The sequence below is a fragment of the Stegodyphus dumicola genome, chromosome 9 (genome assembly GCF_044657685.1).
Source record: "Stegodyphus dumicola isolate Sdum_Otavi_A_Nest chromosome 9, ASM4465768v1".
NCBI lineage: Eukaryota > Metazoa > Arthropoda > Arachnida > Araneae > Eresidae > Stegodyphus > Stegodyphus dumicola.
In genome coordinates, this window is record NC_140776.1 from 158,844,272 (window position 1) to 159,420,987 (window position 576,716).

The window sequence follows — 576,716 nt, forward strand, 5'->3', positions numbered from 1 at the left end:
TAACTTGTAACGTATTTAGCTTATAACTCTTATTAAGCCTATAACTTAGTTTAGCCTATAGCTTAGTTATAACTTAGTATATTTTTATATAAAGATATTTAATTTTCCGTTATTTACAATGATTTAAACTCTTGCTAATACAAATAAATTTTTAGTAGAATTTTATTTGTAATGTTATGTGTTAATAAGCATTCCTGTGTTTTTTAATTGTTCTGAAATTAATTATGAATTTTAGTTAATTGTAGATGCCGTCCCAGACGCTAACTCTGTTAACTAAAAATAACCTGTGCATGCCTTTATGAAAATTAGTTTCTGTATTTGTTGCTATCTCCTCATTAGCTACAAAGAGTTTCTCATAATTCCATGTATAAACAACGTTTCAAATCCTCAAGGAAAGATTTTGGTATGTTGCTACAGCTTTTCACTAATAAGCATAATTTTTTTTAATGTTCATTAAGCGAATGAATGAGTCGTAAAAATATGCATAAACGTAACTTAAGTAAAGCTCAATCTTATAACTTAAAACTTATACGTTTTTTTTTTTAATCTTTCATTTCTCTTTGTTTCATTGCGAGTCGCCTGAAGTGTTACACTTTCATCTGTGATTCGATACATCTGAAGTCACGTTCCTATAGCAAACGAAAATAGTTTTCTCAAATTATTAGTGAATCTTATCGTATAAGAAATCGGTTCAACTTAAGTTTAATTTAAATATTTAAAACAGGTAAAAATGGTATAAAAAATAAGCTTAAGGGTACATTGATGTACGTAAAGCATATGTAAACATGTGTATGTTATATTTTAAATTAGCAATAGTCCTGCAATTCCGCTTTTAAATTTGAGTATTTCCCTTGTCTACTCGAAAATTGGTGATAATTTTTCAAAATTAATTCATTTATGTTTCTGCAATGTAATGAAATTTTTACTACAAATATCACAGCTACTAACTGGGCAGTAATCATTTTGCCTTTTTTTCCCACTCTTCGCGTTTTGCTAGTAAACGTGCTTCCTATCGCTCCTCAATGTTTATTTTTAAGAAAAAACTAAAATTATACAAAAATTGTGCTAGGAATTGGGCTAGGAAGACGGGAGAAATACTTTATATACTCCCCCTTTTAAAGGGCGACTGGGTTTTTATAGGGGACCCAATCGCCAAATCCTGGGTGAGGAGAACCATCACCCAACACCCTTTTAGTTCGGACGCCATTGTAGATACATTAGGTAACCACCTTCGCCACGAACCACGGACCTCTAGAATACCGGCCCAGTGTGCAGAGCCAGTACACCACAAAGGCACGTTAGGAAGGCGGAAGAAATGCCTTATAAGTACATGATGTTTTGACGGCTATTTTCTAAATATGTACTGCGATCTCCTAATTTTATGCAATCTCACAATTATTTCATGCATGTGTTTCATTGCTATCCAAAAGCAATGAACTTATATGCATTTCTTAAGCCACAAAGGAAATCTTTCTTAAGACACACACACACACACACACAAAAAAAAAAAAAAAAAAAAAAAAAAAAAAAACACTGTTTTGAAAGACTAAATCTTGTTTAAGCTAAACATAGCCCGGATGTCACAGAATTAAACTTGGAAAACTTGCGTATTTTCAACCATACATAATCTTCCAAACTGTACAAATAACACATTGAACTTAAATTAACATACAAGACAACTTATTACTAATTGAGAAGTATTATACTGTTTAACAAATAATGTAGAAACGTATAATGCACGCGGACTCTAAGCACAATAAGTCATAAATTTATAATAAAAATGATGATGAAAGTGTGATATGCTGAATCCTCAGAGTTTATATTAGAGGAGGTAATGTAGGTGTTCCAGTTGCAAATAAGGAGAATAGAAAGAGAGAAAAGGAATATTTCACTGTTGTCGGAATTTGGTAGGCAGACCTGAGGGCTGCAATTTTCCTGTTTGCTATTTGCTAGTAATTTTACTATTCAGAAGTCAATAATTGGCTTTGTAATAGCTGTTATAGGAAACGTGAACTACTTCTAGTTAATTTAGAAGTCAACAAAAATCAGCGTTATAGATTTAAATTTTCACAGGACTAGTTTCGATGGTTTTACTGAATCATAATCCTCAGCTGCAAAAGCGCAAATGAACCAGATAAGATATAATGATTAGATTAGATAAGATAATATAAGAAAGCCTGGACAGTAGATAAGCTACAGACATCATCTGTTGATGAAACGAAATCTAAAACATAATTTCTTTAAAGGCAAAGATGAATTGGAATTAGGGTCGTTAAGCAGAACAGAAAGATTTTTTTGAATGTGAAATACGTCTAGAAAATTCAATTCACCAATGGAAGATGATTGTTGAATAATTTTGGCAGCAGAAAATTGAAAGTGGGATTTTCGGACCAACAATGTTGGACAACAGAAGACTACTGTGTTTCCTTTGTTCTAAAATATCCGGGACCCACCAGCGGCCGAGCGTTAAAGTCGCTGAACACTGGTAGTTCGGTCCGAGGTTCGAATCCTGCGAACGGGCTGGCTGCATGGGCGTTTTCGTGGTTTTCCCCATGTGTAACGTGTATACGAGCCAGTTTTCCTTAGAAAGTCCTCCACGAAAGGCATCCCTCCTCTTAGGCAGATAGCCCTAGTGTGCTTTGCCATAATTAAATACACCACACACCACACCACACCATCTAACATATCCCTCATGTTCCTTAACGCGAAATTTTAAGGCTTTCTTAGTTTGATCAATGTAAATTAAACCACACTGGCAAGGAACCCTGGAAATACCCCAGGAATTCATATCCGGAATGGGTCCTTGAGTATGAAACTAGGAATTTTATTGATGGGAGAATAAACGACCCGAAAGTTAAATTTCTGCAAAATACGTGCAACGTTATATCTAATTGATGGAAATAAGGGAATGACAACATAATTTTTATAATCTCCTAAAACAAGAGTGTGTCTTTTGGAGTGTTGAGCGGAGAATTTTTTAACTGCTTGATTAATACTGTTGGGTGAAAAGCCCCTGTCAATAGCTATTGCTTTTGAATAATTTAAATCTTCATCAAGGGATAGTTTGGAGAAGCAAAATTGAAGAGCACGGTAAACATAGGAATAAAATGAAGCTAGTTTTTGTTTAGTCCGGTGACATGATTTGAAGACTACTGGAAGCCGAACCGATGAGGTTTACGGTAAAACGTAGTACTGAAGTTGGATATGTTACGTGTGACCAGAATGTCAAGAAACGGAAGAGAATTGCAAGTCTCAAGTTCAAAAGTGAACTGAATAGCAGGATCAATGGAATTCATTGTTGAGGGAACTTTATTTAAATCATTCTTATTACTTCCAAACAGGGTAGAAGTATCGTCTACGTAGCGGAACCATACCCGGAAGTTTAAAGTTTCAAACCGTTTTGATTCATAATAATGCATGTAGATATCAGCCAGGAAGAGACTGAGGGGGCTTCCCATGCCTAATCCCTAAGTTTGCTTGTAATATTTATTTTGGAAAACAAAATGCGGTTGTCTCAAGCATAGTTGAGTGAGAGAAATTAGCTCATCAATTTCGATGCGAGAGAAATGAAATTCGCGAAGTCTGGTTTCTAGACATCTTAATGTACCCTCCACTGGAATAATGATTTTACATCAAATGAAACTATAAGTAAATTTCTAGGAGAAATTTTTTTTAACCTTTTTTACAAACTCTATTGAATTTTTATGGTGTAAATGCTACTGTCTAATAGAGTTGAAAATCTAGAAATTAAATATTTAGCTACGAGGAAGTACCTAAATTTGATACAATAGGGCAGAAAGGAATACCCCTTTTATGAATTCGGACCTGAAAAAAATAAAAACTGCTATCAAATATTCACAAATCCTTTCAATCAACTTAAAATAATCGCTTATCCCATCTGTTGCGAATTGTGGCAGATTATATGCTCTTCCCAAAATTCATAAAAGTGATATTCCTTACCGCCCTATTGTATCAAATTTACTGCCTCGTATCCGTTAGCTAAATGCACTGCTGGCCACCGTAAATGCAACATCCTGAAGGAAACATGCAAATAACATGAAATTTAAAACATGCATTAGCGGAGGTGAGATATGCAAATGATTAGAATTTCAGCGCAGACGCACATCACGCACATCACGCGCGCCTGTGGCGCCACTTCAAAGCGTTATTTAAAGCTTGGAGTTTTCGACGATTTTCAGTTCGGCAATTGTGTTTTTCTTGTGTTTTTTTCAAAAAAACGGTCAATTATGCCTCGTTGTAAACAGCCATCATCGTTTGATCAAGTAACTGAGTTCGACAGAGGAAGGATAGTGGGCTACCGAGACTGTGAATTATCTTTCATGGAAATCGGTAATCGTGTTGGACGAAATTAAACAACTGTAATGTGGATATTTGACAGTTGGATGCAGGAGGGTACGACAGACCGACGTGTTCGATCGCATTCACCTCAGTGCACCACTTCACGTGATGACAGGAACATTGTGCGCATGGCAGTGACGGATCTCTCAGTCACATCACGAACCATAGTACAGCACATGCAGTCTCTAACGCATCATCCAGTGTTTGCACGTACCATTTTACGCCGTTTACAGCAGAGTGGTCTGTCCGCAAGACGTCCATTGCTTCGTCTACCCTCGACGCAGAACCATGGTGCGATGATGGTCTCCGCCGCCAATGGTGCGATGGAAAGAAGGATGTAGACGGCAGAATGAAATAAAGCTGTCTTTACTGACGAGTCACGCTTCTGTCTGCAACACCACGATGGTCGGATTCGAGTGTGGAGACACCGTGGAGAGAGGATGCCGAACAGCTGCGTTATGCACCACCACACTGGTCCTGCACCGGGTATTATGGTATGGGGCGGTATTGGATATCACTCTCCCACTCCTCTAATACGCATTGCCGGTACTTTAAACAGCTAGTGCTGCATCTCCGAGCTGTTAGAGCCAATTGTACTTCCTTACAATTAGGGCTTGCCCATAACCATATTTCAACAGGATAATGCGCGACCACACGTTACACGCATTGTCCAAGGGTTCTTCGTCAATCACCAGGTTGAACTGCTTCCCTGGCCAGATCGCTCTCCGGATCTTTTGCCGATAGAAAACATGTGGTTCATGGTTGCCAAACCCTTGACCCAGATTACATCCCAAGCTGCCACACCAGATCAACTTTGGCAACGTGTGGAAGCTGCTTGGTCTGCTGCACCCCAAGAACACATTCAAAGTCTCTTTGAATCAATGCTGAGGCGTGTGGCAGCGGTGATCTCCAACAATGGCGGCTGCTTTGGCTACTGATTCTGGACGGAACCAGACTTTACAGAAGTCCATAAAATGAACCATTTGATACTTGAGACACAATAACACGCCGAATAAATACTAATTCAGAAGTCAAACAACAAAAATCAGCGTTATACCTACAAAATTTTCACAGGACTAGTTTCGATGGTTTTACCGAACCATCATCTTCAGCTGCAAAACCGCAAATGAACAAGTAGGAAATAGTGATTAGATAAGATAAGAAAGCCTGGACAAGAATAAGCAAGTTGCGCCATCTGTTGGCAAAACCAGAACTAAAACATAATTTCTCTAAAAGCCGAAGGCAAATTTGGATTGGAATTAGGATCGTTAACTAGAACAGAAAGATTTTTATGAATGTGAAATGCCTCTAGAAAATCCAGTTCTCCAATGGAAGATGTTTTTTGAATAATTTTGGCAGCAGAAAAATTGAAAGAGTGATTTTCGGACCAACAATGTTGAGCAACAGAAGACTTCTGTGTTTCCTTTTTTCTAACATATGCCTCATGTTCTTTGACGCGAAATTTTAAGGCTCTCTTAGTTTGGCCAATGTAAATTAAACCACACTGGCAAGGAATCCTATAAATACCCCAGGAATTCATATCCGGAATGGGGTCCTTGAGTATAGAAGTTGGAATTTTATTGATGGGAGAATAAACAACCCGAAAGTTAAATTTCTGCAAAATATGTGCAACTTTATAGCTAATTGATGGAAAGAAGGGAATGACAACAGAATTTTTATAATCTCCTAAAATAAGAGTGTGGCTTTTAGTGTGTTGGGATGAGAATTTTTTAACTGCTTGATTAATAATGTTGGGTGAAAAGCCCCTGTCAATAGCTATTGCTTTTAAATAATTTAGTTCTTCATCAAGGGCTAGTTTCGAGGAGCAAACTTGAAGAGCACGGAAAACATAGGAATAAAATGAAGCTAACTTTTGCTTAGTCGGATGACATGATTTAAAGTGTGGTGGAAGGCAAACCGATGAAGGTTTACGGTAAACTGTAGTACTGAAGTTGGATGTGTTACGTGTGACCAGAATGTCGAGAAACGGAAGAGAATTGCAAGTCTCAAGTTCAAAAGTGAACTGAATAGCAGGATCAATAGAATTCATTGTTGAAAGAACTTTATTTAAATCATCTTTATTACCTTCAAACAGGGTAAAAGTATCGTCTACGTAGCGGAACCATGCCGGGAAGTTTAAAGTTTTAAACAATTTTGATTCATAATAATGCATGTAGATATCAGCCAGGATGGGACTGAGGGGGCTTCCCATGGCTAATCCCTCAGTTTGCTTGTAATATTTATTTTGGAAAACAAAATGTGTTTGTTTCAAACAGAGTTGAGTGAGAGCAATTAGCTCATCAATTTCGATGCAAGAGAAATGAAATTCGCGAAGTCTGGTTTCTAGACATCTTAATGCACCCTCCACTGGGACATTGGTGAATAATGATTTTACATCAAAAGAAACCATGAGTAAATTACTAGGAGAAATGTTTTTAACCTTTTTTACAAACTCTATTGAATTTTTTATGGTGTAAATGTTATTGTCTAATAGAGTGGAAAATCTAGAAACTAAATATTTAGCTAAAGGATACGAGGCAGTACCTAAATTTGATACAATAGGGCGGAAAGGAATACCAGTTTTATGAATTTTGGGAAGAGCATATAATCTGGCACAATTCGCAACAGATGGGATAAGCGAATGTTTTAACTTGCTTGAAATGATTTGCGAAGATTTGATCGCAGTTTTTATTTTGGATAAGTCCGAAGGTGAAGGATCTTTAGGGATCGGATTATATGGTCCTTCGTTTAAGAGTTTAGTGACACCATCGATGTAAGTGTTCTTATCCATGACGACTATCTGGCCACCTTTGTCGGCCTTTGAAATGATAATATCCGGGTTAGAATGAATTTCGCGCATTGTAGCTCTTTCTCTCGCAGTTAGATTTGGTTTCAAAGGTTTATTATTGAATTTCACATTATGAGCGATAAGATGCCTAATCATTTCTTTCTGTGAATCTGAAACTTTACTGAACTTGAAAGCTTTTTCGATAGGAGCCAAAATCTTTGGAATCGAGGGTTTACAGGTTTGTGAGAAGTTAAAATTATATTTTAGAATTCTCTCTTGTTCTTCTGAGAGACTAACATTAGAAATATTAACTATTGGCTTGATGTTTACAATGGGAAGATTTTTTGAACTACTTGAACTGGAAGACTGTAAAAGAAGTTTTTTGAATTTAACTGCAAGGGTGTTTTTATGACGGTTAACTGCATTCTCCGTTCTAGACCAAGACTTTTGTTCAAGGGCAGTGAATGTTGGATATGATTTAGCGAGTTCCAGATGAAGCTCATAGAGTTCATGTTCAATTTTGGACAATTGTTGACGTGTATCCCTTATCACCGACCGAACTAAGGAAAGCTTGCAATTTAACAGAATTCTTGAAACGCGACTCGAAGGCTTTTGATTAGATTTGATTTGAATAAAATTGGGGATCAATTTTTTACATTTACATTTCAGTAAAAAGTCAAGATGATTCAGGAATTTTTGTCGTTTTAGGCGTAATTTAGTGAAACGATTAACGGATGAAGGCATGATAAACAATGCAGAAACTCAAACTAAATTAACTGAGGTATAATAAAGTACACACAAAACAGCAGAAAAATTCCTGACTGAAATGAATAGAAAACAAAACGTTTGTAAGCAAAATGCATGAAATCAGACAAGCAAAGCACAATATCCAAATGTACAAAACATAAACATAACTTGAAAATTGCAAAAATGTACTCACCGAAACTCGTACAATCACAAAATGGCGGCCACGCCACTTGCAAAAAAGAAAGCAAAATGTAAGCCTGTTTGGGGCTTCTATAATTAAGACATTAATTTGACTTCTGAATTAGTATTTATTCGGGGTGTTATTGTGTCTTAATTATAGAAGCCCCAAACAGGCTTACATTTTGCTTTCGTTTTTGCAAGTGGTGTGGCCGCCATTTTGTGATTGTAGGAGTTTCGGTGAGTACATTTTTGCAATTTTCAAGTTATGTTTATGTTTTGTACATTTGGATATTGTGCTTTGCTTGTCTGATTTCATGCATTTTGCTTACAAACGTTTTGTTTTCTATTCATTTCAGTGAGGGATTTTTCTGCTGTTTTGTGTGTACTTTATTATTCCTCAGTTAATTTAGTTTGATTTTCTGCATTGTTTATCATGCCTTCATCCGTTAATCGTTTCACTAAATTACGCCTGAAACGACAAAAATTCCTGAATCATCTTGACTTTTTACTTAAATGTAAATGTAAAAAATTGATCCCCAATTTTATTCAAATCAAATCTAAACAAAAACCTTCGAGTCGCGTTTCAAGAATTCTGTTAAATTGCAAGCTTGCCTTACTTCGGTCCGTGATAAGGGATACACGTCAACAATTGTCCAAAATTGAACATGAACTCTATAAGCTTCATCTGGAACTCGCTAAATCATATCCAAAATTCACTGCCCTTGAACAAAAGTCTTGGTCTAGAACGGAGAATGCAGTTAACCGTCATAAAAACACCCTTGCAGTTAAATTCGAAAAACTTCTTTTACAGTCTTCCAGTTCAAGTAGTTCAAAAAATCTTCCCATTGTAAACATCAAGCCAATAGTTAATATTTCTAATGTTAGTCTTTCAGAAGAGCAAGAGAGAATTCTAAAATATAATTTTAACTTCTCACAAACCTGTAAACCCTCGATTCCAAAGATTTTAGCTCCTATCGAAAAAGCTTTCAAGTTCAGTAAAGTTTCAGATTCACAGAAAGAAATGATTAGGCATCTTATCGTTCATAATGTGAAATTCAATAATAAACCTTTGAAACCAAATCTAACTGCGAGAGAAAGAGCTACAATGCGCGAAATTCATTCTAACCCGGATATTATCATTTCAAAGGCCGACAAAGGTGGCCAGATAGTCGTCATGGATAAGAACACTTACATCGATGGTGTCACTAAACTCTTAAACGAAGGACCATATAATCCGATCCCTAAAGATCCTTCACCTTCGGACTTATCCAAAATAAAACCTGCGATCAAGTCTTCGCAAATCATTTCAAGCAACTTAAAACATTCGCTTATCCCATCTGTTGCGAATTGTGCCAGATTATATGCTCTTCCCAAAATTCATAAAACTGGTATTCCTTTCCGCCCTATTGTATCAAATTTAGGTACTGCCTCGTATCCTTTAGCTAAATATTTAGTTTCTAGATTTTCCACTCTATTAGACAATAACATTTACACCATAAAAAATTCAATAGAGTTTGTAAAAAAGGTTAAAAACATTTCTCCTAGTAATTTACTCATGGTTTCTTTTGATGTAAAATCATTATTCACCAATGTCCCAGTGGAGGGTGCATTAAGATGTCTAGAAACCAGACTTCGCGAATTTCATTTCTCTTGCATCGAAATTGATGAGCTAATTTCTCTCACTCAACTCTGTTTGAAACAAACACATTTTGTTTTCCAAAATAAATATTACAAGCAAACTGAGGGATTAGCCATGGGAAGCCCCCTCAGTCCCATCCTGGCTGATATCTACATGCATTATTATGAATCAAAATTGTTTAAAACTTTAAACTTCCCTGCATGGTTCCGCTACGTAGACGATACTTTTACCCTGTTTGAAGGTAATAAAGATGATTTAAATAAAGTTCTTTCAACAATGAATTCTATTGATCCTGCTATTCAGTTCACTTTTGAACTTGAGACTTGCAATTCTCTTCCGTTTCTCGACATTCTGGTCACACGTAACACATCCAACTTCAGTACTACAGTTTACCGTAAACCTTCATCGGTTAGCCTTCCACCACACTTTAAATCATGTCATCCGACTAAGCGAAAGTTAGCTTCATTTTATTCCTATGTTTTCCGTGCTCTTCAAGTTTGCTCCTCCAAACTAGCCCTTGATGAAGAACTAAATTATTTAAAAGCAATAGCTATTGACAGGGGCTTTTCACCCAACATTATTAATCAAGCAGTTAAAAAATTCTCATCCCAACACACTAAAAGCCACACTCTTATTTTAGGAGATTATAAAAATTCTGTTGTCATTCCCTTCTTTCCATCAATTAGCTATAAAGTTGCACATATTTTGCAGAAATTTAACTTTCGGGTTGTTTATTCTCCCATCAATAAAATTCCAACTTCTATACTCAAGGACCCCATTCCGGATATGAATTCCTGGGGTATTTATAGGATTCCTTGCCAGTGTGGTTTAATTTACATTGGCCAAACTAAGAGAGCCTTAAAATTTCGCGTCAAAGAACATGAGGCATATGTTAGAAAAAAGGAAACACAGAAGTCTTCTGTTGCGCAACATTGTTGGTCCGAAAATCACTCTTTCAATTTTTCTGCTGCCAAAATTATTCAAAAAACATCTTCCATTGGAGAACTGGATTTTCTAGAGGCATTTCACATTCATAAAAATCTTTCTGTTCTAGTTAACGATCCTAATTCCAATCCAAATTTGCCTTCGGCTTTTAGAGAAATTATGTTTTAGTTCTGGTTTTGCCAACAGATGGCGCCACTTGCTTATTCTTGTCCAGGATTTCTTACCTTATCTAATCACTATTTCTAACTTGTTCATTTGCGGTTTTGCAGCTGAAGATGATGGTTCGGTAAAACCATCGAAACTAGTCCTGTGAAAATTTTGTAGGTATAACGCTGATTTTTGTTGTTTGACTTCTGAATTAGTATTTGATACTTGGTCAACATGTCGTCTACTAAATAAATTTTCTTGTGATATCTCTTGTCTTTTAATTTGGGTAGTCAGCAGTGTATTTAGTTTCTGAATTTTCAGCTGTATTAGACAATTTTAAAAGATTATAAAATTTCTGTTGTCATTCACTTCTTTCCATCAATTAGCTATAAATTTGCATGTATTTTGCAGAAATTTAACTGTCGGTCGTTTATTCTCCCATCAATAAAATTCCAAGTTTCATACTCAAGAACCCCATTCAGGAAATGAATTCCTGGGGAAATTTCAGGATTCCTTGCCAGTGTGGTTTAATTTACATTGGTCAAACTAAGAGAGCCTTAAAATTTCGCGTTAAGGAACATGAGGCATATGTTAGAAAAAACAGAAACACAGAAGTCTTCTGTTGCCCAACATTGTTGGTGCGAAAATCACTCTTTCAATTTTTCTGCTGCCAAAATTATTCAAAAAACACCTTCCATTGGTGAACTGGATTTTCTAGAGGCATTTCACATTCAAAGAAATCTTTCTGTTCTACACTCATGTCCATAAATTAAGGATAATTCGGAGTCACGAGGAAATCGAACTCTAAAATAAATATATCACCTGTAAAATCACTACACACATCTTCAAGAATCCTATGCAAATTTCAGAAAGTAACCAGATGACACCGATGGTACGTCACAATGACGAGAGTGTAAGAGAGTGATATATAAGGAATACAGACAAAGAAGTAAAATTGTTCGCAGGCGCTTTATAACAATTTCAGCGCAATAACCGAATAGTTATGACACAAAGGACGCATTTGGATGATTTTTTACGTGGTAGAATTATCGGCCGTCTGGAATGTGGGCGTACCTAACTGGAAGTATCAGACGAACTTGGAATTGCCCAGAGTGTCATCTCCAGGCTTTGGCAACGATTCCAAGATGATGGTAATGTGAGTAGACGTTACAGCACAGATCGCCCCAGAGTTACAACGCCGAATGAGGACCGGTATTTGGCAGTTACTGCCAAACGAAAGAGGCGGAGCACAGCCTCAGACCTGTCTCGTCAGCTCTCTTTAGCCACTGGTACTACAATTTCAAGGCAGACCGTGTACAGACGCTTAGTGCAGATTGGTCTATATGCTCGTAGACCTGTCAGATGCGTTCCACTTACTGCAACTCACTGTCGCCTGCTGTTAGCCTGGAGTAGAGAGCATGCATTGTGAACACCGCAAGAGTGGGCTTGTGTTATGTTTTCCGACGAGTCCAGGTTAAGCTTGCAGTCTGATTCTCGCCGGACTTTCATATGGAGAGTTCCAGGTACCCGTTACTAACAAGAAAACATCATTGAACGACGACGTTACGGTGGTGCAGGAGTGCTCGTTTGGGGTGGAATTATTCTGCGTTCCAGAACTGACCTGCATGTTCAAATTGGAACCATGACAAGCCAAATCTATCGGAACGTCATTCTGGAACAACATGTATGTTTGTTTCGGGATGCCATGGGCGCACAAAGTGTGTTTCTGGATGCCAACGCCCGTCCTAACCGTTCAAACATCGTAAACGAATGCCTTCAATCGGAGGATATCACCCATATGGACTGGCCAGCATTCTCACCGGACTTGTGTGGAACATGCTTGGCCGACGAGTTGCAGCCCGTCAACCTCCTCCTACATGTCTACCGGAACTTCGGAGAGCATTGCTTTTTGAGTGGTGTAATATCCCCCATGATACTCAGCATGCCTAGGCGTTGTACGGACTGTATTGCATCGTCTGGGAGACATACAATGCATTAGCAATCGTACCAACCATGTAATATTGTTTTTTTGTAAATAGGTTTTTTTTTGTAATTTGCTCCAGGGTGAAAAAATCGCTAATTTTTTTAATAATATCAAACATATAACATCTTTTTTTGCTCTTTACCTCTTTTTTAACAAATAAGCTTTACAAACAAGTCAAATTTCTTTTGCTTCTAACTCTTCCTTTGCCGTATTTTGCATTATCATTAATTTATGGACATGAGTGTACTTAAAGACCCTTCTTCCAATCCATCTTTGCCTTCAGCCTTTTAAGAAATTATGTTTTAGTTCTCGTTTCATGAACAGATGGCGCCTCTAGCTTATCTTCTGTCAAGTCTTTCTTATCTGATCTTATCTAATCATTATATCGTATCTCGTTCATTTGGGCTTTTGCAGCTGAGGATGTTGGTTCGGTAAACCATGGAAACTAGTCCTGTGAAAATTTAAAGATATAACGCTGATTTTTTTTTTTTTACTTCTAAATTAATATTTGTTCGGTGTGTTATTATTGTATTTAATACTTCTATTTGCTTAAATCTACGGACATTTGCTTTAAACATTTTCTATAAATCAACTAAAAAACTAGGAATCTTAAAACTCAAATGCTGAATATTATACTTGAAGAAATTACCTGAACGCTGAAGGGGATGGAGAAATCTAATGTAATAATTAGCATGCAAATAAAAAAAAATATCACGCACTGCAGTAACAACATTCCAACTTTACAGAGATTATTACATATGTTAACGCAGTAGAACGTTTAGTATTTGAAGTGAATTTGAAGTAGTCATCACAAAAAACTGCATTATTTATTAGTCTGCTCTTAATGGAAATAACGGAGGTTTTTGCATATTGAGGAATTAATTAATAAGAGCAATAACTTTGACCTCCTAAAACTGAAATTTCTGGTTTTTCTTCCAAGAATGGGAAGTTCTTGAAGGTTTCAGAGTCATTAGGCTATTTTGAACAGGAGACATGACAAATGAGCAATACCCTTGTCGTAATTCGAACCTGGACCTTCCGAATACGCTCTGAGTGTGCTACCATTACACCACGAAGGCGTGTTGAAAGAAAGGAGAAATACCTTATATATTCACTTCGTTGTGCTTAACGTAATGTATGGGCTGCGTTGTGCCGAATTTCGAGGATCTGCATAATAATCTTACAAACACAAAACTGCATTCACAATTTTGTAAATATCCACGAATAAAGGACTGGTATTCATTTTAACTCTGAGATCATGATTTGATTGACAGCTTTAAAGGCAGCTAAAATTCAAACTTTCTGAAGTCGTTGTTAAGGATGAATTGAGGGTTCAATGGCTGACAAATAAAGAAAACTGAAGTGTCAAAATATCTTCTGTCACTATGTCCTTTTTTCTCATTCCCTGTCATCTTTCGTAAATCTGAAAATCGTATTTGGATTTAAAAGCAAAAACAGGTACAAATCTAGGCTTCTGACAGCAAAATGACGTTCAGCGACCTTTGGAAAGAGAAGGATTTCTGAATATCTTTAAATTGATGCTTATTTGCAAGTTTGCTCATTTTGTGATAATTCTGTCAGCGTAAATACGTATCGTCATCGCAATTACTTACCACCACTGTACTATCATCATTAATTATACAGAGGCTGTTCACATATTTTTAGACGATGTATATTATATTCACAAAACTAAATTACATAAAATTCTTGTGTTTTAAATGCTCTATTTGACATCCCTTATTCTGAACTATCTTTCGACACCACAATTTCCAGGATAATAATGCCTTTTGAAGTGGCAAAAGAGGTATTCTATCCCATTCCTTCCGAACAGCTTTCAAGAGTCCTGTTAGGGTTTTAGGACAACGTTTGGATAATGCAGTTTTTAAAAGTCCGAAAGCACAAAAATCCATAGGTGACACATTCGGAGATTTAGAAGGAATATCAGTGAAGGGTATGGCATTGATACCATTTTTTTTTTCCATTTCTTTTAGGAAATTAACAGTGGATTTTGATGAGTGACTGCTAGCTTTGTCCTGATAGAGTCTCACAGATGGATGGCACTGTGGGTAAGGCGTTGTATTTCATTCAGAAAAATTGGCGATAAAATATGTTCCTGATAGTATTTAGAGTTGATCTTGACATTTTTTTTTGCACTCTCTTTATTTTTAACTTGCCATTACAGGAAAAACCAGCAACAATCGTGAATCCCTTAGAAAAACTTTCTTTCGATTCTTTGAACCATGTACTTATTTTTTTTTCTCCCTTTTTATGATAATAAATGACTCTTTTTTTTTTGTTACAATCATTTAAATACACCCATTCTTTATCTGTTGTGACAATTGTTTTCCATTTTTCTTTGGATAAGTGTTTCTCATATAGGATTCCGCAGCGTGTCCTGCGTTGAGCGATATGCTTTGGAAGAAGACAATGCACATTGCGTTTTTTCGCTTTCTTACTGGACAGCGGACATTTTAATGATTTTACAACTGTCCTTTGACTAGGGGGATTTTCTTTTAACATTAACAACGTACCTCTGCAATAGTCTAAGATGTCCGTTTTTTCCTTGGATACTTGTTTGGAATTTTTGCCCCACTTGAGGCTCCAATTTGACGTTTTTCCTTTCTTGTTGATGATATTACCTATCAACGCTTTAGATATCACAAAACCATGACCCTCACATCGTGTTTGGATAACGGAGTATGTATATTTCTCTTCGGAAAGAGCGTAAATGTAGCCTTCGAACCACTGCTTTATTAAATTCGCCATTTTGAATAAAAACAAAACTTTCAAGCCACAGACGATAATTTTGACTTTTAAAAACATAGTACAATTGCAATTACTTCTTTTGCAGCAAACGATTTTTTATTACGGTTTATGTGCGAACAGCCTCTGTATATTTAATGCAACTATATTATTTTGTCAGAATTTGTTTTTTTTATGAAGAACCTTGATTTGTTCAGTGGTGATTTAATTACCATTTATTATTTACCTCTTATTTAACAGAAATATTAAGGTAACGTCTTATGGGAAATTATCTGCAGCTCTCGTCTAACGTATTTACCCGTCTGAGTGCATTTGCTTTTGAATTCAATTACATGTTAATGAATTTATGCGAATATATATAATTCATTATCACATTGGCTAATGGGAACTGATTAAATTGTGGCATACTCTAATAACTAACTCACGGAAAATGCAAATAAAATGACAGATAACATGTACCGAAAGAAATTTTAGCGTTAATAAACAAAAGAAATTATGAGAATAACAATTAGGATTTTCTTTCTCGTTAAAGATATCGTGAGAATACTAAAGGCATGAAACACCTACATCTCATTTATTATTCTCCAGTGTGATATATTTTAACGCAAGCTAAACGAAAGCACTGTGAATGCGTTTAAAAGAATAATGACGTATTTGTGTTATGTTTATATTTTTATAAAAAATACTTTCAGTATTCGAAAACTGTTGTTTGACAAGTGAAAATTAAGGTGATGAGGACAGAAAAATTAACATGGAAAATTCTTTTCATGATAAATGAAGCTTTTAAGCACAAAAAATATCTTTTCGTGATATTTCAATAAAAAATGTGCTGTCAAAATAACGAAAAAAGCCACTGGAATTAAAATAAGGAAGATATACTGGGAATAAGAAGATAACCAGTGCGTACTGGGTTGCTTAACTATTTAGTTAAAAGGCAATTAGAAATTAAGCATTTTATAAAATTTTTCACAATATGTTAAATTTTTTCAAAAATTTCTTAATAACATTTAGTAAATAATGTGTTTGTATGACAAGGATTATTTAGTATTATACTCTATAAATAGCATGTATATATATTTGGGTACATTTATTTTTACTTCTGTGCGAAGTAAAGGAAGAATTGTAGCCGCAAAAAGTTACGGATATCACAATTGAAAGAAAATGTCTATTTTAACGGCTCTCGAATCAGTTTAACGATGGTTTTTCTTGATATCTATACGTATAAACGAACAGAGTGAACTCTTTTCCACAAAATTTATATACATATACACTGTTACTCGGCTCAGTGCGTTCAGGTTTTCATTCTTATATCTTGGTAAATTCGGCATTTTTTGCTTTAAAAGTGATCGAATTATGCTGTTCTTATGTTCCGATTAAGACTTTTATGTCTTTAGTTAATCTGCATGCAATAGTTGTAGAATTATCAACACTATAAAAGATGTTAAAGTCCTACTAAGCCTAACGAAGGCGCCAGTGAATTAAGTCAGTTTCGCACAAGGACGTTACTTAGCACTCTTACCATTTTCTCACTATTTGCGTTAAATATACTTAAAAGAAAATAAATTATACAAAAGTATGAAAGTCTTGATTTTCTAATACAAACGTAAAATAATATCTCAAATCTAAAATTAATTATGAGAAATTATATGGTTCTCAATAAACAGATATTTAGAAAAAGAAATCTATCCTTTAAGTTCTTTAGTTATTCGAATATTAAATTTGCATTTGAGGAATACTGTACGTGCGTATTGGTTTGTATTAGATTGAATGCACACAGAACCGATAATAGCTTGAAGAAAATGTATTTTCAAAAAGGACCACTTTACATTTCTGGAACTTTTCACAAAAGCATTCGTACAGCTGGTCGCAATATGACGACGAGCTGTACTCGTAAGATAAATGAAGCACAATTAGAAGTTACCACTTAAAAGTACTAACAATGTTAAACCCAACGCTATGCAAAGTGCATCTAAAGAGCGAAGCTCCCACGGAGATATCCCAATACTCCCAACTCTGAACTAAAATCTTAAAACTGATGCTCTATCCACTCCTATATAGATTCCCTCGGCTAACAAGTAACTTTCAGTAATTTCGATTTCTCGAAATTCCAGGAAGACACATACAGTTACATATGGAGCTGGATACAGTTATAGTTACATATAGGAATCAGACCAGTTACAGTTAGATATAGAGATAAGACCACTTACAGTAATACAGGGATGGAATCAAAATGTCTACCTAAATATTCACCACGTTTGAGGGGAAAAAATTAGTTGCCGAAATAATAGTCCAAAATGTGGCCAAAACGATCGCCAATGGCTATCTCGCCAAAATGGCGATACCCCGCCAATTTCGCGAGATAGCCATTAATTTAAGCGTTAAATCGATTTCCTCTGTAAATTTAGTTTACGGTAGAGCTTCAGTCCCTTAAGGCCTTTCATGTTGCATTATACAAAATATACTACAATTGTACATATAATTTTGTTGTGTAGCAAATTCACTTAATTATTAAATTATGACTTATTAAAAATTAATTTATTAATATTCTAAATTAATAAATACAATACTACACAACAGGTATTTTATTAAATATATATGCTAAGTTTGTTTATTTTGTAATTGGAGTTTTGTACGAAAGAATTGATATGTCCTTTTCACTCGTTACTTATAAACGCGCTGAAACACACAACGGAATCAGGTACTTTTCTATGCAATAATCGTGATTTTATATTACTTAATTTAAATCTAACCATTATTAATTTATACCACTAGAAGCAGAAAAATTACCTCCTAAATTTAAGATCACTTTCAAGAATCTAGCCTTAACAGAGTTTAAGATACAGTGAATTATTTAACTGAAATTTCCATTTTGCATTGTGTGAAAAGTAATGGGGGAGAAAGTAGTAAAAACACAGTTTCTAACAAGATTTCTAGTTCTCTTGCATACGCAGTTAGGGGATTCCCGGTGGGGTAAGTTTACGTTTGCCAGCTCGGCGTTTTGCAGATGTTCCAGCTCGGCGAGATTTTTTGGCGATGTTTAAATTTGTGTTTAGTTCAATGCCTCGGTAAAAGGAGGAATTTTACATAGTGTGAGGCGGTGGTTGTAGAAACTGTGTTTTTCACAATTTATGGCGTTTGTTAACCAATGTGGCAGTCTCGTCATGTCTAAAAGGAGCTCCAAGTCGGGATTGCGGCTCTCTCTTGCTTCTTCTCGTCGTTTCATCTGGCTGCTTCTAGCCTTCAGCATGTTCTCTGTTTTTCTTGGTTGCGGATAATTTTAGTCTTCAGCTCCTCGATGGGAGGCGACTGCCTGCATTCTTGTCGCTTTGGCCCAGACGTACAAACAAAAAATACGTGTTACAAAAGTATGAAAATTTCTCATATCTAAAGACCAATGCAGATTAAAGGATCAAACATGAAACTTTCGCGAAAAAGATATGTTTATTTTTCATCGTAGTGATTACAGAAACAGAAGAGCTGATGGTGAGGTAAGAGTTTTAGCCTATAAGTGAATTTTTTTTAATTTTCCTTATCACTGTTCCCCTACAGGACAACGAGTTTCGAAGATATGATTAATTATCTATCAAAGTAGGCACAATAGTGCATAAATGCACAAAACAACTATACATGCATCAGATGTATATTCGAATCTGCGAGAACATAAAAATTGAATTTACATAAAAGTATTATTAGCCCCAATCACGCAAATCAGGCTCCAACGTTAGGATCAATAGTTTAATTATTGTAATTTATTTACCTATGTCTCAAATCGCAGTACAACGACAGTTGAATTACCGGAGTAACATAATGATAATTAGGTAGCAGTAATTCAGGACAATTCCATCAAACATGTTTGCGCGGAGATTTCACTGCTGTGTTCAAACTTAAACCACTCCTACACTAACTTTATATCAGGAAGTATCTAAAGAGTTTTTTTTCTTTAGTTGTCTCTATGAAATGCCTATCATCTAAATTTCATTCCAAATATTGCTTTACAATCTTTTGACAATATTCCTCACACACACACACACAGACATATGCCGATGATTTCCTTTTAATAGTTAACGCGAGCAATCGGAAACAAATAGAAGAAAACTCCATTGAATCTCTCAATATCTTCAGTAACTGGACTATTAAATTCCATCTCAAGATTTCCTTTTCTAAATGTAAAACACTTTATATACCTAAATCAAGGTCATCACTTAAAATCTTGAGAAATCCGATTATCAAAATATCTCAAAATAAAATAAAATTAGACAAAAATCTCATCTATCTAGGCATTGTATAGATCCAAAAATGTCATGGCATCCTGATATTCAATTTATAAAAAATAAAACCTTTACTCTCACCACCACTCTTCGTCACATTTGTTCAAGCTCTTGGGGCGTCAACTCAAATACACAGAAAATTTGGTACTCTTCAGTTATCGAAAAAGTAATATTACATGAAGTCTCAGCCTGAGCCAATCACTTAAATAGTCACGCAAAAAGTCATCTCTCAACTATTCAAAGACCATTTCTCCTTTTAATCTCAAAAGCATACAGAATAATAACAGGAATTCTACTTATTTATCTTTCAATTATAAAAGAAGCTGCAAAGGTACAACTAACAAGATTACGTCTCCATAGCGGTCTGAACAATAATCATTATTTCCCGGATAAATATGAACAGCGGCTTCACAATATTGATTTAAATCGATCTTATTTTCATACAAAATGACTTATTACTATATCACCATCCTACTGCTTCGCTCTACCAATATTTACTGATGGATCTAAAACAAAACTAGAAGTAGGTTGTGCATATTGTGTCTTTTATAATAAAAAACTAATCAATAAATGGTAATAATCAACAACGTTTTCATACAAACTCAGTCTTTCAAGCAAAGTTAGTTGCGATAAAAGAAGCCATCACCTTTGCCAAAAACTTCCCTTCCTAGCTTAAGAATTACATATGGTACATCCAGAATCTATGCAGGAATTGGCCACAGTCGATATCCAATAGCTTCCTATATTCATTTAACTTTTCTCTCAGTTTCCTCGCAACCTACTAACCAAGTTCAAATGGACAAAAGCCCATGGTGGAACAATAGGAAATGAAATAGCTGATAATAATCCATCTTTACTTCAACATTTCCTTCCAAATCCTTTATCTTACTTAAACAATAAACTAGAAGAAGATCTATTTGACTTCTGGAAAGAGCAATGGACATAGGAAAATGCAGGTAGAACTTTCTTATTCCTACATGTACCCCCAAAACTTTATTATCCTCCAATAGAGCATTCACCATATTTCTCACATCACATGATCCTTTTCCAGAATATCTTAAGCGATTCGGTCTCCGTCACTCAAGCCTACCTATCTGCGGAAGTATTAGCACTCTTGATTACTACCAGTTTAACTGCGAAATCACAAAGGATCTCCACCTCAAGCCATTTACCGCAACATCAGCACACAACTCTGGTTCAGACAAACACTGCAAACCAACTGCCTTCGCAATAGGCCTCAAAATATCATAAACTATTTATCTATCAACTGTGAAAATGTAAAAACTCCATAAAAATGATTGAACAAGGGAATTCTGATCTAATTAACAATAGTGTTAAACTATGGACTTCTACATATGGACATTCGTTCACACTCTTCAAGACATGGACTTCTACATATAATTATATCGACTTCTACACAGACTTTATATTTTTATTTTATTACTTTATTAATTTTACTACATATAGACATTTTACATATGGATATTCTACCATATGAACATTCTTCTACATTCTACAAGATATGGACTTTTACATAGACTTTATATTTATATTTTATTTTTATTTTTAAAGTTATCTAAGTTGAAAGTTATATTATGTATTCAACATTTCTAATTACATTTGTAATTTGTACATTTAACCAATGTTAACGTAACATGTACACTGAATTGTTTTAATAAATGCCGCTGAGCTGCAGATAATGCAGAGAGGCTTGTATGCTCTGTTGATGGATAGTATCCATCAACAGAGCATACAAGCCGAAAGTCTAAATGACGGTGCGATTGCTCTATTGATGGTCTTGTGTCTTCTGCGAAATGCTTAGTTTCACCATTAGATAATACCAACAGATTGCAAACCAAGGCAAAATTGCAGATATGCAACATTTCTTATCATAAAAAAACAAGTTGGAATTTTTTAAATAGTTGTTATTAAATTATTTTTATTATTACCTAAAAATTATGCTTCGGTCAGTTTTTCTGTTTCATTCAATAAATGTCGCAGTAACTACTTATTGCTTCTTACTTATTACTTTTGTTTTACTATTTTACAAAATATTCAGAATGGTCTTCTAAGATGTTTAATTTCTACACTGTTACAGTAAGATTTTTATCGCTAATTAGCCCGGATTTATCTAATGAACACAAAAAAAGGTTGAAAAAATCGTTTGTTGAACTTCTTGAAATGCCGTTAATAATGAATAAAGAATGAGCCTCTAACGCTTTTAATTCAGTATGTACTTTTATGTTGCCACACAGATGGTATAATGGTTGACAGAGCTCACTGTGGTACCGTTGGTCCCGGGTTCGAATATCGGAGAAAACATGGATGTGTATAAATATATAGTACCTGCGGCATTGGGGTACAATAAATGCATGGCAAGCCGATAGTCCTCTCGTGTGGTTTTGTGGAAGGGAAGAGAAGTGAGATACCCTCTTACCTCTCAACCCTTTCTGGCGTGGTCCCTCTAAATTGGGGTGGAAGACGAAGTCCGATCTTCTTGAGGCTGTGACAACCATTTATCCATGAAATACATGGACAAGACAACAGCAACAACAAAAACTTTTATGTTTCCCTGGGAACTCAATCCCCAAAACTGCATGAAATAAAATAAAGAGAATTAGATTTATTATACACAAAAATCTGCATATACATAACAGGTATTTTTCAAGCCTACAATGGGATGCTAGTACACTCTCATCGAGAAACGCTGTTGTGAGGGAATTAAATCATTTCCAAATACAAGTCCTCTTCATTGTGGCGTAAATTTGTCTTCACTCGTGGTGCCCTCAAGTCATTATGACCACGTCACGTTTTCGTCTTTGCGATTAAATTATAGTTATTAAATGCGAGTTTCATTCTGTAGGAGATGGGCCCTCTCTGAAAAGGAACAATGCTTAGTGTGGACTTGCTTTGTTATGGATAGAGCAAAGTCTGAGAATAGCATGTTTTGCTTTGTTATTTTTTGAATTTCCATTAAAGTTTAGAAATAGTTTTAGAATATTTCTTCACAGAAGTGGTCACACAAGGCTCCATATAACCAGTGAATAGAACTTTAAGGTCCCGAAAGGGTACACATTCTTCCTTTTTATTTAGCGGTCTTGGCTTCAGGTGGTCTGAAGGTTATTTAGTGGTCTTGGCTTCTTTTGAAATTAGGTTTCTTCATATACTATTTCTATTTGTTTCTCTCTTCATTTTAAAATAAACTTTCATTTCATTATATGGTTGAAGAAACGTGTAAATGTCTTTATGGCGGCATTAAAAAAATGAAATATTGGGCACCTTCAATGCATTTTATAATCCTCTGTAATGATTTTGACCATGCCCTTTGCATAAAATTTGCAATAATCCAGACTCACATTTTACTAACCCTAATAGCCATATTGTTGTTGACCACCACTGACCGTCTCAGTTCGTCCATCTCGAAACTTTGGCAACATTCAATCATGAACTTTTCTCTTTATTGGGCACTTGTTTTACAATTATTATCATGTATAAAGCTTGTTATCAACATGTATAAAGCGAATTAGATCGTGATTTTGGTGGCTTTGATGCTCATCAAGTTGCTCAAGGATGAGTCATCTTTTCCATTCATCCATTTTACGACCTAGTCTGTATAGCATCTGATCCACGGTGATTCATGTGAAATCTTATTTTTGTCAGTTTATTGAATTGCTAATCGTAATTCTTTTTGAGAGCTTTATATTGTAACTTGAGGCTAGATATTAAATGGAGTTAAAACCACGTTATGGGTGCTTAAGGGAAGAGACATTTATTGCTCTGATGCAAAATGCATGACATTTGTAACTAAGCAACGGTTGTCACACAGCAACGTTTGTCACACAGTGTTTGTACGCGTTGACAGATAAATTTAAATATGATTGTTTGAAACACTCTATTTAAATTTTATTGTCAGATATAAGGTAAGGCATTTCACTACTCCACAGGACATTTTAGAGATCCAACGGAAACTTTGAGTGAAATGTGTATCAACACTAGATTTAGATAAATTGTCAATTCGTAATTAAATGCTTGTTTGGTGATATATCACGTGTTTTAAATTTAGCAACCTTTAACCCTCCTTTTTTATTGCATTTAAAGTGTTGTGCATTTAAATGTATCGATGAAGGAGTTGCAAGTTTTTACAAGCATAACTGGGTACTTCGTAACATTGTTGGAGATTTTTATGTACGCTATGCAAGGTTATTGAATTTAGATACCTTAATGAAATGATTATCAAAGGCTTTCATTATCACAAACAGCAGAATCCAAAGTTGAGCACAAATATTGGTTGGCTACATGTGCGTTTCCGCGGTTTTTCTTAATGTGTAATATGGATATTTACTAAGGATGGACACATTAAGGATGGTTTTCTTTAATGTGTAAAGTTTCCCTTAAAAGTTTTTTCATGGGCATTCCTTTCTTTTGGCTGATACTGTGTGCGTCGCAGTAATATAAAAAGAAATTAGATCGATACGTGGTTTTAATACGTTTATTAGTAGTAATGGACTATCCAATAATGGGATTCACCATTTTTGTAATTGTAATTTCTGTTATATAATCTTAAGATTACTGCATGCATTGGCATATATTTGTTTAAAAATTTATACAAAGGGTTTAAACAATAATACGCTTTCTGCTCAAGTGATCATAAATTATATAAAAAAACAGCATGCAGCATTTATTGCTAAATTAACCAGTTATTTACAATTTCAGCCTTTACTATAACTTCTCCTTTCCGATGCCTCAGTAGAAATGTAAATGAGTTAGAGAGTATTTAAGCTGATGTTTTCCGATTGTAAAACAAAACGTGTTTCTGCCTCTCGAGGCTAAGTTACTTTGGTTCTGCCATCTATAATAAGTTTGTAATTATTCGGCTTTGCTTTATTTGCTGCCTAAATTAAAATTGTTACGCCAGTTAGAGCTTACAGCCAACTTCGATTTAAGTTTAATTGAGAAGTCTTTGACTGTTAGCCTATATTTTAATTTAAATTTGACTGTTATTTTAGTTACATCGGCAGAACTGATGGTTAATTTCTATTAAGTAATTTCTATAAAGCACAAGAAGTGCATTCATGTTCTAAGTTCTGTTAAGTAGAAAAGTGTGTTTTAAAGCTTTTTCCAAGACTTTGTAGTTAATTTCAGACACAGCGATAATTCCCTTTATATTCGCTATAATTTTGAATGCAATTTATATTACCAAAGCAAGTCAATCTAAAACATTAAGTATTTTTATTCTATAAGCTTAAATTGTAGTTTTATTGTTTTTCTTATAGTATTTGTGATTCCAAACACTGCGTAATTTGACCGTTTCTACAATTTGCCTTTATAACATCTTTGTTTGTTAAATCTTCATCTTATGATAAATATGAAAGCTTCAATTTAGGTATTTTAAAATTTCATATAGTTATAGTTCAATTTTCATTGTTTCATTCTATATATGTTTGCTGTGACAACGAAATTCATGATATCCAAAAAACAAGAGGATTTTTAAATGCATGATGTTTTAAGAAGAGAAGGGTTTAATATACGTACTGTGTAATTTACTGATAGCGTTTCTGTGCAGCATGCATAGGAAATGTATAGATTAAATGAAGTGATCACGGTAATTTATCATTATATTATATGGTAAATTACCATTATGCTATATGGTAAAAATTTATATATGAATTAAAAAAAAGATGCATATATTTAGGTTAGATAAAAACATGTGATTTCGGATTTATTGTTAAGTGCTGTTATTTATGAACTACCTTTTAAAAATAAATACTTTTTCTTAATTAAAATCTGAATTTTATTTCTATTTTATCGGTATTAACAATTCCAAACAATGCATCATTCGTGTTTTTGAATATTGCAGTCATTTATGTTTTCTATTATGTTACTATCATGTTTGATATGTTATGTCACGTTTAAAAATAATAGAAAAGTTCAGCAAAATTTCGAAGAGAAAAAATAATTTTGCCATTTATTATTCTAGTTTATATGGAATATTTGTGTTACATTTATTTAGTAATTCATGTGCATTATATTAGTGACATAATAAATAACAGCTATAATATTTTTCCTCTATAAAATGCCAAAAGCTACAGTGTTTCTCAGAAGAATTTCATTTGTTTTCTAATATATCATAAAGTTCGAATCCCACGAACGGGCTGGCTGCATGGGCGTTTTCGTGGTTTTCTCCGTGTGTAACGTGTATACGAGCCAGTTTTCCTTAGAAAGTCCTCCACGAAAGCATCCCTCCCCTTAGGCAGATAGCCCACGAGGCTTTGCCATAATCACACACACACACAATATATATCATAAAGAAATATTTGATCAAGAATTTAAATTTAGTTTAAATGAGTAGTGTATGAATGAAGGTAATACCTAAATAAAATACTAGTTTTAGCTATTCTTACTTTTAAAACCATTCCCCAAATTTTATGAAAGGAGAAATTTACATTCTGGGATTAAATAACTATAAGTTGGATGGACTTCAAAATGGATTCTCTGATGACAACATCGGATAGAATCGTGTTTTGGATAGACACTGTATTTCTGAGTGCCAAGATAATATTGGACAGATATCGCCTTTCTAAGTGTCACAGTAATATCGGATAAACTTCGTGTTTCTAGGTGTCACCGTGTAAGGATCCTAAGTTTTACAAACTTTTAATTTATTTTAAAACTGTACTATCACTTCTTATTTTCTACTTCCGGCCAGAATTAAATGCTTTAACTTGTTTATGCAAATTGTCTTGCTAATGCCCAAGTACTTAAGTTGTGGCTTTTTGTCAAGTGGAAGAGAGAGAAGAAGTTTTAGGAAGCAAGCCGCTTGCCACTGTAGTTTTACAAGTTTTCACTCGGTTGCTGGTTGCCTTTAAGGCCAGAGGTTTAGCCCTCTTGATATTTGCAAACTTATTGTAGTTTCAGCAGCTCGGCGTACTACATACGTACCTTTTTTAAATAAAGGCCAATCTTAGTGCTAGGCATTTGTATACTAATGCAAAGTTAGCTTTTAGTTAGAGTTTTAGTTAGTAGTTTTATATTCTTACGTTCAGACCACAAGTGGTTAGTCTCTGTATCCCGAAGTTCGGGAATACTTGTAAAGTATTGAAATTAAAGGGTTTCGTATACCCTTCCTGCTTGTGTTGTCTACTTCACACCTTCTTGAACATAGCTTGAGTAAGCTCCCTGTTCCTATTCAGGACCATTCATGTTTTCAAAGCAAATCAAGAGAAACACAAGTCCTGACAACAGTAATATCGGACAGAATCGTGTTTCGAATAGACATCGTGTTTTTAAGTGTCACGATAACATCGGATAGACATCGTGTTTCTAAGTGTAACGGTAATATCGGATAAACACTGTTGTTCTAAGCGCCTCGGTAATATCAGACAGAATTTATCCGTCTAAGTGTCACGGTAATATATTACAGATATCGTGTTTTTAAGTGTCACGAGAATATCGGATAGACATCGTGTTCCTAATCATGACGGTATAATCGGACATGCATCTTGTTTCTAAGCGTCACGATAATATCGGATATACATCGTGTTTCTAAGCGTCACGATAATATCCGATATACATCGTGTTTCAAAGTGTGACCGTAATATCGGATAGAAATTTTGTTTCTAAGTGTGACAGTAATATCGGACAGATGTTGTGCGTCTAAGTGTCACGGTAATATCAGACAGACATCGTGTTTTCAAGTGTCTCGATAATATCGATTAGCCATATCGTGCTTCTAAGCGTGACGGTAATATCGGATAGACATCTTGTTTCGAAGCGTTACGGTAATATCGGAAATAATGTAGTTTCGGACTGACATCTTGTTTTTAAGTGTCATGGTAATATCGGACGGAGTTTGTGCTTCTACGTGTCAGGGTAATATCGGACAGATATCGTGTTTTTAAGTGTCATGGTCTTTTCTCTCACGAATGTCATGATTAAATCACATACTTCACCTTTAGTGGGAGTGATCACCACGCATCGCTTTTGCGCAGTATACGCTCAGTACCGAACAGAACAACCTACAACTTGACATAGTGTGACTGAACACATGACAGTTTATTTCAGCATATATGTCGCGACATTACCTTAATCTTTAATTCAGACTAGTCAGTTGGATAATGATGTTTGAATGACTTACATATTTTGCTGACAGACATTTTGATAAATGTATTTCTATGCTGATTTCCATATGCGACATCAAGACTTCAGTTATATAGTCTGGTCAATAAACTAAAAATAAATCCTGTCTTCATTTCAGTTTTAAGATTTACAGTTATAAAAATGCAATATTTTGATTTTTCTTTCTTGTCTTAAGTAAATCCCTAGTCTAATAAATAAGCCTAGTAAATAAGTCCTTAGTCTTAAATAAATTTATATATACTTGCATTTCTATCGAGATCCAAAGAAACACTAGTTTTCAAATAAATTTACATATATCTGCATTTCTACCTAGATCCAAATGTTTGCTATGGTTAAAAGGGGTCTGGTAATTGATTAAATATATTTCTTTGGCTTAATATTTTTACTTCTTCTAGAAAAGATACCCAAATTAGACTTCTGAGCAATGTTTAGAGATTTTCATAAAACCAACATTAATCTCAAATTGATTTTGTCTGATTTTTAAATTGACATCTGAATTCGAGTCTCAAGTGTAATAATAATATTACTAGCGTTTGCTGTAAAATGACTTTTAAATTTGAAACTTTATAGAGTTTGACTTTCTTTGGTAGCAAAAACTAGCATCAGATTATTAACAGAGTAGTAGGGAACTAACACTTGGTCTGAAGTAACAACAGAGTCTTGAAAAGGTTTAAACTGACCTTTTAATTAAATCATAAATTAATTTAAAGTGCAAGTCTCGTGCTTACAAATCAACCATCAGTTGAGTAACAGAAAATTAAAGTATCAATCAAATTCAGATTTAAAACTAAGCCTCGTCTTCAAAGATTACGTAATTGATTTTAAATTTTAAGTTGGCTCAGAACTTCTCACTGGCATAACAACTGAACATAACATCGGCAGCAACGAGTAAAGCCGAAGAATTAAAGAAACACGTTCTTTATTACAATCCAAAATCATCAGCTTTACTACTCTCTAACTCATTTACGTTCGTGGTAAACAAAAGGAAAACAGAAGTTGTAATAAAAGTCTAAATAAAATAATAAATGGTTAATTAAAATAATAATAACCCTAAAAATTTGGAAACTTCATTTTCGAAATTCCCTCCAAGCTTTCTTTGAAAATAGTCCGTGAGTTTATATCTTTCTATATGAACGCTCTATAAAATCTTATTCCTTTGACTTAACCGAAAAAATCTCTTACATTTTTCCCTAAACGAACAAAATATAAAAGCTGCGTCTGACATTCGAAATGTCAAGTTTAGTGATACTAGTGTGATAAGTTTGACACTCCCATGTTCTACAGGTTCAATTTGAGCTTCAGTAAAAAGGAGTTTCATGACAGCTTCTAACGCGATTGCAATCTGTGTGTCAGGCGTATGAAGTTTGGCTTCAACCTCCTTTAAATCACTTCATATTTAACTCAAATTTGAAATCAACTCCAATTCTTTTCTTAGTGGTAGTCAAATATTTTTCTCTAAAGAAGTACACTTTATCAAACTCTGATCTTTTTTTCACTGAAACTGAAATTTCCATATATGATAATGCAGCTAAAATTTTAGAGAATAAGTAATGAATGCAAGTACAAAATTTATATGTGAGTAGTATGGCTTAAAGTATATTTTGATGTTTTGCACAAATCTGTAAAGATTTAAATATCTCTTTTTTTCTCAGATATGTAAAATAGTGTATTTATTTATTAGTCCAAAGAGGCTTTGTCCCTGAAGGACTATTGTTTTCGTTTTGCGATTTTGCGTTGAATCACTATAAATGTCCGTTTCACTTTGCAAACTGTTGCCACAAAATGTTAGAGTCTTGCGTTATATTTGAAGAAATTAAATAATGAAAAATCTGAATAAATCTATGTCTATTTCTCGCATTGTGATAAAACAACGGTACATAGAGCCATCGGATTTTGAATGACGTAATCCTCTTAAGAATATGGGCATGTGGAAGACCAAAATTGAAATTTGGAATTTGTTTTATGATCGATTTCATATTTTGTAAAACTTTAACGAATTTTTGAGTAACAAACTCAACGATTTAAAAGCGAGCAATGGCAACACTCTACGGCGGGGGGGGGGAGGACCTTTTTTATCTCCAGCGGGCGCGGAACAATGTATCGGAAATTCTAAAGATAGGCTCATTTTAAAATTATTTTACGACATTGCTATTGAACTGAATTTTATGGTTTAAGTGCAAATGATATTTAATAAATAAAGGTACTACACAAAACGTTAAAAAAACGCCCCTTTGGACGTAATTTAAAATCTGAAAACTTTCAGATTTTCTTCCCATTATAATAAAACTTGTAGTTAACAGTAAACTATCGCTTAAACGTGTTGCCTTGCAATTACTGGTATATATCTTCTCTAAATTATGAAAGTAAATCTTACTCTGCTTATCTCTTACTGATGAGAGTACATCTTACTAAATCTTAATCTGCAAAATTTTCCGTACATAAAATTCAAAACTAACGTTCAGTCCCACTGCACAAAAAGAAACTGAATTTGGCGCACCAACCCATTTAATTAACTATTCTACTAAGAGTTTCAAATGTAACAAAATGGCAGCCTCATTAGACCTATCGCTACTTAAAATTTTAAACTGTCGCTAATTCTACAACTATTAGATGCAGATTAACTAAAAGCATAAAAACTCTAACCGAACATAAGAACAACATAATTCAATAAATTTTAAAGCAAAGCATGTACAATTTATCAACATTATGAGAATTAAAAATAGAGCTCACTGATAAGAGAGTACGTGTATATATATATATTTGTTGCCGCCGCTTATGAAAAAAAAAGATAGGCACAACTAGATGTTATATTAGTTTCATATACAAAATTTCAACTTTCCACGGCTAATTGTTTATGAGTGATGGCTAATTGTTTATGAGCAAACTCTGATCTGGCGGCTAATTGTTTATGAGCTAATTGTTTATGAGTTTATGTGAGATACAGATATTCGTACATGAGTACGTGTACGCACAGACGTCACGAAATTAACCGTTTTGAATCCGTTTCATACCCATTTTAGGATCTGTTTTGGAAAAAATGGTCTTTTATTCTTCCCATATGTATAAATGTCACGCAAAGAATGTAATCTAAATGAATTCCACAGTGGTCGAAATGGATATTTCCCTTGAAATAACGACGCCCGAATTTTTTGAGTTTCCAATACTTCCTTTACTTCGTTAAAAGGAATAAAAAGAAAACTTTTGCTTAAAAGTGTATAAAATAATAAAAAATATTTTGTTTTTTACCATGCAAAACAAAAGCTGTTGAATAATGAAATCCAAGTTTTCACTTTTAGGCCTTAAGCATTCTTTTTAAATCTGCTTACTAACTTCAAAACGAAATACAAAGTTCAATATTTATTTCTGCACAAAAACGCTTTTTATTATTGTTAAAATTATTTTCGGCTTTCTGTGTTGATCTATCCAAATCTCCAAGGAATAGAAGTTTTTCATAGAAAATAGCAAAAACAAAAATGACACGCAAAGATATGATCGAAGGCTAAAAAGGATTGACATTTAAAAAATAAATAAATGCATTCAAATTATAGACGCGAATTAATGAAATATTTACAAAAATAAACGCAGCTATTTTGAATTTTAGCTTGATTAGGATTTTATTTATAGTTAAAGATTATAATATTCATTTAACAGAAAAACTGCTCTCTTAATAAAATCTTTTTCGATGTTTCTATTCATCAACTGAAAAATTATTGCGAAAACTTTTAATCAGATTTTAATGAATGTGAAATTTGTAGTTGTCTCACAGAATTTTCTGCTGATGTTTACAGTTTTAGGATCGATAACTCTTTGAGAGAATGTTTGTAGGGTTTCTATTTATTTTAACTAACCTTTATTTTAAGTTTAAGCTATCTTTCCTGTCAAGCCTTTACTTTCCCCTAGAATTGCCAATGCCAGAGTATGTAAATGGTAGTAGAACGCGCAGAGTATTCAAATTTTAGCAGAAGTAAATTGAGTTTAAATAGAAGGGAAACGAGATTGTAAATGTGCTTCTTGAATCGCGAGCGTGAAGGTTGCTAGGTAGAAATTTTAAGAACCGCGCGTTTCGGCCTGTGTGCCTATTTCGGCAGTTCGTTGAATCTTTCAACTTCTTAATCAGTAAGTTTGCTGAATCTCAGGTGTATCTTAGAACGCGGTTAAGTTAGTTACGATTATAGTGCCTCATAGATAGTGATTTCGTTATTTATTCATCCTGTCATTTATTTTTAGTTGTACTTTTCTATTTTGTTAAACCGCCGGGTCGCGTAGTTTGTGAGCGTCAAGTGAACGCAACTGTGATTTCTAAAGTGAAATAAAAAGGGATTTAAACCCTTCTTACGAGTTTGTGTAATTTACAGTTCATAGCAGTCGCTACTACTGTTGCAGAAAAGTTGGGGTCACGCAACATCATATGTTTTCGACTAAGTCTGCAACTGACTAATTTGCGAAACGTGACAAATATTCAACAAAAAATAAATGTGTAACACAAATAAACTTTTGGCAGTCTGATGTTAAATCTAGGCGAAATTTTTCTTGCAGTAATTTTAAGCTACGAAAAGGAGAGACTAACTCTTAGATTAAGAATAAAAATTCTCATATTCCTAAATTATGGCTAGATAAGGCACATTTTGTTTTACTCCTAGATACTACCTTAGGTCAGAATAATAATATAATCTCCTATATTAAAATATATTTTGAAAGTAGGCATATAACTAGCCATCTTCTTTATTAAATACTCTAATATCGTTTCAGCACAATTAGTTGCAAATAATGAGATCAATTTATGTAAGCTGAACTGAAAGTTAGCTTTTCCCCAAAATTTAGCGATTACTGAAATAAAATTAAAACAATTTTAATCTGAATTTTAAAGGTAGTTATTCATATAATGTCTATGAAGCTGTAGAGAGTAGACTGTAGAGTTTATTCCGAAGCAGGAGAGATGAAAAATGAGCAATGCCGTCTCCGGAACTCGAACCACGGACCTCTCGAATACGCGTCGAGCGTGCTGACCACTACACCACGAAAGCATGCTAAGAAGGCGGGAGAAATATTTTATAAAGCTAAATAATTTTATCAACCCAAAGCAGCGTTAGCTCAGAAGTCTAAAAACTGTATTTTGTGATGTTTCACTATAAACGACGAATCACTTTTTAAACCGTTGCCACCAAATATTATCGCTTGTATTATATTTAAAGAAATTAAACAATGAAAAATCTGCATAAATATATATATGTTTCATGCATTCTGAAAAAACGACTATACCTAGAGACATCAAATTTTTAATAGCGTAATACTCCATCCACCCCAGCATGGGCACCTCGATGTCCGAATTTTGAATTTCGAATTTGTTTTATTACCTATTTTATATTTTCTAAAATTTTAACGAATTTTTGATTAATAAACTCAACGATTTCAAAGCGAGCAATGACAAAATTGTGCGGGAGAAAATTATCTCCAGCGCACAAGTCTGTGTATAGGAAATTCTAAAGATATACTGTTTTTAAATATTTTATGACAATGCTGTTGAATTTAATTTTATCTGGATTAGTTGTGAAGAACATGATATTTAATAAATAAATGTAACACACAAAATGTTAAAAAACGCCCCTATGGACGTAATATAAAATCTGAAAATTTTCAAATTCCCCCCCCCGTTTTTTTAAATTTTGGCCTTTTGATTTTAAATTAGAATAAATAAATTTTAATCGAAATATGATGAAACCTTTATGAAAATGTTTCTTCACAAATTTTGCTGACTACATTTTTATTCTTTAAAATGTGCTTAGTGAGAGTATGGATTAGTTTGAAAATGCTGTGCAAAATTTTCATCATCGCATGTTTATTAATTAACATTATAATTATAATTAACATTAAATAAAAATGATTTGATGAAAATTTTCAAGAAATTACTTTTTAAAGAAAGAATTGTAAATTGTAGTCTTTAATCTATGATACTGCTGATCAAATATCACTGAAACGTTTAAATTATTTGCTTAAAAGTTAAAATTATTTTATGCACTATTTAATTTCTTAAACACAAATTTGAAAACTTTTAAGAGTATTATGAAAGATAACCTCATAAAGAGAGAAAGAGTATTAATGAAGTATAAACTTTGACTCAAAAATGCCTACTTATTTCAAGGATGAAATTATTTAAAGATTATGGCAAAACAAACTAACGCTACCTGTTTAAGAGGAAAAATGTATTCGTAAATTGTATTTTAATTAAAACTTGCTCGTTTGTACTACACACGTATTGACAAGCTAGGCAGCCAGGCGGTTCCTCAGGATTCAAACGCACGTAAAGCTACAGGAGATTAACTTGCTTCTCCACTCAGCTACTGAGTAAGTAACAAGGAAGATTTTGACGTCTCTCCCTCGCGACACTGAACTGCACTACAGGTTTCCTCGCCGCTTAGCATCAGGCACAGAGGTTCAACCTCCGCCCTCACACCTTGGAGAGAGAGGCGCACCGCCTAGGACACATTGCCTAGACAGCACTGGTCGTCAATTTGCTACCTGCCTGTCTCTTGGGCTGCTCGTCGCAGTGGGACATTACTCAGCGAACCCGAGAGTGCTATCCCCCGGGTTACTAGAGCCACACAGCTCTAGGACTTGCCATAGGACGTTATAGCTAATCACTTAATCAGAGAGTAGAAAGTTTGCTTTCAACCTAATAAATTAAACAAACAAAGTAGTGATAACATATACAAACAGACATATTTGAGACACTAGAATTTAAATCTGAATACTCCATTTATTATAATTAAAATTATAAATATATAAAAATAATTAAAAAAAGCATAAGTCCCTTTTGATCATGTGCGCTTTTATCAGTGTGGTCTTTTAGCAGCGTGGGCTTATATTTATGTGGGTTTTTATCAACATGGGCTTTTATCAATGTGCGCTTTCATCCGTGTTGGTATTAGTCGCGTGGGCAATTATCCCAGTGGGGTCTTTTTGTGGGCTTTTGTCGCGTGCCCTCTCGTCCAGTGTGCTTTTGTCTGGTCACCATTAGACTTATATATAGCATTGTTCTAACATGGGTAATTTGACACAAAATCAGACTTTTTCAGAAATAACATACAAATGTTTTTCCATATTTCGATTTTACGACTCAAATTATGCCTAGATGTTAATTTTTGTAAAATTTGGTGCGAAATTTAGGAAGAAATTCAAAAAATTATCTTGGCGCAATTTTATCAGGTTGCGCCAAGAATAATCCACTTGGCGAATTTCTTATTATATGGCGACCAATTTTCCTTTCCTTTCCATTATGACGGAGTAGACAAAAAGGCACCATCAATCCTATCTTTTTACCTTTTGCATGAGCGGAAAGAAATTCACATCGTTCTTACTTTCAAATAATTTTAGCAAAGTGTCTAAACCGCATGTGATGTTTTATCGCTTTCAACAAATATGCCAAATTTCAAAACGTGCCAACATATAAATTCACGTATATCTTCGGAAATTATGAATAAAAAAATGTAATTTTTTGCAGGTATGCTTAGAAATATGTCTAATTTTAGAAGATGGTAAAAATGTTATAGATTATAATTCATTTTTTTTTAATTTATAAAAATTATTTAAAAATACAAATTTTAAAAATAAATCATAAAAAATGTGTGAATTTTATTTGGAATGAAAATGAATTTCGAAAAAGGAAGAATCAAATAAGTTTAATAAAAGAGAGATTAATAAATGTTTACCAAATTCAATTAACTTTGAGGAGCTAAAATTTTGAGAGCTAATTTTTTAAAAACTACTCATGTGACTTTTACAAAATTTGGTAATTTGGCGTAAGTTGAGTCGTAGAATTGAAGTATGGAAAAAAATTGGTATGTTATTTCAGAAAATTCCTTTTTTCTGTCAAAATACCTATACTAGAACAATGCTATATATAAATCTAATACATACGCTAAGTCGCGTTAAAACGCTAGTTGGATTTCGTCAATCAGACCAGTAAAACGGGAGATATAGAGCTGTCTCATATATTTTATTTCCGCAGTGTACATTATAGATTGTACTAAATGTAAACTAGAGTTTTCTTCGATATTTTACGTTTATGCTTTTTTGAAATAGAAAGAATATATTATAATATTTAATTAATTACTTACTGGTTTTAAGTGTAAAAAGAATTAAGAGTTGTTTTTACACTTAAAAACTCTCAGAAACTTCCTCCATAACTTTCAACCAAAAAAAAATGCAACTTTGGTTTCAAAGCTTGGTTTTCAAATGCAACTTTGGTTGCATTTGAGAAGTTATTAATTTGAGAAGTTAATTAGGCAACTGCTGACCAAGGAAATGAAAACTGTGTAATAAATATTTTTTTAAAGATGTGGATTTTTAAAAGATGATGTTTTTTTAAAGTGGTAAGATGTGGTTTTTTTAAAGATGTGGATATTTTTTTTAAAGATGTGGATATTTTTTTTAAAGATATTTTTTTTAAAGATTAAACTTATTAAATTGTAAGTTAATTTACAAATTAACTTACAATTTAATAAGTTTTATTTTGAAAAGCATATTACCCTTAGATAAATATATTGGTAATATAACGTTATAAAACATTTAGGTGAGCATTCCTTAAAAATATTAGTTTGCATTTAAAATAAAGCCTTAAAAATATTTCTAGCAATTTTTATTTAAAATTTCGCATTCTTCTTTATTATTAATAACTTTCTTTTTTTCATTACTATTGTCTCCGATTTAATTCAGTTCCATCAAAAGCAGAAGTTTTGATTATGTACTCGTACAGATTTTGTATTTGGTTATAATCACTAATAAACACAAGATGTTATTTAGCGTGAAATTTATTCATAAGAGAGCACATAAACGTGTGCGATTTTAATAACGCAGGGAGTAAAATACTTTGATTAATTTATATCTTATTAATTTCTTTTAAAGTTTTATTAAAACCATTTAGCAAGAAATTAATAAATTTGCAATTAATAAAAACTTCTTAAAAATCCTTCTATGGAGTGACTATTCTGTTTACTCCTATTACTTTAATCGCATCAAAACGAGCTTTCGGAATTAAACGATTTTTATTTTAGAGAACCATAATAGATAATAAATTAGCATTGTCATAAAGCATAAATAAGCATTTCAGTATTCCCATTCTTAAAGATTTCATTATTAATTTTAATCTCAATTCATAACGGAATTCATTACTCTAAACTGCACAAGGTAAATGTCTAACAAATTTAAGTAGTCACTATCCATATGCCTTTCAGAAAAAACTCTAGAAAATAATGCAAATATTATGGAATATCTGAAATAATTTCACATTCTAATAGGCTTTTAGAGCTTGAAGATTTTTAATCAAATTTTTGTTAGAAATTTATTCTAAGATATGGAATTAACATGTCTTGGAAACATAGTCTTTCTAACATAATGCTTTAGGTTCAAGGGAGTATTTTATTTATTTATTTATTTTTAGTTTGCTCATATACTTTCAAAGAAACGTTCTTTTTAGTTTATCTGTTTAAATTTCATCCTTAAATTGTTTTTATCTTCTTTAAAACGTAGTAATTTGATTTGACTTCTAACGAATACTTATACCAGCAGATAAACATAGAGATAAACCACTATCTATAGATGTCAGAAGACATCTAATGGAACTTTAAGAGTAAAACGAATAAAAGAAACTCTTATCAACTCCCTTGGTACTCTCTTTAGCATTGTTATCCTCAGGAATTTTGACCTCACAACTAATTGTGGCACGAATCTCCCACATTAAAGCTGAGTGCTTTTACCACCATCTTAACTGAAAGCGGATGAAATCCGCTTAACTGTTGTTTTCTTTAGTACTAATGAAAATACCACGAAGAGAAACATAGCAGACATATTAATGATCCTACTTCAATGCATCTACTCAGTCAGCCACGCAATGAAACAGGGTCGATATTGACTTTGAAATCAAATAGAAAATACAAAAAGCATGCGTTAATTTCTTTGTCTTTTTTAGATATCTGGCTGTGCAATTTAATGTTAGCATTTGTTTTGTTGCAAAAGTATTCCCTAAAGTGTAAATTTATACTTAAATGTATAAAAGAAAAAATGTGTATTGTTATTTTATCATGAAGTTGATGTGTTTAGAATTATGTCTAACCATGGAAATGTTTTTAAGCCAAATTTCAGTTTTATTCATGTGCTTCTAACGCTGTAATTTCATTATTTTATTTAAAACATTACATAATAAGAACAAAAAATATTTGATAAGCAACGTTTTAAAATTAGGCAAAAAGCAGATTTGTATTAAGGAAGATTTTGAATAAAATTCTATTGTTAAGAGCGGTAAGATGTAGGTCCTTCTTCTTCAGAAGAAAACAGTATTTGCAGAGATGACATAATCAACTAATATATATATATATATATACAAATACGTGGGGGTAACAAAAAAAAGGGATCTTAGGACCACCTATAGAAGAAAACAGTAATGAGTTGTTAAAAAAACAGAACTAAAACGTTGGAATTTTGGAAGCGTTGGAAAAAAATGAATTGAAATTACTGCCATAAATTTAAGATGGCAAAAACCTTTTTTAAGTGAATAAATGTAAAACTTGTAAAGAAAATAATTCCAATACTATTCTTTCAAAAACTTTTGAAAATTTTTAGATCCCACGCTTTACATGTTTCTTCCTTCCTTTCTCGATAGATTGCACTGCTTTCTTCTTCTCGCTTCTCCGTCTACTATAATGTAAATATAGTTATTACTTCTCCCATCAATGCAAAAGCATTTTCCTCCTGAAGAAAAGGACTAGTAATTTTAAAGACTAATCGCCTCAAAATCAATAGCTTTGTTCGAGAGTGTTTAAAATCGATGGTTTTCTTCAAATTTTAAATTTTACACCAATTGAGGTTTTTTTATGAGGTGCGCAGAATTTTAAATTTTACACTAACATGGCTCTTTGCTAAGTTTTCGCACCAGTCTTGGAATGTTTTATAAGGTATTTCTCCCACTTCCCTAGCGTGCCTTCGTGGTGTAACGGTAGCACGCTGGGCCGGTATTCCAGAGGTCCGTGGTTCGATTCCCGGCGTAGGCGGTTGCATATTTTTCATCTTTTCTGCTTTCAGTTAACCTAATGACTCTACAGTTTAACCTTCCGTTAACTTTCTTATATTATTTTTATGTAGAACAGAGCAAGCATATATTAGTTAAATAATAAATAACAGAACAGGAGATATTATACACATTCTGGATACCTGGAACTCCAAAGTTCCGGATTATTCCAAACATTCATGACCAGGTGAAACGGTCATCATTTTTGAGTTATTGAAACAATTTAATTTTTTTCAATGATTACAAAATCTTTACTTACTGGTAATACAAAGCAGAATGCATATTTAAGGAAGTATGAATGAACGCTCAGATACACAGACAGGTCTAAAAATTTCTGCTAATACCCAGTCTGTTAAGATACTGATGAAAAGCAACATATGCAGCATGCAAGATGACTGAGCGTTTTTTTAGCTTTGAAAGCAATAATTTATCATCATTTTTTCAAAAAAAAAAAAAAATCTGAAATGTTTCAGATTTTAAATTACGTCCAAAGAGGCGTTTTTTAACATTTTGTGTGTTACCTTTCTTTATTAAATATCATGTTCCTCGCACTTAAACCATAAGATCCAGTGCAACAGCAATATCGCAAAATAGTTTTAAAACGAGCATATCTTTAGAATTTCCGATACAGAGACTCACGCGCTGGAGATAAAAATGTTTTTTCTGCACAACGTTGCCATTGCTCGCTTTGAAATCCTTGAGTGTGTTAATCAAAAATTCGTCAAAGTTTTAAAAAATAGGAAATCGATCATAAAACAAATTTCAAATTTTAAATTTGGTCTTCCACATGCTCATATTCGTTGGAGGATTACGTTATTCAAAATTCGATGACTCTATGTACCGTTGTTTTATCACAATACGAGAAATATTCATACATTTATGCAGATTTTTCATTATTTAATTTCTTCAAATATAATGCAGGACTCTAACATTTTGTGGCAACAGTTTGAAAAGTGAACCGACATTTATGAGTCCGACGCAAAATGCCAAAACGAAACTAATAGTCCTTCGGGATTCAAATCCCTTTGGACTAAAAAAAACATTTTGCTGAGTCACTTTCTGATTTGCCTGCTTTGTTGATTTGACTGGTGTAGGAGACATTTTATCCTCAGTTTAGTTTTCTTCAGTATGAACTGTAACAGCCTAAACATTACAAAGTTTTTCAGAAAATTAAAGATATATGCTGTGAGATTTATGTCTTTCTGGGACATGAAAAAATATACTTAAAAATCCCAGAAATAAAAAGGAAAATGCAATAACGTCATTACTAGTCATTGTCAGTCTCTATACTAAAAAAAAAATAATTTTTTGTCTACGAAATTTCGTTTTCTTTTATAACTAAGTTAAGCGTGCTGCATTTTATGACTTTTAACTTGGGTTAAATATTTACCCGTCACACTTGCTGACATTTAACAAACTCTCGCAAATGCTTAAGTGTTAAGAAATATTCCCTATTATTAATTTAACTCTTAAATCATTTAAAAATATTTCAACAACTTTATATTTCTTATAGAGTCTTTAATACTGATCGAAACTATCTGCTGTAAGAATGAATCAAGAAAATAAATCGAAATCCAAGCCAACATTCGCCTTGTTAACTCTATTTCGTTGACTTTAGCTTTAATCGAACTAGTGATTGACAGGTTTGTAATGAACTCTGCAGACAGCCACTTACAACTGCGTCTCAAACATGACCGTGGGCACTTAATAGTCTTTTCTTTGATCTTCCTGTTTCTGCCATACTTTATAGCTCGTCTTTGTATTATATTTTATTCTCCTTTACAAAGCAGACAGTAGACATAACATGGTAGAACCACAAATTTAGATTTAAAAGCGTAAAAAGTATTTCCACTGAGAGAATTCCAGTCAAATACTGAAGTTAAAATTATCAAAATTAACTTTTGCTTCCTAGTCAAACAGGTTTATTTCTATCGGAAAAAAATACTGTAGTTTCAAAAGCATTTGTTAAAGAAAGATTTTCCTACTAAAATTCTAAAAAATTCTCTCACCATTTATATCTTCCCCCTGCCAGACAATAAATTTTATCTGAACTGAACAACTTCAACTGTAACTTAAAAGAACACAGCATAGAATCTTACTACTCATTTAAATACGATCGAGCTAAAATTTGGAATCTGGCAGGTGACAGGTGACAGGTGACGGAGGACGGGGACGCCTGGTGTTTAACAGAGGTAAACAGGCATATGTCCCGCGCCCTCCCCTATCTACCGGGGGTTTATTGATATCTTAAAAGATTTATTACATTGCCATACAGGGGCAGATGAGAGATACATTGGCTATTTATATTGTATTACAGATTTTAGGTTTGCAAGGTATACGTTACATAACATACTGGTTACACATTTAAGAAAAAGAAAAAAAAAATTATTAACATAACACATACATGACATGACACATAAATACTATTACTAAAGAAGGTACATGCGCTTAGCAGAAGGAAGATACTGTATTTCCTTAGATGCAGAGGAGTACTTACATTCACTTAAGACCCTGAATTAGTGGGGTTGGCATAGGTCTTGCCCCAGGGCGGTTATCTGGCTGATTATTCTGCAGATGGTATTCACTGTGCCTTTGTTATTAACTATGAATCGTTTAAAGGCTATTTGGTTGTCTGCTGGCAAGTGGAGGTGATTATCCTCCGTGAGCGGGCATTCAAAGATGTAATGGTCTGGAGTTCCGAGCGACCCACAGACGCACAAGCCTGTATTAGAGATACCAAATCGCTCAAAATAGGTGGGAAAGGGCCCGTGCCCCGAGATGTAATTAGTGATGGGAGGTATGGAGTAGTGGCGCTCCATTTTCACTCTAGGCAGAAATAAATTGGTTCTGCGACCCGTATCACAGGTCTCCCATTCAGCTTGCCACTTCTGCAGACCTTTTTCCTTAAAAGTTCTCTTGAGATACGAGGGTGGCGCTGGAATAGTTACCATCTGTGCCAACCAATCTGTGCCTGTTGGTTAATTTAAATGCCAACTGGTTTAACTGTTTAACTTAAGTCTCATTTATCTCTAACGGCCTTACAAAGTCTCATTCATCAACGGAAGGATAAAATCGTATTAAAAGGGGGCTCATACACCTTAAACCCCTTATGATCTTCGAATATGTGACTGTTGCAAGAATTGAGATATTTTATTTATTTTAAAAGACATTACTTCCAACCTTTTACAGCTGACTACATAATATAGCTGATTTGGAAACTAGTAACCAGGAAGTTTGTGTTGCCAAAAATAATTTTGTAATTTAATCCTCTTTCTGACAAAATATTTCGCCATGTTTCCACCTTGCGCGCATGATATTTTAAAAATGGCTGATGGTACATGCTTGAAATTCGATGGAATTTTTTATATGGGCACTATTTTCTAACTGAACCAAAAATCTGATGAATATTTTAATATTGAAAAATTTTATGGACGAAAACATTACAAATTTTTTTAATAAAATACATTTTATAAACTCAACTCAAAATAAAATAAAAATTTAACGTGAAATTTTTAGAATTTTAGGTTCACAGTAGTTTCCAAATGTTATAAAAGCTATATATTAAATATGGAATTAAATTATGCAACAGAATGTCTTAAACTGTGCGCGCAAGGTGGAAAAATGACGAAAAATATTGTCACAAAGCGGATTAAATTATAAAAATATTTGTGGCAACCCAAACTTTCTGATTACGATTTCAGAACGCAGCTATATCATGTAGTCAGCTGTAAAACGTTGGAAGTAATTGCTTTTAAAATAAATAAGTTATCCCAATTCTTGCAACAGTCATCTATTCGAAGATCTTATGGGTTTTAAGGTGTATGAGTCCCCTTAACGGATAAAATCATTATTAAAGAGTATTATTCTGGGGAAAAAAATCCGTAAACAAAGAAAAGAAAATAATCTTTATTTTATTTTAGATAACATTATAGTTTTTTTAGGTAAATCTTTTAACATGCTTCATCAATATTCTTATAAAAACATGCAAACATAAAATATCTCGCAGCAGTATAAAATTTGTTGGAAGAAATTTTATATTTTGTTGGAAGAAGACTATTTTATAAATGTTTGATTTTACTTGCTTTTTGTTTGGAATTAAGCTACGAACTAAGTCTTAAAAAATTTAAATCTTGAAAAAGAAAGAGAAAACCTGATGCGGACACTCCCACATGACTTCCTTGTACGGCCTATTCAACACTTTACTGCACTTCATTTAAGCCTACTTTCTCGAATTTCATTGGAGATATATTTCTCATTCAGTCAATTTAGTTCTGTCTTCGTGGAAAGGAGAAAATACATCAAAACTCAAAGCATCTTCATTGAAAAATGTAAAATACAGAAAAACCTAAAACACCACATACAGTTAAAGATTAAAATTTTTTCAATTAAAAGTAGGGTTTCTACTGGAAAACAAGCAATTCAGCCAGCGGCTAGAGAGGTAAAATTTTCGGTGCCCAAAAATTTAAAATTAAGTTTGGTCCCATTGTGTAAAAAGACATTGAAGTTGGTGCACCAACTAACTTAATTCATTATGCTACTAAGAGTTTTAAATGTAAACAAATAGCCGCCCCTTTAAGTCTAGCACCACTTTCAAATTGGTGATATTTCTACAGCTTTTACATACAGGTTAACTAAAGGCATAAAAGCCTTAACTGAGACATAAGCACAAAATAATTCAATCCATTTTAAAGCAAAGAATGCACAATTTACCAGCATATAAGAATACAATATAGAGCTCACGGAAGAAAGTGGGCATGGTGTTGCCAACTGCATCAAAAAGAGGATGCATAGCAATATATTAGAGGAGTCTCATATATAAAATTTCAACTTTCTACGACTGAGCGGTTTTGAGTTCTACGAGATATATATTTTTTATATTCAGTGGCAGATTATGAACAGTTAGAGCAAAAACAAAGTACATAGAATACAGAACACGATGTAAAAAAAGCTGTAACAGAGCTCATTAATCTAACATATCTCTTGCATCCCAGTAACGCTAGGCGAGAAAAGTCTTGCGCAGAGCAGGACAGTAGGGTGGATGTGCGGTATCCATCACCTCTCCAGAGCTGCACAGAGTGCATATCGGAGAAGGAACAATTTGGAATTTATGAAGATGATACCGTAGGCAATCCTGTCTGGTTGCAAGGCGGAATTCAGGGACCGCTCTACGCCTTGGGCCATTGCACAAAGTCGATATAGCATTCTTCCAACACTTATGAGAAGAAACGATGATAGACGAGACTTATGAGAGACATTGATAGAGATCTTCCCGAACACGTACTTTGAAAAATATTTTAATAAGATCCCTAACAGTATGAAAAGGCAAAGGACGAGAAATATTCTGCATGATTAAAGCACTTTTTTGCCAGGAAGTCGGTTTTCTCGTTACCTGGAACCCCACAGTGGGCATGAACCCACTAGGGAACTATAGTTTTCTCAAGTGATGCCAAGTATTTTAGATAATGTCGGGAATCCAATATGTCCTGTGATATGGGATTTTTATCTGAAGCAATAGCCAACAGAGCAGCTCGGGTATCACTGAGTATAACAGCTCCTGTCAATTTTTTCAAGTGGCATGGAAGCTGGTACGAATCCCAGCAATTTCATCGTCGAACCTCGGCCCACAGGGATGTAGAAAGAGAACATTTCGGAGAAAACTCCGGTACCTGCATTAAGGACATCAGACAGGAAAGATCCATCAGTAAACATCGAAGCCACTCTGGTTCATGGTAAAAATGTTTCATACTTCGATAGCGAGGGTCTCAAAATAAAGGGATCCATATTACTTTTGGTTACTTTTTGACCCAGGTCAAGATTAATCCAGAAAGGTTTCAAATGTATTGGATTTTGTAGTGGAACAAGTAATTCTGGTTCATTTATTAAATCAAGTGAATTTTTTAATTGAAAAATGGCTCAACAGACATTCAGCTGAATATTCAGACATTCAACTGAAAGTTTAACAGATTAAGTAACTGTCCACATTAAGCTTAACTAGGAGCAACTGTATTCATCTAAATTGTATAAATTAAAGCAAATAATTCACATAATGCTATTATGACATCTAATGTTCACTTGACTGATGCTCCTTAGTTTTGATGAATTTTCGGCTTCGGTCTAAAAGAACTGTAAACTACGATAGCGAAGACAAAACGTAAAAACCTACTTAAAACGATTTAAGGGCCCTTCAGTGGCTGAGCACTGGCAATTCAGTCAGGGGTTCAATATTCTGGAGAGAGGGCTAGCTACTTGGGTCTTTCGTGTGGATACGAGCCAGTTTCTAATAAAAATATCTTTCACGGTCCATCTCTCCATTTCTGTGCAGTGCCTAATGGCGAAGTACGTAAAAATTTTTAAAAAAAGTTTTATCAAAATCTACTTTATATGATGCAAATACCAGCTGCATTTACCTTGCACTATCTCAGTAATGCCAAATACTTGAATAAGCGATTATAGAAACTAGCTTTCAAGTAACGTGGTTGCTAACCTTGCGACTTGAGCAAAATTTACCCGTGAATTACGTAGACCTGGCCAACCAGCGGTCCAGAGGTAAAGTCCCTGAACACTAGTAATTCTGTCTCAGATTCGAATTCGCAAACGGGCTGGCTGCATGGGCGCCGTGGTTTTCCCTATGTGCAATGAGCTAATACAAACCAGTGTCCCTTAGAACAGTACCATACAGTATACATATAAAGAGTGAAGCGCCGTCACTCATTGTTTAATTGCAATTTCATGCTGTCTGCTCTTTCTTTGACCGTAATGCGTAATGTATGTAAAGTGTGAAGACGCAAGTTTTCCACTCCTGTAGATAGCGCCCTCTTCGCGGTAATTCCCCAGTTTTACTGAAAAGCGCCTATTTGACTAGACTAGACGTTAACCGCAGGGAAAGAGGAAAAATTCGCTTCCGTGATCAGCCAATCAGATGGCGAGGTACGCGGTGTATCTGATAGTCAGAGTGAAGACGTGAAGTGTTCGCATGAAGTTGTAGCATGTAGCAGTTGGCCTGCAATTGTTTTAGTTTATCCTCGAGTTTTATCATGTGACGTTGTGAAATTATGAATTTTTATATTTTTATCGGGCTTTGCTACTCTTTGTTATCAGGTATGAGAATGATCTCTGTTAATTTTATTGAATTTCTCGAAAAAAAAATGATAAAATTTTATATATTATTTGTTTTAGTTTAAATAATTTTAACCCCTATCTTCATAATGGATAAATGGGTAATACGTACACCAGGTACATCTTCAGCTAACAAACGAACAAATACTGATGAGGAGTCGCAAAATACTGAACTAAATGCCCGATCTAAAAAAATAAGAAAATACAATGAGGAATTTATTAAGTATGGTTTTACATTTTGTTTTGTTGATGATGAAAAACGCCCGATATGTGTCATTTGCAACGAAAAATTAGCAAATGAGAGCATGAAACGAGCTAAATTGAAAAGGCACCCGGAAACTAAACATAAAGAACTTCAAAATAAACATGCCGATTTTTTTCAAAGACGAGCTGAAATCTGAAAATTCAAAGTGCACATTTAAAGAAATTTACAACAGTACCTCAGAAAGCATTACGAGCTTCTGTAGAAGTTTCTTATCTAATAGGAAAAACAATGAAACCCCATACAATTGGAGAATCCCTTATCCTTCCTGCAGCAAGTAAGATGGCATAAATTATGCATGGCGATAAATATGGAAATGAACTAAAAACAATACCATTATCAAGAGATACCGAGTCTCGGCGGATTTCCGAAATGTCACGAAATATCGAGTCAGAAGTCATAAAACGCATACAAAATTCATCTGTATTTGCTTTACAACTGGACGAGACTACCGATATTACTAAAATGTCACAACTAATTATTTACGTTAGGTTTATTTTTAATGAAGATATAACAGAAACGTTTTTATGTTGCAAAAGTTTGGAAGAAAAAACAACTGGAGAAATAATATTCGAAGTAATAAATGAATATTTTGAAACAAAGTCCCTTACCTGGGCAAACTGTGTTGCGGTTTGTACTGATGGTGCTGCAGCATTAACTGGTTCGAGTAAAGGGCTCAGAGGCTTAATTCAGAAGGTGGCGCCTCATATGGTATTTAAACACTGTATGATTCATCGGCAAGCTCTTGTTGCAAAAGATATGGATGAAGATTTGCACAACATATTACAAGACGCTGTTAGTTCAGCGTCTTGTAATATGTTGCCGCAACCGCCGTCTCTACAACAGCCGTCTCTTTAACATGTGGGGTCAGCCGTCTCTTTAACCATAACAGCCGTCTCGTTTCAATACTTTGCAATGAGATGGGCTCAACGTATGAGAGATTACTGTTACACACCGAAGTCAGATGGCTTTCACGTGGGAAAATACTACGGCGGATGTTTGATTTGAGAAATGATGTGTACATGTTTTTAATCGAAAAGAAACATAGATTAGCAAGTTATTATATCAATGAAGTTTGGCTAGGGAAGCTGAGCTATTTAGTTGATATTTTCGAAACACTTAACGACTTAAATTTGAGCTTGCAGGGTGAGAATTGAACTATCATAACTTCAGCCAGTAAAATTCAAGCTTTTAAGAATAAGCTTAGTCTCTGGCAAGCTGAACTGAATAAAAACAACACCGACATGTTCCCTTGCTTTAACGATTTTATCAAGGGAAGTAATATAGATATATTTACATTTAAAAACGTCATTTCCAATCACATTGAAAAGTTAAAGGAAAATTTTTCGAGAAGATTCGAGGATTTTCCTGAAAACGATTTTGGTTGGATTCGTGATCCATTTTCCTTTGACATATGCAGTTCAACTCTTCAAATTATTGAGAAAGAGCAATTGATAGATCTAATTAGTGATTAAACTCTTCGAAATCAATTTAAGACGCAGCCTTGCCGAAAATTTTGGCTATTCGTGGAAAAACAATATCCCGTTTTATGCAAGAATGCCATCAGAGTGTTAATACAACTTGCATCAACGTATTTATGTGAAACTGGATTTAGCGAACTAGTTTCAATAAAAACTAAATACCGCTCGCGTTTAAACCCTGAAGATGATATGCGAATTGCAATTAGCAACATACATCCAAACATCGATGAGATAATTAGAAACTTGCAGCCACATACATCTCATTAAAGGGCAATTTCCTGACTTTTGTGTTATACAAAAATTATTTTCTTAAAATTATAAATAAAATTAATATGAGTCAGATATGATGATGTTTTTATTCGATGAAACGAAAGAAATGCGCGAAATATACATCGCATTTGTGAACATTTATCTCTAGGGGTCGCCAAAAATTTTCTCTCTACAAAAGGGGTCGCAGACGAAAAAAAATTTGCGCACCACTGCCTTAGAAAGTTCTCCACGAAGGCATCTATCCCTTCCGTGTATGTAGTGCTTTCGGGCGTAACAAGTAAATAATAATGATAATTAAGCAGATTTGCTATTGATCGCGTTCAAAGAAAAACAGCTTTACTGGCTGGTCGCGACGACATTCTTTTTAAATACAAACTTAAGTAACTATTTAAATTCAGTCTGCGCTTTGAGCACGGTTACGAAAGAAATAAAACAATAACAAAAGAATTAACATAAAATTAAGGAGTTAGCTAAAATAAATTTTATAAAATCAACAAATATTTTCTAGGCATTCCCTTAAAGATCTCAAGCCTCATTTAGTTGTGATCTTTGCGTAGTATATTAAAAATAATGCATAAAATAAATGTTAAATGAAAATAGCATAATTATAATTTACTGAAAATTGCCTAGGAACAAGGAATGTCTTCTCAAAATCGATTCCTAGTTTTAAAAAAAATTATTTTCTTGCTCAAATTCCTCAATGTTTCAAACGCAGTTCCGAGAGCATTTTTACATTTATTATTATCAAACATCTCCCGCTCCTTCCGCAATTGTGAGTTTCTGACGCCTGTATGACAGGATAATCATACATTCTCAAATTAAGTAGATATATGGAAGAGAGCTTCACTTCCTCCTGTCACTCTGTGTGCTGACTTTACTTTTAAATTACTGGTAGGATTACAACTTCTTATCGATCAGTCAAGTAATTTCCGCCCTCAAAATTAATTCTGATAAATGTAGGCATGTGATGCGTTAGATAAATGCATCTAAGTGATGAATATAAGAATAAAAATAATGAGTAACGTAAAAAATTATTCTGTCATTTTTAAAGAAACCTGTAAATTAAAATCATAGCTAATTAACTAAAAGTGGTTTTCAATCTTGGCTTAAGATTGATCTAAAAACAATTTTTAAATTTTACACGAACGTCTAGGCAGTTGTATGAAACTATTATATTTCTCCATGTCTGCTACTGCATTTTCTGGTGCTGTTCTGAGTAACACTGGTTGTTCTGAGTAACACATTCCATGTCTGCTGTTCTGAGTAACACTGGCTAAAATATTGTGTTTCCATTCTTCAAGTGTGTTTCCTTTAATCACTCCAAATCCAGGAACCCGTACAGAACGCAACAGGGGAGAATTACGAAGACATCACAGTTTATCTCTCCCGTTCCTTGCTGATTAAGCGATTAGGACTTTCATTTTGGAAGTGAGAGAACGGTGTTACGAAACCCCCAGCTGCGGTAATGTAGCTTCCTCGCAAAGCGGCGTTAGGGTTGCCAGAAAATGGCAAGGGAAGGCAGGGTTGCATATTTGGTTCGAAATCTCCCATTTGGCGACAAAATTGATGATATGCCGTGGACGGATGAAGAACATTCTAGAACGAATTCTTACCGGTTTAGCCCAGAATGTTCTCGAAAGCAGCCAAAAAGCTATATAAATCCTGCGTATACGCGGAGCAGCAGTGTTTCGTGGTCTATCGAGTTGATCGTCAGTCTAGTGTTGAGTTAGTCGTCGAATGTATCGCGAGTTGGTGCATCGAGAGTGTGCGACGTTGAGACTATCGAGGGTATCATCGAGTGCATCTTGAATTGTTGCATGGAGAGTCTCGTAAGTACGTAGAGTTCCGAGAACGATTGAACCGAGTCAGGAGCTGTACTCTGGTGCTTTGCCGTGCAGCTGTCTTCACTTTTATTAACCTTTTGAAGACGGGATGGCCATTATAGTGGCCATTATAGTGGCAGTAGAGTCCTCTCTTTGAAGAGAGGGGTTGTCCACTTTAGTGGCCATGTCTTTTTCCCCCATTGTCCAGGCTGAAAAGTGGGGTGAAATGTCAAATTTGACGTCCCTAGGGTTTTAACCACTTATCTCTTTCAAAGGTCTTCCTTTTGCCACATAGATGCACCCCTCCGAGAATCCATTAAACTACACATAGGAATCCTTGTTGTAAAAAGAAGATTATTTCTTAAAGAGGGGAGGAAAGCATTCGATTCAAGATCCCCCGTCCTTTGGTAGCTTTTACTGCTACCAAAGCCCCGGCCTCAAAAGGTTAACCTGATAGTCTGAAGGTTGTGTTGCTGATTGTTTCAGCGTATTTGTCGTAGTTTTTCGACGACTGTAAACATGTTTTTGTAGCTGTTCTGAGTAACACTGGCTAAAAAATTGTGTTTCCATTCTTCAAGTGTGTTTCCTTTAATCACTCCAAATCCAGGAACCCGTACAGAACGCAATAGGGGAGAATTACGAAGACATCACAGTTTATCTCTCCCGTTCCTTGCTTCCAAAAACCAAAATCATCTATCGTGGAATTTGAACTAAAATGTGATGTATGCTCGGCGATTAAATCGCTCCGGATTCCAAAGGCACCCAGCTTTGATACTTGTCAATTTCTGAGGTAAATCGTGATTCTAGCTGGAGCGCCAGGGAACCCTAAATAAAACAGTTGCAGCACTTTTTTATGTAAATAAAATACAGTTTCGGCGGTCAAATTGTATTTTTTGAGTAAATAATCGTTAAAAATCGATTATAACTTTCGAAATCATACCTGTATTTCTCTAGGGATAAAACGGACGGAGGTGTTACGATTTTTAAGGAAGGAATGTTTCTCATCCGGATGTCAAAGGCTTATTTTCCAGGTAGCGTTATGAATTTAAAAATTCTGCTAAAAATATTTTCTTTTCGAAAGTACTAGAAGCGATTATCTTGATCGTTCACGTCCAGCGCTAGTGACCTCACACTGCAAAGCTCCTGTAGCTTGAGTACTGTAACTGAATATGGGGAACATAAATCACTTGTGCAGACCTTACATCATGTTCTCATGTTGTTATTGGATCGGATTCAGGCGAAAGTTTTTTGTTCAGTCGCCTTCTGTTTGACAGCTAGAATTACCGTATTTACTTGCATAATAGTCGCCCTCGAGTAACAATCGCATCCCCGTTTTGAAGCGAAAATATCGTAAAAAGTGTACAATATTGTGTCGTAGATTTTCCCACTTAATAGTCGCACCTAGAATTTCGCCATGAAAATCTGTAAAACAAGTGAGACTATTACGCGAATAATCACGTATTTAGGCAGGGCATCGCTATCAGAAAGCTTAGGGTTCTCCTCTCTTTGTTTTCGAAGCTAGATTTCTCCATTAGAATTTCTTTCCTTACTCTCATATTGTTTCTAACATTATCTCTATTCTCATTAGTGACGTTATGATCGTTTTACGTTTTTCCATTGATGTTCCCGAAAAAAAAATGGTTTTATTTCTCTCATCTTTTAAAATAGTACATTATACTTATATGAATATGAGTATTATATACGTACGTTATACTTATATGAATATGAGTATTATATACATACGTTATACTTATATGAATATGAGTATTATATACGTACGTTATACTTATATGAGTTATACTTATATGAATAGGAGTATTATATACGTACGTTATACTTATATGAATATGAGTATTATATATGTACGTTATACTTATATGAATATTATATACGTACGTTATACTTATGTAATACTTATATCATATAAGTACGTTATACTTATATAATATATGTTATACTTATGCATGGGCTTTAACCTTTTGAAGACGGGATGGCCATTATTGTGGCCATAGAGTCCTCTCTTTGAAAAGACGGGCTTTAGTGGTCATGCCTTTTCCCCCCATTTTCCAGGCAGAAAAGTAGGGTGAAATGTCAAATTTGACGTCCCTGGGATTTTAACCACTTATCTCTTTCAAAGATCTTCCTTTTGCGACATAGATGCACCCCTCTGAGAATCCATTAAACTACACACAAGAATCTTTGTTGCAAATAGGAGGTGATTTCTTAAAGGGGGGAAAGCATTCGGTTCAAGATTCCCCGTCCTTTGGTAGCTTTTAGTGCTACCAAAGCCCCGACCTCAAAAGGTTAATTCAGTCGGAGACCATCTAAGCTCTTTCTTAGTTTTCTGAATGAAATTTAAGTCCAGCTGTGAGTTCCAAATAAGATGAGGCCCGATATTTTATTTCTTTTATTTAACTATTTATCATAAATTTAATAATTTATTAAATTTTAATTGCTACGTTTTTATTAGTCCAAAGGGACTTGAGTCCCGAAGGACTATTACTTTCGTTTTGGCATTTTGCGTCGGACGGATAAATGTCGGTTCACTTTTCAAACTGTTGCCATAAAATGTTAGAGTCCTGCATTATATTTGAAGAAATGAAATAATGAAAATCTGCGTAAATGTATGTATATTTCTCACATTGTCATAAAACAACGGTACATAGAGTCATCGAATTTTGAATAACATAATCCTCCAACGAATATGAGCATGTGGAAGACCAAATTTGAAATTTGAAATTTGTTTTATGATCGATTTCCTATTTTTTAAAACTTTGACGAATTTTTGATTAACAAACTCAAGGATTTCAAAGCGAGCAATGGCAACGTTGTGCAGAAAAAAACATTTTTATCTCCAGCGCGTGAGTCTCTGTATCGGAAATTCTAAAGATATGCTCGTTTTAAAACTATTTTGCGATATTGCTGTTGCACTGGATCTTATGGTTTAAGTGCGAGGAACATGATATTTAATAAAGAAAGGTAACAGACAAAATGTTAAAAAACGCCCCTTTGGACGTAATTTAAAATCTGAAACATTTCAGATTTTTTTTGAATAATTATTTTAATTATTCCTTTCTGTATAATAAGCCCTGTGTAGTATAATCAACCATTATTTGAATTTTACCGATTGGGTCTTGTGACTTTACTAGTTGCCATTAAGTGGGAAGAATGAAAAGAATTATATAGCTATAATGTGTGTGCTCTGTAGTGCAAGTGATAAGCCTACTGTTAACTGTAGCAGTTGCTTACACAACTGTTACAGTTAACAGAACATAAATAGTTATACATAAGAACTGTTATAAAAGCAAATACTAGCATCCTCTTCATGAGCCCTAAAAGAAGAATGTTTATTTTTATTTTCTTAAAATTACCCGAACGTTTTCTCAGGAAGCAACTAACGTAATTAGTTAATGTAAATGTTAGTTCTTCGTGAATGTATACATTTAAGAAACTGTTTTGTACTTTATTTCTTCCCTAATTTATCCGAAGTCGTAGGAAAGTTATTTCAGCAGTTGTTTAAAGATATTTAAGTGATTTCTTGCATGTACTAAAGAAGAAAGAATTAGCGGGAAAAGCTTCTGTATGGTGAGAAAAACGTTTTAAACATATGTTTCGCTTTGTTCCACTTTTCTATTCAAAAGTTCCTATCTTCCGCCGGTTTTCTCCTTTTCAGTTTAGTTAGCGCATAAGGAGATACAATTTTCTCCATGCAAGTAAGAATTCCTTATGATGATGCATAAAGAAAAATGTCTGAAACCGTGCTTCACTATACTTGCATTTTCTATTAGAAAAGATAGCTTCATTCTGTTCCCTGATTATTGTTTCTTTTAGTCAGCATATAAAATGCTAGTATCTTATTTTAGTCATGAGCACTGGCAATGAGGAAAATAGTAACAAATGCTTTATCAGTGCTACGGAAAATATTAGCTTCATTAACATAAAATGAAGAACCTATGAATATTCAATTTCACCGTATAACGCAGAAATGGATAGGCACAGAGCTATGGAAATTGAAACATACAAAAAAAAATATCATAATGAAAAAGATGCACACTTAGCTAATTTTCCAAGAGAGTGCTAAATTCTAAATTCCTTAGAGAGTGTTTACTTCTCGGTACGAAGTAAAGGAAGTAGTGTAATCGCGAAAATTTCCGGGTGTCATATTTCAGCGAAAATTTCCATTTCACCCGATTTCGAAATCATTTGAACCATGTTTTTGTGGGACATTTGTGCATACGGACAGAATAAAGGACTAGTTTTGCCAAAAAGAGATTCAGAAGAGATTTTTTCCTTGATGTCTGCACGTACGTGTGTGCGTGCGCAGGTATCTTGTATGACTAAAGCACGATTAGCCGTAGAACGTTGAAATTTTGCATTTGGGCCTGCTATAAAATGTAGTTGTGCACCCCCTATTTAGCTCCCTTCGGTTGCCCCAGTCTTATATATATGTTACGGTGAAACACCGAAATCTGGAGAATGTCGACTTTCACCGGTGAATGTCAACATTCACATAGTCTCTTGGTGTATGTCCGAAATATTTTCCAAATACTCTTATTTCTGACTTACACCGGTCAATGTCGACATTCACCATGTACTAATGGTGAATGTTGAACATATAACAATATTATATTTTCTTCTCCGTAATTCAGTCGCGAATAAACGCACTTGAGACTTGAAATAAGAACTTAAGAACATGAGAACCTAAAACACACAATACATTCAAAATGAGAAAGGAAAATAATAGAAGTCTAAAACTTACTTAATTATACAGTACGTTCTAAATGAGAAAATAAAATAACAGTCATAAAAAAACTTACTAAATTATGTGATTCAAATCTTATTTATTGCAACAACTTAAACTATTATGGCACTTTATGACACTCTCTTTTTGACATTCACCAGAACATATCTGTGATTGTCGACATACACCGGTGAGGGTCCGCATATACAAGAATGTAGTGAAATTTTCGGTCTTTCACCGACGTATTTGGTGAATGTTAACATTCTCCGGTGAAAGTCGACATTCTCCAATTTCGGTCTTTCACGGTAACACATATATATATTCCCATTCTGTTGCCTGATTTCTTAAGCTTACATTTTTTTATTCTTATATATTGGTAAATTGTGCATTTTTTGCTTTAAAAGTGATTGAACTAAAGTACTAGGTGTACTAAGTGTTAGTCGACAGCAACAGGACATTTAGCCGACAAGGACGCTTAGCCGACAGGACATTTAGCAGACAAGGACACTTAGACGAAAGGACATTTCGCAAACACGGACAGTTAGCCGACAGGACATTAAGCCGACTCTGAGTCTCGCTCTTCCCAACGCTTTCGGATTTCTAATACTTTCACATTCATTACTACTTTACTGATACTCAACACATCATGCTACATTCATTCCCGTATAAAATCGTTTCGTTCCTCCCACCAGTGAAATTTCCTTTCCCTGACAGGAAGTAGAGTGATTCGCCACACTGGAACTGCTTTTTTTTTCTGAAATGCTATTTACACCATCAGAATGCTATTTGCACATTAGGCACCGTGTATTTATTAATTAAGGATAGGGCTCCGACCCAGGAATTTGTACCTCGTGGCCTACGGCCTCCTAACAGAAGCAGTTTTGGTTTCGTTTGGTTTATGTAAATACGGCAGAGCAGGAGGGCTATCTGTCCAAGGCAAAGAATACCTTCGTGGAGGACTTTCTAAGGAAAATTGGCTCGCATGCACGGTACACAGGGGGAAAACCATTAAAACGCCCATGCAGTCAGCCTTTTCCCCGGGATTCAAACCCCGAAACGAACTACCAGCATTTAGCTACAAAAGCTTGCGTCGTGTTTAGCTTACTCATACTTAACTAAACTGATTCTTTTTCTCCTTTCGAAAATTAATTCATCTTCTCCGACGAGAAATTTCAACGCTTTTTTAAATTGGCCAGTATACATCAAACAGCATGATATATATCAAACTATGCAAAATTACGTAAGAATTACTAGCACATATGAGACCTTTAAGAATCGAAAAATTAATTTTACAGGTGGGTGAAAAATGTTACTTAAATATTGAACTTATGGAGAAGTAGAGAAATTTTGTAATTGATAGTAAGTTTAAATAATTACTGGGTTCGTGTCAGCTATACGCCACTATCGGCTTAATGTCTTGACAGTTAAATGTCCCGTAGCTAAATGTCCTGACGGCTAACTCTCTGTGTCGGCTAAAAGTCCTGTTGGCTAAGTGTCCTTGTCGGCTAAATATTCTGTCGGCTAAATGTCCTGTCGGCTAAGTGTCCTTGTCGGCTAAGTGTCCGTGTCGGCTAAATAATCTGTCGGCTAAGCGTCTGCGTCGGCAAAGTGTCTTGTCGGCTAAGTGTCACAGACCCGTACCTCAGTAGGCTCCCCTAACCCCCTAACCACTGTACCTTCTTGGTGGCACTTAGGTAATTGTTGCTTGGGGAATATAAGTTAACATCAAATTTAAGTAATTTGTAGAGACATTAGGTATGTTTTTTGAAGCAGGAAAGATGAAAAAGGAGCAACCACCTTCGCCGGAAATCGAAAAACGGACCTCTGGAATACCGGCCCAGTGTACAGAACCACTACACGACGAAGGCACGCTAGGAAGGCGGGAGAAATACCTTATATACTCCCCCTTTTAAAGGGCGACTGGGGTTTTTAGGGGACCGAACCGCCAAATCCTGGATGTGAAGAATCCTTATTCAACACCCTTTTAGCTCGGGCGCCAATCTAGAGACATTACGTTAATTGGAAAAGCCAGAGAGATCAAAAATTAACAACGCCTTCGCCGGGAATCGAACCGCGGACCGCTGGAATACCGGCACAGCGTGAAGAACCACTACACCACGAAGGCACGCTAAGAAGGTAGGAGAAATACCTTATAAACTAAAAGTAAGAAAATGTACAACTCCTATTATAAGCTTTGTCTCTGGCCATCTAATTCTGTGAGCAAAACATGGATGACAAAGGCTGAAGCTAGGAAAATAGAGGAAACCAAAAGCTGAGTGAAAATAGCATGGATTTCAGCGATCGCTGTCAAAAGCACTCTCCCAACTTAAGAAATGTGTTCTAATGTACATTAATTAATTAATTTGCTTCTTGTTGGGAGCTGATGAAAGTAGAACTGTCAGTAAAGAAAATAATAGTAGGATAATGAGTTAATAAACATAGACCGTACACCTTTATATGAAAATTTATCAGATATACCGTTAGCAAATACATTCAACGGACCTGTTATCATTTCATTAAAAAAGCTGTGTTACACAACTCAACCTCAATATTTACTAAAAAAGGAATTTTATAACTGCTTCCTTAGCTTCTATATATTTTTACTTAATCAGGCAATAATTATTCTTGTGCTATAGGACTCACAGAACTCGTGAGATTCGTTCTAGGAAAAGAACATAATATAATTGTAAATTTATAAGCCTAATATATATATATATATATATATGTTGGAAGTACTATCATTTATGAAAATTAATTCTGTTGTATTATAGTTTATCATATATAATGCTGCTGTTGCATATTTACGTTATGTAAGTAAATGTACATATTCGTAACAGATGTAATTATGCAGATGATGAGGTTTTTGGCTTGTAATGTTTTTAGTGTAAACAAATCTAAAATGATGGATTGGTGCCCTAGTTATCTGTTTGCTTAATATATCGTTGTGGTTTCACAGGTGCATTCAAAAGGAAGTAAGTTTATGATCACTTGTGATATATGATCAACAATAATTTTGAAAAGAGTACATTATCATAATTTTTAATAACACCATTAAATTATCTTTTTAATGTTGTTTTGAAGCATTTAAGTATGTTAAAGTTTTCTGCCAACGGTTGTAAAAATTATCGCTGCATAAAAATCATAAATTTCCATTTCCTTTAAGAATTATTGCTGACATTTTTACGACGCTTGGTTAAAGAAAATACTTTAGAATACCGAATAACAAAGAATATTCTGGATTAGGTCTCTGTTAAAATTAATACCTACATCACGAAATACATAAACCGTAATATGTATTGTAACTCATTTTTCTTACTTTAAATAAAAGCTTATTTTTAAAAAAGTAAAATAAATAAATAAAACCCCTGTTTTATAAAGCTGTCAGCTTAATTAAATTTTCTCAGTTTTCTGAACATATTAAAAATGAATGTTTTAATTTAATTCAGCGATAATAAAGGCATGTTCCATATGTTCGTTTGAATGAACAAATTTTGCCAATTTTATATGTGTATTCGGCGTGAATAATTAATATCTAATTAAATAATGTAAACATAATATAAATAATTGAGCTCAAGACATTTTAAATAGCATATTTCGTTATGCATGTACAGACCCACTAATGCCAAGCAGTAAGTTCGCTGAACACTTGCAGTTCGACCTGGGATCAAGTCCCGGCCTAACGGGCTGGACGCATAGTGGGTTGTTAATGTTTTCACCTTGTGTAACTTGGATACGAAAGAGTTTCCTTTCAAAACGGGCTGACTACATAGTTGTTTTTTGTGGTTTCCATCTTGTGTAATTTAGGTACGAAGCAGTTTCCTTTAAAAAGTCCTCTATGAAGGCATTTCTACCATAGACAAACAGCTCTCTTATTACTTTACCTTAACCTTTTGTAGACGGATGGTCAATATATTGGCAGTTGTATTTCCTGTTTGAATGGACGGGGTTGTCCACTTTATTGGCCATATCTTTTCCCCCATTTTACAGGCTGAAAAGTGGGGTGAAATGTCAAATTTAACGTCCCTGGGTTTTCAACCACTTATCTCTTTCAAAGATTTCCCTTTTGCGACATAGATGCACCCCTTTGAGAATCCTTGAAACTACACAAGAATCTTTGTTGCAAATAGGAGGTCATTTCTTAACGGGGGGAAAGCATTCGGTTCAAGATTTCCCGTCTTTTCGTAGCATTTACTGCTACCAAAGCCCCGGCCTCAAAAGATTAATCAATTAACCACACATCCACACGCTGCACAGAAACAAAGAGGAAGGACAGTTCTCCGACTCCCATTTTATTGGACCGATTGAAATTGAATTTGCACTTTTTGTCTTGAAAGCGGGACTTGAGATATATATTAGATTTCTATATAGCATAGTTCTATCATTGGGTATTTTGACACAAAGTCGGAGTTTTTCTTAAAAGGCATAGCGATTTTTTTCCATATTTCGTTTCTACAGCTCAAATAATGCTTAGATATTAAAATTTGTGAATTCTGGTGAGAAACTTCGGAAAAATTAAAATATTTATTTTGGCGCACTTTTTGCAGTTTGCGCCATGAATAATCCATTCAGCAAAATTCTTAATTTATGGTAACCTATTTTCCTTTCCTTCTTTTCATTCTGCATGAGCGGAAGAAAAGGTGCATCGTTCATTCTTTCAAGTAATTTTGACAAAGTACGTAAAGCACACATTTAGCGTTATTATGGCTTATAAAAAATATGCGAAATTTCAAAACGCGACAATATGTAAAGTCACGTATATCTTAGGAAATTTCGAATTAAAAGATCTAACCTTTTACAGGCATGCTTACAAATACAGCTTCTTTAAGATGATGGCAAACATTTTATAGGCTATAATCCGAAAAGTTTTTAGGAGATTTTATTAAAAAACAATAAAATTACACATTAAAAAATCACAAAATACCTGTAAACTTTATTTGGATTGAACGAACTATATCTTCCTTTTTTTTTTTTTTTGCTGCAAGGTGTACATTGCATTAGATTCTCCATACTATCAAAAAAAAAAAAAAAAATGTTGAGTATTTTCATTTGTTTCTTACTTGTTTGATTATATGTTATATCGCTTCCCATTTGGGAGTATCATACGTTACTCTATACTCTAAGGTAAAATTATTCTTTTCTTTATTATTTCTTTTCTTTATTATATTTTTGTAAGATGCTTACAGAAAATGTCATTTTAAACTTTTTTGTTTCTTAGAATACCTATCAGTCACAACACCTCGATTTTCATGAATTTTGATATTTTAGAGCAAATTTACTATTAAGTACCTTCATCGTTAATTGTATATTCATCGGCAGTATGTTTCATTTGGTACAATCATCAATATCCAGTTAAGAAAACTATTAAACTGTTCCCACGTACATATACGCCTAAACAAGGAGATTATTATTACTGCAAAATTTCATAATTGAGGATATTTATCTTTTGGCAAGTACTAACGAAAGTTAATCAGATTTGTAACTTCAAGTCTTTGAACGAGACTTACATCACAGTACAAATTAATTAGCTGAATTTCGTAGATTTTCAGAATAAATACTCTTGTTAATGTATGGCAGTCGAAAGGACCTGCAGTAGGTGGTCGCCAAAACAGCCAAAACATTTAGCAGTTTTGATATATATTTAAAGTCTCATAACAATTTTACATTATAAAATTATTATAATAAGAATACTTTTTGCAAAATGTATCTGAAAATAGATTAAGATAATACAATACACACAACGAAAAAACGAAAACGTTTCGACGCATTTTTTTATAATAGAAACGTTTAATTTACTTCAAAAATTTACATTGATGACCTAAAACTGTAATATCATTGTTGCGGAATCGTCCTATACCGAAAATTTGAATTCGGATGTTGGAAGTTCTTCCCGATGGCAGCTGATACTTCCAAGATCCCGCACGTTCTTAAAGAACTACATAGCAGCCTTACAGGAAGCCACTTCGGAATAATAAAGACCTTGCAGAGAGTTCGTGAGCACTTCTACTGGAATAATGCAAAGGATGACGTGCAAAGGTGGTGCCGATTTTGAGGTTCCTGTGCAGGTCGGAAAGAACCGAAGAAACACAGACGAGGCAAGCTGCAACGTTACAATGTAGGAGTATATCTTTTGAACGTATCGCCTTTGACATCTTGGGGTCTCTACCACGAACAGCTGATGGCAACATATACATAGATTCTGTCACAGATTACTTCACCAAGTGGCCTGAAGCGTGTCCTATTCCTGATCAAGAAGCTGTCACAGTAGCTAAGGTAATGATACAGCACTGGATTTCCAGCTTCGGAGTGCCTCTTCAGTTACATTCCAATCAGGGAAGGAATTTAACTTGGCTGTAACCAAAGAACTTTGCAAGTTATTCGGCATTATAATACCCAAACGACGCCTTTACATCCCCATTCAGACGGCATGGTAGAGAAGTTTAATCGAACCATCCTTAATTATCTCTTATTAGTGATTTCCAGAAACAAATAGGACTGTGACAAGAAGTTGCTACTGTTTTTACTGGCTTACCGCAGTGCTGTACGTACATGTGTATATAATGTACGTACGTGTGAATATAATATACGTACGTGTGTATATAATGTACGTACGTGTGTATATAATGTACGTACGTGTGTATATATTGTACGTACGTGTGTATATAGTACGTAGTGTACATAATGTAAATAAAATAAAACCATGGCCCTTTTTTGTTTCTAAATTTGTAAATTTATGCACTCATTTATTGATTTGTATTTGATTTATTTGAAGTTATTTATTGCCATTATTGTTATGTTTCTTACTGTATTGTAATGTTTATTATTGCATTGATGCTTCAGGTGTATGAATGGCTTCCTGTCCAGGGATTGTACTGCCCGGGACGGGCAGTCCTTGGGAAGGGGCAGTGTTACAAAATTTGTATCTAGTTAGTTATTTTTATTATAATTATAATTAAAGTTGTTTAATTTCCCCGTGCGATGCAGCGCGAGACGAGTATTCAGAGAAAGCTATGCCGGAAAATTAAAAATATAAGAGCACGTGCATTTGACATTAAATAAATTAACATTTCTTTTATTTGTATTTAATTTGAATAAATGTTATTGAATACTATGTTAGCTGTAACGTCTAGTCTAACTTCTAGTCTTTTGGCTTGCAGAAATCTCGAGAACCAATGAAAATAACTAGCCTGTCTTGAGACCGACTGAAAACTTTTAAAAGCCGGACAGAAGCACCTCACCTCAGTTGTCGTTGTTTGCTTAGCTGCTGTCATTATCGGTAAGATCGGATTAGCTTTCATTTTGCATTGCGTTGTATTTTAACGTTTTGTGTAGTTTAAAGTATAGCTACTGATTATATTGCGTGATACTGTGATATTGTACAAAAATCTCTGAGGAAAATTCCAGCGTTTTTTTATAATTCTTGTGATAAGAATAAGTTTTATTAACCTTTTATCGGACTTGTGCATTCAATCTATTACGAACCCGAACGCACGCAACAATATATTTCAGTAAAAGTGAAGAAACTGACAGTTTCACTCATTGTGTTTCGGATTTGAGCAATGCTTATGGGATATCACAAAATTTTCGTAAATATTATGCCCCCCCCACCAAAAAGTTTAAGAAATTCTGATATATGACAATGAAAATAAACACTGGATTCCAAACCATTAAAATTTTAAACATATTCTTCTCATGATAATTTCAATTAATTTTTCAAGAAATGAATCCTAGGGTCACATAAAATTGTAAAGGTCGCATGCGTCTCGCAGGCTGCCAGTTATACGTTATTCTTTTGAAGTAACAAGCATCAATCTGTAATTTTCAAAATACATTAATACAATAAAATCCTGTCAAAAATGTATTGTTACGAAATGTACAGGCGCGGTAAGATGGCTTCCCCGCAAAGCAGTTTTAGGGGTGCCACATTCGGCAAGAAATTGCCCATTTGGCGACAAAATTGGCGATATGCCATGGACGGATGGAGAACTTTCTGGAACGAATTCTTACCGGTTTAGGCCAGAATGTTCTCGAACACAAGCTGAAAGCTATATAAACCCTGCTGGTACGCAGTCGGTGATAGTGCGCGACTTCTCGTCTGGCGAACTGATAGTCAGTCATTGTGAGTGTCTTCTAGAGTGCGAGTTAGTTAGTGCCACGAGTTAGTCAGTCTGTGTGGAGTCGATGGAGTTGACAACCGGGCAGCGAGTGTCGAGTGGGTCGTCGAGAGCATTGAAGAGTCTTTAGTGTATCGCGGTTAGTGTATCGTCAAGAGAGTGTGTTGAGCTCCAGGAACGACTGAACAGAAGAGTCGGGAGCTGTGCTTTGTGTGTCGTCGAGTGTACCGCGAATTGTAGCGTGGAGAGTCTACAGACTACGTGGAGTTCCGAGAACGACCGAGCAGAATCGGGATCTGTACTCTGGTGCTTTACAGTGAATCTGTCTCCACCGTTATACCCTGATAATGTGCAGGCTGTGTCGCTGATTGTTCTAGCGAGTTTACAGTAGTTCTTCGACGACCGTTAAACGTGATTTTGGAGCTGTCCTGATTAATAGTGTCTAAATAAAGAGTGTGTCGTTACTTCATCAAGTGTCGTCTTTATTCACTCCAAATCTACGAACGTGAAGAAAAAAACGTAACAGTTGGTGACAGAAAGAAAAACGCAATAGTATTACCCATATATGTAGAATTTCAATTTTATATTTTTCTTATCATTCCTATGACTGTAGTTAATTATCGTATGTACTTGAGCATTTTCATTTATTTCAATTTTATCTGTCGATTATATTTTTATGCACGAATATATTCTCAAGTACATGTGTAGATATATGTATTCAGTTGATGTTAACTTTATTGTGATTAACTGCGCTACTCCTTCTCTTATTGACAAACTAGTAGCCGTTTATTGTACAACGCTGAACTGCCTCCTAGGGTTCGAGAAGCGGTTAAGAGATAGTAAATATTTAATGATGACAGCTACTAAGCCACGTGTAGGACAGCTACCTGTCAGTGACGTTAATAATATTATCATGTGCCTCTCGAATTCCACGTTAGAAATGTCCTACAAAACGCGCTCTTGAATTCAATAAACAGTCACGTAATTGCGAGTGATCATCAAAGAATGAATAGTTAGTGTCACCTCAAAGATTTCATTTTAGTAATCTCTTCCAATGTATTTTCGATGGTTTGTAATAGTGATGTACAACATCATCATTGGAAAACACGCGTATAACTTCTATATAACATAGCTCATTTACCATGTTTTATTCTTCAGTACATTTTTTTTCCTGCACGTTTAGCCTTTTGAAAGTAGTCAGTAGCTTTTGCAGTCCTTAATGTTCACTAGCATGATAACATCATTTTGGTGTTCGTAATTGTTAAGAGTACTAGGAGTGTCTATATTTTATGCTTAAAGAATTTTTTCGAAAAGTGTTTCTTTCTAATTCTTACTATTTCTTCAACATATTAATTTGTTTGACATTAATATTAATTGGTTACAAGCGAAAAGAACGCGGACGAAAACGTCATGGAGAAATCATCACAAGGCGAAAACTGTTGTATTTAAATTTAATCAGGCATTTGAGAAGAAGAAAATGTTTTTCCTAACTCGCTTCTGGTAAACCTAGAAATGCCAAGGCGCGTGTTTGCCTAACACGTCAATCACACGCAGTTATTATATCCCATGAGCTTTTATTCTTCATTCTTATTAAGCTTTCGTAAGCTTGCATGTAACATTAATGTATCTGTCGCTTTATATTATTTTAGTTTCTGTTGAATAAATGTGATTTATGTGTAAATCCACATTTATTAATGGATACATCCCTCATAACAATAATAGACTTAACAGCAGTGATGGACGAATGCACGAAAAGGAAAGCACAATTCGTTATCTTTATCTTCAAAAACATCGTAGTACAAAACATCGAGGGAGGAAACAAAGCAAGGAGAAAACAACTCAGTTCTAGAACATGCTAGTACAAAACATTGTAGTCGAAATAAAGCGGTTAAAAAAACTCCTTACTTTAGCATCGTCATCAAAAACATCATGGTACAAATAAAGCAACTACAAATTACTGCATGGAGATGACGTTCCAGAAATGCGTTTTTCAGGTATAAAAAGTGTAAATACATATTCTCGTAATGATTTGGCTCATTACGTGCTCTGCCCGTAGGCACTACACGAAAAGGGAGGGATGCCCCGAGGAGGTCTTTTAAGGGGAAATTGGCTCGTATTCACGGGGAAAACAACGAAAACGCACATGCAGCTAGCCCTTCGCCGGGACTCGAACCCCGGACCGAAATACCACTGTTCAGCGGCTTTTACCGCTCGACCTCTGGTGGACCTTCTCGTAATGATTTGTAATCACTAAAATGCATGAGCCATATTTTTACCTTTATATTTTTTAATTAACTAATAAAGTTTCGCTGCAAAAGTAAGAAGAAAACTTAAACTTTTAAAAACTAAAAATGGGTAGAAAAGTAATGGTAATCATAGAATTTAACAGAATTTTATTCTTTTATAATTAATTAAGCAATTTTGTAGGGCTAACCACCTGCAATTACTTATCTACCTTTTTCTGATCTTTTTCTAGGCTATATTTTTCATGAAAAATTAACGAATAAAACTTTATAAACGAAATTAATTAATTCACGAATTTTGTTAGTTAGCTATAAAAGTTTAAAATTGTACTAACTGCTATACCTAGCATTATATTCTACTGATTTTCAGTTTTTCAATGCTCAAATTTCATTTTAATATTTTCCACAAAATGTATTAGTTAATTAAAAATATGAAATTTAAAAGTAAAATTATTTCTCATTCCTTCTTGCGCTCACACATTATTATGCAAATATGGGAATTTTTAAAGCCTGAAAAGGAAGGTCTGCGATGTTATCACCATGCGATGATTTGTAGGTGCTTTATATCTTACCACAATATTTTCAATAGCAATGCTTTTAACTCTTTCGCATCGAGAGAGGGCAAAATCTCAGTTCCCCAAACATCGAAAACACCCGTATCTAAGAATTTCTCCTGGAATGCTTTTCCTTCCCCCATGACAAGTTGAATACTACAGAGCTAACAATAGCCTTACTTAAGTAAAGCGAGAACTTCTTTCTTCCACGCTTTGACACTGTGTGAAGTTCCCCCTCGGGCATCAAAAGCTAAACACTGACAGTAAACAAAGGAAAGGAAGGAACAAAGGAAACAAGGAAGCTACTTTTAGTAGCTTCAAAAAAATGATTGACATGTGATTTAACAACACCTGAAAGCAATGAGTAATGCAATAACGTGATGGGGGAAAGCACTGGGTAGGAAATTATTCAGACGTTTCAGGCGTCCAGCCGATGTCTGAATGCTCGGGCGTTTGAGGCGACTTCGATGCGAAAGAGTTAAACAGTGCAGGTTTTGACCGCTTTACTTTCGACAACGATGTCTTGCACCACGATGGTTTAGAACTGAGATGTTTCCTCTTTACTTTCTTTTCTTCCACGATATTCTGTACGACGACATTTTCGCCTTGCGTTGTTTTCTCTGCAACATTTTTATGTATTTGCCGCAATGGTTTCGACAGACAAGATATTAATCTACAGGAAGCATTTCTCGTCACATTCTTCTGGAGAAAAGGACTCTAAAATGGAGAGCAGCCTTATGAGTGCGATATCGATGATGTGCAGTATCACAATGTCATCAATAGCGTTAAACTAAATGGCATTATTTAACTGGAGCCGCATTCTATTTCATTATGAGTTTCCTACAGAGGCACTGCAGTTTCTTTCCTTTTACATTTAAGAGTAGCATGGCTTAGTGTTGACACTCTTCGCAGTTCTTCAAAGACGGAAACGGAGTTTCTTGCATTTTAAGGAAAAAGACGCTTTTTTATAGAATTTAACGATATGTAGTTGCGGGATAAAGATAATATTCTGGTCTAGACTTTGAAACAAGATTACTTTAAAATGCATTTTTGAGTAACTCCTGGTGGAAAGTAGTATTACATTTATTTAAATGTAAAAAATAATCTAGCTACTTTAAGGGTAATAAAATACGTTAGGCACAATTAGGAATTCTGATATTTACTCGACATTGAAGAGCAAAATAGTAAATGCAGTGGTGCCTCACCTAACGAACGTAATACATTCCTCAATGATGGTCCTCAATGATGGTGAACATTCCCCATTTGCCCTAGATTATTGTCAGAATGATCGTAATCCTCTCTGAAGCCCTGACCAAAATTGCGAAAACTTGTTCATGGATGATATTGAGAGTTCAGGGAATAGTTTAAACTTTCATTGAGTGTAAAGAGTTTTGCAGATTTGTAGTTCAGTTTAACCCGAGTCTTCCATTGGAGGAAGATTTAGCTGCTCAATACCATCTTTCCCATTTGAATTCCCATTTTGAGGAGCCTAGGTTTCTAAAAATTGCATAAAACAGCTTTTGCCTCTTCAGCATGTTTTTTAAAGAATCCATGGCACTACTATTGAACATATCCGCCAGTCTGTCCGTGTCTATGTATTAGGAAGCTAATACTATGTTGTGAACTGTACATTTTATTATTGAAAATTCGCTAAAAGAAACGCCATCTTTAATCCCTTGTAGGGTTTATATTTATTTTAACTAACATTTATTTTAAGTTTAAACTATCTTTCCTGTCAAGCCTTACTTTCCCCTGGAATTGCCAATGCCAGAGCATGTAAATTTTAGTAGAACGCGCAAGGATTCAAATTATCAGCGGAAGTAATCTAAATTAAATAGAAGGGAAACGAGTTCGAAAGTGTGCTTTCTTGCTTCGCGAGCGTGGAGGTGGCTAGTTAGAAATTGAAGAACCACGCGTTTCGGCCTGTGTGTTTGCCTCGGCAGATTGTTAATCTTTCAACGTAATATTCAGAGCTTGCTGAATTATCAGCGGTATCTTAGAACGCGGTGAGGTTAGTTACGTTTAGAGAGCCTCGTAGTTAGTCACTTGTTATTATCTCTTTTCAGTTTCTTATTTTTATTTTACCGCCGGGTCGGTGTAGTTTATGAGCGTCAAGAGCACGCATTTGTAATTTCTAAAGTTGAATAAAAAGGGATTTAAACCCTTCTCAAGACTCTGTCTAATTTCCAGTTCTCAGCAGTCACCACTCTTGTTGCGTACAAGTTGGAAGCGCGCAACGTTACACCCTCATCTTGCTAACTTGTAGTTCTTATTTAGTGATGCAATATTAATAAATGTGTTTATAAAACTATTCTTTTGCTAGTTCTCTTTATACATATACTTAGACCTCGTTTTCTATTTATTCACATTTAGAACAAGAAGTGAAATAAATTTAGCTCCACTTAAATACAACAAAATTCTTGCAGTTCGAAACGAAAGCTTTCTAGATACTGCTTGTGGTGAAACAGTTCAGTTTTAAAATATAAGACTGCAAAAAATAGGAAGGAATAACAGGTAATGATTTCCTGTAGACCAGGAAAGCTGGTTTTGTTATCGAAGCGTTAATTATACTAGGTATCCTCCATGCGAGGTACACCTATGTTGGAAAATCTAAGAAAAGTAACAGAAACCAGCAAAACGAGTTGATAAATGTGCTTTTGTAACTAAATGCCATTCGTGCCATTATCGATGCATTAAAAGAATCTGAGAAAACAAGTGAAATAACATAATGTGCTATTTTTTTAAGTTTTTCCCTCGAAAGTCCTTTTATACTATGATAATTTTCTCTGCTTATGTGACTTAATGTATGCTTATGCTTGATTTGAATATGTTTTCCTTCCGCCCATGCATAATTATACAGTACGATTTAAATTAAATCGAAATCAAATACATAATATTTTCTGCAATCTTATATTTTAAAACTGAAATGTTTCATCACAAGTACGTTCTAGAAAGAATGCTAATAATTTATTCATGTTAATTACATAATAGTTAATATATATGTATCATAAAATGTACGTAAAAATGAATTACAATTTAAATCAGCAATAGCTCCTTAATGCTTAATTAGGTATTTTCTCTCGTTATTCTAAAAATAGTAAGCTCTTTCTGCATTGCGTCATTTCTAGATTAATCCATGGCATATGGCTCCTACATAATACTCATGATTTAAATGGAACTGAAACAGCCAATAAAAATTTTATAGCAGTATTAATTACCCAATCAAAATGCACTGAGAAACAAAACTAAGTCTGAATTTAGATTTTATCTTCAACACAACGCACTTGCTTTCTAGACTGCGGTCTAGCTGCACCGCTGCTTGCTGATCTCTTCTTATTGCAAAGTTATAAAAAATATAAACATTTTGAAATATTCACAAGTAGTGTACCAAGTTATTTATGGTCGCAACATGTTTAAGGAAATATAAATGAAGATTTAGTCTGCCTCGGCTGTTAGTTTGCAATTCATTATGGATCTATGTTCCTACGTTCTTCCATCAATATTTCTAGGTATTTGTGCAATTAAGTTTTCTAGAACATCAATATCTCTAAGTTTATTGCTTCATTACATGAACATAATATAATTAATTACGTATAATAAATTTGCAAAACAGCTCAGACATTCCATGGCACACAGCGATAAATTTTACTCAGCATAATTAAAATATCCTATTATGTAATTTCCTAGAAAACCCAAAATTCAATACTATTCGCTTTAGTGGGCATTTTGTACACGTTTTCTTTATTGTATTACCTTTATTACAAAACAGCAGAAAAGTTAAATGCTTTTTTTATTACGATGAGCACCATTTCAGTTCTTTAAATTTCAAGCACGATTAGCGTAACAATTTTACCGAAAACCTAATTTCATTAGTGAATTGTAAATGTCAGCTCATTTTATCACGAATAACTTTATTTGATTAATGTCGAGTAGCCGTTAGAATTTTAGTTCAAATCGAATTAAAATTGGAACGTGGAGAGTACTCTCTTTCACATGACTCGTTGTATTCTAATTATCGAATACCAAAGCATGGGTTTCGAATTAGAACAATGTGCTATAAGTGTTTTGTTGAAAATGGTGATGGTAATGAAAGTGTGACCAATTCTAATGATTTTATTGAAAACAACTGTAAATAAAACGCATTTATTTCAGCAGTTCATAGAGAAATGCATCATTATGATTAATTTGCATGCATGAAAAAATAAAGGAATACATTAAAGGCATAAATGGAAACGAAACATCAAGAAAAACAATATTTGCAAAAACTTCATTTAAAGCAGAATTTATACATTATTTTAATAAATCTGATATTTCTGTTTTTATTTTGCTCGGTTGCCTTCATTATCATTGCTTCCTTGTACAAGTAAAAGAAGTATTATAATAGCGAAAAACTTCCGGTATTATATTTCAAAGAAAATATCTGTTTTGACTGCTCCCGAATCCATTAGGACGATTTTCTTGCGGGACGTCTGTACGTACGGACAGAATAAAGCATTATGTTTTCCATAACCGATTGTAAGGTGGATTTATTTTTTTTTCCTGTGGCGTCTGTACTTACGTACGTATGTATGTATCTCGCATAACTTAAAATCGCTTAGCCAAGGAACGTTGAAATTTTATGTATGGCACTGTGTAACATCAAATTGCGAACCTCTCTTTTTTCCTGCGATCCGCCAGTATCAAATGTATTTATAGTATATATATATATATATGTGTGTAATAATAAAATTCCATAGTCAAGAATACACTTAAAATTCTAACTGTATGTTCTTTTCATTTTTAATGGCGACGTTCTCTTATTTGAAAGTACGTGAAATTAAATTCACAGCCCCGTAGTCAGGTTGTTTTTCCCGCCTTTTCTACACGTACAGTTATAGAATGTTCTGGAGATATTTAAAGCGAACTGGAATGGCTGACGAGGCTGACGTCATTTATTGGAAGCTTCGCCTTTCTAGGGGCTATAAAAGGACTCGCAAAGGAATATCGGGGTCTTTTCTTTAATGTAACGATGCAGTAAACTTCATACAAAAAGTTATTAGTAGTTCTTTTTTTATTTACTTCGGAGATCAAATTTTCTGTAACTGCTATTTCTCTTGAATAATAATAAATGGATCCTTTTTTTTAAACTTACCGTCTGATACTTTTGAGCTACAACTACGTCTATGATTCTTCAGCAATCTATTTATTCCGGACAAAAGCTGATACATCATATATATATATATATATATATATATATATATATATACATCTGTCTATTTTATTGCAATCGGCGGTACCAAAATTATGCATATACATGCAAGATAAAAAAATATGAAAGCAAACTTCTAAATTTAATTCACTATAACCTCTTTTATTTTTTATTTCATTTGGAAACTTCATCGCTCTGTCCTAAAAATAGCGCTGTTAATCTAAACTACGTCTTTCAACTTAATCATGCGACCTTACGTAACCTTTAATGCAGACCAATCACCAAATTGTAAACCAAAACTAAACACTAAAGCTTTTGACTCCCTCGCTTCTTTCTATGAACTGATGCGTCACTTTTGCTTGTACTTTCCTCTTGCCAGGCGTTTTTCTGCAATCATGTGTGTGCTGCTACATTCGCTTCTGTGGCAATAATATCAAAATTGTAAATGTTCTTTAATAAACACGAGTAGAGTACCAAGTGAACTGCGGCCACAAAATGGGAATTTAAATAAATAAAAGGAATTTAATCCGGCTCCACTGCTTATTCTTCAAAATGGATGGACGCTCTAAGCATCAAGTATCTACGCAAGCAGTATTTTTGCGCATTTACATCTCAGTGTTCTTATTTCAGTGCTTCCAAAATTGTTCTGTCATTACATTCTTCGGCAAGTTCTAATTATGAAGAAATCTACACGGGTTTATTAAACTATGTTCACAGTGAATCATTGGAAACGTCCTATTTCATTGAGGATTTTAATGCAAGTTTGTGCCGCATTCTCAATCAAATCATTCATGTCGTGTCATCGAACCACAATTTCAATACATACACATACACTCAAGAGCCAAAACATTACGACCACCTGTCAATAACGAGTTGGGCCACCTTTGGCGCGCAACACAGCTTCAACCCGCCTTGGCATGGATGCCACAAGTCCTTGATAGATGGCTGGAGACAGATTGTACCAGATGTTGTAGTAACGGTCACGCAAATCCGAGATATTGCGAATTGGTGGTCTTTGACCTCTGAGCTGCCGTCCCATGACATCCCAAATGTGTTCTATCGGATTGAGATCCGGTGAGTTAGGCGGCCAGGACATTAACTGGAAATCAGCATCATGTTCCTGGAACCAAGCTTGTGACACGGGGCGTTGTCCTGTTCGAACATTCCATTTCCAGCTGGAAAAACAGAGGCCATGTAAGGGTGCAACTGGTCCGCAATGATGTTCAGATACCCTGTAGCATTCATGGTCTGCTCTACCACAACCACGGGTCCCAGAGACGACCAAGAGAACGTCCCCCAGAGCATAATACTGCCACCACCAATCTGTGTATGACCTACTGTGCATTGAGGGAGCAACTGTTCACCTGGAAGACGGCGTATCCTGACACGGCCATCGACGTGTTGAATGATAAACCGTGATTCATCTGACCAGGCAACTCTCTTCCACTGATCCATGGACAATTCGCGATGTTCCCGGGCCCAGCGCAGGCGCAGTTGGCGATGACGCTTGGTCAGCAAAGGCACACGAGTGGGACGTTTGCTGTGTAGTATGTATTCGGCTGTCAGCTGAGCCACTGTCTGGCTCCGGTTTTGCTTCACCATGCGAGACAGTCTCCGACGACCTTTTTCTTTGATAGCGTGTGGACGTCCAACACCATGTCGTCTACTGCTAGTTTCACCGTGATTCATCCACTTTTCATACGTACTAACAACTGTAGATCGCGAACAACCCACGAGTCGTTCAGTTTCGGAAATACTTGTTCCGAGCCTTCGAGCCATTACAATCTGCCCTCTATCAAAGTCGCTTAGATCCGCAGCCTTTCCCATCACACACAGAAGTAAGTGAAAGAATGATTCTTCAGACTCTCCAGTAGCAGTTAAATACCACTTCCACCTGATCATGTGCCTTCCACGTCATCCACGTCATCATCGCAAAATGTAGGGATGATCATAATGTTTTGGCTCTTAAGTGTATATGTCAATTTAAAAAAAATATTTTAGCGAAATAATGATGTGAAATTTTTAATACTATCTCACGATCGCTATATACTCATATTTCAGAAAGTTTTATGCTCGTTAAGCATATAAAAAGTTTCACTCCGTACGACAAAAAATTGGCATGGATATTTAATTCAAAAATTTGCTATTTTTGATGTCATTTGAACTCTGTCTTCAGAAGCTGGTTAATTTACTATAATTCGAGGAAATAAATTTAAATGAAGTGCAGCAAAAAATATTGACAATTTAATACGCCGTACAAGAAAGACAAGTGGTGTTTGTTCACATCAGAATTTTTTTCTTTATTTTTTGTTTTTACCTTACTGCTGACCAGATCAATGATTCGTTAATTATAATATAACCAACACCCTAAAATATATAGCTTAAATAATCACAATACTAGTTATTTGTAGCAAATAATTTTCAGTGTTTTTGAAATAGCTAAAATAAATTTGTTTTCTTAATTTGCCTTAAATCTTCTAAGGAAATTTAACGAACCTTAAATCCCCTAATGGCAATAATCATCAACTTTTAATTGAAGCGACGTACGTTATATGAAGCAGAAAAATAGATATATGGATAGAATTCATAGACATGTTCGTAATTACAATCAGACAAGCGAGATAAGTCATTTTACTATTATACAAGAAAGACAAGTTACAGATAATTTTCCGTCTATTTATTCCCTACGACTAGCTATGAAGTCACCTACAAGGTGCCAAACATTCATGCAATTCTGAGCTTCTCGCCACAGTACAACTCGTTGGCATGTTCTGATATTACAGTCAGGCAATATTAAATTTAATAAAAATTTGCTTCAGACTAACGAAGAGATTTTATTAAGCATTTCTATTTTATCAAATTGATATTAATTTTTCCATGAGGTTTCAAGTTACTTTTATTCCACTGTTTTGTTTTTATGCGATTTTAGAAAATTATAAACCGCATGTCTAATTATCCCGCGAGCACACGCACCGATCCGACGAACACGAGAACACGCGCCGGGTATGTCATACCCGAATAAAAAGTTTATAATTAAAAATTTGCCGAATAAAATTAATCTGTTTTTAAAAGAAATTAAAATGTAAAACCAAGTTAATACTTCATTTTAGACAAAATATGAAAGAATAAGGAGAGGTAAAATTATTTACTTACAATTTTTTGAACATTGTTTACAAAATGAGGTCATATGTTCCATACATATACTTTTGCTACAATTTTCACAAATGAATCTAGTCTTTCTATCTTTTTTCTTGGGGCACTCTGTACACGTCTTGTAAGTAATTTTAGGTTTTTTTTTGGGGGGGGTGGGGGTTCATTGTTAGCATGTTCATCGGTGGTCAGTGTTTGTCTAGAATCAGGAACTACAGATGCTCGTCGTCGTTCATTTTGAACACTTCCTATTAGCTGCATCCCTAAGGCTTTGAGAAACGTACGCCTGGTACGGTACTCCGTTGATGGTTCCTTCTTTGATAATAGAATTATTCTTGTATTAATGGCAGCCACGTTTAACACTGAAAAGAAAATCACCATAGGCCACGTTCACATGGGATGATTTATAAACTCCACATAAATACAGCAATCCAATTAAAGCTTTGATTTGAGAAACGTACGCCTGGTACGGTATTCCGTTGATGGTTCCTTCTTTGATAATAGAATTATTCTTGCATTAATGGCAGCCACGTTTAACACTGAAAAGAAAATCACCATAGGCCACGTTCACATGGGATGATTTATAAACTCCACATAAATACAGCAATCCAATTAAAGCTTTGATTTGAGAAACGTACGCCTGGTACGGTATTCCGTTGATGGTTCCTTCTTTGATAATAGAATTATTCTTGCATTAATGGCAGCCACGTTTAACACTGAAAAGAAAATCACCATAGGCCACGTTCAAATGGGATGATTTATAAACTCCACATAAATACAGCAATCCAATTAAAGCTTTGATTTGAGAAACGTACGCCTGGTACGGTATTCCGTTGATGGTTGCTTCTTTGATAATAGAATTATTCTTGCATTAATGGCAGCCACGTTTAACACTGAAAAGAATATCACCATAGGCCACGTTCACATGGGATGATTTATAAACTCCACATAAATACAGCAATCCAATTAAAGCTTTGATTTGAGAAACGTACGCCTGGTACGGTATTCCGTTGATGGTTCCTTCTTTGATAATAGAATTATTCTTGCATTAATGGCAGCCACGTTTAACACTGAAAAGAAAATCACCATAGGCCACGTTCACATGGGATGATATATAAACTCCACATAAATACAGCAATCCAATTAAAGCTTTGATTTGAGAAACGTACGCCTGGTACGGTATTCCGTTGATGGTTCCTTCTTTGATAATAGAATTATTCTTGCATTAATGGCAGCCACGTTTAACACTGAAAAGAAAATCACCATAGGCCACGTTCACATGGGATGATTTATAAACTCCACATAAATACAGCAATCCAATTAAAGCTTTGATTTGAGAAACGTACGCCTGGTACGGTATTCCGTTGATGGTTCCTTCTTTGATAATAGAATTATTCTTGCATTAATGGCAGCCACGTTTAACACTGAAAAGAAAATCACCATAGGCCACGTTCAAATGGGATGATTTATAAACTCCACATAAATACAGCAATCCAATTAAAGCTTTGATTTGAGAAACGTACGCCTGGTACGGTATTCCGTTGATGGTTCCTTCTTTGATAATAGAATTATTCTTGCATTAATGGCAGCCACGTTTAACACTGAAAAGAAAATCACCATAGGCCACGTTCAAATGGGATGATTTATAAACTCCACATAAATACAGCAATCCAATTAAAGCTTTGATTTGAGAAACGTACGCCTGGTACGGTATTCCGTTGATGGTTCCTTCTTTGATAATAGAATTATTCTTGCATTAATGGCAGCCACGTTTAACACTGAAAAGAAAATCACCATAGGCCACGTTCAAATGGGATGATTTATAAACTCCACATAAATACAGCAATCCAATTAAAGCTTTGATTTGAGAAACGTACGCCTGGTACGGTATTCCGTTGATGGTTGCTTCTTTGATAATAGAATTATTCTTGCATTAATGGCAGCCACGTTTAACACTGAAAAGAATATCACCATAGGCCACGTTCACATGGGATGATTTATAAACTCCACATAAATACAGCAATCCAATTAAAGCTTTGATTTGAGAAACGTACGCCTGGTACGGTATTCCGTTGATGGTTCCTTCTTTGATAATAGAATTATTCTTGCATTAATGGCAGCCACGTTTAACACTGAAAAGAAAATCACCATAGGCCACGTTCACATGGGATGATATATAAACTCCACATAAATACAGCAATCCAATTAAAGCTTTGATTTGAGAAACGTACGCCTGGTACGGTATTCCGTTGATGGTTCCTTCTTTGATAATAGAATTATTCTTGCATTAATGGCAGCCACGTTTAACACTGAAAAGAAAATCACCATAGGCCACGTTCACACGGGATGATTTATAAACTCCACATAAATACAGCAATCCAATTAAAGCTTTGATTTGAGAAACGTACGCCTGGTACGGTATTCCGTTGATGGTTCCTTCTTTGATAATAGAATTATTCTTGCATTAATGGCAGCCACGTTTAACACTGAAAAGAAAATCACCATAGGCCACGTTCACATGGGATGATTTATAAACTCCACATAAATAGAGCAATGCAATTAAAGCTTTGATTTGAGAAACGTACGCCTGGTACGGTATTCCGTTGATGGTTCCTTCTTTGATAATAGAATTATTCTTGCATTAATGGCAGCCACGTTTAACACTGAAAAGAAAATCACCATAGGCCACGTTCACATGGGATGATTTATAAACTCCACATAAATACAGCAAACCAATTAAAGCTTTGATTTGAGAAACGTACGCCTGGTACGGTATTCCGTTGATGGTTCCTTCTTTGATAATAGAATTATTCTTGCATTAATGGCAGCCACGTTTAACACTGAAAAGAAAATCACCATAGGCCACGTTCACATGGGATGATTTATAAACTCCACATAAATACAGCAATCCAATTAAAGCTTTGATTTGAGAAACGTACGCCTGGTACGGTATTCCGTTGATGGTTCCTTCTTTGATAATAGAATTATTCTTGCATTAATGGCAGCCACGTTTAACACTGAAAAGAAAATCACCATAGGCCACGTTCACATGGGATGATTTATAAACTCCACATAAATACAGCAATCCAATTAAAGCTTTGATTTGAGAAACGTGCGCCTGGTACGGTATTCCGTTGATGGTTCCTTCTTTGATAATAGAATTATTCTTGCATTAATGGCAGCCACGTTTAACACTGAAAAGAAAATCACCATAGGCCACGTTCACATGGGATGATTTATAAACTCCACATAAATACAGCAATCCAATTAAAGCTTTGATTTGAGAAACGTACGCCTGGTACGGTATTCCGTTGATGGTTCCTTCTTTGATAATAGAATTATTCTTGCATTAATGGCAGCCACGTTTAACACTGAAAAGAAAATCACCATAGGCCACGTTCACATGGGATGATTTATAAACTCCACATAAATACAGCAATCCAATTAAAGCTTTGATTTGAGAAACGTGCGCCTGGTACGGTATTCCGTTGATGGTTCCTTCTTTGATAATAGAATTATTCTTGCATTAATGGCAGCCACGTTTAACACTGAAAAGAAAATCACCATAGGCCACGTTCACATGGGATGATTTATAAACTCCACATAAATACAGCAATCCAATTAAAGCTTTGATTTCCAACTCATTTGTTGCTTTCGCATCCCGTTCACGAGTGAAATTTCCACGTACTGAATCAATATAAATATTTGCATTGTCGACTACATGTTTTAACATATGTTCATCGATAAGCAGTGACCAGGAATCTAAAGGTGTTGAGACGGCTTTAGAATACTTCGTATTTCCCGGGAGTTTAGTTATAATATTTTTGGCGCCAATTCTAACATTAGTCCGGAATTTATTTTTGTTCCTTTTTACTCCATTTTTTTTTCCAACATAAAACTCATTGCTACATTCCAAAGTTTCATTTTCTGTTTCTGTATCTGAATCACTATTCTCTATGGATGAATCATGATTACTATTATATTCTTCGTCATCAACATCTTCATCGTCTTCACTAAATGAATCCTCATCAGAAGAAACTGTTTCAAGAAGATTTCTCAATCTTTTCATCTCTTCATCGTAAGGATTATACGGCGCCATGCTTACAACTCAAGAAATACCTATACTAAAAGCTTCGAAACGAGAAGTGCGCTGAGAAACGCGAGTACACGCGCGGGTATGACATGCCCGAACAACGCTGTTCCTAAAAAACCGTTGCACCTGTCACCTCAGGAATTCCCCCCATTTAAGTATGTGACCTTGAACTCAGCTATACCAAGTTTCGTCCTTTTATGAAAGAATGGATGAGAAATATACAAAACGAAAAATGCACGTGGGTATGACATACCCGCTGCGTGTGCTCGCGGGTTATTTTAATTTCGTTAAATCTTTTCTATATGGTTTTTACATGCGATTATAAGTGGAACGTATCTACGTATTCTGCACGACGTATCATCGAATGACAAGAGATGCGACTCCATTCCATTTCGAGACGTTTGATTTAAAACAACTATCCAAATGTAACAACTTACTCAAACAAAACTTAGATTTGAATTATTTGGGCTCCTCCTTGATTAATATGCTTTTAAGTCCTCATTGCGTTTTCCTAGTCCTCCACGTAATTAAACATAATGTTTTACTGTCTTCTTAACAATTTTCATGATCTTGCTGTATATTTCTAAAACCTGGAGGTATATGTGAAATGAAACTTTCTCTTTAGAACTATAAATCTTATGCCGTGTAAAATTAAATAAAGTATATGTAGCCATTCTTTCATATTCTCAGCTATTTCTTCCTGACTAAACTGTGGCAATATCATCCTTAAATTATTTCCGTCTTGGCAAAAATTCCCTAGAACTTTCGTTCCAACTTCTTAACTTCTTTAAAATTACTTTTTTAAAAGTACAACTTTCTTTTTACCGAGAATTTTCGTTTACTTTTTCATTTGTGTTAAGTATTTCGTAGAGCTTTTTATCTTGTTTTGTGTTCGCAATTTCAATATTGTTTAAAGTTTTCGTTGAAGTTTCTCATTTCCTTAGGATTAACTTGTGGACCCATCCATGTGTTTGTTTTTTATTATTGCTTCCTTACGTTTTTAAAATTTCTATCAGCGAGACTCTAAGAATTTCTTTTCAAAGTTATGTATGTTTTTGTGTTACGAAATCTTTAAAGGTTTGCTCTTGAAAATGGAAACTCTCGTAGACATCTTCCTACTTAATCGATTTAAATATGCTTAATAACCTGTTCTGACTGAGGATTGCAACCATAATTTTATATAAAGTGTACAACGGAGGTTTTAATTTTAAATAAATAGTTTTGCTTTTTAAGCCTCTAACCTTCAGCACATATTTTTCCATGAAAATTAAAATTTGAGATTTAAACTTTAATCACACGGGCTTTTTTAAAAAATCTAGTTAATTCATGCAAGAGATAATTGTTTCCCGATTTAAATATCGTAAAAGCCGCAAAATGAGTAAGTTGCAAATGAAAAAATAATTTGAAAAGCATAGAAAAAATATATTTTAATGCTCTGATTTAAAATAACTTGTAATTTTCTGGGACTTATTATTATTATTAGGATATTTTAAAAAAATTATCATTTTTTTTTCTGTTATCTTGTAAATGACCTTGAGTAACTGTTGGAGTCACACTGTCACACTGATAACTAGAGTCACACTGTCACATAGATTCACTTGGGAGTCACATATTTTAGTTTAGTAGCTAGGTGCCGAAAGTAGCAGGATACGGAATTTCCAAACATTTTTCCTTTAATATTGAATTAACTAGACAAATAGAAACAAATGTGTATTGCGCATATAGTAATAAATTTGACTTGTCGGGTTTTCCCTATTTTGCATAACAAATTTATTTTACGTTTTCCTGTTCTAAACTTCTCAACTTCCCCTCACATTCCCTCGCCAGGATGTAAATTTAAAGTTAAGTGAAGTGCTATTTAAACGTGTGATTATCTCAGTTTATTCAGAGCGTGTTTTGCTAGCCAAGCGCACGTTTCGTTGTTACTTCGCGGTCACGCTAGTAAGCCTCTTGGCCTTATCCGTTTAGTATCACGCCAATTAGATTTCTATGAGTTCACCTCTTAGGCGTAAATTGAAGTGCGTTCTTGCACAATTTATTTTCAGATTTGACTTGTATTATAGTCTACGTTTAGTGACCACCGGCAAGTGAACGGGGTTTTTGTTACGCACGAAGTCCGTTCATTTCTGTTAAATTAGTTTGCATTAATAAAGAGTTATTTTCCACCCTTTCTTCTGTGCTGGTAATTTATTCACGCATGTGCGAGAATTCGCCAGGTTCATTTTAGGATCTAATTTATTTTATGTGAAATAACAGAGATAGGTCTTACAGACTTAATTTGACTAGTGTCGCCTATAATTAAGTAATTAGCTCAATGAACCACCACTGACTGGGTTTAGAATATTTAAAATTGTAATCTGAACTCGTGACTGATACTGCATTTCCTGTAGCTCCAAAAGGAAATTTAACATGCAGAATGAAATTCTGAATTTTTTTAATTCCTATTTATGAGCTGTTCAAATATGCATTTGAACTGGTTTTACACATTATTCTATGGTTTTTGTTTGTTAGACATTGTAATAACAACGTACAGAAGAGCCTAATTTGTTACTCTAGAGTAACATGTTTATCTATTAATTCTTATGCATCATCAATTTGAGACGGTTTACATTTGCCGTGGTTGCATTAGGAAAGTTAAATCATTTATAATGCATAGCAATAAAAAGTATATTTTCTAATGGCAGAATAGTCTTGAGCATTGCAAACAAGAGTTGTCCTCTTTTTTCATTGGCTCGACAAGAGAAATTCTAATATAACGAATCCATCCGCCAATAACATAACCTAATCTAACGACACTTACTCTGGTGTGCAATGGAAACATAGAAGTAGATAAATAAGTATTGAAGAAAATACTTATTTATCTTAACGTTTGTGCAACTAAAATTTTAATTTAGACAACGCTCATCGTAGAGTAAGCTTCCATTTTCCAGAAACATATTACGCGTTTCGATTATTGTTCGATTATTAGAGTAGGCTTCCACTTTCCAGAAACATTTTACGCTTTTCGATTATCTTCCCAATGTTCTACAAAGAGAATACATGTTCCGTGCCATTGTGTACGACATTAGTCACTAAGTATGTGTATTATGAATAGATATATAAGCATTAAGGAAGGAATGATTGTAGAAAACAGAATTACGGAAGAAATGGTAGAAAACAGAATTAATTTTCCTGACCTTCTCCCGAAGTCTTTTCCAGGCGTCTCTGCTTTTGGCAACTTTTTTCTAGTTTACGACCTTGGGAATGTTTAGGTCATTTTCAACACAATCTAAATCAGTGGAACTCTTCCCCGAGGTATAGTTTGCAAGAGCTCTGCCAGAAAGATTTTCTTGCAACACTGGTCTTCACACACTCTGGCCAGATGACCTGTCCATTTGAGTCTCGGTAGTTTGAAAAACGTTTATACATCAGTATGCCTATAGATCTTGTTTAGCTCTAAATTAGATCTTCTCCATGATTCCATTCATATGGACGCCACCAAGTATACAATCTAATTTCCTTCTCTCGAAAATCCCCAAAGCTTCCTACTCACGTAAAGTAAGCGTTCAAGCTTCCGACGCATAAGTCAGGACATATCTCAAAAGTCTCTTGGTAAGAAGTAATTTAGTTCTTAACTTGAGAAAGCTGCGTTTTAAATAGCTTTTCAGGCTATGAAATCATCTACTTGGATCAGTGAATTTTTTTCAAATCTATAGCTACTGATTTCTAAATGACTAAGGCAGACTTTAACCAAGCCATATATTTAGTTTTATGTTTGTTAACAGAAAGGACATTTGCACTTTTTTCCAATGTCATGAGTGCCTGTTTAGAAGCAGGAAGAGTGAGAGAGGCAATGCAAATATCATCTGGATAAGCTAGTAATTGAATAGTCTTATTGAAAATGTTTCTTGTAGTAAGAGAAACAAGAGTGCTTATGGAGAAAAAGCCTTTTGAAATTTAATAATAAACAAATGAAAAAAAAATTGATAACTAATGGAAGTAAGACAAAATTTATTGTTAATCACAGTCTCAATGGAGCTCAGTCCAACTATTGTATTCTGAAAATATAGTTTCTGGATTATTTTGATAGTGTATTATTTTACGTTAATTGATACACATATGGACGAACAAATTAACCCTATCGGAAGTTCTGCCGCTTCAATTTCGACGGATAGTGCACGTGACGTCACAGACCGAAGATTTTTCCTATTTGGTGGGCAGCTTCTCTCCTTCTTAGGTGACCGCACACTCTAAATTGGGGAAGACCTTAGCAGTTAGCCAGTTTTAAAATTTAAATTTCAGTCTCTCTTTTTAGGAAACATATGGAAGAAAACAAAGGTCCCAGTGTCAGCTTATCTTGATTAAATTAAGTGTTGTCGCAGTTTTTATGTACTCCTGATATGTGAAATGATTGGAAGAAATATTATTTAATACATCATGGCAAAGTACGAGAGAACGAGAACTTTGCTTTAGTGTAAGATTTTCAAGGGTAGTTGATGCAATGGAGAAAGAGAAATTCTAATGTAACGAATCCATCCGCCAAAATCTCAGTCTAAAACGCTTTCACTAGTGTTCAGTTGTTCTACATTTCGGCTGAATCAGTAGCAGAGAAGTTAAGACAGCTTTCGTCTTGGGTTCGATCCCAAGCGAACGGTCTTTTCTTTTTATTTTCTTCCCTACTAGGAAGTCTCCCTTGTTAGGCAGACAGCCTTTTGCGTGTTTTACCGTACTCAAATAACATAACCTAATCTAACGACACCTGCTCTGGTGTGCAATGGAAACATAGAAGTAGATAAATAAGTATTGAAGAAAATACTTATTTATCTTAACGTTTGTGGAACTAACGTTTGTGGAAATTCTCAATTTTTTTAATTCCTATTTATGAGCTGTTCAAATATGCATTTGAACTGGTTTTACACATTATTCTATGGTTTTTGTTTATTAGACATTGTAATAACAACGTACAGAAGAGCCTAATTTGTTACTTTAGAGTAACATGTTTATCTATTAATTCTTATGCATCATCAATTCGAGACGGTTTACATTTGCCGTGGTTGCATTAGGATAGTTAAATCATTTATAATGCATAGCAATAAAAAGTATATTTTCTAATGGCAGAATAGTCTTGAGCATTGCAAACAAGAGTTGTCCTCTTTTTTCATTGGCTCGACAAGAGAAATTCTAATGTAACGAATCCATCCGCCAATAACATAACCTAATCTAACGACACTTACTCTGGTGTGCAATGGAAACTTAGAAGTAGATAAATAAGAGTTGAAGAAAATACTTATTTACCTTAACGCTTGTGGAACTAAAATTTTAATTTAGACAACGCTCATCGTAGTGTAAGCTTCCATTTTCCAGAAACATATTACGCGTTTCGATTATTGTTCGATTATTAGAGTAGGCTTCCACTGTGCAGAAACATATTACGCGCTTCAGTTATTGCCCCAATGTTCTTCAAAGAGAATACGTGTAAGAGAATAGAGTAAGCTTCCATTTTCTAGAAACATATTACGCGTTTCGATTATTGTTCGATTATTAGAGTTGGCATCCACTTTCTAGAAACATCTTACGCTTTTCGATTATCTTCCCAATGTTCTACAAAGAGAATACATGTTCCGTGCCATTGTGTACGACATAAGTCACTAAGTATGTATACTATGAATAGATATATAAGCATTAAGGAAGGAATGATTGTAGAAAACAGATTTACTGAAGAAATCGTAGAAAACAGAATTAATTTTCCTGACCTTCTCCCGAAATCTTTTCCAGGCGTCTCTGCTCTTGGCAACTTTTTGCCAGTTTACGACCTTGGGAATGTTTAGGTCATTTTCAACACAATCTAAATCAGTGGAACTCTTCCCCGAGGTATAGTTTGCAAGAGCTCTGCCAGAAAGATTTTCTTGCAACACTGGTCTTCACACACTCTGGCCAGATGACCTGTCCATTTAAGTCTCGGTAGTTTGAAAAACGTTTATACATCAGTATGCCTATAGATCTTGTCTAGCTCTAAATTAGATCTTCTCCATGATTCCATTCACATGGACGCCACCAAGTATGCAATCTAATTTCCTTCTCTCGAAAATCCCCAAAGCTTCCTACTCACGTAAAGTAAGCTTTCAAGCTTCCGACGCATAAGTCAGAACATATCTCAAAAGACTCTTGGTAAGAAGTAATTTAGTTCTTAAACAGTTCACCGTTTGCCCCGAGAGAAATACGTTCACAGAAAAGGCATCGTCATCCGTTAGCGTCGGCAGACTCTCGTCGGGCTGAAATTTGGTCTGAACCGTAACCCCCGAGACACATACGACGCAGCGACGTTTTTCCAACCCCCACAGAATGAGTCGAAAATCAAAAGGGGTGATTGATGGGTTACTTATCTTCTCAGCGGTGTTGCATTAGGATCACAGCGGGGCTGTTTCAGGAAAGTAAAGAATGGGGACACTTTCTTCGACTAGCTACCCCCTCAACATATCTTATGGGATCCACAACAGCTTTCTCCTTTTCTATTAACGGACAAAGGGATTTGAATGCTATCCTTTCAATTTTTAACGATTCAATTCTTCTCTTTTGTTACAGGCCATCAAGAAAATAATAAAACAAAATCCAAGGATATTTCAAATACTAGCTAATGCCCTTATTTTTACGTTATATAAAGCTTTTTCTTGACAATTAAAAATTACATTTACATTGAAATAGATTTGGGGTTAGGTGCAGGAAATGGAAGTGGGGTGGGTGCAAAGGGAAAATATCTGCTCTAAGGATTACACCAGTCTTTGTGTTATATGTTGCTCCTTAGGGGGTCGTTATTCACCATCCTTCAGTGTGACAGGTACGCTGTTCAATCTGATTTGAACAGAACTTCTAAATAGGCTTTCACAGGTGGTGAAAGGGGGGAAAGAAATATTCTGAACCCAGTGTTAGACACAAAAAGTTTACCTTTGGATGCGAAAAATGGCACGAAATGTTTACAATTTTCCTAACGGCGAACTGGTTAACTTGAGAAAGCTGCGTTTTAAATAGCTTTTCAGGCTATGAAATCATCTACTTGGATCAGTGAATTTTTTTCAAATCTATAGCTACTAATTTCTAAATGACTAAGGCAGATTTTAACCAAGCCATATATTTAGTTTTATGTTTGTTAACAGAAAGGACATTTGCACTTTTTTCCAATGTCATGAGTGCCTGTTTAAAAGCAGGAAGAGTGCGAGAGGCAATGCAAATATCATCTGGATAAGCTAGTAATTGAATAGTCTTATTGAAAATGTTTCTTGTAGTAAGAGGAAAGCCTTTTGAAATTTAATAATAAACAAATGAAAAAAACTTGATAACTAATGGAAGTAAGACAAAATTTATTGTTAATCACAGTCTCAATGGAGCTCAGTCCAACTATTGTATTCTGAAAATATAGTTTCTGGATTATTTTGATAGTTTATTATTTTACGTTAATTGATACTCATGTGGACGAACAAATTATCCCTATCGGAAGTTCTGCCGCTTCAATTTCGACGGATAGTGCACGTGACGTCACAGACCGAAGATTTTTCCTATTTGGTGGGCAGCTTCTCTCCTTCTTAGGTGACCGCACACTCTAAATTGGGGAAGACCTTAGCAGTTAGCGAGTTTTAAAATTTAAATTTCAGTCTCTCTTTTTAGGAAACATATGGAAGAAAACAAAGGTCCCAGTGTCAGCTTATCTTGATTAAATTAAGTGTTGTCGCAGTTTTTATGTACTCCTGATATGTGAAATGATTGGAAGAAATATTATTTAACACATCATGGCAAATTACGAGAGAACGAAACTTTGCTTTAGTGTAAGATTTTCAAGGGAAGTTGATGCAATGGAGAAAGATAAATTCTAATGTAACGAATCCATCCGCCAAAATCTCAGTCTAAAACGCTTTCACTAGTATTCAGTTGTTCTACATTTCGGCTGAATCAGTAGCAGAGAAGTTAAGACAGCTTTCGTCTTGGGTTCGATCCCAAGCGAACGGTCTTTTCTTTTTATTTTCTTCCCTACTAGGAAGTCTCCCTTGTAAGGCAGAGAGCCTTTTGTGTGTTTTACCGTACTCAAATAACATAACCTAATCTAACGACACTTGCTCTGGTGTGCAATGGAAACTTAGAAGTAGATAAATAAGTATTGAAGAAAATACTTATTAACCTTACCGCTTGTGGAAATAAATTTTGAATTTAGACAAAGCTCATCGTAGTGTAAGCTTCCATTTTCCAGAAACATATTACGCGTTTCGATTATTGTTCGATTATTAGAGTAGGCTTCCACATTCCAGAAACATATTACGCGTTTCAGTTATTGCCCCAATGTTCTTCAAAGAGAATACGTGTAAGAGAATAGGTAAGCTTCCACTTTCTAAAACCCTATTACGCTTTTCGATTATTTCTCCAATGTTCTACAAAGAGAATACATGTTCCGTGCCATTGTGTAGGATACAAGTCACTTAAGTATGCATACTATGAATAGATATAAAAGCATTAAAGAAGGAATGATTGTAGAAAACAGAATGAAGGAAGATATCGTAGAAAACTTAATTAATTAAAAAATAGAATTAAAGAAGCAATGATCGTAGAAAACTCTATTGAATAAAATCGTTTGAAATAGTATAGAACTTAAAAAATTCAATTCATTAACTATAGTTTTCAGTTTTGATGTAAGTGGTGGCTAAATTTAATTCACCAACTGCAGAATGGGACGAATTTTGCTTATTTAAATCCCAAACACATTTTTGTTCATCTAAAATTCTCGAATCATTTTTGTTCATCTAAAATTCTCTAATCAGCTTTATAAAACGACTTACTTTGCGATCTTCAATATTTACTTTTCAGGAGTTAAGGAATAAATCTTATTATATTTAGAATTTGTAATCCCTTTAAAAGACAAAAGCGAAATTTTTATAAAATTCCTGGAAAGCTTCTCCAGATTTTCCGCAATAACTTTTCCAGTAATGTACGAACTGCTGTCTCTAATTTTATCAATTGCTAAATGAACTTATCCAGGAAAGAAGGCTCATTTCGAAGCGATAAGTAAATTTAATTTGGAAAGAACGAAAGTTTCAAAAATTCTTCTTCAATTTGTAAGAAACTTCGATGAGGCAGAGTTAATAAAGGTGGTATGCATATAAGTATTCAGAGAAATTTGAAATTAAGAAACTTCAAAATTGATGTTCGGAGTAAAATATTTTATGGGGAACATCAGGAAAAGGAAAACATCCTTATGACAAAAACGCAAATGATCTCAAATATAGCTTTCTCTTAAGCAGTCTTTTGCTCTTTGTGATTATAATACTGTTACGAATTATGCATGTATGTAAATAATTTTAACGAAATTATTCGTGAAATAGTAGTATTTTTTGCATTATGTAACATGAAATGGTTGAAAGAGACAAAAATACGCATGGAAATTAAGATTTACAGGCGCAGGTATTATTCAAAATTGAGGTAAAAGCTATCTCGCTAAACTGGCCAGATATCGGCAAACTGGCGATGTTTGTTAGCACATTTGGCGAAAAATCGCCAAACGTCGCTAATCTTGGCAGCTATTTGGTGATATTTGGGTTCAGTCTCTGTAAAACTAATTGAAACTGTTGTTGAATAATTGTACGTGATCCCTATATGTAGCTGTAACCGTTTCCGGTCCTCATATGACTCCAGAAATTTAGAGAAGTGGAAGGTATTAGAAATTATCGGTGGCCGGGGAGAAAATTGTATAAGACTAGGGACAGCATCAGTTACTGAGTTGTTTAGACCATTCACCGCCGTCGTTCACCATTCACCAGATATAGATGCAAATTTTCTTGTTGCACATTGTTTCTGCAACTGTGTAAAGGGCTTTCTAAGAAGGACCAATGTGACTGAAATAGTTGTTTCTGCGAATTAACTCAAATTCTATTGTTTCATGAGAATTTTGCCTCAATTTGCAATCTAAGGGAAAATTTTATTATTTAATTTAGTGATGAACTAATTAAAATTACACAAATTTACAAGTCAGTATATAATTAACTGAATTTAAAGAGAACACGAATACATATTAGATACACGGCAGAATTTTAAAAAAAGGAACTTTTATTTCCCCTTTTCACGAAACAGCACACGAGCGATTTGTGCAACTGAAGCCGATATTAGATGTCATTCCTATCCTCCGATACCAATGTGGACTTGGGATATTTGCTTGACGAATATCTGTGACAAACGGAAAACCACCGCAGTCCAGCCTACGATTATTCCTGAATTTATCCGTGTTTGAAGACTAGAGAAAACAACAACACCAATTTATTTGTAGTACATTCACAAAAGGTTAAGTGTGGTTTATGTGATTATTAGTCCAAAGGGATTTGAATCCCGAAGGACTATTAGTTTCGTTTTGGCGTTTTGCGTCGGACTCATAAATGTCGGTTCACTTTTCAAACTGTTGCCACAAAATGTTAGAGTCCTGCATTATATTTGAAGAAATTAAATAATGAAAAATCTGCATAAATGTATGTATATTTCTCGTATTGTGATAAAACAACGGTACATAGAGTCATCGAATTTTGAATAACGTAATCCTCCAACGAATATGAGCATGTGGAAGACCAAATTTGAAATTTGAAATTTGTTTTATGATCGATTTCCTATTTTTTAAAACTTTGACGAATTTTTGATTAACAAACTCAAGGATTTCAAAGCGAGCAATGGCAACGTTGTGCAGAAAAAACATTTTTATCTCCAGCGCGTGAGTCTCTGTATCGGAAATTCTAAAGATATGCTCGTTTTAAAACTATTTTGCGATATTGCTGTTGCACTGGATCTTATGGTTTAAGTGCGAGGAACATGATATTTAATAAAGAAAGGTAACACACAAAATGTTAAAAAACGCCCCTTTGGACGTAATTTAAAATCTGAAACATTTCAGATTTTTTTTAATTTTAATTTTTTTTTATTTATTATTTAGTTTTATTATGTAGGTAATTTGGGCCGCCCAGTCGATATAATGCTTAGCAACACTGTCTGCCGTACCTAAGGCTCGGTGTTTGAATGACGGTGAAAGCATGGATGTTTGTGAATGTAAAGTGTCTGACTCTAAATGTGCAGCGAACCGAAAGTTCTCTCGAGAGGTTGGTTATAGAGTAAAAGGCCTGGGAGATCCTCGGACCCGTCCACATGGGTCGCTCTCCATCAAAATTGGAGGCGGAACTGAACAAAGTGGTACTGTTACCTATGTGGTGTTTAACCTTTTGAAGACGGGATGGCCATTATAGTGGCCATTTAGTCCTCTCTTTGAAAAGACGTTGTTGTCCACTTTAGTGGCCATGTCATTTTCCCCCATTTTCTAGGCTGAAAAGTGGGGTGAAATGTCAAATTTGACGTCCCTGGGGTTTTAACCACTTATCCCTTTCAAAGGTCTTTCTTTTGCGACATAGATACACCCCTCTGAGAATCCATTAAACTACACACAAGAATCTTTGTTGCAAATAGGAGGTGATTTCTTAAAGGGGGAAAACATTCGGTTCAAGTTTCCCCGTCCTTTGGTAGCTTTTACTGCTACTAAAGCCCCAGTCTCAAAAGGTTAAGGCTTTTGCCAACGACAGTTACAGTCTTGCACTTCTTTACACGATGAATTTTGTGGTCTTGTTCTGATGTTACTATCAGGCAAGCGAGATAAGTCACAACAACAGGAATTTCGGAAGAGGAGATATGACAAACGAAATGTGTCCTCTCTGAAATTCAAACCACAGATGTTCCACTGTCAACTAGACGAAACATTTTTCATTTTTTACACTTACATTATGGGACCACACTTGGGGGAATACTATAATTCCTGATAGTTTCCCCATCTTAAAGGTCAAGTAGGAAATGAGACACGAGACCCAGCCATCTGACGAATTATTGCCCACCATAATATAGTTGAGGTTCAACTGTAGAAACTAATACGAGAGATAATACGAATAATACGATACGAGAGATAATACATGTGAGATAATACGAGAGATGAGAGATAATACATGTGTAAGATAACTCGTAAGTTTATCTCACACATGAAATACAAAAAATTATCTGTATCTTAACCGGAATTCCAATCACGTGTCTTCCATTTGCTAGCTGGACAGTTTTAACAATACTTACACCCCAACCGCATATAAAGAGGAAAACTCCAAAAACTACAATGCTTTCATCTAAAACTACTTTTATAGCTACTTAAAATACATATGTTACCGGAAATGTGTGAAACGTTCTATAGGATGCCTGGCGTTTTAGGCAAACTATGAAATATAAGAATTATTATATATTTTAACTAGGGACTGTGTATAATACCTAGGCATTCCATAGAATGACCAATGCTGTTTAAGCAAAGTATGAGGAAAAAGGTTACGATAAGGCTTTTATTTAAAAAACATTCATTCCTCAAATATGCAATATTTTCAATAATGAAAGACCGTAATTAAAAAACTTTTATTGAAGGTGTTTAAAAAAAACTAGTGACATGATCTTGGTACACCATAATAAATTTACATTATCTATCCAGTTGAGACTGGAAATCACTAAGATCTACCTGACAATGGCAGTTCAATTCAGAAAAGATCATAGGTTTCACCACAGGTTCTCTTTTTAATACCCTTCCGTTTTTTTTCCTGGCAACGGTCACAAAAGTGGACCTACAGTTCTATATCATTACATGTAACGTTTCTGTATTTGTTTGAAAGTTTGCTCAACATTCTGTCACGTCCTCCGTGTTCAGCAGCTAAATGAGTTTTATGAAGTACATGAAATAGTGTCGTGATGTAATACTGTATAGCACTGACGCGTTCTTTAACATGATAAATACGATTCCTTTTATTTTCCACAAGCATCACATTATAGCGGTTCAGCAACCAGTAGTCCCATGGTTCCTTCTTAGTAGTCATTCTGGCTTTTTTAAATATCCTGGCTAGTAGTTTAGGTTATTCGAAACGAAATTGGAGCTATATTTTATACTTTGCGGATTTGTCATTTGACATTCTATACTATGCAATGTGTGAAATGTTTAATAGTTTGATACAGTGTTTGTCACTTTTCGGTATTCTATAAAATGCTAGGTATTCTATAGAATGCGGGATTTAATACTTTGCCGGTACCATATACGCCTCATACTATTTTAAAAGAAGGAAAGTGACAAATGTGTAAATATTTTAACAACTCTAAATTATTGCAACTTAATTGACAATCATAATAGGTACTTTAATTTTGAAAATTTTGAATTAAAAAATTTTGAAAAATTAAAATTTTTTTTTTAATTTTGAAGTCATGTAAATGTTCCCAAAACGCTTTTGTCTTTCTATGAATTTATGCTTACATAAAAGAATAAATTACGTTTACTACGTAGTTGACAGTTTTGTGTTTATTTAATGAAGTCATCTAAACTATATTATACAATTTAGAAACCTAATATAAAATGTTTAACTTACATTTTTGCTAAATTAATATAGCAAAATATTTGCATTTCTGATTTGAATTTATTATTAAACTTGATTTATTCCCATTGTAAATTTAATAAGGGTAAAAAATGAAATAAAGGCTGAATTGATCTTCAACATGTCTAATTATTTTAATAACGTCATAAAATTTTTAAATTTTACGTAATTTTAAGCAATTTTCTAATCGTTATGTTAAGAATTTGAGATTACGTGTGTCTATAGACGATTATTTCCAAAATTTTATCTAGCTACATTCATGGCGTCTCGCCAGGTTAAAATAACATTAATTGTCCCGCAGCTTGGTTTTAGCTACCATTTATCACAGGTATTGCCAGTTTCACGCTTCTAAATTATCACGTCTAACACTGCTGGTAAATCTGGCGCAAATGATTTTAAATTTATCGTCCAAATTACAAAATCACATAAAACAGTATATGTAGTACTTTTCAATAATTTTTATCTTTATTTGCTATTTTTATTACCATACCTATTTTAAATTATTTATAACTCCATTTGTAATACAGAATCGGATAATTTTCGTAAAGGGTTGGAAGACTAAAGTAATGTATAATACTGGACAATTTCAATTTTCTTCCCCAGGGGAAAAAAAAAAAAAAAAAAAAAAAAAAAAAAAGAGTACATGATCAAGAACATTTTATATAATCTCGATGGAAATTTTTTGAACAAATAAATGAAGGCGAGGATTATTCTGGATTGCTTTTCCCGTGCTAGAATGTTTTATTAGAAACTTCGGACCAGCTGAAACGTAATACTTTATAAATTCATACAATACCTATCTTAACCATATAACGGTCATAGTACCTACTTGTATTTATCGTTAGTTCCAATCTTCATTTAATAAGCGGTGAAACAAAGATTCACGGAAACAGTTAGCAAATGTAGTTTATTTACAGATAATGCTTGTGCCTAAAAGATGATATAACATAAATAGGATTTTCTGGAGAGTACAGTGTGTAAGGGTGAAGCTATTCTTATTCATTTGCAAGTGTATTTTGTCGACTGCGTTTAAAATTACGAAACTGAATGATCAGTTCATCATAGTGGTTTTGAAAACACACAGTACAATTCAATAAACCAACTGTTATTCAGTTACCTTATAAGGTATTTCTCCCGCCGTCTTAGCATGCCTTCGCGGTGCAGTTGTCAGCACGCTCGACACGAACTCGAGAGGTCCGTGGTTAGAGTCCCGGAGAGGACATTGCTCATTTTTCACATCTCTTGCTTCCAAAAAAAAAATCTAATGTCTCTACAATCTCTACAGACAGCACTGGTTTTAACTCCCCAAAATGTATCAGTTTATAATACCAAAATCTTGCTATTGACAATGAAATTTACTTATATTTAAATCTACATTAAGTTTCAGTTGCATAAGTTCAAATTTTTGTATTTGCAGCTCTTGTTTCTGCTCGTCGAAACTATTAGGCTATTGATTTCGAAGAAAGAGGCGGTGAAAACCTTGCTGTGATTCGAAATCCGTACCTACTCTTTGCTAGTCCGGGGTGCTTTCTAATTACAATTATAAATTCGGAGTTTTTAATGTCATTTATAGCTTATTCTGATAGATCGCTTAATTAATTTACAATAATTTGAGGTAATAAGTTTAAATGAAGGTCAAAATCATACTTCAGTGGTGCAGCAAAAAATGTGTGTAATTTAGTCATGTGGTGTCAACACCATATTTCTTAAACTATTAGTATGGTATTACAAAATTATTTTCTCTGTCAGAATACGAAGAGCTACGGACATATATTCCCATCATTCAAGCAGAGGTTTACCAAAACAAGAGTCACGAAAACACATACTTCTTTGTGATATCATAAAAAATTGCATGTTTGGGCGGTCGAGTTAGCTAGAAGGTTTGTGTTTAGAAGAGGGTGATTTTGTGACATAAATTTAACATAAGAGAAGTGGTTATGAGGAGGGTGAGTTTGCGACTTAAATTTAAGATAACGTGGAACAATGAGGTTTTCACGTCGACGAAACGAACATTTTTACTGCTTAAACAGGAGAAGCGAAATATTTTAAAAACCAGCTGCTCTTTTTCGGTGGAAGATCGAAACGGAATTTTGAAATAAAAGGCTTCTCTCTCTCTTCCTGCTACTAAAGCCATTCTAATATATGTATACGTATTAGCATCCGTATAGGTTGCCACATTTCATATCATAGTAAAACGGTACAGATTAATCGTTCAGACCCAACCTATAAAATTTTAAAGTTTCAAATGTTCCTTGGTTTCATTGAAATTATGATTTGCACAGATCTTAATGTGCAGTATACCGATAATGGCTTACTCAAATCTTTATCTAGTCTTTGTAAAGATTGTGAAGGAAACAGCTCTCTTCTCATAAATATTTTAGAGCACTAAAATCGTTTAATTTCGCAAATTTTCAAAAATATCTCGTATGAACTTGCAGACGTATTCGGTTTGTCGAAGCATGAGATATAAAAAATGTGCAGAGCCCTCCCTAGGGTTCGAACTCCCGAATTTAGAAGAATGTGCTTAGAATTAAACTCCGAAGGCCAGCGGTAAGGATGGAGCTAATGCCTTACATTCTCCCTCACTTAAAAGGAGAGTGGAGAGGTGGATACCCAGTTGTTAAAATTCTGATGATGATTATCCGCCATGTTTTAGCTCGGATGACACTGAAGAGTAATTCGTTTCGTTAAAACAGGAAACATGGAAATTATGCAGTGCTCCTTTCGAGATCCGAAATCCGGACTTTCCAGTTGCTAATCGGACATGTTTCTAGTTACGCCACTAAAGCATGCCTTAAGGAGGGGGAAAAATATCTTACAAGCTCTTCTGTACAACATCTTATATTAAGTACTATTAAGGTATTTCTCCCGCCTTCCTAGCGTGCCTTCGTGTTGTAGTGGTTCTGCACGCTGGGCTGGTATTTCCAGAGGTCCGCGGTTCGATTCCCGCGAAGGCGTTGTTAATTTTGCATCTTTCCTGCTTCCAAAAGACTTAATGTCTCTACAGTAGCGCCCTAACTAAAAAAAGTGTTCGATGATAATTCTCCTCACCCAGAATTTGGCGATTGGGACCCATAAAAATACCCCAGGCGCCCTTTAAAAGGAGGAGTATATAAGGTATTTCTCCCGCCTCCTAGCGTGCCTTCGTGGTGTAGTGGTTCTGCACGCTGAGGCGGTATTTCCAGAAGTCCGGGGTTCAATTCCCGGAGAAGGCGTAGTTAATTTTTCAACTTTCCTGCTTCCAAAATACTTAATATCTCACAGTGATTACTCTAGAAATGTGTACTTGCCTCAAGGACAAGCGCTTTTTGAATCATTGGCATAAAATCCAGTTCTTAAATTAAATATTTGTTTCAAACATTAAATACATTTGTGCTTCTTATGGATCTTTAGGATCATTCTGAAATCAAATTGATCAATTTAATTTGATTTGGTCTGCAAAGCTAATTTACCATTTCCTTTTATCTTACTTTTTTGCCACTTGACAAGTAACAAATTAAGGTAGTGGAGCTTATAAACTAGTTCGTAATCAATCTCACTTCGAAAACAAAATTAAACTGTCGCAAACACTTGAATTGATAGTCTTGGCCATGAAAGTGTTGCTTGTTTAATTTCTTGAGAAATGTTCATTTCGATACTTCAGCATTCCTTTCAACACGGTAATCAAGTCTTTATCACTTCCTCTCGTGTCAATATATTATTTGGACTTCCCTTTAACTATCCTATTTTTATAGTTGTTTCTTTTAACATTATTCTTAGAATGCTGAAATGTTCATTAGAAAAAAAAAACATGTACGTATATATTATTTTAAGAGAATGAAAGGGGATAATATATTAAATAATCCATTTTTAGAGCTTTTTTTAAACGTGATGTACTAAGCAGGCAGACACTAGATACGTAATAATTCAAAACCAATTAATTTAACTTTATGATTTTTTCACATGGTATTAAATTTAATAAAGAGAAAGTTGAAATGTGTTTTATTTCTATACGGATCATTTTTTTCGTTATTTTGAAAATCTACTGATTTGATTGAAGAGTTAGAACTGAATTATTTTCAATTAGTTGAAAATCAGATGAGAAATGATTTTCCCGCTTTGCCCCGAATTTAAAGCTTCAGTTTTAATAGCAGAAATGATTTAAAAGTCCCTTTATCTGCTTCGTATTTTTAGAAAATATCACTTCCCTTATGAATTTTCATAATTATCATTTCATAATTATGTTTTCGTGCTCTTTCTCCATGTGCAACATGTGTACGAGCCAGTTTCCCTTAGAAGGTGCTCCACGAAAGCATCTCCCTTATGCAGATAGCCCTCGAATACTTCTGACTGTTCAATTAACAAGTGATAGATTCTCAGGAACCACGGCGCCGCAATGATAATTCTCCCGTCTTATTAAATTACGTTTCCTGTTTTCGAAATTCACATACTTCTACAATGGAGTCCGAACTGAAATAGAGTTGATGATAATTCATCAATGCTTGAATATGATCAATTGAAGCTGGTGATTATCCAGGTCCCTTTCAAGTGAAGGAGAATGCAACAAATGAGTATCGCACTGTAAATGATTATCGCATTCTAATAATATACGTGATTAGCACATCTAATAAGAAGTTCGAAAATTGATAGTGCTAATTTCAGAAAAATCACGGTGGAATTTTAGAAATCTTAATAATTTCTTCAGCGCTGTTATTCATTTTTAATACATAAACCATTCTATGAAGAATTAAATTAAGCATAAGAATGTCATTAAATAAAATCTTTCTTTTTCCATTATATTCTAAGAGAGGGCAAAGTAACAGAAAGCTGTTTTAAACTTACCAGTTTATTAGATTATCAACACTGGTATGATTGTTAACCCTTTATCTGAAATAACATGAAATCTTACTCTAAGCAATAAGAAATTCCAAAAAATGTGGTAGTAATTCTAGAAACAATATACCTTTTCATGTGTAAATTCAGAAACACTAACATCTAACTCAAAATATGATAAGAAAGCTATACGAAAACAAATAAAGAATTGAACACTATCGTCTGAGGTAAAGGAGTTAAGAATGACAGCTTTAAATTCAAGCTGTATTCACACAATAGCATTAAAGCGTTTATTATTTTTTTTCACTTCGTTGTACGAAGTAAAAAGGAAGTATTGTAATCGCGAAAAGTTTCAGGCATCATATTCCAACGCAAATATCCATTTTCACTGCTATCGAATGCAATTTAACGATGTTTGTGCTTGACATCTGTTCGTAAGGACAGAATAAAGGACTCTTTCTTCCCCAATAAATTGTAAAACTAATTTAAAATGAATTCTAAAGGGAAATTTTCCGTGGTGTCTGTGCTTACGTGCGGATGTATGTATCTCGCATAACTCAAAAAGGAGTGGCCTCAGAACCTTGAAATTTTGTATATAGGACTGCTATAACATGTAAATGTGCAGCTCGTATTTTGGGTGCAATCGGCCGCATCAAAAGTATATAATTATATGTATTTATTTATATATCCACTCTGTTACTCAGCTCAGTGATCTGAGTTTCTTTATTATGATATGTTTGTAAATTGTGCATTTTCTATTTAAAAAATGAGTGAATTATGCTTTTCTTATCTTCTGGTTAAGGTTTTTATGCCTTTAGTAAATCAGTATGCAATATTTTTAGAATTATCAACAATTTAAAAGTTGTTAAGCCTAATAATTTTTTCGATAATGGCCATTGCTTGTTTACATTCGAAACAGTAGAATAGTAGATTTGTTGCCAATCTAGAGAAAGTAAGCTCTCAATAACAAAGATAACGTCTTCATTTATTATTGTGAACCATGCTTAATCCATTCTGCAATTTATTCGAGGAAATAAGTGTTACTTCATAATTTTCAATACAGACACTTTGAGTTACAATGTATTTTATTGTTTATATGATACACTGAAAAGATTGGTAAATTAATTAGTGTCAATTTCAGATTTTCTACCACCTTATTATTCAAATATGGTTTTAACGCAAATGAAAATAACATAAACTCGGAATTCAAATAACTAAAATCTTGATAGCCTTGCAATATCGTATTAGTAACAAATACATAATTGAAATGTCTTCGCGAACCACATAAAATGTCTTCGCGGGCCGCCTGCGGGCCACTAGTGTGAGACCACCGCTTTATTGCATATAAAAATTGCAATTTGTACCCTTGATCTATTTTTTTATTTATTTAATTATTAATCATTCTTAGCTGTTAGAAACAAATACGACGGTAGGACTACCTTCAATTTAAATACAATATAATGTATAAATATTTGAGATCATGAGCGTATAAAATTTTATCTAAATTAGAATCAAGCATAATGCTTAGAATTAAAATAAACTTTTCCATGCTAAAATCCGTAACACTTTAAAGTATATCCGTAAAGGAGCACATAATGCGTAGTACTAGAAATTGTTTTTGTCAGTTGCACTATTGGTGCAGTAGGATTTACGAGGAGCAGTCAAATGACATGTTATCAGAAGCAGCTTGTTAGTATTCAGAAATAGTTTAACTGCTAGAGCAAAAATTTTTAAGAGCCATAAAAAAGCAATAATGTCGTTCTAAAGGCAGTAAAAGGAATTTTGTACAGAAAGCAATTCGCTACTTTTAGCACATTATAAGTAAATAAATAATAAAATGTTCAGAATCTAAATAAATTAACAGGATTTCGAATTTTCCATTGATATGATTATTTCGGAATATAAATAAATAGTTCTTGCTGTTGTTTTACTTGTTTCAGAGAAGCTAATTCATATGGTACTCAAAATTAAACGCTTTTAAAATGTACTGAATTTATTTCTTGCTCCTGTTAGTTACTCCTTTTTCTATAAATATTATCGTTATCTCAGTAAATCACAGGAATGAAATTATCTAGTAACATTCAGCTCCTATTTTGAAATTGTTTTGAAATTATTATAGATATAATAAAATTAGAACAAATAAATTATAAAATATTAGGTATAACACAGAACAATGTTTTCATACGTCATAATTATATTTGCATATTTATGCTTGTTACAAAGTGAAGCCTATCTAACAGCCGAAATTTCATAGTTGGATTAGGCTTAATGTAAGTATATTGTGTAATCAACAATTAAGTATAATCTTAAAATCGTTAAGTTTGTTATAATATGTCTTGGGAGGGAAGAGTTGGAAATAACAATTACAGGGGCTGTTTGCACTTTTTTAGACGATTTTGGTAAGCGGTAATAAAAATTCGTTTGCTGCAAAAGACGTAACTGCAATTGAACTAGTTTTCAAAAGTCAAAATTATCGTCTGTGGCTTGAAAGTTTTGTTTTTATTCAAAATGGCGAACTCAACAAAGCAGTGGTTCGAAGGATACATTTATGCTCTTTCCGAAGAGAAATATGCGTACTCCGTTATCCAAAAACAACGTGAGAGTCATGGTTTTGTGATATCTAAAGCGTCGATAGGTAATATCATCAACAAGAAAGGAAACAAACGTCAAATTGGAGCCTCAAGTGGGGCAAAAATTTCAAACAAGTATCCAAGGAATAAAAAGGACATCTTCGACTATTGCAAAGGTACGTTGTTTAATGTTAAAAGAAAATCCCTTTAGTCAAAGGACAGTTTCAAAATCATTAAAATGCTCGGTGTACACTGTAAACAAAATTATAAACGTTGATTTAAATCTTAAGAAAGCGAAAAAACGCAATGTGCATCATCTCCTTCCAAAGCATATCGCTCAACGAAGGACACGCTGCAGAATTCTATGTGAGAAACACATATCCAAAAAAAAATGGAAAACAATTGTCACAATAGATGAAGCATGGGTGTATTTAAATGATTGTAACAAAAAACGAGCCGTTTATTATCATAAAAGGGGAGAAAAGTACATGGTTTAAAGAATCGAAAGAAAGTTTTTCTAAAGGATTCATGATTGTTGCCGGTTTTTCTTATAATGGCAAGTTCAAAATAAAGAGAGTGCAAAAAACTGTCAAGATTAACTCCAAAAACTATCAGGAACATATTTAATCGCCACTTTTTGTGAATGAAATACCATCGCTTTATCCACAGTACCATCAATCTGTGAGACTCCATCAGGACAAAGCTAGCAGTCACACATCAAAATCCACTGTAAATTTCCTAAAAGAAATGGAACAAAAAACTGGTATCAAGGCTTCACTGATATCCCTACTAAATATCCCGATGTGTCACCTATGGATTTTTGTGCTTTCGGACTTTTAAAAACTGCATTATCCAAACGTTGTCCTAAAACCCTAACAGGACTCTTGAAAGCTGTTCGGGAGGAATGGGATAGAAAACCTCTTCTGCCACTTCAAAAGGCATTATTATCCTGGAAATTGCGGTATCGAAAGATAGTTCAGAATAAGGGATGTCAAATAAAACATTTAATACAAGAATTTTATGTAATTTAGTTTTGTGAATACAATATACATCGTCTAAAAATGTGTGTACAGCCTATGTATTAGTTTGCTAGGCATTCATAGTGACATTTGATAACGTCGTATTGCAAATCATTAATCGCAAGAGTATAATGACTGTCACTCTGAGAAACTTAGTTGGAGGCTTAAAAAACCCAGCTCGATACAAAGGATGAGTACCTCGCAGGGATACAGAGTACCTCGCAGGGAACAGCAGATTCACTTGATCTGCTGTTCCCTGCGAGGTACTCTGAGCAACTTTCTTAGAGATGATACGGCTAAAAGTCTAAAGAATTAGGCCATTTGTAACTACTTCTGAGCAGGGCCAACCATTGGTACAAAAAATGAAAAGGCTAAAATTATAGGATTCTAATGACCAAAGAATGTAGATGATGATAAGAAAATTAGAAAAAAGGCAATTGTTTCATAAAATATATTTATTGTTTTAATTATTATAATTATTCATATTGTTATTATCCAATCTATCTGCAATCGGCGCAGTGATTAGTGATGCTGGTCTTCCGCATCTTTGGGATCGGTTTCGAAAAAGAACAGATACTTGTATTGTTTAGTATGGGTGCAGCACGGGGCGCTTCAAATACTAAAAAATGGAAAGTCTTTTCAATAGGTTTGATGGTAGAGGAAGAAGACTGAGGCAGCCCTCGGATCCATCCTGTGAGATGTTGTGTTTGAAAACAGGGACAGAACTCTAGTTTTCTCACTGGTGTATTCCACTCACCATCCTGTAGTGCACCCTGGGCAGTGTTCTCAATGCTGAGGCAGTAAATGATTGTCCGGTATTGGTCATATCGGCGAAAGGATTATGTTGCAGGTATAACACCGAAGATAACTTTCCCTGTTATGTAGTTTTTATGCAGATTTAAGTAGTGACTCTTCAGCTCTAAAATTCAAAGTACGGTGTTTTCTTTACAAGTTCGATAGTTTTTCTTTTAATCTCCGTCCATAAAAATCCAGAATTTCTGCGTTCAAATTACGGAATCACAGAACCTATGCTCTTGAAATCACCTACATCTGGCCTATTATAAACAAATTGTATATTTTTTAAATATCTTATTTAATTAGGTATTTGTTTTATACGTAAAGTTAAAATATCTCTTTCAATACTAGTTGTTAATTTATTGCTAAAATTTTATTTCGGAGTAAATTAACAGAGTTTCAGATTGTAAAGAAATACATTTGTTTAATAAGATTCTTAAATAGCATTTGTATCATATACACATTTTAAATTGAAATTCGATTTAATTTTTATAAGCAAACGTGAAAATGTAAATATAAAAATGTTTGTTTTTGCATATTTTCTGTCAAATCAGTAAGACGTTTAACATCTGTAATCTAGCTAAAAATTGATTTCTTACAAATATTTAAGCAATGATTGGGAACTTATGAGTAGGCTGGGTTTGACCCAAACACGTTTAGTCTTCAAATGGCAAGTCTTTCACAAATCCTAATCGATATTTAAGTTGGCCAGTCTTCACTGTTCAGAATATCTTTGGATTTAGAACTTATTTGGAAATGAAGTGTACAAAGATTCTTGTTAAACTTCGGAAATTGACAATGGAAACAAGGATGAAGAACTAAAAACGTATCGCCATGCTTGAAAGGATTCAAATGCTGCAATCCCTCTGTGCTGAAAAGGAGGCTCTTTTTTCCATTAAATGCATACAGCTTGCAAATGCAACGAAACTTGACAGGAAATTGTGGTGAGAGGAAAGTCCCATTCGTGCTTTAAAAATTCTCAGTGTTCCTTCTGTTCTGTGAATTTTTATCTTCTTTTCTATTGTCGATTGCAACGCAAAGAGAAACCGGAATGCAAGCACGTGAGGAAAGAAGTTTTGGCAGCAGTTCTTTAGGATAGATAAAGTGTTTGCAAGAAAGCGCTGGAGTTACTAACCATTACTTCAAAGAAATATTTTCTTTCGTAGAATATAAAGACAGAAAGCAAGAAATGTAGAATGGTTTCAGTTTTATCCTCGGGAAATAAAAGCAATGTTGAAATATTTTATATCTTTTCTAATGCTCTTATACTTTAAACAGAAAGCACGCTAAAGAAGTCCTGACATTTAAATGCATACTAAATTTTTATTAATTCAATATATAGACAATTGCGTCAGAGTCTAACTTTTAAACGTGCTTCACAAAGGAAAATCTACTTTTATTATTTCATTTAACGGGTTTAGTTCAGTAGAATATATTTCCTTTTTCTTTCCACGCTCAGCGAACAGATAAAAGATATTTTAACAAAAACATTAAAAAATGAAAAATAATTGGATTAAAATAATTGCAGACAATTTAATAACGACTCGACAACAACACATACATAAGCGAGCTGTAGTCAATGATTGATCTTTTTATGTCATATATTTGCCTCCCAATGAAAGCAAACTTAGCATCATTGCATGATTTCTGCAATTAAACGTTTTCCCAATCATAGTCTAAGATATGCTTACCAAAGTGGTGAGTAATACATCTTGTGCAATGTAAAATAGCTCTTTTAATGTGATCGACAATCAGTTTGGAGAATTTCTATTACAGTTTGCAAATAATGTAAAATATTTATCTTTCTTTGAACCGAAAAAGAATTAATATTCCTGCTCTGTCATATATTTTTATTTGTTCTTAAGAACAGCAGTGAGGCCGATAAATATAAAAGCTTTTCAACGTTGTCATATAATCGATCCGTTGACACTTTCATCTTTGTTGGTTCGTTTCTATCCACTTATGAATGTTATTAGTCAACTCTATTTACAGGAAATAAACTGGGACACTTATGCAGGTTTAACAATAACATGAGCTATATTTTAATTCTGTAAATACAGTTTAACTTTTCACAAAGTATTGCTTTTATTCACATTTACATCAAACGCACAAGTAATTCATTGCATCTCTCAGTTCCTAACAAAAAAAAAAAAAAAAAAAAAAATACAAACTCTACTCTCGGAATACAGCCAAACTAATTTTCAAATTTTTTTCTCACGAGCATGCCGTCCTTCTCGCATCAAGCACGTTTCTTCTTCCCGTTGCCAGATATTTTTCCCTCTCCTTTCAGATAAACTGTTTTTTTTCACACGAGCATGCCGTTCTTCTCGCATCAAGCACGATTCTTCTCGTTGCCAGATTTCCTCCTCTCTCTTTTCAGCTATAAGTCGTTGGCTTAACTGTTCTTCCGCTAAGCTTGGTCGGTAGCATCCCCCTTACGGAGTATGTGCATGAAAAACGTTATATCTACATCTCCTGCACTGCGTTAGCACACTTAAAGCTACTTTACATTTAAACTTTCTGAATCCGCATTAGGATCCCTTATCGCAGGAGGAAAGGAATTCGGAAATATACCTTTCTTATTATGAAGAATGGTAAAATATTAAAAAAAGGCTTAATTTTAGTTTTTGTTCAAAGAGGTATGTATTCTTAAAACAACACGCATGCTTAAAACTCGTTTCAGAGATATTTTAGTTTCTACAAATAAACGTATGATAGAACAAGTGATGAGACTTAATAATCAGTGATCTTGGAGAATCTGAAATCTTTTTCATGGATCACAAGAAAAAAGAATTAAACAAATTTTGATAATGAAGCGTCGTGTAGGAAATACGCTTGCTTAATTATTGACCTGTATTCATGAATTCAAACATCAGTGAGTTATTAAAAACTAATCCTCATCCTATTCTTCCTAATCTCAATCTATTATGCCTTTACTTCTGACGTCCTAACTTCAAGTACTTGAGAGCAAGCTTACTGGTTTCTCCGTTTCAAAATGCAAGTGCACTGTCGTATAGAAGTTGACCTCTATGTGATTAAAATTGATGGGTCATTTTGTAAAGTCTTCTAGTTTGTTTAGGAATCATACACTGTAGACCTTGGCTAAAACGCCTAAGTAGCGACTTCTCGCTAGGTCTTGGAAGAAACACGTGACTGCAGAAAAAGGTTTAAATTTAACAGAAACTTAACTGAAATGCAACAACTTAACAGAAAATGCACTCGCTCGGTGCTCAGAATCTACCCCAACTTTAGCTAAGTAACTTAACAGTAAATAGGATGTACCATTATATTAAAGTAATCTTGGCTACACGACTTTCTCCTTCGTTATCTGAACAGCTAAATCTTCCGCACATTCAGAGGTTACAGCCGAAAACATCGCGGCAAAAACATCGCGGACGAAAACGTCGCGAAGAAAACAACGCAAGGCGAAAACGTCGTGCTTCAAAACATCGTGGGAGAAAACATCGCAAAGAGAAAATATCGTGGTACAAAACATCGTCGTCGAAAATAAAGCGGTTCAGAAACTTCGCAGTTTAAAAACATCGTCGTCGAAAATATCGTGATAAAAAATAAAGTATCTACAAATCACCACATGACGATAAAATCACAGACATGCTTTAATAACTATAAATGGGTATTCCCATAATGATTTGTGAGCGCAAGATGGAAAGAAGGATAATTTTTACTTCCATATTGTTATTAACTAATACATTTTTGCTGAAAAAATAAGAAGGAAACTTAATCATAGAAAATTAGTGCAACTTATAGCACTTAATAGAATTCTAAACCGAAATAGTTAACTAACAAAGGCCATTAATAAATAATTTTTATAACGTTTTTAATGGGAATTTTTCATGAAAAGTATAACCTTTAAGTTGCATTTAATTTTCTATGATTAAGTTTCCTTCTTACTTTTCAACAAAAAATTTATTAGTTAATAAAAAATGTGAAAGTAAAAATTATCCTTCTTTACATCTTGCACTCACAAATCATTATGGGAATATCCATTTACATTTATTAAAACCTGAAAAAAGCATGTCTGTGATGTTATCGTCATGCGATGATTTGTAGATACTTTATTTTTTACCACGATATTTTCTACGACGACTTTTCTAAACTGCGAAGTTTCTGAACCGCATTATTTTCGACGACGATGTTTTGTACCACGATGTTTTAGAACTGCGATGTTTTCTCTTTTGCGATGTTTTCTCCCGCGATGTTTTGTAGCACGACGTTTTCGCCTTGCATTGTTTTCTCCGCGAGGTTTTTGTCCGCGATGTTATCTGCGGACACCATCAAACCCGAACATAGAATATCAACATAAACTAATGCGAGTGGGTACAAATCTACTTCGGAATTAGCTCTACTACTTAACATCTTAAAATCCACTGCTTAAATACCGATTCCGAAGTCACTTAGATTTGCATACCATGTCATTATAATTTACATTCTGAAACTGAAACAAAAAGGAAAGGAAAGTTTCTAAAATTAAAAACAATTGGTTAGAATAAAATAAGCTCTTTGCGAGGTGATTAGTAAAGGATGGCTTCTCCTTCTTAAGCTTTCAAGAATGAACTTCGCTTCAGTAAACCACGATTGCTGCTCATATTAATTGTGAATTTTAATTTTCTTCTCATATACAGATAAGGATTTTGATGAATACTTACGTTTTTTGTGTTGATTGCGGTGGACAGCGAAGGCGTTGAACTTCATCATCTTGAAAAATATTTTACGTTGTTCCCATGTTTGTAAAAACTACTCTATCATAATTTTTAAGCTACAGCCACATGCGTGATGTCTTTTCCATCGTCTTTCTAAGTGGTTATGCTGTCTGAGTTATTAATTTCGGTCGGTGTTCCGCTCTACAAGCACAGCCACCCGCTAATTGTGCAGTGTTGACCAGGCCTGTATTGTATTGAATTATGCCGAAAAGTAGGATTATTTCAATCGCGTTTCATAGATTTTTCAAGATTTTGTTAGCAGTTGACTTAGGGGCTTAAATTATGGTGCAAAGTCAATGAAATATTCCGCGATGTACATTTTAGCAATAAGAAATTGGTAATACGTTGCATCAAAATGTTTAACACCATTTTGTAATAACGTTACATAAAGTGAATAGGATACCTGAGAATAGCTTTGTAGCACTTTCCGTTCAGTAACTTCCTTCAAATTTCTTTACTGGAAACTGATAAGACTGACTTGTGTTAGTTGGAATAGCATGCCCATTATACACTGGACGAAGTCGAAACATTAGCATATCAGCTGAACGAAGAGGCAGAGCGGACAGAAAGACCAATCAGGAGATTAAGTAAGGTGATGTAGGTAGCACATGCGCAGATATGCAGGTAGACGTAATGAGGAAGTGTTTGAGTAGTATAAAGCATGTTGTCGGTGTAAGATTAGTATTTCTGGCAAAGAGATTGCACACCGTATAGCAGTTAAAATAACACCGAGTTGCTGCCTCAGCGAGAAATGGCGAATAATCAATCTGTTAGACGACATCTGGATGCTTTTACCCGAGGTCGAATCATTGGGAAGTTGGAGAAAGTCCGCACTGTGACAAGTGTGGCTGCAGAGTTCGGAATTGCTCACAGCATCGTTTCACGACTTTGGAGAGAATTTCAAACTACAGGAACAGCTATCCGGGGGTTTAGTAGTGGTCGTCCACGAGGAACCACACCCGCAGATGACCGGTGTATTGCCTTACAGGCCAGAAGAAACAGGCGGCAGACATCGGGAGAAAACGCTGGACACGCGACACAGGCGACTGGACGACCGATATCGCGTTTTACCGTGGCCAGAAGACTGCACGGTGGTGGTCTGTTTGCACGACGCCCTGTACGGTGTGTATCTCTAACGCCTGCCCATCGGAGAAGGCGTTCTCTGTGGTGCCGGGAACACCGGAATTGGAGAGACAATGAATGGGGACGAGTACTCTTTGTTCTCTCGAGCAGATTCAGTCTGAGTAGCGATTCGCATCGCATAATCATCTGGAGAGAGCGGGGAAGCCGCAATCATCCCTCGAACATCATTGAAAGGGACAGGTATGGAGGTGACGGTGTTCTCGTTTGGGGAGGCATCATGCTTGGTAGTCGTACAGACCTTCACCTCTTCGACGCAGGTTCAGTCAAAGGGACCCGTTATTGTAACGAGATTCTTCTTCCATATGTGCGTCTTTTTAGAGGCGCTATCTGTCCGCAGTTCCTTTTCATGGACGACAGTGCACCATGTCATCGCACAGTAGCTGCCGAACAGCTCTTAGAGAGTGAGGATATTGAACGGCACGATATGGATTGGCCGGCACGATCTCCAGATCTCAATCCCATCGAGCATGTATGGGATTTTCTAGGAAGACGCTTGGCAGCTCGTACTTTACCACCAGTAACGATTCCGGAGCTTCGATTGGCGCTGCAAGACGAATGGGCAGCAATGCCTCAACAACTCATTGACACCCTCATTCTCAGCATGGGCAGACGCTGTGAAACCTGCCTAGAAGTCAGGGGAGATTATATCCCCTATTAAAGACCGGATGTTTGTTGCTGGACACCCATCACAGGGATGTTTCGGCCTTCAGTCGCATTGCGCTCCATGCTACTTTTTCAATAAAGCTTCTTTTTATCCCTCTGATTTCTCTTTTAGTAAGTGTTGCTTACATTACTCATGTCCTTACGTATTGGGGATCTTACGGTATTAAATGTGTTCATTTGGAAAGCTTTTGTAAAAAGTTATATTGAAAAAACCGTCTCGTCCTTAATTTTATACACCAGTGTAACCATTCCCGAAAGAACCTCGTAAGTAGGAAGGATTCCATGACTTCATGGTGTCGATTCCCAGTCTGAGATGATCGACAGAACAAAAACAAGGTTAACACTAATTTATCAGACTAGACTCCATGTTTACGCTGTTTGAGGATTTTCTTCCATAATAATAAGGATGACAAAGTAAAAGTAAGATATAATTTTTGGTTATTGAATCTGACATTTCAGGAATATCTTATGTTTGTTCTGTATTGCAGTTTGCAGTGATCTTATGCAATATAGGCCATCTGGCCATCTCATACAATATAGACCATCAGTAACTATGCAGGGTTTGCTGCGTCATTTGCAGAAGGATTTCCCTTTCAATGGATCACGTATGTGGAAATGTTGCTAATCCAAAACTATCAACAATCGATTCAAAACTATCAAACTGATTTGCAATCAACACAAGATCTTAGACGCACTACTACAAGATCTCCAATGCTGCACAGCTTATCTTCTAGAAACAACTATAAGATAGCTTTCATGTAGGTTACGATGTACAGAGAGTCTGAATCAACAGATATTTGGAAATGAACACTGAGTTCATTGACAAATAGACATTTTCCGTGGGCTATATGAACTAGATTTTTTATGTATTAGGGCCATTTAGTCAAATATATTAGTAGGAAAAAGCCAAGAAAACAAATCAACAGAGTCTTACACTTCCTATCCCGTATCAAAGAGTATCTTTAATGTCTCCATTGTTTACGAAAATTGCTTGAGACACATTTAAAATAGTGAACGCGTGACTCGCGTCCTAACCCCCCAAGGGAAAGTTAATAAATCATACCATGACTGACAACAAATACACTTTTGTTGTGATTTATCTCACTTGTCTGACTGCAGCATCAGAACAAGCCCACGAAACAAGACACGATGCATGGGCGTTTGAATGAACGTCCGTCTAGAGCATTATGGTCTTCAAAGAATTAATCTGAATGTTTTTGAGTGTGCAATTGGGATTTGCGCTCAATAGAATGCAAATTTATAGGCATCCAGAAGCACAAACGATTATCAGTTTTAATTGGTTCATATTAAATTACGAAAAAAATAGTCTCAATTGCGCTACAGCAACTTTGTACTTCACTTGCATGTGAAACATCTCAGTTATACAGAATTTCTGTAAATTCCGAAGAACTGTGTCCTAGTAAGCATAAATGTCTGGAATTTTACCTCACGTTCCTTTGGCTGTTAATTTATTGCCCTGATAAGTGTTGTTACATTCTACTTAGGTAGCTAAATGACGAAGTTTGTTTCTTTAGACAAATTAATTAATAACATTTTGAAAGAAATAGATGATTTTGTTTAAGAAAAAAATCTGATGTGTACACCACATGACTTCCATGTACGGAATATTAAATTATACGCATTTTTTCTTGCATTTTGTTTAATCTTATTGGATTTAATTATATCTACTTCGCCGACAGAGCATAAACCACAATAGAATAAGTGCGTTCTTTAAAATTCTCTCTATTTGTTTACCATAGCGAAACTCTGGCGCTAGGTTCACTTAAATGTATTATATTTCGTTCATATTATAACTCAGAATGCACAAAATTTGTATCATTTAAAGAATTATCTAATCGTTGTCACATGTTCTGTTCAAGTACTATATTAAAGCTAGAACGATGTATAAAAGAAATTAAGCAAACAAATCAAAAGGGAAACAGTTTTTCACTGACGATTGAGTATTTCTCATTCAATTAATTCAGTTTTCACTTCGCGGGAAGGCAAAAATACATAAAGACTCAAAATATCTCTACTAAAAATTACTAATTATTAAAAATTAAATTACTAATTATTAAAAATTAAATTATTAAAAATTTAGTAAATCTTAAACACTTATTTCCTCGAAAAAATTCCAGAAAGGATTAAGCATGATTTAAATCGCAATAATAAATGAAGGCGTTTATCTTTGTTGTTGCGAAGCTATGTTTCTCTAGATTGGCAACAAATTCACTACTCAGCTGTTTCAAATGTAAACAATCAATGGCCGCCATAAAAAAAAGGCTTAGCGGCACTTAAATAACTTTAAAATTGTTGATAATTCTAAAAATATTGCATACAGATTTACTAAAGGCCTTAACCGGCAGATAAAAACAACAAACTTCAATCATTTTTAAAACAAAAATGTACAATTTACAAACATATAAGAGTAAAGAAACTGAGATCACTGACCCGGGTAACAGAGTGGATATATTTATAAATATATTTATATACGTTTGGCGCGGCCGATTGAAACCAAAATACGAGGTGCACATCTACATGTTATAGCAGTCTTATATACAAAATTTCAACGTTCTGAGGCTACTCCTTTTTGAGTTATGCGAGATACGTACGTACATACCTACGTTCGTACATACGTTCGTACAGACGCCACGAAAAATTCTCTTCAGAATTCATTTTAAAGAAGTTTTTTAGTTTTTTTGGAGGAAAAGAGTCTTTTATTCTGTCCTTACGTACAGATATCACGCAAAAACATCGTTAAATTGCATTCGAAAGCGGTCAAAGTGGATATTTCGTTGAAATATGCTGCCTGAAGGTTTTCGCGGTTACAATACTTCTTTTTTATTTCGTACAAGGAAGTAAAAAGAGAACATTATGATCTTAATAGTTTGACGACACTGATAAATATAATATTCTTAAATTAAATGTTCCTTAGAAAAGATGCGAAACACATCAATCTTTTTAGGAGGATAGAAAACGCTATTCGAGTATTATACTACAAATTACTTCTTAATAATGTCTGGAAACGTATCTTTAACTATCACTCAAGTTTAACCTTGCTAGTGCAATTTATCATCATTTTGTGACCGTAATGCTTAAAAGAGGTTTATGTTTTACTTATTTATAATGGTATTGTTTCAGTTAAAAAATGCGCAGAAACTACTAAATAATAGAAGAGGTGAAGAAACGTTTTATATGTAATCCTTGATACATATAGACACATCTAAATAAAGCTACCTCGTTTCTTAAATGATATTATCTAGAAAATCAGTATTTTATCTACAAGGATTTAAAAAACATTAGTTATAAAAAATATTCAAAGTTTAGTTCAGAGTTACTCAAGATAGTGAAAATGGTAATAAAATTATGCATTATTTGTATAAATCATATTTCGGTCTCCCTATTTGAATGAGAAAAGTAATTCTACCGTTATGTACCTTTGTCCATAATAGCACATTCGCATATGTCACAGTCAGATCATCTGTAATGCAATTCTGGCAAGCATATTTGTGATTTTTCTAGTTAAATTTCAACCATGAGCACGTGCAATTCAAAAACCCGAAACTTATTATTCTTTGCTATATATTTTATATTGAAACAATTAGTATTTGATCATTTTTGTTTATATATTATATTTAACATAATACGTTAAAGTAACTTTCACGTTCATATTTAATAATTCTCATTTAAGTATTACATATAGGATAAGCTTTAATGCATTTTAATATAACTAATATATTTCATTTAAAATATCTTTCCGGTTTATATTTAATAATAATCATTTATATATTATGTTTATAATATGTATATTATTTACTGCACTTTAACGCACTCGTTAATGTAGGCACATTTCCTTAAAATGTCACTAAAATACAGAAATTAATTTAAATGTATAAAAAATATACAAAAATAAAACATAGTATAATGATTTCCACTTTCTGGTTAGAATAAACATTCTCTCGCATTTTATTTCAAATATGGAAGAAAATAATTATGTTTCTCTAAGATTTCACCTTTTTTCTTTCTATTAAAATGAGTGAAAATGAAACATAACATTTTGAGGATATTTAACGTCACCTGAACGTTTTGTTACCTTTCCAAAACAAAAGTTCTTTTATTATGCTTACATGCACTAGACGAATGAAGTAAATACACTAAGAGATGTGTCTTTATTAGTTCACTTTGCTATATTTTGTTTACGGTTTTATTCTTTCTTAATATCAAATATCAAATTTAGTTATATTGCTAAATCTCATCTTAAAACTGTCTAGAGTAACAAAAATAATAATTAAAAAATCTAATGTGTACACCACATGGCTTCCTTGTAGAGAATATTAAATTATACGCATTTTTCTTGCATTTCATTTAAACTTATTGGATTGAAATAAATCTACTTCGCCGACAGCGCATAAACCACAATAGAAATGCATTCTTTAAAATTCACTCTATTTGTTTACCATAGCGACACTCTGGCGCTAGGTTCACTTAACAGTATTATATTTCGTTCATAATATAACTCAGAATGCACAAAATTGATATCATTTAAAGAATTATCTAATCGTTGCCACATTTTCTATTCAAATACTATAATAAAGCTTGAACGATGTATAAAAGAGATTAAGGAAACAAAACAAAAAAGGAACAGTTTTTCACAGACGATTGAGTATTTTTCATTCAATTAATTCAGTTCTCACTTCGCGACAAGGCAAAAATACATAAAAACTCAAACTATCTGTATTAGAAATTACGAAGTAAAGTTTAAACAGTTATTTCCTCGAAAAAATTCCAGAAAGGATTAAGCATGATTTAATTCGCAGTAATAAATGAAGGCGTTATCTTTGTTGTTGAGAAGCTAAGTTTCTCTGGCACCAAATCCACTACCTTCTGTTTCAAACGTAAGCAAGCAATGGCCGCCATAAAAAAAAATTAAGCTTAGCGGCACTTAAGCAACTTTAAAATTGTTCATAATTCTAAACCTATTGCATACAGATTTACTAAAGGCATACAACCCTTCACCGGAAGATAAGAACAACATAATTCAATTATTTTTAAAGCAAAAAGTGTACAATTTACAAACATATAAGAGTAAAGAAACTTAAATCACTGAGCCGGGTAACAGAGTGGATATATATATAAATATATTTATATAGGTTTGGTGCGGCCTATTGCAACCAAAATACGAGGTGCACATCTAAATGTAATAGCAGTCCTATATACAAAATTTCAACGTTCTTGAGGCCACTCGTTTTTGAGTTATGCGAGATACATACGTACGTACATACATTCGTACAGATGCCACGAAAAATTCTCTTCAAAATTCAAGCTGTTTTCTAATTTTTTTGGAGGAAAAGAGTATTTTATTCTTACCTTAAGTACAGATATTACGCAAAAACATCGTTAAATTGCATTCGATAGCGGTCAAAATGGATATTTTCGTTGAAATATTCTGCCTGAAACTTTTCGCGATTACAATACTTCATTTTTACTTCGTACAAGGAAGTAAAAACAGAAACGTTAGATACAGTAGAATTAAAAAGTAATAAATAAAAGTGCGATAAAAATTTCTTCTTGCGCTTCTTAGAAAAAAAATTTCTATGAGGGGAAAAAATTTAAAAAACAACTCCGGGTTAACTATAAATGAATAAACTTTCTACTTTTAGGTTTGGCTGAAAATAACAATTTTATTTCTGCTCACTTTGATATGAAATCGAATAGAAAATTCCCAGCTAGTAAAAAAACTCCGATCCTTTTATAGTTCAAATTCTCAAGTTGTATCCTATTGGTCAATAGTCACACGCTGACTGCGGTCTTAGCAATCGATACTCTAGTCCTTCACACGAATCAGTGAAGGGCAGATTTCGGAACAACTTTTTCCAACTATTGGATACATTTTTTATAGATTCATCGACTAACGGAGAGGAAATTTTCCGCCCGAAGAAAATTTGCGTAGAAATTGGAAAAGGGGATTAATTTTTCCTACTCAGATAGTTATTCGACTTTATAAAATTCTTGCGTTGGTTTACATTGCTACTTCGGTCGCTCTGAATTTTCTAAATAAAAGTAGAAGTAGTAGAGAGGTATTGAGGCAATTTAGAATTACTGTGAGAAGTACAGGGTACCCATGAATATATTCTCTTGACAACAGATGAGAATATCTGAACTGAAAAATGTGTTTCAGAAAGAAACTTGCCATGAAATTATTTGATTCAAATAGATATCAGTTATTATATTATGCCCTTTATCAGCATATCGCATGCACGTTTGCTGTGTCGGCATCTTTATTGTCTTCACCAGGATTTACATAATACTACACACTTAGCCCTTTCTTCTAGAAACTTAGCGAGAAAACAGTTTCATCAGTTGATATGCTTCAATTATGTGCTTTCCAAAAGATAGAACCAACTGAAAGAGGATACTTACTGTGAATTTAGATAAAACATTCGAGAAACATATTGATAATTCAATTTATAAATTTTGAATATGTTAAAAATTAAATTTAAAATATTCATATTTAATTCAAAAATCACTTTTGTATTTCATTAACGTTTATTATTTTCATCATTCGTTTTTGCAAATGTCCTTTCCTACTAAGCATTATTTCCTACTAAGCTTGCAAATGTTATAATTCAAAGTTTTTCTGCGCAATGTAGGAACAATTTCCCAAATTTTATTGCTAGTACAACTACTGTTATTATTATCATTTGAAAACAATGTGACTGGAGACGGCGATCGGAGATTCCTGGCTGCTACCAGATTTTAGCAGGATTTGTCTCTAACCTCCTATCAGGAGTTCATCATAAAAATTAATCATAATATTGTTATGGCCAGACAAGGGCGAAAATGCGTATGTAATAAATAAATTACAGGTCTCTTCTCGGAACATAATTAACAGTTTGGCTTCTTTAACACTTGTTCTATTGTAATTATCAGTTCTATCGTTACTGGCGTCTTCATTGTTGGACAAATTGTCTTGACCCATAGCTGAAATAGTGTTGATTGTATTGCAGATGTTCTTACATAGCCCACATTTTTTATAATAATTTATTAAAGGAGTACATATTGCAAGTCGTTTGAAGTAAATGAGTGGCAGTTATAAGTGGACAGTATAATGATCTGGTGAGCCTTCTAATCAGCAGACACATGCATTTGTATTTGTGATGCAAAAGCGAATATGAGTTGGAAAGGAGCCATAAACCGTTGCAAAATTAGTCAGTCGTGAGATGGTTGTGAGTCTGCTGCTTTGAAGGTAGGTCTGTGCTGACTTGAAGGAAGACTTGAGGAAGTACATGTACGTCTGGCCAGTTTCTTCTGGATCCTATTCTGTTTGCTTTGTACTGCCTTTTCATGTACTAGAATTCGTTTTAGCTGGGTGGTGGTGTGTCGAGAATACGGCAAAGCACACTACGGCTATCTTCCTAAAGGGAGGGATGCCTTCGTGGAGAACTTTCTAAGGGAAACTGGCTCGTATACACGTTACACATGGGGAAAACCACGAAAACGCCCATGCAACCAGCCCGTTCGCGGGATTCGAACCTCGGACCGAACTACCAGTGTTCAGCGATTTTACCGCTCGGCCGCTGGTGGGCCCGTTTTAGCTGGGTAATCACTTGATAACAACTGTATGGAATTCTAATATTAATATTTATGTTTAGCCATGGCTGTAGCTTCCTGTATAAGGTTTATTATTATTATTATTTCTTTTCTTATGGCCAGTCATTTATTCGCTAAGTGCTCGTTAGTACTGGAGGATCCTTTGCTCCTTTGCCCATTTAACCATCTCATTCATAAGAAGTTTGTCCACGATACACTACATGATTACAGGTGCTACTATATTACACTCATGAAGAGGGGAAAAGAAAGACAACATAATTACAACCAAGCTTAAGGAGGAAATTGAACCCACTCGCTTAGTTCCGGACTAGCAACTGGCCTCTGTTAACTATTATACCGTCCAGCTCGGGTGAAAGTTAATTGTTCAAATTAAATTTCACTAAACATATATATAAGTGGCTTAAGTGTTTGCCGCCGATAGTTTATTGGTCGCTTGTGTAACTATAATTTGTTTTATTCCCCGTACAGTGCAGCGCGTGACGAATAATATGAGAAAGCTAAGCCAGAAAAATTAAAAATACAAGAGCACGTGCATTTAACATTTAATAAATAAATTTAACATCTATCTGTAATAGAATTCGGAAATATGCAACCGGCAAAAACCGGCAACGATGAAAACACAAATAAAATGAAATAAATTAATATCTTTATTATATGCGGCTTAAGTGTCTCTTTGTCACCGATAGTTTATTGGTTGTTTGCGTAACTGTACCAGCCAATGAGATGAAGCTGCCAAGGCACAGGTTTGCCGTTTCAATTGAGACGTAGACAATTTCCTGTAAAACTCGCCTTTGCTATGACCATCCATGTCTCAGAGCCAAAAGCTTAAGCTTGTTGGCATTTTTTTTCCTCAGCCTGCATTTGGACACGGTCAACTTTATGCTGCCTGTTCAAGAGTTCGTGAAAGAACGGACGTAAAATTAAAAATAATGGATGATCCTCTGCAAGGCGAGCTTAAAAATGATGGAAAGATCTACACAAAAAACTTTGTGCCCAAAGAGATCTTTGAAATGTGAATTAACATTTTATTATTTAAATCACATTTATTTATTGAGTTAGCGGTGGCTCTTAAAAAATGTACCGCCAGTGGTTTCCTTCATTGCACTCTACTTTAAGCAATTAAGCAAGTAGAAGGGGGAAACCCCGTGGGGCAGTCAGCAAAGGGGAGTCCTCGCTGCTTGGCCTGGGTAATTTAGTTTGGATTAGCAGACACCTTAGCACAAATCCTTTTAATTACAATTTATAATATCTAGAACAGCGGTCATTTCGTATGACCGCCGGGCTTTCTAGTCCTGTATATTTAAATTAATGTTATGCTAGAATACTTTTCACCAATGTACAAATAAATAAAATATAATGTATCATAAATATTTTGCTGAAATAAGCAAAATAAGAATAATGGGCACAAAAGTTTCACATGTAAGTGCAAATAAGAAGTATTAATGCTAGAGAAAAAAATATATGTTTCCTTTCCTATTTCTTCATTCGCCGTTTCAACAGAAAATTGCGCTTCTCAAAGGGAGAATTATTACCTTCAACAAGACATTCTAGAAAAATTCCAGGACCTAAATTATGAAGAAAAAACATTTTTTTGTTCTCCAAAAGTGTCGCACACATTGTTATCATTTCAGTATTTTGTTTACTTACTATCGTTAAATGATGACAAGAAAATTGTAGACAAAAATTACAGCACGGACTCGAGGTTTCACGGACTATCACATTTACCTCAAGAAGTATTTAGTTTTTTTTTTTTTTCTTTTTTTGCAAATATGTTTTGTGGCCGCACACATTCGTAAAACTAAGAATCCGTTGTATTTTTCTAAGTAACATTTCAGCGACAGAATTCATTACCCTGCACGTTAAAGAAATGCGCAGAATAAAAAATTAAAAAAAAAACATATGGGAAGTTACGCTAATAGTAATTATGCGTATTAATCACTTACGGGAACATCAACATTTTTTATTTTAATGAATAGCTTTCATTTGTCCCCATACCTGTAAAATAAAAAAGTTTAATATCTTATAATTTAATTGGTATTTGATAAAAAATTACGTGTTTATAATATATTAAAAATAAATATTTTGAAACGAATACCTTAAATTAATTTCCTGCTATGTTATTTCAATAGAATTTATCAAATCTAAATTCATTTTTAGCTGCACGTATATCAGCGCATTATTTAGGTATCGGTAGACAGTGCTTGTTAAACTGCATATGTCATGGTTTATATATGTTACGGTGAAACACCGAAATCTGGAGAATATCGACCACCGGTGAATGTCAACATTCACATAGTCTCTTGGTGTATGTCCGAAATATTTTCCAAATACTCTTATTTCTGACTTACACCGGTCAATATCGACATTAACCTTGTAACTAATGGTGAATGTTAAACATCTAACAATATTATATTTTCTTCTCCGTTATTCAGTCGCGAAAAAACGCACTTGAGACTTGAAATAAGAACTTAAGAACATGAGAACCTAAAACACGCAATACATTCAAAATGAGAAAGGAAAATAATAGAAGTTTAAAACTTACTTAATTATACAGTTCGTTCTAAATGAGAAAATAAAATAACAGTCATAAAAAACTTACTAAATTATGTGATTCAAATCTTATTTATTGCAACAACTTAAACTATTATGACACTTTATGACCACTCTTTTCGACTTTCACCAGAGCATATCTGTGATTGTCGACATACACCGGTGAGGGTCCGAATATACAAGAATGTAGTGAAATATTCAGTCTTTCACCGACGTATTCTCCGGTGAAAGTCGACATTCTCCAATTTCGGTCTTTCACGGTAACATATACACAACAATAAGTTATGTTGGTTGAGGAAAAACTGTTATTAGGCTTCAAGGTAAAATATCGCTTCCGATTGTAAATAAAAAAACTATTATGGACTACAACTTTCGATTGCGTGAAGTTTACCCAAAATGTACTCAACTTTTTATATGAGAGCAGAAAGCTTAAACACGGAAAACAGAAATTTTTGAAAGTTTGATGGAAGAATTATCGTGGACGAAAATATCGCCACATTATTATTGATACAGTACATATATATATATATATAAGATCTGATGTCGAACACCACGTGATTTCCTTGTACGGCCTATTTTATTAAACGCATTTTTTATGCAATTTATTTAAATCTTTTCCTGCGAATTACATTAGACATATATTTCGCATTCAATCAATTCAATTCTCACTTCGAGGCAACGCAAAAATACATAAAAACTCAAAACATCATCATTAAAAGTCGTAATACTTGGAAAAACCTAAAACCACAAATACAGTTACAAACGGATAAAAAGAAATGTATAAATAAAATTAGAGTTTCTAGGCCAAACCAAGCAGTTCGATCATTTATATATAAATATATTTGGTGGGACCGATTGCAACAAAAACGAGAGGTGCTTAACTTTACGTTATAGTAATCCCATACATAAAATTTCAACGTTCTATAACTAATCATTTTCGAGTTATGCGAGATATATGGATACATACGTACGTACAGTAAGACCCCGCTTAACGCGGGGGATACGTTCCATCAAAGTAGAGCGTAATGCGAAACAGCGCTAAACGAGGCTATCTTTAAATGTAAATATTGGGGTTAGGGGAAGATGGCTAGGAAATTGGTTAGGTATTAAATTTAAAAAGTGTGTTTTTTTAATAAAAATAAAACCAAACATTTATTTCTTAAAGCCCAAATTAATACCACATTATTATTTCTTGCAAAAATAAAAACAAAATATAAATAACAAAACGAATATTCTTAAAAAAAAACAAATAAAATTCTAAGTCAGTCATATTTAGTTAGCCTTCCGCGTTTTCAGTGTTCTGCCTTTTTGTGACAAAAGCATCTAATGTTGTTTGCCTTTTTCTTTTGCGTTGTTCTCTTAAAAGTTCTTCATAAACGGATAGAGCATCTCTAACACCACGCCTTACTTTTGAGCTCCTGTCAAAATTCGGATCATTTTCAATGAATTGATCCATTATTTCAGTTATGGTAGACAAACTCCTTTTTACAAACGCCATCGAAAGTTCTTTTTGCTCTTCTTCTGAATCACTGCTGTCAACATTTTTGTTTTCTTCTTGTTCAGTTAATTCCTTGAGCTCATCATTAGAAAGACTAGCCGCTGCTTCTTGAATTATTTCTTCGACATCTTCCACATTTACCTCTTCAAAATATGTCTGTACAATATCGCACCAAACAAGAAATACAAGTACACTCTTTCGGATATGTATTTGAAACCTATCGCTGCATAATATTTCGAGGAATCCCCGTATGCTGCGAGCGATTTCATGGAATCCTCGGGTTGAAATAAAAGAGCGGTAAACCGAAACAGCGCTAAACGAAACAGCGTTAAGCGGGGTCTTACTGTACAAACGTCACGAAAAAAAATTCCTTCTGAATCCATTTTAAATCCGTTTTCCAATCCGTGCTGGAAAAGATAGTCATTTATTTCGTCTGTAAGTACAGATGTCACGCAAAAAATGTTTTCGTTGAAATACTATATCGTAAATTTTTCGCAATGCAATATATCCTGTACTTCGTACAAGGAAGTAAAAATGCGTTGCTTTTTTCCTATGCGGAAACGAATTTCCGGAAACAAATAACGTTTGCATCAATAGTAATAGCAATAATATTAATAATAATAAGTATTATTTTCGTTTTACTCTTAACGTTTACTTAACTTCTTTCGTCTTGGAAAATTTGAAATCCCCCATTATGAAGCGTGTTCATCGCCTGTGATCGACTATCTGTGAATAAAATCTTGTCTCCTAGTAATCTTGTGATCACTAAAAATACTAGTGCGATTAGCGTACGATTCGACATAAACTTCATTTAATATACTTGTAGAGTGCTTATTAATGAATTCGATGTAGAAAGGCAAAACATGAGAGCTGTAAAAGGAACAGAAACTATATTTCGTTGAGTTCAAAATTTGGTTACCCTTAAATATTCATTTTGATCTATCTAATTGCATTATGTAAACCAAGTTAAATACAATAGTAAAACAAAAAGTTAAAATCTATCCATTATTTGTTAATTAATAGTGATAAATAACTACTCCACAACATTAAGTTATGCTGTCTTTTTTATCTTCTTGCAAATATACAGGTTGTCTAAAGTTTAACAATAAATGTAAGGAGTATATCGGAAACAAAATGTCTCTTTCGAAACTTCTTTCGAAAAGGAAAGAGTGTTTTATGAAATCTTAAGTTAACGAAATACTGGATGTAAGAAACTGCAATGTAGAATTAACTATATTGTGACAAACGGCACTGGGGATGTTTACATAGGAGCTGATGATGATGTCCAGTTTATGAACTTTCCGCTGCGTGACTTATGCAGTTCACATACTTGTGCTTCAAAACATTCTATGCTGGAAATTTTGTTTCAAAAACAATTAATGAAAATTTGGGGAAAGAATAACTATACAGGATACTGAACTGCAACTGACTAGGACTGATAAGGCATTTCATTAGATAATTTGGAGAACAATTTTTTTATTTAATTGTGAAACATAATTAGTATGAGAGTGACTTAATTTCAAAAAACTACATGCTACAGAACGGACAGAGAAATTTAAAATTTCATTTGCAAAGGCAGATTTTGACAGTACTAGCTGTTTATTTAGGTATATCTAGTGGTCCTAATATTAATTAAGTTCCTACCGAATCCATTTGTTCACTTGCAAGGGTGTAAATATTATGTACTGTGATGACAGTTTCGAATTTGTGAATGAAGTCGGAGAATTGTCTCTTAGGAGAAATATTACTTTCCATAAAATTCTTTTCTTGAGCCGTCTTGCACAGTTTAAAGCTTTCTACCCGCTTATAAGTAATTCCGAAATAAAAATATTGTGTCTTTTCTTTCGAAACCGGCGAGCGCCATTTTTTCATCTCCTGGAAGAAAAAGAAAAACTGACCCAAGCAAAATTCTGTCATGATTAATTTTTAAAACAAAAGCCTAGCGTCAACCAAATCGATAAAACAACGAAAGTGGAATTTTCTCGAGCAATAAAATGGCAGCCAGAGTTATAATCATTTCGAATTTTATTATTAGCCATAGTCAACAAATTTCCGTTTCCCTCATTTCAAAGGATAACATATAAGCATTTCTGATCTGAATGTAATTTCTGAGATCTGTTCATATATCATGCGATGACATTACTGAAGATCACAGTTAAAGAGGTACGAAGATAATATTATGCTTAATGAGGCATTTTCATTATTTCACCTCTATGGTTCTTTACATATAAGAATTTGTAACATTCAAAACTGTTTTGAGGAACGTGGATGTTCCTATAAAAGAGTTTTCGTATTCAGTTCCTCTATGTGCTCTTCAAGCTTTCAAGTGCTCTTAAGTCCCCCTGCATACGTTTTGTGATCTCATTCTGCCAAATACGCAGAATATGATTTTAAAAATTTGTGTTTTCATTGCGACTTAAACTACAAGGTCCTCTCATCGGCAAAGCCGTATATATACAGTCTAGACACCCTGCGCCGGTCGGGGGGTTAAAGAAGATAATTGCAACGAACATCTTGCAATACTCTGAAGATTTGTTAGATTTCTTTCTATATAATTAAATATAATCGATTGTAGTTTTATTCTAATAATTTCAAAGTAGTTTGTGGAAACATTAACAGTTCCCGCATCATAATTCTTTTTCCCTCATAAAAGTGAAATAGTAATTAAAGAAACGCTTTGTATTCTTGCTTTACTCAAAACGTACACAATTTCTTTTATTATTATTATTATAACAGTTTTGGTAAAACTACTAATAAAATAATCAAATTCTTTTTTTTTTCGAAGGTCCGAAACCAAATGTAACTTTATTTATCTAGCCCTTTCGTTGTAATATTTGTAGAAATATTAAGTTAATATCACAGTTAACAATAGCTTCAGCTCACAAATATATAACTTATACAGTTATATTAAGCACCATTAAAAAAAGGTCAAACAATACTTGTCTTGCACAAAAGGTTTTCTTCTAAGCAGAGGCGTGTTAGTGAATATTAATTACGTACAGATGTTACGGAAAGGAGTGAAAATTTATTTCAGTAATATTTCTTTATTCCGAAACGTGTTCAGAATATGTGCTGGAAAATTTTCTTCTTATAGAAAAAATGTAAGCGCTAATAAAATTAAGCAAAGGAAATATTAGAGTTTCTTTCTTTTCATAGTTATTTGAAAGACTAAATACCATTATTGCGTGGAACAAAGCGTGGATTCTTAATTCTTTGACGGGTTAAAAACATTAAGAAAAAAGTGAGCATTAGGTACAGAAAGCTTTTAGATATTGTTATAGTAATTATTTTTATTCATTGAATCACTTTATATGTTATCCTGTTGCCTCAAAAGAAGTGTATTCGTATTATGTTGAAAAATACTTTCTTTCTAATTTCTTTTTTGCTTTCAAATATGATATAAATGTAAAATATTCTCCCATTACCGGTATCAATATGAGCGAATTTGTTTGAATAATTTATATCCTCAAGTCATAGCAAAATTTTTTTCCAGGCTTTCCATATATGTATAGCTTAATATACTTTCTTTAATAATTTAAATTTGCAGGTGAAGATGAATGAATTATTTAGTACAGATGAATGAATTATTTATACAGTAATTTACGGTAAGAAATGAATAAGTTTTAGTGTTTTAACAATCTCTAAGTTTGATCAATAAAATTTTCAACTTGAGCCTTCACTTTTTTAGAACTTGAAGAATTAAATCATAACATAATAGGAGCGATAAAACTTAAAAATAAAGTATCAATAAAATTTATTTTCCTGATTATTATTATTTTTTTTTCAAATTGCATTAGGCACTTTTGTAAATTTTTATTTACGTCTTTTATACTACATATCTACACAAAAGGGCAATATTCCTCGGCGATACAATAGGTTTCGTTCGCAAAATTGTTGCCTTGTTCATCTGCACAGGCTAATTTGGCTCAGAATTTGCTTCGAAATACTAAGCAAGTTTAGAGAGTATAAAGCACAGTGTGTGGTTTCTATGACAGTTCCATCGTACAGATATACATCTCGATTCTTCTTCTACAAATACAGAATATTTAGGATGATTAGGGATAATGTCCTGTGATTCTGGCTGCTGTACCGAAGGGTCCGGGTTCGAATCCCGGAGAAGGCGTGGATGTTTGTAAATGTGTAGTGACTTTGGCGGCATGGATGTAAAATTGTCTATCCCTTCATAGGAGGCAAACATGGCCCACCTATTAGGTGCCTCCACAATACAGAGGCCACCACATCTGGCCTTAGGAGTGGTCGATGCCGACATGGGAAAGTGCCCGCCATTGAAAAAAAAAGTAATAATAATTGGGGTGGAAAGCAGAAGTCCAACCTGTCTGAGGCTCTGGCAAGCATTCTTCCATGAAATAAAGCAGCGAAAAAAAACAAAAACATTAGAGTGTCAATATGGTTTCACTTGGTGATGAACAACTTGCAACCTTTAATAAAATTAATTAATTATATCACAACTAAATCTGAAAAAAAAGTGAAATAATAAATAGAATTGAGCACTCCTATGTAATCTGAGTATTTCCGGATTCAATTTCGTTAGCTGTTGCTCAAAATACTTTGAGGAGAAACAATTTTGTTTCTCAACGGGTCACAGTTGCCAGCAACATTCTCAGGTTGCTTTGGAAATATATTTTCTTGCATAAGCGGACTGGTGCACGCACCACAAGTAGTGATACTAGTTTGAGATATATTACTTAGTTTAAGTAATATTACTTAGTGTAAACGAGGCTCTATTGACTTACCGATAATCAACACAAAGGTACGTTACGTTGGATAGGATTAAGCACCTCTAAGGCAAGCACAACCTTATCTTATTCGTTTTTGGTCCTGAAAAACCTTTCGAATTTTTTGCTTGAAATCCTTTAACATTCTGCACCTTATAAATTTAAAATTTGTTTTCATGGCCCACACGTACCCAGGTGCAGGCTCTGAAGGGTATGCACAGATATATATTATATTTATAGGTGTAATAATATAAGACACGAAGACGCTAATACTTTCAATCATGGCACTGGCTTGTAGAATGCATAATTGCGTCACTGGCACTGGCATTTTAGTCAGACGCAGCCAATCCTAGTGATTTAACATACCTAATTTCCGAATAAAATAGTGCTTGAGACGCATACTGTGATTTGCACGGACGCAATCTGCACCTATTCTTCTTCTTCATGTTTTTTAAAGTTTTTTTACATCTTAACACAAATACAAGGGATGGGAAAGAGAGATCAGTGACGGCATACTAAAGCAAAAAAAAGCAGAAAAGTAACACATTCAAAAGAAAGCCTAGGGAAAACATCAAAAGGTTTTCCAAAGTTATGTTTAGTTTCGTTTTCGACTGAAAAATTATTGGCTGAAGGGTTTATGTAAGTGACTGCTTCAGCAGCGTTATTCAGGGAGGAATTTTCATATGCCACAGTTTATGACATGGCTTAGTTTAGAAATGCCGCAATTTAGATAGATTTATTATAAGCAGTTAGTATTTTTAGGACAGAACGAGGAAATAGCCAAAATAAAATTCAGAGTTTAGAAACTACTTCAAATTAAAATTAGAATTTTTTCTGTATATATATTTTAATCTATCTTTATGCTATCTTATACATGCACATAAATATATATGTAAGACCTGATGTGGACACTACATGATGTGGACACTTTGTACAGTCTATGAAATTATACAAACGTTTTGCTGCATTATATTTCAATTTTTTTTTTTTTTTTTTCGAATTTCATTGGAGATGTATTTCTCATTCAATTAATTCAGTTCTCACTTTCCAACAAGCGAAAAATGGATAAAAGCTCTGTTAAGTCATTAAGACTATTTAACTGTAAGATTACGTCATTTTTTCTCTTCTTGGCGCCTTGCATGGCGCAGATGTTCATTACAGCAACCCTGTAAACGCTTACTCAGTTTTATTTTTTATTGCTGTTGTTGTTAGTAGTAAGTCATCGCTTGAAAGATGACGCGCATTTGATTAAAGTTGTCGAATAAAATATTTAGTACAGTCCACTTCTAGTTAATTTGAAATTGTTGTATAACAACGCACGCATCGCATGAACACTTTATGGCCCGCCGAGCCACAGGTAAAAGACATCGTTGCTAAAATTAAATTTTAGAACATTTAGAATACTTTCGTTTGGTTGTATTACGCATAACTTCATATAGAGTGTTTGGAATGCTTTCGTTTTCGTGTGGAATACGCAATTAAGATTGGATACTGTGTCATCGTTCATTTCCGGTGTTGCTGTCGAGAAATCTGCAATCACGGTAAGTGATAAATTATTTATTTGTTCATGATGAGTGAATTGAAAGTGATTAAAGCTAACAAAAAAGTTTAAAATGCAGTATCAGAAAGTTTGAAAATAAGGTAAATTCTACAGTGGATGAAGCAGATATTTCCTTATCGGAGTTATACGAATCAAAAATATTAGAATTTAAAAAGGAATTAAGTAACATTTTCGATTCTTTATTTGCACATTGTGAAGAAAAGGACACTGACGAATTCATTAAGGAAAAGGAAAATGTAGTAGATAATCTCGATGAAATTCATTTGAAAATTAAAAGAAAAATTTCTGAGATCCGTTCTCAAAGGAATAGCTGCTCAAATGAAAACGGTTCGAGTAAAGACATAATTGTTTCGGATATAAAATTGCTTAAATTGTCTCTTCCAGTATTTAGTGGGAAAATCGAAGAATGGATTGAATTTGAGGATTTATTTTCCGCAGCTGTGCATAAAAATAGCAAATTAACTAATGCGCAAAAATTGCAATATTTAAAGTGTTCGTGTAAGGCAGACGCTTTAAATATTATTCAGTCCATTCCAATTTCAGATTCGAATTATGACATAGCATGGAATCTGTTGGTTGATCGATATTGCAACAAAAAAGATTTGATCAATTCTATCATAAAGAAATTAATTTCTGTACCTCAAACGAGTGATTCTACTTCGTCGCTTTTAAAATTTATCGATAAGGTGCATGAATGTTTACGATCCTTGGAAGCATTGGAGCAAAAGGTGGAAGAATTTTCAGACACGTTAATTGTTTATTTATTAGTTGAAAAGTTGGATAGAAATACTCGGTGTTGGTGGGAAAGGTCACTTAAAAAAGACGAGATAGGAACGGTTAAACAACTGACATGTTTCTTGAAGGAACACGCTCGCACCCTATCACATTACGAACCTCCGCATGGGGAATCGAAACGTTCATTTAATATCAAAGCTCTTACATCACTTTCGGAAAATTCAAAAAATTGTCCTTATTGTAAAGCTGATCATTTATTGTTGAAATGTGCGCAATTCTTAAATCTAACAGTCAAGAAACGATTTGAATTTGTAAAGACAAAAAAACTATGTTTCAATTGTTTATCTTCGGTCCACACAATCAAGGACCGTAAAAGTTCTAATACATGCAGAAAATGTCAGAAATTTCACAATTCGCTCTTACATTTTGATCGAAATGAAGAAAATTTCGATAAAGCAAATGGCACATCAAATCAAATCACAAACAAGACTAATAAAGTAAGCAGTAATCTTTCTCCAAATGCTGATACATTTACTCCAATGGCAAGCAGCCAGAAGGTTAGTGACACTAATGAAACCAACCAAGCAAAGTCCATTAACGGTACTGCGCTGAATATTTCCAGTTCTTTTAATAAACAAGTTCTACTTTCAACTGCAATTATTTTCGTTAAGGGTAATGATGGAAAATTTATCTCGTTGAGAGCCTTGCTGGATTCCGGTTCTCAAAATAATTTCATTACTAAAGAAGGTGCTGAGTTATTGAATTTGAAGAAAAGAAAAATAAACGCTTCTATTTCAGGTATCAATGGTACAGTTATGGGTGTTAAGGAAAAAGCTATAGCAACCATCGCTAACGCTACTAGAGATTTTATTCGTACCTTACAATTTTTTGTTGTTCCAAAAATAACTCGGGTAACGCCTGCTAGATATATAAACATTTCTGATGTTAAGCAGTTGCAACTCATTGGTTTAGCTGATCCAGAGTTTTATAAACCTGGTCAAATACATGTTTTATTATCTAACGAAATATTTTTTGATTTACTGGGAACAAATAGAATAAAGATGCAAGACCTGATTCTCCATCAGTCAGTTTTTGGATACATTGTTAGCGGGTCAGTACGCAAGCCGCAGCAAGGCAGTGTTGATAATTTTTGTGGGTTTGTGGAAAATGGGGATAATTTATCTGACAACATGAGAAGGTTTTGGGAGATTGAAGGTATTAATGAAGCAAAAAAAGTGAAAAGTCAGGAAGAGGAATTTTGTGAACAGCACTTTCTTCGTATACACACGAGGCAAGATGATGGCAGATATGTAGTGGAAATGCCAATTAAGGAGGAAAGACTTAGCCTTTTAGGGGAATCGAGAGAAAACGCTAGCAAAAGACTGAATTATCTACTTAAACGCTTCACTCGCAATCCCGCAATGAAACACTTATACGAAGATTTCATTAAGGAATATAATAAATTAGGCCATTCCGAAGAAATTGATGAAGGGGATAGCTCTAGTTTCTCATATTATCTTCCTCATCATGGGGTTTTCAGACCCGAGAAACCTAGCACTAAACTTAGGGTAGTGTTCGATGCCACTGCTCCTACGACTACTGGAATTTCGTTAAACGATATTCTGCTGAATGGAGGGTTAGTTCAAGACGAACTATTTGATATTATTTGCAGATTTCGAACGCATAAAATTGCCTTCACAGCAGACATTGTAAAAATGTATCGTCAGATTTTGATTAAAGAACATCAAAGAGATTTATTACGCATCTTATGGAAGAGTAGTGAAGAAGAACCAGTTAAGGTCTATAGACTGAAGACTATAACTTACGGTACTTCCAACGCACCATATCTAGCAACACGCACACTTAATCAATTAGCAGAAGACGAGAAAAATAATTTTTCATTAGCAGCGCCAATAGTACAAAGGGATTTTTATGTCGATGACGTACTCACAGGAGCCCATACTCTAATAGAGACTAAAGAATTACAGTCGCAATTGATTAACCTATTATCACGTGGAGGAATGCGTCTGCACAGATGATGTGCTAATCATCCTGATCTTTTGCAGTTTCCGGATGGACAAGAGGAATATTCTTTCAGTAATTTCGATGACGATCAGAGCATCAAAACTTTAGGATTATTATGGAATCCAAGGATAGATTGTTTTTCGTACAAGTCAACGATCAAGAAACCAACTACTTACACAAAGAGAACAGTGTTGTCTGATATTGCTCGCATTTATGATCCATTAGGACTGCTTGGTCCAGGGATAACAAAAGCAAAAATCTTCATCCAAAGACTTTGGTTATTGAAGCTTGATTGGAACGATCCGCTACCCGAAAGGATAATTAAGGATTGGCAACTTTTTATTGATTCAATGCAATCTATCAACAATTTGAAAGTCAGTAGATATGTTTTACAGGATAGTTTTTCTGATATACAAATTCATGGATTTTCAGATGCATCAGAACACGCATACGGAGTAGCCATCTATTTACGCTGTAGAAGTGACAATAATTTATCTTCACATTTGTTTTGCAGCAAGTCCAGAGTAGCTCCACTAAAACCGCTGACAGTACCTCTGCGCAGCTGTACTGCTAGCACAGCTTGTTGCAAAGGTGGTACCTTTATTGAAATTGGACATCAGTAAAATATGTCTGTGGTGTGACTCAACCATAGTGTTAGCATGGCTTCAGAATACTCCGCATGTACTAAAAACTTTTGTTGCTAATCGAGTGTTGCAGATCCAAGACCTAACACAGACATGCCAGTGGAATTATGTGCGTTCAGAGGAGAATCCGGCAGACCTTATTTCCCGAGGACTGAATTTTGACAAGCTGCATGATGCTGATCTGTGGTGGAAAGGTCCTCCATTCTTGAGTGAGGGTGTCATACCTAACAAGAACATTGACTTTAAACAATTAGAAAAAACAGAGACATTTACTAATGAACTGAGAAAAAGAACTGACATTGCTTGTTTATGCACTTTGCCTTCAAAATTTATTGATAATATTCTAGATATCACTAACAATTATTTAAAATTATTACGTATTGTTAGTTATATTTTCAGGTTCATTTGGAACTCTAGGTGTGCAAAACAGAAAGGAGCACGGAGAAGAACAGGAGGAGTAAGTTCAAAGGAGTTAAATGAGGCAGAATCCTTTTTAGTAAGAGAGGTTCAAAAATGTAGTTTTTATTCAGAATACAACTCCCTCGCACAAGGTAAACCCATTAATAATAAAAGTAATTTACTTTCTTTGAACCCTTTTTTTGGATGCAAATAATGTAATGAGAGTAGGAGGCCGATTACAAGGGGCCAATGTAATGTTTTCACAAAAACATCAAATAATTTTGCCTGTTAAATGCAAACTAACTAAGCTGATTGCTGAGCATTATCATCAGAAATATTTACACGTAGGTTCGCAAGCATTATTGTGTTTTATGAGACAGAAAGTTTGGCCATTACAAGGTAGGAATTTAACTAGAAAGATTACCCATGAATGTATAATTTGTAGTAAAAATAAACCAGTCACTATCGAACAAATTATGGGGTCATTACTTGCAGAGCGCGTAAATCCAAGCTCACCCTTTAATCATGTCGGCACCGATTTTTGCGGTCCATTTTTTATTAGGTACAAGGGACAGAGGAAAGGAACTCTTCATAAGGTATATTTAGCTCTTTTCATTTGCCTTATAACAAAGGCAGTGCATCTCGAACTAGTGAGTGAACTCACCACTGACGCATTTATTGCCACCTTAAAGAGATTTATTGCTAGGCGCGGAAAATGCTGAATCATTTTCTCAGACAATGCAAAAAACTTCGTTGGCGCAAATGCCGAATTGCAAAGAATTAACAATTTAATTAGAAATCCTGACAAAAAATTAGCAGATTATTTAGGTGAAGAAGGAATAGTATGGAAGTTTATTCCCCCACGGACACCTAATTTTGGTGGACTATGGGAATCTGGAATAAAATCCGTGAAATATCACTTAAAGCGGATTGTAGGTAATGCAAGGTTGACTTTCGAGGAGTTATTAACTGTAGTAACTGAGATAGAGTCTGTTTTAAATTCTCGCCCTATTACTCCCTTATCTTCCGATGTAAATAATTTAGAGGCATTAACACCAGGTCATTTTCTCATTGGAAGACCCTTGAATGCTATAGTAGAACCCGAATTAATTGATATACCTGAAAACAGACTCTCAAGATGGAAACGAACTACCAGATTTGTCCAGTTGATATGGAATCGTTGGCATAGGGACTATTTAAACACACTACAGCAGCGTTCAAAATGGAAGGTAGAACAAACGAATATTAAAATAGGTATGCTAGTACTAGTTAAGGAGGATGAGCTTCCTGTTTGTAGATGGGTGTTAGGGCGCATTACAAGAATTTTTCCTGGAGTTGACGGTAAGGTTAGAGTAGTAGAAATACAGACAGCAAAGGGTATCATTAAGGGTGGAATTACAAAAATTGCAATTTTACCCCAAGAAGAAGCTTCCTAAGTTAGTTAAGTGTTAGCTTATTATTATAAAACTTGTATTGTACATTGTATTGTGTATAAAATTTGTATTGAAAATTGAATATTATTATATTGAATTAAGAGATGTTATCCGTATTGCATTATTGTATAAGGCAGTAATTGTACAATTTTGTAGGTTATTATGAGTATTATCGCACGAAATTATTGAAGTAACCCTTCAATGCCGGGGGGTATGTTAAATCATTAAGACTATTTAACTGTAAGATTACGTCATTTTTTCTCTTCTTGGCGCCTTGCATGGCGCAGATGTTCATTACAGCAACCCTGTAAACGCTTACTCAGTTTTATTTTTTATTGCTGTTGTTGTTAGTAGTAAGTCATCGCTTGAAAGATGACGCGCATTTGATTAAAGTTGTCGAATAAAATATTTAGTACAGTCCACTTCTAGTTAATTTGAAATTGTTGTATAACAACGCACGCATCGCATGAACAAGCTCAAAAAATTGCGGCAAGGCAAACCTCAAGAAACAAAAGGGTGATAAACATAAGTCTCTAGATACAACTAAAAACCAGTTAAAAAAACAAATTTTACAATTGAAATCAGAATTTCTACTCATAAACAAGCAGTTCGGCCAGCGTGCAGGGAAACAGAGTTTTCGACGCACGAAATGTATAGTTTATTTTATTCTCATTCGGAAAAGGACACTGAAGTTGTTGCACAAACTAACTTAATTCATTATTCTATTAAGTGTTTCAAATGCGTAAACAAATGGTGGTCTCGTTAGGCTTAGCAATACTTAAACAACTTTTAAATTGCTGATAGTTCTACAACTACTGCATGTATATTAACTAAAGGTACAAAAACCTTAACCAGAACATAAGATTAGCATAATTCAATAACGTTTAACCCAAAATATGTACAATTCATTATTCAATAATTTTTAACCCAAAATATGCACAGTTTACCAGCATATAAAAATAAAAGAACAGATCTCATTGAACTGGGTAATTGAGTGAATATGTATATGCCCACTCTATTACCCGGCTGTTTTTTCCGAATGGCAGATTGTGAACAATTACAAATGTATACCAGTTCATTAATCTATACAAGGCCACATGTGATGGTCTCTTTATTACGGAGGCACTCAATAGGTGGGCCACCATCGCCTTTCCTATGAAGAAACGGACAGTTACAACCATGCCTTCTCCAGGAATCGAACTCAAGCCCTTCGGCATCGCAGTCAGCTTCTCTGACGACCATACCGACTGGGTGGCCTATTACCCGGCTATTAATATAATATATAAGGTGTTTCGGAATTCGACCGACAAATTCACAGGGGTGGTAGTAAGCTTTAAAAGGATGAACAATTGAAAGAGAACTTTTAAACGCAAACCACGTTTAATGGGAGAAAATTGCAAAAGCTACTATGAAGGATATGATGTAGAACGAAAGAAAAGAAGCTAATAATAAGGAGAAAAACGTTTATTTGGGGAGAGCAAGATTACAGTGTATCACAGTTCATCGAATCCGAAATTGAAGAGAATTATTCGGTTAAAGATGAAATTTAGTGCTTAGGATGATATTTTAGTATACGTTTTTTTATTACATATAATAGGTGTGCTTTGAATCTCTGAAATTCAAATTTCCCATAAATGGTGCTAAATAACAGGGGAAGCGATTCGTATTTCCTTTCTCTCTGGAATAGCATAAATTCCATCGTCTAGTAGGAAATTCTTCTTTTGCAGAAAGAATTTCATTATTTGATGCGCTGCAAATGCCTAGAAGAGCAATACTGAGTTCTATTCTCCCCTCAATGCTAAGCAATGCGATCTCTGATGATCACAGCTGAATATTGATTTATTGCTGTCATCTTGTTTCAAAAAGCGTTCATTCTTCTTAGCCTACAATTTTACACTATAAAATTGCATAATCTTATTTAAATATTTTATAGGAAAACAAAACGATTCTGATGATTAAAATGAATATTTTTTAATATAGTAACAGAGTCTAAAAAATATCGAATACAAATCGATAAAATATTTTGCCTATGATCCCCCAAATTTACCGTATGTGTGGACGTAAAACGCTTACGTTTAACGCAAAAAAAGACTGAAATTTACGCGTGCGCAATATGCGTCGGATTAAAAAATGATAGATTAAAAATAAGGAAAAAATTAGCTAACTTCAAAATCACGGCTTCAAATGGCTACAGATAGAGAAAAGATCTGACTCCTAATTCCACGAATTCATTCGAGTCGGAATGCCACTCTTACCCAAGAATTTTTCGCCTCTCTAAACCCTAGAATAACATTCTTGTGCACACTTGGACAGAATACCGTATTTGCAGACTTATTTACTCTTTCAAGCATTTCCTTTCACAGACGTATTTGTTCCCTTTATTGCATGTCAGTTCAATCTACCATTATTTGAAAGCCTTCCAAAAGTCTCCGAATGAATGACTTCAAGAGATAAGAGAATCGCGCATTTATCATTCAGGTTTCTTCGTAAAGAAAAGGGTGCGCGTTATATGGAGAATAAATTTTAAAATTAATAAATGTAGTTTGAAATTACAGGTGGAATACACTGGTGGGTTTTATACCCAGGAATATACGGTAAATAATTTAATTTGTACTTTTACTCTTATTTTGCATAATCCAGTTATTTATAATTGCAGCCTTTACTATCACTTCTTCTTTTCTGTTTCCTCATCAAAAATGTAAATGTGTTTAGAGAATATTTAAGCTGAGGTTTCTGGATTGAAAGACAGAGCGTGTTTCTGCCTTTGGAGGCCCGGCATTAGGTTTTTTTCCAGCTCGGATATGACTGAAATTATTCAACTTGCATTATAGCTGACCTCAGTTAAATTGTTACGATGTTAAATTGTTATGCTAACTTAGAATTATATATGTTGCGTAGGCTTCGACTACTAGACTTAGTTTAAATTTTGAATTTGACTGTTACTTTAAATGATGCCTGTTAATATGAACTCGAGACATGCACTTTATGTTCTGCTTTAATAACAAAAAATTAAACCTTTTCAAGTCTCTATAATTAACTTCAGACCAAACGATAATCCGCTCCAAGTTTGTAAGGAGTTTAGTACTAGTTTATGCTACCAAAGCTATTATATAAATTTAAAAAATAAAAAAAAAACAAAATCTGAAATGTTTCAGATTTTAAATTACGTCCAAAGGGGCGTTTTTTTAACATTTTGTGTGTTACCTTTCTTTATTAAATATCATGTTCCTCGCACTTAAACCATAAGATCCAGTGCAACAGCAATATCGCAAAATAGTTTTAAAACGAGCATATCTTTAGAATTTCCGATACAGAGACTCACGGGCTGGAGATAAAAATGTTTTTTCTGCACAACGTTGCCATTGCTCGCTTTGAAATCCTTGAGTTTGTTAATCAAAAATTCGTCAAAGTTTTAAAAAATAGGAAATCGATCATAAAACAAATTTCAAATTTCAAATTTGGTCTTCCACATGCTCATATTCGTTGGAGGATTACGTTATTCAAAATTCGATGACTCTATGTACCGTTGTTTTATCACAATACGAGAAATATACATACATTTATGCAGATTTTTCATTATTTAATTTCTTCAAATATAATGCAGGACTCTAACATTTTGTGGCAACAGTTTGAAAAGTGAACCGACATTTATGAGTCCGACGCAAAATGTCCAAACGAAACTAATAGTCCTTCGGGATTCAAATCCCTTTGGACTAATTATGCATTATACGGAGATCATCAGTGGTACGAGCCCTTACTATGATTTTATAATTCATCGTTTTAGCACAAATGTTTTTTAAAGTAGAGAGAATGTGTACAAAACAATAAAAGAAGCAAAGTAGAAGTAAATAACTGTCAGAACATATAATTAAAATTTATAAAAGTCTAATATAAAAATATGTTAATATTTCAAAAGTATTAAACATGTTTAACATGTGATATAGCACATAGCTACGATGGAAGTTGTACACTATAATGTGAATGTAGATAATACGTATTTAAATCCATTAATCAGATAGCCATCGCGTGACTACTCTAATGATAATGGATTATTCAAGCATCGGTCAATAAATTTGTGTTAGCTTGATGTGTTTAAGTGGTTTAATTTGAAAATTATTTAAATATTTTAAAGGATTTATTGCTTTCTTCTTGCATGCATCCTACGGCAAATGATAGTTCGTCTGACCAAGATTGAACTGAAGCGAGAGCAAAGTATATTTTTTCTTGTTGGTGGTGTTTTAAATGGTCGGTCAATTGCAATAAACGTATTAGCAAGAAACGGCCAATATTCTTCGATCATTTAGCCGTTATTCACCAAGAACATCGCTCAGGGTGAACCACAGGAGTCGAGAGAATTAGGGAACAGAGGAAAATTCCAAAGGGGGAAAAAAAGGGAATTTCTTCCAAAATTTTGATGGAGAATATTCTGGAGGACGGTACAAAGAGTTTTACACCTTTCTGTTTTTACCAGCAAATCTCGAGGTAGGATTTTTGTCTTGCCAATATTTCATACGCACACATGCCACATAAACACTAATCATTTACAAACATTCAGACCTTGTCTAGGATTCGAATTTAAGAAATTAAATTAGGATTCGAATCTACAGAAAATATTTAAGACCAAAAATACGGCAGGCAAGGCTGCTGTTTTCTATATTAATTACGGTGGCATTCCTTATGTTTCTCGTTTCAGAAGTTCTAAAAATTCTAAGATAACCTCTGAGGAAAATATGGTAGACAATAATTCATTAATACTTATATTTTACCTACCAGGTCTCGTTTTTCTCTCCCTCCCCGTTGGTGCCTTTATGTGAGGGAGAACATAGGGAATTATGGCTTGCTCCTACAAGTACTCTGGGGGGGAAGAGATAGCACGTATGACTAGTAATCCGAAAATCCTCTATTCGAATCTCAAAGGCATAACTGATTTCTCACTTCTAAATTCTAAAAGCTCTAGAATTTGAGAATTATCTGCAGAAGTAAACAGGTCCTTTCTAGAAAACTAATAATGGAAAATTGGTTTGCAGTATTTTATGATAAACCTGAGGTCTTTAAACCAAAATACCTCCAGATGTTATTATTTTACTTATATACAAACTATTAAATATTACTCGCATTTAATGATATGTAATAATTAGATGTCCCCTTTTCATTAAAATGCGAACTAATAAATAATTCCAATGGAATTTTAGCTCTTCTGTTAATTAATTCAAGACAATTAATTATACACATAATGTCTAATTTTCTCCAAGTACCACAACGTCTCGTTACGACATAGCAGGGGCACTATGATGTTCGCCTTTAAAAAGCTCACATATTGGCGAAATTTTGAGAAAAGCACTATTTGCCCATGTTTTCATATCATTTCCTAATTAAGGAAAAATACTAAGGAAACAAATTCTTATCATATGTTAGTAAAGGAACTGAAGAACTAAACTATCAGTGACATGATACGTCACTAATATTGATATTTAAGCCATTCTTTCCAGGTTTGGCTCACCAGCGGCCAAGCGGTAAAGACGCTGAACACTGGTAGTTCGGTCCGAGGTTCGAACCCCCGAACGGGCTGGCTGCATGGGTGTCTTCGTGGTTTTCCCCATGTGTAACGTGTATAGGAGCCAGTTTCTCTTAGAAAGTCCTCCACGAAGGCAGCCCTCCTCTTAGGCAGATAGCCCTTGAGGCTTTGCCGTAATTAAATAACCTAACCTAACGTTCCAGGTTCTGTTGTGGTGCAGTAGCTTGGGCGTATTAAAACTTCAGTGTCTATCATTGGGTGAAAGTATAATGTAATTTTCTGTCTATTTCTTTTAAACACCTTTGGGTTCCTACATCTGATCTTCGAAGTAATACAAAGTAGACAGTAATTTATCATTTGCTTCCTGGGGCTGGTTTAGCACACACACCCAGTCACATCTAAGTGATGGCGAATGTAAGGCATTAAGACATTTCTCCGATATTCTATTTACTGCAGTGATTAATGTTCACTTTGAGAAGAGAGACTGTATTTTTTTTTTAGGATTTTCTGCTTCGAAGTATCTATAACACCTCTACCGAATACACTGCTTCGAAACTAACTACGAAACTACGAAACTCGTAATAATTTACAAAGCTTTATTTATTAATCAAAAATTTAAATTTTTTGGTTGTATTAGATGAATTCTTCTAGATTTAGTAAACTGCAGTTTTTCTGTTAAAAATCAAACACCAAAATGAATACTAACGACGGAAGTCTGTATATTATCTACAGGTAAAGTAATATTTAAAGGAAAATCCAACTCATACGTTTTTCTGCAGGCTGGTTCTTCCTTGTCCATACTTTATAATTGAGTTGTACTTTCAGTTTCCTTTTAATTTATGACTGCTCCGTTACATTAATTATTTTTAGATTTAACTGCAAAATTATTTCATCTAGGTCTGAAGCAAAAAAGAATAACAACATGTAAAAGCTCCTTTTTTGGAATAAAATAATTAACTAATAATTAATAGAAGACGAAACTCGTTAAAAATATCTTCAAAAAGATAAGATAAAGATATCTTTCACTTTAATCTGAAGGTTTCGGATATAGAGTCAAAAAGGACTCTATATCCGAAACCTTCAGATTAAAGTTCAATACCTCAAACAAGAGTCTTAAGTAAAGCGTTGAAAAAACTTTTATAAATATATGTACATATACACACTTTTTCTAGAAAGGTAATTAATTACACACCTTTACTTTCAAAAATATGGGTCATAAACACATATTTCCAGCTAAAAATAATTTTTAAGGAAATTTTTATACTCGTATGATATAAAAGAATTTTGACTCCACTAAAATAAAATTTGACTGACCAATTTAACAGCATAAAAGTCGTAGAAATCAAATACAATAGTGTGTGCGAAGACTTGCATAATTGCTTTGGAACTATGGAGTTAATAGATTAATTACATGTTAAACAAATGGATGATCATTTGTTCTTCAGTTAAATTTTGTGAGTAATTTACTCACGAACACTGCTAAAATGAAATTGCATTACGTAAATATGCAGATAATATTTAATTGAATATTTTAAAAATCACAGCTAATGACATAATTACTAATAAGTAAATAATAATATTAATTAAATATTAATATAGAATAAATGTGTTTCTTAACAGGCTAGAATGTGATGATAATTTAAGGCCAATGCGATTTAACTATTTAAAGTAAACAAGTGAAACAGAATCATAACTCTTATGCAAAGGGTTACCTTCTGATTGCGTAGTATATTAAAAGGAATTTCAAATATTAGCTATAATATACATCAATAAGCATAAACGTATTACGATAAGTAATAGTTCTTAGTGCGCAACATGCATAATTCTTAATTGTTAAGTGAACAAAATTTTGAAATAGAAAAACTTTGAACATTTCCCATTTGTACTGCAACTGATAATATCCATCATTTTAGCTCATTCGGTAATTGGGGCATTAATTAGACAATAATTTATGAAAGTAATTAAACCTTTTGCCAAGCTCAAATCATTCATTAATTTTGGTGAACTTTTAAAACTGAAGCACAGTATGAAATAAATGATTTTATTAGACTTCATTAATAGCGAACCATAAAAAAAATCATTCGTGTTCTTTCGCTTGCAAATTAAATTAATAACTCTGAGCTTGCTGAAATTAAGGAGTGCATAAAAAAGGCTTAAAACATAAATATGCATTATATGAATATTCATTATTCCCTATCTATCTTTTCTTAATTCTAATAACAGATAAATCAGAGTTATTTGAAAAGCTAAAAATAGCTTTGTACTATCTCAAAACAAGAACTCGCATTCATTATTCATCAGCTATTTAAATATTTACTGAAAACGTTTATATGCTGGTGTTAAATATTTGAATTTTTTAAGCTTTGCATGAGATTCAAATTTAAATTCGTCGGTAGTATTTTTTTACTTTCCATAGTTCGTGATGCTTACGGATTTTAATTTTTAGCAGAACTCAAACTACTTCAGTAATTAATTTTATGTAAACTCTAGTTAATTGTTTTTCTTGCAAATTAGAATGAAAGTCAGTGCGATAAATTAATAGGCGCCATGTTCAATTATTGTTATTTTATACTGCTTGGCTCCATTCAAGATTAAAAATTGAAGGGATTGGTTAGGCTGATAAACACCATTGCTACGTCTTTCGACTATAAATGCACAAAAAAATCTGGATTTAATATTTTAAGATTTTTTAACTATCCCTTTCCTCAAAAGTTTATTTCTTTAGTAAAGCATACAGTTATAATATAGCATGCTTTGGTATACCTTATCACGCACAACACTTAATAAAGCTAATAAAATAATAATAATAAAGCTGAAAAATATATTTCCTTCGGTTCTAAAAGATTATTTCGTAGAATATTTTCAGATATCATATTTCGCACATTTTTACTTCCTTGTACGAAGTAAAAAGGAAGTATTGTAATCGCGAAAAGTTTCAGGCACCATATTTCAACGAAAATATCCATTTTGACCGCTTTCGAATGATATTTAACGATATTTTTGCGTGATATCTGTACGTAAGGACAGAATAAAAGACTCGTTTCCTCCAAAAAAGTATAAAACTGTTTAAAATTAATTCTGAAGAGAATGATTCGTGGCTTCTGTACGAACGTATGCACGTACGTGCGTACGTACATACGTATCTCGCATAACTCAAAAACGAGTAGCCTCAGAACGTTGAAATTTTGTATATAGGACTGCTATAACATGTAGATGTGCACCTGGTATTTTGGTTGCAATCGGCCGCACCAAACGTATATAAATATATTTATATATATATATACTCCGTTACCAGGCTCAGTGATCTCAGTTTCTGTACTCTTATATGTTGGTAAATTTACATTTTTTGCTTTAGAAATGATTGAATTATGTTGTTCTTATCTTCCGCTTAAGGTTTTTATGTCTTTAGTAAACCTGTATGCAATATTTTTAGAATTATCAACAATTTTAAAGTTGTTTAAGTGCCGCTAAGCCTTTTTTTTTATGGCGGCAATTGATTGTTTACATTTGAAACAGCAGACTAGTGGATTTGTTGCCAATCTAGAGAAAATTAGCTTCGCAACAACAAAGATAACGCCTTCATTTATTATTGCCGATTGAATCATGCTTAATCCTTTCTGGAATTTTTTCGAGGAAATAAGTGTTTAAGATTTACTTCGTAATTTTTAATACAGATATTTTGAGTTTTTAATGTATTTTTGCTTTCTCGCGAAGTGAGAACTGAATTAATTGAATGAGAAATACTCAATCGTTTGTGAAAAACGGTTTCTTTTTTGCTTTGTTTGCTTAATTTCCTTTATACACCATTCTAGCTTTATTATATTATTTGGTAGCACATGTGGCAACGATTAGATAATTCTTTAAATGATATAAATTTTGTGCATTATGAGTTATAATATGAACGAAATAAAATACTGTTAAGTGAATCTAGCGCCAGACTGTCGCTATGGTAAACAAATACTAGAGGGAATTTTAAAGAATGCATTTATTCTTTTGTGGTTTATGCGCTGTCGGCGAAGTAGATTTAATTCAATCCGATAAGTTTATATGAAATGCAAGAAAAAATGCGTATAATTTAATATTCCGTACAAGGAAGTCATGTGGTGTGCACATCAGATTTTTTTTAATGTAGACAATATTGTTTACGAATGATATATACTTTTGAACGTAATTTTAAATCGGACCATAAGTGTTCTTTTTTTTTGCGACATTTTTACACAGGCTGAGCGGAATTTTTCGCCATATTGCACACATTTTTGATATCAATACATGGTACACGTTTTAAAAATGTCATACCTTTTTTTTTTAATTCAGAGTTGAACTTTTTTTGAATTTTCTCCATTTAAAATAAATTGTGTCTTGATTTTCACGCCTTGTACCGCCAGACAGAACTAAAAATAATCTTCTAATTGAAGTCGCCTTCCAGATTCTCGACACGATTTATAGAGTTCTTGCGGGTTTTCAAAAAATGTGTAGAGACATTAGGTTATTTTGAAGCAGGAGGGATGAAAAATGAGCAATGCCCTCGCCGGGACTCGTACCACGGACCTCTCGAATACGCGCCGATCGTGCTGACCACTACACCAGGAAGGCATGCTAAGAAGGCGGGTTAAATACATTATATATTGATCAACGTTTTAAATACCATCCGGCTATTAATTATGGTGAAACTGTAAATGAAATTATTAATTCACTATTGCAATTACTAACAAGATGAAGTTCATCTTATTTAAATAAACATAAATTATATGAGAGCAAAGCACACATAAATTAAATGAATTGAAAGCGATCTTGCACCATCAGATAGATCAGATGGATTTCAAGAAAAGCTAATATGACATACTTCATTGCTGTCACATATGTTATTAGCAACATGTGACTAAAATTCATACTGTAGGACACTCATAAGTGAAATATTCATTCTATTGTGTATTCGTACTATAGGGCACTCATAACAGAAATGTGTTGTAATGTTAGAACTGATGTATATAAAACTGATTATATTCAGTTAATTAATCCTTGGTAGATTTGATTTGAGTTTCGTAGCTGTCATGGAATACATGTTTATATTTAGTCACATTTAAAAAAGTTACGATAGTGAAGAACGATTTTTTATTTCCTTGTAAGAAGTAAAGGAAATATCTTAATCGGATGTCATATTTCAACAGAAATATCCATTTTGACCGTTTACGAATCCATTAAGACGATTTTTTGGGCGTCGAGTGTACGTAGGCACAGAACAAAGAACTCTTTTTTTCAAAAGGGATTTAATATTGGTTCAAAAAGTATATTTTTGTGTGATGAATGTACGTTTGTACGTGTGTATATATGTATGTACTTATCTGCCGTTGCTCAAAATCGATTAGCAGTAGAACCTTGAAATTGTATATATGGAATGCTACAAGTTGCGCCACTTTATTTTTTATTGCAATGAGCGGTGTCAAATGCACGCATATATATAGATATATACACACCGGGTGGCCATAATTAAATTGACAGTGCTCACAGTGTTCTATAGCGCGATCTATTTGCAAGAATGACGCCACATATTGTAGGAAGATTAAACAAGACGGGGGACGAAGGATTCCGTGAAAAAAAAAATTAGTTCCAGAAGTCACCGCTAGGGGAATATTTGGCGTTGTGTAAAATAAAAGTAGAGTGTTAACAAATGCAAATTAATACGGAATAAAATCGCCTTTTATTATGGATATGCCTTACAGTACGGTATAGAAAATCATACGAAAGAATATCAACTTCTATCCGTACAAGATCAGCCGTGTACAGGAGTTACTGTACCCCGACTATGCTAAGCGATTGACTTTTGCTCTCACCTTTCTTGCCAGAATGGAGGTGGATGATGCTTGGCTGTGGAAAATCTTATGGGGAGACGAGGCCCACTTTTACCTGAATGGAACTGTGAATACCCAGAACTGTCGAATTTGGGATGACAAATCACCACATGCAGTCACAGCAATTCCTTTACATTCACCAAAGGTAACTTTTTGGTGTGGGTTCACAGCTGAATTTATAGTAGGTCCATTCTTCTATGAGAACATTACTCCGACAGAACCGGAAACATGTTCTGTTACCGGAGAGAAATATCGCCACATGTTGAACAGCTTTGTCATTGCGGTACTTCAGCAAAGACAATGTCTGGGGGAAATAATTTTCATGCAAGATGGAGCCCCTCCACACGTTGCTGTACGGGTGCAACAGGTGCTACGACAGAAATTCACAACAGAAAAAGTCATTAGCAGTTGGAAAAACTGCATAGCCACCTCGGTTGCCTGATCTTACCCCATGTGACTTTTGACTATGGGGTTACCTTAAGTCCAAGGTCTATCAAGGAGTGGTCCAGGACCTGACTACGTTGAAGGATAACATATCACGGACTGTACGGGAGATTCCTGCAGACACGTTACTTTCTGCTGTTGTGCATACTGTGCTCAAAATGCAATATGTGGTCCACAACAACGGCAACCACATTGAACCTCATTTGAATGCAAAATAAAAGGTAATTTCCGTATTGATTTGCATTTGTTAACAGTCTATTTTCTATTACACAGCTCCAAATATTCCCCTAGCGGTGACTTTTGGAACTAATTTTTTTTCGCGGAATCCTTCGTCCCCCGTCTTGTTTAATCTTCCTACAAAGTGTGGCGTCATTCTCGCAAATAGATCGCGCTACAGAACACTGTGAGCACTGTCAGTTTAATTATGGCCACAAGTTATATACCACATCCTTATATGACTTAAAAGTCCTTACTTGTTCTTTATTTTCGCAATCGTTGGTGATAGTCGTATACTTCCAATCACAGAAATGTTTAAATAGCGAAAGTGTTCATGTTTTGGCACTGTCAAATTAAAAAAAAAAAAAAAATCGCCAAATAACGAAATCTAATTTTTGATGCGATCTCCCGGTTTTATACTCGCTATGAAAATATAAAATTATAAGAAATTTTTGTGCGAGATATTTTCTTTTAAAATTTACAATTTGTGTTGTGATTTTCAAGTTTTCTCGAGGCATCAGTTAATTAAGTTTGAGAAAATAAGTTTAAATGAAGTGTAGCAAAAAATGTATATTATTTAATAGGCCGTACAAGGAAATCATGTGGTGGCCATATTAGATTTTTTTACCGCTCCTAATTAAAACCGTGTAACTTTGAGAGTTTTATATTTTTGTATGTATATATTTCATTCATCAATTAATTCTGGAAAAATAACTGTCGTTTGTAGTTCAATTATTAACTCGTAACAACTAATCTTCTATTTTAGATGTTTCACTTTAAGGAAAACGTCACTTAGTTCTAGACTAGAAGAGAAACACGCTAACGTGACAATCAAAACCGTAAAAAACAACCTTATATTTAGCGTAGGTATAAGGAAACACTCAATCGATTTCGAGGGCAGCTAAAGGTCCCTCCTCATCAGGAGAAAGAAATACATAGGAAGAAGAAAATAGGAATCACAGAAACACGCGGTGCTTATCAGCACTGCACGTCGTTATAACTAGATTTTTAATCAGAGTTGCACTGGCCGCCTACTTTTACTGAGCCATTTATTTGAAGTTCAGATTTTGAGCGTAATGTGCATTTGCCCCTCGCTCCCTATTTTAACTTCGCTAATATTTCTTTATGCTTGATCAGACAGCCTGGCTCAGTAAAAGTAGGCGGCCAGTGCAACTCTGATTAAAAATCTAGTTATAACGACGTGCAGTGCTGATAAGCACCACGTGTTTCTGTGATTCCTATTTTCTTCTTTCTATGTATTTCTTTCTCCTGATGAGGAGGGACCTTTAGCTGCCCACGAAATCGATTGAGTGTTTCCTTATACCTACGCTAAATATAAGGTTGTTTTTTACGGTTTTGAACGCAGTTCTTATTTTATGACTCTACGATTCTATATCTTCAGGAAACAAAACTATAACACGTTTTTTCCATGCAGATTGTCCTCATTCATCTCAATGGGGTTATTTTTGCACTCGTTCTTCTTCTAAAGGGAAATATCACTAGCGAATTATTAATAAATGTCAAGAAAAATTGGATAGCAGATGCCATTAATAGATGAAAAACAAAGAGGAAGCTCTTCTGATAATGAAATTGGGAGACATTTAATATTTAATAAGAGCAATTTGTCAGCAGACGACCGGAGAAGATAAAAGAATGGGAATCCGGGTTTCATGTTACAATTAATGTAAGGGACAGTTCACTAACTCTGGTAGGGGGTTAATGTTTAATGAATTTTTATCAGTGTTGAAGAATCATTAAACAGTTTGAAATAGTTTCTGATTATTTTATCGTCTTCTAATACAAAAGAGCTAGATGAAAAGCTGAAAAAAAATGACGTATTTATGACCAATTTATCGTATCAATTTTTATCATGGAAATCATTTTGATCTGCTAATTTATTTTCTTATTACAAATACAATTTATCTTGATTATAGCTGATTACACGTGAATCAGGATAATAAAAATTACTTAATTTAAAGCCACTCAGAAAAATTCTGAGAAATATTTAGCAACTTCTTTCGTTTTTCTACCTTTATTCTTTTTTAGGTTTCCTATACTTTTTGTAATTTTTCTAAATTTCTGTTCTGCGTTATGTAAACAGCTTTACTCATAGTTAACTAGACACAAACCTCACAGTTACATAATTTACTTATTATTCACAAATTACTTTTTAAAATTTTTCTGTATCATAAAAATTTTAATTTTTTTACTTACAATATATTTTTTCGCTCTTCATTCCAGTTTTTGAAGTATTCAATTTGATAATTTGAGTTCAAAACAAATATTAAGTCACTGCAATGACGTTTAACTCTGCAGTAATTTAATATTTCTTCTGAACTCAAATTTTCGGACATTTTGATTCCTAATCCAGGTAATTCGACGTTTCTTTTTTTTTTTTTTTTTTTCCTTTTCAAAATTTTCATTTCTACTACTACATTTTTAATATTACATTAGAAATTTTTTCTAATTATTCTTTTTGAGATAAGTCAGCTTAAAATTCACTGTTTATCTAAATCCATTATTTTATCTATTTTTACTTCCTTGTACGAAGTAAAAAGGAAGTATTGTAATCGCGAAAAGGTTCATGCAGCATATTTCAAGGAAAATATCCATTTTGACAGTTATCGAATGCAATTTAACGATGTTTTTGCGTGATATCTGTACGTAAGGACAGAATAAAAGCCTCGTTTCCTCCAAAAAATTTATAAAACTGCTTTAAAATGAATTCTGAAGAGAATTTTTCGTGGCGTCTGTACGAACGTACGTACGTATCTCGCATAACTCAAAAACGAGTAGCCTCAGAACATTGAAATTTTGTATATAAGACTGCTATAACATGTAGATGTGCACCTCGTATTTTGGTTGCAATCGGCCGCACCAAACGTATATAAATATATTTATATATATATCCACTCTGTTACCCGGCTCAGTGATCTCAGTTTCTTTACTCTTATATGTTTGTAAATTGTACATTTTTGTTTTAAAAATGATTGAAGTTTGTTGTTTTTATCTGCCGGTTAAGGCCTTTAGTAAATCTGTATGCAATATTTTTAGAATTATCAACAATTTTAAAGTTATTTAAGTGCCGCTAAGCCTTTTTTTTATGGCGGCCATTGATTGTTTACATTTGAAACAGCAGACTAGTGGATTTGTTGCCAATCTAGAGAAATTTAGCTTTGGAACAACAAAGATAGCGCCTTCATTTATTATTGCAAATTAAATCATGCTTAATCCTTCCTGGAATTTTTTCGAGGAAATAAGTGTTTAAGGTTTACTTCGTAAATTTTAATATAGATATTTTGAGTTTTTATGTATTTTTTCTTCTCGCGAAGTGAGAACTGAATTAATTGAATGCGAAATATTCAATTGTCTGCGAAAAACAGTTTCTTTTTTGTTTTGTTTGCTTAATTTCTTTGATACATCATTCTAGCTTTATTATAGTATTTGAATAGAACATGTGGCAACGATTAGATAATTCTTTAAATGATGTAAATTTTGTGCATTCTGAGTTATATTATGATGGAAATATAATATTGCTAAGTGAACCTAGCGCCCGAATGTCGCTATGATTAACAAATAGAATGCACTTTAAAGAATGCGTTTATTCTACTGTGGTTTTTGCGTTGTCGGCGAAGTAGATTTAATACAATACTATACGTTTAAATAAGGTGCAAGAAAAAATGCGTATAATTTAATATTCCGTACAAGGAATTCATGTGGTGTACACATCAGATTTTTTTATTTCAAAATTATTGCTATTCTTGTTTTAAAAGATTTTAGGAACTTACTGCACTATTTATTTTTTATTTTTTACTTTGTAAAAATTAGAACATTTTATATTTTTCTATTTAATCCGCTTGTTTTTTCATTCTTAGGTTTACTTCTATTTTACATGCTTTTGGACTCGGTCCACTAAAAATGTAAATTTTTATTAGATTTTTAAGCACTGATGCTCGTTGATTTATGCTATCAGTTCTTTTACTGCATTACTGCCTGTCTTCAAATTTGGCATATAGTTTCACGTTTTCAAGAATAAATTTAAAAAACCTTCATATTGTTTCCTTTCGTGTATTGGATTATGATTTCTGCAAGTTTTGTTCTTGGACTCAATCTACTCAAAGCATTTGTTTAAATTTTTCTATTGTTTCGCAGTTTCTCAAAATTTGTCTATATTTTTTTCAATATTTTGCACTGCTTACTTCGACCTATGGTGCTGGACTGAGAAACACAGGTTACTTTTATTGTACGTCTAAGACTATTTTTTAACTTAAAACTTTAAAAAGTGTATTGTAATTGTCGATTCAGAAACGGGGTGTACTATTTATTTACTTATTTCATGTCAGCAAGCCTCTGACAACGATGCAGCGAATGATTCAAATTTCATATTTCTTTTTTCAGCTTTGCTTTTGGCATAATTTGCCTTCCTAGTTCCTGCAGTTTGCAGTGTTTTTTTTTTTTTTTTTTTTTTTTTTTTGTTTGTTTGTTTTTGCAAGGCACATACTCAGAATTGAATGTGTGATGAATTTTCAACGTATTTCTAATTTTATTTTGCATATATATATTAATTAATCGTAATAAATTGCCTAATACTTGCGCAAAAGCTGCAAAGTAATAAAATAAGAATTTATTTACTAATGGATTGTATATATATATAAATTCAAAATAAAGTAATTAAAAGTAAATTAAAAAGCCTATGATTTGCGCTAAAGCTGCAAATTACTAAACCAATAATAAGTTATGATAAAGAAAACTTTCCATGTACCATCTCCAAGGAACACAAATTCAATTAAAACCATGAATGAAAAAAATATTAGTCAGAATTTAAATTAGTATTTTAAAATGGTAATTTAAATCTCCTGTTTTGTAAATCAGCATAGACAAATTATCAATCGCAAAAATACCAAAAGCAAAAGTAAATTTTATGCTATCAGTTCTTTTACCCTGTAGCCATTGTCACTGATCGCAGATTAATCGACTTATCAAGGAGATAAATCAATCTACGATCAATTAATAATAGCTAAATTAATTATATGTAAAATAATTAGAATATTAATAAAAATAAATTATTTAGAATGGTTCATCAGCTAATTTTGGCAGTGGTTTCCAAAGAGAAGTTCATTTGAGTGTGATACACCTCCTCTTGATAACGTTATATCAAGTTTTATAGCATTACTCTTCCTCTGTATGTATTTATTGGTTTTGTATTTTTTTGAGGCTTTATTTCACATTTCTTTAATTCTGTTAATTTTGGTTAATTTTACATATTTATAGAGAATACTGAAATTTAATGGTTTTTAATTTCACTTCTTTTGAGCCTTTATGGAACTGCTCCTAAATTTTATATATATATGTGTAATATATATATATACGTTATAAAATTTTCATAAAATGTTTATGTGGATGACATAGATGCATGATTACGATGTTTGAGCATTAAAATGTAGCAGCAATCGTGGCCAAACAGCATCTTATTAAGCCAAAACATATCAAGTAGATGTATACAGATTTAATCTTTATGCCTGAACTTTAAAATTTATAAGAAACGTAACGATAACAATTTAGCAATATAGAAGATACGGAGAATGAAAACGTGGATTGCATTTCGAAGGTTAGACTAAAAATAATACAGTTATGATTTGGGTTTGTTAATTTTATTATTATTATTATACTAAAGTGTTCCACTTCTTTATGCAAGTGTATGCGTTATATAAGGATCATTTGACAATGATAAATTTTAAAATGTCGCGGTCAGAGATATTTATTATAAGCATATTCCTATTTCTTGAATAAAAAAGAATATTGACTAAATTAAATATTTGACTTCAGGGTTATCTTATTTTACATATTGATTATCTTTCACTCTCTTTCTCCTTCATTTACACAAATATAGATACAAATAATACAAATACAAATAATTTATTATAGACATAAAAATAATTAATTATTATTAATATAATTAATTTATTATAGATATATAAATAATTATTATTTATAGATATGCAAATAATTTGAGCAATTAAAATGGGAAATTAGAAGATACGCTTTTGGTAATGCTTCATATACTATGAGAACCCTAACCCATAATTTCGTTGAATAATTCTCGAGAAGAAGCGGCAAACTAATTAACTTTTTGTAAAATAATGGAATATATACATTTTTTACTCTGTACGTAAGTATAGCATTGTTCTCATAATATTTATTTTACATTTCTTTTTGTAAAGTCTAACATGTTTGATTTTTACAGGCTTAATATTATTTTGGTCATTTTTGTAAAATTATATTTTTACTTTCTTTAAAACATTAGCATAAGTTATTATGACATTTATTTATTTAAATTCAGTGCTTTACCTGAAACAGATTTTTGTACTTCCAGGAATATTTTCATTAATAACCTTAATTAATGAACCTTAATTACTAACCTTAATTAATGAAACATACGTCTTTAAATTAGTGCTAGACAATAATTTTTATTTCCAATGGGTAGTAAAGAAGTTAAAAAGAACTAAAATCTTATAAAGAGACGTTACAAACAATAGAACTAAGAACAAAATGACCGAAGTCATTCCCTAAAGAGCGTGTAAGACAATATAAAACTTAGCATGTGCAATCAGAGCAGCAAGGAATGATGCCTTTGTAAAACAAATTCTGTTTCTGAATGAAGGAGCGAAAAAGAATGTTTAATTCTTAAAGATATGAAAGATGGTGTCTTTAATAATGCGTAGAGTTTTGTTCAAAATCTACTCTAAATTAAGACCACTATTTGCCTAATTTTAAATTTGAAAAGTGTTAAAGCAATACGTACATGCAGCATGCTCTTGTTTTAAAACGAGTTATTAATTTTAATGCAGAATTCACCTCTCTACTACTTTGGATAATATTTAAAATTACTAAAATGTTTTATTTTTAATTTATTTCGTTTAGATCTAATGAGCCTAAGCGATTTGCATTAAAGACTGAAAATTCGTTATCATGAGAAAAAGATTGGTAAGCAAGAAGTAAAAACAATGCATTAACTACGACTGAGATTGATTTGGGAACGATTTGACTGCCGTCACTCTAACTAGAATTAATTTCCGTACCCTGGCTACTTATTAATAGAATTCAATTGATTTAACGAATAATAGCTTTTGGTAAGTGATAGATTTCTCTTTGAGCGTTAGTCTTGGTGAAAGGTAATTATTTAGGACTGTCTGTCACAAGCGCTGGCATTTAAGTATTGTAGTAAATTGCAATACATTTTAAGTTATTTGGAACTGCATGCTAGGTGACAGAAACAGTTTTGTGATAAACTTTGTACTAGAGGCCGAAATTAAATTATGAGTAATATTTGAGCTTTGTATCCATTTTGATCGGCATCCATTTGAGAATCTCGTGTAAAGGCATTTGAGAATGCAACACTTCGCTTTTTACATCCAAGTTTGAAGTAAAGGAATTATTGTAATCTCGAAAAATTTCGGGTAACATATTTCAACAAAGATATCCATTCTGACCGCTATCAAATCCATTTGAACTATGCTTTTCGTGACATCTGTAAGTACGGACAGAATAAAGGACTTCTTTTCCCAAACGATTTAAAAAAGGATTCAAAATGAACTCAGAAGAGATATTTTTCTGCGTTCTCTATGTACGTACGTATATGTATCTCGCATATTTTAATAACGAGTAGCCTCAAAACGTTGAAATTTTGTACATGGGTCTGGTGTAACATGTAGTTATGCACTTCCCTTTTGGTCGCAATAGACTGCACCAAACGTATATAAATACGTACATATTATATATATTTACACGAATGTGTGTATGTATATATATATATATATACATCCGTTCATGTACAGGGCTCGGTGAGCTCAGTATTATTATACTTAAATGTTGGGAAAATGTGCGTTTTTTGCTTTAAAGGTGATTGAATTATGTTGCCTTTATGTTTCGGTTACGTTTTTGTGCATTTAATTAATCTGCACGGAATAGTTGTAGAATTATCAACAATTTAAAAGTTGCTGCGAGCTGCTAAGCCTAATGAAGAAGCCATTTGTTGACATTTGAAAGTTAGTAGAACGGGAGCTCTGTTTCTGCAACTTCAGTGTCTTTTTGCCAAGTAGTACCAAAAGTAAACTTTCAGTTTTGTGCACCGAAAAATCTGCCTTCTTGCCCGCTGGCCGAATTGCTTGTTTTTGCTTAGAATGTCTTATTTTAGTTATAAAAATTGTTATTAAATGTTTTAACTGTTAATTTGGTGTTTTAGGTTTTTCTGTATTTTATAATTTTCAATAAAGATGTTTTGAGTTTTTATGCATTTTTGCCTTGCCCCCCAAAAGAGAACTGAATTAACTGAATGAGAAATATATCTCTAATGAAATTCCAGGAAATTAATTTAAATTAAATGCAGCAAAAAATGGGCATAATTTAATGGGCTGTAAAAGGAAATCATGCGGGTGTCCTCATCAGATTTTTTAAATTGGTAAATAGCTTTCAGGTATTTAACGGTGTAGTTATTATAAAAAGTGCAAGTATAGTGTGACACCAGTTGTTACTCTACCAAAACCTTTGGATCCGCCCAGCACATGAATTAGAAATACGCCCATTCCATGTATACAAACATAATAAATGAATGAAAACGCAAGTAATAAAAGAGTGACACATTCACACTTTCGTGTACTTTATGACAATTCTCTGAATGAGAGAGTTCACAAAGGTATTTAGAAAAAATATACCACGTGCTATTATCAATCAATGTGTATATCGTTTCGAAAATCCATCGGTCAGAATCGATTGTGCGTTTTTACGCTGATGGCTTTCTTATTTGTGTTTAAACTCTCATATATTATTTTTTCTTCTCAATGGCAGATTGTGAACAATTTCAAATGTAACCCAATCCATTAATCTCTACAAGGGCGGATGTGGTGGTCTCTTTATTATGGAGGCATTTAATAGTGGGCCACCATCGCTTTTTCTATGAAGGGAAGGACAGCTACAACCATGCCTTCTCCGGGATTCGAACCCAGGCCCTTCGGCATCGTAGTCAGCTTCCCTGATCACCATACCGACTGGGCGGCCTTTCATATATTACTGCAGATACAAATATACTCGTTAGTTACTGAAACGTAAAGTGAACAAAAATAAATAGAACTTAAGTTGCAATTAAAAAACATGAATTTTTTTTTAATCCTTACGACCACCAATAATTTTTATAACAGCTGCGATTTAAATGACATGAAAACATTAAAGATACTAAGTGAGTAGATAAAATAAAATATTTCCTGAACAATACTTTCTTATGGTTTTTCTGAAAATCTAATATAAAAGTAATAAAGTAAGTTAAATATATTTATTCTCAAGTTTCTGGAAATGATCAAAACAATTCAACAGGAAAATTAATAAAATTACACATTAGGACGTCTTCCCACAAGATTAAACTAGACAGGCGAGACTTTTAATAATTATTACGAAAAAAGGATATGCCATCTCGAGTTTTGCTGCGAAAATCATTTTAAGCAAAGGAAAAAGAAATTTAAATAAATCTTAATAAATATTAAAAAAACTGTAATAGCTTTGAGCACAGAAAACTTGTTATGTGAAGATATTCCAGCATTTTTGAAAAGTAAAATGTCACTACTTATTCTGAAATGATGCAGTTAAATTGGCTTTTAGATAGGATTTATCTTGCATTTTCACTTCACTGAATTGTTTTCATAATTATCTCTAAGAGCATTAGCCGGAAATACTTTTCTGAAACTTTAGTTTAAAAAAAAAAAAAGATATTTTTTAAAATCCTTCTAGTAAATATAATATTAGAAGTTTTCTTTAAAAGATAGAGGCATATAAAATTAAATGCTTAAAATAAAAACGAATATTAGTCTGTGTTGCCTTTGAATAAAGGATAAAAGATGACAGTTAGGAAGAAAACAATTCAAAATTTCAAACTTTTTCCAGTAATAAATTACTGATCGATAACTGAAGGATATTATAAAACTATTAAATATTATTTGATAGCTAAGTAATTCTTGTTAGCCTGTTTGGTTTTACTAAGATGAAATAAATCAAAAGTATAGGTTTTAGTAAATCTTCTTATCAATCAATTTTCGTATCCTATCAATCAATACATATTTAGGAGTTTGAAGCCAATTTAGTTTTGATGATAGATAATTTCAAATTGTGCTTGATAATAATATTAATTTAAAGGTATAAATGCATTTTAGGAGATGTAAACATTCTTGGCTTAAGAACCGGGTGCTGAATCATTGCCGAGAGCTGAATTAAAAGCCAATGCATGACTCATTAACATAGAACTTAGCACCTCATTAACTGGTGAATAATTTGCCATACGACGTTTAATATGAGATAGCTTCGTATTGAAACGACCATGCACGTTGAAAGCCTTTCGTAGGATTCAAAAGTTTCTCACATGAGACATTAAACACAAGAGAGTTATATGTTCAAAATGTTCTATTAAGCAAAGATGATTTAACCCTCTGAGTGAGCGGCCAGGGGTTTCGTTAAGAAAGCACAAATTTCCCAAAATTACTATGAGAACAAATTATTTCTTGATTTTAAGCAAAAAATCTCCTGGTATTCTATACCTGAATTTGTTTTCTTTTTATATATTGCCTTAATTTCTTTGACATATTTTAATATGCATGTATATATACGTTCTTACAGATATCACAAAAATATTCTAGGCCGTATATATACGGCCTTGCCGCTTAGAGGCTATATCTAACTGCAAGGTGCGACCGTTAGTTTCTAAGACTGGTCGAATAATTCCAGGAACTATTGTTTTGGAATGCTGCTTAATATGGACGTCACCGTTTCCTTGATAGCTTCGACATCCTCAAATCTTGTTCCCTTCAGCAAATTTTTCAGTTTTGTAAGGAGAAAATCTCTGTGGATGGTACGTCGGATGCATTCATCTCCAAGACATCATGCTGGGCCAAATTCCTGCTTCACAGGTAACGCAGTGTGAGGCCAGGTATTGTCATGCAAAGCAGCTAACTCCCAATCTGCTATAAACAAGGCCTCTCTCTACGAACTCTTCCTTGAAGTTTGGCAAAACCTTCTGCGTAAAATTGTCTAGTGATAGTGTTGCCAGGGGAAACAAATTCATGTTGAATTAGTCCTTCGCTATGGAAGGTAAACGATTAACATTACCTTGATTTTTGAACTTTTGGAATCGAAATGTTTTCGATCCAGGCCCATATTGGTAGTACAAAAAATTCACTCCCGTTACTATCGAATCGAGGAACGCAGAGTCAGCGTTGTCGATGTGTTCACCGCACGAGTCCATTCCGAATTGCTTTTGGTCCTCCGGTTCGTTCCTCACTGTTTACAGTGAGGAACGAATTTCGAATAAACCTTGCGTTCCCTACTTCTTGTGTCAAAATTTGCTGCACCACCTGATTGAAAACGTTCAGTTCATTGGCAAATACTCTAACAGATATTCGGCGATCCGCTTACGAACTTGCCCAGTTATTACAGGTTTGCCCACGAAATGAAGCCGTCCACTGTGGTTGTTGCCTTCGACACTATCGCAGACGTCCCGAAAATGGCTAAAAAACTTCAAAAAAATCTTTAACGGGATAATGCTTGCTCTCCGAACAGTTGTTACAACATTTCATGTTTTCTTTTCTTTTTGGGGGGAGGGGGTTTGCTAATCTGAAGCAGAATATAATGTTATTTCTCTGATCTGTATCGACTTCGGCAACAAAAATATAACAGCTGCGTTTTAATGTTTGGACCACTACTTCCTTCCAAATGGAGCCGACTTAAATGGATATGCGCAGATAAACAATCTTCCAAACACAAGCACTAGCGTATTCTAGTGATTTACGGTTCTAGTATAGTTCCATCAAACTTGGAAATTAATGGCCGCACCTTGTATTATAATTTGAGAAGAAGCAAAGTAAATATCTTTATCAAAGCCAATGTCAAAATAAAACAAGTCACAACTTACTTTTAAATCTTACACAGCGCAAATGAGACAGATTGAGTTTTAGAAAAGCATTTTAAAAGAGTAACAGCGTGGCATATATCCCAATATGATAACCATTCATTTAAATTTAAACGTCTCGAATACGAATCAAAAGGTATTTGTTTTCTGCGATAGCAAAGAATAAACTTTGTGCTTGTTTAATAGGTGGCCTTATTAAGTAAGACAAAACACATATAAAAGTGTCAGTGATGAGTGTAATAACTAGATATATAACATGTGTTTTAAAGCTTTGTTTCCTAAATTAGATCATTTCAATAAAAACGTTTTTATCCGATGATTTTTCTTAATTAAAGATGAATGCTTTGTTACACAATCTTGTAACGTATTACTTATCGCATCTAGTTTACTATGGTTGGTGAAGTACCTTTTTTTATTATATATATATATATATATATATATATATATATAAAAATATTATGTTGAAATTGGAGTTATTGATAATTTTACGATTGCCTATAAATATACAAGGTAAATGTTAGAGTCTAACATCTCTCGTTTCAAATTACAAATGGAAATGATAGCTTAAAATTAGAAAAGGTATCAAAAGGGATCAGAGAGTTAAGCATGGCCTTTTACTTCAAACAGTAAGCGCCAAACCGAGAATACAAAGCACTGGAAATACTCAGATAATATGATGAATCGTATTACCTTACATGTTTACAAGCCCTTGATAAGTAAGCGTAACTTTTAACATATATGAAACCATTAAGGCATCTAATAACTTTCTTAATTGCAATATCCACTTTATTGTGGTAAACTGAAATTGAATCCGCTGTATATTATAGCACATGTTTCCATGTTCCACTGAAATATGAAATGACTAATATTCATTTGCTATTAAGTACTTACATATGCTCCTTTTTACATTTATTTTGAGTTTAGTTGAATTTTAATGTACATAACGTAAAATTCTATGGTGTTTAATTGTCATTTTGGCACTATGCATGTTTCATATATTGGTTTTAGGCTAATTTATGTTTTTGAGTTTTGTTGAATTTTAATGTACATAATGTGAAGTTCTATCGTTCTTAACTGTCGTTTTGGCACTATGTATATTTATGCTTTTTTTTCCAAGTGTTTCGAAAATGTGTGGGGGAAATTCTGGTACGTTTGAGATTCGAGGTTTCATTTTTATAGGAGTTTTCAAGTCTTTAACAAAAAAATTGATGAAATCTTTTTACGGTTTTTGATTACAAATGGACCAAGAGAAAGAAACCTATTTTCGAGACATATTAATTGAATTTTATGAAGCATTAATTCATTTTCCCCTGATGACTTCTGAATTGGAGTTTCAATAAAAAGAGATTAATTTTTTTATTTGTATAATTTTGTATCGTTTTCCTTTCGCAGTTTTAATTTTCGAGATTGTTCTACTATGAATTTATGAATTCTCTCCTTAATTCTATTAGCTCTAATATTATGTTGTAACCCTTATACACGGTTGCCATTATTATATTATAGAGGATGTGCCTTGCATTTATTCCAATTTACTAATTAATTTAGATGCTTTAAGTATTCTAATTTTAGTCTATTTATATAGTTCTTTATTTATGTATATTATATGTCTGTGTGATAATTTAATGCATAGTCGTGATGGTGAGTGGAAAGACGAACAGATGACGGTGAAACAAATAAATTATGAAGAAGTCCGAATCTTTATTTTCTCGCATATGAAGCCATCGTAACAAACATTTACCCAATCATAATGAAATATGGTAAATCCTATGTACACTGATTTTTAATAAGACGTTAGCATTTTGGACAGGACAGCATACGCGGCGCAGCGTTCTTTGCAGGTGGAAGCTAGGGAAATAAATAACGTAATTAACTCGCCAGCGTTATTTATACCAAAGTAGATGCAATTGCAGAGATAAGCTATGATTGGTTAATTTTAGTTTGGGTTATTATTTGCAAGAAGCATTATATAACATAGAAAGATCTTGAATTTGGGATAACAGATGAATTTAGAGCTAAAGCGGCAATTCTAATATATTAATTTTGAAATCGTCAATTATTCTTAAAGCAGCTATCGTATTTTGTTATATCTTACACACACACACACACACACACATATATATATATACAGACTTTCAGAATATATTTTTCGGGTATGCCTAGTAAACCAATACGCAAATGATATTAAAATTACTACTCAGTGAACACACAGAAACTATGATTCGTCGGCACAATTAACTAACTAAACTTTTGTGACAAGTGTCTGAGTATTGATACAGCCACATGATGTTTGTCTTGGATCATCCTTTTGTTCCAAAGGATTTTTAGAACCGTATTGATGTCTCTGACAGGCTTGGTAAACTCTTGCCAGGATACTAAGTACAACGAAAGTTTATCAATCTGACGTTTTCAACTACAGGCAGCTCATGAACATGTAACACCAAAATCCACTAATTTGATGGATATTTGCAGCAATATATCGAATTAGTGTCGTATCCTGTTTAGCGGTAAATTTATGGTTTCTGTTTCACTCAGACCATCCAGATTGGGTTTAGTTAACTTAGCTCGTCCTAGGTTATTATGAACCAGCGTACATCCATTATGTCTGAAATCATAATTTGGAAATCCACTGCCCATTATGGAATTTTACCTTTAATGATCATTCTCAGAACTGGAATAGTCAAGCAATATGCAGATGTCATCCTATAATCTATTTTATTACCAATGGTATTTTTAACAGATGCCATCTTTCTGCCAAACAATGGCCGTGTACAAACAACGAATATCTCCTTCGATGTTTGCATCAGGTACCCATACTGACTTTGCCTGAGAAATATCTAGATATTCTCCAGTCGAATGCACGTGGAAAAAATCGAATGTTTATTTCAAAAGTGTACTGTGAATTTCTTGAACACTTTCATTTCCTCATCTACATCCTGCATGACAGCATACGAATGTCATAGCAGCTCTTAACCAGATGGAGTATGCTCTGTCTCAATCATTATGCCCTGTCTTCAGAAGCCGCCACACATCGTATCATTCATTATACGACGATTCGCTTCCTATTATTCTTCAATAAATTATCTTATTGCTATCGAGCTTGAATGAATTCTATTTTTTTGTCTCTTTAGACAAAAATAACCGAAATGCAGGACAGGTAACAGGTAACAAAAGACGGTACCACGAGTACTTTGCCGTCATATTGGATAATTAGACAGGTGTAGTGCCCCGCTCCCCGTTCTGCTAGAATCCGCTTCACTCTGTGGTTTCGCAAGGAATGCAAAGGAGTAATAATGGAAGTGATTTAAAAAAAAAATACATACCGCTTTGGGGATGTTCTGTGCGACTACGAAAAAGGAGAATTTAAGTGAGACATCGCACATATCCTGCCGATGGGTTTCCAGGATATCCAACATAGCCTTGTTGTTTGTGATAAGTGCTTTCTGTTTGATGATATAATAGCGTTGATAAGGGATTCTGCCATCTCTATTGCCCGGAAATCTGAGATGGTGGGTGGGTGTCAGTGGACAGCTCGTCAGGAAATGTTTGTGAGTTCCCGTGCTACCGCAGTTGCAGTGCTCATATTCCTTAGGCATCGTGCATGAAAATGGACTGGAAACGAAATGCAAACCGAAAACGCTTTCGAGATGCCGGATATTTCTGATAAAGAATGTATTTATTGAAATCTCCAGTTCAATTACAAAAACTCCAGATCGAACAAATGCTGAATTACAGAGCTTTCCTGAGATTTAAAAGGACTAGAATACTGAGAAAAAATTCAGGGGAAGACCTTTTTAGAGAAGAGTATTGGTTTCGAGATTCCGCCCAAGGAATGGCTATAAGGTATTTCTCCCGCCTTCTTAGCGAGCCTTCTTGGTGCAGTGGTCTGCACGCTCAGCGCGTAATTGAGAGTTTTGATTCCCGGCGAAGGCGTTGCTAATTTTTCATCTTGCCCGCTTCCACAAAATGCCTAATGTCTCTACAGTGGCGTCCGAACTAAAGAGGGTGTTGGATGATGATTCTCCTCACCCAGGATTTTGCGATTGGGTCCCCTAAAAGCCCCAGTCGCCCTTTAAAAGGGGAAGTATATAAGGTATTTGTCCCGCCTTTTGGCATGCCTCCATGGCTTGGTGGTCTGTACGCGCAGCGCGTAATTGAGAGGTCCGTGGTTCGATTTCCGGCGAAGGCGTTGCATATTTTTCATCTTGCCTGCTTCCAAAAAAATACCTAACGTTTCTACATTGTAACTGAACTAAAGGTTTTCACTAAAACGTTGTGTTAAAAATATAAATTTTACGACTGCGGAAATGATGCCAAATCCGAATGATTAATTTACAGACCAATCACTTCAAAGGAGTTATCCAATGGCTAACTGAGTACATAACAAATGCACGATTCATTCATCTTATCAACCCTGGATACTATTACTGATGCGACTATGACTTGAAACTCTGCGTTTTCTCAAGCAGGCTAAATTAATGTACTTTTGGCATAGCTTTGAAATAAATAGAGGAAGAAAGAACAGTAGAACGTAAAACGAAAATGATCGATTAAACTAATAAAATTTATAATCTATATTTGTCTTTAATGCCGTGTTTTCAAAACATTTAATTTGTTATGTAAATCACATCTTCTACCCATTTAATTATCAGTCTCGTTTGGTTTTATTCCACACCTAACTAGTTATAAACTTATAGTTGTTGTCATTGTTTATTGCCTTAAAATGTACTTTATTTAAACTGTCATCATTAAATACCCTACTGCATATCCTTTATAGACCACATAAGGATTGTAACTGCACGAAGGATTAAAAAAATGTACGTGTTGTATGTAGAAAATGAAATTACTAGTAATTACCAATGCGTTACGTTATGTAACGGTGCTAAAAATTACCCAAGAGTTCTAATCACTGTCACGGAAAGTAATTTCCTATCGAATCAAATACTTTGCCATGTATTCACTTCTCTACCAATAAGCTTGTTGCGAGAGATTGGAAATAGGAGCAGACAATCCTTCGCTTTCCTTTAATGGATTGTTATTACATTCCAGATACCATCACAGATATAGGAGAAACGAGTTGCTCATTCAATGCTTATTTCACTAAGGCTGTGAGATATTATATTTCTAAGTGTGTGCTACAGTTTGCAATGAATGATAATTTGTTTATTACTATATGTTTCACTGTTTCAAATAATGTAATATTATTTTACAAAATAAGCAGTTCTGTAATTTGAATATTGTATGTTTTGACAGCATTAATTAGTTAGGAAGAACTCATATTAATTAATATTAGTTTGTATCCCTTATCATTTCAGCATTTAATTTGAATTAAGCCGAAAATATTTGTTTATTAGCCTTCATAATTCGAAATAAATTTGAAGCATTGCCATTTGCAGTGCTTCCGAAAAGAAAATATAATAACCCACATCGAATTTAGAAAATTTAGTGAATTATTTGAGTAATTAGAAAATTAAATAATTATAAATAAAAACAAACTGTATAAAGAAGTTTAATGTCTTCAAAGACTGATTATCAAAAATAAAAACATAATCGGCTTTCTATATAACCCTGCAATAAATGGCTAGATATATGCACAAAGTTCCCCCTTTATTTTTGTTATAAAGAAGGGACATTTTTATTACATCATATAATAAGGCTAAGATATGTAAAAATTAACTGGGAAATATTAAGAAATTAGCTTCGATCTAAGCAGTTAAATAAAAATATTATGAATTTCGCTTTTAACAGTTATGGGACAAACGCTATTCCTTGTCTAGCTAGTTTATTCTTTTTGATAAAAAGAACTTCTCACTTTATTGTTATCAGCGTAACTACTTTACTGAGTTTGTTATGCACTTCTATTATCATTCTTTGCTCAACATCATCATTTATGAATCACCATTTGTATTGAAACTTCCATAGCTATAAAACAGTGCAAATCTAAGCCGAATACAAGGTTGTCGATTATCACTGTTTTATTTTCCACGTTGTTATTGCGTTCCATTTATTGTTTCCACGTTCTATTTATAGTTTCTTTTGCGTCTTGCATAGCTACCTCTGGCTCTTGAAAAATATGTTCTTAGCAATTACAACCCTTAAGTCCAAAGACAAGCCGCAACTTTTGAGTATTTTAGATAAAAATACATGCAGACATGAAGTAAGGAACGGGTTAGATCATTTGATTACAGCCAATCATTTAAGGCTACCTGTTTAGAGGAACAGATAAATTCATAGAAGCCGCAAGATAAACGGACTCGTATATATGAGACACTATGGAGGAATCTCGAAAACTTCTCTACAACCTGCCTGTTCTCCGCGATTCATTCAGTGGTTTAATATCCTTGGACAATAAAAAAATTTACTACATTTTCTAATGATCAGAGTGTTTCTTTAAGGCATTTATCAGGAATCGCCAAACTTATCGAACGTCTTAGTCATTTCATCGCCAAGAATATTGTCTAGAGCACACTGCAAAGAAGAGATGGTGTCATTTGTGAAAAATGGGAAAGACACACACACAGAGAGCCGAACCTTATGTAGAAGTCGAACCCAAGGTCAGGAGATATATAAGGTTATGTTATTTCCAATACTTATGCTAAATGACGTCAATTAACTTGGAAAAGTAGGAAAAACGAAGATGAAATTACATTTCGTTCCTCTAGAGAGTAATGTCTTTGGAGCAGACTAATGTAATCATTGAGAAGTAACAGCACAGGTTCAAAGACTTCTGGCCGGGAAGGACAAAAGTTGCTGTACAATAACTTTGGTCGAATACACACTCTATTGGAATGAAAATAAGATCAGACAAAAGCAGCTTAGGTAGTATTATACAATCGCTAGCATAAAACCTAAGAATTGTGTTAATTAAACCCAAAATGCTATGAGTGTAGCTAAAAAGACGTAGAAGAAGAACTTAGAGCAACCCATTTTAGGGCAGTAAATCAAGATGAACAGTAAAACCTCTCTTATCCTTTGAGAGAAACAGAGAATTAAATACAAGTAAACTGAGTTTTCTGTTCCTACATTTTGGAAAGACAATATAGAATCAACTAATCATTAAAGCTATGTTTCATTTAATACTTATAATGGCTCTCTAGTGGCCGAGTTGATAACACCTCTTAATGTTGATAGTTAATGCCCAATGATATCATCCTGGCAAAGATTTATCTGCATAGATATTTCTATACTTCTGAAGTGTACAAGGGGCTGTCCAAGATAATGGAATCACTTAAAAATATGATGGCATGCATGCGTAAGTTTGCTTATGAACACATATACTCATGCACACACACAGGAAGGGAGAGGTGGATTGTTTGGATTGTGGCAAAGCACGAAAGCGCTATCTGCCTGATGAAGGGATGCCTGCTTGAGGATGAATTTAAAGGAAAATGATCGGTATTCACATTATTCATGTGAAAATTAAGAAAATTTATTTAACCAGGCGTTGTCAAGGATTTGAACTTAAGTCAAACTATCAACGGTTAATCATTTTACAACTTGGCCACTATAGAAAAGAGTATTTTTAGAAGATCATTGTTAACATTTTCAATAGTTAATTTTTATTTTGGTCAATTTCCGGTTTCTCTTCTACAAATAGTAACTGCTTATAAATTGCTCTAAACTGCATCAATTGAAAATTAATCCGCATCATATGACTCAAGCCCTCAAGACTCTTAGATACTTACATAATGAACTGAATTTAAATCATTCTGAATTAAGATTTCATCTCGAGCATGCCGCATTCGCTCTCTCCTTCCCTGTCGAGTTTACAGAAAAAAACTTGAAAAATTCTTTAAAATATAGCACTTTTTTTCCACCAACATATTTGGTACTGCTTATGTCAACACTAAGAGAAACTTCAATTGGCCTCGATGTCTGATACTATGTTTGTGCATCATTGTCTAAATTTTTAATAGATTAACACACACATATGTATATACATTTTTGAATTTTTTGTTGAAGATTCTTGAAAGTTTACTAAAAATGTGCATTTCAAAGTAAATTTATTCGATTGCATTAAGGGTGTCCGCCGATAACATCGCGGCAAAAACATCGCGGACGAAAACGTCGCAGAGAAAACAACGCAAGGCGAAAACGTCGTGCTACAAAACATCGTGGGAGAAAACATCGCAAAGAGAAAACATCGCAGTTCTAAAACATCGTGGTACAAAACATCGTCGTCGAAAATAAAGCGGTTCAAAAACTTCGCAGTTTAAAAACATCGTCGTCGAAAATATCGTGGTAAAAAATAAAGTATCTACAAATAATCGCGTGACGATAACATCGCAGACATGCTTTTCTCAGACTTTAATAACTGTAAATAAATATTCCCATAATAATTTGTGAGGGCAAGATACAAAGAAGGATAATTTGTTTTTCATATTTTATATTAACTACTAAATTTTTGCTGAGAAAATAAGAAGGAAACTTAAGCATAGGAAATTAATGCAACTTATAGTGCTTAATAGAATTTTAAACCGGCATAGTTAACTAACAAAGAAGATTAATAAACAATTTTTTATAAAGTTTCTACTGGTAATTTTTCATAAAAAGTATAATCTATAAGTTGCATTTAATTTTCTATGCTTAAGTTTCCTTCTAACTTTTTCCGCAAACATTTAGTTAAAAAAATGTGAAAGTAAAAATTATCCTTCTTTACATTTTACGCTCACAAATTATTATGGGAATATCTATTTACAGTTATTAAAGCCTGAAAAAAAGCATGTCTGCGATGTTATCGTCACGCGATGATTTGTAGATACTTTATTTTTTACCACGAAATTTTCGACTACGATGTTTTCAAACTGCGAAGTTTTTGAAACGCTTTATTTTCGACGACGATGTTTTGTACCACAATGTTTTAGAACTGCAATGTTTTCTCCTACGATGTTTTGTAGCACGACGTTTTCGCCTTGAGTTGTTTTCTCTGCGACGTTTTCGTCCGCGATGTTTTTGCGCGATGTTTTCGGCTGTAACCGCATTAAGAATGCCTGTGTGTTTTGTGTGTTTGTTCGCGAATAATCAGGCTCTACTGCAGCTATCCTCACCGAACGTTCTACAATTCTTTTCTGTGTTCCGGGAAAGGTTGATGTCCACGTTTTTCCAAACAAAATTAGCTAAAATTAGAGATATTAATTAAAAACTTTGAAAACGCTAATTTTCGCCTTCATTTTTCCGAGTAGCAACACTCTCGCAAGTTGGAGATAAAAATCTGCTTTATTTCGAGAAGTGTTGCCACTGCTCGCTTCGAAATCGTAGAGTTTGTTAATAAAAAATTTCTAAGTTTTATAATAAATAAAAATAGCATTGTCAAACATTAAATACATTATTCTTGATTCCAAAAATCCGTGGGAAGCCATTTAGACTATTCCCCTTTTCGTACGATTTAATCAGCTGAGATATTACTTCCAAGTGGCAACAGTCTCGGGCATTAGAGAAAAATATGCTTTATTTCAAAAAGTGTTGCTACCGCTCGCTTTCGAATCGTAGAGTTTGTTAATCAAAAATTGGTAAGTTTTACAAAATCTCTCTTTATATAAGGAAGAATGTCTGTGTGTGTGTTTGTTTGTTTGCATTATTGATTTTTGATCAATTATGATAAATGCATTTAATCGACTAAAATTGAATATAGGTGAAATATTGGATGGAACTTGAACTTCTACGTCCATTTGATTAGAAAGACGAAAATTATTAAAAACTGCGCGCCATTTTTGCTGATATAATGAAATAGAATTAGTTTTTCTTTCTATTCAAATTTTTATGTGGGTTCCATATCGCATGAGACTGAAAAATCTATGACTGTGAATCGTATTTTTTGCACCGTTCTTAGAGAAGGATTATAGCGGTATCGTTCTCTCTGTTGTTAGGTACATTACTCTCAATCTAACGTAACTGGCTTCGAGTACTTCCGCTAGTAATATATAAAATAACGATTTTGAATTGGAGAGTTGTGGTATTTTGCAGGAAAATTGCTAGAGACATCATGGCCATAAAATAACTAATTTTACATACCACAGCTGAACACTTACTGAATGCATCAAGAAGTCTGCAAGACTAAATCGTAGATTAATAATCCAGTTTACGAAATGAGTTAAATATGGCAGGTGTTGACTTCCGGTTATGTGGCATATTAAAAAAAAATATATAAAACATCCATATTTGTGCATACCTAGTGCTCAAAATATTAATATTAATAAGGATTTCTTTTGCAAAAGCTCATCCAGTCATACATAAGTACATAAAAGTTTCAAAATTACATGACATATATTTATCCTGGTGAAAATGAATAACGACAAAATTAATTTCAGAAGCAATATAAAAATTTAAGTACCTTAAAAAATTTCAACTTTTAGCATATCTCTGAACGGAAACTTCAAATTGATTCTTACACATTTAATATTTGTTCTGACCTAAAGGGTAACTTTTAGAAATTCTTAATCATAAACATAACAGGGGCAGGTTTAACAAAAGTTAAACACGACTTCTAATATTTGAAGTGATGAAGGTCTGAAAAGATTTGATTGTATGAGAATAGAATTTTTGTTTATTTGTTCATTTTATTGATTCAGCTATATAGCAGAATTACATTACTTTGACCGATAATATTCTAAACAATCACCATTGGCATCGCGGAGAGATGGCTAGACGAGATGAGAGGAACTCATTAGAGTCGCTGAAACATGTTTAGGAAGAGATAGAACTGTGCAGAATGCAGTGCGGTTGACATCAACCAAAGGGTTGGGGAGATCCATGCAACCCGTTTAAAAAAAGGTCTGCTAGATTCTCGAATGGGTTTCGATGTCGATAATTTTGCGAGCCAGGAAATATAGTAAAAGCAACCTTATGAATTTTCAACCACTTAAGCATATTCCTACCTATGAGACATCATGTACTGCCATACTGGAAGATGCCACCAATAAAGGTAAAATATCTACGTGTATTGTTTATGTGGTCTGCAAATTCATAGGGCTGTCCACAATGATGAATCATTCAAATGCCATGAAAACGTTCCCCGTACCAAAACGTAGCCTCCGCCAGCTTGTATTTTCCCACGAAAGTTGAAGAGAGTTGGTTCTTCGATGTTTCTTGTGTATGCGCCAAAGTTCATTCTTTCAGTAAAGCAAAAACGTGACGCATCGAAGAACTCAAACTTTTATCAGTCACGAGAGGTTCTTATCAATCACGAGAGGTTCATTATTGATTCTGCTAAGCAAACTCCAGCCTCTTCTGCTGATAAACAGTCATTAGCATAGGTGATGTGCCATCTGTTTGCTGCGACGTTCTAATACACAGGAAGGTTTGTTTTTTGATTTGGACACAAGTTTCGTAACATTCTAGTTCTTTTACGAATTGAACAGCATCGCGATCCGCCCGAAGGTACCGCCGCTTCTAGCGTTCACCTCTTTCATATACAGTTCTTAGTGTTTCGTAGTTTCCATACTGCTTATTTTGTGCAGTATCATTTTGTCGTTCATTGTATACTTTCACCGCAGCAGCAACAGAACTGTAAATTGCGCAGTTTCTGAAACTCTATCGCTTTTGGTTCAAAAGCTAATAATTATTCAGTTTTGTAAGTGTAATAAGGGGGCCAAATGTATTAATTTGGCGGTGTGTGAAAAAGGATTATTAAATGTAAAATCAAATTAATTCTTACTTAGTAGATTGCTTTGTGGATGCAATAACTCATAGTACTTACAAATGTGCAGATAGAAATGCGTGATCTTGAAAGGAAATGCGAAATCAAAATGACTTACCCCAAAGGATGATAATTTAGATATCACAAAGTCAATTAATTTTATTCTTTCTTTAACATCTTCATTTCTGAATAAGCATTAATATGAATTAAGAAATTATCAGCAAGACAGACGAATGTAGGTCTTAAACAAAATCCGACTCGGAACATCTAGCACGTGTAATGCCCATAACCAAAATAACGTTGCACTCAGATTAATCTTTTTCCATCAGTGTGAAACAACGTCTCTGTGAGAAAGGTACAGTCAAAATTTAACGGCAGTAATTAAGCTTCTGAGCGGCCAGGGGTTTCCCTAAGAAAGCACAAATTTTCTAAAACTACTTTGTGAACAAATTATTTTTTTGATTTTAATGTAAAAACTCTCGTGGTATTTCAGAGATGTATTTGTTTTCTTTTGATATATTGCCTTAATTTCTTTGACGTATTTTAATATGCACGTATATATACGTTCTTACAGACATAACAAAATTATTCTAGGCCGTATATATACGACCTTGCCGCTTAGAATGTTAAGCGTACTTGATTAACCATAGTGTTTTGCTTTTTCTTCTTTAAATCAGGAAAGGATGAAATCACGCACGAAGTCTCAAAAGTATAAAGTGGTTGAAAAAAATTATTTGCCGCAGCCATGTATTAGGAAACTGGACTAATTTTTTTTTCCTTGAATCTTCATTTCAAAATATCACTAAAAGGAATTTCATGGCGTTAGCAGACAGCATCGAAGGAAGTAGCAAACGAGAAGAAAAAAGTGGCACATAGCATCGGCCAGAAAGAGGACAGCCAGAGGCCGCCCTACACCTACGAACCCCAGCAGCAGAAGAAGGAGAAACCGGTTATTGCAATTTTATTCGCCTTGTCCTTGGGCGGTTGTGGTTAACACACCTGACTCTGAATAATGTGGAGGCTTGCCTGCACAATAAGTACGATAAATCCCTCCGTTTACTTGTGACAATAGTAAGACCTTTTTGCAATATCTGTGATACATAATCTATACTCAAACAAAACGAACGTTACATTGATTATTATTTATCTCTTAACTCAGACCCAGAAAGTAGTAAATTAATATTACCCTATGATGTATATACGCGTAATAAATAAATCAAAAACAAAAGCAGAGATAGTAATGAAAACCATATATTTAACAAACTCTGACAGTGTTACTCAAAACTCTGAAAGTAGGAGAAGACGCAAACTGAAAGTTTTCAAAATTCTAGGGGACTCAAAGATTATTATAAAGCAGAGCTTTAGAAATTACAGTAACAAATATTGGGACAATAAGAGAATAAATGCATTCTTTAAGTTAACGAATTTACTTACAGCAAATCTTTGTTTTAGACGACAAAGTTAATATGCCGCTTATGCATTATTATTCCATTTATTGCCTAATATTATTGTCTAATGCATAACTTTGTCGATACATCTATCACCGTGGTAAATATTACTAGCCTTCACTTCCACGCCCTTGGTAAATGTTAATACGCCATTAGACTTCTTTTTCTCATATTATTCTTTTCTACAAGGTGTTTGTCTTAACGGGAAATGACTGGCACTTATATTGTTTCCTTGTTCTACATTTTGCTTTTTTTCTCACTTAATATAAAACAAAAGCTCAGTTTTTTCGAAACCCAAATAAAAAAAGGAAAATGATATTTTATTTATGTACTAATCTTCTATTGTTTTCATCAAATGCACTGCAAGAGTGCCACCTAAGCAACCTAAAATTTTTAATCAAATTTTGATTTGCAAAAAGCTTAAAATGTACGCACTTATAACTAAAATAATAAATTAAAAATGTAGAGAGAAATCATCCTACGCAGGAAATAACATATAGAAATAAACATTTTTTCCTTTTTCTTAGCTTCTTCATCAATTTCTGTAAACTTTTATTCTATAGGTTTGCTTCAATAAAATTGTAAATGTTGTGCTTAGTTGCTTACTGTTTAGTGAGGTGTCTTAAAGATAAGGTTTAGTTTATTATGGCAAAGCACACAAAGGCTATCTCTGCCTCAGGGTAGGGAAGCCTTCGTGGAGAACTGTCTAATGGAAACTGGCTTGTATACACGTTACACGTGGGAAAACACCCATGCAGCCAGACCGTTAACCTGGAATCGAACCCTAGTCGTAACTACCTTCTAGTGGAGAGAGAATCACTATTAGTAAGGACATTGCGCCTAGAAAATAACGTCTCTCTGTGGCAAAAGACATTCTACCATACAGACTATGAGAAGCGCAAGCCGATCATGCTTGGACACCCTGCAGATACTGATTTATCGCACACAATATACATGCAATACACGCCGCCAAATGAGAAGGCATTTGCCATTTATACAGATGGCTCAAAGACGGGAAAAGGCACAGGCTGCGCCTACTGTGTACTCCAAGAAGGAGAAGTGGTTAAAACTTGGGAAAGACGACTGGCAGACAAAAATTCAGGCAGAGCTTCTTGCATTAAAAGCAGCCATCAATTTGGCAAAATATCAATTAGGATTAAAGGTCAGCATATATAGCGACTATGCCTCAAGTTTGGAGTCCATCCCAGGGCACAAGACAAGGAATCCTTTGGTGCAAGATATTCAGAAAATTCTTCTAAGTATCCCACCAGATGACAGACCTATCCTGATCTGGGTTCCAGCTCATGTGGGTATTACTGGCAACGAAGCGGCTGACCTGCTTGCGAAATCTGCTGCCAATGACTCCAGTAGATTGGAAAACGCAGTAAGTGTTCCGCAGTCCTATTTAAAAAAAAACCACGCTCAATAGCCTTTTTCAAGAATGGCAGAAAAGATGGGAAAGAGAAAGCACAGGGAGGAGAACCTACAAGTTCTTTCCAAAAGTCACGTGCTCAGTTAATACATACAGCGGAACACAAACTCAATTCTACACTGGCCATGGTCCCTTCCCCCATTACCTTAAGAGATTCGGCATATGAGCATCAGATTTGTGTGAATGTGGTGCGGTAGGTGATGCAGATCACTTCCTCTTCAACTGCCCACAAACCGATAAACTGCATTTAAAAATGCCAAGCAGTGAATACTGGCCGCAATGGGCAGAGAATACTCGAGGCAAGAAGCAGACGAAAACTAAAATAGAGGAGGTAATCAGGCTTTGCTCAGCAAGATACTAAGAAATTCTCCCCCTCTCTTGAGAATTGTATCTTCGCAGCATAATTTTAATAGCAATTCAAAATACTACAACTGAATATCAACACTAGGAAAATAGCTCACTCCGTAGAATAATAATAGGACTGTAAGAGCAAAACTATTGTAATGTAAGCATATTACTATCCAGTTTATATGTACTTGATGAAAATAATATTGTAAAGCAGTTTAAATGATATTGAAAATCCAGTCAATGTGTAAATGAATTACACGTTTAATTTTGATTATCTCAGTAAAAGTATTGTTAATATGAATTCATATAATGTCTAAATGTACACATAGCTGTCATGATTTTATGTATCTATCATATGTAACTTGTACAAGACAATGATTGTAATCAACATATCTATGCTTATACACAGGCCTTGTATGCCCATGTAATATTTATATGTATATTTTTACACGGAGGAAATTTTCCCTTCTGCCAGGATGACTACTAACACTGTAAGACTTTTACAACAAAGTCAGGTCAGTGGCTATCTCAGGCGGCGCTCAGTCGTAACTACCAACATTCAGTGATTTTACCGCTCGGCTGCTAATGAGCGAGGTGCTTGAAATAAACTATTGTTGTAAACTTGAATTCCTTGGCAAGGGCAGGTGCACATAGTATAAGAGACATAGCTGCTTACTGCGTACAGTACTCACTTACGGTGTATACAGCCTATTACTATGAACAGACTGCTACCTGCATTGTGTGTCTATAGTAGTTACAACTAGTGAAATAGTATTTACAACGACTGAAATAGAAGTATTTACTGGAATAACCACAGTTATTACAACAACTGCAAGTTATATATCAGTGTATAAGGTACTGTGCGCAGAGTAATTGGAACGCCCTTACAAATTGTGTAGAGGACTTATCAACAGTGTACAGATCTCAACACTGACTTATCACAGGCTACTACTTGCATGTCCATGCTAGTCCATGCTTAACTGAACAGTGTAAAACAAATGTGTATCCGACTTTGCATTGTGTAACCATTCTGTAAGCATTGTGTATACAACAAGCATTATGTATCTATTACAATACTAATATGCACTGTGTATTCTACAACATAGTGTTTCTCCTACAGTCATTGCCAGTACTGTATTACATAAACGCGTTATACGACTATCTGCAATATATATGCACCTCATGCTGCACTGAATTTGTCAAATTCTGCACTGTATCTGCTGTATATAAAGCATATAATTACTATGCAACTATCTACATTGCGTGTGCATTACCTGTAATACCTTACAACCTGTTGTGTATCTGACTTTGCACTGAGTATTTGTTCTGTTAGCAAAGTGTATATAAAAAGTATTATGTACCTATTTTAATCCAATAAACACTGTGCATCTAATATAATATAAAATAAGCTCCGCGCATTCTATAACACAGTGTCTCCACTACAATTATCGTCTGCACATCAAATCTGTATTACTCAAACTATCAGTATTATATCTGCACTGTATCTGACATATGCATAATTATATAATTCATCTATATCTACCAATATTGTATCTGCATTACCTGTATAATCTCATAGCATCGCATAGAAATATATAGCTTGACAACATAGCATGCATGGTGCTGCGTACTATAATTGTGTGTATATAATAGTATAGATTTTAATCTGTTAATATATTTGTGTTTATATAATTGTGCACAGTTGTGTTATATATCGTAGTATAGCGTTTTATTCTGTGTTTTAATACGTTAGTATAATTGTGTTTGCATAATTGTACACCATAACTGCGTTGTATATAGTAGTATAGTGTCTTATTTCGTTTGTACAATTGTGCGCAGTATAATTTCTAATATATAATGCTTTACAAGCATAGTGTATCTGTTTTTACATTGTGTATCAATTCTGTAAGCATTATGTATACAAAAAGCGCTGCATAATTATTCAAATTAAATAAGTATTGTGTACCTGATGTAATGTATTGCATAATGTATTCTACAGCGTAAAGTTTCATCTGTAATTACTACAATCTAATCACAAAATTTAATATTCTACAGTGTGTCTGCATGCTTTATGCATGTTTATATGCGCATTTTACATGTGATCTATATGTGTCTTTAGTGTAAGTGTATACTGTATATTAGCTTAATTATGTTTAATTATAAGTATATGTTTTACTTAAGTAAAACACATACTATAAATATAAATAAATAATAGAAATAAATAAATAATAGGAATAAATAAATAATAGAAATTATAGTATCTAATTTCTATTATTTATAATGTGCTCACATGTTTTATATGTGTTATATATGTGCTTTTATATGTGTTTTACAAGTGTTCTGTATGTATCTTTACATGTGCAAGTGTAAGTGTATGTACTTGTATGTGTATGTATATGCTGTAATTAGTGTTTAACAGTGTCTAACAAACCAAGATTTAAAAAATCATTCGCCTACCGATCAAAACTAATACATTCTTAAGTGCCTCTATATGGCCATGTACAATTACGTAAAATTCTTCAATAAACTCCCGAGGTGGCCTCATGAGGCTCCTGGGAGTTGCCACTAGATAGGGAAGGGCGCGGGACATATGCCTGTTTACCTCTGTTAAACATCAGGCGTCCCCGTCCTCCGTCACCTGTCACCTGTGTAACATACGATTACAAAAGCAATAGCTCTACATTTAATTAGGTCTACATAAAAGATGATTAAGCAGAAGAATAGTATAGCAGTGATTTAAAGTGGCTAATTAGTAGTTGTGGATTTATTAATATTTCATAGTAAAATTTATTAAACCCATATTCAAAACCATTCCAATGCTTTATTTTCATCTAACCTTTATAGCTCGTAATTTCCTCTAGAATCTACAAATTAAAATACTGAGTTCTTCCTCAAATAAAAATAGAAAAGTTTTTGTTTTTTTATTTATACATCTCTTTCATTCTTTAAGCAACATTATTGTGTGTGTATGTGTTTGTTTTTTATTCGCGCTACTTAAAATTTCCAGAGTAAGCCATTTTTATCTTATGTATTTAGTTAAATGGGAATATTTCGTAAATATTTTTCCTTTTGCTCTTGTCTTTTCGTAAGCTCCTATGATTGTATTTTTATGACAGGTTTTGAGATAAACATTCTTTTATTTGCTATGCGCTGAAAAAAAAAATCTTGAAATCGTATTGTGAGCTTTGGGGATCTCCTTATCGACAATGAAATGGGCCCTTGACAATCCATCCAAATAAATTTAGGGATTTTCACCTTTTTCGACAAATCAAAAAGAAACTGTAACGCCAATTTTTCTCTTTCACTTATCTCAACAATGTTTCACGTGTTTCTAAGCGGCCCTTTTCGTTTACTATTTCGTCTAAAAGAGTTTATTTGTAACTTTTTCATTTATCAGTCAACCTCTACAAAAACACATAAGGGCAAATGAATCAATTCTCTACAACTTCTCCTCCCTGCTTATGGGATTATTACATTTAATGACCGTGAGACTAAAAGAAACTTTTCTGAGAAACAGTCTTCCCTTTCTCGTCCCACTGGAGAGTTCCTAACTGAAACATATTTCCCTGAAACTGATACGCCGGCTGATTACGTGTGACACTTTGTAACTGAACCGAATTTTTTTTTTTTTTATTTGAGGCTTTGTCCTCTGTAAGATTTCTCCAAAATCAATCAGATATTCTGAAAGCGACAATTTTGGGGGCTCTTTCTTTTGATGCGCTGCTGAAGTTAGCTTGTAGATGTGATCTCGATTTTATAGAGCCAACGCCATTTCTGCGCTAATGCACAGACTAATAGGTTTTTCTGTGCAATGGTCATATTCATAAGACGTACATGCCATCAGCATTTTAATATCTATTAATCAAACTTAAAGCCGTATCCAATAAGGGGAGTTAAACTGAGTGAAGCTGTATTCTGATTTAGCAAAACTGGATGTCAGTTCCTTTATACTTCGCTGTGATTGGTCGATTTTTATATCAGATTTTATAATGTTGAATATAAGGAACATTTATACTTTTACCACTTTCTGTGACTTCGGTATATTGCCTAGCAACGGAGGTTCGATTTGCACTATTTGGCAATGTAAGTTTAATAAGCTATTTCTCCCTCCTTGCTAGCGTGCCTTCGTGGTGTGATGGTCTGCACGCTGGGTGCGTATTCCTGAGGTCCGCGGTTAGATTCCCGGCGAAGGCGTTGCTCATTTTTCATCTTTTCTGCTCAAGCAAAATACCCTATGTCTCTACAGTGGCGCCCGAACTAAAAGTGTGGTGGATAATACTTCTCCACACCCAGGATTTGTCGATTGGGTTCCCTAAAATAACCCAGTCACCCTTTAAAAGGAAGAGTATATAAGGTATTTTTCCCGCCTTACTAGCACGTCTTCGTGGTGTAGTGGTTCCGCACACTGGGCCGTATTCCAGAGGTCCGTGGTTCGATTCTCGACGAAGGCGTTGCTCAGTTTTCGTCTTTTCTGCTCCGAAAAAATACCTAAAGTCTCTACAAATTCATCGTACGAACATTTCCTGACAATCACTTTGCCTTTAAATTTACTTCGAGTTTTCATAAAATTAATTCAAGTAATCACGAACCCAGAATTATTGTGGGAATTTCTGAGGAAAGAAAACCTAGCAATATGTTTCTTTATATTAAATAAAAGTATTTAAAAGTGAGTAAAACAGTAATCATTCGAGCAAGTTTTCAATTTTCCCAACTTATGCAGACTACGAATTACCTATTCAAGAAACTGGTACTCATGCTAAACCAAATCAAGACATAGTGTACGAATATGAAATCACAATTATAGGATGTAAAGAGCGACTGATGGAAACGATTGCACCAGCCTCACCACACAATCGAACGAGAAGACGGACATGCAGTGAAAATGGTAAAGATGGACAACAGCAGCAAGAGCTCTGGTGTAAAAACTAGGGTCTATTGCATCCCCTCTGTCAACTCGTACCATTTGATGTTATCAACGCAATATAAAAAACTATTCAAAGAATCCGTTGTTACAATCACTGTTCACACTATCGACGTATGGGGTTGGAACGGTGCGGTAAATTGTAAACTTTCAACTTTTGTTGCAAGCTGGGCGTACACAAACACATGGTATGGCATTGTCATTTGAGACGAGTTGATTCTGCATTCATCGATAGCCTAGTGCCATCCATGCGCGGCAACACCGTGGTGATAAGCATCATGATTCACGCTGCTTGATAGTCACCTGGATTTACTGTTTTAAATATCAAGAATGTTTTGAAGTTTACTTTTTCACTCGCTTTATTTGCCCTCGGCGGCAGGCTCGTCAACCACCTTTACATTTTAGAAGTTTTGCAACTTGTCGTCTTCCGTTATTTTATAAACTTACCTGCGTCCATATTTTAACAAAACAGCCATCGGCACGTGGCATGCAGTATTTGCAATATTTAACGGTTCTTTACAAAATAGAATATAGGGCTACCTTGTCCTTCCCGTCCTCACTATTGAACACATCTGCTCGTCACCAGCAAACGATTGGTTTAGTATATTTCACCGACAACTACGTCCAGATAAATTTTGACAACATATGATAACACCCCAATTACAAATTCTTAGCCTTTTCTTTAAATGCTAAGGCGAGTCAAAGCGTGTCGCAACAGTTATTTGCCAGCCACAGCGGTTACCCACAATGCTCATTTTTTTGTAATGTGCTATCCGGTGCTTTCCCCATTACGTTTGTGCATGGCTCATTAATATCAAGATTTTTTTAATGGCATTTCCTTCAAGCAACTAAAAGTAGCTCTGTTATTTGAACGCACCTTTCCTTTCCTTTGTTTAGCTTCAATGTTTAGTTATTGATGCTAGCAGTCATAATTTTGTCCTAAGGGGAAACTGTGGACCTTAGGGGAAACCGCACAAAGATCCCCAAGAGAGAAGTTATCGCTTCATTCAAGTTTGTTTATGTTAACGGAGTATCATTTTACCTGGCATGGTGGAAGGAAATCTATTCCAACAAAATTTCGTACATATGGGTATTTCAGATGTTTGAGAGGAACAGATTTGAGAGGCCTCTACCGATGAGAAAACGTTAATATATAAAAGCCCATCACTATTATTTTAATCATTTATGATTAAAATATTACGTTAGATAACGCATATTTTTTTTATCTTAGTACATTTAAATCAAGTAGAGTAATTTAAAGAGTTTAAAATGCATTTTATTTTGTATTTTTTATATTATTTTATTTATATTTTTATTTTGATAGCAGAAAAGTAATAAAATACAAATCACAACCTTTGAATCAGCATCTTTTAGAAGAAAAATATTCCTTTTAATCAGCGTCGTAAGGTAGCAAGCAACGTGATGTTGTCTCTCTTTTTATCCCAGAGTATGTCTATTTCGTGTATGGCGTAAATTTACGTTTAATTTATAAAATATGAAGCTGTTTCATATTCAATTTCAATTCAGTTTTACGTTCTCTTCAAATGATGCTGCCAACGAATGTTAACTATTTTAATTTAAACATCTATCATTTAGAAATCGATAGATTTAAATGTACATTATTAATCGATTAATGGAAGTTAAGAAAACGATACTTATTATCGATAATTTCGATTATATGTATTCTGAGTATCCCGAACATGTCTGTTTAAAAATATAATATTTTCAACTAGACAATGAGGTAACTAATGTTTAGAAATTCTGAGATGAGTTTTTTAATTTGTTAATAAATAGATAAAAAAAAATAACTCTTAACAAATAAATTGAAATTGCTCTGAATTACTGTTTTGTCATACCAGACATATATGTGTAAGAATTTTGTACAAATTCTGTTTCACAGAAAAGAATCAAAACTCAGTTTCAATGTATGACGCGAACAAAAATATCAACAAAGAAAGAAAGTTAAAGAAAATCGTATAAAAGGGGGGAAATATTAAAAGAAATTTTATAAATACTTACACGAAATTAATGCTTAACATACATTTCTGATGTGAGAGTTTCTCGAGTGGTAAATATTTTTAATGGAAAGTCAATTCTTTTTAAAAGGCTGACAGATTAACATTTATTCATTAATTCTGCGTGTGAAAATATAATAAAATAACGTGAAAATATAATAAGACAGTGCATAATTAAATAATTAAAAATGATTACAGACTGAAAATGATATATTAAAATGCTTAAATTTAATAAACACGTTATTTCGCCAGAAGAGAATTGACAACGTGAACGTTAATAACATGAACAGAACGAATTATAAAGCCTTTATGGCATTTTTATCATATTAATACAAGATTCAATCTTCAAATTTTTGAATAATTAAAACTATTTGATGGAGCGAATGGTATACCTTAAAGAAGACTTATTTGCAGAATTAGATCCCTGAAATGGCATTAGAAAAGTTAGACTTATTTACACAAATCCTTAGTAGAATATTCGAACCATATTAAATGACCCCTTTAATTTGCATAAAAAATATGGCTTGTCGAAGTACATCTTCGGGAGGATCATATACCTATTCGTCCATTTTATCCTTGAGATGTTCTAATATATTAAACAAACTTATTTGAGATAACTTATCAAGTATCGGTACTTCTAAAATGGCAGCTAACATTCAAGTTCTTAAAAGAAATATTTCAGTAAGTATGCCATTATCGTTCTAACACAGGAGATTTCTTCTTTACAAGTGCTATTCTTTCAAACTTTTCTCCAAAAGTACTTTTATGGAAGCTCTTTAGATGGAGAGATAAGGTGATTGACAAATTGTCGAATAAAATATCAGTGTATATTCTTCCAACCTTTCCCCTTTTATCGACAGTATTTTCTCCTTGAGAATATTTTTAGATTATCACTTCGATATATCTCTATGACCTTCATTTAATTCTGAGGGTGACCTTTTCAGTTGCTTCCATAATTTCGAGTTTTTACGTAAAGTACGGAGATAGTAGTAATAATCATATTGTTACGAATTTTGTACTTAGATAGCTTATTTTAGTAGAATTATAAGTAAAATTGTTGTATTTCTTTTGTAGCATGAAAAATCTAAGCAGAAGTTATGCTGGAAACGTAATAATATGGGCAAGTGCATTTTAACATTGAGTGTGTATCTCGGCATATTAACATGTGTATCTCGGCAATTTGGCGAGATATCACCAAGCTGATAAAGTTTTATGCGACTTATTTCGTAGCCAAATTTGGCGACCATTTGGCGACATTTTTTTTCGGTACCTGTATAACCGTAATATGTATTAAAATTGAATAAATGTAATTGACCACTGCGTTAGCTGTAATCGTATGTCCACCCTAGTATAGCTTTCCAGTAATTTCGAGAAGCAGAAAGCACTAGAAATATCTCGGCGGCCGATTGAAAATTATTTAACGCCGAAGAGAGAGTATCTGCTCTCAGTTACTTGGTTAGCTGCTGTTGTTATTGTTGGAAGTCCAGCGTGAAATCGGATTAGCTTTCTGTTTAGATGCGCTATGCATTACGTTGTGTTTAACGTTGTTAGTAGATTGATGCGTAACTACTGATTGTATTCTGTGATACTGGGAAGTCATCTACGAGTATTTCTGTGGAAAACTAGAGTTCTCAAATACTGCTTTTGATAAAAATAACCTATTATCTGACTTGTGCATTCAACCTATTATGAACCCGTATGCACTCAACAATGCATAATGTACTAATCATTACTTTTTCGCTTTGATAGTAAATTATAACTTCAGTTCAGTAGTAATCTAAACAGAAGTTATGCTGGAAACGTAAGAATAGAGGGCAAGTGCATTTTAACATTGAGTAAATGGGTATCTCGGTAATTTGGCGAGATATTACCAAGCTGATAAAGTTTTATGCGACTTATTTCGTAGCCAAATTTACTTTACAAATAAAATATGACATCAAAGTCGAGAAACTGGATAGTTGATAGACGAGAGTTTGAATTATTTATTGATAGCAGCTATTTCGTCTGCATTTATTGTTGGATATCGTTTCATTTTTGTCAAAAACCACACAAGGACATTCATTTTGATTTCAGTCGATCAGCCAAATGCACTTATTCTATTCCTCTTATTGTCTTTAAGGAAACGGTAGACTTTAAAATAGCTAAAAATCAACCAAAATATTGACATTTTTTTACTCTCATAATATCCCATATACGTAACTACATCGAAAGCAAAAAACCACGTTAAAATATTCTAATTTTTGAAGAAGTTACAAGCATTTAAAATGTGTAAAAAACGTAAATTTTGCCCTTTGAGGAAAAATTAAAAAAAAATTATTTCAACAGTTATTTACTGAGGTTGTAATAATTGATATATTTTCTCAAAAAAGTGTTTATTTCTAAAAAAATCTCATGTGTACACCACATGACTTCCTTGTACGGAATATTAAATTATACGCATTTTTTCTTGCATTTCATTTAAACTTATTGTACTGAACTAAATCTACTTCGCCGACAGCGCATAAACCACAATAGTATAAATGCATTCTTTAAAATTCATTCTAGTATTTGTTTACCATAGCGACACTATGGCGCTAGATTCACTTAGCAGTATTATATTTCGTTCATATTATAACTCATAATACACAAAATTTATATCATTTAAAGAATAGAATTATGTAATTGTTGCCACATGTTCTATTCAAATACTATAATAAAGCTAGAATGATGTATAAAAGAAATTAAGCAAATAAAAGAAAAAAGAAAAAGTTTTCCACAGACGATTGAGTATTTCTCATTCAATTAATTCAGTTCTCACTTCGCGAGAAGGCAGAAATACATAATAAAGTCATAAATAAGAAAGTCATAATAAGAAATACAAATAAAGTCAAAATATCTATATTAAAAATTACGAAATAAATCTTAAACACTTATTTCCTCGAAAAAATTCCAGAAAGGATTAAGCATGATTTAATTGGCAATAATAAATGAAGCCGTTATATTTGTTGCTGCGAAGCTAAATTTCTCTAGATTGGCAACAAATCCACTAGTCTGCTGTTTCAAACGTAAACAATCAATGTCCGCCATAAAAAAAGGCTTAGAGGCACTTAAACAACTTTAAAATTGTTGATAATTCTAAAAATATTGCATGCATATTTACTAAAGGCATAGAAATCTTAACCGGAAGATAAAAATAACATAATTCAATCATTTTTAAAGCAAAAAAGTGCAATTTACAAACATATAAGAGTAAAGAAACTGAGATCACTGAGCCGGGTAACAGAGTGGATATATATATATATATATAAATTTATATAAGTTTGGTGCGGCCGATTGCAACCAAAATACGAGATGCACATCTGCATGTTATAGCAGTCCTATATAGAAAATTTCAACGTTCTGAGGCTAATCGTTTTTGAGTTATGCGAGATTCGTACGTACGTACGCACGTACGTACATACGTTCGTACAGACGCCACGAAAAATTCTCTTCAGAATTCATTTTAAAGCAGTTTCATAATTTTTTTTGTAGGAAACGAGTCTTTTATTCTGTCCTTACGTACAGATATCACGCAAAAACATCGTTAAACTGCATTCGATAGCGGTCAAAATGAGTATTTTCGTTGAAGTATGCTGCCTGAAACTTTTCACGATTACAATACTTCCTTTATACTTGGAAGTAAAAAAAGGCCTGAAATGTCAGTATTGACAACTATTAATGAATTTAACTTTAGTTATGTGAATGCTATACGTCTAGAACAGGAGGAAACAATCTCGTTTTCCCTAATCGTTGCAAAAAAAGGTGATCAACGTGGCTTGAACCGAAGCAAAAAGAGAAATTTACCTGGTTGGAAAAAAAAAACAGAAATAGCAAAAAATATTTCACAGTATTAAAAGATAATGTAAATGTAACAAATGAAGGTAAAGTATATGATGCGAGTGAATTTTAAAAGTTTCATTGGATATAATGCATAAATTGTTTCTACCTCTAACTTCGAATCACGCACCAATTTGCGATATGTTTATTTTTCTCATATTAATATTATGAGATTAAAAATAGTTAAATGATACGAAAATGTTATCTAGTGTCTATATATTCATATTTAAATTTAATTCGCTGTTTCTCGTGACCATATATTAAAGGTAAGTTTGAAGAAAAACTTTAAACTCGCTTTTCTCTAAACAAAATTTTTCGCTATTCGTATGTTTTGAAAATGTTCCATGCGTCTCAGTTTTAGTAAAAATGAATATTTGGTAGAAACTATCTTATTATATCTTACAATAAATCTGTGCATGCAATTTGGATATGAGGTTATTAAGAAATTTAAACTTGTGGTGATGTTTAACAAAAGGTGATATTTTTCCGAAAACTAGGTTTAAGTTCACATAAATCCTTTTTAAAAATTTCTGATCCATCCTATTAAATAACGGATACACAAAAAATTTTGTCAAGTCTTTATAGCTAACTTAAAGGAACAATTAGAAAAAAATATTGAAAATTAGCGCGCAATGAGCATTTTAAATCTTTAATTAAAATAATTACTTATTTGTTTTAAAATTTTTTAATTCAAAATAAATTAAAATTTTGAGCATATATTTTATAAACTGATGTTATAATACGTATATGTATAAAATTTCTTGTTGAAAACACAAAAACTTAAAAAATTTATTTTTAAAGTCCACCGTCCTCTTAAATCAAATTAGAATAAAATACTCCTCCAAGAAATATATGTAGCAAAACGTTTTTCTAAATGACATAATGTATTTTGAGGTATTTTTAACACATAATTCTATTTATCTAGATTCTGTTACCTCAAACTTAAATTCTTTAAATAACTTACTTTTCCCATTAGGTCAAATGAAGCTATGTTCATTTTTAATTTAGTTAAGTATGTTTTCCTTTAAATTAAGTTGGATACCAAAAATTAGGCCATAGATTAACACGTTGATAGAACACGTATGATGGGGATATTATCACCACTGATAATGAAAGCGCAGATGATAATGAAAAGCTTTCCTTTTAGTTTAATGAAGTAATTAAGGCCGTAAAATTGGCTGAATAGAAAATTTAAAATTACTACTATAAAGCACATTTTTGAGACAGAGCAAATGACTCTTTATATAAAATTAAATTCAAGATTTATTCCCGACTTAGATTTTTTTCTTTTAAAGTTTAATCATATGTATTATATTGTGAATCATATGTATATATTGCGTTAGTAATATGATTTATTTTAACAGTAATAGGTTTTTCTCCCTTTTTTAAAGGTATTTTCTCCCTTTTTTCTGCATGCCTTCGTGGTATAAAAGTAGCACACTCGGAGCGTTATCCAGAGGTCCAGGCTTGAATCCTGGGAAAGGCACTGCATATTTTTCAAGTCTCTAGCACAGTGGTCGGCAAACTTATGAGCCAAAGAGCCAAATATGAACAATACAACAATTTAAAAAAAATGGGAGCCAAATCTGCTTGTTTAGTAAACTTTTATTACACTAAATAAAACTAAATTTAATACTTAATAAATATTTATTAATGCGAACAATGTGCTTGCATCTCCTTGAAAAGTTTGAGTAAGTCAGGTTTGTATGGTGTTGTTTTTAATTTTAGGCATGATTCCAAGTTCTCATCAATAAGGTGATTTCTCATTTTACTCTTGATAATATTCATGCTTGAAAAAGATTGTTCGCATATATATGCAGAACCGATAAGGGAAAGAACAGCAAACGCGAGATTTTTCAGCTGATCGTAAGAGTAAGGAATATTATTTCAAGCTTTGAAAATGATCACATCTTCCTTCTCCAGGTCATTCAAAGCAGACCACTTGTCAACACAAGTGAACGAAGATCACATTTTTTCTTCTCCGATATTTCCAATTCAACACAAAGACGTTCGAATTTAGAGCGCCATATCTCCTTGCTCTTTAAATCCAGCAAATGTATTTCAAAGCTACCAATGTCAATTTCAACAACGGCAGACACGGTAGATAAGACAAAACTGTTTACACTGCAACTGCTGCTCTGTGATGCCAATTTGTACGTTCACTACTTTATAAAAAGCATGCACGCGCATGCCGGTAGTTTGTACATGGTTTATGTTTACGTTTACGAAAACTGATAAAATTAAACTCGATATTCGTTACGTAATTTTACAACAATATAAAAATTTAATTGCCTATCTATCTTTTTACTCAAACAAAAAATTATACATGTTCTCGATTTATAGAAGAATTTTAATTTATCAAAATAAGATGTAATTTTTTTCTTACCAATTTTTTTAAATGAAAATATTTTTGCGCCTTTCGTGGCAGAGTCGCTCTTAAGGAGCCAAAAAGCCGCACTTTGCCGACCACTGCTCTAGCATCAACATACCCGAATGACTCTACATTGGCGCCAGAAGTGAAAGATGAGGATGATGATTCTTAACCACCAGGAATTGGCGGTTGAGTCCCCTAATGCCCAGTCGCCCTTAAAAAGGGGAGTATATAAGATATTTTCTCCTTTTGTTCTGCATGAATACGCGGTGTATCGCTAGCATACTCGGCGCGTATTCGAAGAGTCCTGGTCTGAGAATCAGCTAGGACATTGCTCCTTTTTCACGTATCCCGTATCAAAGAAGTCCTAATGCCTCCAGGAAGTTATGTTTTTTAATTAAAAATATAAATAAATTATCTTTTTTGTTTAATTTTGCTACAGAAAAATAAAAACAGAGAAAGGTATTAAATTTTTCGGCCAACATTTAGGAAAATCAATTATTTTATTTTAGTGAAAGGATAAAATTTTCTCCGGTCCTTTATAATAAATAGGTACATTTAACCTGCAGACATTTTTTTTTCTTCAAGGAGGGCTAATGCACTGTGTAGTCAGAATATTCGGAACCCTGTTGTATAATAAATATTACGCAGGGAATAATATACGTGAATGCTCGGTTCAAGAATTTAATTCGTTCCTTAAGGCCGTTCGTTAACCGAAATGTTCTTAATGCAAAACAATTTCCCATTGAGGAATTTAAGTTTAAAGTAAAGTAAGCTTAAAATGGAATTAATTTTAATACTTAATATCAATTTCCGTTTAGGATTTAATTTAAAATTAATGTAAAATGTCAGTTTAGGAATGAATGTAATTAATCTAATTAATTAACGGAAATGTTCTTAATACAAACAGAGTTTGCCATTTAAGAATTAATATAATGAAAAAATCCCCTTAAGGAATTAATATAACTAACGTAATTAAATGAAAAATAATACAAAGCAATTTTCCGTTAAGAAATTAATGTAAAATGGTTTAATTCATTCCTGAACACCAAGCAATTGCTTATTTAAACTTTACATTTCTTTGTACACACGAACATAGCTCAAAACCAAAGGAAATTATTAAATATGAAGCAAGAATTTTAAATACAATTTTAAATAGACAAAATAGATGAAAACTTAACTTTACTGTACCTACACGAAGGAGAATAGAAAGCACCATTGGTAAATAATGAAAAAGATATTATTTGGATGTGAGTTTTCCTTCCATAAAAAAAAAAAATCCGCAATTCTTTTTAAAAAGCATCTTCTTTTATTTCTTTACTCCTACGTGCCGCTCTGCATTATACTCTGTTTCACCCAAAATTTCTTCAAGCTAGTTTGTTATAGCTTAAGTTTTAAAATTTTATTTTTCGAAAGTCATACCTGGTATTATCATCGAAAATGCTTTTACTATAGCTTGCTACTGCTTTAGCAGGTTGATGTTTTACGCGAAAACTTGCCTATAACCATATTTAGCATAAATTTTGCGGATCATAGGACTAGGATCATGTTTCTTTCTTCCTTTTCTTCTGAAGCATTTCTACTACAATCATGTTTTCTTGCTGGTATTGAAGGTGCAGTTGTTTCTTGTGGAGCTCATTTTTATGTTCTCCATAACTTTTATAACCTTCATTGTAACTTCCGATCCAATGGAGACAGAATATCTATGAAAGATAACTTACGATATGTGACACAATTTCATATATAACAAAAACAGTCCTAAGTTTCGAAGCGCTCAAAATCTGTCTGTAACACAATCTGGTAATAATTTTCTCGAGGCCGAATATATGGTCCCACAAATCACATTCTGCAAGGATTTGTTAAAGAAAGTTGCTCAACAAAAAATTATATTAAAAAATGTTTCAATAAGTACCGAAGTATTAATTATGAGGCATAAGTTACCATAAAACACCTTTAAAAACTGCACGAGACACTGTTCATCATCCAAGGCATTTTTTATTCAGATAATTTGCTTGTAAACCGAATTGTTTGTGAAAGGATGCGTTCGTGATCCGAGGTACCACGTTATTTAATTTCCTTCTTCTTTCTATTAATTATATTTTATTTATGATATACTACATATTACTGTGAACAAAAACTTTTGGATATTTAACCGCCATGCCTGTATCTTTTACATGAATATTTTTCTCATCAGTTAACCCTAACCACAGTATAAGTATTGTAATTAATGCTGTAAGTCAAGTTATTAAAATTAACGTGAGCAATTATCTTTATATAATCTTTAGAAACCGAAGACTACATCCAGTTCTGCAATCTTATTTCTAGCACCCAAAGGTTAAGTAAAAGTTCGTTAATCATGTCACTATCAACAACTACGTGCGACAAATATGAAATATTCAATAAAAGTAGCCGGAAGTAAATAAATTGACTGGTATTGTTCAGAATGGCAAAAAGTTTTATGTTAATAATAGTTTTGATTTCTAAATAAAATTTTAATACTTTGAAGAACCTGATATTTCGAAGGCGTTTAAAATAGAGCTTTTCACACTGTGTAAAGCTCAATACGTCGAAGGTGCAAATTATAAATTTGTCTAAATATCGACATCAAAATAAACTAAGTAATCGCATTACAGTTTTAATAGTAAATAATAAGTAATAAATAAGTTATAAAGTATTGTCTCGCTCCTTCCAGCATGCCTTCCTGGTGTACTGGTAGCACACTCGGCGCGTATTCGAGAGTTCCAGGTTTGAGTCGCGGCGAGGTTATTACAGATTTTTTAACTCTTCTGCTTCAAATAAACCTAATGACTCTGCAAAGTGGGTATACGAGATGGGTATAATCTTTCAAAAGGATATTTAAATGCAAATACCTCGCCTTCTATGAGGACTATACAGTATTAAGTGGCTCAGTTTGCTACATTGATATACATAAATATAATATGAAAAATAACTGAAATGCCATTCTATCTTGTGAATTGATAACAGTTTTCATATTTCGACACTACTCAATTCTCTAGCAAATTCAACCCACGTGCATTTATGGAACTTAAAGGGTTATTTAGCCTTCTGAATCAATTCGAGTTAAATTTCATACTAAATAAATTTTTACTTAAAACAAACATCATAACAATAATTAATAACTTGTAATATCGCGTGGCCCCCAACGTGTCAGCAACTGTGGTAGTGATTGCTAGGAAGTGTAAATTTACACAGACACGTAAGAAGGGTTTAAAGCCCTTTTTATTCAACTTTAAAAATAACAGCTGCGTCCACTTGACGCTCACAAACTACGCCGACCCGGCGGTTTAACAGAAACAGAAAGTAAAACTGAAAAATAATGACTGGATGAATAAATAGCTAGATCACTACCTACGAGGCTCTGAGATCCTAACTAACCTAACCGCGTTCTAAAATACAGCTGAGATTCAGCATTCAGCAAAAACTGCCGAGATAGGCACACAGGCCGAAACGCGCGGTTCTTAAATTTCTACCTAGCAACCTTCACGTTCGGGATTCAAGAAGCACACCTACAAACTCGTTTTCCTTCTATTTAAACTCAACTTCCTTCTGCTAAATTTGAATATACTGCACGCTCTGCTACAATTTACATATTCTAGCATTGGCGATTCTAGCGGAAAGTAAAGGCTTGACAGAAAAGATAGTTTTAACTTAAAATAAATATAAACCCTACAAACTATAAAAGCATCATAACAGTTATATCTGAATGTAATTTTCCGCACTTGAAAGAATGATATTGAGAATAGAACAAGATAATAATTCCATTTTGTATTACCATTTTTCGAAATATGATGGGATTTTTGAGTCTCACATTCGTCTATAAGTTTTTATCTTATATAATATTCAGTTTTTTGCTTAATAAAACACACCATTAAATAACGCCTTTGACATAGATCTGGCCTACAGAGGAAATTTTATTATATAAGTATAATTATATAAGTATATATATATATTTCTTTTGATTTTGAAAAATATTTTGAGCTATATCAAATTATAATTTAACTTTTGGAATTATTAAGAAATATTTTGACTGTTATATTTAGTACAAAAGAATTCTATTATGATATAACTTGAACTCGAATAACAATACAAAACGTGCATTATTATACGAGCCGTGTTTAGTTACCAAGTGTTTATCTTTAATATTAGTAACTTATTCAAAACAGAAATAGCGTGAATTGTTTAAACATTTGCTTAATTAATTTCCGGTAAATAATTAGTAAAGGCAACAAATATCAGAAAATATTAGTTTTCTAAACGCTTTAGTTCCTAATAATGAAACACGCTAAAAGCAGGAGCATGGAAACCTCCAACGCAGTTAATTAAACCTATAGTTTCAATAGTTCGTTAAGTATTCTTCCCTCATATTTAATAAGATTTCCATTCTCTTCGTAAATAAAGAATAGAATAAAGTAAATAACCACCGCAAGTATAATAAATCGTGCAGATCTGAAGCAGGGAGAGAAATTTTACCTGTTACACAAGACGATGAAAGAATTATACCCAAATCTGAGATTTTGCATTTGATAAGAAATAAGAATCAGGAAACTAACTGAATTCATGGATGCAAAGAGTGTGCATTTAAAAAAAATGTAAAGACCATTTAAAATTAATAGAAGACAGAAAATCCGAAAAGAAATAGAAAGGAGAAATTATCTTACAGTTCCCAGCATGCGGGAGTATCAAATTCAAGTTGCATGCGCTTCGTATGCACGATCTAGAAACAATCAAGAGGAAATTTCTTTTTGTTTTTTAAAAAAGTGAAAAAAAAATTAACAAAATAAAAATGAACAAAAAAAAATCTGAAACCTTTCAGATTTTACATTGCCCCCAAAGGGGCCTTTTTTACGTTTTGAGTGTTACCTTTATTTATTAAAAAGCATGTTTTTCACATTTAAACTATAAAATTCAGTTCAAGAGCCATACTGCAAAATAATTTTAAAATGAGCATAACTTTAGAATTTCAGATACACAATCTCGTGCGCTGATGATAAAAATGTTTTTTTTTCCCTGCAATGTTGCCATTCCTCGCTTTGAAATCGTTGAGTTTCTTAATGAAAAATTCTTTAATCTCTGACAAAGTATGTAAAAGAAATTTCAAATTCCAAATTAGGACTTTCAGATGCCTGTATTCGCTGGAGGATTACGTTATTCAAACTTTGATGGCTCTAGGTACCGTCATTTTATCACCGTGCGAGAAATATACACGCATTTACGTAGATTCTATCATAATTTAATTTCTTTAAATATAATACAGGGCTGTAATACTTGGTGGCAACAGCTTGAAACGTGAATCAACGAAGAAAGTGAATCGATGCAAAATTCCAAAACGAAATTAATAGCCCTTCTGTGCTAAAGCCCTTTGGGCTAAAAATACTTTAAATAAATTTTAACTCTTCTTTACAATATATTTATGAAAATGTCACATAAATAATAATAGTAATATCATATAGGAGGAAAACCCAAACTGCAATTTATTTTCTACCTGAAATTTAAATGTTGGTACTTGTAACAGATATTTGTTGGTTACACTTTGTAATTTAAACATACTGAGAGCTAAATACATTGGTGAAATAAATTAAGAGAATTTGCATATTTTATCGCATTGCATGAAAAGAACTGAACTGAAGGAAAAACCACTGCTCACAGAGATAAAAATGCAAATCTTGTACGGCAAATAGGTAAGCGTACACGTGTGTGTAGGCAGAGCCAGCAGAAAAACAGGCTTTATAAGCGCGTGAAGGGTAAGATGAATTGCATTCGCTGGCACACCTCGGCGAATTTCTTGCTGTTATCTTGCAGCAATCGGTTAAATTTACATTCGAACGGTAAAAATGAGTAACCACCAACGTTTAGATGATGGAAAGAGGTGGCGAATTGTGGGGAGGCTAGAGGCAGGCCAATCACAAATCCAGATATGCAGAGAGTTTAATTTAACGCCCAGCGTCGTCTGTAACCTATGGAAACTGTTCCAGGATACTGGATCCATCGAGAGAAAGCCTGGGCAAACTCGTCCAAGAGTCAAGACGGCCAGAGAAGATCACTATTTGTCCATTTTAGCGAGGCGAAACAGAGGGCTACAGCCTGTCAGTTCTCTCGGGACTTGTATGCAGCCACAGGAACCCCTGTAACAAGGGTGACTGCTTCCAAAAGGCTGAATGAGAGAGGGTTGTTTGCCAAAAGACCGGCTGTTTGCGCCCCGCTCACGTCTATGGACAGAAAAGTCCGATTAGCATGGTGCAGGCAGCATAGTGATTGGAGTACGGAGCAATGGGCGACCGTTCTCTTCAACGACGAGTTCCGTTTTAGCCTAAACACCGATTCTCGCCGTACTTTCACATGGAGAGAGCCAGGGACCCGCTGCCTGCTTTCCAATGTCCGTGAGATCAACAATTATGGCAGTGGCGATGTAATGGTCTAGGAAGACATCATCTTGGATGGCCGCACACCTCTCCATGTCTTTGACAGAGGCTCTGAGACTGGTGTGAGGTATAGGGATGAGATCTTGGAAGCCTATGTTCGCATTTTCCCGGGTGCAATGGTCCCCGAGTTCATCTTACTGGACGATAACGCGAGGCCACTTAGAGCTCTTCTGGTCGACGAATTTCTCTAGAGTGAGGATATTCGCTCATGGATTGGCAAACAGGTCTCCAGAACTCATCCTTATAGAGCATGTCTGGGACGCTCTGGGGAGGGCAATTGCAACCCCCCTCGAAGAACCATCCAGGAACTGAAAACAGCGCTGCTGAATGGGTGGGACCAATTGACACAGGCGCTGATAAACTGCCTTATTTTCAGTATGCGGGACGCTGCGGGTCCTGTACGGCTGTAAGAGGGGACCATACCCCCTATTAACCCATTTCTTTTGTGTGTTCTGCAACCGCTGTTTCAGACCTTCAGATACCCCTGAGTGTTACACACAAACGTGTGTGTCTATTATAACTGTTGAATGTTTATTATATCAACTTGTTCACACCAAATTTCATTAAAAATCTGTCCAATAGTTCTGGAGATCGTAGATCAAATATGAAAATTCTCTTATTTTCTTACACCAGTGTATTAAACTGTTAATTTGACATTCGTTTCAAACAATTTTAACAAATTTAATTAATCATTAAATAATTTATATAAAAATTTAATTAATTAATCATTAAATAATTTATATAAAAATTTAATTAATTAATCATTAAATAATTTATATAAAAATTTAATTAATTAATCATTAAATAATTCATATAAAAATTTAATTAATTAATTATTAAATAATTTATATAAAAATTAATTAATTAAACATTAAATAATTTATATAAAAATTTAATTAATTAATCATTACATAATTTATATAAGTTTAGAAAACAATTTCTGAAAGGTTTCATATTTCAAAGGTTACCCGAAAGGATTTTTTTAAGCTTTCGCCGACCTCGAAGTCTATCACTCTGCAGTTAAACTCACTAATACTAAACCTTTTTTCTTTGTCTTTTTAGCTTTAATGTTAAGCATCATTTTCTTCGCATTTACGAGCATATAAAATACACGAGCAAAATTATAAATGTTTTGAAAGCAGCATAGAAGTATACGTTTTGAATTGTCGATGCAGGGTTAAGTGTTCGCATAACATTTTTCTGTTTCGCTCCAGTATTCTTTCAATTCATAACATATCAATGTTCAGTTTTAAGATAGCTCTACAAAACTTCTTTTGTACGTTATTATTAAACTTTTCTGTGTTTACTTTTTAAATATCACATTTTTTGGCGCTTATGCCACAAAATATTCGATTCAACATCAAAAATCATAAAATATTTAAAAGCAGCGTATTTTTAGAATTCCGATAAAGAACCTCGCGAACTGGAGATAAAACTGTGTGCTTCTGCACAGTGTTGCCACTATTCGATTTGAAATTGTGGAGTTTGTTAATAAAAAATTCCTTAAAGCTTCATAAAATACGAAATATATAATAAAACAAATTTGAAATTCAGGATTCGAGCTTTGGGTGGAGGACTACATTATTCAAAATTTTATGGCTCTAGGTACCGTTGTTTTTTCACACTTTGAGAAACATACATGCATTCATGCAGATTTTTCCCTATTTAATTTCTTTATATATAATGCAGGGTGATAATACAAAGGCTCTTCGCACATTTTTAAAACGATTTTGCTTTGTTGTAAAAAACATCTGCTTGAAATATTTATACCTGACACTATATTTTTGAACGTACAAATTATCACCTGCTACTTAACAATTTTGTTTTCATGCAAAACGCCTCTTTTAAAGAGGAAAAGGATGGAAGTCTATGTTTGTGTTCTTTCCGTAGAAAATTATTCCTAACTAGTTATTAAAAATGTTTTGAAAGCCATGAGCTTTCGATATCGAAAGTTATGATATATAATGCTGTCAAGAACAAAGAAAAAATGTTATAATTTAGCTTCCAGTGGAAAAATAATTCCAAATACGAAACCAAAGAAAAAAACGGAGTGTTTCGAATGTTGCAAAAGTAAGATATTTAATGTTAAAATAAAATCCGCCAATTAACAGGACTGTTGCAAAATTATTAAAATGTTCAGCGCCAACTGTAAATAAAGTGATTAATTCTGAATTTAACCTTGAAAAGCGGAAAAACGTAATGTGCATTGTCTTTATCCATGACATATTGCCGAAGACAGAACCTGCTGCAGAATTCTTCGTGAGAAATATTTATGCGGACAAAAATGGTGAAATGTTATCACAATAGACGAATCTCGGGTGTAGTTAAATGGCTGGAATAAAAAGAGATCCGTTTATAATATCGAAGAGGACTAAAACAATCTTGAAGCAAGAGTCAAAGAAGCTAAACAAAGTTTTCCTAAGGGATTTAAGATTGATGCTGGTTTTTCGTATAACGACAAATTAACCCTTAAGAAGAGTTAGAACCCTTAAGTAAAGAGAGAGGAGAAAAATGTCAAGATCAATACCATATATTATCAGAAACATATTTTATACCCAATTTTCAAATATGAAATAATTTCTCTTTGCACACAGTGTGATCAATCAGTACAACTGCATCAAGACAAAACAACAATCAGTAACACAACAAAATCTACATAATTTCCTGGAAAAATGGAACAAGAAGCCCGTATCAAAGTCACACCTTTCACTCATATGCCTATTAAATCTCCTTACCTGTCACCAAATTATTTTTGCGCTTTTGGACTTTCAAAAACGCGGGTTGTCCAAATGCCGACCTAAAAACCTCCTTGGTTTTGGAAAAGGCTGTTCGAGAGCAGTGGGATAAAATACCTCTTCCGATACTACAAAAAGCTTTATTGTGTTAGAAATTACGATGTATAAAGATAGTGAAGAATAAGAGTTATCAAATAGAGCATTTAAAACATTTTAAAACTGTAATTCTATAAGTTTTGAAATGCGCATATACACGGTGCGGCAGCGTTCATAGCGTAATTTGACTTGTCTAGTACAATGACGTACTGCATGGATGCCTTCGAGCTCATGCCGCATTCGTGTACTAATGAGCTGCCATTTCGAGTGAGACAGTGATATGGATGGGTGGACTGCACAGCATCGTGCCTTTGCTGTTGAAAGTTATTTCAAGAATAACTACTCTGTTATTGCTAGGCAGCGTCTATTTCGGCAACGTTTCAACTTGGGACGTCATGAGAAAGTTCCAGATGGACGGTCCATTGCGACAGACATTTCCAGGTAGAGTAATTTCTCGTTTTGGTGACATTTCCTGGCCGAATCGCTCACCTGATCTTTCATGTGCAGACTTTTTCCTTTGGGACCACCTGAAGCAAGAAGTTTTCCGAACACATTGTCCCACCATTCCTGAGTTGAAGGATCGCATCAGAACTGCCGTCGGTGATGTCCCAGGGAATATGTTACACCGAGGTATGGCAAGCTTCCAACGCCGCCTAGATGAATGTGTTGTGCAGAGGGGCCATCATTTGACAGGCATCATATTCAAAACGTAATCCACGCAATGGACAATGACTTGCACATTAGCAAATGGCATACGTCTAACTATTAATTGGCATAAAAGGTAATAAATAAATTACAGTGACTTCCTTATGGTGTGTTTTTAATATCGTACTATGAACGCTGCCCCACCGTGTATAATTTAAACTCATTCAACATATATCTTCTAGTTCTGATGTTTAATGCGGAATTTCAAAAAATATGAAGTACGAATAAATGATGTATTATTATATTAATTAAGCTCTATCTATAATCTATAATATCATTTTAAACCTTTACACGGTTAATGTAATTAGTAAATGCTTCTAAGAACACATATTACATAAAATTGAGTAGAATAATTGTTTCCGAGCCTTCTAGCATTTTTTTTTTTTTTAGTCCAAAGGGATTTGAATCCCGAAGGACTATTAGTTTCGTTTTGGCATTTTGCGTCGGACTCATAAATGTCGGTTCACTTTCTAAACTGTTGTCACAAAATGTTCGAGTCCTGCATTATATTTGAAGAAATTAAATAATGAAAAATCTGCATAGATGTATGTATATTTCTCGTATTGTGATAAAACAGCGGTACATAGAGTCATCGAATTTTGAATAACGTAATCCTCCAACGAATATGAGCATGTGGAAGACCAAATTTGAAATTTGAAATTTGTTTTATGATCGATTTCCTATTTTTTAAAACTTTGACGAATTTTTGATTAACAAACTCAAGGATTTCAAAGCGAGCAATGGCAACGTTGTGCAGAAAAAACATTTTTATCTCCAGCGCGTGAGTCTCTGTATCGGAAATTCTAAAGATATGCTCGTTTTAAAACTATTTTGCGATATTGCTGTTGCACTGGATCTTATGGTTTAAGTGCGAGGAACATGATATTTAATAAAGAAAGGTAACACACAAAATGTTAAAAAACGCCCTTTGGACGTAATTTAAAATCTGAAACATTTCAGATTTTTTTTTTTTTTTTTTTTTTTTTTTTTTTTTTAGCGCAAAGGGGCGTTAAACCCAAAGGGCTATTTATCTCAAAACCGAATTTTGCATCGTTGCACTTTCTGAGTTGATTCACTTTTCAAACTGTTGCCACCAATTATTACCGCTATGTATTTTGTTTAAAGAAATTAAATAATGAAGAATGCATGAATGCTTCCCGCATTATGAAAAAAACAAGAGTACCTAGAACCATCAAATTTTGAATAACGTAGTTCTGGAACCGAATATGGGAATTTCGAAGCCCGAATTTTTAATTTCGAATTTGTTTTATTATCTATTTCAAAGTTTGTAAAACTTTAACGAATTTTCGATTAACAAACTTAACGATTTCAAAGCGAGCAATGGCAACACTGTACGAAAGAAAAATCATTTTTATCATCAGCGTGAGAGACTGGATATGGGGAATTCTAAAAATATGCTGTTTTTAAATATTTTGTGATATTGCTGTTGAATTGAATTTTATGTGGTTTAAGTGCGAAGAACATGATATTTAATAAATACAGATAACATATAGAACGTTAAAAAACGCTCTCTTAATGGTAATATCTAAAAGTTTTCAGAGTTTTTTTTTTTTTTTTTTAAATTAGAAACTAGCCGTTCTGCTCGCTTTCAAACTATTTATTAATTCACTATCGTGATTCAGTCCATAGTTGAAAGCAATTAAAAAAACAATGTAACCAAAAGGTTTGTCCAATTATCGAAATAATTAATGAGTTAGGAAAATATCAGTTCTTTGATTGCACTTTACTCTGAAAATAAAACATAAGTTGGACAATCAAAGGCTCTAAAGCAATGATTTCTAATTAAGGAATAACACCCATTTAAAGTTACTTGGAAAGCTTCAGAAGCAGCTAATTAAATTTCGTTCCAATGGGTAATTAAATATTCTCTCTCACTTAATCCCAGAAGTATTTTGTTCTTTCAGATGTACAGCGTTTAAAGGATAATCTAAATACTGAAGTAGCTACAAACTAAGGAAATAGTAATTATATCTCGTATATCTCAGATCAACTGCTGTTAAATTCAAACAATTAAGTTGCTCTTCAAAAATGATATTAATATTATTCTTCAAAAAGTCTTAATGAGTGAAGTATGATGCTGGATAAAATTATATTAATTGTTGTATTAATTAAATTATATGAATTCAATAATAGTATTAATTCTAATTAATATAATAATTAAAATATTAATTACTATATTAATTAAAAAAGCTTTCAAAGGGTGTCGCTATGAGTTTCTTTTCAGTATCAGTTGAGATATAACATAAAGTATTGGCAAAAGAAAATTTTATAAAGAACTTAAAATGAGCTTTTAATGGTTTTAAATAATTTCCGCTCTTTTATTCCTATATTTCATAGGAATGCAAGCTTTAATCTTAGAGGATTTTTACAATTGTTTTGTACTACAGTCAAAGGATTTAATTTCGTATTATTCACAACATTATATCTATGTTTAAATGGATATATAATGCGTTATACTTAGATACATCGTGGGGCAGAGGAAAAATAATAAGACTTTTATAATATACAGGGTTAATCTGAACAAGTGGGCTAAACTTTACGGGCTGACAGAAGGCAGCTGTAAGAGCATTATACGTCATAGATGTATGTTCGGAACGCAAGCGGAGAGAAGTTAAAGGGTAATTTTCCACTGTCACAGTAAAAGAATGAACACAAGAATGAGAGACGATACTTCAGAAATCATTTTCTTAACAGAACATACTCATAGAAATTGCTCAAAAGACACCGAATATCACCGGCGACAATGGCGATTCTGGCGACTACAATCCATATTGGTTTCAATGGCGCAATCATTGATTAGGCTTTTCATATCAGTAGAAAAAATTCCAATCACGCGTGATCCGGTGATCTTGGTGGCCAAGCTATGAGACCACCTCGACCAATCCATCGCCCTTGTAATTTAGTAGCTCCTATAACCAGCAAACATCTTGACAAACCACGGTAAAAATGCCGTTGAGTGCGAGGGCCGATCCATTTTATACCATTTATTTACAATGCCATCAAGCGAGTCGCCGTTTACGTCCCAACCTTACATTCTATGACGAATATTACTTGCATAGCTGTATTCTGTCACCCCAACGTTTTCCCCACTTTTTCAGATTCACCCTGTATTCTATTGGTCATCCATATCATTATTTTTTATTTAATGCTTTATTAAGATTCTTACATAATTTTCTAATGTGCTAATAAAGTAAAGTTTGCTTTGTTTTCTGTGATTACGGCAAAGTCATCTGCCTAAGAGTGGGGAGGCCTTCGTGGAGGACTTTCTAAGGGAAATTGACTCGTATAACACGTTACACATGGAGGAAATAACGGAAATGCTCATGAAGCCAAATAGTTCACGGGATTCGAAACTCAGAACGAACTTCCAGCATTCAGAAACTTTACCGTTCGGCCGCGGGTGGGTTTAACAATGTAAAAGATGCTGAAAAATATACTATATTAAACGTTGTTAATATGCTACATAACGGCATACCATTTGTTACATAAGGGTATATACTGGAACATTAGGGTAAAAATGCTTCGAAAAATATATGTACAAAAGTATACAAATGTATGTACTATACAAATAGAATTCTAAACAAAGAAAGGGACCTGCAGTCTCTAATTTAAAAGAACTAATGAGCAAATTACAATTAATTTAAGCCTTTGCGGCACAGTGCGTCAGGTCTGGACACATCTAAAAATTTCCTTCTGTACGCACGGAAAAATTGAATGAAAAATATTTATAGGTTACTCTGAACCTTCTTTATTTATAGTAGATGGCAGCTCAACACAAACCAGTCCATATATTTTAGCCATGTTTAGTTTCTTAAGACTCGTTTTTCAAAGAAATCTTCTAGATTTTGTTTTTTAGTTTAGGGTATAAAAGGAATTGTTTGAAAAGAAATTTCTAAGTTATTTTTTTGGCTGTATGCTAATCTCCTTATTCTATATTAGTTTTAAATGTTTACCTTGAAATCTTGCCTAAAATCTAACGGCGAACCCTAAGTGTGCCCACTCACTGATCATCTAGAACAACTAAGAGTCTGTATTCTTTGTTTCTACGCATCTCATCGTTCAGTTCATTGACAACAATGCTCGTTTCAGCACTCTTTTCGAAGCTCTATTCAGTCAGTGGGCCCTTTTTGGGCACACCCAGAGAATTAAACGATAAGTGCTATCTTCACAAAATTTTACTTATGTACTCCTCTAGGCCTAATTAGACTGCCTATATTTTCTTTTATCAAAACTCCAACTATAAAAGGTAGCGTGACGAAAAGGGTTAAAGCAAGATTCCTAGCACGACATATACAGGGGTTGGACAAAAATATGGAAACACCTTTAAAAAACATGTTTCTTTGCTTAATATGGTGTAGGAAACCCGTTGGCATCCAAAACAGCTTGCAGTCTTCTCGGAATGCATAAATACAGTTCCTGTATGTTTGCCAAGGGAATATTATACCATTCTTCCTGCAAAACGGTGGCAAGTTCAGATAACGATGTTGGCGGTGGATAACGAGAACGCACTTTCCGTTCCAATGTAGACCACAAAGGTTCGATAATATTCAGGTCTGGTGACTGTGGTGGCAAGGGGAGATGGGACAACTCATCCTCGTGCTCAGAAAACCAGTCCTGGACAATATGAGCTGTGTTAACAGGGGCTTTGTCGTCTTGGAAGACACCATCACCATCGGGGAACAAAGTTTGTACCATGGGATGAACTTGATTAGCCAAAATGTTCACATAAGTCTTGGCAGTCATGTGCCCTGACGCAGTTATCATGGGGCTACCAGAGAACCACGATATGGCTGCCCAAACCATAACAGAACCCCCGCCATGTTTCATTCTTGGCAACAAGCAGTCTGTATTATAGGCTTGAGATGGCGTTCTCCAGACGTAAACTCGGCCAGAAGTGGGAAACAATGTGAAAGAAGACTCGTCAGACCATATTACTCGCTTCCACTGCTCTATAGTCCAGGCTTTCTGACTTAAACACCACCTTTTCCTGTTACGGGCATTAGCATCACTGATGAGTGGTTTCTCAATTGCAGCACGGCCAGCAATTCCCTGTTTATGAAGCTCCCTTCTAATTGTTTTGGTACTCACAGGGTTCGGTAACACAACATTCATTTCAGCAGTAACATTTGCAGCTGAGGTCTTCTTATTTTTCGTCACAATTGCCCTTAATTATCGTCTGTCACGATCACTCAGGACACACTTTCGTCCGCGCTGTGATTTAGCAGATGATGTTTTTCCGCTTTTCAAATATGCGGAATAAATCTTCGATACAGTACATCTTGAAACACTAAACACCTCGGCTACCTTGCTTACGGAAGCACCTACCATACGTGCTCCAACAATTTGCCCACGTTCGAAGTCTGTTAACTCTGACATAATGCAATGACAACCTCACATAACAGTACTCCGACAACAACTGAACTGTTTAGCACATTTACGAAGTTGTATAGGTGGCGTCAGTAGTCAAAAACGCCAGCGTCACCTACATATTTCATTAAAATAAATCTTTCTTTTCAAACATGCATTTCACAAGGTGTTTCCATATTTTTGTCCATCCACTGTACTTTCTGGCTTCTACGTTGCATAGCACTCTCAATCAAATTACGTTTAATTAATAACTTTAATGATGCTTGATTGCCAGTGTCCGTCAGCGAAATAATCTCTGGAATAAACTAACTGTCTAGAATAAACAAAGTAATCTCTAGAATAAACAACAATTTCACACAGGACCTAGATTCATCTCACAAAACGGAAGTCAGCCGATTAAATAGGCACCTCAAGAGCCAAGTACAGGAGCCCTGTAAGAATAATATGAAAATTGGTAAGCTGAACAATGCCTCTTTCTGGAACATGTAACATGAGACATCATGGTTCAGTATTCGCCTTCACTTTGTTGAGGAGCACATGGCGTTACATTAAATCTATTTGAAATTTCAACTTAAAAATTTAAAATCGAATAAATGATTTTATTTAATACTAAGGATATATAACTTAAATATACATTCTGCACTCTCTCTCACCCCCCCCACAAAAAATACAGTTTTATATCTTCGGTTCTGCCGCGCCGATTGACGAAATTGAACTTGTGTTTCATAAATGTCGAAAGCGTGATTTAAGATATATAATAGATTTACACATAGCAATATTCTAACACAGCTATCTTGACCCTAAATCAGACTTTTTCTGAAATGGCATATCGATTTTTTTTTTTTTTTTTTTTTTTTTTTTTGCATAATTCGATTCTACGATTGAAATTATGCCTAATTACGACTCAAATTATGCGTCTCAAAATTTCAGCTCTTCATTGTTAATTGAATTTCTTATATATTTGTTAATATTTCTTGCTTTATTAAATTGAATGGATTTCGTTTTTCACAGTTTGAAATTTAGGCTCAATCCAAATAAAATTCGCAGATATTTTCTAAATTACTTCAAAAAAAAAATGTTTATATTTAAAAAAGTTTATATTTAGCGATTCAAAAAAAGTTTATATTTAAAAATGTTTATATTTAGCGATTCAAAAAGAGTTTATATTTAAAAATGTTTATATTTAGCGATTCAAAAAAAAAGGTTTATATTTAAAAATGTTTATATTTAGCGATTTATAAGAACAATTTATATTTTTTAGTAAGTTTTATAAATTTTTCAAAAAAAATATTATGTTATAACGTATAACGTTTATGCCATCACCTTAAAATAGATGTAGTTCAAGACATGTCTGCAAAATATTAGAGTTTTTTTTTTTTTGCAAAATTTCTTAAGTTATAAGAGAATTTATATATTGGCGCGGTTTGAAATTATAATAAAATTTATATTTAGTACATTAATATATTTGAATTTATAATAAAATTTATATTTAATATATTAATATATTTGAATTTATAATAAAATTTATATTTAATATATTAATATATTTGAATTTGTAATAAAATTTATATTTAATACATTAATATATTTGAATTTATAATAAAATTTATATTTAATATATTAATATATTTGAATTTATAATAAAATTTATATTTAATATATTAATATATTTGAATTTATAATAACATTTATAATTAATATATTAATATATTTGAATTTATAATAAAATTTATATTTAATATATTAATATATTTGAATTTATAATAAAATTTATTTTTAATACATTAATATATTTGAATTTATAATAAAATTTATAATTAATATATTAATATATTTGAATTTATAATAAAATTTATATTTAATATATTAATATATTTGAATTTATAATAAAATTTATATTTAATATATTAATATATTTGAAATTATGTTGTAATAATAAAGTCACATATTGTTTACGCACTTTGCTAAAATTATTTGAAAGAATGAGCGACGCACCTTTGCCGTCGTGCACAATGAAAGGTAAAGGAAAATAGGTTACCATAGCGCGGCAAGATAAATTTTTTAATGTCTCAGTTTCTTACCAAACTTTGTAAAGTTTAATATTTAAGCGTAATAACAGAATCGAAATATGGAAAAAAAAAATCATTATGTCGTTTCAGAAAAAGTCCAGTTTTGTGTCAAAATATCTGTGTTAGAACAATGCTGCATATAAATCTAATATATATCTTAGTCGCGCTTTCAAGACATGAAAAACGCAAATTCAATTTCGTCAATCTGCCCAGTGGAATGGGATATATGGAACTGTCATCTTTTTTTTTTTTTTTTTTTTTTTTTTCTCTTCTTGTTTGGTGCAGAGTTTACGACGAAAGCATAGATTGTATTATCAAATTATGAGGATACGTAAGATTCACGGCTGAAAGATACACAAGAATAGGATTGTCAAAATTCCTGCAGATTGACACATATTCAAATTTCATATCAACAATAAGACTTAAGCTATGCACCAACAAATTAATTGTACCAAATTATAATTTTAAACTGCTCTCCCAACAGCTGATTTCATACACGAGGTACACGTCTAACTGTTTCTTCACCGACTGCTATATTAAGAGAGGGTAAGTTAGATAACCGGTTTTATATCTCAAAAACACCCCAAAGAAGAAGTTGAGATTCACTTTTTTTTTTTTTTTTTTTTTTTTTTTTTTTTTAAGTAATAGTTTGGAGTTTAACAAGAAGCTTCTGAGCAGATAGTGCAGAGTAAAAGAAACAAAGACGTTTCATTAACGATGAGTTTTCTGAGGATAATATTTCTGGAGGGCTTTCCGTTGGTATCATTACAGGGCACGCAAGTATTTTTTCCTGCAATATTAACGATCTGGAGAAAGGTATTTTGTTTCAGAAAAGGGAGAAGAATTCGTCAACGGCGAAGTATAAAAACATATATTACAAGAAACTACTACTATTTTTAAAAAGAAATTCTTATGATGACATTTTAGGCTTAATGCATGAAAATATCAGATAGGCAGGTTCATTTTTAAGTTATTCCATCTTAGATTTTCTACTTCAAATATGTATTAACGGTGAATATATAAGTAATTATACAATTTTAATAAGAAACATTTGCATTAATTTCTTTGTAGAGATATTAGGTATTTTTATTGAAAAAGCAAGAGAGATGCAAAATGAGCAACACCTTCGCCGGGAATCGAACCACGGACCTCTGGAATACGCGCCTAGCGTGCTGACCACTACACTACGAAGGTATGTCAAGAACGCGAGAGAAATACCTTATATACTCTCCCTTTTAAAGGGCGACTGGGGTTTAGGGGACTCAATCGCCCAAATCCTGGGTGTGGAGAATCATCATCCACCACCGTTTTAGTTCGGGCGCCATTGTAGAGACATTAGATTATTTGGAAGCAGGAGAGATGAAAAATGAACAACAGCTTCGCCGGGAATCGAACCATGGATCTCTGGAATAGACGCCCAGCGTGCTGACCACTACACTACGAAGGTATGCTAAGAAGGCAGGAGAAATACTTTATACCTTAAGCGATTTTAATAGGCGTAGTGGTATAATGCTACTAAGCAATTTATTTATTATTATCAAAATTGTTAAGCATGCCGGCATTTTTACAATCAAATCCTGGTTATTGTAACAGTTTTAACCTCATTTTCCGTCAGAGTGGCCAGTAATTTAATTTGTGAACAATGAATCCTGTGTTACTTAAAAAATACGTTTACTTGAAGGTTTACATTTGAGCAACGATAAGGGGTGCACGTTTAAAATAATGCTAAAGAAACCTTCTGAAGAACAGGAATGAATGTTATGGGCATTTTTCTGGTTAATTAATATATGCCTTATTATTCAATTTCACTGTCATAAATATTAAAAAATGGGAAACTGAGCGCCTGAGTCACAGATACCCGACATGTTGCGTTTTAAAGGCTGTGGTGTGATTCTTTAGGTTACGTTTGATTGCCTATTTGGATTTGGTGATGCAACCCCTTATTCGTACCTTTTCTTTTAGCGTTTGTTGCTTATTTTTTTAGCATGAGTGTATTCGCCTCGTGATTCTTCTAAGACAGCTTCTTTTGGTATCTGCCGCAGAATGGTCATCATGTCATTTTGAATTCCTTGAATTGTCTGAAAACATCATTCTTTTAGAACGACCTTGGTGAGGAAGCAGAAGGGGATCAGAAGGCGTCCAACCTGAAAAAGATACTTGTGGCTTGAGAGGATCTATTTATGATCAAACAAACACAAGCTTTCTTGACGAAACGCTGTTTGCTCAGCATGCAACATTGCGTTGAATGGTCGAGGATGCCTGAATCTGTTTGTCCTACAATGCAAAATCAACTATCACAGAGGGTGCCTCACCTATTTCATTTGTAGAGAATATGTTAATGAGATTTAACAGCTAAATTCAAGCATTTGCAAGCTTCATGCGCATGACATGACTTTCAGCAAACGTTCCTTGAACAGTATCACAGCCCACTAGACATTAATATTAACACTGTGCCTTCATCTGTTATCTAATTTCACTAATAGCCACCTGATCCATGTTGCTGGCTGATGTATGATTTGGCGTGAGGCTTGAATCAAAAGAAGGTTTGGATGTTTGTAAGTGCAGAGTACTTGTGTGGCATGAGGCTACTTCAAACTTTAACCAGCCAAAATTCTCTTACTCGTTCTCTCAAGATATATGGAAGAATAACGAAAAAGAAATGGGAACCTTTAGATCTGTCTCCTAGTATTTTCTCCTTCCCACTCTGATCCGAATTTCCCCCTTCTCACAGATGTAAAATCAGTCACCTATGTGGTGCACCCTGGACAGATTTTTCGGGAGGGATTACCGGTCTTCTCATACGATAATTAACTATCAAAGTTTCAAGCGCTAGGTAGAAAATATTTTATTACTTATGTTAGAAATGAAAGTTTTCCTCCTGTGACCAAAAATTGAGCAGGCTTGTTTTCGTTTAATTTAGAGGTGTTACCACATAACCTAAAATTGACAATTGACGGGAGGCGGATACACCAATAATATGCCAAGAAGTTAGCTGGTATTTTCTCACATCCCCGCATAACTAGCACTAGGCGGTACATCAAATAACATTGTAAGATACTGTGTGATACCGCTGTGAATCAGGACATATACATGATTATTACATAACTTCAGATACTCAAATTACTTTACAGCAAAACATACACTTAGAAAAGTACATATTACAAATGCATTTTACAGAATTTTGCAAACAAACATTGTGAAACATCCAGCAGTAGTAGTAAAGAGGGTGAAACTAGAAGCAAACTGATTGAGTAAACGTTCACGCGCTAGTAGGTCATGGATTTCAAAACTTATATATAAAAGATAATGCAGACAAAGAAGATGATATTGTCTTCTCCTGTGAGAGGACAAACACGCTTTAGTTTATATGAGTTGTCATACTTTGTCTTAAACTGAATATATAGTATAAACAGGTAAGTGATGACTGGAATATATTTAATGTCATTTAAACCACCTGATCTGGGAAGAAACACAAGCATATGCGTGATCCAATAGCTGGAAATAAATCTGTATTATTAGGCGTGATAATAAATGTTATTATCAGGAGGGCCAAGCCTGGAGGAACTTTAATAATCAGAACACATCAGATAACAATAATAATCAGAATACATCAGATAGCAAAACTCGGGGAATGGACAAGTTTGCAATATCATAACAAAAACGCATGCAGATAATTTACTAGCCTGATGGAACTTTAATATCAAATGATCAGAACACATCAGGTAACAAAAGTCGGGGAATGGGCCAGTTTGAAATACCATAATAAAAAAGCGCGCAGATATTCTTAAACTCACAAGTATGGTTTGGTTTATGATCGTAAAGTGTTATAGGCTTCACCTCACGGTATTAAATTGTTTCTATTTATTATGGGAATCAATTTTAAGTTACCTTTTATGGTGCTCACTAACCATTATCGTATTATCTTTCTGTGCTTACGAATTTGCTGAAATCTGCTAAATCGATATTTTAATTTTTCTTCCGCATAAATTAATAATACACGCCAAAATGCTTAGCAATCTAAATATACAGTTCATATGAATTTAAACAAGTGTAAAAAATGAATTAGTGTTTAAAATTCAGTTTGGATTAATTAATAATTTTACGCTTCACAATATTAATTAAGAACATATTTAATTTTATAGAAATAAATCCTCTTATTTATATATAATGAGGTGTATTTTCTTAATTATATGCAGAAACTTATCAGCTTTAATAATTAGAAATAAAATTCTTAAATTTACAATAAATAATTAGAAATTTAAATGTAATTAATTCACTTCGCTCGTTTGTCATTTCTGATTTGATACATCAAGTGAAAAATATCTGAACCACGAGAGTCATGTTTTAATGTTTTACTCGTTCAAGATTGCTTTTAAATTTCATTTTATAAATCTTAAGAGACTTGAATTAACTAATTAATTAATATTTCATTTTATAAATCTTAAGAGACTTGATTTGAATATTAGTTCGCATGAATATTGGGAAACGTAAAAATACTTATCTTATTAAAGTAACTTAATCTGCATTCCTTACTATATATTGCTTCAATAAATTCTAATTTGAAGTATTTAGTTTTTAATTGCACTGACATTTTTGCGTTTTTACTTTATGTGTATGTTCATGAATAATTAAAGTGTCTTATTATACGCAAATGTTGATTTTTAAATCACATAATTTAAGTTATACATCTTTTAATCGTTATTTACATTTCGTATAGCCTCCTCGGTTCCCTTGTATCACATGTGATACAAAAGTTTCATAATTTTTTGTGAAGGCTGAGCTGCAAAAACAAATTTGGGACCGGTTGTATCACATAAGATACAAAGTGAAATACCTCATATATTTTCCTCGTTTAGTCAACAGATGGCAGTACTTGTCCATGATAGCGATTTCTAGTAGCATCTCTGAATCAAAACAAAATGTCTGCACGTCGTCGAAGTAAGTATTTTTTTCTTATTTATATACAAATATTAAACTATTTTTAAAATATGCTTTCTCTTTGTATATGTACGTTTTACTAGTTAACAGCAAAAAAAGAAATTTTTACTGATATATTAAAGCATAATGACTTGTGAAATTTGTTTGTATCACTTGTGATACAATAGGACCCAATCACTTATGAACACACCTTTTAAGTCAATTTTGTTTTAATTTTTAGTTATATTTTGGGGGGATTTGAAGATTGATAGAAGTATTTCTTGAATTCAAATCTTTAGTTGAGGTGATTGCATTCCATTTTACCCATTTTTTCCTGATAATATTTTATTTAATAAGTATTTTTTTTCAGTGAAATATTTGACACCAGATGAAATTTTAGAGCTGATGAATCGCGATGATTCTGATTTGAGTTCACTGCCAGATGAAGATCATTATCAAAGCGATAATGGATGTGAGGTGAATGATGTTGATGAAGATCAGGATGTAACTTTTGACTTTTCTGCTCCAAATTAATGGGGAATACATACAGATAAGTTCAATCCAGTTTCATTTGATTTTCAGGAGAAATACTATGACAGAATTAGAGGAACCGAAGAAGAACATTCTGGACTATTTTGCGTTTAGACTCAGTATTGCAAATACACTCATCCACGGCTTACTGAAGAAGCCATCTCCCACTCCTTCGCTAGCCGAAGATGAAAATGATGAACCCCCTCCAAAACGCAGAGTTACAACTTGCATTCCACATCAAGCAGCTCGTAACAATGAAGCTAGGCACATGCCTGAAATGGCTGGGGATAGAACTCATCGAAGTAGGTGCAGGAATGAGAACTGCTCGGCCTTAACAAATGTACAATGTACAGACTGCAAGGTTTTTCTATGCTTTACAACTAGTAGAAATTGTTTCAAGGCATTTCACGAATATAAATAATAATAATATGTACCTACAACTCCAATAAAACTTAATTTTCGTGTTGAATTTATGAATTGTATGTATTGTGTGATTAAAGACTAAGATTAAATTAATTACTTCAATCTTGCTTAATACATAAGAAAATTCTGATTGTAGTGCCTTGTTCCTGATGTATCACATGTGATACATCCCCCCCCCTAGCTTTCATTAACTAAAAAAATTTTTTTTGCACTTTTCTACATCAAAGTGATCGAAACAACTATTTAAATACCTCTTAAAAAATATCAAGCTTTTATTTTTGTCTCGGGTCTGAGGAGGATAAAATGTGACAAACTGCTAGACGGAGAAGTTGCTTTAATTATGATAATAACAATAAAGTTTAAAAGTAACAGTTTCTTTAATAACTTGAAATATTTAAAACGATTTTGCTTAGTTTGTCAACAGCAATTTTTTTAAAATTATTTTTCTTTTAATTTTCCTTTAGAAAAGAGACAGATTTCCTGAAATTTGTCTTTCCTGAATTTCTGTCTTTTAAACTTCCTTCATAAACCTGCTAATGTCACACGGTTTTAGTTAACGTGTAAAATTGTTATTCTAAGTATTGTTCCCTTTCGGTTAGATCAGTCGTACCTTTACACTGTATATGGTATTGTACACTGTATAACAATACACTGTATATGGTATTGTATACTGTATAACAATATACAGATTTTGTACGTAACCTTATGTGTATATATGCATATACACAAACGGATAATCTTTTATTGTCAAAAATCAGTTAAAGAACGGCAAGAGTTTATTTTCTGTTGCCAGAATAATTTATAACTTTATTGACAGAATTTTAGTTTAAAAAAGTGGAATCAAGAAGCACTAAACGCAAAATAATGAGGAAAGAAAATTACGGAATTTGCATGTCTTCAGTGGGATGTGCTTACCATCATTATAATGGGATGTTCTAATTTTTTACTTCAAAATAACACTTTAAGTTCGAACCATTCCTCCTCATTTATGGGCATAACATTTGTTATCATTACCATGTAATAATAAATTAGGCAGTTTTAGCAAATTAGAGGATTCAATCTTTTCTCACATAAAATACATGCTTGATTACCATGACAGCAATCGTTGCTATGGTAATCAAGAACGATTTTTGGATGAAAATGGTATTCTAAACAACAAGCTGGTAAACGTAAGCTTGTAATTCCATGCTTATAGATCAGTTAAGCTGACTATGGCAAAGCACATTGGGCCTATCTGCCTTAAGGAATGGTTGCCTTCATAGAAGACTTTCGAAGGAAAACTGGATCGTATACACGCTACACATGGGGGGACCACGAAAAGGTCCACGCAGCCAGCACGTTTGCCTGAAATCGAACCCAAGTCATCAGTGATTTTACCCCTCGGCTGCTGGTAGGTTCTACGTCTATGAATAATTCATCTTGAAGAATGGCAAACTCAAACTGCGGCAACTAGTTACAAGAACACAACATAACAGTAGAACCATAATAGAAAATGAATTCGTAGACGCTTTTACACTTATATTTTCTCTATTTGGGGAAAAGAGCTATAAATAAGTAATTTGCAAACGTTTTTAAATCTCTTAACAAAGTTGGTATAGTTCGAATTTATGTTGTTGTACAGTCAGCTTTTTTTTTTTTTTTTTTTTTTTTTTGTTGTTTGTTTGTTTATTATTGTTATTGTTCTTTCTTAGCGTTTACAAATTGCACTGGAGAGAAATCATTCATATTTCTCCTTAAACGAATTAATCATCTTCTGATCTGTAGCCACGGATTCTAAACTCGTCTCTCTAGTTTTATCGATATCTTGTCGATAGTGGGAGATGTAACATTTAGGTCATATTATGACAAATAGTTTTGACAAAAACAAAAATTCCAAAGGAAAATAATAAAATGCAATTAAATTAAATTCATGCCTAATAGATTATTATAGTTATTGCATAAAATTCATATAATACTCATACCAAAAGTCAGATTTATGACGTACTTTTCCTGAAGTGAGAATACAAAGATTAAAGAAAGTAATGAATACTTTTCTTTCCAGCTGAAAGAATGATAATAATAAATGATTCCCTTTATGACTCAACAAAAATGGATATTCAAATTGTTTTATTTGCCAAAATAAGTAAATAAAATCTAAATGGGTTCAGATGTGAAAGATCTTCCAAAAGGGCTTTTTCAAATTTAATATAGTTTACCAGTATCCATAGACATGACCTAAGTGTGTAGAGGCATTAGGTAATTTTTGAAATCATAAGATGTGACAAATAAGCAATGCTCTCAGCGGGACTCGAACCACGGACCTCTCGAAAACGTTCCGACCGTGCTGACCACTACACCACGAAGGCATGCTAAGAAGGCGGAAGCAATAATTTATAAGTAGACAAGCGAAACATTTTATAAGATATTAAATGGATCTGCATTTAGACAAACATATGAACATTATACCTTCTGCATATTTAAAAAAAAGAAAAAATATGCGATGTTATTCTATAAGAATATGCAATGTTTTCAGTTAGCTATTTCATGAATTAAATGCATTTTTATTTAAATCAATCTAATTAAAAGCGAAGAAATAACATACAGAAAATTAATAGACTTTAAACTTCTTTAGTAACTTTTAAATAGTTTAGTTTGTTAATTAGTAATAGACAGATTAAATATGAAAGAATGATATCTTACGTTTTCCCGAATGGCTACAAACTCGAAATTACAGTAAAGCAGTGTATTATGTGCAACAATGCAAAATCATTTTTTGAGAACAAAATACCTTTGAAATTTAAAAAATATTAAGTCTTCAATTTATTCATAGTTTTATTATGATTGACAAGAAGTTAAATTACATTAATTTGATGTAATTCTGTAATTTATTTAATTACAGCTTTTAAAGAAAATGATAAACTTTCTTTAGATTTTTCGATTTTTTCCTATTTTTTTATAGTGGAAAAATAGCATGTTTAAAATGTATAAGCTTATAATTCATGAAACACAGAATAAACTGAAACCATGAAAGACGAAATATTACCTTATTTACAAAAAATCAAAAAACCTTCATTTTTATGCTATTTCATGAAATGTTTCATATAATTGAACTCAGTGATCGCTATTAAGTTGGAAAAAAATAGCACGGATGTAGTCCTTTATAAGAGGTTCTGTTTCGACATTCCAGATTTTTAAGATTATGTTTGCTTGCTAGATAAAAGTATTGAACACAACAATGACAGACAAGAACATCCATCATCTCGTTAATAAGATTTTTTTTATTATTTTTTTTATTTATTTATTTTCAGTAATTCCACATCCTCTCCTTAAACTAGCCGATTAAAAATTAAGAGTCCCTTCCATTTGTTGCCAGAAATTAAAACAAAAATAGCTTCAAATATAAGAGCCGCAAATAGTTGTTTGAAAGGAAACAAATATTATAAAAAAAATAAAAAAAAAAACAGTTAAAATTTCTATTAAAACGCTAACTGAAAAACGGCCTTTTCTAGCTAAATAGATCAGTTACTCTACTCAGTAATTAAATCTATAGCACTAATTTTGCAAAAAAGAAATCAGTGAAAATTAAATTAGAAAAAAAGCTAGAAAACTGAGTACAAAATGTGCTTTAGGTCATTTATCACTCAGAATGAATATTTTTTGGATTATTGGATAATTGCTTTAATAAATTAATTAATGAGTTCATTTTTTAACTTCTCGTGTTTGAGTATTTAAGAGTCTTTCGAAATTTGAACTTTTACACATTTTCAATTAAGTTAATGAAAAAAATTTCTTATCACAGAAATAAAAAGAGAAAAAGCAGGTTCATCGTAGATTTTGCATGCGTTCCAACTGATTTAGTTTCAAAGATTTTAAACTCGGAAAAATAACCTTTAAGCTTCGTGACGATAATATTTTCTTAGATAGTTTTTAATAAACCTTGAAAAGATAATATTTCTTTAATTGGGTAAGAAAGTGAAGTTAGAAAGCTAAGTTAGAAGGTGGAAAGCAAAACCGTTAAAAATACAAATCGTGCAGTGCTTATACCGGTAAACTCTGAAAGAAATCCTTATGTGCTTCATTTTTTTTACAGCAGACTACGATTCATTACCATTGCCAGAATTATCCATCCAACCTCCTTTGGCTGAGAGAATAAATATTTGCTTTTCTCTAGAAGCGCCGTTCTTTCCATTTTTTTTTTTTTCTTTTTTTTTTCTTTTCTTTTTTTTCTTTATTCAGTTGCATACATTATTTGCTTTCTACCAGCACGTACTGAAAAAGAAAGCTTTTACTTAACATTACTTTAAATGTGTAATTAACGGAAAGTAAAGCAAGCAATATAAGACCAAAAGAGAAAAAATACTAAAATTATCAATCACAATTTCCTTTCAAATAAATTTAAATTTAGAAATAATGCTGTTTCCTTTATGCGTAGATTTGTAATTTTTTATGCTAGAAAAACTGCAAAAACACTACATTCAGTCGCACATCCCGGAAGTGTCAATAAAATAGAAAAGACAGTCACCAGACTAATAATAAAACTAGTAGTCTGCAAATTTTGTAGATTCGTGGGACCCTTAAAACGTGTTGAGTGTTCTAGATCTGTTGTGCAGCATTAAACAGGTTATGCATACAAATATGCATATAACCATGCAATATTCGTTTCATGTATGTGTAGTATTAAAAACATTTTGCATGGTACAGGCGCTGTCGAACGCCAAGTAAAACCTTTTCCACTGGCATAAATCATGATTTCCCATTCGAATTTTATGCGATCTACATGCCTACATAAAAGGGGAATTCGCTGTATATTCGAACTATGGGGCTGTAATTAAAAGGAGCATTCACTCAATTAAGAGAGATTTTTAATTAATTCTTTGTACCGCTCTTCTATCGTCATCATCAGATGCATAACTGACGTGCATATCGGCAAACTCCTCCTTCGTTTAGCGATTCACATCGCTTGAAATTCCACAGAATGACGATTTACGCCAGTGGAACTTTTTATCTACTGCTCAGTACTGCTCTTTATCTCTTCAGTGTAATATTCCACTAAACCTCTACATATTTCTGTTTCCTCTACGAGCCCACTGGCGGCCGACCGGTAAAACCGTCGAATGCTGGTACCTGGGTTCAATTCGAGGCTGGATGTATAGGCGTTTTCGCGTTTTTCTTATGTGCAAAGTGTATACGGGCCAGTTTCCCTTACAAAGACCTCCACGGAGGTTTCCCTCCTCATAGGCAGATAGCCCTAGAATGCTTTTCTGTAATCAACTATACCTAAATCGAACCGTTCTCTCAATATTTTTGCCAGATACCTTGAAATTATCCTGTTCACAAAATAAGCATCTCTTATAGTTAAAAACATTCTAAGTAGTTTTTCATTACTGCATGAATGTAGGCAATGCAATTAAAACAGAACAGCTAATTTTCGACCTCTAATTATCATTTAACAATTTGAAATATGTAAACGTTTCTCTCTGAAGCTTTTATTCATCTGGAAATATTAACGTCGAGTAAATACTTAATAAATTTGTGTTATTAATGAACGTATGAGAAATAATACATAAACCTGACTGTAAAATGTAGTAAAAGGAGAGAACGTAATGCACACGAAATTAGATTAAAACAATTTAAGTAATGTTGCAGAAGAATAAATATTAACTTTCTTTAGGAACTTTTGAAATTGTGGGAATCCATAACTAAGATTGTCTAAAAATATATTCCGAACGTTTCAGATCTTGATGTAGAATCTACCCGTAATTTTAAGACAATAAGCTTTGAGTCATGAATTAACGACGACTCCATTATCATGAATCTTCCCTAAATCAAAAGACTATTCAGAAACCAATGGGTAGTTGAGCTTTGCATAATCTGAAATTTATTAAAATTCATTTTCGAGACCTAAGACATGAATAACTGATTATGGGATGTAGTACGATCTTAATAAATCGCTAACTTGCAGTTAATGTTTAAAATGCTGTTTCAGGTATTCAAAGACTAGAGTGTGTATTGGAGAGTATGAAACCTTCGACTAATAGGTGTGAAATATTAACCATGTGTCAGCTTTACATTCAGAATCAACTTAAGATGTTTGTCTTTGCAGCACTGCTAGATAATTGCTTATTTCATAAGGATATTGCAATTTAAATTATTTCTCAAGCCTTATATGATTATCACAAATTTATTGCCATTTGATTTCATTTTGAAATATGCCCGTAGTGCATTAAAATGATTTTGAAACACTTTTAAAATTCTCTGTAATGGAGCAATAAATGTTTGCATTTTTATCCATGATTATACACTCATTTATGATTACAATTTTAGACCTAAACTGCGATGTTATTTTCTTGTTACAATGTTTATCCACGACTGTATTGCCTATTTTGCAAACTACCCAGCTGCGGTAAGATAGCTTCTCCGCCAAATTGTTTAGAGGTGCCAGAAAGCGGCAAAGAATGGCAGGGTTGTCAGATTTGGCGCGAAAACGCCTATTTCTGGCAAAATTGGCGGCATGCCATAGACGGAGCGAGAATATTCTCGGACGAATTCTTAATGATTTTCCCGAGAATGTTCTCGAAGGCAGGTCGAAAGCTATAAATACCCTGCCTGTAGGGGGAGGAGCAGTTTATCGTGAAGACTATCTAGAGTAGTAGTATGTTGACTTCTGAAGTAGTGTCTTAGGTTCAGAGATTCGCTATAAAGCAATCGACCGAGTCGGAACTGTACATTAATGCTTTGACGTGAAGCTATCTTCACCGTTATATCCTGATGGCTTGAAGAATGTATTGGTGATTGTTTCAGCGTGTTTATCGCAGCTTTTCGACGGCTGTAAACGTGTCTTTTGAACTCTCCTGTGTAATACTGACAAATAAATTGTGTTTTGATCCTTCGTCAAGCGTTGGCCTCAGTCACTCCAAATCCACGAATCCGTAGAACGCAGCTATACGAATGTGCTATAAGGCTATTATAATTTATTTTTCATGCATAGGAAAATAAAGCAAGGCCTAGAAAAATTAACTTAGTAAAAGGTTTTGGAAAAAAAAATACTCTAAATTGTTTAATGCTAGATATATAAATAATAATTATCTTTCTAACATAAAAAATTGTTACGCGTCTCATACATGACCGTTTCTGGGTCTGAAAATAAAAATTTGTAATTAAATGAATCAACTAAGAAAAGATTTATATTTTACATTAAATAATTTTGTTCTTAGCCTTAGATGGCAGTTTTATTTACTTTGAATTTAAATCTGGCTTCTCCACGTGAATCGAGAGCACAACGAATTGTAAATTCTATATTATGTATTCGTCAGAGAAAACGTTTGTAACAATGAAGAAAACTTGAGATTTTTAAGTTCTGGTGCAATATCTTGAAAAGAAGCTAACTTCATTTTGGTATATTTATCCCGAAAGTTGTCATGAGTTTTGGTGCATAACTATTGTTTCATCCTAAATGGCAACCTTAATTACTTACAGGGTTCAAGCAAAGTATCGCCAAGGCGTCCAAGAATGTAAAGCAAGTCGGGAACATCAAATCCATCAATGGGTACCAACTATACCATTGCCTCATTACTGAGCCTGCCTACCGCCCTACCATGTCGTTTAATGCACCAAAAATCAGTTCGTCTTGAAGAAAAACGACATAATCTTTGAGGATTTGCATAAAAATGAACAGAAAACTACAACCAGAAATAATATAAAAACAGGTCCGCAGTACTGTTCGAGAGATGCCACTGTGAGAGATGTTCTGTCTGTTAACGTCAACCTACGAGAAAGATGAATAATATTACATGCCGTCGAGGAAAGCTAGTCATCTATCACTTCAGAAGGTGTACTTCGTAAAGACCCTTTTGGATGCCAAAATCTTTATCTAATGTGTTTCAATGATGGATGCATCTGAGATCAATTCTTGACATTTTGCTAGACACCACAGCTCATTTATTCGTGTTAAGACACGTTTTATCTTTCTGCACCTTATATTTAACCAGCATTATCCATATTTTAGGGTCGATTTATCAATTTATCTCTCAATATTTAAAGCAAGTAACATAAATTATACAATAGTACAGTGAAAGTACATTATGATAAATAAATATACTTTTTCAAACATTTACGATAATGCTAAAGAAAACAAAAACAGAATAGCGTGGAAAAGAGGCATTTGGAATAGTATTGACTCATAATTTAGATTGAATATTAACGCATTCTAAACGCGTCAGACCTTGTTGGAGAATCCAATTGTAAATTTAATTAAATAAGTTTTGAATCAGGAATTAATAAATCTTCTCTCAGTCGCTCAGGACAGTTCGAATTTGAATTTAATATTTGAGATCATTAGACATCTTACTGCAGAAATGTATTTTTTTGAAATTATTTATAAATATAATACTTTTAATTCTTATATATATAATGCTTTTTATTCTGATATGTAATGGCTTTTATTTTTATATATAGTGCTTTTATTCTATACTATATAGTCCAAAAGGGCAATTTACCCCGAACGACTATTGACATCGTTTTGGCATTTTGCGTCGATTCACGATAAGTGTCGTTTCACTTTTCAAATTGTTGCCACCAAAAATTATCGTCCTGTATTATATTTAAGTAAAAATTAAATAAAGAAGAATCATCATGAATGTATGTAGGTTTCTCGCATTGTGATAAAACAACGGTGCCTAGAGCCATCAAAATTTGAATAACGTAATCTTCCATAAGAATATAGGCATGTGGAAGCGTTGATTAAAATTTGAAATTTGTTTTATTATCGATTTCATGTTTTGTAGCACTTCAGCGAATTTTTGAATATCAAAATAAACGATTTCAAAGCGATTAATAGAAACACTGCACGAAAGAAGTCTGATATATACGCCACATAACTTCCTTGTACGCACTTGTACGAATTTTTTCTTGCATTTCAATTACACTTATTGGATTGAATTAAATCTACTTCGCCGACAGCACATAAACCACAATAGAATAAATGCATTCTTTAAAATTCACTCTAGTAATTGTTTACAATAGCGACACTCTGGCGCTAGATTCACTTAACAGTATTATATTTCGTTCATATTATAGCTCATAATGCACAAAATTTATATCATTTAAAGAATAGAATTATCTAATCGTTGCCACATGTGCTATTCAAATACTATAATAAATCTAGAACGATGCATAAAAGGAATTAAGCCAACAAAACGAAAAAGAAACAGTTTTTTACAGACGATTTAGTATTTCTCATTCAATTAATTCAGTTCTCACTTCGCGACAAGCCAAAAATACATAAAAACTCAAAATATCTGTATTAAAAATTACGAAGTAAATCTTAAACACTTTATTTCATCGAAAAAATTCCAGAAAGGATTAAGCACGATTTAATTCGCAATAATAGATGAAGGCGTTATCTTTGTTGTTGCGAAGCTTAGTCTCTCTAGATTGGCAAAAAGATCTACTATTATGATGTTTCAAATGTAAACAAATATGTCCGTCGTAGGAAAATAAAAACAACATAATTCAAACATTTTTAAAGCAAAAAATGCACAATTTAGAAACATATAAAAATAAAGAATTTGAGCTCACTGAGCCGAGTAACAAAGTGCATATATATATACATAGTATATTTATGTATTATTATATATAGTATATTTATTATTTATTTTATTTATAGTATATATACATAGTATATTTATATACTTTGATACGGCCGATTGCAATCAAGATACGAGATGCACATCTACACCTTAGAACAGTCCTACATACAAAATTTCAACGTTCCTTGGCTACTCGTTTTTGAGTTTTGCGAGATACGTACGTACAGACGTACGCACAGACGCCACATAAAATTCTCTTCAGAATTCATTTTAAACTAGTTTTTATAATTTTTTGGGGGGAAAAGAATCTTTTATTTTGTCCTTACGTACAGAAGATATGCAAAAACATCGTTAAATTGCATTCGATAGCGGTCAAAATGGATATTTTCGTTGAAATATGCTGCCTGAGACTTTCCGCGATTGCAATACTTCCTTTTTACTTCGTACAAGGAAGTAAAAAAAACATTTTTATCTCCAGCGCACGAGACTCTGTATCGGTATGCTCGTTTTAGAATTAATTTGAGATATTGCTGTTGAATTAAATTTTATGGTTTAAGTGCGAAGAACCTGATATTTAATAAATAAACGTTACACACAAAATCTTAAAAATCGGCTCTTTGGACGTAATGTAAAATCTGAAATCTTTCAGATTTTTTTAAAGTATTGCTTTTAATGGTAATTATTATACATTTTAAATCTTTTTACGGATTTTTTTATGATTATTTAATTTTATTTATTTAGTAATGAATTTTACAAAACGTCATCTGCAGGACAAAACACTTTCTAATTAGCACATGTTAAATGTTTACAGGTGAGGTATTTCAAGAAATATTGGTATTATTATTATGGAAATCAGACTGGATTCTTTAACTACATACGATAAGCAAGAATATAATCAAGCAGTTTCTGAAATATATCTTAGAGAATTAATTTAAAGTAAGGAAAACTTTAAAACTTTTAATGCTGTTCACAAACTTTTTAATGTTGAAAGACTAAAGCTTGCAGTGCAAAAATGCGACTTATATTGAAAGCGGAAAATAGCTAACGGGCACTAAACCGTCAGAAAAATCCCTTGATATTTCGCTGACAGTGCAGTCTTGAAATTTAAATAGCAATCCCATTCTTCATTATCACACATCACCTTCAAAATAAAGACGTTAACATCACAGAAATTGTCGTACGATGGTTTAAAGCTCACTTCACGTTTCCTACGTAAATATTATCAACTGGTCATGAAATGGAATTGCATTTTACTTTTTCCACTCAACTACAGTCAAGCAATTCAATTGACATTTAGCAACTCAAAACTTATATTCTTAGATATATGTTTTCTCACACTGTAAAAGTTGCATTCGGAGAAGTAGATTTGTTAGCAAAAAGGGTTTGTAAATTACATCGGCAATGTAATAAAAACATAAACTTAACACTTATTTGAAATTTTTAAGGATGATTTAAACGAGATGGTCATTTCTTTACAAATACTTTTAACATTATCTCTTCAAAAATAAATTTATTTTCGTCTTGTTTTATTTAAACAATTTTGGCAATACGTTTTATTTATATTTTATATCATTATTATGTTTCATTTTTTAAAATTACTACTTGCATACCATTATTTTTCTTACTGACGCTATTCTTTTCATAATGTAGAAGTACTGGCATACTAGATTTTCTTTAACGCTTTTCTGTTATTGTATGACGTAATGACACACTTAAGGGATAAGTAAAAATTGTACTTTTCAGTTGAAATTTGTTTTTGATTATATTATACTAGAAAGCTTGGCGGTCATAAGAAATGACCGCTGTTCTAGATATTATAAATGGTAATTAAAATGATTTGTGCAAAGGTGTCTGCTAATTTAAACTGAATTATCCAGGGCAGGCGGCGAGGACGCCCCTTTGCTTACTGCCCCACGGGGTTTCCCCCATCTACTTGCTTTATTGCTTAAAGAAATCACTGACGGTACATTTCTTAAGAGCCCACCGCTAGCTCAAACAATAAAGGTGATTTAAATAATGAAATGTTAATTCACATGTCAAAGATTTCTTTGTACGCAACATTTCTTATGTAGATCTTTCCATCATTTTTAAGCTCGCTTGCAGAGGACTATCCATTATTTTTAATTTTACGTCCGTTCTTTCACGAAATTTTGAACAGGCAACATTAAGTGGACCGTGTCCAAATGCAGGCTCAGGTAAAAAAATACCAACACGCTTAAGCGTTTGGCCATGAGACTTATGGATGGTCATAGCAAAGACAAATTTTACAGGAAATTGTCTACGTCTCAATTGAAACGGCAACCCTGTGCCGGGGCAACTTCACCCCATTGGCTAGTACAGTTACGCAAACAACCAATAAAATATCGGCGACAAACAGACACTTAAGCCGCATATATAGTGTTACGAATTTGGTATTTAAAAAGCTAATGTTAGTTCAATTATAAATTAAATGGTTTTATTTCTCGCGCAGTGCAGCGCGTGACGAATATTAAAAGAAAGCTAAGCCGGAAAATTGAAAATACAAGAGCGCGTGCATTAAATAAATAAGTATATCTTTTTGATTTCGAGAAAGTACCAGAAAATTCTAGCGCGTGATTTTTAAAATCTTATAAAAGGAGGAAAACATCTCAGTTCGTGGAGTTGCTTAGTTTGTTGTTGTTTAGAAAACTGCTCTTCTTGATTGTAGCGAATTCGCGGATTAGCTTTCCTTAGCTGTTTTGAATTACGTTCTATTGGACATTTTGGAGTAGTTAAAAGATAACTACTGTGAGATATTGTAATACTGCATGATAATTTGAGGAAATTTAAGCATATTTGTTGAGATAATAATAAATTTTTGTTCATTTTTCATCGAACTTCTGCTTTAATTTCGTAACGAGCCCGTACGGACGCAAGAATATATATGGGGTGAAGTAACATCATCTCCTCCGAAATGGCTGGCTCCCGGACTTAGCGAAGCACACCGTTGGATTCCGCAGGTCCGTGGCACGCCATTTTGACCATTTGCGTCTTCTTGGGACTTTAATTAGCCGAGATATTAATTATAAACTAATTTTCCCCTAAGTTTTCTCTACAATTCCACTTTCTTTCTTGGGTTTTCCCTATTACAGGGATTTGGCTACGCGTCAATTCTTTTTTCTCGAATATCTACGGAACGGCGCCAATTTGAAATTCGAGACGCGTTTCCCAGGATTCCAAAAAATTCTCCGAATCCATCGATACCGTTCTCATCTTCGTACGACGTTAATTGGCCGAGATATTAATTAAAAACTACGGAAACGTTCTTTTCCGCGCTCATTTTTCCGAGTGGCAACAATAAACTATCGACGACACACACTTAAGCAGCTTATATATAAAAAAGAAGTCCTCTAAACTTTGTTATACACACTTTTAATGTTATACACACTTATAATTATATGGGTATTCCATAATTCCGTGGTTCGATTCCCGCCGAAGGCGGTTGCTGGTTTTCATCTTTCCTGCTTCCAAAAATATACCTAATGTCTCTACAGTGGCGCCCGAACTAAAAGGGTTGTGGATGATGATTCTCCACACCCAGAATTTGGCGACTAGGTCCCCTAAAACCCAAGTCGCCCCTTAAAAAAGGGAGTATATAAGGTATTTCTCCCGCTTTCCTAGCGTGCCTTCGTGGTGTAGTGGTTCTGCACTCTGAGCTAGTATTCCAGAGGTCCGTGGTTCGATTCCCGGCGAAGGCGGTTGCTAATTTTTCAGTTTTCTTGCTTCCAAATCAAAGATTCTTCTACATCAAAGATTTTCATGAGCAATGAATGAAAGTAAATTATTTTTAGTAAGAACAGTCCCTAATGCTTAAGTGTTTTTTAAATTTTTCTTCACATTAAGTTTAATTATTTGATTTCCTATACCGATTCTAGGTCTCCAATCTATGTTTTACACTTTACGCGATTTTTGACCTATACGTCAATGATTTTCATCAGTAACGAATGAAAGTATAAATACTTTAATAAAAACAGTTCCTAATTCTTAAGATTTTGTTTATTTTTCCTTACATTTGCATGGGCGTTTTCGTGGTTTTCCCCCATGTGTAACTTGTATACGAGCGAGTTGTCCTCGCAATGGCCTTCACGGTGGCATCCCTCCTTTTAAGCAGATAGCCCTCGAGCGCTTTATCATAATAAAAACAGTATTAGTAATTCAGAATTGCTAGTTCTTACCGACGTTTAAAGCCCACAAGCGCCGAGCGGTAAAAGCTGCTGAACATTGGTAGTTCGGTCCTGAGTTCGAGTCCTGGAAAACGGGCTGGCTCCATGGGTGTTTATTTGGTTATCTCCATATATAACGTTCTTCCCATATGTACGAGCCAATTTTCCATAAACAGACCTATACGGGACATCCCTCCCTTTCCGCGTGAACTTCGATATGACCTCGATTTATCTGATAATTTATTTGACCGTGAACGATGCGCATTTCACAATTACAATAATAACTGAAAACGGAGTAACGTAGAATTATTGGTTAAAGTGTTAATCTAATTGATTGCCTTCTAATACACAAATCAATTTCAATTATACTCCACAAAATTAAAGGCTTAAATTAGAAATTTCCTTTACCTGAGTATTAATGCTTCCAGCTATTTTTGATGCTTAAACCAGTGTTAGCTGTCAATTCTCTCTGCAGTCGGGGGCAGATTCTATCCGTAAACATACTTACATGAATTGCACGAAGCTGTGTTTGAGAGTTAACAATTTGTGAGCAGTGATTAAAGTATATTTGGGAAGTACCTGCTTCTTAGCATTGGACTATCTACAATTTCGATGTTCTGTCAGAAAATTACTGTTTCTCGGGTAGTAATTTTCTGTAAAGGGATTATATGATTTCCTCAGCTTAACGCATTTCTGCAGAATTAATGCAGCAGTCTTCCCTTGAATCTGCTAAGTTATTACAAGCAAACGCTTAGGAATCCATATATAAATATACTCCATAATTGTTCTGAATATTAGTAGCGTAAGGATAAATGTACAGCTAGCCGGAAATTTCCAGAAAGCAATTATGGAGAGTAATTACTCTCACATCTTTTAAGATCTTTGCTCTTTTCCTTGCTAAACTTCCTAAAAAGATAATAAATGTTTAAGAATTAAAAATAATTAGTATCTGACTTTTCGAATTCAAGAATTCGACAAATATCACAACATCTATTGGATATTAGCTATAACAAATCCTTATAATATCCTAAATTACACATTATTGTCATTCATCGTTTTTATCTTTATCTTTTTCAGCTCGAACGAGGTAAAACATAAAATAGTATGCTAATATTTCATTTAGATATTTAGCCATTCTCAGAAACTGATACTTCTATACCTACGTTTTACACTGATTTTTTTGCATTCAGTTTTACATGAATTTACTTTTAATCCTATTTTGTATCTCCATATTACGTCTTCAGATAAAACTAACGCAGACGTAATTAGAAAATATGTCTAATTCCTTGTTCTCAAATTTAATAAGCATTAATTGCCAGTAGTTACACCCTAACTGTTGAAACTCAATTGTACTGCTCCTTTTACAAAGTTATTTCAATGTAGCAAAGCACACTAGGGTTACCTGCCTAGGAAAGCAATGCCTTTCCAGAAGATCTCCTGCGGGAGACTTGTTTGTATGTATATACTCATTCGAAAAACCAATCATGCAGGCTACCTTTTCACCTCGGAATGACACCGAATTGAATACTTACTTTTCGGTAATCACTCGACCACTGGTGGTTCTCTTTATTCTCTTGAAGGACGAAGTACAAATATCATTTTTTATCAAAATGCTTGCTCCTTTTCTCTACATTCAGCATCGAGCTATTAATTTTGCTTAAATTTAGATGACAGACGAACAATTAGAGAGAGTCATCATCCACCACCAGGTTTTTAGTTCGGGCACCACTGTAGAGACATTAGGTCATTAAGATGTTTTGCAGCAGGAAGACGTGAAAAATGAGCAAAGCCCTCACCGGAACTCGAACCTTGGACCTCTCGAATACGCATCGAGTGTACTGGCCATTACACCACGAAGGCATGCTAAGAAGGCTAAAGAAATACCTTATAATTATAAAAGAAATTTACCTTTTTATGAAATACATTGTTTGTATTCTTGAAAAATCTCTGTATTTCAAGGTCACCAAGGTTAATATTACCCACACGTATCTGCATCATTTAAGGACATGATGAAAAGAAAATCCTAGGCGAAAATGCAGGCAGCGAAAACGCAACCCAGATTACCTGAATATTTTCCAAACTGGAATTAGGTGTTATATTCATTCACCTCATGACGCGCTTGCGTAGAAAAAAAAAAAGAATTTTGATAGTAATTCCCCACGGTAAACTATGAGATAGCTGCGCAAAATTCAATTTCGCAAAATACTTTAGAGTGCTATTATATTAAATTTGTAAATAGACCCTGGCTACAGATGTAAAAATGCTTTTCCTTTGATTAAACTTGCAAGTATTTTGAGCATAGAGCTGAAATAAAATTTTATTTGTGATTGACCGCTTTTCTTGAATTGTTTGGAAAAAGCTTATTTCATGTAATTTTGTTTACTCTGCAGTTTCTGCATACATTTGTAGCATTCTGTATGCAATTGTAGGAAAGCATAAGAAGCTTCATAACATTTTTAATCTTATTACTTCCAATTTTCTACAAGAATTTCCTTTTGCAAGATTATTATACTTCTTGCGTAGAAGATACTACTTGGCAAGCAGGGATTGGAATGATCATTCTTTCTGAGCTTTCGGTAGTATAAATATTAGCATTATATACTTTTATATGTTTTACGAATGTAAGAGTGAGTGAGTGCACCGCTATGATGGCTTCCGACCACGGACATGAACCAAACAGAATTACATACCATCACAGCGGGGAAAACTGCAAAGTAAAAAGGTGAATATTACATACTAATAACAGTTTCTATAGTTTTATAACTGCAGGCAAAAAGCGTTATTCTGGTTATCTGCTTTAAATTCTAAACATTTGAAATATAATATTACTCACGATTGCTTCTGCTTACGCAGTGCCTTGAGCTTTTCTCTATTTTACCAAGGGCTACTCTGTTTTTGAGCGTGTTAAACATCCACATTGCCCAGGCACAGTTCGCTGGTTTCTTCAAGTGTCAGGTTCTTGTATGTACACAATGAACGTAATAATGGTCCAGGTCACCTTACTCTCCGCATTCACAGAAAGGAGTATCCCTAAGTCTGAATCTGTTGAGGTATACTGGGAATGGTCCATGACCTGTCAAGAACTGTGTTAGGCTGGCACAGTGTGTCTTTATTTCCATGTTAACTTTTGGCAGTAAGCTATATGTCCTACCTCTGCCTCCGTCCATCTAATTTGCCAGTTTTGCAGCAGACTTGTCGAAGATGTTCCCTTAACGTGAGACCAAGGAAGTTTAGTTGGTCATTCCAATATATCCGTGGAGTTGGGGCTGCCTGCTTGGCCAGTAGTTCAGCGGCTTCATTGCCTTGAATCCCTGTATGAAAGAGAACCCATTTTAAATTGAGCCTTTGCGAGATAAGTATTGCCAGAAGCTGTTTCTGAGTTCGGTGAACCAAAGGACTCCGGCTGTTTTGACCTGCGATAGCTGCCTGACTTGATGCCGAATCGCTGGGTACGGAGAATTTCTGCTGTTGACATGTGTTCGCATACCTAATTTTACGAACGTAAGAAAATGTTTCCAGATTTTCTTTGAAGAAATATGTAGTTTATTAATAAGAATAACAAGTGCATATATTTACTGGCTTACAGAATTAAAGAATAATCTAAAACATAATTTATTGATTAACATGTTTTATAAAAATACCTGGTATATTAATTTAAAATCACTGAAACCTATGTTAATATGTGCTTAAAGTAATATACGAAAAGTGAAATAAAGATAAGGTAAGCAAAAACATTACAAACATCTACCAAGATTTGTGCCTAGCTTTAATTAGTTAAGCTTATGAATACTACATAAGCATTTCAGTATTGTTAAATGTACCTCAATGACAATCTAAAGTGAATGTCTATTGTTACCCGTGACTGTTACATTACATAAAACTGATCAGTTAGTCAGATGTAAGCGGTGACTTAATACAAACCTCAAGAAGGAGAATTCTTAGCAATGTACGTTTATGTCAGTCAAAAAAGCATCATTTTCTTTCAAGGGCTTCTCTAACACCAGTAGATAGCTATACTTTCTGCTAGCGCGATGAAACTGCAGTGCAAGGTGAAGGCAATTCGCACTTAACATCGCAACAATTGCAACAACAAAATATAGTTACTACTAGTAAACATGACAAACACATCTTTGCTACGTTTAGTAGTAAATAAATAAAGATTTTCGTTGATACTTTGATACTTTGGTATTTTTCCTGGCATTCAGCAGGATAATTCGTTTCTGCTCTTGCCAGTATCCTCAGAGAATCCCGACTAGGCCTGACATATGATGAAGTTCGAAGATGAGAGTTCTCCATACGAGGTAAAATTGAAGAAGGGATACATGTAGATGTTCGCGGTAACATTTAGCTTGAATGTATCTCGACAAAAATTTTATTGGAATGCAGTCCAGCTTTAACAAACCAATGCTATTACGATGGTTAGTGGAACAGAAGTTATAATGCTTAATTTGGAAGTTAAAATATTGTTTTGAATTTTTTCAACTTGTCTGAAAACAGCTAAGAATTTGCATCAGATTATAATACAGATAAGATAACAGCTAAGAGAATTCGTCAGTTCCTGCTGGCAACAGAGTCATTCACCAACTAGCTCCTTGTAACATGAATATGGAGTAGCATCAGACAAGAACTAAATTACATTTTACTTTGTCTGATAAGCAACAGGAATTTTATGATCGCTGTTCTGCTTACTGTAGAATTTTTTCATTGGCTAAGATGTTTAACTGTTGGTTTAACTGCAATATCTTATAAAAAGCGGGAACTTGTGAATCTCCGAGTAAGCGAGATGCGCTATTAAGAGCCTGTACTGGATCTTTACCCCTTTTTTCCCTCTGTTTTGCAGTTAAAGGAATGGTTTTTATCAATGAATTTGCAGTTTTTTGTAATTGAATGAATGATTATTCTAGAGGCTTTGGCTACTGTTATTATTCATTTAATGTTTGCTGATGCCTTTTTTTCCTCTGAACTTCTGCTAGGAAAATTGAGATGCCGAATTTGTAAAGTGCCTCCATGTCTACTCTCTGACTGTGTTTTTATCTTCCCGGGCTTTGCTATTTGCGAGAGACAACTGAATAATAATGGTTATTATTGTGTGATTATTATCGCCCGTTATTATTGTGTGATTTGTAGAACCTACAATATGTGATGCAATGCTGATCTTCCATGCCTTGGTAATCCAATGTGACATGAATCATCCATCTCAGGAGGCACGCCCCCTCATATTACCGATCATATTTGCCGTTTCTGATAATTTATAAAAAAGATCCCATATTAAAGTGAAAATGCTATAGATAAACTGACTAGGTTCAACAATGTCGTATTTGGATGCGTCCTTTCTTCTCACCATGTCAGGGCACCGACCATCAGCGTACCTTGTGTAAGCTGAGCCACTTCAAGTATTATTGTTATTATAATGACTTCCTCACCACTAGAAAATTTCACTACACCCAACACCTACACGACAGCAAAAAATTTCAAATTTTCCTGCATAGTAATTTCGGTATCATCGCAACTTTCACTTCATTTCCTGTCCGAGATCTCGAAAACTGTTCCGAGCACTAAAAGCAATCTAACTTCCACTTCAAGCATAGAACATTCTAAAGTTTTTATCACAGTAATAGAAATTCTTACACTGATAAAACTGAACTGGGCTGCAAAGAAACTGCAATCAAAGTTAAATAATTTGTTTATGTTTGCTAATGATTACCTTGAATTTCTTCCTTTATCTAGCTATCCTTTATCCAGAACAGTAAAGAAAGGAGGATTTGCCCATATTATAAAAATATAAACATATTACCCTTATTGTAACTATGCATGCAAATTACCATGACAAATGTTTACAGCAAAACTCTGACACATATAAATAAAGCGAATTTCCTAATTGCACATCGTTGTCACAACCGTAGGAGGGGCTTCCCATATTGGACCAATAGATTTGCAATAGTCTCTCAGGGTCAAATGCCAAACTCTGTTGTTTGTGGAAATGTTGTCGCTGATAACTATAATGTTGTGTAGCGAATTTAATTTAATTAAGTGATTCATAAAAATGAAAATTTTAATTTGTAATTATTCAAAATTTGAGCTACACAAGTTTGTTTATATTCTTTTTGAACCTATTAATTCTAGTGTAATATATTTTGGCTTTCCGAGTTTACGCGAACTGCGTCTTGAATCTTGTACACGCAAACAATGGATAAGTGATTTTTTTCACGTAATAAACTCAGTTTTTCATGTCAAAAATTAATTTGATTTCTTAGTATTTAATATCATTAGTTGCAGAAAAATAAGCTCTTTAATTTGGCATAACTTTCGTTTTTCTAACTTTAATTGCATTTCAGTTATGAGCTTTAATTAGTAGATTTTTTTCTTCGTTTGCTTGTGATTTAGTTAAAGGGGGATGAAATGCCTTCCTTCCGGTTGAAAAGTCACTTTTTGCGAGTTTTCAGCGTTCTTTCGTTGGGACCCTTGCAGGGTTGTTGAAATTCCTAATTTCCCCCTGTCACAGGTGGTGTTTATTTGGCGAGGGTTTGGCGACATAGATTTTCCGTTGAGGTTTCAAAGTATTGGATTTGGCGAGTTTGATAACATGAGGGTATGCTGTTGTTGCAACTATTTTAACTTTCGGCGAATAATGGGTTGTGCCAACTTGGCAGTCCGGCGCTCTCCCTTTTAACGGGTTGTTTTGTGGGACGAGGTCACTTTTTTACACTTTTTGACACTTCTTTTGCCCTTTGAATTGCATCTGCCGGAGGCGACAGATGACTCCGACGAAGAAAATGGAGCTTCGCCCCGATAGACCTACGGGCCTCTTGGCTAAGCGCTTTGAGCGCGGGCCGTAGGTATGGGCATCTATGTCTTCGCAAAAATTTCGAAATTCTTTCATCAGTTTTTTTTTGTTGTGTGTGTTTGTGTATCTCAAGAAAAATATACAGAAGTAAATTTCTAGAAAAATGATGCGTGCTCCCAGCTCACCCATATGATTCGTCGCTTTACTCTGAAACAGAGCGTTAATTTACAACCGTTGCTTTTGGAACCTGTTAGAATTTGATTCCTCATTTCCCGCTGAAGATGTCAGGGAATTGGTTTGAAAGTTAATTCCTGTTAATTTCCTCGTATCTCCATATCCGGGACTGTATTCAATTATTTGGCCTGTTTAGATCCTCATTTGTTCATCATAATCTTCTAGTATCTCCAAATCCGGAACTGTATTTCACTTATCTTGCCGTATTGGAACCTCATTTGTTCATCCTAAAATCTACTAGAACTTCTAGGCTACCGTAATGTCTCCATACAATTCAACGAACTTTTTTTTCCCCTTCAACAGGCTGCCAGCATTCCTCATGAGCTTCAATGGATTTTTTTTTGTTGTTTGATTTCCCTCTGCTCAGAGAACAGATAAGTTCATTTCTTTTTTCTTTCTTTTCTTTTTTTTTTTTTTTTTTTGGTTAATTCTTGGTTAGTTAAATATTATAGATTTCTGCAGTTAAAATGATTGAATTAACTTAATTTGTTGAACCTTAAATTTTTTTGAATTAATTGAATTGGTTAATTATTTAATTTAATTGGATTTATTATTAAATTAACAAATTATTTAATTGGTTTTTTTTTTTGAATTACTCATTGGTGAGGATGATTTGTAATAGTGCTTGTATTAGAGCATTCTTGTTTCTCTCAGGACGAACTTGTTTGTAGAAGAGTAAATGTGTCAGTACTTATCTTTATCCGGTTAAACCATATTTAATTAATCAAAAGAAAAAAAATTAAATAATAAAAATTATTATGTGCAATAATAGTATTTAAATGAAGGTATTTAGTGCAATATTAAGCAATATTTTTGTTGTATTGATGAATTCTGTGTGAAGTGGAAAGTGTAACTTGTTAAATTTATTTTTTTATTATTTTCTCCCCGGGGAGGGTAGTGTTCTTAAATTTATAGTTTATTTTGGTATGTTTTACCAGATTTGCAATATTAAATTTAATAGTAATTACAAGGATGTTAAAAAAAATAATTATTCAGAGATGTTGGATGTGTTAAACAATAGTTCAAATTTTGTTGATTATATTTTGATTTTTTTCAACTAATGGATATATATATATAATTTGCATTAATAGTTAAATAAATAAGTTTTTCTAGATCATTCAAAGGTTAAATTTATTTTGTGTGTTCATGATTTTTACCAGTCTTTACTCAAATGAATTTTAAGGGTTAATCCGGATTAAACACAACGCAATTAGAACGGGTTATTGATACTGGAATGTTATGGTAGGAAAGAGTATTATGGTGTTATGGTAAATTAGTAGGGTATCCTTTTGATAACTTAGGAAAATTAGAAGGGTAAAAACTTAAGAAAAAAAAACCCATAACAATAAGAACATTTTTGTTTAATTTTGTTTGTGAAAGAATTAAAATTTAATATTGTACAGGAAGACATCAATATCTGATTAACTGTCTTTAGAAAGATTATGAATACAGGTTTGATACTCCACAGAATTTCAGAAAATAAATTTCTATTTCCCCTCCTTACGAAACATCACATAAGCCAATTTCGCAGCTGAAGCCCATTGGTCCATTTTTTAGAAACCGATAACATGGCTGCGATACCAATGTGCACTTAGGAAATTTGCAAACAGGAATATTTTACGTTTTGAATATAATGTTAATGTGTATTGTAGATATATTATTTTCCATGCATCACAAGTAAAAACTTAACTTTGCCTTAGGTCTCATACAGAAGTATAATTGCAAAATTTATTAAATTAAAATTTACTTATTTATGTTTAAAACAGTAAAATGCTCTATATAATAAAAAGAAATATGTCAGTGTATGGCTGTTCTACACAATGCATGATTTTATTTTTAAAAAAGGCAATTTCCTTTACACAAAGGATCATCTTGCTAACGCTCTCCTGAGTCCTAACAAAAAGTGTTTTAGTAAATAATGCTACATTAGGCAGGCTGAACAAAACGAATAGTTGCATAGTTGCAGAGTACATAAATCAAAATAAAATTCTGCGGGAAAACATGAGAATAAAGAGTTTAATGACAGTGAACGTGATTTAAAATATATAAGGATAATTGATTTATGGAAGAAATAGTCTAAGAAAAATATGTTATTTTCAAAGCGCAATTGCTATGAAGCATGAAACAGTTTAAAAAGAATAATCTTAGTTTGGCGGTGGAATTCTTAACTTTTTATGTTCCAAGACGATGCACGCTTAATACACCATTTGCTATTAGAAGGCTAGGAATATCAAGAGTATTACATTACCTTGAAATTACATCCTAATACATATAATATCAGAGATATTACTGTTTCTCTGTTTATTATAAAACATTTCGTTTTTTTTTTACTTTAAAACTATGCGAACAAAAGCATTTCTAGTACCATCCAGTTCAGAAACATTTTGCTGCTATTTATGAAGTGTTACGTTTCCATCCAGAAACTTTTCTAAGTTCTAAGCATCATTTCTAAGCATCATTCTAAAGTGTTTTGATGAAAGTGATAGATTAAGAAGATAAAGTCTTATTTTCGACTATTTCGACTTTATCTTTTAAAGAAGATCTATAACACCTATTTTCGATTTTATCTACAACACCTATTTTCGACTTTATCTTTTAAAGAAAAAATAGTTTTTAAAGAAAAAAAGTCGAAAATAGGTGTTGTAGGACAATTATGTTATATAATTTCCAGGACACACATTCCAGATTTTTGGATTACAGGATAAACGTGATATCCATTAATTTCAAATGAACTTTAGATATTTACTCTCATGTGTACTCTCATGTGTTTTGTCTGAGTTGAGTAGACATATCCGGTTCTTGAAATACAAGAAAACAAAGCAACAACCTTGTATTTAGCAAAGATTAAAAAAATTCGAGCCATTTTCTCGCTTATTAATAAAATGCATGGTTCGATTTTTAATCATTTAATTTGTGACTTTAATTCTTGGGCATTTTATAGCATATCTTCGCAGATATATAGGCCAAACTAAAAGAACGTTTAAGATTCACATGAAGTTCTACGAAACTTATGTCCGAAAAACCGAAATTAACAAATCTCCAATAGCTAATCATTGTTGGATATGTAATCATAATTTTGACTTTGGGTCTGCAAAAATTATTTAAAAAGCTTCTCCCACTAATCAATAGGATTTTCTTGAAACTTTCATCTTCACAAGGATTCGCCTTGTTTAATTAATGACTTTAATTCCTATCCAGCCTTTCCTAAGGCTTTTAAAATTCTATTAACTTAATTTTTTAATTTTTGATACTATTTATTCCAATAGATGGCGCTATCTTCGCGATCGCTTTACTTCAGATGGGTATAAATACAAGTGTGGATTTTCCTTCGTTCCAGACTTCTTCCCTCCTGATGAAGAGGGATCTGTATCTCTAGCCCTCAAAATCGATACAGATTTGTGCAAAATTAGCAAATATATTAATAATTAGCATAAATTATATTAATATAATTATATCATAATTAGCATAAAATTAGCAAAGGAATACAAGTTTGTTGTTTTGCTAATTTTATGTTTTACTTTGACGTGGCGCTTCTTCTGTCTTACAAATAAATCTATTTTATTAAAATGCGACAGACTGATATCAAATCTTTTCCTGAAATTTTCATATTTCATCATTAGAAAGTTCTGTGCGAAGAGTGTGATTCAGAATCTGTAAGCATATGATAACAGAAGTGTTATATATGTTCGGATCGTTTAGTGTTATATATGTTCGGATCGTTTAGTGTTATATATGTTCGGATCGTTTAGTGTTATATATGTTCGGATCGTTTAGTGTTATATATGTTCGGATCAAATAAAAACCCTAGGAGGAGATCCATTTCGGTGAAAAATGTTTTAACAAGCAGATGTTTGTGAGACGAACCCAAAGTTTGATTTCATAATATTTTTGACTAATTCTGAGAATCATATTGCTTCCTTGTTGCAACTCTTAATTTAATCTATCTATGTGGATTCTACCTTGGCATTCCAGAGCCATGTCAGAGTGAGAAAATTTTACATTTTTAGCACAATCAACTTGCACGAATAACTTTTACTTTTTTTTAATTTTAGCACAAACAACTTCTACATTTTTAGCAAGATCAACTTTATTAACTTTAGTAAAATTCTAATTAACATTCTCAAAACTGATGCGATTTAAGCATCAATTTCGTTTGTCGATATCGAGAGTTATATGATTGAAAAAGAGCAACTAGAAACTTGCGTTATATGATGGAAAAATAGCAACTTCTTGAGAACCAACTACATCGAAATATTTTAAAGTAATTTTTAGTGCAGCAGCTGGTTATGGTTGTCTGTCTAAATAATTATTACATTAGACACTGGAACGAGAATTATATATCCTAGTTATTAAAATAATTTGTAAAAATTTGGTCTAATTTATGAGTCGTTGCAGGTAAAAAAAAAAAATTAAAACGAAAGTGTGAATTTGGCACTGATTATGACGATAATATTTCTGATAAAAAGACAATATGTTAAGGTAAGCATATATACAAACATACATAAAATATGGCATTGAAACCAACATAACTGACATGGATAAAAATGCACAGTTGGCAGCCTGTACCAAAATATATATTGAAACTACTCAGAAAGCAACTTGCAAACCAGACGGGCAACTACCAGTTTCTCCGTCTACATACATTCCCTCCCCGCCCCCAAATAACATTTGGAAGGCATCCTACGCGATGTTCTTGAAAATTATTTTCTCGAGCGAAGATAAGATACTAGGGCAAGAAAAATTTGTCTACATACGAGGATGAAATCCGCTTGAAAGCATACTGAATACTTAACTATTATATGACTGATACAGGTATTTATTTGGATGGAAGATTAAATGCTAAAAACTCGGATATTCAATAATAAAATGCATAATCAATAACAAAATGGTCCGAAGCTAAGGCTAGGTACTTTTCTTCATCTTTCCTTGATTAGCATTTTAAGTATAAAATAAGTACAATTTTAAAAAAAGAATTCACAAAATTCAAAAAATATTGGACCAAAGGGCGTTTAGCACAGAAAGCCTATTAATTTCGTTTCGGCATTTTGCGTGAAAAACTTTAAATAATCATTTCACTTTTCAAATTGTTGCAACCAAATCTTATCGCCTTGTGTTATATTTAAAGACATTAAATAATGAAGAATCTGCATAAAAGTATGTATGTTTCTCGCATTGTGATAAAACAACCGTACCTTGAGCAATAAAATTTTGAATAACGTAATCCTCCATCGAATATGGGCATCTGGAAGACCTAATTTGGAATTTTCTTTTATTATGGATTTCATATTTTGTAACATATGAATGAAACTTTAATTAACAAACTCAATGATTTCTAAGCGAGCAATGGCAACACTGTACGAGAAAAGAAAACAGTTTTTATCTCCAGCGCGCTAGATTGTGTATCTGAAATTCTGAAGATATGCTTATTTTAGAATTATTTTGCGATATTGCTGTTGAAATTAATTCTATGGTTTAAGTGAGAAGAGCATAATATATAATATATAAATGTGACACACAAAACGTTAAGGGGACTCGTACCCTTAAAACCCATAAGATTTTTGAATATGTGACTATTGCAAAAATTGGGATAACTTATTTGTTTTAAAAGCAATTACTTCCAACTTTTTACAGATGACTACATAATAGCTGTTTTCGGAAATAGTGATCAGAACGTTTGTGTTGCCACAAATATTTTTATAATTTAATCCGCTTTTTGACAAACGTTTTCGTCATGTTTCCACCTTGCGCGCACAGTTTAAAACATTCTGTTGCATAATTTAATTCCATGCTTAATATATAGCTTTTATAACATTTGGAAACTACTGTGAACCAAAAAATTCTAAGAATTTCATGTTAAATTTTTATTTTGTTTGGAGCCGAGTTTATAAAATGTATTTTATTAAAAAATCTGCAATGTTTTCGTCCATAAAATTTTTTAATATTAAAATATTCATCAGATTTTAGGTTCAGTTAAAAGATAGGGCTCATATAAAGAATTCCATCAAATGTCAAGTATGTACCATTAGCCATTTTTAAAATATCGTGCGCGCAAGGTGGAAACGTGACGAAATATTTTGTCACAAAGCGGATTAAATTACAAAAAAAATTGTGGCAACACAAACTTTCTGATCCCTATTTCAGAAAGCAGCTATATTATGTAGTCAGCTGTAAAAAGTTGGAAGTAATTGATTTTAAAATAAATAAAATATTCGAATTTATGCAACAGTCACATATTCGATGGGTGTTAAGGGATCTAAGGTGTATGAGCCCCCTTAAGAAAGGCCCCTCTGGGCGTAATCTAAAATCTGAAAGCTTTCAGAGTTTTTTTAATATAACTGTAAGCTAAAAATCATAACTCAGGCTTAATAACATATTGTATAAACTTTAGCATGTAAATAATACATTTAAATACAGGGAAAACAGACTTTCGTAATTGAAAATGAGCGGCTGCTTAATGAAATGAGAACGACAAATGATTAGCAGTGAGATTTCGTACTTGTTAAATACGTTGATCTGGTACAGTTTCTTGATAGCGATATTTATGCGTATAATCTACTTTCATTAGAACTGTTTTATTTTACTGTTAAACGAACATTCATTTTTTTGTAGCATCATATATTTATAAAGCACAGAACTCTGAAAGAAGACATCTGATCTTTACGCTAGTGATTTTTACGCTAAAAAACTTCCGTAAATATAGTAGCTCTTTACATACATTGCTCCTGCATTGTGTAAGTGAACACGTCTAAAATACCTCAAAATGCTCAAAAAATCATTTCTTTTGACATGGAAATACCGACATGGAACTATACGTATAGGAATTCCAAAGCTCACATCTTTCTTATTCTGCTCTTCTTATGTAGCTGCCAGCTTCGGAATGCAAATCGTGGATCACTTTGGAAAGCAAATCATGGATTATCCCGAACAGGAGAATGAATTCATTTCTTTTCTTTTACCTTCGTTCTTGTTTTCAGATCTGGAGTATATTTTCCGCCCTGGAAGACGTGATCCAATTTTGCTAGAATTTCAGAAGCTGGATAAAAAGAAGTTTTGATGAAATTTAAAGTCCCATTTTTAGAACATTGGGTTTCTAAACACAAAATCCTTCAAATGTAGTTCTGTATTACTTTCTTTTAAGATACTAAAACTCTGAGTAGAGAAATACAAAGTTCTAAAAATCAAAACTGTGACTTTATTGCATCAACAGTTTGAACTAGTTTGAGCGGGTCCATTTCTTTGAGCTCTTTTGTACTGCCTTTTGAAGTACAGTATGTAAATGATTCGTTTGGTTCATGTGATTACGGCAAAGCCTCGAGGGCTATCTGCCCTAAAGGAAGGGATGCCTTCGTGGAGGACTTTTCTAACTGAAATGGGCTCGCATACAAGTTATCCATGAAAAAGTCACAGAAAAGCCAATGAATCCAGCCCCGTTCGCGGGATTCAAACCTTGGACCGAACTACCAGTGTTCAGCGATTTTACCGCTCGGCCGCTGGTGGGCGGATGTAATGAAATCCACATATAACAACTTTAAAAATATAGTTTTTTTTAAATTTATGATATCAATTTAATCAAGAAACAGTCTATTCTATAATAAAGCATTTATTTTACATTAGACATTTATCAGAATTCTAAGATCCTGATTGCTATTTTATTCTTAAAAACTGAAGCTTATTATGACATTGATATGGCTGTTATTTCCAAAATCTGCTTACTCTTTTCGACGTATGTAACCTTTACAGTCGGCGTTTCAATAAACACATATATTAATGTGATAGAAAGAGTTTGATGTGCCCTTCTATTTCAAATTTATTAACTGTTCGTATGAAATATTAACTTCTATGACATTTTCATTCTAAAGTTTGTAAAACTTCTGGTAACACTTCTGATCACCACCCTTCAGTTCAAGAATCCTTGGAATTTACAGTGCTTTTCTACATTCGATTGAGGTTCGCATGTCGTCACTTACTTCGTTTGTCACTTTCACTGCCAATTTAACTTTCTGCAGCCTTTTTACACTTTCTGGAATATCGTTGTAAATTTTTTACATGTCATCTCAATATAACAATCAGTTGCGACATATTCTAAAAGTGAATCTTCTTCCTAACCTATATCAGTTATATCCGAATCATTGGCATAAAGCAACCTCAGAGAGATAGAAGACTTAAGTTTTTATCTGAAGCCTTTTGACTAAGTTTTTATCTAAGGCGAAAATCACATTTTTTCACAATGTTCTGAAAGTCTCTACACAAGTATTGCCTATAATGTACATAGTGTCTAGCAAATATACCAGTTTTTCCTTTTTCAAAATGCTTCATTTTCATATGATTCAGTTCTTGTTTATCAATTTTAGGTAGCATTTTTCTTCTGATGACATTTGAAGACATTAATATCCTGGTTTAATAGCTGAATCATAGGTTATTCTCAAGAAGTAAAATTAAATTATAATTTTACATCGAGGTTAGAGCAGTCCGTGAGGTCTGTTAGTATAGTAAGTTAGAGGTAAATTCTTAACTCCTAGCAAATAAAGTGGTTTTCTAATTTTTACAGTAACCATGCGACTGGCGCATATGTGACCAATATTAAAAACACAGAAACTCCTTCATGTAATATTTGAAAACTAGCAGCTGAGTTGTTCTTGAACATTAATGTCTGTTTTGGTAATATTCAGTGAAACAAAATCATTTCCATCTGTATTTTACATCCCGTGAGGTTTGCATTCCTTTTGTAACTCTGAAGCGTCTTTTATACTGTTGCATGATGATCTTCCCCTTGATTTTGACACAGCGCTTTGAGATAACTAATGTTATTTCTCTCTTCTCATGTTATAAGCCATTCATTAGTTGGTACAAAATTCCCTTCTAACACTTAAGCAATTTCACTGCATTTGTGGTCAAAAGAACATCAGAAATTACATAAAATTATTAGACTTGTTGCATGAAATAATTTTAGCGTTAGCAGAATTTCATAGTCTTTTTAATTTCTATAATTTTTTATACTTTCAGAGATATTTTGCATTCTTTATTAGATTCTCAAAATACCTTCAAAGACGCTCGTATTACAAAGCAATTCGAATACCAGAATCCACAAGTGCTCTTTGGCGATAGCGATGCTGTATTCGACTGTCACGTAACAGGCCCAGAATAGTTTCCCAAGTAAAGAATACGTATGTTAAGAACGAAAGCTTCGACAAAGCAGAGGTGGTTCCGTCAGACCGCAGAGAGAAAAATACTCTAAGTTCACTTTACAGAGACTAGCCTTAATACCATCTAGCCTTAACACTTTTTTGCGCATGCGCCAAATAGCTGTCGAACCGCTGTCAAGTTCTATGATAGCATTAGTCCCCCGCCGTATAGACAATCAAATCACTTATCCACTCCAAGTCGATTAATTAATGAATTATTTATTTTGAGTAAGAAAATCTACAAAGATCCGAGTTTAAGGTATCACAAAATGTTTTGTAAAAGAACGAATCCTTTAAGTTCTTTGATTTTGTGCTGCCTTCCACAATTTCCTCTACATCTGCTGATTTGCAGACGAGAATTTGTCCGTCCGTGATGTAGCAATACAGCAGTCAAACTGTTTTACATTACCTCTATGGAAGCTTTCCTTCTTTACATAGACGTTCTTTGTCCCAAGGGAGCTTATCATCTTCAAGGGCATGCGCTACTGTATTTCTCATCAGTGCTAACACACGACGACACGAGCAAGCAACCGTATACCGAGCGGCAACAAGAGAGTATACCATAACTTTATCGCTACAAGAGTGATCCAGAGAATTATGCACTTCCTCCCACTGCGAACAAAGGATGAGCTAAGTCCAGCATACCAAGGTGCTCCTTTACACCCGCTGCACCCGCAACATAACGGCTTCACAGATGCCAATAGACCAGATTCTCTCAACCATGCTCCATCAAGCAAAAATGGGTCCAAATATATACATTCAGGCACTGCAGCAATATCCCATCAACGGAACGATCTATCACATCAAAAAAACTGGGCTTACAACCCCGCTACAATACGGGCTCAAATCATGATGACCATTCGCATGTCGTCACAGTGGAGTGTGTATCGTTCTCGAGATCCAATCAAAAACGCTCCCAGTGGGAAGTAGTTCGATAACCAGAATCTACGGCCGAACAGCTCTTTTGGAATTGTGGTACTGTATTCGAATGCCACGTAACAGGTTCAGGTACAGATCTCAAAAGCGCTTATCATCCTCAAAAGGATACGATACGTGCGCTACTTTGCTTCTCATCGGTGCTAACAGGTGGTGACCCGAACAAACAAATACATACCGAGTGGCATTAAGCAAGCGCATACCACCGCGTGATCCTTAAAGCTTCGCAACATATTGTAGTTCTTTGTTTAAGTAAACTGTACGAAGTTGTTTGAAGAATGCCTTGTGTCAATGCAGCTTCTGTTTGGGTGCACTTACCACAACCGCTATAATCTTTTAAAATTTTTACTTATTTCTTTCAGGTTAAAATGTGTTTTTGATATTCAAAGGGTGAGAGACAAGAATAATTCATGGAGTATGACTTCAAGAGTATAAATATTATAGAATGGGTTTTGGTTTGGTTAATTTAATTATGGCAAACCAGGCAAGAAATATCTGCCTGAAGGAAAGGGTGGTTCCGTTTGGCTCGTAAGCATATTTTGCGTGGGAAAAATCCACGGAAAACGCACGTTCTTCTGGAATTGAACCCATGATGGAACAACCAGTGTTCAGCGACTGGTGGGCATATATATTGAGAAAAACCTGCAATATATTACCTACTTAAAATAGTATATCTTCAACCTCATATTACACTATGTTTTGAATGCATCTATGTTTTGAAAAGAGGGATTACTGGATAATGAATGTGAATATATTCTTGGACCTTTACGAAATATTTATACGAAAATGTAAAATGAATTGTACACAGTTTGTAGAAGATTCATATATTTGCACCTGCGATTTACATAACATCATCTAGATACCTAAAGATGAGATATCAAGTCTCATGAGATGTAATGGCAACACAAAGAAATAACTTTCTGGAACTTATTGCCCCATCTGGTCATGGAAATTAATCAACAGAAAAGAAACTAAGCTGCTAATCAGAATAAATAATCCGATAAAGGAAACTTAATCAGAGAGATTATTTTATGAAGTCAAGAACGTCATTTGCTGAAGCTTGGTAATTAGAATATCATTACAAGCGGACAGGAAAGTAATTCTGTATCTTTCACAATAAAGTTCAAGATAAGATGGGAAAGAAAAATTCTATGCCTTAGGACCTAAGATCAAATTTTATCTTCCACCCAAAAGCGGGAGCTGATGACATTATAAGGCTGTATATCTTGCTTCAAATTAGAATCAATCAAGCAGCCACTTCAAATTTCTTCACTTTACTAAATTGCTAATTTTAACAATGATTACACGATATCAAATGCTTTCGCTAATCAAGGATCAAATGCAAGACTTCCTGAAACTACGTAGAACTGTTTTAATTAATGAAAGATATTTTTAAGTAATTAGTTAATTTTAAAATAATTAAAATTCTATTTAATTAACCATTTCTGTTCTATTACAGTGAGCTCGTTACTCATTTATTTATTTTTTTAATTTCCAATGGGTAGGTAAAACATTACGAAGAACTAAAATTTTATAAACAGAAGTTGCAAACAATAGAACTAAGGATAAAAAGACCGAAGTCTTTGCCTAAAGAGCGTTCTTGCTCTTACTAGTATCTCGACTTTTCTGTAAGACCACGAACAGCTTTACATCGGAGTGGGGTACATCGTAGATCCCCCTCCTCGTGGTGCACCCTAGAAACGCTTTACGGTTAAGTGATGTAAAATTTCGGCATGTTATTTAAAAACTTAAATTTAGAAATTCACATAAATAGTGTTTTTATGCTTAAGCTAAATTTGTAAAGCAAATTCTCACTCCTTTCCGCTTGTCTTCTTGGTGTAGCTGGAAGCACAAGCACAGCGTTTTGGAGGTCCGGAGTTCGAATTTCAGCGACGGTATTGCGGATTTCTTCAGTTTTGTAGCATCGATAAAAATCTATTGATTCTACGGACTGTGAAACTGCAAATTATCGGCCTATTCATTTTCTTATTTTTATGAAACGCTTTTTCTCATACCAGAAGTACACAGACAGAAGCACCATGAAGTAAGATCAGAGTGGGTCACATCAATCCCGATTTTGTTAATGATGTCAAAGCTAGTTGATATGCCATTTGGCAATCTGTAGGCCAATTGGCTGCCAAATATTGGCTACCCGTAAGTTATCTGAAGCCGTTAAAATTGAGTAGTCTGTGAAAATTTCAGGAATTATGCCTAAAAGCGAGATCGGATGTAACAAAAAAAAAATTCTTCAGATATTCTTACGACATGATAATTTGTCTTGTATCTCTATAGCTCCTAAGACGAAGGTTGCTATTTATATATCTGGTCTTAGCAAAAATAATCTGGTCTTAGCATAAGTACCGCAGACGATTCCAATCGAAAGTTTGATATTTATAACCATAACTTCTTCAGAACGTTTTGCCGTTTTTGCGTGATTTGTGTCGGTTACGGTAAATTGAAAAATTCACATAGGGCAAAAAATGGAATTGACTTGTGAACATTTTCGTGCAATTATTTTTCATAACCTTCAACGTGGGTGCAACAAGAGTGCTTTAATAAACTTAATTCTTTATATAGCGACAAAGCACCATCCTACAGCACTGCAAAAAACTGGTATTAGTAATGTAATTGGGTTGACGTTTGCTCTAGGATGAATTCCGTCAAGGTCGTCCAAAATCGGTTGCTGTGCCAGAAAATATCGATGCTATTGAGCCATCTTTAGGCACTAGTATGACAAGCATCAATAAGATTGCATGAATATTTGGCCGTAAAAAAGAAATTTTTTGCGTTGGATACCACATAATCTGTCACACGCTCAAACGAATCATGGATCTACGCATATGAGCCCGAAACAGAACAGCAGTCTACTGTATGGATTTTCCAAGACGAGCCAAATCCAACAAAAGTTGTTCGCGGAACAAACACATCAAAGCAAATGGTTGCCTGTCTCTTTTGCAATACCGATAACATGACGACAGTGGCGTTAGTGCAACGCAGGACGGTCAATTCCGAATAGTACAGGACCATTTGTTTGACAAAAGTTATCGAAGAATTTCGGGTAAAAAACCAGAAGAATAATTCTTCATCATGTCAATGCGAGCTCTCACACATCGGCTCAAGCAAACGAATTTTTGACGGGCTCAAAGTATCGAATTTGTGGATCATCATCCGCACAGCCTTGATTTGGTATCCAGTGACTTTTTTATTCCCGCACATCAAAAAGAAATTACGTGATTAATGATTTGCGATACCCTTAGAAGCGGCTGATGCATTCAAAACGCATGCTTTGGAGTTACTTCAATCGTTGTGGAAAACGTGTTTCTAAAACTGGTTCAAGCGCATGCAAAAGTGTATTGATCTTCATGGAGAATATGCTGAAAAACAATAAAACCAATATCGATCTTGAACATTTGTTTTTTTATTATTAGACGAGAAATTAAACTGCATATTTCCTTTGAGCTATCGTGTCTTGGATTTCTGTTTTCTCATTCCGGAATTTAGTTTATTAAAATTGTTTCAGTTTTTGGATATGCATGGAAATTCTGTTCGGCAAATGTATTATTTCCAGCTTAAAAAACTCATCGAAGTAAGTTCCTTTTAGCTTATAACATATTAAGAATAATCATTTCTTTAAAATAAGATGAAACAAAATCTGTGCCTGTTTTTATAACCTAGGAATTCAGAGCGACTGTAGTATGAATTATGAATGCTCTGCAACATAGTGAAACTAACTATTAAGTATGAAAATTCTTTAATTGAATTAATGTATTCAGAAAAACAAAGCACTAAACAGATCTGAGTCTATTTTACTAAACCCAGCACACTCATGATGAAATAATTTTAAACAGAAGCATAACTGAAGTCGAAGAACTGGAAGGAAAAGCACATATATTATATGAAGAAATACTTGCATAGAAAATACTTGCATATGAACAAATATATATTATTATATGAAGAAATACTTGCATTTCTGCTACTGATGGAACACTTTATATTCCTAAAATTAGCAATGCCTTTAAATACTTTAAATTATTAGAAAACAGATTCAGGAAAATTAATAAAAGAAAACGTAGTTTTAAAAGTACGAAAGCATTTGAATATTTTTTCCCTAAATTTTTTTTGAGAATTAATTGCAATAAAATAGGAAATGTGAAGTTCATAAAGAAATAGTTGTTATGAAATGGTCACATTTATTATGAAATGATTTTTGGAACAACTCGATTGTCCGAATTCATCTAGTTCCACATAGTTGTATTAAAAATAATCGGCACTATCATTTGTTTGATTTCGGCGAAGGACAAGCTCCAAAATTAACTTTATAAGTAATGCAAACATCAGTGTGATAGACACTTATACTCGCAGTCACGTTATGCATCGAGAATACTACAAAACCAATAGAAGAAGGAGGAAAGGAAACTATTTCTACCTCCAAAAATGCTTATTCTACCAAATACATTTTTGGATGGTGTTCAGAATGAATAAATTAACAAGTGATCATCGGTCTTTTGCATTCAGCCAATGATGGAGTGCAGACTTTAATGTCAACCCGAAAATAGAGATTATATAACTGTGTATATGGCTTGGACCGAAGCTGAAGTCTTGTATAACCTTAAGTAACCACTTAAAGATGAAATTAGATAACGAAGATTCAAAAGGACGTTTATAGAATTTTTCAATAAAATATGTATCTTGCACAAAATATCGTTTGGTGAGATTTAAGATAACAGCTCATTCACAGTAGGAAACGTTAAGATTTATTACGTTATACATAATGACATGCCTCTATTGAAATTGTTCATAACTATATATTTACCTTCAGATTTTACAAATTTTATTTGCAGTTTTCTTTATTTTCTGTATATCAAGGCTGGGGTTACCAATAAATATATCAGTAGTTGATTTATACTGCTTTTTGTGAAAATTATAAAACCATAAAGGAATCATGATAATAAACTTAAACTTACTGGAAATCCACAGCAAGTATGAAAAGTAAACAATTAAAATATCAACTTGAGAGGGCTTGCACATACTGAGCAGCTTTCTCAAATTTGTCGTGGTAGCTGTGTTAACTATAAACAAAGGTTGCAGCAGAAAGTTAAAAGTAGAGTTGAGATTCATTCGAGCGATAACCGTTTCATGAGAAATTCTTATACCTCGTCGACAACAAAGAGTCCTGTACCCGCAACCTATACGCCACCTTCAAACCTCTTTCGAAGTACTTAATAATTCACCTCCGAGCAAGAGTATTTTTCTTCTGCAAATTCTCAGTTCTTCTTGTGCAAAGATAATGCCTTTTTGTTGACGCTTGTGAGGGTGCCTGACAGTCTCAAATCTTGCAGTGTACCATGATGTATTAAGTCAACACGTTTTCATCTCATCTACATGTAACTGACTTACCTCGATATATAATGAGCTCGATATAGCTTCATCTTGATAGTTGCAATACTGTTGAAACAAAGGGGAAAGATGTGCCACTGTCAGCTTTAGTAGTTTGGTGGTATCTCCTGCATCGTGATTGCATACATGTATTCTTTTAATCAGGATTCCAGTCGACACTAGGACACGTATGCTTATCATCAACATAGCCACCGATTAACAACAGATTTTTGGGTGAAACTTCCTTCATTCTGAGTACAACGAATGTTAAAAACGCGTCAGACGCTATAACGATCATCACCATCTTCCGGAGGGCATTATCCAATACCATACTGAACGAACGCTAAGCGTTATGGTTTGGGGTTCCATAGGATATGACGAATATCTCACTTGTTAACAACCGAAGATATTCTCACTAACAACCTTTATTTCAGGAAGGAAGTGAACCCCGAAATCTCAATTTTCATTCAATGAATTCCTGAAAATGTTTTCTAACAGGACATTACCCGTCTATATGTTCTCAGAAATATTTATGAATTTCAACATTTCAGATACATCTTCTTCTTTGGCCTGCCCATTCACCAGATATGACTGGAATTTTGTGGAGAGGCAAATAATTTGTAGCACTTATAATGTAAACAATAAAGATAAACTCTGAGTAGGGTAGAAACAAATTGGAGTATTAATTCAGAAGTCAAACAACAAAAATCAGCGTTATATTTACAAAATTTTCACAGGACTAGTTTCAATGGTTTTACCGAACCACCATCTTCAGCTGCAAAACCGCAAATGAACAAGATAGGAAATAATGATTAGATAAGATAAGAAAGCCTGGACAAGAATAAGCAAGTGGCGCCATCTGTTGGTGAAACCAGAACTAAAACATAATTTCTTTAAAGGCCGAAGTCAAATTTGGATTGGAATTAGGATCGTTAACTAGAACAGAAAGATTTTTATGAATGTGAAATGCCTCTAGAAAATCCATTTCTCCAATGGAAGATGTTTTTTGAATAATTTTAGCAGCAGAAAAACTGAAAGTGTGGTTTTCGGACCAACAATGTTGAGCAACAGAAGACTTCTGTGTTTCCTTTTTTCTAACATACGCCTCATGTTCCTTGACGCGAAATTTTAAGGCTCTCTTAGTTTGGTCAATGTAAATATGAATCCTAGTCCTGTGAAAATTTTGTAAATATAACGCTGATTTTTGTTGTTTGACTTCTGAATTAGTATTTATTCGGCATGTTATTGTGTCTTAAATTGGAGTATTATTGGAGTAAAATTGGAGTACTACAATTATCAACACTCATTATACTTATATTCAAAGTATAAGTATTTCATTCAAAATTTGTTTGATTCAATGACACAATCAGCATAACCTCTTACTACAGTGCATTGCGGTTTTCAGCAAGGACTGAGTTTTGGCATTAATACTGTTTGTTCTGTAAATTTTATTGTGTCTTTGTATCATTACAGGTAGTATGTAAATTAAATGTCACTTAATTCTCATAATTTTTATGGTATAGCACTTTTGCATAATATCTATTTATTAAAATTTGACTCTGTGACCAATGCTGATGATCCAAAGAAGTTAAAATATACAACGAAATTTTAATGATAGCCTTTTAGACAGTTAAATAAATTAAAAGAAAGGCTTAGGCGTATAAAAAATTTCAACCTGAGTCACACAATAATCGCTAATTATTAAACAATTCAAAATTGCTATTTGTCAAATTTCTGTGGAAGATTTTACGTACGTATGTGCAAGCAGTTGAAGGAATATATTTGGAATGTTGTGAATACAGAACAACTTCTTCCCGTTGAAAACTATTTCTACACATCACTATAGAATTTTTATGTGTAGTCGTGCTAAGAGCATTCCATATTTCTCCTTCACTGAACAACCCATTGCCTTTCTTACAAAAGAAATTCAAGAATTCAGAAACGAATATGTTATCATTTAAATAATTCATAACTTACACAAGGTAATGTCGATAAATGCATTTTCTAGCCATGAAAATGCTGAGTTTTCTCTCAGCACAGCACTCTAACTTTGGATATATATATAGCTATGAATTATATATATGTGTATGTGTGTGTAACTTAAAAGAATAATGTTTTATTCAGCACAAACGTTTTAGAGTAACTCTAAATCTCCTTTCAATAACAGCAGTAATGAAATATTTTATTAGTATTCTTTTAAATTCTGTTTTGATATAAAAATATGAATGTCTACACTAATTAAAATGGCTGGAGAAATGCGAGGTCTTTTGTTTATATATACTCGTATATACATATATATATATATATATGTATGTAATAATAAAATTCCATAGTCAAGAATACACTTAAAATTCTAACTGCATGTTCTTTTTCATTTTTAATGGCGACGTTCTCTTATTTGAAAGTACGTGGAATTAAATCCACAGCCCCGTAGTCAAGTTGTTTTTCCCGCCTTTTCTACACGTACAGTTTTAGAATGTTCTGGAAATATTTAAAGCGAACTGGATTGGCTGACGAGGCTGACGTCATTTCTTGGAAACTTCGCCTTTCCAGAGGCTATAAAAGGACTCGCAAAGGAATATCGGCGGCTTTTCTTTAATGCAACGATGCAAGTAAACTTCATACAAAAAGTTATTAGTAATTCTTTTTATTTACTCCGGATATCTGATTTTGTAACTACTATTTCTCCTGAATAATAATAAATGGATCCTGTTTTTTTAAACTTATCGTCTGATAATTTAAGCTACGGCTACATCTATATTTCTTCAACTATCTATTTATTCTGGACAAAAGCTGATACATCATATATATATATATATATATTGACAGATATTTGTTTATATATATTCATATCATTTTACTTAATATTAGAACCATTAAAATTTATTTACGTAAACAGAAAGAGAATTGAGCGTTTCTTCGCGAATTTCTATATTCTACATATCGTTACTTAAAATTCAATACTAAATTAATTTTTGAAGCATTTATTTTTTTAACTTTTTAATAAGCTTTTAAAAGTCCTCTGGAGGGATCTTTTAATAATCAAGCGAGTCTACTTTTTTCCCTTATCTTCCAATGCTTTTTGACTAAAAGGATGTTTGTTTTAGATTATTAAATTTTCGACTTTAGTTTTCTAAACTTTATTATATGTTTCTAAGCTTGGAACAAATGTATTTTATTTGCACTAAGTTAACTGATTTTATTGGCTTTTATTTCCTTATTTTAGACTGAGATTAAGTCATCGCAGAATATTATTATTACTCGTGTTTACATTTTTCTACATAGATTATTATTACATTAATTATTATATCTATCATCATCTGCGTATTACATGTTTTTAGCAAACACTTAATATTTAAATGTAACCCTTTATACAACTTAATAACTGTAAGTGTTACAGAACGGTATTTAGTTTAAAATCTGAAGTTTATAAATGGGATACATTAGTCCAGTAGCACATTTCTTTACTGTAATGTGCGTTAATCTTTTTTATTTCGTTAAATCACTGTTTTGAGCTCGCAGGCAAGAATTCTTTATTTATTATTATTAGCAATTATATGCCTCGCCATTTGGCACTATACGGAAAGCGAGGAAGCCTCATGTAGGGTTTTTTAAGGAAAACTGGCTCGTAACCACGTTACACATGGGGTAAATCACGAAACCGGTGAATCCCAGCCAGCCTGTTCACCAGAATGCTAGCCCAGACTGAATTACCAGCATTCAGCGGCTTTTACCGCTCGGCCGCTGGTTGGAGAATTCCTCATTTACTTAATACTTTTCTCAACCATGAGCTACTAAAGCCTATAAACCTCTTGAAACAATTTTTCTTTGGAGTAATAAGTATATTCAATTGCTTATTTTCTGGTTGAACAGTATCAACGGATAAACATACTCGGATTATATGCACCAACAGAATATGTTTGTCGTTGCATAGAGGTCATATTATGTTTGGAAAATTATGAGGAATAAACTGTGTCCTACTTGGAATTTCAAATACGAATTTTCAGTTATATAGAACCCCTTATACCTCAAGTTTGAGATAAGGGAATATTATAATTACTTATATTCTTGTTCATTTCAGCGTTGACTGGGGTTATTTAAGAGACTCAGTTGGTCAGCCCCAGGTTGTAATAAATTATGAAATGTGATAACTCCTTATATTCTTGTTCATTTCAGCGTTGACTGTGGTGACTCAAGACACACTATTGGTCAACTGGTGGTGATATATTATGAAATATGATAGTTCCTTGCATTCTTCTTCATTTCAGCCGTTCATGGGGTAACTCTAAGACTCTACTGGTGAACTCCAGGTGATGATATACTATGAAATATGATAGTTCATTACATTCTTGTTCGTTTCAGCGTTGACCGGGTGGATTCAAGAAAATCAATTGGTCAACTCCAAATGGTGATAAATTATGAAATATGATAATTCTTTATATTGTTCCTCATTTCAGCATTGACTGGGGTGCCTCAAGAGACTCAGTTGGTCAACACCAGGTGGCTATAAATTATCATACGCTACATTTTATTTCTGGTGCCGTTTTAATGATTCTTTTTCAAAGCAGGAAATGTGATGATAAATTATGCCCTCATTTGGGATTAAAATCATGAGTCTTCAGCTTTCGATCTATTTTATTGAATAAAGTGAACGAACTTGTTTACGAACCAACAACTGAAAAAAAAATATACATATATATATTCGAGTTATGAATATAGAAATTTTCCGGACTCAGATTCTTTTCAGAAGTTTAATATGATCTTGCTGATTTTATTCCAGGAAATTAAAATAATTCTTAGAGTTTTACAGGCAACCTAAAGTTATTTATGATGCAATTTAAATGAAAGAGAATTGAAATCATTCTTGAAGAAAGAGAAAAAGGTTTTATGTTTGTAAATAAAGCAAAAATATAAAATTTGCTTTAAAATACCATCAGTGAGATACAAAAAAGCGATCTTTCGACAATGACGCAGAAAACAGACAAATTCAAACACGTGGGTAAAATACAGACATCATTTCACTTAAATTCGTGGCTACTGATATTATAAGGTATTTCTCCCCCACCCTTTCTAGCGTGCCTTCGTGGTGTAGTGGTTCTGCACGCTGAACCGGTATTCCAGAGGTCCGTGGTTCGATTCCCGGCGAAGGCGTTGTTAATTTTTCATATCTTCTGCTTCCAAAAAATTGCCTACTATCTCTACAGTGGCGCCCGAACTGAAAGAGTGTTGGAGGAGGGTTCTCCACACCCAGGATTTGGCGATTGTGTCCCCTAAAAACCCCAGTTGCCCTTTAAAAGGGGGAGTATAGAAGGTATTTCTCCCGCTTGTCTAGCGTGCCTTCGAGGTGTAGCGGTTCTGCAAGCTTATCCGGTATTCCAGAGGTCCATGGTTCGATTCCCGGCGAAGGCGTTGTTAATTTTTCATCTTTCCTGGTTCCAAAAAACACCTAATGTCTCTACAATATGATTATTGAAGATGATAATGTCAACTCTCAATTAATAAGAAATAAATTGAAGATAATCATAAAAGCTCTAAGAAGAAGGAAAAACATTATAACCATTAAATAAAACTCTGGAAGGTGTAAAAATTTAACCAAATTACTGGATTCTTCTCCTTCTTGTGGTGTAAATGATTAATGCTGATTATACGTTAAGCAACCGTTTGGATGATTCGTGTTTCTAATATTGCTCTTGAAAAATATTTGTTGATATGCCAAAAGATGGCGATACAAGGTCATCTTTTCGATTACTTAACGCTTCTCCTTCTACACACGTTGACTATGCAAAAACTGATGATTCAGTCTTCTTTGTTTCAGAATGATTTGAACTGCAGTGTGTTGGAATTTTAGAAATATTAGATGGAAATATTGATATTATGAGATATATGAACTATTGATGTTACAGAGGTTAAAAATCCAAACCATTCCGTTTTTTAACCTCTGCAACTCGATTTATGCTTTTGCATTTCTAACGTACATATTTATATATAAAAATTTAAGTTTTAAGCTAAAAGAATATAAAACCCATCGCATGCCATGCACCTAATTCTTTGATTTTAGTTTTGTTTCGATTTCGACAGATTTCGTGTCACTTAGTGAACGCAGTTAATTTATTATCCAAAGGAAAAACCGATGATTACATATATGTTAAATTTTCTAAGCGAGCACAAACAAATAAATAGTTTCATTTGCTTTTAAAAATTAGCATTGCAATAAATGGTTTGTAAAAACATGATATAGTATAATATTTTAACACAAAAGAATTTATCTTAATTGTTACAATGTCTTCTTTAGTTTCTTGTAAATGATGTAATTTTCAAATTTTTAGTCCAAAGAGATTTGAGTCCCGAAGGACTATTTCTTTCGTTTTGGCATTTTGCATCAGACTCCTATAAATGTCGTTACACTTTTCAAACTGTTGCCACAAAATGTTAGAGTCCTGAATTATATTTGAAGAAATTAAGTAATGAAAAATCTGCATAAATGTATGTCTATTTCTCGCATTGTGATAAAACAACGGTATCTAGAGCCATCCAATTTTGAATGACGTAATTCTACAACGAATATGGGCATCTGAAATCCCAAATTTGAAATTTGGAATTTGTTTTATTGTCGTTTTCATAATTTGTAAACCTTTAACGAATTTTTGAGTAACAAACTCAACGATTTAAAAGAGAGCAATAGCAGCACTCTACAGAGGGAAAAAATCTTTTTATCTCTAGCGCGTGGAACTATGTATCGGAAATTCTAAAGGTATGCTCATTTTAAAATTATTTTGCGACATTGCTATTGAACTAAATTTTATGGTTTAAGTGCAAAGAACATGATATTTAATAAATAAAGGTAACACTCAAAACGTTATAAAAAACTCCCCTTTGGACGTAATTTAAAATCTGAAACATTTCAGATTTTTTTAAATCTAATCTAATTAATTTCCAGATTTCTTATAATTATCTTGAGGTATTCCAAGTAGTAGCGCATTCGTCACAGAATTTTATAGAATGTTTCAGGAAAAATAAATCAGAATAAACAAAAGACTGCCCATGCATACCAATAGTTTTACTTTTATCATTGTGCATGCTACCCTGTGTAATGAATAGTTTTAAAACCTACTATCGTTGCTAAGGCAAACATTTTTAAACTATCATAATCACTTGTGACAGGATACTGGAAAAGCTTAAACTTACTCTAATGCGCATTCATATTGAGTTCGCACATTGATTTAATTTTCTAGGGTATACGCAAAATATGTTTTTTTTTATTCATTGACATAACTTTCATCACTTTTCTTTTGTAAAATAGTTTCAGCATATAATGAATGAATGGGTTTTGAACAATAATGTTTTCCCTTCAGAAAAAAGTTCTCTTCAGGTGAGCCTCTTCGGGAGAAACTCTCTATCTGGATTCCTCATTATCAGGCCCAGAAAGGGATTAATAAGTAACTGGTAAGAGCAGGCTAGGATTATCTGCTGAACACCAGTATAACCCAAAGCTCCAAGTGAATAATAATTTATAGAATTCTTCACAAACCAATGAAGTCTTTCAATCAGATTTCTTTGGACAATCTTCAAATCGACGACGAACTGGAAATTTCTTCGGAAGTTTCAGCAGTACGTCATCTCGTATGTTTAGAATTCTTTTAGACTTAGTTCTCATATTTTGTGTTAAATTTGTGTTCTGTGATCTATCAAGAAGATGCCCCTTTACTAAATCAAGCAACAGCTCTTAATATTGTAATGTTATTCCTTTATGTTTACATCCCTTTAAGTTATTCCTTAAAATCATAGAATTTCCTATTTTCGTTCAAGTATTTTTTTTAGATTTTAGCGATTTCGTAAACGATAATTCATAGTCTCCTCTTCTTGAGGACTAAAGCAGTTTTTGGATATCTCTTCCATTGATGTCCAAGGTTTTGTACATAAAATAATTGACAGCATTTTAATTATATTATAAAGTTCTAGTTATAAGTATTCCTCCCGCCTTCCTAGCGTGCCTTCGTGGTGTAGTGTTTCTGCACGCGGGCCGGTATTCCAGAGGTCCGGGTTCGATTCCCGGCGAAGGCGTTGCTAATTTTTCATCTTGCCTGCTTCAAAAAAATACCTAATGTCTCTATAGAGCAAATTTACGTGCCCTTGGTAACTAGAACCTTGAAGAGTCTAGCGACTATTCGCTGGTCTTTAAACTATAAAGACAATTTCCAAGGAAGGGTCAAACTACCCTTTCATTCCACTAAAAGAATGATAATACAGATGGTCCCTCTCGTCTTACAGGAAAGCTTCCAACTGGGTTTTAACTTAATTTAAAATAAGAATCTAATTCAATTCTAACAAGCTTAAACGTAGCCGAAACTGTACAGAAGAAACTATCCAACTTGGCCCGTAATTAAATCTCACCGGCGAATACTAACAGGCACATAAGACTACTGCCGAACATAGTAAGATAGGCTAAAAGTAGCGACGTGGCCCCAAGGTAGATCATGCTCTACTAAGAACTTGTGAACACTTCTCTGGACGTGACTGAACTTTCCATTAAATACTGCATCTACCTCATTTACATAAAACGCGATACTGAAAATTCATCCTGACAGGGAAATGTAGGGGGGAAACAAACATTTAAAATCCCTATAAGATAACGAAATTTTGGGTAAGCTAAATTAAGTAAAAGAAATACACGTATCAGTAAAAACATTCGGTTCCTAAAGACTCATGTTCTTAAGTGTATTTAATCAAAAATATCTTTATTCTTTTAAGCTTTCTAGACTCATTTCCTGCGATTTTCTATTTTTAGTTGTTTCTTAATTGCACTGCCATCCTGTCAATTCAATCTGAGAAATTACTATCCCACTTTGATAAAATCTAACATTTACTTCAAATGGAAAAATTATTTGAAGTTGTTTTACCGTTGTTTTATCAAATGCTTCTGTACTTTATACCCAGAGCCTGACTTAAAGATACAAAAGATTAAAAAAAATCTATATCAATAGAAAAGAAATCAGTCAGATATAAGTTATTAATTAACGTAATAAGGAACGAAATAAAAATTGAGAGCGAGAAATAATATTTTTCAGTATAGCACACTTTGGTTGAAACTTAAGTGGATTCAAACTATTATAAAATTATTATTAAAACATATTCATGGAAACAAATCAAACATATTTATTTTAAAACTCAAATGTTCTTTATGAAAATCTAAAAATTGAGTTATAAGATATGCCCAGTTTATTGTAAGATCATACTGTGATCCCGATATCAATTAGTAATATTTAAGGTCAGTTTACACTTGTCAGAGCGGCTCGGAGCGAGTCGCTGTTCACGATTCCTTTGACAATGTAAACGCTCACTTCGGCGGAGTACAAACGTAGGGGAGATGAGTCAGCGCTTCCGTTTCTACTTTGAACCTGTTAAAAAATCTCTCCGGGCAGTTACTCCGAGCAGCGTTCGCAGGGACGTGGTGACAGAATCCGAGATTAAACAATAGCCAAACCATGGCAATTTTTTAATGCATACGCATCTTATGAAGTGTTTTACTTCTATAATTATGTGAGCTTATATTCATTTTTCTACAAGCATCCCTACATGAGGATGCAATAAATATATGATAAACTATAAAAATAAAAAAAAAATAAAAAATGAAAAAGATATGTAGATCTGTTTTATTGGGGATATTTAAATTTCTTGCTTTGTATAAAAACATTCTGGGCTATAATTCGTTACAATTCAGCTTGGATGTGAAACATGTTCAGCTTGGATGTGTGAGTGCAAGTACTGAAGGTGTATTAAGGTTTATACAAATTATGCTAGATGAATTCTAATCTCCTTAAACTATCCGTTTTAGCATTTTAAAAGTATAATCACTATATTTACGCATTATTAATCTTGTTGATATCACTTTGTGTGTTGTCCAGAAACACAATTTCAGTAGGATCCAAAAGTAACAATTTGCGATAAATATCTTCCTCTTGGAACTATGTCATAATATATATATTCTTTTACCTGTGGTAATATATGTAATGCTCCCAAGTTTTTTGCTACTTCTTATTTATTTAAGATTTTCTGAATAATTAGGTAGATATCATACAGTTTACTTCTGTCGTGTTAATGGTAGCTTTGAATAAATATTGTGTTAATTTTGCATTCTTCTCTAGAAATACCACAGTTCCAGTCAGAATTCTGCATAATTAATTCATGCACAGAGAGCTACTGATTCTGTGGATTCTGGATGAATAAATATATTTTTTCTATTAATAAATAATAAAGCACATTATTACTTTTACATTATTTTGTAAATGATTAATTAGGTGTAAATAAACAGTTGTATATAGTAGAAAAACTTTGTTAATTTGACTTTCAGTAACCAAAGTTGACTAAATAATTTCTCTCAAACTGAGTTTCTTTTAAATTCTTGTATCTGATATGCAATAACGTTTTTGTAACTTTGGACATTCTCGTCCGAAATTCATTTAATAGTTCATTTGATACTCCTAATTCATCGCGGCAAGCTATCCAATCACGTACCCATTTTTTTTTCTTCTTTTCTTTTTTTTCCTCCCAAGAGCAGAAATTAATTCGTTTGAAACTGCTTCGCAGACTTCAAGCACTGCAGCCTAAGAACATCTATGTATGTTCAATGCATATTCTTTCCTGCAGCTGCGACGTCGGTATCCATTTCGTAAACAAACGGAGGCGAGTTGTCAGTCCACTCTGATTGGTGTAAACAATCTATCAGAGTACAGGTCCGTTCACTGGGTTCGAAACGACCGGACGAGCTGACAGATGTAAACTGGCCTTTAAAGTCAAAAGCTATGAAGATGCGCAAGGTGCTTGTTCAATACTTCCAAAGTCTGAGATTATTTATGAAATTCTAAACATGTCAAGTGCTGTTCTGTATTATGATGCAACTCTGTACTCTAAGAATTTAAGAAAATTCTAAGAATTTGCTATCTATTGAACTGCTTTAAAAGTCAGCGATTTATGTTCTTGCTCAAACATATTTTCACAAATAACAGATAATGATTTTAAATCATCGCTTTTGTTTTGTACTTTAATGATCCATATACAATTATTGATTCTTGTCAACATTAAGCATTTGAAGTTGGGAGACCTGACTTCTCTTGACTTCAAAAAGACACCTAGAATAAAACCTTCAAAAGGAAATTTAGACTTAAACTTCCCAATCAAGTTAAAAAGAGTTTCTCTTACATCTTAAGAACACGAAATTCGATGAAGTATTCAAAAGTATACGAACTTCTTCTAAATCAAACATTGTAGAACTTAGCATATCTGAATACCAAAAGGCGAGAAGCTCTTTTTTGAGACCAGCATATGTTGAAATTTAAACTTCAACAGTATTTAAACCTCTTGGGTGATTTGGATAACAATCTGATTGGATGAGTGTGCATAATATGGATGGAAGGAAAGAAGTGCTATAGTTTATTTTAGTAGTTATCAGAACGTAACAATAAAAGTTGCACGTGAGTCTATAACACAGGACACATGTTTTTTTTCTCTCCAAGAACATGCGCTTGAAATAAATCAACCGCTAAAAGACAGCCTGAATCCTCCCATCATTTTCTTATTTCATTATCAAGGCATTGCGCTAGGTGTACCATATTATATTATTCGCTTTTTTCAGTTGGACGAAAAAAACCCGGAGCTTTTAAAAATATGTGCCAAAACTGAACCATTCATGAACGCTCATTAATGGGAAACATCGTATAAACACGTTTGAAAAAAATTCCAAAATAAAATAAACATCTGAATTTATTTTAAAATTATATTTTACTTAGTGCTACAGAATGTTATTCAGTTGTAGGCACACGCACCAAATGCAAAACATAGTAAATTTACAACATCAAAATAGAGAAAATATATATTAAAAGACTTAAAAAATAAAGAAGATTATATTTTCCATTAATTCCAAGTTTCAGTATCTAGTTACCTAATTAAACTGGTTTTTGCATTTTTTTATAAAAATTCCTTCTAAACGTATAAATGAATAAATAATATGAAGTCATAAATAAAATATATAAATAATATGTATAAACACATCATCTTCATATATATCCTTTCTTCACATTATTCTTCTAAATATATAAATAATATGAAGAAAGGAAGTAATCGACGCTGATGATTGACGGATTAGACATTAGAGTGTCATATGAGAAATTGGCAAAACTTTTCAGACTACTTCATCAAATTTTGATGATCGATCAAAATCAAAATCACGGAATCAGACTAACTCTTGGAAAAAAATGAAGAAACTCAGAGAAAATCCGCAAAGGAAAGTTCAAATAACACTCTTTCCAGTTTTAGTTTTGTTATTCTTACAGATTTAACGAAAAGGAAAAAAAATATCGTAAAGGTATCTTGGATCATATAATAAAGGGGTAGAAACTTAGAATTTAAATCTGTGGTATCTTGTCTTTTGTTAAACAATATGAAAAAAATTTATCCTATTAAAAAAGAAGTGGTATTCCATCAAAAGAAAATGAAGTTGAAACACGCCAGCTTTAAATTAAGGAAAACTTTTATTACCACTCATTTCAGGAAAATGCTTTTTGCGTTCCAGAGAATTTAGCAGAAGTATTTCCACTTCATAAAGCAAAATTTACTCTGAAAAAGAAGAATTTGCTTTTAGTCCTTGATACCAGAAATGCATAAATGTGCTCTTTGAAGTGCTCTTTTAAGATAAATTCCTAGTTTTGAATTTTGCCTTACTACTTAAAAAAAGCAGATAGTATTTTCGAAGCTTAATACTATAATTTCAGTATTTAGTTCCAGAGAGTATGTCTCTGAAAATATATATACTTGGAGTGCAGTATGATGAAGTGAACTTTAAACAAGAAAATAAACTTAACTGTATTAAAACGTTTCCGGTGAAAAAAAAAATATATATATAGCTTTGCGAATAACAAATCTGAGTTCACATTAGAAAGTAATTTGTTTTAAAACTTTTTTGCAACAATGTACTTTTACAAATTATATGTTACTACATCCTAGGTAATTTTCGAAAATTGTTTATAGTACGCATTCGTCATCTCACTAAAAACATTTCTAAATATGTCAATACTCAAATACTTTTATTGCAAAGGATGAAAAGCTAGTTTCAACTGCATTTAAGCTTCGTATTTTACAGTATATTCTGACTTGTTAAGCACATGTTTAATACAAAACATAAGACGAAATTTACGAGTGTCTGTTACACACCGGCTATAAGAATGATAGATTTAAAAATAAGGAAAAGGTGAGCATATAAAATTACATTTCTATTTTTATCAAAATATTAAATTGAGTCATTTATTTGATATTAAATCAATATTTTGATTATTATCATTATTGATCAATATTTTGATCAATATTTGATTATTATCAATATCAATATTTTAAAATCAATATTTTGATTATTATCAATATTTGATTATTATCATTATATTAAGTCATTTATTTGATATTAAATCAATATTTTGATTATTATCATTATTGATCAACATTTTGATCAATATTTGAGTATTATCAATATCAATATTTTAAAATCAATATTTTGATTATTATCAATATTTGATTATTATCATTATATTAAGTCATTTATTTGATATTAAATCAATATTTTGATTATTATCATTATTGATCAATATTTTGATCAATACTTGATTATTATCAATATCAATATTTTAAAATCAATACTTTGATTATTATCAATATTTGATTATTATCATTATATTAAGTCATTTATTTGATATTAAATCAATATTTTGATTATTATCATTATTGATCAATATTTTGATCAATATTTGATTATTATCAATATCAATATTTTGATTATCAATATTTTGAAATCAATATTTTGATTATTATCAATATTTGATTAATATCATTATATTAAGTCATTTATTTGATATTAAGTCAATATTTTGATATTAAATCAAAATATTATAATATTGATTTATTAATACAAAATGTTAATCTTTTAAGTTCATAAAATAGTGACATATTTTATGAACTTAAAAGATTTTCATTATCGAATAGCATGATAAGTTCTTCATATTGGTCTACCGTTATATAAGGCACATCCTTGAATTCTGTTTCATCTTCACCAACACTGTTACTCTGATCCGCAAATAAATAATCATCTTCCGTTCCATCTAGATTATGAAATTTACTAAATTTTGAATGACTTTTGAATTATATCGAGTTTCATTTCTTTCCACGCTTTTATTACCTACTCACACACACATTGTAGACTGGCATGGCGCGTTTTGCTTCCTTTAGCAAATGGTTCTTCACCTTCTGATATCTATGTTTTCCACTGCCTTTTTAGGATTTCTTTGAACGTTTTATCGATACACACATTTAAAGGCTGAATTAATGGCGTAAATCCGCCTGGAATAACTGTCATATCTATTTTACACTTTTTCAACAATTTCTTCGTATGGGATCTGAACATATCACAAACTAAAAGACTTTCTGGATTCTTTATGGTAGCAGGACGCTTTTACCAAAACTTACTTATCCATCAATCCGTTTTTATGAACATAAATGAAAGCACCATTTGGTAAATAATATTTTGGCATCGTCTTTCTTTTAAAAATAACCCTAGGCTTTAATTTAGAACCGTCCGCGAAGCAGGAAGGCACTAAGATGAGGTAAAATGTTCCGTTACCTGTTGTCTTTCTTTTTTATCCTTTCACATTTTTTGTTTATTTCCTATCATATCAAACATTACTAGAGTTTCACTCTTATGTTTAATATGTGACAGCAATTTTTTGTCAATTAGTGTATCAATAACATACTTCTGGAAACTTATCAGTTTGTAGCCTAAATCTTTCGGAAGCCTTTAAAAAAATCTTTTTTGTAATTTGTAATCGAAATATGGAAAAAATTGGTATGCTATTTCAGAAAAAGGTCCGATTTTGTGCCAAAATACCTATGTTAGAACAATGCTATATATAAATCTAATATATATTCTAAGTAGCTCTTTCGAGACATGAAAAACGTAATTTGAATTTTATGAATCGGCCCAGTAGAACGGGCGATATAGAACTGCCCCTCCTTTTTTTGCGCAGTTTACATTTACGTTCTAATAAATAAACAATTGTAATCTTGTTTCACAAAACCATGAAATGAATAGCTATGGATTGTATACGTACCCGTTCAAGCAATACTTAAACCTGTTAATATGCGATGTTTAGTTAGGCAGATAGCCCTATTGTGCTTTGCCATAAATAAATAAACCAAACCAAACCAACCGATGTTTAGTTTGCAGTTTTAGGTTTTTACGACTTCGATAGCAACTGATGTCAAAAGTACAGCAAAGTCTTTACTAGGCACTGCATAAGCTATGAAAAGAGGTACATGATATATAGATTTACGTATTCAGTGTAATAAGAAAAAAAAACGTCAGAAAGACATTTTACTTTTATTACGCTGATTATGTAAATGTCTACAAGAACTATTAATTAATTATACGATAACTTAAATCAAATTAATCAATTATTAAAAACAAAACAAAGTGAGTAAAACATTAATACTTTTAAATTAGCTTTTATAAAGTTAATAATTTTAATAAATAATACTATTGTATAACAGATGGCGTGAGTCATTCTTCAAACGGAGAATTTGTTCTGGGTCACGTGATGCGAGATTTACCAAATGATAAACATTCTTTTCCTTCTCACAGGTCTCCATGTGACAACAAAAATCTCTCAATTTTTTTTTTTTTTTTTTTTTTTTTGTGTGTATTACTTCATTAATAAATTGGTGTTCATCATACTTCATTGTCTAAATTATTAGCCCTGAGATGTTTTAGTTATACTTAAAAGAAAAAATATGTTATAATTGCCAATTTTTATAAACAATAGTATTACTCTTAATAACTCTAAACTCTTTTAAAAATTAAAATTAATTAAAATAGTTAAAATAAAAATTATTCTAAATATAACTGTTATTATAAACACCAAACGAAAAATTTTTGAACTATTTATTGTGTTCTGTTCGCAGATATTTCATGTGGTACGTTTTGACGTACGTACGGCTTTTCTTTATTAAATAAGTACATGAATCTCCATATGGCACTAATTAAACTTTGAAATAATACCATAGATTTTTTTCTAACATTTGGCTTTGTCATTTTGAATAGCCCGTATTAAAAATAAGATTTTATACTCTATTTTTATTTCTAAGAAATTAAATCGAATATACATATTGTAGAAACTTAAGCGAAACATACTTCTTGCATAAAACTGAAATCTCTACATCTACATCAGATTGAAGAACCTTTTATATTTTATATTTTTTATATTTGGAAACTGTAATGGAAATGTCTTCCAACGTAACAATAACATGAGGCAAAATCTGGAACTAATTTGTAGACGTTTCTAATGGGGATAAATTTTCCATCATGTGCCTTTCTTTAATATTGATATTGGGTTTAAAAATAAAAATTCTGGTCATTGTTACATCTTCATGAAGAAATTTGACATAAATAACATCACTAAAGTAAAAAAAAATGGCAGCAGCTTGAGAAAATATGTTTAATTTTTTTAATAATTCTTTAAACTACAAGAGTTAACTTTATTCCTAGCAAAATTTCTGCGTTATTAAATAAAATATACTGTATTTTATTTCAAGGAGGTTTAGATAGTACTTAAAATATTATAAGTGTTTTATTTGCAATCTTAGATTATTTTAATATCATTGAACAGTTCCCTATGTGATATTTTTCTATTTACTATTTGTGATGTTTTTACCTGGAAAAACAGATGTTTTATGCTCAGGATTTTACGATGGCTTATTGAAATTTACATGTCTCAGAACTTCTAAAAATTTTATAAACATTAAGCAGGCCAAAAGGTTAACCTATCCCTTATGAATATGAAAAATTTTAACAAAGATTTTGCTTTATTGAAATATGAATGTAAGCTAATTTTTATTTTCAAATGATAATATTTTCAAGTAAAATACAGATCTAATTTCAAACAAAAAAGTGAAAATGATTTAATCTAGTGGGATTTGCATTTACCACTATGATTCTGAAGGAAAGAGTTCTATATTTATTATAATAAAACCTGAAACGGGAGAAAAATATTTCTTCCCTGCATTCAGACAAAATATACATGCACATATGAAAGCAGCAAAATGAATTAAATGAGCATAACCCCTTCGTCATATGCATTTGTAACGAAACTACCTGGATTCCCTACTTTGAAGTAAATTAATGTGAATATTTGTTTTTGTATTATGTATATACAGGGTGGGCATAAAAAAACTCTCCCGATATGGGAAACCTAACGGTCTATCTGCATAACCAATCGAAATGAAATTATTGCTATTTGAATGTATTCGCTTGAGATTCTGTTGATTTAGAACAATAAAGCTCTTATAGTTACAGTGAAAAAATTCCGAAATTTTCGAATGGCAGCACCCACTCTTTTCCAGCGCAAATATATCAGCTCATTTAAAAAAAAAAAGCATAAATGGCGTTGCAACCATGCACGTGTGACGAAAATTACCCGCATAAAACATTTGCAAAGAAGTACGTTCTAAAGGACTTTTGACAGCATGAGAAAGGAGATGGGAAAACACTTTTATTCAAATTACAAGTTTTCAACATATACAACGTTTGATGATATAGTCAATTCCTGTATCACTGCAGTTTCCAGGCCAAAGTAATTCCCCGATCTCACTCCAATGGATTTCTGGTTTTAATGTTACCTGAAATCTAAGGTATACACATAAAATCCATGAGATTTTCAAAACTGGAAGGTATTAAAAACGAGAAGTTATATAGGTTCCTCCCGTGATGCTACGTTAATTATTGCTGTCAGCAATCTACGGCATGCAACACGTCATCACCTGCGTAGGTGGGCATGTTGAAAACTTGTAATTACAATAAAAGGTCAGTAGACCTTTACAATGCTCATTTTTGCAAATGTTTGTGCAGGCAAGTTTCAACCATATGTGTGTTATTATAATGGCATTTATGGTTTCCATCGCGCTCATCAATGTTTACAAGGAAAACGCAGGCGTTACCTTTTTTTTTTTTTTTTTTTTTTTTTTTTTTTTTAATTTTGAAATATTTTTACTGCACCTTGACCAAATGCTTTCAAATAACAATATTTGTAATTTCATTTCGATTGGTGGAGCGGATGATTCCACAGATGTTCATACATTGCTGAAGTTTTTTAAGACTACCCTGTATATTTGTTTATATATTTTATTTATATTGAAATAGACAATACTTGTTTTGCAAGTAATCACTGTAGGCTTATAAGAAGCTTCAGTAAACAAATGCACTCATCGCCTGCCAAAATCTATTTGAATTAATGGAATTATTTGACTTTGAATTTTAACTTTTGGAAAAAGGAATCAAGTTTTATTTTATTATTATTTTTTTTTATTAAATGTCCAGATTTTGTTTCAGTAAAAAGGATTTTATAAAGTATAGTTACGAAATATGCTCCTAAAATCCTTATCCTCTCTGTAAGATAGCTATGGAATATAGCTATTGATTAGCCTTAGTTCTGTAGAAATATTTTGGATTTTATTAGAACTTAAGAAAGAGAAGAATGTTTCGTATTTGTAAAATTATTTTTAATGTTTAAAGTCCAAGTAAAGTTCGCCTAAAGGAGTTTTCTGTTTACGGGACTAACTCCAGATTGTGAGCTTTCTGCACATGACAATGGAAAAATATTGTCTTTTTGTTCTGTCACCGATGATCGACATTGCAGCGCGTTTCTTAAAGTAGCTGTCCATTTTACATAGACTCTTTTCTGAAGCTTAGCGCCTCAAGTTACCGGAGCTTCTTTAATATTTATCTATGCATCAGTTTGTGTTTCGCCTTACTCTGCCATTTTCTTGGGATTTAAAAACGACTGTAAGTTTTTGAATTTGACATATCTGAATTTAACTCCGCTTATACTATTTTTGCATGATTAACCCTTTGCGGCACAGTGTGACCGGTCTGGACACACCTAAAAATTTTCTTCTGTACGCACCATGAAAAAGGATTTATAGGTTATAGGTTACTCTGAACCTTCTTTATTTATAGTAGATGGCAGCTCAACACAAACCAGTCCATATATTTTAGCCATGCTTAGTTTTTTAAGACCCTCATTTTCCAAAGAAATCTTCCAGATTTTTTTAGGGTATAAATTCGAAAATTCTCGATTTTTAATGTCATTTACAACTTGTCTTTAAGAATTGGTTAATAAATAGATTAAAGTAATTCGTTATTGATTTTTTGCGCTTAAATGCCATTCAGTTATATTCTTTTATAAAATATTTCTATATTCTATAAATATTTTTCATTTTTAATTAATGCAGATAAGTAAACCGATTGGGAATTTCCAGTGTTTTCTAGTGTAAAAATTCTGCAAGATTCCGTTAACAAGATCTCTTGATTGAAACAAAAAACATTTAATACTTTTCACTAAAATATGCAAAGATAAGCTCATCACCTAATCTATTAACATAAGAAATCTTTATCTGAAAGTAAACTTTATTTTTGATTAAATATAAATGCAAACCCTGCTCTCTTCAATTTGTTTACGACCCCTGAATACGATCTCCGATTTTACTATCGAAATAATCGAATTGTCAACTGTTGCATACGGGAATCAGTCTTTTTTATATTTTATATTTTATAATGTGCGTAGCATTTTCCTAAACTTGAAATAGGAAACGAAAAAACATATAAAAAAGTTAGATAACTTAATTTTTGCAAACGTGATTTCCTTAAATTTAAAATTGCAAAAATACCAATATTTGCGTCAAATAAAATATTTATTCGGTTGGAAATTTGTATGTCTACAACCAAAAGTTGGGAAACAAATTCCTAGTAAACACTTTTGTGAATATGGTGCATATGTACGTTATTATTTATCACAAAATCTTTTAAACTTTTAGCTTTTATGTAAATAGTAGAATGCTATAATTTATATTCAAGAAATAATGTAGCCACATTCTACACCCAATTTAAAATTTTCTTCAGTATTTATTTTTTGAATTCAGCTATCAACAAAATGTATAATTAATCCAGAGCTTGAAAGAGAAATTCTTAAATTTAGAGTGTTTCTGGAAACGACAACACAATGCAGTATAAACAAAATAAGTATTCTATTGAAAAAATAATTGAAAAAAGAAAGAATACGTTTCTTAATTATAGTGCAAATAAAAAATAGATAACATTTACATAATTTTTTAGATAATTACATTATTATATTATAATTTACATAATTATATTAATAATATATTACATAATTTTTAGGATCTACATTGCTTGCATTTAGATATTACGGAAACAAAAATTAATTTCCTTAATATATTTGCTGGAAATGAAAAAGCGTTTTTTGCTTTCAGGCAAAGAAACGTAATCTGGCTACGCTGCACAAATATTTATTTGCCTTCTTTTCTTTAATGAATATGAATCTAGTGTTTCTATTCTGCTTTACATTTTAGAGAAAATACGGTTTTGCTTACAAATTCTTTTATTCAAACAATGTATTATTTTAATTTTGTTAACAGAATTCGAATTCGAATTTTGATCCTTAAAACCTTTCTTAAGAATCGAAACCATGATCACAAGCAGAGGTAAGTTAAATCATAATATATTTAGGCAGTTACTCACATTTCATCTTTTTGCAAAGCTCGTTCAAATCATTAAATACGTTAGTTTAATTATACGACATATTTTCAGTTTTACCTGTTTCAAGCAAACACCTTAGTGGAGTCAATTAATTTTTATACTGTAACTATATTTTGCGTGTAAAACCTAAAATGGATTAAACAGAAGAGAAACTGCGTTTATTCTTAGAAAGCATATGCTGTCTTCACAAGTGACTTAAATGATGAGAAGCACTACGATAAACAATTTAAAGGTTTTTACTGTTCTTGCAAATAAAGCAGTATAAACTATTAATTACCCGCATATGTGCCGGCGGGCCAGTAAAATTAAATGCTTGCGTTATATACTAAGAACAAATACTAGAATATTAATAATTATTGGCCGATTTCTTATGTACTGTTTCTTACTTTAAGTGCATTCAAGAGACACATGTAGATAACCGCATTCCAATATGTGTATAAAGGAGTATGTAGTTATGGCAAAATTCTGTAAGCCAGTATTAACGTTCACATTGTATGATTCTTATTGTAATCTTTGCTCCTTCCTGTTTAGGGCTAACGCCTTAATTGTATGCGCGAAGTATGTCCTTTCAGAACATTATATATATATATATATATATAATGTTTTACTTGGATATGCAGGTATGTTTCAATTTACCTAAGCGCATCAACATGTCTCCTAACGAACGAATTAGTATAATTCAGTGAATCAATGTCTACTGCGTATTTATATAAAATATCTCTAAACTTCCGATGCGGCGCTTTTGGAGAATTGTGAATTGCTTGTTCTAGACAGTTGTGGTCTCCGGACAATAGGCCAAATAGTCTGTGGTAAGTCTGGGGTGTCCAGACCCGCTGTCATCTGACCTGTAAATATCATAAACCGAAAGTACTAAAACATTATTTCAAAGTTCCGGTATATGAACATTTATGATAATGTTTTTCATAATTTCTTATATTATTGGCAGTTCCCCAATTGCTTCAAAAGCACAGTACAATTTGTATATGTTGGACAACTCTGAAGAAGAAAACCGAAAATACTCTAAAAGCAATAAGCACTAGAAAGCATTTAGCTAAGGAAATTTATATGAGGCCAAATGTGCATAATACAGCCAAGTGCAATGTAAATAACGTAAACACTTTTCGGGCAATAAAGTTCTAGCACATCGAAGTAACCATGCCGATACTGCAAAACTATGCAAATGGCTGATACCGCCAAACCGTGCAAATGGCTGGTATGGAAAAAGTGTCTAAACATATTTCTGTGGCACATAGTCATACACCTTCCATCACGACTGATAAAATCTACGTTAAGGTTCGGTTTTGTAATTCGGTCTAAAATTTCTAGTTTGATAATCGGCTGTGTATAAAGTTCTGAAAATAAGTTGACTCAACATAATATGTAAAAGTTGACTCAACATAATATGTAAAACAAGAAAACTGTACAACATTAAGTAACAAGAATGTACATGGATATAATATAGATTCTTGTTACTTAATGTTGCAAAATTTTCCTCTTTCATATGTAATGTTTAAACATTTGCACTGATTCATCCGTACTTGTAGCCACACCTTGGCTTTATTAAATTTGTGTGCCCAACTTTATACCATATCACAATAATGGTTGTTTTTTTAATATCACTTACTTTGTTTTGTCAAGTTTCGGAGAACATTGCATTAAGCTCAATTTTTTGTAGTTATTATTATTCTTATTATATTTCCAGATAAGTATCTGATCTCACGACAGTCGGAAAGAAAGACAGTCGGATTCTCTGCTCAATGCTGCTACAACATTTTGCTGTTGATTATTGCCACCGCATATCGCAATCTTCGAAATTTAAATGGTATTGTTTTACTATTACCACCAAGGCTTGGTCTATATTTAGATATGAGTTAGGGTGTTTAAGTTATTTACATGAATAATCTTCCCAAAAATACAAACTCCTTGTGGAACGATTCTGTGAGATATTTCATTCAATTCAGTAGCAACCGCAGATTTAATTTTCGTGTAGTTAGTGTCCATTAACTCCAGTTTCATCATGGAACTAAATATAAATTTATTAAATTCTAAGATTCATATGGTTGAAATAAGGATTGCTTGTAACAAAAATAATGCAAATATTCATTTCTGGCTTGGCACCGCATCGCAGCGTGCATTATGCAGACATTAAAATAGAGTATTTATACAGACTTTAAAATAAGGTAATGATGTTGCACTTTTAGTTCTACTTGCTGACAGAGCTACCGTGGTGTCGGCTGCTAAACGATTAAAGCATTCTTTATTCCTGTTACCTTTATTTCCATCGTCAGGTGGGCGATGCTTATTGTGAAGGCGAAACGCCATCAATCTTGAATAAACAAATAGTTTCTTACTCACGAGGCGTTTATTTGGAGTCAGATAACATGAAAATAATCATTACATAGCTCAGTATCCTCTCGCCAATATTAATAACCGTAAATGGCAAGAAACGCTTTTGATCGGGAGAATGTTTATCAAGACTGACCGGATAACCTAAAAATAAACCGGATATTCTGAAAAATATGAATCTTTTAGCCAATGACTATAGTAAGAAACAGAATCTGGACTGGTCCATTATCGAACAAACTTCGTATATCAAGCATAGAAGATCAATACACTGCATATCGTTTTTTTTTTTTTTTTTTGTTTTTGTTTTTTTTTCAAACAAATTGCCTCCGATGAAAACGAATTTTACCGCAATAGACTCAGTGATCGTATAGTTTTATAAGACATGCAGTGAAAAGGTTTTCCTTTCCAGACTTTTCAAGACCAAAGATTGAATCGGGGAACAGAAACAGAAGATTTCACTCCTCTAGGCACTGCTCTAGCTGCGTTTTAACCCAATGATTCATCTCTGTCCGCAGAAAAGAAGATAAAGGATCAAATCCTAACCAAGAGAAAAAGATTTCTTTTTCTTCATGCAAGTCGTTATTGAAGAAGAAGAAATAGGTGATTTTAGAAGGAATAAGATCTCTGAAAATGACAAACAGATTACCTTAAAAACTTAGATGATAATCGCATTCTCACCGTCTTTCTAGACACCAATCAGACTGCCTCGTCACCCCTACTTCCACTTGGGTTAATAAAAATCAAAATTGTCCTCAGAAGCGTATCTCAGTTCGCTTCCACTGAGGTCGTTTCTAAGGCTATTCTAGAACTCAACTTCACAGTTGCACTTGTCGATCTATAAGGTATTTCTTCCACCTTCTTGGCATGTCCTCGTAGTGTGGTGGTTCGCAGGCTGGGTGCGTATTCCAGAGGTCCGCGGGTCAATTCCAGGCGAAGGAGTTGGTCATTTTTCATCTTGTCTGCTTCCAAAAATATCCTAATGTCTCTACAGTGGCGCCCGAACTAAAAAGGTTGTGGATGATGATTCTCCTCACCCAGGATTTGGTGATTGGGTCCCCTAAAGTCCCACAGTCGCCCTTTAAAAAGGGAAGTATATAACGTATTTATCCCACCTCCTTGGCATACCTTCGTGGTGTGGTGGTCTGCACGCTGGACGCGTATTCCAGAGGTCCGCGGTTCGATTCCCGGCGTTGATAATTTTTCATCTTGCCTGCTTCCAAAAATACCTAATATCTCTACAAATCAAGTGACTTGTATAACTTGAAGTTATTCAGTTGATATTAAGAACGGAAACTATCAAGTTTTCATTAAGTATTCTTGCCATTAAGTATTGTATTTCACAGAAACTATCAAGTTGCCATTCAGTTTTGTTGCCTTTGGCAGGACTGAAAAATCCAGGCAGGTATTTAATTTGAGGTACCAACTTCGACTAAACATTAAAACTGAAATTCGTAAGTGGAGACTTGGTTTCAAATGTCATCATGCGCAGAGCTCTTACTGACCTTCCTAACCCACCTTCCTGCATCAAGTGTACCGAGGATAACGAGTCCAGAATTTATTCAAAAGGTATAGGTTCTGATCGTATTGTGCCTGCTGGGTACAAAAGCTTATCGTAATTAGAAAGCGGGTAAAATATATCCTAGTAATGTAAAGTAATACGAGGTATTATAAAGCAATTCCATGTGAATTGCAAAGTTTTATTACTGAAGTTAAACGTTTTAATTTTATAAACTGATTTTTAATGTAAAAACGCGAAACAATACATTAAAAACGTTTTAGTAATTGGTAGTATAAACCTGTAAAAATGGTTACGAAAATAAAAGTCTAGTAAGGACATTCTATGCATACGGTGCATATACATAAAATATGTAATAATACAACCAATGGAAAGTTACAAGTATGTTACTAGATATACGAAATGCATTCAAGAAGTAATTTTAAATATCATTAAATATCATGCAGAATCAAAAATGTTAAGATGTGAGTAATATGCGTTTAGTACAGCAAATGTATCACGAATTAAATTCGTTTTTTTTTAGGAAATTATTCTAGAATTACAAGACAGATACTCGAGAACCCGGACGCCTGGCTTACGCTAGTGAGACGCTAGGACGCCTGGCTTCCTTCTGACCGTAAGGGCCTTAGTAATCGGGGAAATGGATATACTGCGATTTATATTGAACGCCTCATGTGTGGCTCCAGAATATATCCATCTTAGGATGTTATCCTAGAAAGTAGGAATGTAAGGACGATAAATGTCTAGCATTGGTGGATATCAGATGCCACTAATATTTTAATCTCTATTCCTATCTGTTAAACATTAGAAAAATTACTGGCATTTTTGGCAACTTCCGACTTGTTTATTTTCAGAAATATGTTTGCATATCCAACGGCAATATGTACAGGGTGATCAAAAAGTCAGTATAAATTTGAAAACTTAATAAATCACGGAATAATGTAGATAGAGGGGTAAAAATTGACACACATACTTAGAATAACATGGGGTTTTATTAGAAAAGCAATAATTAGAAAAGCAATAATCTGATCAGAAAAGCAATAATTAGCATAACAAATTAAGACAAAGCAAAGATGATGTTCTTTACAGGAAATGCTCAATATGTTCACCATCATTCCTCAACAATAGCTGTAGTCGAGGAATAATGTTGTGAACAGCACTGTAAAGCATGTCCGGAGTTATGGTGAGGCATTGGCGTCGGATGTTGTCTTTCAGCATCCCTAGAGATGTCGGTCGATCACGATACACTTGCGACTTCAGGTAACCCCAAAGCCAATAATCGCACGGACTGAGGTCTTGGGACCTAGGAGGCCAAGCATGACGAAAGTGGCTGCTGAGCACACGATCATCACCAAACGACGCGGGCAAGAGATCTTTCACGCGTCTAGCAATATGGGGTGGAGCGCCATCCTGCATAAAAATCGTACGTTCCAGCAGGTGTTTATCAGCCAGGCTGGGGACGATGCGATTCTGTAACATATCGGCGTACCTCTCACCCGTCACGGTAGCAGTTACAAAACCAGAATCACGCATTTCCTCGAAGAAAAAAGGCCCGATACCAGTATTTTGTTTTGGTTCTAATAAAACCCCATGTCATTCTAAGTATGTATGTCAATTTTTACCTCTCTATCTACATTATTCAGTGATTTATTAAGTTTTCAAATTTATACTGACTTTTTGATCACCCGGTATATAGTCAACGAGAAACTTAAGTATAATTTTACCTTAAATGTTTACAGATCATCTGTCTTCTTGGCGGACATCATTGGGTACTTTGTTCGTATACGTTCTTGAAAAGCTTTCTGACCTACCATACATTTTATTCACGTATATTTAATATTAACTCAAATTGTTATTTTCAGACTAACACGTATTCTTTTGATGGAACTAAGTTTGATCGAATGAATATGACTTAGTCTGGTAAAGTTGCTTTTCCCATAGCTAAGATTAAATCAAATCTGAAGTGCAGTAAACTGATAATTCTCTCGGTATGACAGATCGGTATAACTTACTAGGTATGACAGATCTTAATATTCATTATAAGTGTGAGAGACTTAATGAAACCCACAACTATTTCGTTTGCCCAGTCATTTTCTTCACATGCAGGTAAGATGATTACAGTTTCTCCCGGACGACGATGTGCGAATCAAAACGGTGTTACTATATCATTTAATGCAATAAGATAGCTCGGAATTATATTACGTCACTAGTACTACATTTATGGAAAAAATGTCAAGTAAAGTACCTAAAATAATTATATATTTCTTAATTCAAAGAGGCTTTGTCCCAGACGGACTATTTTCGTTTTGCGATTTTGTGTCGAATCACTCTGAATGTCCGTTTCACTTTTTAAACTGTTGCCACCAAATATTATCGCCGTGTATTATATCTAAACTAAATAATGAAGAATCTGCATAAATGTATATGTGTTTCTCGTATTGTAATAAAACAACGGTACTTAGAGCCATCGAATTTTGAATGACGTAATCCTACACCGAATATGGGCATCTGGAAGTCCAAATTTGAAATTTGAAATTTATTTTATTATCGATTTCATATTTTGTAAAACTTTAATGAATTTTTGATTAACAAATTCAAGGATTTCAAAGCAAGCAATGGCAACGTTGTACAGGAAAAAGCATTTTTATCTCCAGCGCGTGAGACTGTGTATTCGAAATTCTAAAGATATGCCAAATTTAAAAATTATTTTGCGATACTGCTCTTGAACTGAATTTTATAGTTCAAGTGGGAAGAACACGACATTTAATAAATAAAGGTAGCATACAAAATCTTCAAAAACGTCCTTTTGGACAAAATTTAAAATCTGAAACCTTTCAGATTTTTTTTACGATTATATTATTTTTTAAGTTTAGATATAATATCTATTTATCGACTTTTTTGCACCACATTTTTAAAATTTAATAAATTTCTCAATAAGGTAATACTTTTAATAATTAATTTTAAGTTACTTTATCCTTTCCTCTCCTCTTTCACTCAACGTTCTTCCGATATTGACAAATTTAGTTCCCGTGTGAGAGCTTTCGGTATGTTAACATCAAAGGTGTAGTCAGAACGGGAGGCGGAGTAGGAGATCCGTTTTCGCAGGCGGCATATTTAGCGTGATTTTATAGTGAATACTCATGTGGATCATCAAGTGACGTAAAGATAAAAAGAATATGAATTGTATATTGAATTAATTTGAGAGATAAAGGTGTTTACTCTATGTAAAGTATTCAAAGAAACCCCCAAGTGATATCAACAGCTACATACCCTTGTCGAAAACTTTTAAATAAAAATTAGAATAGCATTTAAATTATAATCATGGTGACATTAATAAAGACTAATTCCTCTAAAGAGAGAAGTATTTGAATCGTTGTATTTCCGTTAATTGCTAGGGAAAAGGAACAGGAACATGGAAAGCTGGAACTATTGAATTTGTGAAGTTTATTATGAAATACAATTTCCAGAACAATGTTCCATATACTTTCATACTAGTATGAATATTCCTAACAATTTTTGTAAGCACTGCTAGTTATGAGAAGAGTTTTCTAAGTAAAGTTCGTTTATAAAATATTTTAAAGCTATAAATGTTCATTTGGCATTTAAGAAGTAATTATTTTGCATTTAAATAGCCTATAAATGTTTATTTTGCATTTAAGAAATTTTTCTATACTGTCTTCATTACGACAGCTACAGCAAGCAAGTAATCTACAGCAAGCAGCTACAGCAAGCAAGTAATCCATGGTTTTGTGAACAAAAAAACAAGCAAATTTATAATATAACTTTAAAATATTAGAGTTAAACATTTTCTTCAAAAATAAATATAGATTTTGAATTTATTTTTTATTCTTTAATTTTTTTAGAAATAAAACTAAAATGGCATTAAAATGAACTTTACAGCTTTTTTAAAGTTAATATTTTATGTTGGAAGAAAAAGGAATACTCTAAAATATGCAAAGTAAATTTTACTTTATACTTTCAAACACAGGAACCTAGGGAAAATGAAACAAAAAGGAAGTTTAAAATGAAAATTTTTGTAACTCAATGTAAATCTTTGGCTTATATAAAATTTCATTTAGATAGATGATTTCCTTCAGATAAAATAGGGGGTGATGAATTTCCAAACATTGTTTCTCTCTTTTATTTTTAACTCTTTTCCTGACAGCAGTGATAAGAAACTCTTTAAAACTGGAACAACCTCTAAATCAAAAATAATGGTCTTTCTGCTCAAGTAAACACAACACAACAGACCTGAGAAAAAAAACGTTTTTGGAGGTAGCATGTATAATAAACTAGCTTTTGTCTAGCAATCAGGCGCAAATTTCTATCGCAGTTCCTTCTCAGAGGAGTATACATGAATAACGTCTTGACAAACAAGGGAAATAACTGCTGTCATATATTACATTAAAATCGTTTATGCATATCAGATAGCACTTGTGCATTTCAAAACAATTCTACTTCTAGAAGAATACTTTTTTAAGGCATAAATTAGTAAATATTGTACATGTTGATAACATGTTAGAAAACACTAACAAAATTGCCAAAATACTTTGCCGGAGTAGAGTGATGCATAGTTTCACATAACGAGTGCCTTCGATAATTTTGTAGAATGAAATGAAACTTTATGATCGATTGTACTAGACAGGTATCAGATGACTAGCCACTGTCGCTAGATAAATAACTTCAGAAGTTCCGTCGAAACGGAAATAGGTTTATGCAGATATCATAAGGAATGATACAAAGATACAGTCCAATATAAAATGTTTGGCGAAATAAAACCGCTGACAGCAATTAACGTTACTAAGCTTATTTGTAATATAGTACTATACAGTTCACTCTACTGAAGTGTAACTGTATACATCACTAGACACTCTATAAAATCAACCCTACAAGATTAAATGCATCCAAATTTATACATGGTTTGCTCACTGAATCCTGCTGCCCAGACGGGAAAATGGTTAGTGTCTCTGACTGCCGTACCAAAGGGCCTGGATTCGAATACCGGAGATGCCATGGATGTAAATTATGTACATTATCTTTCCATTCATAGGAGGCTACGGGGTCCCAACTGCTAGGAGCCTTCATAGTAAAGTGACCACCGCCTCCGGCTTTAATAGGGTTAAACGACTACAACATCTAGAGTCCGCCACTGAGGAAAAAAGCTTTTTGAATCCTTTAGTCATGAATAGTCCGGGATATGTATTAACAAATACTGCAGTATTACTTAGTATGCAATATTATCAGCAACAGCCATAAAGATACTTCCTCTGTATGTGTCTAATTATTCCATGCTCAAAGAAACTTTAGGATAAGCATTAAGTTTAGACTAGATTAGTTTTGCTATGAAGCAAAGAAAGTTTCTAGAAGATTATTATGCTTATAAGTTCTTGGAAGTGACGCAAGAGGTCCGTTCTTGGACAATTTTATCATTTCTCACTTGTGCAAACAATTCTAATGAAGAAAGGCAGCTATTGAGAGATGCTACATTCCGTTACTAGCTAAACTCAATCGCCAGCGAGTCCATGGACTTTCCAAGCAATGACTGAGTTAGAGAACGGTAGATACTTGTCATCATTTCATGACACGAATGGGAATTACTAAATGATTGTTATTTGGTTTGGTATGTTTTATTGAAATTACAGCAAAGCGTACTAGTGTTATCTACCTGAGGAGAGGGATATATTCGTGAAGGACGTTCTAAGGTAAGCTGGTATGCATGATGAAAAACCGCGAAAATTCCCATGCAGTCAGAGCGCCTGCTCGCCTGGACTCGTACCCACATTTTTTTTAATTAGGTTATTCGAATATCACAAAGCCACGAGGTCTATCTGTGTAAGAGGGGGGATGCCTTGGTGGAGGACTTTCTAACAGAAACTGGCTCGTATTCGCGTAACACATGGGAAAAACCATGAAAACCGAACCCAGGTCGGAACTACCAGTATTCACCGATTTTACCACTCGGACGCTGGTGAACAAATGTTTATTGTTGCAAACTACCTTTGATTGTATAATCTGTAATACAATCCTACTAATGCCCTTGTAAGGCCATGTACTTCCCTTTGACAACCTCAATAATCTCCTGGTGCAGCCTCGTGTGGCTCCAGGGAGCTTTTGCTGTAGTTAGAGCAGGGCGTGGAACACATGCCTGTTTACCTCTGTTAGACACCAGGCGTTTCACTCCTCCGTAACCTACCTACCTACCTTCCGGTGGGACTCTAACAAAGGCTGTAGTAGTCTGATAACGTTTTGCTCTATAATCAGATATCAGGCCTGTAGCAGTTGGATGTAACAAGATACACGCAAACAGCACATTCGAATCGTTCAGTTGAATAACTTGTTGTTAGTTACAACGGGGGTAAATGCATTGGGTAGATTTTCTTCAGGTTATCGTAGAGACCTTCACTTTCTCTCAAGCCATGCTACAATGGCAAAATTTCTTTGAAGAGAATGGGAAATTTCCTGAGAATCTCTGTACGGATTTCTGTTTAGATTTTTGGTTTTATATATTGCATATTTGTACAGAGCGGGACTGGAGAAAAGTACCTTGAGAGAGAAAAAATTACTCCTATTGCTTCGGCAGCTTGCTTTCCATATTTCAGGTATATAATCGCACAAACACTTTACAATTGCACGCCAGATTATCGAGCTAATCAAAATCAATGCAAGAGACTACTTTTATGTACACCACTCATTAAATGCCGGTGTACCTATCTGCTAATATAAATTTTCAGATTAAAAATATAGTAAATTAGTAAAATAGATATGCACATATGTTCTCTTAATTGTAATTTTCGTATTTGATTTGATTTGCTTGATTTAGATAAAACACATAATAGCGATCTGCTTCAATTCGATCCAGTTTTGATTCAGAGTTCTCTGATGGATATAGTGAGGGTTTCGTCTTCTACTTCTCTACCATATACTTCACAAAAGGACTTCCCGCTCGATAGATTCAAAGTGCCATCATGCGATGAAACTACACATGAAACCGCCATGCATTTGTAAGGTTCAATTCATTTAACGCTGCGCCTGCGTTTTCCCTCATACCATCCAGGGATAATATTTATCCTTTCCTCCCAAAAGTATATTTCCTGAAATTTCCGTATTTTATCGGACATATAGCTACAGTAAGGACAAGGATAAGGAACGGGGGACGTGGGCACTATGCCTCTACCATATGGTATATTAGTATAATTAGTATTAACGGTTAATTAGTATAGCACCACGTCCACATCTATATGTGTATCTATGCATTTGTCTGTCTGTCTATCTATGGTCCACGACCTGCCGAGCGGTAAAGTCACTGAACACTGGTAGTTCGGTCCGATGCTCGAATCCCGCGAACGGGCTGGCTGCGTGGGTGTTTTCGTGTATACGAGCCAGTTTCTCTTAGAAAGTCCTCCACTAAGGCATCCCTCCTCTTAGGCAGATAGCCCTCGAGGCTTTGCCATCATTAAACAACATAACCTAACCATATGTCTGTTTATACGTATACAGGAGACAAAAATAAAATGCAGCTGATTTTTTAAAGGCTGCAATAAAACAAAGTAGTTGAAATAGATTTGAGTTTGCTGATGTAAGCAAGAGCTATAAATAATGAGAATTTTTCTTACCCCGAACCAGCTGTAAAGTAATCAAACTTATAAACATAATAATTTCTTTAGTTATTAAACATAATAATTGCTATCTTTTTTATCTTTTATTTGCAAAATTTATAAATTGTCCACTGGCTACAGGCGAGGCAAACTCACATTATTAAATATTTCTTTTATGCTTACAAGAACAAATTTATATCTTTCTCTACGTATAATAATAATTTTAACAAATATATAATTTCAACAAAGTTCCAGTTGCAAAATTAGTAGGCTTTAAATTTCAAAATTTGGTCTGCATGATAAGCATGCGTGTAAATACTTTTTCTTCATTTTAAAAATTCTATTTCAATTTTTTATGGACATGCTTCCATACATATATATTTTCCTATAAAGTGTAACTAAAACACTTATTGTGACGAAATTCAATCCGTAAATTTTTGTTATTTCATTAATGATTTTAATGTATTTGTTCTCGATGATGAGAAATTGGCCTTAATTTTGTTTAATTACTACGTTTCTTCCGTAGCAGAAAATATGGAAAAACAGCAATGCCCTTACCAGGATTCAAAATGCGAATCTCCCGAATGCTTCAAAATTTCACACAACACGCTTCAAATTACTCTATTGAGTTACGTTGTAAGGATGAAGAAAATTATTTACATTCTTCCCTACTTAAACGGCAACTGAGGAGAAGAAAGGCCAGTCGCCAAGTCCAGGTAATGACATTTCATTTCGTGTGTTCACATTCGAAGCAGCTACCGCTTTTTTACAGCATAAAGGAGCTCAAATTTTCCAGTGCTTTAAGTTTGCTTAACATTTCTAAGTATTTCGATTTCATTCTTCTGTTATAAATTTTTAGTCACCCCTTACTGAACAGTGCTATTTAAATAAACACATTCTTCTTTTTTATTGCAAGGAACAGACCATTTTAACGAAATTGTAATACTAGTGGTATTTATCCTACAATCCTCTACTTGATTTTACAGAATAGATCCTTAACAGAAAGTGCATTCATCTATATATATGGTAACTAGTTTCCTATGTATGTGAAAATATATTGTAGATTTTCAAAGTATTTGTTAGTTTCCTATTGGGAATATATGATGGAATATACTCTTGGGTGAAATGTCTGTTTTGAGATCACAATGGTAATAAAATCCGTGTTCCTTAAAACAACTCGGCAAAAAAGCTTCTAGTCTAGAATATGATACGAGAATATTATGTGTAGAAACTATCAATCTTAAGAATTCGCATGAATATAAGCAATAATTCTTTATATGGAACCATTTGATATAGCTGTTACCATTTGATATAGCTGTTACCATTTGATATAGCTGTTACCATTTGATACAGCTGTTATACATACTATAGTAAGCTTGTTTCGTTATAATAACTTGATGCATAATTTCATTTCAACATACTCACATGGTTTTCTTCCACTTACATTATTTCTCATTACGTTATTTATCTTATCGTCCTAGCGCGAATTAAACTTTCAAATTGTTGATAATTCTATAATTGTTGCATGCTGATTAAGTAAAGGCATAAAACCCTCATCGGAACATAAGAAAAACATAATTCAATCACTTTTAAAGCAAAAAAAGCACAATTCATCAGCATATAAACGTAAAAAGAACTCAGGTTACCGAGCCGAGTAACAGAGTGAAAATACGTATATATATATACGTTTATTGCTGTCTTTTGCAACGAAAAATGGAGATATGCAGCTATATGTTGTAGCAGTTCCATATAAAAAATTTGGTTTTAGGAAAACAACCCACAGGAAAAAAGTCCCCAGGAATAATGCTCACAGAATAATGCTCACAGGTATAAATGCTCACAGGAATAATGCTCACAGGAATAATGCTCACAGAATAATGTTCACAGGTATAGTATAAATGCTCACAGGAATAATGCTGACAGAATAATGCTCATAGGTATAAATGCTCACAGGAATAATGCTCACAGAATAATGTTCACAGGTATAAATGCTGACAGGAATAATGCTCACAGGAATAATGCTGACAGAATAATGTTCATAGGTATAAATGCTCACAGGAATAATGCTCACAAGAATAATGCTCACAGAATAATGCTCACAGGTATAAATGCTCACAGGAAAAAAGCCCACACAAAAATATGCCCAAATAGAAAAATACTCACATGAAAAAGTGCTCACTTAGAAATATACTCACACGGAATAAAGCTCATTAAGATATATATGCTCATATGGAAATAAGCCCAATGATATGTAAAATACGTAGAAATATCTTTACATTAATCAATCAATAATTAATCGATTTGAACATAGTACACTTACTTGAATTTTTTAAAGAGAACTTATTTGATCATTTGAAAAATTATTGGACAAATGCTCATATTAACCTTTTCAGGGGCGGTACAAAAAAGAATGAAAACTATAATAAAATTTTGCATGTACTGTAATATTTTATCGCATTGCCCACCTGTACATTTTTCCCCTGATAACTGCCAATAGTTTATTTTTGTTTTTTATTTACTCTAGTTTTGCATACTTTTAATGTGTATCTATATAAATTGATGTTTGAATGTAATTATTTAAGTTTGGACCCAAAAAGGTTCTAGAAGACCACAGTTTTTAATCTAAGTGTGGAATCATTATGACGCAGCCTTTTGAAAAACCTTTTAAAACAACAAATTATTGCGAAAGCTTTCATAAGGTACTAAATTAATTATTTAATTGTAGCCATCTTAGAGAAAAAGAAATCCGATGTGTACACCACATGATTCCTTGTACGGAATATTAAATTATACGCATTTGTTTCTTGCACTTCTTTTAAACTTATTGGATATAATTAAATCTACTTCGCCGACAGCGCATAAATCACAATAGAATAAAGGCATTCTTTAAAATTCACTCTATTTGTTTAACATAGCGACACTGTGGCACTAGGTTCACTTAACAGTATTATATTTCGCTCATATTATAACTCAGAATGCACAAAATGTATATCATTTAAAGAATTATCTAATCGTTGCCACATGTTCTTTTCAAATACTATAATAAAGCTAGAACGATGTAAAAAAGAAATTAAGAAAAAAAAAAACAAAAAAGAAACAGTTTTTCACAGACGATTGACTATTTCTCATTCAATTAATTCAGTTTTCACTTCGCGACAAGACAAAAATACATAAAAGCTCAAAATATCTGTATTAAAATTACTAATTATTAAAAATTAAATTACTAATAATTAAAAATTAAATAAATCTTAAACACTTATTTCCTCAAAAAAATTCTAGAAAGGATTAAACATGATTTAATTCGCAAGAATAAATGAAGGCGTTATTTTTGTTGTTGCGAAGCTTAGTCTCTCTGGATTGGCAACAAATCTACAATTCTGCTGTTTTAAATGTAAACAAATATGTCCGCCATGTTATTTAAAATTTAACCGCACTTAAACAGCTTTTAAATTGTTCATAATTGTACAAATATTGCTTCCAGAATTACGAAAGGCATAAAACCCTTAACCGGAAGATAAGAACAACATAATTCAATCATTTTTAAAGTAAAAAATTTAAAATTTAGAAACATATAAGAGTAAAGAAACTGAGATCACTGTGCCGGGTAACAGAGTGGATATGTATATAAATATAGTATTTATATACGTTTGGTGCGGCCGATTGCAACCAAAATACGAGGTGCATCTACATGTTATAGCAGTCCTATATACAAAATTTCAACGTTCTGAGGCTACTCGTTTTTGAGTTATGCGAGATACGTATGTACGTACGTACGTTCGTATGCACGTACGTACATACGTTCGTACAGACGCGACGAAAAATTCTCTTCAGAATTCATTTAAAGCTGTTTTATGATTTTTTTTTTTTTTTTTTTTTTTTTTTTTTATAAAAGTCCTTATCCTGTCCTTACGTACAGATATCACGCAAAAACATAGTTAAATTGCAATCGATAGCGGTCAAAATGGATATTTTCGTTGAAATATGCTGCGTGAAACTTTTCGCGATTACAATACTTCGTTTTTACTTCGTACAAGGAAGTAAAAAGAAAAGAAAAGAATGAAAAAATGAAAACTTTTGGTAATCGCGACTCATGTGAGAAACTATGTTGAAATTGATGATAAAATTAGACATTTACATATATTAGCTAATATTCAGTAAGTTTGTATAGACATTTAGTATTTTGGAAGCAGCAGATGTGAAAAATGAGCAAAGCCCTCATCGGGAATCGAACCACGGACCCCTGGAATACGCGCCCAGCGTGCAGACCATCACACCACGAAGGCATGCTAGGAAGGCGGGAGAAATACCTTATATACCCCCCGTATATTTTTTTACGCAATATACTCGTATGATAACCTACATAAAGGCTAATACTTTTCATAAAGTCAACTTGACATTACGAATACGATGAACCTGTTTCAATATCTCAGTCATAAAATATTGATAATCTAAGTTTGCTTTCAGAATTTATCAGAAGGACTGATTAACCCTGATTAAAGATCAATTTAAAGTATTTCAGATCTGTGACCAGGAAATATATTGCATTAAAAAATGTTATCTTTTAAAAGCCTCATTTAATTCGAATTTAAATTAAATTTAGAATACCATACCGCATATAAGAAAGCTATGTTTGGTAGTTTTATTACTCCTTACTTATCAATTTGACTGAAGATTAAAAACACCTTTTAAAGAATGAAATTTATGACAATAAAACCCGTACCGACGATAAACCTTTTCCGCATAAATCATTAGATATCGTAAATCTAATTTAATACAGAAATTAAACTGAAAGCAATTACTGAGAAAACTCTTACCGCAGATGCCTCGTATGTCTTTTTTTACGATTGCGTTATAAAAGTATTGTTTGAATCACACGATATCCTTTTCCAAAACTGTCGTTAATATTATTTTTTTGGGCATGTATCTCTAAAAATATTTTGATCATTTATCGACGGGAGTGAATGATAAGTTGTGCGAAGTTAGTAGCTGTTGCCATTGAATTTTATTTATTTATTTTAAAACGTTTTTGAATCTGAAAGGATATTGGAGGTAATTTCCACAAAAACGCAAATTCTTCTTTTATCAGCTTTCAAGAGGGATGAGGAAAGCATATTCACAGATCTAAAGTAGCTGTCAGACCAGAAGGCAAATGGTAAAGAAACATAAAACTTTTGACACGTCAATAGTCACTGAAAGTAAAATGGAAATAGGTAGACTATTTTGAAAAGACTCTTAAACTCCGTCCAAAGCAGATGCTTGAAAAGAATATGTCAAATGCACAGCATACACTGAAATTACTAATCTCAGAATGAATGTATATTTACACATGCCATAAAGAAGGATTAAATTATTCAAGTTTATTTAATTCACTATGACAATTTCTACGCAGAATAAAACATGTGTGAAAAATTGGCAGAATGTACAGTTTATCCCTGCATTTCTATTTTTCTTTTGTTTTTCTGATAAGTCAGCTATAAAATTTAATTGAATATGTACATGCTTATTATTTTAGAAGTCTGTAGGGTTCCCCACAGTGTAGTTCTAAGTTACAGTTGAATGTGAAGAATCTTAAGAACAAGTAAGCGAATAATCGCTTGAGTTCGTGAGGCAGAAAACAACAAGTGAGAATGGTAAAATAACCCTTTATTATTCCAACTAAAGTTTAACAGAACTCCGTCTTTGGAGTTTTACAAAAAAAAAAAAAAAAAAAAAAAAACCCGACACTTGGGATTGACATTAAGAAACTAATTGTAACTAAAATGATATAGCCGAAGCTATCAAGATTCTAACGGATTTGGCCCTTTAACGCTAATTGACTTCGAGGCTATTAAGGGCCTAAAGTACGGCCGAGCGTAACAATAGCTTAAGAGAGAGTAGCCTAAAAAGGCGGACGCGTGCTAGCCAGAATATTTGGTATCTTTCTGACGAAGACAGTGGAACTTCGCAGTTAAATAAAACTCTTCCTCAATTTACATTCAGACGTGATTCTAAAACTACGTTCTGGCCGGAAGTGGTTAAGTTGAAATTAAGAAGCAATAGGAAAGTAAGCTTAACTCAAAATTTAACTGTTAATAAAATTAACATAATCCTTACAAGTCAAACAACAAAAATTAGCGTTACATTTTCAAATTTTCACAGGACTAGTTTAGATGGTTTGACTGAACCATCATCCTCAACTGCAAAAGCGCAAATGACGAGATAAGATATAGGGATCTGTACCTCGTATTCCTCCCGTCGAGGATCATTTGAACACAAACTCTGTTGAATTTAGCCATCCAGTGGATTTGCATCTGAGTGAGAGGACAGTAGAAACCCGTCAGAGAGCTATTTATCCCTAAGACGTTCACCTGTGTGCCGGTCTGAGTTTTGATGAGTAATTTTGTATTTGGTTCGGGTGGAGAACTAAAAACCATGAGTTCGGAAGCTGATACATGAAGTCTGATTAGCCACAACTAGCGGTAGATAGCTTTTCAACTTTTGCTCTACTACAAGAACTAGCTTTTAACGAACATTTTAATTACGTTATATCACTTAAAGAGCATAGATTTCTAATTGGTGCGAAGACGAGGTTTCGTCTAAGCGCAAGACGTTAAAGAAGCGTTAATTACTAGCTAATCAGGCTTAGCCTTACAGCTGCAGTAATAAGAACGCTGATTTTCGTATGATATGTTAAGAGGAAAATAACCATTTCATAATAGTTTCACTATGGTTAAGATTATGGTAAGAGTGGTTAAGATTTTTTGATGTATTTATCCTAATCTCTTACTTAAGGATAAATTATCCCTTAACAAGACTTTTGCCACATTCACGCTTTATAATGCCCTGCTTCCGGCCTAGCGGTTAAAGGTTACTGAAAACTGGGTATTCTACGCTAGTTCGACTCGGGCTCAATCCCAGGCGAAAGAATTGCTGCATAATTCGTGCTGGAGGTTTTCTGAATTTGTAACGCGAACACGAGCCAATTTCCTTTAAGGGGACTCATACACCTTAAAACCCTTATGATCTTCGAATATGTGACTGTTGCAAGCATTGGGATATTTTATTTATTTTAAAAGCAATTACTTCCAACGTTTTACAGCTGACTACATAATGTAGCTGCTTTGGAAAATAGTAACCAGAAAGTTTGTGTTGCCACAAATAATTTTGTAATTTAATCCGCTTTGTGACAAAATATTTCGCCATGTTTCCATCTTGCGCGCATGATATTTTAAAAATGGCTAATGGTACATACTTGAAATTTGATGGAATTCTTTATATGGGCACTACTTTTTAACTGAACCAACAATCTGATGAATATTTTAATATTGAAACATTTTATGGACAAAAACATTAAATATTTTGTTAATAAAATACATTTTATAAACTTAACTCAAAATAAAATAAAAATTTAACCTGAAATTTTTAGAATTTTAGGTTCACAGTAGTTTCCAAATGTTATAAAAGCTATATATTAATTATGGAATTAACTTATGAAACAGAATGTTTTAAACTGTGCGCGCAAGTTGGAAACGTGACGAAAAATGTTGTCACAAAGCGTATTAAATTATAAAAATATTTGTGGCAACACAAACTTTCTGATAACTATTTCAGAAAGCAGCTATATTTTGTAGTCAGCTGTAAAAAGTTGGTAGTAATTGCTTTTAAAATAAATAAGTTACCCCAATTCTTGCAACAGTCACCTATTCGAACATCTTATGGGTTTTAAGGTGTATGAGTCCCCTTAAAACGTCCTCCACGAAGGCATCTTCTTCTATAAGCATATAGCGTTTATTCGTTTATCATACTCAAATAACCTAACGTAACCTAATACACTATTCAAATAAACTGAGCTTTGCTTTTGATATCCGGGTATTAGAATTCTATATTATGTTCTCAAGTTTTTTTGACAGAATAAAGGCTGCTCTAGAAACATTTTACCATTAGGAATTTGCACTGTTTCGTTTTCAATGTTTAAATAAAAGCAAAGGTAAGAAAATCCTTAAGTTAAAAGTATGTTCTACAAAGAGCCCTCTATTCAAACTTTTCTTTTCATTTCCACCATACAAAATGTTCTCTCCTAAAATCCCTCATAAGAATGGAGGAAAAGATCAAAGATTTTACTTGCTTTTCAGAGAAAGTATTGCTGTAAAGTAACAAGAGCAATTCGTTAAGAGAATGGCAAGTGCAACTGAATGAAATCCAAAAAAATTCAGTCTCTCCGAGATAAACGAAAGTCATAGTTTTTTCCTTAGATTGCATCAGTACTTTTATTCAATTTTATCATCGGGATCAAATAACTCCACTTTATTTTCAGTTGGATCAATTTTAATGCAGATATATCGTTTGGTAATATATTTTTTATTTTCTTTCCAAGGAAAACAGGTAAACTATTGTTAAATATTAAGAGATATAACTTCAAATTCTTCTTATTATTGTCGCTTGCTTACGGATTCTCAATAGATTTAATATACACAGAATTGATGATAAATTTATTAAAATTTATTTTACCAAAAGGAAGATTTCACAGTTTTGGAAACTTACAGTTCAAGTCTTCACGGTATCACAGAATACAATCAGTAATTACACTTCAAACTTACTAAGAACGTTAAACACAACGGAATGCAAAGTGCCTCTTTAACAAGCGAAAGTCGCACAGAGATATTACTCCGAATTCAGAAACTCTGAACAAACCTACAACTACTCAAAAACTGATGCTCTTCCCGGTCATATGTAATTTTCTCCAAACGGCTGAGAGATTTCTAGTAACATCAAATTCTTGAAATTATTGGTAGGCATATGAGGGTCACATACGTTTACAGCTACATTTGTTACCGCTACGGCTAGAGCTACGATAAAATTACAGCTAATGTTTGCATCAATGACAATAGCCATTACAGTACTACATGGACCGGACCCAAATGCCCTCAAATGGTAAACAAGTTTGGCGGTTTCTCCCCAAATTCGGCAGAATTTCTTTTACTAAAACCCTAGCTACCTTCGCGACATGTTCCCAACTAGCGATAGAAGGATGCCCTCAAATGGTAAACAAGTTTGGCGATTTCTCCCCAAATTTGGCAGAATTTTTTTTATCAAAACCCTAGCTACCTTCGCGACATGTTCCCAACTAGCGATATAGTAAGGATTTACTGTGGCAATAGTTTGAAAAGTGAAACGGACATTTATAGTGATTCAACGCACAATCGCAAAAACAAAAGCAATATTCCTTCAGGGACAAAGTCCCTTTGGACTAAAAATTTGAAAGGTTTCAGATTCTAAATTACGCCCAAAGGGGCGTTTTTTTAACGTTTCGCGTATTACATTTATTTATTAAATATTACGTTCTTTGCACTTAAACCATAAAATTCAGTTCAATATCAATGTTTCAAAATAATTTTAAAATGAGCATATCTTTAGGATTTTCGATACACAGTTGCGCGTCCTGGAGATAAAAAGGATTTTTTCCCCCTACAATATTGCCATTTCTGGCTTTGAAATCGTTGAGTTTCTTAATAAAATCTTATAAATCCTTTACAAAATATGAAATAGATAATAAAACAAATTTGAAATTTGGGCTTCCAGATGCCCATATTCGGGGAAAGATTTACATTATTCAAAATTGGATGGCTCTGGATACCGTCGTTTTTGAAAATACGAGAAACATACATATATTTATGTAGATTCTTCATCAATTAATTTTTTTAAATATAATGCAGGTTGATAACATTCGGTGGCAACAATTTGGAAAGTGAACCGACATTTATATTGAATCAACGAAAAATGCCAAAACGAAATTACGTATCACTTTTGGGCTAAAATTCACGTGCAATTTCACAAAAGTTATTTGCGCATATGCAGAAATTCTTAACGATATTTATTAGTTTCTTTATAAATGCAAAAAATAATAACAGAATACTACAATTGTAGTATACAGATAATTTACATGATTTTCCATCATATATGTACATATTAGAAAACTTACATTGTCTACAATCCAAAATATTAAAAGCAGCATATGTGAGGATTTTGAGTACACAATGTTTACAAACAATTTTTAAAAAATATTTTTCATAGTATAGTAATCACCTTTGATGGACCAGCGGTTGCGAAAGATACCATGTTACATGAAACATGATATCTTCAAATCATTAGTTTTTCTTCATCTTACATTTTAAATATTTTCTGTGAATTTACATAAACTTATTTACCATTTTGAACAGGAAATTATCATTCGAGAGGACGAAATCTGATTATTAAAATAATTCTTTGTGCATGCAAACAGAGACAATCTCATTCTTTTGCTTAAATTATATAAATGAATAAGTAAATAATAATAGCAAAATAATTAAAACATATTGATTATAATGGAATTTTTTTTTTATTCCTAAATTGAAATCTGGCATCAGAATAGCCTACTGACTCACTTTTAACAATAAGGAAAGGCGTCCGAAGAACCGCTTATTCTGATTGCCCTGCAGAACGTGCTCTTCTTGCAAATAGAACGTAAAGGTCATACAAGAGCAATTTATGCTTTTTTCGGCTTGATTCCATCTTAGATCCTTACGTTTCAAGATATATGCTGTATACGAATAAAATGTGACGTATCTTGCAAACGATTTTGCATACATATTCATGAGGTTGACAAAGAGATCATGAACTGACAATCATTCCCAATAGACATGGTTTTATAGCTATCTTTCGATCAATTTTTGTATCTTGAAGAATAAAAATAATATAAGAATTTTTTTGGTTTCTTTGAAGCAGCCTAATTCAAATAATTTATGATTCTGATAACACCATTTTTTTTTATTTAGCTAGGATTATTCTAGATATTCTAATCGAAAATCTCTTCCTACATGGTTACTTATTTAAAAATAATGAATTTAAAAAAAAATACTATACACAGCCATAATATGAAATATCTTTTTCCCCTTTATAAGAATTTTTCTTCATATTTATCACATGAAGAGCTAACAGGAGCATCAAAGCTCTGCTTCTTTAGTTAATAAAATGAAAGATTCGCGCGTAAGTGAGTCTGTTTCGACTTTAAATATCTTAAGCATAACTTTAGAAGGGCTTCGGATTGCTTGGCAATTAGGTTTGCATACTTGGAGTTTTAACTAAGAATTTGATCGGGGCCTCATTAATTCACTCTGAGAAAGCTTACATATGAACACTTCCTCGTCATCTCCTAGTTAAATGTCTAAATCTGGATCTCGTAAGTAAAGTTTTAATTTCTTCGCTGAGTCTAAAATGCAGATTTATTTCATTAAATATTATCATGTGAGAAGATATAATTACTTCTGTTCAAAATTTTATGTTCGAGGAAGTCTTTCTAGTAACACTATAATTTTACTTCAGTTTTCAAATCATTAGCCCAAATTGCCCAGAAGAGTTATTGATTTCGATTTGACCCTTTGTCTTGGTTCACTGTAAACCGCGTTTCACTTTTCAAATTGTGGCCAATAAATATTAGAGCCTTGCATTATATTTAAAGAAATTAAATAATAAAGAATTTGCGTGAGTGTATGGTATGCTTAAAACAACAGTATTTAGAGACATAAAATTTTGAATAACGTAGTCCTTCACTCAAATATGCCCATCTGGAAGTCCAAATCTGAAATTTGTTTTATTATTTATTTCATCTTTTTTAAAACTTAAACAAATTTTTTATTAACAAACTCAACGATTTCAAAGCGAGCAATGGCATCACTGTACGAACAAAAAAAAAAAAAAAAAAAAAAAAAAGGTTTTATCTCCAGCGCGCGAGACTGTGTATCGGAAATTCTAAAGATATGCTCTTTTTAAATTGTTTTGTGACATTGCTGTTGAATTGAATTTTAGGGTTTAAGTACGAAGAATATGATCTTTAATAAATATTGGTAACACATAAAACGTTAAAATAACGCTTCTTTGGGCGTAATATAAAATCTGAAAGTAAGCAGATTTTTTGTTTGTACTTCTTTGTACGAAGTAAAAAGAACGTGTAATCGCGAAAAGTTTCAGGCAGCATATTTCAACGAAAATGTCCATTTTGACCGCTATATAATGCAATTTAACGATGTTTTTGCGTTATATCTGTACGTAAGGACAGAATAAAAGACTCGTTTCCTCCAAAAAAATTATAAAACTGCTTTAAAATAAATTCTAAACAGAATTTTTCGTGGCGTTTGTACGAACGTATGTACATACGTGCCTACGTTTCTCGCACAACTCAAAAACGAGTAGCCTCAGAACGTTGAAATTTTGTATATAGGACTGCTATAACATGTAGATGTGCACCTCGTATCTTGGTTGCAATCGGCCGCACCAAACGTATATAAATATATTTATATATATATCCACTCTGTTACCCGGCTCAGTGATCTCAGTTTTTTTACTCTTATATGTTTGTAAATTGTACAATTTTTGCTTTAAATATGATTGAATTATGTTTTTTTTTTATCCTCCGGTTAAGGTTTTTATGCCTTTAGTAAATCTGTCTGCAATACTTTTAAATTATCAACAATTTTAAAGTTGTTTAAGTGCCGCTAAGCCTTTTTTTTATGGCTGCCATTGATTGTTTACATTTCAAACAGCAGACTGGTGGATTTGTTGCCAATCTAGAGAAACTTAGCTTCGCAACAACAAAGATAACGCCTTCATTTGTTGTTGCCGTTTAAATCATGCTTAATCCTTTCTGGAATTTTTTCGAGGAAATAAGTGTCGAAGATTTACTTCGTAATTTTTAATATAGATATTTTGAGTTTTTATGTATTTTTGTCTTTTCGCGAAGTGAGAACTGAATTAATTGAATGAGAAATACTCAATCGTCTGTGAAAAACTGTTTCTTTTTTGTTTTGTTTGCTTAATTTCTTTTATACATCGTTCTAGCTTTATTATAGTATTTGAATAGAACATGTGGCAACGATTAGATAATTCTATTCTTTAAATGATATAAATTTTGTGCATTATGAGTTATAATATGAACGAAATATAATACTGTTAAGTAAATCTAGCGCCAGGAATTCGCTATGGTAAACAAATACTAGAGCGAGTTTTAAAGAATGCTTTTATTCTATTGTGATATATGCGCTGTCGGCGAAGTAGATTTAATTGAATCCAATAAGTTTAAATGAAATGCAAGAAAAATGCGTATAATTTAATATTCCGTGCAAGGAAGTCATATGGAGTACACATCAGATTTTTTACTTTTTAAATAAATCTCTTCCATGCTGTATTTATTTATTGTCCTTACAAAGAAATCGCGAAAATAGTTTAGTGTGACTTAAAATTAGAGAAAAAACTATAAAGCTAAGTTAATTCAAGAATCTTTAGCTTTATAATTTTGCGTTGAATCACTATAAATGTCCGTTTCACTTTTCAGACTGTTGCCACCAAATGTTAGAGTCCTGCATTATATTTGAAAAATTTAAAATGAAAAATCTTCATAAATGTATGTATATTTCTCGCATTGTGATAAAACAACGGTACATAGAGCCATCGAATTTTGAATGACGTAATTCTACTACTAACGCTATTCCTTAATGGAACGGATTTGATTAATAATATTTCCCTTAATAGTTCTTAATTTTTCGTAATTTTTATTTTCCTTTTATTTCACTTAACATACTAATTTATAACTCAAATTAAAAGAAAAGGATTTTTTAAAGTATTTCCTGATTAAAACTCATTAGAACTCATAGGCCAACATGCTACTTAGATGAAACTAAATGTATTTAATGGATCACTTTGAGAGGAAACCCAGACAAATTAATCCTCATTTAGACAGAGTTTTTTTAAAGGAGGACACAGCCATTTTTCTTTCACTAAAGAGACTGCAATTTATATGGGTGTTTATTTGTTTTTGAGTATCTCCGGTTAGGAAGAAATACTGTGGTTTAGGATAACCCAATTATTCCAACTCAATTTATGGTTACATCTGTGCAGAGAAGCACGAAAACCTCTTATTAAAAATCTCAAAGTGGTCTTTAACAGTTCATAGAGTAATTAATATGTTTTGAACTTACAATGATAAGGAATTTTTTAGAAAGAATAACGCCAAGAGAGAGCAAATGTATATTAAAATTAAGACGAGAATACGACAGTTTCTTCTCCGGACGCCATCTCATCCTCTAATATCAGGAAATATCAAACATCTGGGCAATTTAATGGAATGATAAAATGTACGATTCATTCATTATTATTTCAGTTTCTTAGAAATGGTAATTTAAATAATATAAAAAAAAATCTAAAATGTTTCAGGTTTTAAATTACGTCCGAAGAGGCTTTTTTTAACGTTTTGTATGTTACCTTTACTTATTAAATATCATGTTCTTCGCACTTAAACCATAAAATTCACTTCAATAGCAATGTCGCAAAATAATTTTAAAATGAGCACATTTTTAGAATTTCCGATACACATTTCCGCGCGCTGGAGATAAAAAGATTTTCCCTCTCCCGTAGATTGTTGCCATTGCTCGCTTTCAAATCGTTGAGTTTGTTACTCAAAAATTCGTTAAAGTTTTACAAAATATGAAATCGATGGTAAAACAGATTCAAAATTTCAAATTTGGACTTCCACATTCCCATGTTCGCTCACATATCATTACGTCATTCAAAATTCGATGGCTCTATGTACCGTTGTTTTATCACAATGCGAGAAACATACGTACATTTATACAGATTTTTCATTTTTAATTTCTTGAAATATAATGCAGCACTCTAACATTTGTTGGCAACAGTTTGAAAAGTGAAACGGACATTTATTTTACATATCCAACGCGAAATCGCAAAACGAAAAGCATAGTCATCGCAAAACGAATATAATCGCAAAACGAAAACCAAAGGGACAAAGCCCCTTTGGACTAAAAGTGCAAATACATTTCGCTAAGGGTTTGCTCTGAGAAACATAGTCTGGACTCCTTCGTATTAAGCTCTAAAACCGTTATTGGAACGTTTCACTATTACTATATTGTTCATTTACAGGGATTTTACAGTAGTAGCGACATACAGTCAATCAACAAAGTATCTGGGCTTTTAAAGCATTTAAACATTGAATGACAAAGAGCTAGTTCTCTAAAACTAAAGTACTTTATTATTTCTTAGGCCTAAATACCATGCTAAACATCTTATGAAAGGTAAAGTTATAATACACTGTAAGGTATTTTCTCCTTTCTTTTTTTCCCAGCATGCCTTCGTCTTGTAACAGTAGCACACTCGGCGCGTATTCGAGATGTCCAGGTTCGCTTCCCGGAGTTCGCTCATTGGATATTAGTAGAGTTCACCAGTTCCAGTTATGCCATTTTTTTATGTGCAAAAGTGTGGTCGTATTGTCTAGGTGCTAAATCAGTGCTGACTTTGATACACTAAGATAATCTATTGCAATGACTATAAAGGCCCCCCCCCATTGGAAAACTGGCGTTTGTGCCAGAGAAGAAAAAGCACTTATAACAGTTATGGTGCACACAGTTCCAAGCCGTGACGATGGAGTGTGTCAATTATGTTTTTGATACTAATGTGGATTTTCCGGGGCTTTATTAGGAAGCGTTTGAAGTCTGTTCCTGGTGCTGTGGGATGGCGGATATGATACCCTGCTGTTATTGAGCATTGGAATAAATAATAGTCTGGATCACCCGGATTGCCACAAACGCATATTTCAGTCTCTGAAAGGTTTCGTTCTTAGAAGTACTTTGGGTGCGGTCCATGACCAGAGATATATTGAGAGAGATAGTAATTATAAATGGTGCGCTCAGTATCGACACATGGGAGAAGTGAATACGTCCTTCTGCCTTGCGGTCCTTGGTCCCATTGTCTCTGCCACTATTCTTTGGCCATCACTTTTAGCGCAAACTTCAGTGTGGAGCATGGCCATGGGATGTAGATGGTAGTGCCTGATTATTCGAGGACAGCCGGGTTTGCCAGGAAGTCCGCTATTTCATTCCCGGCGCAATTGCTATGACCCTTTGTCCATGTAAAGACGAAGTTCGTTTGGCTGGAATTGATAATTATTTGTATTTATCGGGCTATTGTTGAATTTGTGCAGATCTCAGACGGCAAACTTTAACTCAGACTACAGCTATATAAGCTACCGGAATCACCACTCCTGGTGCACAGAATTCACGGTGTCGGAAACGTTGGAAGCCTGGAAATCTGATTAGACGTCAAAGGTTTTACATACCAGTACTAATACGGGCTAGGACCCTCCCCTGTGCACCGGCTGCAAAGCGGAGTGCAGGTATATTACCTTTCTCTATACCAAAGATTTTATCACCTCCTCTAGTGGGCCAATCGTCAGGTGAAAGCTATTTATTGTCTATCAATAATCGATAAATTTAGGTGTTTTTTCCCTTGTTTTGAAATGCTTGACGTGGACAGCGTAAGAGATCCTAATGATCTAGAAACTGAAATTAATGTAATATGACATAACTTAAAAGTCTCAGATCAAGTGTGAATATAGAATAAATGCATATTATTAGAGAAAGATGTCTGAGTGAATAATATGAGGGTTGCATATAACGAAAACATATCATGCACCAAAAACTCAGAGATGAGACATTTAATCGACTGATTGTGTGAGCGTTTTTATGAGCTTCACCTAATGAACAAAAAGCCGTTAAGATAAAAAATACATTTTGTTTTTAAAAAAAAAGATAAAAAATAAAACACAGATAATCGTATTCTAGAGAAGCTTCAGCTTCTTCATGGATGTCATTAAATTTTTTCAAATATACACTTTTCTTCCATTTTAACTCCCTTCCCCCCTTTTTTGACTGAAAATAAAAAATTCGTAGAGGCCCCACCCTTTTTTTTTTGTTTTTGTTTTTAGTCCAAAGGGACAATTTGCCATGAAAGACTATTTATTTCTTTAAAGCTGTATCACTTTTCAAATCGTTACCACCATATATTATCGGTCTTACATTTAAAGGAATTAAATAATGAAGAATTTGCATAAATGTATGTATGTTTCTCTCATTGGGATAAAACAACTGTACCTAGAGCCATCAAAATTTGAATAACATAATCTTCCATAGAATATGGGCATGTGGAAGCCCGACCTTGAATTTGAAATTTGTTTTATTAACGATTTCATATTTTGTAAAACTTCAACGAATTTTCGATTAAAAAAGTAAACGATTTCAAAGCGAGGAATGGCAACATTGAACAAAAAAAAAAAAAAACATTTTAACTCCAGCTCGCGAGACTATCGGTATGCTCGCTTTAAAACTAATTTGCGATATTGCTGTTGAACTGAATTTTATACTTTGAGTACATAGAATATGATATTTAATAAGTAAAGATAACACACAAAACGTTAACAAAATACCCCTTTAGACGTAATTTAAAATCTGAAACCTTACAGATTTTTTCTTTTAAACAGGGAACACAAAAAACGGGCAAGGGCAATACTCTTTCCGGGAACCGAACCTGGGCCTCTCGAAAACGCTCCAATTGTGTTACCGTTACATCCCGATGGAATACTGGAAGGAGATGGAAAATACCTTATAAGTTATCAGAAAAGAAATAATTATAGTTTTTTCAGATGTTAAAACAATTTTTTAGAAAAGGTTGTTTATTTAGAAATAATTCAACCTGCATTTCATTTTAAATTATTTGAAAATGTTAAAGGCGTTAACTGAAAAAACTTGGAAGGGCCACATCTGAAGGCAAAACATCCTAAATAGACTATAATAATTAAGAAATACAAGAGGCTGAATTTTATGAAACTAAAAGTAACCCAAATCAGGATTTTCAAATTTGGTCAATAGTTGCTATTACACCATACTTTACGTATGGTTTACAAATGAAGGCAATTTAAAGTTAATAATACAATATTTAGCTCAGATAACCTTAAAGGAACCTACGTTTAAAATAAAATTCATCTCATTAAAAACTTCCTTTCAAATAAATTTCTATTTATGCGGTACGCATACGCAGAGTCTGGCTTTTCCAAAGTTTCAGTGCTAATTTACATTTCACCACAACAGTCCCTTTCATTTCCTCGTAATTCAAAAACATGAGTTACAGAGTTTGAATTCAAATGTATGAAATTGAACTTCAAAATTCGCTGAAATGTTTAAAGAAATCTTTTGATATAAATCAATTTGAAAACATCAAATGAAAAGCTCGAATCATTCTTAATTTTTATATCAGTTAAAGCCGTTAAAATATTGTTCGACATCTTTCATAACCCACGCATATCTGAGACTTTTTCCAAATAATATGTGATATATTACGCTCTTCTTTATTCCCTGCGGAACAGGAATAAAGAAACCTTAATTTGTTCAAATATCAAAATATATGGAAGCAATTGTGGAATACGAAAGGAAATCCAGCAATTCAATATTTAAAATTAAAGTGACGAAACTATTACTAAAAGGAAGCAAAAGTACTAGTATTAACATCTTCTTGCATCAAGACGAAAGAGAATCAAGCAAACGTAAAGCATAAAATTAGCAAATCAACAACCTTGTGTTTGGAGTAGATTTTAGTCAAGATTCTATTGATTTCGAGGTCAAACAGGTACAGATCTCTCTTCATCAGGAGCAAAGAACTCTCAGTTTGCAATCGAAATTGATAGAGTATTGAGTAAAATCTAAGCTAAACGCAAATTTGTTGATTTGCTAATTTTATCCTGTTTACATTCTTGTACGAAGTAAAGGAAATTCTGTAATCATGAAAAAATTATGTTATCAAATTATGCATTTCGACAGTTTTCGAATTCCATTTAAACGAAGTTTTTTGTTTACATCTGTACGTATGGACAGGATAAAGGCCTCTTTTTTGTTTCAAAACGTATTGCAAAAGAGATTTAAAATGGATTAAAAACCGATTTTTCGGAACATCTATAAGCATGTATAAACATTCTCTATTTATAAAAAGCAAATAAAAAGATATATAAATGTATAAGTATGTAAGAAATTTAGAACCAGTTTTATACAAAGATCAAAAACTGGATTTCATAAGCAATAAAGTTTAAAAAATTCTATAAATATACAAAAGAAGCATTTAACAAATGTTAAAACTAAATAATTCAAACAAGCAAATCCCAAATTAAAAAAATTAATCAAATAAAAAGAATACGAAAGAAGAGAAATTCAGTTAAACTCAATGCCACGTCATCAGGAGGAGAGAACTTTGAAATCAATTAAAATCTCTCTTCCATAGAAAATCCTTGTGTTTCTTTCTGTATACAGAATTAACTGATGAACCATTCCAATGTATTTTAATTATAATAGTTCAACCGAAATATCTGGCCCCTCCTCAAAGCAAGTAAAAAAGTAAAATTATAAATGAAAATTTTACCTTGAAACAAACAGAACTCTACCTATGGAACTGAAAACTAATCCATAAAACGAAGCAAAAGTAAGTGAAAATATAAAATACTTTTGTGAAAAGATAAAATCTAAACAGATTCAGCAGCTTAAGGCACGAAAATACTTGGCATGATTATATTATTTTATTTAAAACTGTTATATATATTTATGTATGTGTATATACATATTCCCACTCTGTTACCCGGCTCAGTGAGCTCAAATTGTATTTTTATATGTTAGTAAATTGTGCATTTTTGTGCTTTAAGAAAGGATTGAATGTTGTTTTCCCCATGTTCCGATTAGGATATTTGTGTCTTTAGTTGATTTGCATACAATAGTTGTAGAATTTTAAACAATTAAAAAATTTAAGTGATGTTAGGCCTAAAGAGGTCGCTATTTGTTTATATTTGAAACTGTTATTACAAGAGGGAATCAAGCCAGTTGGCGCACCAACTTTAGTGTCTTTTACATGGTGGGTATGAACAGTAACTTGAAATTAGGTACACGAACGTGTTTGCCGAATTGCTCCCCCCTTAATATTAAGCATTTTTAAATTGTTTTTAACTGTGCTTAGTGCTTTAGATTCTTCTGTAGTTCAAAATTTTTAATGAAGATGTTTTTGAGTTTTATGTGTTTTTGCCTTGCCACAAAGTGAGAAGTGAATTGATTGAATAAGAAATATATATCTAATGAAATTCGAAGAAATATGTTTAAATGAAGCCAAGCAAGAAATGCGTATAATTTAATAGGGCGGAAAATGAAAACATGTGGTGCACACATGAGATATTTTATATTACTTTTCTCCTAAATGAAGTATTCTTTAATTGTAACGTAGTTCTATGCACCGCGATAAACAATATTATTCGAATGTAACTTAAAGCAATGACCTATCACAATACATAAACATAACATGGAAATACAATTAACTTTCGATTTACCTTATATAACATCCTTTGTTAACTCAAAATATCGATTAAAATGAGGAAAAATCTCGATTAACATAAAGGCATTATAGAAACGCATTAATATTTAATAACTCGTATTATAACTGAAAGAAAAGTCTTATTAAAAGTTTAATGAACTAACTATTAACAATGTTTATTCTTTGTTCTTGTGAATACGTTTTCCTCACTTTAAAGTGCACCTGCTATTTGGCTTTTTTAAAGTTACTTACATTACTAATGCATTTGGATGGAAGTCAATTTGAAACTAAAATGAGCGATTATACATTAGATTTACATTTACAACTGGGCAATTTATTTTTAACGGACGATTTAGTGAAATATTATAATTTATTTAATGGAGCATTTATGCTGGATTACGGTCAATTAAATTACAAACTGTTGCGGATAAAAATAATTCCTAAACGCTAAAAATGCTATTTGTTTCAGTGCCATTAATTGAAAGCCTGTATGCATTACGGAATTCAGAAAGTGTTTTTATTTACATTTTCTTTTTGTTTATAAATTTTAATTAAACTTATTTATTGCTTGAAATGTATAAAAAAGGTTTCTGAAGTATAATTATGAATTCAATTAATATGTAATGTCTAATTAAATATTCTGTATATTCTTTTCACCTAAGAAACCTCCACCTTGATTATTTTCACATTGGTCAAAACAAAACTTTGATTGTTACCTGTAATGTATTAAAATAATAGTTCTCCAAGTTACATAACGCTATTACCTGAAACAGGATAAAATAATGTCGACGTCATTGATGAGTGTGGCTTAGTTCCAGCTTTAATCATATTTCTCAACATGACATTGTTTCTAAAAAAACTGATGACTATAAAATTTCAGAAATTTAAGTAGTATTTGAAATAAATTATTAAATTATAACTAAGCCCTTTATTTAATTATTATGGAATAAATGTTATTCCCCAATAGCTTACATGATTGTTGTTAAATCTTGTTCCTTCATATTTGCAGTAAGCTGAAGAATGATGTCACGAACAATGACGAACAAGCTCTTTGGACTTATCGTCGAAGTCCTTCTATTATAGCCCGGAGTTTGTCTGAGAAATCTGCAGTGATTATGTGTCCTATTATTCCCATAAGGCTGTAGGCGTTTCTTGTACCAATTTCATTCGGTTAAGGTTATAGTTTAGGTTGTAGTTATGTTCCGAAACCCAGTTCCTATATGGACGATTGAAGATTCGAACAGTAGTTCCAGTAGCACTCGAGAGATAGCCGAGTGCTCAGACTAAAGATTTGATCTCTGCCGGTAATATCGCAGGGAAAACAGCGCAAGGAGAAAATATTTTTGTGCAACAAACATCGAGGCGGAAGAAAAGCGAGGAGAAAGTTTCATACTTCTGAAACACCGTGGCTCAAAACTTTGTCGTAGAAAATAAAGGAGTGAATCAATGTTCCGTAGTTTCGAATATAGGATACCATCTTTGATATGAACTGTTAATGATATTTATGTTTAGCATCTATTTGCCTTACGCCTCTAACATAAAGTCCAGAAACATAATTTTTAAGAGAATAATATTATTTTGGGGACAGGTTGAAGGTAAGAGAAGATGGGCCCGGCATCTCTTTGCCGTCATCTTTTATAATACTGAGTACAGTGATGCATCTTTAAAGCAACCACTCCCAGTTTCAGATGACAAGCTTTTCTGAAACAATCCATTGACATTTTTTTAAACATCACCCCTTTAAGATGCACCTTTAAAATGCGAACCTCCACAGAAGACCAAATCATCTGATAACGTATGTGGTCCTCTTACAAAAAGTTCGCTGTATTAAACTAATACAGCATTCGCAAAAAATATGTTTCGTACATAAAAGATTGTTGACTCATAAAATGAATGTAACAGAACTACAGTTTTATGAAATTTCTAAATTTCTTCACGATTATATTTGCTATGATGTATACCATGATTTAAAATTGCAAAATCTTTCTTTTTTTTTTTTTTTCTGATCAAGATTTTTCGTACGAGGAAGGTTTCTTCTTGTTTTCTCAGCGACGTTTTTCTGTTGGAATTTCACCTATAACCAACTACTGTTATATGTATATGACAATAATTACCAATAAGCATTATTACGATTCGAATCCTCAACGATCACGCTGGAGTCTGCTTATCTGAATGCTTTAATGTCGTAGACGTTTTCTTCTTATACTTTTTATTGCCTGTTTCTTCTTCTTAAAATAATAATCAGAAAAATCCTTTGAAAAGGATTCCAAACGTTCTTGCAAACGTCTGAAGCAAATATGACTTTATAGCCACGCTTCTATAGTGATTAGCGGACTTCCGTCAGTGATCAGACGCGACTTCCGGTCAATCCATACGATGTGTCTTGTACAATGTTTTCGGTTGCAAAATATGAGTTCTGTCATCTACTGGTGACTAATTAATTATCAGGCAGTTAGGTGGAAATATATAGTTGCACCATCTTTAAATTTTCAACGGCCTCTTCAGTTACATTTTAATTTCAGTGATATTTATTCTTTCATAGTATATTTATCTGATATAAATTGCGAAAGAAATAAAAATTTATCTGCAAGATTTAAACTTAAATAAACAGAGTATTTTAAGAAAGTCTTTTTTAAAATATCTAAACTATTTAAATTGTTAATTAATTTTTAACTTGTTTTTGAGAAAAGAAATCGGTTCAAGTTACCTTTTTTACTTCCTTTTCACTTCCTTATACAAAGTGTCCTTTTTACTTCCTTATACAAGTGCCTTTTTGTGACGTCTGTGCTTACGTACCTGTGTATATTGAATAAATCAAAACCAATTAACCATAGAACGTTCCAATTTGTACGTTGGGACTACTATAACATCTAGTCGTGAATCTCCCTTTTTTATTGTACACTGTCGCCTCATATATATATAAAGTAAGAAATTTAGAACTAATGTTTCAAAAAAACGAAAATTTTGAAATTCATAATTATAGGCATATTTATATTTTCTTTTTAAAAAATTTTGTAATTATATATATATATGTATACCTTATATACGTATATATCTTATACCCACCTTCTGATCCGGGTGGATGAGCTCTATTTTTACTTCCTTGTATGAAGTAAAAAGGAAGTATTGTAATCGCGAAATCAGGCAGCATATTTCAAAGAAAATATCCATTTTGACCGCTTTCGAATGATATTTAACGATATTTTTGCGTGATATCTGTACGTAAGGACAGAATAAAAGACTCTTTTCCTACAAAGAAATTATAAAACTGCTTTAAAATGAATTCTGAAGAGAATTTTTCGTGGCATCTGTACGAACGTATGTATGTACGTCCGTACGTACATATCTCGCATAACTCAAAAACGAGTAGTCTCAGAACGTTGAAATTTGGTATATAGGACTACTATAACATGTAGATGTGCACCTCGTATTTTGATTGCAATCGGCAGCAAAAAATGTATATAAATATATTTATATATATGTTCACTCTGTTACCTGTCTCAATGATCTCAGTTTCTTTACTCTTATATGTTTGTAAATTGTACATTTTTTGCTTTAAAAATAAATGATTGAATTATATTTTTCTTATCTTCCAGTTCCGGATGCATTTAGTAAATCTGTCTGCAATATTTTTAGAATTATCAACAATTTTAAATTTGTTGAAGTGCCGCTAAACCTAGTAATTTTTGCCATGGCGGCCATTGTTTGTTTACATTTGAAACAGCAGAATAGTAGATTTGTTGCCAATCTAGAGAAAGTAAGCTTTGCAATAACAAAGATAATGCCGCGTTTTATTATTGCGAATTAAATCATGCTTAATCCTTTCTGGAATTTTTTCGAGGAAATAAGTGTTTAGAATTTACTTCGTAATTTTTAATACAGATATTTTGAGTTTTTATGTATTTTTGCCTTGTCGCGAAGTGAGAACTGAATTAATTGAATGAGAAATACTCAATCGTCTCTGAAAAACTGTTTCTTTTTTGTTTTGTTTGCTTAATTTCTTTTGTACATCGTTCTAGATTTATTATAGTTTTTGAATAGAACATGTGGCAACGATTATATAATTCTTCAAATGATAGAAATTTTGAGCATTCTGAGTTTAATAGGAACAAAATATAATGCTGGTAAGTGCACCTAGCGCCAGAGCGTCGCTATGGTAAACACATAGAGTGAATTTTAAAGAATGCATTTATTCTATTGTGTTTTTGCGCTGTCGGCGAAGTAGATTTAATTCAATCCAATAAGTTTAAACGGAATGGAAGAAAAAATGCGTATAATTTGAAATTCCCTACAAGGAAGTCATGTGGTGTACACATCAGATTTTTTATCCTTATATGCTAGTAAACTGTTCAATTTTTGTTTTTAAGCGGATTTGTTGCGGATTTTTTTTTCTTTTTACTTTAAGGCAGCTCATTTATTTTAACCAGTTATTATTTCGATTGATAGAAGGCTTTTTGAGGATATATATGTTAATCGAAACCGTTTTTGCAAAACCTTTCCTTTACTTAAAAGAAATAAATTTAAAGCAAAAGAAAAGTATCATAGGAGTTAAGTAAACTAATGTAAGATTAAATGTATTATTTTTATACTGATCTCTTTAGCTTCTAAGGCAGGTATAAGTATTTATATCCACTCTTGACTTCGAAAAATATACCGCATGATTAATGGTTTATCGATAAGAGAATATATTAGTTAAATATTATGATACTGTACCCAGAAAGCTTTTCGAATTAAGTTAAAGTTTTCTGATTTGATAGGGATCACATGAGTAATCCCCTGTAAAGTCTGGCCCATATTTTTATCCTGCAGTTGTTACCACTTTGCTAAGTAATCATTGTTTTCAAAAATTGGTTACTTGAGCAATCCCTTTTAACTTATCACTTTAACTAATTCGAACAAACAGGCTGCATAAAATTAATTATGAAACAGAATATGTGTTTGGCTGCAGCTATAGAAACTGAAAGACAATTTCAGTTAAAATGTTTTGAAAGTTGTACACTGACAACAGCACTCGCAAATATTTACTTTCATGAAAATAGGAATAATTGACAACAGTAACAATAACTAACTATAAGTCTAACAATGTAGCAATAACCGACTAGAGAGACTGAATAACATCACCTAGAGGAAGGAATTGGTAATCAAACTAGCACTTGCATTTTAACAGTAGAAAAGGTAATTCAAATTTTATTGATCAAGAAGTGGATACGTTTATTAATTAAGGCACTGAGTATAACGACAAATCCGTTAGAAAGGATATCTTACAAGAGGAATATCTATAGAACTTTTGCTCTTATTCATGCTATACAGAGCGTTTCAAATATCTCTGTGCAAGGCAGTAGCAGATAGCCAACCAGTATATCAAATTCTTCTTTAATTAATAAAATCATGCACATCGTTTTATTTACTTCTATGATGTAATGAGTATACAGCTGAGTTATAGTAGTCGTTCAAAATGGTGTCCATTTCCATGCAGTCATTCCTGGCATCTCCTCACGTTTAAAATGTAATAATTTAGTAGCTCTATAAGCCGGGGTTTTTGAAACACATGTTTGCTGTGAGACAGGGGGTAAAGATTTAGCTTGTGTACGCTGTAATGATTCTTCAGTTTCAACAGTTGTCTCTTCCGTTCAAACTGCTTTTCCTATAGGCGTTGAGTTGTTCAATGATCCAGTTTCCTTTAATCTAATAACAAGATTTCTGACAGTATTCCTATGAAGAACCGGAACGCCAGGGAATTTTCTAGGAATTGTCTACACATTTCTCTCCAAGAATATGTTTTTATATAAGTGTCATACTCAAAAAAGGTTTGTTCAAGTATTAACGTTTGGCGGTGCATTGCACGCACAATAGTTAGCACCTTACGACCAAGTCTGAACTCACGTCAATCTTCATACAACTTGAAGAGGGACTTGAAGCCTTGACTGGCGCAGTTCCTACCGTTCTGACGTACACGTTGGGTGGGACAAAGATGTTTGAAACACGCTAAACCTAATAAAAGAAAAAAAAAACAAACCCTAAGCAGCCAGTCCATTTCTTAATTAAAAAAATCTGAAAGTTTTCAGATTTTATATTACACCCAAAGGGACTTGTTTATTTAACATTTTATGTATTACCTTTATTTACTAAATATCATGTTCTTCGCCCTTAAGCCATAAAATTCAGTTCAAGAGCAATATCGCAAAATAATTTTAAAATGAGCAAATCTTTAGAATTTCCCATAGACAGTCTCACGCGCTGGAGGTAAAATTGTTTTTTCTGTACAACGTTGCCATTGCTCACTTTGAAATTCTTGAGTATGTTAATAAAAAATTCGTTAAAGTTTTACAAAATAGGAAATCGACAATAAAACAAATTCCAAACTTCAAATTTGAGCTTCCAGATGCCATATTCGCAGTAGGATTACGTGATTCAAAATTTGATGGCATTAGATACCGTTGTTTTATCATAATGCGAGAAACACACATACATTTATGCAGATTCTTCATTATTTAATTTCTTCAAATATAATGCAGGGCGATAATATTTTGTGGCAACAGTTTGAAAAGTGAAAGAATATTCAGTGTGATTCGACGCAAAATCGCAAAACGAAAGCAATAGGCCCTCAGGGACAAATCACCTTTGGACTAATTATATTCAGAAAGTATCTGTAATAATCTGAAAGATCACTGCAACGTAAAAAACATTTTACCTGAAAATTAGTCAGATTTATGAATTAAATTAAATTTGCAATGCAAAAAAATATATTTCTTGACTATGTCATGTTTAAGGGATAATTAAAAAAGATATGCAGATCAACTATTGACTAATTCAGTGTCTTTCTATCTGCTGATGTGCGTATGGTTCAAAATTTAGGAAGGGGAAAAAATGAGACTTTATTTATACGTCTTTAGGTAAGACATGAAGAAATTAACTCTAGAAGTAAGATAACAAAAATGAACAATGCTTAAAGAAAATGCTTATTTTGAGTTGTAAAGCAAATGTTGGAAAATTACGGATTTAACAAACTTTAAATAATGTTTTATGGATTTAAAAATTAAGGAATATGTAGCATTTTGAGTTCTAAATGGCAAACTAAATGGCACTTTTGGGATCAATCTCATATTTTAACATTTCTAGCTGTTTCTTGTGGAATGATATCCAAAATTTTAACAGTCTGAATTGAACACAAATTAATACATACGAAGAAAACTGAGATCTCATTCTAAGAAAAAAAATGGCACAAGTTTTTAGTTTAATGTTTATGCAAGATTGCGATCTGTCAAACTAATACGGAAAATAGCAAATAAACGAGTTCAAGGTATTTAAGAAATCTTGTGATAATATAATAATGTAAACAATAAATATTAGGATGTTGCTAGGAGATAAAAGTTCAACAATCAATATCGTGGTATTACATTAAGGTAAACAATAGGGTATTCTACTGATGAGAATATTTTCTACAGGGATATTTATAGCAGGTGTACATGAAGACCTTAATTTTAATAAAGAATTATTTTAACAAGGAATTTAAAAAAGGTATTTTATAAAAAAATATTTTTTAAACTAGTATCAAAAATATGTCTAAGTGTCTTGAAAGAAAAAAAATATGCGATATGAACCACAGATGTCACTTTGATGTGTTGAAGAAAGAAGATTCAGCAAATATCTTAAAAACTTGAATATTTATGTGAAGGTTAACTAAATATTTACGACTTTAAAACTCCGGCGTGACTGAAATTACTAGTTTGCTTATATTGCACTCTGCTGTTAAATTTAAGTTACTAATATTATTTAACTGTGATACACAATTATGTTTCGAAAGTGGCAATTAAATCAGTATATATGTAGTAAATATTTAAAAAATAGTACAGTACTTAAAGATAGGAATAAAAATACATAAAATAATTTCACTGGCAAATGCATAACGTAATTTTAAAGTCTAAATTTTTAAAAAATGCATTATTGGGAAAAATAATACTAGGCCAATAAATATATAGTATGAAACATAAATATTACTATTTCCCATTCATCTGCCACACATCGCGCATTTTCCCCATAGTCATTAATTTGCTTGGTTATAACTGAAAATTAAGAAATTTTATTTGTAAAAATAAAGTCATTTATAATAGTTTATGTGGTTTGGTTTATTTGATGATAGCAAATCACTCAAGCGCTATCTGCCTAAGAGGAGGGATGCCTTCTTAGATGACTTTCTAAGGAACCCTGAGTCGTATACAGGTAACAATTACGTATACAGGTAATACGAAAGCACCCATGCAGCCAGTCCATTCGTAGGGATTTATAACACTGGACCGCGATTTTACCGCTCCACCGCTGGAGGACTGTAGTTTATGTGAAACCCTTTTGTATTTCATCTTTCTAGAATATCAATGCACTAAGAAAAACGCGAGAAATTTATTCAAAGTAATATCTTTAAAATGTGCATAAAAGCTAATTTATAAATAAGGACAGTTTTATATTTCCATTGAGTAGTTTATTCATGCTTCTACAGTTTGCTTTAAATTTTGCTGTACAGAATTTTAACTGTTTGAATGTATTTGAATTATTTGTAAGTTTTTCTTATTAGAAGGAAATTGGTTCTTGAAACTAAGCGAAAAATATAGATTTTCTTACCTGACGCTGTGTTTATAAACAGATCTCCCGATTATCAGTGTTCATTCAAGTCTACATAAGCACAGATAACAAAGAAATACGGATTACGCTAAAAAGGATCATATAAAATTATATAACTAATGTCTGTGCTGTAAAAGCGTATTCTTTACAGGTTTCAAGTGAACGTATGCGGTGTACAACTTAAAATAATAATAAAATTTTCGTCGATTAATAGATTTTCCACTTAAAAAGCAAGTACATTAAAACCGTTAAGCGTAACGCAATAGGTAAATTACCATCAAACGTAAAGCACGCATTGACACAAGCAAGTTATCCAAGCAGATTAACAGCTTAAATGTAAATCGCAAAATAAAATTATCAGAATTGCAAAGGTTTTAAACATTACTATGGGAAATAATCTAGCGGTCTCGAACCTGTACATACAGAGTGCTTGTCTCTACTATTAAAGATGTCTTCGATATTTGTTCTAATTTCCTATTTTGGGGTTGATTATTTAACTTGACCATTTCGATTTTTCAACAACGTCACAACAAGGTATTTCGTGAGTTAAACCAAATACAAGAACGTTCGTTACTGACTTTTGCAAAACTACTGATCACATACAATCATATTATAACCGAAGAAGGGTGAATTATAATCAGAGGTTCTTGTTGCTTGCCTCGGTGGCCGTGAGGAAATTACATATAGATATAAGTGCATGTGGTCGAGACACCGGAATTTCGCCATTGATTGTACAGGTATAGTCACACCAAACTTACCTTACACTAATATGTTGATGGAGGACCTCTAGAAGCAAGATCCGAGAAACTACCACTCCTTTTACCACTAAACCACTCTAGAGGACATTGGGGTTTGTCAGTACTTCTGACAACAGGCGAAGGAGACACATTTCCAAACATCCGTGCCTTTTCCGAAATCCAGACTCCGACATATCAGTGAAGTAGTCAGCGTGACTAACAACTTATCGATTAGGGCTTCTCATGAAGAACACGCAGAACAGTCCTGTGCATTCAAATAGTCTAGTATTAACGAATGAAAAGAAAGATAATTTCATTTCTCGTGAAAGCATTTCTGTGAACCCTTGTACCACCTTTTCGAACATCATGATGAACAAGAATTCCATGCCCAAAAGCACTTCGTCAGGGTGATGCAGATGCGCCTTCGTGCACAACGGCTAAATGGTTGTGTGCAGCCTGCTAAAAAATCTTCTTGAACAGGATTCGCTGGTGCAAAGACAGAAGAATGTGAGAAGCTGCAAAATTGTTTAACCATCAATGAAGAATTCCGCTTCTGAAATCGATTATGGTCTAATATTGGAAAGATAGCGTTTTATAAAAAACGTTTATGATTCCTATATTGTCCAATGCAACACGAGGCTGTCACCAGGTACTATGATGCATGGTGCCATATCTAAAAATTTTCCGACTGTTACATTTTTTATGGCTGGGGTGTTTTCGATGGTCAGTCTAGCTAGTCACTGATATGCAAATGACATAATTAGTCCAACTATAATCCCCGTACATAAAAGATAGAGTGTTTCGGTGGGATAATGTAAAAGTGCAAAATAACAGTGTGAATGTAATTGCTCTACAATCTATGGATGGATAGATGTCTTGCCTTGACTTCTCAGATCACCTTATCTACAGCCATTCAAGCGTGTTTGTCACCGCATAGCTAAACAGATCCGAACTAAAAGATATTGACGTCCTACTGAGGAAGGTTGAAGATGCTTGGTAAGCTGTTCTATAAGGTAGGCTGTGTACATATAATGGGTACCAACTATTGCATGCTAATCAAGTGAAATAAATTCTCTTGGATACATGTGCATTTCTATTCACTTTGTATGAGTCATGCTAAGTAAAACTACATTAATTTAACGACATGTGTATTTTGTTTTCTGTGAACCAAGTTCGCATTCTTTAAGACAGAGTAGCAAATTCTGCGCAAAACCTTGTTCCCATGCATTTAATTTACACAACCGTAGGTTCTAATAACTTAATCGTAGCCTTAATGCGGTGTTGGTAGTCACCTTTGCTGTTTTATCTCCTCTATGTTTTCTCTTACTGAATCATTTCGTGTGACCGTAATTTAAAAATCGTGGAATGATTAGAATTTTATATCTCTCATGGTTCTTGTAATTTCGCTGTCGACACTTTAAAGATTTATTCACTTATATTTTGAAACCCTGGAATATCCAAGTTAATTTCAACAAGGAAGGGTACCATTAGCTCACTTTCAGTAGAATGTTACTTTTAGGTAAAAGTAATCAATTAGCTTAGCTTGATTCATATTCTTTGCAATGAGAATCACAGCTTAAAAATGAGGTGCATTCGATCTGTCGTAGTTTTCAAACCAACACAGATTCGAAACTTCATAGTACATTTGCTCTTGAACAACAAGCAAAATATTCAATTTGAAAATTTCTGGTAGCAAATTGTAATGATATCCTGCAGAAAATTATTTGTTTAAATAAATGCAATTGGGTTAAGAGTTATAAAACTAGTATATGATTATTTCTGTAGGTTACAATGTGCAGATAATTTAAACAATACATTGAGCAGCGGACATAAGATCAGTTATTGTGTGAACAATAAGCCTCAGTTCAAAGCCCAATTTTTTCTGTCCGTCAAACGTTTTCTTCAGTTCTGGCGATGAGATGGTCAAGGTATTGACTTTTCTACTTTTTTCGCCAATTTTATATTGACTTTTCTGGGCACAGCTGGAGAGAAGCCTTTTTACTCTAGCTGAAATTGATCGTGTACAAGCCCAGTACTTTCCAGTGCACAATCTATTTTAGCTACAGTGAAAATGCTTACAAGACGTGACGTCTCCAACATTTTCTCATAAGGTTTATGAAAAACCAGATCAACAACTTTATGCTTTTCAGTCTTCTCAAAACCTCGAAAAATAAATAGGAAAATGATAATACTTGATTTTGTTCCTTCTCATATTCTTCCATATAAATCATAATTCTTCCATATGCATCAAGATTTACTGGATTGGTGGCACAAAATGAACTATATTTTCTTAAAATATTCATGACTTAATTCAAGATTTGAGTGATACATTAGCTTTGTCTTATTTCACTACGCTTGGGTTTCAGCATTCCGAAATAAATTTTATGACATGAATTATCAAACATTCAAATGAGCTGCCGCGAGAACAACATGTGAGTTTCTGACCTAGATGAAAATGCCATGTAAAACTTCTGTGACCAAGAGCAGTTTCCTTGCGCGCTGTCATTAACATTTCAAAAAAATTTATGTTAATTGTCTTAAAATGACATTTTCCTCAGTATTCACTAGAATTATTCTCAATCAGAATTAAACTTTCTGTGAAAGAAATCATTTTTGAATTATCATAATTCATAATATAAAGAACAGAGAAACCATATTTAACCTACCTTGTCTCGTATCCATCTGGCTAAACAGCAAATACATTGCTTAAAAGTAAAACTTAATTAACCCTATCAAATACTTGTGAATTAAAATAACGTGAATATTTTGACAGTCGTACTCTGTTGATTTCATATTATTTAATTTTGGTTATTTGAGGACATCCTTTTAATTTAAAGATATTTGAGAGCACCCAGAATTTAAATTATTTTGAATCTGATTAGTTGTATAAGCGCATATTCACAAATTGTCTTGTAAACAAGCTCGTGAAAACAAATGAGTTACGTTTTCCTACATAGAAGTGCAGAAGTTGCAGATTAAAAAAAAATAACTAAATTTTTAAACTAATATACAAGCAAAAAATTCTTAGTTTTTTTTAAGCTGAATTGAAGACATTTACTTTGAACTTCATAAGCAGTATTCATAAGTAGATCAATAGTACTTTTAATAACGAATTTTATAGAACTGAAAAAAATTAAAATAACTAGATCAGATGTTATTTTCGTAATTATGTTAAAGCCGATAGCTCTTACTTCAATTTACAGTTCTTGAAAAATAACTGCAAAATACGTAAAACATTCAAACATTTTATGCATTGTGCAGTGAGCTATACCTTATTTACTCACATATATTCTCCCTTGCGTTTTAAGAGCAGATTCTGAAAATTTTAAATATATTCGTGCAATTTTGAATTTCATTAATAAGTTCAGAGAACGAGCTTCCCTAAATTTTGAAATATATTCGTCCATGTAGTGCTTGTTTTTGTCTTACTAACAAAGACAAATCCGCTTCGACGTGACCGGCGAAGGTCACGCCGAAACTTTACCTTTTAACTCTTGAATTTTATGCTACACGAACCGATTAGTCACAGCAAAGCAAGCACTAACTGATAGTCAGTGTACGATTTCGTTGAGTTAGCTGCGCCTTCAGTTCTATTTACAGAGGCTGTTGGCACATTTTTTAGACGATTTTGGTAAGCGGTAATAAAAATTCGTATGCTGGAAAAGAAGTAATTGCAATTGTACTAACAATAATGAAGTAATTGTTTTTAAAAGTCAAAATTATCGTCTATGGCTTGAAAGTTTTGTTTTTATTCAAAATGCCGAATTTAACAAAGCAGTGGTTCGAAGGCTACATTTACGCTCTTTCCGAAGAGAAATATGCATACTCCGTTATCCAAAAACGATGTGAGAGTCATGGTTTCGTGATATCTAAAGCGTCGATAGGTAACATCATCAACAAGAAAGAAAAAAAAAAGTCAAATTGGAGCCTCAAGTGGGACAAACATTCCAAACAATTATCCAAGGAAAAAACGGACATCTTCGCCTATTGCAAAGGTACGTTGCTTAATGCTAAAAGAAAATCACCCTAGTCAAAGGTCAGTTGCAAAATCATTAAAATGCTCGGTTTCCACTGTAAACAAAATGATAAACGTTGATTTAAATCTTAAGAAAGAGAAAAAACGCAATGTGTATCGTCTTCTTCCAAAGTATATCGCTGAACGCAGGACACGCTGCAGAATTCTATATGAGAAACACTTATCCAAAGGAAAATGGAAAACATTTGTCACAATAGATGAAGCATGGGTGTGTTTAAATGATTGTAACAAAAAAAAAGAGCCATTTATTATCATAAAAGGGCAGGAAAAAATTTAAGTACATGGTTCAAAGAATCGAAAGAAAGTTTTTTTAAGGGATTCATGATTGTTGCTAGTTTTTCTTATAATGGCAAGTTAAAAATAAAGAGAGTGCAAAAAAAATGTCAAGGTTAACTCCAAATACTATCAGAAACATATTTTATCGCCAATTTTTCTGAATGAAATACCATCGCTTTACCCACAGTGCCATCCATCTGTGAGACTCCATCAGGATAAAGCTAGCAGTCACGCATCAAAATCCACTGTTAATTTCCTAAAAGAAACGGAACAAAATGGTATGAAGGCCAAACCTTTCACTGATATCCCTACTAAATATCCCGATGTGTCACCCGTGGATTTTTGTGCTTTCGGACTTTTAAAAGCTGCACTATCTAAACGTTGTTCCAAAACCCTAACAGGACTCTGGAAAGCTGTTCGGGAGGAATGGGCTAGAATACCTCTTCTGCCACTTCAAAAGGCATTATTATCCTGGAAATTGCGGTGTCGAAAGATAGTTCAGAATAAGGGATGTCAAATAGAACATTTAAAACACAAGAATTTTATGTAATTTAGTTTTGTGAATAACAATATACATCGTCTAAAAAATATGTGAACAGCCTCTGTATTTATGGATGACATAAGGAATAAAGGAGCAGCACGGTCAAGAATAAGAACAGGCTACAAGGTATTTTCCCTGATGTTCCAGCATACCTTTGGGGTGTAACGGTAGCACACTCTATGCGTATTCCAGAGGTTTAAAGTTCTAGCCCCGGTCATTTTTCACGTTTCCTCCATCAAAAACCTAATGTCTCTACAATGTGAGATTAAAATTACAGGGAGCTAGAAGTAAAGGTTTTTTATTAGGTACTATAATGTTAATATTACTATGTATTCTTATTAAAATGTAGGTCTTTTTTAAGAAAATAATATTGTAATAGTAACCTGTAGTTATCTAAGACTGCTCTTCATTTGTTTCGGTCTTAAAATGACAGCATCCTACGAAAAGAAAAATATTAATATATTTGTACGATAAAATTAGTAGAAAAAATGGAAAATCACGAGGAAATACTGTATATCTAATTTCCAGCTGCCTTCCATTTACATTTTGTTTCGATAATTAATGTAACGTTGTTGAATCTCCAGTAAGCACAACTCATTAAACCACTTTTTGTATATATATGTGTAAAATTTATACTAGAAAGTAAATACATTTTTACTGTATTTATAATTTTCGCAAACATTAAAACAAATCCTTTAATGATCTGATTATTTCTGAATTTAAGACACTTATAATGTTGCAATTGTCCTGAACACTGATTTAAGTTTTATAATCCTACTAGGTAAGTTTGCGAAACATCAGTAGCTATTGACAGGGGCTTTTCACCCAACATTATTAATCAAGCAGTTAAAAAATTCTCATCTCAACACACTCTTGTTTTAGGAGATTATAAAATTTATGTTGTCATTTCCTTCTTTCCATCAATTAGCTGTAAAGTTGCATATATTTTGCAGAAATTTAACTTTCGGGTAGTTTATTCTCCCATCAATGAAATTCCGAGTTCCATACTCAAGAACCCCATTCCGGATATGAATTCCTGGGGTATTTATAGGATTCCTTGCCAGTGCGGTTTAATTTACATTGGACAAACTAAGAGAGCCTTAAAATTTCGAGTCAAGGAACATGACGCATACTATGTTAGAAAAAAGGAAACAGAAGTCTTCTGTTGCCCAGCATTGTTGGTCGGAAAATCCCACTTTCAATTTTTCTGCTGCCAAAATTATTCAAAAAACATCTTCCATTGGAGAACTGGATTTCTAGAGGCATTTCACATTCAAAAAAATATTTCTGTTCTAGTTAACGATCCTAATTCCAATCCATCTTTGCCTTCGGCCTTTAAAGAAATTACGTTTTAGTTCTGGTTTCATCAACAGATGGCGCCACTAGCTTATTTTCTGTCCAGGCTTTCTTATCTTATCTAATCATTATATCCTATCTTGTTCATTTGCGCTTTTGCAGCTGAGGATGGTGGTTCGGTAAAAACCATCGAAACTAGTCCTGTGATAATTTGAAAATATAACGCTGATTTTTGTTGTTTGACTTCTGAATTAGTATTTGTTGGGTGTGTTATTGTGTCTTAGGTTATAATATTGTACACAAAATAGGTTATAACAGTGTAGATTAACAAAATAGGTTTGGGTTATGACATTGCAGACCATTAAATTCTATGACATCAGAATTTAGAGAAATCAGTGGTAAACTCGCCTAGTTTTTGTTGCAACTGTCGGGTTCGTAATATATTGAATGCTTACAGAACCAATTATTGCTTCATAAAATTTATTTTGCCAAAAGAAACATCGTACAGTTCTGGTTCTTTAAACAAAAATACTTATACAGCTCTTCACAGTATCACAGAATACAATCATGAGTTATATTTCGAACAACAAATTCAAGGAACATGAAGTTAAACACAGCGCGATACATTTAAGAGGCAAAGCTCGCAATATTCTTAATACTCTGGAGTCAAACAAATGAGCTAAGCAATTGAGAACTGAGTTATACAACTCTGAATGAAACAACTGAGAACTGACGTTCTCTTCGAGCTTACATATTTTTACTTCTGCCGCCAAGAAATCTCTAGTAACTTCTATTTCTCGAAATTATTGGAAGGCATTTGAAAGCCGGATAGGCTTACAGTTACATATATAATGTATTTCTCTCGCCTTATTATCATGCTTTTGTGCTATAATGGTCAACACACTTGGCGCGTATTCGAGAGGTCCGAGGTTCGAGTTCCAGCGAAGGCTTTGGTAATTTTTCATCTCTCCTGCTTTCAAAATAATAATAATAATGTATCTACAGTGGCACCCGAACTAAAAAATGTGGTGGATGATGAATCTTCACCACCAGGATTTGGCGACTCGGTTCCCTAATCCCCAGTCGCCTTTAAAAGGGGGAGTCTCTCACGCCTTCTTAGCATGTTTTCGTGGTGCAATGGTCAGCACGCTCGGCGTGTATTCGAGAGGTCTGAGGTTCGAGTCCTGCCGAGTGCATTGCTCATTTTTCACATCTCCTGCTTTCAAAAAAATCCTAATGTCTCTACACATATAGGAACCAATTACAAATATTCAATATACACTTATACAGAGACCGAATGACACCAAATTTGGAGACAAAAATTGGTCGCGAAAACCATCGCCAGCTTGTTGTTATCTCGACAGTTTAGGGAGATAGCCATTGACGTAATTGTTAAATAGATTTGCCCCTGTTTTCTTATTTTTCCGGCAGAGCTTCGTCTCTTTCAAGCATTTCACGTGACATTATACAAATAATACTGCAGTTTCACATATAATTTCCCTAAAGTTATTTACATATATACAAAATTCTTAACAGTTTGAACCACAGATGTTTAATATGTATACTAGATAGGCGGGCTATCTTCTTAGAGTGCGAAGGAATGTGATAATTCTTTAATCATTCAATGAAAGGTGTGGTAATTCCTTACCTCTTCCTCATCTGAAGCACAATTCAGAAAAATCTTGAGATTCAGTCTGCCAAATCCAAGTGGGTGTGAATCATTGTCCATCCTTATTTTGAACACTACTGTAGAAACTACTAAGATTTTAAATGAGAAATGTGAAACGGCAATTCTACCTTTACCATATTTCAGGCGAAATATTCTCACTTGTTAACAGGATACACTAAACACTTACACCACGACGGCCAGAAAGCAATCATTTCTTAAAATATGCATTTTGCTTTTCTATGTGCATTATTTAATAACTCTATATTTATATTATGTAATATAATAAGCGTCTGTTTACTAAATATGGAAATTTATCGCTTATTCTTTTAACGAACCAAAACAGACATGTATCATCTTCCAAATATTGGGCTAGAACATGACGACTAAGGTTATGATATTTTAAAGGCTGTGTATATAAAACAAGTGAGGGTTTCAGAAGGGAATTTCAAAGAGAAAAAAATAATTCATGTCTTCAAGGCAAGATGGTATTTTATAAGAGATTATTCAAATTAAATGTCGCACTATCCAAGTAAAAATAATTCGTTTTGAAATATTTGCTCTCATTATTCTAAAAAAGAAGATTAAGCTTTCAAAATAAAAATAATTAATTAACATTTAGATAACACATTTTATATATCCTCTATGACAAACTTGATTAACTCAGTGGAAAATGACTTTTAAGTTATTTGCTTACATTTAATTCCTAATAAATATTCATATTTTTCTCCTTTTGGAATAAAATTATTTTAGATGCTTTTTTTATAAGTTGAAAACAGGAAAATACAATATGTTTGGCTTAAGAGATACAATAACATAAAAAATAACGCGAGATGTGTTTCACTTCTATTTGACAAATTGGTGACAAAATTACATAGCAAGATCTATGTATCGAATTTATTCATGTCAACCAACAAAAGAAGGAAGGTAAAGTATATATTTGGAAGGAAAACCGTGTATATGTATTTTTTTCGCTTCTCAATTTTCTTGAAATATTATTCTATAAATTTTCTTAGAAACCAAGATAACATTTTAGCCATTTTAACAATACAAGAATATTGGTTATGTTATGTTATGTAGAAGTGAAGGGGTATCCTAAGTAACCACCTACTATGATAAGTAAGTAGGTATTAGTGTTTGGATATAATACACTTACTTAGGGTAAATAACAGGTAGCCCCTTACTTCTATATAATATAACGTAACATAACATAATATTCTGGGTGTTACTTTTAATCTGTAACCTTAGTTTGAAAACCGTACCTGGATGCCCTTCGCTAATTATTATACAGGCCGAAAGCAATTAATAATGCGACTACATATGAGCTCATTTCGTCTGCTTAGTTGATAAAAACATAGATAATTTTTAAGGAGAATGAGTGGAGAAATAACCCAAGCACATTACTATAATGAAATTAAGCGAAATTTATTTTTTAACTATTATATATTATTTGTACAAAGTTTACTACTTTTAAAAACTCAATACTCTTTACTTCTGGAAAGAAAATACGAAATGGAAGTTTTTAGAAAAGGTTAAACTTGAGAATTTCGTTACATTTCGTTAATCAATAATAGGTGATTTACAATCCAGCTAAGAATAATTTTTAATTTCATGTATTTTTACACAAAACACCTAATCTTGTTTTATCGCCCTCGAAATTAAACTAATTAAGCACTCAAAATAATTTTCGCTCAAATCAAACTAATGTTATACTCAGTACTTAAATTAAACTAATGAAACCTTTTTATTTGCTTTAAGCAAACCTCATGACTAATCCAAGTATTAAATTCATATTGATAGAAAAACGGAACTGCTCTTAAATGCGCCCACAGGTCGCCAAATTTCTCGCCAAACACTCCATGCCGCCATATTACTACTTAAATGTTTTGTCTATATTTCGAATTTTAAGCCTAAAATGTATCCAAAAACGCGGTTTTCGCAAATGCAAAAACCGCGTTTTGAAGACACAATTTAAGCTAAAAATCCGAAACAAAAACAAAAAAATTAGATAGCAGAAACGTAAAGTCTCTAACCAAAAACATTTGACAAGAATCCATGTATACAGCGATATGTTTTAACTTAAAAAAACATCTACGAATTGCACATTTTAGGCAGCGAAGGAATCTACGAACTACGCACACCTCGCTTCAATAAATTAACATAATAACAATAAATTTCAAAAAATACCATGTACACAGCATTCTGTTTAAACTTAAAAAAAATCATCTATGAATTGCATAATCTAGGCTTTGCGCACAAATCAACCAAATAAACTAAACTAAATTACAAACAATTCAAAAAACAACAATAACAACAAAAATTCATAGTAAAAAAAACAATGAACATAAGATTTTACAAAGTAAAAACAGTAAAATAAAATGCACTTACCATAATACATTCTTGAATAAAATTTCGCCAGTCACACAACGTCTCCGAACAAAAGTGCCACGATTTCACTATACCACATGTCTTTCTGAGATTCAAAATTTCAAAAGTAACGATAAAAACTTCCTCCAAAGTTAAATTACTACACCACCACAACCCAAATCTTAAACTCCGCTGACAGCCACATACTTTACCAGCAACCATTTGACTGCAAATCCACACAAGAACTATCAGAAATGCCCTTCTTCGCCCCAGTTCTCATAGCAGCTCCGCATTTTTGACTCCGTTTTAAAAGTCCCACAGAAATTCCAAAAATTCACTTCAATCCTCATAAACACACCCGTGAACAAAAGACTCGTTAGCAAATCCAACATCGTACCTTTCAATACTAAATTTACTTTCCACACAATCTAAAATGCGCGACTGAAATCTTGCCACCCCGTCTATCATTGCAACATAGGCCATTTCAAAACACGCACGAAACGAGCCAACAAGCGATTAAACACTTCTAGCAAAAGATTTTCAACGTCAACAGGGTTGCCATACAACACGCAATCGCGCCAAAAACCAGCACAGAACACATATCGCCACACTTGGTGAAATTGGGGCGCATATAAGAGTAGAGCCAGAAAAACAATTCAGGTTTTTAAGTCATTATCATTTCAACCAGTTACACGAAAGTACGAAAATTTCGTAAGGTAACAGCTTCGTCGTTAATATTTATAAACTTTGTGTTTTCAAACTTAGAAAGAGGTCTACACATCATATACTTTCATCTAAATAAATTTAATAGATTTTAAGGGAACATATATTGTATTGATTGATAAATTAATTAAGTTAAAATAAAAAGCGCTGAACATACTAATGCACTTAATATTTGTCCAGAATGAGCAAACAACCGGACCATTGAAAGTCAATTCGGTACTGTTGTGTCATCGGGAACGGAATTGTAGCTAAATATTTTACTGAACTTGCGAAAAGATTGGTTCATATGAGGTCGCCAATGTTTAATTTTTTTTAAGTAAATTAATGTATTTTCAAAATTGGCAACCAAAATACAAATTCTAAAGATTTGAAATGGCAATTTCTGTTTTTATCATTATTATATTTACCACGGATATGAAAATTTAGGACTTACCCAATGATAAAACATATTCCATACAATTTCTTCAGGAATGAGGACGTTTTCACTGTGAGAAACTGCCTGTAAAACCATAAAATGAAGCTCTACTTTAATTCAAAGGAAACACTGAAATGGAGATGTGAAGATATGATGTCCCGAGGTTCCCAGAATTGGTTTTAAATATCGAGGATCAGTTTCTTAACGGCAATCGTTTCATCCATGCATGGTGTTTATAATTCTCTTGAATTTGGTCAGTATGAAACTTGAATCATTGCACAGTTGTTGATGTGAAAGAATACATAAGGCGAGTCTGAAGCCATACATTAATATCTAGACTGTCAGTTAAAATAGACGGTTCTGGTAATACTTTCGAAGCAGACGAAAGTCTTGTTTTCCCATTGACAAAGCACCATTGCTTGTATCCTTCAGCCCTAGTGGATGTTCGGCTGGATTTGCTGAGTTTAGTTGCTATGCTTAACCACTATACCAAAACTCTGCTTAAAGTTATTGAAGAAAATATTGATGGCACTATAATATATTGAGACTGTTAGAAAGGATATAGAACTAAAACATTAACAGAGGCCGAATATGAATATTTCTGCGTTAACCATATATAAAAATTAAACGATACCGATACTGGTTGTCATACGCAAGCTATTGAAATATGGGGCAATGATCGTCAACGCGGCACTAACCATAACCAATTAGTTTCTTATTTAATTAAGTGGTGGATAAAGCGTTCTAAAACGCAAATATTTTCAGACATTTTAAATGATATCCGCAATTTCATGACTACACGTTAGTATTAGTTCGCTAACTGATTTTCCCCCCTTTATTTCTTTATTAAAAGTTTTTAATTTTACAAACACATGTTATGTTATGATTTTTCTTCAACTTAACCGTATCATAAACATTTTTGGCGATAATTTTTATGCTTCGAATTGTTCACCAAATCGTCAGCTTGTAGTGATACCTGAATCAGATCCCTACAACAGAACAGTACCATGAACTCTACTGCAAATATTTTACAGCCCACTGTTTTTAATAATACGTACTGCTATCGCTTCTTTATATAAGTTATATAATTTTTATATAAGTTTATATAAGTTTATAAGTTGCATTACTTTTCTATGCTTAAGTTTCCTTCTTACTTTATCAGCAAAAATGTATTAGTTAATAAAAAATATGAAAGTAAAAATTATCCTTCTTTCCATCTTGCGCTCAATCATTATAGGAATATTACAATTACTATTAAAGCCTGAAAAAAAGCATGTCTGCGATGTTATCGTCATGCGAATGATTTGTAGATACTTTATTTTTTACCAAGCTATTTTCGACGACGATGTTTTTAAACTGCGAAGTTTTTGAACCGCTTTATTTTCGATGACGATATTTTGTACCACGAAGTTTTAGAACTGCGATGTTTTCTATTTGCGATGTTTTCTCCCACGATGTTTTGTAGCACGACGTTTTCGCCTTGCGTTGTTTTCTCCGCGACGTTTTCGTCTGCGATGTTTTTGCCGCAATGGTTTCGGTGGACACCATGCATTTACTTTTAATAATGAACATATGAAGTTAACCCTTTGACTACCAACGGGACATATGTGTTCCAGTTAATGTTTAAAAATTACTGCTGGTTTCACTTAGAATATCCTAAATCTTTGGAATCCTCCTCCAACAGTTGGAAAATCAAGATACGACTGTGCTCATTGTACAAAAATGAACATAGAGAAAAGAACAAGTATGAGTTGAACAATGTGTAATGTTGGGTTATGCAAATAATTGCTTTAGCCTGTACCATATGATGTAAAATCTAATACATATAATAACATTTTTCAAAATAATAGGTGTGCTTATAGTAAATCTATTGCTACATGTGGGACATACGTAGCCTTTGGCTTGCAAATCGTTTGTCGAAAAAATCCCAAATGCTAAATTTACCTTATTTATGACATATTTTGTTTACTTGGATAAAAAACCGGGGTATTTTTTAATTCGTAGTCAAAGGGTTAAGCTTGGTTTTTGTGTTTATTGAGTCTTAATTTATTTCACCATTTCGAAATAGCTAAGTTTTGGTTTAGAACATTTCGATTAAGCAAAGTTTAACTGTGCATTACGGAATCTTAAATGCATCTTTATCATCAGATAGTTTTGTATGCAAACCCGCAAATAGCTTTTCCCGTCGTTTCTTCCTACATTTACTGAAACTTCCACAGCAATACTTATGAATTCTGTTCAACATTTCTCTGTTGGAAATGGCTGCCGATTAATTGCACTTTTATTGAATTTTTTATGATACATAAGTACTAAAAACAGCGAGTGAAAAGTGAAAGAACCCATTAGAGAACAGTAGCAGTAGCAGCTGTAATTTATGATCTACTACATATACTTAACCGATTAAACGTCAAAGGAACTTGAACGATATCGATCGCTCATCGATTTTTGTTTCTTATTTTAATCTCATTGTCGTACCTTCAGGAAAAGAAAATCCATCACTGGTCACTAAATGAGGGTACTGAAACGATGACTGTGTCCAATCAAATTTTCATTTTAAAGATTAATGCAACAAAATATCTGAAAATCGTTATTAATGTTATATTCATTGCTGTTTATCTGCATAGAAAGAACTGGAATCTTCTGTTTACATCACCTGAACAATTATCTGCATTTGAAATTATTTAATCTTTCCTATGCGCAAAGTGTATATAATCTCAAAATTCATTAATTTGTCAAATTAGCCATGGTTTTATTCATGAACACCATTTTAAACGTACATAAGGAATCTGACTGTTTGACTTGTTTTCCTTGTCTTGGATGTATCAGTTTGGACTATTCTTCTGATTGCAAGAAATAGCAATTTATTTATTTTTTTGCTTTGTTAAATGTTCACCTCTTTTCCTTCTCTGTAGCTTATTATTTAATAATAATGCCACTTGAAAATCGGGGCAACCCCTTGCTTAAATTTTTTTCTTTTATATTTCCAATTAACTTTTACTGTAGCTTGATAATTATGTTACCGAAAACTGTGGCCTTACTTCCTTAATGTGAGAATGTAAATTTCTCACACCACGCAGTTCATTCATCAGCGACAATATCGTAACAGTAATCGGAATCGCAGAACTGCACATGCATATAAACAGCCATCAAACGGGCTTTTCCTCACGTTTTGCTCGCATGAGTATGTGGGGCTGCGGCCCTTGCATATTTCACACTCATGGAGTGACATCGTTCTTTTTGATGGAAAAGAGGGAGCGAAACAGCCTAAAAATTGCACAAATTAGTTGAAAATGATTCGGTGAAAAATTGGTCTGTCTTGATGCCGTGATTCAACTCATCCTCAAGTAAATTATCAATGTGTGTTTCGCATCAAGAAATTGCTGCCATTTGTCATCGGCTCGCCTCCTCGTGGTAGTTACTTCGTAATGAACAGAAGAATGTGTGTAAAAGAAATATCTGCACTTGTGTAAAGCTCCATCTGCAACATGTGCGATTTAACGTAAAAATATTTCCAGGAAGCAAAGTGCACGATGTCAACAGATTTGAATTTTGCTTTCGATCTTCGCTAAACGGCGCCGTCTTTCCGTTTCTTGTGTTCTTGTATTCCGTTTTGGTGTTCTTATATTTTTTGTGTGCTATTTTATCAAGTTGCATATTTAATCCAGATTAAATATTAATAATTAATACAATAAAGGGAGATTGAGCAATCAAGTTGTTCTCTGAAGTCCTTTTGACATGTTTATGGGTAAGTGAAGTATTTTATTACTCTTTCAACTAGATATATCGATTTCAAGCCAGCAAATATTGGGCACATGTAAATTAATTTGATACTTGTAGATATCCAGTTAAATAGGGATTATCACCACAACACCACACTTAAAAATTTAAAGACATGCAGGCGGTGTTTTTGTACCGCAGAACTCTTAATTGAAGAATACTTCTGGATTATCTCTGTGCCAGCAATTCTATTTACAGTAATGGCAATCCCAAAATATTCGCAATTAGAATGAACTGATAGAAGTTCAAAAATTCCGATGTTATATAATGTAGTGAATTAGATCATTTAGAATGGTCGCAAAGCATTATGGATCTTTTCACTTTTATCAGGCTTTCTCACTATTCTGGAAATTGATAACATAATCAAGCTGAAATGATTTATAGGGGAAAACGTGGTGTCAAAACTTGATTTGTCAAAAACCAGTCGATAAGAATAAATAGAATCGGATAAAAGAAGCAAGTATCCAGTTCATTCGATGCAGTCGGCATCAAACAATGTTGTCTATTTATAGATCATGTTATTTGCAGTGGTACTGATTCCTCCTCTTTTTCTTTATAACTTTTATTCCTATATTGCTAGATTTTCCAATCACATACGTGTCCCTGTAAAATAATCTTGATTTATTGCTAATAAAATGAATAAAATTAATTATAAGAAAGAGTAGAGAGTATATTAAATAGAAAAAAGAGGAAAAACATTCATTTTTGCAATAAGAAACACAAATTCTTAGATTTTATATATTGGGAGTGCAGCATTTTGATATGTCTTTCTAAGACAATCCATGCAGCTTTAAAACTGTATTACAATCTGAGTAAGACAGCTGTGTTTCCTGCTGGACATACATAAGCTTGTTGGACAAGACACGTAAGTCTGCTGATTAGAAACAAATGAAATACTTTATAAAACGCTTACAATATTTTCCAATAACTTTAATAATCAGAATAAATGATGACTAAAAATAACCTTTAAAGTTTTTACACGAAATATTTAAATTCAATCACTTGTTTTATAATTGTTATTATAGTCGTAGTTGAATCAACATTTCTTATAAAAAATAAAAGAGAAAATGATATCCATTACGAAAAATCATCTTATAAATAACATTAATCTTGTCTTGTGTAGGTACTGCATTTTCAAAGCCCCATCATGTATAAGAGCGCTTTTTAATGAGCCAAACGGAACTTTTAATTCTGAATCATTTATTATTAGGTGAACATATTTCTTTAAAGTAATTTTATTAGATTTATTGATGAACTCTTAGGTATGTTAATTTCAATTCGTCAAAGCACACGAGATCTCTCTACGTAAGAGAAGTGATGTCTTCTTGAAGAAATTTCTAAGAAAAATTGGCCCGTATTTACCTTACACGCAAGGCAAGCTACGAAAGCATTTATTAAGCTAATGCTAAAACTGGGTGTGGAAATACCACTATCCACAGGTCTTTAACCACTTGTCTGCTTGTATACTATATGACGGCTTGATAATAATTATATTTTTAAATAAACATAATACTAATTTTATTAAAAATATTTCCTTAAAATTAGTTTTACGAAGAAATATATTATACAATTCAGTTTTTAAATACAGAAACGCTGTCCTTTAAAGTTAATATTGGTTTGGACTACCTTCGGTTTTGAACAACATAATTACTTTGAACGTGGAAGTACTAACTTTTTTCTTTTTTAAATTGATGTATTTTTCCCCTTGCACTTAAGTATAGTTTCTCAGATCGAATCTCATCATCCGCAGCAAACTTTTACGTAGTTATATATTTTTACACGTTACATTTTCTACTTTCCATAATTAATTAATAGTTATTCTCGCGTGAATGCATTTCTTGTATCTGAGTTAGAAAGAAATTACATGGCGTTTATAATCATCACCAAGAACAAAATAAAACACTCGCTTGTTTAAAACTAAAGGCATTATTTTTCTTACTACGGATATTTTACATTAAATAATATTTACAATTTTGTTCTAATTCAATCAGTTACAGTATGTTTCAATGCTATGAACAATGAAAGCCTATGAAAAATGGTAGAAATATCCAACATAAAACAATAAGCATTTACTCAAATTTATATATTACTCTTACGAATTATGTACAGATGTAAATACGTTTACTCAAATAACATGTGAAATTGTAATATATTTCGCATAATATAACATGAAATGCTTGAAAGAGACGAAGCTCTGCCAGAAAAATAACGTCTCGGGGGAAGTCTATTTAACACTGAGTAAATGGCTCTCTCCCTTAATTGGCGATATCTCGCCAAGCTAGAGATGTTTTTAATGAAAAATCACAAAACGTCATTAAAATTGGTGACCATTTGGCTACATTTTTGTCTGGTTTCTGTTTAATTGTAATTGAATAACTATAATAATATTTAACTGTAAACGTATCCGGCCCTTATATGTAACTTTAACCTTATATACCTTCCAGTAGTTTCGAGAAGTAGAAGATACTAGAAATTTCTCGGCGGGAGAGGTGAACTATATCAGCCAGAGAGAGCTTTATCTCGCAGTTTTTAGTTCCAGAGTTGACTTCGGAGTTTTGAGAGTCCTATGAGCTTCGCCATTTAGATGCGCTTTGCATTCTTATAGTTTGAAGTGCAACTACTGATTGCATTCTGTGATACTGAGAGGAGCTGTAGGAGTATTTTTGCGAAAACTTCCAGAGTTGTATAGTGTTTTTTTTAAAATTAATTTTGTCGAGCTATCATCAATTCTGTGGCAAATGAAGCCATTATGAACCCGTACTCACGCAACAATACGTTTAATTTCATTTCATGACTAGAATTTTATTAAAATTTTTATACTCCAATTTATGATGCATTAACAGTCAATTGGCTGTGTCTAACTCTAAATAAATTGATTAAAGCTTTTATTAGAAACCCATTTTTTCTTTAGATTTCTTTGGGCTAAATAGGACCCTTTGTTTTCAAAAACTGCATTGAGAAATATCATTAGATAAATAATTCCCTAGCAGCATTAAAATAATTGGAGACATAAAGTCTATTGGCACTCAATTATTTAGAATTTCCAAATGCACGAATTTTAATGCAAATTTCCTAATGTATTTAGTATATATATATAAAAAGGAACCAACATTATTTATTTTTATTATTGGTTATAGCTGGAAAAGCACTAAAAATAGTTCTATGAATTGTTATTATTTTGCTTAAGGTTTTAAATGATGTTATCATTCTATTCAATAGATATCTGAAAAGAAATTATTAAATGACGTTAAATAAAATTTTATTCTTCAAAATTTCTTTCTTTGTAGAGCATTCATCTGTATTTCACCATAACAAATCACAGAATTTATTAATTAAATCACAGTAAAATAAATTATTTCATTTCCCGAATGCAATGCTTGAAGAACAGCCTAATGATTTTATCCTTATTCTTTCTTAGAAATGGGGCAAAAACGCTTACTGAGCAGTTCTATATTATATTCAAACACGCCTTTATTCTAGTCTTCTTTTTATTTGTATTTATCTTAAAAATATTTCTTAAATAATATTGAGATTCCAAAGATCAATATATTCGTACAATGCGTTGCTCTGTAAAGCGCAAAATATTTAATTATTGAGGAACAGAACAAATATTCCAGACAGTGAGATGTGAAAAAAAAAATTGTTGTCCCATTTCCTCGTCCAAATGAATGGATTTCCTCTCATCATTAATGACTTTCTCTGAGGACTTTGCTGAGGGCGCAATGTAAGGAAAAAAATGGCTGTTAGGGATGAAAATCCTCAATCCCCTCTCTTTTTCAGATTCCTTTTATTGTGTCCTGTTTCCTGTCATATCGGTATGTTTATCACTTTCATTTTCAGAATAAACAAGTTTTATTCCATTTATTTGTATCTATGCATATAGAAGCATTTGAAGTACTGTTTAGGTAAATGAAAATTCCGGATCTAAGATGACGTTAAATAAAATTAATTTTATCTCTCTTTATGATGTCCATCGAACAAGAATATGTTTCGTATGAGTTTGTGTCGCAATAGCAAAAAGTCTTTCAAATACAGAAATAAAAAAATAATTGTAAAAGAAAAAGTTTATAAACGAATTTCGACCAGAAACATTAAAAAGTGCGCCCTCATCAAGATTCAGACCATAGATCGTGTCCGTTGGACATGCTAACTATCTAAATCACCAGGGCCCACAAGAGGAAAGGCGAAATCTCTTTACACATCCCCCCCCTCTCCACGAACTGAAATGACTGTTAGATTTCTTGGGGCAAGAAACGAGAAAAATCAACTGTGTCTTCGCCGATAGTCGAACGACAGATCGTTTAATTGCAAGCCAGATTCGCTCATCACTTTTACCAAGAAAATAAACATTAAGGAATGCATTAATTCTTTAGAATTTGCTATGTACTAATGATATTCTATGGAGAAAGATGGTTTGGAAAGACTAATCCTTAGAAATCGATGTTAACTTTCCCGAAGATAAAATTTGGATTCCACTTATCAGGTCAATGGGCTGACAATTACGAAAGACAAAGAGTTGCTAAAAATAGCTTTATTCCTCGCTTCATTATTGAATTTAGCATGATTTCATGATTTAACTACATTCTTTCTGCACAGAAAATCTCCCATGATTGGTTCCTCTATTTCACATGTTTCACGCACTTATCTCTCTTCATTTTCTGTTCTTTATAATGTGGTGTACGAACAAGGATGAGTGACAATTCTCGTCTGTTAACAAGGCTCCCATTCGGGTAAAGAAGTAATGTAAGCACTAAAAAGCATTCATCCCTGTGTCCTTTTAGTGATCAGTTAGGCACACCAAATAGCTTATGTTCGATTCTGGCGTAAGGGTTTCGTTCCACGAGCTGAATTCCGGAGATTGTCTCACTAACCTTTTTTCTTATTTCCAAATCTGTTTCAATAAGAGTTTAATACATTCAGTTACTGTACTTAACTTTCTGTGATTGGGTAGAAGGCAAACGACCTCAATAAATATAAGTTCGTGTGATCAATCATCGTCAATAATTTATTTCAGTTCAAGTATTACTTGTGAGTTTGAGAAACGTTTGGGAGCAAAAGTTGAAATACTGGGTAAGCGTTTTCGTAGGGTCTTCGATTTCAGAGTCTTTCGAGGTCTTCGAATTGCAGAAGTTATGGCAAACTGTTACACCACAACAACGTGTCACGCAGCTGATTTAATTCTTCTCAATGCATAGGGAACATCTCGTGAAGCTCTTACATTCACGCTGAAAAGAACGCGAAACAATCTAACAGCATTAAGCATTCAACCAACGATGTGAGTTGCTAATTGCACATAACTAACTTCAGCCTAATAGGCTGGCACGTACACCATGTCTTCGAAACCTGTACATCTTGCATTCCTCTTGCGTAAGATACATAACATCCTGCTTAAATCCGAAGTCATTTCTCTTCATCCGAAGCACATAACAATCGAAACATCGCACTTCTTTCAATGGTCTTAAATCTCGCTTCACTCTAACGCGTCAAACGAACGTAACACGAACAGGATTGTATCATGCGTTTAAAGCTAGGCTCAAAGGAGTTATCTCTGCCCCAATTCAGTCACAGTCTGCAATGCGAGATTTTAGGTATTAAAATCTTAAGTTCTCTGAACTTCACCGGTCTGTCGTGAGAACTTTAAAATTGGCAGATTTTAATACAACTGGATTCCCCAGACTTTGTTAACATCCATACCGTCGGCATTCAAAACCTAGTCCTCCAGAACAATAGCTAAACTTTCTTAACCACCATACCGACAGAAAAAACGTATACTCTCTCAGGAAACTAAAATTAAAGTGTATTAAGAGAGAAAAAAAGTATGTTAAAAGACTCAAGAAAATACTTGCGCAGTTATTAGGCTTAAGAGGAAATTCTAAATGTAAGAGCCACAGAAGACAATAAATGAGATTTCGTTATTTGATAGTATAACCTTACGGCAAGAAAACAGCTATTTTTTCGTCTCAATGTAATGCAAGAAAACAATCATATTCTTGTTATATCGGTGTTCTGAGTTAATACTCTACGGAATAATTTTAATAGTTGTAAAATAATTTTCTCATAAATATTGTATGAGATTTCATGTTTCTAAACTTTTCCATCTCTAATAAAGTACGAACATCAGAAATTCTACTTGTTATTTTTTTAAATGCATTCGTGATTTCTTAAATAAGTAATTAAACTTAGCGAAATGAGATGTTCTTAAGAATATTTAAATGGATAACGTTATGTATGAAATGATTGCCTGCATTAGTATGCATTGTTATCATGCAAAGTTTTCGCAAATTGCTGAACTTCTATGCGTATACAAAGCATGTGCTATGAAATATGTACTTTGATATATTCTGTATTCATATAAAGTTCTCATAGTAACAGTTTCATGCAATAAAAAATGTAGTGTAGGACTTAAATTATCTAGAATGACTAGGATCACAGCTGACTCGAGTGCTCGAAAACTTTAGATAGATGAGTTGCGTCTTATTTTGTTTTGTTTGTAGATGGAAGATTTATTTCCCAAAATGAAGCTTAAGCAATTACGCTGTTTTATTCCAGAAAATAGTACATATTATTATTTTCCTAAGCCCACAGCCCATGATTACGTCAAATAGATCTGTGCAGGATTGACATGCATAGCGTAAACATGTCGTAGAATCGACGTTTAAAAAAGAAAAAATTAAAATAAAAAATAAATTTTGGTAATAATGTAACAAAGAGTAAAAAGATTAATGCGAAATTTTCACCCACAACAGATTCTTCAAAGGCATAAATCGATAATGTACATGGTACATGTAAAAGTCAGTGGGGCACTAGAACTTCCCTGAAGAATCGAACAGGTATTGTTCTAGCACACTAACCTTCTATGTAAAAACTTCTTCAGTGAGGAAATGAGAGGGGTAACAAAAGAAAGGGGAGCTGAACTATTTTTTACCGGGTGAAACCTATTTCTGTCTCTGTATTTTGAGAAAATGTTTATTGAAACTTCGTCACTTTTACAATTCGTTGGAGTATATATATATATATATAAAGAGGTAATCAGTTGTTTAATAATAATGACATATAAATACGTTAATAATGAAAATAAGAATAGTAATAATTACAAATCAGAAAATAAAATTATTAAATATCATCAAGAAGTTACAATCATAAAATAAGGCATATCTGCAGAATAAACGAAGTTTCGTGATGGAGAATGTAAGACAGTTACTTTATAATATGCACAGTTTACCATGCGCATGACTTTCATTGAGTAGTTCGGTAAACTCATAGTTCATAGTCCATAGCTTACTTCTTTGCTTTATAAGGCCAAAAAGGAGCAAGGCACATCATAAATAATGTGCAAGATCCGCACTGCGTAGTATCTACACAGGCATACAATAGGCACGACAGGAGAATGTCGTTGACATAACAAGGCTTATGATTAGCAACAATGTGTAATAAAAAGGAAACTATTTCATAAAATTTTTATTTTTAGGATACCTGCATAAGATCGCACTGGCATACGACCGACAACTTCAACATCGATAAAGGAGAGAAACTTCTCTTTGAGCTATTCCGATCATGTGCCACCAGAACAACTGTCAACCTCATGCTGCCTTCTTGATTTGTTTACAGGGCATGTATCCTCATATTAGTTATAAACATTTAAAAAATTAGAATGAACGTGAAACTCTTAAATACGTTAAGAGAATCTATATTGTAATGTATTTTATTGTTATCTAAATCAACTGTAGATATTTTAAGTCAGCTGCGTATAACGGCGTGAAACTTATTCAACAACGAATTCAATTTTGCTTGCCCCACACAGAAGAAGATTCGTACTATATAAATAGAATTATGCATACCTAGAACGTAGATAATCTAGAACTTCTACGGTACTGTTGAAGAAGTTGAATTAGAAATTTGGTTCCATATTCATCTTCGGCTGTAATACACGGGATACCGATATTTGTGATTATAATAACTTTTCCAGACATTTCTTCAGGAAGATTGCAGTTATCAATGTCGAAGAATCATTGGGTTGCCAATTCACTCAATAAACATTAATTACCGATATTTTTTGTATTAATTTTCCTGATATGTACATAGTTTAAATGAAGTTCCAGAATGATCATGGCCAGAAGACATAGGAAACAGCCCGAATTTCGACAGTTGTGCCTCAGGTTTGACGGAGGATCTCCAAACGGGTAGATCCAAGTTTATTTTAACCCTTTTTCCCTACCAATAATTATGAGGGAATTTTATATCGATGGTATTTTAAGTGTTTGTATACTGCAAAGACACTATACATTAATTTACAAATATCCACACATTCTCCGAGATTCGAAGCTGAGCCAGGCGATATAGCCCGTTAATCACGTTGTTCATCAAAATAAGAAGGTGGTTAGGAATACACTCAAACCTGTTGTCAAGCGATTTTTTTGGACGGTATATGAAAATTTGAATCAAATCGGAACATAATTATGCGATTATACAACAGCAGATAAAATCTATTCAGGACTCTCAACTTTGCCATAAAATAGAATTTCATTTTCTTGCAATCTATACCAGTTCTAAAAGAACTTTTCAATTTTGTATACCTGGCTATCGAGACATATATAAGTATCTAGTGGAACAACAGTCATCATAGAATCATATCACCGACTTACATGATAACTGAAAAAACGTCAGCACTCAAAGAGTGTGAAGCAGTATCTTCAAGTGAAAAAAGCGATTTTGAACCAGTTTAGCATAAGAAAGTTCTCGTATTTTCAGACTACGAAGGGTAATCGTTATACGTTTTAAAGAGCTCTATATGTGTAAAATAAGTAAATAAAATTTTTGGCAAATTTTCTAGTTATATTCACAGTATATGTGTTTCTTGAATGAAGGTTTTAGGTTTTGATGCTATATGAATACAATGATAATAGTTCTGAAAGTTGGTATTGTCTTCTGTCAACTTATCAGATTCCAAAATATCTGAAGAATTCCACTGGAAGTTCAAAGAACATGATGCATGCCACTCAGCTTGCTTATTTGTACGAGATTATTCTACGTCTCTCCGCCATACACTCCCACAGTGTCCATTACATTCTGGGCATGGTCTGCACATAGCATAGCCCCCACATTCACTACAATCTAAACTAATATGATCATCATACCAACTCACTCCACACTTAGAACAGGAATAATACTGTCTTTTAAGACCTTCAAGTGTTAACATATCTGAAGTATCATGTTGCAGATTATCATTTTCAAATTCTAAATTATCTTTTTTCTCTTCACTTGTGCAATCTACCTGCTGGAGAGATTCACTCTTTTCATTCATGTATGAAAAATACATTATGTTCAGTTTGGAATGCATTGAGTGAGACAAATTTCGCTGCAGAGTGATAACAACGAGAAGAACTTTGAGTTCTTTTCTACGTGAGACTTTTTTATGCGGTCCTTATTCACCGCATAAAATAATACGTTTTAATTGTGTCGCGAAAACTATTTTTTGCAGCTACTCGTGAAGTTTTGTGCGATATTTTTGTGCGTTTTCTTTTGTGCGGAACTATCTACAGCACAAAAACAAGTTTGAGTGTATTTCAAAATGCCAATTGTACTAGAGTATTATACAATAAAAATAGGCCAGTCTAGGATATTATGATCAATACTTATGTATACCTTGATACCTAAACATAAGCTGTAAATCTGCTACTAACCCTATACTTAAGAAGATATTCACATAACGATACTTCACAAACTGATCTAACTGTCACTGAGTGATAGCCCTAGTAACAGTCAATTACAAAACAGATTTAAATTTCTGCAAATTTTATTTTTTTTTACTCCTGGTGAGTAACAACAAATGAGAAAGTTGTCAAATTAAAGTATATGTAATTTGGGGCCATAGCTTCAACTCCTTAGGAGACTTGTCTTGAAGTTTAAAATAATCAAAGTTGTACCATCCGAAATTGGATCAGCAGTATTACCCTCAACTAATCAGTATAAAAAGGGAATAGTTACCACTTTCGATCGGCAGTGGAAATCGATTTATAGATCCAAACGGTTTGAGCTCTTTCCTAATAGAATGGGGGTAGCTCTTACGATCCATCTCCATTATTCCGCAGGTATGACTTGGAGTTCGTCTAAGCTAGTATTTAAATTCCCTTTCGTGCGCTTTTAATATGAAAATTCTTTTTGTCTGAGATAATACAAGTTATGTGAATCAAAGTGAAGACAGGGTAATTTCTATATTAAGTAAAACTAATATTTACAAAATTAGAAAAAATTTTCACTATTGGAGAGTGATGGCGTTTCTTGCACCTTACTTGATAATGAAACTGCACTTGCGAATAAAGTAAGAGTGATTCATACATGCAGGCAGTTTTGATTTATGGAAAGTTCGAGGAAGTGAACAAGGAGTTCTCCAAAAATAGCAAAATACTTTAAAATCACTACGGTCTACTTTTAAGGGATAAATTACATAGTTGAGTCTTGGTGACATTGAACCATAGAGTTAGAAAGTGTGAGGAAATAACAAAGAAAATTTTTTTTAAATTCACGGCGATACAGTTTAAGGAGGCGAATAATTTTCTCCAAAATACTACATTAATGGCAATTTTTGTCCATAATCAACTTCATTTACTAGAGTCATAGTTTAGTGAATTACAAGATCTGAATAATTGCGAGTAACTGAATAACATCACCAAAAAAAAAAAAAAAAAAAAATCTGAAAAGTTTCAGATTTCGATACGGTCCAAAAGGCTTTTATTTAAGTTGTTTACGCTCTGGCTGAGCTCGCAGTCAACCAATCTGATGTTGCACTCACTCCTGCTAACTCAGTTTTTGATCTTATTGGCTTTATTATTAAGTATTATTTCCTTCGCGCTTATGCCATATATAATTCAACAGCAAAATTACAAAACTTTTAAAAGTAGCATAGCATCATATATTTAGAATTCCCGATGAAGTTAAGTGTTCGCATAAATTTTTGTATTTTTCCCCCCAGTCTTTTTCAGTTCATCATATCCATGTTTAGATTTCTTGGTAACATAGCTTGTGTTGAGTAGAGAATTTGTCTGATAGCGTTATAAAAACTAGGTGAATGATTTTCTGATTTATGGAAATCTTAATTTTATTTGATTCTGAATTATTTATTTTAATGCTTTAATTTTGGGGAAAAACAGATGCTTTATTATTTAGTTTAAAAGAATATTATTTATTTTTCTTTTATTTGCAATTTTTGTACAAGCTTTGATTCATTGTGAAAAGAAGCAGGGAAAGGGAGGCAATTTTGCTAAGTCATGATTTCGCACGCTTTGTTCTTTAGAATGTTCTAGAAGGAATTTCATTGTGCAGTTGACCTTAGGACAGGAAGTACGTTGCCACTCGACTTTCGATGTAAGTCATTCAGGTTTTGGCGAGTGAGGGTCTGGTTGTTGGCTAAGTGAAGAAGGGCGCGCATGCGCGATCACCCTTATTTCCGCATTCAGGGGTTGAAAACGCAAATTTTTCCAAAATTAAGGGGGCGATAATTGAAGCCATAGTGGGAGCCCGCGATTGTAGAGGAGAGGAAGAAAATTCGAGTTTTAACCACTTTTCGTGCGAGACTTGGCGAGACTTGCTTGCGGAGCTTACTTTGGACGTCATTCTTGAAACTTGCTCTGGGGTTGAGCTTTCTAAACGATGTAATTTACGAAGAGAGAAGCTCCCCGGACACGTTTTGACTAAGAGGCAAGAGACTTTACTCAATTACTCTTCTTACTCTTGGAATCACTTACTGGGTGGACTTGCTTACTTTTGGCCTAAGACTGTAACTTCGAGTTTGCTCTTGGGATGAGCAAGAAAAGGCGAGCCGTAATTGCCTAGAGAGACGTTTCCGGCCGGGAGCTGCAAACATGCTCCCCTGCCGCGTTCTGGTTAAAAGGCGAAATTGAACCGGGCGAGTGACTTAAGACTTTCAGGACCAGGCGGACAGCCGTGCTGGGCAGCAGTGCTCCTGTTTCTATTATCCAGAGTGAAAATAGCTTCGTCGTTATGAAAACCAGTTACCTGCGTGTGTGTTTCACCAATAGTGCCAGGACAGGACGATATCCTCTGAAACTTCCATTTGTGACCGTAAAAATCAGCTCCGCCGACGTCAACGCTTATTAGGATACGAGTCCTCCACTTCAAGACGTCCTTACAAGATAAGTTCTATTTTTTTGTGTTTGAACTTTAAGTAAGGTTTCAACGACAATGTAAAATAATGTAAATCTTGGAATGTAAAATAACAACGTCGAATCTTAAATTAATTCTCAGGCTTTCAATTGTTTCCCTTTCCCCTTCTTAATTGACCGAGACAAACCTTAAGGTTATATGAATTAGGATGTAATAATTTAAGTTGTTTGTGTAATCTTCCTTAGAACAGATATGAATTGCAATTAATATATTTTCCTTAACCTCTTAGAAATTATAGAACGGGTACCCGTTAAATTAAAAGAGTCATGTAATAGATTTGCAAATTATGAAATTAAATGTAACAAAAAGTAAATGACAAATTGAAGAATTCCCCTGTGTCTAAAATAAGTAAATTAAAAGGTAACACAAATAAGAAATTTGACTCTCCGATTAGGATAAGATTTAATTTTAATTGAGAGCAGTTTGAATAAACTGGTATTTAAGCTAGAAACCTATTACTTATGTTTTCTTTATATCTTTTATGTGTTTTTCTTATATATTTATTGATTTTACATGTTGTTTATTCGATCCTCTCACGGCGCGGTCCCTGATGCGTTTTCACAACGCAATGCATTAAAAATTCACTTATGCGATCACTCAAAGTGTTGTAATTAGCAAACTCTTAAGAGTTTAGTTTCTCAGTTGATATTTAGTTAGTTACGGTTTCACCTGTCTGTTTCTGCATTAGTTTCCTCCTTAAGAGGAAGTAGTAACACAGCATTGGTGCCCATGATTTTTCGGCAAAGTATAGAAACAAAACATAGGTTTCTCTCTCAGAAACAGAACATTGGTGCCGCAGCTAGTCAACACTTGCAAAATTGCTTTGGTCTTTTATTATTAACTTATTAAATATCGGGTTGTTTTACGCCACATAAAATTCGATTTAATAGCAAAATCACAAGATATTTAATAACAGTATATGTTTAAAATTTTAGATAGACAGTCTTTCGCGCTGCAGATAAAAATGTTTTAACCCACGTAATAGTCTTGCAACTGCTCCCTTTCAGATCGTTGAGTTTGTTAATCAAAAATTCATTTAAAGTTTTACAAAATATGACATCAACACGAAATTCAAAATTCGCACTTTAGGTCGCATGTTCGGGTGGAGGATTACGTTATTGAAAATTTGACGACTCTAGGTACTATCATTTTTTCACGATGCGAGGAATATACATACATGCATGCATACATGCATGCATACATACATGCAGATTCTTCATTATTTAAAATCTTTTGATGTAATACAGGGCTATAATATCGGGTGGCTGGTTTGGTTTGGTTGATTTATTTGATTATGGCAAAGCACTCAAGGGCTGTCTACCGAAAGGGAGGAATGCCTTCATTAATGCGAGCTAACAATTTATATTGTATATATGCCTGTATCCACTGGTACTATGCCATTGTGTCACTGGTAAAGTGTTCACATACTCCACAAGAGAAGAAGTGTATCGTCACAGGGGTGCCTACAACTCGTCAAACACCACCTTAAACAGGTAACAGAATCTACACCAGGTAGAACGTACCAATTTTACATGTGTGCTGAATAGCTGACCAGTGCATCAAATGCAATAATTCATTCAATTACATGTTAAAGTAACGCACCCGTGGACCGCTAAAATCTGAGCATTGAACTTGGACCAAATGAAACACTACCTACCTAATTACCGCAGTACAACATTCAATACATTATTCAAGTATAACACCCTAGGTATTATAAAGCATATGCTATGCCAAAACCAACAAGCTCTATAAGGAATATAACCTCTTGCATTCTAAATAATCTGTAATAATATGGTAATGCTATGTCCTATGAACATAACTTCTTGCATTGTAAATAATCTGTAATAGTATGAAAATGCTATGTCCTATATGTTGAAGTATGCTGTAACAGTATGTTGCGCTATGTCCTATACGTTGTTAGTGCTATGTCCCATGTTTACTGTAATCAGGTCCCCTGTGGAAGGGGCCGTGCCCAAACCAACAAGCTCTCTAATGAACATAACTTCTTGCACTGTAAATAATCTGTAACCATATGTTAATGCTATGTCCTATGTGTCGAAGTATGTTGTAACAGTATGATGTTCTATGTCTTATTTGTTGTTAGTACTATGTCCTTAATCAGGTCCCCTGTGGAAGGGGCGGTACGCTAGAGAGGTAGTGCATGAGGGCTATACCATTTTTGTCAATGTCGATGGCGTGGTCCCCCTGTACTTGTTCCTATCCTGTCCTGTCCTGCCTTCATGGAGGACAGTTTAAGGGAACTGTCTCATAAGCACTTTGCGCATGGGGAAACTACGAAAACGTCAACGCAGCCAGTTCGTTTGTGGGTTTCGAACCTCGAACTGAACTCTTAGTGTTCAGTGATTTTACTGCTCTGTCGTTAGTGGGCCCAATATTTGGTGGCAACAATTTGAAAAGTGATACAACCACTGATACATATATATTGATTCATCGCATAATCCCCTCTGGAAAAAATACCCCATTTGGGCTTAACAAACTTGCGTTGAATCCAAGCTGCATATTACTAATCAAAATGAATTGTTTTCCTGAAAACGAATACTCGTAATGACATGAATACTGAATGCAAGTAGTTTATAAATTATCTACATATGTAGTGCATTCCTCTGGCAAAGTGAAGAAGAAAGATGGAGAGGGCTTAATCACCTTGTGGTGAGATGTGCTTTCTGATTCTACATTGCTCATTATATTAGCTAATAACTTATTAGAGGCTAATAGTTGCGTAGAATAAGAGGTTGCATTTCAAGGTATTAGATTCTGAGGAACTTATATTGTTAACTAGTAGAATTAAAAGCGAACTCGGGATAAAACAGTTGTATAAAAAAGGGGAGGAAAAACACATCGGTATGCAACTAACAAGACATACGCTTACACATAAATAATAACATATAAATTTAAACAAAGAACTACGGAATTACACTAAAATAACGTCTTCAAGTTCGAAGCCCATATAACACACGGCACGAAAGACGGAGCCTTCCGGCGGACTCGAAAATAAACAGAGTACAGAAATAATGTTTCTGTGTAAAGATAAAAAAGGACAAACAGAGATATCTAAATGCTGGGTAAAATATTTTAAGATGAGGCATTAAAAGGATCCAATATTTTTTGTTGGTATGGATGATTTGTTGATGTTAATGTTAAACCCAATAGCGGTATCCTTTCACAAACTCGACAAAATTGAAAAGGGTTGATAACTGTGGCCTAAATGAATTTGAATGCTAGTTCAGGAGTATCTCCAAGTGCTTCAAATTATATTTTAAATGACATTTTAAATGCTAGTTCTTGAGTCTGCTTTCAAACCAATCATGAGTGTATCATCAAAAAAAAAAAAAAAACTTGTTCACAGTTGTAAATGTTTCTGCGAAAATATAAATTTGTTCTTGTTTTTCCCTAGCGCCTTGCTTGCGAAGAAAAGAAGATCCAATGTTCTATGTATTACGATATAATCCAAACACTAGGTATTAATCTTGATTGATTTTTTCAAATCAACTGTGAAAGGAAATGAAACTCGGCGCTCTGTTTGTGATCCTGAGATAAAATGGCAGCGGATAACGAAAGCAACGGAAGAAGTAAATAGTAATTCAAAGAAGGAAGTAAATAGTAATGCAACGAGAGAAGTAAATAAATAAAAAAATTACTTACTTCTTTCGTTGCACTGACCCTCTGAGGAAGATGCAGAGAAGGATGTATATTTCATTTTGGTTTTGGCAAATTTTCCCTTTTATTGATCACCCAGTCTGTCACTGTGTTTCTGTTTTTTTGGTTTGACGCATGTGGTTTATTTCTAACTGAATATGGGATGAATTTTAAACGTTCTTTTCCCATTATCTTATTTTGCATACACACACACACACACACACACATATATATATATATATATTAATTATTAGTAAGAGTAATGCTAAAAAATACATTTGACACTATAGTTCCTTATCAAAAATGTAAAATCATGTAACAACTAGAAACAACATCAAAGTAGTAAAAGCTATCTTGTAAAAATTACAAATCAAGATGACTTCAAAATCAAAAAGGGTGAGAAAAAATTGTTACATGATTTTACATTTTTGCTAAGGAACTGTAGTGTCAAATGTACTTTTTCGCATTCTTCTTACTTGTAAAATTTTAAAATTTTTGCAGCTCAATGCGCAAAATTCTTGACCACTAAGGTCTCTCTAATTCATGTTGTCTTACTACTTATATATATATATATATGTGTGTGTGTGTGTGTGTGTGTAAGATATAACAAAATAAGATAGCTGTTTTAAAAATAATTGGCGACCTCAAAATTAACATTCTAGATTTGGTGATCTCCGTCTAAATTCCTCTGTTTTCCCAAATTCGAGAATCTTCTGTATTATGTAATGTCAAATTATTAACCAATCACAGAATAGCTCTACCTCAAATTTAGTGTAAATACCGCTAGCGAGTTAAAATTGCGTCATATTCTTCCCTTCTCTAACTGCTGCTCTGTCAACATTGCGTCGCTTTACCTTAACTGCCTTTAACTGCTTAACTGCCTTCGTCATTTCTAATTAAAAGCCAATTATTTTTAAAGTAGCTACCGTATTTTGTTTATATTTTACGTATATTTAAAATATAACAAAATAGGTATCTGCTTTAAAAATAATTGGCGATCTCAAATTTAACATTCTAGATTTGGTGCTCTTCCCCTAAATTCACCTGTGCTCCCAATTTTTTTTTTTCTTTTTTTTTTTTCCTTTGAGAACATACAGACTCCTCGTTCACCACATATGTACAACACGGGGCTTACAGAAGTAAGTTAACTAGAACATTAAAGGTTACATGTATAAATAAACATTAAAAATTACATGCATAAATAAAGCGAACAAAAGCAGAGAACAGCAGTCTGGACTTCACGGAAACAGATAAGTTCACTGGCCAAGTCACTCCGAACATTTTCAAATCGTTCTGTAAGCGTAATCTAGGGCCATCAAATGTAGGGAACGAGAAAATCAAATGTTCCACATCCTGAGGAACTCTTTTTGAACATTCACATAAATTGTTTGATCGTAGATTAAAACGAAACAGATAACTTGCAAATTTACCGTGACCAGATAAAAACTGAGACACTTTAAAATTTAACGTTCTCCCAAATTTGAGATCTTTCTGTTATGTAACGCTACTGAAAATTGGCAACTAAAACTAATATTAACCAATCATAACTTGCCTCTACAATTGCATCAAACTTAATATAAATACTCTTGGTACAATAAATACGTCATTATTCTGTGATATTCTTTTCCTTAGCTTGTGCCTTGCAAAAATCACTATTTTCCTATGCCCTTCTTTGTTCTAAGATAATATAAAAAATATTGTAATTGCTTATGATCTAGAAATATCCTATCTACAAACAAATGTTTTGATTATGTGCAAAAATAAGGCTTGGTGATTTGTAGAAATCCAGTTTTTTTTTTATCTTCATCGGTATGCCTTAACCATCAGCCGTGACAGACATTGAAAGCTGTTAAGAGTTCCAACCAATTTGACTGCACTTTCAAAATCATATTAAATCTATCTATCTGTCTCTACATAAGTAAGCAAACTTAGATGTAATGATGTAGAAATACTGATAGCCTAGATATTATAATATTGCATTTCGTAGATGTTGATCCGTAATGAAAAGCAACTTGGTAGGCGAGACAGATTAAATAATCATTTTTATTTCAGTAAACATTTTGTGGCCACCAAAAAAAACTAGCACACTACTTGTGTCTTTCCAAGGACATTTACATTTCGGATAACTTTGCAGTAAAAAGAGAAGCAACAAGCAGCCGTCTATCTAGGCCGAAGTGCAAAAAGCAAGTGTCTTGTGTTCAAGATGAAATCTTCATTCAGAACAAGTCAGTTTCGGTTTTCAGTGAATTTGATTGGATAACTAATAATGTTCTAAAATCATTATTGGCTGCTTGAGTTTTGGTTCCATTTACGTCACCATCGTTATGTAAGTCATATTCCATAAATTAGTATCGAAATGATGTGAGCAGAAAAATTTGTTACTATTATATAATACAGAGGGGAAATATCCAATTTAAAATTAAGCTTTAAGGGGTTATTTGTAATTTAAACTATAATTTCTATTTACGTATTTTTTGTTTTTGTTAAACACATATGCATATATGATGGTGTGTGTGATTGTGTATGTATTTATGTATACACACATGCATATTTTTTCAGTTTCATTTACATATGCATGTATGTATTGTTTCAAATAAATATGCAGGTAATTTAAACATTAATTAATCTTAATTAATTTATAATTGATATTCAGGGCTGTCATGTTTGCATACGTTGTCACTGTTTAATGCTGCACATTCTGAATAAATACCTCATATGCAAGAAAACAATTCCTCTTTCTGAGCAAAAAATTTAGAAAAAAGAATATTGTTATGCAGAATATTTCATGACAATACAAAACTTCATTTGAAGCGTAAGAAAAAGCTTTTATCAAACTTTGCCTTCCTTCCAGGCCTCTTTCATAATGTTTTTGTTATATTTTTTCATTTACATAAGCTTCAAGAAACAGGATTTTTCCATTATTAGATTTTTCTTCAACAAAGTGCATTTGGGAGCATGTGCTTACATTTTAGATAAATAAAGCATTTCACTGCCTGTTTCATCATTCCAAGCAAGAAAATATTTTCTCTGTCGCTAAAAAATAGACAAATTAAAACATTTCCTTATAGATGACGTTATACGGCGATAGTTCTCAGTTACATGCACATGTGATGAATGATATAGTTATTTTTTACCAGCGTACTTGATGAATGAGAATATATGTCAGCAATGAAGTCTAACTCCATAATAATAGTGTTAATGTAAGAGGTCGCTTCAAAAGTTCGCATGGATTTATTCATTTTATAAAAACTGTTAACAATAAAATTATTTATATATTACCATTTTCACTATTTGTAGTTGCATTCATCTGCCAACGTTCCTGAAGCTGTTGACAGCAATCCCAGAATTCTTCCTTTGATAGTTCTTTCAGCGGATTTATTGCAGTTGAGAGAGTAGAGTCTCAAGAGTACCATAGTGTTAACCTTGAATTCAAATGAAAGCATAAGTAAATCTTTGTTCAAAAGTGTTGAGGGAATATGTGGGGGTGCTAAAGTGCTGCCATGTTTGCTAGAATCTCTTCCATCACTTTGCTCCACAAGTGCCATTACCAGTTCTGGCAGTAGTCATGCATATCAAAGAAACACTAAATGTTGTAGAACTTGTAAAAAAGGGAAGGGCGCAGGTATATGACCCAGGGTGATGTCATAGGCTCTCCGATACTCTAATAAGGCAATATTATCCCCATCCTCAGCATTTTACGTCATACACGATAATACCTGGAATTGGGAATTTTACCTGCCTTGCGTTTGACAGTGAGATATATACTCATGGAAGACTTGTTTAGTAATTAAATAATATTGTTAGGTGTTGAATACGATACACTTTTAGCAAGTCAATATCACGTGTATTTTAGTTGTTTAAGAAATGTTTTAAAACGGTTACGCTTGACAACCGACACTTAATACAACAAACAAGCAACTGTTTCTTAAATAAAAGAATAAAGAGCAAAAAAAAACTTTGTTTCTTATTGTTATATTATTAATGTTTCTTATTTTGAATAAAATTGCCAATTTAACATTTTAGGACAACTCAGGATCCTAAAATGAGACAAGAAATTACTGCAGCACTCCAGTTATACATACCACGCTTTTACAATGAAAGTTCAATTTATTTACCTGCTTTTACTTATTATTTATTCATTTAAAACAGCGTTTCTGAACTTTTTTTTCAAGTGCGTACCACTTTCATAAATTAGAATATTCTATGGACTACCTTGTAGGGTTTATATTTATTTTAACTAACATTTATTTTAAGTTTAAACTATCTTTCCTGTCAAGCCTTACTTTCGCCTGGAATTGCCAGAGTATGTAAATTTTAGTAGAACGCGCAAAATATTCAAATTGTCAGCGGAAGTAATTTGAGTTAAATAGAAGGGAATCGAGTTCGAAAGTGTGCTTGTACATAAATTGCTCCGTGAGACCTGGCATTTGTAACTCATCGCGGTGCTTCCAGTACCAGCGTTTCGGCTATATCAAAATATTCTGTCGTGGCAATATCACATTTGCTCGTTGCTCTGTGAAATACAGTTTTCTCGAGATACTGCCCAACTTGGTAAAAGGAGGAAGAAATCCAATCAGTACAATTCAAATAAAAGATATTTCAAGCAGAAGCAAGAAAAATATTAAATAATTTCCAAACACGACATAATATATCTTATGTCACTATCATTAAACCTACCATCTAATCAGTAACCACCCAAAACTGTGCAACTGCACAGAAACGTCAGATACCAACAAAAGCAGAAAAGAAATTTCACAAAATAATAAAGAAACAAAAGCTACTTAAATAGGAAGCAACCCAAACGTGAAAAATTCTCTTGGAAAAAACATGAACTAAGTGCATTTAGATTCCTATATGAATGTAGAATGTATGGAAGTTTCCAGTTCTTTACTTTCCCACCAAATAAACAAACACCTTTTGTAATTGCCATCCTTATTTCATGGATTTATTATAGTGTGCTTTCTTGATTCACGAGTGTGAAGGTTGCTAGGTAGAAAGTTAAGAACCGCGCGTTTCGGTCTGTGTGCTTGCCTCGGCAGATAGTTAAATCTTTCAACTTAATATTCAGAACGTTTGCTGAAATATCAGCTGTATCTTAGAACGCGGTTAGGTTAGTTACGTTTAGAGAGCCTCGTAGTTAGTAACTTGTTATTATTCATTTTTAGTTTCTTATTTTTATTTTGCCGCCGGGTCGGCGTAGTTTGTGAGCGTCAAGTGCACGCATCTGTAACTTCTAAAGTGGAATAAAAAGGGATTTAAACCCTTCTTAAGAGTTCGTGTACTTTCCAGTTCATAGCAGTCACTGCTATTGTTGCGTGCAGGTTGGGGCCGCGCAACACCACAACCTTATATATTGTATAGCCTGCTACTCCTGTAAAATTTACAAATTTAGGAAACTGATCACTTACGTAAAGTTAATTTCCCATATTAAAGGAGCAAAGTGGCAGAAGGGATAGAGAACAATTGGCGAGATCTGTGATGTGTAAAGTCCCTGTAATCTTAGTAAGTGTGTTGAAGAATGTTTGTTATCCATAAGCATTCTGAATGTTCCTTGATTCGTTCTTCGATTTGTCTCCTTCATGAATTTAGATCTTTACTTCTCGAGAGAACACTGTTACCGTTAACATTTCTTATAAGTATAAAGGGCTTAGGGACCTGCTCTGTAAGATCAATAAATCTTGCTGATAAATATGATAATTTGTATGCAAAATAAACAGAACAGATTGAAGTCCAAATACGAAACTTATTTTGCATAACGTCAAGTTGGAAGAATGCTGTCACAGTTTCCTTTCTTGTTAAGCACCCAGGATGATGAACATGGATAATATATTTGGAACTAACAAGGTTTTGATACAAGCCGCTATAAATCCATGAAGTAAGGATGGAAATTACAAAAGGTGTTTGTTTATTTGGCGGCAAAGGAAAGAACTGGAAACTTCCATACCTTCTACATTCATATAGGAATCTAAATGCACTGAGTTCATGTTTTTTCCAAGAGAAGTTTTCACGTTTGGGTTGTTTCCTATTTAAGTAGCTTTTGTTTCTTTATTATTTTGTAAAATTTCCTTTCTGCTTTTGTTGATATCTGACGTTTCTGTGCAGTTGCACTGTTTTGGGTGGCTACTGATTGGATGGTAGGTTTAATGATAGTGACATAAGGCATATTATGTCGTGTTTGGAAATTATTTAATATTTTTCTTGCTTCTGCGTGAAATATCTTTTATTTGAATTGTACTGATTGGATTTCTTCCTCCTTTTATTAAGTTGGGCAGTATCTCGAGAAAACTGTATTTCACAGAGCAACGAGCAAATGTGATATTGCCACGACAGAATATTTTGATATATCCGAAACGCTGGTACTGGAAGCACCGCGTTGAGTTACAAATGCCAGGTCTCACGGAGCAATTTATGTACCTAGCCTTTACATATCTGACAGAACAAATGAGTTGAGGATCAGCATCTCGTATTTTGTATTAATCATATGATCCTATTTTCGTCTTATTATTTGCCCGATAGCACATATAGAATGATCTGATAATTCGATGAGTATTTCATCCCTTGTAACATAGAGCAGATAAATTTCTAAAATCACATACTGAGGGTTTCTAAAATCGCATACTGAGGACACACAAACGTACATAGCAGCTTATCTCATAGTAGTCATTTTTAGAATTGAAGACTGTTTAACAACGTAAGTTTCCACAAGCCAATCAGAGGAACTGATTTATTTCACTTGTTTGTTTTCTGCTGTATACAGCTGTATGATAATTATGAAAAACCAACAACTACATTTTCTGCAAACTACCTGATGATATGGTCCTAACAAAAAAAAACAAGGAGAAGACTTGTCTGGTAAGCGTTCTTCTTGCTCTGGTTTCTTACTCTCATACCATATTTTAAAGTTAAGAGAAATTCGAATACAGCTATCTCACCCACCACGACAACCAGTAAGGGGACGCAGGTCCTTCGCCCAGGGCTAAACATGTCTAATTACTCAATGGAAATCTCACAATCAGTTTCTCAGAAAGCAGGAACTCCCAATTGCTTATCCGCAAGAGACTGATACTAATGACCATTGATATTGACAGCCTCATGTTTAAATTAAAATAGTGGCCAAAGCAACGGGCTTGGGAGTATATCTTAACTACTAGAATCCTCCTTTCCAGACGTACGGGTCTCCACGCACGGCAAAGGTGTAGCCGCGTTTCTTACTATTATAAGTTAAAGACAAAAGGCTTGTTAGCTAGACACAAAAGACATCTTACAATGACCCCGATCACCAGAAGAAACAAACCAACGGGAGAACGAAAAGGAAAACCAATAAATATGATAAAAAGTAAATGGAATCGAAAATATCATTACTGTTGGGGGATTACGATACCCCTGTTCACCCACCAGGTGTCCCTTGAAGAGCTGGCATCAACGAGATAGTGTCGTTGGCTGGCATACCTCGGTATTACCACAATCGTACTCACGCAGAGTGAGACCCTGGGAACGGAACTGTTGGGGGATTGTGATATCCCTGCTCACCCACAAAGTGTCCCTTGAGGAGCTGGGATACATCGGTATTAACACAATCGTATTCACGCAGAGTGAGACCCTGGGAACGGAAACAATAGAGCATATAGCTTATTGTGGAATAAACTCTGGACCTGATTTCAATTATCGGACGTCTTCGGCCTCAGTGACGGCTAGAAATCAGCTGCATTAGTTTTCTTATGAAGTATAAAAAAATCTGATGTGTACACCACATGACTTCCTTGTACGGAATATTAAATTATACGCATTTTTTCTTGTACTTCATTTAAATTTATTGGATTGAATTAAATCTACTTCGTCGATAGTGCATAAACCAAAATAGAATAAATGCACTCTTTAAAATTCACTACATTTGTTTACCATTGCGACACTCTGGCGCTAGGTTCACTTAACAGCGGTATATTGCGTTCATATTATAAACTCAGAATGCACAAAATTTATATCATTTGAAGAATTATACAATCGTTGCCACATGTTCTATTCAAATATTATAATAAATCTAGAATGATGTATAAAGGAAATTAAACAAACAAAACAAAAAAGAAACAGTTTTTCACAGACGATTTAGTATTTCTCATTCAATTAATTATGTTCTCACTTACATAAAAACTCAAAATATCTATATTAAAAATTACTAAGCAAATCTTAAGCACTTATTTTCTCGAGAAAAATCCAAAAAAGGATTAAGCATGATTTAATTCGCAATAATAAATGAGGGTTTGATCTTTGTTGTTGCGAAGCTTGGTCTCTCTAGATTGGCAACAAATCTAGTATTTTGCTGTTTCAAATGTAAACAAATATGTCCGCCATTAAAAATTAGGCTTAACCGCACTTAAACAGCTTTTAAATTGTTGATAATTGTACAAATATTGCTTGAAGATTTATTAAAGGCACAAAAACCTTAACCGGAATATAAGAACAACATAATTCAATAATTTTCAAAGCAAAAATGGACACTTTACAAACATATAAGAAACTGAGATCACTGAGCCAAGTAACAGAGTGAATATATATATAAATATATTTATATATACGTTTGGTGCGGCCGATTGCTTACTCAAATACGAGGTGCATATCTACATGTTATAGCAGTCCTACGTACAAAATTTCAACGTTCTGAGGCTACTCGTTTTTGAGTTATGCGAGATACGTACGTACGTACAGACGCCACGAAAAATTCTCTTCAGAATTCATTTTAAAGCAGTTTTATAATTTTTTTGGAGGAAAATAGTCTTTTATTCTGTTCTTTCGTACAGATGTCACGCAAAAACATCGTTAAATTGCATTCGATAGCGGCCAAAATGGATATTTTCGTTGAAATATGCTGTCTGAAACTTCTTACAAAATTTCCTTTTTACTTCGTACGAGGAAGTAAAAGCAAACTTTCATATAAATGCCCACAAAATTGCAGTTATTATGCAGTATATGATTCCTTAGGTACTGTAAGCAAAATTATTCAAAAAGCGTGCTCAGAATATAGGTATAAAACACGAAAAAGAAAAGGCAAAATATTTAGAATATGGAATATTTTTATTATTAAAGATGGCATTACCTTTTATTTACTAATCTTTTAATTATAAATGGCATTCAAGAAAAACGGAAATATTAAATCCGCAAGGACGTGCCTGTAATTTCACTATGAACCTTCAGTTCATCCTTAAGTTTAGTGGAGTATTGCGTCATAAACAATAAATATTTGATATTTCATTTAACTTCGGCCTGATGGGTAAAATAATGGAGAATGTTTACAACTCGAAGTCTGACAACACATTATGCAATTCACTTCACCCATTGCATAAATGCCGAAATTAACGAATCATCTACAGAAACAGTTTTAATCATCTGGCAGAGGCAATATTATTTAAGGTATTTAAATAAACAGGAGCAGACTGTATTCAGATTTATGCAAAAATGATTATTTTTGCCTTTGAGCAAACACATTTTTTTTTAACACCAACGAATGACAAAACGTTTCGCAGATATTGCGGCTATACGCTTAAGCAAAGGGATATGTCGTAGAGAAATTTTTGAGAAAGCTGGCTCTATTCAAATTACACAATAGGGAAAACCACGAAAGCTGTCTTACAGTCTTCTCTGTCGATAAGATTTGAACCAATTCGACTCATTCAATGATATTACAAATTGTCTTGTTGTTCGTTGACTCATAACGAAAACGATAGGCTAGACGGAAAGTAAAACTAAACGCTGATTAATTAGCGATATCAAAAGGAAAGATGTGTTAACAAATTAGCTGCATGACTGCCAAAGTATAGCCTAAAAGCGGCGATCTCAACAAAAGCTTTTGAAGGCTTTATTAAACAGCTTAATTAAATGCATATAGTTTGATCCGAAATTTAATTAACTATGAAGTAATTTAGGTAGGAAATTCTTGATAAATGAATTTGAAATGAAATGTTTTTAAATGAATATTAATCGTAGTTAAAATTGAATACATTTGCTATCAAAATGTAAAACAAATTAAGTAAGAAATTCTGCCCTTTTCTGTGCTGTCTTCAGGATAGCTTTCTTGTGTTTACTTAGATCTGTAAGTGGTCAATTGCAGCAAATTTCATTAATTTAAATTCTAATGCGAGTTTGTACATTTTATGTTACTTATATTTATTTGACGTAATATTACTGATTCAATTTTATTCAAACTATGTTTTGAGCTGTGAAAATTGACAGAAATTTCTAATTGGGAAATATCAATAAATCTTATGACAAAATGATGTACTTTAGTAAAAATTTAAAGGAACATTTTATGGTTGACGAATTAATTGTCAAATTTCAGAATTTGTAAAATGGCAATGAAATTTTACAGATGAAATTCACAAATTTTCCTTCATGTGCAAATGGAGAAGTTGCGAATAGAAAACAGTTGTTATCACAATGTAGCGATCTCGAGAGCCAATCAAATGTTCGCATTACAAAAGAGTTTTAATATTAGAAACTGTCAAAGGGAAACTTTTTTTGCAACAGCAGTATGATATTCGACTGCCCATATAACATACGCAGGATCGAATCCCAAATTCATTATCCCAAGGTCGAAACCCAAGGTCATTATCCCAAGGTCGAATCCCAAGGACATTATCCCAAGGTCGAGTCACAATGTCATAATCTCAAGGTCGAATCCCAAGGTCATTGTCCCAAGGTCGAATCCCAAGGTCATTATCCCAAGGTCATGTCAAACTTGTGCGCTGCTGCATTTCTCATTGGTGCTAATAAATAGCGACACGAGCATGCAACTAAATACCAAGCAGCATAGCAGCAAACGAGTATACCTTCAAGTAATCCCCACACCAAAATAACATTTTGAAATTAACTTACATGTACACATACTTAAAGCTACCTGAAGTTTAAAACGTAACTTTTAAATCTCAGTTACATTTAGAAATAGTGATTTTCATCTGAAATCGTTAAATATTAGCTTGTGTACATATCTGAAAGATTCAAGAAAACATTTTCGTAACAGAATATATAAATATATATTTGTCTATATTTGCATAATATCTCTGATTTGAACATATTGGTATATTTGAATTAAACGTGCATTTAAATATTTTCATTCTCATATTAAAGCTTGCTTTAATATTTCGAGATCATAACTGAATATTTAATTTAAAACAGCATTTAATAAGTATCAATTAGTCGAAATCTGCTAACTGAAGTTTGAAACATTGTCCTGGTCAAATAGCAAACGCATTTTGTTAGACACTGTTTTGCCGGGATTTAAATATTTTGAATACAATGTTATTTACAAAAGTACTTCAAAGCAAGTATAGAAAAGCATGCAAATTAAATCTCCAGGAAACTACAACAAACGAGTTCAGGTCTTGTTGAACTGTTTACATAAATTTAGGAAGATTATTATACTTTCATACACAAATTTCATTATATGTCTTGCTCAATTCTGAAGGAAAATTGGTTAGATTTATTACTTATCTACGCTAAAATAATTCAGATATACATATGAATATAAATATTTATGTCGTTTTCGTTCTCTGAAATGATAACATCGAAGATTTTAGCTTGCTTCTCGGTAAGGAAGAATGTTAAAACATCTTCCTATTTAATAATGAGACTAAAAATTTGCTTTAACTTTTAAAAACTTCTCTTTTCTGCATTTATGTATCATGTAAGCTTAACATGTATAAAGTACCATAAATTGTGTACGCCAATAGATGTTCCTATTTTATCTAGCTTAACATTTTTGTCTTTTTAAATACCACTTGTAGTAACTAATACCGTTAATTTTAGAGGTAAGTGATAAACCGCTTCGTTAATAATACACACACATTTCATTTACAATATAATACATTGGTTACGAGCATTATTATTAAGCAAACGCCTTCATCATTATCAGGCTTAACACCTTCGTTCTTCCATCAAACTAAAATTAAGTTATGGAATATCAACACAGACAAGACGTTCGGAGCGCCACCTAACGGTGCAAACTATCAATTTATAACACCACTTTCCATTTTCTTTCCTCTACAAAATTTATTTTTTAAAAACGTTTGAACTAAATATCACTAAATTATATTATTTAATACATCCAAAAATAGGATACTTGTTGATACAAAAAAAGAAATATATATTCAAAACATAGTACTAGTAGTGATTATAATTTGGACAAATCTCACCCATTACATTAGACTATTAAATAAATGTAACTCCATTGTTCTTCATTCCATTTTAATCGATTGAATGTACAATTCAACCATATTCTCTATGATGTAAAGGAAAAGGTATGAACATAACTGGTCCTCTAGAGTACAGGTTCCGTTAGTCTTCTGCATTTTATTCATCCAGTACTTCCAGTACTTGCTACGCGGCACAATCGTAGGCGGGTGCCAGTTTCGACTCTAAGTGAATCCTCTGCACCGATCATTGCTTTAAAGTATAGATTCCGTTAAAGTCTTCACGATGCTGCAACCGACATCACCAGCTCTGCCACCTCTGGAGATAGCATCAGTTGTTCCTTTTCATCTTCGGACTTAACCAGGTAGAGCATTTACACCGCTGTGTACATTATACATTAAACATTGTATACACACAATGGTTATAAAAGGGATACACACAATGGTTACAATGTTGTATACACACAATGGTTACAATGTTGCTTAAGTAATGTGTTAGCCCGCTTGGACTGGTGGGGCATGCTATTCAACCGTTGTATGATTACATCTTCATCACACCTTGCCATTTATTACTGCAATCTTAGCCCTTTGCACACTTGTGAGTGCTTTGAGTCCTATTTCCTTATTATGTGTGCTTTGAGTCCTATTTCCTTATTATGTGTGCTTTGAGTCCTATTTCCTTATTATGTATGTGTAGACGTAATCTAAGAATGATCTTATAGAAAGGCAAAGGACTAAGGCAGAAGGATAAAACCAAGCTAATAAAACCTGTTTTTATCTTTCTGCCAGGTTAAATCAATTTCGAGGATCCTTTTGTAGGATATATAACGAAATTTACTAAATAGTACATTGTTTTGTCCAGATGTAATCCTAATTAATTTAATGACTGCTTTTTAATTAAAATTAATGTAGATTATATAGCGTTAATATAGCAAAATAAGTTTGCTTAGTTTTCTTATACGTACTGATTAAATATATTATATACTACCATATATTTATATGCACTGATATAGGGTAACTTTGCGCAACTCTTAAAACAACTTAAGTACCAAGATTTGTCTTTGGGTTCCTTTTAAGTATTAGGCGTAATATAACGTCAACTGCGTCTCTTTTGGCAAAATAAGTCACACCCTAGTTAACCATATTGTTTTCGTCTCCCTGTTCTAGTTTTGAGGAAGACCAAAAAGAGTATACTGTTCTGTACCTAAAGCGAATACCCAAATGCGAAGGACGCGTACATGAACTTATGTGCTGGAATTGACAAGAAAATGAAAAGAAAATATCTTTGTGAATGTTGTTAAAATCAATTGTATAAATAAATTAATTTAGAAAAAGAAACTTTTATTGTATTTGTCCATTTTTAAAATTAATACGACTTAAACTACAGGTGGTACGACTTAGAATACTGGTTGTCTATGTTGTATTAATTTCTTACTCATAAGTTTTATTAATTTTATCCAGGAGAGTAGGCTGTATGGAATTTTATTCTAATAAATATCAGTAACTGCAATTCATGATATTATTACCAAACATAATTTTTATCTTTTTTAATCGATCCTTACGATGTATACCTATTTTTCCGTAGGAGGTACAACATACGCAACCTAATCCTACAGTCTATTTTTATAATAATAAACTATAAGACAGTTTCGCTCACAAGGAAAAAAACTGGTATTTTGGTAAGGGCAATGGTAGAACACAGAACGAATGTTTTTAATAAAACAGTTCTTTTAGTAACAAAACAATTCTTTTAGTAATAACGACTATAAATAAATATTTGCCTGAGAAAATATATTTATAAGTATTCTTTGTCTTTTATGTCCTGAGAAATTTTAAAATGAGCCTGAATTGCATCCTACAGCCAAAATAATGCAGGAAGAATAGTTTCCCTCGCTGCCATTCTCCCAACAACTGGAACAAGGAATCAGCTTTTGTAAGAAACTGCTCACAGCCATAAGCAAAGGGGAATATGTGAATACATTTTAATCACAAGTAGAAAACAATTCCTGAAAAGATAAGAATATTTTTACGAATTTTGTAGATGATTTTAATACAGTTATATGTGAAATTGTTTTATTTTGCTGTGTAATGAAACACGAAACAAATTTTAACAGAAAGCTGTGCCAGAAAATTAAAAATACAGGGTCAAGTCCGTTTAACATTGAGTAAATGGATATCTCGGTAATTTGGCGATATCTCGCCAAGGCTTGTGTTGCCGCCAAAAGTCTCCGAATTTGGAGTCTATTTATCGAAATTTGTGTCCGGTTCCTCTATCACCATAATCGACATTACAATTGAATAAATGCAGTTGATCGCTATATTCGCTGTAACCGTAATGAGACCTTCTTAGTGCTTTCCAGTAATTTCGAGAAGCAGAAAGTACTAGAAATATCTCGGCGGGCGGCTGAAAACTACATAAGGCCGAAGAGATAGCATTTGCTCCCAATTGTTAGTTAGCTAGTATTGTCATTTTGCAAATTGTTAGTCCAGCGTGAGATCGGATAAGCTTTCTGTTTAGATGCGCTTTTCGCTGTACGATCTGTTGCGAACTTGTACGCAATCAAAACTATGAATGTTTTGAGCTATAAATATAATTATCAAAGCGCATTAACATTTTTATAATGATACATTTTGAGTGGAAGAAATAAACAAAACTTTTTTAAACAAAATGAGCATTCTCTGCATATGTAAATTGTCAGAAAAGAGTGTTTCACTATTTATTTCCTATACTTTGAATAATTTTTAAATATATAAGCATCTACAGCCATGTTTCTGAGTTTTCAAAAACTGTTCTCAGAATCCAGGAGATCAATAAAGCTTCCAAGGAAATCTATGGGGAGTCCCAGGAAGGAAAATCTTCATTACAGAAAAATCCTAATGGAGATCTTATGCACAGAGTTTGTGTTTCTCTCTAAAGTTATTTATATGAAATATAATTCAAGAATCAGAAAATGACCACACACAGCTCACTGGGCTTGCCACTAAAATATTGTAGAAGTGAAGGAGGAATGGAAAAAGAATCTAGTTTGAAGATGAAAGAAATGGAAAGTTTTTAAAAGAAAACAAAATATTTTTCTACGTGAAAACACTGACAGGAATTTCTTTAATAGACTTCTGTTTCTTTAACGAAATTTCTGTTTCGTCTGAATGAGAAAAGTGTTACAAATAAATTTCAAAATTTTAAATAAAAATATCAGAAGGAAATATAATTACGTTGGGAGATATTTCGTTCAAAAATAATTATCATTTTACGTTTGAGAACGCCGGACAATTTCAAGTGCTAGAATTCCAGATTTCATTTAGATTTGCAGTGTTCGTAATTTATTCTTTTGATTCGCAAACAACTGAGGAACTGAAAATGTAAAAATTATTTATCTTTTTGCATAATGAAATAATACTATATACGGTTTTTTTTTTTTTAAATTTCCTATTACTTTAAATATTTTATATCTTGTGCCTAAGACAAAACATAAAGTACAATAAATTTCAGTACTTTCCTAAAATGTTCAAGTACGTTAATTCTTCTTCAAATTAAATTAATACATATAATTAGTGGCTGATTATTATTGCTTGTTGAATTTTTGTCGTATTTATATCACTAAATACGTTAAAATTACTTTTTAAAGGCTATTCCGTAATAAATTTTATGATGTTATGAGGTATTTCTCCCACCTTCTTGGCATGCTTTTGTGGTGTGGTGGTGTGCACGCTGGGTGCGTATTCTAGAGGTCCGCGGTTCGATTCCCGTCGAAGGCTTTGTTAATTTTTCATCACTCCTGCTTCCAATTAACCTAATGTCTCTACAGTGGCGCCTGAACTAAAAGAGTGGGGGAAGAAGATTCTTCACATCCAGGATTTGGCGGTTGGGTTCCCTAAACATCCCAGTCGCCCTGTAAAAGGGTGAGTATATGAGGTATTTCACCCACCTTCTTGGCATGCCTTCGTGGTGTGGTAGTCTGCACGCTGGAGGGGTATTCAAGAGGTCCGCGGTTCGATTCGCGGGGAAGGCTTTGCTAATTTTTCATCTCTTCTGCTTCCAGTTAACCTAATGTCTGTGAACACATTCTTTTAGGTTATAAAAAATTGCTAACATTTCCTTCTTGAAATAAATTAAAAATCAAGTATTGAAAATTTTATTTTCTCATATTTTACGTTATTTATCGATTCTTTATTGTAATGAAGATTAAATTTTAAACTAAGTATTAAATATAAATAAACATAATAGCTGATAGAATGCTAGGACAACAATTATCACAAATAAGAAATTATATGCACCGTAAGTAATCCTATAAGCAAGAATAGAAAACTATACAAAGTCGGGGAAGGACACAGTTGGAACTTTTGTTTCGTAAAAAGCTATAAAACGTAACTAAAAAAGGAAGATTTTTGTCTTTTGATGCAATTCTCATATCATGCGCTGAAGTATAAAATACGTACAACTAGAAAAAAAGTATATGATGTAAAGAAGTTTAGTGAAACAAATTATAGCATTACACAGTATTTACATTTTTCCTTACTGTGCCTCAATATAGCTTAATTAAATAGGCGCCAAAAGAAAATATAACTTAAAATTAAAACATAAAAGAAAATCTGAAAAGTTTCAGATTTTAAATTACGTCCAAAGGGGCGTTTTTTTTTACTCTTTGTATGTTACCTTTATTTATTAAATATCATGTTTTTCGCACTTAAACTATAAAATTCAGTTCAAGAGCAATTATCGCAAATTAATTTTAAATTAAGCATGCATTTAGAATTCCAATACGCAGTCTCACGCACTGGAAATAAAAATGTTTTTCCTGTACAAAGTTGCCGTTTCTCGCTTTGAAATTACTTGAGTTTTTTAATCAGAAATTCGTTAAAGTTTTACAAAATATGAAATCGATAATAAAATAAATTCCAAATTTCAAATTTGGGCTTTCAGATGCCCATATTCGTAATAGTATTACGCCATTCAAATTTTGATGGCTCTAGGTACCTTTGTTTTATCCCAATGTGAGAAACATACATATATGCAGATTCTTCATTATTTTCTTCAAATATAATACAGGGCGATAATATTTGGTGGCAACAGTTTGAAAAGAGATACAGCCATTTATAGTGTTTCAACGCAAAACTGCAAAACGAAAACAATAGTCCCTCAGGGACAAAACCGCTTTGGACTAATAAGTAATATCCTTAACTAATGCATGAAAAGAGAAAACCAAATACCAGTTGAAGTATGTGCGGCATACCTTTTCAATAAATATACTAATAGACGAAAATGAGAAGCACAAGCATACTCACCTGCATATTCACTCATACGAATATGTTCGTGATTTTTAATATTTTGGATTGCCGATGCACATAAATGGGATTAGTTAGTCCTTAGTTGCTTACTTTGAGTTATATTTGAGATATTATTATTCTATTAGCATTCCATATTAATTTAACTGTGTATATAGATTACAGGTAGAATGATTACAGGTATATTAATGAAAGTTTTGTTGATCAGTATGTCTTCAGATGCATTAATCTTTCTTCGGTACTTGCATATAATCGCAACCAGCTTAGTAAAAATCGCCAGAACTTCAGATTACACCAAACTTTGGTAATTATGCCCATAAAAATTATTTATGCTACCAGTACGCATGACAAATACTCAGTTTCGAACGTTGCCATTTCCATATGCATTCATTTTGCTGTATTCCAAGCTCCAAAGGCTTTTGTAGAAAAATTATTACTACTTTTTGTCTTAAACTCGAATTTAAAATTTGTGCTTGTAGGATTTAATTGTAACTAGGTTTACTGATTGCTTTTTAAAATAAATGTATAATTGAAATGTAGAATATGTTCGTAATAATATGCATGTATGTATGTAATATATAATTTTTAAAATAAATTGCTCTTTATGTCAAACTACGCCAAGGTGGTTGCGATAATACTATTTCTTCTGATATATAGATATGATCATTTCTTGTATTTGAATCGTTTTGCTTCAGAAGTAAAAACAATAATAAGATTTTTATCATTGTGTTTCTGATCGTTATACATACACTAGCTGAAGTACCCGATGCCAGTTACGTCAGATTGACAGTAAATCCATCTAACAATGGAGAGAATGATACCGCTATAATCCTTCTCTAATAACGGTGCAAAAAATACAATTCATATTCATACATTTTTCAGTCTGATGCGATATGGAACTCACATAAAAAATTTCCATAGAAAAATAAGGTAATTTCCTTTCATTATATCAGCAACAATGGCATGCAGTTTTTTAATATTTTCGTCTTTCTTGTCAAATGGTCGTAAAGGCTCAAATTCCATCCGATATTTCGCCTACATTCAATTTTAGTGGATTAAATGTGGCAAAAAAATTGATCATAATTGGTCATCTTCTTTATATGTATAGATTTTGTAAAATTTACAAATTTTTGATTAATAAACTCTTGATTGCTTTGATTTGAAAGCAAGCAATAGCAAAACACTTTTTGAAATAAAGCATTTTTATCTCTAACGCGCGACACTGTTGCCATTCGGAAAAATGAGTGCGAAAATTAGAGCTTTCTGAGTGTTTATATTTCGGCTCGTACGAAGTCGTACGAAGATGGGTTTAAGTCGTCCGAAGATGGGAATAGCCGAAATGGCTTCCCACGAATTTCGGAATCGGGAATAATGTATTTAATGTATGACAATGCTATTTTTATTTCATCGTAAAACTTAGAAATTTGTTATTAACAAACTCTACGGTTTGAACGTGAGCAGTGGCAACAACTTTCGAAATAAAGCCTATTTTCATCTCAAGCTTGGGAGACTGTTGCCACTAGGAAAAATGAGGGCAAAAATTATCGTTTTTCCGAGCTTTTAATTAATATCTCTGAATTAAGACACAATAACACGCCGAATAAATACTAATTCAGAAGTCAAACAACAAAAATCAGCGTTAATTTACAAAATTTTCACAGTGAAAATTTTGTAAATTAACGCTGATTTTTGTTGTTTGACTTCTGAATTAATATCTCTGAATTTAGCTATTTTTTGGAGAAAAGTGGACGTCGAACATTTTCTGGACCCATTAAAGAATTGTAGAAGAATTGTATGAAGATTGTTTGTTGATGATAGCTGTAGTAGTTTTTGAGTTATTAGAGGACCAAACGCACAGACCTTCTTCTTTATATATACAGACAGCATATATACCTAAATCCAAACTTATATCTCAGCTTGAATTTAAAAATCCAATGATCCCATGAAATCCAATGACGGCACTAAAGTTACTTTAAATTTTGCTTTGTTAATAGGAGCTCTTCATTTGCATGATGTGTAGGCATAATTAATAAATATTGTTTCAGAAAGATATTGTAAGATTCGGAAGTATTAACTATTGTTTATGGTTTGAAGGATGATTTGGGCCAGCGTTAGTCCAAAGCAATTCCGCAGAAAAACAAATTTAGGTTTCAGTTAGGTCCTAATATGTCAGTTTTTCTTAAAATTTTTATGCATTGTAAGATTTAACCACTGTTAAGTAAATGCTATAATACTGTACTTCTTACACTTAAAAAATCATTAAATTTATGTTGGATCGTTCATTTTTCTCAATTTCTGTTAAGATATAAAGATATCTTCTTATTATTTATATCATTTTACTCCTTTCTTAAACATAATAAAAATCTTCGCAAGGTTTTTATTATAGCATTTATTGTGTTTCAGCCTAAAAGCAAAAACTTTTATTACTTACGAACTTTATCCCATATTAAAAATTATCCTGAATTCTTGAAAGTAGTTAAATTTACGCAAGCTTACAAAATATTTTTTCTGTAACGAAATATGTTTTACATTGTTAAATTTATAGAATATTTTCTTCTTTCTATGAGCTGAAGTTATGCGGTCAAAAGAAACAGTTTCGTCTTTCGTTAAATTTATTGAATATTTTACTATCGAAACAAGCTGACTTTATGGTATAGTAAGAGATACAATTTTTACAATGCGTTAAATTTATGGAAACATTTTCATTAACATTTTTGAAATTTATGAAATGTTTCGTCGCGTACTGTAATAACTTATTAAATAAGTTCTCTTTCTCAATACTTTTAAATTATATAACCTAAAATGCATTCCCTTTTATCAAATCGTCTGATTGGAATAAACCATTTTATCTAATTCGCATATGCGTTAGCTTACACAGCGATGAAGTTAATTTCTTTGGTTTAGAAAATTCAAGCATAAACCCTTTGACTATGAATTAATTCTTTACGCCGTTTTCTATCCAAGAGAACAAAATATGTCATAAATAAGGTAAATTTAGCATTTGGGAATTTTTGACCAACAATTTTCAAAACAAAGCCTGGGACACATATGCCCCAGCCGTAGTTAACGGAGGGTTACATATGTCCCACACGTAGCGATAGACTTACTATAAGCACACCTGTTATTTTGGAAAACTTTGTTATGTGAAATAGATTTTACATCGTTTGGTACAGGATAAAGAATTCTTTGCATAACCCAACATTACACATTGGGCAACTCATATTTGTTCTTTGCTATATTTTCATTTGTGTACAACTAGCATAGCGGCGTCTTGATTTTCCAACTATTGGAAGATAATTCCCAACATTCAGGAGATTCGGAATACCTTTTCACCCAGCAGTAGTTTCTAAACTTTTATTGGGACATTTTATGTCCCGTTAGTAGTTAAAGGGTTAAAATGTTCAAGAATCAAACGAATCAGACTCTAACACATATAATTAATGAAATTTATTTTATTTTCATGCAATCTGTAAAAATAACAATTACAAATATTCACAGTTTAACGTTTTACTGGATAAAATGAATAATTTCATTTATGACGCTTATTGTATAGCAAGGAAAATAAATTATCTTTTCTTTTCATTCAAAAAGTATCAAAATTTTTCAATTACGAAGTAGATAATATCTCAGCTTCTTCCACGTAAAGTTTCTAGTTTAGTAATAATATATATTCTTGTATAAGCACTTCATATATTACTTGTAATCATACCAATTGCATTGCAGAATATACGTTTATAATTGCACTCCTACAGCAGGTAGAGACACACATTAAAAATTATTCTGAAACGACGAGAGGAGAAAACCTCCCCCGGATAACGACGCATTGTGGGAATAAATAATCTCTTTCCGTTTCCATTATTCAACATGTTATGAAGAATTTTCGCAAATTAGCTTTAATTCACACTTCTCTGTCGAACAAAAGCGTTAGTATCTCATCATGTGAGTTCTTTTGGGACTACTCCGCCATTTAAATAAATACCCATCAAACCCATCAAGCGAGAAAATATGGTGATGATAAAGAAGAAAGGAGAACGATTTCTCGATAAGTAATGTACAAATGAGTGTTTATAGCTTGAAGCATGAGACAGAAATTGCTACCTTCATTCAGTAGTATGGGTAAGAAAGAGATAGAACGACAATTTTTGCATTTAAATTAATATAATACTAATAAATTATAAATGATTTTCAAAGAAATTAAGGATTAATTTGTGACAGAATATTAATGGAAAAGATTTAAATAAACATATTAGCTGCTATTAATCGATGCTACGAGTATTAAATTTAAAGTAAAACCGTGAATAATTTAAGTTACATAAGAATACGAGTATTAATGATATGCTAATGTACATATTCATATTTTGCTTCTCAAATTTGTAATGATGTTTAACCTAAAGGTTCAAATAAATCACAGATGACTTCAGTTTTTGACTATTTTCGCCACAGCGGAATTATGTACAAAAACAAATGATGGATACATAGTAAAACCATTGCGAGAACTGAGTACAGAATTCTTCGATTCGGATTTGATAGAATTGATTCTTAGGCTGCATATTTTACTCTTTATTACAGCTTTCAAACTGTAGGCATCAGAAGGAGAGGCATTACAGCTCTGATGAGGGAGAGCCTGTCTCGATTATCGCATACGTAATGTGCTTCAGCGGAACTAGAAGTATAGTTCCTGGGACCACCAAGACTAATGCCACAGATGTAGTGAAATAAAAAAGTCTCTTATTTATTTATTTTGGTTCGAGCAAGTAGACACATAAGTATACGGACAAATACCATAAGTTCAAGAATACGGGTCTTGACAATGAGGGTTTGTACAAGCTATCAGTAACTTTGTCATGGGATGGGATGGATTATATCTTTAGATGCCCCAAACTGTTGGTAGAAACGAAGTCTTCCTGGACAGATACAACGTTAACAGATCTCGCTACAAGAACTTATCCCATTTTGGGAAAACCCGTACCAGCACTATTCATAATTTTACTATTAGATGGTTGATACTGATACATAAAATAGTTCTTCAAGGTAGGCCTTATTTAATGCAACCTCATAATCAACATACAGCACAGAACTAGTTCAAAAAGTATTCTTCCGATATTCAAGGTCTATGCATGCCCATGATGTACATCAGATATTGGACCAGTTTTGAGGACAAATGGGGCTCAAACAGAATTAATTAAGTATACCGTGCTGTAGTAGCTAATACATCCGGCTGTATTGATAGACATCCAAGTGCACTTACTAGACTGGTACAAAGTCCCAGTGACTCATACTATATTTACCAGATGTCACGGCAAATATCGTCGTTATTCTAATGAATTAAGAAGATAAAATTTATCAGGTTAATATGTCTCGTACATTATCTTTCTAAAATGCGTTTAATAAAGTAAAAACATGTTACTTAAAAGTAAAAAATGGGATCAGTATAAAAATCTAAATGTCACACATCCCGCCCCCAATGTGTCTCGTTAGCCGAACTGCCATAATGTCATTTGATTGTCAATCATTTGTCAAATATTATTTAAAATGGATTTTTCATTCCAATAACTAGTTGTTTATCAGAAGTTTAGCTGTATAATCTTTTTGGAGCACACTGTTTAGTAGTTGCATATTTACCAAGTAAAGATATGTTGATTTATTTAAATAGATATGTAGTTTATTTAAATACCGGATGGTGAAAGCAAATAAATTACCATTTTGCGGAGTAGAGTATGTCTCTATTTATTAATGCGAAAGATTTTACCAAAACATTTTATTCTGAAGTTTAGACGGTGCGACTTATTCATTATGTTTAACATAAACTGGCATCACGCATATTTCAGTTCTTTCTTATACGAAGCACGTTAACAATGCCTCTCTGGTAAAAGTCTGTTGTCATTGCAAATCACGTCAAATGATAGCCTACAACTTGAACATGCTTCAAGGATGTTTTCAGTTGACCAAAGATGAAATCATTTTACAAAATCTCTGTTCCCAGGCACCCATATTCAAGCGTCTAGGGTCCAATTTACAGCCCTTAGCAACATTAGGGCATCTGTTGGCCAAAATGTTAAACCAATGACCAGAGTTAACAAGAAGTTCACCTTTAAGTCACGTTACAATTGAAAGAATAAAACCGAATAAATTGTCGTAATAAGAACGCCTGCTTCATACTGATTCATTATTTAAAATAACATTTTCCTTTCCATGAACAGTTGATTGTTTACGATATTAATATTTGTGGAATTCTTTTACGTTATCTTTTTGTTGTGCTTCTTATATTGTAGTTTCAAATGCATTCCATCAGTTTATTACACCTCGATAATGAAAATGTAAAAAATATATAATTTGAGTAGTTATTTCAGCAAATGTGCAAGGACAGTGCAAGGATGTTATCGTTCAAGATGTAATAAATTCCTAATGCTTGAGACACATCAATTAGGCTTTTATTGATTTACTTAAGATCTTATTTGCGGAATAGGACATGAAGTATGCAATAAGAGTAAATCCAACACTATCCACTAATGGAAACCATTTAATTACATTATACCAATAATAATTACCAATAATAATAATTATATTATTATTTAATTACATTATAATTATTAAGTGTTTCAAAAAGACCTAACGAATAAACGTCTCTAAAACTGATGAGAGCTAAATTTTTAAAAATCCGTTAAATAACGGTAAAACATTTGATCATTTGCAAATGCAACCTTTAAAATTTTATCCGTTTCTTATACAAAGGAAATTTCAACAAACGTTCTATTTTATTCTATTTATTGTTTAGAAAACTATTCTGTTACTTGAGTAATTCTCTCTGCAAAACCTACAAATTTTATGACGCAAATCGTTTTGCCCGATAAAAATATAATAAAAGGTTACATATCTCGTAATACCTTTTAGAAAATATTCTTTTCAAAGCATATTTGACTGTTTATTTTTAACAACATTTCTGCATAGTTTGTAGAGTACCTCACTTTGGAATTCTAAGTTAATGTTGGAAGTGAGGAATCTAAGAACTGGTAAGCGAATAATCGCTTGCGTTCGGTGACAAGAAACAACAAGATAGAAGGGTAACCCTTTATTATTTCAATAAGGTTTAACAAAACTCCGCCTAGGAGTGTACAAGCAAAGCCCGCACTTGGACTTGAACTTAGAAGACTAAGAATTCAACTAAAACTAAGATTAACTAAACAAGTATAGCCGAAGCTATCAAAGTTCAATTTGAGTTGGCCCCTTAACTTATTTTACTACGAAGCTTAGCAAGGGCCTGAGTACGGCCGAGCGTAATAACAGCTTTGAGAGAGTGGCCAAAAAGGCAGACGCGCGTAAATCAGAAACTCTGATTCTCTCTGACTCAGTAGATAACTTCGTGGTTTAAATACCACTTCTCCTCATTAAATATTCAGCAAATTCCAAAACTACGTTCTGGCCGGAAGTAGTAAGTTGAAGTTAAGAATTTGACAGGAAAGGCACTTTAACTTAAAATTTAACTGTTAATAAAATTAACATAATCCTTAGAAGTTCTTCAGATGTTTAGCTAAAAATATTACATGTAACATTTATTACAGGAGCGTTGTATTTAAAAATAAATAGAAATAATAATAAATAATTAAAAATTATTGTTATTATTAATACCAACTCCAACTTGATTGAAACGGGCGTTAGCTCAGAAGGGTTATTAGTCTCGAAACGATATTTTGTGTCGAATCACTATAAGTCCCTGTATTACTTTTCAAATTATCAGGACTTGTATTTCTTTTAATCTCCTTAGAGAACATGACGTGTCCTGAATGGGAACAGGGAGCTTACTCAAGCTATGTTTAAATATGTATGGAATGGGCGACACAAGCAGGAAGGGTTAACTTTAGCTTTTGTTTTCCACAATATTACAGGTGCTTCCGCACTTCGGAATACAAAGACCAACACTTGTGGTCTGAACGTAAAAATGTAGAAACTACTAACTAAAAATAAGAGTTAACTTCGAGTGCTTTACACAATTGACTAACGCTAAAACTGGCCTTTTAATTTATTACGTATGTAGTACGCAAATTGCTGAAAACTACAATACCTTTAAAATGACGAGAAGTCTAAACCTCTGGCATTAAAGACGGACAGCAGCTGATTGAAAACTCGTGCAGAATGCATTGGAAAGGCAGCTCACTGTTAACAAGTACAATTTGCATAAACAAGTTAAATAATTATTAATTCTGGCCGGAAGTGGAAAATAAGAGAGGATAGAATAGTTTTTTAAAACAAAGTAATCGTTAGTACAACTTAAGATCCTTACAAAATTATTGCCGCCAAATATTATCGCCATGTATTATATTTAAAGATATTAAATAATGAAGAAGCTGCATGAATATATGTATGTATGTTTCTCGCATTGTGAAAATAAGATACGTAGAGTCATCAAATTCTGAATAACGTAGTCCTCCACCCGAATATGGGCACCTGGAAGGCTGAATCTTGTATTCAGAGTTTGTTTTATTTTCTATTTTCTATTTTTTAAATTTTACAATTAAAAACTCAAGGATTTCAAAGTGAGCAGTGGCATCACACTGTGCGGAATAAAATATTTTTATCTCCAGCGCGCTAGGCTATCTATCGAAATTTCCAAAGTTATGATTTTTTTAAATATTTTTAGTCCAAATGTTCTCGAAACCTGTAATATATGTGTAAATGAAAAAAAAAAGCCCTTTTGGAAGTAATATAAAATCTGAAAGCTTTCTGTTTTTTTTTAATTATTATTTTAAGAATATTTTATTATGGGGTGTCAGAAACCCCTATACCGACAGTGTTAAATTGGCCATTTTCGATGTACCTTTTCTCAAAATCTGCTGTAGATACAAGCTTGAAATTTTTTGTGTAATTAAAGTATACCTATCTGATTATACAGAAATGAGCTTTTGAAGCATTTTGAATTTTAGAGTAAATTACAGAATATTTTGTTAGGCATAGTAAAATTTAGTACTTTTCTCACACAAAAAAATAATTTTTTTAAAGTTTATTACAAAAAGCTCATTTTAGTAAATATTAGGAAACCTAATAAATAAACCATAAAAAGTTTAGATACCTGTGAGCAGTAGTTCCTGAGAAAAGGTACATCGAGTATAAAAAAATCACATTTGGAGAACAACGCGTTTTTATGTAAAAATCCTCATTGATCAAAGAAAGTAGATGACAAATTAAAACTAGATTTTTTTTACAGTTCTAATTTTCATAGAGATTAAAGAATGGTATTTTTAGAAAGATAAAAGTGTAGAGAATTTGAAAATGTAAAAATCCGAAATCACAATTTTTTGAAGATTTTGGGGTTCCAACTCCAATTGTTATTGTAAGAATTTTTATTTTTACTATTATAAGAACAAGAATAATAAACATAAGTGTCAGAAGCATTTTCCTCTCAAAAATCTTTTATACTGAAGGGGAGAATTAAGTGGCGTACGATTTTTCTAAAAGGTGTTCATTGAGAAAAATGTTTCGAAGGCCTTGGTTATTTAATACACTTATATTCAAAACTTTGTCTTGGCTCTACGACCACCACTCTTGTGATATTTAAAAGCGCAAAGTTTCCTAAAATACCTTATATATAGTTTCCGTCCAACCCTAATCTGTTTGAAGACTGCGGATATATTATTTCATTTTTATGTAAAGCCTTGTTAATCTATGCTTACCGGCCTTAAAATAAATTTTAGTTTGCTTCCTGTTTTGTGAATAAATAAATCTTGTTACAAATATAGAAAAATCTATTCGGAGAATAATAGCAACAAAAAGTTAAGCTCAATTATAAGAACTAATATTATTAATCATATAAATATAAGCAAAAACCCTGCTTATTTTTTCTTTACTTTTCTCATTAATCTTAATTAAAGAGTTAAAGAGTTTTATTCAGGAAAAAAAAAAGATGGATGTTTAAGCCATCTTCTTAGTAAAACTAGAAAATTAATAGGTACGCTTAGTTGAACCCAGCTAATAGGGTAGAAAACCCCATCTATGAAATACAAATCTGCGAGAAAAAAAGGCTTAAGTCATGATTTATTATTATAAGAGCAGCTTATTATCTTCTCAATACTTTCTATTTTGTGTTTAATACATGTTAAAACAGCAACAACATAGTCCACATGCCGTATTTCACATAAAACATGTAAATTTATACGGTATATCTCCTGCCTTCATAGCATGCCTTCCTAGTGTAGTGGTCTGCACGCTGGGCGCGTATTTTCAGAGATCCGTGGTTCGATTCCCGGCGAGGGCGTTGCTCATTTTTCATCACTCCTGCTATTAAAAAATACCTAATATCTCTACAAATTTATTAAAAAAGCATTTGCGCCATACAATCGAAATAAAAAGAAGGGATACCGTTAACTAAACAGTTTTGGACGTCAATAAAGACAGTAATGCAAATCAATTTTCAAATGCACATTTCTAAAAGGTACATTTTACGAAAAAGAAAAAAGTATTATGCGGACACCACATAACTTCAGACTTCCTTGTAAGGCCTGTTAAATTATGCACATTCTTAGCTGCATTTCATTAAAACGTATTTCCTTGAATTATTCTTACTTGAGTAACCGATCCGTAAAGGCAAGTTGAAAACGACATCAAAAACTGCGCATTTTCAAATTAAGCATACCAGTTAATTTTTGTGGTAAAGGTTTCATAATTTTATTTTTTCATAACGAGTACGAAACTTTCCCAAATATAAGTATAAAGACTGCATTAAAAGTCAGATTTCATTGTTTGTCGAAAATAAAATTTTTTTTGTTTAATTTTCACTGTCAGCACGAATATTTTCGTCATTTAAAACACTTCTGTAAATGAAAGTATATCAACATTACCAACGATAGCGAAAATAATATATATATGTATGTAAGATAAAAATAATATGTAAATCAAAATTATAATTTAAACTAACGGTAACTCTTTAATTCTGCCTCTCTGTTTTACAAATCCTATCTTCTCTGGATTGCGTCATTTCTAGATCATTTCATTTTGCGCGGCCTGCGCAGTGTTAATGACGTAATAATCGGGAACTGAAACTTTTAACTCAAACCAAATCCTTCCTCTTAGTGTGCTTTCATATTGGATAACTACGTTCTTTAGATTTTGCCTCTATGCCATTTAGGCGCTGTTTCGCTCTACTCTGTTCCTATCGCAACAGAATCAAAAATCTAGATTTTCTTGAATAGCATAGTAATAATAATATATAATATAATAATTCTTGAGTAGCATAATCAACATATTAGCATACTACGCAATCAGAATTCTTCCTCTTCAATATGGATCTACGATCTATCCTATCTGGAAATTACGCATTAACCGTGCTCTGTCTTTTCCTTGCTATTATTACAGATATATATATATATATATGTGTGTGTGTGTGTGTGTGTGATATAATAAAATACAATACCTCCTTTAAAAATAATTGGCGACCCCAAAATTAACGATTCTAGATTTGGTACTCTCCTATAAATTCATCTGTTCTTCCAAATTCCAGATCCTTCTATGTTGTATAAAATCTCAAATTAACCAATCATAGTTTGTCTCTACAGTTACATCAGACTTAGTATAAAAACCGCTAGCAATAAGTTACCTCATTCTTTTCCTAGCTCGGGCCACGCCATCAACGCTATGCTACTCTGCCTATCTTTCTCTTATTCTAAAATAGCGTCGTGCTCCGTTAAGCTGTCTATACTATACAAGAAATTATTTTAATTTATTATAATTGGATAAATAACTGCAGAGACGATTTTGTATGCGTGAAAATAAAGACTGGGACTTCAAAATTCGTTTGCGTCAGCGTTATCTGTTCTTCTTTCCACTCAGGCAGCACGACGACGCATCAAAACTATATATGTATACGTATATATTCTTTTAAAATATATATATATATATTTCTTGGTCTTAGCAAGACCCACGCTGTTGGTTGTTTTATTTTTTCGTTATTCTTTTAAATTGAATTTCAGATTGATTTATAAAGTTTTAATTCTTTAAGCTTGCAGGTCCAGCCCGTACGTTATTGTATATTTTGACTAATAGCATACTGTTATTTATTTTTATTTTTATTATTGCTGTGCATCGGAATTGCATTTACATTTTTTACACCTTAATGAGTCAATTTATGCGGACGCGTCGGGAAATTGGAACAGAGAATTGGGACTAAAAAAAATTTTTGAACAGTTTATTTAATTAATTAAAACATTTTGTAACGCAAAGTTTCAATTGTCTGTTTCGGCGAAACGCGTAATGGAGTTAGCTTGGTTCGATGTTCATTCAGAAATTTCCCTTGAAAAGCCAGAATAGACCTCGAATTGGGCTAATTTATCATTTTCCGATTTTAATTTTTAATTTTCAATTCTAATATTTTTTGCCTTTAACTTGTTCCATTGATTGGTTTTTTACTGTGTTTTATTTTTTGCCTTTAACTTGTTCCATCGATTAGTATTTTACTATGTTTTATAATTTACATTTTATTTCGCATGTAGTCTAATATATTACCTCATTCAATTTGATTAGTTTTTTAATACTGTGTTAAAATTTCCGAAAATATTTAACATATGGTTTTTTATTAAAACTTGTAAATAACTACTGAATATGCATATGTTGGATTTTTCTTGGAGCCACAGCTTTTGGTAACTTTTTAGCGAGCTAACTACAGTTTCTCTTCTCATTTCCTTAATTTTGCAGCACATTGCGCAAAAAAATTTTGACCAAAATTGGTCTTTTTTGTATCGTTCTTACAACTTTACTTATAATATATATATTTCTCAAAAAAAGCAAGTAAAAGTTTCAAACTTTCTACAGCTAATCGTTTATGAGTAATGCTAGATACATACATAGATATATATATGTGCGTACGTAGAGGCGTCGCAAAAAAATCCTATTGAATTTATTATAAATACATTTTACAACCCGTTTTGAAAAGATAGTTCTTTACTACATGCATAGGTACAGGCCTCACTCGAAAGGTAGCAGGAAAAAGAACACTTCAGTCACTTAACAGTTAGATGTCATGGTAACTCTCTCAGCAAATAGAACACATAGTACAAAATCATCAAACAATTTTAAAGTCTGTACTATGTGCGCAACGCATGCTCGCGCTGTGCTAAGCCAGCAGTGGTATTTGCATAGTTTCTGTTATATGTCGACTGTAGTATTGTAGAGGCGTTGTAATGTGACTTTCTCACCAAATATCTATCTAGAAACCCTTAATTAAATTTAAATGTGCCCGATATTTACTGGCCTGAATTCTTAGTGGTAGTACATTGCAAATTAAACCCTAGTGATAAGAATAATTAAATATTTGACTTACCCATTAACCCACGTGCATGAGACTTGCGGAGACAAATTTCTTTTTCTAATCTCACATTTATTTTATCAAACACATTTTCTGGATTAACTATGGAATATTTATCACACATATAAAATATCAAAGTATCATAACTTGGAACACAAAACGTGATAAATTAAAATGGAATAGTAGGCTAATGCCGAAACGTGACTATTCGGAGATAAATTACAATCCGGTCGCATCGAATATATTCTGCAGTCGCAATTTTCTCATGTTAATTTCGTGCAGTGCACATAATATTGTTATACATATGCAAGATCTTTTTTTTTTACTTCCACATTCTTTAACACCCTTAAAATAATCACGTGGTCACACATCGCTGGTAATGCACATTCTGGAGTCGAACACCTATAGATAATCTGCTTGAGATATTTTAGAACGGTATCGTGGCTGATGGATTTTCACACTGAGTATTTTCCTCTAAAAATCGCAACTTTTATTTCTGCTTCTTTTTATGCAAAAATACAACGACACTCCATGTAAAAATATCAAGAACGATGAAACATTTTCCTCTAAAAATCGCAACCTTTAGTTCTGCTTCTTTTTATGCAAAAATACAACGACACTCCATGTGAAAATATCAGGAACGATGAAACTCCATTAGCGCGACATGCAGGAACAGAAAACCACAACGTGGGGCGTCGCTAATTGCCAAACGACTGCAGGAAGGTCACGGGCGCAGAAGGGAAGAAACCAGTCTGACCGGTTCTTATTTACACACGTGCAGTTTCGCGATTACGATTAAAATTTGTGCTGCCGGCAAACTGCGTGGTGTGAGAAGTTATTATTCTCACAAGTATGAAAGAGGAAGTGAGGTGCACAACTAGATGTTATCACAGTATCATATATAAAATTTCAACGTATTATGGCTAATCGTTTTTTAATTCTGCGAGATACATGCACACATACATACATACCTATGTATATAGATACATAGGTATGTACAGATGTCACAAAATAATCTTTTTTTTTTTTTTTTTTTTTTTTGAGTCTCTTTTCAGTCCATTTTGCAATCTGTTTTGAAAAAAAAAGAACCCTTAATACTGTCCGTACAGAAAATTCGACCAAATAGATTCGGGAACTGTCATAATGGATATTTCCGTTGAAATATGATATCCGAATTTTTTCTGGATTATAGTACTTCCTTTTCTTCGTACAAGTAAAAAAGGAAAAAAACTTACTAATTCTAAGTGATTTTTTTTAAATTGAAGTTCTACCTGAATGTCTAAATTTACGAGTCCATATAGAGGTTTAAATTTCGTGGAATGTTTTTCAAACATACCATGCGACCTAAATTTGACTAGTCTCAAAGCTCACAATATTTGAATCATTTCTCGAACTGAATCCATGGATGTCCTCTAATTGGAAAAGCGATGTCGTGCATCATTTTGAAGCATTAAAAACAGCTGTTCATCCCTGATTTTACTGATATTCCATTTCGTTTCCCCTTTTTAATTAGAAACTTTGCATTGTTCTTTCGTCTTAGCGGGGTTTAATAATAGCTCATTTCGTATAACATTCATTTTTCTTCCCTAAATAACTATCATTAACATTGGTATTAATATTAATCCTTATTTGTTACTTTTTGTATTATTCTCATAATCGCTTCTCAAAATTATCATCAGCTCATTCAGTACAACTGCCTTCTCCGAAACAATTACCTTTGTAATTAATCGACTCTAATCAAACGTTTCAGTTTCTTTGGTAATGAGATATATGCATTAATTATCTAAATATCCTATTGTTTCGTACTTTTTTCTCTACTACCATTATTAGAGGTTCTGTATCTGCATGATATTCAAGTACGCGATGGTTTCTACAAAGCCCTTAACTAATGAACATGAATATTATCAGTCGCTTTCGCAATTACTCATCTCCGCCTCATCATTCATAGCTTAGTGAAAAGGAGTAAATAAAACACTGGTATTAATTCGATCATCAATAAACCATTTTAATTAAGAGAATAATAAGAAAATGCCATTAAATGAAGATAAAAGTAAACTAATAAAAGAAATAATGATTATTCAGCATGTTAAACAAAAAGGAAGAAGTAGTTTAATTTTTCATCATAAAACTGAAATCCAAAAATAATGGTATTCAAATTACCTTGTAAATCTACTATCCCTAAAACAACCATATTTGACTAACAGTGCTTAACTAAGTTTTTCTCCCTGAAACTTAGAAAGTTATCGCCCCGCTTATATCTTCTCTACATATAATAAAAGAAAGTCTGTGTGTGTGTATTTCGTTCGCGCTGCGCGTAAGCTAATAGGCCCACGACTACGAAATTTGGTACGTAGGAGCATCTAGACAAGAGCCAGTGCACCTTGAAGCAATTTTTTCGAAATTCGAATTGCAGTTTTTTTATTTTATGTTTTGTGACGAAATCCCGTCATTTTGAGGCATAATGGGCTATAGAAATACGAGATTTTACTCTACTCACTCCATTTTCACATCGTCATGAAACGTAGGCACTTAGCTATTTTACGAACTTAAAATAATGTGTGTGTATTTAATTATGGCAAAGCACACTAGGGCTATCTGCCTAAGGGGAGGGATGCCTTCGTGGAGGACTTTCTAAGGGAAACTGACTCGTATACACGTTACACATGGGGAAAACCACGAAAACGCCCATGCAGCCAGCCCGTTCGCGGGATTCGAACCTCGGACCGAACTACCAGTGTTCAGCGACTTTACCGCTCAGCCGCCGAACTTAAAATAAATTTCGTGTTTCAGTAAATCGATTAAATACGAATTTATTTAGCAAAGGGAGCTTAACATCTTTTCAACGGGATCTTTTTTAAAAATGTTTATTTTTAAAAATGTACAGTTTTTTTTTTTTTTTTTTTCTTTGATTTTTGGACACGTTAAACGTTCACCCGTGCGACTGCTTTTACAAAAAGAATTTTGGAAAAATGATAATATTTTGTATTTGTATTTTGTAATTTAATAATATTTTGTATTTTTTTAAATGAAATTTTTTAAATGAATGATAATATTTTGTAATTTTTTAACTGAAGCTTCCGAGTACACTTTTCACATCTCACATGTTCAAAAATGTGATTTTGGTAACAATTTTCCTGTCGTATTGTTGTTGATAGATTTTTGATGAAATCGCATCATTTTGAATAGTTTCATTTTTTTAGAAATATGGGTTTGGCAACAATTTTTCATCGTATTTCTTATGTCAATGTTTTTAAGAGATTGGCGTATTTCATTGACATTGTTATATATATATAATACATTTTTATTGATTTTTTTTTTATATAAAGTTGTTCTGTAGAGTAAAATTCTGCGCGGAATTTTATGTTTTTTGAGTTGCTTTCATGTTATTTTTTGCTTATTTGACGGTTTGTAAGATATTGAAAAGTTTTGCATGATTTGTTTTCTTCAACGAAAAGTTGGTTAATTTTTTATTAGAATAACTAATATTTGTATTAAGGGATATAGTTTATTTTCATTGTAATTTTTTTCTCTTGAAAATATAAGATAAAATATCATTAATTATACTTTGCTTTTCAGAATTTTTTGTTTTTTGTATTCTTTTATGTTATTTATGGCTCATTTCACTGTTTTTAAGATAATGAAAATTTTTCAGTGATTTTTTAAGATACAAAGTACTTAACCGTCTTTATACCATTTGAATTCTTAAGATTTTGCAAAGTGAAGTTGGTTAATTTATTTATTAGACTAATTAATATTTTTATTAAGAGATATTGCTTATTTCATTGTAATTTTGTTATACGTAATAACTTTTTTATGAAGTTGTTCTTCAGAGTAAAATTCTACGCAGTTTTTAAATTTAACGTTTGGTGTTCCCTTCAGTCATTTTTCCGGTACATTTAAAAGCCAGACGAAGGCTGGCAGCGAAGTTGCTAGTATAAAATAAAAAAGAGAAAAAGACATAGCAGTGTTGATGGCGTACGACAGAAAAGGCATAGAACCATATTGAAGAGGAAGAATTCTGATTGAGTAGAATGCTAAAATGTTGAATCTATAAGCATTAGGAAAAGCGACGAATACTATTAAATCTTCATTTTTATTTCAAATGACATTTTTGTTCACTCTTTACTTGCCAATGTAATCGAGCCTATTTCCATAATAGTATTTACATTTTGGATTCTGCGGCGATAGGAAGAGAGCGAGGAAATAGTGTCTTCACATGAAGAAAGGCAGAAGCTAGAGTGTGCAGTTATTTAATATGGAGGGTCACCAAGAGAAGGTTTTGGTTTAGATCAGGAAGGTTTCAGTTCTCAAAAATTTGAGTTCAGGTTCTGAGTTAGCTAAGTCATTAGCGTTGCGCAAACCATGTGACATATATTAATCTAGAAATGGTGCAGTTTGGAGAAGTTACTATGATTTTTAGAATCGAGAGGGGGCATTAAGAGGCTAAATTAAATTATAAAGTGATTTACGCATTTTTATCTTACATATTTATGCTTGGATGTATGTATATATATATATATAACTCGATGGATATTACATATATTTTATATATGCTGCCAATTTTCATCTGATACTTCTAAATTCTCTATCAGGTTTTATAATAATTTAGTTACGTTTTAGTTAATAGTTACGTTTTGATCGTGTCGGGGAATTACCTTTATGTTTGAATAATATGGATTAATTTTCAAATTTCACATATTAGTTTTTTGTTGTTAAAGGAATTCGTTCAAACATACGAAAGGGATGCAATGCGTTTGTGCCAAAATTACTGCGGATTTTTTGGAAGGTATAGGTTAATTTCCCTTCAGAAATTAACACTTTTTCAAGACCACCAGCAGTAACTTCATACAATCAATCAACACGGTCTCTTGTAAATTATAATTCCGTCCAAACAGATCTGCTTTAGATTTTATAAACAGTATGTCGGCTTTACAAGGTATGAGTTGCAGTTAATCAGTTTCCGGTTCAATTGCACACGGTGTAATTTGCATGATCTTCTGGTTGGAACCAATATATATTGCATGAAATAATCTTCTAGTATGAATGAATACATGTTGCGTGAACGAAACGGAAAATACGAAAGTGTTTAAGTTAAAGTTAAGTATTAACTTAAATGGCATAGTAGTTAAGTAAAGCTTAACTTAAATGGCATAGTAGTTAAGTAAAGCTTAACTTAAATGGCATAGTCCTTCTGTAAAATAGATAGCATTGCTACAAGGACCGTTGGCCACTAATTTAAAGTGGGCTATAATATACTTTTAAATAGTTTAAAGAGGGTACTTATTATCTATAACTAAGTCCAACGTTAATTAGCGTAAGATATAACTAAGAGAGTTATAGCTTTTATGGTATGATAGATTTCACGGGATATCGTAGAGGAAGAACTGTTAAACCACAAGCACTTACACAGTCATTTCACTAAGTCGTGAAAAGACAAATTTCCGGTAAACTGTATTCGATAAAAAAAGAAAAAAAGGGAAAAAAGGGTATGGATCATTTTCAGACATTGGGTGATTAAATGATTAAGCATGGGATGACTTAGTTATATCTATAATGATCACATTTCAATGATTATGCAATGTATAGTAATGTAGTTAGCATAAACATGCCCTCCACTAAACGGCGTTGTAACATGGAGTTTTATCAGATAATTCTAGGTTTTAATTCAAACGGGGAAGAACACGCCACATTTTTTCTACATATAACTAACTGGACTTTTAAAGAGAATGAACGGATAAATTAGGGCTTTCTTTGTGAAGGTTCAGCTATGAATACACAAAACCTCAAGATTTTTAGTTACAGATTTATTATTCCTATTTGTAAAGCGATCACTCTATGGACTTTCTCCCAATGTCAATGGGCCCACCAGCGGCCAAGCGGTAAAGTCGCTGAACACTGGTAGTTCTGTCGGAGGTTCGAATCCCGCGAACGGGTTGGCTGCATGGGCGTTTTCGTGGTTTTCCCCATGTGTAATGTGTATACGAGCCAGTTTCCCTTAGAAAGTCCTCCACGAAGGCATCCCTCCCAATTAGGCAGATAGCCCTAGTGTGCTTTGCCGTAATCTCGATAAACCAAACCAAACCCAATGTCAATGATGCTTAGAATGACGCCTGAAAAAATCAGTGCTGTATAATGAAAATATCCGTTATTTTATACTAATGCACATTTTGTCTACTAAAGTGCTAAAGTCATGTATTTGTACGCATATCTAGTTAAGCGTCTTTCAATGTATTGTAAATTTACGAAATTTAAGCCTTTTGTATATTTCGCGGCGTTTTTTCTAATTTAAGTATGAAAATATTTATTTATGCATAAGTTCATATTCCCGAAAATTCCTTATACTTTCAGATATAATAAGACATTCTTATATATGAAGCTTTGAATATGTCTACAGGTGAAAAAACGGTTAACAAATAGTATTACCTAGCATATATAAGTTTCGTATGTTTTTCTTTTAAATATATGTAATTAAATAATCTAAACAACATAAATATACTGAAATGAATTAAATAAATGTTTATTTCTAACTTGAACGTTGAGGAGAAATTTATAAATTACTTCAATATATTTCCTAAATGGAAAAGCTTCTCATTTATGTGAGAAATGTTTGAGCGGTTTTTTAAGGGGAAAAAGAATTCGTTGCATATTTTGAAATACTTCCCACGTTAAATTCCTGATTAAAACAAATGGGAAAAATATATCTCACGGATAACACTCTAGATTGAAAAGAGTATCCTTCCTTTTTTGCAGTTTATTTGGGATTGGCAGCTATAATATAATATTCTTTCGAAAACTCCATGAACTGAAAGGTAGAATTTGCCCTCGTATCACTTTCTTGTGCTAATAAAGTCAACCGCATCTCATGGTGATGTAACTAAACAGAAAAATCAAATTCAAGTTTACAAGATAGAATAGTAGCCATAGTCTACTCAATTTAATTATAATTTAAGCTAGCTCAGTAACTTTACTAACATATCAAATTCGAATGCAGGCAGAGATAACGGAAAGGCAAATAATTACAACTTATCAACGTTCGCAGAAAATAATGTAACAAGCATGCTCTGTCTTTTAATCCAAAAAACTCTAAAACTTTAGATACTAGCTAACTGATTTTCATTCTGATGAAAGAACAGAAAGAAGAAGTTATAATAAAGGAGAGATTATAAATAACTGGTTAATTTAAATAACAACCTTATAAATTAATCCAAAGCTTCCTCTTCGGATAATTTTAAAATAACCCAGTAAAAAGAGAACACGTAAAGTGTAATTTAAAAGCCCTATTTCCTAGTTTAATCTAAAAATCTGAAATGACTTTCTAGTATTAGAATAGAAATATTGGCATGATAATAATGGTCTAAGAGTAGGAAAATTTATGTGAATCTTAGAAGTTTGTAATATATTTGAAACTTTTCAATGGATTTTGATTTCCTTTTTGATTCAATTTAATACTTCTGAAATTATAAGATGAATTGAAACAATTCAAGCATTCGGACAAATCATCCGTACCTGTATACGTAACTTTCATTTTTTCCCTTTATCAGCTTTTCTTCTTTTCTGTCTAGTAGCTTGCTGGAACTAATACAACCTCTTGTCATTCAGGCGAGAATGAATTAGGGACAATGAATCGTGTCCAATCTCCCAACTTGTACCATTTTTCCCCGTCGTCCCGGGATTATTAAATGCAATTTCCCTAGAGATGGTAGCCATGGTTGAAACGATAGATTATAATGCTCAGCTGGACACACATAAATCCTTAAAGGTCATCTGTGTGAAAGGTCATTTCCCGGAGAGCGCTCCCTATTTTCAACATACTGTTCCTTGTTTCGGAATTTCACTCTTCTTCTTCTGCGCGAGTGATTGATGAGCCAGAAAGGAAGTATTTTAAAGCTTTCACACATTGCAGAGAAACTGGATAAGATGAAGTTACACATTTTTATCTGAAGCTTCAGATCAGGAAGAAATTAAATTGTTATATGTCGGAAATTCTTTCGCCTAGAACGTAACTGATATATGTCAGAAAATACGTATCAAGCTGTTTTAAGCTGACTGCGTACTTTCACAGTTCACATATTCCCTGAAAGCGTATAATGATATATGAAATATAATTTTGATTACGAATAAATCTTACCTGAAAATAACTTTTCCGTACTGCAATAGCAGAAGCTACTATAATTTAAATATGTACACTTTCCTGGTGGTATTTCAATACAGAAAATTTACAACAATTAGATTATAGTAGACTCCCGATTATCCGCGCCGCCTGTTGTTGCAAAGTTTTTTTTTTTTTTTTTTTTTTTTTTTTTTAACAAGCGTAAAGCAAAGAAAATAAAAATGTTCACAAAATTGAGCGAAACGTTAAATTGGCAATTTGCTAACATCATGCTTATTTATAGCAAAAATATCCGAGGCCTTCTCGGAACCTTCCCCTCTGATGAGTAAGTGATTTCTTGCTCACCCTTGCAGTGCCCGCTCCACTGCCCTCTCTCGTCTTAATCTTACTGACACATCCACTTTCTCTCACTCGTCATTGTTATTTTAAGCCGGATAGTGTTTGCGAACCGTTCAGAGACAATTTCTTATCTTTATTGTGTTCAGTGCTTGTGCTTTTTGGTTTTGTGTTTTTCGTTATCGATTTAAAATGTCAGGAAAATGAAAGAAGGTTGTGTTGACGATTGCGCAAAAGCTAGAATTAATTTCCAAAGTAGCAAACGGCGCTACAAGGCAGCAGATGGAATTGGCTTACGGAATCGCGGAAACAACAGTGCGTGACATTCTAAAGCAAAAAGACAAATTGGTGAACTTTGCATCAATGTCGGACAGTGCTTCCGCAATGAGAACGCGAAAAACTATGAAGGGTTCTACCTTTGATGAGCTAGACACGGCATTGACAGTGTGGTTAGCTCAAGTTCGAAAAGAGGGTACTCCTGTAAATGGTCCTACCATTGCGGCGAAGGCAAAAACCTTTTTTGAGTTGTTAGGCCTGAAAGGAAATTTTGATGCGTCTTCTGGTTCATTGACTCGTTTTAAGCAGCGACATAGAATTCGAGAAATCGGACTTCATGGGGAGAAACTTAGTGGTGACCAACAAGCAGCCGACGATTTCCACCATGAATTTGAAGAATTTAACGAAAAAAAAAAGGAAGGATGACCCGAAACATTTTTCAAGAATGTTTCGAAACAATCTTTGTTCTTCAAGTGCGTAAACATCTTAAATCGAAATTCCTGCCTGAAAAAGCTGTGCTATTGATCGACAACGCACCTTCTCATCCAGCAACAAGCGTGCTAAAGTCTTCTGATGGACAAATTTTTGCAAAGTTTTTCCCCTCCCCCAAACGTTACTGCGCTAATCCAACCCATGGACCAAGGAGTCATTGCAGCAATGAAGACAACATACCGAACAAAGCTGCTAATGACCAAAATTGAAGAAGGTTATGATTGAAAGAGTTTTGGAACCACTACACAATCTTGGACAGCATCAACGATATTGCATCTGCATGGGACTCAGTGAAACCGTCAACCGTCATAAAATCATGGAGAAAACTCATGCCTAATGTTGAAACCAACAACAACCTAAAACCTTTGAGTTGTGAAGAAGAGAATGAAGATGTAGACACGCTCACGGCAACTCTTGCCGATATGGTGAAAACAGTTCCAGGTGGTGAGAACTTTGATGCTGAAAACATTAACGAGTGGTTGGAGTGTGACGTCAACGAACCTGGCTTCGAACGCTTGACAGATGACGAAATTGTGAGGAAAGCAAGGGAAGAGACCGAGAATGAAGGGCAGCAAAGTGAAGGCGAAGAAGAGCCCATTGTGCCTATTCGTGAGACTCACGAAGCGGCTTTGCAACAAGTCGACGGACTGCTAAGCTATTTGGAAGAACAAGACGACGCGGAGTTGTCCGAGAAACTTATGCTACGAAAAATGCAATCTTGGATCAAGAGAAAATGCTTCCAAAGCAAGAGGCAAAAACAAATGACTGATTTCTTCAAAATGGTGTAGTTTCACAATTATGCTTTTGTAATTACATAATACATTACAGTATTAAAACAGTACATGTGTATTAATTTTTCTGTGTATATGACCCCTCTCGTAAGTACAAAGCACTTTTCTGTTTTCATTAACAAAATGCATTTTAGGTTAGTTTTGAGTGATATACTAAAATATTAAGCGTTAGTTAAACATTTCCTGCTGTTTATTTTACGTTTTATTGTACATAAAACGATCTTTCAAAGTTGGAATGACTGTTTTCTCTTTTCTCTTTTTAGCGTTTTTCGGATTATCCGCGATTTTTGTTATCCGCGCCGGCAGCGCCACCCAATTCCTCGGATAATCGGGAGTTTACTGTATATACTAATCATACTCTTCCTTAGGAAGTAACCTGTGTATAAAAATTGTTTTAAATCTTGTCGGTAAATAAATCTCCTGTGTACAGGTTTAAATCTTTAAACGTCAGTGCTGGTATTAATTACAGGCATTTAAAATTATTATGACAGGAAAGCTCTAAGATGTTTTGAACGTTTTGAAACATTGAATAATGCAAATTTTTGTAATCCATGCTAACGCTCTGAGCTGGTTCAGCTGTTGCATTGGTATAACATTTTCTAGACCTATACTATGTATACCAAAGTAATATCCTAATTGTTTTCAGGTATGTGATTCATTTCAGATTTATGAATTATTTGCTCGGCGTTTCATAATATTTGAATTCATGTGCAGACGATATAACAATGTAAAACTTTAAGAAAGGTTTTCAACACTTGTTATTTTAAGAGTTATCTTGCATCTGTCAATGGTAGCGTTCACTTAGAATTGAACACTTTGTGTTAATTCAGGATCATACTTTTAACAGTATTAAAAAATTCTGAAAGCTTTCAGATTTTATATTACGCCCAAGGAGTTATTGAATTTATATTTATTTATTGAATATCATGTTCTTCTTACTTAAACCACACAAGATTCAGTTCAACAGCAATACAGGAAATATTTAAAAACAGCATATCTTTAGAAATACCGATAGATAATCTCATGCTCGCGCGTTGGAGATAAAAATGTTTTTGCTGCCATTGCTCCCTTTGCAATCTTTGTCTTTGTTAATCAAAAATTCGCCGAAATTTTACAAAATATAAAACAAATAATAAAACAAATTCGACATTCAAGATTCGGGCGTCCATTTGCCCATATTCGGGTGGAGAACTGCGTTATTCAAACCTTCATCGCTTTAGGTACAAAGCGATTTTCAAAGTACGAGAAACTTTACATATAGAGTGTTCGGGATAAATTTGACTGTTTCGCAAGGAAAAAGAAAATCCTCCTTGTATCTATTAAATTTAGTTAATTGACAAAAAAATTACAGGCACAGTAAATCACAATACTATCAACAAAATTCACTCAAAATAACCACAATTAGCATCGATCACAGCTTCAATTCTGCGAAACCTCGAACAAGCTGATGCTATAGTCTCCCTGGGAAGAGCCTCAAAAATTGTTTTAATTTTATCCATTAACTGGGCTTTTGTATTACTGGAAGTGCGATTGGTGTCTTTTTCAACTGCGCCCTATACGAAATAATCCATGGGGTTAAGGTCTGGGGAAGTTTGGATGCCAAACATTTGGACTGGTGAAGTCGTCGAAATTTTCAGACAACCATTTTTGACTTTTCCCAGAGGTGAGGTAAGGGGCCGAATCCTGCTGCCTTACATACGGCCTACCTTTGGCTACCCTTGTTATCCAGGGCTGGACTACAATGTTTAGCAACTCCAGTAGCCATCTGATTTTAACCTGAGGCCCTCTTGGAAAATTCTGCTGTATGAACGCAATCAGATCGTTCTGCTAGGGATCTTTCTTCTTTCTTCTTGCTACATCCTCGTAGTCACCATTTCAAGTCTCTAGTTCATGCCTGATTGTTTTTACTGTATTCAGGGAGCATTGGGCAGCAGTCATAATATCCTTATTTTGATGGCCAGCACGAATCATTATGATGCAAGTTATTCTCTTCCATGATTCAGGTGGGTTCCAGTCATCCATCCTTTCTGACATCTTGTATGTGAAGAAGGGTCCAAACTTTTAAATGACGAGTAGTGTGTGTCAATACCTCCAATCTACGGAAAAATATAATCAATTATAAATATGTCAAAATTTTCCCGAACATCCTGCATGCATTCATGCAGATTCTCCATTATTCAATTTCTTTAAATATAATACACAGCGATAATATTTAGCGGCAACAATTTAAAAAGTGATTTGCTGTTTAAAGTGAAACGCCACAAAATTCCGTTTTGACACTAATAGCGTTTCTGGGCTACCGCCTTTTCCGGTTAATTATACTTCTATGTAATTTTTAAGAAAGCCGTTATTTCATATGCGGAATGATTACAGCATATTATTTTGAGAAATATTTTTGACATGCACCGTTAGCCATTCTTTCTAGAATCAAATACTTCTAAAATGTTTCAGGGAAGAGAGTAATTAAGCAATTAAGAAAATGCAACCCTAAAGAAAGATAAATATAAACGACAGTAGTTTTGGCATATTTTATTAGCTTAAACATTTAACGAATGGAGTCACCAGACAAATGCACTGTTATCTTGTTAAGTTATTTAACATTTTGAAATTACTATCACAGTCAGAGAGCACTAATTACGATATGCTGATGATGGTATAATGTATACATTCTAAAATGTCCTAGGTCATAAAGGGCAAAGTAAGCACGTCGTATTTTCTTCTGTGTCATAAATTTATTCTCTAATTTAATTAATATCTCATAAATTTATTCTCTAATTTTTAAAATACATAGACGTTGTAGCAAATCATATTTTAGAATTCTACCGCTTAATTAATTATACTAAAACTTAATTTCAATTCTTCGAAAGGTGCAAAATTAAGAGTTTTGAGGAAACCTCATTAAATTTGTTGTGTTGTAGAGACATTAGGTTTTGATTTTAAAGCAGGTGTCATGAAAAATGAGCAACGCCCTCACCGGGTATCGATTTACGGACCTCTGGAATATGTGCCTAGCGTGCAGACTACTACACCACAAAGGCACGCTAAGAAGGCGGGAGAAATACCTTATAGTGTAAAAATGTGTTAGAATTGCAAGCCTTTTTAGAGAAAAATTAGTCGATTGTTTGTATGACTATGTTAAAAAACTGAAGCTTATTTACTTTGCGAAGTTGCTTTGCTGGAAAACTTTTAATCTCCAATAGACTCGTATTCACAATAACATACAAAAAAAAATCTGATATGTACACCACATGACTTCCTTGTACGGAATATTAAATTATGCGCATTTTTCTTGCATTTCCTTTAAACTTATTAGATTGAATTAAACCTACTTCGCCGACAGCGCATAAACCACAATAGAATAAATGCATTCTTTAAAATTCACTTTGTTTACCATAGCGACACTCTGGCGCTAGGTTTACTTAACAGTATTATACTTCGTTCATATTATAACTCAGAATGCACAAAATTTATATCATTTGAAGAATTATTTTATCGTAACCACATGTTCTATTCAAATACTATAATGAAGCTAGAACGATGTATAAAAGAAATTAAGCAAACAAAACAAAAATGAAACAGTTTTTCACAGAGGATTGAGTATTTCTCATTCAATTAATTCAGTTTTCACTTCGCGACAAGGCAAAAATACATAAAAACTCAAAATATCTGTATTAAAAGTTACGAAATAAATCTTAAACTCTTATTTCCTCAAAAAAAATTCCAGAAAGGATTAAGCATGATTTAAATAATAAATGAAGGCCTTATATTTGTTGTTGAGAAGCTAAGTTTCTCTAGATTGGTAACAAATCCGCTATCCTGCTGTTTCAAATGTAAACAAGAGCAATGGCCGCCATCAAAAACATTATTAGGCTTAGCGGCACTTAAACAATTTTAAAATTGTTGATAATTCTAAAAATATTGCGTACAGATTTACTAAAAGCATAAAAACCTTAACCGGAAGATAAGAACAACATAATTCAATCATTTTTAAAGCAAAAAATGTGCAATTTACAAACATATAAGAGTAAAGAAACTGAGATCACTGTTCCGGGTAACAGAGTGGATATATATATAAATATATTTATATGCGTTTGGTGCGGCCGATTGCAACCAAAATACGAGGTGCACATCTACATGTTATAGCAGTCCTATATACGAAATTTCAACGTTCTTAGGCTACTCGTTTTTGAGTTATGCGAGATACGTACGTGGGTACGTACGTACGCACATACGTTCATACAGACGCCACGAAAAATTATCTTCAGAATTCATTTTAAAGCAGTTTTATAATTTTTTTGGAGGAAAAGAGTGTTTCATTCTGCCCTTACATACAGATATCACGGACATACATCGTTAAATTGCATTGGAAAGAGGTAAAAATGGGTATTTTCGTTGAAATATGCTGCCTAAAACTTTTCGCGATTACAGTACTTCCTTTTTACGTCGTACAAGGAAGTAAAAAATGTCAAACAGCGAGCACTTTCGCTAGGTGTAAATCCTGAAACGAATTACCTCTCTTCTTCAATAGAAAGCTCTTAAATGTAGAATGAATAACAGTTACTTGAACGATATGCCAGACAAATTTTAAATCACAACATTTTCTACCAGTCAGTATTCATGTGCCGAACATATAGGAAATGAGTGTGATTCTAAGTTTCTAGATGTGAATAAATATGTGTATAATTCATATCTAAGAGAGAAATAGCTTATAGCAAGGACCAAATTTTGTGATGGGAATGCGGTCGCATACCACATCATTTTTAGAAAATATTTAAAAATATGCCTTAAAATAATAAACACCGTTTTTTTAAGATTCTCGTGAAATTAATCTCCGTAAATCTTTGCATATAGCTAATATTAAGATGGTTAGATGCACGAAAAGATACACACATTTGAAAATTCGTTGAGTAATAATAAATTTTGCAAGCCTATAAGGTATTTCTTATGCCTTCCTGGCATGCCTTCATGGTGTGGTGGTCTGTACGCTGGGCACGTATTTCAGAGGTCCGCGCCTCGATTCCCGGCGAAGGCGGTTGCTCATTTTTCATCTTTCCTGCTTCCAAAAAAACTCCTAATGTCTTATTATTTATGATATGATATGATATTTTATATGTATTTTATATATCTTATGATATTTTATATGTAGTATAGTATTAAGTCTTTGGCCACAGGTAAAAGTTCTATAAAGCTGCATGATGCAGCTTTATAGAACATTTACCTGTGGCCTCCAGTTGGCTAAGATATCTATACTGTATGAAAATGCCGAATTTTGATCTGGTTACGTACTACGTGCAACCGTAAATATTGCACCAGGGAAATTTTCCGATTAGAGAAATTACATTATCTGTTGAAGCTATCTTATCTGTTACTTTTCCGTCTTCTTACAGTTTCTCCAAAGGCTTTCAAGTTGAAAAAAATTAAGTGCTTTTGCCTCGCATAGAACGATAATCACAAACATGCATGTCTCACACGAGACTTGAAACCCGAGCTAACGATGTAATAATTACCTCCTCAAATGACAAAATCGAGCAGTAATCATCTCTACTTCTGAGTAAATAAGAAGGAAAAGTGTTTAAATTTCAACTGGAAAGAAAATTGAAGAGCTTTTTGTATGACTCAGTTATCCATTTTATTTAAAAGCTTTTTCTTTTAAGACCATGAACTGATTATGAGCAGCTTCCAGCTGTTGGAGAATTACTAACTTGGGAAATAAATAATAGTGAGTTGAGGAAAAAGTAGAAAAAATAAGAAAACAAGTGCCGAAAGACATTTCTGAAAAAAATAAAAGCACAGAAAGATAAAGAAGATCGCTTTTAGAAGTTAAAGCAACGAATCTAAGGAACATTACTTTGTCCATAAAAACCAGATATTTTTCCCGCTTTGTAATGTCAACTGAGTCTTCTGTTCCACATGAACGCTTCGACTTGATCCTGAAGTTAAGAACAAAGACTAAATCCTTTAAATGCTGCAGAAACAAGTTTCTTAAAACTTACATTTTCGTTCGGTAATGGGGAAAAATAACGGGAATTTCCTCTCCTTTTTTAAGTTTTTCAAAAGTTATAAGGTAACTGTTAAAAACAAGAAAGTCCCTTTCTTTTTTTGGAGCTCCAAAAGAAGCCTTTACTACTTCGTTAAAGATTCTTTTGGAGCTCCAAAAGAAGCCTTTACTACTTCGTTAAAGATTCTTTAGATTAATTAGAAGATGATCATGTCATCTCCCTTAAAATTACTTTCTTCTCAACTAGTTTATAAGTTATATAAATATTATTATTAATAATATACTTATTATTTAAACCATTGCGTAATACATTTAACTAATACTTTTTGTAAATAGTTACACAATTAATATAGCAAAAGTAGTTGATAACATCATATATTATGAGATGTTATGGAATAATCATATTTGGCAATGGAAAAGCTGAGCATAATAATAATTTTGTTACTTTTAATAAAAAGTAATTTTGATCCAAAAAGAATGGACTCATTTTAATTTTTGTGGGGTTTTACTTTATTTTTAGCCCAAAGGGCATTAGCCCAGAAAGGCTATTAATTTCGTTTTGGCATTTTGCGTCGGAAAATTTAAATGTCCGTTTCACTTTTCAAATTGTTGCCACCAAATATTACCGACCTGTGTTATATTTAAAGAAATTAAATAATTAAGAATCCGCATTTATCGTTTGTATGTTGCTCGCATTGTAATAATACAGTGGTACCTAGAGTCATCCAATTTTGAATAACGTAATCCTCCACTGAATATGGGGATCTGGAATCCCAAATTTGGAATTTGTATTTTTTGTTTACTATCGATTTCCTATTTTGTAACATTTTAACGAATTTTTTATTAACAAACTCAACGATTTCAAAGCGAGCAATGGCAACACTCTACAGGAGGGAAAAAATCTTTTTATCTCCAGTGCGCGAGACTGCGTTTCGGAAATTCTAAAGAAATGCTTGTTTTAAAATTCTTTTCTGATATTGCTGTTGAATTGAATTTTATGGTTTAAATGCAAAGAACATGATATTAAACAAATAAACGTAACACACAAACGTTAGAAAACGTCCCTTTGGGCGTAATATAAAATCTGAAAAATTTCAGATATTTTATATGTAGTATAGTATTAAATATTTAGCATTTCTATTATTTTTTTAGTTTATTTTAATAGTTTTTTTTTTTTATTTAAGACACTTTTCCTTTACTTCCTCATTTTTCTACCTACGCTTTCCTATCAGAATGAGTTTTGAGTTTCTCGTTTTATTCAAATTGGGGAAGAAACCACTATTTAAGCTAAGTTCTAAGATTCTTCTGTTAGAGAGCTAGAGATAGCGTGTTCTCCTGTTCGGCCACGTTGTTGCTACGAGTTTACAGTGGTTCTTATTACGTGTTTGTTAGGCTAGGACGGTGGGTTTTAGATAAGAGCCAGGCTATTTATTCTACTTAGCATTAATTTAATTTTGCATTTTCTACGTGCAACTTAATTTGCTTTTTTACTTTAGTTTAGTTTTGCAGTTTTTATTTAAGGTTCAAGCCAAAAGTGTTGGCTTCTTGTACGCATTAAAGGAGCCATTTATGAATCTAATTGGGCTCAAATAGAATTGCATTTTAACCCTTCTTCGGAGTTGTTATTTACGCACAAGAGTTTAGCGAATAGACCCTATGTAGCTCTACTAGTATGTTGTAGCAGACGTAAAGCAATTATAAATTTATTTGAAAATCAATTACATAATAACGAGGAAAGGATAAATCTTAGGGAAAATAGCTAAAAACGTCAATATTATTATTGTTATAAATTTAACGAGATATTTTAAGATTATTGCGTTAAATGTCATAATCAGTACAACACCATTTTCCTGGGAAAATAAGAATGTGCTAAATACCCCAGTAAACATTTAACTTAGGAACCCTACCAATCAGTGTTCCATACACTATTATTGCATTGCATTTGTACTCCCTTGTACGAAGAAAGGGAAATATTGTAATTGCGAAATATTTCGGGTATTGTATTTCAACGAAAATATCCATTTCGACCACTCTCGATTCCATTTAAATGATGTTTGGGGGTTATATCTGTTAGTACGAATAGAATAAAGGACTCTTTTACCCTAAATGGATTTAGCAGAGATTTTTTTCCTGACATCTGTATTACGTGCGTACGTATGTGTGCAACTCACGTAACTCAAAAACGAGTAGCCTCAGAACGTTGAAACTTTGTATATGATGCTGCTATAACATTTAAATGTGCACCTCCCTTTTTGGTTATAATCGACCACACCAGTGCATAAATATATGTGTATATATATGTGTGTATATATATATGTGATGTATAAGCTTTTGTCCAGAATAAATAGATCGTTGAAGAAATATAGATGTAGTCTTAGCTTAAATAATCAGACGATAAGTTTAAAAAACAAAGGATCCATTTATTATTATTCAGTAGAAATAGCAGTTACAAAATCAGATATCCGAAGTAAATAAAAAGAATTACTAATAACTTTTTGTATGAAGTTTACTGCATCGTTGCATTAAAAGAAAAGCTCCGATATTCCTTTTGCGAATCTTTTTATAGCCTCTGGAAAGGCGGAGCTTCCAAGAAATGACGTCAGTCTCCTCAGCCAATCCAGTTCGCTTTAAATAGCTTCCAGAACATTCTATAACTGTACGTGTAGAAAAAGCGGGAAAAACAACTTGACTGCGGGGCTGTGGATTTAATTCCACGTACTTTCAAATAAGAGAAAGTTAGAATTTTAAGTGTAATCTTGATTATGGAATTTTATTATTACATATATATATATATATACCCACTCTATTACCGGGCTCGGTGAGCACCAATTTTTATTCTTATATGTTAGTAAATTGTGCATTTTTTGTTGTAAAAGTGACTGGATTACAATTTTCCTATGTTTCGGTATGTAATAGTTGTAGAATTATCAACAATTTTTAATTTTCTTACGTTTCACTAAGAATAACGACCCACCAATTGTTTTAAATCTGAAACTTAGTAGCATAGTGAATAAGTCAGTTTCAGCACCAACTTCAGTGTCTTTGCCGTGTGGGGCCAAACGTTTTACGCACCGAAAAATCTGTTTCTGCTTAATTATAATTACTTTAATTTTAACTGTAAAAATATTTTAAACTTTTTTTAACTTTATTTGGTGTTTTAAGATTTTCTGCACTTTATAATATTTAATGAAGACGTTCTGACATTTTGTGTATTTTTTTCTTTTCCGCGAAGTGAGAACTGAATTGATTAAACGAGAAATATATTTCTAATGAAATTCGGGAAAATAATTTTAAATGTGCATAATGTAATGCGCTGTACAAGGAAGTCATGTAATGTCCACATCCGATTTTTATATCTGTGACCATCAAAAGTTCAGAAAATGATTTACAGTTAACAAAGGGCAGAAAATATTAAATTATTTCAGTGAATGTAGTTTCATAAATAATAAAAATCTGTTTCCATTCCATTTAAACAAAATAAAGAATGAAAACGAAAGATACTTTTAAACTCAAAAACAAAAAAATATTTGAGGCTCACAAACATTTCTTCTTTATTTAGTAAAGAAATTAAAACTGCAAAAGCTTTTTCATTTATGTGTTTGATATATACAGAAAAAAAAATTACATTAAATTTGACAGTTTTTTTTTTTTTTTTTTGACATTGCAGCTGTGATTTCACACGAGTTTTATGCACATAAAGTAATTTATCTTAAATCTGACAATTATTTTTGGCACCTGCATCTGAGATTTCACAAGAATTTCTGTCCGAATAACTAAATAATTGGGAAACTTTTGAGGGAGGAATCGATAAACCCAGAAACGTTTACTTATAGTAATGCAAATGAGGAGAGTTTCGTTTTTCCCATTTGCTATAACTAATAATATTTAATTTTAATATAAAGAACATGCAATTAAATAGTATTTTATTTCTTGAAAATAAAGTTTGAAGCAAATACAAAATACTTTCTTTGACGAAATCAAATAACGAAACGAAACTTTTTTTTTCGGGGGGGGGGGCGAAAACATACTACTTATTTTTATTTCATATAATATAGAGGGCTGAAGCTCATTTAAATTGAACATTTAATCTTGCAATAAAACCACTCCTGGCCTTATTTTATTTTGTTAAATTTAAACAGAGAAATTTTTTCTTTATTCGCGAACAAAATGTTAGTTTCTTAGTTAAACGTATTTAGTACTTTAGTTAGCTGATTATGAAGATAAATATTAATATTCTTTGCTTAGAGTTAGGAAAGCTTCGTGGAGGACTTCTTTTTGGAAATTAACTCTTTTCGCATTACGCGTAAGAAAATTAAAAGCAAACTATGTTCACCTATCTTCAGTTAACATAAAACCTAAATTAAATCTGATGTGGGCATCACACGAATTCCTTGAAAGGTCTATTCAATTATACATACACTCATGTCCAAAATTATCTTTACATACCCAAAAATGATGATATTCAATGAAATATCGAATCAATGTGATCCGTATTTGCAGGGAATGTGTGAAAACCAAGCCTAATTAGCATTATCCAATCAAAAGTAATCAAACGGTTTGTGATATGCAAATCTAGGCGTTACGTCATCCAAGGGTGAATCAAGCGCTTTGCGCAAACTGAATATTTGAGTGAATTTCTGCAACATAGCGTTTGATTTCAGTGTGTAGGGACTCAAAGCGGTTTGTTATGGCTTCGAAGTATCACTTGGAAGAATCTGTAAAGTGGCGAATTATCGGCCGTTTAAAAGCAGGACAGTCAATCATGGAAACAGTCACATGTTTGAATATTTCAAGACAGACAGTCTCTAAGCTATGGAAACAGTTTCAAAATGATGGAAGTGTTGTAAGAAGGCCTGGACAAGGTCGGAAACGAATGACAACTTCTTCTGAAGATCGGTATCTGGCATTAACTGCCCGTCGTAACAGAAAGGCTACTGCTCGCCAGTTAAATTCAGAGCTTGCAGCCGCCACTGGAACTCTTGCATCACGGCAAACAATATACAGAAGGCTTAATGAAAAAGGCCTGTATGCCAGAAAGCCAAGGGTATGTGTTTTACTGTCTTCACAGAAAAAGAGGGATCGCTTTAATTGGTGTAAAGAACATCAAAACTGGACTGAACATCAATGGTCCCATGTTCTCTTTACTGATGAGTCGTGGTTTAGTTTAACTGGTGATTCTAAACGTGTTTACATCTGGAGGGAGTCAGGAACACGAAATGATCCCTCGAACATTGTGGAACGTGACCGTTTCGGTAGTGGAGGTGTCATGGTATGGGGTGGAATAATGATCGATGGACGTACGCCCCTACACGTGTTCAGCAGCGGATCTGTGACAGGCCAGATATATCGAGATGAGGTCTTAGACCCTTATGTAAGACTTTTCAGGGGTGCATATGGACCTGACTTTTTATTTATGGATGATAATGCCCGTCCACATCGAGAAAACCTCGTTGATGAATTCCTTGAAAGTGAAAACATTAAGCGAATACCTCAGCCACCAAACTCTCCTGACCTTAACCCGATAGAGAACTTATGGGACTACCTTGGAAGAGCAATTGCACGTATACATCTTCCTCCTAGAGATGTAAATGCTCTGAAGACGGCATTGCTGGAAGAGTGGAGATTAATTCCCAAAACTGTGGTTAACAACGTTATTTCCAGCCTTAAAACACGTTGTGATATGTGTGTACAAGTCAGGGGAGATCATATTCCATATTAAATTCGTAAGACATAATTCTTTTTCTGAATCATTCCTTTTTTTCTTAACTCTCTTTGTCACACTTTATTACCATTTTTATTGTTTCATGCTACAATTTTATATCATATGAGGTGATCTCCAATTTTTTCTTTTGCATTTATGTGGCATCATGTTATGTATGATTCCACGAAAATTCATTAAATTATAAGTCATAGTCTCTGAGAAATCCGTGAATTTATGCATGTAAACATAATTTTGGACATGAGTGTATTTACTGTTGCATTTCATTTAAACTTATTTCCTCGAATTTTAGTAGAGATTTATTTCTTATTTAATTAACTCAAGGTGTTACCACAAGGTATCTATTCGTATTAAATCGACGATGCTCTACAACTTTGAAATTCACTTCTTCTTCCTATCTCGTATCGTTTTCGAGATACGGAGGCTAACTTTGCCGTTTTTCACCAGGTAACGCTGTAAGCTATCTCATCAAATAGCGCATAGCCACTTTCCTATACCTAGACACCAATTGTATGGATATAGTTGCAGCAGGTTAAACGTGTGGTACCGGAGTGTGTATCCCTGTATATACGTTTAGTGCGGCCAGTTTCAACCAAACAAATAAAAAGCTCTTAGCTGCATCTTTTAGCAGTCCCATATATAAAATTTCAACGTTCTAAGATTACTCGTTTTTGTGTTATGCTATATACATATGTATGCACGTGCGGACGTAGAGGGAAAAAAATCTCCATTTAAGAATCCATTTTAGAATATGTTTTCGAAAAATTGCCATTTGTTCTATCCGTACGTACAGATGTCATGCAAAACCATCTTTCAAATGAATTCGAGAGCAGTCAAAATGCCTATTTTCGTTGAAATATGATATCTGAAATTTTTCGATCGTTACTTCCTTTACTTCGTACACGGGAGTAAAAACTAATACAGAATGACTACGACTAGAAGCGTAGAAGAGTGTTGAAAGTTTCGGTTTTGAACATAAACCTTATTCAGGGATTGGATAAAAGATTGGGATATAACATACATGTTAGATGACATGAAATGGATTAATTATGAAGCGAGATTAATGAATTATTTTAAGTCCAGGTAAGAAGGTTGAAAAAAACAAATAGTACACTCAGTAAAATAATAGCTTGAAACAACTCAAGGAAAACGAGGATATTTAGTAGTCGAAACAAACTGTAAAACAAAACAGCAAACGAAACAAACAAGTTCCTCAAATCACTCTCAGAATAAGCTCTAACACGTAGATCAGCTGTCTGTTTAGTCTCACAGCTGATTCACAAATGAATTTCCTATCTATCCGACCGGTATTTATAACGGGCAACATCGGCTATGGAATCTGATGGATGATATCGCAAGTCTTCGGAAACGTGTTCGTCGAACCTTCCAGAAAGTCGCCAAGTTAGTCAGAAATAGCCAAATGTGCCCAAGAACCCTTAGGATGAAACTGCACAATTCTCATGTTCTAAATGAGCTATTTTTATAATTCTAAAACCATTGCACTTAGAATTAATTGAACGAATCTGTGGAACAAATAAATACGTAAAGACATTTGGCCACAGATCAAATCAAACGCAAAATGAACCATAAAATTATCACTATAAATAAAAGAGAACAAAATACCGTGAATATAGAAAAACAAAAATACTATAACGAAAAAGCTTTAAATATATATATTTATATTAAGATATTTTAATAATTACTATAATAGTTACTACTTTTAGAACAGAAATGGGGAGCACCCAAATTAAAATGAAGGGCTTGTTACCAATTAAAATTAGAAGTTTGCTTGTACATTTTTTATCTCATGTATTCCACCCTTTCAAAGAGAAAAAGTGTGTATTGTATTGGTGTATTTATTCATGGCAAAGCACACTAGGGCTATCTGCCTAAGGGGAGGGATGCCTTCGTGGAGGATTTTCTAAGGGAAACTGGCTCGTATACACGTTACACATGGGGAAAACCACGAAAACACCCATGCAGCCAGCCCGTTCGCGGGATTCAAACCTCGGACCGAACTACCAGTGTTCAGCGACTTTACCGCTTGGCCGCTGGTGGGCCCAAAGAGAAAAAGACTTGGCAATAGAAAAGCATTAGAGCTTTTGCAAGTGAAGATTAAAAATTTCTTAATCCATTCGGATACAGTTCAAACATAATAGTTCGGACAGCTCGGAACAGTTCAAATAGAATAGTTCGGATAGTTTAGAACAGTTCAAATAGAACAGTTAATACAGTTCAAAGATTCAAATAAAAAAGAAAATAATTTTCCTCAAGGACATAGTTTTTATGTTTCATTACGGCCCACCACTTTTTTTTTCATCAACTTTCTCATATATTAAGCATACAAAAAGACATATAAAAATGTAATATAGAAGTGATAAAAAACATAACATTACACAATATATATCTTAATTGTAGAGTCCAATTTAAAATTTTTAAATTCCTTTTCTCTCAAGATTTAAGTTTTTAAAGTTCTCCAAATTTTCTCTTCAAGTATCATTAAGTCTATCTTAAATTTGAAGACCTTACGTTTTCAAGAAATAATTGTTAAAGCTCTCAGTTCTTGAAATCCTTCCTGGATGTGTTTTTACAGTCTTTCTCTTGAAAGTCTTTCGCAAGACTCTTGAATTTAATATGAAACCCAAAACTTTCTTTTACGTATTCACAAAATCCTATTAAAACAGTTAAAAGCTTTAGTTCTGAATAGAAATCTTATTCAGGGATAAGGTAAATATATCTATATTGCTACATTTTACGTAAAATGGCATGAAACAGATTAATTTGGAAATGATACACTTTATATTGATATGGTATTAATAGCTGGTACAAATATAGGAGAATTTGCCACGTAAACTCAGAAGCATGCTATCATGTCTTTACCTTTACACACACACATATATATATTTGAATCTTCCTCAAATTAAGGGATGTTTAATGGTCGTTTGAATGTATTAGAAATTTTTCCGCCGCTCTGATGGATATAGAAATTAGCGGTTGTGTCTGTTATTCTGGTGAGCCCGGGTAGAATGTCGTAAGCGCTGGGTATTTACAATTATGCAGTGTGTTTATGTTAAAATTTAAGAGACAATTCAAACAAATATCCCGTCGAAGACCTGGAGGGGAAAAGAAGTAGTAATAGTAGTAGTAGTAAAGGAGGACGTGGGGGGGCACCATTCCCTCTACCATTACGGTTAAACGGTTCTGTCCACGTCCGCTAGTATTTATTAATAATCTAATTTTACATTACAAAACAAGTAATAGTTTTTACATTGCCACATAGTGTGCCATATAGTACCATATAAAAATAAATAAAAATTAAAATCTTAAAGTAGTACTTTATAGTCCTTCATGAAGTGTATCTTTGTAAGTAATTCTTTATAAAATGTCGAAATTTGTCCTTAGTGAAAAAAACGTATGAAACTTATTCCCTCGTTATTCTTTTCTTCTCTTTCTTTCTTCTTCTTTTCTTCGTTCTTCTCTTTCCTTTAATCTTCCTTTCATTTAATCTTTGTTAAATACAGTAAAATACACTTGAATTCTTTTTTCCATCAAAGTTGAAATAGTGAATTCAATATTCTATTTTTAAGGTGTCCAAGTCTTCGGCCAGAAATAAGAGCTACTCTTATTTTTTGGCAATGATAATTTCAGGGACCTCATTGAGATCCAGTTACATCACAAGGATAATAACAACTTAAAAATAACTAAAGCGCTTCTGCAAGCTTAATGTTTTTCTAAAAAGCCGCAGAAACATGGAATTTGGCCACAATTAAGAAATATTTCAAAGTGGCTTAATGTATATGTTACGGTGAAACATCGAAATCTGGAGAATGTCGACTTTCACCGGTGAATATCAACATTCACTTAGTCGCTTGATGTATGTCCGAAATATTTTCCAAATACTCTTATTTCTGACTTAAACCTGTAAATGTCGACATTCACCCTGTAAGAATGGTAAATGGTGAACATATAACAATATTATATTTTCTTCTTCGTAATTCAGTCGCGAAAAACGCACTTGAGACTTAAAATAATAACTTAAGAATATAAGAACTTAAACACACAGTACATTCAAAATAAGAAAGGAAAATAATAGAAGTTAAAAACTTACTCAATTATGTGATTCAAATCTTATTTATTGCAACAACTTAAACTATTATGACACTTTGAATTGCAAAAGAGGCCCTTGCTTTTACAACTGCATTTATTTGTGGAACACTTCCTTTTGCAATGACAGCGTATGCATATACTCCTCTCTTTTCGACCTGATTGTCGACATACACCGGTGAGGGTCCGAATATACAAGAATGTAATGCAATATTCGATCTTTCATCAACGTATATGGTGAATGTTGACATTCATCGGTGAAAGTCGACATTCTCCAATTTCGATCTTTCACGGTAACATATACATTTAAAGGTTAAATTTTTATATTAATAATACTGCATATTTTTTACTCTAATCACATCAAGTATAGTAGAGCTCAACAATATTTTTTTCCAGTACATGCACGGTGTAATTCATTATCCACATGTTATTTAAAACTTAATTGGTAGGTTGCTATCTTTATAAGGTTTTTCACCTGGCAGACAAATAAAGTTAACTAACTATCTTTGATACATTTACATTTGAAGTATGGTATTATTGGTGCAACAGTTATGAAAAATTGATTTAAAGGTTCTTCACGTGCAAAGGAACGAAAAAAATAATTAATTTGCAGTATTTACTTCAAAGCTCTAAATTCACGTCTCACGGCTAGAGGGATACCGGATATTGGAAAGTTCCCCCTTAAGCCAATATCCGAAGTTATTTCCTCTTTGCCGTTAGATAATTTCCACTTCCTGTAATTCCCCTTCCTATCATAAAGAGAGAAATCACCACCTTACCAATCTTAGGAAGTACTGTTATGTATAATATATGAGCTTTTGCTTTGTTAAGCTTGCTTTTAGTAGCCGATAAAAATAATCTAAATCTGTTCTATAAATGATATTTATGGCTTTATCGAACGATTTGTTTTCTAAACCTAACTTTGTGAGTGTAACTATTATGGTGAACGAATTTTCAGAAATATCGCCCTCGATATATTTAGGTCATCGATAAATAATCTCTGTATTTTATTACATTTTTTACAGCATTATGTCTCTAAGCTGAATGAAAGGACTGCTTTATTTCTTGCATGTATACCTAAAAGGCTGCTCTAATTCTAGCATCAAAGCTTCCTATCTCTTAATGGATAGTTAATGTTATGCTGCAATACTTTGATTGGCTTTGCTTTTATGTGAGCAGTTTGTACAGAATTGTTTTAAATAATTTTCCAGATTTCAGTTAAATCTTAGGACGAACGTTTCGCAATAATACTGAAATACGTCGGCAGCTCTCTGTAATATGCCCAGGCAAGTATTGTGTTGTCGCCCATCAGCACAATTTTGTGTTGCCACTTTTCAAAAATATATATGTTTCAAATTTAAACACAAAAATCCCGCGATGTAAAGGAAGTGTGTTGCCACTCGCAATATATTAGTCTTTCAAAATTGAGCTTCAATATTGAACAAACTCGGCGATTTAGCAGAAAACTATTGCCACTGTTCGAATTAAAATATCAGTATTTTCCATGAGGCAATGTTTTGTTATTCAGTAAAATTTAAGATATTTGATTTTTCTTTAAAGTTTATTCTGTCATTAATTAAGATACTAAGATTTTTGAAAGCAGGAGACACAGCTTAATTTCGATTATTATTATTTACGAACTGAATCTATAGAATTACACTAACTGCAGTTTGACTCTGATATTAAATAAAATTTGCGCATTTGAACTTCGAATTTGCTGGAGTCAAGTTACACTGTCTACGCAAAACCATCCCACAGGATCCACAATTAGGGTGTTTATATTAAAGTTATGTGCTCACGTCACCCACCTTAAATTCATGGATCCATTGTTTCTTTCCCTCTATCAGTAGAAGTCATACGTAGTGAGCAAGAATTTTACAATCGTTCTTTTTACAAAAACTAAATATCGAAACACTTATTTAAATATTGTATATGTATTTTTCCAGCAGAAAGTGCATAATAATAGCCAATAACAGAACTATCGAAAGGAATCAGGAAGAAATTATCTACAGACCCACCTCTTGCTTTAGCCCTGATTTCTGGAATCTAACATTCAATAAAATAGTGCAACAACGGTGGCCAGACCACACAAAGAGTATTGTATTCGCTGATGATGTAGCCTTTATAATCAGTGGTCGCTCTAGAGAAGAAATGGAGGCCAACGTTAATACTACTATGGAAAAATTCGACGAACTTCGCAAGCACCAGAAGAGAGCAGTATCCCAGAAAATACCACAAGCCATCAGATTTCACAAGATAATAAACTTAATTTCACTGGGCACTTACAACAAATTAAGAAGAAATCCTCCAGTAGCTCACAACTTGAAACAAATGCAAGGCAACGGAGAAAGCAGGAAGTCCTAGACCAAAATCCAATCTATAACACTGGTTATAGAAAGATTAGTGTATGGTGCAGTGACATAGGCACCACCGATGAGGTAAAAAAACAAAAGCAATTCGAATCCATCCATTCTTTTGAATTATTCCCTAGCTTATAGAACAAACTCAAATGCTATTCCGTAGCAGCTTACCATCATCATCACCATGTTCTTGGTTGCTGCGCAAGAATATGCAGACTTCTGTTTTTCAACTAAACGAAGATTGCAAATTTAAAAATGAGATAATAGCTGCTAGATCCTACACTGCACTAAGAACAGAGAATGCCCCATCACTTTCTGTGCTTAGGTTGTGAGTTTTCTTTTGGGAATAAGTCTTTGAGCGTTTTTGAAAAACCTGCTAGCCACCCGGACGTAGAACGGGTACATCAGCTGGTATCGCATGTTAAATTTACTCAGTATTTCCAAAGCGTTCGCTAAGGATTGTTAAAATAGTATTTCAAATGTTCTGAAATAGATTTATATTCAGTACATGATTTAAGGAGACAAAGGAAAATTTCCTTGGACCACAGTGGCTCAAAATACAATTTTTTTATACATTTCGTTCAAATGACAAGAATTTCGATTATCAGTCAAAGCCCGTACATCACGAATCGCAGAATCTCATACTCTGCGCCAGGCAATAAATCCATTAACCTAGCGCTGGATATAATTTCGCGTTAGTTGATTAATGACATATCAATATAACTAGTACTTTATTTTGACACGAAGATGACGAAAATTCTTGTATTGTAAAAGAGATCATAGCCTATGCTCTCAGATGACGTAAATTAGGATCATGCATTTTGCAATAAGGCATCAAAGAAACTATTTCGACTGAGTTGGATGTAAACGGTTACTATATCGAAATGACAATCTAAGTAGTTCACAATTAATCTCTTACCATTCTGGAACTTGGAAAAGTAAATTAATGTAAACATGTTTAATTATAACGTCTTTAAAAAGTTTAGCAACTTCTAAACATTAAAAATGTTAAATACACGGTAAAATATTGTAAATCGAAGAATTTGGTCGTAAGAGTTAAGAATAAACCTATATATCATACAATTTTCACGAATGAAATAAGAAAAATATAATTAAATCTGTTATACACCTTTCACTGTTTATTCAGTAAAGTATTTAGAAAAGATTTTAATCTTACAAAATATTTTTCCAAGAAAGAGGTTTTGTGCATTATTCCTTTAATCTAATTCTTTAAAGCTACAAAGAAGACAATACGAAAGATAAAATATAATTGGATTTTATTTGCTGAGCCGAGTTTGTTACTACATGCAGATTTCTTATAGAAATAAAATAAATTTCTTATGCAATCCTTCGGGATATTTAAAAAGAATTAAGACTAATACGTAAAAGACCCAAAATCTAATAAAAAATAGAATAAAATCTGTGTTAGGAAATAACTAGGATAAAATGAATAAAAAATAGTTTAAAGGAGGAAGGTGTGTTGCATAAATGCGAATACAAATTAAAAGAGGCGTAAATTATAGGTAAAATGGCTTAAGGGCAATAAGCAGTAAGATATCGCATTTAGGAGAAACATTCGTAAGGGATTATAATGTTGTTTATGTATTTAATAGCACAGGTACAGAAATGTTACCATTTAATAGAAGGATAAGGCCTTAAAGATAAGAGCAATATAAATTTTGTTATAATAAGTTTCGATAATTTACCTTTATTCGAATTTCACTCTTCATTATTTTATTTCAAAATAAATAATCCAACTAATGAAAACATGATTATTCTAGAGAAAAATGATCCTAGCAAAATGTTAGAAATACCATCCAAATAACTTCTAAAAACAATATTTCAATTCATCTGAAATGAAGGTATCTTAAAAAATCCTGAAAGCAATTCCAAATAAACTGATGCTCAAGCTCGCAGTTGCAGAATTTAATGATCATATTTAACCCTGCATCAAAAGTAGCATTATAATTATTATTACATTAGGATTTGTGGCATTTCCCCGAGCACATCTCTTAGTTTAATGATTGTAAGGTCGCCTGCAACTAAAAGATCCGTGGTTCGAATCTTGGAAAGGGCATATTTGGTTTTTCATATTTCCTACTCAAAAATGCTTAAAATCTCTACAACTAATATAGTTTCGCCCACACACACAAAGTTAAGGAGAATAGGTTATGTGGCCCTGAAAGAATGTTTCAGCTAAGGCCCGTGACTGTCTTTATCGGGTCTTGTTGGGGCTGCATACCACTTATTCAGAATAAGACATGTAGAGGTAATACGCAAACTATCTTGAAGAGTTGTTTTCATGATAAGCTTTATGAAACAGGACAAGAATTTACATATAGATTCTGACAGGAATTTATATATAGATTTAATCTGAAGTCTTCACATATAGCCCCCTGCTATGAAGAAATTTAACTCGAGGACACATTTTAAGCATTTGGTTATTAAAATCATTAGGTTTCTTTAGAGTAGATGCCTTCAAACTTGCTTTATACTCTCACCGTTAATTGAGCCTTAGACTTTCTGAATGCTAGCTGAATGCGCTGACAACCGCATTGCATGAATACGTGAAAGCAATTCATTTAATGCTGTACAAGCCTAGTACTTATGGGTGCACAGAGTGCAGAATGAACTGAATAATGTGCTTATTCATGTCATAATGGAAGAACAAATGGCTGATTGCAACTGAAACACAAGTTGGAAAATATCAAGGATAATGTAAAAGGAAACAAATGATTTCCTGTTAATTGTTTTAATAATTTTCAGTGGAAAACTGCAAATCCATATCAGAATGCTTAGTTCAATTATTGTTAGCATTTTTAATTCACAAGACTGGAAATGGAAAAGGGTCATTTAACATCTCTTCCTTAAGCCCAGACATCCGTAATTTTACACTTGCATAGTTCCTGAAAGGTCTCTTGGAACACAAATAGATGTCGTTTTGAAATGAAGAAATGCCATAATGCAAGAAATTGATGACAAGGTCCATATTACTTAAACCTTATAAGTGATGAAAGGATTCATTATTGTAGTCATTCATTGACTACATTCATTGTAGTCATTCATATTGTCATTCATTCATTGTAGGTAAGACTGCGCAAAAAAGACCAAAAAACGCGCATAATGAATTATGGCTATCCCAGTCGGCTACACTCTTGTAAATGCAGTAGACACCATGAGCATTGAAAACAAATAGTTCGCAACTTCTACACCGTCAATGAACATCTTATAAGCTTTGTAGGCAGCTTTATAGAAAATTATTTCAAAATACATGAACTACAAAATATTGTGTTTAGGTACGTTCGGAGGATACTTACTGAGGAACGCGAAACGAAGAGTTTCGTAATTTTTTTTCACACGTTCATTTTCGTGCACATATAGCATTTTTAAACAGAAAAACACTGCAATGAAAGAACATATTTTTTTTGTTAGAATGACGGGCCCTAGCCGTTATAGGCATTGGCCACTTAAATTGCATCTCATTAATCTCTATTTAAAAATACAGATAGAAAGGATGCAGATTTTAAGAGAACTTTCTTGCACAAGTGAAGGTCAGTGATTCAATTAACTCTGATAAGGCTAAAAGCGGTAGTCTCTTTAATACGGAAGCCCCTAACAGGTGGGCCACCATTGCCTCCTATGAAGGGAGGGACAAATTACATTCATTCTTTCTCCGGCTTGAAACCAGGCTTTCGATACGACAGTTAGGGTCACCAATCACTTCCCCGTCTGGGCGGTTGATTTAATTATAGCGAGTTTCAAGTCTGATAATATGGTCAGTTATACAATCTCCATAAAATTCAATGCTTATGCCTAGTGGAAAAACCAAGTTTCAGTAAATTAAAGCGAAGATATTATTTCCAAAATCAAACAACAAAAATCAGCATTATATTTGCAAATTTTTCAGGACTAGTTTCGATGATTTAATTACTGAACCATCTACCTAAGCTTCCAAAGAGCAAATGGGCCGCAGTACATTTGCATTTTGGCAGCTGAGAAAGGTGGTTCGAAAGTAGTTAATCCATCGAAGTAGTTAATCCATCGAAGTAGTTAATCCATCGAAGTAGTTAAATCATCAAAACTAGTACTGTAAAATTTGCAAATATAAGGCTGATTTTTTTTAATCTGACTTCTGAAACAATCGTTGTTCGGCGTTTTATTTTAACCTAAATTATGGATGACTGGGTTTGTCAAATAAAAAATGAAAACGGGATAACTTTTATCTGTTTATCCAAAACAAGTTTAAATGGAACTTAATATTCTAAAAGGAATGAATTATCTTCCATTCCTCTAGCTTATGAAAGAACAATAAGAAACTCTAAACAGACTATTGGCAAACTAGATGCACTTCTAAGACCATCAGTAAAATTTCTCTATGAAAAAGTGTTCCTTATGGTTAAAACATAAGTACATACATAAGTACCTTATGGTTAAAACATAAGTAAGTTTCAGTGGGGAATAGAATATTTATTTATCTCAGCTTCATTTAAAATTGCATCTCATTAATCTCTAGTTAAAAATACAGATATAAAGGTTGCAGATTTTAAGAGAACTTTCTTGGCACAAGTGAAGGTTAGGGATTTCCTTGATAGGAAAGATTGAAAACTCGATATTTGAAGTCAATAGTGTGATAGAAACATCCAAAAAATTTGCAAGGAAGGAAATTATTTGTCACATAATGTTGTCCAGAGATTAATCCGACCACTAATTTTATTAGTAGTCTAATTATTGTCTTGAGCCCAAGAAGAACAGTCTCCAAATATACCTTTAAGCCAAATGAAATTACGTTAATTATTTAGTTGTGCATTAAACTTTTATTCAAATGTAAACACAATAGGTCTCCATTTCTCCCCATCTAAAACATGATATTTCATAGCCCACTACTATCTAATTCTATACTGATTATTCGTTGTAATTAAGCATACCAGTAGCAATCAAGCGCACGGTCGTGCTAGAAACAACCTTAACACTTTTATTTAGACAAGTAGCTAGCTATAACTGTTTTCTATTAATATACATTTCCATTTAGGTACTTGATTAGATCTCAGTGCACTGATTCTGGATTTTGCCATTGTTTCCTAATGCTATCGTTTTCTCAAAAGGTTTGATGTACTTAAGCTGCTATTGATGTACTTAACAAGTCTTTATTATGCCACTATGGTGCAGAAGTTTCTAAATCATAATCAGGAGATACCACATTTCATTTTATACCACACAACATGAGAAGGTTGGGATTAAGGTATAGAGTTCAACAGTGTAATCTGATAAACTGTTTTGCATAAATTCAGTTTGCAAAGTAATTATTTATAATTACATAAACATACTGCGGTATAAACTAAAATTCATATTTTCTCCGAACTTTTATATCGTGATAATGAATAATTTATTGCTTGTTATAATAAGTTCTTTGAAAGCACTTAACTTACTCCGTATTTTCTTCTTTACAATGTTCTTATTTCTAAATTTCGATTATCAGTGTACTTTGGTAAAATAACGTAGCATTGCTTTTAAGATGTCATGTACATCTTAAAGAAAGACATAAATAATACTTTCACATTTTTATATGACATGCCTTTAAGAAATGAAAGTACATTACCAAAGATGCTGGAAGTGATTTTACCCCACCTGTATACATATTTCAACACGGCGTTGCATTTTCGTGTATGTTGCTGCCATACGTGATGTTTGTATTGTTGCCGTTTCGTGTATGTTGCTGCAAATGTACACGTGGTATAGTGATGAAGCGTGATTCTACTTGTCAGGATAAAGTGAAGTAACAAAAGAGTCGTTTATGGAGTAGTGACAACCAGCATGCAGTCGTCGAAGAATTCCTTCATTCATAGAAGATGGACATGTTCTGTGCATTATCACATAGGCGCATCTTCGGGCCATTTGTTTACGCTACTCAACAGTGAGGTGTACCAGGCACTATTCCATGAATTTGTGAACCAGCTAGGTCTTGCGGCGCTGAGCCTTGGAGGATATCAACACGATTGGCAACATGCCATAGGTCTGTACCAAGTATGACTGCGGTGGAATCCTTTTTTCAGACTTATTTTTTAGACTTGACGTTTTTCTGTGGGGTCGTCTTAAAGGCTTACAAGCACAAACCACGCAGTATCGAAGAGTTACTTCAGAACATCCTCTGTGAAATACAGGCAGTGACGTATACTTTGGCAGCAACATACGCGAACGGTGCCATGTTCAACTGTGTATGCAGGTAAGGAGATTACTTCCAGCACCTTTTGTAATACAATTTCATTTCTTAAACATAAAAGTATGTCATGTAAAAAGTTTTTTTTTTTTTTTTTTGTAAAAGGTTTGTTCCTCTTGTTATAAGATTTTTATCATACTTTCCCGGGCCTTTTCAAATGGAAACGTTTTTTATGTATTTCATTGACGTCATGTCTCTTGTTTCATAATGCCATCAATCAAATACAAATTCTGCCACTGATGAAAATCTATATAGCATAACGATGGAAATAAAAGCTTTCCTAAAATGTTTATCTCCGTAATAATATCTGCTTTTTCGTTATTAGGAACTGTCATATAACTGGATAAAAGACAATTCAACGGAATTAATCTTACAGAAGTTTCTAAATCAGAAATTCTCTTCGAATTTTAACAAATGCTATCCATTTTCATTTCCCGTGTTTGAGACAGCTATTCGCTTGGGAATGCGTAACACTACTCTTTGATTGGTAATAGAATTCAGGGAGTTGACCTTCAGAGATTTTTCCCGATGATTTGGAAGGGTACTCTGTGACGTCAGCTTCAAACGACATAAGCAGCATTTCATTCCTTTTCCTATACTCCGTAATAGAGTTGGCAGTTTGGGAATTGCAATTTCTCTCGTTTCCAGCTCGGCGAAAATCTGCCTCGAATTAAATTGAACACGAGGGAATTCTGAATTTTCTTTTTAAATTTCCAGTGGCAGAGGAATACGTCTAATTTACGTGTCTGGGTAAATGGTTCAATACTAACACCGTAATGCTTTATCATTTACTTCTGAACCACTTCAAATAATAATAGTTACCGAATAACATTAAGCGCCGTCATTTACTGCGCGCGTTCGAATCTAGATATTAGCTGTTGTCTGTCTTTCTTTAATTTATGTCATTTAGGTGGATCACGGCTCTTTTGCTTAGAGTTAATGTGGGTATTTCATTTACATACCTCAACTAATGTTCGTTATTATTAATAATCTTCAAAACGTTGTTGGATTCAAATGCATTCTTTATTTATTTTAAATATGTTATTTTAAGGCATGCAAATTCGTTACTGTTAAAGTAAAAATGTAGAAATAATTTTATACTTAAAATTTAAATTTAACCTAGATTCGAATGAAACAGGTTCTCTTCGCGTTATACAGTAAAAGTTTATTTAAAATTTTAGTTTGTTTTTTAATATGGCACAAAACGTGATAGCAGCTAACTAAGAAGTGCACAAGGAAGCTACGAAAAGAGAAGAGTTACTATTTTCATTACATTTGTTTGTAACTATAAAATATACCGATCTTACTTTTAAGGGCACTCAAATGATTATTCTGTGTTCAAAAATACAAATGTAGGATGTTAAGAACAACTCTTACTAAATACATTACTGAATTAGTAAGAATTGAAAATACATGTGAATGATATTAATTAGAATTTTTATAAATTAAAGAAATAACATCTTACAAACCTACACACACCCTCACATATATCTGTAACTATATCTATCTTCTCTCTATCTACATATCTATTTCTTTCTCTGCATATATAAATATAAAAATTATTAGTAGATAAAAGGGCTCATAGCTGCAATGAATTAATAGGAATAATATTAAAAAAGAAAAAAATATCATAATCTTGTACCATAGCAACTAGAATCTGATACATCAACGTAAAAAAGCATGAAATATTTTACGTACTTATTGAATTATTTTACCTTTTCTGCTTTCTTATAATTTGACGTAAGTCATGTTTTAAATTTCGAGTACATCTTACCTTTTTACTTTGATGAATCAAGATCTTGAAACATTATGAGACTTACAGTGGATGGACAAAAATATGGAAACACCTTGTGAAATGCATGTTTGAAAAGAAAGATTGATTTTAATGAACTATTTAGGTGGCGCTGGCGTTTTTGACTACTGACGCCACCTATACAACTTCGTAAATGTGCTAAACAGTTCAGTTGTTGTCGGAGTACTGTTATGTGAAGTTGTCATTACATTATGTCAGACTTAACAGACTTGAACGTGGGCAAATCGTTGGAGCACGTATGGTAGGTGCTTCCGTAAGCAAGGTAGCCGAGGTGTTTAGTGTTTCCAGAGATACTGTATCGAAGATTTATTCCGCATATTTGAAAAGCGGAAAAACATCATCTGCTAAATCACAGCGCGGACGAAAGTCTGTCCTGAGTGATCGTGACAGACGATCATTAAGGGCAATTGTGACGAAAAATAAGAAGACCACAGCTGCAAAAGTTACTGCTGAAATGAATGTTGTGTTACCGAACCCTGTGAGTACCAAAACAATTAGAAGGGAGCTTCATAAACAGGGAATTGCTGGCCGTACTGCAATTGATCAGTGATGCTAATGCCCGTAACAGGAAAAGCCCTTCATCAGTGATGCTAATGCCCGTAACAGGAAAAGGTGGTGTTTAAGTCATAAAGCCTGGACCTGAATATTATCGAACCTTTGTGGTCTACATTGGAACGGAAAGTGCGTTCTCGTTATCCACCGCCAACATCGTTATCTGAACTTGCCACCGTTTTGCAGGAAGAATGGTATAATATTCCCTTGGCAAACATACAGGAACTGTATTGATCCATTCCGAGAAGACTGCAAGCTGTTTTGGATGCCAACGGGTTTCCTACACCATATTAAGCAAAGAAACATGTTTTTTTAAAGGTGTTTCCATATTTTTGTCCAACCCCTGTACGTATTATCCCGTCGACCGTAAAACCTCGCTAACAATGAGTCATGAAAGTTGATGAAATCCCCCCAAAGTATTCTCAATCGTTCCTTCGGAGCCCACCAGAAGGCGAGCGGTAAGAGTCGGTGTGCATTAGTAGTTCGTTCCAGGGTTCGGAGACCTTTATGGTGTAATTAGAGTCCTTACGGTCCTCATGTGTAATTTGAGAACGAGCCAGTTTTCAGTGCAAAGTGCTCCACAGGATATCCCACCCTTTCCAAGTGGTTCCTAATAGCGAAACACGTAATTAATAAATAAATAAAATTTTCCTGTGAAATTCTGAAACAACTGTCTCTTCTTTATTTAACAAACAATCACTATTGAACCAGCTGTATAATTTGAAAACGACTTTCGTCGATTCCTACTATTTTGTTAGGCCCTCTGATTTTCCTTCCAGTATTGTTTAGAACTGTTTGAACAAACGTCCTGCAATTAATCGTTCCAGGTAATTGTTCTTGCAGGTTTGTGGACCATATTCAGCACAGCATTATCGTCTCCATTAACATGTTTTTTTAATGGTTGAATTCCATAACTTTGAAAATAATCCACTTGTGTCTGTTCTGAAAAACATAGTTCCGAATTTTAATAATTTTTTTTACGAACTACAAGAAAAAATTCAACAATAACAGATAATTTACATTATTGTTCATAAAACTAAAATGTGGCATATCGTGAATCATTCGATATTAAATCAAAAGAAAGCGAAATGTTATACGTGTTTCGTTAGAGCACACTTATCCATAACTGTGGCTAAATCGCGCTGTTTGGCGACAGTTTCATGGTCGACAGGATAATACCTAAGTTCCAAGTTTGTTTTCTATTATATAGCTGTAAGCTGTTTAAATTTGTATGAGAAATTAATAATCTTAAGTTGTATGGAGTACGAAAACGCCTGAAAATCGCAAATTTCTTCTTGCATGAACATGATTTTAGTGATCTCGTGATGTCCCGATTGGCGTTTCATCTATTAACTGGTAATATTCTAGCCTGCGTTGATAAACAGTGGCATTATAAGGCAGAATAACTTGAGGCAAGAATGGGAATACTAAGCTAAAATTGCTTCTGATGAGAAAAAAGGGTCAAAGAATACATTTTTAATTAACATTTCAAACCCATTCATTTATTAATCATGACCCAGCTTTTACTTTTTATTAAAAATGTAAGTCTCAAATATACTATATATACGAAACTATATATACTATATATATATCTCAAATATACTATTACATACGAAAAAGTACGAAATTCTATTACATTATGTTTTATCTCAAAGGGACTCCAAATCTGTAATAAATGTAATTTGTTGTAATTAGAGGTCTTAAATTTTATTTTATTTAATCTACTATTATTATTATTCCGTACTAGAACACTTTTAGAAAACAATAGTATACGTTCGGGTCATTCTGAAAGAAAGTTTCATTCCAAAATGGTTTAGTTTGAATTAGCATCTGATATATAAAAATAGTTATATTTTTACTAAAATATTATTTAATAAAATTATAAAATAATATTTTAGTATATTTTAGAAAAATGTGGTTATTAACTACTGATGCGGTGATTAACTGAAGTGAAATTTCAAATATGTATTTTGTTCTAAAACATCGCAATCCTTGAAATGCACATCATTCTACAATTTAATGAGTGTTAAAGTAGAAAGATGAGGATCAAGAGAAAATGCATTTTTGATTTGGAGTAAATAAGTATAGAATAATGTAACATAACTTAAAACCTATGAACCAGATAATATAAAGGCTATTCGCACATTTTATAGACGACTTTCAGTGCATTTACAGAAATATGTTGTTCTTACATATGGCTATATTGGAAAGATCAGGCCAAACATATAAAACAGCTCAAGTATCACACAAGAGCAATGATAAAGAATAAAAACGGAAAAACATTTATAAAGTAAGAATAAATGAACATGGGAACAAAAGTAATAATTTAAAAATTTATACAAGAAGCAAAGGAACATAAGAGATGTAGTCTTTACAAGGTGTTCATAAAAGCTCTGGCATTCCAATACAATTTACTTATCTCACCACGTTTCTGAGACTCTTTATCTAGTTCTGGGCACATAAGAAGATGCTTTGCATATTTATAGAAATATTTTATATAAAATTTTGTGTTTCAAATTTCTGTTTGATAACCCTTATTCTTCATTATCTTTCTACATCGTAATTTCCCAAGTCTTTTGTAGTATTGGAAGAGGTGTTTCATTTCATTCCTTTTGATCAGTTGTCCAAAGTCGAAGGAGGGTTTTAGGTTGGTGGTTGGAAAGTCCACTTTATAAAAGTCCAAAATCGTAAACATCCATGATGATACAATAGGAGATTTAGCAGGGGTTGCAAGTACATTTTATACCCTTGATACCCGTTTCTTGTTCTGTTTGTTCCAGGAAAGTTTGAGGTGTGGCCAGCGGATTTTGGTATGTGGCTGCTTTTTTTGTCTTGATGGAGTTCAACTGATTGATGGCACTGTAGGTAAAGAGATGTTTCATATTTAGAAAGTAGGCATAAAATATTTCTCTGATAATATGTGGAGTTGATCTTAACATTTCTCTCTACTTTCTTTACTTTTAATTTGCTATTATATGAAAAACCAGCAACAATCATAAATCCCTTAGAAAAATATTTTTTAGATTCTTGAACCATGTTTGAAGATTTTTTTCTTCTCTTTTATGATAATAAATTGATCTCGTTTAATTACTGCCCTTTAATTATACCCAAGATCCATCTACTATGCCAAGATTTTTCCATTTCTGTTCGGATAAATGTTTATCATAAAGAATTCTGCAGCGAGTTCTGAGTTCGGCAGTATGTCGCGGAGAAAGGCAATGCACATTATGTTTTTTCGTCTTTTTAAAATTCAAATCAGCATTAATCACTTTGTTTACAGTTTATACTGAGCATTTTAATGATTTTCTTACCTTTGCAACATTTGAAACATTCCTTTTTCTTCTAGGATAAGTATTTGGAACATTTTTGTTTTTGAAGATAAACTTTGACTCTGTTCCCCTTCTTGTTGACAATAGTTACTGTCTTAGCTTTAGATATCGTAAAACCAAGGCTCTCGCTTCCTTTTTAATAACTAGCTGCGAACAATGTTCTTCGGATAGAGCACAAACGTAGTCTTCTATCCATTACTTCTTCAAAAACACCATTTTTCATGCAAACAAAACTGTCAAGTAGCAGACGATAATTTATACTTTCTGAACATAGTTTAAGTTAAAAAACATTCGAAGCAGGCGATATTTATAGTAAAGCAAAATCGTGCGAAACCCTTTTTATATGATACATACACAATAACATTTTTTGCAATCTCCTAAACAGATTTCTCAAGAACGAGGTAAAAAATTTAAAAAATTAATGTCATCCTGATTCTTGTAGAATACAATTTTAGAAGTTTTGCCCTCTAGAAAATCAGTTAAATAATAATTCCTGAAAGTTGAGGCTAAAGTGCATGAAAGTGTTATGCCAATGTAATTGCGTTAGAAGAATGTTAAAAAGGTAAAACACGCATTTAATCAGTGTAAGAAATACTGAAAAATATCATTCATATTCAGAAGTTTAGCCTAAAGGGGTATAATAAAAATAAGTTACACAAGAAATCTTCTTATATTCATTACTTTTTCTAAAAAAGGTGCATATATGTCTCACTAGGAAAGATGCAATATCTTTTCCCAAAATTACATTCTTGATATGCACCTGCTGCCATTTTTATACTTCGCCTTCCAGCTACAGAACCAAAATGAAACAAAAGCTAGTTCTGTTGATTTTACGTGTTATTTTCGGCAGAATTTCCCTCCCGGTTGGAATAAAGTCTCCTAACCTGGAAAAATTGAAAAACCTATTACTGCGCTGGAATTTCATTTTTATTTTGGAAAATGTCTTTCTGTGTATCATAAAGCGTGAACTCTTTGCCACAGATACATAACATGATTTTGCATTTTTTATGATAAATCTCACCAATTTGATTAAATAAATCCGTCTTTCCATCGCACGAGTTTGTAATCACGTTCGGTTGCAAAATATGATGCTGTGTTTACATTAAGTTTCGGTATGGGAAGTCATATAACTCAATCTTAGCTATCTTTTTTCAATCAATATTATGTGCTTTACAGTACCAAGAGTATTCTATATTTAAATAATTTTCCGGAAGGAAATCATTAGAAAGTAGGATTATTTCGTAACTAAGGTCAGAATAAAAGGTCACGGTAAGGTCACGATAAGGCTCGGTCAAAAAGGATAAAACGCCCAGCATCAAAAAATATTTTAATTATCTGTAAATATCTTGACTCGAAATAATCAGAAAAAATTAATTTTCAAAATCAAGCTACACATTACATTAGAAGGAATTATAAACCTTATAGCATCAGTAGAACTTCAAATTATCTATTTAATTTTCTGGCGGGAAATCGTTAGAAAATATAAATATTTGTATACCTAACCAAATATTAGAACTCCTTTGGATATCAGGAAGAATTCTAATTATCTCTATAAGTTTCTGGATGGTTTGTTTGGTTTGGTTTAGTTCATAACGGCAAAGTTCACTAAATCTATATAACCGTAAGGGGAGAGATGCCTTTGTGGAGAAAGTTCTAAGTGAAACTGGCTCGTGTACACGTTACACATGAGAAAAACCGACGAAACGGTCGTGCAGCCAGCCTGTTATTGAAACGAAATCGGAACTACCAGTGTTCAGCGATTTTACCGCTCGGCCGCTGGTGAGTCTTTTCTGGATGGAAATGATTCAGAATGTGATGTTTGTACAACTAAACTAAACGTTATGCTAGAAACGCTTAAACACTCTGTCAGGCAGAATTCATATTATTTTTTCTGTTTTCCTGACTAAAATGAAAATATAGTTAAAGAAATATAGTTATTGCACAATCAAGTGAAACCTTACTTCTGAAAGGATTACAGTCCTTCAACTAAAAGGAATAATTACAATTATCTATACATGCAATATCGAATTTAACAACGTTATACATACGTTTAAAAAAATCATATACATGTCTCTTTCATTTAACATGAATGCCTTATATATCATTTAGAGACTTTTAGATACAATATTAATGTTTTAGAATAAATGTTGGTGCTTTTTACTTCCTTCTACGAACTAAAGGAAGTATTATAATCACTAAAAATTTCGGGTATCATATTTCAATGAAAATATCCATTTTGACAGGTTTCGAATCCATCTGAACATGTTTTTACGTGACATCTGTATGTATGTATAAAACAAAGGTCTCTTTTTCCCAAAGAGGATTATAAATAGGTTTAAAATGGAATCAGAAGAGATTTCATAAGTGACATCTGTATGCACGCACGTACGTACGTACCTACGCATGTATGTATATCGCACAACTCGAAAACGTGTAACCTCAGAACGTGAAAAATGTGTGTATGCGACTTCAGTAACATGCAGTTGTGCACTTCCCTTTTTGTTTGCAATCGGCCGCATCAAATATATATATATATATATATATATATATTTGTAATAATAAAACGCCATTGTCAAGAATACACTTAAATTCTAACTGTATGTTCTTTTCATTTTAATGGCGCCGTTCTCTTATTTGAAAGTACGTGGAATTAAATCCACAGCCCAGTCGAGTTGTTTTCCCGTCTTTTCTACACGTACAGTTATAGAATGTTCTGGAAATATTTAAAGCGAACTGGATTGGCTGACGTCATTTCTTGGAAGCTCCGCCTTTCGAGAGGTTATAAAAAGACTCGCAAAAGAATATCGCGGCTTTTTCTTAAACGTCACGATGCAGTAAACTTCATACAAAAAGTTATTAGTAATTCTTTTTATTTACTCCGGATATCTGATTTTTGTAACTGCTATTTCTCCTGAATAATAATAAATGGATCCTGTTTTTTAAACTTATCGTCTGATAATTTAAGCTACGACTACATCTATATTTCTTCAACGATCTATTTATTCTAGACAAAAGCTGATACATCACATATATAAATATATATAATAATTTATAATAATAAATCTTTCCATTTACTTTGCAACTCTAGCCTAAGTTTTAGGCTTTTTAATTTACTTTTAATTACTTTAATTTGAATATATATATATATATATATATACCCACTTTGTTACCCGGCTCGGTGAGTTTAGTTTTTTATTCTTATATGCTGGTAAAATATGCATTTTTTGCTTTGAAAGTAATTGAATTATGTTTTTGTGATGTTCCAGTTAAAAGTTGTATACCTTTAGTTCATCTCAAAGCAATAGTTGTACAATTATCAACAGTTTAAAAGTGTATAAGTGCAGTATAGTGAAATAAGTCAGTTTTTGCACTTTCAGTGTCTTTTTGCCGAGTGGGGCCAAGAGTAAGCTTTCAGTTTTGAGCACCGAAAAATCTGTCTTCTTTGTCGGCTGGCCGAATTGCTTGTTTTCGAGGAGAAACTGTAATTTTAATTGTAAATTTTTTTTAATGTTTTAACTATATTTAGTGTTTTACATTTTTTCTACATTCTTCAATTTTTAATAAAGATGTTTTGAGGTTTTATATATTTTTGTCTTGGTACGAAGAGAGAACTGAATTAACTGAATGAGAAATACATGTCTAATGAAATTCTAGGAAATTAGTTTAAATGAAATGCAGCAAAATTTAACTTTTATCCAACCATTCTTATCGTATCTTATCTAACCACTATAGCTTATCTCGTTTATTTGCGCTTTGGCAGCTGAGGATGATGATTCGGTAATACCATCGAAATATCACATGTACCTTGTACAAGACAATGTCTGTAATTAACATAGCTTTGCCTATACACAGGCCTTGTATGCTGATGTAATATTTATATTTCTATAGGGAAGAAATAATCCATTTTGCCATAATGACTGTTAACACTGTAAGACTTTTACAACAAAGTCAGGTCAGTGGTTATTTCAGGCGGCGATCAGCTCTTTTTTTTTTTTTTTTTTTAATTTCTACTGAAAAGAGAGCGCGCAGGTGGGAACTTTACTCTCATACATCAATTTACTAGCTTAATATTTATTAATAATAATATGCAAGATTCTGCAATTGTTTATTAAAGTTCTGGGAAAATACAGCTCCGGTGAGAGTGTTATGGTATGGATTACGGAATTCCATCACTTAGTTAAGACCCAATTTCAAATATTTCTATATATATAATATATTAAAATTAATTAAAATGTTAATAATATATATAATATATTAAATTTTATGCAAGTTTAATTTAACAGCGTAATTGGTGGTGGTATAAAATATTTCGGAATTTTATGGTCAAAGAAACCAGACGTAAATATTGAAGGCAGACGTAAATATTGAAGCTAGACGTAAATATTGAAGCCAAACATAATATTGACGCAGAATCAAATTAGAGATGAATGGCCATCATGGGCATATATACAGCTTCGTGAAAAGAATGTTTATTTTATTAAATCCCAAACATGAGCAAAAAAACAAAGACAAACAGTGAAATCCGTAGACAGCAAACATGCAATTATTCCTTTCGGATAGCTGTTTTTTTTTTTTTTTTTTTTTTTTTTTTTTTTTTAATTTCTACTGAAGAGAGAGCGCGCAGGTGGGTGTTTCGTACCTTAAATAAATCCAATTCTCAGAAAAGGAATGCGCGAGCTTTCGAAAATTTCTGCTTGGTAAGCAAGGCCCACTAGCGGCCAAGCAATAAAATCTCTGAACTCTGGTATTAAAACCTGTGTACGATTCCAGATGAACGAGCTGGCTTCAAGGGCGTTTTTGTGGTGATGCTGCGATGCTTGGTCCGTATACTGGCCTGTAGCAGGGGATAGTGATCTCTACTCTTTCCAGTTATTGAAAGAGTCCCATCAGGCCTGAAGTGTGATACAAACGTAAAAAATATTCTCCAAAAGAGATAAGTACTTGACGGGGAGAGAAAAGATTGAAGCGCTTTGAAGACCGGGTAGCGTCTGGAGACTGGCCGGTGTCGATGCTGGTGTTCTCCCAGAATTCATACATTTGCAAAGACAGAATATCAAACTAAGTAGTAAATGCACTATGGAATTCTGCTTTCTCATTAGTCATCCTGATTGTTCAGTGCAATACGCAGCAAATGAGCATCGTAGGGCCTAAAAAAGTCTATCTTCCTCTAGAATGTCATACTCCCAAATTTATGTGAAATTTGCTGGGTTATTTTTTAAAATTCGCTCATAAAATCTTCCATTAACCCGTGTGGTGAAATCTTTGATTAAATCTATTTTTAAATCCGAGGACAAGCTTCTGTTTCTTATAAAATACGGGGCATCTGTGATAATTTCATAAGCTTTATTTTGCAACAAATCAAGGTAGTCTTTCTCGCTGGCAGTAGTCCAGGCGGGACCAGCAGAACTTTTTATTTATCAAATTGAACACTGATTTTCCATTTACAACACCATTTCTCAATGGCGGGGATATTTTACTGTAGTTTTTATGGTTTTCCACTGGTGTAATGTATATATGAGCCAGCTTTCCCTAGAAAGTCCTCGAAGAAGTCATCCTTGCCGTTACTCAGATAACCTTAGTATGCTTTGCCATAATCAACTAAACCAAATCAAACCAAACCACTTTGTACGCCATTCTTCTCGCTGCAAATCTTTCGCTCAGCGCTATTTCCGTGCTCCGGAAGGATTAAAATACTACTTTACGCTGGGGTTTAAAAATAGTTACGATATCTGGTTCTTTGGCACACAAATTTTCTTTTTTCGTATAACTCTCATCTACTGTCGTGTTAATTGGAAAATGGAATTTAAATGCGTTTTGTACTTGAGTTTCTCATTTCACCAGCAGTAATAACTTTTATGGTTGCGAAAACTCATCCAGAACCACCATTCAAATGATTTGAGAAGTGTGAAGATTATGTGTAGGGTAAGATTATTGCAGATATCTGTTTTTCATTAGAGCTAAATTTATATTGTTTCCCTTTGTTCTCGACAAAATTTTTTATGAGTTGTTAATATTATTTAGCATATGAGACTCTAATGAATTTATAAGTTTATTGTAAATTGATAAATGTTAAAGCAGGCAGCATTAATCTTTACAGCTAGCTTTTTTACATATCTTAGAGGTGATAACTAACGAACACGCTGAATGTTATGTAAATAACATTCCTATTCTACTACAAAAATATTGGTCATAAAGAAACATTTTATGGCATCGAGTTTTTCAATGAATTCGCAAAGTAAATAAACCTCATTCCCCGGAATCGCGCAGAATACACATAAAACTGATCGATTTTTTATCGAAATAAACATACCTAAAAACCTCTTCACTTGAACTCCCAATACGGAACTGACATTTTATGACTTCAGTTTGTTGGCTTAGATAACGAGAACCGCCTTTAGACTGTGAGAGCTTCCAGATGTAAATTGTATTTGCTGCAAAATAATATTGAAGTCACGACGTTTAAGGATTTCGAGTACGCATATTGTAACACTAAAATTTCAATGTGGATGCAAAATTGTATTTTTCATTGACTCCGGGTTTGAAAAGCAATGGTTATTTCCTATGCCCTCAAAGCTCCAATTTTTGCTACTTAATCTAGTTTCGAAATATCTTTATATAGTAAATGCAATTCTTTTTATAGTAAATGCAAGCGAAAGTGTATTGTAGTACTATATATATCTATTACCTCTTTTAAAGCATACGTTAGCTCGTACTTCGTTCAATTTTCGCATGTAGGTTTTCAGATCACGAATCCTAATACACGAATTACAAACTAACTCGCTAACTACATTTTAGAAACGTTATCTGAGATAAATCTGTTTTTTATTCCTTTCATACAGTTGTTTCCTCCTTCATTTATGCACTCATCTGATTAACTTCATGTTCATGTTTTCTAAACAAAGTACTGGATGTTTCTTGCTGAATGGGACAAAAAAAGCATAGTATAAATTCTGCAATTGATTTATTAAGCCGAAATAAATTAATTCTCTAACCAAAATTACACAAGTTTTATCTGGCAACAGCAAAAAAATCTTCGAGTTATAAAATCGCTATGGTTATAAGAAGTACTATGACTGAAAATATATAACTTCACGTTCTTTAACCCCAAAGAAAGATAAGAAGAACTAAGAATACAAAGAAGATAATATTAGATGAAGATAATGATTACGTACTGATGATTCAGTCTTCCAGGTTTTGATGTGACGTTTAAGGCAATGACAGAATCTATTTGCTGCAAAAGTCCTTACCTAGACAAAGTTGAAAACTGTTACTTTACGAATGTACATTACCAAGCTATGATGTCTTGAAAAAGCATTAGTTTTACGAGACTTAACTCGCACTGGTTCCTCATCTCTTTATTTTGCCAAATTTGAAAATCGTAGGCTTCTCCCCGTCCCCTCCAAAAAAAGGGTGAAAATTTCATTCATCTATGTAAACAGTTTTAAAAATAAAAATATCAAATCCATTGTCTCCATAGATTGAAGGTAACCATCAAAGAGTCCTAAGAAATGCCTGAATGATCACTATCTTGACTACGTAGAGGACATTTAAAGCATATCGTCAAAGAGACATACTTCAGACACAATACATGTAGATAGCATTTTTATCATTATGCAAGCTCTAGAACTGATTGATTAAATGATAAAGGACTATTTTGATGGGGATATGGATTCTGTATTATTCAGTAAATGTTTTAAAGTAGTTTGTCTTCATTCTTTTTTTTCAGCATGATATTTTAAATTACCAGTTAGATTTTTCATTCAACTCTCTTATAATCCTTTTATTTCGCCAAAAAATTGAGGATTTATGCAGAATGAAAAAAGGAGCGAAGGTCATTGAGACTGGACTACAGATTTCTTCTTAATGTATGAGATATATTTTATATATTATCTAACTAAAGGAATTTTATTCTACATTGCGAGTCCACCACCTCTATGAATTGGTAGTTAGTGAAATTCCGAATAGTGAAGTGATATCTCGAGTGAGATACAAGATACGGGCAATAGGCTGGAGAAGAACTTTTTCAAACACATTTCGATCATTCGTGATTTTCTCATCAGTACACAATCCCTTTATGAAGAGAAATTGATAAACAGTTTGCTTACACAGTAGCATTAGAAATGAATTCTATTTCTTCTGTGATGTAGAATGACCTTCAGTTAAGGTAGTAATTGTAGATAGTTCTGTTGAGATAATTTAGTGAAGTTATTCCAACGTAGAAGAATATCTGTACTTAATGTGAAATTAGAGTTAAGTGCACAGTTATTTCATGCACCCTTGCCTTAGGCAAAGTACATGTATATAGCTTTAGAACAATTAGTAAAAATTAATTCTATATTCTGCCGCAATCAAGTATTGAAATTGCGAATTTTAGCTTTTTTAGTCGGGGTTATGTTTACACAAACAGCAGACATCTTATTTTGTAAATCATTGTAAAAACTAATTGTAAAAAGAAAACTTTGCTTTATCTTATGATAACTGTTTATCTGAATACATTATTCACACAGTATTTAATAACATAAAACGCTCAGAATATAACAGTAACAAACATAACATCTTATCATACTTAAACAAGCTTCTCGATATAGTTGTGCTTAGTATTTTCTAGCAAACCATTCAAGAGATGAATCCGCTTTAAGATAATTATTAGGACTTATGATTAGAGTAATTCAGAGCTCAAGAAATTCTCAACAATCCTATGCAGCTGGTAAATATATCATAGAATATTATTAAAGTGTTTTAGACATATTTCTTCTGTCACTCTCTGGCTATACATATATATGTAAGATAAAAAATATATAAGTCAGCTTTATAATTTAATTTAATAACGGACCCCTAATTCCTCATTTTTATTTTGGGTATTTTCTCTCTTTATTGTAAAAATAATAATAAATTATCTTCGCCATTTCTAGATTAATCTACGCCACAGACCTTGCGTAACGCTGACGACGAAACCTAAACTCAACTGAAACCTTTCTCTTAATAGACTGCCATATTGGATAATTGCGCTCTTTAGCTTCTGCTTATCGTCCTTTAGCTTCTGTTTATCGTTGCGATAGGAATACAGCACAGCCAAGACGCTATTTGGCTGTGCCAAAAATTGAATTTAATCCGCCTCGACTGCCAAGTTTCCTAATCACTACGGACTCAACATTTTAGCATACTGCACAATCTGAATTTTTCTTCTTCAATAGGGATCTACTACGTTCTATGAATTCTGCGTGCTACGCTATCAACTTTTACTACGTTTTTTTCTATTTTTGTCATCGCAGATATATATATATATATATGATGTACCAGCTTAAAATAAATAAGGAATAAATAAATTGTTGAAGAATCATAAATGTAGTCGTAGCTTAAAGTATCAGACGATAAGTTTAAAAAGCAGGATCCATTTATTATTATTCAGGAGAAATAGCAGTTACAAAATGCATATCTCCGGAGTAAATAAAAAAGAATTACTAATAACTTTTTGTATGAAGTTTACTGCATTGTTACATTAAAGAAAAAGCCCCGATATTCCTTTTGCGAGTCTTTTTATAGCCTCTGGAAAGGCGGAGCTTCCAAGAAATGACAAGTCAGCCTCGTCAGCCAATCCACTTCGCTTTAAATATCTCGAGAACATTCTATAACTGTACGTGTAGAAAAGGCGGGAAAAACAACTTGACTACGGGGCTGGGGATTTAATTCCACGTACTTTCAAATAAGAGAACGTCGCCATTAAAAATGAAAAGAACATCCAGTTAGAATTTTAAGTGTATTCTTGACTATGGAATTCTATTATTACATATAGATATATATACACATATTATCCAAGTCCCGATTCGGCGTTAATTTTCGTAATCGTTCGTGGCGAATATGTGTTACCAATCTCGAAAATGTTTAATTAACACACGTATTCATGCTTTGACATTTTTAAGTTTAAGAAACAAATTTTGTTCAAATTAAGAACTGAACTGTCGATACAGTCCGTTATATTATAACTATAAAGTTTTGCTCTCATTGTTCAAAATAACAGAAAAAGATTGAGATGCTGGATTTCAAATTTTTTTTTTAAATATGTTATGGCAGGAATCAGTTAAAAAAGAAATTATATTAATTCAAGGTTAGAGATCAAGTTTAAGATCGAGAGGGCATACGAATAAATTAATCTGCTTACGGGCATGGGTTTCCACTTAAAAGCGCGCTGTGGTTAGAATGTAGTAACGTGACACATGGGCATTTAACAACTATCCATATTTATATTATTGAACAATTCACGAGCATACAAAGTTTCGAAACAGTGTCTTTAACACTTTATTGATGCATTAACTACAATAATGGTAAATATTGACATAGAAACTGCAGAGAAATTAATAAATTTTAAGGAGTTGAAATATTTTACATTGTTTTTTATGAAATTAATGCAACGGAACAAATATTTTGATCAAAACTCTGTTCGAATGAACAGTCTCATAAAGTATATGCAAGTTAATAGTAACAAGTAAATACTTATCTATTTTAAATATTTCTCGGGAGATTTCGTTTCTCGCCTTTCTAATGACATGGATTTATAAAAAATAAAAAAAATATTTGTATTTCCTCATTTCAGCTTCACCATATCATCATGTTTAATAAATTTGATTAAAACTTAGATCTAGCAATCTGAGAAAAGCTGAGTCATCTAAAACTACAAGGCTTTCAATGATTTTTCGGGAGTTTTTTGAAAAGATCTGACTCCATACAAAATAATTGAAGCAACCACGTTCGAAAAATGCAGACGACAGCATTCTCTCTCAAGATCACTCTTGAGACTTAGCAAGACAGATGTACTGGTCTCGAATAAGCAAAGAAATTATTCTATTCGATTACCGGGAAGGGCGAGGTAAGAAGATTCTGAAATTGTCAGTTCCTTTACTTTGCTATCTGCTAATAAAGCCATTCGTGAAAGAAATAGCAGAGGAAATATTTGAGATATGCTCATGTTTCCATCAGGTGCCTGAAACATTTCACAAAAATATTTTATCATAGTCTGTCTTTCAAGATGGTAAGAAACCGTTTATATAAATAATGTAATGTAATAATTATTGGATGGGATCTTGATAACACTGATCAAAATTTTCTGAAGTATATTGCTATAAACATTTTATCTGAAGACATGCATATAAAAAGACGCGTAAGCTATATATAATGAATACATGAACCATGTATTAAAAATGGAATCTTTCAGTATAAAGCTACGAAAGAAAGGCGTTTAACTGGAACCGAGGTTCTGTAAGAATAAAAATAATGTATACAGTTAGCACTATGGGTGTCACTGAAGTAATGACACATATTGCTAATTACGAAACATTAATGTAAATGAACACCTTCACGAAATTTTAATATTATGCTTAAAAATATAATTAAATATGGTTCGTTGCGTACGTTGGTTTTACGTATAATTTTAGCATCTGTTTTAATACAAACACATAATCAGTTTTAGAAGAACGTATTTAATTATGGACAAAATAATGCATTTCTGCAGAACTGCAATTTTTCTACTCAGAAATTCTCTGCGCATAGCGCCATCTACATAAAATTCTGTACATCGTATGTTCTTCTATAATATTCATAGTTATTAAATATGGTATTATATTTTTATCCTTTTTAATTGACAAACTGATCTCTCTAAAAATACTCTTGCTACAATGTGATCAAAGGGCATACTGTCACAAAGGAAAACTATTAAGTTAGAACACAGCGTCACCTATTGTAGAGAGATAAGATATTCTACTAGGCTACTGGCTTCGGCTAAAGCAATATGTAGTAGTACTGAGTATAGTAGTAATTATTGTTAAAAACGTTGTTAATATTCTTTACTTAATTTACTAATGTTATTTCTAGCCTAGACGGATTCCCCCAAAATTAGCAGTTGACAAACATGGAAAAATTATGATGGTTGGATTGCATAGAAAATTAGTCCCTCCTCACGTTTTAAAAGGCACATCACGATGCAAGGCATTTTTAACTTTTCCACACAACTTAACCGCATTTCAATGATCGTTGGTGACATTACAGAAAGAAAATGGACATCATCTTAAGTAGTCAGATTTCTATCACTGTCGAAGAAGTAATAGAAATTATAATTTCTAATTTCTATCACTTTTACTAATTTTCAATTTTACTAATTTCTATCTATTTCTAATTATTTGAGCAATAGAATCGGATTTCCATCACTATCGAAGAAGCGATAGAATTAATTGAGAGGGCAATGGCACACTCGACGCAGTTCGAACCTCGAAACAAAAGAACAAGTAACATCAGTACCCCGCAACCTCAAATAAGATCTTCTAATACACGTGATGAGCAACATCGTAAATACAATCCCCATCTGACTACATCCTTGATATTACTTGTTTGGACTGGAAGGCTATGCCTATTTTATGTGCAGTTTACTGCCTCCTCAACGAGGTTCAACCAATAGCTCAATCAAGAAATACATCACGGTACGCCTTCCAATGGCTCAACTAGCTTGACTAATAACATTCTGCGAAATGTGACAAACCTATTAAATATTTCCTTTCGGGGGAGCCTGATCGCCAGTTTTTAAAAGTTCAAATTAACAAATGGTTAAAACAAGGAATATGTCGTCCGTCCAACTCGCCTTACGCCGCTCCTGCTTTTATCGTGGAGCAGGCTTTCCATGAAAGCCCTCCAAGAAAAGTCGTCTTGAAATTTTCACCCAAATTAAATCATATATATAAATCCGTATCCAATCGATTAGATGAAATATGTCATTAAACGCACCGCAGGCAACCGCTACAATTCTGAATAGGGTGTAAAATCTGCATTGCATACCATTCGCATAAGACAGGTTGACACTCACCAAACGGCGAACATTAGGAATTTCTCTAAATGCCATTTGGTGTCACCGATGGCCCATCCACAATCATGAGAGCGATTCAATTAGTTTATAATCATTTACCGCCGCACAATGTAAATACTGACGATATTTTAATTTCACATGATGTCTTACCAGTTGAAAGTTCTTTACAAAATCCTCGAGGCAGCTGCTAATCCTAGATTCAAACTGACAGAAAATGAATCGAAATTTGCGGAATCAGAATCACTTGTTTTGAGGAAATTCTTTTCAAGATGGTAAACGTCCCGATTCTGATTCCATAGCATCAGCTGAACGCTACTCAATTCCGAAATCAATTCAAGGAATCTATAGTTTCCTTCTATTTTCTAATCAATTCAGGAAGCTCATTCATAATTATGCTGTTATTCCTATACTAGTTACAAACGTTATGAGAAGATTAGAAAAGAAGACCATCAATGTTATTGCTTTACTGTAGATGACAACAGCATACCTTCTAGACCTGAAACACTGTAATTACTAAAGCTCCTGTTCTTGCGCATTTTCAGTAATGACTGCTTTTGCAGAAACTGACATAGCTTATTCTGAACTGAGTGCAACCTTATCTCAAGGTCAGGATGTAAAGAGTTGAATCATTGAATATGTATTACGCTCTTTAAAAAGATGCTGAAATATTCTGCCATAGCAGTGAGATGGAGTTTGCTGTACACTGGGCACGCTTTGAAAATTTCCGTCTACATCTTCTTGGTCACAAATTTTAAGTTATCACAGACAACTATACAACCATATATACTGTCATTAAATCCACAATTAACCTCAATTTTGCGTGATATTTAGTAGATATAGCTCAATTCGTCTTAACAACTACGCGTCGACCTCGCAAGCAAAACTTCATTGCTGATCATTATCCATTGTAAAACAGAAGCGGCATGACTTTTGTGAATATGTTTTTCGCTTAATTCAAAGAGAAAACCCTAATAAAAAGGATATGTGGGTCAAATGCAATTACAATATCGATACGAATACTCTTCTGCGAATAAAGGAGAACAAATCGAGATCTGTAGCAGTGATTCCAAAGCAATGTGACAACAAACTTTGATCGTTTTTCATAATGATTTCGGACATATGGACGCCAACTTAAACTCTTCGCAATTTACAGCAACGCTATTGGTAGGCAAGTATTCGAAAGGACTCTAAAATATGTGTCCAAACTTGTTACAATTGTCATATTTTCAGCCATCAGACTGCTAATGCCTACGGCTTAGTGCAGCAACTGCCGAGTCCATAATACCACTTTAAATTTTATCTGCTGATCATGTCATCTGCTTGCAACAAACGAAAGCCGGAAACACTAACAGGTTTGTCAATACTGACCACGCCATATGCAGTGTGGTTGCAATGTCTTCTGCATCTATCACCGCGTTTACAATGACTGATGTCCTGCATCACAATATTATTATTCGATATGGGCAGCTGGGTATGTATTTATCAGATAGAGGAAGAGCATTCACCACATGTGACACACAGCGGTTCATGCACATATGGAATCACACAATGAACGACTCTAACTTATTCACTACAACATCGCGCCGCAGAACCAGCAAATACCATCTAAAGATGCATAAGGTTTCATCATTCTTGTTCAAAATAAAAATAAAGAGACTTTCATTAAACTATCTAAATTAACGAATTTTTAGAGAATTTAATTTCGGTTCAGATAGGGATATAGGCCGGAGACTCGCTTCCAACTCTTATCTCATCTAATCCAATACTGCATAAAGAAAAAATATATAGGGTTACATTAAATACTTGGCGAGAATGGATCGGTGCTACAGCGCAAGAAAAGGGGGTTGCACCACCATCATTGCCTCAGCTTTCAAAAATGATTGGTAAAAATTTAAATAACTATTACTGTCAAAAGCATCATGGTCAATTAATGCCATTGGACAAAATAAGTCTAAGAGATCCTTAATTGATTTGCTTCATGGATATAACCCGCACCTTTCTGGTGAACATACTCTTCACATTCTTAAGAGTCTCATAGATTACACGCCACGTAAAGATCAACTTCACCTTTTATCTTTGGCCAGGGCCAAAGCCGTAAATAATGTGTATTAGGGAAACAAATGCAAATCTTATCTCCATCACAGATCTCATTATTCAAGATAGGAGATCTCGTGTCTTGTATACTAAGTATTGTATTGATATTAAAAGCATTCCCCTGTGTTATGTAGCGAATTTAAATTATTAATATGTGTTTTAAATTATTATTATTATAATATTTTTATTTGTATTCATGTGTATTTTAATCTGGAAAAAGAAGTATTCTTAGGCTCTTAAGGTGTTGTTTAACTTGTTGTTCTTGAATAGGAATTGTAACAAAGGCGAGAGACGGTTGCGAGGACACACATCTGGTTTATGGCCGTTTCACTAACAATGTCGCCCTTTTAACTCTTTGCGTGGGAAACGGATGTCGCTTTGTAAGTTTGCAGTTTTATTACTTCAAGACAGTGGGGGTGGCTGGTAATTGGATTTTCGTAAAAGCTTAGTTTCACTTGTTAGTTGGGGGGTCTATTTCTTTTCTCACGTTATAAGTGCAGATGTTTTTCGGATTGCATTGTCAGATTTTCTGGTGTTTGATTCGTCATGGGTGTGTCATTTTCTCAATTTAGATAACATAAAATTCCGGGATTGGTAAGATATAATTTTATGATTTTTTTGAAAGCCTATGAACTCACAGAGGCGGAGAAACCGAGTTTTCCTGGGTGCTTGCACCAGGCTAGAGTTCATTCGGATTCTGATTTACAAGAAGGATAAGAGGAGAAAATGTGGGGGCTTGACCCTTCGGGTCTTGCTTCTCGCGAGCCGCGTGAACAGCCGGCAGAGGGTATGATTTTTCTCTCGGCTTTTAGCTGGCGAGAATTTGCGTTGGCATAAGGCATAGAGCTCAGCTGAGGAATTTCGATTTCTCTTATCCCAAGAATTGTTCGGCAGATTCTCTTGGTGATCCTGACATCCTGATGCGGTATTCCTGTTTTTACCGGCTTTGACTTCCTAATTAGATTTTGTTCCAAAGGTGCTCTACGCTTATGGTGAGTTTCGGGGCTTCCAGAATGAAAGAGACTCATGTAGGACCCTTCTAAGGTTTTTTTTTGTTAATTTATGTGGCACCACAGTGAGTCAGTTAAGTTTAAGTTATAATGGAATAAAGTATTTAAAATTACAAACATAGTTTTTTTTTTCAATATAACACCTGTAAGCATGTTAGTTGACCTATTGTATCACATATCTTACGTATTTGCAGTACATCACATTATATCGTACAACCGTATTGTATAATATATATATTAAATTGTGAGCTTCATATGGATATGTATTATCTTATATGAAATTGCAATGTTGTGAGCATCGTATACATAATAAAATTGCACTATAAGTCCCCTGCAATACAGGAAATGTATAGTTGATATCGTAATATAAATAATGTATCATTAATTTTGCATTAACTTTTGTAATTGAATGATATAGCATCCATTATCTTACGTATTATCTTACGTATTAGTTGTACATCATATTGTACTGCATACTGTATTATATAATATATACATTAAATTGTGAGCATAGTATAGATATGTATCATCTTATATAAAAGTTCCCTGCAATACAGTACATTGTAATATATACTAAATTGTGAGCATCGGATAGATATGCGTCATCTTGTACAAAATTGCACTAATATAGTAAATACACAGTTGGTATAGTAATATAAATAGTGTTTTATTAACTTTGCATTAACTATTGTATTGAACAATATGGCTTATTGATCTTATATTGAATTATCTATCTTGTCTTGCATCTCGTACAGAATCATTAGTATCGTTTTACCTTGTATTGGTATATATATATATATAGATATAGATATGTATATATAGTCGTATAATGTATCCTTTTTACCTTGTATTGGTATCTATATAGTTGCATAATGTATTCATGTATTGTATCCTTGCTTTGTACACTAACTGTTGTATTGAACTTACCATCAGCATTAAGATCATTACATCACCGATATTTTACTATCAGCATTATTATCAGCTTAGTATATAGCAGCAGTAGCAGTTTTGTAATATTTAGCATTGTATCAGTTTGTAGTACTGTTTGTAAGTAATCTACTAGTAGTTCTGTAGTATTGTAGTATGTAGCAGTAGTAGTTTTATAGTGGTGTTTACTCCTTTGGTTTTCTACTGTTATCGCTATCTGTATGTGTTTTGTTCTAATTATGTCTATGTTATTATAGTATTTATTCAAAACTGGGACTTGCACCTTTGTAATCTTATGCTTTGTCAAAACTACAAATGCACCCTTTATTTATTTATTTATTTTTATTTTATTTTTTGAGCCCTTGTCTGGCCATGTATTTGTTGAACTTTGACTCAATAAATACTAGGCCCGGGCGGTTGGTGTGAACATGCTTCTGGGGGCTTCTATGGTCTTTTGGAATGCTACCTGGATGGCCTGGTCGCTGGGTTTCGGTGTATGGTGCGAGGCGCCTGTGTGGCCCATCTGGCTCAAGATAGAGGTGGACGTGCTGCATAAGCCAATTAACCATTACGGTAAAGGGATGGTGCACACGTCCCCCGTCAACTATCAACTATCAACTATAATACGACTGGCCGAAAAAAATCACAGACTCTCTCCGAAATTTAAAGGTCCATTTGTTATTGTTCGTCCAGTCGAAGTCTGTGGTCCGAGGTCAAGTCTACGACACCAAAGAACAAGTTTTTGAAAATTCTCCACGTGCAACATCCTCGTCAAGCTAGATACGCCAATCAACGAAGAAAATGACATTTCGGAGAAAGATGCTTCAATCTAAACTTTATTCTAGCATTCTGGCTGTCTAAATTTCATTTTAGCGGAGCCTAATGTAAGTCTTATATTTGTGTCTTGCATTGTGAGAGCCTCCAGAAATATTTATTTGAATATGTAGGGAATTCGTAATTTGTTGATAGGAAAATAAAATATTATCGGTTCGTGTAATCTTTGTTTGCATTTAATAAATGAATTCTAATCAACTTCATGTCTAAGTTTCAGTATTAGTTAAGACTTTGCAAATTTCAGTATTATTCCATTATAATGACCGTAAAAAACTACAGCAAAATTATATTCCCAAAAGCGAAAAATCTAGCAAAGGCGTCCATTTAACAGCGCGCCAAATCTAGCGAACGCGCCAATTTCAAAGCTCCTAAATTTAGATACTTCTAACATTGTAAGTCCCCATTGAAATATTGGTTTAAATTTTTAATTCTTTTTTTGATAACGCTAAGGATCTAACAATTTGGGGAATGTCCAATGGTGAAGAATCTGCAATAGAAGTTTTCCAAAGAAAAGGCATTATTTTTTATAGAAAATTATGTTCGATGATAATGAAATTATGATGAGATTATGCCACGAGATGAAATTATGCTTTAGCGGTAACTCATTAGCGAAATGGCGGTGCATGAAAGAAACTTGTAATGAGAAGAAAGGATTAAGAAGTCACAATTTTATCGAACGATCTAAAAATTCCCTTCCTTACAGCCATTAGGTTCATCTTCCGGTGTTAGGAGATGACATCAATTAAACTCTGGCTGAAGATGAACAACAATACAATTGTAGACTGGAACAGTTACATGCGTGGAACAGTTACATGCCGCAATTTTATTTGCTCGGATAAGTTCCAAAATCGGCTGATGTAGCAAAATTATTGAAGAAGACGAAGGCCCTTTCAATAAAAGAAAAAATAACTTTGGACGTGTTCTTCCGCCATAGTGAGTTTTCGGCGGATTGTGCAGAGAATCAAATTAATGTTTCTTAGTCGCTGTTTCAGATAGATCGGCGAAAACCTTATGAACGTCATAAAGGAAAATATCGCAGAAGAAAGCATTCTTTATACTAACTCAATATACTAATGATACAATACTAATCATGCAAGTGGGATGAATTGCGAGATGTCGGCTTTGAACGTTTTACTGTCAATTGCAACTACAATTTTGAGGAAGCCGAGAGTGGGTATCATACACAAACAATGGAGGGGTTTTGGGGCAGTGCTAAACAGCATTTCGATTTTGATTTGTCCGAGTTTATGTACAGACGTTTACATAAAAAAACTGAAATTTTCTTTGTGCTGTTAGAAGACATAAAACATTTTATGCCTCCCATTTAATTTCAACAATGTCTAGCGTTTCTTTAATAAATTAAAATAATAAAAAAATATGATATGAAATTTACCTTTCATCAAATTAAATTAATAATCTTAGATATTTAATTAACATCACGCTTTTTTCAGTCAGCCGTTGGCTTATCAATTGTAATAATGAAAAAGTATATTATACGAAGTTAAATTTCCATCTTTTATTTCTAAATTTAAAAAATAATCTGAGATATTTATTTACTATTATGCTTCCATTCCTTTATGTTTAGCCACTTTTTAGTCCAAAGGGATTTGAATCCCGAAGGACTATTAGTTTCGTTTTGGCATTTTGCGTCGGACGGATAAATGTCGGTTCACTTTTCAAACTGTTGCCATAAAATGTTAGAGTCCTGCATTATATTTGAAGAAATTAAATAATGAAAATCTGCTTAAATGTATGTATATTTCTCACATTGTCATAAAATAACGGTACATAGAGTCATCGAATTTTGAATAACGTAATCCTCCAACGAATATGAGCATGTGGAAGAACAAATTTGAAATTTGAAATTTGAAATTTGTTTTATGATCGATTTCCTATTTTTTAAAACTTTGACGAATTTTTGATTAACAAACTCAAGGATTTCAAAGCGAGCAATGGCAACGTTGTGCAGAAAAAACATTTTTATCTCCAGCGCGTGAATCTCTGTATCGGAAATTCCAAAAATATGCTCGTTTTAAAACTATTTTGCGATATTGCTGTTGCACTGGATCTTATGGTTTAAGTACGAGGAACATGATATTTAATAAAGAAAGGTAACACACAAAATGTTAAAAAACGCCCCTTTGGACGTAATTTAAAATCTGAAACATTTCAGATTTTTTTTATGTATTATAATGATAAAAAAATTATTATATGAAATTAACCTTTCATCTAAATTAAAATATTAATCTTAGATAGTTATTTACTATTATGTTTCTTTTCTTGCGTTAGGGTTACCATAATTATTTTTCGCATCATTTGGCATCAACAATAGTTTGGTGATTTTTTACTGTCCCTGTAACGGAATGGTACCAAATCCCTTAGACGAAAAAGCTTTGGATATTAGCTTTTGTAAGCTGCAGATGCTTTATGTTTCAAATTTTTCCTATTAGCTATCATGTAAAAATTTTATTATCAATTTAAGCATAAATTTTGAAAACTGAGTTTTCTTTCTAACAGTTACCTTTGTTTCCTAACATTATGCAAAGGTATTTCGGAGTTACCTTCTCCATATCCAAGATACAATCTTATACCAGTGCCTTTTACACGGGAAAAGTCACGGAATAATTTTGACTGGTACCTAATTAAAAACAATAAGAGCTTTTCAGTAAAGATATTTTGAAATACCATCCGCCAGAAGTGCTTTTTCCCATTTCCTTTTATTGTGTAGCGTTAGTAGATCTACTGAAGTGTTTGCAAATACCGAGAATGAATTTCTGCCAAATGATACGCTTGGTTATTCATCTGAAGAAATCACTTAAATCTCTATCAGACACGAAAATCAAACGAGAGATATTGCAGCACCCTATAGTTACAGTCCCACTGGCAGACAAGAGAAGAACATAAGTCGCAAAACAATGAGATTCGGGGTTCGAATCCCGGATCCGGGGTTCGAATCCCGGAAAACGGGCTGGCTGCATGGGCATTTTTGTTTTTTCTTATGTGTCACAGGTGTACGAGACAGTTTCCTTCAAAACGTTCTCCACGAAGGCATCTCTTCCATAGGCAGATAGCCCTTAAAAGCTTTGTCATGATTATGTAAACCAAACCTAACCCTATAGTTACAGATTGATGCTAAATTCTCCGAGTCAGCGCTGTCGTGTGCTCTCCTGTAATCACGTGTGGTCATATTATCACACGTTCATACATTTCGGTTTTTTGGTTTATCTGATTACGGCAAAGCACACCAGAGTCATGTGCCTAAGAGGCGGGATGCTTTCGTGGAGGACTTTCTAAGAGAAACTTGCTCATATATACGTTACATGTGGGGAAAACGATGAAAACGCCCTTGCAGACAACCCGTTCGCCGGGATTTGAAACACGTACCGAACTACTAGTGTTCAAAGCCTACACCACTCGGCTACTGAAGAGCCGTCAAAACATTTCCGAAGAACAATTGCTGAGTACAAAATTTTCTACTTTGTCGTGTGATATAAAATAGCCAGTCACCACGATTCACTTTGGATTGCTATCTAAAGGGGGAAAGTAATTCTCGATTATAAACTATAGTTGATAATGGACGATTCGATGCGGATAGCTGACTGGTTGTTGAAAGCAAACAAATTACAGAAGCAGGTAGAAAATTGCTTGAAACAGTTGTTCGTCCGAAACAAACGGATGTGTAATAGCAGCCTTATTTCTTTTATATACTCTTATTTTAAAAACCCTTTCCTTTATCTTTCATATTTTTATCTTTTCTTTTATCTTTTATATTTTTTATATTTTTTTATCTTTTATATCTTTTAATTTTTATTCTTTTATATGCTCTTATTTGAATAACCTTTTGTTTCTGAGATATATGCGACGTAGGCCACAGGGAACAAAAGACGCTTGTTAAATTAAACTAGTGTAAAAACTAATCATACGTCATCGAATAAATAAAATAAAAGGATTACAAACACAGTCCAATTTCTACGAAATCTTGCTTCAAAACGCCATTCTTTTCTACTTTTTATGCGTGAATAAACACTGAGTGTGAAATTCATGAGCAAACTAAGTTTGGAAAAGTAGAGTTCGTATGCCTATGCCTAGTTGCTTTTAAATGTGGAATAAAAACTTAGGGTTTTTCTCCTCTGTGCTTTGCAGTAGAGGAATTCTGTTATTCAAATATATCGAATTCCTGCTGGTGATAAATCAAAATTCGTTTATTATAAAAGTTCGCTTTAAGGTTTGCATGCAGATAGTATAATATACGGCCAATCTTCAAGTAGACCCTTGACATAAACAACGGAAGATGATAAGTATAAAGTCAAAATTGGCATTCGGAAAAAAAAACCTCAAAAAGAAAAATAGCTTATGACATGACTACTTTTGATTCGCCATCGCCTCATAACAAAACCGCATTTTAGTGTAAAAAAATAATAATAGTCGGATGAAGATGGTCTCTAAAGTTTTTCGGACTAAAAAGAATGTTTATATCTTTTTCGTTTTGTGATTTAAACTTTGTTTGTCAGCTTAGGAAGAAAAAAACAGAAAGGGCTGTCTAGCTATGTTATTTTGTTGCTTTGAGCAAATACTTTTTTCTTTCGCTCACGAAATCAAAATGATTTTCTTTAATATTTTTTTCCAGATTATTTGCTACTTCTTTAATATTTTAGTTCCACCTTCTTTTAAGAACAAAACGGCAGTTTCTGTTTGAGCGGATAAACGGCCATTGAGCATTGGAATAAAACTGAGATTGCTTTAGTTGTTTGGTCAATTCCCTAATGATATTATATGAATTTGTAGCCAGATTAGTAGTGTATGGAATAAAGTCAATGGACATATATATTTGCAAATAGAATCTAAATTCCAAAAAAAGTTTTGGTATCTGAAATACATCGTTCACTGATCATACCTTAATACATGATCACCTACAAAATAATTGGGAATGAGTACAAATAATAATAATAGCTCTTTCTACTAAATGGGTGTAAATATTATAATCTCACATTGTTTAACTTTAATTATTAAACATAGCATACTCTTCTAATTTACATAATTCATCAGTAAAATAACATTCAGCAGTAAAATCGTAAAATAACATTCAGCAGTAAAATCGTAAAATATTTAAAAACGGCATATTGTTGGTGTTCGCGATAAAATATTCCCGTGTATTTTTCTGTATTTTTTCCTTTCTTTTCTCAGATTTTCATATCAACGTTCAGTTTTCTTGGTAAGATGACTTAGACAACTTTTTTCGTCTTTTCATGATTAAATTTATTATTATTATTTCGTTTCTAAGATGTTTATTCACAACGTTTACACGAACAGTTAACACACAAGAATACTAACTCAGTATCGGAAAATATCAAGGTATTTATTTAGTTTAAGTTTTCTTTGTTTTGAAGCTGAGAGTGGCAACGATTTATAAAGCTTGTTTAAAATGGAATCCCCAGGTTTAGGACTTTTACTTTTGAAAACAGGTAAGTTTAAGATAAACTAACACGCCGAACAAGTATTAATTTAGAAGTCGAACAACAAAATTCAGCGTTCTATTTGCAAATTTTTCTCAGGACAAGTTTCGAATTTTTTAGGGAACCATCGTTCTCAGCTGTCAAAGCGTAAATGAACGAGGTAAGATACAGTGATTAGATTAGCTAAGATAAAAATGGCTGAACAAGAGTTAAGCTACTGGCGCCATCTATTGAAGAAACGAGAACTAAAGCATAATTTCCTTAAAGGCTGAAGGCAAAGATGGATTGGAATTAGGGTCGACCTAATTCACCAATCAAAAATGTTTTTTAATACTTTTGGCTGCAGAAAAATTGTAACTGTGATTTTCGGACCAACAATGCTGGGCAACAGTGGATTTCTGTGTTTCCTTTTTTCTAACACATGCTTCACGTTTCTTAACGAGAAATTTTAAGGTTCTCTTAGTTTAACCAATGTAAATTAAACCACACTGGCAAGGAAACCTGAAAATACCCCAAGAATTCATATTCGGAAAAGCGGTCCTTGAGTATGGAACTCGAAATTTTATTGATAGGAGAATAAACGACTCGAAAGTTAAATTTCTATAAAATACGGGCAGTTTTATAGCTGATTGAGGGAAAGAAAGGAATGCCAGCAGAATTATTATAATCTGCTAGAACAAGAGTGTGCCTTTTGGTGTATTGCGATGAGAAATTTTTAACTGCTTGATTAATAATGTTGGATGAAACTTTTGGGTGAAATGTTGGGTGAAACTTCACTGCTAATGCTGGAAATAATATCTAAAGTAACAATAAATAATAACTAAAGTCGGACATTAAACCTCTCATAACATTTTAACATTAATATCAAATCATCTTGGGCATCTTGGTACACTTTCCCATGTTCGCTTATTCGATTCTTTAGAGAATCCGGGCTCACTAGTCAGTTAATGTGGTAAAGTAAGTAATTTTGAGATTCATGAAAATTATGTTTTGAGAAGTACATATTAACAAATATATCTCACCATTTTTCACTGAAGTCAACTAATATAATGTTGCATGATTTTTCCTTCGTGATTCTAACATCAAAATGTATTAGGAAGTACTGGCAATATTCACAACAAAAGTTAATTATTTCATTATGCAGTTCAACTTTGCTCGTTAAATACCATGGGCAAATGGAACTTAGCTGCATGTTACGTGAAAATTATTAAGATATTTACTATAATTTTATCATTTAAATGTAAATTGTGTATCTAACAATTTTATTTATTTTATTTATACAAATGCCAGACATTTGGCCACCAAGCCACTAGTCTTGATCTTGCTTCCCAATACCTAAGAACACTAGAATTAAAAGATAACAGTGGAGTACATTCGCAATACGCTATCCACGGACTGTTGCAAAGAGTGCAGATAGAAGAGTCGTTAAGTTTAGAAAATGGGCATTCAAACAATTGTGCCCTGTCAAAGGACGAAATAACGTCACGGCTACAGATCGAGAAAAATCTGGAATAACATGAAATTTATCTTTTATTGAAAAGTCTTTTATTGATTTAAATATGATATTCGCTTTTAAAAGGTCTCGCGCGACCTAACGAAATTGCCCTTCTTCAGTTTCTATGACGTGAAAACTATTAAAGTATATAGAGTTTCCATACCAGTAACTAAATATGGATTTATGCAGCTAGAAAAATGTATAGCGCCCTCTCATGGGTCAGCGGACAAATAATAATAATAATAATAATACAGAGTTCTCCACAAATGTATTATTTTCCAGCTTAAATGGGCGGTTAACTCATGACGAAAATGAATTAATAATATGTAAATTTGTTAAAGAAAGATAATTGTAACATACAAAAGTTACGAAATATGTTTTGATTTCTTAAATGTTAAGAATATTAATTCAGTTTTAGAAGAAATATTTTACTAGTGGTGTAGTGGTCATAATAGTCATAATACAGGGAAGACCCAATCCTCCTAGTCCCACTGGACCATATGATCATAAAGGACCGACCCCTTCAAGACCACAAAAGGAAAGAAGAGAGAAAAAGAAGCTAATTAACTAAAAATAATTGGAGGTTAATTAACGAAGTAAAAATAAAGAAGAGACATACAAACAACGAAGCACAACACCAAACATTTAAAATCCAAAAACAATTAAAAACCCCACGAGCAAACAGATTGGCGGAAACTCTCAAGAAATATTCATTCGCATGAATTTTCGGAACACGCACAGGCGGTCCAAAGCCATCGAGGAATTCCCAATTTAAATAACCTGCAGAAAGTCAAACCGTAAGAAGAAGGTCAATTCCCTACAGTATTACTTTAATAGCATATTATTTGTATATTCATAATTCTATTAAAACTATTAATTTATTTTAAAAATTTACTTTAATAGTCCTACCACTATCTGAATTCAAATGTATTAATTATCTTTAATAATCATAGAAAAGAAGCTCCAGGAGTGCCAGTAACCAAAACTGGAAAAATTTAAGATTGCCATGTATCATATTAAAACTTTAGTAATTACTTCATTAAGAACAAAATATAAGAAAAATTTTAAAACTTTAAAATTTCAAAACATTTTAAAATTAAAAACTACAATTAAAAATTTAAGAAAAAAATATAAAAATTCCATAAAATTTAAAATTTAAATTAAAAATCCTAAAACTCAAAACCACCATTAATTTCGATAATTTAAATCTGGTAACCCATCAGGATTCTCAACATTTGCAAGGCCATATCTATGTAGCAATCAACTGCATCTCCTCGAAATACCGCATGTACAAAACATCCACAATGCATTAAATAAAACAGTACACAGAAAAATTTCAAAATTTTCGTAGTAAACCTGTAAATTATAACTGAGAATATAATACATATAATCAAAAGATAAATATACAGAATACTAAACAAATATTCCAAATTCAACTCTATTAGAATTAATCAAATCGAGTGGTGTAGTGGTCAGCAACATAGGATATCATTCCGAATTCGAATCCATTTCTACAAAATCAGAAATGTGTAGATTACATTAAAATAAAATAAATGCTGCAAACGTTACACAGCATTAAATGTTTACTGAAAGGTAAACGCAGAAAAAGGACCATGGCATTTCTTTATCATTTTTATCTAAGTTATCCTTATCTTCTCATAAAGGGCATTTGGTAATTTTTTATTCATCGCTACAGATGAATATATAGGTCGTGAAATGAAATTAGTAGATATGTAGCATTATCTCTTTTGGCACGTTATAGGAAAATGAATCATACTTCTCTGTTTATTTTTTGGCAAGACAAGGCTATTCGAAAAGAGTATCAGCCGGTAATGATGATGGGAGGGAATCATAATAACTGGAGAAGGGCGTGTCAAGGATAAAGCTTACATACGCAAAAAAGAGAAACTTGTTATCTTTCAAAAGACTAGGAATCATCTCGACTGACTAATTACTTTCCAAATCCACCTCTGTCAGATGACTAAATAGGCTCAAATTGGTGTACATTGTTACAATTACATATCAAATTTTCGAATCGTTGTTGAAATTTTTCACTTCTCCTAAAAATTGCAATTACAATGTAGACTGTATTAGGTTATTTGGAAGTAGGATACATGAAAAAATGAGGAATGCACTCGCCGCCACTCGAACCACGGACCTCTCGAATTCGCGTCGAGCGTGCTGACCACTACACCCCGAAGGCATGCTAAGAAGGCGGGAGATAAACCTTATATACTTCCTTTTAATGGGCGACTGGGGTTTAGGAGACCCATTCGCCAAATCCTGGTGGTGAAGAATCATCATTTACCACCTTTTAGTTCGGGCGCTACTGTATAGGCTATTAGGTTATTTGGAAGCAGGACACATGAAAAATGAGCAATGCCCTCTCGGGGACTCGAACCACGCACCTCTCGAATTCGCGTCGAGCGTGCTGATCACTACACCACGAAAGCATGCTAAGAAAGCGGGAGAAATACCTCATAACATATCAAAACTGAAAATTTTAGAAAACATTGTACATTTTAGCATATATTTTAAAAATGAGTGTGGCTGATTAAAAAGTGGGAATTGGTCAAAGTTGTGGTTTCGAAACCCGCACTCCTGTAACATTAAAGGAACTAGATTTAATTTCGTGTCAAAGCATATATTTTTTAACTTCAAAGTACAACCCTCATTATTATAGGTGTAAGCTATATTCCTCGTCTGCATTGAATGAGTGTAGGATACAGGGATAGGCACAGGGAAAGGTGAACGAAGCATCAGAACTTGGTCGATGTTTTGCAAGTATTACTTCGCCGCACTACTATACCTGCTGGACATGCAATCAGCCCGCACTAGAAGCCGGCCATCCTTAAAACGATACATTCTTGTCTAAATAGTTCAGGGGGAAAGCGTCTCTGCAAACGAAACAAAGAGAACGGTGGAAAGATCTAATGGAGCCTTCGATGGCGTAATGAAAATGCACTTGCTTGCACAAAATGAAATATCGGTACTCTTTCTGTTATCGGCGCCGGGTTCAAAAATGTATGTATGTATGCATATATATATGTATGTATGTGTTCATGTATGGATGTATATATGTATGTACATATGTATGTGCGTGTATAAACGCACTCACATATGTATGCACATGTACACATACACACGCGGATACATTCCTGAATCCTGTTCCGATAGAAGAGTACCGAAATATCTTACGTTCCTTTCGTACCAAAGAGATAATACGTAACCAAAGAGAATGGTTGCTATACCTGGTGAGATATCTAAGCTATTCTGAATTTGGTCCTTTCTTTTTATTATAATGTGCAAACGGTTGAGATAAAGATGTAGAAGAATTTGATGTGAAGTCTGTAATACATGGACTTCTATTTTACTTTACTTTACTCCACCGACAGAACAGTTGGTCCACTTGGCATCCGACAGAACAGTTGAATGCTTGCCTGTTTAAAAGCCTTCCCAGTGATTTTAATTTTATTCAGAAAGCTGGTTGCAAGGAGCTGTCTTTGTAACCAAGGTCACAAAAATACACGTGAGGAGTGTATATACAAAGTTTATCCGTCCATGCGGCGAAAGTTATTCTGTTTGTACAACTATTAACTGAATGAGATAGCGCATGTGCTCCTTTTGATTTAAAAAGAGAGCTGTCTTTTTCTAAGTCCTCGAATGACAATAACTTGGATATAAAAGTTATGTAAGAAATTCTATAATTTATGTACTACTAGTTTTCAATCTCATTTAATGCATTAAAGTCTTGCACAGGCGTTGCAAACACTAATGTATTCATAGTCTTATGAAAATAGTCTTCTGTGCTAGCTATGGACTGAAACTGTATTTTCGAAACTGGAAGTTTCGGAAATAACCAGGGACAGCCTCTTCTGTGATGCTTCATGGCGCATCTGACGCAGCTTTCCAAACAGCTGCAACCTTTCGACGATTGTCTTTTTTGGCTTGTTTGGTCATCTTAAGCTTGATGCTATATTATGTTCACAGTTTCTGTAGGTGCTTTATTTAGATTACAACTCAAATGAATGTTTCTGCTCCAACACAGCTCAACCGCATCATTCGAGTAGCCACAAACTAAATCTGCCCACATCACGAATAGTATGCTGTTAAGTGCAGCTATGTTACCTCGTTAGTTTAATAGAACATCCAAGCACATTTATATTTACAACGCATATCAGATGACTTATAATGCCTAGTTATCATGCTTTCAATTTCACAGTTTGATTTGGAAACTTAATCTTGGAATTTATCTGGAAAAGATAATACATTTTTTATAATGCCTGTTAGCAGTTTCTCTTTTTACTGAGCATTATATTGTCTTTCGTGATTCGTATATGATAAAATGGCAGTTATGGCAGCAGAAGACTTATCTGTATTGAAGTTTGAGTATAACGTACAAATCAATAAGGTGATAGCTACCTTGGCTTTGAAGTTATCATCAAGAAATCCTGTGAAGAAGACTAAAAGCAATTCCTTTTTTATTCCAAAACTATTCCTTGAAACTACAGATTACAAAGAAGAAAATCTTTCAAAAATAAGTTAGCGTTCGATGGCGGAAATGCATCTTTCAGCAAAAACGCAGGTTGGTTTCCTGAATTGGAAATGAATCCAATATTAAACTCACAAATACCACCATGCTGCTACTTAATATACTGCAGCACTGGTTCTGCTGTAAAAATAGAAATTTTTGCTTTGTCTTCTTATAGAGATTATTTTCTCGATATAGAAATTTTTAATTGCTTTCTCACCAGGCAAAAACTTTAGTGATATTTTGCAAACTACTGCCGTGGTTCTTAGCTAATTTTTCAAAAGTTTTAAGGGGACTCATACACCTTAAACCCCTCATGATCTTCGAATATGTGACTGTTGCAAGAATTGGGATATTTTATTTATTTTAAAAGCAATTATTTCCAACATTTTACAGCTGACTACATAATATAGCTGCTTTGGAAACTAGTAACCAGAAAGTTTGTATTGCCACAAATATCTTTGTAATTTAATCCTCTTTGTGACAAAATATTTCACCATTTTTCACCTTGCGCGCATGATATTTTAAAAATGGCTAATGGTACATACTTGAAATTCGATAGAATTCTTTATATGGGCACTATTTTCTAACTGAACCAACAATCTGATGAATGTTTTAATATTGAAAAATTTTATGGACGAAAACATTAAAAATTTTGTTAATAAAATACATTTTATAAACTCGACTCAAAATAAAATAAAAATTTAACATGAAATTTTTAGAATTTTAGGTTCATAGTAATTTCCAAGCAACACAAACTTTCTGATTACTATTTCATAAAGCAGCTATATTATGTAGTCAGCTGCAAAAAGATGGAAGTAATTGCTTTTAAAATAAATAAGTTATTTCAATTCTTGCAACAGTCACCTATTCAAACCTCTTATGGGTTTTAAGGTGTACGAGTCCCCTTAAATAGGGTATCTTTTATTCAGAATTATTAAACATGGTTAGGATAAACAAATGCGAAATTATCGAAAGCATAAGGGGCTGGCAAATCTGCACTTGGACTGAAAATCAAAATTGCACAAATCAAAATAAACTGATATCAAGAAGCAATAAATGATAAATTTAGAAACCTAAACTTTGAGAAATAAACCGGTCTAAAAGACTAAAAATAAAAATAAATTAATTAAAATAAAAAGTGCAGAAAACGAATTGTCAAAAAATATCTCTGACTAACTGAATGAAACCGAAATTACACTTTGACCCATCAAAATATTAAATTTTGACAAAATGTACATTCGGTTGACAAAATGTTAATAAAAGTATACCAACATAATTATACTTGTCACTGTTAAGGAATAAATAACTTAGGGGTTTCCTAAAACTTTTTTTGAATTTTCCACACTGTCAAGGTTCTTTTCTGTTATATCATTTTTCTGGTGGGTGTATAATAGTCAGGTTTGCAAGTAAATAAAGCATTTTGCTTTAGGTTTTCATCTGCGATGGTATTTTCTGCTCTTTAAAAATAAGATGGGGTGATAAATCGTCCTTCTGTCTTTATGGTTCTAGGTGTTACCCTTTAAAGCAGCGTTAAACGATGCAAGTGCATGCAGTGTAACTTCTACTCTGTAAATCCCTGTTATGATTGAAAGAGAAAGGCGTATCACATCAGCCATTTCAGAGATGCTGGAAGCACGTATCTTTGCAACTAATCGTAATTTACTTAAATTCACTCAAACCTTTCTCCTACACTTTTTTACATTAATCACAATCATAACAGTTTCTTTTCAAGATAAGGTAATTTTGGCTGCCCTGCCTCGTGAACTTAATCACATTACAGGTCCAATCCCCCTTTTGGCACTTCGTGGAGGTTCAACCTCCACTATTACCCCTCCAATCAAACTGGGGGAAAACCCCCCGGCTACGGATCCAACGGCTCATAACATGCCAGACCCCGAGGCCGGCCAATAAGTGACCTTTTCCATAGCCTTCAGAACCACCAAGTTCATAAATTTTATGCCCCCATGGCCGAGACTGCCTGGGTACAGATCCTAGCCATTAGCTTCGCAAAATTCTCTGCGTCGACCCCCGGGGGGAGTCTTTTCAAGACACGCTTACGTTAAGTAACCGTTTCGTGGTTATTATATCATCCTACGTTAGTACCAGATGACTCCAAAAAGTGACTCCAATATTTTGGCCATTCACTGTTTACCACGTAACAGCAAATACACGGACGGAAAATCAAGTTTCAGCATCAAGAAGTTGTTCTAGATGTACGAATTTTGCCAGTTTCCACATCTGAAAGATGATTATTCAAATTTCGCTCTAGTCGAATGCGTGTATCGATAGTGGTGCCTCTATGAACACGCAAATCACGTTTGCTTTAAATATGCAATGCATGCATAATTTATCTTTTGGACTAGGCATTTTGAAGGAGATTTGAGTCAAAAATGCTTTTAAGGAGACAAATAAAGCAGAACCAGCAGACTGAGTTTGTACGAGACTGTTTGATAGGGCAATGAGACAGTAAATCTCCTTTTAAGACACTGAAGAACGATTTGGCAAGCATATATCCATTATACGTAAGTGTTGGCAGCAATGGTCATGAGAAGGTACTGTCTCAAGAAGGCTGGGAACAGCCGCACACACGCTGGCACCAGAGCGAACTATAACAAATCGATTACTTGGCGCACAGCACCAAGCCAGATATCCTGTAACGGCGATACCACAAACTCCAAATCACCGCCTTCTGCAGCTGCAGCTTCGATGATGTCAAATTACAGCTCTTTAGATGGTGGGATCGATATCTGTTTTGTTCTCAGATATTAGCCGTTTTTATATGAAGACCAGTAATGGCAGTATGCTGGTCTGAAAGGGGCCAGAGGAGCGCTTGGGTCCAAATTGTCTGCTGAGTATAAACATTGGACTTATACCAGGCATCATTGTCTTGGGATTTCCTATGGCAGCAGAAGAATTATCATCGTTATCTCACACACCTTGACAACAAATTCCTACTTCAGACTGGCTGTTGGCTCTACTTGTGCTGGCATTCTTCGGCAATATTCCAGAGTGCATTTTCTAACCGGTTAACGCTTATCCCCATACCTCTTCTATCACTCAAAATTATATACAGACTATCAACATGTTGTCTTAACCTGCGAGATCATTCGATCTTTCCCCCTCAAGCAGACAAATCCAAAGTTATTTATAAGCAGCATGGACCGTTAACAGGTATGGAACTCCATTCCACAAAATGGCATTGCGCGTTTGCTTGTTTGAAGGCATATAGTACATCGTGGTGACTACAGAGGTTGTTAATGTTCCACATTTGAATTCACTCTTCTCACGCATATTTTAACTTGTGATCTTGAAACATTACTGAAATGAATATGCTACTTGGGCAAATCCTTTGCCTAATATTTCATTCCTCTAAACTGATTTCTTCACAGTTTGGGACTTACAATTTCCATCAACCCGATAAAATCAAACATATCACTTGTATCCCCTCGGAGGTTGATTAAAGTCTGACAGAGATCTGTACTCTACTACTCTGTATACTCGCAACTGGGAGGTATAAAATATGCGGACTTGTTTCCTGGTATCCGAAGGGACAATTTTTACTGTCCTGAAGTTTAGGTAGCTTCGAGCCCCTCATTGGGACCTGATCACTGGTCTTTCTTCGGTCCGCGCCAGCATCATGCGTTGAGACATGCGTGCCCACGGCTCCTGCGTGACAAGGAGAGCAACATTTGAGTGAGCTTTGTAGTCTGTTCTTAAATATGATGAGTCTATAACCAATATATGATGAGTCTATAACCATCATATATAATATCATAACTTAAATATGATGAGTCTATAACCACTTGTATGAAAAGACCAGTTAAAAACCTTTCTTGTACCATGAAAATTTGGCCTGGACAAATGTAGTACACTCTCGATTATCCACGTGCCGATTATCCGTGCAGTGGTCACATACGGATAATCCGTAAACAGAATACCCAACGGTATGCGCGAGGTTTTAATTAAAACCTCATACAATACCTTCTCCATATGCATAATTTAATGAAGTTCTGTAAAACGTTCACTGTGTAGTTTGACATATGCTACCTGCGAAAAAAATGGGACAGTTCTGTATCTTCCGTTCTACTGGGCCGATTGACGAAACTCAACTTGCGTTTTTCATGTCTCGAAAGCGTGACTTAGGATATGTATTAGATTTATATATAGATTTATATACACAAAATCGGGCTTTTTCTGAAATAACATATCAATTTTTTTTTCCATATTTCGATTCTACGACTCAAATCACGCCAAACTACCAAGTTTTGGGAGAATCGCACGAGTAGTTTTTAAAAAACTCAGAATTTTAGCTCTCAATGTTAATTGAGTTTGGTATATATTTATTAATCTCTCTTTTTTTATTAGACTTATTTGATTCTTTGTTTCACAATACCAAATTTAGGCTCATTCCAAATAAAATTCACCCATTTTTTATGATTTATTTTTAAAATTTGTACTTTTAAATATTTTTTATAAATTTTCAAAAACAGTTTTTGAACTATAATCTATAAAAGTTTTACCATCATCTTGAAGTAGACATATTTCTAAGCATACCTGCAAAAAAAATACAGTTTTTTATTCAAAATTTCCGAAGATATACGTGAATTTATATCTTGGCGCGTTTTGAAATTTGGCATATTTGTTGAAAGCGATAAAACATCAAATGTGGTTTAGACACTTTGCTAAAATTATTTGGAAGTAGAAAAGATGTGACTTTTTTTCACTCATACACAATGCGAAAAGGTAGGAATGAGGTGCCTTTTTTTCCGCTCCAGCATATAGGAAGGGAAAGGAAAATTGGTTGCCACATATTAAGAGGTTCGCCAAGTGCAATTCTTGGTGCAACCTGAAAAAAATTGTGCCAAGGTAAATTTTTGAATTTCTCCGTAATTTCGTACCAAATTTTGAAAAATTTGATATCTAGGCATAAGTCCGATTTTGTGTCAAAACACCTATGTTAGAACAATGCTATATATAAATCTAATATATATCCTAAGTCGCGCTTTCGAGATATGAAAAACGCAATTTCGTGATTTGGGAACTTCGTGAATTTGTCAATCGGCCCAGTTAATCGGGAGATATAGAACTGTCTCTTTTTTTTTGACTAGTGTACAAGCTTGGTCGGAATTAAAACCAGGATTGAATGACGATTCGAATCAGCCTGACTTTCAATGCGCATATCGTTTCAAATATCAGGAGAACAGAAGGTACAGAGAGTGACATTGAAAATACAAGCTAAGAAGATACTCACAATTACGTTAGTTCCGAGACAGCAATGTCACTCTCTTGTGTAGGATTTCGTCCCCAAAAGGGATTTGGATGTTAATACAGCACTTGGATAAATATCATTTTCAAAAACAAAGTAAAATTAATGATTTTTTAAAAATAAACACATACAATATGCATGAAAATTGATAATTTTGGATTATCCAGGTTTTTCAATTACTCGCTACCTGCCTACCCGATGTTTGCCCGAATAATCAAGAGCGCTTTATAATATTATAACTGTATGATGTAAAATAATTTCAATCAGTTAAAACTATGAAGAAATGGTTAATATTTCAAATAAGGGAATTTAATCCCATATTTTCCTATTTATGTTTGTTTGGCGTAAAATATATGCTCTGAGAATTCGTATTCAAAAACTTCTTAAGTAGTAATCTTCAGTAACTTTAAAAGAATCTCATAAAAGTTTAATTAACGATATCGTTGTTATATGCGATCATATGAAAAGCTGTTTTGGCTAGAAGGATGAAACTCGTTTGTTACCGATATTTTCTTCTACAGATAGAATATAAAATTAAAATTTTCTGTAAGCTTATTAAAAAATTTCAAGTGACCAAAACACTTTTAGTCCGAAAACTTAACAACTTATTTCACAGGTATAGTTACTCATGTATGTATTTGCAAAACGAGAGAATAAAAAAAAACTTCTTTAGCCAGACATGAAGTTGCCCTAAGCAAACCACTTTAAATTTCAGGAACATTGCCACTGAAAAGCAATTATTTTTCAGAAATTCCTATTCACATCTGTTCCTGAGACATATATAAAGGACACGTCGAATCACATGTGACGTACAGTCTCTGAGGAGAGGTTCTTCAGATTATAACAACATTTGTTTTCACCACAGCAGTAATAGACATTTGGAAGACGACTCGTTGGTGAGATTAGATTGGATGAATGGGGTAAGGGAAACGAAAATAATAGAACAACATGGCTCTGGTCCAAAACATATACTGTAGGTGAATAAAGGCTTCTAAAACAAAGAGCTCCCGAAAAGAGTGCATAACACAATGTTATATTTTTTCCTAACTCCAGGCGTATTTTCTTTTCAAAGAAGAAACAATTTTTGTGGACGTAAATAAAACATAACATAAAATAACTATTTCATATCTCCGTTCTTTATTGGACAACCTTTAAAACATCAGAAATAGTTGAATGAATTTTCTTTATATAATATTTTTTATAAACCATTCGAAATGTTATTGCAAAGGAAGATGAGAAACATAGTCTTCCAATGGGAGCCTTACATTAAAGCAAGAGTTCAGATAAATTTATTACAAACGAATTCCATTTAAGCAACATTTTTATTATAGAAAGACTTCTGAAAATGTGTTTCATTGTTTGTAGTTTCATTTCATATTAAAACGTTAAATTTTATCAGTAAAAATTGAATAACATATATTAGGTTCTTATCAAAACACAAATAAAACTATTATTTGGATTATGCAAATTGATCACTTATAAAGGTCACTTATAAAAATGAAATTAAATTATAGTTATATGGCGTATTAGATGTTTATATGTTTTGGAAATACTATAGAATTATCTAAAAACTAGATTATTATATATCTTGAGTCATTGAAGTAAAGGTGTCTTAAAACTAACGGAACAAGACTTAGAGCGCTCAGAAGTAAATATTTTTATCATGGAATGCATGATCTTACGTTAAGAGGGTAGACGCTTAGAGGTGCTTTCTTTTTCTTCGCACACACCATCTTTCACAACAAAAAAGCTTTTAGCGAATGTAAAAGTGAATGTTTACAGTAAGCGAATGATTACAGTAAGCGAATGATTACAGTAAGCGAATGTTTACAAAAGCAAATACAGCGAATGTAAAAGAGAATGTTTTCACATCTATTACCAATACTATTTTTGCATTAATATTACCGTTTTGGTACCTCGACCCAACCTTGTAATTTGTCATCCTTTTATAGGAGGCGACGGTGGCCCACCTATTAAGTGCATCCATAATAAAGTGACCACCACTTCCGGCCTTGGTATTGGCCAAAGCCTATAAATGGCTAGAACACGCCATTGGGGGCGGATTATCATTTCTCAGATCAATACGAAATTAAACAGGGAAAATCTTCTTCAAATAAGGGACTTAATCAGTGGCGAAGCACATCATGGCTTTGTTCAAAATTTTCAGTGCTCCCAACCACAGTTCGTTATTAAATCTTTGGTACAAAAACAAAATGGTATGCGTTCATTTAATGATCATGTAAGTTTTGTCACATGGTTCATTGATTATAATTGTAATTGTTTATTGTAATTGTTTGTTAGTGGAATTTGTAATTTGCCAAATAAACGGATTCCTCTTTTTTGGTGAATAATTTATTAATGTGAACGCGGATCCTTTAAAATTTATATTAGAGTCAATTATTACGTAGGAAACGCTTTATTGTTTTGCTGAAATTTAGCTCTTTGTTTTCTTTGCATTATCAGTCCAAAGGGGCTTTGTCCCTGAAGGACTATTGTTTTCGTTTTGCGATTTTGCTTCGAATCACTATAAACGTCCGTTTCACTTTTCAAACCGTTGCCTCCAAATGTTAGAGTCCTGCGTGATATGTGAGGAAATTAAATAATGAAAAATCTGCATAAATGTATGTATATTTCTCACATTGGGATAAAACAACGGTACGTAGAGCCTTCGAATTTTGAATGACGTAATTCTACAGCGAATACGGGAATGTGGATGCCTAAATTTAAAATTTGGAATTTGTTTTATTACCTTTTTCATATTTTGTGAAACTTTAACGAATGTTTGAGTAAAACGCTTAACGATTTGACAGCGAACAAGGGCAACACTCTACGAGGGGAGAAAAAAAAACCTTTTTATCTCCAGTGCGCGGAACTGTGTATCGGAAATTCTAAAGATAGAATCATTTTAAAATTATTTTGCGACATTGCTATTGAACTGAAATTTATGGTTTAAGTGCAAAACACATGATATTTAATAAATAAAGGTCACACATAAAAAGTTAAAAAACGCCCCTTTGGACGTAATTTAAAATCTGAAACCTTTCAGATTTTTTTTAAAATTTTTTATTCCTGTAATTATTTTAATTAATTACATTAGACTTGTTGCGTAAGTGTAATAAATCTAATGAAGACATGAAAGCAGAGTTATTTGAATAAACTTTTAATTGCCTAGAGCATTAACAGCGGCGCAAACACAGTGATGTTTGCTTTCCGAGAAAGTTTTAAACCGCGAGTTACAGAATCGTCAAACTTATGTACATAAAATTAAACCTCTTACGGGTTAACTCTGTCTTAAATAAATTTAGGATAGTATTGTTAAGGGATCTTTAATTTTAAGTTTTAGTTAAATTAGTATATCTTGTATACATTTAATGAAAGAGAACTTATGTTTTATCAGGCACCGAATAACAGTTCTTTGTGTGTGGCCATTTTAAATTCCGCAAGAATTGATTTTAGTAAATTAAGAATTTTTAGAATTTTTATATTTTGAAATTTCGTAAAATTATTCTTATTAGTAGATTCCATAAATCACATTTCACCATAGAACCTACAGAAACACTAACAAATAGGTAAATAAGTTAGAATTATAAAATTAGAAAACAACAGCCTTGTGTTTGGCGTAGATTTAGTCAATAGCTCAATCGATTTCGAGAGCAAACAGGGACAGGTTCCTCTTCATCAGAAGCAAAGAAATCTGCAAGACTGAGAAGCAGCGCCTCCGGTTGAACAGTGCCAAACACCAGAGTCCCTGTGCATAATGCGCTACCCCTCATCGAAACACACTTAAAAACTTCGAAGTAAGTTCTACGGAATAACTATATGCATAATGACAAACGCTGCAAGAAAACTTTAAAAAATGTAAAGTCCATAAAATTCAAGAGTTCATGAAAGAAAAGTTCATAATAAAATTCATTGCATACATAACTCATGGTTAGCTGAAATGCTGGTGGCAAAACAAGGAACTATGGACAAACATGGTGCCAAAAGGTGAACCAAAAATATACCAAGTAAATACACATTAATTAAGTTCATAAGAAACATTGATTAAAAATATTAACCAAAAAATATTAGCCAAATACATTTATTTAACAACATTAAATATAATTAAGACAAAATAACACGCCGAACAAATACTAATTCAGAAGTCAAACAACAAACATCAGAGTTATACTAATTCAGGAGTCAAACAACAAAAATCAGTGTTATGTTTTCAAAATAATGTTTTTCGTGCTCTTCAGGTTTGCTCCTCCAAACTAGCCCTTGATGAAGAACTAAATTATTTAAAAGCAATAGCTATTGACAGGGGCTTTTCACCCAACATTATTAATCAAGAAGTTAAAAAATTCTCATCTCAACACACTAAAAGGCACACTCTTGTTTTAGGAGATTATAAAAATTCTGTTGTCATTCCCTTCTTTCCATAAATTAGCTATAAAGTTGCACATATTTTGCAGAAATTTAACGCTTTCGGGTCGTTTATTCTCCCATCAATAAAATTCCGAGTTCCATACTCAAGGACCCCATTCCGGATATGAATTCTTGGGGTATTTATAGGATTCCTTGCCAGTGTGGTTTGATTTACATTGGCCAAACTAAGAGAGCCTTAAAATTTCGCGTCAAGGAACATGAGGCATATGTTAGAAAAAAGGAAACACAGAAGTCTTCTGTTGCTCAACATTGTTGGTCCGAAAATCACACTTTCAATTTTTCTGCTGCCAAAATTATTCAAAAAACATCTTCCATTGGAGAACTGGATTTTCTAGAGGCATTTCACATTCAAAAAATCTTTCTGTTCTATTTAACGATCCTAATTCCAATCCATCTTTGCCTTCGGCCTTTAAAGAAATTATGTTTTAGTTCTGGTTTCATCAACAGATGGCGCCACTTGCTTATTCTTGTCCAAGCTTTCTTATCTTATCTAATCATTATTTCCTATCTTGTTCATTTGCGGTTTTGCAACTGAGGATGTTGTTTCGGTAAAACCATCGAATCTAGTCCTGTGAAAATTTTGAAAATATAACGCTGATTTTTGTTGTTTGACTTCTGAATTAGTATTTATTCGGCGTGTTATTATGTCTTAATCAGAGTTATATTTTCAAATTTCCATTTGCGTTTTTGCAGCTGAAGATGGTGGTTCGGTAAAACCATCGAAACTAGTCCTGTGAAAATTCGAAAATATAACGCTGATGTTTGTTGTTTGAGTTCTGAATTAACATTAAATATGCTTCCAAAAATAGAAAAAATAATAAAGAGCTTATCCAAAGTGTTATTTAATTTCAGTGATCAATGAAATGATCAATGATTTAATTTCATTGATGCGGTGTGCTATTTTACTATCTATATTATGCAAAGATATGCTCTTGAACATACTACTCAGTTCCTTAACAAGCCCAAAAATATCCTTCAGTATTTGCGAAAATTCACCAAAGTTAAAAAACGGTAGACTGATTAGCGTTTTCTTCACTCGAATGCATACGAAAACGTTTTTCACCTTTTACCACGTCAGCATAAGAACTTTTGTCACTAATAGCTGTCGAGTTTACAACAAAATAAAGAGTATGCGTAGAGTTCGTACTAGGCTTTGGGTTTGAGTTAAAAATTAAGAATTTAGGAAATTTGGAACATCCACGGTAATTTGCAGCATGGCTAGTTAAGTCGCTATTACAACACTTAACCCCTTCCTGTAAAATGACGAGTCTAGCTCGTCATTGGTTTATCATGCCGTATCGAACAATGACGAGCTACTCTCGTCATTGGTTTTTCATGCCATATCGCACAATGACGAGCTACACTGGTCCTGCATACTGTTGAATATGATAATTAATTTAGTTTAAAATTTCTAGTGTACTGAATTTGGCAACACCTTTTTTACTTGTGGAAATACCACACATCCTATCACATATTGTTTACCGTTAGAATTTCTTGGTACAAGTCACGGCCAAATTGTTGTTAGTCTGCAAGATTTCATTCTTGTAAAAATTTAGTGTGAGCATCGGTCAATATATATTACTGTAAAGGAAAAACGCTACTTTTCCGTTTGGCCGCGCAAATTTCCATTTCGCCGGCGCAAGCGATAAAGTCGCCGAGTGTTGAGTTTCATGAAGTGTGTAAGATTTATTTAGGGTTGGTGTGAAGAATTAACTTCAGTTAAATGGTGCGAAAAGTTCTTTCAATATTGTTCCAAAATTCAATATTTTTTATTTATGCATTCAAAATAAAAAAACCGGGGGGGTTTAGTACCGGAAGGGGTTAACCATTTCAAGCCTTTTAGTAGGACAATTGATGGTTCTGTGCGGTCCCACATATTTCCCACACCTAAGTTGTAGCACACAGGTATCAGAAACTTAATTAAAGTATTGACAATTGTGGCACTGGACCACATCTAGTGGTGTCATAAATACGTTCAATGCCTGCCAGTAAGTTGTAACTGGACTTTATACGAAGGCATAGGTGCTTTAATTTTACGCCTAACTATCAGTGCCACCTTTCTAACCTTAACCACGATATGTCAATTCACACTCAATATCCTCCTTAGGCATATCCGTTGGAAGTCCTTTAATAACAACTTTGAGTGGTAGATCAAGCCTCTGCCTAACAACGTAATGTGCCACTTGGTTATCTACAAGATATTTGGAAACAGCATTGCGATCCGGTTCCGTATTAGGTGTTACTTTCAGGAAATAGCCGCTAACACGGCCAACAAAATTAGACTGCTTATCTTGTTGATAACACCTTTAGAAAATCATTAATCTGTATCATAATGGAGTTTTATCCTAGGCATTTGAACAGGATCTCTTACACCCTTATTATCCGCATTTGTCTGTACACTAACATCAGATCATCATTATAAGTATCTCATTATTATTTACAACAAGATCAATACATTTTGAAATTTTTGCGTTGGTATAAATAAGACGTTCAAATTGGATTCCATCCTGTTTCACTTGCTCATTCATTGATTTAGTTTAACGTAATTTAGATAGGCAATGAAAGAATTTATCTGAATTTAATGCAGCTTTCGCTCTTCAAAAATGACGGGAAAAATTAAAATCATTAGCTTTTCCCATTCTTGATTTGATAACCGAGAAATGGTTGGAGATCACGTACCCTAAAATCTAAGTAATAAATAATTAACGGAAAAAGATCAGAAGTAGTGAAGAAGTCATTACGTTGTTGCTCTAATTTTGCGGACCTCATAAGATGAATACAAAGCAGTAGGCTGGTCGAAACGTGTGCTGCCCTTGTCGGTATGTAATATTGGGCCAGTGCCTAATTTGACAAAAGTGTGTTTCAGATATTGATTTTGTATCATAACAGGAAGGCAGAAATGCTAGTTTTTGAGCATTATAATCCTGTAAACAAATTTTTTCGACTTACAGTTCACAGAATGCATCTTTTAACCTTCAGAAATGGAATATTACCAAGCATTATGAAAGAAGAATTAAAATTATCACAGGGGAGCGTGTTTCTTATTACGTGCTCCACAATTAGGCACTACATGGAAAGGGAGGGATGCCTCGTGAAGGAGGTTTTAAGAGAAACTAGTTCGTACCCACGTTAGATGTAAGGAAAACCACGAAAACGCCAATACAGGCAGCCCGTTCACCAGGACGCGAAACCTGGACTAAATTACCAGTATCCAGCGGCTTTTACCGCTTGGTCGCTTCACGGAGGAACTTGACTAGTGTTCTGTAGCTTGGTAGTTTAAGAAAATACCTTTCTTTATCCTCACAGAAAACCGTTATGGCTGAAAAGGTAGTAATTCGTTTCTGTTGTGTTTCTTCAGTTTGTCGTTGCTTCTGCTTGTATTCAATATTTTACAATAGCTTATATTAAAAGCATATTGTAACAGACCTATTTAAGTGTAATTGAACTATTTTATTCACGCTATGAACTCATGAACTGTAACCGAACTATTTTATTTAAACGCCATCTCGTGGCGATATGAAAAAACGTCAGTCGACCTCCAGCCGCCATGATGATAGCTTACTATGTTATGTTATTCTCAATGTTTGATGTTCCATTTGGTATATGTTTCATTTTTATGTATATTTCTTTTGTTTGTAACCGTTCCTGTGTGCTCTGTTAATAAATCCTTTTAAAGCTAGCCGGCATTAGTGTCTATTGAGGAACGGCTACATCACATTGGCGCCCAACTAAATTTGAATCCAAAATGGCGCAACAAAATGTTTAGAATTTCTGTTTGGCTTTAACAAGCTCTTACTCCCGAATTTAACTTTTAGTTGCTGGAGATCGGCTCAGTTTCTTTTCAGGTGTGGACTGCTGGTCAAATATTCTGGAAACGAATTCTGTAATTAAAATTGTCATACCGTGCTGCTAGCACATCGAATCATCAACTGGACAATTTCAACGGAAAAGATAAGTTTCGTTTACATTATCGTTTAATCTGAGTTTAAAGTTCTTTTAAACTGATTATTTATTATAAGCTACTTCTTAAAGCAAATGTAAATTCTTTACTGAAATCTCATTTATTGATACTACATAAGAGTATTAAACGAAAGCAAACGGCTTTCTGTTAACCAAACGTTATTTCTTGAATTGTAATTTATTTTAAAATGTTAATTCGCATAGTAAATTAATTTGTGAATAATATTGTTTCACTGAATACATGTTTTGATGTTAAAGTTTGAATATATTCATGGACGTTGTTCATTAGAATTTATTAGTTTCGATTCTGACATACAGCAGCAGATGATTTCCCCCGCGGAAATGTTTAGACTAGCGATGATTTATGATGTGTTTACGTCAAATCTTTTACTATTTTTATTTCCTTTGAATGCTGTTGTTCCTTATTAAATGTTTTATTATGCATAAAATAAAATATTGTACTTGTTGATTTATCTTTCGACGAACATTTTGAGAAAATGATTATAGTATAATACTTTAAGAAAATACGATTGTTTTCCTTTAATGAATGCATGTCTTGAAAATATTTCTTGAAGCGAAAGAAAATAATTATGAATAAAATCGAATGACTATTTAAATAAAGTAAAAGAGTTACTAAGTGTGTGTTGCTTAATCAGCTTAATATTTTGTTAAGATTAAGATTTCGAAGAATTCAGCTTGAATATAAAAGCTTATGGTAAGACATTTATGTATGTTTTGTATGTTTTGCTAAGTAGTAAACAATTTTTGAGCAATTTATTATATGTTATTTTCTTGATACAAGTTGAATTTATGAGTGCATTTTATGATATTTTTACGACTCCGAAATAATAAATTTTGTGAGTATTATTGTTTACATTTATAAATACTGTTTAATAGTGGTATATAAATGTACGAGTAACATTGTTTACATTCATACATGCTGTTTAATAGGGGTATATACATTTTACTTAAAGGTATAATTATTAATTCTAAAATACTGTATTGTGAATAAAATCGAAATAACAACAAATTCAACTTCATCTTTTCCCTCCCCCCTGACCTCTCATATAATTATGGCTTACCTTGCCAAAGCACGAAAAGAGGATTTAAAAACTCTCGCTGCAGAACTGGGTTTCACTGTAAACGACACTATGCGAGTAATAGATCTTAAAGATCTTATTGTCAATTCTGACACTTATGATGAGGCTTTTACCAGGAATCTTCTGGAAACTTTAATCGAAACTAGACAACAAAAACAACGTGAAAGCAACGATCTGGAGACACGTCAAAGAAAAGAACAAGAACTTTTATTAGAATTGGAACGTTTAAAATTAAACCTGGCAGCTGCTAGCTCAAACCCTAACTATGCCGCCTTTGCTTCAAATGCAGCTATTGGAACAAATATTCAACACCTAATCCCTGAACTTACAGGAACTTCTGACATTGCAACCTACCTGCAAATTTTTGAAAGACAATGTGAGAAAGTTAATATAAAACAAATAGATTACATCACTCATCTCCTACCTCTGCTGCCTATAGACATTTCGCAAATTATTTTAAGAGAACCAAAAGACAAATTAGAAGATTATTCTTACATCAAAAGAAGATTCTGCTACAAAGATTCAAATTAAATGCTGAATCATTTCGAATTAAACTTACTACACACCAAAAACACCCTGGGTCTATATGGAAAGATTTTACTTACGAATTAAACAATTATCTCGAAGAGTGGCTCCATAGTCTCGATGTTACAGACTTTGAATCACTCAAAGACTTGGTCCTGACGGATCAGCTTAAAAGAAGAGTCAGTAGTGACGTTAAGGAGCATTTTATTGATACTTGGGGAAAAATAAAGAGTTCATCTGAATTAGTACAGAAATTGGATGATTATGAAGCTGTACGTGTTAAAAATACGAACTATAAAACTGAACTTCCTGGCAGGCGGAACTATTCTTACAAACCGACTAATCCATCCAAACACAAAGTAGAAAATCGAACAAATGACATACAGGGAACTCATAAAACCTTTTCAAATCGTGTTCAGCAACAAACAGAGGAAAAGCGACCTCCTTTAACATGCTATGGGTGCGGAAAAACTGGTTTTATCAAGTCTAAATGTCCAGACTGTAACCCCCAAAAAGACTTCAAATTGTATTCAAAGACTTCAAATTCATCAAATTTTGGCACTATCCAAATCCGATCCTGTTTATCTTCCACTCGGACTGCTGTATTTCCAATTAGTATTGGTGGTGTTTCCGGTACAGCTTTCGCCGACACTTGTGCTAGTCACTCAATTGCAAGTGAATCCCTCTATCATATTCTGCAAAACCAAGATGCAGTATTTGAAAAGACAACACTACAGGTGTCTTTCGCTGATGGTTTGGTATCTGAAAAAGAGGTACTTCGCACCGAACAAATCATTCTTCTCGAAGGCAGAGAGTTCAAAACTCCGCTCCTTGTGTTGCCTGATGCCAAAAATAACTCGACTCTGTTAGGAACTGACTTTCTTCAAAAAGCTAAAATTGTTTTAAATCTTGCTGAAAATAAGTGGAACTTTTCTGATGAACCTCGAAGAAAATATAGCTTCGTGAAATCTCATCAATCCCAAGTACTGGAAGAAACCCCAGTTGTTGTAAACAACTGCCAACTACGAGAAAATGAAGGACAGCAATTAACTACAGCCCAACGGCTTGCAACTGATGCATTGCTTAACAAATATCACACTGTCTTCAAAGTAGGGGGAGAAACCACTAATCAAAAGCCATCTGGCTTACTTCAAATTCCAGTCTAAGTTCAACGTTTTGAAACCTTGTCAATTGATCTTTTCGGTCCCCTTCCTGAAACACCGTCTGGTGAAAAATGGATTTTTATTGTGCAGGACTGTGCTACGAAGTGGACAGAACTATTTGCTTTAAAGGAAGCCACGGCCAGAGAATGTGCCACTATTCTTTTGGAGGAAGTTGCCCTTCGATTTGGGTTACCCAAGAAAATAATAAGTGATAATGGTACCCAGTTTACTAGTGCTGTTATGCAACAACTATGCTATATCTTGAACATTGATCAAATTCTTACTCCTGTCTATCACCCACAATCTAATCCAGTTGAAAGGAAGAATAGAGACCTGAAACCACGTTTAACAATACTTGTTGGTAACGACCATCAGTCATGGAAGGATAAACTGCCATTAATAAGGTTTGCTTTGAATACAGCCAAATGTCATTCAACTGGACATTCTGCTTCTTTTCTTCAATTTGCACGAGAGTTACGAACCTTAGATGATGTAAAGCATGATATAAAAGCCGTAATTGAGAACGATAATTTTGTTCCCGAAATTACTCCATATTTGAAACGTTTTGCAAGAAATGTACAACAGGTACGAGAAAGAGTCGAAATGCATCAAGATAAGCAGAAACGATATGCTGACAAAAAACGAAGAGAAACACCGAAATTCGTTCCTGGAGATAAAGTTTGGGTCACCCTCCATCCAATCAGCAAAGGTCCACTGAAGAAAACTGCTAAATTCATGCCCAAGAGAGATGGTCCTTATGTGATAGTGACTACAAGATCTCCAACCACTTATGATATTGCCGATCCTCATGAACCAGACAAAATTCTCGGCAAGTATCATGTTTCAGCCTTGAATCCATATCAAGATCGAAATAAGTTTCAAAACTCAGCTCGTGTAACTCCAGTGGTTCCCTTAAAGAAAAGAGGACGCCCGAAACGTGTAATACCACCCGAATCTGCACCTGTTGCACAAGGTGCAGGTGACGCTAAATTTCCTGCTTGTCAAACTGGAGCCCGTCCATCTGATTCTCCACCCGCTGCACAAAGTAGACAAATGTCAGTTCCTGACTTCTTGCCGAGACGTCTACGAAGTCAGAGGGGGAGGATGTAACAGACCTATTTAAGTGTAATTGAACTATTTTATTCACGCCATGAACTCATGAACTGTAACCGAACTATTTTATTTAAACGCCATCTCGTGGCGATATGAAAAATTTTAGATAGGCAATGAAAGAATTTATCTGAATTTAATGCAGCTTTCGCTCTTCAAAAATGACGGGAAAAATTAAAATCATTAGCTTTTCCCATTCTTGATTTGATAACCGAGAAATGGTTGGAGATCACGTACCCTAAAATCTAAGTAATAAATAATTAACGGAAAAAGATCAGAAGTAGTGAAGAAGTCATTACGTTGTTGCTCTAATTTTGCGGACCTCATAAGATGAATACAAAGCAGTAGGCTGGTCGAAACGTGTGCTGCCCTTGTCGGTATGTAATATTGGGCCAGTGCCTAATTTGACAAAAGTGTGTTTCAGATATTGATTTTGTATCATAACAGGAAGGCAGAAATGCTAGTTTTTGAGCATTATAATCCTGTAAACAAATTTTTTCGACTTACAGTTCACAGAATGCATCTTTTAACCTTCAGAAATGGAATATTACCAAGCATTATGAAAGAAGAATTAAAATTATCACAGGGGAGCGTGTTTCTTATTACGTGCTCCACAATTAGGCACTACATGGAAAGGGAGGGATGCCTCGTGAAGGAGGTTTTAAGAGAAACTAGTTCGTACCCACGTTAGATGTAAGGAAAACCACGAAAACGCCAATACAGGCAGCCCGTTCACCAGGACGCGAAACCTGGACTAAATTACCAGTATCCAGCGGCTTTTACCGCTTGGTCGCTTCACGGAGGAACTTGACTAGTGTTCTGTAGCTTGGTAGTTTAAGAAAATACCTTTCTTTATCCTCACAGAAAACCGTTATGGCTGAAAAGGTAGTAATTCGTTTCTGTTGTGTTTCTTCAGTTTGTCGTTGCTTCTGCTTGTATTCAATATTTTACAATAGCTTATATTAAAAGCATATTGTAACAGACCTATTTAAGTGTAATTGAACTATTTTATTCACGCTATGAACTCATGAACTGTAACCGAACTATTTTATTTAAACGCCATCTCGTGGCGATATGAAAAAACGTCAGTCGACCTCCAGCCGCCATGATGATAGCTTACTATGTTATGTTATTCTCAATGTTTGATGTTCCATTTGGTATATGTTTCATTTTTATGTATATTTCTTTTGTTTGTAACCGTTCCTGTGTGCTCTGTTAATAAATCCTTTTAAAGCTAGCCGGCATTAGTGTCTATTGAGGAACGGCTACATCACAATATGAATAATTGTTTTAATTTTTGTTTCATATTAAAATAAAATTTAAAATATTTGGATCTCCGAGCATATAAAATTAAAGATACCTGTACCGTTATATTGTTTCAGTTTCATGCATTAATGGGTATCCGGACATAATCCCGACAGCCAAAATCCCGACAAGTCAGAATCCCGACAGACGGAATCCCGACAAGCCAAAATCCCGATAGGGTCGAAATCCCGACAGGGTCGAAATCCCGACAAACCAAAATCCTGACAGGGTCGAAATCCCGACAAGCCAAAATCCCGACAAGGTCGAAATCCCGATTGTCCAATATCCCGACACGGGCGAAATCCCAATAAAGCCTAATGACCCCTTAACATACTTCCACAGCTGCAACTAGTATATGCTTTGATGACTAGCAAATCTGAAGAAAATTGCAAAAGATTATTCCAAGATTTAATTGATTTCGCTGAAGAAAATAATATTGAACTGAGGCCATCTAGAATCATTAGTGATCTAGAAAAGGCAGCTATAAATGCTCCGCGCACTCAAAATGCTGTCGAGGATTGGCACAGAAGATGGGAGACCTTAATTGGACGGGCCATGTTGGCGTTTATAACATCAAAGAAGGATTTCAAAAAGAACAGGAGCATGTGGAATACCAAGTTGAATGCATTCTTCGCGGAGAACAACAACGAAAACGTAGAAAGGTAGATGATGATAGAGAAAGAATTATGACTGTTGTGGACGATCGTGATAATCGACCTGTGATGGAATATCTTCGTGCTATCGCTCACAATGTGTCACTGTAAATATGCCGTTTGGATGTGTAAGTGATGTTTTCTTTTTCTTAATAAAAAGAATTTTATAAATCTTCATTTCAAATTTTAACGGTAATTTCAATTTGTTAAAAATTATTTTAAGTAATGACATAATTTTTATGAATTTTTGATTTAAACTTTTAATTAGTAATATGTAATAGTTAGTTAAAAATTGTATTTTATTAAGCTAAATTGAGTGTTTGTATTTAGATATTAACTTGTCGAGATTTTGGACAGTCGGGATTTCGACCCTGTCGGGATTCTGGACACTCGGGATTCTGACCCTGTCGGGATTCTGGCTTGTCGGGATTTTGACCCTTTCGGGATTTCGGCTGTCGGGATTATGACCCAGACCCGCATTAATGAACATAAGAAGATACGGTTGTCATAGAAAACGTAATAAGAGAAATGTAAGGGACAAAAAACATTTTTTCATATGAGACCTTTTTAAAATACGTATTGACAGCTCCGTTTCTTCATTTTTTTAATTTTAAACAATCAGTTTAATTTTTCATATTAGAATATTTCTTACTTTTGCAAATTTTTATACTTTCCACTGCGATCAATATTTATTATTTGAGACAAAAGGTAAAAAATGCGATATATTCGAATAAAAATAAGTCCTCACATTTAGCTTTTTTGAGACATTATCCATTTTCTTAAAATTACATACTTGAAAATTAATTTTCGAGTCTCCAAAACTTTATTGACTCGATATTTTAGAATTAATATTTATTTTAAAACTACATATATACTTTCTGCAATTTGAGCAAACAGCCTTAAGCCAAACGAATTTCAGCAGTTATTTTTCCTTAAATTGTTTGTTATTTCTTTAACATGAAATGTAATAAATTTTGAAAGGGAAACTGGAACTGTGGTAATTACGATCTTACTTTTTTTAAAGAAAGCATTGTTAAATATCGCAATTTTTACCCTTCGAGAAAGATGTTTTATATGTTTTAGCAATTCATTCTAAACAATTTTTTTTTTAAATTTGATGAGCTTTGTTAAAAAATTTAATTTTTAAATATTTATATTCTTGCGTTATTTTCTGACCCCACGTTCGTACGGGGTTCGTAGATTTGGAGTGAATAACTACGACACTTGATGAAGTATCGAAACATTGTCTTGCATTGGCAAATTATTGGCCAGTATTGTCAGGACAGGTCTAAAACACGTTTTTACAGTCGTCAATGAACTACTATAAACATGCTGACACGATCAGGGACACAGCCTCCAGGTTATCAGGCTATCACGGTGGAGACAGCTTGACGGCAAAACACTAGAGTACAGCTCCCGACTCTGCTTGGTTGTTCTCGGAACTCTACGTACTCTCGAGACTCTCTACGCTACAACTCTCGATGCATTCGACGAGCACAGCTCCCGACTCTTCGGTTCAGTCATTCCCGGAGATCAACACGCTCTCTCGACAATGCACTAACCTCGATACACTACGAGACTCTTTCGGTGCACTCGATGACCCACTCGGCACTCGCTGCTCGGCTGTCAACTCGATCGAATCCGCAGGAATTGACTCGCTAGACGAGACACCAACTCTATACTAACTAACTAGTTTAATTTTTTAACACATTTAAAGTTGCTCGAGGTTTTTTTTTCAATGTGCAGCGTGGATTTCAAACAGTTTGCTTTAGACAGACATCTAAGAAGACAATCTTCCCCCCCCCGCAAAGAAAGGCAGCCATATGTTTTGCTATAGACATATAATCTTGCCACGAACAATTTGTGTGAATCAGTTCGAAATTCCTGTATCTCTTTCGCACTTGTGGAGGCCGAAATCTGTTTCTTTCAAACTTCTAAAACGCTCGTGTATACAAATTTCTGTTGGAATCGGTATCCTTCCTCCATGCCATATAGAATGTTACGCGTTAATAGGAACCTGCTTAAGCGATTACTTCCCTGTTGGGGATCGTTGTGCGGTTTCCCTCACTGTGTGCAGTTTTCACTTAGGATAGGATTGCAACTGAGAGAAGCATTCAAACAATAGATAAGAGTCAATAAAGAGAGTATTAAGACTCTTCAAAAGAATGATTGGCGTGTTATTTAACACCAGGAATTTCTCCAGAATTTAATTACGCAATGTGGCAACGGTGAAACATCTCAAGACCTTCTTTAGAATTAAAATACGCACATTTGCAACGGTGCACAAGCTCAGGAACTTCAGAATTTGATTACGCAATGTGGCAACAACGAAACATCTAAATAACTTCTCCAGAATTAAAATACGCACTTTTACAACGGTCCCCAAGCTCAGGAACTTCTCTAGAATTCAAATACGCAATGTGGCAACGGCCAATGAGCCATGCATTAATGTGATGGTGGAAAGCACCAGGTAGAAAATGTACTCAGGCAATTCGGGCGACCTGCCGATGTCTGATAGCGCGTGACTTCGCTGTGAAAGAACTAAAAAATGGACAGAATTTATGTTATCAGAATTTACAATATAAGCATTAAAGAAATTACTAATACATTTCTAATTCATCTATCTATAATTTTAAACTCCCGCCCAGTTCAGTGACGAATACTACGGGAATAATTCATTACTAACTAAAAACAACATATGTTTTATTGAAACTGAAGATAAGTCTAGAAGCATTAGGAAAACACTTTGGCAGAATGATAAAATATTCTCCACAGATAAATTTAAAACATAAATCCCTCCTGCAGATCTAAAGATATTAAATTATTAATCTCAAATAAACAGAATTGCGAAAGGAATGTAAATCAAGACATTAATAAAATTACTGAGAGAGAAAATGACATGGCATAAAAAGTATGAAAAGAATAAGATGATATGAAATATTTACGATAGTCAGCAAACTAATACATTTATTCTAACAAGCTGGAATAATAAGAAAATTCAGAAGACACAGCACAGAACTTCCTTTGAAAGTGATGAATGCAATTAGAGGAGAGAATATTCTCTCAGTTACAAGAAAGTAAAAGTAAACGAAACAGTATGTCAAGGTTGACGTTAAAGTATGTATATGTTTATACTTAAAATATAATATTGCCTAAAATACTACTGCAAGTTAAGAATTATAATTATGACAAACCAACAAATCAACGATTTGAGGAGTGTTAAGAAAATCAGAATGTACTACTATATATAAAATGCGGCTCATAATACACTGGTGAAATAAATTAAGAGAATTTGCATATTTTATCGAATTGTACGAAAAGAACTAAACCGAAGGAAAAATCAGTGATGCTAGATAAAAATGCAAATCTTGTACGGCAAAAACGTAAGCGTACTCGTGTGTGTAGACGGAGCCAGCAGTAAGACAGGGCTTTATAAGCGCGTCGAGGGTAAGGCGAATTGCGTTTTTTGAAAGAGTTCTAAAAATCAGACTTACCAATCACCTTGAGAGACCTCATCGACCTCATCGACAGTTCGCAATTTGGATTTCGAAGCGGTCATTCCACTACGCATCAAATTTTAAATTTGATTCGATATATTGCAGGCAGCTTTCAAAAAAGAAGGCACAGTCGCTGCGTGCTTCCTCGACTTCGAAAAGGCATTCGATCGAGTGTGGCACGCAGGACTTATCCATAAGCTCAGCAATTTCCTGCTCCCGGTCAGCTTTATTCAACTTATGATCTCATATCTTTACCGTATAACATTCCAAGTAAAGTGTGGAAATGCAATTTCCATGAAAAAGATAATTTACAGTGGTGTCCCGCAAGGATCAGTCCTCGCTCCCTGTCTTTTCAATATATTTATAAATGACCTCCCAAATCCTTTGGATTCTAAGATTCTAAAATACGCCGACGACACGGTCGTACTTACGGATTCTGTCAGCCCGCCTCTTGCAATGGAAAAATTGCAATTCAAAGTAAATATCGTTACGAAATGGTGCGAGGATTGGAAAATCAATTTAAATTCTAGTAAATGCTGTGTTGTGCTTTACAGACGCTACAGGCAGAATGTAATTGTTAATACGGATATCAAAATTAAAAACGATACAGTTCCGATGGCTGACTCCTATAAGTATTTAGGAGTTATTATAGATAGCAAGCTTACTTTTAAATACCATGTTACAGCCGTAGTGGAAAAAGCGAATGTTGCGTTCTGTGCCCTTTACAACTTGATTGGCAGGAAGTCTAACTTATCGATAAAAATCAAAAGAACACTGTATCTGTCCTTAATCAGACCGATTATGTTATACGCAGTGCCAGCATGGGCGACAGCCAACAAGACTGAGCGTGCTAAACTAGACATAATACAAAATAAACTACTTAGAGCGATTGTGAACTCACCGTGGTTTGTGAGGAACTCTCAAATTCAGGAGGATCTGAATGTGAAGGCCATGCATGAACAAATTTTGACCACTTCACATAATTTCTTTGAAAGCCTTAGAACCTCTTCCTACGCTTCTATTAGAAGCCTGTGCGATTATGACCCTACTGTTGAATATGTGGTCAAAAGACCACGCACCATACATCACAACCCGTCTTGGTAGTTGTATTTATGTTAATAGTTTTCAGCTTTTTTCTATGTTTTATTTTTACGACTTTTGTTATTTTTGAATGCAACATTTGCCACCACGACCAGGAATGCCAGTCCCAAGCTCTGAGAGTTTTTTACGCCTCCGGGTGACAGATGTACCTAAAGTACATCCCTTTTATTTTACTACCGTGATTGGCCTTTGGTAACTCTGAACTTTTGGTAATAACTCTGTGTAGTTGAAACCAAGTGCGAGCGAAAGCAATTGGAATTGGAATTGGCGAATTGCGTTCGCTAGCACACCTCGGCGAATTTCTTGGTGTTGTCTTGCAGCAATCGGTTAAATCGACATCGGAGTAACCACCAATGTTTAGATGGTGGAATGAGGTGGCGAATTGTGGGGAGGCTAGACGCAGGCCAATCGCAAGCTCAGATATGAAGAGAGTTTAATTTAACGCCCAGCGTCGTGTGTAACCTATGGAAACAGTTCCAGGATACTGGATGCATCGACAGAAAGCCTGGGCAAGGTCGTCCAAGAGCCACGACGGCCAGAGAAGATCGCTATTCGTCCATTTTAGCGAGGTATAACAGAGGGACTACAGCTTCTCAGCTCTCTCGGAAATGCAAAAGAGCTGATGGTATTGCTAGAGGGGCAAGTACTGGGTATTGATTTCTGAATATTCTCTAACTCGAAATTGTCTGAACACGTAGACATGTCATCTTTTCATTATAACGAACATGTAAAATAAATACGATTCTTATTACTGCTTTCTTTCGTGGTATAGCCTTTTTGTTGTTATTATTGCTGTAGATAATCTCGCTTATCTCATCTAATCAGAACAATCACACAAATTGTTCGTGGCAAGGAGTGCAATATTACGTTTGTCGTAGGCATGAGGCTTGAACATCATACAGATGACAGTACAACTTTACACAATTACGCCTCAATTTTGAAGTAGGATACAGCATTACGTAACTAGGGTTCTAGAATTATGCTACACATGGAACACCTATACCGCTAGATTAGGCACGTGAGTCCGATTGTGTGGTCGTCATAATCACGCGGTGGTCATTTTAAATTTTAAGCATCATTTTGTATCAAAGCCTTGTTATATGCATGTTCATATTTCTAATAAAGCTTATTTTCTCTACATGAGATGTGATATCACATCTTTCTCTTTCGTAACTTGCTTGAAAATGGCCCATCTTAGAGTTATGTTTAATGGGCCATATTTTATGCACTCCGAATGAAAAAGCTCGACTACTAAGTTTATGCGGGCTGTATATCCGAGAAATTCTTTGATAAATTGTCCCAGCACTTCACTAAAACCAATATAAGTGAAACTATTTCGTATCTTAGGTTGCGTAATGATGAAACAGCAAACGTAATCTTGTAGCAAACTGTTCATGCTAATGGAAATCGGTTTGGTACTATAATACCAGTGTTTACTCGAGCACTTGTACAGATATCTATCCTGAAGCTGATCATGCTAGGAACGGTACACCCCTTGCAATCTCAGATATTTTTAATATTTATCCATTCGTAATTTCCGAGTACTGTTTATTATTACGTTTATCTTAGAAGACATTATTTTGCAACATCTAATTTTGTTTTACAAATGAGAGATATTTAATTAATCGCCATACCTACTGCTAAGAACTTAGACCTAAATATTTGTTTTTATGATTTAATTCTTTTGAATTTAATTTCAGAAGAATAAATAAACTTCATTGCTTCCTCTTATGATTCACTTTCGGTACAGATAACATGTTTATAAAGACTCCCAGAGAACCGTATCAAGTGATTTTGTAAGGAATATCACACATTGGAAATCACTGTAATATTTTTGCAGTCCACATAAGCAGTAAATTTTAGCAGCAATCACTGAGCTGTCTATGCATACCTAGATATCAATGAATAGATTTCGAATATGGTTGCGGCAAAGCACTAGACGGCTGTTTGCCTAAGGGAAGGGAAGTCTTCATGGAGGACTTTCTAATGAAACCTGGCTCGTATATACGCTTATTGAATAGGAATTTACGTTACCAAAGAGAACTTCTATGCATCAATGAATATATTTTTCTATGAATCTAAGATGAATAGGAAATACCTTATATAACAGAATTTAAATATGCTTTCTATTTTTCTAAAAACATTTATGCAATAATTTATATACTAACCTTACTTTTGTAAACTTATTTACAAACACAATCATTTTTGCGCCTACAAGAATAATATTTCCAGCTCTGTAGAATTTGTCTTTTCTAATACACCGACGGCAAACTACATACTGAATTAGACACATGCCTAAAAGTGAAAAGCTAGTTAAAACAATGCAACAATAAGTTAGCCATTTCAATATTATAGTATTAGCTTTCTATAATCTATGTTTGGTTGCTGCTAAGAAACTTGCATCGCGGTAGTTGTGACGGGTAACTCAAATTTAATTAGTTCTAAATTTAATTAGATCGGATAGATTTAATTAAATTCATGTATATGCTGCAGTGAAACACCGAAATCTGAGGAATGTCGACTTTCACCGGTGAATATCAACATTCACATAGTCTCTCGGTGTATGTCCGAAATATTTTTCAAATACTCTTATTTCTGACTTACACAGGTCTCGAAAAAGCGCACTTGAGACTTCAAGTAAGAACTTAAGAATATAAGAACTTAAAACACACATTACATTCAAAATGAGAAAGAAAATAGTAGAAGTTAAAAGCTTACTTATTTTTACAGTACGTTCTAAACGAGAAAATAAAATGATAGTAATTAAAACTTACTAAATTATGTGATTCAAACCTTTTTTATTGCAACAACTTAAACTATTATGACACTTTGAATTTCACAAGAGGCCCTTGCTTTTTTACAACTGCATTTATTTGTGGAATACTTCCTTTTGCAATGACAGCGTATATAGCCTTCTCGAATTAGCTGCAGCTGCTTCTCTCAGCGACGTTTCTTGAAAATAAATCTCATCTATGGAAAGTAACTTTTCTTTACAAATTACGAACTGATTACGTTAAAGCGTTACGTCAAAACATTTTAATCGTCTGTAATCCAAATGTGTCTTGCACTTAGTTTTATCAGAAACCACTTCAGAATGTATTTCAGAGTACTTTCCTTGAGAAAAATAAAAACAATTGTCTTCTCGTTTACCTGCAATTAATGCATTTAACTTTTCAAGAAAAAGATCACGATTCACTGCAGTATAAATTAGGGTATCGGAAAAAAAGTTAAGAAAACGTTGCTTGCACCATCAAACCTTGCATAAGATTGACAAAGCTGACTGACTCCCACCAGAAAAAGGATTTGGCGGGAAAGCCAGTCGCCTCTTTCTTGACGCCTCTGTTTTCGACCTACACCAGATTATATCTGTGATTGTCGACATACACGGGTAAGGGTCTGAATGTACAAGAATGTAATGCAATATTCGATCTTTCATTGACGTATTTGGTGAATGTTGACATTCTCCGGTGCAAGTCGACATTCTCCAACTTCGGTCTTTCACGGTAACATATATACTCTTTCGGTAAGAAATAATTAATTTCCCCAAATCCAAAGCTAATAATTAGTTAAGAGTCGCTTAGAAGTTTTTATATATGGAAATAAAGATTGGAAATAAAACAAATTTGCAATCAGAAATTTCATGTAAATGAGAAAGGCCGGCGGGGAGGGGGAAATTCGGTATAATGTCTTTCATTTAATCGAAAAATAAGATCTCGGAAATAATTATTCTATAAAGATATCATTTTTAACTAACGTTCTTAATGATTCATGATCATCTATAAATTCTTTTTTTCTTTACTGAAGAAAAAAGAAAAACAAAAATGTTATTAGCTCTCTAATCAAGACTCGCAGCTGAAATTATTGGTTAAAAAGCAAAACGAACTCTTAGAAAAGGAGAGAGAAATAACAATTTCATGTGATATGAATACATGAAAACTTTCTTATTTCTATCATACTAGAAAAGTTTAATTTGATGAAACAAAGCTTCTCGTGTAAGAATATTATATCAAATAGTTTCAAATGTCGCGTGATACGCCTAAAAAATTATAGGGATTTTCACAGCGATCAAACTGCCAAATATTTCTTGAAAGAATGATGGTGAACCTTACGATAGAAAAAGTATCAGTAGAGTGAATTTTCATTCACGGATTCCATTCATTTGTCATTCAGTAAATTTCGCCATGCGGCTTGTCTCAGGAAAATTGTACGAAATTTAATTGCGAATTAAATTTTGATTATGAACGAGAAATTAAACGAAATCGTATTGTTTTGCTCGCAACAATTTATATGAGTCCACTGCATTGTAGCTTTTCATATAACAATCAAATATTCAATAACTAATCCTTACGTAAAATCTAGACTTAATTTTTTATAATTCTAATAATAAGCTATATGCACTTGCATTTATAAATGTTAAATATAATGTAGTAAAAATTGAAATGATTTGCCAATAACTTTTTCGTCTTAAAAATTCGGCGTAAAATGATTTTTACAATATTTATTAGCAAATTGGCGTTATTATCACGACTATCAATATATTATTATTTTAGACACAAATAGTAATATTAAAGTTCATATTACTCCTTTTTATTTATTACAATATTATTTGTCAGTTATAGCAATATTACTCTTAATTACTATTATTTATTTATTATATCATTTGTCACTTATTACCTATAATTACTATTATTCGTTTATTATAACACTATTTGTCATTTATAACGACAAAAATATTATAGTATATTACTCATAATTATTCTTATTTATTGATTATAATTCTATTTTTCATTTATTACTCATAATTACCATTATTTTTATTGTAATATTATTTGTCCTTTATAATAATATTACTCATAATTACTGTTATTTATTTATTATAATACCATTTTTCATTTATAGTAATATTACTCATAATTAATATTATTTTTATTATAAAACTCTTGTCATTTGCAGTAATATTACTCATAATTACTATTATTTATTTACCATAATATTTTTGTCGTTAATAGAAACATTACTATTATTATTTATACTATTATTAGTCATACGTAATAATATCATTGTTTATAAATTGCCATTCATTATATGAATATTATTAAACATAATATCTTTTAATATAATACAATGTCATTATCTTTTTATTATTATTATTATTATTATTATTATTATTATTATTATTATTATTATTATTATTATTATTATTATTATCATTAAACTTAAATACTGCCAATAAGGTATTATTATTTTTATTAAATCATTTCTACATAAAGTTATTTTTAGCATTTTATTATCTGTAATATTTTATATACCACTCAAGAAGATTTAATAAATGTGTATAATATTTCATCGATTTTAATTGAAGGAAGAAAGTTGCTCTACCATCTTCTAAGCAGAATATCATACATATATTTAGCTCTGTTCAATTTTAACCATTTATCATTGCAATCATGTCTGTGTTATATCCATGTCTGAGATTCGACAATGGCACTTACTTGAGGTAGTTTGTAACTTAGCACTTTATTCCATGGCTAGAGTTTAATACAGATGCATCTAATAGTTACACGTGTATAAATCCTTTACCAATCTTAGATGCCTGGATCAAATAATCTGATGTATGTCTTCCTCCTCTGACGCAGTAGTCAAGACATTAATTTTAATCACATATACCAGCTGCTAATATCTTACAACATCGATGCTTCTCCCAACTTCTACATATGCATTTACAATGAATCTGTGAATGGGAACTCTGATAATAAACTGCTGATTTCTCAACTGTTCTCAATTACAGTACAACTTCGGTTCCTCTGTCTTTGAAAGCTAAACAGTTTCAGTAAGATGAAATAAATGTTTTCTAGTGATGAAAAATCTTAAAATGTAATGCGTATCTGTTTTCGAAAAATCGAATTTTCAAGTCCAAATATTTGAGATAACTAGTTTTTCCAATAAAGTCTGAAATTATTTCTTTACATTGTAAGCAACCATGCAATGCATTGTCTTGTGTGTCCCGGAATATGCTGTAAGGGCGCAAATGGTTAGCAAATTTGCCTCTGCTTGACATTCTGTAGTAGAAAGTTTAAAACAACACATTTTTTTCTCTGATGTCAACAGAGAAAATGCATTAAAATGTTATATTTGTTACATCTTTTTTATCAAAGTTTTCGCATACTATTTCGGCTAGATCCGTAGAGCAGTCTAACATACTGGATCATCTGGAAACTTTATGGTGTTTTGATGATTAATGCAAACGAAGCAATAGAAAATATTTTTAAAAATCATGAAAACACATAAGTACCATTTTTTTCTATGATATATTTCCAACTCTTCAACCGCTTTAAAATAACTTTTTAAAAAACGCCATTATATATATTCTTAAACAATTCTTTAGGTGCTGTTGACAGTCTCCAGAGAAATGAACTCCAGGACATTCAAAGCATTTTGAATTGATCTAAAGAGATTAAAATATTTATCAAAACGATTAAAGGGAGCAAGGTGTAATTAATATAGAGGAGGACACAAAACATCCCAGACACCCACTTTTCCCTCCAATAATGACCCGTTTAAAAGAAAGGAGCTTTATTCTTTTGTCAGCAAATAAAGACATGCCGAAACTCGAGCAAATATGTTCTACTCTTTAAAAATATGCTCTTTAATATACTCATACATCAGTCCAGCTTAGATACTAGACCTTCAAATGGTGCTGTATTTGTGAAATATTTAGTTTGTCTGATAATTCCTTAACAGTATAAGGTGGAGTTTCAGCAACACAGTCTTTACCTTCTTGTTTATAGATAATGTAAGTTTAGAGCAGATATCTACTCGTAGCATTGGTTTTAGAATAAAACTGCATAATATGACGAAAATGTTGTGTTGTCTATTCTTAGTACTGCGCTGAAACAAAACTTTTGCTACAATACATGCTAGAATTACACACTATGAGTAGAAATGACCGAATTTAAGCATTTGTTTCGATTAAGGTTATTTCTTATCCGCAGTAACAAAATAATTAAAAGTAAATGCACTTCGGTTTGAGGAAATGCATAGCTTTCCAAATGACCCAATATTTTCCCGGTAGCTGGGGACGGTTTACTTCATGTGCGTATGCGTTTTCTTAGAGAAGACTATCATAACATCTAATAATGCTGTAATAATCATGAGATTTTTTTCTCACTGTAATTTTGTAAGCAGCGGGAAAATAGTTCTTGTGCTGCCGCCACGTTCTACTGGAGTTCTATTTAACGAATGATTGTAACTGTATAAGTCTAAACGTGTAACTACTAAGTATAACTACTACTTTAACTACTAAGTTCCCGGTTTAAATCTATTTTTCACAAGGACAAATCTTCGTAAAACAAATGCGTTGAAATAAATGCTTTTAGAAATTCTGCTGTGCTGAATTAAGTTAACTAACTATATATTCTTATGGATAAATATCAGAGTATATCCAATTTTTATTTTAAATTTAAACAGATATTCGCGAATTAGACATCCTGTCGTATTATAACTTACGGATAACAGAAACTAAAACGATTGCTTCTAGTTGTACCTAATGCATAAATTGAGGTGACTTGTCAGATAGATAAGTCTCAATTGATTTGCAAAACTATATCCTACTTTCAAAACTGCAATGTCTCCAATGAATCTGTTGTTTTCACTTCTAAAAGTAACTTGTCAAACACTAATAACTCTGTGCGTCCGTTAATCAAATCTCGCAGGAAAGCTTAATTAACACGGCAATAATACTGCGCGTGTTCAACAGGCCTTTTGATTCATAACCTTTTACTTTTTTTACTTTTAATTATGACACCTGCCTGTAAATTTTAATACATTTCTTAGTCTTATTTATATTACATAAAAAAGACGAGAATAGGCTATAATTTACGTCGAACCTAACAATTAGTGAAATTTAGGAGTTAATTTAAAATGTTAAGCATTAATCTCGTACATTAACCTAAAACAAAAACGTCTGTTCAGTGGCTAAGAAATGATGCTATATTTTCAAGCATTCATCATTACAGCAGAATTGAATTCATAGACTTGGTAGTATATCCTACAGGTTCACCAGCGGCTAAGCTGTATTCAACGGCTAAAACCAGCTGAATACTTGGGTAGTTCGGTTTGGGGTTCAAGTCTCAGCATACGGGCTGGCTGCATGGGCGTATTCGTTGCTTTCCTCCAGTAAGATCCAGTTTCGATTGGAAAATTTTCCATAAAGGCATCCCTCCCTTGAGCAGATAGCCATCAAGTGCTTTGCCATAATCATATAAACGAAACCTTATTTCATTCTATAAAGATGTTTCATAAAGATTTCAAGATTAAAGTCTCTAACATTTGGTCGTCGATATGGTTTCATCAAAATCGCCTGAATTAAGTAAAATTCGGGAGGATTTTTACAATGTCACAGTGAATCTTGAAGTGAAAGCATTCTAATCTTTGAAATAAAACTTTCTAAAAGGGTTTTTACATTCGGAAAACATTGAAAGAAGACTATCACCTGTAAAAATATTTAAAAACATAAAAATTCAAAATGTTACATTTAACGAAACTCAGTTTCTTACAAAATCAATTTCATTGCTTTCTTTTTCTGTGAGTATAAGAGTTTAAGTCACAAAACATTGAAAATTCTTTTAAAAGCCCTTTTAGGATTCTGTAAATCCTTTCCTTAAATGATCGTTAGAGGAAGAAGCAGCAATATAATAAATAAATCTTTCTTCGCAAGAAGAAAATTGTGATTTTTTTATCTTTATGTTTTATCTTTTTATTGTGTTTTTCATCTTTTTTATCTTGCAATTTGTAATCAAAATTTTATTACAGGAAAAGAATCATAATAATGTAGAATTTAAAACTAAACAAACATTCCTTTTAAAAATCTGTTAATACGTCCATTTAAAACAAAATTATGTCTTAGATGGACGTAGATATTTAATCAACATCTGTCGATTTTGAAAGTAATGAGATATACAGGGTGTTTATAAAGTCCCGGAACCATTTTAATGTTTAATAACTCATAAAATAATGAAGATATAAACAAACTTATGGCATTTATTGATGGAATAACTTATATATTTTCCATTTCAGGTTTGAATATCTTTACTTTTGTAAATATCGTCAACGCGTATGGTTAATTTCAGATAATTTCATTTTCCAGGCTAAATATCTGTACTTTTCTAAATATCGTCTGCTGATTAATTGCATTTTTCTCTCTTTTGTTTTTGGCAACTATTGCAATGCTATGCTTACTTTTTATGTGTTTGTTCTAGTACTTTTGTATGTGAGGTTTTATTCGACCGGATATTAAGGAGACTGCATACACCGCCAGAGAAAGCACAGATTTTACGGTGGTTCATAGAAACGAAATCCATAATGCAAACACAGAGAAATTGCAGAAGAATTTACCAAAACGATCCTCCATCCAAAAGCAGCATCTTGCGGTCGAAAAAGAATTTTCTAGAAACTGGAAGTATCGCAGATAAGAAACGTTCCGGACGTCCCTGCACAAGTGATTTTGATGTTGACCGTGTCAGAGAGACATTTTTACACAATCCTAGAAGATCTGTGAGATCAGCGGCAAGAGAATCAGATGTGGCAATTTTGATGGCATACAAAGTTATTAAGAAAAAATGAAGACTGCTTGCAAACAAAGTTCAAATTGTTCAAGTTTTGGAACCGGGCGATAGGCCTAGGAGGATGGCCTTTGCAACAGATATGCTAAGGAGGATAGAAGATGATGCTGAATTTCTGAAGCGCATAATGTTCTCCGACGAAGCATCCCTTCATCTTTCTGGCATTGTTAATCGCCATAATGTTCGCATATGAGGATCTGAAAACCCTCATGAATACCGTGAGGCACAAAGGGATTCCCCAAAGGTTAATGTGTTGTGTGGACTAATGCACGGCCGAGTCATTGGGTCTTTCTTTTTTACATAAAAGACAGTCTCAGCAGTCGTATACTTAGACATGTTGGAAATCTTCGTAATTCCACAACTAGAAGAGCTTCAGCCACATGTCCTTTTGCAACAAAGATGGTGCACCACCTCATTGGAGTTCCATCGTTTGTAGTTCTTTGAACGACCATTTTACAGGAAGATGGATTGGGCGAGGAGATCCAATTCCTTGGCCACCCAGATCACCTGATATAACGCCGCTGGACTTTTTTCTTTGGGGATTTGTAAAGGACAACGTTTACAGGAGGAGAGTGTCGAACATTGATGACCTAAAAGCCAGAATTACAACCGCAATAGCCTCTTTGGATGCCAACATGCTTGCCGGTACCTGGTGTGAAATTGAATATCGACTTGATATTCTCCGTGCAAAGAAGGGGGCACACGTGGAAGTTCATTGGCAAGGGACATGAAACTTTTTGAGTCTATCTAACCATTTATGTTATTAATTTTAATCTATCTTTATTATTTTATGAGTTATTAAACATCAAAGTGTGTCCGGAATTTTATAAACAACCTGTAGTTTGCTTTAGTTTATTTGATTATGGCAAAGCATTCGAGAGCTATCTGCCCAATGAGAGAGATGCTTTCGTATGCAAATCAGATGTCCATCCCTTTTCTTCAATAGTAAACCTCTTTTGCTTCTGAAGAACAGGGAGGTATGTCTAATTGTTCACAAACTCAAAACAGTTTTATTCAAGGCTACGTCAGTCTAAGCTTGATCTTTTGGTTTAATTATTAAATACACGATTATCATACTCTTAATGCCTTGTTTTCGTTTCTTTTTTATCTTTCTTAAATTCGAACTACTCGTCCGGCCAATAATCCAAAGTATACTAGCTCTGAACGTTTTTGAAAAACCTTTATATAAGCAGTTAATCCATGTAGGATTTGATATCAGGTGATCCTGAATAGCATTCCGTGTTCTATCCAAAATCTTTTAGTCGTTGAAAGACGTCCATGTGCTTTATATTGCAATCATCTTCCTATTTAATCTAAATTAAAAATCTTTAATATTGTAGAAACTTTTTTATTCATGGTTCTTAATGTTTCCTACTACTGACCATTAGAAGAAAAACCTTTATACGTGAGTTTTGTATTTGTTGCATTCTTTACGTCTGGCAAAATCATGATGACTGTTAGCTTCAATGATGGATATAAAATCGATTTCCGTTCTCCTCAAGAACATCTGCTCCAAGCCGCCATCAAGAGGGCATTTAGTCTATGATTGATTTTCAAAAAATTGCTTGGAGTATATTTGATAAATAATTCGTCTTACTGATATAACATGGGACACCACGTAGCTGTAAAAATCAGAATTCTTGAAGCCATTTCCTTGATTTAAGTTATACAAATTAGACTCTAAATAAGCGAATAACAATACTCGTATACCAGACATTTAAAATGAGGCTTCTTACAATCTCATTATTATGTGTGGCACACAACACATCATATTATTCCACTGTATAATTTAAGAAGGGGAAACCGGAAGTGTTGAACAACATACTAGTATATGAAAATTTGGAAGTCTGAAAATTACCAAGAAGTACTTTCAAAATTTGTTGAATTATATTTATCTAACTTTGAGCCCCACTCGGCCGAAAGACACAAAAGTTGGTGCAGAATTCAGTATGCTGCACCAACTTCTGTGTTTCATATTCACTATGCTACATAATTCACTATGCTACTAAGTTTCAAATGTAAACAAAATAGCGGCTTCGTTAGGCTTAGTGGATCTTAAACCACATTTAGATAGTTGATAATTCTACAATTATTGCAAACAGAAAAAATAAAGACAAAAAACCTTAACAGGAACATAAGAACAATATAATATCTCACCGATCAGGGTAACAGAGTGGGTATATACGAGTATACATATATTTGTATCTTTTTTGCAGCCGATTGCAACCAAAGAGAGAGGTGCACATCTGCATGTTATAATAGTCCCATATGCAAAATTTCAATGTTCTGAGTGTTTGTGCCTACTCGTTTGTGAGAGATGCAAGACACATACATACGTACGTACGTACAGACTTTACGTAAAAAGTCTCTTCTGAACCCATTTTAAATCTATTTCACAATCCGTTTTGGCAAAAGGAGCCCTTTACTCTGTGCGTCCGTACAGATGTCACGCAAAAACATCGTTCAAATGGATTCGAGAGCAATCAAAATGGATATTGTCGCTGAAATATGATACTCGAATAATTTCACGATTACAATACTTATTTAACGTTGTACAGGAAAGTAAAAACATGTGTATTTTTTACAGGAGTACTGCAATCTCAGTTGTCATTTTTCTAGAAGGTTAATTTCATTGCATTTTCTGTCAGCTGACCTTTTTCATTTTTATTTCTAGAACTTAGTAAATCACCGTCGAATATGAAATGTTGTCATCTTTTCACATGAGAGTTAATGTTCAGTTAATCATAACCTTCATTTAAGGTATTTCCTACTTTCTGTACCCAAAATCTTAAAACTTTAAGTCGTTTTTTAAAACATTATTCAATTTCTGGGTATCAGATTATAATTTCAATGTAATTGTAACAGTTTTAGTGAGTCTGGCTTTCGTAGAAGCATTTACAAATTCTTTATCATAATGATGAACCATTCTATTTTGTAAAGTATTACTAACCAGCTGTTACGACCATAGACGATTCAATAACAGTTTAGTTTTCTCTCTACTTAACGGATAATTCTGTTATCTGATTTCTAGCATTCGATATTATTGAGAAAAGGAACAAACGAATAATTTGTGAGTAATCCTCTGAAATGACGGCTAATTACTTTTGTTCACATTCCTTACTCAGAAGATTACAGCAAATGTATTTAAGATGTAAGAAAATGTACAGAAATCGTAAGACTGCCCTTTTACTCTTTATCATTAAAACTTCATGCTTGAGCTTCTGTGACCTGTAATATGCCCACGCTTAGTTAAAGTGATTAATAGCCTTTAAATTAAATTTCTGAGAAAGATTAAATATTTTTACAACGTTCTAAATTAAAAGGCCATTAATCACTTTAAGATTAAACAGATGCACGATGAACTTATTTTTTTTAAACTGTATATTGTTTAATGTGATTTAAATATACAGAATAACGTCAGTTTTATTTAAAAGAACCTAAAATATCGCATTTTGATTACAGCTTATATAATTTTCAAACATCATGAAAGTTGATTAATCATATAATATAACTAATAAAAAAGAAACAAGTATGCGTAATTATAAAAATTTACACAAATATAAAGAACAACATAATTTTCGTTTTAGGAAATTTAAATCATCCCATTGCGAACACAGATTATATGGCATCAAAAAGGAGTGAAAATTTTGATTGATCAGATTCGATTTAATAAGCTAACAGCAAAGAAATCAGTACACATAAAGTGTACTGATTTCTTTGCTGTTATTTGGGATGCAATTATTTGGGATGCAATTATTATTGTTCAATGCAATTATTTGGGAAAATTCAAAGACATCTCTGCACAAATATTCATATGTAGCATGTCATCACTGATTGAGTTGAAAATACGTACAATAGTATTCAAGGTAGTATATTCACCTTTCTGCATGTCTTCGGGGTGTAACGGTAGCACACAAAGTAATCTAATGACTCTACAAATATATTTTAACATTCCAGCTGTTACGATCGTTTCTCATGATTGTTATTGGAACCTTTCAAACTTGTCTAGGTATAGGTTCTGCTAAATTTCAGTATATTTGGATATTTGAAAAGACAAATAAAACTTAATGAATTTCACAGTTTCTGAAAAGTCAAAGTTTAGTCATATGATGTGCAATTCGATTTTATGAGATACATATTTGAGATTAGAACAGGAATGATTTTCCTAAAATGTTCTTCAATCATTTTTCTGAGACTTTTCGAATATAAAATGATTCCTAAAATTTTTATTATCATTATGGGAGAGATATCTTCTACCAGTGAAATGAATTATGAAATATTCTTGAAAAAGCTTGGAAATGATTCTTTGGCAACTGCGAGCTGTAACTGTTTGTTCCACACCCACGTTTGTTTGTAACTTTTTGTTTCACTAAAACCTGACATACATCATTTCATTTCCATTGCTAACTTGAAACGTCTGGCCATATGTAAAACATTCAATGCTCTTGTAGCTGCAATGTGTTCACTCTGTTATTGAAGCAAACTAACTAGAAAAGAGATTCATCAAGCCATATGATTCGTTTCTACTCCTTTCTATCCGATAAATGTGCTCCTAAAAAGGATATTTTGCCTTGTTTACAGAAGACAGCAGTGGGTACTCTTCGGACCATACGATAAAATGTTCCGTGCAGTATGGATATGTTAATGGGAAAATATGTGTAAACGTTTGCGCAGATACATCACAATAATAACGGTACATTTTCGAAAACTTGATACAAACACTGCGATGAAGAATAATCTGTTGGTCCTATGTATGTAAAAGCAAATGAAGTGGCATTTTACAAATATCTATTCAATTATAAGCACTTTCAAATATCCAAATGGGCAATTTTTGCAGAAGGGCTATTAATTTCTTTTTGACATTTTGTGTTGGTTCATATAAACGGAGTTTCACTTTTTAATTTGTTGCCACCAAAGATTAAAGCTGCATTATATTTGAAGAAATTAAATAGTGAAGAATCTCCATGAATGTATGTATGTTTCTCGCACTGTGAAAACACAGCGGTACTTAAAAGACATCAAATTTTGAATAACCCTAATAGGGTCATCCACACTAATATGGGTATCTGGAATCTCAAATTTGTAATTTTAATTTTTTTATTATCTATTTCATATTTTGTAGAACTTAAACGAGCTTCTGATTAACAAACTCAACTATTTCAAAGCAAACAAAGGCAGCACTCTCTGAAAAAAAAAAAAAAGTTTTATCATTAGCGCGCACGACTGTGTATCGGAAATTCTAAAGAATGCTCTGTTTACATATTTTGTGATATTGTTGTTAAATTGTTTTTTATAGTTTAAGGGCGAAAAACATGATAGTAAGGCGTAGTGTAAAATCTGAAACTTTCAGAATTTTTTCATGACTTTTTCTACTTTAGAAAGGGAATATGAATCAGAAATTCTGTTCAGTATAATTTTTTGCAGACTTTATCAACAAAAAATGTTTTGAAGCCGATTCCTTTCAGCACAATTCTATTAAGAAACAGGCTGAGCTCAGTTTTATTTTAGGTCAACGTTTTGAACAAGTTTTAAAACATATATTCTAATTTGGAAGCCCCAAAGAAATTAGAAATGAGAATTCAAGATATGATAAATCAAGAAGCAGTTGTTAATGTTGCTTTACGACTGGAAAATAAATCATTATATGAATTGCAGCATATATTAATCAACTTGCAATTAGTACACTTTTTATAACTCCAACATAACTTCTCCCTTTTATTTGAAAACACGTCACAAATGTAAAAAGCAATTGCAAGGAAAAACATTAAATATATTCCGATTTACATTAATGAAACAAAATTATGAAGTTAGAATCGATGACATTCAGTAATTTAATTTCTTTAAATTACCTGTTTCGGAGAAATCCCTGGCCAATGCATTTACGAATTAATAACTAAACACTACTAATAAGCAAAAGAAAAAATCGTGAATCCGTTCAAAACTAAAAGAACAAAAGCAAAACTTCTCATGAATAGTGTGATGTGTAAAATAAATTAAAGAATATATAAATGAGAATGGCGTCAATCTCTTTCCCTCGAGTAAGGCTGAAAGAAAGCCATCTCCATCTTTCTTAGAACTTAATAGATTTTCTATAAAACCGTGTTATTTTTAGGTATAATTTTGCTATTTTTAAAGACATATTTAAAAGCATTATTGTTACCAATTTCGTATATATGTAAATAATTTTAGTGAAATTATATGTGAAACTGTAGCATATTCTTGCGTAATGTAACATGAAATTCTTGAAAGAAACGAAGCTTTCTCAGAAAAATAAATGTACAAGGGCAAGTCTGTTTAGGATTGAGGTCAATGTCTATCTCGCAAAATTCGCGAGATATCTCCAAGCTGGCGATTAATTTTTATCGCCAAATGTTTCGGCAAATCAGCAAAAGTCGTCAAAATTGCGACAAATTGGCAACATTTTCGTATACCTGTACCCGGTATTGTAACTGAATAACTCTAATTGATTCCTATATGTAACCGTAAACGTATCCGGCTCTCAAATGCCCTCCAGTAATTTGGAGAAATGGAAGCTACTGGAGATTTCTCTGCGGCCGAGGGAAAATATATAAGCCCGGAGAGTTCTCAGTTGTTAAGCTCAGCTCAGCTCAGGAGAAACAGGGAGTACTGAGAGATCTCCCTGTCAGCTTTGACCTTTAGATGTGCTTTGCATTACGCTGTGGTTAACGTTCTTCGTAATTTGAAGTGTAACTACTTTGTGATACTGAGAAAAGCTGCACAAGTATTTTTGTGGAAATTTCCAGAAATGTATCTTTTGGTGAAATAAATTTTATCAAGCTATTATCGGTTCATACTGAAAACTGAGACGAACATAAACGAACATTGAGACGAAGTTGTGAATGACCGTTATTCTGATCTATTTCGTTTCGATAAAGAATAAAAGCAGAAAGCCTTAGTGATAAATTATTTAATTGCAAGTTTTTATTATATTAGTAACATGCTATGGTTATTAAAATGATATCAATTATCACAGTAGTATACGTTGTAGAGATATCAGGTTTATTTGAGGACGGAGAGATGAAAAATTAGCAACCGCCTTCGCCGGAAATCGAACCACGGAATCTGTCTCATTATTTCTTTAGGAGGTTCGTATCCCGTGAACGGGCTGGCTGCATGGATGTTTTCGTGGTTTTCCCCATGTGTAACGTGTATACGAGCCACTTTCCCTTAGAAAGTCCTCCACGAAAGGCACCCCTCCTCTTAGGCAGATAGCCCTAGTATGCTTTGCCTTAATTAAATACACCACAACACCATACCATTATTTCTTTAGACACAAATATACGGCCTTGAATATTTTTTGTGATATCTGTAAGAACGTATATATATGTGCATATTAAAATATGTCAAAGAAATTAAGGCAATATATCAAAAGAAAACAAATCCAGGTATGAAATAACAGGAGAGTTTTTACATTAAAATCAAAAAAATTATTTGTTCTCATAGTAGTTTTGGGAAATTTGTACTTTCTTAGAGAAAACCCTGGCCGCTCAGAGGATTAAAGTTCATATTACTCCTTTTGGGTTATTGTAATAGTATTTGTCATTTATAACAATATTACTCTTAATTACTATTAAGAGTAATATTGTTATAAATGGTATTATGGGTAATATTACTATAAGTGACAAATAATATTATTATTTATTTATTATAATATTATTTGTCACTTATAGTAATATTACCCATAATTACTTATTATTTATTTATTATACTAAGATTTGTTATTTGTAGTAATATTACTCATAATTATTCTTATCTTTTGATATTAATACTATTTTTGTTTATAGTAATATTACTCATAATTACTATTATTTATTTATTACAATACTATTTTTCATTTATAGAAATATTACTCATAATTACTGTTATTTATTTATTATAATACTGTAGAGACATAAGGATTTTTGAAAGCAGACAAGGTGAAAAATTTGCAACCGCCTTTGCCGAGAATCGAACCAGGGACCTCTGAAATACCGGCTCAGTGTGCTGACCACTACACCACGAAGGCTGGAGAAATACCTTATATACTCACTCCCCCTTTTAAAGGGCGACTGGGATTTTTAAAGGACCCAATCGCCAAATCCTGGGTGAGGAGAATCATCATCTAACACCCTTTTTTATTTCGGGCGCCACTGTAGAAACATTAGGTATCTTGGAAACAGGAAAGATGAAAAATTAGCAACCGCCTTCGTCGAGAATCGAACAACGGTGCTCTGGAATACCGGCCCAGTGTGCAGAACTACTACACCACGAAGGCACGCTAGGAAGGCGGGAGAAATACTTTATAATGTGCTAACATTACTCGTCCTAACCAACCTGTTTATTACACATCCTCACATTTTCAAATTAATCAATTAATTTTCAACTAAATTTCAATTACAAGAAGACTACAAAAAGACTACTCTAAAAAATAACATTTTTCTATGCTCTTTAGATGTTTTCTTTGTTATTGTGAATATACAGCATTTAGAGTTAAGTGTCCGAATAGTAAAACTACTGGTACATAGCATGATACTTGTCTAGCAAAAACGCTGCTAAACTTATTTAAAATAATTTTAAATCATTCATCTGAGGGGCATATGCCTTTACCTGTTCCTTACATTCTTCTAACTTTCGTGACTGAAAGAATTTTGAGAAAAGATTTGCTGTGGTCATTACATCGTCATCTCCTCAGGTTAATTATACTTGGAATCCCAAGAGTGGAATGCGAAAGATTTAACTTCAAGCTAAATAAATTTGAATTAGAATGTATTAACTTTAGGTAATGTAACAGACGTTGCCATTCTTCGTTTACCTAAAATAAACATTGCAAAAATACCCATCCTGGTGATCCGTATGTTCTGAAGAAATTAAACTCGGAATAGAGATAAAAAAAGGGATAATTAAAAAAATACTTTTATTTAAAAGAAATAATTTAAAGATAATTTATTTAAAAAATTCTGAAAAGAAATCTCACATAAATATTCGGACACTTTGATGAAACTGTTTATAATTAATAAAAAATCTGATGTGTACACCACATGACTTCCTTGTACGGAATATTAAATTATACGCATTTTTTCTTGCATTTCATTTAAACTTATTGGATTGAATTTAATCTACTTCGCCGACAGAGCATAAACCACAATAGAATAAATGCATTCTTTAAAATGCACTCTAGTATTTGTTTACCATAGCGACACTCTTGCGCTAGATTCATTTAACAGTATTATATTTCGTTCATATTATAACTCATAATGCAGAAAATTTATATCATTTAAAGAATAGAATTATCTAATCGTTGTCACATGTTCTATTCAAATACTATAATAAAGCTAGAATGATGTATAAAAGAAATTAAGCAAACAAAACAAAAACGAAACAGTTTTTCACAGACGATTGAGTATTTCTCATTCAATTAATTCCGTTTTCACTTCGCGAGAATTCAAAAATACATAAAAACTCAAAATATCTATATTAAAAATTACGAAGTAAATCTTAAAGACTTATTTCTTCGAAAAAATTCCAGAAAGGACTAAGCATGATTTAATTGGCAATAATAAATGAAGGCGTTATCTTTGTTGTTGCGAAGCTCAGTTTCTCTAAATTGGCAATAAATCCACTTGTCTGCTGTTCAAATGTAAACAATCAATGCCCGCCATGAAAAAAAGGCTTCGCGACACATAAACAACTTTAAAATTGTTGATAATTCTAAAAATATTGCATACAGATTTACTAAAGGCATAAAACCCTTAACCGGAAGATAAAAACAATATAATTCAATCATTTTTAAAGCAAAAAAATGTACAATTTACAAACATATAAGAGTAAAGAAACTGAGATCACTGAGCCGGGTGGATATATATATAAATATATTTATATACGTTTGGTGCGGCCGATTGCAACCAAAATACGAGGTGCACATCTACCTGTTATAGCGGTCCTATATACAAAATTTCAACATTCGGAGGCTACTCGTTTTTGAGTTATGCGAGATACGTACGTGCGTTCGTACAAACGCCACGAAAAATTCTCTTCAGAATTAATTTTAAAGCAGTTTTATATTTTTTTGGAGGAAACGAGTCTTTTATTCTGTCCTTACGTACAGATATCACGCAAAAACATCGTTAAATTGCATTCGATAACGGTCAAAATGGATATTGGCAAGATGGAAACTTTTCGCGATTACAATACTTCCTTTTTACTTCGTACAAGGAAGTAAAAAGACTGAAAACTCTCAAATTTTATATTACGTCTAAATGGGTGTTTTTTTCATTTACAGGCACATAGAACCGTATTGCACCACATGGCGCTGTGTGCGCCTGAATTCTTTTGAGTAGTTTAGAACATTGCTGACTGTGAGAGATGTAAAACGAAAGTTCATTAGGTTGCGAAAGTCAAACTAAATTTATATGTTTTTCTTTATTGTAAATGTATTTATTTGTGCGTCAATAAAATTTGGATAAAATGACAGAATGTGAGTATCAATGCTGTGTCTGGCAGGTAAGCGAAATTTCTTTATTATTTGATTTGAATATTGAGTTTTAGAATAATACGAACGCGATATTAGATGTAAGTTGCATATTTATTATACATGTTTCAACAGCATTTGGGTTAACGCCGCATTGGACTAAATATTTTTAAAAACAGCATATCTTTAGAATTTCCGATAGACAGCTTCTCGCGCTGGAGGAAAAAAAAATGTTTTATTCCTTACAGTGTTGACACTTTGTTGAGTTTTTAAATAAAAATTCATGAAATTTTCATAAAATATGACGTAAGCACAATAAAAGAAATTCCAAATTTGGGCTTCCAGGTACTCATATTCAAATGGAAGTCTATGTCTATGTTATTCAGAATTTGGTGACTCTGGGTATCGTTGTCTTTACAATACTAGAAAAATGCATACATTCATGTAGAAGTTTCATTCTTTAAATATAACTCAGAACGACAGCATTTGGTGGTAACAATTGGATGAGTGATTTGGACATTTAAATTGATTCAACCCGAAATGCCGTTTAGAGAATAATTGTCCTTCTGTAACGCCCATTTGGGCTAATAAAAATTACCGACAGATTTAAATATTTATAAGAAATGTTTTACTAATATAATATGATAATGCGTTTTTAAAGGAGCTTCCCTTTTTCCAGAATTTTAGAATTTTCGAGCTTAATCTTCGTCAAGTATTAAACTATGCTGTACAAGGCTTTTCAAAAGGACTGCGTAGCTAAATATCATGTCATCAGCTAAAAGATAATCCCAGTAATGTTGCAGAGTGTCACGTTTGTTAACCCATTTTCTTATGATGGTACTATATTGCCAATTTTACTTCCATCGGTTCCTATTAGGATGTAAATTAATTAACGACTATTATAGAACAGAGTTCTTGAATTTAATAGGAGCTATTGGCAGCGATAACGACTATCTTTGTACTATTTTCTCGTAGCTCTTAGATTTGTTTACCTAAATCAGCTTTAGACTTCCACAAATAGAGTAGAACTGGTCTTTCGCCTGATTCAAAAGACCGGCACCATAACTTAAAGTAGGACCTTACCAAGTGAATTGTGTAATTATATTACTTAAGTTTGCTATTGACTTTTGTGTTCTGTTAATTTCGCTAGAAGCAGTTACTTGTTCTATTATTAAACGAGTCATGTAAGAAGTTGAGTTGAAGTTCCGATAAATTTCTTAACGCGGTGTTATTCCAATGGAAAACTAAGACGAGGAGATAAGTTGCCTGACTATCTACACCAGAGGTTTCTCAACCAGGGATAAATTACCCTCACTTGGAATGGCAATTTCTTATCTTCTGGAAAAAATGCGAGTCAAACTTTTATTTAATGCATCTACCGAATTTTTAATTCTAGCGGTTTTATTGATTGCTGATTATAATAAAAGCCATACTTCTAGGATCTGTTAAAGCTCCGGTGCTTGATAACTCTGCAAATTCGTCCATTTTCCAGACCCTATCAAATAAAGCTAATGAAATTAGTATACTTCATTCGTGGTTTATACTCAGCAAGAGCCCTAAATAGGGTAATCTCTGATATGTTGTTGCGCAAATGGATCGAAATACATTATTAATACAACATCTTCTTCAGCAATCATTACTGATAATGGCCCTAGAACGCTAATTATACCCCACTTTCGCTGGGAAGACCTAAATATGCAAGAAAAGTTGAGGAGCCGAGAAAGATAATTCCCAAAAATACGTTATCCCATTCAAGAAGAGATATTTTTATGAGCATTTCTTATCTGATCAAGAATACTTTAAACGGACCAGAAGCTAACATAAGAAAAATAATAACATAAGCTATTTATAAAGAATAGAATAACATAAGCTATTTATAAAGAATGGAATTTTACATGAAAATGAAGAATACTGTTAAAAATATCTTACTTCATTTTATGCTTCGAATTATATCTTGTTGCTATTAATTTACCCGTCATTATTAGTCCAAAGGGACTTGAGTCCCAAAGGACTATTACTTTCGTTTTGGCATTTTGCGTCGGACTGATAAATGTCGGTTCACTTTTCAAACTGTTGCCACAAAATGTTAGAGTCCTGCATTATATTGAAGAAATTAAATAATGAAAATCTGCGTAAATGTATGTATATTTCTTACATTGTCATAAAATAACGGTACATAGAGTCATCGAATTTTGAATAACGTAATCCTCCAACGAATATGAGCATGTTTAAGACCAAATTTGAAATTTGAAATTTGTTTTATGATCGATTTCCTATTTTTTAAAACTTTGACGAATTTTTGATTAACAAACTCAAGGATTTCAAAGCGAGCAATGGCAACGTTGTGCAGAAAAAACATTTTTATCTCCAGCGCGTGAGTCTCTGTATCGGAAATTCTAAAGATAGGCTCGTTTTAAAACTATTTTGCGATATTGCTGTTGCACTGGATCTTATGGTTTAAGTGCGAGGAACATGATATTTAATAAAGAAAGGTAACACACAAAATGTTAAAAAACGCCCCTTTGGACGTAATTTAAAATCTGAAACATTTCAGATTTTGTTTATTTTTATTTATTTTTTTTTATTATTTAATTTATATTTCATTATTTTACTCTCTTTGGAGTTGTCTTATTATTTCACTTAATTCCTGCGTAATTCATTATTTACTAATTTAAAATTATTTTTTTATTGATTAATAATATATCTTTTTGTTTTTATTAATTTTAATTATCCGTTGTTTTATTTATTATTATTTCCTTTATTAAATTTGTTCACTGTTCCTGGTTGCTTCTACAGAGCTTCGACATTTTAAGATTAGAAATTAAGTTATTAAACTGTGAAAAAAAATTTCTTTTTTTCAGCGATCCTCCATGAAGGCTTCCATTCCCTTGAACATGTAGTTCTTATATGTTTATTATTATTAATTAAGTTATCTAATTCTTTAATTACAATGCTACTTCCCATCTATGATTTATATTGTTTATTATAAAAGTTATCGTAATGACTCATCGTAATATCACGTCTACCAAAAAGACAGTAAATTTATAATTTGTAGTTATGACAAAATTTCTTACAATGCATTTAAGAAATCATTACTGTTTGCAATATTTTGTTATTTTCTGAAAACAAAGTGACCTCAGTTTTGATTTCAGTTAGTAAAATGGTTGACTTCGAATAAACTGGCTCTCATTTCCAACAGTTAGACAATTTATCTCTAACAGGATGATAAAAAAAATAAAACTCTTACTACGTTTATCATGGAGAAGTTTTGAAAACTTCTAGAAGTATTAAAGTTTCTAAACTTCATTATAGAATTAGCAGCTTAAAGGGTCAAGATGGAGGTAAAACGTTTTATTGCAGCCTCAAACATTTTAGAGTTTCCATTATTGCGAAACTCTGGTCTCGTTATCAAAGAATTATTTTCGTTTTCAGAAGAACGGAACGATAACCGTTAAACTTACTTAGCAGTAACTGCCGGGTTAAATTCATATCACACATTCATGGTTAAATATATCAAAACATATTGAGCAACAAGCGCTACAAATTCAGAACGAAGAAGTGAATTAATGACAATTTTTTTACAACAAAAGTGGTCCGTCAATTACTTAAAGTAACTCAAAGATTTCAATCTTATGTGTTCGTTAATTTACATTAACATTTATTGGACGTCAGCGACACTGAATGATGGACGGATAACGGAGACTGCCGAATAACACGAATCCTTGGGAAGTTCGGTTATTAAAATAAATCAGCTGAATAAAAATCAACCTTTTATTGCACATTTTGCCCAATAAAATAAAATCATAATTGAGTATCTGCAATGTTGCCCTAGTTCTTTCAACAGCAAGTGAAAGTAGATTAATTATAATAATGAAGCATTGTCTAAAAATAGCGCCATGGGAAATAACATACTGTAGCAGAGATTGAAAGGATTTGTCAGTAAACTGGGTGGGCATATTTGATCACGTTAACTAATTAAAGTTAAAATCATTATAATTAACTACTTGCGAGCCCAACAGTAGCCAAACGGTAATGTCACTGAACAGTGATAGTTTTTTCCGGGGTTCGAACTCTGACGAACAGACTAGCTGCATGGGTTTTCTTCGTGGCTTTTCCAAGTGAAAGGTATATACGAAGTAATTTCTCTTAAAACGTCTTCCATGAAGGCATCCCTTCTCTTAGACAGATTATTCACGATGCCTAAAAGATTTGTTTGACTAAGGCGTTTGTTTGTTAAGAAATAATTATTGATTGGTAGAGATTGCCAATAGATAAATCACATTTCCACAACTATGTTCTAGATTTATTTTATAACCAGCAACTGAATCTCTGTACATGACCATTGTTCAACAAGTTGCTTAATAAATAAAGCTCTATGTTTTGTGGCTTATCAATTCAATCTTGTTTAGTTCCTCTAAAGCTTAACACTTCTCTTCACTTTTAAGAACTATTTTCTTTCCTTATTTCATTTGACATATTTTAATATCATGCGAAAGCAAAATCAGGTATGCTAGATTATAATGTATAAAATACACATATACTAGATTAGTATACCAGATTAGTATATACCAGACTAGAACTGATGTCAGCGTAGAATCAAAATTGATTTTTATCTATGCTTTATGTCGATTCTCTACCGGTACAGAGATTCTGTGCAACGCCCATTCAACGTTGCGTTCCCAAATATAACAGCGTTCGTAATAATTTATGATGCAAGACATTTTTAAAATAGTTCGTTAAAAGTTTCATTCAAAACTATTAAATAGTAAACAAATAATAGCAGTGTGTAAGTATTGCATGTAACCGTAGCTGGATAAAATAAGAGTTAATATTTAATCTTTCAAGGCAGATGAAAGTTCTTTCTGGAAAAGAAACATGACAATATTACAGAGTTGACTCTTAATACTCTTTCTATAGCGGTTTTTCATCTATTCCAAAACTGACAAAGATTTATCTCGCACACCGTCCTTCCCTTAACGTCTGTTATTATTAGATACCACCCATATGGTGATTAAGTACCACTTCCACTAGTGTTTCTAAAAAAGAATTAAACTGTTTAACCAATCGCTTGTCAGTCCCCAAGATTTAAAGATTTAAATTTATTTTTTAACTAAACCATCACGTTATATATCACTATAACGACGTTAGACGTCTAGAAAAATTCTGTTTCTAAACATTTTAATGCTTTATGATAGTGCAACCATTAACTGAATATTTGCTATATGAGCTACTTCCAGGGCTAAAGATTTAATATATTTCATCTGTATGAAAGTCTAGATTAATTTTTCGTTTTATATATTACTTAATAATTTGAATACTGTTATGCTATAGATATATTCTAAAAAGTATGAAATGTTTTGTATCATGACTTTCAGAGGCAACTGATTTTGGTCCTTTTTCTTTCCAGTTGAGACCATATTCTTTAACGACAGTTCCCTGACAGTTAGAGCAATGCTACGAAGTGAAAAAATGTCTCTTAAGCATTCTAAACGATCTAAGGTTCGGCAAGCTTGAAGAGGAGCTGACAGCTCAGATCCATGCATAATTCTGAGCAAGTAAAGCATTTCTCTCTAAAACGTAATATTGAGGAAAAAATATAACTCAGAAAATTAAATACTCATGTGAAAGAAAAGAACAGTATCCAAGTACTTAATTTTAAGATATTTCTTAGGTAGTAAAATTGTCGACATGGTTCAAATTGCCGGAATTGTACTTCAGAATTTATTTTTAGTTCAAAGAGTTTTAGCCAAGAAGTCATATTAATTTCGTTTTAAAGTTAAATAATAAATATATTATTTTCAGTAAAAGTTTGCAAATAGCATACTTAAGAAACGTTATATGATGAAACTGCAGATTGCAGTAAAAGATAAAGAGCTATATGATATTAATATTTTGAGAAAAGAGAGATACAGTATATGAAGAATCATTGTACACCGAGTCAAACAAAATTGGACAGTTTTTTATATCTCCCTTCCTCTGAACCGATTAAACTTCCGTTTTTCATTCCTCGAAAACGCAACTTAGGAACTGCCTTTCTAGCGTGCCTTCCTAGTGTCGTGGTTCTGCACACTGGGCCGGTATTCCAAAGGTCCGGGTTCGATTCCTGGCGAAGGCGGTTGCTCATTTTTCCTCTTGCCTGCTTCCAAAGAATATCCTAATGTCTCTACAGTGGCGCCCGAACTAAAAGTGTTTTGGATGATGATTCTCCTCACCCAGAAGTTTGCGATTTGGTCCCCTAAAATCTCCAGTCGGTTTTAAAAGGGGGAGTATAGAGGATATTTCTCCCGCCTTCCTGGCGTGCCTTCGCGGTGTAGTGGTTCTGCACACTGGGCCGGTATTCCAGAGGTCCATGGTTTGATTTCCGGAGGAGGCGGTTGCTAATTTTTCATCTCGTCTGCTTCCTAAAAATACCTAATGTCTCTAAAATATAGTCAATTTATATATAGCCTTTTTCTAACATAGATATTTTGACAAAAAAGCGGACCTATTCTGGATTGAAGTATGGAATTTTTTTCCATACTTCAATCCTACTCCCCAAAATGTCAGAAAGAAAAGTAACCTGAGTATTTTTTTAAAAAAGTAGGTCTCAATAATTTAGCTCCTTAATTAAATGAATTTGATATATATTTTTTAATATTTCTTTTCTATTAAACTTACTTATTCCTAATTTCAGAATTCGAAATTTATGATCAATCTAAATACAATTAGCACATTTTATATGATTTATTTTTTAAATTTGTATTTTTAAATAACAGTTATAAATATTCGAAAATGATTTTGAACTATAAACTATAAAAATTTCGCCATTATCATATAAATGTAATTCTAGGCATACATGCAAAAAAGTAGAGTTTTTTGTTTTCCAAAAATCACCCAAAATATACATGAGTTTATATAATAGTACGTTTTGAAATTCAGCATATTAGCTATGAACAATAATAACGCCAAATTTCGTTTACGCACTGTTTTATAATCTTCTATAAATTGTAGCAGTTATTCGGAAACTTAAATTTCCAAATAAAAGTTAACATAGAATAATTCGTGTGGAATTTCTTTATTTTCATTTTTGTTAAATAAAACATTACATGAAAAGCTATTTTTTAAATTTATGAAGAACATTAATAAAACGTTTATATATCATTTTTTTTTTCCTTTCGTAAGCGAAAATTTTCACTTTCGCCATTTTTTCATCTGCTGTTTGACTTCATTTTATTTGCAACAAAATTTATTTTGCTCTCATTTCAAATTTGTACACCATATACGCATTTAATATTTCTGAGTAGGTCAAAAATATAAATAAAAAAAATAAAAACAAAATCTGAAATGTTTCAGATTTTAAATTACGTCCAAAGGGGCGTTTTTTAACATTTTGTGTGTTACCTTTCTTTATTAAATATCATGTTCCTCGCACTTAAACCATAGGATCCAGTGCAACAGCAATATCGCAAAATAGTTTTAAAACGAGCATATCTTTAGAATTTCCGATACAGAGACTCACGCGCTGGAGATAAAAATGTTTTTTCTGCACAACGTTGCCATTGCTCGCTTTGAAATCCTTGAGTTTGTTAATCAAAAATTCGTCAAAGTTTTAAAAAATAGGAAATCGATCATAAAACAAATTTCAAATTTCAAATTGGGTCTTCCACATGCTCATATTCGTTGGAGGATTACGTTATTCAAAATTCGATGACTCTATGTACCGTTGTTTTATAACAATACGAGAAATATACATACATTTATGCAGATTTTTCATTATTTAATTTTTTCAAATACAATGCAGGACTCTAACATTTTGTGGCAACAGTTTGAAAAGTGAACTGACATTTATGAGTCCGACGCAAAATGCCAAAACGAAACTAATAGTCCTTCGGGATTCAAATCCCTTTGGACTAAAAATAATGTCTATGTTTAACAGCGGCAACATTTACTAAAATATAAGAATTTTAACTGCTTTTCTGTATGTAGAAAAGGCAACAAATAAAAATGATTTTGAAGATGTTTTATGTCCAAAGATAATAAATAATACTTGGCCTTTACTACATAGTAAATTTCTTAAACATATTGTTGTTTGCATATGAAAGAACTCACAATTATCATCTGTTTCATTCAAAGCAAAATATATTTTTATGTAAACATAGGATTTAGATTAAACACATTTTTAAAACTTAACTTCTGATTTGTTAAGACCTAAATTCTATCCTTACACCAGGCTGCGTTCATTTTCTAGTTTTCTTAGTTTAAAAATTTGCGTTTAGAAATCACGCATAAATTAGGTTGGTTATTGAAATGCGGCGAAACACACGAAGAGTATCTGCATAAGGAAAGCAATGCCTTTATGGAAAATTTTCTGAGGAAAAGCGGCTCGTATTCATAAAGCACATGTTGGAAATCACAAAAACCATGCAGCTAGCTCGTTCGCGTGGGTTGGTTTCAGGACACAATATCAGCAGTCCTTAACCGCTCGAACACTAAAACAGAATCACTTAAAGAGCTAGGTTATTAGATTAAGTGCGTTACGTTAGTTATCCAAATATTATAATTTAGATCAGCGGTGTCCAACCTTGTGCTCGCCGATCGTTTTGTATGTGCTCGCCAGCCCGATTAGGTACTATGAACAAAAAATATTTTAAAAATAACCATTCATTTATATTTAATTGTTAAAATATGGTAAGCATTTATAGTCATAAGTTACCTTGTAAGACGTTATAAAATAACTGATTGCGAGACTGATTAACATTATAGCGAACGTGGAATCTTATTGCTTCATTCCGATGATAGATGGCTCAGCAGGGAAAAAGTACTTTAACGATTTGCAGAACTTCTTTCGCTAGTAAAGAATTGGACGATAATAATTGGTTATCCAGTCTGTATTTTCTCACGGATATAACAGCTAAACTGAACAATGATCTCCAGGGAAAAGAAAAAACCCTTTTTGAATTGACTGCGACTGTAACTGCTTTTCAGATAAAGTTAAATTTGTGGATAAATCAGATGAAAGAAAACAATTTCACCCATTTTCAGAATTTATCAAGCCATATTATTAATTGAACAGAGCAATTGAAACAGAGAAATACACGGAAAACCTAAATATACTGAAAAATAATTTTGAACTTCGCTTCTCTGAATGCCATAAAGTTCAAACAATATTATTCATCTCAAACCCATTTGCCGGAATTAATATTTCATATGTATCATAAGATTGGAAATATGTTTAACAAAAATGTTGATGTTTTGGAAGTGTGCTCGATATAGTTCAAAATGTGCTCTCGAGAGGCCAAAGGTTGGACCCCAGTGATTTAGGTCTTTACTATAACTTCTCCTTTCCGTATTCCTCATCAGAATGCAAATTAGCTTTGTGTGTATTTACGTTGCGAGTGTGATGTTTAGGATATTTAGGATGCTGATTAGCTGAGAAAATTTAGTTAAATGAGCTTCCCGTAATCGCGTCTTGCTGTTAGTAATTTCAACCAGCTCTGTTTATTAATCATATTCCGGCTTTAGCCTTCTTCCTGGCCGTTGCTTTAAATACGCATCGGTAAAATACACTCATGTCCATAAATTAAGGATAATTCGGAGTCACGCGGAAATCGAACAAAATAAATATATCACCTTTAAAATCACTACACACATCTTCAAGAATCATATGCAAATTTCAGGAAGTAACAAGATGACACCGATGGTACGTCACAATGACGAGAGTGTAAGAGAGTGATATATAAGGAATACAGGCAAAGAAGTAAAATTGTTCGCAAGCGCTATATAAGCATTTCAGAGCAATAACCGAATAGTTATGACACAAAAGACTCATTTGGATGATTTTTTACGTAGTAGAATTATCTTCTGGGCGTACCCAACTGGGAGGATCAGATGGAATTTCCCAGAGTGTCATCTCCAGGCTTTGGCAACGATTCCAAGATGATGGTAATGTGAGTAGACGTTAAAGCACAGGTCGCCCCAGAGTTACAACGCCGAATGAGGACCGGTATTTGGCAGTTACTGCCAAAAGAAACAGGCGGAGCACAGCCTCAGACCTGTCTCGTCAGCTCTCTTCAGCCACTGGTACGACGATTTCAAGGCAGACCGTGTACAGACGCTTGGAGCAGATTGGTCTATATGCTCGTAGACCTGTCAGATGCGTTCCACTTACTTCAACTCACCGTCGCCTGCAGTTAGCCTGGAGTAGAGAGCATGCATTGTGGACACCGCAACGGTCGGCTTGTGTGATGTTTTCCGACAAGTCCAGGTGTAGCTTGCAGTCTGATTCTCGCCGGACTTTCATATAGACAGCTCCAGGTAACCGTTACCACCAAGAAAACATCATTGAACGACACCGTTACGGTGGTGCAGGAGTGCTCGTTTGGGGTGGAATTATTCTGGGTTGAAGAACTGACCTGCATGTTCAAATTGGAACCATGACAAGCCAAATCTATCGGGACGTCATTCTGGAACAACATGTACGTTTGTTTCGGGGCGCCATGGGCGCACAATTTGTGTTTATGGATGACAACACCCGTCCTTACCGTGCAAACATCGTAAGCGAATGCCTTTAATCGGAGGATATCACCCGTATGGACTAGCCAGCATTCTCACCGGACTTGAATCCAGTACAGCACGTGTGGGACAAGCTTGGCCGACGAGTTGCAGCCCGTCAATATCGTCCTACATGTCTACCGGAACTTCGAAGAGCATTGCTTTTTGAGTGGTGTAATATCCCCCAAGATCAGATCGATAATTTGATACTCAGCATGCCTAGGCGTTGTACGGACTGTATTGCATCGTCTGGGAGACATACAGTGTATTAACAATCATACCAACCATGTAATATTAGTTTTTTTGTAAATAGTTTTTTTTTTTTTTTTTTTTTTTTTTTTGTAATTTGCTCCGGGGAGAAAATATCGCTAATTTTTTTAATAATATCAAACATATAGCATCTGTTTTTTCTCTTTACCTTTTGTTTAATAAATAAGCTTTACAAATAAGTCAAATTTGTTTTGCTTCTAACTCTTCCTTTGCCTGATTTTGCATTATCCTTAATTTATGGACATGAGTGTATATGTAAGCTAGCTTATTCTATTTAATGTATAGTCTATGTTATTGATGTTGGAATTTTATTGTCTGTTCTGGTAATTTAAAATATCCATAACTTGTAGAAATTTCGTCTGTAGCTAAAGTTGTGCCTTTATGTTCAACGTGTGAGTAGAATAAAAAGGTTATTTAAAATTTGTCTGTAATTTGTGATTTGTTCAAGCGGTAGCGATAACTGACTGTCTATCTAGTAGGGTGTGCAGGATTTTAACTTAGTTTCTATTTATAATTACAACTAGATTCTAATTAAGTTCAACTAAGATTCTAAATTACTCGTTGATTTGCAAATATTTAAATTATTATTAGATTTTCAGACACAAACAATGCTGTTTTCCTGACACATCAGTTTTTAAACTACTAAGCCATAGTGCAAAGGAATATCCAATTACATTTGCTATTATTGTATTCACTTCATATTACTGGATGTCTTCAGCTTAGATCTTTAATAAATAATAAATAAAGGTAAAAGGCAAAATGTTAAAAAGACGGCCCTTTGGACGTAATTTAAAATCTGAAAATTCTGATATTTTTAATTAATATATTTTTGCTATTTATTTATTTTTATTTAATTATTTTTCTTATTTATTTATTATTTGTACAAAATTTAATCTTTTTTATTTTATGCTATATGATTTTTGTGATTTAAAAAATAAGAAACTTGAACTTATTCGGAAGTATAGGTAATATTTTAACACACTTTTAAACATAAGATGATAAAATTGCGTAAAGCATGAACCGCACGCTGATGAAACTATGGAAAATTGTTCCTGTAATATATCTGAAAGACGTACTGATCGTTCTTTGTGGTATTTTCTCTTTTAATGCAGAATGAAGTTTTCCAACGCATCGTGATGAATACAGGGTAGCAAAGAGTTCTTTCGAAATAAAGGATAATCAAATGAATCAAATCTAACTTAAAAAAAAAGTCATTCATATGAGTAACATGTTTAAGGGGACTCATACACCTTAAAATTCATAAGACATTCGAATATGTGACTGTTGCAAGAATTTGAATAACTTATTTATTTTAAAAGATATTCATTCCAACTTTTTATAGCTGATTACCTAATATAGCTGATTTCTGAAATAGTAATCAAAATGTTTGTGTTGCCACAAATATTTTTATAATTTAATCCGCTTTGTGACCAAATTTTTCGACAAGTTTCCCCCTTGCGTGCACAGTTTAAAACATTCTGTTGCATAATTTAATTCCATATTTAATATATAGCTTTTATAACATTTGGAAACTGCTGTGAACCTAAAATTCTAAGAATTTCATGTTAAATTTTTATTTTATTTGGAGTCGAGTTTATAAAATGTATTTTAGTAACAAAATCTGTAATGTTTTCGTGCATAATTTTTTTAATACTAAAATATTCATCAAACTTTTGGTTCACTTAGAAAATAATGCCCATATAAAGAATTCCTTGAAATTTCAAGTACGTACCATTAGCCATTTTTAAAATATCATGAGCGCAAGGTGGGAACATGACGAAATATTTTGTCACAAAGCGGATTAAATTACAAAATTATTTGTGGCAACACAAATTATCTGGTTACTAGTTTCTAAAGCAGCTATATTATGTAGTCAGCAGTAAAAAATTGGAAGTAATTGCTTTTAAAATAAATAAAATAGCCGAATTCTTGCAACAGTCACATATTCGAAGATCATAAGGGGTTTAAGGTGTATGAGCCCCCTTAAAGTACACAATGGCGAATGAATAAATTAAAATTTTAAAAATAAATATTTGAAGAACTATAATTCAGTAAAACAATTCTAATAATGAAAATAACATTCTAAAAAGAAACAAAAGTGTTAAAACTTAATAACTATGGTTAAAAAATATGATACGAAGTAAAAATGCATGCAAGAAAGAGAAAATGATACTTTATTTTGTTCGCGCAGAAGGAAAGGGGAATTGAGATAGGTTGTCTTAAATGAGAAGTTTCTCAAATAAATTATTCTTGGCACAAAGTAAAAACGTTCTCATGGGTAAATTTAGGAATTATTGATTTCACACCAAATTTTGTAGAATTTCGTTTTTAGCTGTAATTTGAGATAAAGAATCAAAATGAAAAAATATTGGCATATCATTTCAGAAAAAGTTCAATTTTTGTGTCAAAATACATATGTTCGAATAACGCTATATAAAAATCTAAGATGTATCCTAAATCGCGCTTTCCAGTTATGGAAAACAGAAGTTGAATTTCATCAATCAGCCGAATCGAACGAAAGCTATAAAACTGTCAGGCCCCCCTTTTTTGACTGAGTATTGTGACTGTGAATGAATTAAGAAATTGGTTTCAAAAAATTCATTAATAAGTAAAAAATTAAAATTAACTTGCAAATAGATAATTTACAAAATTTACTTTTCTTTGCGGTTCTGGAATACAATTGGGAAGCTCAAAACCATGTAATCCCTTTAATAACTCGTTCTTTTCGAAGAAGCTTCTAAGGAATTTTCTAGAAAAATGTTGAAAGAAAATATGTTACAAACAAAAATTAGCTAATTCTTTTATTTGCTTCTCAAAGGAACCAATAATCTTTTTCATTTTTTTTTCAGTTTAAGAAAGGAAATGAGCCGTGTTTATTATCTTATAACATAGCATTTTATATAACTTTATGCGGTTTCACTAGGTAAAAACGGCATAATAAATAAAATGCTAAAGAAAATAGCCTTTGTACTAGCCAACTAAACACTAAAAATCCTCTGTATAGTTAGCAAGATACAGCACAATATTTTCCCGAGAATAACAGTTGGCCGTTGCCATTGCGAATGTCAACTCATAAATTCGTTCGACTAATAACGGAAGTGCAGAAACATAAATCCTACCTCGACTACGAATCATATGCTCCCATATCTAAGAAAATGTCATTAATCCAAATAATTTAGGAGCTCCACTTGAATATAAACATATCAGTATATGCTGAACTATTCAAATTACCTAGCAGAATAATTAAAGACATGATTTTAAGAAATGCAGTTGAACATCATATATCCAAAACTTATATTATTCGAATACCATATAATGCTTTCTAGAAGCAAGTAAAATTATTGTTGGTTTATCTCTGTGTTTTTAAATTTCGCGTTGGTGTACAGAATTTAAAAGGATAATATAGAAATATATATAGAATTTAAAAGGATAGTACATATTTCTTCCAATATCTGTAAACCCGTCTACATCTATCTAAATTATTATTTTAATAGCTTGTTACAGTGCAGTACGCAATTTTAATAAGTTTTTAAATTCTGTACGTACTTTTAAAAATCTATTAAATCATCTACACAACGCATTATATATTCATAAAAATGAATCACCAATCTTTATATACTTGCCAAAATGTCCATGCCATGTGTATGTTTAGTAGCTTTTTGTTAATGCAGTGCAGTATATATTTTTAAAAAGCTGTTATATTGCTAGTCTAAAACAACCGCTCTTTTCCTAACAATAGACTTAGCAAATGCGTTGAAGTTATGTCATTAAATTCGTAATAAAATTATGTTTAATAAAAATGAATAACATATTTAGGGAAATGAAAATAATTTCATTGCTAAACAGTTAAAAAAAATTATACTTTCTATTTTTAGTTTAAAGAAATGAAAATATTTTATTTTTATAACCTTTGTTGAAATATAATGCAGAATAATACTAAAATTTAAGGCTGTTTCAACTACATTACATATATTTAGATTGCATTGGATTATTCAATTACGACAAAGCACACGAGGGCTCTCTGCCTAAAGGCAGGGATTCCTTCGTGGAGGACTTTCTAAGGGAAACTGGCTCGTATACACGTTACACATGGGAAAAACCACGAAAACGCCCATGCAGCCAGCCCGTTCGCGGGATTCAAACCTCGGACCGAACTACCAGTGTTCAGCGTCTTTACCGCCCGCTGGTGGGCAAACATATTTAGAAGGTAATATAGTATAATAATATGTGAGTGCGCTGCAACTCCCTGGCCGATAATAATCGGCCTCATGGTTAACACAGCACATCATAATTTTTATTATATGAATGTTTACTAATAGTATTGTTGTATTTTAATTTCTTATATTATTGAATTCTATGGTTAAAAATAAATTATATATTTAAACTGCACCCACTAACGGGTCATATTAATATAATAGCACTTCTTGAAGTTCTAGACTTTAATCCTAAATTTAGGTCTATATAAGATAAAAAATATGTAAACGGCTAATAATCCGAAGACTTAGATGTGCTTTGCCCGTATAATTAATTGTTCAAAATTTAAAAATTATCTCATCATGATCCATTTCCAGGCTTCAGTGTGTCAAACCTGAAGTAGTGTTACGATATTAAAAACAATTTACATTGAAAGGTGATATATTTAGTTTGGCGCTTACTCGGAAAGATGTCAAAAACATTATCTTATGTCGTTATTGGTATAAATTGTAGCCTTTCATCATGTTCGGAAATGACGAGTCGAGTGACGTAGCCCTCTGGGCGGCCAAGGTTTTTGTTAAGAAAGCACAAATTTCCCAAAACTACTATGAGAACAAATTATTTTTTCTTATTTTAATGCAAAAACTCTCCTGGTATTTCATACCTGGATTTGTTTTCTTTTGATATATTGCCTTAATTTCGTTGACATATTTTAATATGCACGACATATAAGTTCTTATAGATACCACAATAAATATTCTAGGCCGTATATATACGGCCTTGCCGCTTAGAGGGTTTTAAAACACGTCCAGCGGCCGTGTCCGACATATTGGATTTAGTTACATGTTTGAAGAAGATCTATGTTACAGAAGAGGAGTCCTCTCAAGCTTGGGTGACTGTAATGATGATTCTATTTCTATCACACATTCTCAAGAAGACGCCGAAATAATGGGACGTGTACTACGAAAAGAGAAAAATGATGAGGAGAAAGGGGAAAATGAAAATGAAGATAACCCGCAGAATAACAGAATTAAGTGAAAGGAAGCTGAAGAAGGATTGCAAACTTTCATCATATTTTCGGAACAAATATCATCTGTGCCAGTAGATGATACGATAATCTGTTAAGCATACACGCATCAAAAGTTATTTTTCATCACACTAAAAAATTCGTAATTTTCACGGGCTGATACTTGTTATGTATATGTGATAATTTTAAAATACATATACATATTAAAAATACATATACCTTTATAACATATATACGGTAATTTTAATATGATGTTTATTTTTTAAAATATAACAATATGCATATGTGTTTTAATTTTAAATAATCAATACGCATTGAAATATTATTTATTTACTGCGGCCTATAAATCGACAATTGCGACGAACGAAATTTGCATGCTGCAGTTTCTGAAGATGGTATCAAAAACCATGAACGGGTAAGTTCTAGAAATATATATTTCATTCTCCAGAAAAATATCTTATTCGAAACCTGTGAAGTCCAGTTGATATCGCTTAAAAGAGATTTTATGCCCATTACAGCTCATTAACTTAAAAAATAATTGCAAATTAAAGTTTGCCCTTCTATGCAAATTTTTTTTCATAAATACAAATATTAGTTTCTATATGCAGTTTCGTTTACAAAGCACTTTAATTTGAAACGCAATCCCCAGTTCAATTACGCTCTACTTGAGTTTCCTAATAATAATTCATAAAAAAGATTTATATAACAATTATTCTCATACAAAGGTTCAGAAAAGTCGTTGCATCTCAACATAATTCTAATACAATTTTTAGGGTTAAGCAAAATAAATTTTCTATTTTACTAATACTTGGGAAGTTTTTTAAATACAGAAAAGATCATATATTCTATAACAAAGGTGAGTAATGCTTTTTTTGTGTGTGGAGATAAAAATAAATTTTATAGAAGTACGGCATTTACGCAAATTTCCTTAATATAATGCATTAAAAATAACAGGATTGTGATTAACTTAAATTACAGCTTCAATTATCTGAGTTCCGGCTAACCGAAAAGTATTTTCTGAACTCGTTTAAAAATTAATTAGCTTATAAAAGAAATAAAACCCTTTACCTTATTCTTTCTCCATTTTTCTGAAACAAAATTAATATAAAAACCTGAGAAGCTTTTAAAATAAATTTACTGCAATTACAATTAATAATATAATGTTCATAAACAAGTAATTATCTTAAAAACATTATTACTTAATTATAAAAATTCTATTCTCTGAACAATTTCATTATCTATACCTACGCTTTGATAATAGAGGTTGAGGCTCGGCTAAAATATTTTGTGTGCAACTTCTAAACATTTTGTTCCCCTTCATCGTAAATTCACACTACATTTTGTGAACCATTTTGAATATTAATTAGGTTTCAAAATTAACATAACTAATTTATGTATGCAGAAGCGTTCTACTAACCAAGAAGAACTCGAAACGCCATACGGAAAAGCATTACGCAGAAAAGACTTCGCATATGCTAACACTGTTTTTTTTAAATAAAAACCATAGTAAATAATCAATCTTATTAGATTTCAAAATAGAAATACATGGAAATTAAAATACATATGATACATAAGTAAAAACAGCATTCTTTCCCAAATTGTAATAAAAGTGACCATCCGCTCGCGATTCTCAAATAGTTTTAGAATATAAATTTCAAAACTTGACTTTTATGCTACACTTATTGATAAAAAAGTTAATAAATGAATTTGATTGGTTTATCTGGTTAAAGAAAGTATTTAAAATTCTGCATATTATAGTTGAAAATTTAAAGATTATGTTTTTGCGCGGAGATGTGCGCTAGTATGAAAACAAAGGTCAAAGTAACTTGACAGATGTTAAATGTCGTCTGGCATTTCTATAATTGTTCTAACCTATCAGTTTTATCTAAGCACATGATAATTGACTGCACAAAACTGACAATTAGCAAAATATGGAACCTAATGCAGAAATATTAAAAGAAAACTTTTACAACTTATCACAAATATTTCTGTTAACAAAACTTTCAAGACACTTTGGAAGCTTTTATAAGTTAGCTGCTGCAGTAATTTATTTTTAATTACTGAATAAAATATAATTTGAGCATGATTTATATGCATTCAAATTAAATTTCAGTGCATTTAATAAGTGAATAAAATAACTCTTTAATTAAAAAAATATATACATAGCAAAAAATGGTAATATAACGTGAAAAATAGCCTTTTCCCCCCAAAAATTAATATAATACAGAAGAAAAAAGTTGTAGAATATGGAACGAACGCAATCATATTTTATCACGTTATTCTAAAATACTGCTTAACTTATAAAATTACATATATATTCTGAACATCAGGAATTATAAATGTACTTTAAAATGGTAATTTAACAATATAAATGAAAAAAACTATAAGATACTAAAGATACATGGTTTGCGAGTAAATGTTCGCTATTATATGGTAAAGAAAGTGATTTTAAAGGAAATAAATATTTCAATAGTAATTAATCATTTGAAACGGTAACTTTCTTCAAAATGTAGGTTGTCAGGTAATTTAGTAACAACTCCTAAATTTCAATGAAACGAATCTTAGAAACATCCTTTAGAGGTATTTTCCAATATTTTTCTTCAAATAATTTATGTAATTTTTTTAATTGCACCAAGTTTTTAATTTAAATAGTACTTACCCTTTATTCCTTTTCTTCAAAAAAGCTCTTTTAATTCTGATGAGTAAAAAGGCTGCTTTGTCCATTGTCAAATTCCCAACTCCTTTCGACGAGGTGTTAGCCGATGCCATCCTTCTTTTTACAAGTTCCCAGACGACCATAACAAATATTCCATATCCTCAAATGGGGTAGTGGGTCAAAAGCATTCAAAACGGCATTGCACCGTGTGGTAAATTCAAAAAGTTCATAAACACAAGTTACGAAAGTGCAGTTTTAAAAATCCCGGTGTTGAGAAGTTCTCTGTAACGAAGACTTTTTCGTTGCGGATCTCCCCCTATCTCAATAAAGAGCATCGTGATTGCTCTGGTGTGGAGCACGAAGATTCTCGTTGGGAATGAGGAACACTCCGAAAGGTTGAGGCGGCGTTTGGCGATTTTGGCGATGAAACAAGGTCGATAAGTTTTGGAGACGAAAAGTGAAGTGTAAAGGTATAAAACTTTCAGAAATGTCTGCAGCAGTTTCTCAGAGTTTTATTAGCTAATTTCCTAGACTTTCATTAAGGTAAAGTGGACAAAACAATTCGTTAAAAATAAGTTAAAAATAAATCTTAGACCAGAATTTAAAGGCTGGTCACAGTACAGGAAATCATAAACATTGTTCCTAACTTCAATTTTATAAGTACTTAACAATAAATTACATAACCACGTTTCGAATCAGTTCAGAGAAATGCATCAAAGCTATTAATATCTGGGTGACCGTTTAGATAAAAATTACCTCTTGGTATTTATAAATTATATTCTTCTCTTACAATTCTTCGCTTTTCTTGTTGGCCAACTAGATATCATCTATAATGCCACTAAGTAATTTTATTTCTTCGCTAATTACATTTTATTTTAATACAGGTCATATAATCAAAACACTTTTTCTGCTTAAAATAAAGGCAAAAATCGCTTTTCTTATAAAAGGTACACAATGAAATTATGATCATTGTGATGATTATCCTTATTATTATTATTTTTTGCCTAAACTTAAAACTCGTTTCTTCTACAACTAAATTGAAGCAAATTTAATTTATATTTACCTAGATATTAAAATCAAGTATATAATCAAATTCTTACTTGTATTGTACTAAAACAGAACAAAAACATTTTTCCTTGTTTTGCATAAAGACGTAAAAGCTGTTAAATTAATATTCTTTATTAAATAATAATAATTTTCTTTATTAAATTAAATGATTTAATATTCTTTATTAAATAAAATGAACTCAGCCTTTATATACAATCAGCAATATAATACATATTGTTATGTTTTTGAACTTAAGTCTGGAATAAATTAACAACTTTGAAGAATATTTTAAAAAGTATCGTGTGCTTCATTGCACAATTACTGTATTTTTAAAGCCAAGTCCCACAGTCGTTTAACATTTATGATTTATCGTTTGGGTCATATAAATCAATAAAAAAACTGACAGACCATAAGATGGCATAATTCGACGTAACATAAGATGGTCAGAGAACATGCAGGATGACTTAAGTCCATCGGTTGTTACAAACAATATCACCCTTCATATAACATCAGCGCCAGTCGTAGTGCAGATATGCTGCTCCATACTAACATCGGGTAAGCAGCGTTGATCAGACTATCTTCACATATGGATGGATTAGTAGTCTGGTTCAAGCGAGAACCTGCATTTTTCTCTAAAAATAACAGAATTACAATCTGATACATTCCATCCAATATCACATGTGTTGTTGTTTACAAACCAGCACTGACTGTAGATCCACCACAATGCACCAATGTAAGGATCATGGGCAACGCATTCCATATTCCGTTACTTGTAAAATACATGTTGCAGCTGAAACTGAAATATAATGTTGTTTTGTTTTCCAGGAGTTAACATTTCATGAGCATTCACTATGCATCGTGAACCACCAAGGCTCCAATATAAGTAAATTACTGCGTCTTAATCGAGTCCAATGTTTGATTTTCAAGAATACTGTCTAGTCGAGAAATCTCAGCTTTTATGAGGCGTAATGTCTCGTTATTGACGTGTGTGTGAAAACAATGATCTCAAAAGTTGGACAAGTGGCAAATCTAGCAGTGGATCTTTAATTATTACTTCAGCACGGAGTGAACAAAATGTAATGTGCATGACTGGGCTGGACGGTGCAGCTTCATTTCTATAGTTAACACAGCCTTCAAGCATTGCTACGCATATGCCATTGTTTACTTTAACAATTCTCTGGCGTCATCTACTTCATGTACTACTTGCATGCATATCTTTGCGAAGAATCTTTCTTCTTCTTCAGTGACTCGTCAGCCCATCATGAGTCATGACCTTCTTTAGAATTTCATCATAGGCTCTTGAACTTTTGATCTTAGTTAGAACGAATTTCCCAATCAATAACCATTAAATTAGACAATCCTATTTCCAGACAGCCAAGCCGCGTTCAGGTTCAATCCTTTTAAGTGCCTATTGACTTGTACATGAATTCTATTTTCAGGTATTCTGATTACCTTATAAGTCATTTTCTCCATCTTTCAAGCATACATTCGTAGTGTGACGGCAGCAAACTCTGCGTGTATTCTAGAGGTCCAGGGTTCGAGTCCGGCGAGGGCACTGCACATTTTTTTTCATGTTTCCTGCTTCAAAAATCCTAATGTCTCTACATTAGAGCCCGAATTAAAAGGTGGTGGACAATATTTCGTCACCTGTAAGATTTGCTGATTGGATCCCCTACTCCCTAGTCGCTCTTTAAAAGGGGAATATATAAGGCATTTTATCCCTTTTTCCAGCATGCCTTCGTCGTGTAACGGTAGCACAATGTCGCGTCGTTGCGTCTGTAGATTTCTGCACTATTTGTTTCCTTCTCCAGGTACCATACATTTCAATACCTTCAGAAATGCTTCTCAAAAATTTTCTGTGGTAAATTATTGAAACACTTTTGAATTATCATCAGAACAACTTGCTCCCCTGAATTCTTAGTTGGAAGAGGGGGAACATGTGAAATCAACACCATCGCCAGCTATAAGTAAATGAAGTTCAATTTCTTCCTTTAAATTTCGGACTAATTATTATTTAATTTTTCAGGGTAAATGACTCTACCACTACCTGCTTTTAGAGAAATGTTTCGGTGGGATGCTTTCTAAACAAAATTAATTTACATTCAGGTTTTACGGTGGTGAAAAACATAAGAGCACATATGTAGCTTGCTTGTTCTCTGAAATGTCGAGCTTATATAAAACGGGAATGTTTTGTTGATTTGGGGATTTAGTAACTAGTGTGCAAAAGCATGGGTTTTGTTTCGTCTTATTTAATTTTGGAAAAGCACACGAGGCTTATATGCTTAATAAAACCATAGAAGATTACTCATATAAGTTTTGTATCAACATTATGATGTATTTTAAAGCTTGAGGTATCAGCTTTAAGTATTCCTATACTTACTTGCAGTTTCTAAACCAAATACATATTTTTATACATTTATACAAAACAGTAAACATTGCAAGGGCATTACTAATTTTTCATCTCTCCTGCTTCGAAATAACCTAATGTATCTATAGTGACGCTCGAACTAAAAAAGGTGGTGGATGATGAATCTCCACCGGCTGGTTTGGCTACTAGTGGATGATGAATCTCCACCACCAGGATTTGGCGACTGGGTCCCCTAACCCCCAGTCGCCCTTTAAAAGGGAAAGTATATAAGGTATTTCTCCCGCCTTCTTAGTATACCTTCGTGGTATAATGGCCATCACGCTGCATGCGTATTCGAGAGGTCCGTGGTTCGAATCCCGGCGAGGGCATTGCTCATGTTTCATCTCTCCTGCTTCGAAATAACCTAATGTCTCCACAGCTTGATCCATGAATAAATTCATGGTTCCTTATTAGTCAGAGATTTCGCAACATTCGGATCAACATTTTTAAATTTCCGAGCTTTTCTCTAGGTAAATATGGGCTGCAAATTATTTATCGTTTAGATCAGGGCTTCTTAAGCTTTTTTCAATCGCGACCCCCCTTTATCACTAAGATTTTTCCTCGACCCTAGGACTTCATAATATTTACGAAACTTTTGTGGGACACTATAAGCATTGCGCAAATCCGACACACGCGTGAGTGAAACTGTCTGTGTTTTTACTTGTACTGTAATATGTATACATGGAACAATGTGAAAATTTTAAATAAGTAACAGACGAAATGGCAGCTCACGTCCAAAGAAAGGAAATGAACTTTATGTAAAATGTATTTGTATTACAAAAAGAATGCGTCGAAATGTTTTCGTTTTTTTTTCTTTGTCTGTATTGTCTTATTTTTATCTATTTTCGGATATATTGTGTAAAAATATTTGATAATTGTAAAATTATTATAATAAGTTAAAAATCATCTGAAGTGCTAAAATTTTTTATGACCGCCTGTTGCAGGTCTCGTGACCTACAGTTTAAGAAACTCTGGTTTAGATGATTCACAAGAAAGCAGAAGAGATTTTTTATCTTTCCTATAACTAGCTTGGATCAGCTACGCGCAACTAAAGGTTGGACTATATCACTTGACCTTTACATCCCTGGTAGCAACTTTTAAATTCAATAAATAAAGATTGAATTTAAGAACAACTTCTGCTAGCATTGTGTTGCTCTTAAATTTCTCGAATGTGATTATGAGTTCTACTGAAACCCTTCTAAAACTATATTCAATGATACATGAAAAGACCACATTCCAGTCCTCAACTAGTTGTGTACGCTTTTTGTGGGACATGCATTTTGAAAGCACGTTCTCACGCATATCATCTTTTTAACTTATGTGTGGGGAGTCGCAGAAATATATGTGTGGGGTCGCAGAAAATTTCAATGATTATTTACTCTGTTTTCTTAATAATATCATTAAAGTACAATAACACGCCGAACAAATATTAACTTCGAAGCCAAACAACAAAAATCAACAGATGGCGCCAGTAGCTTAGCTCCTGTCCAGGCTTTCTTATCTTATCTTATCTAATCATTATATCTTACCTGGTTCGTTTACGCTTTTGCAGCTGAGGATGTTGGTTCGGTAAAACCATCGAAACCAGTCCTGTGAAAAATTTGAAAATATAACGCTGATTTTTTGTTGTTTGGCTTCTAAGTTAACATAATATCATCTTACCAATCCAAGCATTGAAGTTAATTCTTCAACTGCTATACAATAAAACCGCCATCTGTTTATAACGTTCTAATTAATTTACGTGTCCTTGTCTGCTAGAACTTTAATGAAGTCCCTAATGACTATTCGCTGGTCTTCCTGTAACTGTAAAATATGATTCCAAAGATGGGATAAAATACCCTTTTATGTACTCAAAGAAATACTACAGACGGCCCCTCTGGGACTAAACTAATTCTAACTAGGTAAACTTTAGTCGAAGCTGTATAAAAATAACTAACAGAGTTCACCCGTAATTAGACCTCACCGACGAATACTTACTAACAGGCCCGTAAGCCTACGGCCGATCGTAGAAAATACGCGTAAAGCAACAACGGGACCCGAAGGCAGAACACGCTTTTGTAAGAATTTCTGAACTCTTCTACGGAAATGACTGAACCTCCCATTAAATTCTACTTAGTTTATACAAAACGCGGTACTGAAATCTCATTTTCGCAGGGAGTTGTAGATGGAAAACAAGAATTTAAAGGAAAAGTTTTTTAAATTAAAAATAAGTATTATAAAATTAAAATAATCCCTACATGTTCAAAATATATGAAAGTGATTAAGAAGGATACTTTTTAGGATCAGGAAATCTGCCAAACTTCCTGAATCAGAATATATATTGCAGTAGATTTGCTGCTATCCACACCCATCTTTTACTTCCTAAAAGTCAATGACACAGGCAGAAATGGCTCTTTTTCAGATGGCATTAAAATTAGTGTAAATAATTATAAAATTTAAATTTATAACTCAAGACACTTTCTTTGGACCTGTGACGAAATTTTTATCAATAATTCGTATGAAAGAAATTATCATGTTGGACATAGAACCTAGAGTGATTGGTCAAATAAATAGAAGTGGACTCCGAAATATTTTATCCTCTCCTCTGATAGAAACGATGTTAAGAACTTCTTCGTTTACGAGCTTTTTAAAAAATAAAAATACTTTAAAATAAATGTTTTTAAATTGTTACGAAATAATAATAAAACAAAATTTTGTGAAGTCTAGTTTCCAAGAAATTTAAATTGAAAGGCAATATAGCGAGCGTAGTAGTGTTGACCTCTAAAGATTTTTTATTCAAATAATGGAAAGCTGTGAATCGAATTTCTTTACTTCTGTCTGCTACACCAAAGAATTTTATTTAGCCTAAATTTTAAAGATTTCCACATTTGTCTTATGTAATGCAAGTCCACATTCACAAGGTATTTTGTAAATACCTGTACATGTACACAAATATTTCCAGAATGTTTTTCGTTGAAACCGATTGCTCTTTTAAATTTTTTGATTGCGAGTTAAACCTAAGCAATACAGTAAACCTTTTCTTCAACATTACTAAAGTTATATAGCAAATTTTAATGATTGCTAAAATTATCAATAATTACTAAATCAGGTTTGTTTATCTTTTATCACTTATTTTAAGATTTTTTATTATTTTTCATTGACCGTTTTTATGCCTGTTTTGAAGTTTATTGCTCAGTTAAAGTAAATACATTTCCCTCCACTAGGTGGCAGAACAGATGTGTTTTTATGCATTTTACTCCGAGGGTGGGATTGTATTTATGTTAATTTAGTTTGCGAAGATTGCAGGTTGCATCTTTTGAAAATTTGAAAACTTGTTTTGGAATTCAAAGAAATGTGTGACATGATACATTTTAAATCTTTTATAGAATTATTACTTCTTTTTCCTATTAGTTTTAGCTTCAGTTTAAACCTTCTTTTATATGCACAAATAAGTTAGTTCTAATTCATTTTAATTCATTGAAATTTTTATCTTCAGTTATCTTTTAGCTAAAGTGCTCAACATTACTCTGATTTTACGTGTTTACGTGGAGTGAAAAGTCTCCAATTAAAAGTCGATCAGTTCAATAGGGAGGTAGAGCCATTGCACTTGCAAAGCCGATTCAGCGTGGTAAGGATCTGAAGAGGAGGACTGAGGGTAACTATACGTTTTCCTAACGTATCCTAAACATGCTTGATAGGATCCAGGTCTGGTGATTTAGCTAGTCACTCAATGCACTGAATTGTTTGCTGCTGAAGGTATTCAATCATCCACGATACGAGCCCTACGCGATTTCACGTTGTCGGCATGAAGCAGGAAATTATCACCTATTGTCCTGACATAAGGGCTCACACAAGCGTGTATGATATCGTCTCTACAGCCTGAGCATTCATGGTTCCATGTTAAAAGACATGGAGGTGTATGCGTCCCAAAGAGATACCACCCCAAGCCACAGAAACGGACTCCTTCGTATGCATCTCTTTCACGCATTTTTGATGGATGATAACGGGTTCCAGGTTGTATCCAAATCAAATATCGCCTACTATCGCTTTGGAATCTAAACTTGGACTCATTCGTACACAGAATAGCCTTCCATTGATAAGTTATCCAAAGAACGTGTTGAAGGTTCCCACTGCAAACATTCTCTTCTATGATGTAACCTGAGCGCCACTCAAATGGTTGGTCGCCTAGCGTACAGATATCCTTATCTTCTACAATTGATTGACGTTGGCACCAACCTTCCAGTGGCTACAACTAGGGAGGATCTGAGTTGAATCGTATTTGAGGTTCTATACTGCCGTTTGCATAACAACAAAAGTCTGTCATGAGTGCTCGTCATAGCGGTTGGCCGTTCTTGGCTGAGCCTCCTGGATGCCGAATCTATGGTTAGACGTTGTTGCCTATGAATCTATGAAACTCTATGAATCACAGAAGGACTCATATTTAGAAATCTGTCCACTTCTGTCTTTGCCCTGCCGCGAGTATCCCAATAGCTCTCCATCGCAGTTCTTCTGTCAAATGATGCCTGCAGGTCATTGTTACAAATTGGCTATCACATATTTCTTAACTCAGTATCACAGCGACATTTGCAGACTTGCTCTGAAGCATGCAAACATCATAGTTTCTTTAAACTGCACCATTTCGTAAGCAGCAACGTGAATTGCTTTGTCTTTGGAAGCATGACTTTGTACTAGCGTCACGTGGGTTAGAAGTTAATTATTACTAAATTATTAAATCTTAGTTATTTATATTTATCCAAAGTGTTCATTATCAAAATCACAATATATCGATGGGCGTTATAACCGGATTTCAGTGTTCTGCATGCAATAATATTGCCAGTAAAAGGAGGTTTGCACGTTTAGAGGTAATTTTATGCTCAAGAAATCACAAGGAAATTTTAGCCCATTCGTGTTTAACCAGAGATTTTACTAGTTAGGGTTCGGGTTAAACAGAGTTAATTTCAGCTCTTTTGATGTGCGGTCCGTAATTAATAAACATCACTAAGCTCTTTTATTATGTTAATTTTTAGCAAGATCTAAGAGAACAGACTTTGGCGTCAATTTAGTTCAAACATAATTTTTCTCCTTATAAATCTCTACGTAAAAATTTAGATTACGTAATATTAAGAAATTTAAATAATTTTGGATGCTATGCTTCTATGTCAAATGAATTTATTGTTTTTCTAAAATCATTTGGTAAATGAATTTGCTTCATCAAAATAATATAAATTTAAATCATAAAATTATTAAACTATTTCTGCTGTTAAAATCTTAAAATTAATAAATATGTATACTGCTAGAGAATGTCAATAAATAAAATGAAAATTTTACTCTCTAAATATAACTAAAATACAAATTTTGCAGAATCACCTGCATAAAATTGCTAAAATCGTGACTCTATTTCATGTCATTTTTAAAATAGTCCTCAATAAAAAATAATAACATTATCCAAGTATACAGTCAGCGAAATATGTCGCAGAATAAATTAAGCTTTTGAGACTATGCTAGATATTACGTTATCTGTTGATTTTAAAATAATGCCAGACAGTGAAATGTTAAAATTCGAGAATTTCAAAATTGCAATTCACTTGAGATTGAATGTGTATCCAATATTCAAAGAAATCATAATACAATAGCATTTTAGTCAAAATAAAGTTCTGCAGAAATTTTAAATTAAATCTACTTTTATTTATTTTGAGTTTCTATTTTAGGAAAAGATTTCAATCATTTTCAATTGCTGAATTCTTTATTACTCTAGAAGAACTGAAATTTTTCAGTCTGTAACATTAAGCTCGAAATATTTTTGCAATAACTTATCCTCCTGTATTCAATCAGCGAATTAAAAATCATATATTTGAGATAATATTAAATTGAAATTTTAGCAATAATTATTACTTTGCTTTTCGTGTGAATAAATAGGCACACCCAGCAGCCCGATCTGGGTTCGATTCTATGTGAAGGGGCTGCCTGCTTGGGCGGTTTTGTAGTTTTTCCCCCATGTTTAACGTGTATACGGACCAGTTTCCCTTAGAAAGACCTCCATGAAGTATCTCTCCTTTTAGGCAGATAACCGAAGTGAGCTTCGTCGTAATCAACTAAATCCAAACCTTGTAGCAATAAAATTTAAACATTTCATATTTATGTTTTGATTTATAAACCTAGATGCGTAGCAATAATCACACAAATATCTTAAGTACACAACATTATTTTATTATTTATATATTAATTTATTTTGGTTTCTTTACGTACCGTGAGAGGTCCTTATTGCCCGTTTAATTACATAATAATAATTTAATTACCAGTTGATTTTTCGCTGTAAGAGTTTAGTATTTCTGCATTATCACTTTAACTGTTGACGAACTTTGGGAGACTACCACCTTCTTATCATGCCTTCGGGGTGTAGTGGTCAGCACGCTCGACGCGTACTCGAAAGCTCCGTGGTTCTAGTCCCGGCGAGAGCATTGCTCATTTTTTAACTCTCTTGCTTTCAAAAAAAATATGTAATGTCTATATAAATTCTTCAGGCAAATATATTTTTCATGCATAATGGTAATTGTTTAACTTATTGTGTTTGATGCTTATTATTATTAAGTTTGGCTGTTTCCACTACTTATGTTACTGATTTAAAATTAGAAATGGCTTTACGTAGAACAGACGTATCGTATTGAATCCATCTATACTCTTATTAATTGTAACGGTTACTTGTAGCCTATTACTTTCTTATATTGTACAAATAGTCTGTTTTATTTGCGACGCACATAGCATTTGTTGTATGGTACTGAAATCGTTCTTAATCATGTCTTAGCGATGCCGGCAAACCTAATCTAGAATAATTATTTTATATACCTTTTTGCACTTTTCTGAATTGAATAGTTGACCTGTTTTTGTGAATTTGATTGGTTTTACTTGAGTTCTCTATTGTAAAATTTGCATTTAAGGTAGTATTTTATAATAATTTTCTTTGAATTATTTTTGAATGCATTTGGTTTTTGAATTTGAAATTTTTCATATCTTTATGCTGGCACTATTCTTGTACTGTATTTCTATCGCGTTGCCAGCAAACCTGATGTAGAGTTTTTATATTACTTGGATTGATTTTGTTTTTAAACCAAATTTATGTTTTGTATTGTAGTAATTTCTCAGGTTCAGTGTATTTTATGATAATATTGTTCAGTTATCAAAGTTATTGGTTCTTAATTCTGAACTCATATGAAGAAATTTTATTTGGCAGTTTATTATTGTCTTAGTTAACCTTTATGCATTTTTTCTAAATTGAATGGTTCTTCTTGATATTGTGAATCTAATTGAAATTAATTGTGTATAATACACTAATAGATGTATTATATTTTGTTTGTTGGTTTGTACCATAGTTTTTATTTAAATTAGTTGGACTCAGTTTTGAAAGTATTTCGTATTTGAAGTGCAATTTATGAAAGTATACTCGGTTTATTGTTTCAATGCTATAGGTACTACTTGTAACATGCTTTCTTTAGGGTTTATTAATGACTATGTTACTTATGTCCTTGTGTTCTTGAAGGCCTTGTATGCCACTGTAAACTTATTTTGCTTAGTGATAATAAATAGCTTCTGGAGGCAGCGGCTTTAATCTGTGTAAGGCAGACATCATGTCAGCTAGGTAATGGAGCCCCTGTTCTCTGCTTAACAGTATTTGTGACAGAGAATTCCCTGTTCCCTCTTGCACTGTCATGAACCGTATCTCATCCAAGCTCTATTTTCTCCCCTGACTTGTTATTACCTAATTTTTAACTTTTACTGAAACTCAAAGCTCTTATGATTTGGAGAAATCAAGTCTAGAAATAAAATGTCTCCTAAGCTGATGTTGGATTTGTTTGAAAATTAATACCAAAGAAATTTTTAAAGCTGCTTGATTGGACATCTTGTTGTATTTCAAGCTGCAAAGTGTATGTTGACTGTGCATCAGTTCGCATAGGTATTTTCTGTAATTCCTTATGGAACTCATAAATTTATTACATGCAATAAATACAGGGGTTGGACAAAAATATGGAAACACCTTTAAAAAAACATGTTTCTTTGCTTAATATGGTGTAGGAAACCCGTTGGCATCCAAAACAGCTTGCAGTCTTCTCGGAATGGATAAATACAGTTCCTGTATGTTTGCCAAGGGAATATTATACCATTCTTCCTGCAAAACGGTGGCAAGTTCAGATAACGATGTTGGCGGTGGATAACGAGAACGCACTTTCCGTTCCAATGTAGACCACAAAGGTTCGATAATATTCAGGTATGTTGACTGTGGTGGCCAGGGGAGATGGGACAACTAATCCTCGTGCTCAAAAAACCAGTCCTGGACAATGTGAGCTGTGTGAACAGGGGCTTTGTCGTCTTGGAAGACATCATCACCATCGGGGAACAAAGTTTGTACCATGGGATGAACTTGATCGGCCAAAAGGTTCACATAAGTCTTGGTAGTCATATGCCCTGACACAGTTATCATGGGGCTAGCAGAGAACCACGATATTGCTGCCCAAACCATAACAGAACCCCCGCCATATCTCACTCTTGGCAACAAGCAGTCTGTATTATAGCGTTCTCCAGACGTAAACTCGGCCAGAAGTGGGAAACAATATGAAAGAAGACTCGTCAGACCATATCCACTGCTCTATAGTCCAGGCTTTATGACTTAAACACCACCTTTTCCTGTTACGGGCATTAGCATCACTGATGAGTGGCTTCTCAATTGCAGCACGGCCAGCATTTCCCTGTTTATGAAGCTCCCTTCTAATTGTTTTGGTACTCACAGGGTTCGGTAACACAACATTCATTTCAGCAGTAACTTTTGCAGCTGTGGTCTTATTATTTTTCGTCACAATTGCCCTTAATGATCGTCTGTCACGATCACTCAGGACACACTTTCGTCCGCGCTGTGATTTAGCAGATGATGTCTTTCCGCTATTCAAATATGCGGAATAAATCTTCGATACAGTACCTCTTGAAACACTAAACACCTCTGCTACCTTGCTTACGGAAGCACCTACCATACGTGCTCCAACAATTTGCCCACGTTCGAAGTCTGTTAACTCTGACATAATGCAATGACAACCTCACATAACAGTACTCCGACAACAACTGAACTGTTTAGCACATTTATGAAGTTGTATAGGTGGCGTCAGTAGTCAAAAACCCCAGCTCCACCTACATATTCCATTAAAATCAATCTTTCTTTTCAAACATGCATTTCACAAGGTGTTTCCATATTTTTGTCCATCCACTGTATAAGATAACTGTTAACTTTAATCCTAAATGAGTATAGTAAATTTAAAGTCATTTTCCTCATAATAGAGTATTATGTGGACTGTATTTCTGTTCTATCAGGTATATTATACATAAAATTTCTGATATATATTTATGTTTAACTGTTTTTCACTTAGAATTATACTGAAGTATATATGATTGTCAATAACAGAATAAATTATGTAAATGACCAAGTTTTTTGGCTTCTAGTGCTTTTTGTGTAGGCAAACAAATAAGAGGTTACCAATTGATGTGGCTGATATTATACACGAAACGGCTTCAGATTGCCACCCATTTTCCCAAATATTATAAATGTATTTTAAAGTCATATAGGAAAACTAGAAATATAAATGAGATGCAAAGTCAATAAATCATAGAATTAGATAATCCACTTGTAGAGATATTAGGTTAGTTCGAAGCAGGAGATGTGAAAAATATTCTATGCCCTCGCCGGGAATCGAACCTCTGGAATACGAGCCGAGTATGCAGACTATTCCACCATGAAGGTACGCTAAGAAGGCGGGAAAAATGCTTTATATACTTCTCCTTTTAAAAGGCGACTGGGGATTAGGAGACCTAATCTCCAAAACCTGGTGGTGAAGAATCATCATCCACCATCTTTCGTAGTTCGAGGGCCACTGTAGAAACATTAGGTTATTTTTTAATACAGGAGAGAGGAAAAATGAGCAATGGCCTCCCCGGGACTTGAACCCCGGACCTCTTGAATACGCGCCGAGTGTGCTGACCACTGCACCTTGTAGGCGGGAGAAATACCGTATACACTCCTATGAGGACCATAAAATTACAGACCACATTTTAGTCTGAGAAATTGCGTGTAATCTAAAGAAAGGACAGTCTGACGTTAAAAAGTAATAACAAACGGAGAAACTGTGGGGACTGTAGACTTTCACAAAATTCTACAGAAAAGCCACGGACACTGGAAAATACATGGCGTGGGACAAAGATTCTCCGCTTTTCAAGCTTGTTGAAATCATAGCTGCTGATGGATGATCTATCTTCATCAGTGCAGACTATGGATTGCTGACAATGTTGGCCATTTTGATATCAGTGCTGAATTCATGATACATATGGAAGTGATCTAGATGTATCCTGCGTAATCATAGTTTCGAAAATGCGTCTACGTTTGGATATATTGCTTTCCTGTTTTTTCTTTTCCTAAAAATATAGCGTGTTTATTCATTAAACTTCTCTGAAATTAAGATTTTCACTGGATATATCCTACACCAGTTGACAGTATACACAAGCCTAAACTAAAACATTTCATGAAAAATGAGCATTCATACACCTTCAATGAAAAGGTGTTATCGTCTGCTTATTAAGAATTTGTTTATTTTAATTCAAGCTCGTATCTTTACATAAATGCAAACGATATTTTGTTAATATAGCTTATGAGTAGCAACAATATTTAATTTTACTTTATTGTTGTTCTCAAAACAATGTTCTTCAAATTTGTGTATTTTTTTAATTAAAGAAACACAATACGTCCCCATGTACCACATAGTATCACATGGGAAATTTGTGTATTAGAATGCAGATTTCTCTCCACTCAATTAAAAATATATTTATTTCAGAATTTTTTATGTATTCTGATATGTAATTTTTACTTCCTTGTACGAAGTAAAGGAAGTATTTTAATCTCGAAAAATGTCAACGAAATTCATATTTCAACGAAAACATCCATTTTGTCTGCTATCGAATGCAATTTAACGACGTTTTTGCGCGAAATTTGTACATATTTACAGCACAAAACATTTTCCCAAAACGGATTTCAAAATGGATTTAAAATGGATTCAGAAGAAATTTTTTTCGTGACGTCTGTACATAGGTATGTGTGTATCTCGCGTAACTCAAAAGTTAGTAGCCTCACAATGTTGAAATTTTGTATATAGGACTGCTATGACATACGGTTGTGCACCTCTTTTTGGGGTTGCAATCGGCCACATTAAGCTCATATATATGTATATAAATACCAACAATTTATAATTAGAAAACTTTTCATATACCATCTCCAAGGAACAAAAATTCAAATAAAACAATGTATATAATATCACTCTGTTACCCGGCTCGGTGAGTTCACTTTGTTTTTATTATTGTATATTGGTAAATTGCGCATTTTTTAGTTTAAAAATTATTGAATTATGGTGTTCTTATGATCCGGTTAAGGTTTTTATGCCTTTAATTAATCTGCATGCATTAGTTGTAGAGTTATAAATAATTTTAAAATTTTTTCAAGTGCGGCTAAGCCTAACTTAGCAGCCATATTTATCTACATTGGAAACTTAGAAGAATAGTGAATTAAGACAGTTTCTGCACCTTCAGTATCGTTTTGCCAAGTCGGATCAAAAGTAAACTTTTAGTTTTGAGCAATGAAAAATCTGCCTTCCTTCCCGCTGTGAGTTGCTTCTTTTTCAGTAGAAACTATAATTTTAATTGTAAAATATTTTTTAAATATTTTTACTGTATTTGGCGTTTTATATTTTTCAATTTGTAATGAAGGTATTTAGAGGTTTTAACTATTTTCGCATTGATGCGAAGTGAGGACCGAATTAATTGAATGAGAAATCTATCTCTGATGAAATTCGAGGAAATACGTTTAGAGGAAATGCATCAAAAATTGCGTATAATTTAATAGGCAATACAAGGAAGTCATATTGTGTTCGCATCAGATTCTTTTATTAAAGCCCTTTTAGAGCCTGGGGCTCGAAGGCAGATAGTTTAACAGCAGAATATTCGATGAATTTTGGGATTCCATTTTACACAAAGGACGTTAGGCAGTTTCAAAACTGGCTATTTTTTGTTCTCCTAATTCTAAATTCAAATGTGGGACATAGAGCGTTTCTCGAATGCTGAAGTGGTGCACACGCTCCAGATAAATGTTCGAAACTGAGTATTCCCTATAAATATCGTATTTACATAAAAGTACGATCCATTCTTTGCTATATATTTGTTCAAATGATGAGCCTTCAGAATGAGAGGGAAGGGTTTATTTTACTTACACTGTTTAAATACTGAATAAATTATGCAGTTAGTTATGGTATACATAAAATGCATAATTACCTTTAACTATAGTAGCCGTGTCTAGTTGAGAGGTTTAAATTTAGGCTTTCATACACTATACTGTCCACTGATATGCTTGAAATTAAGTCAGTAATTTTTCTTTCTGCACCATAATAAAATATTGCTTTTAATTAGGTAGCTCTCATCAAATGTTGTTCAACATTTTTACTCCTTAAAATTAATCGTAACCTATACCATACTACATAAGGTCCTTATTTTCGAGTAAATATGATATATTACTACTGCAGAACTGTCCTAAATAAAAACTTTTATCCATGTGTAACGTGTATAGGAGCCAGTTTCCCCTACAAAGTCCTCCAGGAAGACATCCCTTCTCTTAGGCAGGTAGACCTAGTGGGCTTTGGGGTAATCAAATAAACGAAACCAACCCAAGTAAAAACAAATACTGGGTGTTAAAACATAAACAATTCTTTTTTACTCTGAAATTTTACTTGGCTGCATGTCTGTTGCTTTTTAAATACAGAGCACTTTCCTAGTTTGTTTATTGAAAATAATAAAACCATTTATCTTAAAACAGAAGAGGAACAAGCCAAAATAAATGTCATTCTAAGTCATATTAACTCTCATTTTCAAATCATTTTCTCGCCTATCAATAAAATCGGTGGTTCGATTTTTAAATATTCCATCCATTCTTTTTTTCGGGAATTTATAGCATATCTTTTCAGTGTGGTTTGAAATATATCTCCCAAACTAAAACAGCATTAAAGTTTAGCATCAAGAAACAGGCATCTTACATCGGAAAAGACGAAATTAACAAGCGTTCGGTAAGTAATCATAGTTAGATATTTAATTACAATTTTTACTTTGGGCCTGCAAAAATTATTCAAAAAGCTCCTACCATTAGTGAATTGGATTTTCTTGAAACTTTTCACATTCACAAAGATTTATCTTGTTTAGTTAATGACTTTAATTCTAATCCAATCTTTCCTAACGCTTTCAAAATTCTAACTTAATGTTTCGTTACTATTTCTGCCGAGAGATGGCGCTGCCTTATTGTTCTGCTTTTTATACCAAAAAATACACTTTAAATTTCTGCAATTTTCCTTACATATACTCGTACAGCACTTCTCATTACAACAGAGCACAATGAGTAGTTAGCACTTTATAAACTATACAGAATGTTAAACGGAACGTGCAAAGTGCGTGTAAAAAAGCGAAGCTATCACAGAGATCTAATTCTGAACTAAAGAACTGATAACTAATGCTTATATTAGGTAGGGAATTTTACCTCACTTTCCCTGCAATAGGGAAATTTCCCGTACTTTCTATTTCAGGAAACTACTGCAAGGCATATACAGTTACAGTTACATGTAAAGGCCAGTTATGATAACAGTCATTTATAGGAAACAATTACAGTTACACAGGATCTGGACCAAATTGTCGCTAAATAGTCGCCACGTTTGACTACTTTTGGCGATTCTTCATCAAATTTAGCGATAAAAATTAGTCGCCAAAATCATCTCTAGCTTGTCAATTTAGCGAGAAACTCATTTATGTCAATGTAAAAAAGACTTGGCACTGTAACTTTATTTTTCCGCCAGAGTTTCGATCTCCCAAGCATTTCTCATGTTACATAATGCAAAAGGTCATATATAATTTCACTAAAATTATTTATGCATGTACGAAATTTATAAAAATATTAAATGCTGTGAAATAAATATGTGTTAATTATATAAAACTGAACCAATAATTCGCTACTGGTAATAAGATTCGAGTTTGTAATTTATCCCGATGCATATTCATGTTCATGTGATTATCAGATAAAAACAATACAAGATTTATTTCCTTCTGTATAATCAAATTTAAATTTCATTTTGATGTGGATGATGATATAGAGATGACGTAGAAACGAACAGTTGTAAACCTGGCCCGATTCAGCCTTTTTCATTTCTAGTAAAACTGTTTTTGAAGCGGTCGTACATAGATAAACTGGGACAAGATATGCCACGACTTTTGGCAATTACTTTTCTACTATTCACAGTTCTATAATTTATATGACCTCCGAGTTCTGACTAACATTTTATTATACTCAAACAAAATAAAATTCAGAAATAAATGACTATACCTATTCAAAGTTCTTCTATATTAGTTGTTATATGCATAAATGTCAAAGTCGTTTGAGGAAATTGAGAATTAGGTTAAATCTGAAGATCAAATGTGAAAGCTTTGTGTTTACGAAACCTCAAAATTTCGTTCTTGTTAAATCTATACAATACCTCTAAGTTAAATTACTCAGACATTCAGTATTTTTCAGCAAGCGTAAAAGAATATGATTGTTATTCGAATTTCAGAAACGCAAAATCAAAATTTCTTAAAGGAAATCTTTTGAAAATATGTTATTTTTTCCAGCTAGAGGAAATTATTCGAGAACGAATTGTAATAAATGTACTTCCAGTTTTTTTCAAATAGCATTTATTGATTTATGAAAACAGTAAACAATCGATAAAGCTTCTCATAATGCATTACAAATGCTTCTTCTTATAAAAACATCTGCTGGTATTTGTATAAATACATTTAGCAGTGACGAATTGCGTTTACGACAAATATTTCCATTGTTAACAAACCTACGGATGCTGTGGTAAATATATTTAATCCTTATTCAAATAAAATTATGAGACATATTGCTATTTTCTGCTCGATGTTGAATGCAACGATTTACTGAATGCTCATATGCGGATGAATAAGGTGGATGTATTGTCACTTTGAAGTGCTTTTGTTCAAAAAACTTAACTATCAATCTTGCTGAATGAGAAGACTCGTCATGGTGGAGCACGAGTTCTCTAACTTTCACATCTTGAAGAGTTTCTGGAAGACAGATAGTGGAGTAGCAGTTAGATGTGACTGTCTTCTGTCCTTCCACCTTGATGGGTTTGACCAGTTCTGTACATCTGAGGAAAACGGCATGCATTAATGTATCCATGGCAGATTGTCGTTTCACCATTGTGGGCGTGACAACATCTTCAAAGATCCATACTTTACTTTCTTGATCTGCCAGAACGTCACAAACTGTTGTACGTTTCATCATCAGTTACGATTTTGGAAATAATGCGGTGGTTGTCATCTTTAATTAAAGGGTTTCTTTACTGATTCCGACACGCTCTTCTTTTTGGTGCTGAGTCAAATTATGGACAAGCCAACGGCAAACTAGTTTTTTCATATGCAATTTTTTATAAATAATTTTATGTATAGCATCGGATCCAACTTTAGTTTCTTTCTGCATCATTTGGTAGTTGCAGCGGTTATCATTGATTAACATTTTCCGTATGACAAACACGTTATCCGAGATTACTGCTGACAACAAACCTTCCTGTGTGTTCTTCATTCTGAAGAGAATTGCGATCTCTATGAAATTCTGTAAACCATCTGAATACAGTAGCACAAGATGGACCTTCATCTTCAAACGCTAAATGTAGACGTTGAAAACATTCTTCTTGATTTAATCACACTTTAAAATCATAGACAATCATAGCTCCATAATGTTCTCGCGTCAACTCCATTTTTCCTTGGCCTTAAAAATTTATTCTTCGCTTACCTACTTGGAACTGAGCAATAACAAATCATCTGTTAGGATAAATTAGTTAATGTTTTCAAATCTAATTGTTAATATATTAGGGGAACTCATACACCTTAAACCCCTCATGATCTTCGAATGTGTGACTGTTGCAAGAATTGCGATATTTTATTTATTTTAAAATCAATTACTTCGAACTTTTTACAACTGACTACATAATATAGCTACTTTGGAAACTAGTAATCAGAAAGTTTGTGTTGCCACAAATATTTTTGTAATTTAATCCGCTTTGTGACAAAATGTTTCGTCACGTTTCTACCTTGCGCGCACGATATTTTAAAAATGGCGAATGGTACATACTTGAAATTTGATGGAATTCTTTATACGAGGCCCATTTTTTAACTGAACCAAAAATCGGATAAATATTTTAATATTAAAAAATTGTATGGACAAAAACATTACACATTTTTTAATAAAATACATTTTATACACTCGACTCCAAATAAAATAAAAATTTAACATGAAATTCTTAGTATTTTTGTTTCACATTAGTTTCCAAATGTTATAAAAGCTATATATTAAATATGGAGCTAAATTATGGAACAGAATGTTTTAGACTGTGCGCGCAAGATGGAAACATGACGAAAACTTTTGTCAGAAAGCGGATTAAATTATAAAAATATTTTTGGCATCTTTAATTAAAGGGTTTCTTTACTGATTCCGACATGCTCTTCCTTTTGGTGCTGAGTCAAATTATGGACAAGATAACGGCAAACTAGTTTTTTCATATGCAATTTTTTATAAATAATTTTATGTATGCCATCGGTTACAGCCAAAAATATCGCGGCAAAAACATCGCAGACGAAAACGTCGCAGAGAAAACAACGCAAGGCGAAAACGTCGTGCTGCAAAACATCGTAGGAGAAAACATCGCAAAGAGAAAACATCGCAGTTCTAAAACATCGCGGTACAAAACATCGTCGTCGAAAATAAAGCGGTTCAAAAACTTCGCAGTTTAAAAACATCGTCGTCGAAAATATCGTGGTAAAAAGTAAAGTATCTACAAATCATCGCAGACATACTTTTTTCAGGTTTTAATAATTGTAAATGGATATTTCCGTAATGATTTGTGAGCGCAAGATGGAAAGAAGGATAATTTTTACTTTCATATTTTTTATTAATCAATAAATTTTTGCTGAGAAAATAAGGAAACTTAAGCATAGATAATTAATGCAACTTATAGCACTTAATAGAATTTTAAACCGACATAGTTAACTAACAAAGGCCATTAATAAATGATTTTTATAAAGTTTTTACTGGTAATGTTTCATGAAAAGTATAATCTATAAGTTGCATTTAATTTTCTATGCTTAAGTTTCCTTCTTACTTTTTCAGCAAAAATTTATTAGTTAATAAAAAAGTGTGAAAGTAAAAATTATCCTTCTTTCCATCTTGAGCTCACAAATCATTATGGGAATATCCATTCACAATTACTAAAACCTGAAAATATCATGTCTGCGATGTTATCGTCTTGCGATGATTTGTAGATACTTTATTTTTTACCACGATATTTTTGACGACGATGTTTTTAAACTGCGAAGTTTTTGAACCGCTTTATTTTCGACGACGATATTTTGTACCGCGATGTTTTAAAACTGCGATGTTGTCTCTTTGCGATGTTTTCACCCAGGACGTTTTGTAGCACGACGTTTTCGCCTTGCGTTGTTTTCTCCGCGACGTTTTCGTCCGCGATGATTTTGCCGCGATGTTATCGGCGGACACCATGCCATCGGATCCAACTTTAGTTTCTTTCTGCATCATTTGGTAGTTGCAGCGGTTATCATTGATTAACATTTTCCGTATGACAAACACGTTATCCGAGATTACTACTGACAACAAACCTTCCTGTGTGTTCTTCATTCTGAAGAGGATTGCGAACTCTGTGAAATTCTGTAACACAAACTTTCTGGTCACTATTTCAGAAAGCAGCTATATTATGTAGTCATCTGTAAAAAGTTGAAAGTAATTGCTTTTAAAATAAATAAATTATCCTAATTCTTCCAACAGTCACATATTCGAAGGTCTTATGGGTTTTAAGGTGTTCGAGTCCCCTTAATTTGTTTCTGCCATTCATCGTCTGCGCGTACCTCAACAATTTTAGAGTGTCCTATGTATTCAGATAGGTTTTATTTTAAATCTGTAACACAATTCTTCGAAAACAGTGCATGAAAACGCCGTTTATATCTCAATAAGCTAAAATTAGACAAACAAGAAACAATACAAAATCATACAATATTTCACAGTAAATTTATTCAGCATAATCTGGTCTTTTCTATGCCAGTCAGAAACTTTTTTTTGAGAGACTAAATACTGGTCTTTTAGTTCCTGCTTAGTCTTCGACTGAGCTACTTTCAAAGAATTTTTATAATCATTCCACTTTCGCTTGAAAATGCCATGCACGAAAACCTCCCTTATCTCAGATAGATAACGAACCGTGCTTCGATATAAACAATTAACATGAATGTAATATGCATATGTTCAGATTAGCAATTATCATCACAGTCAGAGATTCATATTTTGAAAGTTTTGCAGTTATCATCAATCAGGAATATTTATCTCAAGTCTAGAGCGAAATCATATTGTTCGGGAAATGAATTATTTGGAAAAGAGATCATTATATTTCTTTATTCTTCGTAATGATAATTGCAAGCCATACAAATGAAAATACATGCAGTTTAATTACTTAATGGCAATTGACTTAAAACTGTCTCTGTTTTAATAGATCAGTAAACCACACATTCCTCGCTAACAAATGCCAATGAAGGATGTAGTTAAAACATAAATATCTCTGAACGTTCATAGTGATGTTAGGTGTCTTTTATGAAGTTTAATGCAATTTAATAATTGGCTAGTAAAAGAAATCAGACTATTGCCCAGTCATAAACAGAAAGACATGAGTAACAGTTATTGCTTAAAGAGATGACGGTGTTTAATTGCATTACCAAAGGACCTCTGATATCATTGAATGCAGACATATTTTAAGCTAACGGTAAAGGTTTTACTATGAACAAAAGGCAAATTTATATGTGCTTTTAGTGCAGGTTATTATTTTTAATACCATTTTAAATATGCCTTTCTGATTATGAGGAATCAGAAGGATGAGACAGCCCGTACATACAGCAAATGGCATTTTTATATCATTAAGCTTTATATATATATATATATATGTGTGTGTGTGTGTGTGTGTGTGTGTGTGTGTGTGTGTGTGTGTGTGATGTACCAGCTTTTGTCAGGAATAAATAGGTTGTTGAAGAATCATAAATGTAGTCGTAGCTTAAATTATCAGACGATAAGTTTAAAAAACCGGATCCATTTATTATTGGTCAGGAGAAATAGCAAAATCAGATATCCGGAATAAATAAAAAAGAACTACTAATAACATTTTGTATGAAGTTTACTGCATCGTGACATTTAAGAAAAAGCCCCCGATATTCCTTTGCGAGTCCTTTTATAGCCTCTGGAAAGGCGGAGCTTCCAAGAAATGACGTCAGCCTCGTTAGCCATTCCAGTTCGCTTTAAATATTCCCAGAATATTCTATAACTGTACGTGTAGAAAAGGCGGGAAAAACAACTTGACTACGGGGCTGTGACTTTAATTCCACGTATTTTCAAATAAGAGACCGTCGCCATCAAAAAATGAAAAGAGCATACTGACTATGGAATTTCATTATTACATATATATATGGACGCTTGGAACATCTCGATTAATGTTTAGTCCCCGGATGTAACGGAGCAACACGCTGATTCAGCAACAAAATAACCAAAGGAAAGGTGGAAAGCAATCTCTAACATACTGCCGCCATGAAACACACAAGAACAATTTCGATTAAACCATTAGCAAGTACATGAAATTAGCATAAAAAAGAGTCGATGCAAAGCATATAACAACAAAATAAAAGTTTCGCACTTAATAAGAAATTCCAAAACAAAACGTTCAAAAGCACTTAGATCAGATTTTAATAGCAGTTCTAAACTTAACTTCTGGTAACAAGCAAAACTTTGCTAATCCAGTACTGTGTTTTCAGATTGATCAACTACATGATTTTTAATCAATATAACGTCTTTTACTTCTGAAATTTTTATATTCTTGGATTATTGTTGCAGTGTTAACAGATATTTTAAAGACCATCTCTTCAAAACGCATTGCAACATTACTTGCACAATTCTCCATCTGTCCAATTTATTCATGCTATCATCTAGGAGATTGGAGATTTTGCTCAGGCACTGAAATAACTACATTACCTATAAAAAGGTGTAGAGAAAAAAAGAACGGAGATATCTTTAGAATCGTTCGACAAAGCACAAAACTGTCTGGAATTTGGCAGGCCTTGACTTGTCTCATTAGTGTTGCAAAATCTTCATACGTAAAGCTTTCATTGCCTGCATTAGATTATAAGGTATTTCTCCCGCCTTCGTGGTGTGGTGGTCTGCACGTTGGGGGCGTATTCCAGAGGTCCATGATTCGATTTCCAGCGAAGACGTTGCATATTTTTCATCTTGCCTGCTTCCAAAAAAATACCTAATGTCTCTACATGGTTTTAGAGGAAATTTCAAGGATCTTAGCAGCCTTCCAAAGACAATCAAAATGGAGGCTGAAGTTGGGCTTCATTACCCTTTTATATTGTCAGAAGCTGGGAGGTTGCAGAACGTTTCATTCTTCAAAGCATGGCAGTTTTTTTAGCAAGTTCCTTACTTGTAGTTCGAAAGTTTGCACCAAATTACTGCAGATTCCCAGTACTTCTTTCTTTTGGCTAACTCGGAACCACGTGACTGAACTCATCTTCAGTTAAATGTTCACCACTCAGAGCCTTTGAAACATAGATCACAATCCAAAATACTGAAGGTCAGACTTCTCTCATAATCAAATCAACAGAGTTGGCATTTTTCCTTACGAAATCCCCTCGTGGTTCAGTGACTGATTTTTGTACCTGGATGATTCTGATAGCCAGAGAAGTTTTCCATCTTCCAGGTTCTGAATTCATCCACGACGCAACTCTGGGCTAGGTTCCAAGCACATAGTCGTTTACTTAGAAAGTATAGATATTGAAAAATGATCTACAATCAGTTGGAAAGAGGAAGTGCTGCACACAATTCCTATCTAGGTAAAGATTGCACCTCAAACGATGCCACTTGAGCTTTTGAAGGTAAACATTTCGATATAATTTTGAATTCACGGAATACTGACAGGAAGATTTTTATGCTTTATGCTGACAGGAAGATTTTTCTGCATGCAACAGTTGTAGAATTATCAACAATTTAAAAGTTTAAGTGGTTCTAAGCCTAATGAGGCAACCCTTCGTTTACATTTGAAACTCTGAGTAAAATAGTGAATTACGTCAGTTGGTGCAACAACACTGTCTTTCAGCCCAGTAGGAACGAAAATTAACTATCAATTTTGTGCACCGAATATTTTTTCTTCTTGCCCTCTGAGCTAATTATTTGCTTTTCTCGTAGAAACTCTAATTTTAATTTCAAAAGCTATTTTAAACTGTTTTAATTGTATTTTAATTGTAATTTTTTAATTTTAGTTGGTGTTTTAGGTTTTAGGTTACAATTTTTAATGAAAATGTTTTCATTTTTATACCTTGCCGCGAAATGAGAACTGAATTGATTGAATCATAAATGTACCTCCAATGAAATTTGAGGAAATAACTTAAATGCGGCAAAAAAATTTTATAATTTAAAAAGGCGTGCAAGGAAGTCATGTGTTACACACATCAGATATTTTATTTGTAAAATGATAGCCCACAAACGTTTACACATTATTTGAAAGAATGAAATACCACAGTACTAATTATTTGTTTTTCTACGTTATTGAGAAATGCACCTACATTTTATTCACTAGTTGTTTCTTTAATTCTATTTAGATTATTCCTCAACCACAAAAGATTTCTGCAAATAGTTAAGAAGTGCATAAATTCTTTTGTCACGACTTTCATATTGATATATGCTTGACGGCAATGTTTGTTTCTGTTGCTTTGTGCATCGTCCCATTTCCTCAAATGCCCATTTGAAGCACCTTTGACAATCAAGGTCTTTTATTGTTTATAACCGTCTGGGACTGGCTCTTTTGTCTCGCCAGCAATCATCATAATAATGGCTATATTATTCTATACTTCCCTTTGGCTCATGAACGTTTACTTTCTTATTAAATGATTAAAACTTTTTTTAACTTTTCCTATCTTAGGCTAATGGCTTTTCATTCAAGATCAAAGGTACATTTCAGCTGCGTTTCCATAACTTTCTTTTCAGTTTTTTCGGAGAAATAAAATCATCTTAATCCTATCAGACGAATATATCCCCTTTAGTATAAATATAATATTTTTAAGTGCTCCTTAGAAATGATCTCATTTTTATTTATTTTGGTGTAAAAGCAAAGAAAAATATTTTCAAATGATCATGTCAGTAAATCTGTATGTAATTTTTTTTATCATTTTGGAATGGAATCGAATTTGTTGTGGAAGTTACTGAAATGCTTCAATTTTCTGTATGAATTATTTTAATTTTCTAATCGTTATTTTTAATTTTGACACATTTTCCTTTTAATTCTTGTTTTTCGCCTACAAATTCCTGCCAGTATGAAACTTCAGTATGGTGTTTTATGTAAAAAGAGTAGAACCAGCATTAAACGGGAAGTTCAGTAACTTCCGGAGAAGAACTCATATACTCATTCTGTAGAAGAACTCATGTATTCATTATGTAGAAGAACTCATGTATTCATTATGTAGAAGAACTCATGTATTCATTATGTAGAAGAACTCATGTATTCATTATGTAGAAGAACTCATATATTCATAAGTTGTCACTAAAGCGTGTTCTGTAAGAGCTGAGTCCTTTTTTAACCCTCTGCGCGGCCAGGTTTTCACTAAGAAAGCATAAATTTCCCAAACCTACTATGAAAAAAAAAATATTTTTTTGATTTTAATGCAAAAACTCTCCTGGTATTTCATACCTGGATTTGTTTTCTTTTGATGTATTGCCTTAATTTCGTTGACATATTTTAATACGCACGTATATATACGTTCTTACAGATATCACAATAAATATTTTAGGCCGTATATATACGGCCTTGCCGCTTAGAGAGTTTTAATCGAAATGTACTAAATTGAAGGTTCTTTTTAAGAAAAAAAGTGAGCTCAAGCTCGTGATTTGCAAGCGCTATCAAAAATTATAGTGCTCTTGCCTCTCGTTAATATTACAGTATAACCATATACACCTTGATTGTTGAAAAGGCTACTAACTTCATTCCAAAGGCCCACCAGCGGCTGAGCGATTAAAGCCGCTGAACACTGGTAGTTCGCTCCGGTGTTAGAGTCCCGGCGAACGGACTGGCTGCATGGGCGTTTTCGTGGTTTTCCCCATGTGTAACGTGGATACGAGTCAGTTTCCCTTAAAAAGACCTCAACGGTGCATCCCTCCCTTTCCGTGTAGTGCCTAAGGGCGAAGCACGTAATAAGCAAAATAAAACTTCATTCCAAGAGCCCTCCAGTGGGGGACAGACGATCGGTGGTACTCGTTCTTTACTCTGATTCACTGAAGTTAGTGACAATCTCCAGGAGATTAGCGACGTTGAACTCATACTTTTCAGTTTCCGCCTGAGGAGGTTCCTCAGTGCAGTTCATTACATTTTTGGAGGCAGGAAGTACTTCTAAGGCTGCTTTTGAAGCCTTAGAAGTACTTCCTGCCAGTTCCAAAAATGTAATAAATGTAATTTTTTAATAAAAATAATGCAGAGGCTGTTCACATATTTTTTAGACGATGTATATTGTATTCACAAAACTAAATTACATAAAATTCTTGTGTATTAAATGTTCTATTTGACATCCCTTATTCTGAACTATCTTTCGACACCGAAATTTCCAGGATAATAATGCTTTTTGAAGTGGCAGATGAGATATTCTATCCCATTCCTCCCGAACAGTTTTCCAGAGTCCTGTTAAGGTTTTGGGACAACGTTTGGATAATGCAGTTTTTAAAAATCCGAAAGCACAAAAATCCTTAGGTGACACATCGGGATATTTAGTAGGGATATCAGTGAAGGGTACCTTGATACCAGTTTTTTGTTCCATTTCTTTTAGGAAATTTACAGTCGGTTTTGATGTGTGGCTGCTAGTTTTGTCCTGATGGAGTCTCGCAGATGGGGTAAAGCGATGTTGTGTGTAAAGCGATGGTATTTCATTCAGAAAAATTGGCGACAAAGTATGTTCCTGATAGTATTTGGAGTTAATCTTGATATTGTTTTGCACTCTCTTTATTTTAACTTGCCATTATAAGAAAAACTACCAATAATCATGAATCTCTTAGAAAAACTTTCTTTCGATTCTTTGAACCATGTACTTAATTTTTTTCTCCCCTTTTATGACAATAAATGGCTCTTTTTTTGTTACAATCATTTAAATACACTCATGCTTCATCTATTGTGACTTGTTTTCCATTTTTCTTTGGATAAGTGTTTCTCATATAGAATTCTGCAACGTGTCCTGCGTTGAGCGATATGCTTTGGAAGAAGACGATGCACATTGCGTTTTTTCGCTTTCTTAAGATTTAAATCAACGTTTATCATTTTGTTTACAGTGGACACCGAGTATTTTAATGGTTTTGCAACTGTCCTTTGACTAGGGGGATTTTCTTTTAACATTAAATAACGTATCTTTGCAATAGTCGAAGATGTCCGTTTTTTCCTCGGATACATGTTTGGAATTTTTGTCCCACTTGAGGCTCCAATTTGACGTTTTTTTCCTTTCTTGTTGATGATATTCCTATCGACGCTTTAGATATCACAAAACCATGACCCTCACATCGTTTTTGGATAACGGAGTATGCATATTTCTCTTCGGAAAGAGCGTAAATGTAGCCTTCGAACCACTGCTTTGTTAAATTCACCCTTTTGAATAAAAACAAAACTTTCAAGCCACAGACGATAATTTTGACTTTTAAAAACATAGTACAATTCCAATTACTTTTGCAGCAAACGATTTCTTATTACCGCTTACCAAAATTGTCTAAAAAATGTGCGAACAGTTTCTGTAGTATCCATATTAGTAGTTTTAAGCTCAGCAGCATTGGTAGCTTTTTTCGGAGTGGGGAGAATTTTTCAGATTTTCTAAGAAGAATCCACGCATTATCGTCTGATTTAGTGGTTATTCTTGCGGTATCACTTTCAACATCAGTATGAGCAATCTGGCTATATTTCCAGGATATGGATGAACAAGCTTCATCGGATGGGGTCGCAGAGCGGTCAAACCAGTCAGGATGTTTAAAAGGCCTAATATCGATGTCAAAAATTTTACTTCTGTTTAAAACTTCTCTTATTTTTATATTCTGGTGGCGTATACGAAACAGCAGGAGTGTAAATCAGATTTTAACACTATAAGGTATTTCTACCGCCTTCATGGCATGCCTTCGTGGCGTGGTGGTCTGCAGGCTCAGGGCGTAATTGAGAGGGCCGTGGTTCGATTCCCGGTGAAGGCACTGAATATTTTTCATCTCGCTTGCTTCCAAAAAAATACTTAATATCTCTACAACATAAGCAAAAACATGTTAATTAAAATAAAGCTTACGCTTTAAGCTGTTCGATTGTAACGTAAGGGCTAACATTTTCTCTTTTTTCAGAAAATTGCTTTTTTAGCTGTTATACATTCATAATTTCACTTTTATTTCATCAGCTAAATTTTGACTTGTATACGATTGCACCATTTGTCTAAATTGTCAAACATCTGAATTACTTTTTTAAACGTTCTATTTTTATAAAATGCTCTTAACATTGTCTTCAAACTATTTAATTTTGACAATCCTTTATTAATAGGAAATTGTGCAAATATACAAAGAATCGTATATTAAACAAATTAAAATTCTGGATTTTCCGTAAATGTCATAGAAATTGGCACAAGGAAAGTAGAGACAATATTAGGCAATGGAAACTTTCAACATAAATAAATTGATGGCTGGTATTATGAAATTATCCACAGCGCTGCGTAACCAAAGTCAATATATCTACGATTCGAGGTTTAATTTTGTCGCGGGAGAACAAATATTACTTGCTGCGTTGATGACGTTGTGAATAATTCCATTTTACTATTACAGTAACGTATTTAGGAAAATAATGGGAAAGAGGAAAGAATTTTGTTGTTTTTGTTGTTAAAGACTAACCAAAAGGAAAGAAATTATAACTGACAAAAGATTACTGCTAGACTTAACATGCTGGTCTGTTGTACCATGTCAAACATGATTTATATAGGAAATTGTGTCCGAAAATGTGAGCACCGACCGCTAGAGGGCAGTGTTCGCAGGCTTCTGGGAGAGTGAGAAGTGTGATCGTTCCAGGCGAGGACGCTGCAGGAGAAGGAGGAATCGGTTTACAAACTCAGTTCTTTATGGACATTTTGTGGAAAGAGTGTTGCCGAATATGATGGTTGACGCTCCAGCAGCTACAGCTCGAAACACCTGTTCTCAGTACGATAAAGCGCCTGCACAATTTAACAGCACTATGTGGGAATACCTCCATAGGACATATCTTGATCGCTGGATTGGCAGAGGCGAACAGGTCACATGGTAAGTGCAAACCCCCGACCTGACTTCCCTGGATTTGTGCCTATGGGGATACAGGAAATTCATGGTGTACGAGACGACTGTAACATCGGATATGGATCTTATCGCCAGGATCGCGGAAGTGGCAGCACGTGGTCCGTGACACAGCTGTCCATTTTGAACGTGTCCGTGAATCCATGAGTCGACGTTATGAAGCACGGAATTTGGCGGATGGAAAGAATTTTGACCATCTTTTATAATTTAACCATGTTCTTTAATAAATGTCATATTAATACGTATTTCGACATCCTTTCTTTCCTCCCCTCTACGCTTGTCCTCTGGAATGTCAACCATCAGATTTGGCAGCATTCTTTCCACAAAATGTCCATAAAGAACTGGGTAAACTTATTCATCTTTCTCCTGCAACGTCCTCATCTAAAATGATCACACTCTTCCCATTTCCCTATAAGCCGGCAAACATTGCCCTATAGTGGTCGTCGTTCACATTTTCGGACATAAGTTTCTGCGTCAATCCTTTCTGCCATGGTATGACAGACGAGTATATTAAATTTGGCAACGATCTTTTCAGACACCCTGAGTACAATTTTAATCGAATTCGTAACTTAGTTTCTACATTTTAAGGATTTTTATTCTCCTATTTTTCGTGGGTTTAATCCCAATATGGATTATTACTGTTTCCTGTAACTTTTTATATGCTTTCAGAATAGCCAGGATTTTGAATTACAACCCAGAACCTTTTTCCCAATACTACTTCGAAATCGGCTTATCTAATGTTATTTATTTGTCGGATTATTCACTCAGTTCAATAAAATAAAAATCATTAATAAATGAATGGGAAAATGTTGCATTGCATGCTTATTGATTCATAAAATTTTGCATGCATTGGTAAAATGTTGAAGTAGTTTATATATTTAATAAAATATAATTTGTTTTTGAAATAAATTTATAATATTGGTTATTAGAAGAAAGGGCCATGAAAATGTTTTATTCAAATAATGCTCATTATCCAGTAAACGTATTACATTATTATAAAATAAAGTGGCATTGGTCTATTATTTTCAAATATCTATAATTTAGCAAGGTCAATCAAAACAGATACAAGAGTCTGCGAGTCATATGTAATTAAAAGCTATAACTTGATTAGAGGAAGAGTAAATCTTTTATTAATTGCTCCTGCCAATATGAAGAGCTGAATTGTCGATTCATATTTCTTCCACACGTGTTATTGCCTCAGTAAAGTATTTGAAAAAGTAAGTTACTCTGTAATCCAAATACGAATTATTTATTGCGATAGGAAAATCTCCTAGGGTACTATTTCTTATTAAGTAAACTTATATGACAGTAATGCATGTATCTGATTTATTATAGAAGAGTATCATTCTATACTGAGCAGTTCGACTGGTTTGAGGTATGAGTGGCATTTTTTTTATTTATAGACAGCATCAGCTATTTATTATTGTGCCCATCAGGAAGTTAGATGACACAAGTGTTTTGGTTGATTATTATAACAATGACACTAATCAAAAGTGACTCTAATCTGTTTCTGCTGTTTATTTTCCTAGGCATGCATTTCCATTTACAAATTTTCTCTGATTACTTTGTAACATTTCGAGAATGTAATAAATAGATAATTTTATTAATTTGTTCTTACTGTGAATGAGATTTTTTTTAATATTTTTCATGTGATCCCGGAAAGAAAAAGCTTCAACTACTGAAATATTAAATTTTGGTAACTAAAAAAACAACGTTCCATGCTTTTACAATTCAGATTTTATATTTTTCCCAAAGGGCGTTTTCTGTCATTTACATAAACATACACCTTTCGAGTATTTGAATAATGTTCCTTTTGGCTCAAAATATTTAAAAACAACATATCTTTAGAATGTACGATTGACAGCCTCGCGCACCGAAAACAAAAATGTTATTCCGTATAGTGTTGCCATTGCCCGCTTTGAAACCGTTGAGTTTATTAATCAAAAATTCGTTAAAGTTTTACAAAATTTGAAATACACAATATTTAAAAAACAGCGTATCTTTAGAATTTCCGATAGAAAGTCTGGCACGCTGGAGATAAAACCTTTTTTTCCCGTACCGTCTTGAAATCATTGAGTTTGTTTAAAAAAAAAATTGTTAAAGTTTTACCAACTTTGAAATGCACAACAGAACAAATTCGAAATTCAAAAGCCGGGCTTCCAGGGTTCCATATTTGGGTGGAGGACTACGTTATTCAAAATTTGATGGCTCTAGGTGCCGCTGTTTTCTCACAGTGCGGAAAACATGCATACATTCATACAAATTCTTCATTATTTAATTTTTTTTTAATATAATACAGGGCTCTAATATTAGGTGGCAACAAATTGAAACGTGATTCAGACATTTTTAGTGATTTAACGCAAAATCCTGTTTTTAGACTTACAGCCCATCTGCGCTACCGCTCCTTTGACTAAAATGATCCATTCTTTTTCATGCAAAACAATGTCAGTATCTGGTATTTAGAGTTAATTACAAATTTAATTATCAATGATATTTTACTCTTCTAAAACATTAAACAGAATTTCAATAGCTATTGCTTTATAACTTCTCTCTAAATTTGGTTGGAAAACTGGAATTTTATTTCTTAATACATATTAAAAATTATGTTAAATCAATACATTAATGCACAAATATCTTCGTAAACCTTTCTTGTGAAGATACGTAGCTTTCTATATTTAGCCAATTAATTATCTTGTAAGATTCTCACTAGTGTATATCTCAATTACTGTAGAAAGTGACGAATCTAAGAACTAGTTAGCGAATAATCGCTTAAGTTCGTGTAACAAGAAACAACAAGATGGAAGGATAACTAACCCTTTATTGTTCCAATAAGATTTAACAAAACTCCGTCTTGGAGTGTACAATTAAAGCCGACACTTGGGCTTGAACTTAAGAGACTAAAAATTAAACTAAAACTAAGATTAACTAAAGAGATACAGCCGAAGCTATCAAGATTCTAATCGAGTTGGCCGCTTAACTCTATAAGACTACGAAGCTTATTAAGAGCCTGCGTACGGCCGAACGTAATAAGAGAGAGAGAGTAGCCAAAAGGCAGACGCGCGCAAATCAGAAACTCTGATTTTCTCTAACTCTGTAACTTTAACTGTTCTAAGTAACTTCGCGGTTTAAATACCGCTTCTCCTCATTAAATGTTCAGAATGATTCCGAAACTACGTTCTGGCCGTAAGTAGTAAGTTGAAGTTAAGAATTTGATAGGAAAGGAACTTTAACTTAAAATTTAACTGTTAATAAAATTAACATAATCCTTACAATCTTACTTAATGAAACTTTTGTACTATGAAGATGATTTTAAAATTCAGTTTTTTTATTTCGAGGAGTCTTCAACCATAAAGTTCAAAATATTTTTATAACACATTTTATCTAATTTTCAGAAATGTTTCTTGTATTCCTCTAGAAGCAATATTCTAGGAAATAAAATCCCAAGCCACTTTTTTTTTTTTTTTTTTTCATATCAGCTCATGATTTGTGTTAAATCACAAATCATGTTAAATTTAGTTTATAAAACAAAATTATTATTAAATGTGTTTGATAATTGTTTTATTTTCTTCCGAATACTAAATAATCATTAAGGAGTTTTAAATGCCATTAATTATTCCACCTGAAAGTTGGTTGTTTAATTATGTGAAAGCAATTGAAGATTGCCAGTTACAGAAATGAATTCAAAATATAAATTACATTTTGTATTAATGATACTGTGTAATAAGTATCTGACAATATTAATAAATGTGTAGAAGGTGAATTTTAATAGAAATTTTAAATAGCACATTTCAGTCGTGTATTTATCGCCGCCAAGTACTTCTCCTAGCCTTTTCAGCAATTGGTTCAGAAAACCTTTTATTGATACTTACGATTCTTCCTCCCGTTTACCTAAGCAAAATGGGTGAACCGAAAATACAAATAGGACTCTCTAGAAATGCAGCTCTCGGCATGTATTCGCAAAGACGGAAGTATGTATAGGAATTCTATATACTGTCTGGGAATGGACACTTCTCTTGAAAAACAAGACTGCAACTTATGTAACCTGTTTGCCATACCTCAGTGATTGGTTTTGAATCCTGGAGAAGGCATTGATGTTAACGTCTGTCCGTTCATGGGAGCCAATGGAGGCCACCTATTAAGACACCTGTTAAGTTCATAGGAGCCAATGATGGCCCATCTATTAAGACACCTATTAAGTTCAGGGGAACCAATGGGGGCCCACCTATTAGGTGCTTCCATAATAAAGTGCTCTACGCTTCCAGCCTTAGTAGTGGCCAATGCCTACAATGGCTAGTGCCCGTCATTTGGGGGTGGGGGAAATTCGAACTTACTCTTATTGCCATTCCTCTCAGAATACACCTCTAGCCATTAGAATAATATTGTTGCGTGCGTAGGCATTCGTTATAGATTGAATGCACACACGACCGGATTATAAGTTGATGCCATTTTTTTTACCAAAAGAAACATTTCAGAAGTCTTGAATTTTTTACAGAAGTACTTGTACAGATGTTCACAATATCACAGAGTACAATCAGTAATTACACGTTAAACTACTACGAACGTTAAACACAACGAAATGCAAAGCGCATCTAAAGAAGAAGCTAACCCGAAGATATTTAATTACTCCAAATTCACCCTGAGCTTACAACTCGCAACAACAACTATTGGGAACTAGGGATCTCTGCGGTCTTATATAGTTTTTACCCGGCCGCCGAAATATTTCCAGTACTTTTTGAAATTACTGGAAGGCATACGAGGGCCAGATACGGTTACAGCTAATATAATGATAAATTACATCTATTCAAATACAATGCCTATTACGGTGATACAGGAACCGAATCAAAGGTAGCCCTGTTTGGCGGATTCGGATGATTTCTCGCCAAATTTGGCGACAAATATTAGTTTCCAAAACCGTTGCTCAGATATTTCTAGTACTTCTTGAAATTACTGAAAGGCATATGAGGGCCAAATACGGTTATAGCTAATATAGTAATCATATGTTCAAATAGTACAATACCTGTTACGTTAATACAAGGATTGGATCAAATTGTCGCCATGCTTGGCGGATTTGGGGGATATCTCGCCAAATTAGAGAGATACCTATTTACTCAATTTTAAATAGACTTGCCGATGTATTCTTATTTTTCCGGCAAAGCATCATTTATCTTAGCTTTTCATGTCATACAAAAAATACAATAATTTCACTAAAATTATCCATCTGCAAATTTGTAGCAATATGTGTTCTGTTTTAGAAATATATACAGTTCTTTCGATACTCACGCATTGAGGTCAGTTTTGAAATGAGTTGTTCAAAGTTAGCCAGAGCACTTTTTATGAAAATATTCGTTGCTCTCATTTCAAAATTCTCAGTGTAGTTGCAAAATATTTTAGAGTAATGGTATATATACTAGTATATGCGCACTTATAATTCAAATTGCAAATATCAAAATAGGAATTAATGAAGGGAGCTTAAATGCGCGGTGAGACAGATTAAAAATGAATCAAATTTCATTAGATGTTAACAGATAATAGAAAATGTAGCAGCGACGAAAATTTTCAAAAGGAGAACGTTTGGCAGAAAGTGTATGAAAATTCTTCGTGAAATGTTAAATTATACAGCATCATAAAAGTAATAATAATCTTAATGTAAAGTTAATATTGATAAAAATAATTAATATTTTTTAATAAATCTATTTATTTGTAGCAACTTGATTATAACATTTGTTTTCAGAGTTCCAAAAATTCTACCTACAGCCGTATTTATCTCCTCGATTTTCAGTTCATGAAACTAGTGAAAAAATATTGTAAAGTGAATGAAAAAATAAGATGTGTTCGCTTTGAATAAACTAGTGTGATCAAATTGCCTATAAAATCTTTCATGTAAACAAGGTTAGTCAAAAACGGAAAGCATTTTGTCAAGTTTAAAAATTATGTAGAGAAATTATGTATTTTGGAAGTAGGCAAGATGAAAAGTTAGCAACGCCTTCGCCGAGAATTGAACCGCGGACCGCTGGAATACGCGCCCAGTGTGCAAGACAACCACACCAAGAAGGCGGGAGAAATACCTTATATACTCCCCCTTTTAAAGGGCGACTAGGGTTTTAGGGGACCTAATCGCCAAATTCTGGGTGGGGAGAATCATCATCCACCACCGTTTTCGTTCGGGCCCCACAGTAGTGATTTTTTTTTTGAAGCAGGAAAGATGAAAAATTAGCAAAGCCTTCACCGGTGATCGAACCGCGAACCTCTGGAATACGCGCCGAACGTGCAGACCACCACACCACGAAGTCACGCCAAGGAGGCGGTAAAAATACCTTATACCGTAATAATTCAACAGTTTCACTTTAAGCAATGTACCATCATTCTATGCTGTGAAATCATTTTTATATCTATTATATGGTACTTTTGAATTATTTGATGCTCATTTAAATAAATCAAAAGTGCAATCAAGAGCTGTTTACGAAATGTTTGAACACTTGATAACTTAAGCTTCGCTTTTCTTTGTTAATTAAACATTAATTAAGAACTCATTTTCACTTTGTTTCATTTTTAAAGCCAACAAATAAAACTGCAATTAACTTTAATTTTCAGCAATACTAGAAAGGAATTAAGAATAAAATTAGCCTGTTTTTGTGTATAGCTAGTTAATTTTTCAGTTAAATAACATTTTCTAAATATTAGTTTTTTTTTATTTGAAAAAAAAATTGAAATTCTTTAAGAATTAATTATATTATTAAAAGCAATTTTACCAAATGGGGAAATTGCTGATGCGGGTAATTAGAAAGTACCGTATACTTCTCAAAATATAATTCGTATTTCCTTTTTTTCGAAATTCAAAATAAAAAAAAAAACACATTTCACGCTGATTCTAAACTAAATACAATCATAACATTTAAATAAAATGTAATTAAAAGTAAATCAGATCTCTAATTAGCCATCTGTCTAAAACTATCAACAATAGTTTATAAAAGTGTAACAAACATTTAAATATCAGGTTCTTTTTTAACAGAATAATTTTAAAAAGTAGTAACAACACTCATACCTTATTTCTTACCAGATATTACAATTACTGTGCTGTCGCCGCTTAAACAATATAGTAGTTAGCAACGCTGGCTGCCATACCGAAGGTTCCAGGTTCGAATCTCGGAGAAGGCATGGATGTTTGTAAATGTATACTGCGGCATGGGAGAACTCTAAATATGCAGCTAGCCGAAAGCCCTCTCGAAAGTTTGGTGTTTTGGCAAGAGGGGTTGGAAATCGTGGTGCTTTCTTTCAAAACTGGGGAAACTGGAACTGAGTTAAAGTCGGTTTGTCGCCTAAATGGAATTCAAGTCTCTTGACACAATGAATGTCGTGGTGTGTCTGACTATTGTTAGACGATTGAGATTGGCACATACTCAGACACAATACCCCACACATATTCCCACCAGCTGTCGAGCGGTAAAAGTCGTTGAATATTGGTAGTTCGTTCGGAGGATCGAGTCCCAGCGAATGTGCTAGGTGTAAGTGCGCTTTCATGGTTTTACCCATGTGTAACGTGTATCTGGGCCAGTTTCGCTTAAAAGATCCTCCACGGGGCATTCCTTCCTATCCGTGCCCAATGGTATACCTTCCCCACTTTCACCTTCCAGTCCCTCTCTTCCATGTTGTACCTGTAATTGTAAATGCGTAACCGCATATAAAAAAAAATTCAGCGGAAAATATTGTATCTGACAAAGTCCAAAGCAGTTTACTTAAAATATATTTTACATCTTTGAAACATTCATATCCTCCAAACAATCAGTTAATGAACCACAGAGGTGCCAGTTTTTAATTTTAGCCATGGTTCTGCTGCCAATTATATAAAAGATACTTAGCTATGCAGTACTTATAAAATACTTTGCATATCTTGCTCAAAATTATAAATTCGAAGATGCACATGTAAGATTGAGCGGAAAATATTGAATTTGACACAGTTAATTAAATACACTTCTCTTCCATCTTTGAAACACTCATGTTCTCCAAATATACTCCCTTACGTATAATTATCCTTTGGCAGTTTCTCCTTTGCAGCACATAAAAAATTTCACGATGACGCTAAAAAATACAGACGTATGAATACTATATTGCAGACTGAATATGGTAACCGTACAAATATTTTCACAGGCATGTATTATTCTTTACGTTTCAAACTTCACAAAATATGCATTTTCTCGTTTACTTTTCACTGGAGCCTTACTTTCATTCATGCACGCAATAGAACTGTTTCTCACATACTTCTGAATTAAAAAAAAAAAAAAAAAAAGAAAATACATTTATTTATTCACGCTTCTTTTATTTATATGGGTTTGGATAAGCTTTGTTGATATCTGCTTCCAAAAACATCTCATGTCCTTGCATCCGAAAGAAATGGGGCTATTTACTTTCAAGAAATGTGAGCAGATATACAGCAATGCAAGTCCATAATCTCTGGATACCTTTTTATAGGGTTATGTTACCATGTATTAAGCCCTTCGATTCGGGAGTGCTGAAAGGTAAACTGCATTTTCGTCAGAATTCGCAACATGATTTTTTTTCAGTTGGTTGCTTAATGCACTAACTAAATTCTCAAAAGAGTGTATGGAGGAGGATGCAATTATTCTTTACAACCTCGTACGTTTGCAGAGATGAAATTAGCAAATATTTTCCCCTTATTACATTATCCCCGCCCAAGTAGCATTATACTATATAACATTGTATACTGAACGAGTGTCATCTTTGACATCGATGTCTGAATGAGTATTATACTCCCTCCATTACACAATCTACATATGCATTAGATTCACAGTCACCGACCGTTATCATGATGTGTCACTCCAGACAGTTATTGCGCTTACGACTTATGAATATGGAACTTTCTATATAAACATATTGCTGTCATAAACTTATACTAAAAATAAAAATGCTGCTTGTATTTTCATGCATTTTATTTATGCATATTGGATATCATCTTGCAGCAGAAACTGATGCTTTTGTAATATACTGCTGGAAGGTGGAATCCTAACACCATAAAGAACTTGTGCTACAAACTTCGTGTGCTTTATTTTATGGACTGGGCGCTGTGAGCGCAATTCGAGTCACGAGTGTGGTTAAGGAGAAGAAGGCAGTATCAGCAGCTGAGTTTGAAGAAGACCATGTAATTGTATCATGCAGGACCATGTAATTGCTTCATGCAGGACCATGTAATTGTATCATGTAGGTCCCTGACATTGGACCTACATGATAAGGATGTGATAAGGGGGATTTTCTTTTCGAGATACTGCAGAAACGCTTGACAGGGATGTATCCTCTGTGCATGAGTGTTGGCACAGTGGTCACGGGAAGTTACTGTCTCAAGCAGCATGAATTCCAGCAGCACAAGCGCCACCGCTCAAACGCAAGACAGCCATATGTTTGTGGCGCATCACAACCATCTAGGTAGAAAAGCAAAGAAGAGGCCCAAACCAGTTTTTCGCATACACTTCTTTAAAACAATGCCACACACCTCTTGCATACCAAAGCATGTTATTCCTATCTCCATGATCGCAACGTATCTGCAGCACACATTTGAGCTTTTGCTGGCGCCAGAGACAGACACACCGGGTGAAGGACCTCCATCCCAGGTCCTCATTATACGGGACCCATTCAGAGTTTGAAATATCCAACACCCGTGGGACCTCGTTCTCGCAGGCGCAACCCCCGCAGTCCCCGTCCGGCTTTTACTAAGCATTGGCCAGAACGCTTCGTTGCTAATTTTAAAACGCTGTTACTTTGCCTCCGGGCACCACTCCATCAGCAAAACCACATTGTAGAGTGAACTGCAACAAATCGATTTCAAAGGACATATCTGAACTTAGATGTCCTATAGCAACCATACCACTAACTCCAAATCACCGCCATCGGCGACTTCAAGTGACATCAAGCTAGAATTTATTGGAAGGCAAATTAAAGATCTATTGTGTTCTCAGATGAGAGACACTCTTTTCTTTTGCCGGTGATGGTAGTAAGTTGTTTAGAAGAAGGCCAGGCGAGCGCTGGGAGCAGCATAGGCACATTGGACCTACATCAGGAGTTATGGTCTGAGAAGCAATTTCCTGTGACAGCAGGAAAACGTATGTCATTATCGTATACAGCAAGCAAATTTTCTCGTCACACTAGTAACTAATAACCGGCCATGCTGCCATTCTTGAGCAATATTCCAGTGGCCCATTTCTAACAGGCTACACTCCTCTGTATACTGCTGCCATCCCTCAGTGTGGGCCACAGTGTGTGGACTTATTGCCTTGGCTTGCAAACTCATCCAATGTTTATCCCATCGAGCACCGTCAACATATTGCCTGGGCACAGTCAACATATTGCCTGGGCTTGCGAGATCAACTGAGGTTTATCCCATCGAGCACTTTCAGACATAATTGGGCAACAAATTCAACTATGTTCACAGCCAACATGGACCTTTGCTGATTTCACTGATTAAGGGGACTCGTACACCTTAAAACCCATAAGATGTTCTAATAGGTGACTGTTGCAAGAATTGGGATGACTTATTTATTTTAAAAGCAATTACTACCAACTTTTTACAGCTGACTACATAATATAGCTGCTTTCTGAAATAGTAATCAGAAAGTTTGTGTTGCCACAAATATTTTTATAATTTAATCCGCTTTTGTGACAACATTTTTCTTCATGTTTCCAACTTGCGCGCACGGTTTAAAACATTCTGTTTCATAATTTAATTCCATATTTAATATATAGCTTTTATAACATTTGGAAATTACTGTGAACCTAAAATTATAAAAATTTCATGTTAAATTTTTATTTTATTTTGAGTTAAATTTATAAAATGTATTTTATTAACAACATTTTTAATATTTTCGTCCATAAAATTTTTCAATATTAAAATATTCATCAGATTGTTGGTTCAGCTAGAAAATAGTGCCCTTATAAAGAATTCCATCAAATTTCAAGTATGTACCGTTAGCCATTTTTAAAATATCGTGCGCGCAGGGCGGAAACATGGCGAAATATTTTGTCGCAAAGAGGATTAAATTACAAAAATATTTGTGGCAACACAAACTTTCTGGTTACTATTTTCCAAAGCAGCTATATTATGTAGTCAGCTGTAAAAAGTTGGAAGTAATTGCTTTTAAAGTAAATAAAATACCCATATTCTTGCAACAGTCAGATATTCGAAGATCATGAGGGGTTTAAGGTGTATGAGTCCCCTTAAGTCAACGTATCAGGCATGGAACTCCATCCCATAAAATGACATAAGATACCTGTAGGACACAATGTATGCGTGTCTGGCTGCTTGCATTTTTATTAATGATAGACTTTCACTGGCAGTATACACTTAAGGAATGTGAAATCCCAACAGTTTAGAGGCATAAAATGTAGGCAATATATTATTTGATAAATAAATATGTTAAGTTATGCTTTTTAGTGCCGGGATTTCATTTTCGATTAGTGTATATTCTTTAACAAAAAAATTACTTCGGTGATTGCTGTTACTCATTAAAATAGGTATAGAGAGTTCAAGTCAATCTGTATATGAATGCATGATTTGCATTACCAGGAAAATGTTCTTCTCCTTCTCAAATTTTAAAACCATCAGCTACACTTTGTGTGTTGTACAGATATATCGTAATAACTTTGTGTTATACACAGTTTAAAAAGCATGCTTTTGCATTCTCTTCAGCTGTAGTAAGCAAAGATCATGTTTGTGCGCCAAATAAAAACATATTTTATGAAGCAACAAATTCTTGATATTTCTCTAAAAGAAAAAGATAATAATGTATATATTCATATTTGCTCAATTTTTCACGGTACTACTTTAGATAATAAAGATTAAAGGCTTTTGAGGAAAACAACGTCTGCTTCCATTCCGAATGCAACAATAAATTTCAATTACATGTAGTAACTTATTCTTCTTTCTTTTGACAGAGGAGACATTTTTGTTCTTGAATATTTTAAATTCCTTATGAATGTTGTCTCTTTGAATAAACCTTAAGTCGGCTTTCAAGTGCTTAGGAAGAAACATATGTTTATTTCTAACATTTTTACAACACAGAATATTTATAAAATATTTTTCATGCCTTATATTGGTTGAAATTCTGTTCATATTTTATTCTAAATGTATTACATAATTTTTATTACGATGTAATTTTTATCTGTATAATAAAAAAGTTCTTTTATTATTATCTAATAATATTCCCTGCTAATTCATTTCTCAAAAAGAAAGTTTAAATTTCTTCTTTAAGACTTAACATTAAGTAAAATGCTACTTTAGATTGTCGTAAATTTTCAAACGAATTCTTCTGACTTTTTTATTTTATTTAAAATTTTATTTCTTTTACGACACATCAAACTGTTTGCACATACCTTCCTCAAGTAGCCCACCAGCGGCCGAGCGGTAAAGTCGCTGAACACTGGTAGTTCGGTCCGAGGTTCGAATCCCGCGAACGGGCTGGCTGCTTGGGCGTTTTCGTGGTTTTCCCCATGTGTAACGTGTATACGAGCCAGATTCCCTTAGAAAGTCCTCCACGAAAGGCATCCCTCCCTTTAGGCAGATAGCCTTCGAGGCTTTGCCATAATAACACACACACACACACACCTTCCTCAAGTAATCATTCCAATTTACTGTCATATTATGGCTGATTTATAACTGTAATTGTCAAAATTCCTGACACCTCGGATACATAAAATGAACGGCACTGAGGAAAGAAAGACGCAAGCCTTCAAACCATATTTTGGTTCTCCATCCTTTTTTACAACAAGAACGTACGTAACAACGCCATATAGGAACTTTGTTTGAGTCAAAAGTTAATGTAATCGGATGAATTTGAGAACAAAGTCAGTTGCTATGAATTATTCCTTTTGTCCTGAAAGAATCTTTATGGAAGCCTCTTCGTCATTAGGTAATTTCCAAATTGTGTAGTCCATTCTACAAAAAAAAAATGCTGAACTATGGCAAAAGAAATAACGTGTGATGATATTTCAAACGAAAACTGGAAATCTCGAGCCACGATATTTAGCGTGTTGTTGTAACATTGTTTTCTTTTCATTTTTGCTTCATTTTTAACTGACACAGCTGTAACGGAATAGTACCATATAAACACAATCTGTACTATAGTATACAATACTATATTGAATTACGCTCTATTTTATCATGCTATGAATATAATGCATGTAGGATAAAAGTTTTTGTAAATCAAAATAATAATTTTAATAATAATGTTAATTAGAGTTTTTACCGTTTAATAGCTGCTTGCATTTTCATTTAACATGGCTATTTTTTTCCTAAAATCAGTAATTGCTTTCATTAAGTCTCTTTAATTATGCCATTCCAAAATTTATCTCTCTCGCGTGACTCTCTGTTTACGTAGTACTGCATTATATTGCATATTGAGGTCGTGCCATGAACCTTAATATAGACTAACCCAAATAATAGACTAACCCAAATGGGTTTTCTCCCTCGTCTGAGGCGTTGCCGGCTGTCACCTTCATCACATCCAGAAGAGTAGGGACGACTTGCAGACATTTAACATTGGTTGCCCATTGCAGCGTGTATAATTGTCAAGAAAAAGCTGGTTGTAGCGCCTCATTTCACAAATTAGAATTTCTACATATTTTTATTTTTGAATTTGAGATTGATTTTTAAAAATTTAGCATATTTATCGTTCCAAATATTTATAAAGCTATTTCATGCTTTCAGGGATGGATATTTTTTTTTATAGCCTTTCCTATGCTGTAAGGAAATTTGTAACTACTTTTTTTAGAAAATATTATTTTAAATCTTAACTAATAGAAAATTTTAAACAAGAAATTTTCTCTTGCAATTTTTATGCCTTTTATTGATGTAAATATGTAAAAAATACTAAAATATTTAAAAACGAATTTTCGAAAGTTTCGTTTAGAATTCTAAATTGTGCTGCTTTTTTAAAATTATAGATGGGTACTATAGCATAATTTCTATAAAGGAATTTTATTTCAATTATATTTCATAATACATCACAGTGATAAACACTTTTGACTCCTTAAAAATGTTTATACATTTAATTCTAATATTAAAATCGCATTTAACCGTAATAATTAATTTTGCTTGTATTTTATAGTAATTATTTTTTTAATTTATTTTTTGTTCTGCATAAGATTTTGTTTATTTACTGTTAATTTAATTTATTAGCCCAAAGCGGCGATAGCCTAGAAAGGCTGTTAGTTTCGAAGCGGCATTTTGCGCTGTTTTACTTTAAATGTCCGTGTCTCCTTCCAAATTGTGGTTACCAAATATTATCGCCCTGTATTATAAAGAAATTAAATAATGAAGAATCTGCATGAATACATGTATGTTTCTCGCACTGTGACAAAAACGACAGTATCTAGAGCCATCAAATTTTGAATAATGTAATCCTCCAACCGAACATGGGCATCTGGACGTCCGAATTTCGAATTTGTTTTAATATATTTCATATTTTGTAAAACTTTCACGAAATTTTGATTAACAAACTCAACGAGTTCAGAGCGAGCACTGTACGGAAAATAACAGTCTTATCCCCAGTGCGGAAATTCTAAAGATATGCTGTTTTCAAATGTATGTGGTTTGCGGGCGAAGAACATGATATTCAATAAATATAGATAACACACAAAACTTTAAAATAGTGCTTCTGGATTTTATTTTATCTTTTTTTCCTTCATAACGCTCAGAAAATTTTATGCTCCGAAATTTATGAATTATTAATCCACTTTAATGTTAATAATATAATGATCATATAGTCAAATAAATATGATCGTTTCGTAATGCTATTATAGTCTGGAAAATCACTGCCTGAAAATGTTTATTAAATTTAAAAAAAAAAAAACTATCAAATCTTGTTTAATTTTACCTTATCTATTTCAACGCATCACGTACTATCAATCTTATTTAATTTTACGTTATTTGTACACAAAATTAAGTTCATAAATTTTGTGCTTAGAGTTTTTACCGTTTTACGAAAGTAAAGATGTTTGTACAAGAATTAAGTGTGAAAAAAATGCGCGAAATGCAGTAAAAAGAGCTTTAATGAGATATATTAAATCCTATTTGGAAAAAACTGTCGCTTTCATAATCTCACCATTATACAACGTATCACATTTAATAATTAAAAAGAGTTATGTGATACAAACGCCATAGGTTTCAGTGTTAATGTAAACCAGATCGTCCCTACTCTTTCTTGGTGACATGTGGGTGACGCGCGCCCCGCCCACTGGGTTAGTCTACCTCTTATGAGGTCCATGAGTCGCGCAGGGTGACGTCGTGTTGAACAGGAAGCATTTGAGAAGTCTCTGTGGCAATCTGTCCCATTCCTGCAGCAAGGCACATTTAAACTTTTGGATGGCTAAACTTTTGGATTTTTTCTAGAAGGCGAATGGCCAGACGAAATTACGCTCCCAAGAGAGTCCAAGACTTGCTCTACACGGTTAAGGCCAGGAGATCTGACTGGCAAAGATCCATGCGGCAAATATATTCACTTTTCAGGTAATCATTGATTAGTTAAGCACTAGTGGACGAGCATTGTTGTCCATTAACAGAAATTCAGGACTAACTTCGCCAATGGAAAGTCGAATATACAGCTCTAAAATTTCCTCTTTGTACTTCACAGCAGTCAGAAAGCCTTTGTCATAAGCATACTGAAATGTGCAGCAGTCCAACATAATGCCTGCCTAAACCATTACACGTTCCATTGCCGTAATGATCATCTTTTCATGTTTCAGGCTGTATCCAGATACAAGTACACCGAGAACACGCATCAAGGCTAAATGTCAACTGATCTGTAAAATGCAGAGTGCTCCGGTCCAAGACGTTTTTGTCAGCAGCATGCTAAACCCTCTCTATTATGTGCTGCAGTGACATGGACACAAACAGAGGGCCTTCTGCCATAGAACCTTAGCTCATAAAGCCTTCTCTCAACTGTTGACTGTGAAACTCTCGTTCCAGTGGCAGCACACAGCTCATGTGGGATCTCTGAAGCAGTTCCTGTGTCTCACCGCTGAAAGTGCCAAATAACGATCCTCATTCGGGGTTGTCGATCTTCGTCCATCTTGTTCATGTCCTTTTCGATATGGATAAAGTATTCTGAAACTGTTTTCACAAATCGTAGACGATATTGAGAATTACACTGAACTTTTTAGACACCTGTGGTTGTACTTGGCCTGCCTCCAATCTACCCGATCTGCCATTTTTCATCTCATTCCGTCATCTCTACGCCCATGGATACGCATTTTGCTTTATAAAACTTACCCAACTTTTGCGAGAAATACGGCAAATATTGTAAAGGAGTGCCATACCCACAAATCGTTGAAAACCTGTTGCTCCACAGACACACAAGTGTACGCTTACGCACTCGATTGTATAATCCTTCGCAGGCGTAATTAAGGTTATTTTTTTCAATATTTTTCGCAAAAATAGCTATAATTTGCAAATTCTCTTAATCTTGCAACACAAGGGCATATATACAAATGCTCAGTTTGTCATTTACCCTTTAGTTTGCCACTTGCTTCTGTTTGTTCGGTTTTGGGGTGCAGTTTATTCCGAATTTAAAATGGAATGGATTTAGAGGTATTTTTTTTTTAATTTTATTTTAGATTAGGTTTCCAATTATTTTTACTTTGCATTAATTCATATTTATATACGATGTTATACGACAAAAGCACGCATAAGGGAAGCCAATAATCCATGATCGAATATTTCTTTACATATATATATATATATAAGCAAATCAAAATTATAACTTAAACTAGCGATAACCCTTAATTACTTCTCTATACAAAAAATAGTAATACCTTTTTCTGCACTGCGTCATTTCTAGATCAGTCCATCTCATATGGCCTGCGTAACGCTCATGACCTAGCTAATTCGGAACTTGAACTAAAAATTTTGAGAACTGAAACCTTTTTCTTGGTGAGCTTTCATGTTGGATAACTGAGCACTTTAGTTTCTACCTCTCTTCACGTAAGACGCTATTTCTCTCTGCTCTCTTCCTATCGCAACAGAAACAAAAATGTAAGTGCTTTTGAAAAGGCACGATGAGAATGCCATGTAAATTGTGGCTGTAAATGTCAATTGAAATAAAGATGAATGTTTTGCTATTTCGACTGCCAAGGTTTCTGGTCATTATGTATTAAGCATTCTATGTTCTACAACATCTACATTGCTACGTCTTTTTTGTCACATGCAATATGTAAGTGTCTGTTGTATTCTTCTGGGCATGCTCTCGTCGTGTAAGTGATAGTATATCCAGAAACCAGTCGGAAGATACGTAGTCCGAATCTTAGCTGAGGCAAAATACGTAGATTTTTCATGTTTCCTGCTCTGAAAAAATCTGTTGTTTCTTCTCTTTCTATATATGCATTGATAAACATACGAGGGTTGGAACTTTAATAGTGGCAACACAGCTGAAAAAACGCTACGCAGCAAAACCAAAGAATATCGCGTATACCACACGTAAACTACATACCTACCTTACCTCTCAGCAAAACGCCCCGTCCTGCCTACGTCCTGTCTCGTAAATTACCATGAAAGACCGAAATTGGAGAATGTCAACTTTCACCGGAGAATGTCAACATTCACCAAATACATCAGTGAAAGATCGAATATTTCTTTACATTCTTATACATTCGGACGCTCACCGGTGTATTTCGACAATCACAGATATGTTCTGGTGTAGGTCGAAAACAGAGGAGTATATGTACACGCTGCCATTCCAAAAGGAAGTGTTCCACAAATAAATGCAGTTGTAAAAGCAAGGGCCTCTTGTGCAATTCAAAGTGTCATAATAGTTTAAGTTGTTGCAATAAATAAGATTTGAATCACATAATTTGGTAAGTTTATAACTTCTATTATTTTCCTTTCTCATTTTGAATGTACTGTGTGTTTTAAGTTCTTATGTTCTTAAGTTCTTATTCTGAGTCTCAAGTGCGTTTTTTCGCGAATGAGTTACGGAGAAGGAAATATAATATTCTTATATGTTCAACATTCACCATTAGTACATGGTGAATGTCGACATTCACCGGTTTAAGTCAGAAATAAGAGTATTTGGAAAATATTTCGGACTTACACCAAGCGACTATGTGAATGTTAACATTCACCGGTGAAAGTCAATATTCTCCAGATTTCGATGTTTCACCGTAACATATATATAGATAGGCAGACAGGTAGATAAATATAGATACAGTTACAGATGTTGCTTTGGTATAATGGCATCTTTTCCGAAGCAGTTTGAGTTTTGAATATGTATTGTAAATTTATGATATAAACTAAAAGCATTTATTCTCCTTTTTAATGCCTATTTTTCTATTTATTCAATCTTTAATAAATAATATTATTATATACTATTTTCCTTTATTTCATCATTTCTCTTATATATCCTTCCACCTTAATAATAATCATGAAAACAATAAGATGCAAGTGAATTTATATTACAATGTTACGTATATTACAATATAAATTATTCTTATTTTGTAAAGTCGTGACATGCATGTTTTAACATAAATAAGAAAGCCGTTTCATGTTGGTATTACTTAATGTGGGTTTGTATTTTTTATGTTACTTATCTATGTATATAAAATGTGTATCAGGAATCTTTTTATATCACGTTTTGGCAAAAGAAAACAAAAGAAAGCATTGAATAAAAATTTGATGACTTTGTAAAAATTTATTCTATTAATCTTTAAAAATAAATATTAATTAAAAGAATCATAATAGAAAGGTAGAAGACTAAAAAATACGATGCGTTGATTAAAATGGGCTTGACAGTAAGTAATTTATTACATTAGGAGAAAATTAACTTTAAGTATTCTTTATCATTCATGAAAATATTTTAATAAATAACTCATTGTGCTCTCAGTGATTTTCTGTCTGTCTTGTGTGTTGTCTGATTTTACTCAACAATTTGATTTATTTAATTAAATACCTGCGCCAAAGACTTCTAAGTCAGAGCTTAGATAAATCGTGACAGCCAGTAATAGTTTATTTGACAATAGTTGAATCAAAAACTGTTGGCTACCACGCTAAAATTAAGCATTTACCCAAAGATACATTTTGATGAAATTTGCATTTTAGCTGTTCAGAGATAAGTGCTTATTTTACTCTCTTTGAAAAATCTGTCAAGCCTATGACAGTTGCATTACCAAAATTCCTAGTATCGTGCGAATGACTACATAATAACCTAATCTGGAACTGACAAGCCTTTCTATTTTCGAGGACATGACAAAATAACAAAAGAAGTAGATATGTCATCTGGTACATTTCATAATGTTTTGCTCGCTTTTGTGCGTGAGTGTGAGAAAGAAATATATTTGTGTGTGAGGATAATTCTTAAGAAATCAGCAAGGAGCAATGATTTTCTTAAGACGTCACACTAGTCCATCTAAAAGTGGACCGTAACTGTGAAAGTGTGTAGGAGCTTGAAGAGGGTCAAAACAAAAAGTAAGAAAAGTATCTGAAAAGTAAAAAAATAATTCTTTCTTTAAATTTTAGAATTGCCGAATTTTTCCCATACAGAATGAGTAGAAACAGAAATCAGATTTTGAGAAAACAAATCTAGAATATTATTCAAATTTTTTTTTAAACTTTTGATTGAATTTTATATACTTATCTACAATCAAACACCGGTGAAAACTGATGAAATTTCACATTTTAAAATGCTATTATTATATTTCAATTAATAAAAAATTGTTATATTCTGACAAAGCTAATAGCCTTTAAAATACACAAGCCATTCGCCCATTTTTTAGACGAGTTTCATTGTAATTACAGAATAATGTTACCTTGTAGAGACATAAGGTATTTTTTGGAAGCAGGAAAGATGAAAGATTAGCAACGCCTTCGGCGGGAATCGAACCATGAACCTCTAAAATACCGGCCTAGTGTGCTGACCACTACACCACGAAGGCGCGCTGGGAAGGCGGGAGAAATACCTTATATACTCCCCCTTTTTAAAGGGCGGCTGTTGTTTATAGGGTACCCAATCGCAAATCCTGGGTGTGGAGAGTCATCATCCACAACCCTTTTAGTTCGGGCGCCACTGTAAAGACATTACGTACTTTTTTGAAGCAGGAAAGATGAAAAATTACCAACGCCTTCGCCGGGAATTGAACCACGGACCTCTGAAATACCAACTCAGTGTGCTGACCACTACACCACGAAGGCACGCTAGGTAGGCGGGAGAAATACCATACAACCTAAACTTTTTTATGTTTTAAATCTTCTGTTTGATTACACTTATTCTTCACTATCTTGATACACCGAATTAATTTCCAAGACAAATCCTATTGTACCGGAAAAGGTATTTATACCATTTCTCTTGAGCAGCTTTCCAAAGTCCAAGGAAGATTTTAGGTGGACGTTTGGATTATCCAGTTTCTAAAAATCCCACAGATGGTTTAGTAGGGATAAAAATGAAGGGTATGGCCTTGTGAAGGATATGGCCTTATACCTATTTCTTGTTCCATTTTTGCAAGAAAATTAACAGAGTATTTTGAAGTGTGGTTGCTTGTTTTGTCTTGATGCAGTTTTACTGATTGATGACACTGTGGGAAAAGGGAATAAGTTTCATATTTCAAGACTGGATACAAAAATATGTTCCAGTAATACGTGGAGTTGACTTTAACATTTTTCTCCGGTCTCTTTGTTTTTGATTGGCTCTTATATGTAAAACCAGCAACAGTCATAAATCCCTTCAAAAACTTTTCTTTAGGTCTTTTGAAATTTTAAGATTTTTTTTCTCCTTTTTAATAATATAAATGAAATGGCATCCACTTATCTGGATCCCATTTTATTGTACTCATTTATATACACCCAAGATTCACCTATTGTAACAGCGTTTTTCCATTTTTATCTGTATAAATGTTTTTCATAAAGAATTCCGCAGCGCGTTCTGCGTTTGGCAATATGTCGCGAAGAAAGACGATGCACATCACGTTTTATCGCCTTTTTAAGATTCAAATCAACATCAGTCACTTTGTTTACAGTTGATACTAAATATTTTAATGATTTTTAACTGTCCGTTGATTAATGGATTTTTTTTTAACATTAAAGATCTTACTTTTGCAAAATTCCTCTTTTTCTTTGGAAAGGTATTTGGAACAAGTGTTCCACTTGATGTCAAAATTTAATGTTTTTTTTTCTTTCTGATGTTTAACATCACCTACCGTAGCTTTAGGTATCGAAACTCCGTGGTGTTTGCAGCGTTTTTTAACTACTAGGAAACTAATAAATTCCTTCGGAAACACCACAGACACAGCCTTTTAAAGCAAGAACTAATTTGCATATAGATTATCCTTTAACAAATATGATTAATAACTTTAAAATAAAATATGAATATTATTATAATAATGTGTGTGTATGTGTATTTAATTATGGCAAAGCTCACTAGGGCTATCGGCCTAAGGGGAGGGATGCCTTCGTGGAGGACTTTCTAACGGAAACTGGCTCGTATACACGTTACACATGGGGAAAACCACGAAAACACCCATGCAGCCAGCCCGTTCGCGGGATTCGAACCTCGGACCGAACTACCAGTGTTCAGCGACTTTACCGCTCGGCCGCTGGTGGGCTATTATAATAATGCAAATGGTTAAATTGTTTACTACACTAATTTCTCAACAAAATTCTTCAATTCTAAAAGGTAGTTAAATTCTTCATTATATCTTTACAGATTTCTCAACAAAATTTTATGTGGTTCAATTGAAAACAGAAATATTATATAAAACATCACATGTACAACTGAAATCATTGGCGAGTCAGGGGTATATAAGGCAGTGACCTTGCGATGTCAGTAAACCTTGTTAAAAAGTCTGCGGTACGCAAATAGAAATGAACATGACTTTGGCAAGATGGCGGATACTAGTAGGAGTAGTGAAATGTTGAAATATTTGTTAGGCAAGAAACGAAACCTATACAGTTTCATCGTCTGATGAAATGTCAGTGCGTGACAGGTGTTTCAGTCGTACGTGAGTGTCGTACATGAAAAGAAGACCACCAGCATCACTAATCCAGACACGAAGGACAACTCTGTAAAAGTGTAGAATTTGATATGAGAAAAAAAAACGACACATTGCAAACATGAACATGGCATCACTACTGGATGTTAATGTTGGATTAGTTCATCACATTATACATGATGAGCTGAGGTTCCCAAAGGGTGTGCAAAATGTGCAAACGGGTACTTGAACATAAATGAATGAATTACAGAAAGATGAATATGTATGTAAGAGCATCTCCATTCATATGAAACTAAGAACGAAGAATATCTGTAACGCGTTTACAGAAATCTGACCCGTATATATTTATGACCCCTGACCTACCTGACTTGTAATGCTGGACCCTAATGTATCCTGGCCTTCACTAGTATGTAGACATCTGTAAAATGTTTGCAGCTATAACTCTTCCTGTCGACGCTGCGCGATTAGACGATAATTGATATTCAATACTGTAAACCCTTGCCGACCACGATTTTGCGTATACGCTTTTTCTTCATTGTCTCCATTTAATCTGTCCAGCACGAGAATTTCATTTATACGCGTACGCTGCAGAACGTCGACCGCGCTGCGATAATCCTCTTTAATGGCTAGTTTGAAAGTTCATTCATTAAAGACGTCAGATGTTACTTACGAAAGCAAAACCCGAGATTTAAAGCACTCATAATGCTTGATAATACTTCAAGAGAAGGTACAGAACCCTCACAAGATTGCATCTGAATGTAGAAGTTTTATTCTTTATTGAACACTTAATCCATACACAGAATCAAGGTATTGTAAAAACATTCAAAGCCTACTAAGTGAAGCAAATTTACATCTCTGCAGCTAAGCCACTAGAAGAAAAAAAGCGTGACACGTTAATGGTATTTCGAAGCAATTCCACATAAGACAGTTCATCAGGGAGAAGGAACAGCCAGACCTTGCTATTGAGAAGCCATACATAGTCAAACACCCCTAATCCCTGGAGGCGATTCGAGAAGGTATAACTCCTCTGAGACAGAAATTCAATCAACCCAGGGGAACAGAAATGTCATATTCGGCGTAAATACAATGCTAAGTCAGTGACACAATCGTCAACAAAGAGAACACAAGTTAAGAAGTATGTCTTCCAGTGTTAACCTCCCGGGACAACCTCGATACCTCGATAACGTAGCGTTTCCACATCGAGGGAGAAATCAAAACCGTAATAAATGATCTCTGCCAAGCCTGAACCTGCCACCGAATATACGATGGTTTTATAGTCACTCTGATATCTTAAGTTGTCTCCAGAAGGCCAGTCTGTCTAGGTACTCTGGGTGCAATCCAGGCATTCTGGCTACTGGTTATAGCCAGAACGCCGGAATTGCACCCAATCGATCCCCGACAAGCATAGAAACAATTAAACTCGCATACGAACAAGAGAATTCATTTACAATGAATACTTGCTAGCATCAGCGCTAACCAAAAGCTGTTAACAATTTTAAAGGATTTCTAGCGATTGAAAACGAAACCAAGGAAATTATAAAATTTCAAAAGCAACAGGCGGCGAATGATTTTCAGATATGGAAGAAGGAAACATTAAATAATTAGTCGAGAATGACGATCATGAAATGACAAATGAATAATTGCATAATCATATAACATCAGTCTACGACGAAAGCAGCGATAGTGAAGACGGTAAAGAAGTTACACACATCATTAAAAAGGCACAGTAACTGTCTGACTTTGTAATGTCTGAATAAAGTATATAAGACTTTATCAGAGGTATTGAAAACTGTCTGAGAGATAGTGAAATCCTTTGCACTCCTTAGCTCAAAACTTTTAATGAGTCTGCAAAACATTATCCCAAGCAAAATCATTGGCTATGCAAAATAATATAATTGTATCATATACCTACTTTCTATGAAGTAATGTAAATCGTTTCAATTAACATTTGTTTCATTTTTCCCTTTTAATTATAATAATATTTAGATTTGTATACATTATACAGACTTTCTTAATCTGAATTATTCCTAACCCTTTTTACTTCGTTATACGAAGTAAAAAGGAAGTATTGTAATCGCGAAAAGTTTCAGGCAACATATTTCAACGAAAATATACATTTTGACCGTATCGAATGCAATTTAACGATATTGTTTCGTGATATCTGTACGTAAGGACAGAATAAAAGACTCTTTTCCTCCAAAAAAATTATAAAACTGCTTTAAAATGAATTCTGAAGAGAATTTTTCGTGGCGTATATACGAACGTATGTACGTACGTAACTCGCATAACTCAAAAACGAATAGCCTCAGAGCGTTGCAATTTTGTATATAGGACTGCTGTAACATGTAAATGTGTACCTCGTATTTTGGTTGCAATCGGTCGTACCAAACGTATATAAATATATTTATATATATATCCACTCTGTTACCCGGCTCAGTGATCTCAGTTTCTTTACTCTTATATGTTTGTAAATTGTACATTTTTGCTTTGAAAATGATTGAATTATGTTGTTTTTATCTTGCGGTTAAGGTTTTTATGCCTTTAGTAAATATGCATGCAATATTTGTACAATTATCAATAATTTAAAAGCTGTTTAGTACGGTTAAGTTTTAAATAATATGGCGGACATATTTGTTTACATTTGAAACAGCAGAATTGTAGATTTGTTGCCAATCTAGAGAGACTAAGCTTCGCAACACAAAAATAACGCCTTAATTTATTATTGCGAATTAAATCATGCTTAATCCTTTCTGGAATTTTTTCGAGGAAATAAGTGTTTAAAATTTACTTCGTAATTTTTAATGCAGATATTTTGAGTTTTTATATATTTTTGCCTTGTCGCGAAGTGAGAACTGAATTAATTGAATGAACAATACTAAATCGTCTGTGAAACACTGTTTTTTTTTTGTTGTTGTTGTTGTTGTTTGTTTACTTAATTTCTTTCACACATCGTTCAACATGTGGCAACGATAATTCTTCAAATGATATAAATTTTGTGCATTCAGAGTGTTGTTATAGTAAACAAATATACTGAATTTTAAAGAGTGCATTTATTCTATTGAGGTTTATGCGCTGTCGACGAAGATTTAATTCAATTCAATGAAGTTAAATGAAATTCAAGAAAAAAATACGTATAATTTAATATTCCATACAAGGAAGTCATGTGGTGTACACATCAGATTTTTTCCTACAGAAACTAAGTTCAAATTTTTAAGATATCATTCAAAATATGTAAGATAAAATTTGAAGTTAGAGAGCTGGATTTCTATATGTTAAATAATAATTTATGGCACATTCACCCTATTAAAAACTTATTCATCATAGGTATAACACAGAATTTCATCTTTAAATCTTTTTGAGCTATTACAACATTTATTAAACTTTCTGTTGATTTTTGTAAGGAATTCCACATTCCCTTCTCGTAATTAAGTGGTTAGCTAACATTCAATATTCTCTGGTTCGATTCAGAACTTTTCACCTTTCCTATGTCTTAAATCTATACTTACAATCGACCTAAAATGGTGTGTAATTCGTCATTACTGAAGCTGGATCGCGTCAAGGTTAATAGTAGACAAACAAAGTATGTAGTTAACAAATTTGGGTCACGTGATACTTTCAAGTTGGCTTTTAAATAAAGGAGGAGGTGATTATCGCAGTTATTAGTAGTGTAATAGCAATCTCGCTTTCTCGAATTATCACAATCTCGCTTTCGTGCTTTTCATTTTGTAAGTGATCAGCTTTTTGACTAGCACTGGAAAATCAGTTCTTGACGAGAGCCAGAAGTCATGATGAGTTCCATTCCAGGTCTTGATGAGCCTAGCGAGTCCAGTTCAAATCTTGAGTCAAGTTTCGACGAGAGTATATTGACGTTTCTTACTACTGAGTCCTAACTATATCTACAATTTTAAAGGAAATTTTTAACGCATGTTTCAGATCAAAGATCTATAATGAAAATTTTAATTGAATGTTAACAGAAATTTAATCTTGTCATTCATTTTAATTGAGATTTAAAAAAAAAAAACTAATATCGAAATATCCAGATTTAATTACATTTTGAAGGCAAAATAATTATGTAATAAAAAATACATTAAATTTCGAGGGATTTCTGGATGTGGTAGGCGGGCGGGGTTTTAATACATACTTCATTCACTAAAATGCAAATTACACTTCAAAAGCAGCGATACATCATAATGGAAAAAATAAAGTACTGAGATTTAAAATAACAAAACATTTTTGTCCTTTGAAAATATCATCGAAAGGTTTCAGTATTATTCAATCTAATTCTCTCTAAAGTATATGATGTAGTTTTTTCTAACTGTATTACTATACCATCTGTAAAAAGAAGTCCATTACAATTCTCAGTTACTCATTTCGGAGTAAATTTCTAAATTTAAATCCGTTCATTATTAAACCGAATCTTTTTAAATATCTCGTTAACATTGCATTATTATTTTCTTAATATTAAGCTAATATTCATTTATTTAAAAATAAATCACACACCATATTTTTTTCTATAGCACTTAGGGGTATATGTTTCAAATCTCATGTTCTTCATGATCTTAAAGAAGAAACAAAATAACAATTTTTGCTTCAAACATAATAAATAAACGCTTAAAAATTGTAGTCATTAAAATTTCTGCATGTAGTTAATGAAAAACGATGACGTGTTTTTTTCTTGCAGCACAGTTTCTTTTCATGTTCAAAGCAATGTAATTATAATATATATATAAGGCATTCTTTTTGCTTCTGGTGCCAGGAGAATGTAGTTAAGTTTCCCTATAGGCCCGTGCGCTGAACGCTTCTATGTGCCACAGGGCATTTTGCAGCTAAGCCCAATCAATATGCAAGCGTAATACTTATAAAACCAGCTTTTCAAATTATATTTATTTCTGCATAGATTATTTAAAAGTTTTTTGTAGAATAAGCAGAAAATTTTAATATTTATAAATAAAAAAAAAAAAAATTTATAGAAAATTCTGAAAGTTTTCAGATTTTAAATTACGTCCAAAGGGGCGGTTTTTTAACGTTTTGTGTGTTACCTTTATTTATTAAATTTCATGTTCTACGTACTGAAACTATAAAATTCAGTTCAACAGCAATATCGCAAATTAATTTTAAAATCAGTATATCTTTAGAATTTCCGATATCTTAGTATATCTTTAGAGTCTCGCGCGTTGGATATAAAAATGATTTTTTCGTACAGTGTTGCCATTCTAGCCTTGAAATCGTTTAGTTTTTTAATCAAAAATTCGTTGAAGTGTTACAAAATCTGAAATCGATAATAAAACAAATTTCAAATTCAAATCAGGACTTCCACATGCCCATATTCTATGGAAGATTACGTTATTCAAATTCTGATGCCTTTGGTGATACCGTTGTTTTATCACAATGCGAGAAACATATACACATTTATGCAGATTCTTAATTATTTAATGTCTTTAAATATAAGACAGGGCGTTAATATATGGTGGCAACGATTTGAAAAGTGATACAGCATTTTAAAGTTTTCAACGCAAAATACCAAAACGAAATTAATATCCTTCAGGGCAAATTGCCTTTTCATACAATTATGAAGTAGAAAACTTTAGATTTTTAAAGTCAGTGCCTGTTCATACTTATACGCAAAATTTTAATCCGCTTACACTATGTGACTCTGAAGTAAGCATGGCTTTTTTCTGACATTATATGTGTGCTTTCAAATTTGTTTTTACAGGCGTTGAATGCAGATATGTCATCTATTAAAATGTTTTAAATGATGCAAACGGTTTTATGGCATTTTTAAATTTAAAGAAGAAAAACACGTGTTTTAAAATAATTATAAAATCTAATTTGTTATACGGTCTTCCACTTAGTAAAATTATATTTAGTGAAAGTTTATACTTAATGAAGTTTATACTCTAAAAAATAAAAACAGAAACTTAAGTTCCAAAAGATAATTGACTGAAATATTTAACTTCAAATTTAGGATCATGATCGGGGTCGTGCGGAAGTTGAAGAAAGGAATATTTAAATTTGTATGCGACTGAAAATGAAATAGTAGTTTAAAGATTTTCTGATGTTAATAGATATGCAGATTTTCAGGAAAGATTTTGATAAATGCAACCTTTTCAAAACCTCTTGTAGAATTCGTTTTATATAAAATAGTAACAGGCTTCAAGTGTTGGCACATAGTGATCTCGTAAAATGATTTGAATAATTAGATATGAAAGATAGTTCTATAAAAATGAAATTTTTCATATGCTAATTGAATTATTATTATAACATTGCAAAGGTTATAAATTATTTGTATGAAAATCCTTTGGTTTTACCAATTATAACAAAATATAAATTAAGGAATGTTACAAACGTTAAAGCACAAAGACGTATCACTGAATGGCGTTAAATGAGAAAAATCAGCGTCGAATTATCCTCATTCATTTTTCAAGTCAATGAAAACAACAAAAATAGCTTTTTATCGCAAAAAAACCTGAAAATGTACTAAATGTTGTTTTGAATATATATACTTCGTTCAGTATTTATCATACAAAAGAATTTAGATGAATTGATAATTTTTCTTACGATGAATACCAATGCAATATAAAGTTCACGAAGCAGGAAGAATAGAGTCAAACGGAAAAGTATTTGTTCATTTGCGCTAATATTATATAGTTTTGCTTAAGGGGACTCGTACACCTTAAAACCCATAAGATGTTCTAATAGGTGACTGTTGCAAGAATTGGGATAACTTATTTATTTTAAAAGCAATTACTACCAACTTTTTACAGCTGACTACATAATATAGCTGCTTTCTGAAATAGTAATCAGAAAGTTTGTGTTGCCACAAATATTTTTATAATTTAATCCGCTTTTGTGACATTTTTCTTCATGTTTCCAACTTGCGCGCACGGTTTAAAACATTCTGTTTCATAATTTAATTCCATATTTAATATATAGCTTTTATAACATTTGGAATTTACTGTGAACCTAAAATTATAAAAATTTCATGTTAAATTTTTATTTTATTTTGAGTTAAATTTATAAAATGTATTTTATTAACATTTTTAATATTTTCGTCCATAAAATTTTTCAATATTAAAATATTCATCAGATTGTTGGTTCAGCTAGAAAATAGTGCCCTTATAAAGAATTCCATCAAATTTCAAGTATGTACCGTTAGCCATTTTTAAAATATCGTGCGCGCAGGGCGGAAACATGGCGAAATATTTTGTCGCAAAGAGGATTAAATTACAAAAATATTTGTGGCAACACAAACTTTCTGGTTACTATTTTCCAAAGCAGCTATATTATGTAGTCAGCTGTAAAAAGTTGGAAGTAATTGCTTTTAAAGTAAATAAAATACCCATATTCTTGCAACAGTCAGATATTCGAAGATCATGAGGGGTTTAAGGTGTATGAGTCCCCTTAAATTGTTTCAAAAATATAAATGGATGTTATAAGTTTAAATTATTTTAAGGAGGAATTGCTTATACAAACTTCTATATAATTTTTACACAGTAATTATTAAATACTTTATTGCTATTCAAATCTTTTTCGCACAATTTGTAAAAGCCTCATGAAACCCCAATTGCAGTCATCAACCCACAGTTGTCAATATGCTGGTTTTCCTTTCAATATATCGTAATTTTTTTTGTATGCTGCCTCTTTTAATAATTATAAGGTAGCCAATAGTTAAAAAATTATAAATGCTGGTAGAATGAAAAGGTAAAAATATAATTTAATCCAAATATATTTTTAATATGTTCATGTGAAAATTTTGATAGTTAAAAAATAAATGTATAAACTGCATGAAAATGTATGAATGTATGAATAAGTGTATGAAATGATGTTTGAAATTTTCAAATGTATGAAATTTTTAAAATTAAAATTTATTATCTCCAAGAGATTGCCGTTAAGTTAGCATTAGCAAAATATTAAATAAATCTTAAAGTGTAAACAAATATAACAAAACTTTACAGTTTAATTTTATTTTATATTTACATATTTTTATTTAATAATTACAGTTTAATCTTCGCATGCTGATTCCAGTTTAAGACCTAACATTTACTACTTATTCTATTAGTTTAAGAATTAACTCACAGGAATCCAAGATATAGTCCAGGAAATAATACATATAAAACGAGGTTTTAAAAATATCAATGATAAATGGTGGTGGGGAGGGAAAATCTGCTGTTATCAATTGTGTAAAGAAATTTATTCCCTCAACCTCTTATAGCCATTTTCTTCCATCTGTTTTTCATCGCTGTCATAAAGCATATTCCATTATTTTGTGCTAAATGCTTCTTTTAGCTGATCTTGGCGAGCTTGGCGCCAAAAGTTTCAGAGTTTCGGAGAGTGAAAAAGTTGCGAACATTGTCACTTTCGCTTCGTTCATTGCTGCGTTATAAGGTATAGGTAGTTTGGATCGTTATCTGTTTCTCTCTGCGGGACATTCGACAGCGACGTCTTGTAAGAGCAGAGTTATTTTCAACCGTTTCGATTAGGAGGATAGCCATTCCGTCACCTGCAAGACAGAATTGAAGCTGAATACGAAAGCATATAAAATATGAAAAACAGTTTTATGAATATCTGAAACATGAGAGAAATTTGATCAGTTTTGATCATTTCTGATTACCATTTTTCCACCTGTTAAGTGTATAAAAAAAACACCCTTTACACATAAGTCATATAAGATCTAATTATGCGCTATCAAAACCGCGATTAATGTGTTTCCTGTAGAAAATATAATACTGAGTAATTTTTTAAATTTTGCGTTTTGTTATTTTATACCAAATTGTCCCAAACGAATTTTAATGTAAGACCTACCCTTGAATTATTGCAGGCAGCAAGGACCCGAGCTATCCAAAAATCGAGTATAATTTGACTCTGTATTTATATACAGTATGATGTATATAACAATAGCTATTACTAGCAGTATAGTGTCATCGACCATAACAAATGGAAGAAGTTAGTTATTCGAAATTTGTATTTCTTACTTGCTGCGACGCTACTATATGAGACCACAAAACTTTTAATTATTAATACTACTAAGAATTTTAAATTTTAATGCTACTTAAATGATAGTGGCTATAAGGCAAGGTCTTTATACTTTAGCTACTCTTACTGAAAATTAAATCTGGGGCATTTCAAAGTGTGATAAGGACCTTGGTACTTAATTCCCTTTGGTTTCTTCTCAGCATGATTGTTTCCTATTTCTATCAATCAACACTTTACTATTCCGGGGTTAAGACTCTAAATGGTTGTTCTGTTATTACAGTATGGGAAAACAAGGGTTACCTATCTAAAGGAAGGGAACCTTCGTTTCAGACTTGATAAGGACTTTCTTAAACCCGAAAATACACCCAGCCTTTTCATTCAGTGTTCAAATCCGGAATGATTTCAGTTTAGTCGATTATGGCCAATCCTACGGCATAACAGATTGAAATTCATCCACTAATCCACAGTTCGGCTCTTCATCTCCTGCTAAAAAGCTGTACTAGGCGGTTGTTACAGCATTCACTTAAATTACTACTTGGCCAACTCTGATCAAGGTTGACGAACGAAACGGAAGATTTAGAAACGAATTAACATAAAAATAATGTGCTAGCTAAAACACACCTTATAAGGTATTCCTACCGCCTTCTCGGCATGCCTTCGTGGTGCAGTAGTCAGCACACTTAGCCGGTATTTCAGAGGTTCGTGGTTCGATTCCCGGCGAAGGCGTTGCTAATTTTTCAATCTCTCTTGCTTCCAAAAAACTCACAATGTCTCTACTGTGGCACCCGAATTAAAACGGTGTTGGATGAGGATTCTCCACACCCAGGATTTGGCGACTTGGTCTCCTAAAAGCCCCAGCTGCCCTTTAAAAGGGGGAGTATATAAGGTATTTCTCCCGCCTTCTGGGTATGCTTTCGTGGTTTAGTGGTTAGCACACTGAGCCGGTATTTCAGAGGTCCGTGATTCAATTCCCGGTGAAGGCAATGTTAATTTTTCAATCTCTCCTGTTCCAAAAATCCCTAATGTCTCTACAGTGGCGCCCGAACTAAAAGGGTGTTGGATGAGGATTCTCCATACCCAGGATTTGGAAACTGGGTACCCTAAAAACCCCGGTCGCCCTTTAAAAAGGAGAGTATATAAAGTATTTATCCCACTTTCCACCCTGCAGAACCACTACACCACACTTAGTGGTGTACGCTGAGCCGGTTCCAGAGGTCCGTGGTTCGATTCCCGGCGAAGGCGGTTGCTATTTTTCATCTTTCCTGCCTCCAAAATACCTAATGTCTCTACAGTGGCGCCCGAACTAAAAGGGTTATGAATGATGACTTTCCACACGGGGAGTATACAGTGGTGGCCAAAATTATTCACACATTTGGAAATTTTTATGTTTTTGAACTTTGTATGCTTATAGAAAATGTTACGTTTCGCAAAATGCAAACTTGTATATATAATTTGAAAGATAATTTATTACTGAATTCAATACAAAACACAAAATTCAATTATTTTCAATACAAAAAATTTATATGTACTTTAATATAAATAAAAAACACAGTTATGAAGTGGTTTGTAATATCTAGCTTTCCTGGCCAATCGCTGTTCTTGTTCTGAGAACCAATCAAATGTTATTAACTGCCAGTAGAAGCTGACATCATGCTTACACTTGAAACAATTCATTATTTTGCTTTGTTCTGTAGAAGGAGGACCTGGTTCTTATACACTGCACTTACAAGTAGGAATTTTTGTAAAAATTTTTAATATTTAGTCAAAAAGCAATGACATCAAATAAAAGAGTAGATCGGACACCTAGAAAGAGATGTAATATTATTGTGTTACTAGAAAGTGGTCTTTTCTATGCTGAAATTTCAAGACAGGTGGGTGGTTCAGTGACTACATCTGGAGTCCGAAAGTTTTGTTTACGATATCAGGAGACAAATTCAATAAAAAACAAAAAAGGAAAAGGCCGAAAAAGCTGACATCTATTGATGACAGAAGAATAAAAAGACTATGTCTCCAAGATAGAAAAATGTCATCAGCGGCCATCAGAAGTGATCTGAATGATGCTGGTGTTTCTGTCAGTTCAAGAACAATCAGAAGAAGATTAACTGATGTTGGACTGAGAAGTCGAATTCCACGAAAAAAGCCTTATCTTAATTTTCAGGAACGAAAAAAAAAGACTACAGTGGGCAAAGGAACACATTAATTGGACAGACGATCAGTGGTCACAAGTTATATGGAGTGTTGAAACTAAGATATCGTTATTCGGTAGTGATGGGCGAAAATATGTAAGACGTAGAATAGGAGAAGAGCTACATCCTGACTGCATTCAAGCAGCTGTGAAGAACCCAGTTAGTGTTATGATTTGGTCATGCATGTCAACAGATGGTATTGGTCGCCTTCCTGTCGTCGATGGGACACTGAATGCCAGAAAATACATTGACACTATTCTAGAACCAAAACTTCTACCTTCCATCAGAGATCTCTTTCCCACAATGCTTCGTTTATTTTTCAGCAGGATTCTGCTCCTTGCCAGAAGGCCAAAATATCGAAAGAGTGGTTTCGTACAAAGAGCATTAAATTGTTGTCATGGCCAGGAAACAGTCCTGACCTTAATCCTATCGAAAATTTCTGGCACCGTTTGAAAACTCTAGTCCAAATTAGACGCCCATGAAATAAAAGGGAACTAATTGAGGCTATAATTGTTTCCTGGCATCATGTAATAACGAAAGAAGAGCTTAAAATTCTTGTCAGCTCAATGAAACGTCGATGTGAAGCTGTAATCAAAAATAAAGGGTAGCCTACTAAGTACTGATAACTCACTGCAAACATCACTATCTAATGTATATCGATACCGATTATTGTTTAACTTTTTTTGTATTGCAAATAATTGAATTTTGTGTTTTGTATTGAATTCAGTAATAACTTCTCTTTAAAATGACATATACAAGTTTGCATTTTGTGAAACGTAACGTTTTCTATAAGCATACAAAGTGCAAAAACATAAAAATTTCAAAAAGTGTCTACAATTTTGTCCACCACTGTATAAGGTATTTCTCCCACATTCCTAGCGTGCCTTCGTGGTGAAGTGGTCAGCACACTGAGCCGGTATTTCAGAGATCCGTGGTTCGATTCCCGGCGAAGGCGTGGCTAATTTTTCAATCTCTCTTGCTTCCAAAAATCAAAAATCTTAATGTCTCTTCAAACTTATAATAACCTTATGATAATATTAGTTGACTGTAAAATAGTTATTTTGATTGAATTGTTCTGACCTGAAATGCACAACATTGTATTTCATTTCAATACATTCTTTGTTTTAATTCAAAACATCTAATGTTGTTATCGCTTAATTTCCAAAATATGAAAAATAGTTTTTTTTGCATATTTCGTAGCCCTGAGTTTCCTATACAAAAAAATACCAATTTTTTAAAACTTTTCTTGCTGTTCACAACTAGCGTTGCTAACATTTTGATTCTTTAACAGCGATTCAAATTTTTTTACCTGATCTCTACAGGATTAAACAGAAATTGCTAGTTCATTTTTCCTCTTAAATCACATTTTTGTTTACTCATCTCAAACAGTTTTAATGATTTAACAGATTTTGTTTCATTTAAAACGTCGCTTCTTTTGAAACCTTACGTAACTGTTCCTTGGTTTGTGCCTTTTAAATAAATAGTATGCTTTGCCACTTTGTTTCTTGTTACTAAAAAGGGCACATTTACTCTACGGAGAAATTCTCTTCCAAGCATAGTTCATCTATGTCTCAACGAGAGGAAGAAAAAAGTTATTGTATATTTTAGCCAGTAAAATAAACTCCATTTTCGTTCAGCTTAGTCTATTTCATGTTACGTAAATAGATCTCAGTATTCAGTGTGACTTCCATCGCATTTTTATGTCAACTGAGAAATTTGTTTTCTTTTCTAATTAAAAGAGTACATGTTTTAATAGTCCCTTTCAAAATACCATATCTATTGTGACTTCCAGTGTGTTAGTTCATCAACTGAAAAATTTATTTTATTTTATATTCAAACGAATGAACAAACTCATGTTTAAGTCTCTTTCAAACGACACGAATAGACTTGAATATCCAATGTAATTTCAATGAAATAGTACATACACTCATTGGATATTTTTATTCTAACCAAACAAAACGTTAATGGAACTAAGACTAGTAAAAACAGAATTTAAAGCATCTCTTTTGTTTGTGCTGCATATGAATTCCCCAAATTCTTTCTTTGAAACAATATTTTGGGGTAAATTAAAAGGAGTTCATTTGTTTGATTAAGGAAACATGTGCAGCTGTCTGATCACGAGAAAAGATGCAATTGTGTAGGACATTTTATTGGAGGTGGCTGCTATTTGTATTACACATGAGAAAAACCGCGAAAACCCCCATGCAGCAAGCTCTTTCATCGGGAATTGAATATGGATCAAATAATCAGTGTTCAACAGTTCTATATAGAACTTCTATATAGTTTAGGAGGAAACTGGGATATTACGGGATGTCCTGAGGATGTAGTAAGTAGGACTTTAAATCCTAATAACATCCCATACGCTGTCGATGGGACATAGATAGGATGTTTTAAGGATATAATGAATTGTGTTTAGGAGGTTAGTGGGATATCCCGGGATGTCCTGAGGATGTAGTAAGTAGGAGTTCATATCCTAATAACATCCCGCTCGCTGTCGATGAGACTTAGTTAGGATGTCCTGAGGATATCCCAGGATATGACATTAAGCACTCGGGAGGAGATGTTTAGGAGGTTGGCGGGATATTCCGGGATGTCCTGAGGATGTGCGCATATCCCGCGAGCAACATCCTCGGGATATCCCAAGGATGTTCTTGTGCTATGTGGGATACATTAGGCCACTTGTGGGTAATAACTTAAAAAAACACAACTGTAAATGGCAACGAATGGTACCTATTTTAAAAGTAAATTCCTAGTTAAAACTAATGCAGTCTTTTTATTGCAGTTATATTTTAGCATTACAGACGCATATTGCGCAGAAATGCTTCGTCGATAAAATGCTGTATATGGCGAAACGCTGTGCAACACACAGCAGCGTTTAATTGGCGCAAATAACTCCAAGAAGAAAGAAGACCAATTTAGTAGACTCCCACCTTATTGGCGTGCCTTCGTGGTGTGGTGGGCTGAATTCTGGGCGCGTATTCCAAAGGTCTGTGGTTCGACTCCCGACAAAGGCGTTGCTAGTTTTTCATCTCTCCTGCTTCCAAAAATTACCTAATGCCTCTAGAGTGGCGCCCGAACTGAAAAGGGGGTGGATGATGATTCTCCTCACCCAGGATTTGGCGTTTGGCTCCCCTAAAAACCACAGTCATCTTTTAAAAGGGGGAGTATATAAGGTATTTCTACCACCTTCTTGGCGTGTCTTCGTGGTGTGGTGGTCTGCACTCTGGGCGCGTATTCCAGAGGTCCGTGGGTCGATTTCCGACAAAGGCGTTGTTAGTTTTCATCTCTCCTGCTTCCGAAAAACCTAATGTCTCTACAGACTTGCGTCATTTGATCCATGTGTGGATGAACAAGTATATGCAAAGTTCCTACTTTGATCTCAAGCAGAACCTTGTAAGCCTAGGAAGGCAAATTAACAACGATGGGTCAAAAATACTATCCCGAGGACTGTTCGTTTGCAGGAAAATTTAAGACCATGTACGGTAGTTGATACCATTATAAAACGCAGCAGATCGACTAGAATGTTTTATACCACTCTTTGTAAGTTATTTTTATATGTTCTGTCAATGGAAGAGAGCCTATAAACAGAAGCAGCCGCCCAGACGGTATAGTGGTTAGGGAAGCCTGACTGCGAGAACGAAGTGCCTGCGGTAGAATCCCGGAGAATGCATGGTTGTAACTGCCATTCCCTTTCATAGGAGGCGACGGTGGCCCACCAGTTAGGTGCCTCTATAATAATGATGAGACCACCACAGCTGGCCTTGTATTGATTAATGGACTGTGTTACACTGTAACTGTTCACAATCTGCCATTTGAAAAAAAAAAGCACTTAGCATCGAGAGGAATGAAAAATACATTTTATTCACAGCTTCACAGCTATTCCGAGGAACTCTACCGAAAATCACAGCCTAGTATATCTGTGATATCGTCATCTCCTCAGCCATGACGAATATATCAAAAACAAATCTCTTCTAGAATCACACTGATCAAAGTCTACTTGTTTTTCAAACACATGCAGCATTAGTAGTCCATGTCATACTTGTGGAAATATCGCAGTTTGGCCTTAGTCAAGGAAGTGAAGGTCAAATTCTTATTCTCAGCAATTTTTACTGTAAAAGCCTTCCCCTCGGACCTTTTACGCGTTTTTAATTTAAAAGTACATTTCGGGTAAATCTTATTATACTCTTATTTCAAAGAGTAAAATCTCCTAAATTATGTATATTTTCTAAAAATATTGAAAATGAGATAAATGTAACGAAACAAACGCCGAAAAGTAAAATAAAGATTATGCGGGAAAAAAATGGTGTAAGCGGCAAGGACGTATATATACGGCCTAGAATATTTTTCTGATATGTGTAATAACGTATATATACGTGCATATTAAAATATGTCAAATAAATTAAGGGAATATATCAAAAGTATACAAATCCAAGTATGAAATTCCAGGAGAATTTTTACATTAAAATCGAAAAAAAAAATAATTTGTTCTCATAGTAGTTTTGGGAAATTTGTGCTTTCTTAGCGAAAACCCCGGCCACTCAGGGGGTTAAGATTTTCGATGATCATAATTACTTCTTTTTTTATCCTTAGTCCTTCGAACGAAACGAGTTTACCTTTAAAACCCGAAAACGCATCGTAAATTTACTATGTTTATTAGATTCCTGTTTCATCCTTTCGGGAATTCCTGTTCCTGCCTTCAATTTTTGATTAAAATCACTTTTGCCGTTAACAAGCTGTAGTAAAGTCTCTTTTCCTATAGACAGACTATTATTCTCATCTTTTTTTCTTTTCAGAAAAAAAAAAATATTTTGTAATATTTCCAAATGCAAACGTTTCTTCTTAATTATTATCATGATGGATAATATTTAATGATGCATTTACTAACTCTGCAGTAAACTATCAACTTTTACTAACAGGTCTGTAAGAGGGAATAACATCATATGCAAATAATGATGATGTTGTATTACAGTGAATTGTAATATGATAAAATAACATCTCCGCTTTTAGATTTAATTGTAATTTTAATTAATCACTTATACGAGTAATTTAAAGGTTGGTCGCGTAGCTACGGTTACCCAAATTTGCAGTATTTTGCTTCCTGTGGTTTTGCGATACTGTATTGCTTCTTTATATGTCAGAGGTTGATATACTATTTTATGTAGAATTCTTTGGTGTGTGTGTGTGATTATGGCAAGGCCTCGAGGGTTATCTGCCTAAAGGGAGGGATGCCTTCGTGGAGGACTTTCTAAGGGAAACTGGCTCGTATACACGTTACACATGTAGAATTCTTTGGAAGAAGAGGTTTAGTTAACTGCTGTGGTGTGCATTGTTGCATTGTGTTTCATTGTTATTTTGTAACACCTTCATTTATAGCTCGATTTCCATTTTAAATGAAGTGCTTGTCTTAGATGATGCGTTATTTTATCGAACTATTTGTGTCCACAGCCAAAATTATCGAACATACTACTGTGTAAACCTACGTGTTAATTAATCAACAATCACTTGCATCTTTTAAATTTGCCTAGTGTACCAAGTCGACGCGATGTATTATCGGACCATTTTTTTAAACATCTATAGACACTAAAGTCTACTAAATTATTAATTAATAGCTCATTGTCGTACTTCAAAAAGATAAACATCACTCTTTTATAGACCAAGATAGGGCATACAGAAGAGTCTAGTAATAGATTTTAGCGATAAAATCTTATCTAAAGATTATGAGCACGGATTATGATCACCAATCTATCACGTCTACGTTTTATGAGTATGTGTTACGTAAGCTCTATTCATAAGTATTAAAATACTATACTTGCCTTTGATGAACTGAAAATGAACATCATTGCTTTCATTCAGATTATAAAGAGGAAAAAATTTCGTACGGTTGCTGGAATCGTTGTGCAAAATGTAGACAAATATATTGAACCAGAGGAGTATAATTTATAAGCTAAGATGTAAGGGAGTTATATTTCACAAATAAGTCTGCTTACCGTTTCTAAGGATCCAATTCTAAAATGAACATTTCCGCATTTATCGTTTATCTGTCCTATGTCTTCATCATTTCGCCTCTGAAGCACATGACACCCTCCGAAATGTGTAAATCCATTTAGTATAAAAGCCTGGGGCTGTAGGAACATAGCCTATAATAAGAGGATTTCTCTCACTGTTTAAAATGACGACAACTTGGAATTTATGTTAAACTGCTAGTCACTTTCTCTGCGAATTACCACTAATTTAATAAACCAGACTGATTTAAGTTCCGTTGTACTCGATGTTTACCAGTTGCCTATGGGCAAGTTTTCTGACTAGTGGTGATTCATCATGGGCTCCTTTATTAGCACAAAAGGCGTTAGCCCAGAAGGGCTATGAATTTCGTTCTGGCATTTTGCGTTGATTCACTATAAACAGCGAATCCCTTTTTAAATTGTTGCCAGCAAATATTAGAGCCCTGTATTATATTTAAAGAAATATAATAATGCTTTAATCTGCATAAATGTATGTATGTTTCTCGCATTCTGATAAAACAACGCTATCTAGAGCCAACAAATTTTGAATAGCGTACGTCTCCAGCCGAATATGGGCATCTGAAAGCCCAAATTTGGAATCTGGAATTGGTTTTATTATCTATTTCATATTTTGTAGAGCAATTATGAGTTTTTGATTAAGAAACTCAACAACTTCAAAGCTAGTCATGGCAACACTGTACAGGAAAAAAAAAATTTATCTCCAGCGCGCGAGACTGTGTATCGGAAATTCTAAAGACATGCTCTTTTAAAATTATTTTGTGATATTTCTGTTAAGGGGACTCGTACACCTTAAAACCCATAAGATGTTCGAATAGGTGACTTTTGCAAGAATTCGGATAACTTGTTTATTTTAAAAGCAATTACTACCATCTTTTTACAGCTGACTACATAATGTAGCTGCTTTCTGAAATAGTAATCAGAAAGTTTGTGTTGCCACAAATATTTTTATAATTTAATCCGATTTGTGACAACATTCTTCGTCATGTTTCCAACTTGCGCGCACAGTTTAAAATATTTCGTTTCATAATTTAATTCCATATTTAATATATAGCTTTTATAACATTTGGAAACTACTGTGAACCTAAAATTCTAAAAATTTCATGTTAAATTTTTATTTTATTTTGAGTTGAGTTTATAAAATGTCTTTTATTAAAAAAATTGTAATGTTTTCGTCCATAAAATTTTTCAATATTAAAATATTCATCAGATTGTTGGTTCAGATAGAAAAGAGCGCCCATATAAAGAATTCCATTCAATTTCAAGTATGTACCATTAGCCATTTTTAAAAGATCATGCGCGCAAAGTGGAAACATGGCGAAATATTTTGTCACGAAGAGGATTCAATTACAAAAATATTTGTGGCAACACAAACTTTCTGGTTACTAGTTTCCAAAGCAGCTATATTATGTAGTCAGCTGTAAAAAGTTGGAAGAAATTGCTTTTAAAATAAATAAAATATCGCAATTCTTGCAACAGTCACATATTCGAAGATCATGAGGGGTTTAAGGTGTATGAGTCCCCTTAAATTTAGTTTTATGGTTTAAGTGAGAAGAACATGATGTTTAATAAATAAAGGTAACACACAAAGCGTTAAAAAACAAGCCCCTTTGGGCATAATATAAAATCTGAAAATGTTCAGATTTTTTTATTTAGAAATGGGCTGGATGCTTAGGCTTTGTTTTTTCCCCTGGCTTAGGATTTGCGCGTTTCAAACAAACATCTTTGTACCACCCAGCACGTAGGTAGTCCGAACGGTAGGAACAGCGCCATTCAAGGCTCCTAGTCCCCTTAAAGTTGTTTGGGGATTAGTTCGGCTTTAGCTTGAAGTAAGTTCAGACGTGGTCATAAGGTGCTTATTATTGTGTGTGCAATGCACCGCCAAACGTTAACACTTAAAAAAAAACTTTTTTTAAGTATAACACTTATGTAAAAACAGATTCATGCAGAAAAATGTGTAAAAAATTCATAGAAAAATTCCCTGGCGTTCCGGTTCCTCATAGAATTACTATCACAAAATCTTGTTATTAGATTAAGGGAAACTGGATCATTCGACAACTCAACGCCTAAAGGAAAACGTTTTTGAACGCAAGAGAAAATTATTGAAACTGATGAAGAATCATTACTTCGTACACAAGCGAAATCTTTACGCCCTGTCTTACAGCAAACAGGTGTTTCAAAAACCTCTAATTATAAAGCTACTAAATTATTACATTTGAAAGACGAAGAGATGTCAGGAATGACTGCAAAGAAATGAACACCATTTCGAACGGCTACTATAACTCAGGTGTACATTCATTACATCATAGAAGTGAATAAAACGATGTGCATGGTTTTATTAATTAAAGCTTACAAGAACTTAATATACGGATTGGCTACCTGACGCTTCCTTGCACAACGAAGTTTGAAACGATCTGTATAACAATGTAGAAGCATTAGGTTACTTTTTAAAGCAGGAGTAATGAAAAATAAGCAACGCCCTAGCTGGGAATCGAACCACGGACCTCTAGAACACGCGCCCAGCGTTCATAGGACTACACTACGAAGGCACGCTAAGAAGGCGGAAGAAATACCTTATACTACTCCCCCTTTTAAAGGGTTTGTGGGGGTATTCCCAATCGCCAAATCCTGGGTGTGGAGAATCATCATCCACCACCCTTTTAGTTCGGGCGCCACTGTAGAAACATTATGTTATTTTTAAAGCAGGAGTTATGTAAATTAAGCAATGCCCTCGACGGGAATCGACCCACTGACTTCTGCAATACTCAGCCAGTGTGCAGACCACTAAACTACGAAGCCATGCTAAGAAGGCGGGATAAATACCTTATTAAATGACTAAGAGAAAACGTTCTATAGATAACCCTCCTGTAAGATATCGTTTCTAAGAGATTTGTTTTTATACTCATTGCCTTAATTAACCAACGTACCCATTTCTGGATCAATAAAGTTTGAATTAACTGTTCTATTGTTAAAATGCAAGTGTTAATTTGATCAGCAATTCTTTCGTCTAGGTAATGTTATTCAGTCTGTCATAGTTAGTTATTGCTACTTTGTCAGTTTTATAGTTAGTTACAGTTGACTGTTGTCGGTTATTGCTACTTTCATGACCATAAATATTTGCAAGTGCTGTTGTCAGCGTGAAACTTTCAGACATTTTTAACTGGCCTTTCAGTTTGTATTGCTGCAGCCAAACACATATTATATTTATAATTAATTTTATACTACCTGTTTGTACAAATTAGTTAAAGTGATAAATTAAAAGGGATTGCTCAAGTAATAAATTGTTGAAAGATCAAAGTGGTAATAACTGTAGGAGAAAAATATGGGACAGGCTTTTACAGGTGATTACTGATTAGATCCCTATCTAAGCAGGAAACTTTGACTTAATCCCAAAAGCTCTTGGGGTACAGTATCATAATATTTAACTAATATATTCTCCTATCGATAAACCATTAATCATATAGTATATTTTTCGACGTCAAAAGTGGATAAAAATACCTATATCTGCCTTGGAAGCTAAAGAGATAAGTATAAAAATGATATATTTAATCTTATATTAGTTTGCTTAACTCCTATGACACTTTTCCTTTTTTTTTAATTTATTTCTTTTAAGTAAAGGAAAGGTTTTGAGAAAACGGTTTCGATTTACATATGTATCCTTAAAACGTCATCTGTTAATCTAAATAATAGCTGGTTAAAATAAACAGAAATCCGCAACTTAAGATTCAGTCTTTTCATTTTAAGCTGCAATCTTTTCATACTCATTATTTCCCGTGTAAGAAAGTAGTTTTGATTCTAAGGTTATTACAAACTCAATCGAGAGAAGTCAGAGATTTTCAAAGTTTTAATCCTTTATATTTTAATGAAAAAAAAACTTTATCTTCTTTGAAAATGAATTCAGTAAATTAAATGATCTAATTTCCTTTCTGTATAAGCTGTAAGTGGATTTTGTTTCGTGTGTTAAAGTTATATTTATTAAAAGCAGATGGTATTATTTTTCTAGGTTTCTACTAGAAGAATAATATCATTTTTAAAGAATCTCAGACATAAAAAATACTTCCCTGACTCAATATAAGACTTCTATAAGATTCTAACAATATAATTGCTTTTTATTTTGTTTATAAGGTATTTCTTCCGCCTTCCTAGCGTGCCTTCGTGGTGTAGTGGTTCTGCATGTTGGGCTGGTATTCCAGAGGTGCGGTTGTTGATTTTTCATCTTGCCTTCTTCCAAAAATTCCTAATGTCTCTACAGTGGCGTCCGAACTGAAAGAATGTTGGATGATGATTCTCCTCACCCAGGATTTGGCAATTGGGTCCCTTAAAAACCCCAGTCGCCCTTTAAAAGGGGGAGTATATAAGGTATTTCTCCCGCCTTCCTAGCATGCCTTCGTGGTGTAGTGGTTCTGCACGTTGGGCCGGTATTCCAGAGATCTATGGTTCAATTCCCGGCGAAGGCGTTGCTAATTTTTCATCTTGCCGGCTCCCAAAAAAATCCTAATATCTCTACATGTTTATTTTGCATTATTTAACATGAAATTAAGGTACAGATTCTTAGGAATAATTTTCAAAAAGAATATAAATTTCTTTGAGCAAATATTGCCAAGGATAAAGCTTCTTCGCTTTGATAAGGAAGTTGCCAGCAATTTTTTCCTTTATTTAATAAGGAAATTTAAAGCTAAAATAGTTGAAATGTTTAATTAACTGTCGCATTCAAAAGTCAGCAAGCATGTTAATATTTCTCTATTTTTTTTCCATTTGATGAAGTAATTCTGTTTTAGGACTAGATGCAATATTGCATTTCTTTAAGTCTGCAAAATGGATATATTATGAATGACTTCCGTTGTAGAGATATTAGGACTTTTTTTAAAAGCAAGAGAGATGAAAAATAGCAATCGCCTTCGCCGGGAATCGAACCACGGACCTCTGGAATACCGGCCCAGCGTGCAGAACCGCTACACCACGAAGGACGTTAGGAAAGTTGGAGAAATACTTCATACCGTGACCACCAGGAAACTAATAAAATTTTTTTAATGTAAATACGACCTAGTTTCCCTTAAAAAGTCTTTCACCGGAACATCTTTCTTCTTATGCAAGTAACTTTTGTGTGCTTTGAACTAATCTATAATAATCTTCCTAATTAGGATGACGAGACAGTACTAGAAGGTTAGGTATACAATTTGAGGATAAATAATCGCTTTATAAGTTTGGGCGCAACTTTTTATCGCCAAGAATCTGTATATGTTTATTTCTATTCGCAAATACCTGTATCCATTCTAAAGATACACTCGAGCTTCGACAATTAAATTCATCGACAGTAATTGCAGATTTCGAAACTTCAGGATATTCATAATTCAGCTAGCTAATTTCTGTTGAACTTCGCAACATTTGACTGGGCAAACACACTGTAAACTTGTACCACAAATTTAAGTCTTTGTTTTTTCTCTTTTGTTTAATATTTTAATACGTTCGGAATGATACGACAAAAGAACTTTACGTAGACAGAAACAAAATATTTAATCTTTCCATGTTGGCCAATTCATTTCTTTGTAAATAGATCATTTAAAATGATTAACTTAATACTATAGTAAAAATGAGTTCCATTCGAATAATGACAAAATATCTCAGCTTTCAGTCCACCAGTAATCTTTTAAAAGAATTTTAGAGACTAAGTAAAATATTTTTGCGTCGACCTTTTCATGTCATTTTGTTTGTCCATTTGAATAAACCCATTTCGTAATACTACAATATTTTATAAATATGCATTTTATGCTACATGTGCTCTTACATAATTGGAATCCATATTGCTAATAGACCTACACTATGACAATGCAATTTTATCAAAGACATATATGTAGGGATATCTGGTTTTCTGTAAGTCACACAAATATAAAATGCCAATACCTGCACAGTCGCTGGAAGCAAACGAGATACCGACAGCAATGATATAGTAATACCGCATGCATACTAGTTGGTAATAGTAGATTGAATGCACACTATTCTGATGATAGGTTAATGAAAGTTATTTTATCAATAGAAACACTTCAGATTTCTGGGATTTTTACCAGAAATACTCGCACATGTGTTCACAGTACCACAAAGTATAATCAGTAGTTACGCGTCAAACACAAAGCAAACAAAACGTATCTATAAGGCCAAGCTTTCAATAGTCCGAAGTCTCTGAACTAACTAATTAGCTTAATTAATTTAATAATTACTGCTACAGATGTTTTTGTGGTTCGTAAAGTTGACTTCCAAATGATTGGTATTGTTTTGAATTTAAGAGAAGGCATGGACGTTTGTAAGGGACTAATGGCGATAGTTTCAATTTCAGCTAATTATTAAGCTATTATTAAACTCTGAACAGCTCAATTCAGCTATTATTAAGCTCTGAACTAACAGAAAAATAATGTTGTCTCCAATCATATATAGCTTTTATCCGGCCGCCGAGATATTTTTTGTACTTTATGCTTTTCGACATTACTGGAAAGCATATGAGGTCCAAATACGGTTGCAGCTAATACAGTGATCAATTGCAGTTATTCACTTACAATACTACAATACTTAGTACCGTGGTACAGGGACCAGATTCAAATGTCGCAAAATGATTAAAATGTTTGCCGAATTTTGGCGATTTTTTGGTGTCAGTATCATGGGAATTTCATGCCAAATTGGTGCCAAAAATTAGTGGCCGAAACCGTAGCCAGCTTGGCGATATCTCGCCAAATTAGCGAGATATGCATTTATTCAATGTTAAATAGACTTGCCTCTGTATTCTTATTGTTTCGCTAGAGCATCCTCTCTCTAGATTTTCATGCTAAATTATGCAGAAAAATACAACAAATTCACATATAATATCACTAAAATTATCTATATATGTATAAAATTCACAACAATAAATGATAGTAAATGAAGCTCGTGGCAAAAATAATGTGCAAAATTTAATACTTACAGAAACCTTTACTTATATTCAAATCTTATATCTTTTATTTACAATGCACCTAAACACTAGACTTTATATCTCTTGTTAGATCCTTGCACATAATAAACTACCAATATCTAATGGTATACAATGATATATGTTATTACATGATTATTTATTTAAGGCACATATGTCTCAAAGAAAGATTATTGTGCCAATAAATTTTGCTCGAAATAATCCTTTTCATATATGATGGGACATGTTTTCTCTTCTGGTATATCACCGTATCAAGCATTCTAAAATTATTCATTTACATTCCGCTAGATAAGATACTTGATAAATGTTTAAATACAGTAAAATGCTTTTCATCCAAACTAACTGTCATTGTAAAAGCCTAATTGCTTTGCAATTATTCGGCACTCTGACGGCGTTAACTCTCTTCGATTTAAATGAGAAGGTTGGGATAAATTAATGGCATTCCAGTTGTATTAAACGCTCGATGTGCTGATGAAATGCTTGTTATTGTTTTGGTAATTCACAGTTCAAATTTAATGGAAGTTTTAATGGATCATATTAAATTTTCGACCATGTCTCTCTAATTTCTAATATGTGTAGAAAGGTCTTCTGTGTAGGATGATCGAAATATTTCTATTCAATAACGTTTCATCCAGGTGTAAGACATTATTTTGTCCATTCGGAAATGATATAAAGGCTGTGTTTTAAGCTGCGTGGGAAGTGAGGTATTCATTGTCGAGGCATTTCTGCGATTTGTTGTCTCAATCCAATTATGGTTATGCTTTCGTAATGTCAGAAACAATTAAGTTATTTTTGTCTATGTACCTAAAATAAAAGTATCGCTTTACACATTTAACATTATGGATTCCGAAAGGAGTCTCGTTCAAGTCTGTAAGGAATTTAGCTTAATTAACCTATTTTCTTACGATTTGATGTATACTTCACTTTTACGTTTAGTTAGCTCTCACCAGGATGTAAATGAGATAATCCTTTAAAGTTAGCAGCCATTTCAATAAATGGTTAGTATATTTGTAAGCTTAAGAGGCACATTCTTAGGTTTATTAAAATAAAATGGTTTGTTTAAACCTTCTTCTGCCTATGTTGATCTATGTTGTTACTTATATAGAAAGGCCAATAAGTCGCCTGACATTCTCATAAGAATCTTGGTTTAAGTTACCCTAGCTGAAAAAAAAACCTTACAGGCCTATCATTTCCAATCGCTCGCAAAACTGATTTTCTCTTTACAGTAATTACAAACAATCCAGCTTTCTTCTTTGCATCTTACTTCCATTTGCATCTCCGATTCTTTGCTGCAGTTATGCTCTTGCCATACTGGCAATATAAACTTACTAAGACTTATAAAAGAGGGATACGCATTGTACGACATTTGTTGTAATAAGAAGTGCGAAGGAAAATTATTGTACAAGCACATAAGGAGTCTTTTTCGAATAAATGCGTTCAGTGGATACCAACATGACATAATGCGTTTTCTTTCATTCTGTGGAGACAACCAATATTGTGATTCTAATGCAACGATACATTTGAGCTTGTGAGACAAAGAGTTTGGAAATCTCCGTCTTCTGAGATGTCATTTTAATTCAGGATATAGTATTTCCTTCTCTTATAAAATCACAAAATGGGTGTTCGACATCCCTAAATAAGATTTCTAGAAACCACGCTGCGAGGTTTTTCATCTTCCGTCTCCGAATGAGTCTCTAAATTTCCAACCGCTCCAGTGCGGAGCTAGCATGGGTATTTTTGTTGTTTGATTTTTTATCTGCATACTCGAACACGCAGTTCGTGGATACTTTCATTAGCCATTAGCAAGCCGTCTTAATCACCATCCTTTTCCCAATGGTTTTCTCAATCATAAAAGCTTCTCTCCGCTCCCACTAGATTTAGCATTAATATGCTTAGATCTTCTCCAACCTTAGCCGAAATGCCCATACTCCCTTTAGCCGTAAAGCCACTCTTTGAGACCCCTATTTCCTTTTAGCCGAGAGACCATCTCACCTCATTTTAGCTGATAGGTCTTCTGCCCACCGAATGCGGTTAGAATCTATATCTTTCTACCAAATATGGAGTGAGATTTTCGAGTGTACCGAAACGAGGATTCAAAACCACTTAGAGACTACCAATACAAACAAGCCACAAACGCTTTAAGTAGCAGAAGTGGTCAAGAAAACTTGCTGTTGTTATCTGAATATTCGAGCAAGCAAGTTTTAGATCATACTTCTGAACGATTAGCTGAAATTGAAACTATCGAAACGTCCATGCCTTCTCTTAAATTCAAAACTATACCAATCATTTGGAAGTCAACTTTACGAACCACAAAAACATCTGCAGCAGTAATTATGTCAAAAATACGATTCATTGGTCGTTTGTAGCACACAATGCACTTCTGTCAGGAAGGAAATATTTAACCTGATTTTTCAAATAAGAAGCTACTTTAAGGTCTGCGACAGTTTCTTCAGAATACAAGAAACATATCAGCTGTACTGCCTTCGAACGGTAAAATTTTGATTCTCCTGTATATTATATTTAAGACATCTAAAGTAAATATAGCTGAGCAATGCATTTAGTTAGATATTCTTTCTTATATACTAAATGTAAGTATCTAATGACCTAGTGAATCAGTAATTTATACATGGGTGTTTTGATGGGATAGGAAACCGATGATCTTAAACAATTCAAATATTCGTTTCAAATACAAATTTTAAAAAAATAACAGAAACTTTTATGTGAATACGAATCTTTAAAACAGAATTAGAAGAAAATAACCAGCGGAATATTATCTATTAATTTGTTTTGTTATAATAACTAAATTAAGGTTAATTCTTTAACCCTTTGCGGCACAGTGTGTCCGGTCTAGACACACCTAAAAATTACGTTCTATATGCACAGAAAAATTGAATAAAAAAAGATGTATAGGTTGCTGTAGATTACTCTGAACCTTCTTTATTTATAGTAGATGGCAGCTCACAAGCTAGTCTATATATTTTAGCCATGTTTAGTTTTTTAAGACCCTCATTTTTCAAACAAATCTTCCAGATTTTTTTAGGGTATAAAAGGAATTGTTTGAAAAGAACTTACTATGTTATTTTTTGGCTGTATGCTAATCTCCTTATTCTATATTAGTTTTAAATTTTTACCTTGAAATCTTGCCTAAAATCAAACGGCGAATTCTAGGTGTGCCCAGACCGGGCTCACCGATAATCTAGGACAAATGAGATTCTGTATACTTTGTTT

At 33.4% G+C, this 576,716-nt stretch overlaps 1 long non-coding RNA gene across 4 annotated transcripts; it reads left to right on the top strand.

Moving 5' to 3' along the window:
• The first annotated feature begins 18,573 nt into the window (after positions 1–18,573).
• LOC146995522 (uncharacterized) lies at positions 18,574–484,496 on the top strand. Of its 4 annotated transcripts, none has more exons than XR_015043123.1 (3): positions 18,574–19,040; positions 274,564–274,753; positions 484,159–484,496. It is a non-coding gene; the product is annotated as an uncharacterized LOC146995522 (long non-coding RNA). The 4 variants fall into 4 exon arrangements; XR_015043122.1 differs by lacking the exon at positions 484,159–484,496 and adding an exon at positions 478,563–478,742; XR_015043124.1 differs by lacking the exon at positions 484,159–484,496 and adding an exon at positions 347,864–347,996.
• The last annotated feature ends 92,220 nt before the right edge of the window (positions 484,497–576,716 follow it).